Genomic DNA, 562383 nt, shown 5'->3' with positions numbered 1-562383 from the left:
AGTGAGTGGACTGGATCTCCTGTGTTAATGAAGATGGCAAGTCAGGTAATGCTAAAAGACATTTCAACAGTCAAACAACAACCAGACCTCAACACTGACCTCCTGCAGCGTTTCTGTTCCAGTCTTGGATCTTTCCCACAGTCTGTCAATTGTACTGCTACGGTATACTGGAGCCAGGTCAAGACCAATCTTCCATTTCTGGTATGATCACCATTTACAGTGTTCTTAATAATGAAAGATTATTTAGATTAAATAATGAACTATTAAATTATGAAAGGTCATTATTAAATAATGAAAGCTCAGTGAGCTACCTGTCTAATCTGTCTCCAGCACAGAGTGTGTAAATTTGTTATTTTCACTTTCAAATGAATATGTCCGGTTTTCTCATTCTTTATGTGCCTTTTTTCTGTGATCAAATGATGGTTTTGCTGAGAATGCCAAAAGCACACACCCTCTAGAAGCATGCCATTACATTTCTGGCTGCTCTTAACAGAACAAGGGCAGAGCTGGCCTTTAATTTGTTTCATATACATGGCATAACAGTGATAATGCTAAGAAAGATCCAAGCAATTTCCTCCAGTTCTTCTGGACTTCACTAACAACCTCATTCTGCTGTGCAGAGCAAGCAGTATTTTCCACAGCATACAAGGACTAAGACATGCATGCACATAAACCACATATAAATTGTGATGACACTACTTTTATCTAGTATTACTAGAAAGAGAAATAAAAGGATCTTGGAGGGAACTAGAGCAACTGGTTAACACTGCATCTCCACATAGGATAAATGCTCAGATTCAGTAACAACTTGAGTTCATTAATTTCTCTGCTATCTGCAGCTAAACTGTATGGCACTATTGCACAGAGGATGAAATTTTACAAGAGGCTGTAAAAGCACAGAGTGACTACGTCCAGACACCGGTCACCTCCAAAGTAATTGATTAGCATGGCCTCAGACTAAGTAAGAAATTGCAATTTTGTCTCTTAAAAATATGTAGCTGGCCTTAACAAGGCTGAAATCCACCATATTGTTATTAAAATTGATCTGAGTTGGCCATGGCAATCATTGAATACAGAGAGTATGGATAAGAACAAGAGCAAATAGAAAGGGAGGGTTTTCAAGAGGAAGGTTGAGTTTTTTTTCTAATCCTACTATTAAAGAACACACCAACCAGCCAAATCAGTAAAACTCCCATTGATCCAATCATTCTGATTTGCAATATGAGCATCTGACTTTTGATATGGTAGTACCAACAGACATTTGCTTTTTGCTTTCTTGTACCAGAAAAAAAAATCAAAAAGTTTTTTTCTCTGTTTAAAGTACAGGGTTTACAGTACAGCAGTAAAAAATAAGTAAATTCAACTTTATAAGTAGTAAAATCACCATACAAACACACTCAAGGGTTGAAGTTTTGCATGCTGAATGAATATTTTATTTAGAACCAGTTTATAAAAATAAAATACAAAATAATTTGAAAACAAAACTTAAAACATTGTACAAAGCCTTGATATGGTACAAATGAGAAAATAAATAATTACACCTTTATGTACAAATGACCGTTACAAGGGCATCAACTCTTTATGTTCTTGGGTGCCTGAGCAAATTTAAAAGAAAAAGAATGGCTTAGAAGATTCCCAAGAAGGGGAAAGGGAACTGCAATTATTGAGCAAGAGAATTTGAAGGACTCAACGCTTGTCTTCCTCAATAGTAACAAACAACATCGGAACCACTTTCTACTTAATTTAATTGTGCTGCAGATTGTGTTATTGAATGCTTAATTCATTATGGAGTGACAACATTGTTTTTGTAGTTAACATACCAATTTCATTTTTTGTGGTATTGCCCAGAGATTTTAGATTAGTGAACATAGGCTTGCAGCTTCAAGAAGTCAGTACTTGTCTGAAGGCATTGCTGGTGATTTCCTTAATTTACTGGTTTGGATATTCATAGGAAAGCATTTGAAAATTAACATCATTCACACACACACTGCAGCTTGTCTCTGGGTTGATTCTATAGAAAGACAGTTGGAATTTCAGGAAGATATTTGGCTTTTTAGCCAAAGAAAGCAAAGAGGATGCAGAGAAGGCTGCTGGGCAACCAATCCAGATCTCCAGTCAGACAGAAGGAAAAAATGTGAAATACACCAAAAACAAAACCCACCACACCTTGTGTTAAACATTTGTGACCTTGCCTGCCACACAGCAGATAGGGGTATAAAAGAATCTGGAGCCAGGCAGACCAAGCTTATTATACCGTACCTTTTGGAGCAAGCTTGTCTGCTGCTATTACAGCTCCCTTACATAAAAGTTAGGTCAAAGATCAAGAGGTCTAAAAAGGAAAAAAAAAAAAAAAGATCTGTAACAAATTGATTCCATTTGAATTCTCACAGGCAGTTGGGGATGATCAGGACCTCTACGAGTAGCCCACCCGTGGTATTGTTTTTAGAAGAAACCACGGATTCTTGGCCAAAGCTGACTCTCAGCAGTAATTCTTAAAGAAAAGGGGGATCAAAAGGCATGCAATGCCATAGTGATAATTAAAAATATGCATTTTCCAATTTAAAATACAGTAATTGCAAATGTAGTATTTATAGAGTGAATTTATTCCTTAAGTCCCTATGCAGGGAAAAAGAAAAGCTAAAAAAATCACAAGACCTCATACTGACTTTACTGAAAGTTTCACGTGCACAAGAACAGCAAGAATTCCCAAGGATCCAAGCTATTCGTGTGGACAGAGGAAAAACAGAAGCAAAACACATAAATCACATAAATCACATATGCTAACATTTGCACTCGAAAAAAGGCATTGCTCAAAGCCTAGAGCAGAAACTTCAAATCCACATTCATTACTGTTATGTAAAATTTTGTGCGTTTACTTTTGCACTACACTAACGGGAATCCTGACGTGCCTGAAGCAAAACCAGAGAGACTCTCACCAAAACTTTTGGCATGCAGATTAACCGGTCAGCTGGGCCTCTCCTGTGGTAAGGAAGGAACAACAGGATACACAGGGCTTGTTTCAGAGCACTGTGATTACAATCCTCTTCTCCAAAAGACATTTTCTCTCTCTCAGCTATAAAAGGCTGGAGAAAACCGGTCAGTGCCCAGAAGCTCTCGGTACCCCGCAGCCCAAGTTCTGGTTCCCTGCTGAGCTCTGCAGGTCATAATTTGCTCTGTGCTAAATTTGTTGCATGAGCCACATTGCTTCTGAATATAATGCTGAGGAAGCCTCTCAAAAGGCTCAAAAGCCTCGTAAAAGGAAAATACATAACTCCTGTAGACAGCCCCGATAAATGCCAAACATTTCAGAAAGCTAGAAACTGGGGAAAAGCAGTATCTATTATCCCACAAAAACGTAAAGTACTAGAGTGTTTGTCACTGCTACTGTTAAGAGAGGATGTGTTACCAACAACAGAGAGTAAAATTAGCCTATGTACTCAGACCTGAATGGCTAGAACAATTGCCAAGTTAATACATTAGACTTTAAAACAATACATTCCTATTCAATTCTTCCTTAAAAAACAAAATAAAACAAAAAGCCTCAGAGGTTATTATTATTATTATTTAAACCAATTATTATTATTTTAAACCAATTATTTAAGCCATAGGCAAATGAGGTTTGTTGTTACTGTGATTAAATAAACTTGTCTGCAGTTGACAATATCTTAACATAATTCCAGGTAGTTAATACACAATCTAGGCTGTTATATGATTTCTCTTTTACAAATGTTATATGGAAGGGAAAGGAAGACCAGCTTCAAGTGGACAGCTGAGGTATTCTTGTGTGAGGTGCATGTGTTTATGTGATTGCATGTGTTAGCTAAGAACAGTATGACCCACGCCTACTGCCTGTAGCTGAAACAACGAGCCTTGCTTCCTTTTACCAAAGTTACTGCTTACTGCAAATTGTTGGCAAGACAGCTAAGCCAAAAGCAAAACAGCAAACAAAAACCTTCAGTTCACTGCCTACTTGGTTAGCTAAAAAAGTAGAATAAAAATACTCTTTGCTATTTGACCTTTCAGAAATAGGAATGAGCATCTAAAGGATAATTGTCTTTTTTTTTTTTTCTATAGCTGACAGTTCTCTAACCACTCTGTAGTAGAAAAGCATATGGAGAACGTGCTGCATGGCATCACGGTGTTAACCTAGACACCTGAAAACCCCCTTCCTCACTGGAATTGAACAGAGAGGCATGGCTCTGATCACCTCACGGGAACATCCCTGCATGAAAAACCCAAGACCAGTACATGTATATTATGAGTTAATTATTGAGCTGATTAGTGAGTTTGAGCTCTCTTCTAATTTGCTATTCCTTTGTAAAATATTCAAGTTCTCTCTGATTTAACATATATATAAAAATTGGAGGCAAGAATCCCTAATGTGCAATTAGACCTTTTTAAAACGTTGAAATAACCACTTTCTTACCAGAATGTATGCCTCTTAATGTTCTACAGAAGTGTCTATTTCATTATGGAAAAATTCTGTGTACAGGAAAGTCTGTACTGTACATCTGGCATTGTCTACATTCTCATCAAAGAGGAAAAACAATCTATTTTTTAGGAGCACTGTAGTCAACCATTGCATAAATATTACTGCGATAAGAAAGACTTAAGGGAGTTTTGCCAAAGTAGGACTGTAGGATCAGGCCTTGTAAAATAGAAGAGACACAGAATCAGAATTAGGGCATAGCAAAACTATGGTAGATAAAGAGGAGATCAGACCTATCAAAGCACCACAGGCCTCAGCTCACTCTGGCAAATGAACTTCAGTAAACAGGATGCAATAGCTGAGACCGTTGCTACCTATATGTATATATACACACATAAGCATGTGTGTATATACATACACATATATAATATGTCTGTTTCTATATAGTATACAGTATCTATATAAGTGTGTATATACACACATGTACAAATGTATATTTATATATATATAAAATCAAAATTGTGTGTTTTGCCAGCTATGGTTAATGCCATAATAATCACAAATTGTAAGCGGTAGAGCTCTTGCAAGGCTTTTCAGATGAAAAATCACTCAAGCTACTTTAAATATGTAGGACCAGATCCTCTCTTCCACATCCAGACTGTTTAGTGGGATATGATAGAAATCTTGATCTCAAACATGCAGACTTCAAGGCAAGAATATGTCCAGATTTCCCAAGATAGGATGTGGCTGGTGGCTGTAATGAATGCCCCATGTCACTCCCCAGGGGTCTGCACTTCCTGAATAATTGTATATATTAGCAGTTAAAACCTCATAATGATCCTGCCTTTGAGCACTGATGTTTTTTATGCTTACTGATCCTGCTTAAATACTAGATAGGTGCCTACCATCATACAACTTGCCAGTGTTGTTCTACTGTATGACACCTATTACTTTTAACAGGGTTTTACTTAAATAGTAATTGGCATTTGCAATTAATAATGGGTTTTATTGATAGTAACATAGATTTCCGAGGTTGTCACTCAAATTCAATCTATCATGCAAAATTGTAGCACAAAAGTCTGTGTGAAATCTTTTCAAGTTCTATTTCAGTTTAAAGGCCTCATGCCTCAATGTCTCTACAAATGCTTCAAAGTGCTGGAGGAAGCAGCACAGGAAACACCATAAAGAGGAAAGACACATGCAGCATCTGCATCCACAACATGCCATGGCTCCATTGCACTTCACTCCAAAGAAATGGAGGCTTAAAGAGCACAAAGCAACAGCTCCTTGAATTACATTGCTTCCCAGCTAAAAGATCACAGTATAAGCTGCTGAATGCTATGCAGAACATCTACAGCTGTTCTAAATGATTAAGAAAAATCTTCCCATCCCTGAAAATTTGTGGCAAGATACCCTCCATAAACACCTTATTCCCCCTCTGCACAAGGGCCACACACATGTAAGGTTGACAGTTTTATGCAGTCAGTTGCATATGCAAATGTTGGAGCTTACAGAGCTCTCGATCATACAGGCCCTCTGGAAATATTAAGGTAAAATCTATATATTAGTTGATCAGCTGGCCATTATCTAACTACATAACTGATTGCTACATTAGTCTATAGTATGCAGTTCTGCAAGTTTTGGAGGGAAGGTATCAAGCAATAAAAAACTCTAGAAGAGCGAGTAGTTCAAGACATATTATTTACAATCACTCCCCCATTTGTATTTTCATGATTTTCTCACTAAATCCTGTTGAATACACAGGAAAATGCAATCAGTGATATACAGGCCTTTTCCCTCTTATTGCACTGAAAGAAGCCTGGGTCATCAATCATGATTGATATCTCTTTCTCTATTTTGGCATAGTTTACTATTTTTCAATTGGCAAGTAGTTCAAGTACAGGTGATTTTCTACCACATTGATTTATTTTATACAGAATGTTTTGGGTTGGAAGGAACCTTTAAAGACTAACTCTTCCAACCCCCCTGCCATATATAGTAAAGTGCAACAATGGATAAGTCTGTATTTTTGGAGAGAGCACAAAAAAACCTTAGGTGCTATATTCTTTCTCACTTGTAAAACAGTTACCTGTTTCTGGATCCTGCTATACTGCAGAGAAAATACAAACATCTCAACTTCAGCATTTCAAGGGAGGGTGCATAAAGTAGGTATCTACTAAAACTGACCATATTAATGTAGGAATGAGCTCAAAAGACCCTAAAAAATGGAAAAAAAAAAAAGGGAGAGAGGAGGAAAAATAATTATTAGGTGCCACACCACCTTAACAAATAATTCCAGCAGTGCCCAAGGCAGAAATAGTACAAATGGGACTATATGCTCTTATGCTCCTTTTTTTTTTTCTTTTTTCTTTTGGTATACCGCAATGAAACATAAGAGGAAAACAGGAAGGAAAGATGGAATTTGTTACTGTCACATTCATCTACTAGGCATTCATTGACTGTTACTGCTCCTATATCATGAGCATTCATAACAATTAAGAACTCACATTATGAAATAAAAACAAGTAATCAATAAGCCCTATTTATAATAAAAATAAAAATACCTTTGAGTCTCTGTTCTTGTTCATATGCAAATGTACTCACAATTCTAAAGCAAGAAAGAAAGCTGCAAGACAAAACATCGGCTGGTTGAGAAATCAGCAGTCCTTCAATCTTGTACCACGGTATAAAGGCTATTAGATTTTGTGCATTCCAGAATTTTTGGGGGGGAGATAGGAGATGCAATGCCAGGAGTATCCAGGGACTAACAGAAAGGGAACTGTATTATTTGTGGTCCATAAATTACAAATGCAAAATGAGAGTGAGTTTATATAAGCATATACATGTATGTATATATAAATATTTATATAATTTACTATGAGGACATGCAATTATTGTTATAGTACCTATTATACAATATAATACAAAGGAGTAAGACTTTCCAATGTTACAGTTTCTTCAGAAAAAGCAGGTATACCCTACCTATTGCATTCATCTGTAGTGCTTGAAACCTGAATGAAATTAAGGTTCCACACTGTGCTACATTACATATGGGGAACAATACACATATTCATAGTAAGAAAAAAAAAATCAACATAGTCTGACAGAGCAAGTGAAATTCAGTGCAGCTCCAGGGCAGCTTTAATGCAGCATTAGAATGTGTTAACTCAGAGACAAAATATTCCCTTTTAATCCAAAGGTATTAATTTGGCAGAGGTTAAATAAAAAAGCACAGATGCTGGCTGGAGAGGCATATGACTACAGCAAGCAGATCAGCAACTGAGAAGTCTCCTGCACATCCAGTATCCCCACAACAGGTATAACCACGGAGAGCTGGCTGCACCTTCTTTAAGCTTGCAGTCTTGTGTGTTACTGTTCTAACGCACTATTCTCTTTTGAATATAGCAAAAGGTGCTGAACCGTTACGTTTCTTACAGAGATCCAGTAGACCACAAGAGATTATTAAGTAACTACTAAAAAAAAGTAGGAGGAATTAGACACAATGGACTTCACTGGCAGACAACAAAGCTTGGCTATCAAAGAACCATTTGGGCAAAAGAATGACAAGGACCCAACATCAAAAATGATTGCTTTCTGTATATTTTGCTCTGCTGATTAATACTCTTACAAAGACTTTGTTAGGGGTGTTAAGTGTATTTCTGTCAGCTAGAAGCTACCAAGGTGTTCACCTTCCATGTTTTTACAAAAAGAATGAGCACGAAAAAAATAGTCTTGGTTGGTAATTGTTTCCTCAATGTAAGATCAGTGATTTCAGTGATCCATAACCACTGGGAAAAAAATAAAAATAAAATAAATAAAAAGCCAATAATAGCAAGGATTCTTTTTACAGTTCAGTTAGTGAAAAACAGGTACTCCTGTTTTCTAACTTTTCTAACATTCATTGCAATTTATTGTAAATCTGTGACATTCGGTGAACTGCAGACATCTCCATTCTCTCACCTCCTAGATGAGAATGGTTTTCTATTCCACATAATGAGGTTTCAAGAACCCGCTTTGTCTCCTGAAGAAGTATACAAAATGGAACCAAGAATACTTCTTGGATCCTAATTAGTACTAAACAAATTTCTACAGAATACCACTACAAAACATCTTGGCAGCCGTTAATATTCATTTTTAAAATGTCATCAAAATCAAGAAGGGGCAAGTTACATGATACTTCTTTAGGTAAGCAAATCTGTGCTATGGTAGACAGGGGACAAAATGAGTACTGAGTGACTCAGGTGTGTGCAACTCAAAATTGAAGAGACTCATAAGGTAGAAATACCATTGTCCTCTGAACAGTGTGCTTTTTTAAAACGACAGAGACGTGCTTGAGCAGTACTTATCTCCCAAGTGGTGACATGATTTTGGGAATAATGGGTTTCACTTCTTCTTGCATACTTCTTGAGACAGGCCCTAAATGATTAGGCCTAATCTTCTAAGCTAGGTAAACTGAAAACATAGAAATAAATACCCTTTTAAAAACACTCACCTTGGAGATATTTTTGACTTTAAATACATTGCACCTCTTTGACTACCTAGTCATTCTTTTTCTGGCCTCTACCTCCCCTTTCCTAGATCTGCTTGCTGCCTGCTCCTAGGCAATGCCTGGCCACTCATTTACACAGTATGCTTTCTCATGAATAGTTTATGATGCTTACGTTCTTTAAAAAGCGCAGATTCAACACTGTTTTTTTATATACTTTTTTTTGATTATTTTTTTAAATACACAGTACACAGACACAACATGCATCAGACTTAGGAGGCGGCTTTATACCTGTCAAGGCCCAGTTCCTATCTGCTAAGCTTAGTGGCTGATTTGCTTTTTCCTGTGGGAGTCTTAGTGTTTGGAGAATGGTGGAAGGAACTACCAGATCCTTTCAGACCATTCTTGCTTGGTTTGCTGTAGCAGTGCTCTTGTTGGCAGGATCTCCTAGAAGATGAGGAGCCTGAATGGCTAGGAGGTGATTTACTCCTCCCAAGATGTGGGGAGGAACTCCTCTGATCATGATGGGTTCTTCCAGCCCGTGATGGAGAAGAACTGGCAGTACGGGGTAAGGAAGAGCTCCTTGGGGAGGCACTGGGACTGCGGCGGGGGATGACAGGGCTTTTGGGTGGTGTTTTTGGACTATGTGGAGATCCTGGACTCTTACACTGGGTAGAACTCCTTGGTCTTTGAGATCCATTCTGTAGGATTTGAGCCAGACGAGAGATAAGATCTGAGTCCGAGCTGCTACTCCCTAGGACTCTGTATCTGCGTAACCTTAAGAAGAAACGAAGAAAAATTATTTTTTTTTTCCAATCTATTCACCAAAATTCATATAGAAACACAGTATCACTGGAAACTAAGGATAAGCTTACACTTCAGAACAGATATCTGGATCTGAACTTTCCTGTAAGATAGAGGTGTCTGGATCTAGGTTTTGGCCTCCGTCTTGTTCAAAACACAATAATTACATTCACATGAACTCACTCACATGAACAGTCTAAGTGTTTACAAGAAAACTGAAATTTCCTGGTGGTGCTGAAGTGCACTGAAGTGCAGTACTTACCACCTGTTTTGATGGGGTACATCCACTCCCGTACATCATCAATACACTCCTATACACAAATAATGTATGACAAGGCACACCACAACTTCCTTCAGAGGATTTTACACTACTGATTACATCATAACTTCCCTTATCCTGGTAATCTAGACACTGAAGAAACTAGATCATGGTTGTCTATACACAGATCTGTCAAAGGAAGATTTCTAGAGCTCACTCTGCCCTCCATTAATTGACTGTTTTTACTTAGCCTTTATCAGAGCATAGCTAACTGACTGAATATTGATGGCTGGAATCTGCAAACCAGAATACTTAAAGCTTCTGCCGTTAATTTTCAAAGGGACTGCATATGATAAATCCTACTGATTTCTACAGGTTTGTGAATAATCAACAGTTCAGAAAAAGTGATCCCACTTGGAAAAAAAAAAAGTGCGAAGATTTAGTTATAGGATGAAAGGTTTCACAGTTTTGACTACACATCTATTGATACATAAGAATTACAGGTGAAGCAGACTCATTCTTCTGTAGCAGCCTCTCCTCGTTCATTTTCAAACAATGTAAGATTTCTCAGAGAATTCAAGACCAGCATTAAAAAGCAAGGTTAACAAAGGATGGAACATCTACACAATTACAGTTGTACAGTAACGGCAATCTAGCTCAAATTCATTTTCAACCTGAAAACCAACTTCTATTTTCTCCGTATTACCTAGCTTCTACCCCAGGTCTAGTAGGCGGTTTTCCAGGTGGTGGCCGAGGAAAGAACTGAGCTGAACTTGAACTGGTGACTTGATCAGTGGTAGCCCAGGACACCGGTCTGGGTATCTTGCTTTTTCTGGACTGAGGGCTACTTGGAGATAAAGAACTATCTTCCGTCTGCTTGCTGAAATGAGAGTCCAGTGTCAATTTAGAAAATGAGGATAATACATCATCCTCAGAAAATGGTACTGGAGCAGCAGCCATTTTTTCTTCCAGTGACTTATCAGAGGCACTTGAGAGGTCACCAAGGAAAGATTTGAGCTGTCTCTTTTCCACAAGTAGTCTGACCAAGTCTGTCTGATGGGCCTTTTTTAGCAGAAGCTTTTCCTTTGCTGAAACAGAAGAGGAATCTGACGTTGAGTCTATCTCTTGTGCTAAAACTGGGATTCGGCTCTGCCTGAATACAAAAGGAGATTTAACCAAGTCCTTCTTAGATCGATGAGAATTCTCATTCGCTGAAATGCAGTGGAATAACTCTCCATTTCTGGGGGTATTTTTCTCCTTCTTGTCCTCCTGGTGCAAAAAATTAGTAAGGGCCACTTGGTGGCATTGCAAGTCTTGGATATGGACTTCTTCCTTATTAGAATGAAAACCATTTTCCTGAACTGGTGCTATTTTGTTTTCCTGTCTATTAGTGTGTGAGTTGATAAGTCTTGAGGGTGAAAATTCTGGTGTTTCAGGTGTTATGGACTTCCCAACTTCATCTTGATTTGGCACCAAGCAGACAGGCCTTGGCTTTGATTCTTCAGCAGCTTCAGTATTAGTTAGAAGTTCTTCCTCTGCAGATTTTGAATTTCCTGGCAAAGAATTCTGTTCTTTGTTTAGCATTTCAAGGACATCCTCAGAAACTACTGGAAGCTGTTCTTCCTCAGTCTCTACAGGAAGATTTTCAAGTTCTTTCTCTTCCTGTCTCCCGCTATGTTGTTCAAGTAGGTCCTTTTGGTCACTGTCTGGGACACTGACATGTTCTTTGACATGTCCTTCCCTTTCAAGCTCTTCGTGGCTGATATGAAGTACCAAATCTGGTGTGCTGGTACTACCTGGAACTGCATCATCTGTCACAACCAAACCTGGCAAGCCTTCCTTTGGAGACGGGAGTTCCGCTGTGTGTTCCATAGATTGCACATCATGCTCTCTTTTCTCTAGCTGGTGCCCATACTGAAAACTCTCTGAAGCAGACTGTGTGGATGCCACTGAGGGCCTGGGTATTGTTACCTGCATCAGAAAATTAGAGAAGGAAAAGGTGAAAATTGCAGGAATATTGTAGATAACATTCTTTATATTGCATTTTTTATTCCATGTCTCCAAGATGCATTATGTAATAATTTGTAGGAATCACAACGTTCAAATAGCTAAACTTCATAAATTCCATCTAGCTAATTAGGAAAATAAAATACTCTGTCATCCCAAGACAGAAACGTGTAACACAAACATAATCTAAGTGGGAAATGTTGCAGTTGACAAGGAACCTCCTGGAAAAGAGACACAGCTTAAGAAGTCCACGTTTTATTACTTTACATGAGTTTGAATACTTTTAGCATAAGTTATATAAAAACATAAAATCTTTAACAAGTACACAACAATACTTTTTAGACAAGTACAGAAGACAAAGAAAACAGTGAGGTCCAGATTCAGAAATTGACTTAAGTTTCAATTTAGGCAGAATGTATATACTTTGTTAACAAAACAACTAATAAAAACATTATCTACAAAATTAAATATTTTAGTACCCATAATACCTACTTTTCATTAAGAAAACACTTCTGAGTGCTCAAATTTTAGCTACTACCTTCCCTATTGAAACTTTTCTCTTTTTTATTATTATTTTAAATTAAGCAAGCAGGCCAGGACTTCTTACCTAAGGTCATTAGGAGATTCACAAACTAAATATTTACACACCTAAATCCCCTGGTGGGTCTAATCCAGTAAATACGCTTAAGGCACCCCTAAATCCTATAGATAGTGTTGAGTCAGAGTCACTGTGAAAAAACAGTTGGTTATGGTGATTGCTGCCTCTAGTACATAGCTTAATTAACATAGCTTAGGTCAGAGCATGTCTAACCTAACACGAGAAACCTGCATTTGTGTCTCTCCCCACTCTGAGAGACATCAGCCCTCTTCCCCTGCTTCCCATCAGGCATGTGCAGAACCAGTGCTTCTTTACTTTCCATGAAGTCAGGCCACTGCACAGTAAGAAATGCAAGTCATGAGGTCAGAGGGTGAGAACCCACACAAGTGGTATGAGCTTAACCTCTATGGCCAAGGGAGGAATACATGCTCATGACAAGGTGAGCCCTACGTTTTGGTTTATACATTTTGGACTGAGTCATTTGGTAAAATGAATAACCTGTAACAAAAGCATGGGGCTATTCTTACATCTTCCTCCACATGAATATAGAGTTCAGCTCCTTTTTCCCTCATGTTTTTAGTCCCATGAATCTGTCACAGTTTGCATTTGTAGAATTCAGCAGGAAGTGGAAAAGACTGGAGACTGGGTTTGGACTTAAAAACTTTAGTGATTCAGTGATGGTAGAAGAGACAACTAGTGATAGCCTATTTCCAATGTTGGCAACGCACACCAGTTTGGCCACAGAAAGAACAGAGGAACAAACATTTTACTTGATCAGCTATTCTAGCTGCTGGTTTGAATCTTTCAGAGTGAAAAAAACAACCAACCACACATCTCTGAAGAAGGATGGCTTCCCGTAGAATAGCATAGATTCTGGTGTCTTCTCTCAATTTTCAGAGGTAAAATATCCTTAGTTACTTCCTTTTCAGAAGATATTTCTTTTCTTGATACTTTTCCAGAAGGGCAGCAATTACATTTAAACTATCTTTTGCATAAATACATTTACATGGAAACTCTTTTCCTAGTGACATGTCTCTTACGTGTCAATTCCTTTTGAAGTGAAACCAGCTCTGATGTGAAATCTGTTTACAGTTTTCAACAGACTTCATTTCCTTTGCCATGACTGGAGAAAGAATTTCCTAGTCCTCTCTTGACCAATCCAGACTTAACCCTTACACCCAAGAAATAAACAAGTAAACTTGTTGAAGAATCCACAATATAGCAAGCAGGAGCTATTTGTGGAAGAAAAACATTGAACAAGAGAAGGGAAGTAAAGCATATGGGGTAAGTTTCATTAAAGACTGCACTGCTGAGTAGCTCAAATTTTCAGAAATGGCTTTATTGAATGCATGTATCACTTTCTTGATTTGTGTTCACTAGCAAACAGAAGCTTGTTTTCTCAAATGGTCAATAATCCTCTTATTATTCTTAAAGCACAAAGATTAAATTATATCCCTATTAGGCTTGACATTTCATCTATATGTACAAGAAATTTAACTTGTGCAGAAGTGCCTCTCATGCAAATGTTGTTACAACTTCAGGTGCAGCTTCAAGAGAGAAATAAAAGGGCAAGACCAAAAAGAAACAAGTAGGATTTAAAAAGGCACTGCTTATCAATAGTGTCTGATATCTTATTTGACATCTCACTGGCTGAAAGTATGAAGGGATACACATTGTTATGTATGTACCAAATGCTACTGTTTTTATATTGCAGACTCATAGGAATTTCCCTGGAAAGGATGGAGATTCATTTCTGTGAGGGTGGATGCTTGTTCAATGAGATGGGGCCAGAAGGATGAGATGTACACCACAGCAGCATTTCCTATGTTTTTTGCAACTGTGGCAGGATAAGGAGATTCCATCCTAACTTTTACATTTAATTATGAGTCAGGAAAGACTTGCTTCATGTCTCAACTGTTCCTGACACCTCAAAGAATAGTAAATAAAATCCCTTAAAACAACTTTAAAAAATCGTACAGTTTTGTAACCCTAATTATCCCATAGTCATATTCTTTATGAAACCTTGCAAGACAGAAGGCATAATCAAGGAGTCTGGGGAGGGCTGATCCTGTCACTTGCTTTTGCAAGTTTAAATGGTTATCTAACACCAGTTCAAATGGTTATTATTTAGTCTAAATCAGGGTGACAGAAATCTCAAGATTGTCAAATGCATACCAAGTTACAAAACAAATGCTACATAACCTACTACGTAAAACTAAAACTCAAGCATCAGAAATAATCATCACACTTTCCTTTCTTGGGCCATGAACTAAAATCTTATGCTGTAAGATTTCTGTGTCTAACCACGTCAATGTTGTACAATACTGAACCTGATGTACAATGAACATGGGCACCTCATCTAAGAAGAAAGTTGCAGAGAATAGATTTAAAATGCTGACCCACAGTGTACTCTGGTAATCAGTTTGTAACATTATGTACCTGATTATCACAACTTCAGCACTTCAAAAGAAGGTATGATGCAGCAGATTACTGAAAAGGACCGCGACAATATATGGAAAAATGACTACAAAGCTCTCCTTTCACTCTGAAATGTTTAAAAGAAATTACCACCACCACAGTCCTGAATCCTTTAGTCTTTCCTAAGTAATTTCTTAATTTTTTTTTTCTGATTTCTGAGGCAATAAATGAGACTGCATTTTCTTCAAGTAGCTTTACAGTATGGTGAGTGGAATGTTAAGAAGAAAAGAGAACAAAACAACAATAACATAAATATCTCCTAGACATCCTTTACGACATCTGACAAACTTTCCTCTCCTTAAACCTCTGACAGGCTGCAATAGCAAGTGATATGCTTGGATGAAATTCTCTATGAATATATACAGCAAATTGCAGAGGAACGAAATATTGGTTTTAGTTGTCAAAGCTGTTAAATCTGAAAGATCTAAAGGTGTGAATATAGATTACTGTAAAACACCAGCAGGTGAACATGTGACCTCACAGCTTCTTCCCTCTGCTCGTGCTGCCTACTACTTCTACAAGCATGTCAAGTGCCATTAGGACTCCAGACCTCTTAAAAACGTGGTGTACATACCTGTTGATATGCTAATCCCATCGTTGTTTGTAACTTCTTTACATTGTTTGTAACATCAGTAAGCCTTAATCATATTACTCGCCATTCTGAAGACACTTCAGCCTAATCATTTTATTCTTTAGAACTTCTTTCCTACCTTAGAAAAGTTTGTGTATCTGTGAGAACAAACCTCATGTATCTTTTCTCTTCTCCTTTCTTCTCCTTTTCATCCAGTTAGCTCTACAGCCTAGCAGCAATATGACAAATGTTAGTATGAGTCTGCAGCTTCATTAATACCAACCAACTTCCCTTAGGCTTTCCAGTTCACCAGCTTCCTCGTCATGATTCTTTCTTTCCTTAAGTCACTTAATTTTCCTTGCAAAACTGTATACCTCTGGAATAAAATCTGAACTGCAATTTGTATCAAAGGGTAAAGGGAATGTTAGCACACCGTCCTGTAATTTACAGCTAACTGTTACTCTCACATGAACAAACACTGCTACGCTTACAACTCTGTAGATATCATACCCAGCTTACTGTTCTTAACAGTACATGTCCTCTCAAAATCCTTCTTCCCTACTATTATCATTCCTTCTGACCTTTTACAGTCTAATCCTTTGTATCCCTTACATTCCCTTTCCAGATTGAAGTCTAGCAGAAAAGATAAAATTAATTATAGATTTACTAAACTACATTGGCTGTTTCTACAAATAAGCTAATATGTGGATAAACAGAAGTATATGTCTGTAATTCATGGAGTTATGGAGTGTAAGACCAGAGATGGCTGTAAGTCTTGATAATGAATCCCTTCTGACATACATACAGTACTGCAAGCATTGCAGGCATTTGTAGAAACTGGCAGTTCCCAGGATACTATGCACTCTTGTTAAAAAAATCACACACAGCCCTAATCCTTAACTGGAGAAAATAGCATATGAAGGCTTGGTTATATCCATCTGAAAGGAGGAGCATGCCGCCTTCCACAGCTCTTCACATATATTCTTTCTACTTTTCTGTAACAATAATTTGTACATCAGTCTTACATTGATGCTGGGAGATGCAAGAAATAGGAAGAGGAGGGAACAAAGATGCAGAGTTAGGAAGGTACAAGATAGCTGTATTTTCATACCCTCTAAGGTGAAAGATATCTTTTTAGGATAAAGAACATGCATATCTGTGTGTACAGACTCTTGTTATTTAAGTGTACCTATTAACCATTGCTTAATTCCAGTATTTTTTTAATTATCTTCCCTTTTTCAGTTATTCCTACACCACTTGCCAGGTAAAGGAAGATTTTACCGTATTCTAACATAAACCCATATCCAACATCCAATAGGGCAAAGATTAACTACTCTAAATGCAGTAACTTTAACTGCTTTCAGAGAATGATTGTCATTGAAATAAGTTGCTAATTAGTTTATTAATAATGTGACCAAAACAAGTACTCATTTAATTTGAAGCTTCTTCTATACAACATATAAAGCAATTGAACAATATTCTTGAAATTTACTTATGTTGTATAGAACTGTTGGAATTGCTGGAGAACTGGGAAGCAGCTGCAATTACAGATAATTACTTCCTAACACTCATACAATACTCCTGACATACATTGCAATTAAAAATGAGCCAGTATCATAATACTTCTGAGTTCCACAGAGACAGTCTTTTCCTAACAAAGCATCAGCTTGCCTTAATGCAGAGTTCAGAGTAAAAACCTGGTAACTGAAGCATATTTCACATTTCTATTTCATGCTTTTATTTCTGTCTCTACAGAAACCAAATTCCTACTTTATCATGATTATTTTCTCAGGGTTAAAAAACATAGAGATTAAAAACTGTTGCCAGAAGCAGTCAGAGCAGTTATGGCTTAGTAGCTAGCTAATAAGTAAACACATCTACCTGTGGTTTATGTAGAGCAATATTGTAGAATCATCAAAATCTAGAAATTGTAATAGTAATTTGAAAATGAACCACTTTTCAAAAATTATATAATTGTAGCTTAGAAATATTAGAGACTCCTTCTAACCACTGGTTCCAGTTTTAGTGTTTTCAAATTTTCCTTTTCTAAAAAGTTCTCTTTCTTCCCTATGAAAAACCAGCTAACTGGGAGAAAATTCTAGGATACTGGTAAATTTACAATCTTCAAGTAAAGATTGTTTTTTTTTTTCCCCTGTAATTCAATTTGGACATTGTTTTAATGATAACAGCCAATTTTTGACATAAGAGTTAATCAGCTCACCCTGGGAAATCGCAGATCATCTAGCTTTCCTGAAACATCTTCACTTGTCCTGTGCTAATGAAATTTTGATGCTCGAAAAAATTTACTAAACAACATATGTTTGGGATAATGTTGCAATTTTTAAAAATATAATAAAAATTGATCACGTCAAGGACAGACAAGAATAGATGAACCATGCGGTTAAGAATTTTGAGAATCTTAAAAGTACTGCAGATTCCACAAAACACAAATGTTAAAAAAAGCAACTTTCATAGTGTTTTATTTTCTTTCTATTTTTTCCTCTCATTTTATTTTTGACCCATCCTTCACTGCAGAATTCTAACAGTGCATGTGAATGCTTTTACTAATGCTAATTTATTGCCCCGACCTTCACTGTAACTTTGCTGTTGCTGCTGCTGATACAGAAACTTGCAGAAGGGAAATGACCAAGAGGATCCTGTCAATAAAAATTGATCATTTCTCCTCAGGCAACACACTATTTGAAAAAGTTTAACAGGTTCCTACTGACTGCTTGTTTTCCTCCACTGTTCATTCCATAGTTTGTACCTTGGAAAGCTTCCACTGAAAGCACAGCTAACCTAACTCGCTGTAATTTTTAATTTTAATTCTAAAACACTGAAGACAGATGTGAAAAAAGAATGTCTAAAGAATTTCTCTCCTTCAGATAGAAGGTCCTACCAAGCACTGTAGGCAGCATTTAGATTTCCAAATGTCAAGCAATTGCCTCTGCGACTTGGGCAAAAGCAATAAATAGGAAAAAAAATAAATACTTCTTTGCATGAGGAGGAGAATTTGTAGATGAAAAACATTCCAAAAAAAAATCATTACCAGTTTGAAACCCAATTGCTTAAAAGAATGGCAGTAACCTGGGGGCTTACGGGCATCTTTGGGAAATCCTTTCTCTCCTTATGAAATAACACTTTCTAATATTCCTGAATGCTTCCTAACATTCCTAATATGTGTTTTTGTATTAAAAATCCACATACTCCAGAGAAACTTACTGACAAAGAAAACAGCGACACTACCGCTAGAGATCATATGTTGATTGCCCTTCCAGGTACCAACCAGTAACAACTGAAAACAGCTGCATCTAAGATTGCCTTTGAATATGGTCATAAGTGTTATCAAACAACTGCTTTCACTGAGGATGAGTAACAGCTGTAACATCATAGCAAATAGTAAGCTCCCAGGAAAATACTTAAACTTCGTGCCAACTAAATACAGTTTCCATCAGGATAGGGTAGGGCATGACATCTCTGTAGTTCCTGAAACCCAAAACCCTCTTTACCACACTCAACTTCCATGATGGCAGCATTAAAAATCAGCCTCATTGAGCAGAGAAAAACCTTTCCCTCTTTTCATTCTAGAACAAAACTATTTGATAACGTAATATATCTAAATTGGACAAATATATCCATTACTGACATTTCTAGACAGGTAGAATGCTAAACCAATGCTTTAGCTAGTTGAGTTCTAATTCAATCCTAATGCACATGACAGCTACAAGTTAATACCACTGACAAACTAAAAATAATTTTAAAGAATAGGCTAACAATAGAGGAGCATTTTGCATTTTTTGTTTCTTTGTGGGTAAGAAAGCAATTATTAAATGGAAATCAGCGTAAACATTCATCTCTTGCTATTGCAGACTAGTGATGCCTGCCAAAAATCAGTTCATGAAAAACAGCGAAATTTTACATTTACATGCCCTCCTGGCTGAAAAGCCTACAATATCCATAAAAGAACAACTATTACAAGGGGTATAAAATTTATTTCCTAAATACCCCTTGAACATGTCACCAAGTCTTACCTTATTCTTTCATAGGCACCTGAATTCCAGTGAGATACTTAAAAACTAAGGTAATTTTTCCAAGTCAGATCAGCATATTACTTCTCATCTTGGGTATGAATAAGTACATGGTGGCTTGTATTTCCACAGCATCTCTTGTGGAAAGATTTCAGAGCATTTTGTAACTAATAACGTAACTATATACCAATAAAATAGTTTTTAAACTGTTGCAGTAAGGTAGATTACTGGGAAAAAATAAGACCTATGAGAAAGTATTTGTGAAAGTGCTAACCAATTCCAACTGCTTTACCTGGGAAGGAACAACTACAAAATCATTAAAATAAAATTAATCCCTGTTCTACATGTCTCATCATGTATTTAAAAAAATGAAGATATGTAAAAAAGACATACAAATCTGGAATCCACTTTTTTCAGGGCTGAATCTGAAACAGACAGCCAATTTAGATTTATTCTAGATGGCTGCCACAGCTAGAAAAGGTTTTTATATCTTATTAGAGAACTAGATCTGAGAAACCAAGAGACTGAAATCGAAGGTCACTAATTCTGATTGTTTCTCAAGAAACAGTTATATATTTAGCATAACATCTACCTAAGCAATCTTTTCCTACACAGCTCTGGCCCGTTGTTACTGCACTCACATCACCTTTTCCATGGATCTCACTCAACACTCTATGCATTCCTCTGATGAGCAAAGTTCAGAGAAGTTACCTGGCTGAAAAATTCACAGAAAGAAAGAAAAACGTCATGTTGCAGGAGGATTTGCTGTACAATTTGACCACTCTATTTAAAAAAATGATGCTAATAGCACTGTGACCCCACTTTTCAGATTCAAGTACTGTCAAAGAATTCATTCTGTCTTTTGTTGGCTCTAATGCTGCAAATTGAATAACTAAGGAGAGGTGAAACAAACCACTCCAATTGTCTTACATCATATATGTATGGCAAGAGAGGAGTTATGTTTATAGAAGAAATCAAAGTAGACCTACATCCTATAACCTTCAATGCACTAGTGAGTGAAGAATATACAGAAATTTCATGATCTCTCCTATATAATGTCAAACTAAAGAAGGTTGGACTACAGCTCCTGAAGCCTCACTCATTAACAATCAGGAAAGAAAACTCCCTTGCCTGATTTCAGGAACAAATGTTATCATCATTTACTTTTTAGCACATGAAGCGAAATTCAACAGTAGAGATCCCTGACCTCTGCAATTCATTAATTATCAATGTTGAACAAAATGGAAAACAGTAGGAAATACAGGAAAATATATTCAATACCAAATATTTATACAGTATAATACATAATGGTATTCAAATTATTTTTAGTATTTAATTGGAGAAGTGCTTCGTGTCATTAACAAGCATATTTATCTTTCATACTTGCTAAGTACCTAACATTACTGTGATGTAGAAAATAGAAGGACCAGTAAAAGTATGTCAGTTCTCCAGTGAGCCAAAAAGCACGCAAGGCCTTCATTGTTGGAATAAACTAAAGATTCATGTGCTTGTAGTTTCCACAGCAAATGAAACACTGGAAGGTACATTCTCAGTAGAGTCCGGACTGTCAAAAATCACAGCTTGAAAAGGAACACAGCAGTCAGGGACTTACCAGGTAAAAAGAAAGAGAAGGCTCTGAATGTTGTATATAATCTTCTCCCTTTCCCTTTTCCACTCTGCTCAGTAGCAGCACCTGGTACAATATCTATTCTTTTTCACATGACAAAAGAGTATATCACTTCACAGCCCCCATTAATATTGCAGCTGTATTCATCTGTTGAGTACTAAGGAAGCCAGAGAAAACTCTGTATGAAAACCTACTTTGAGAATTGTGAGGAGCTTGCTAATGTCACCTGCAATACATTTGGATTGAAAAATTTAGATCATAGATATACAGGGGAAAAAAAAAAAAAAGTAATTTTGCATCCCAGAATACAAATGCTGAAGCTTAATTTCTAATAAGTTAATTTGTACAAAGTCCTTTTCTCTAGTCAATACTTCAGTCATCATGAAGAATGTGGTATTCTGGCATCCCATATCCCGTCAGGTTCACAATAATGAACCTCTGTGAGTTACTGTTAGTCCATTTCCATAAATTGAGGTCAGAACTACTACAATTTTGTATTTAGATAAAAAACAGCCTAGAAGTGTTGTGGAAAAAAATACTGCTTTCTGGGTAGGAAGACCAAATGCTGGCATAAATACACTAACTGCTTTTTTCACCTTGTTATCACTCATCACTGATCATATTGAAGTTTGAAAGATTCTAATGTTGATGGATAACTTTTAAAAAAACAATACTCCTGTGCATGCTTCATAGAAGAAAAATGTCTTTCACATATAAATAGTTATACTGAAAAATAGGTTGGAAATAAAAGACAACATAAAATATAATCCAAATTAAATATTAATGGTAAAATGATGATGATATGTTACGGTCTTATGCATCAATGCTAAATCATACTGCTTCACCAGTCAATGTGAGCTGATACTGCTTAGCAAATTTTTACGGCTAATACACAAATTATGGTTTACTTCAATCTGATTCTAAGCCTTCATCTTTCTCATAGTGTAAATAAACTGGGAATACAAAACTATGAAAACTTTACTTTCTTTAGTGACATTTCCATTAGCCATTACTCCCGTTAATTCCCACCTTTGCTTTGCATACTGTAAACAATTAATGAATTCTTGATGCCAAAGTAGCAATGTGACTAGCTGTAAATCCTATTTTCTAACATTAAAATCATTTACAGTACTCCAAATTTTAATATGTGTTCCCAATTTAAAAATCTAACTAGTACTGATTATAGGAACACCTTTAAAAATTATTTTTAGTTCTGAATGAAAGAAAACTTTGTTTTCTGTATTTATTAATCTTAACTTTTCCAAGAGAAAATACCTCTGAGGATGTGAATCTATCTTCCAGAACACACAGAAATGTTCGGTGCTCCAGATCATGATAACCCAAACAACATCTCTTTAAATATTCTTCTCTCTAATTTTACCTCCTCTAAATGGGACGATATATATTCTCATAAAAATATTCCTGACTCTATTCCTTAATGAGATTCCCTAACTTGACCTTATCTTTCAAAACATTTTGTAAGATGCTGTGTACAGCAGTATGACTAGCCTATGCATATTACCGGTGTGCAGAGCAACTAAAAAAATTAAACTTTGCAGATGACTGCTACAATGCAGTCACTGTTATGAAGATGAGGCTTATTCACCTGCTGAAGTTGTGCTTTTGAGATGCGAATGACAGGGGGGAACTTGTTGCCACAGGGAATGACAGGAAGCTGCCTACGACCAGTTGAGCGTGAGGAAGAGGAGTGGCTCTCAGCTGATTGACTCCTTGGTAAACCAGCCTCTTTCAGAGGGTCCGAGTGGATGGACAGATAGGCTATAGGGCTCATGGTGCGGAGGAGGGGACTTGAAATTCTTGGAGTGGAGAAATGCAGCATGTGAGATGAGCTGAGCTGTGAGAACAACATGGTGAGGAAAAAATAAGGTTCAAAAATCAGTATTTTAAATAATTCTTGTTTATGTCCTGCATACATGCATTTTCCTAGATGTTTCCACTGAAAATTCTCTCTCAGGTTGGAGCTGATAATTTAAGAGGCATCTTAAGTCTAATTGTCAGATTTTCCATCAACTTTGAAAAACCCAACGTCAGAAGAGATCATCCGCTCTCTTGCTGGCTTCTGTCATTCAGTCAGAATCTAGGGCACAGTTAATAAATTCACACGGTCTGTTCCAAGGACACTGTGTACAGAGGCTAGCTGATTGTTGGCTGGTCCTTGCAAAATGCTTAGCACATCCATGCAGCAGTGTTGTTTTCTGTGACGACTACAATTTTAGCATATGCACCCACTGCATGCTTTACAAATGTGACTGTACAGCTATGGCTATAGCACTGCATATTAAGAATCATAGCCTACAGGATTAATCAGTAAGATTAGCACTAAACAGTTCTGATGAAATTTCCCAAACGTGGGACAGAACTTGCAGGACATACTTATACAGGCCTGGAGCATCCATCAATAATTGCCTCATCTTGAACTACGTCCATCACTCAAGCATTTAGAAAAGAGAAAAAAAAAGAATTTCCAGCATCTCATAAGCAGCAACTGAGGGTAGAAGGTACATGAAAATTATACAGCTAAGAACTATGAAATAAATGGAAGTTTAAGAGCAGTTTCATTGATACAACATAGTAGCACCTCGATCTATAAAATCCTAATTTCAAAAATATTACCAAGTAGTAAAAAATAAGTAGATTCACAGTCAAACAACTTCTATTACCATGCATATATATTTTATATTAGGTTGCCAACCAAGTGTGACCAGAGCAAACAGCTGTTTAATTTAAACTGAAGTTGAAAATGGCATTAGTTGGTATCTATTGGATTACTTTAACACTGTTATTATTTCTTTGTTAAAATATCTGCTTGCCAAATATCATATGCTGCAAACAGTTTTGTACATGCACAATATAAAGGTCATCGCAATTCAATCCAAACACGGTACATTAATGAGGCCATGGTTCAACAACACAGCAGGTCCAGCACTAGGCTCTTAGAACCAGATCAAGAAAGAAAAAAAAGAGAGCACTATGATGCAAAGTGCTGCCCCAATATAAATTCCTGAACAGTCTAGATCAGTTCAAATTATTTTGTCAAATGAACTTCATTCCAGAAGATGTTACAGCAAACCAAGTACTGTCTGTCCTTTTGCAACATGAAAGCATACAGTCAGCATAGCATGCTACGAGTAATTCAACAGAAATATGAGCAGGAGCACATGACTGAACCAGATCAAACTGATATGTGCTGGGTAATCTGGTTATAGCACATAGAATCTGTTATTATGACTGATAACATGAAAATTAGTTCTCTTACAGCCAGGCTTTTTCACAGAAGATAGCACAATTTGCTGTAAATTTTTAAGCTTAAAAAATCACCAATCCAATAACTTACATGTTTTCCTCTTTTTTTTTTTTTTTTTGAGTTCAGGTTTCCTTCCTGAACTACTACAACCTTACGTTCCTATTAGGGGTGCTGATGCTGTTTGAAAGAGGTAAGAAATGTTATCATCAATTACAGGAAATACACATACACACATGATTTCAAGAAGAACATTTATCTACAAATGGAAGGTCTGAAGACCAGTGATTTCTTTCCTTCAGGAGAAAATAAAATTGGGGTGAGTATATGAACCTTCAGTTTCTCATACAGAAACATCCTTGCTACTACTTAGTGAGCAATAAAGCCTTGTTCCCATAAAAAGAAGAATAAAATTTAAAATGCATTTACAACAGTAAAAATATTTTGTTCATGTTTTGTAACATTAAATTAAGTAATTGTTCGCATATTTAACAAACCTATCAGAATTCTAAGGTTCTCAGAATAAGCTCAAAGAACATAATTCATTGTACCTTCTACTAAGTGATAATGTAGTAGGTCACTAGAAATGCATATGGGAGGTATATTCATAAGCATGATAACTATGAATGCCAATGTCCTACAGTTGCAAGCCATTGGAAATGAGTAAACTATTCAGAAATTAAATAAAGCTACTATTCTATACTACTATAATCTCAATATCTACTTTTAAACCCGTTTAGCAATACTTATTTTATGTCATTTGATGTATGGTCCCAAACTTACACACTTGGATCCAGGCTTGCTCTTAGTAACAGATGCAATATAATTAAAATCAGCAGGAAAGTGAAACGCAACCCTTTGCTCATTATTTGTCTTGTTTGTCAGGAAGGTACTACCTAGACAAAACTACGAAAGAACAAAACCATTTGATTGTAGTTAAGGTTGTTACAGTTTTGTAAACACTTAGGGCATTAAGTGGCACCAGGGGAGGTTTAGGTTGGATGTTAGGAGAAATTTCTTTACTGAAAGGATTGTGCAGAACTGCAATAGGCTGCCCAGGGAAGTGATTGAGTCACCACCCCTGGAGGTCTTCAAGAGATGTGTAGACGTAGAACTTAGTAGCATGGTTTACTGGTGAACTGGTTGGTACTAGGTAAAAGGCTAAATGATCTTAGAACAATCATTCCAATTCCTGATTCTATGATTCTATAACTAACCTCACTATGCAACTTGCGCAAAGTCTTTCCAAGCATTTTTATTGTTGAAATCATATCATCTTAGGCATTTCACACTGATATCAAGTAACTTTGACTCTGCTCCCCAGTCTGATCTAACTGTTCTGTGGTCCAATGTTAAGAAGCATCTGAAGAACCAAACCATGCAGTATGAGAAGTATAAATTTTTCTGGGCCTATCAGGCTTTATTAAGGGTTGGCGGTATCTGTACAAGTTATCTTTGTATCTATTCAAAGGAAACTCTCTTCTCTAAATATTATGGCTTTCGCAGCAGTTATACATCAGGAGTGCTAATAAAACCAACCAGCAGGCAGAGCACAGTCTCTTTGAGCCCCAGGAGATTAGTGGTAGACATTTTTGTGTGTGGTAAAGAAAAAAAAAATCGATGCTATTACAGAAAAAATATAGCATCACATGAAATTTATCACGACTTACCATTAATATGCTTTACTTCTGTAGGGGATGTCAGATGGATTTCTATTATATAATACAGATAAGACTAGTTCAACAACAAAAGTGTTTAAAAAAAATCCATAGCAACTTTTAAACCTCACATAACAAATATTTTGAATATTAGGGAAGTCTGTTCTGCCTGAGTTTAATGGCCTTTCATGCTACCTCCAAACACTAAGTATAGATCTTTGAGGAGAATATGATCTTTCACATAATTTGGCTCACTTCTTGAGCAGATGATATACTAGAGAGTTCAGCTACCATTTGCAACTTACAAATACTTGACAACTAAAGGAATCTGCTTGTTTAGGTAAAGCTCTGCTGGAAACAAAACTTTTGGCAGACAATCTTTCAGTCATCTCAAAGTCCATGAACAAGAATCACATTCAAAGAACAGTTTCAGGTGGGCAAACGCTTTGAGGAAGAAGTAAAAGGACTCTCTGAAACAGCTTCCTAAGGTCACCAGGATTCTGCAATAGAGAGAACTACTACGTGAAGCCACATATATATGAATGTCTCTCTATAAAGCAACTAGGACACTCACCTATAAAAGCAGCTTCCAGTACCAACCTCAAGAAATATTTAGCTATTTTTTCTGTGAAGTGGAATACCATCAACAGAAGACACCCAACATATTCTGCTGGGCTTTGGCTTTAATTCAAGGGCTAATGAATTAGATGAAAGAGTACCACAAACTGCAATCACAGTCAGAATAGACACATTGGATAGACACACTCTGTTTCCAGTTTATAAATCAACCAAACAATTTGTATTTTCTTTCTGCACAGTATTTGCTACCTTTCCAGATAATCCTATTGTCCATTAATTTAACTGTTGTCATGTACTATTCATTTCCATCACCTCTGCTTTCAGATTTAAGTAAGGTAGCCATTTCCCCCAAATGAGCCAAGTTTGTATACAGTGAGATACTACATTTATATACAAAATTGCAAGCTGGCTTTTAACGGTTTTAGACATAAAAGCATCTGATAATTTGTATTTTCTACAGGATTACATGTTGCTCCTTCTGTTGATTGTGTGTGTTCTTTTTTGTTTTTGTTTTTGTTTTTTCACTAAAACTAGCATTCAAGTATAGAAATTGAAACTTTGAAAACAAACGAGCAATTTATATTAACTTTTCATCTTCACAAGTTTCTAACATACCAAAAATTCTCGTGCAACTGGTATTTTGAATTAAAGTGTCAAAAATCTTGCTGTTCAACACTGTTCTCTAATTTGAAAAACACAAAATGAATCTGTAATCTAGAAAATTCACAATGTATGACATCAAAATATAATCTTGTGTGAAATATAGTATCTTGCATCTCCTATGAGAACATAAGTGCATTTGAAGTTTTATTGTACAGCTATAGTTAATTACATTGACTAGCTTATTTTCACCGTAGCAGATACTCCGCACCTTATAATCAGCAAGTAGCCTGTCAGAATTCTCTTTTTCTACTGAGTTGGCTGTAACTTTCATAATAAGTTATTATCTCCTCATATAGAATTTCTAATAGAGATTTAATAAAAACAGTGACTGTTTCTCTTACCGGAGTGAGCGCTCCTTCTGCTTGAGCTTCCATAGGACTTGTAGGGGTGGCTGCAAGAAGCTGTCCAGCAGCTCCGGTCAGAAGTTCCAATTTATCTGTAAGCTGTTCGGAAGCAGCAGGATGACACTCCATGGCTAGAACAAACTCCACCCCTGAGGTTTGGTTCTTGGCATGGACACTGTTTCCTGCCCAACCACCCTGTCTGGGCTGCTCTTCTCGAGGGGAATCCTCTAGAACTTGTAGTACCTCTGGCTCTTCATCTGAGGGACTTCCAGTTGTTTTGTGCCCTAAAGCCTCATTTGTCCTGAAATCCTGCAAGTCCCGTTCCTTATCTATTATCACCCATTCTTTAGAATCAACCTCCTGCCTGCAGGAGCTTAAGTTGACAGCTACAAATCCACTGCTAACAACACCATCAGCATGTTCTGGAGAACTAGCTGACACAGGCTTTGAAGCGTCTGGAAGGTATTCTTCATCATAGTGCCAAACATGGTCCACACGTGCAGTCACAGGAGCAGGATTGGGTGTTTTCTGAGAAACAGGAGGAACAGCAGCAACCGCAGTCTCTGCCGCAGCATTCAAGCCTTTCTGCATCTTCTCCAAACTTAAGAAAATAAATAATATCTGAATTAGTTACGAATGATGTAAGCTACATTTGATTATCTTCAGTAGAGGAAAACTAGATCTATATAAAAATTTCTTGCAAGCTGTCTTTCTCATCTCATATAAAGTAGCTCTACTGAGCACCTGATGTCATGATTCTTATTTAGGATGTGTTGTACTGTCCCAGTAAAGAAAAACATAAAAAACCACCAGCATTACACCATTAGGGCCTGAAATTAAAAAAATCTCCAGAGTATAAGTCTGACTTTAGCTGTAGACTAGCATTGTGTTTTTTTTCTTAAATAAAGCAGAAGCCTAGTGGCAAAATCCATTAATTGAGCAATATTATGAACATACTGAATACCGTTTGCTGTAGCTTGCATAAGCACTACTCATAAGCTTGCATAAGCACTACTCAGCAAACTGTTTTTGGTTTTCACAGTACTGTTAATTGATACAGTAATAGAGGAAAGATGAGATTATCTTAACTACATATTCTGAAAAGATCCAAGCATAAAAATAAAATAGAAATAATCTCTTTACCAGGTCTCAAGAAATTTATCTGTGTCTGGCTTTGACTCCAATGTCAGACGCTTCTCCAGTTCAAAGCTGTGAATTGAGCGCAACTTTCGAACTAATGGGACATCTCTGTCTGGCTGGGTAGTCTCTGAGCGGACACGAATTGGAGAACCGAGACTCGGTGCATTAAGCATTCCATTCACTGGTCCATGGCTGTTTTCCTCCTCTGTGGCAGCCTGTGCAGAAAGTAAAGTAAAAATGTAACTCACTAGAAATGGCAAAACAGAGGAAGACACAGTATTGTATGGTGAATACCATCCAAGTTTTTATCCACTGGTAAGCCAATTTGTATTTGGAAAGTTCCTAAAGTCTATGTCTTGTTTAAGGTAGTTTAGGTCATGTTTAAGGTAGTTTACTTCAGCACATACCTACCAAAGATAAAAAGTGCCTAGTAACATACTACTAGTAATACAGTAGCTCTGTGTAGGTCTGAGAACAGGAGTCTCAAAAACTCGGTACTGTACTTAAATATACACTGCTTTTTCATATCTGTCTCAAAAATTTTCCTCAGTAGTAGTCTGAAGCCAGTCACTTAGTAGCGTTGGAGTCTGCATTGGAGCCAAGAGCTCTTACTACAGAAAAGTTAGTTTCCAAGCTGGCTTTATGATTTTCTGGAGCATATAACACTCTTATACACTACACTAAATCTACTAGGTATTTTTATGACTTAGAATTACTATTTTTCCAACTGCGTTCTATCTTGTATAGTAACTAGCACAATCTAGAGCTAGGAATTCATGATCATCTTTATTTTCAGCAGGTGCAACTAATAAAAATTGTATTCGTTTAAACCAGAGCAATCTGCTTTCTCCCTCTTTGGTAAAAATAAAGTAAAATAAAGTAAAATAAAGTAAAATAAAATAAAATAAAATAAAATAAAATAAAATAAAATAAAATAAAATAAAATAAAATAAAATAAAATAAAATAAAATAAAATATAAACAAGTTAATCACTTTTGAAAATAGGCACCTGTGTCATACTCTCTTACACAGTACATTTTTTTCTAGCAAACAGGAAATAACTGCCTTAAAACTAGACAGCTACCTAAAAAACTTTTCAGTAACACATCTATCTTTAGCTATTCAAAATATTTTTATAATCAAGAAAAAGGGCTACATTCTCTGAATGTGAAGTGTAGTGACTGTGTCTGCAAATATGTTGTGATTCTGAACAAGAGAGACAGGAACCACTTCTCAAAGGATCACTTTTCAAACTTAAACAACATTCTCTCCAGAAGATTAGGCCATGAATCTCTTTGAATCAGTAGGAAGGTATCATATCTTATGGAGACAAAAACAACATACGAATTAAATGGATACTACTAATCACAATTAATCTTAATTTGTCAATTGAAGAATAACATTAAACTGGTTTTTGTATATTCTGTATCTAATTTTTACGCATACAAAATGCAAAAAATCTGCTTTGGTTTCACTCAGAGAGAAAAAATTGAGATCACGTGTAAATGAATATGATGGCTATAAATCTGCCATAAATCTTGTTTTCTTAGATTCATACTAGCATAGCTGCAGTATTAATTACATCTTATGTGCATCATAAGGACAGGAAACTGAAGATCGTTACAATACAGATTTGTAAATACCTTACAAATCCCCAATTTTATTTTGTTTCTGTTTGCATCCATTTCTTCCCAAACATCTTTTTCCTGAGGACGTTGATGGCCAGGGGACCCCGGTAGTTTCTCTGGTGAGACACCAATTGGAATACCATTCTCTCCATCACTAAGCTGTTCATCAGGGAACACTTCATCTGTGTTTTCTCGCAGCAAGTCTCCTGGGATAGGAGTTGCATTGGCAATTCTACAGAAGTAGTAAGAAAAAAATATTGGAAAGGTGAAAATTTTGAGATTCTAATGTGCTCCTTTAAATGATTTTCCATCCTATTAAAATAAAAGGTAAAAAATAATTTACAAGCAAAAGCAGGCCTCTTTAGGAAACTAAACTTTGTAATTCATTCAATACAAAAAAAGCTAATTCTGAGGTTTCACAATTTCTGTTTCTTTAATTTAGGCACACAACAAAAGGAATAAACCAACAAATAATCACTTAAAGACTACTTCCTGTATGTTTTCAAAGCAATTTCTGGAGTAAATTTGTTAGAGATCATATCTATTATGAAGTACTGGATAAATACTGTTTTCTTCTGTTGTTGGATGAAAACAATTAATAAACACTGTTCGGTCAAAAATGTTTTTATTTTTTAGAATGAAATTAATCAATCACAGTATCAGCATATAACAAATTATAGTAACTGGAAATAATTTTCTCCTCTTAATATTTTCTGGAATAGGAATGGTCTATGAAGACCTTCATATAGGTTGTACTCCTAAAATCAAAAAGGCTCTTTGATTGATAAATATCCTGGGCTGTTTTTACAGAGTTGTGATGTCTTACTTCTTATACTGCACAGAAATACAATGAATGGATGATAGTATATAAAATGTGGTTAATCAGTTTTATCATTTTAGAAACTATAGTACCTGGCTTTTTCTTGATGAAAAACAAATGCTAGCAAATGCTATTTTCTATAGTCTGATCTTTCTACTTGTTTTCTCCAGTTTCTCTTTTTATTAAGAGGAGATCTACCTTTGGATTGGATTGCAAGTTTAAACACAGTTTGACAAACTCACGACTCTTCAAATAAAAATAAAGGTATTAGTAAAGTCTGAAAATATCTTACACATGCACATACTTCATATGTATATATGAAAGTAATACATTCCCTCTCAAAATAGTGCAATTTTAACCATAGCCCAGTCAATACTCTATGGGTTCTAATGATGCTATTCAAATAACTTTTTATAAGTGCACATTTACAAAAAAACAAAGAGATTAAATTTCTACATGAAATTCTGGCACTTCTTAGCCTCACCATGCTGTCAAAACCCCCACACCATGATCTCTGTGAGTCTTAGATAAAACTAGATCTACCCAACACCTAAAACAGGCACAAACTCTTCCTCCTCATCCATAAACAACGTTTAAGTTCTCCAATACCCCGAGATGAGTTTGTGTTTTATTAAGCATTATATCTCATCCAATTTACTTAATCACAGTTCTCAAAGACCATATTAAATGTCATATGAAAAACATACATTTGGAAAATCTATTTCCAAATTTCCTGTAACGATCCACTCATTTTTCAGAGTTACAAGGAAATTGCAGGTAATAGCCCATTCAAGGCTTGCAGAAGACAATGGGTTCCCACAGTTAAACTTTGTATACATCATTTAATTTTAGAAAATATGATTTAGCAAAGGATCGACTAGCAAATTTACCTATAATTTCCTGCGCTACCATTTTTTAATGCTTTAAATTTCAAACTACCGTGCTGATATTTCAGGATAGTATAAACAGGAACCTGAAAAATGGAGATTATTCAAATGTGCACAGTCCTCTTTTTATTCAGCATCCAACAGAAAAAAAAAATAATAATAACTTTCCTGTGGCACTCTGTGACTGCTTTTTTAGTGACCACAGACAATGTGCATACATACCCAATTGCAGCTGGAGTAAGACGAGTGTGTAACTGAGGTGTGGTTGAAGTTGTTGTTGTTGTCAGAGAACCATCAGTTCCACTCTTCTCCCAGTCAAAAGGGTCACTTTCAATAACCCCAAATGTTTTCATACTGTTGTCAAACACAGACATGAGAAGCTAAAAATGAAGGAAAAAGTTAATAAGCTTCATTTTTGTCACTGAGAACAAGCAATTTAGAAATATCTTCCAGTAATAATTTAGCATGCCTATTCTTCATGATTTCAACTGACAACAATTTTCTAAGAAAAGGACACAGTAATTTATGTTTTTCATTTCTCATTCTCCAATATTTCAAAAACTAGATATGCAAACTTGTGTTGTTAGTTGTTGTTGTTGTTTTTTTTTTTTTAAGCAAACAAGCAAACAAATAAACCCTGTGTTTCCAGCAGAAAAGAGGCAAAAAAGGCAGAAACACACACACGCAAACATGACTCAGTTGCTGCAAGGCAGCATCCAATGGCTCTACAACAGACAAGAATGAAAGAATATATTCGGCTACACCATTAAAAACAAGGAAATGAATCAGGAGTATACATGGAATGATACTGATTCATTAATATATATATTTATGTCATTTAGAACCATGTATCATATACGATATCTAATGCTGACAACCGTCCCACAGAAACTTCAGACTGGAAGATTTACCCTCAGATTTTATGCTATGAAAAATCAGGTAGACCAACTTGTGTCCACGAGAAAGAAGGAAATTGCATCTATATTCCTCTTGCTCTGGAAAAACTTTGTCTTGTTCCATTCATTGGTGGGGAAGGCTGTGTCTATATCACATCATGTCTTACTTCTTAACATTTCAAAAAATCATACTTTTTTACCTTTTTTTTTTTCTAAAAGCTAAAACTGGTTTTCATTCTTTCTTCCAATGAATGCTGCTGCAAATTTGTCTTCTCTGTCTTTCTTTAAAAATATGTATCTTATAGCAACTTTAAATGATAGGAAGTTTAGATCATTTTTCTTGCACAAAATGATTGTATCCATTTTATCCTTACTTTCAAGAACCCTCAAAATGCTATCTATCTTAGTCAGTTCTAAAAACATATTGAACCACACAAAGCCATAATTCACTCTGTCCCATTCTCCTTTACTCTTCCTTTACACCTTCAGCACTCTCTCTGAAGTAATTTTTGAGATAATTCTTCTTTAAATCTTTCATACAACTTCTGATATGATGCAAATACAAATGCTGCTTTTTACATACTTACATAGATCAGAGTGAAATTTTGAGGTTTATTTTTTGTTAAAACACAGGTCAACTCTGAGTGAATAAAAGCACATATTCTACAGCGTGTTCTCTCAGCACCCACAACTTTATCACTGAACTAAGGCTGTCCATTTCAGCAGGCAATACTCTTTTCAAAAAAGAAAAATCACTATTTAGTTTTCTAGTGATCTCTGCAGGCAATACTTCAGCATGAAAAAAGGCATCATGGTTGCATGTTGTGCTCCAGCTGTATATATTGTGGGTGCTGAGTTCAAGATTTTGGAAAACTGCCTGACTATCACTGAGAAAACAATTTCATCAATGTAACTTAAGGAGCACTTAATGGAGCCTAGAATAATACCAGCATAGCATCCAACCCTAACAGGTTGCTGACTGCAAAACAACTGACAATAATTTTTAGAAAACTTACTGTTCCCAAAAGGGGAAAAAACGACTTCTTTGAACTGTAAAATTTCCATGGTACTAGATGGTCATTAAAATAATGTTGTGGTGGAACAATCCATAATCACTATCAAGACTACACAAAGAAATCAAAGGAAATTGAAGACAAAACAGCATACAATTCTGCTATTTAAAATCTGAGATATAAAATCGTAAAAAATATTTACCTGGTAATCGGGTTTTGTAAAGTAATCTAAATTAGAAATGTGGTCCAGAAAGACATTGAATTCTTGAGGAAGATGTTTCAACATAAGTCTGTGCTCATACCTCTCTTTAATGGAGCCCACTTGCTCCTAGGAGCAAATAACACAACAAATATTAGCACCTTAATTCTGTGCTACAACATACTCACATTGCATCCCAGAGCCATTCAACGCAATACTGACCAGGAAGATGGGTACATATATTGCACTGAACAGTACTGAGGAAGGCAGTTCTTCAACACATAGCAAGATGAGAGATTCTATCATCACTGTTAGTACATATGCAAAAAATAACATATGAACTTCAAATTGAATATGAAAAGCCATTTACTTTCCTTCTGCGTTTGAATGCTGTCTGACACCGAAGACTATCATTAGACACTCCAACCCTTCTAAAGAGCATGTTTTAAAGATTAAAATATCCGAAGTCCAGTAACTTTTTGGTGTATATTTGGTCATCACAGTACGCTGTGGAAGATTAGTAAATCTTGCTTTGTGTAAGATGAGTACATCAAAACCAACAAAAAGAGAAGCAACTTATACACCACATTGTCATCTATTAATGCATAAACTACAAGTAACCTTGTTTTAGTATAATTTCAAAAGAAGCTGAAAATAATAATAATAATAATAGGCTAATCAGATACTGTTTTCTTTGTATACTTCACCTATGATACGTGCCTAAAAGCACTACTGCACGTTGACTGATTAACTTTTGTTCACCAGCAAATAAGAAATGTCTATTTCACAAATAATCAAAATAGATAAGAAATGTTCAGTGTCCCACAGCTGAACTCAAAAAACACTCAAGTGAAAACAGACCTACAAAGTAAGTGGTATGTATACACTTACTTTTGCTTTTTAAAACATTTTAAAACCAGAAGAACACTATACTTTCCCACTAAAACAGTTCATAAAACTTGATTGCATTTTATACCTTGACATTAGGAATGAGAAGTAATACTAGAAAACACCAGAAAACGTAATGTTAAAATTAATGAACCAGTGATTCTTAGTGGAATCTATTATAGCATTTGCTTGCAGTACAGAAGTAAATACTCATCATGCTCTTCAGTTTTACTTCCACGTTTACCTTATCTTTTATTTTTCTCCAAGGCAGTTGCCCAACCACAAACTCCACCAACATGTAAAACAGGGACCAGAGGTCATCATGCCGGCCCATTTCCTGTGAAAAAGAAATATTATTTTAATGCAGCTTACAAATACCTATAACACAAAAGTGAAGATAGATACTGCACTGCTGTGGATACTTACATTGCTATACATGAAAATTAATATAATCACGACTGTAAAACAAATTCTTATAATTAAATTTGGGCACCTATTTCAAGTATGAAAGACAAATGAATTTCCATAAAAGACACAGAGAAAAAAGCAAAAGTTGAAGTGTGTTAAAATAGCCTTGCCAATATCTATACCAGAAGAGCTGTTTGATATTAAGGAAACGTAGTAAAGATGATGTATTTTACAAAACTCAGTAATTACACCTTGTGATTTATTAACTTGCAAGGCTGTTGAACAAAGGTAATCCTTAAAATCACTCATTTCTACAAGAAGAACATTTTTACTCTCAACTACTGTAAATTTTATTATCCTGTCCCAAAATTTAGATGTATAAATTTCTACGAAAGACATTCAAGAATACAAAACCCAAAATCAATAGCAAATACATTTTTTGCTTTCAGCTACATGATACAAATTTCAGACATGATACAGATTCAGATACTCACTCTGTTTCTATGAGCATTGATGGATGCATATCGTACTGTTCCTCGAAAACCAGCGACAGCTCGTGGCTGTCAAAGAATAAAAAAAATAAAAAGATTTTGTTAGAAATAAATCCTCTGATTATTTTACTAGGCATCTACAGAGTGGCTATGGAGCCACAACAAATATTATTTTAAGACTTTGTTTTATTTCAATTTATTTTATTTCTACAAGTTATCAATGGAAATCTACGTATGCATCAGAAAGCAACATATGTTGTAGTTTCTTAAACCATCTATTTATGTCAGTTTTCATTCTCCAGAAGCATCAGGTCCTGTTTACCTCATCCTTCAAAAAATAAACAAACAAAACTAACCCTGTATGCCAGAACTATTCTTCTTTTTTCTCCAATAATGAAATGTTTCTTGGTTTTAACTAGTAGAAGTCTAAGGTTTAAAGTTCTGACAGGATCTTAAACATAATAATTATTTCCAGTTTGCTCAAATGCACCAATATGAAATGGCACAAGCAGACAACCAGATATTAATCAAAATGTGCTGGCAAAATTTTCACAAATTATTTTCTGAATCGGCAAACCAAACACTTCTTGAGAAATTCCAAGAGCAAGTAAAGCCACAGGTACGTCTCTCAGCCACAGCATGGAAAGCTGAGGCTAGAAAATAAATGACAAGGGTTGCACTACTGGCATCAGTTAAAAATATTTCTTTCTTTTCTAGTTTCCAAATACCAGCTTTTCTTCCCTAACATGCTAAGTATTGTATACATGTAAGTCAATTGCTGTTTTATAAGCACAGAATATATTTTTCCAGCCTTCTCTCCTTCAAGTAAAATGTTACAAAAAGAACTATATGACCAATAATAATAATACATATTTTAAAAAAAAATCAAAAAGAAATGTTATTACTTTGCCTAAGACAGATAACCAATCCTTTCTGCCCTCTGTGACCAGTCATTCCATATATACCAGAGAGACCTGCCAGAACTGTTATTTGCTTTCTTTTGTACTCTTTTCTTCCCAATGAATAATTCTTTTTGTCTCTTCCCAATGAATAATTCTTTTTGTCTCCTCTAACACTGAACGCAAGAAACTTAAATTGTTCCTCGCCTCTGACTTATACTTAAAGAGGGTATCAGTGATCTGTCTGTCCAACCCAGACCCATAATAATTCTTCAGATATTAAAAAAAATGCACGTTACATTGAAATACATTGAAATGCACAATACATTGAAAAATCTGGTTTGATACACACATGAAGATAATCACAATATAAAACAATTACCCTATTAAAAAAAAAAAAAGCCTTCAGTCTTTCCCCACAGTATAGGTATAATGTCTTTTCCACCAAGACAAGCAACACTGACAGCTGTCATTTAAGTATGCCAGCAGCTGCCATTACTGTCAGTAACCCTATCAATTAAATCCAACAAGATTATGCAGCAAGGTGTTTTAAAAGGATTCAACAGCCTGTATTATCAATGTCTTTTACAAAAAAAATAAAAGTACATCGAGAGCTGAATCAGTGTCAGTAAGGAGGAGAGCATTTTCTAGTATATTTTTAAGATGAACAGGTTCTCAGACAATGCTCTGTATATAGATTTATCACAGATTTCACGCATTCTTATTAAGTTTAAATGCTGCTTGGAACACATTTTGTGTCCAGGCAAGACAGACAATTGAGTTGCTATCTTAAATCCTGTGAGTACATCACATTCCACCCCGAACATTACCCAGAAACAAAGCATAACACTGCAGTTGCAGAAACTTCATGGCACAGTGTAATAATAAACAGAATAGCTCAAAATGTTTTGTGGTACTGCCAAATTTCAGGATAAAATAAAGTCATTTTTGGAAAAAAAAAAAAAAAAAAAAAACCTCCTTCCCAATAGTTCTGAAGATCAGAAGTCATCCAAATGTGAATAATACAGCATCACTGCCAAGCCCATCAGAACACAGGGGTACATTTCCAAAGAGCTTGAGGAACAGCATTTCTTTAGAAGGGCACCAAGAGTATAACTTTAAAACACTTATAAATACAAATGCAGTAAATCCCAAGAGGATAAAATTTCAGAAGATGAAACCATACACATACTGTCTTCAACCTCTGATGTGAATGTAAAAAGAAAGGACTATATTCACTATTACCAAGCTAAGTATTTCTATTCTTCTAAGAATAACGAAAAAGATGAATAGTAGGATGGAACTAAAGCCTATATTCTTATAGCGACAATTTCTACTTGACAATCACAAGAAAAAAAACAGTTGCCTGATAAGGAAATAAAAAAGAATAAGGACTGGCATGTGGAATCTAAATGACTCCATTCAGTTTACAGAAACTGATACTCTGACCTATTCCATCGCTATCTTGCAGATAAGTCTATAGGAAGGATTTCATTGTGTATCAACTCAATTGCTTTTGAATGTTAAAGTCACTGCCATTCTTAGATACACCCATAAAATTATATGCCCTAGGAAGAGAGAGTTCCAATGTTTTCAATTATCTCAGAATCACCTGGCAGGAAAAAAAATGCATAAATGGTCTTTCTACATATCAGTTTATCATGAAATGAATTCTGGATTCTTTACTTCTTTGAGGATATCTAAATCCTTTTTCAATCTGAAGAGATACTGCCTTAGAGTGTAGTAGTATAAATCTGATCTAAGAGTATATGTAACTGTGCTACATTTTAAGAAACAATGAAATAACCTTTTAGTAATGCAGCTGACTACTACAGAATAGTGATATTACAAGGGCATGCAACAACAATAAATTAATTATATTGTGTGACTAACATAAATGATGGTTCTAGTAGCCCAAGTCATGTTTGCCCAATTCAGCATAGAGTTTATAGACTGCTGAGCATTTGCAAAACCTCTGAAACTGTTGCAGAGCTCTTCATGCACCTTACATTTCACACAGAAAAACATTACAGGCAGTAATAGAAACTCCCTGAATGATTCACTGAGTTTTTCAAATAAACTGTCTCTCTGCTATTACTGATCATGTTAATTTTTTTTAGATGTCTCTTTTTTTCGTATCTGAGCTCATGTGCCACCAACTGAAAACAAGTTAGTCTTGCAGAAGCATTGTTTATAATCTCATCTTCTAGATCCCTTATCTAAGAAACCTGCCACCACAGCAAATGAGCTTTCTTAGAGCAAAGTACATTTACTTTTTGAGGGAGGAAAAAAAAAAAGCTTAGTAAGTCCAATTTTATTGGTCATTAAAGGTGACCTATTTAGACAACCAACAAAATCTAGGGCATTTTTAGAACATACAGATACAGAAGGCATTTGTAGTAAAGATACAGTGAAATCTACATTTCAATACATCCATGAATTCCCTTGATTAAAATGGATCACATTATGTTCCCTTCTAGGAAAAATGAAACAATTAACTCCTTCTTGTCTTTTTTTTTTTTTTTTTTTTTACTTGAAATGTAGTTTTGTTTTGTTTTCTTATCAGTGATAGATACGAGGACCAACCATCACATCCAGGTGCTGCCTCAATGGCAGGGATCCATTAACAGTTCTCAGAAGATTCAGTACACCCAGTAACAAATTTTATTCTTCAGTTCTCCCATAATTTAACAGCTTTATTTAGCTTCCATTCATTTCTATTTATTTATGGCAACTATTGTTATTATGTGTTTGTGTTTTTTTTTTTCCTTCAAATAGAGTAAGAAAGCTTTTGAATCAAGCAAATCTCAAATTGGCATATGGACAACTGGGAAAATAGGGAAGAGTCTTTAGATTCTGCAGTCACACTTTCTGTAGAAAAAAAATAAAGAATCCCTACAAAATTTCACCCCAAATCCCAGGAACTAAACTAGTGGTAATGGGTATATGGATCACATGAGTTAGATCTTTATTAGAATAAGGAATATAATTTCTAAGAAGGATACATTTATTTCATACTGGTAATGTATTTGACACAAAATATCTCACAAAATATCTGACACAAAAAGCAACAGTGAGATACTTTGCAAATCTTCTATACTTTGCAAATCTTCTATAAAAGCATATCTGTTTGGATCAGTTCATATAAAAAAGGGTTTCTGGTGAACTGCTCAGGCAGTGATCTGGAAGTCAGAGCTCTCTGAGATTTGATTACTATCACTAAATTCTTCAAATGCGACTTAAACTATTTTGAAAATACATGCCTATGATGCAGGTCCACTGACTAAGAATAATTTTGCTACATGTAAAGGTACTTTTTAATGTAACATCAGTTTTCTTTGAAGGTTGCCACACCCTGGAAACATACGGAAGTATCATAAACTACATGCAGGAAATTATGAATCCCTAGAAAAGTGAGTTATTGCCTCTAAGCACAGTGGTTTGCAGATTGATGGGAGACACTAACCTTACAAACCTGTCCACAACTGCTGGGTCTATGGAGGGTCTGTGGAAGAAGAAAATCATACTTCTTTAACTCAGTTCAGTAACTCTAGAGAAATGCTCTGGGCCTTTTGCTCTGGGTAATGTTGAAAAGATTACATAGAGCAAAAGCTAGCTTTTAACTAAAATCATAGAAACTAGATAATAAACATGAAAAAATAAAACTATAATGACTTTCATATATTATATCTGTCAAACACCAAGGTTCTTCCCACCAGCCAGGCAACGACTGTTACTAGTTAAGCATCTTTAGATTTTTAGATTGAGAAACCAGCTCAAGCAGTGAGTATCACCTTCTCAACACTGCCTCTAAAGCCGAATTCTAAAGCTAATAGGGGTAGAGAAGCAGCCGCTTTGCTTCCCTTTGAATCCTCCTTTCTTCTCCCTTAAAAAAGTCAATCTCCTAATCTTTTTTTTTTTTTTTTCCACCCAATGGGAATATAATTCCAGGATTTACCTTTCTTTACACCAAATGGCTTCAACAATTTGCATTCCCAACCCTCCTTTTTGTGGCTATAGGATTTGCAAATTCATTCAATGTCTAGCATGCGTTAGCACACATTTAAAGTAAATGAAACATTCAGGGATCACCTCAGTAAGGAAAGATCAGTCGGTTGAAATTTGCCTTTACAATATATTGTACATCACTATTAGTTATCACTGTATATACAGCTCTTCAAAGCCACATTTTCAGCTCTTTATAAAAAGCACGTAGGTCACTAGTACCAGAATAATTGCATTGAGAAGTCATTATCAAACCATCTCCTACTGTCAGTAGAATACACTACTTGGACTCAGTTCTACATAAACAGAAGCTGTGATTTCCAAAAACTGGTTGTAGCTGTCTGATTCTGCGCTACCCAGTTCCAGCAGAAGCTGGGTAACAAGCTGAGCTAACATCTAAAAGTACAATTAAATTATGTTATTGTGGATTCTAACAGACATGTGGTGACAAATCAAAATTTAGCACCAACTGATTGTGCTATAAAGAGCATCACTGCCTCCAAGAGAGAGATATTTGATGCACAAACCAGTTTCTGAGCTGCTCAGTTTTCAATCTGGAGTGTTTGCTTAGGCAATGTGATGCACTGGCTGAAAACAGCAATGCTTTCGAAGCTGATTCACGATCAGACAAGAAGTTTGGTGGGCTGGAGGTGTTAACAACCTACAGTATGTGTCACAAGCCTGAATTTACTCCAGTGAAAAATTCCACAGAACATATCTGCCATGTGCGTGTTTGCTTTGCCTTGTCTGATCTCTCTTCTTCCTCTTATAACAGGAGCTGGAGCAGAGATTATTCTAAGAGAAAGACTAGTTACTTTAGCTAGCTAATGCATTGGCAGAGAATTTCTCCAGACAGCAGAAATATTGTTTTACTTAATTTCCACAAGCAAAAATGTTATGGTCTTTCTGCATTATCAGAAGTCCCATGTTCTTAGCAGACTGGAGAACTCAGAAATTAATTTTCCATTGCTTTGTACTTATTATATTTAGTATTTACAATGATAATACCACACATTATAAAGTTTCATGAATCCAGTAGTAGACTTATTTCAAGACTGCTAAACTAAGGATGAGAAACTGATATTTATAGTAAAAAAAAAAAAAAAGACATTCCTTGTTTTCTTTTTAAACTATTCAAAATATTTTTTCTTAACTCAGCAAAGAAGTTAATCCATAGCTCAGAAAGCATTAGAAACTAGAAATTATTTTTTCATTTTGGTTTGCTTTTCCTTTCACCGTGAAACAAATTTTACTGACCAAATTTTAGAAACCATCTGTCTTTCCACTATAATAGCGTTTAATTTCAAGCAAATATGACAGCTCTCAAAAACTTTCAGTTCCTTCAAGTTTAATGAAAATTGGTAATTAGAGACAGAACTTAAATTAGTATTGTGATACAGACAGTTAAAGTCAACAGAAATGGCTCACATCCACCTCCCTCAACAGACAACACTCAGCTGGTGAATCAGCACACATTTTAGGGGGAACATTAGCATGTGCCTAGCCCTGAAACTGCAAGGATGAACTATTGTGATCCTGGTCAGAAAGGTTGGATGTAGTATGGAGATGAAAATACTAAAATTTGGAAGACATATGGGAAGTACAATACAAAACCATAGGAAGGTAGTAAATGTCACCATTTATGGAATAACTTGTTTGTTTTTGTTTGTTTTTTTTTACAAATATAATACCAAATAAAATCTTATAGGGAATATTGTAGCACACTGCCCTGAGCACCTATCCATTCTATAGAAATAAAGGAACTGCTACGTCAGAATAAAGAACAGATATACGATATACAACACACCTGAATTTCTAATTTAAATTGTTTCGATTGCTTGGATATGTTATCAGTGTTCCGCACATTACAGGAAAGAAAGAAAGAAAAAAAAAAAAAAAAAAAAAACACAATATATACCAAAAATTACAGAGCATTGTATTATGAGAATTAAATCTTTTTCATATCTCAACTATTCATCAAACTTTTCCTTTGGGCAGGATATTAATAGATTGTGTGCTCTATTTATTTTTCACCCCCAAAAAATTCCAAACACCATATCACAAAGAGTCTCCCTCTCATGGCAATACCTATACCTGGTTTTCTTAAAGCTCTCATTTTATTTAATTACTGCAAGAATATTCCATAGAGATGTTACAAAATAATATCACACTGCATGAAATTCATATATTCAATCTATTTGTGTCACCCTTTAATTTGATTCATAGTACTCTTTTTTTTTCCACTTTTTTTTTTTTTTACATTAACTCACTGCCTGCCTTTTTCACATTGTACTATCACACTCAACACCAGCTGGCTGGCTAAAGCTGATTTCCTTCATTTCTTCTTTGTCAGTAATACAATCAAACTCGCAAGGATCATGTTCAGTGGATGCTAGAAATGCATATATATATATATATATTTATATTATAAGATTGTGCCTTAAATAATCTTTCTATATGTCCTTGAAGGAGGTTATGGCAGACAGACATAATAAATAGTGTTACGCTGGTTGGTACAACACAGCTTTATCTGATGCATTACTTCAAAAACTTTTGAAACTTAACAATCTAATAGTTGCTTTAATGTCTTCTATACAAAAAGCAATGTCTGCACAAAACTCTCCAAACTAAACCCTTGTCTTCCCTGTCAAGTTATCACTAATTCAGACATGAAGCCTCAAATGACTAAGGTCATGATTCTTCCAACTCATGCAGATTCCTCCTTATAGGGGAAAAAAAAAAAAAAAAAAAAAAGCCTCTTGGCTTAGTCTCTCCAGCAAATGACTATTAGAAAATATTTCCATGTAGGACATTTTGACATACAAATCTAAATCTTTATCCATTTCTCCTGAGCTAAAAGAAAAAAATATATATATATGAATTAGACTCTAGGTCTTTATTGGCTTAGATGACACGAGGAGTAAAAAAATTAAGGAGTATGTATAGGATATTAAAAAAGAAGCTATATGTTCACATCTTTCATAGAATAATAGAATGCTTTGCTTTCAGTGGCTCTGGTTTTATGTAATAATTCCTTTGCTACAGAACTGAATTATAAACTGAACTGAGCTATAAAGAAGATATAAAGCTGTAATAATTCATCTTGGACTCTTAGATCTCCATTTTACTGAAACAAAACTTTTCTTTAAAGTAGTTAATTTTTAAGTAGTTCTCAGCTATTAAATGATTAGATCAAACTTTAGAAGCAAATCTTGCAAACCTCATCTACTTCCAAAAATCTATATAATGTAGCCTGACTGATGCAGATTTAGTGAAGAAAATCCAAAAGTGTACTTTTAATTATTTGTTCTTTTAACATTTCATTCGTTCTACAGTAACAAAATGTTAACTCTATTTTCAGAAGCTTACCGCATTCTATTTGGCAGCTGAAATACATCACGTAAATCTCTATTGCTCTTTTATTTTTATTTGTGCTGAACAGATTTTTGCTAATTGCTGTAGAGACACGCAATCGATACAACAATATTCCAAGAAATCAAGATTTATACACTACAGATTTTAAATTTTCCTCTATTTTGTCACCTCTTCTTTGCTCTATGCTTTTCTGCTATATGTTTTTTCCAAAACGGTTTACCCATCCAACTTCCTAAATATATTCTTCACATAAATTACAATTAATTTACATTAAATTATAAGGTAAAAATCTTATTAAAAATACATTTTACAAATAAAATTATTTTTATGTTATTGGAGTTTAATAACAGTAGTGGGCTTTGGCCCTGTCTCAAAAGGTATAATGTATATCTAAAATCCTAGAAAAGACTATACAAAGTAAATGTTTAGTTTTAAATAAATAATTGTAGCATTGTTTTCTCATGGCTGCTCATCTCCAGTCATGGCCTTAATGAGAAGGCAGATGTCTAGTTCTAATTCTGCATCCTAATACTGCAAAGATTGCAGATAAGAAACTGCAAAACAAACCAGAAGGTTACGACATTCTGATATTTAATAAAATAAAGCAATTGCTGTCTCAGAACGTCACATTTTCTGGAAGGATTTTTGTTAGATATATAAAAATTGAAGAAGTTAGAAAATATTTCAGTAACAGCTTTAAAGAAAACAGCTACCCGAAAAACAGGTCAAATAATTATTCACTAAGCAAATAAAGCAAAGGTACAAGATTCACGACTGACTTAGTATCTGCATATTGCCTATATCAATAAACAAGTTATCCTTTGAATTTGAGCTACCATTGTTTCCCAATACACTGAAAACACACATCCTTGGTATCCAGGAGACACAGACCGAGGAATTGAATGATGAAATAATTGTACTGTGCTATTCAAACAGCACACCAGGACTCCCTTTGCAAAAAGGTCTGCTGATGATCAGAGTTCCGTACAAAGCTATTACGTATTTCTAATGTTTTAGAGCCTCAGCTCTGAATCTTCCTAAGAAGTGCTGAAGAGCAGTGAATAGAGATGGCTGTAAGAAGGCTGATTTCAAACTACATGGGTTAAGATACCTGCAACCTGCCAACTAATTCATTCCATGATTTCAAACTCCTCTATAAACATGCAACAATGAAAACTGGATGTAATTTAGCTTTGCTGCATTACATCCCACTTCCTTGCTATGTCTTCTTCCTCCTTTGATATAGATTAGAACTATTTCTAGAAAATGTTTCAAGAAGCAGCTGACTCAGCATGATGCTACAGAGACGCATACAACTTTCAGTCCTGTTAGAGCATAGTGATCTTCCCAGGTTAGTTAGCCCACTCAAAGTATCACACGAGTAAAATCAAACTACTTCTATTTTTAAAGTTCATTGAGGCATTTACATGACACCTCTGAGATTATTACCAAATATTTATTGTTCTTTGTTTCAGCAGCTGCTATCTTCACTTCTGTAGTAGACAGGGAATGAGGCAGGAAAATCGTATTCATTCTCAGTCACCTTTTTCCCCCCACCTTCACCTCCTGTTTTTGCCTTGCACTTCCTGATACCTCATACACTCCACTCCTCTATTTCATGAAATCTAATTCACAGACATGAGAGAGAATAAGGGGAAATCTGTCAAGAATAAAAGGAACCCACAGAAGCATTTGGCAGACAGGTTTAAAGAACTGAGTAGGGAGAAACCACTGTAAGCTGTGCAACCATTTTCATGCCTGACATTGCTTTGCTGTTTTCAATGCCTTCTTCACATTAATTTCCATCTTTGTTATACAAACAATAGAGAACTACCTAATGAGAGTTCTGGTTTTAGGATTGCCCACTTATGAACATTTAATTCTGGGAAATTTTCAAGCCAAATTTTAACATGCGCAGTAGATCTTTGCATTGTGACCATTAATGCTGATGAGTCCCGCTCATCATAGACAGCTCTCATGCAAATGCTGAGGAGGAAATTTATCACCTCTCTGCTCAAAAAAAAAAAAAAAAAATGTTTTGAGCTAATGGCTTATTCACTCAGATGGAAAACTTATAAAGGGACTACTCTGAAGTATATCCATTTATAAAAGCCTCGGAGGACTATTATACAGATAGGATCTTATTAACAAAGTTTGTTTCTTCCATCATTCTTCCTACAAGTTGAATATTTCTATGACAGTAAGGAGGAGTGGGTAATGGTATTATTAGTCAGGTACATGAACAGTAATGAACAGAACCTTTGCTGAGCCTGAGCAAATCAGCTCTGTGGCAGCACTGGAAAACCCCAGAGAATCAGGCCTGAAGGGCTACGTAGCTCATGCTCAATTCCACAGGCTGCCTCCATGCTCAACAATACACACAAAGCTATTCAAGTTCTTGTGCTTTTCATGAACAAGCTAGGAAAAGAGTAAAATTGGAAGGATAAAATAGGATTATCTTAATGTTCAAATTCCTCCTTGTAATATCATGTGTAATGCCATAGCACCTACAACTGCAGAAACACTTAATTGTCACCTTTGTCACTTGCAGCCTGGATAACAACAGCCTTACCATACATCAGTGCAATTATTAGTGAGACATGACTCCAGTAACCCCTGCTCACAGCAGAATGGCAGGGAGAAGAGGAGGCTAAAACAGAAGAAGTTGCACTAAATGATAAGGAAATAACCAAGAGATTACTGAAAATTTTATCAGAAGGGAGAAGGCATGCATATGAAACTTAGGGAAGTCCCAGTGAGAAAGTAATATGATTTTCTAACAACATTAACTTAAAATGAAGTGGAGAAAAACTCAAAAGTTTATTGCAAATTAAAGTGACAACACGTGTTAAAGATGGGCAGTAGAACTGAGGAAAATATGAAGACTTTAAGAGGAAAAATAAATATGAAACATGCAATCTTCAACTGACATTATACATGGCTGTATAATGAATGTACTGTTAGAGACTGAAAGACAACATTAGTGGGAAAAGATAGCATCAGGTAAATGCCAGCAACAAAATGCTTATTGATAGGATGAAACAATGGCTGAACAGTACATTTAACAAAATAACACGGACCATTACCCTGAAGCATCTGGCTTTCAACAGTTTCAGTCAGGTTTGGGAAGAATGGTCCTTTAGACCAGTTAACATATTTTAGCCATTTATTATATGCTTAATATGGAGTACTATCAACTGAAAAAGCTCCCTGGAACTTTTTTGTATTAGTTAATATATTTTCCTTACAATCCACTGCCATTTAGTACTTAAAACATGTCCCAGTTGTTCTTGAGTTTTGCTTTAATCTATGTAGATTAAGGACTATGTATCTATGTAGCAAGGACTGCTGAAGATATGTACATGTATTTTCTTGCTCTTTAAATAAAACTGAAATCTGATAGATTTTACAATTCACATGAGTTGACTGCCTATTCTTTATATCCAATAGTGTGTATGTGTGTGCATGCAGGTGTGTTTCTCAATTTAATCTGAACTTTCACTCTAATACAAAGTTCAATAACTATTCTTGAACAACTTCAGGTGTATAGTCTCTTATTTATTATAAATGCATGCAGTCAAGCTATTACCCAGGAGTAGTTACTTACACAAACTCTAAATCATCAATGTCACTGGGGCAAATAAAGAAAACATTACCAGTTTTAGCTGATATTGTCTGTGGACCACTTTCAACACTTTTTTTCATATAATCATAGAATAGTTTGGGTTGAAAGGGACCTTACAGATCACCTGTTTTGCCCATGGAGGTCTTATATTTTCAATAAATAGGCTTTTTAGGCCAAAGGAAGAGTTACTCAGTTAAACACAAAAGATAGAAGGTATACATTGCTTGTATATGTTATCCTCTAGTTTTGTGGGTGTTTGTTTTGTTTTATGTTCTACTTTATGAAGATTTGGGAGTTGTTATGCAAGGCTATTGTAATTCAGTTAAATACAGAGATAGAAGGTATACTTTGCTTGTATGTAAGTAGTATGCTGCCAGTCAGTAAGATGTATACTGAGAAGACAAAACACAGATGCTTGAGATGAAAAGGTTTTATCCTAAACACCTCTTTGTCGTGGATATTTTTCAAATTGTTTTCCCCTAGATTTTTCAACTCTGCTTGCATGCCTGTTACATCCTCTTCTTTGTTAAATGAATGCAGTTTATTTTGAGTTATTTGTAAGCTATGGTCTGCATAAATAAAAGAACATAAAAATCAGATCTGTGATAATATATGATGGTTGAATTTATAGATCTTAAAAGAATTATGAACTCGTAAATTCATTCTTAAGTGCTCAATATGAGAAAGGTTAATCTGTCTAAGAGCAAAGATTAGTTATTTCTTTTTGTTCTTGTTTTGTTTTCTTCATATTAATTTTAATAGTACCTCAGAGAACACTTGCTGTTGCTCAAAGATGTTAAGAAGGCAAGTTCAGATTCAGATTGTCCTTCAGATTTTTTCTCTCAAGGTTTTCTATTTCTGCACCACAGCTGACACCTTCACTTTCCATTATCACCGTGTAAATAGAGACATGTAAACTGAAGTCTGTATGAAGTTCAGTTTATATTCAGAAAGAATCATTTACTCATTGTCACAAGAAAAAACAGGTGCTTAAAATTACTAAAATTAAAAATTAAATTATCAATTAATAATTAAATAATTATTAAGTATATAATATATAATTATGTATAATGTGATATATAATGTGTGATATAATTATATGTTATATAATATATAATGATTAATTATAAAATAATTAATTAAATTAAATTAAAAATTACTGAAATTAAAATTGAAATTTTAGCTACCATTAAGAAAACAGGAAACAAAATGGTGGCAAAAAATACCAGCCCTGAGAACACCCTCAAAAGCAATAAACAGTAGACTATGATTTTTCATAAACATGCTAAATTTGCATCCTGTTAAATGTATTTGCCTGATGGTAAGAGAGTCTTCCCACAATTAAATTGTAATTACCCTGCTCTGCAGTAATCAATTCTTATGTATACTACTAATTCAGTTTTTGGTTTCCTCTCTTTCTCTAGCAATTTATTCCCCTACACCCCTTTTCACTCCTTCCTTGATAGGCTACATCATCTCCAGCAGTTCTTGTTCTGCCCCCCCCGCACACACACACACATTTTTTTCTCTTCTGATCTTTTCAGTAACCAGACAAGGCTCCTCCCATCAGCCCCTGCTTTATTAACCTACATTCTAGCATTTCATCCTGCATCTACCCAAAATACCTGCATCATAGTACTGTTCCCACCATGAAAAATTTTGTTTCAGAAGCCTATAGACACATAGATTACTTCCTGAATTTCCATATTCTTCATCCGAATCCCAGCTACACACATATCTCAAAAGTATATGTAATTAAAATACAATCCAGGCAAACAGAAATAACATGGGCAAAGAGCCAGGACTCAAGCCACTGAAAACAATTGCATAGTTGTAGAGGAAAATGGTGTATGTGCAACTTGTTTATATAGGTTTTTTTACAGTTTAGAACAGACTATACTAGAGACTTGACTTTTCTTTTTAGCCACTGCCTGTGGGCGTTCCACGTTTATAGCAATTTATTCCTAATTTTAGAAACTGGTGGAGCACCTCTTATTTTAATGCCATGGCATCCTTTGCACTGAAACCTTAGGATAGATGGAATGAATGACCCAAGCAAAATATCTTTGATAGGTCTCTGGAAAAGCTAACTGATAATTAAGAAGGGAAACAGATACCTTATGTAAAGCATTTGTCCTTCAGATATGTGAAATCAGCACACTATGTAGCAGTAGTGCATATGGAAACCACTGTCTACTGACTTCAAAAGCTTAAGCTTTGTGACTGTTCTGCACTATTCTAGAAAAAGGGGGTTGGATGGATAAAAAAAGTGAGAATAAAGAAGATGTTAAGAGTTAAAGGAGTAAATCCTTAGATTCCATAATATTCTTGGTTGATAAACAGCACAACAGATCTCCTTCAAGTCATATTTTTCCCTTCAAAAAGTCAGTCATACTGTCATCTGCTGCTGGAAACCAAATGAAGGTCGTTTTAGGTAATCTAATCCAAAAATGAAAATCATGCTATTGCAAATCCCACGGATTTGCAGAATAAAACAGTGAAATGGACTAAAAAACTGCTCATTCCTCAATTCTGTAAACAGCCTACATATGACACCCCAATGTAATGAAAAATACAGCAAGCACTAAAAATGTAGAACAACTGAAGGGTTTACATGTTAGTCAGTGCAGTGCTGGCTAGTGATTTCTGGATGGAAATACTGTCAAACTTTCCTGATTTAAACTGTGTTTGTCTATTTTGTCTTACTGCGCAACAAATGTTTCTGATCTGAACAAAAGGACTTATGGCCACAAGGAATTCCTTAATGTTGGGTGACATACAAAGCTACAAAACGGACTAAAACCTGATACTAGAGTTTCCAAAGCTTATCTTCTTAGCAGAACAAGTTTTCTTTTAGAATACTTGTCATGGAAGTTCAAGGATTCAGGGATGATCTGTAAAATTTTAATTGGACTGGATTCTTTCTGCATAAGTTTGTTATATTAAAAGTTAGGCTTTTCATAGAAATCTAATAATCAACCTTAACTAAGGAACGAGTCCTTAACCAATGGAGTACTATTTTTAACATATTCCAGGTTATTTGTACTATCTGCTAAAGAAATCTAATAAAGAAGAAGGATAGTATAAAGGAGAAGCACATAGGGCATTTCATGAAAATATTAACAAATTTTATTAGCAACCATACTGTTGTCCTTGCTAACTATCTATAGAAGAGTAATATCTGACTATTAAATACAAATACAATTCATCTTTTTTTTCTTCTCGCTGCCACTCTATTAATATGGATTATACTGTCAGAAAATTCTAAACAGATTAAACTGAAGAATTACTTTCATTACATTGTAGGGCACTGCAATGAAAAACAAAAGGCAAGAGCTGAGTTGTTATAAAAGAAAAAATAGCAGAAATATTAAATTCTCTGTTGTTATCACCTATGTTTTCTGAAGATACTACGATCAGGAATGTGTGGGTATGGGTGCATATATATATATATATATATATATTGAAATTACAGAATCTTGGGATTTGTTTTTTTTTCAAAATTACAGGTCTGTTAGAAAAACATTATAAGCAGCCAAACATACAGAACATGAAAACATTGATAAATAATAAAAGAATTTTAAACTACTTAAAATGTTTAGCTCACCTTTCCAACAGCAGCAGCCACTCTGTTGGTCTCCCCTGCTCTTTGCTTTCATTGCATTGTCCAGCATTATGGCTGAAGGAATAGAGTATAGCAGAACCTCGCTAATTTACCTTACTAGTTCACACACCTCATAATTTGCACAGAAAAATTTGCCACTTTCCCAACTTCTTAGGAAGAATCTAATTGAAAAACCTGTACAGATGGCTTCAACCTCTCAAATCCTGTCATATTACTAAATATGCTACGCAATATCAACTGCTCATTAGTCAATGAATCATTCAATAGTACACTATTCATTATTAACATAAAAATGTAAATTAAATTTGTTTAATAAAGAAAATACATTTATTTAGACATTACCATGTAGCATGGTACTGACTTGAAATTAATAAAGGGACTCCCCACCAGTGAATTAGGGAGGCTCTACTGTACTTAGAATTGCAATGACCTCACTGATATGTTGTTCGCTACTATCTTCTTCAGACTGCATCACATTGGCACACAGCAACTACACTAAGCTATGTCCTGTTATATAATTACAGCGTCCTATCACTGTTTTAATTATTAAAGCTTTCTCTTCCAGAAGATTATATGAAGTTTACAGTTTTATTTTTTCTCCTGCACAGATTTTTTTCAGTAATATATAATACCAAGTGAAAATCAGCTCTAATAGAGTACTCTAATATTTAATGAAAACCTATTTCTCACTCAATTTTCCAAATTAAAAGACCTAGTATCCATAAAAAATTATACAGTAGACCTATGCCTCAAGCCAGAAATCAGAAAACAGATTCATTTCCGACTACCAATCTTTTAATCTAATCAATAAATCAGCTGGCTTTTTTGATCTGAGAGGATGATGCTTGTCAAGTTTAGATCAATCATGAGTTCAATGTGGCTCATATACCTCTCCAGAAAAAAAAAAAAAAAAAAAAAAAGGAGAAAAAAAAAAGAAAAAACAAAAACCTGTGTTACTGCATTCAATTAATCACATTGACAATTGTGAAAATATCTTACTGGTCTGACATCCCCACATGAGTTGGTAAATTGTCGTGCCAAGCCAAAATCCAGCATATAACACTTCCTACAGGTGCTAGGAAAACGTCCCATAGCGAAGTTAGACTAGGAAGAAAAACAAATACAGATACAGATGTATTATATATTTTTATATATATGCTTCAGTCTATGTACATATTAATGCAGTTACACAATCATAGAAAACCCATGATCTGCTTCTCTATGTTTCCTTTAGTATTTTCAGTTGTACTAAACTCTCAATAAATTTGAAGAAAACATCAAGAAAATCAGACACTGAACTGACCATATCTGAACTGCTGCCTACATAGCCCAAATAGATTGTCATCTTACTTTTATGATTTAGAATCTACTCGTTTCTAGCAAGAACTTTCCTGCCATCTCACCTACTCACATTTTTAGATTTGGGTGTTTCCAAAAACTACTGACCTAGGAGTTAGCACGATCATCTATACAAATGCACTAATAACATAAACTCAGAACACAGAGTAAGGGGTGCGAACTTTCTTTTCCTACATGAGTGGAGGAAAAACAGTACCTAAGGAACGCAGTATGAGGTGGAAAGTCAGTGAAGACTTATGAAGGTAATTTATTCTGAAAACACACAATAAGTTTTCTTATTTGCATCTGTGCATTAACATTCCACACGAACCCTGTAATTTTTCTTTTTTTTTTAAACTGCCAGTCTATGATTTTTTAACGTGTTTGAATCAGTTCAATTTTCTCCCCCCAACCAAATCTCCTCAAAATGGATCACGAAATATAAAAAAGAGAAAGGAAACAATAATTCCATGAAATGCAATTGAAACTACACATTTGAGCAAGCTGGAAGCTTAACAGAATTAACTCCAGAAAAAAAAACACTTTTGTTTTTCTGCTAAGGGAATCAGTGGTACTCAAAGTTCTCTGTAACTCAGACAAGATTTCACTCATCTTTGGGAAAATCAGAGCCTAGGGAAACAATGCATCAGGTAAGTCTGAAAAGAATAATATCTGAAATTGGTCACAAACTTACATGTGGTTCAGAGAAACAACAACAACAACAAAAAAAACTATGCAAGTAGTTAGGTTATGGTCTTACAATAAAGTTATTTCACTTTTCACAATACGCTGGAAAATATCACAGGGTAATAGCAAATACTCAAAACTAAATCTACCATTTCTGTGAAAGACAAAAAGAAAAAGGCTGTTTTTCTAAACTAGTCAGTTTAGAAAAAAGTTATATGTATCATTATTATTTACAATCTTCAGAGAATTCAGAAAATAGGCAATATGCACTTCTAGAGGAATCTTTAATTTCATATTACATTGCTACACAGTGGACCACAATTTCCTTGCTGGGTATAAATGACAGATATACCACTTTCCTATACACATTTTGTCAGGTTCTTAGCTGCTAACTAGCTACAAAGCATTTCCTTACTTAAGGAAAGACAACAAACTAAGTGGGAAACATTATCTGGGTTTTGGTATTATCATTTAGAACTTAAAAATTGAAATAAAAATATGGCTTTGGACAAGGGAGCTTTTTTCAAAACATCTTATTTTTATATAGATAAACACAGATATTTTTAATAGGGGACATATTAAGAGAAGTTTGAAAACAACTTATAAAATATCCTCTAATACAGTCTATGCTTCAGCTTGACTGATTCCAAAGGTTACAGTAGATAAGGTCCACACTGGAAAAATCATCTCTGCAATACCACAGAAAGGTAAAATGCCTGTTCCCAGTTCCTCAATAGAAATATGCAAAGAACATAATACACTATATACTAAAACACTACTGTTTTAATAGTCTGCAAGATAAAAATTTTGAAGCAAAGTTTCAAGCATATAAAATCTCTTTCAGTAGAAACACAAAGCTGCAAGAGTAAATTAAACTGCTTTGTTTTTTCCCCCTAAAAACACCAAAGTGTATACTCAGATTTATTTAGAGCAGTTGCTTCATGTCAAAGGTTGAGGATAAAAACCAATTGAACCTATGAATTGAAATATGTGTGATCAACATGCAAACGCTTGTGCTTGCATGATGCTACAGACAAGAGTTGGAAGTGTTAGCTTCCAACTTAATGAAATTGCAAGAAGTGCTAAGTCCTGAAGACAAATGTGACAAAGACCAAGGTTATTATGGTTGCATTTCAATGCTTTAATAGGAAAATTCTGCCCTTATCAATAAACATCCAGTTTTCTATCCTTCCTCATTTTTTCATTTTATCATGTGGTATATAACCCATCCTTGTTTCTGCTGCCATCTAATGCTCATATATTACTTGCCTGTTTTGTTGTAATGAGCAGACTTACCGGCTTTATGTCCCTGTGCAAGAATCCCACAGAGTGAATACTTTCAATAGATTCCAGAATCTGCTTCCCAAGCCGCAGAGTAGTACTAATCGTGAATGTTCCTCGAGACTGGCTCCGACGCAGGTCTGCCAAATTCCGACCCTGGTCAAATTAAAAGGACATTTTCAGAAGAAAGAAACAAAACCAAACAAGACTAATCCCAATATCCACAGATAGCATAGTTTTCCTATCCTTTCTTCAGCTGTTAATGGTTGGAATACTCATTACTTGTTTTCATATTCAGGGATAACACATCTCAACTAATGAACAGATGTCCCTAAGGATCTCCAACATTAAATTTAGAATCTATTTTTGAAGACATGCATTTTAGTATCTTTCTATGCCTAAGTAACATGGACCAAACTAACAACAAATGCATTTCTCCATTAGATAGTGTCATATCTGTGGCACATTTGAAGAGAGAAAATACTCACAAAGACTTCTTTATACTCACTTCCTTATGGAAAAGTATGTAATTTATTTAATTATACTGAGATGACTTAACCAAACAGATGAAATATATACATACAATTCAGGAAATATGCTCCCATGACACCACAGAACTGTTGGTCTATCTAACAGATGACAAACAATACGAAATGGAGCTCACTTCCTTCTTCAGCAGCATATTCACTAGAGCCCCTTCTTTATCCAGCATTCGTATTCACCAAGATGATAAAGGGCAATAATACCATAATTTTAGATTCTAATCATCCATTATATAGTGATTCTACAGAGATCTGGACAATCATCAGCAGTATTAACAAGAGCAAGTGTCAGATTATACACCTGTGAAGGACCAACCCTGACTATATGCACGGTCTGGGGGATGAGAGGCCCTGCAGAAAGGGATCTGGGGTTTATGGTCAATGGCAAGTTGAATATGAGTCACCAATATGCCCTGACAGACAAAAGGGCCAACTGTGTCCTGGAGTGCAGCAAGCATGGCATGGCTAGTTGGTTGAGGGAAGGCATTGTCCCACTCTACTCTGTGCTGGTGCAGCCTCACCTCAAGCACTATGTGCAGTTTTATGCACCACAATATAAGAAGGACATAAAACCATTAGAGAGTGTCCAAAGGAGGGCTACAAAGATGGCAAAGGGTGTAGAGGGCAAGATGTATGAGGAGCAGCTGAAGTCACTTGGTTTGTTCAGCACAGAGCAGAGGACACTGAGGGGAGGCCTCATGGCGGCCTGCAGCTCCCTCATGAGGGGAGCGGAGGGGCAGGCGCTGAGCTCTGCTCTCTGGGGACAGTGACAGGACCCAAGGGAACAGCATGGAGCTGGGACAGGGGAGGGTCAGGCTGGGAAAAGGTTCTTTACTGAGAGGTGGTTGGGCACTGGAACAGGCTCCCCAGGGCAGTGGCCACAGCACCAAGCCTGTTGGAGTTCAAGAAGCATTTGAACAATGCCCTCAGACATAGAGTCTGATTTTGCAGTGGTCCCATGTTGAGCCAAGAGTTCAACTCAATCATCCATATGGGTCCCTTCCAACTCAAGACATTCTATGATTCTATGATTTTATCCTGCTCCCCTACCCCCGTTTTGTTTTTTTGTTTTTATTTTCATGCAAAAAGGTAAACAAAATGAACAGACTAACATGCTGTTTTACATTATTTTCCATTGAAGTCTTCAAAGAAATGTCTATTATCTCAGTAAATACCTTCCTTTCAAAAGTCAGGCCTTTCTAAGGATACAAACTTTCTCCTTTCTGAGAGTATTACGGAAAGCATATGAAAGGATAAGGATATAAGGAGATGTTCAAATTAGGTTAGCTCCATACTATTTGCTTATGATCTCTGTTTGATTTTTTCATTTGTCATTCTCTAAATTTTTACTGGTATTTTCATATGTTTGGCTAATAAAACAAAACACACCAGCAAACTTTTGAGCCCTGTTTGATACACTGACCTGCAACTGCATGACCACATAGTTAAATCTGTCATTCCTTCCACATCCAATGAATCTACAGACATGATCTTTTCCTGAGGGAATAAACAGAAACAACTTCAGCAACAACAGTGACATTCTGTGTTTTTATTCCTTTAAATACCTAGCAAGCAACAAGAAAATCTCCATCAAAACACTAGAACTTAGTCATATAGCTTCTAAATATTCTCACTTCACTTGACAGAAGAATGGTTGCTTGTTTATTGTCTCCTTAGGAAACTCCCTGACACACAATTAAAAAAGGTTGTCTTCTTAAAAACAAAAAAAAAAAACAAAAAAAAAAAAAACAGGATTAATTGCAATAATTTTAAAACATTCTTTTAAAAGAAACCTCTACAATTCCAGCAAATATGTAAGTGCTAAGCTATAAATAATACCAATATAAGTGAGATGAGCAATATTATTTTATGAAGGATTTGCAGCAAAATTCTCAACATGAAATTTTGTATATTCATTGCTGCAGTTTCCAGTTAATGAAGTTTCATCTCAAATATTTATGACTCATTTTACAGTCACTGTGGGTATGCTGAAGGAACACGCTCAGAGAAACACATATTAGTCCACTTTTTTGTGGTCAGATTTTCATCTAAGAAATTCAGTAAGCATCCAAAACTTGGTTTGTTCAAGGAAAGCCCATTTTAACTGAAGCAACAACTCCAGTTGTATGGTAAAATCTTTGGAAACTAACTTTCATAAAGAATTGATGAAATGGCAAAGGACAAAAATAGAAAATGTACACATTATTCAAATAACCTAATTCTCTTCCACTTCAGCATGGCTACACATACCTATTACAACTTTGTAAATACCTTGAGGTCCTTTTCTCTCAGTGTGTAACACAACTGTGAGCCTGTGACTGTAGAGCAGGGGGAGAAAAAGACAGTAGTAGCCTGCAGTGAATGGCTGTGCCCTTGAAAAGGTTCCTAGGGAGAGCATGAGGAATGGATAAAAATCATTCCTCGAACTGCACTGTATCACTACAGCTAGCTCTATGGCCCACACCAGAAGCAACCCATCACTGAATTATGCTGCAGAGCTGTAAATGAGTGAGATAAAAGTCGTCAAGGTTGTGTGAGACAGAAACCAACTGAGGGAGTCTCACTCTCGCTGAGTGAGATTTGACAAATCTGTCTTCTCTGATCTGACTGTGTGAACAGATGGCCAAACAACATGATTAAATAAAATAACCATCTGTTGCAGCAGATTTCTTTTAAAAGCAGTGTTTAAAGAGTTAAATGGTATTCTGATAACAAAAATTAGGAGACAGCATCACTGGCAGGAAAAAATAAATGAACAAATAAATCAAGGATGCGATCAATGACTGAACTATAATAAATGGCCATATCACTTAACATACTCCTCCCTCATAATTAATAGATAAGTCATACAGCTACTCACATATTTAAGCATAGATCAGGGTCTTAAAAGAGCTTCTTTGAAGTTTTTCTTTATTCACTGCACTGCATACCTATAAAGTTATGACTCATTTCACCCCTGCAATGAATGACCACACTTTTAATTTTCAAAATTTCTCAAAGCAAAAATAATAAGAAATAGCACATCCCTGCACTTCTGCCAAAAGTTATGCTCACTTCAGTTTCACAGTTTATGTGAAATAAGATTCTAATTCAGAAAGACTCTAAACTATGATCATAACCATGAGAATGTGCATAGTTCTAGGAAAGACTGAAAGGCCTGTTTTGCTTTACCGGGACACATTACACCTGCTTATTTCCTCCCTAAAAGCCTGTTTCTTCACAAATTCCCCAGAAGTAATATATGATAATAAATATATATATTTAAATAAGTCAGCTCCACACATCAAGAGAATTCTGAACAATACTGTCAGTTCATGCCAGCAGTGAGGCAAACACCATATCTTTCATTACATAATATTCAGAGATCAAACCTGCCCGATGTTTGCAAGAAAAGGATTTTTATGACAATTACATTTATTCCTCTGATTTATGTACAAGAAAACTAGAACAGCTTGAAAGTAAGAGAACGTTAGCCCTTTGAGAACAGAATAAGAACTATATACATACACATACATAGTTACATAAATACACACCAAAAAAAGGTTAGAACAAGATAAAAATTGGTATCAGAGGACATACACTATTAGAAGGTAGTTATAAAAATAACCTAAAATTGTCTACATGTTCACTTCCTCTGAACCTGTGAGTCCCCAGAAAATATATATGTGTATATCAAAAGTAAGAAAAAAAAAACTCTGTGCAATAAATAAAGCATTTAATAAAAAATATTCTTCAAGAAGCAAGGACAAAGTTTTTTTCTACTCCCCACTTCGTCTATTTTTCTTTCTTCTGCAATAGATTCTTAGCTCTTACGCTCTAAAAATGTGAAAAGGTAAATAAATTAATAGAAATGGCTTCTAGGAGCCAAGATTTTATGTGAACCAGTTTTCTCTACCATAATCCAACATCCTATTTGATTCAAATCCTTCAAACATGGATAAAAATATCTATGTAAACCATAGATCTCAATACACCCATGAAGTTTATGGGTGACACATTTGTTACTGAAGCCACTTTCCTGATCATCCACAATGTTCCCTATCTAAAGCCACAGCAGTTACACTTGCACAGCAAGTGTGACTAACAGTCACTGCTAGCATTACTGTCACACAAGCAATACAAGCACAGGCTTTTTTCTTTTTTTTTTTTTTGGTTTGTTGGTTTTTCTTCTCCTCCCCCTCCCCAAATATTTATTTATTTATTTATTTATTTTGTATTTTTAAAATGTGTAAGAGAATGATCAGAGAGAAGAATTAAGGAATACTCTAGATTGTTTTCTCATAAGGAAGGTTGTCAAAAGAGTGCCTTCCAAAGAACTTGTAAAGAAATAAGGTTTTAAGTTATATGAAAACTTCCATTTATTACTTTCTCTGAAAAAAATTATATTGAGAAAATAAATAACAAAAAGTGACAGTTGTTTATTTGAATTTTACGTTATTTGGATTATTTGCCTCATTATTCCATTCTTTTCATCTAGACAGCATTTCCTAGGATTCAGCAGAACTAGAGACTTTTTCACAGGAAAACTTCAGAGTTATACTCCCAAAGGAAGAACAATACTAATACTATAGCTTCTGCAAAGCTTTGTAGGAATATTGATAAATGCTTGTCTAAGCCAAAAGGTAAAAAGATGGTAAGTTTTTAAGGAAAAATAACCTTTGCAACCTTTGAACTCAAACTTCACTACACTTGAATTCAAAGTAGAATGTTATATGCAACATTTTAAATACAAATTGAACAACATGAATGCCATAACATGAATGCCATAAATAAGTAAATAGGACTTCAGGTACACAGTTGGATATGGGCTACGTTTTTACAAATACATTGGCATCGTAAAGTAAGCAAATTCCACAATTTTATTTCAGATATTATTTTTCTCCTGTTTCATCTATACCCTCTTAGAGACTTTTCTTTTTCTTTCTTTCTTTTTTTTTTTTTTTTTTTTAGTAATAGAATGAGACTCATACATACAGAAAAAAAAAAGAAAAAAAAAAAGTAGAAAAATTAATTCTGGGCATTTAAAAACCTAGGAGTTACAAGGTATTTGTTTCTTCAAAACTCACGATTCTTAAAATAATTTATTTCAGCAACCGTGGCCAATGGTTTCTAAATTTAGGATTGGTGTCTCTGGACTGGAAAAGCTACAATTCAAAGAGAGATAATATGGACCCCCCTGAAGCTCCTTGCTCAACTATGTAATTAATATTAGATGCTATTGTGAAAGTCTTTAAAAAGACATGAACATAGGAACAGTTTGTTAACACTATCACATGTGACATGCTTGCCCTCTTAAATCTATAGAGGCTGTCAATTTCTGTTGCAATCTAACCTCTATAGCTGATTAGGCAGCACCATATGTCATGCAGATTTTGTTTTATTCGAACTTGGAAAAAAATCTGGCTACTGACAGGGACTGATATATCAGTCAAATCTTCCAGATTCAACATAAATTGTTTAAAGAAAAAAGTCACCTTTGAAACTTTATCTTGAATCTTATACTTGTATATCTCATATATAATGTATACAACAGTGAAGAGATGCCACTGCATATTTCTCTGTATTAGTAGCTTCAGATATTGAAGTATTAAAAGGTGCATCAAAAGTGACTATTCAAAGCTATGATCCTGAATGGTCAAGGAACTGCACCCTGAAAGTATTTCAGGATTTTACGTACTAATAATTATTTCTTCTACAAAGGATTTTTAAATTGGGGGGTTTATTTTTGTCTTATTATGCTTCCCATTTCAACCTTAAAGTAGCCTTTGTAAGTGTTGCCAAGAAAGAAGAAATATAAATATTCTTATCCTTGTTGGCATGTTAAGGACACTCAAATATTCAATGCTAGATAGCTTTGTTTTGTTTAGTTTTGTTTTCTCTTTTTAAGATGGTCTCCTTTCTTTGTATTACCAACAAATACGAAGAGAGTAAAAAACATAAGGAGATTATGTAGATCCAGAATAAACTACAGCTGAGCACAGGTTTTGCAAGCAATTTCATTTTTTGTTGTTCCTTTTATTTTTATGTCATACTGTTTCAAAGTTAAAGTTCATTGTAGCAAAACTTTCAAAAGCTGAATGAGCTACTATTCCATTCTTAACAACCATTTATCAAAAATTTGGAAAATATGGGGAATATTAACTTGAACTATGACTAAATAGAGATTATTGTGATTTTTTTTTAAATATAAAATGACATGCTACCTCCTCCATATCCAGGGTATAGTCCTACCTTGCAATTTCTTCAACACAGCTACTTCCATTTTCAGTACTTGCTTCGGCTGCTGAGCTGACTCGACCTTCAATGCAACATTTTCCCGAGTAAGCAAGTCCAGTGCATCGTAAATTTCTCCAAATCCTCCACCTCCTATTTTCCTTAACTACATTGAAAAAATAAACACAAACAACAACAGATTAAAAAATGGGGAGAAAAAAAGGAAACAAAACGTCAATACTTCCTTGCCCTGTCTTTCAAACTGAAAACACTATTGTATTACTAACAGATTTTAAATGAATATAATTGTATCCTTGAGTAAGTAAAAGAGCTATTGAAAAATCTAAAAAGGTATGGTTAACCACAGACAATTTGGAAGAGAATCATAGGAAAACAAGTTAATATACCTGATGTCCATCTGCACTAAAATTCCTTCATTTAATACACTATAAGAGTACAATTCCCAGCATGAAACTGACCAAAGTCAGCATGCTGAATATATACTTTCCTCAAATAGCCATATGCTACACACAGACCTTCAAATACAAATGCACAGTGGCATTTAAAAATATGCCATCTTTTTCTTTTTTCCTCAGAAATACACAATACTAAAGGTATACAACTTCTTGTACTTAGTGCAAAAAGCCAGAAATTTCTATTCTGTGCAGTGACTCACACAAAAGCTAAATCATAAATGAAAAAAAAGTGGCTAAGATTATCTTTGAATATGTATATTAAATGTTGCTCATCTACTTATGGTTCACTAACACTACTCTTATTAACAGACATTCCAAAGAAACAGGCACCACTGCAACATGCATCTGTTTTAGGAGGAGGTACAAAGAATGCTCCTGGCATATTAACTAGTTTACGCTATACTCAGAGGAAATATTAATAGTTGTGTTTTCACTCTGCTTTAAATATTCACAGGAGACAATGACCCGTCTCTTTCACTATCAAAAATGTCAATGTTATTTCATAATGTTTTCATATGGTGATCTCTCCTGTACCTACCATTGATAAAAGAGAAACGGAGACAAAATGAACAAAAACCAAGGAATATACAATACTTCATTTTCTTTTTTATCTTTAATTATATTTTACCTTGAAATGACTGACGTGATTTTCTAAATGTCACTTTAAAAAGACTACACCATACTAAATGTTGTCTAAACATTCCGAGGATCTAAAGATCAGCAATATGCTGACCTGTCTTCAGATTCTGAAAATGAATCTAATGTCTCCTAATCTAGACAATCAGCCACCTGACTGAGAAGCAAAACACATTTTTAAAAATAGCCTAGACCTCTAAGAAGAAGGAAACAGATCAAATGAGGTATATTCACTTTTTTCCTTACATTTTTAAATCCAAGTCATATCACGTGAAATTTTTATTCTGTAAGATTGCAACAATACTCAGTATTTCATCATGCATTTTATGATCTGAAGATCTTTTACCATTGCAAGCAAGTTTTATTCCAATATTCCTAAAATGAGGAAAATAGGGTTCAAGATAGTTTTTTTCACTTCCTCTGGCCTTACGTTGCCAACTTTAAAAAGGTGCATTGGATAGATGCCACACTAAGTTAAAACTTAACTAACCCACCTAAATATCAGCTTCTATTGCAACATCTGTTGATTGCAAATTCAGATGATCACTTCCTTCTAAAAAGCACACTAGCGGCTGACAAATTCAATCTCCCCTCAGACAGCCTGTATACGTTCTCTGAAGCAGGGTAATGAAAACACAACCACAGGCTTAAGGCTACTACTCCTTAACCAGCACATTTAAAAAAAACTAACAAGTTCAGGTACAGGATATCACAAACCCTGAATAATAAGTTAGTATCTTTGGACATGACTTGTTTTAGGTAGTATTCATGTAAGAATCTGGTGTTAACGCTAAAATGACAACAAACTATGAGAAATAGGGTATTTTCAAGTCCCATGAAATACTTGGTACAACATGGTTAGATTCAGATGTATTTAACATATGCAGACCATTAGTCCTTACAGAAAGGGAACAGATACCATCTAAACATTGGAAAATCTAGCAGGTTTTAATGGGATTCAATATAGATGTATTCGTATGCCTATATGTACAAGTTGTGCAATCAAATGTAGTTTTGTAACTGATTCAGCCACTTGACAGGCCATTTGGCCTGCACCTCTTGGTCTGGTAATGTTCTACCACTTGGTCTGGTAATACCGATATCTTCCTGAGCCCTGAGCTAGTGTCTGGGTTCAAACAGCTAAACACAGATGTTGATCTGACTGTGATTTTCAGCATAAGCACTAGTATAAGCACAGTGGGGACAGTGAAAATGCATGGTGAGAAAGGGTACAAGGAAAAGGAAAGACATGACACAGCCGTCCTTGCCACTCACTGTACAGACTTACAGCAATTTATCATATAACTTCAATTTACCAGCTTTGAGACATGGCCAGACTGAGCAATACTGCCTCTGAAAGTTGTTTTGTTTTGGGCTTGTGGACTAAAATAATAAATGAACAAGCCACCACATTGATAAACAGATCAATTTCTATCCTCAGATGAAATACACCAGAATCATTAACATACATCCAATAATGATGGCAGTCAATAATTCCAGGCACAAATGAACCTCTGATGGCAGAAAAAGAATTTTCCACCTTTGTCACTAGGTCACGCATGACATTCAGCAATGACCTCACACTCTCCTTGGTCTTTTTGCCGCCAATGTCCCAACAGAAACTTTTCATGTTGCTTTTCATATCCCTCACCAGTTTCAACTGTATGCTGAGCTTTGGCTTTCCTAAATACTCATCCCGACACACAAAGGCATTGTCTCCATTTTCCTCTTGAACAGCTCGTCCCCTTTTCCACCCTCTGGTCACTTCCATTTGGCTTTTGAGTTCAAACAACAGCTACCTATTCACTCATTGGTTTCCTCCCACATCTGCTCAATGTATTCTACCTTGACAAGGATTTCTTTGTTTTGTTTTGTTTTGAATCTCAAAAAAATCTACATGCATCAAAATTCTAAAATGATCAGGAGAGTGGAGAAGGAACTATGAGAACTCTGCTTGATTTCCCAGCAAAAATAGTTTAGAACAGATATTATGACTCTCTAGATGTAAATAAAGCATATGAACACCAAAATGGAACAGAGCTATTTACGGTAAAGCCAATATGGGCACACAATCAAATGGATATAAATCAGTCATGAATAAATCTTTGCTGCAATATAACAAACAAAATTCATTTCTACTTGGAAGAGCAGCAACGTCCTGAAAGAGCATTCTATAAGAAGTAACAAGTCTCACGATCTGACTAGTTTCAAGAAGATGCCTGAGCGATTTCCGACTGAGATAATCACTAGCTGATTGGATTCAATATCCTAACAGGAATATTTTTAAAGGAGAAAAAGAATTGCAGGAAGGCATACTCACCACCTTCCATCTTTCTTTGACCAAGATTCCCACACTGAGGATGTCAGGCTGCTCCCCTCCTCCACTCATTGCAACCTCCTGATGCGCGGAAACTGCTATGCAAAGTCTGGGTCAGCAAAAACCATCCAGATCCCCAGGAGTGGCTTCCATTTAACCACTGCCTGAAGAAACAGCACAGAACACAGGATATCAGTGATGAACAGAATGACATGAAATACAGAAACAGTTGTGCTTCTCACCTAGCATGTTACCTAGCTTTTTCATATCCTATAGAAACTTATGTCAGAATTACAGACAACATTCAGCACAGAAAAAAATCCAAGTATATTGTTCCTTAATTGTTTTAACCTGCTCACATTCAAACTACCAAGCCCACCCTCCAAATAATGCCAGTGAATATAAACGTTTTCAAATTTATATTGTGAGTAACAATATGCTGGCAGCTTCAAATTGTTGTAAACCATAATTACATTTTTCAATTTTAATAATAACTTTCTAACCATGAAATAATTAATACATTACTAGATAATTGATTAAATAATAGTAATATACATGTATAATAACAAGCTTGAAAAACTATTAACCTCAAAATTAGAGAAATAAATACTTATATCGAAATTCTAATTTGTATTTAATTTATTATAATGCCTACCAACTACTTCATGTTTTACAATGTAGTTCACATAACTAGTATTATTTATGATTAAATATATCTAAAACTGCAATTTCACTGGTATATGCCAGGGTACAAACAGCTAAAAGGTGAAAGAAAAATTAAAAAAATAAAAAAATAATAAAAAAAACCTTGTGTTGAGTAATTCACTTTAATTCTTCAATTTTGGTGATAATATCTAAGCAAATTTTATATAGCAATATAATTTTTTTTACTTTGGAGATTAGTCCACACATAATGACTCTCATCAGCACCCACTCCAACCAGTCAAAAAGCTTATTTCATTTGCTATGAGCTTTTCTAGAATTGTGCTTGTTAGACTGATATAATGATACAAGCTCTCTTATTCAATGTAAGACTCTTCAAAAGTGTATTTGCGTCAGTTATTTCAATCACTGCCAAAACAGTATTAACTAAAAGTGGAAAGCTCTCTTACCCCTGATTCAGCACACCAATGGTATACAACATCCATACAACCATTCTGGTTTAAATTAACAGGATACATTTTTATACATTGAAGTGCCAAATTTACTACTGTGGTTAAATTATACTTAAAGCAAAAACAAAACCCTAAAATAAAATAAAATAAAATCACTGTTTAATAAACCTAGTTTTAAAGATAGAGATTTAATGTGACAGTGATTGTGTTTTGGTTGTGTTTTTTTTTTTTTTATATTTATATTCATATTCTTCCATATTAGTTTTTTCTATTTAATTTATGTCCTTCTTTCTTGAATTGTAAATTCTGACATTCGAACCAACTCCAACAAAGCAGAAACCTCTGGAGAAAAATTAATCTGAATTAGTTGAAGGTTTGAATTTATACCTAATTAGTTAGAGTGGATTAAATACCTGTGAAAACATGTTCATTATGAATACACAGCCTGAATTGGTTTAATTTAAACAAATGAAGTGAAACCAAATTAAGATATGTATTCTGAGTAAGAGTGTCCACCCTGGAATTTAATCAACTTGAACTAAACCAATTTCAATTGTACTGGTGCTGGTAAATTCTCTCCTGTAGATAAGGTCAAAATTCTAAAGAAAGCCATGGTGATTTATGTTAACACTCTCAGCATTACAAACCACTGACCATAATTACTGACCTTTGTAATAAAGTTATCATAACACAGTCAAGAATTAAGCGGGCCAAAGAGAAAATGAAACAGTATTAACAAAGGGACAAAGGTCTATTAAACACTTCTAAAACTACACATTTACAGCATGTTCAACGATTTTTCTATTTGTCCAAACCTTTGTTTATTCTTCTACCACTTTCCAATTATGGGGTGGTCTTCACTAAGTAGTACTTTTACTGTCTTAACTTTTTTTGACTCTTTTTTTCTTTCCTGGCATTTTTTTATAGAAAGTAATGGAGAAAGTATTCATTTCGCTGCAGCAAAATCTAAAACTGGAAATAATGAATTTTGCTAAAGCTTTCAAACAAGAGAAATAACATCACCTGCAGAAAAAGGAAATGCTTTGCTAAAGCAAAGATATGACAACAATGATTTTAGAGTTTTGTATCAGTATTGCTATCAGCCTTGATCTGGTATCTGATTAGATTTTTATTTTTATTTTTTTGGATACATTTCAAATGACAATTTATAGTCACAGCTTTGACAAACATTTTTGAAAGCTATTGATTCATGGAGGCTTGAGCAGACTAAGGGAGCATCAGTAACTAGCCCAGAATGCAATGTTACAATACATACACCCACAGAACCATGCCATATTTTAAGAAATACGGTAAAAATACTGTTGCTATAGATAACATCTGCATGACCAGGATAACAAAATCTTCATTTATGCACAATTCCTCAATCCTGTTCCAGTACATTAATTGTTTGTTAAATCTCTTGACATCCTATATCATTACAAAGCAAGAAAATCTATTCTACATCATCATACTCTGATATTCAAAACACCAAAATCCCAGGACGCATTAAACAACCACACACAGGAAGCCAAAGTTCTCTCCTGAGTCCCGAAGGCAAGGTGCTAAACACCTCCTGAAGCTTAAGAAGCTAGCCCTATTACAGTGCACGTAGAATAGCAAGTACTGTTTTACCTAAGAAACGCAAATTTTATGAACATGTTGAGGTTAATTTGGACAACCTGATTCTTTAAGACCCCAGATAAAGGAGCCTGAGTATTCAGGTATTCAGAATTCAAGGCCAGGGAGCCTGAAATTAGCCTGAACTTCAACCTGTTCAGGCCACCCTTCACCACCACCCCCCTCAGTGAATACGCAGATGTACTTGATGCATGAGGTTCCAAATGATGAGAAGTCCCCTGCCTTCCTTGATAAAATGTCTCAGCGAGTCCTTTCCTTCACAGCAAGCAGGACTTGTTTTGTTTCAAGGTTTAATCTGCCTAATTTTAGTTTCTTACTACAGGACTTTGTCACACTTTTAGAACTGAATTCCATTCCTGGTAATTTTACCTCATTTAAGCATCTAAACACAGGGATCAAATCATTTTTAACCTCCTCTAAATTAAGCCTTCCTTCCTATCCCACGAGTCTTTTATGTGGTCCTCCTTTGAAACGCCTCTCCTTGCTCCACATTCTTTTTGCAGGATGGGCAGCAACCCTGAGTGAGACATCAACACTGAATTACACTCAGTCATACCAATGCTTAATATGGACAGAAGATGGATTTTCCATTTATTTCTGCTCACAGTCTTATTTCCCTAACCTAAGTTTAAAGCAGATTTATGCTTCTGCTAAATCACAACTGTATCAGATGCTTATACACCTGCAAGTTTACTCTCATGCACTGCTTAAAGCTTTTATTCACAGTCTGTTATAGATTGCTTTTCATTGTTCTAATGTGTACTCTAATTACCTCAACACTGTGAAACTGAAAAATTAAGACTTATTAATGTACTGCAGTGGATAAATATCTTGATACTCCTTACCTAATGACAGAAAACATAATTTGGTATGTGCAGTTTAGGTTACCTTCTTCAAATTTGTATGGAATAAAATGACATTTTTGGAGTGGGCTACCTTTAAAGGTCCCATCCAACTCTAGCTGTTCTCTGATTCTATGATAAAAGGACTTTTTGGACAGACATATATACACATTTTACAGAGGGGGTGCTCAGAACAAAACCAAAACCGAAACTTCTCTGAATTCTGGAGGATTTAAATTCAGATTGTTTGGACCCATTCACAACTCCACAGATGAATAAAAAGTTCATAAAAACTCAGATAGTCCCATTTATATTACAGAAATACAGCCAGCTATTGCTTTCAGCATAGTAGCTGAAGAGTTTATAATGCTGGTAAAGAATTTAAGAAGGTTCCAGCATGCTCTGTATCCCACTGAAGCACATGAATAGTTAATGCTGTATAGTAATGCATTTAAGGTGCAAGCTTTCCCTTATACATTCAAGGGATGAGTCCTTCAGCAGTGCAGTTCTACAGGTGGCAGTAAGGTCATTTTCTGCACAAGGAATTTTTCTTTATTACTCTCCTAGACAAGTAAAGAACATTTTAATTGCAACATATTTCATGAAATTATACATTCATCAGTTTTCCTATCAGACCAGTTTATATCAAGAGAGGAAATAGAGAGGATAACAGAATTACCACAATTAAAGACAATTAGACCTTTGGCAAATTTATTTCCAGGTGACAGTTCATGGAATAACTAGGACAACAAAATGAGTACAGACTTTTTTCCATAACATAAGCCTTCCTTTGCCTGGGAACCGACCACAGTATAATACAGTTATAGGACAATTGGTCCTTACATCCAAAATATAATATTGTACACAAAGCATTAATTATTCAAAACTCTTGTACTCACTTAAACTGCTTTTAACTACATATCACTTCCCCAAAAGACTTCTGTAATTTAGCCCAAACAAGTATATGAAAAGATCATATGCTATCAGATAACAATGCAAAACTTACAGATAAAAGAAGTCACATTTCTAAGGCCTAAGTGTAGTTCAGCACACAAAGACAATCATGTAATGTAATTTGGGTGCATGTACACGTGTAACTGTGTATGTAAGAATTTCTTTAGAGATCACCCTAAACTGAAGCCAATCTCTGCTTACCAGTCTTTATAAATGTTTAAATCTAGACCCAAGGTTGAGAAAATAGCACAGACAATTTTGGTTGAAGGCAGGTACTGTAAATTTCAGGACAAAACAAGGACAGAATATTACTTCTGTTCCACAAAAAGAAAAATATAAGTCCTGTGGCCTCCCATGTGGAATAATATCAATGCTTTGCTATTAGGAACTCTCTGTGTTATTATTTCTATCTGGCTGCCTTCATTCATTTAAATAACTGGAATCCTCCAAAGTCACTTTCCACTTCTGTGCTTTCTACTTTTGAGCAGAAGAAGAATTTAAAGGAGGAAAGGAAAGTCAGTATAAACAGAAAACCAAGGCAGGACATTTTCAAAGGTCTTAACTCCATTTAATTTATGGTAAAGTCTACTTCCATAGACACCCTAAAAATCCTTTTCAAATTGCAAATTCTAAGGCCAAAAATGCCTTAAGTGCATCTATTTGAACACCCAAACTAGAAAGCTATCTTACACTTAGAATATTTTCTGCATGCATTCATTGGAAGTGGGGTTCTTGAACATCACTGAAAATCATTATCCAGCATGTCAATGAGAAAGCTAAATTTAAGACCTTGACCTAAATTTCCAACTGTACTGGTTGTGGGAAAAAAAAAAAAAAAAAAAAAAAAAAAAAAAAAAAAAAAAAAAACTATACATAACCAATGCCATTTTACGTTTTCCTATCTCAAGCTCTTGGGTGCCAAAATTCTCATCACCACTTGCAGATTCCAGGTGTGAAAAGCTCCCAACTGTCTTGTGATCTACTGCCAAAGAGTCTAGATTCCCTTCTGGCAACTTCTGCACATTCAGCTATGTTGTTATTACAAAAGTGGCAATATTTTCCTCAGTTTGAAGACAAAGTTAAATATATAACACTTAGTTTCAAGATACCAGCCTTATTTCAAAAACACATATTTTAAGCTACCACACTATTTCCAGTTTGCAACAGAATCCAGCACAAGAATATTACAAAGAAGTAAAGTAAGGCAAAGTTTATGGAAGGACTATATGATCTTTTACTAAACAGGCAGCAAAAACATACAAGTTTTAGGCACACAAACCCCTTTTCAAGCCCAAATAGGTGCAGCAAATTCAAAATTAAGTTTAACGTGAAAACAATTGCACTGAAATAAACTTTATTATGTTGCTTGATTAGAGCAACTGAAAAGAAAGGTACTTGAGACCTTCCAATAATAAAAAGGAAGCACTGAGGTAAGCGTGTGACAAGGAAAGACTATATGGTTACGGCTCCTGTGAGAAATGCAGGATCTAATTTAGTACCTACAGAAAATCGGAAATTTTTGGCCAGGGAGAACTAGAATGTATCATAAAACAAAAACTCTATTCAAACCATGGTGGTTTTGCCATGGTATTTTTCAGTTGAGTGAGTTAATTTCCTTATTTGATTTGTCACACAATTGCACAAAGACTTATGTCAGAACAAGGGAAAAAGTGGAAGTTAGCTGTGGGGGAGAGGGAAGGGCTGGACTATTTATGTGGTGCTTTCAACTCAAACCAGTTGTTGAACTACAGACTCAGGTGCAGAGCCTTTAAAACTGAAGAAACGGAAACATAAACCTTCAGAGAAGTTAATTTCATTACAATTATATTATTCTCAATTTCCTCACAACTCCTCAAGAGTGAGTTCCAAAAAAAAAAAAAAAAAGATATGAAGATATGTGAAACCTTATTAATTACCCCAAAATCCATTAAAAAATAAGTGTCATTTGTTAAAAAATACATATTTCTGTATCTTTAATCCACTATAACTGTGATAGTTTCAACAAACCTAAGTGGAACCAGAGTAGTATTTTTTCCATGACAAGAATTTATTTTACCTGTCATAAAAGCCTTCACAGAAACAATTTCTCTGATCGCTTACATGATGTAAAACAAATTTTAAACACACAAATAGAAAGGTAGTTCTGCAATTACCTAAATTATACAGCATTACAATAATTGTTTTTAAAATCCTTGTAAAATTGAAGAAGAGTGAAGTGATATTACACGTGGTTTTCAACACTGATACAAAGCTTGAAATCAAACAATGATTTGAAATAGTTACGTAGTAATATAATATCAACCTACTTATAGTTTGGATTTATCTCAAAATAACAATTCTTACAGCATTTTGAAATGTTGGAATAGTCAGTTACAGAGAAAAAAAAGCTGCTGCTAAAGACTGGGCAAGAAAGGGAATAGATACAACTAATAGGTATCAATTTCTGAATAGTTAATCCAATCAAGTAAAGTTCATGGTAAACTCTAAATATAAATGGGAATAACTTTTTTGAAAATACAAAAATCTGCAGAGGCATGTTGGTGAGACGATCAGCAGGGTGACGTGAATAGCAAACTGCCGTCCCCACTGATGGCGTTCAAGTGACTCACAAGCTCTGCCCAGCTGGCAGACCACCAGCCTATGTTCATTGAGCTGTGCCCAGTGCGCAGCTTCCTGTAATAGCCTCGTGTGCAAGAAGGATCTAAATAATGTCTGTTTGGCTTCCTAAAAAGCACTTGACAAAACCTTTTTAAAGAAACTAAACAGACATGGCAAGAAAGGACAAGTCCTCACACACACAAAATAATTGGTTAAGAGGCAGGAAGCAGGACTAGGCAGTTGGTTCAGGTGATAGAAAGAGATCACTAGGAAGAGTTCTGCAAGGAGCAAGCTGTGATCTGTGCAGTTCAGTATTTTCACAGACAACCTGGAAAACAGGGTGACAACTAAGGTAACAAAAATTGGCTGGCAATAACATCTGATTTAGTGGCTTTTTAGTTTGTTGGGTTTTAGTGGTTTTTTAGTTTGTTGGGTTTTGTTTGTTTAATAAAAATTAAAAAAAAAAAAAAAAGGAAAGAGAAAAAAAAAAGAGGGACAACTGTGAGGAACTGTTGAGTGACCTGATGGTACTGAATAACTGAGGAATTAAATGGTAGGTGAGGTTCTGTGTAGATAAAACTCATGTACACCAGAAAAATAATCCTAACTTCTCTTCCTTGCAATCAGAAGATCTTAGTTATTATGATATACAGTTACAAGAGATTGCAACTTAATGATAAATAGTAGTCAAAAACAATGAAATGTTAGCAATTCAGACAAAACAGACAACAGCATGAAGATTATTATTGTGTTTTATATACCCATAGTTCACCGATATTTTGAGTACAGTATGCAGTTCAAATCCTTCCTATCTAAAAACTTAAAATAAGGAAGTTCAGGAAGTGGAACAAGATAATCAGAGATACAGGATAATTTCCACCTGAAGTAATGAATGACATTTTTTTTTCAAATGAGATGATAGGAAATAGAGGGGTACGCAACTGAGGTCTACAGAATCATTAGGGGCATGGAGACATTGGCTAGGAACCATCTACCCATGATCTTATTCAATAAAGGAAATTAAAAAAATAAAATAAAACAGAAGACGTAAGCAGAAGCCAGGCTCAGAACAAACACATGAACAGAGCTCTTCATGAAGTAGTAGCTAATGTGGCAACTTCTTGCCAACAGATGCTGTGAACGGTAAAGGTTTACAATGGTTCAAAGGGACATTGGACAACTACATGGAAAAGAAAACTGTCACAGGTTACTGAAAATATTTATTAACCATATCCAGCTCAGAAGTCCCTGAACAGAAAATTGAGCTTACAATGCACTCTCTTATGCACTCTCTGTTCTCGTATTTTTCTCTCAGGCATCCACTTAAGACCACTGTTGAATACAGACCACTAGTCTGCTCCAGACTGGCCATCTACACGTCTGGGAAGATGGAGAGAGGAAAGAGAAATTCTGCTCCTTGTAACACCATTAATTCATATGATCTGAATTGGCAAGTTGTGATTTGAATTAGATTCTTGTCCATAATCTTTTGTCAATTGCTTAAAAGAATCCCTGACTCTAAACCTGTTGACTAACTACCCATTGTGGGAACAATGACAGAAATATCAACTCAGGTAAACTTTTTTTTTTCCTGGCACTTCTGTAAGGCAGTTATTTTGGACAAAAAAAAAAAAAAAAAAAAAAAAAAAAAAAAAAAAAAAAAGTATATAAACTCTTGTATGCAAGAAACCTTCAGGATCTTCAAGTACAATTTGATCCATCATTTCACCTTCTATTTTCCAAGTTCTGTCTCTCCCTTTTTGGGCTGGGTTTAGTTTAGAATAGTCTCAACATATCTATTTATAGTACTCTTCCCATCAACTGACACATTTCCCATTCCCTCCATTACCAGGCTTCTCATTCAAATTCAGATTTTCACATGCACATTAAAAACTAATACTAATCACTAATATTATAAGCATAAATTCTACCTCTAATCAAGGTGCATCAAGCCATGCTGCAGACAGAAATGAAATTATGTTGATTTAATAACTTTCACCTATACTACAGTCTTGTAACTTTCAACAATTTTCCATATTTGCTCATGTGTTTTTTTTTTTTTTAATTATAATTGAAGTGGAATATTCCCTTTTAAATTTGGTACCCCTACACAGAGCAAGTTTGCAATTCTGTCAAACACTACAATTAGAAATGCTCTCTCCAGATGAAGTATCAAAATCTACTAAGATATATATATTTAGAAAATACAGAATATTAACTCTTAAAAATGAGTTTCTATGTATCTTTTAGTAAATGTTAACTTATATTTAAAAATAGAGAGATTAAAGAAAGCATGGTTTGTAGCAGTCAAGGAGCAGTGTGGGGTTTGAAGCAATTTCAAATATACCAGTGATCAAACAATTCACAGGCTATTAAATGCATCTCACTTTTGGTTACATTTATTCATTCATCTCCTTACATGATGTGGTTATGACCATATTTATATTCTTAAATAAGTATCAAATATTCTCTTATAATACTGCTTTTGCTAAAATCCTTTGTAGTAAGGTTTTAAATTATACCAACTGCTATAAAGTTAAGCTATTCACAGAATATGCTATTACAGTAAAAGACTCAAATGTTAAACTGTACAGTGCTATCAAAACCACTTAACATCATGTAATCTTACTCAAATGATATCACAGCTGACTACAGCTACTTGAATTACAACAGCTCTTTAGATTAATAAAAAAACAAGATTGCTTTAGGAAGTACTATTTTTTCCTATGTACGTAGTTGAAAATTACACCACATGACAGAGAGGTTCTGATTGCAAATTTTAGCAGCAGACAAGTAATTTGCTAAAACATTGCTAAAACTGGAGATATGCTTCACAAAACATACAGATACTACTATAGGTCCATAGAATTACACTCCTCTACTAGTCTAACCTCACTATTCTGCTTCTTATCTTCCTCACTTCCCTTTGAGTAGAATTGCTTTCCAGGTGGCAGTGCTAGTTTAAAAATCTACACGTACATGTAAAGCATAGCTGGTGTTAGATTAGTTGGACACTACCACTGTCAACAATTTATTTTTTCCTCTCTATTCCAGCTAAAAGCCTTGCTTTACACAGTGCAATCATTTCCCCTCCACTCTAATAAAAAAAAATATCCTAAATAGGGACAGATTATGCCAAAATTGATTTGATTACTTAGAACCATCTTAACAACAACAAAAATCTGTGGAATCTGCAATTCGATTTAATTTTAAACCAAAAGCATGGAAAAACATATAGGCATCATCATCTTTAAAACCATAATCTCATCACAACCAGCCTTTAATGTTTACTTTTGTAATGCCTTGCCTACTTCTCACACAGCCAATGATTCTCCTCAATAGGACTAAACACTCCTCAGGAAGTAGAGAAAATTACACATGCACAAACTGAGCCAGTAGAGTTTTAAAGTATGGTGTGAATCAACAGTGACGATCATGGACTGCTTCACAAATGTGAGGATCACGGATGGCTTCCACACAGCAGTCTGCTGAAAACAGCAAATGTGTCTTAGACATGAGTTCATTCATTACTTACAATTTTCCCATTATTTTATCCCACAGATGCCAAAGAATTCAGGCCAAGTGAATCTATGCCAACCCTAAGACAACAATCATCTTTGCTTTCCATGTTATCGTGTAACTCTGTTACACACAAAGTTCAGTATGATAAAAGCAGACCGTAGCTCATTGATCACAGATATTGAATAGACAAGGGATGTTTTTTCCTTCCAGTATCTGGCTTCAGATACAACTAGGAAATGCCTCTAATCATTACATTCAAATAATCCTACATGTTGGATACACAGAACTAACACATTAAGACGCATCTCCTAACTTAAATTTATTTTTCTCTTAATGCAGCTGGTGCAGGCAGCCTGGGCCAGATTTTTAGCAATAAAAATTCACGGAATGAATCTGAACTCACTGAAGGCCAGGTACAGCAATGCTATGTTCTGAGTTCAAATAAAAACTTATTCCATGATCAATTGTTACCTCAGGTAGCATCTACATAAATGACTGCCATAAAACAACTGGGAAGACATATAATACCCTTACAATATGAAACTGATGAAAAGGAGAACAAGAATTCCTGTAATTCTGTTGTCATCTGATACAATTCACTTTTCTAATAGTTTCACAGTTGGATATTCCTTAACATGATGCCATATGGAAACTCTGAATTTTAGCCACATTTTAATCTTAACTTTGCAACCTTTTTCATAGGAAACATAGTAGAGAGGCAAATTCTGAATAAATTCACTCAGTTTTTGTTTTTTTTTATTATTCAGTTCTTACCATTGGCTTCAGCTCTTTTTCCCTTAATTGCACTCAAGACATATACACCTACTTTTGGTTGAGCACCACCTGCCTACAAATCAGAATGACGGAGAGATTTGTACATCCTTTTCTAGAGAAGTAGTCAGACGTTTTGCTGACATAGAATTTCTTCCCCTAAGAGGGCTAGGCTTTTACTGCATTATTAAATATTAAAAACCCTACAAGACTAACATTCAGGGGGGTAGGTGGGAAACAGGGCAGAAGTACATTTCTTTAATCCATTTGTCAGTCATTACCAGCTGTCAGGTCTGACCGAAGGACAACTTGCCCTGGGAAAGTTTGTTGAGCTGAGACAGCTAGTGATGGGAAAAACAAGATGAGAATAAAATCTCAGATGCATTCTCGGAAGTTTTATTTTAGTGTTGAGGGATGCAGTACTGAAGTGCAAAAAGCATTTTTTCTTTCCTTCAGTTCAGTTAGTTCGCTTAGTCACACTGCGCAGAATTGTGGTCACCCCAAGAAAGTGAGGCTCTTGCCTAAGAACCATGGCATCCTCATAAAGACATCCAAACCTCTCACCAGGAAAGACCTGAGGAAAATAAATCAGATGGGAAGAGGGGAGAAGGAAGATGCCAGATGTTCAAAATATCTAGTTTAGTCTTGCTTCTCTCCCAGTTCATGTAGCTACTTTCTCATAACTGCTGATAAATCAGCCCAGCAAGCTTAGTAGTTTCTGCTCTGCATCAATACTCTGATATATATCTGCATTAATGTAAAAATTAATGCAGGGAATTAGAAATGTAGTATTCTTTACAATACTGTTACGCTAACATACTCTGTAATGTAGAATACTGAATATGTATGAATTACATCCATCCATATACATCATTTTATATTATATACATTACATGTGTCTTATGTGTACTACATTACATGCAACCAACTTATATGGAAATGCAGTGCTTCATAACTGTATCAATGAGCATTCATGTTTTTAACCATACCTGCCTACCTAAAATGGTAGCAAATTTGGCAATGTAACTATGCATAGATGCAAATGAACGTGCCCTAATGGTTACTAAATGGATAACTGCTGGGGAGGGAAGTGAATATCTGTAAATTACTAAAATGGGGGTGGGAAGTATTTCACGTACTTAGCATTTATTGAAAATGGTGCCATCACTAATCATGTTTAAAGTGCATCAAGAAAGAAAAGAGTGGTGTGGGGAAGAAGACAGAACATTGCAGGAAATGGACAAGCCAAACATCTGTAATAACCTGAAAGCTGTTTATAGACATTAGTGTTATTTTCCAGGCTCATCTTTGGAGTCTGTTTTGTAGGATGCTGTTGAGGACCAGGGCCAAGAGGTCACAAGACAGCTGTTCTGTGACAAGTGCTAAATTCCAGGCAGATTAATGTTTTTGCCCTTTATACACCATCTGAAAGTTCATTCTGACGTGCTGTGACTGCTCAAGTTTCACATTACAGTGGCACTAACAGAATCACATTGGAAAGGTTTGTATCTCTTGCTCAAGGTTCGTAGTAAATATGTTTGGTGTAATTTGGAGCGCAAGGTTTAATTTTTTTCGGAACTTCTGCTGCTGAACACGATGCAAGCAGGGCAGTGAGAAAGCTGGACGTGCTCACTCTGGGAAAACGTCTTCGGCAGGAGGGTTTGCTTGCAGCACCGGCACGAAGGGAGCAGGAACGGAAAGAGGAAGGGGAATGAGAGCCTCTTCCCGGTGCCGGGCAGGGGCTGGTGGCAGTGGCTCAGCACCTTGGCCAGCTCCACACAGCACGGCGGGCAGCAGCCCAGCCCCGGCCCCACATCCTTGATCTGCAAAGGTGACAAGGCTGTGGCTCCTATACTGCTCTAAGACATCTAAGCAGCACACAGCAGCCTGGTTTTAAGAAAATAAAATGGCAGAAAAAAAATCACACATTAAATAATAGGTCTCAGAACTAATACATCTCTAATTTGTCCCACTGCAATCGGTTCTTTATTCACAGGTGTTTTAATTAACAGCATAAGAAAAATAGTTTACAAGGAATATAGTTGATCCTTAGATTGCGAAGTGGTACAGAACAAACTACATCAGTTTTTTGAAGTCCTGCAATCACACGACTCATGGTCTGTCCCAGTAAGAGAGGGCATCACATTCTGTGCTCCCTGCTGTACATGGAAACACCATCTAACATGATATATAGATCATCAGTCACTATTAATAAAACACATCTACTGCAGTGTTAAGGCTATGACAACTGTGGATGAGTAGGCACATAAATATTAAGGGAGATCATAAAATCTCTCTGCTAGTGTTAGGATTGCTGCTGGAGTATTATTTCCAGTGCTGGTGTTCACATTTCAAGAAAATATGCAGGAAAAAAATATATTAAAATATTGGAGAATATGTGTTGAGTGTCAAAAACATGAAGCACAATTCCTCTAGGTTATTAAATATAAATTTCTTTAGCCTAAGTAATTACAAGAAATCTGTATTCTAACATACAAAATCATAACAGTCAACAGTTGAACATTTAGGTCGCTTACAAAGATTAAAAAAATCCAAGGTCTTTAACTTTAGTCAATAAGGATGTTGTACTACTAGAACACTTCATGAATGCTTTCAAAGAATTTCTGAAATTCTTAAAATTAATTCTGAAAAGATGAAAAGAAGTAACTGAATGAATTTCTAAATTATATGCTCCTATTCAACCACTGGTAACAAACATGAGTTAGAGAAGTCCCAGAGAAGTTGGTGCTGTGCACGAAGTTGGCCTCAATAACTACAACAGTTTACTTGGTCTTAAAGCAGCCAGACTAAGATATGCAATAAGTCTTTAATCTTTGAAAACTAAATACAGAAATATATTTCATTATGGATATGTATTATCTTACGTACATTTAGCATGCTAAGACTCTGCCATAAGTCCAGAAACTTGCCAAAAATATTTTGACAAGTCCAGGGACCTAGTTAAAAAAAAAAAAAAGGTATCACAGAATATTGCATAAAAATAAGTTTACATATTATATGCATGTGGATCAAGAGACTCAGAAGTTGTATCAATTTCTTACACATCAGAAAACCTACAGTACAAACTCAGATTATAGCTTAGCTAGCTGACAAACAAATGCAAAACTAGCCCTATGAACACAACTGCAATTTCCCAAAAAACATTATAGCTTTTCATTTCATCCCCAGTTAAACAATGAAAAGCATTACATACTGGTATTGCATGTCTTCAGAAATATTGTCTGTATGTAAAAAAGATATTAAATACCTAGTCTCTAAGAATTAAAGCTTGGACTTTAAAAATAATTCCAGTTGTATTGCTGACCTATTTTCTGCTATATTTGTATATTTTGAATGTCTAAACACTTACTCTATACAACTAAAAATCTCTAAAATTAGAAGTTTTATTTCAGAATGATTGAGTGCGGGTTTAATTTTGTAGATATGAAAACAGTAACACCTGACAACATAACAGCAAAAGTAGCTTCCTCTGACCCCACGTCTTACCTCTTTCAGAGCAAGGAACATGAGAGCATATTACAATTTGTCAGCATCGAATATGAGCAGTATCTACCGCAGGGCTACTTGTGTGGCAGGCCCTGGTCCTGATGCTGACCGTAAATCAATTCTGTCCAAACCTTCACTTTAGGAAAAACAAATGTTTCAGGAAGCTGTTACAACACACCGATGCAGTTCCTCACAAGAGAATTGGTTTATTACCTACCAGCTCAAGCAGCCAGCCAACGTACAGCTGCTCCCTGATGGAACTGTCCTGCAGAGGGAGGCCAAGAAAAAACTGACTCAAAGGTGAGTCCAGCGGTTGGAGCACAGTGTGCTTACAGAAGCACAGTCAAATGGCCAAGGCATCCCAGGCTCAAAACTAATGAAATACATAAGAACAATATGAACAACAAGGGCAAGTGTCCAGATGGAACATGGCATCCAGCCCAAACTTCCTTCTCCTAATCAACAGGGAAGAGAGTGGAGCATGACTTGAATGCGGTCTCTTCGGTAAAACGTTCCTCCTTCTCTTGCCTTCTTCCTGGGTTACGAAAGGCAGAAAGATGCACCAACCAAGTACCCAAGCTACTGTAACAGAGAGGATCTGCTTATGGCTCCTTCTCTCAGCTAGACATTCAGAGTGAGGTTGCATGTAACAGCATGACCCAGTAAGAATTATATCAGCAAAATAGCAATATAAACAACCCCCTTCTTGAAATCATTCACTGTCAAATCTCTAAGTTAAATCAACACAGCTGATTTCAATGGGCACTAGAAAAGGCACAGCAGAGGACATCATCTTCCACTTTTAAACAGCAGCCAGCTGTTAGACTGGTTCAGCAATAACGTGCAATTTCATCCGCAGTAGCTAACACACAAAAACTATGTTTGTGTGTATATATGGCTATAAATAAATTACAAACACCAGCCAGTGATGGAGCTTCATTCCTGTATACATCTGCTTTAATGCAGGAGGCTTAAACTTGCTCCTCAATTTCAGCATCAATTTCTAAGTTCTTGCCTAGCCTAGTCAAGACAAAATATGACTGGGTTAGTTAGTACATACCTCCCACAAAATCAATAAATACTTTCTTCACACTGATCTGCCTTGGGATTCTTTCTTTACTTTTCTCCATCCAGATGGACTGTTCAACAGCGTTCCCAATGGAAATACTGTCTTACTCAAAACTGTAGAAGTATCACTTCACCCAAATTATCATGATCATCACAACAATCCTTAGAGCCTTACATCACAGCAGATCAAACTTATACAGAAAAAGAATTCTGATCCAATATCAATTCTACTCCTTCAGCTCCCAGAATACCACACATCAGTTTGTCCTAGGCCGACTCTTTGGGAATTATACCTTGATTTTCTAGACCACCGGAAACAGAAAGTCAAAGTGTCACATATGAATGCTGAGCATTCAATGAAACTCAGTAAGTAGCACAGGCATTCCTCTTTTAATACAGCTTTAATCACTTGATAACACACATTCTGGATCTATTTAATGCAGAATGCTGACAAATGGGAAGACAGGAAAATAAACTATTTCAAGACAGTAGATAACTGGACATATTGTGTTTAAAACAAAATAACAATGCCAATGTTCTAAAAAGTCACCAGTTTGATGCTGAAAAGAAGCACACACTATTTATAGATTCCCCCCCCCCCTTTTTTAAATAATCAACACTGAAGCTAAACAGACGTGTTTAATTTGCTCAGAAGCAGCACTGCTAGCCAAGAGCGGCATTTGAAGCATTACTGTAGCAGTAAACTTAACAGCTGCAACAAAACACATCCTGCTGTCCACCAAACAAAGCAATCCAATTCTTACTACATTTCTGAAGAACACTGTATCAAATAACTGTCGCTAGAAATGTTGCAAAAAATTAATATACTGAGAGACTGCTGACAAAAGCAACAAACCTTATCTGAAAATTATTTGGGAAGTGACAGAGAGCAGAAAGCAAGCCCTCTTTCACAACCAGTAAGTGGCTGCTGAATGGAGACTGTTCCCAAGCACTGGGAACAGGCAAAATCCATGAGGCAAAACCGATTCTGTGGACCAGTCCACTGAAACAAGCCCATTAACACAGGCCACAGTGATGGCGTGATGCCAGTTGCGAGAAAAGGGCTTCAAAAATGTGTTAACGTTATCTCCGTTCACACAGATCGGGAGGACATCCACCTCGACCACTGGTTTTGCCCCATTTCAGCTCCAGAGAGTAACTTATCTCTGCACCAATTAATGAATCCCTTCATGATGTCCAGAAATAAGAAAGTGGCCTCGTATTAAAAGGATTTCACATCTTTTACAAGCTCTCAAAGGGAGTTCAACATATTTTACCTGTTCTTTATACATGAGACGGTTTTGTATTGGAAAATCTGACTGCTGTCACCAAGACCATCAGCAAGCTGGGGCACTTCACCCACAAGGAAGCAGCCAGCCTTCGCCTCTTCCAGCAACTCCAAAGCTTCCTCTGTAACCAGCCTCAAGGCTAACAAGAAATGCACATACACACATTTCTCTGAAAGGAAGACTTACCGGATGGAATTCCTCATCAGTGCAAATAACCTAATTCTCAATAATTGATTAATCTCTTCAGAGACAAAGCAACAGCATGAAATAGCATTTGAGCAATGTTTTCCATCACAGAACCATGGAATCAACCATGCAGTACAAGAAGCACAGAAAGACACGCCTGAACATAAAGATGAACACATTTTTGAAGTCTTAACAACATATGGTTTTGTTAGAAATGCTAAGGACACAAGGACACCTTCAGCCTCCCACTCTGCCCTGCTTGTATGCCTTCCTCTCAAATTCAATCCTTCCTTTCTTAAAACTCCTTAAGGTTTTAAATTAATGGAGAAAAATCTTTGAAAAACAGGTTTGAAGAGTAAGTTCTTGGAAGTTATGACTTACAGGACTTCTAAAGAGTGGAGAAAATATATTCAACTAGATAAAAAGGTGAAGGGTCACAAGGTCAAATTTTATTGTTTGCATTTTCTGCTACTTAGATTTCAAAATCAGTGAAGTATAAGCTAATAGAGAGGAGAAAACATCCACCACCACCAACAACAAAAACAGACTATAAATTGAAACTGCCAAGAAAGGCATCTCAATTCCATAATCAGCTTAAAAAAAAAGTACCTGATTCCCACCAGAGTACACTACTTAGCAGCTATCACTGAAGGAAAAAAAAAAATGAAAGAAAGAAAAAAGACTACAATTCTAAAATTTTAATAAAGATAATAAAGTTGTAAAGATTAAATAAAAGATTGGATGATATTTTCAAAAAAGTAATTCTGAAGGAACATACAAGATATGGTTACTACCAGCCACACTATTCTAGTAGACAGTGTTTCCCAACAAAGGCAGGGAAGTTAACTTTTACTCCATCACTATCTGACATAGAATACAGGACAAGAATTAAAGCGCTCTGTTAGTGTATGAAAAGCAGAAAATTAAAGTGCCCCATTTATTTGTACTCTACTGCCTGAAATGATTTCCTCTTCTTCGAGTTAAATATATTAATTCTCATTTAAGTAGCCTAAACACGATCCTATTAAAGGAAAACAAATAAAAGATTAAGTATTTGAACAAGTTTCTTTCATCACTGACAAGAAATCAAGCTGATGCTAAGTAATTTTTAAACAAAACCTGATGTGCAGTTCTTGGATTCCTTACGGTACAGCTTGCATTTAGTCAATTTGGCTCATTTTAATTCTTGCACATCTCTACTTGAACAATTAGCCTGTCAGATGGACCTTCTAGATGCACGGCGAAATAATTGATCCTTGAGATCAATCAAACAAAGCTCAGGTTACTCCTCCATGGGAAGAGAGTGCTTTAAGAGTTAGGCAGGGGGAGGAAGCACAGCGGCTGGTCCATGTCAGACGCATCCCTGTGAGACCACTGAGGATCCTGGTATCTTACGTTGAAGAGGCAGCTGCTCTCCTCCCCTCTAGCCAAACACAAAGGCTTTGTGTGGTGGTTTAACACAGCAGGAGAAAGACACAACACAAAACACAGAAAAATACGGTTAACTATACGTCTCCTGTTGCTGAGTATCACTTCATTCCCACTAGATAAACAAGGCTTAGCTAAAACAGAAAGTAGGGTAGTGTATCAATATACCACAGAGCACAAATTCACATGCTAAGCAAGTGTTTAACAGTATATACACATATATAAAGAACTGGTAGAAGCCGGTAATTTAGAAATCAGTTTCAAACAGTGAAAGCTTCACTCACCTCTCTCTTTTATCACACTCAGAAACCTTACTTGATTTAATCGCTCACTGGAAAAATCTTGCTGGAATTTGTGATGTTAGAGGCAAGACAAATTGCAACATGCAGAAACAATACCACGACTATACTAAACCTAACAAACATCTTGCTACCTCATCCTCTCAATTTGCTCTTCTCAGTCTAGCCTCTAACATTTCTAAAACGACAAGTTTAAAAAGATGCTGGATTTCAAAAGCACAGTGATGTTTCAGAGTACTGAAGTGATACTGTCAGAGATAACTGATTCCATCTTTGCTTTTTTAAAAACTGTTCTGCCTTGACACATTGCTTCCGAAGTAACTTTTCACCAGTGAATATATGCATGCTGCAGTCAGACTTTCTTATATTTGTATTTGTTTGGCTTGTAAAAAGATACAAACATACTTCTTGTTTATAAAGTTAAGAAAGTTCCAATACTTTTTTATGTGTAATTTACATTGTAAGACAAAGGAATCATCAGTGGGGGAGAAGTCTGTGCAAATTAGCACAGAATGACAACATTAGGCACACTTGTTCCAAGAGTTCATGTTGTAAGAGCCACCCTCAAAAAATGCAGAATGAATGGAGTAGCAAAGTAAGCTCCAACCTTTGGTTTTCTCAGAAGCAGCAGCTAAAAGGCAGCTAACAATCTATAAGAGTATAGCGTGTGTTGAGGAGAGGCAGGGCATTCACTATGCAGAACAAATAAAATTCGAGCTGCTTTTTCCACAACCACACTGTGGAAACGGATCGGCCACTTCAAGGCTGTGGTGATTTCACGCCAACCCAGAGCATGCCTGATTTCAGCCTCCCCGCCGATGCCCCTTCCTAGCTGTGAATAATTCACCTCAGATTCAACTGGTTCTGCACGCGCAGCCGAGGACGGCCACCGCGAGCCATTTCATAACCCGGCTCCTCTCCTCCGGCCCCTGTGCCGGGAATTACCAAACCCCGCCGGGATGCGGAGGGCCGGGGCTTTTGCTGCGCCCCCAGCGGGGCCGCACACCCGTGTCCCCGACACCCGCGGCTCCCCCCTGCCCGCACCCAGCCCCGCCGCGGCTCCCCGGGGGCTCCCCGGCCCCTCTCCAACCTTTGTCCTCCGGCCGCCGAGGAGCGCAAGGACGCGGGGGCAGCCGCGGTGTCGCCGTGCGCCTGGAAGCGCAGCCCGGCCGCTTCCCCCCCCCCGGGCCGAGGACCCCCCCCCCGCGGCCTAGCCGGGCGCAGCCGGCCTCGCCTAGCGATGCTGCCGGCGGCCTGACAGACGGACGGGAGGCCGGGCGGGCGGACAGACGGACAGGCGGCCGGCCCTGCCCGCGCGCGGCCGTTGGGCGCGTGCCGGGGCTCGGCGCTGAGGGGAGACGACGGGGGGATAAGGGGGAAGGGGGGGGGGGGCTGTGAAGCGCCGCAACCCGCCCGCAGCCTCACCTGGAACGGCGCCGAGGCCAGGCGGTGCTGGCGGTGCCGGCGGCTCCCTCAGGAGCCCGGCGGCCCCCGGGGAAGGGCTGCGAGGCGCCGGGGGTGGGGGGACGGCGGCGCTACAGCGGCCCCCGGGCCAGCCTCCGCCCCATGGCGTGCGGCGCGGTCTCTATGGCGACTGCGGGGCCGGGACGGAGCCGGCCCGCCCGCCCGCGGGGAGGGCCGAGGGCTCGGCGCCGAGCCGGGGGCGCTCAGGGGGCTGCGGAGCGGCCCGCGGCCCCCCCCCGCGTTAACCCCCTCGCCGCCGCCATCCCCGCGGCGCCGCCGCTCGCAGCCCGCCCGCTCCGCCGCCTCCGCCGCCCTTCCTCGGCCGCCGCGCCACCGAGCGCGCTGCCCGCCGGGGCCCGCCCCCTTCCAGCCTCCCGCAGCGCCGATTGGGCAGCGGCGGAGATTCCCGCGGGGGGATTGGCTGGCGGCGAGGTCAATCACGGGGAGGTAGGAGGACGAGCTTGAGGCGGCGGCGGCGGCGCCGGGGCCGGGGTTGGTTGAGCGGCGCGGAGCCACCGCCGCAGCCGCCCCCGCGCGGTGCTGAGGGGACGGCGGGGCCCGGCCGGGCCGCGGGGCTGCAGCCGCCTCCTCGCCGCCCGGAGCTTGGGGCTCTGAGGAGAAGGGCTCTCCGCTTCGGGGGGCTGCGGCCGGGTGCTCGGCCCCCGGTACGTGCGCGCCGCCACGTACCGGCTGCAGGGGGCCCGGCCGGCAGGGCAGCTGCGTTAGGAGGAGCGGGATGCGGGTGCCTGCAGCTCGGCACAAAGCAGGGACCCGGCCCTGGGGCTGCCCAGCCAGCCCTGACTGCTGGCACTTGCTCAGGGGCAGCTCCACCAAGGGGCTTCTTCCTTCAGAGAGAGCTAACGTTTCTCCAGCTTGGAAGAAGAAGAAACTGCACTTCTTAAAATTCGTGCTACTTTTCTGAAGGCAACATCTGCAAGTGTATCACGTCAGGTATCATGGCCACAACTGATGCCTTGCTTAGTCCCCAGGTGTTTGCACGTAACACTCTGGATCTAAACTTTCAAGGAAAAAAAGTTTCCAGCTCTTTTGGATACTAAGTTAATGCTTAGTACGTATATTCTTTCTATTTACTGCTGAAATCAGTAACATTAGGAGGTATTAATGTTCCCATCCATTCCCCAGCAGCTGAACATTAACACTGAAATTATATAATGACTACTTAAATGTCATCTTCCTCTTCCCCCCCCTAACAATTAAAGTAAAAAAAAAAAAAATAAGAAAGCTAATACCATGAAGGAGTGTTCATCTTATGAATGGAAATGAAGGAACCCTGGTCTTACATACCCAGGAATGGGGTCAGGAGGGTTGCTTTTATTTTCTTCAGTAGCATAACTTTTCCCCAGTTGCAGAATGGAGTTTTGCCTACCTTTGACAGACATTTACAAGTTCTCTGATGAAAAATATTCTACCTAAATACTCTTCCAAACCTGTCTCTTAAAGTGACTGCAAAGGTGAACCTCTGTCAAGGATAGGTCTGTTCTTTATACCCACTCCTCTTACATGCTAAACAAATAATTTTTTTCACATTCTCTCCTGACAGCACTGCCTTTCCTAAATTCCAGTGGAAGGTAGATGACTTCCCTAACCACTTCTTGTTTTAAATAATGCCAGCAAAACCTCTTTTGTGCTAGGTGTAACTGGGAGCTCATAAATATGAATCCACCTCTTCCTTATTGCTCCCCAAATAATGATGTGTTGCCTGAGGTGTACAATTCTTCAGGAAAATTTTCTGATTTGATTAAAGAGAATGGAAAGGCCTTAACAAGCTTGTTTATCTGGTTTGTCTGTTTACCTATTTATCATTGTTAAACCAAGGGGCATAGTTTTTCAGTTTGGAACTCCGCATGTTAATTCACTGTCTAATATAACCACACTGTCATGCCCAGTATCATGCAAATCACATCATTAGCACACATCTTCTTAGTGTACTGTTAGTCAGCATGCATGCTGCAAGCTTTAGAAGACCAAATTCTCTTTCCCTTCGTCATCAGCGAGCTTTCAAGTTCTAGCAATCTGTTATGTCACTCGTTTTCAAATTACCAAGGAATCTTCATAAGTAGACAAAACCTGCATGGTTCAAATAAAAGTCAAGCGGGGAAAAAATAAACTAAAACTGAGCCTTCTCAAAAGGAAAATCTGTTTCCACTTAAGCGCAGGAGGTCTTTACAGAAAGGATCTAATCTTCTTGAATTCACTGCTCCAGAAATATACCAAGAGGTTCTTCAAGGCTTTCTGTTCTACTATTTTTGGTACAAAGATGATGGTAAATATAACAGATAACAGCATTTCCTCTCTCAGCGCAAACTTGCAGAATTATCTTCACCACAATAAATAAATAAATAAAATCTTTATGTAACTACGGAATTAAGCTACTCTAGACTTTTTTACTGTAGTGCAATATGTTAAGCTTAGATGCATAGGGTTGACTGGATCTAGAAAAAGCTACCCTGAGCCAAAAACTGTCCTACACCTTCTCTTCAGATTGTACTGTGATTTTTTGTATGGGAGTTTGTCATGCAGCCTTTGAATTGGTATATCAAATGTATGTGAGGTAAGAGCCACCTCTGTATCTGCATGGAATGGTAATGAGCGTTCTAGATCTTCATATACAAGAAAGCTCTTAAAAACATAACAAAGATAAACATTTAACTGTGATGTAGCTGCAAATTCATCTAGTCATCTTTCTTTACTAGTTCTTATGTAGAAAGAAAAGGGGAAAGAAGAGGAGCTTCAATCTGTTGCAGATCTCAGTCTACTTCTGCTATGGATATTCTCTGGAGGGCAAGTTCTCACATGTACATTTTACCTGTCTCTGCCTGTTAACAGTATACTTATATATTTATTTTAAAAACTATTACATCACTTCCATTATTCCTGAGAAACACTTACACTGAAATTAAGCTAACATTTTTATCATTTTATATTTGTGCTGAAAATATCACTTTTATAGATCCAATGATTAAAATCACAGGAAGGGGAAGATCATGATTAGCATCAGCAAAGTTTCAGATACTTCTCGGAGAAGAATTTCACCTTGGAATGCAAAAGAACAAGTACTGGAAACAACTGTCTGCTAGTTCAACTTTTCTGAAGCCCAGATGATTAGATCAGCAGACAGCCTGTTGTTTCCAAAACAGAGGGAAAATAAAGTTGTATAGCAAATTTTTCCTAGTTAACTGTTGTAAAACACCACGAATGGGCATCACTGGATTTGTTTTGAAGATTTTTAAGTATCTCAGGTGGTCAAAAGAACAAAGTAAAAAGCACACCGTGTCTTGTCGTAGTTCAATCCTAAATGTCTAACTTGGCTATAGATTACAAGGAGACAAAAGCTAAGTGCTGCAGTCTAGAACTCTGTAGCTGGAAAGTAAGATGATTATTGCCATAAATTATTCCAAATTCCAAAGGCATACCGAACAAAACTTTATGGAAAGCTATGACCAAATAAACAAACAAAAAAGAGAGAAAAAGTTATTTGTGCTGGTAAGAAAACTGAGCTCCTACTGTGTTTCATAGATCATGATTTCTAGACACAGACTGTCAATAAAACATTTAGTCGCCACTGAAGGGACAGAAGGATCTTGGATCTTTTTCAGAAGAGCTCTAAGAGCAGTGTCCAGTCATTGTTTTTTGTCTGTTCGACAACTTCAGAAACTTTTTGGAGTCTTTTTTTTTTTTTTTTTTTTTTTTGTAATGGTCTCTTTTCTATACCTTTCTAAAAGAATATCAGATTCCCTTCAAGATGTCCTGATTAATGTTGTTTAGTTCAAATGTTGTCTAGAGAGTGAGAAATGACATCAACATCAGTCGTATAATAAAATGAGAACAGGGAGACTTCCTGATTAGAATGGGAGATCCAGAATTGAGGACAAATGTGAAAATTCTATGTCTTAATATTCTGCTAGGAGAAGAAGGGTTAATTGGCAGTGGTGCAGTGCACCAAAAGTACTGATGCTATGAGTTATGGAATAGGAAAAGGAAATTTTACCTCATTATGTAAAGGGAATTTTGTTTTGAGCCCTCATAATATGTGCATAATTCCATTTTGCAAAAAGCTTCCTGATGACTGGCTTGTGATGTTACAGTACCTAGTGAATAAGGTATGAAGGTGCATGGTCTTATTACGAATAAGGCTGTAAATATTGATTCTGGTCTTCAGAAAACAGTTACAGCCAAGATGGTTACCAACCTACAATACAGGTCCACTCCCCAGCTTTTCTATGGCTAAACTAAGGCTGTTTCGATGCCTTAGTTTTCCATTTGTAATGACTCACCATGAGTCAGGAGTGAATGACTCAGACATTATGGACAGTGCAGCTACTATGGATTGAAATCAGAGCCAGCTTGATAGGTACCTGCATGGCATTTCCCAGAATATACAGGAGCCCTGAGGACTAGCAGTTAAGTGCAATGCAGTTCATGCAAGTCTGCTATAATTTCCCCTTTGCCTGAAATTGGCTCCTGCATCCATGCAGTTATAACCTTTAAACACCTGAACAATGAAAATTACAGTATTTCTTCTCTGATTCATTTCATCTGTAAAGCTTTTCAGGCAACGAAATGAGTTACAGTCTGTTATAATTGATTTTGTTTTCCATAAACTACATGGCATTCTAGTGTACCAATGGGGTCCTTTCAAATTGCCATCTATCCCCATTACCTCTTGCTGCTGAGTTTTGACATTCTCTTCCATTTCTGCAATTCCTTAAAAATTTCAAATGTTGTGATGTAACTTAGATACCTTTGTCTAACTGCAGCAATCATAAGCATCTAGATACCACTAAACTTCCTTCCTAAAAGTTCAAAAATGTGTGAACTGAGGTGAACATCCTGTAAAGAAATGATTGCTTTTATTTGCCTAACAATTTATGCCTATCAGTATATACCATGCGGTTCACAACTTTACAAAAGCCAAAAAAAGCAGATGGTCTACGTTTCATCTTCATGCCCTCTCCACATCAATATGTTGGTGAGAATCTCTTCCTGCACGTGACCTCTCCCACCAAACCACTAACATGCTGAAGACAGGTTGCATAATACCTGCCTGTATCAAACTTACTCAGTGGCCTGCAGTCTAAGGCTGTTACTCCAAATTTTCATATTGTGAATTATCGTTTGCATTAAACACAGGAAGAAATGGAAAGCCACCCTAATATAAAACTGAAACACCAGTTTTTGGAAACTAAATGTGAAATGCCATTTGACTGCATGCATCACCCCAACAAGGCATTTAACTGGGCAAATTCGTAACACATCTGTCCTTGTGGACATAGATATGAATAATACTCTAAAGGTAAGTAATTGTCCAAACACTTAATAAATTTACCTCTTTCAGATCCAAAACTACAGTACACCAATCTCCACTGTTAGCAGGAAGTGTGTGTTTTCTTTTTACACCACTGGGTGATATTTGGCGGACCCACATGTACAACCTCTCCCACTGGGTTACAAAATGCTGCTCTCATTGTGGTCTTGGTGTCCAGGTTTCCCTGCAGGCCTGTAATAAAGTACATTATGGTTAGTTATAGGTGACCACAAAACAGTAACTCAATTTTGAATATTAACTTTACAGCTGAAACAACTTCCCAATATGAGACAGGATGAAAAATACAAGTAGCATTGAACCCTAATTTTATTAAGATTGGATTGAAGTTATTTCTTACAATGATGCATTCCTGAGCTTCCATTAGTTGGTTGAGTGACCTCTAATCTCATCTCTCTAGCACAAATTTTAAAAAGCTTCTTACTTTGCATAGTAGAAAAAACTACATACAGCAGCACTGCCACCTTCTGCTTGTTTGCTTTCATGCATGCAAGTAGTAGGTTTACACTGAGGACAGGTAAAATGCGTTTTTTGACTAGTAGGTATCTGAAGCGATAATGTTGTCACCTAAGACGCAGGGAAAACACAAGTCTACAGTTCCACAGATGTGTTTTTTTTCCACATGTAAATTTTGTCTGGGCAGAAAATAGGGCTTCACACATTTGTCCAGGATTTCTAATACAACATAATCCATCCAGAGCAATAGCTCAAAAATCCCAGGACAATGTATATATTTGTGTACTTGTGCTGTCCACAAGGACTATATAAGACCTGATGATTATGCTGCACATTTGAACAGATGTAATACGTTCCTTGCAGCCTGCACAAGTGCAACAAGTCCAAACCAGGAACGATCCATGTGCACAGGACAAATTCAGTTCACTTGGGGTATATTTGATCATCTTGTTTCTGCTTGTTCTATCACTACCTGCCTGTGTAAAAAGTCATTATCCTTTTTTTTTTATAAGCTCCCTTTAGTTGGGAGCTTCACATCTTAATTGTTTTTTCTTCTTAAGAGTTGTAGTTATTAGTATTGTAGTTCGATATAGCAATCTCTGCTTTACTCAAGACTTTGATAAACCAAGTTGCATTGATAACTAACCTTTCCCTGACAATAAGCATGATAATACTGATGCATACAAAGGTGGTTGCCTAAGATGGCTCTTCCCTTCCCCAGAACCACAGTTTCATTATTCTCTCTCTTGGACCTGTATTTATTGATAAGAACAAAATAAGAATTAATAAAACATTAGGAGATACTGTAGAACAGCCTCTGTTGATTACTAGCCCAAGCCCCTGAGGGGTAAGATATGTTAACTTAAATCCATTTTGCTAGTGAGGTCTCAATTCACACTCAGTTAATTGGCCTGTTTTGCAGGATTTAACCTGGTGGCATAAGAACCTCGAAATACGATTAGAGATGCAGGAGAGATTAGCGCAGGCAGGAGAGTTGAAGCCTTTTTCTCCATCTCCATTGGTGAGTCAGTGTAAAGACAGAACTACACGGACATCAGGAAATCAGTACTTCGCTCTTCCTCAGAATGCCTGTTCCTGATATTTTCTGCCTTGTATTCAGCAAGGTGCCAGTTTTGAGATCTCATTCTGTCCTCTGAAGCAGGTTAGTAGTTCCTTTTACAATAAGTTACAGATAAGAACGTGTGTCCAGATAAAAGGGCCAATTTTGTTGAAGCTGGTGAGATAAGATATAGGTTGTTTATGACAAAACTGCAAGTTAAATTTCTTGGGATAATTTGCATCCAATAAGTAATTTTATAAACAAATAAATAGCTGTGTGACACGTCTTTTTCTATGTAGTTGGGGATATTTGACAGCAAAGGAAATGATAAGTGGCATCTTGAAAACAAAAAGCTACAAGTATGCTGAGGGAAGCCCTGTGTTCAAAGTTAGACAAGAAAAGCTCAAGAACAATATGGATAATATGGGAAAGATTTTCACATTTATTGGGCTTCTTCTGTTCAAAGAAATAAAATCCGGCATTCTTTCCCCTTGCTGGGGGTGGGGGGGAAGCCTATATGTGTCTGCTTTGTAACACTGGAGTGGCTCATGTGTGGGGTGTGTTTCCAAGAACTTGAGGGGGATTAGTTTCACTCAACTACTAGGAACATTTGTGGTTTTACAGTAATCCCAGTCACAAATATAACTTGAAAAAGAATATATACATCCTGCAGAGTAAGACAATGACACTTTTAGCTCAAAATTGCGCTTCAGTTTTTCCAGATGGAAGAACTTTTTTCATAGTGCTCAAAATTGCTACTACATGGCAGTGTTGAATAAATATTTTCAACACTTCACTGAACAGTTAGGGAAGGAATAACATACGGTATATTTACAGAATTTGTTATAAGGGGAAGAGGGTTTTCATGTTATCTGAAATAAACTCAATAAATTATTACTGTAAAAAAGTTATCTTAGGAGAAATAGCTACATAGAAACTGGGAAGACTGGATCTTCTGCCTAGTGTTTCCCAGAGACTAATTCCTCAGGAACAGATTAGATTAATTGTTCTTCTATCCCGGACTCGATGCATTCAACATTGTGCAAGCATTTATCCTAAAGATTCTTTGTGCAATCTTTGTAGGGTCAGTCAAGGAGTGATTGCTCCACTACAGCAACCAGTTATTCCTCTGCTTTCCTCTGTCAGCATAGCTCATACAAAATAGCTTGTGCTAGGCAGATGTTCTACTGCTGGAAGTCTGTGGTGTGGGTACCTCTGTTGTAGATGAATGTGAATACTGCATGAAGCTGGTCTTGTAAATAAAATTGCATCAAAGAAGCTAGAAATAGCATTTGAGAATTGTCAGAGGCAAGGATTTACTAGGAGAGTTGTCCTTGCACAGAGAAGTTTCATGTTTTAAGATTAGGCATCTGAGAATGGTGGAGGGATCTATACCAGAATAACTACACAAGACCGACTGTATCACTGTTTATGAAATTCAGCCTCAAATTTCTTCATGGCTAGAATAATATAACATGAAGCCTCAAGTTTATATCTTCTAAAGTCAAGTGCCTCCTTAGTAGATGATTTTTAAGTGAAGATTGGCCTGTCTACAAATTTTGTACAACTGTTAAAGCAAAAGACATTCACCAAGTCGGTGTCATTCAGTGTCATTCTCAGTGACACTTAACTACAAATATGCCTAACAATTTAAAGGCAAATATATACGTACATTTCACAGAAACAAAGAGTGATGTATACACTAGCCCTTGAATGTGAACTGTGTATCAGTAATTTCACAGTAACAGATTCTCTCCATTGCATGCTCTGAGACCTGAGTATAAAGAGCAACAAAAAGAAAAAAAAAAAAAAAAAAAAAAAAACAACTTTATTTGCAGCAGCCATCTACAGCTATTTAAGTTCAAGTCATGAACTGCTTAACTGGTGAAGCAATCAAAGCTACTGTCTCCGGGCTTAGCAGACAGGCTGTCAGCTGAATTCTTATGGAGGCTTAATTCTGTACCAGCAGAGCATGATCCTTTTGAAAGAGGGCTGAAGCATACAATAGAAGAACAGTGTGAAGAAAGTGTTGTCATTTTATGACTGCTCTCTGGACTTCTTTGTACAGAGATGTTTATCAGAAATTAGTATTTAATTATGTTAATCAAAATGGTTATCACAATATGATCACAGTCAATATTCAACCATAACCGATAATCGGCCTTAATCATTAAAATTAGGCCCCTGTTTTTCAACTCAAAAAGTGTCACTGGTCTCAGCACCTTTGGAAATAAGGCCAGTAAGGAAAAATACCATGTATGTTGGACGTTCTGTGTATTATGCAAAAGACATGCAGAAGTGAATAATTTTAAAGGGAATCAATTTCCTCTCTGAATGCAACATAAAATTAATGCAATATGAATGATTCAGATCTCATAGGCATTCAACTGTTTGAATAATCAAATACATGAAGATATCTAACCATATCCTAATCTGAATAGAAGAACAACCTATTCCTCACCTGTCCAAACAGAACTGATTCGTTCCAGCACATACAGATGAAGACAACAGGATATCATTACCTTTTTTAACTGCACTCTACAGGAATCTGCTTACCTAATGTTAAGCCTCATTGCAACTGCGGATCCTTTAGTGGGTAGCATGTAGCTCTACTTCTGGAAGGTTTTTCTGTGGGTAGTTTTCATGCTGTTTTAGCTGATATCAGTTTTAATTAGGTGAAGTTAAGTAGTAGAGCCTACTAGCTTAAAAGCAACTACACACGAATAAAGCTACCTATACTTCCTTTCCCCACATTTACAGGATTATATTTTATTATTTATAAATGTTATTGTATTAGTAGAACTAGATCCACAAAGATGTGTATAATCATATAAATATGTAAATTTGTATAATATAAAATCACTCTAATGAAAATTACTAAGTAACACAGCCATGCTGAGAGCAATTTTTGGGGGGAGTACAGAATGTTGAGCTCCATTTTCTTGCATGCGTTAAGGAAAGGCAATTGCAAAGCATCAGAAGCTGTGAAGAAGGGTAAAAGTTCATCACTTGATCCTGAGGTACTGCAGCATAGTTCTAAATCCACATCATGTGGATTGAAAACGCATTGTCTCTAGCACTAACAGGTTTTATATCTTGGATGTAAAGCAGTTATTAGTTGCATGTACCTGTGACTTTGATACAATTGAATAGGCGCAAAAGAGAAGTTAGTAGTAGTCTTGCAGAAACCATATGATACAAAAGTAAGATAAAATGTTGGGAAAGATGGTTTCTTAGGTTGGCTAATAGCTGGGGAAAATAAGATAGATGATAAAATGTCTAAAAACACACATAAGATACTGTGTTTCTGGTGCTATTCCCCACACCCCCAGACTCCCTGAAAAAAGGGTTATGTGGTTATGCTGTATTTGCTTGTTCAGCTTAGCAGCTTTTAAACTTAAATATGACCAGGACACACTAGTCTACAAATGATAAATTCCTAGAATCATCAAGAAAATACCAGCAATGAGAAGAAGAGAAAGACAGCAGACTAGCTCACTTTTAGATGTCTTAAATTCGCACAGAAAGTTGTTCTTTAGACAAAAGTCCATAGGAGGGCAGAGTTCATTAGTCCTATGGTTCACTTGTTTTTTAATTGCTACAGTCAGCTCTTAGAATTATTTTTCTAAGAGACTGATGTTGTATGAAACTTAAGCAAGATGTGGAACACACTCTTGGCATATCTCAGAGTGCATGAGGCTGTACAGGAAGTTCTCTGTAGGCTCTATAAATACTCAGTCAGACAGACAGTAATCTCTCTCTCTCTTCTTCAGATTTCTACTGCATGCCTTGGATACATGCTCCTAAGCAGATTACGGGCTTTCCTTGACCTACGCTTCTTTTCCTAATGCTGATCTGACTATGGCTGTCCTCAAAGTAAAATTCACCAAAACTAAGAGGGACAAATTGGCTCAGATCCTATGGATCCTCAACTGGGTTTCTGTAGTGAGTGGGATCATTCTCTTCAGTCTTGGCCTCTTTCTGAAAATAGAGATCAAGAAGCGCAACGAAGTGATGGCAAAAGGAGACATAAACTCTGTCCCCAACATGCTGATCTCTGTAGGGGTCATAGCATGTATCATCAACTTTCTGGGTGGCAAAATCTGCTATGACTGCTCAGATGCCAACAAGTTCTCTCGGTGGAAACTAGTTATGCTCCCATATATCGTGTGTACCTTCTGTTTTACCTTCTGCATCCTGATGGGTGCTCTCATGTGCTATACCATGAGAAATGAACTGGAAGAATCTCTCTATCTGGGATTGAGGGATGCTATTAAGTTCTATAAGGACACTGACATACCTGGAAGATGTTTCTTAAAGAAAACAGTGGATATGTTGCAAATTGGATTCCAGTGCTGTGGAAACAATGGCTTTAGAGACTGGTTTGAAGTTCAGTGGGTATCTGCTCGTTACCTGAATATGGCTTCCAAGGAAGTTATGGAGTAAGTATTTACTAGTCTTGATGGAAAATTCTAGGGAAAAAAACCTCCTTCAACATGAATTTGTATTGAACAGAAAGTATGTAACAGTAGTGTCAGAAGAACTTGAGACATATCGACTTTAAAAAGAATACAAGACAGCTTGTTTTCTGCCAGATGCCAAAAATTCAAGCAGTGTCTTTTTCTCCTTACTAAAATGACACCCTGTGGTTAGGAGACTTTTCTCAAAGATCATTCTGAATGACTGCTAACAGGGCTACCTCAACAAGAGCTAACGTTTCTGTGATCATAGGCATGTTCACACTCTGGTGCTTTAATTAATGCAACAACTTTTAGTAAATAATAGCAGAAGTTAATAGCAGAAGTGACACTTTTTCTAGACCACTGTTACAGTAGTATCCTACTGTAAGGACAAAGGTAAAATGTACTACCTTGTATTTCTGTGAGCCACGTAGAAACAGCAATGTTTTGCCATGGGTCTTAAACTCAGATTTCATCTGCAGGGTCACCTGTGCTCTGCCTTCATTTTGGAAATATAGTCATTTAATTTTTGCCCCATACAGACAGAAGACATCATGGAAAAGTATGCGAAGGAAATAATTATACTGCAGAATTTCTTTTACTGCATATAAACTAGATAATCCCATCTTGATTACTAAAATCAACGTTGGTGCTATGTAACCAAATTATACTATGATTTCCAAAATCTAGTAGTAAAACATTTCATATGAAACCACTAGGATCAAAGTCCAGCTTGTAACATTCTGAAAGGAAGCAGAAGAAACCAAGTATTTTTCTTGGTTTCATCTTGTACTGTATGTCAATTAGTACTTTGTAGATTACTAGGCAAAGCTGAAAATTCATACTTAACTCAAAAGGCATCTCTGCAGAACTGAACTTTTCACCTTCTTTCATAATCCTCTTCCCTCTCCTCTTGTATTTCTGCATTACCAACATCACAGCATCACAAGAAATTGAGTCAGTCAATGGAAATGGTATGAGGATGAAGCAGTTTACAGCAGTACAATCCTATCATTGCTTTAGTTAGATAAAAAACATCTTTTTTATATAGTCTCATAAGCAAGTTCTGCTTTACAATGCCATATCTGAATTACAGCAATTAATAGTGGTTAATGTCTCGTTCCAAACAAAAGGGCAAGGGGGGCATACTTAATTCTGCTTTCTGTGGACTATATGGGCTTTTTTTTTTTTTTCCCTCCAGTTGCTGTTACCAGGCCACAAAGTGAAGAGCTAGACATTAAAAAAATGGAGGAATTAATGCCTAACTTTTCCTAGGTGGGAAACAGCAGATCTTTATTTATTTGGAAATATCTTTAAAGAAAATATTCTTGACAGAAAATTACACCAAACAAAAATGAGAGAGAGAAGGCCCACAGCAATAAAGTGAAGGTGATTATTCTGCCATCTCAGGACAGCCACAAATTCTGATATTCTTTTCAGCTTATGTTTCTTTTGAAGGATACATTTAGTCCCCAAATGCTGGAAGAACACTGTACCACAGTGATCATTGCTTCTTGTTTACCTGAACAGCTTCTGTGATGCCTTCCTGCCTTTTAATTTTGGATATCTGTATCAGAAAAGGAAACTAAGATTAACAACTGAGGACATCTTGCAAAACATTAAAAATTCTATTAGGAAATAGTGAAAGCTGGGTATCTGGGATTAGGTTGTCTTTCATATATTCTAGCCAGTGGAGAATTTCTAGTGATTCTCTAGTGATTCCTGTGGCATGTATAATTGTTCTTGCATTAGCTTCTCTTTCAAAATGCTTGCACTCAGAATCAATCCAGAAGTAAAGACACAGGGTTTCAAGCACTGTAACTTCCATTATTGTTTTGCCTAGACAGACAAATTCTAAAATTGTCTTTAATATTCTCAGCGGAAAGATGTCTAAAAAGACATCATCTCCATAAACAACAAATCTGCAACTTACACATACAATACCAAAAATCAAGAGATACCGCACTGATCCCACACATAAAAATACTGCAAATAAAAAATTTAATTTTCCTGCAGTGAGCAACATTTCCAGTTGCAGATACATTCTCATTTTCCTTCTGTTACATTGGAGAGGCCCGCATTGCAGCAGACTTTCATGACATCCTTTTAGAAAAAATATGGACACATTCTGCTGCTGCCACCAGATTTATAATGCCCAAACTTTCTATCCTATTGCAGCCGTCTAAAGAGTAATGTTGATGGGAAGTTCTTGGTGGATGGAGTACCCTTCAGCTGCTGCAATCCAAGTTCCCCACGGCCCTGTATCCAGTACCAGCTGACAAACAACAGTGCTCACTACAATTACGATTTCCTGACAGAGGAGCTCAATATCTGGGTGAAGGGGTGCAGAGAGGCCCTGCTGGATTACTACACAGCTATTATGAGATCCATTGGTATTGCAGCATTGCTTATTTGGTTGTTTGAGGTAAGTTTTATAAAAACAGTCTGTGTCAGATGCATCGGACATGCTTGCTTTCTGGGATGGGAAATAACAATGGTGTTATACCATAATTATACCACAACTATGGTATGACGAGTGTGAGAAGCACCTCAGTATCTAGAACAAGTCCATCAGCACTTCAGGAGTGTTGCAGGGCTTTCTCTAGTACAGTTTCTCAAAGACCAGAGTAGAAGCAAATCTATTGAGGATGAGAACTATTAGAAACGATTAACATGATTCTGTACGTTTACAGAGCTTTTTTCAACAGACTATGGCACATTGACTTTCCTGAAGCATTTACAGGACCAGATGCAGGATAACACATGCAGTAACGCAACAGCAAAGGAAATTAGGTGGAAGGCATAAGGTTGTTTTGAGGCAGTTTTAGGAAATAATATCAGAAATGTGAGGCAGGCCTTTGGTGAATACATCAATTTTATTTACAGTAAGAATTACGCATAAATATTAACATCTCAAAGCCTCCTTTCTATATTACATTGCTTTACCATATAAACAGTACTTGCAAACATGGGATACATTTTAGATACAGTTCAGATTGCTTATTATGCAGTCCAAATTAGCATATCACAAGCAAGCATACACACCTTCAAAGGTGCAGTCTTTCTACTGACACCCGTAAAAAAAAAAAGCTGTCTGGATATTGTAATCTGCATGCAATGCAGATAACCCCAATGGCATAGGCTAAAATACTGTTTCTTCTATTTTTAATAATAGCTAGATTTTCCTGATTATTACTCTATTGCATAAATATTAATGCTATTTAAAATAGTTTGCCACAATAGTCCTTAGGCAGTGCTAGATTGGGCAGTGATGGCAAAAACAAGAGATATTTGGCAGCACAGGAAAAAGCTGCAAGCCTGCTCTGTGCTCCTTTCAGTGTTGACAAGCTGAGCACACTGAAAGCACAGCTTTTCCCTAAACATATACTTGAGCCTCTTCTGTAGGGCATCCTTCTTCATTTATGCATTAGCATGTTGGACACATATAGCTTACGCAGGAATGATTAAAAACCTTCAAGACAATACTGATTTAATGAAGGTCAGTGGGAAAAGTTCCATAGAAATCAACAGACAAATTTTTGTTTTTTTGTAACACCTCCCCTCCCTAATGACCTATGGCTCCATTAAGTGATCATTCATTTTATGACTAGTCTCTGAGCCTGCAGCATTCCGATGTATTTCTAAGTATTTATACACTAATAACATGCGAGTGGGAATGGTACCTGAAGAATGGAAAGAAAAAAGCCTCTACATGGTATTTTTCATTCTAAAATACGTAATTAACTGGGAGACTGGTTAGCTCTAACGCTGGGATAAAGAATGTATTTATTTCACTCAATATTAAATAATAGGCCTGTAAATACACAAGTCAGAAAGCAGACTTTGTGGTAGGATCAAGGCTGTAACTTAAGCTCTGTTTAACCACTAATCTTTTCTTACAGCTCTCTGTACTTACTGGTGTCCGGTACCTACAAACAGCAATGAAGAATGTTCTTTTGCTAGGAGACCTGGAGGGTGAATCAGATGGTTGGTTACTAGAAAACAGTTTTGTGGAAACAGCCAAATACAACATTAATATCATTAAGAACCTTGGCAAAGCCAACCAGATCTCCACTGTCTCAGGCCTGAATGATCCCAACATTGATGTTCAAAACACAAACTGTGGCAAAAACGATGTTGCAACAAAATCTATCCCTGCAGCTAGCTAGACAATCCATTCAGAGAAATCATGTCACAAGTGTTGCTTTGCTGTATTACAATCTTTGATACAAGGTTTTTTTTGTTTGTTCATTTGTTTTGTTTTGTTTTACTTGTGGGGAAAAGAGAAAAAGTGATATGACAACCGACAAGAAGATAAACTGGTCATAGGAACAAAATACTGATACTTCTTTGGCCAGGTGTATTTTCTCTTGTGAAATCCCTGATTTTCATACCTGCACAAAACAATCTTTTAAAATTTTCCCACTTTGTCTCTTCCAACTTAGATATTTCTGTCATCTGAATATGTCAGAATAATGATTATGCACAAAAAAGACTATCAGTTTGGATATCAGACTGTTCCAGATAGGATTGGTTTACTTTATATCAACAAAGTTTGTCATTATTGACACCTGTATTGAAATCCCAGCAGCAGGGAAATTTCAAAAGAAATTACTACATTGGATAAAAAGAGATTTTTTAAAATAGCAAAAACTGTAAAATGAAAACTGTGTTTAAAAAGTCCGTATTAGGATACAAATACATGTATGTTGTTGCCCTTCTAAAAACTTAATAGCTACGTGAAATTGAGTTAAAGCCAATTTAAGTTCATTAGTAGAGTGTATTTGACTTTAAAAAAAATGAAGTACTTCTAAATTTTTCCCTATAGTTTAGAGAAAGCCAACTGCCATACATCTCCGGAAAGCTAGTGGGTGCTTCTAAGAGAGCTAGTTCCCTCTGCTCAAGAAAACTAATTGACAGCTCATGCTAAGTTTATGAAAATTCCAAGTACAATGTGCTAACACACATTTAAAGAACAGCAAATACCTGATACAAAACAAATGCTAATGATCCCTGATGTTCAAAGAGCTCAATTTCGAAAGTAGTTACATAGATCCATAGACTCGAACACAGATTATTTGGAACCAACAAAGACAAAGACAGATTGAAAGCTCTCACATCATGTTCCAAGGATAGCACTCAAAGTTTTTATGTCCATGTATGCAGCAAAAGCATTTCTATACTTGTAGTTACAGGATATCATATGACTAATTCATCATTAATGGTATGATTGTAAGCAGAAAAACATACAGATACAGAACAAAGGATATCAGACCATATAAAAAATATTTCTTGCTAACTGATGTGAATAATACATTGCTTGAATATAACTTTGGAAAGCTTGTGCATTTTTTGTATATAATGAAGTAAAAGGAGTCATCCTGTCACAGTGATACTCAAAGCAGAACTACTTTGCTTTTGCAATCATACAAAAATAACAGTAAAAATTCCTTTACCTGTCCAAACGTTGTTGTTTTCTGTGACACTAGAATAATGCTTTAAGAATATATTGTAAATAAGTAGTGTGATGGAAAAATCTATGCTGTTAGTCAAGCAAGCTATATGCATGATTGTAATTCCAAATGCAGTCGCATCGCTGCTGAAAAAATTTAGGCCTATATTTAAGTTTGTTAAAAATAAAAATGGACAGATAGGTTCTGTCTGTAGTAGGAACCCATAGCAAAGGTTTTGCAAAAGGCACATGAGAAGCAAGACTGTTAGAAAATAGTTCTCTCTCTGACACTCTCCTAACTTACTGGAAACAGCAGTTTGTGAACTTGATTTGACAAACATTAGATATCTATCAATGTGTTTTAATAGCTCTCTACAGACTTTTTTTCTTATGAATTTGTATAGCAATTTTTTTTAACCCATTCATGGTTTTGATATCCAAAATACATCAATGAGCTTGAAATTTTAGTTTCGTACAATTTGATTCTGCATTTCTTGAAAAAGTGCTTGTTGCACTCTCTGCTTGTTGACTCCATGACAACTTAATAGGTATCCCCTAATTCTTGCTGTAAAATGCAACCAATAGTCATTCTGTATTTTTTTTCCTCCATGCCATTCCTGATTTTACTATCTTCTATTATAATCTCTCTTGGTCATACCTTTCTAAGTGGAAGAAGCTGGTATTTTATCTTTTATTCTATGGAAATTATCTTTGACAGTTTTTGTAACTCTTCTCCATTAATTAGTTTTAAACAAGTAACACTGCATGCATATAACTGGGGACATTATGAATTAAATAGGTCTTCTGTCCTTTTCCTAAGATTTCCCATTATTTCTTGCTTTTGTTGACTGTTTGAGCACTGAGATGATAGTATTTTTATGTATAGTTCTGTGAAAACGTTAAGAGAATTTTGATACTTGTATAAAGCCCTATTGTGAGATGTCAGTTTTTGCATAAGCTGGTGTATCACTCCTTCAACTATTTCTGAGAGCCAAAAACATTATTTCCACACCAGTCTGTTGTGTTGTTTCTAAGTCTACCTAATGTCCTTAGGCTCAATCCTGACTCCCTTTCTTTCCTATCTTTCAATGTGATAATCATAAAATTTCAAAGAGCTATATTGTAAGATTGTTGTTTTTGTTTGTTTTTTTTTCTGGCTTTTATTTCTCATTCTACTAAGAGAAACCTATCTGTCTCGTGTTCTAAAAAGAGTATTATTTGTCTCATCTTTAGAACTCCTGTTTCTTTCTAGAACATAAAAGAAAATCAACATCAGTGGCTCTGGGAAATGCAATCAAAAAGGAAGCAGGTGTGGTCTCTTGTTGCTGCAGAACACTGAGCACAACAGCTTCCTGAGCCTTACTAGAAGCACTTAAATTAGCTGATACAATACTGGAAAAGAATTAACATAGAAAAAGTCAGTACTTTGAGGGACCACAAGAAAAGGCAGTCATATTAGACAGACTGCAAATTAGACAGATTTTTCAATGGAAGACGATAAAAACACTTTTTTTTTTTTTTTTTCAGATCAGCAAAGTGCCACATGCTTCAGTCAATAGCAGTCATTTCCTTAGTATGATTTCAGTCCATCTACATTTGGAAAAGCAGCTCTAGACTGCTTAATAAACAAATGGTGTAAGATAATCAGAAATAGCTCAGAGAAGAAAAAAAGAAAAACAGAAATAAGATTTGTTTTCTTTAGGAAAAATTGATTCAAAAAGACTAAGTAGGAATAATAAAAAAATAAAATACTTTAAAAGTAAAGTGAGAAATGGTTCAGCTTGATGAAAATAGTTTTAAGACAGGAAATAAAAGCATGTTATTTTAAAATAATACTCTGTATCTTAGGAAAATGTTCCTGATGGAAAAAACACATTTACCTGTGGAAGCAGATGAAACTTGACATCCTGTGCCATTTAAAATCTCTCTAGATTGTCTATTTAGCTTGCAGAATTATAACAGCTGTGAGCTTACTCCTTTGATAACTCTCTAGTGGAGGTCCCTATTTGTCAAGAATCTGCTCTGAAAAATAGATTCATAAGAAGAGTGAATTAAAATGATTATCTAGACTGAGTATCTCTATAAAATGACACAAATTTAATGCAGCAAGTGCTGTAACACATTAGCACGAACAGCAGTGGTATAAATACCTGGCTACACATCTCCCCTGGTCCACACACTTTATTTACTTTCATATGAAGAGAACACATTTTACAATAAAAAACTAAATAATATTTGCTACGTTTTCTTTCTCAGACAACTGCAAAAGCTGATGAAATGACTGGCTGTGTGAAAATTTATGAAATTAACCGAGTATCAGGATGTATTTCACAGGGAACAGTTGCTGTCTTATTACTGATTATTACTAGTAATTACTTAGACATTAGACTGCTCGTTTCTATGCTGCCTAGGTATTTAGAGTCCACAGCCACAGATGTATTATGAAAGGATAACAGCTCATTTCACAGAACTGAAGACAAATTAAATCTATCAATTTGAAAATCTCAGCAATATTGGCTGATTGTTACTTCAATACAAGTGCTAAAATAAGTGCTTTCTTCTTTGCCTTCTACATATCAGTTTCCTCAGCAAACGTGCATGCTAAATATCTAACTTGCTTTATAGCACCTGTCATAATCATTTGGGTTTCCTTGAGTGTTTAAAATTACAGCCACTGTATCCAGAAAATAAACTCAGGTAGCAGCACAGACTCTGTCTTTAATTCTCTGCAGTTTATAAAGACAAAGATGGCATTAGCAAGCAAAGCCTGTAAGCCAAGGCATCTGCTCAGATACAGAAATAAATACGATTTGTGGGACACTTCTTATCCTATTTGTTATTAATGCTTAATCCAGTCAGAAATAATAACAATACATTTATGCAACAAGCTCCAGCAATTTCCACAGCAAGGAACTCACCTCTATATAAAACTATCATCTTTATGAATTTCTTCATAAGAAATATGTTCAGTTTCTGGTGAAAACACTATGACAGTTCCTGTAGAAATTGCAGTTACGATGTTCCCTTAAAGCTTTGATTATCAGTGAAGACGCTTGCTTTACATTGATCATAATAAAAAATATAATGAATAATATATGAATGAAGCATATTTAGAATTTCCTTGTATCAAAGTAAATGAAAACAGTACATTTCCTTAAAAGCTGGAAGCCTCCCTTCTGCAAACTGATTTTTTAACTGGTATATGGATCATACAGTTTTCTACAACACAATCCGTGATATTTAAAATCTGACAAATTATTTGGTACACATTTGCTGCTATCAGTTTCCAGCTGTGGCAACAGTTCAGACTCTGCATAGGGAAGTCTGTAGTTTAGACAAGAATCATAGAGGCATGAAGCTCATGTAACCTAGGTAGAGTCCTTATTTGCTATGAGAAGACTATCACTTAAATGGATGCTCTTGTCCTGCTCTGCTCCTGCATGCCAAGTAACAGAGGTAGACTGCCTGGAGTCACTCTGTTGTGCACAGTCTGTCTGGGTAAATTCAACTGCCCAGGGAAGTTCCATGCAAGTCTGAATAGGGAAAAAATCACAAGACAGAAATACTTAGGTTTTGTAACTTGTCGTAAAAGCATGACTCACAGAAAGAAAAAGTGGATGAAAGAGGTTTGGAGTCCAAAATCTATGATGGAAATCTATGAAATCTGAGAAATCTATGATGGATTTCTCAGGCTGCCACAGTATGTTCAGCAAAACCTCCAAGCAGAAGTTAAGGTGGATTGGGATGGTCTTTCTCCAAGCACTAGACTCTCTCAATACCCGTACCTAAAGAGCATTTCTACTACATTTCTACTGCATTTCAGGTATTTTTTAGGAGAATGGAGATGGTATATTCTGTAGTCTGCTGAAAAAGCCCAGCCACAGCTCCTCACAGATAAAGCAAGGACTTGAAACATTCATCAAATTCACAGCCCCAGTACCCACTTCAAAATGTGTTATGCAGGCTCATTCATTCAAACATGATTCCCAGAAACCTCTGAAGTCTGATAGATTCTAAGTTGTTTAACAACCTGTAGTTAAATTATACAAACTAGAGTCTTGTTTTTCTTGGCATTGTACTCAAGAGCAAATGATATAAAAAACAGTAAACTCAAGTTTTGATATTTCAATTTAACTTCATACCTGGCCTCTCCTCTTACTCACCATTGTAATGAATAATGCATATAATCCCTCTAAGTTTCAGCTTGCCCTCTCTTGTAACGTTCTGTGACAGCTCCTCTTTAATCTACACTTTCAACAATACAAGCTTAGAGAGATGTAGCTAGGACTAGAAATGACTGGATTCAAGAGACTTATGCAGGAGTCAATTTTCATTGTTGTCCATTTGTTTTCTGTATCCAAAAAAAAAAAAAAACTTAGCCTCTGTCTGCAAAACATGGATAAAAAAATAATTAAAATTTGTTAGGATTGTGCCACAGAAATGGAACAACCTTCATCTCTGATGAAAGCGCATGATGGCCGAAATCTTCCTACACATAATTTTAATAGTTCTCTTAATTCTCTAAGAATCTCTTAGAGAAATGGTGCTGTGGCTTTTCTTTTTTCTTAACTAATGTGCTTCTTGTTCGAGTGTTTTTCAGAACAATTCTGCTGGTATACTTTACCTACCTTTGAGCTTTTCAGGAGTTAATTCCTAAAAATTAAGGAGAAGCACAGAAAGCAACAGTATTAATACTCAAACACTGCAAGCTTAATGGTGCCTGAAGCTACAACAAAAGAAATACCAGCCAGCAGGTTTTAAAATACAGAATTAGCCAGTACTTCTTACCTCTTATATGTAAGATTTTGTCTGTCTGTGTAGCACTGGACCAAAGCTTTTTTTCTCCATATGTATCACACAGAACACTAGACAAAATACAAACTTCCACTTTCAAGAAGTTAAGTATCTGCCAGACTATTCAGCAAGTTCATCTTTGAGAAGCTATGAAACCAAAATCACTAACTTATCAGTAAAAGGCCATCTGAATATTGCGTTATGTACTGAAGACTTCTTTTAAAAACAGAGAGACACTGCAGGAGGCTGCATCTTTGAAACACTAGGACAAGTTTCAAGCGGAATATTTATTTGAATTAGAAAAATCATTCCACTAGTACTCACTGGTACAATGATGATATGGACTACAGTGATAACTCATGTGGTTTTACTAGTCATTTAATAACTCTTCCCTTTTTCCATGCTGACAGATCCTGCTATAATGCTCCTGTTAGATCAGCTGTAAAGTGTCAAAGTGTCTCCAAATAAAAATTGAATAATCTAAGAGAAGTTACTTTATTTCTTTTTTTAAATATACATATACAAGATATTTTATTTCAAAAGCACAAGAACATTATACAAGTTTCAAATTTACATTTTTGCAATTAAAGATACCAGTATGTGCATTATCAAATTTCTTCTGTCAGCTTGGATGGAACGGAAATCAGTGGCATAAGCATCTTGCGATCACTAAATACAGATTATACTCACAGTGAACAAAACTGCATAGTAATTTATGAAATGAAAGATGACCACACTAGTCAGTGAATGGTACGGAGCCCATTTGCTCATTAGTATGTGCAAACATACAGAGAGATGCAACTTTGCCCCTTCCTCTCTCACTTCTTCAGATACAAAGATATTTCTAGAGCTTTAAACAGGAGCTCACCTGATCAAACCAGCTCGTGTCCTTATAAATATATTATAGTTCAGACAGAAATCAAAGAGTGATCTTACCACATATATATCAGATTTTTGTATCAGTGAAGTGCAAGGTAACTGAAAGTTTTTGATAAATGAAAGGGTAAATATCAGAGGGGAAAAAGTGAATACAGTTTTGGTATCAATGAGACATACATTTGCTAGTTTTAAAATGTTTTTCTTCGTAAGAAGTGTTTTGATGACCTTAGAAATCTCCAGTGCATGCAAGTCTTGATCACAATTGCTTTTCTAAATTCACTATGTATACAGAACTGATGTTTGTCTTTAAAGAATTGTATACTCAGGTTTAAAAAAAAAAAAAAAAAAAAAATCAAAATAAGGAGAATGGTCTTAACTGCAAGAAAACAAAACCTGGAAAACATACTGAAGCCAACTATTTGTATCACCAGGGAAGGATTATAGAGAAAGTTATTTTTAACAAGTATTTGAAATCAGAACAATGTTTGAGTCCACCTGTATTCCATTTTCAGGAGAGTTCTGGTACTGCTCAGTGCACTCACATGTACTCTAAAAGCTTTAAGAAACAAGGAGAACAGCTATATTTATATCTAACTCATTAATTTGTGATTCTACTCTCGTATAGCCAGTAAGAAAAAAAATCACAGAAAGACACATTCTCAGATATTAATTTGAAAACCTCCCCTTGTGAGCCTTATTAACTTACACAAAAAATCCAAATAGCAAAGGGAGGGGAAATTTAGAGCACTGATAACTTCAAGCTTGGACACAAACGGGATATCCTAAGAAAGCATTTATACCCATCGCCTTACAAATTCCCTCAAGTATATTATAGTTGAAATTTAGAAAACAGAATAACAAACAATTAGAACTGAAGCAGATTCACATAGCATTGAAAGAGTTCAATCACAATGTATTAATAACTACCAAAGGGAAAAGGGACAACTTAGCCACCTTCTTTTTCTTTTCTGCTCTAACTAGCACTGAACCACTGAACATGACCCCCAAAACACATTCATTTATGCAAATAGGACTCCAATTGTGACAGAGTATGAAGGGTGGTAAATTCCCCAAACATGGGCAAACTTATTCCCAATTCTTAAATTTGCTGGTTTAGGGACTTGATTTTAGTCTAGTGATAGTTTTGAAGATTTAGTCTGTTGAAGTCTCTGGCTCCTGTATAACTTGCAGAGATATACTACAACTACCTAAGAATATTTTCTTGCTTGTCTCTCAGGGAAAACCTCAGGGGACAAACTAAAAGAAGTAAAACTAACCACAACATAACCAAACAGTGTAGCTCTAACCTCTTAGGATATACAACATTAATAGAGGACAAATTCATTAGATAAAGTGCAGTTCTGGCAATGCGAAAAGCACAGACTTTATTTTTGATGCAACAAGCAAGATGGTAATTCCCCCATGCACTTTCTATGCACACTTCTCCTTTGAAGAGTTTTCTTTAATAAACTCTTCATTAAATTCCAGGATATAGCAGAATGCAGGCTTTTTCTGCACAGCTTCATGTTTGCTGTACCTGTTGCTACAGATTACTACAGACCTGGCACCACTTCCACCCCAACATTATGCCACAGATCTTGATCTATTAAAAAGTTCCAGTAAGCGTGGAAAAAAAATGCAGAAAGAAAGTAAAGCAACTTTTTCCTTAACAATATCATTTAAAAGTATAATCTTGAGGCAATAAAAGAATGTGTGTGCCCTGAAGCACAAGGTTTGGGAAGGTGTCCTCATCAAAACATGTGAAACAATTACAACTTGTCAAAGAAGTGAAAATATTTCTGGACCTGAATGTTCAAATAATATTTATACAAGGTGGCTTTTTTTGGGGGGAAAAAAGAGCAAGACATATGACATGAAATTCTGTTTCAATGTATCAGTACTACATCAAACCTAGAGAATTCATCTGTTGTGTCTGAACTACAGTATCCACTTTAGAGTAGATCATTTACTGCCACTCTTCTTTCCTTTTCCAAAGCAATGCCAAAGGTAAGAGATTTCCCTAAAATCAGGAGACTCAAAGCAGTTGCCAATTGAATCCAAAGAAGATCTGGTTTGTTTCTTGGCTCCTGGCAATCTCCTCTATGATGCAGTGTTGCTGCCACAGCAGATGGAGCTTCCGGTAACGCTCCCGACATAGGTGCAGGGGATTGCCTCTTCTTCATAGAAGGAAAGGGAGAATATACAAATAAGCGTATCAGAATATCAACTAACAAACTACTCCATTCATAGTCTAGCATTAATGGTAGTAACAATAGACAGTAAAAATTAAATAATTGTATGAACAGAAACTCCAACAGGTCTACTGGTAAAAAAAAGTTTCACATGCAACGAACAGTGACTGTAATTTCCAAGACAACATTTTAGTAATGGCAGTTGCAAATTTCAGATTAAAAGTATAGAAAGTATTCTTGTAAAAATTAAGAAAATTTAACAGAACCAAGTAGATTTTTCCACTACTAATGGCCCATTCCTGACTAGAAACTATCATCAGGATTTTGAAGTTAAACAAGTTCACCAGACAAAGATACGTATTTGTGCTCCACACGTTAGCAGGAGGAACATGGTGCCTAATAGGTATAAGACAGACACCAAAACAGAAATGAAGAAATCAGGAAGGCTAAATATTTACTTACTTCAGTCCTGGATCTGTTTCTCCATATTCATCCAAGTAGGGAGCAGGATATAAGCAACCCCTGGTTTTACCTTCTATAAGGACAACTTTGCAGTCCCTGATTCTTAAGGAAAAATAGCTTCATTTAAAATAAATATCTTCAACATTGCCAGAAATTTACAGTATTTTTCTATAAGCTACAACTTTTGATAGCTTAGGTAGGATCTAAATCAATAGTAGATTCGATTAGCTAGGATTTGTACAAGTTACTTTGCATCAACTCCTTGTTAAATACCACATGTAAGTATTTCCTACTTCATACATGATGTAAGCATGGATTTATTATCCCTGTAGCTTTGCAACAAATTCCCTGTTGCATACAATCCCTACTAGAGTTATTTTACCTAGTAGTTGAATAGTATGAATTACAATAGATTAAATAGCATGGATTATCTTTAGCTTAAGTAGAGCTAAACCAGATCTAAACTAGTGTCTCGATACCAACAGCAAGGAGACTTATCTATCACTACAAGTCAATTTTTTAAATTGATTTAAGTTAAACATATATAATCCTTGTTAGCACTTAAGAGTTTAATAAAAGGAGGAAATATCAAGCTTATTATGTAACATGAGGATAGCCATAATGGGACCTTATTTCCACAGGTCTTTACTGAGTTATGAGGCAGTATCTACGCGTCTACAACTCCCTACTACATTGTAGGGTAATGGGATGAGAATTACAATAGGTACCAGAAGCAATCTTCAGACAGTAGAAGTCCTGCTCTTGGTAAGGAAAACAGTGAATTAACCTGTACAAAGCTCCTGAAATTATTGGAGCTAGATGGTTTTCCATACCAGAACCAGTTCAGGTAACTCAAGGATATCCCAAAGGCATGCATTCCATTTTGAACACTGCATTGCTCTGGTCTAGGTCCACAAAGGATTCATCGACCATCCGAGGCACAAAACAACTTCAGTCCAAAACAAATATCCCATTACAGTGATTTGCCTGTGCTAGCAATTCCAGATGCTATGGAAAACTTCAGAGTTTACAGCAGGTATGTACCTAAATACACCTACTTCGGGCTTGGGTGCTTAGCTACTTCATGACCCTACTTGAATTTTCTTGTTACAGTCACTTCTGTGGTTATCTTAAGCAGCCATGAGTCACACAAGAAACATACCAAACACTATTCAGCTGATTAGCCTGCCAGTCTTAAGAATGTACTTCCCTCCATTTACAGCTGTATGTGTGCACAAGCCTATATTTCATAAGTAATAGAATGAGAAAAAAGTCAATTTACAGTAACTCTCTGATTACATTGTGAAGGACAATACTAAGCTCAAGCTACAAAGATATTCTGGTTTTGCCAACTTACAGGCCTCTGGATCGCTATTCCTATTGAGGCTCCTTAAAGTGTGGAGAAAAATAAGTAAAAAGTAAGAGTCCCAGATGTTTTGCCTCTGACACCTCAATCAAGAGAAGAGTAAAGTAGGCTTGACAGATAAAGACTGCTGAAAAAAATATCAATCCTAGAACTTTGAGCCTGTGTTTACAGTGTAATTTAAACTTACACAGCCTTAAAGAACAGGCACAAATTACAGTTATTTCCTGTGGAAGATAATACCATAATTATGATCTTCTGATTCTAAGTCCCCAGTTTCCATTTAATCTCATTATTAAAAACTTTACAATACATAATCTTCTAAACACACAGAAGCTCCACATAGCTCCTGATATACTTGAAACTAATCCTATGCTGAAGTAGAAATTCAACCATTTTGTGAACTAAGAACAAAGTAACTAGATAAAGATCAGTTCTTTCTTTCACATTAAGTAGTAAAAAGAAAAATATGTATTAAAAATAGACTGGTTTTAATCACAGAAAATAATCTCTAGATACTAAATTCATAGAAAAGTTCATTTGAAAATCCCAGTTTAAGGGAATGGTATGTGCAATTCCAATATACTTGGAAAATTCTAGCCCAACTAAGCCATGCAGGATAAACTAGACACATCACCTGGAAAACAGGCATACTGGTTTTATACCTGGAACTGTATATTCATTCTATAAAGTATATGATCTGACTCAGAACCTAGAGAACACACAACAACTCCCAGCAGCGGTATAACTTTTTGGTATGCTGCATTTTACATCAAAGCAATGTTTTTTCACCTCAGACAAGTCAAGTGCTTTGACATGGTTGTGGTTTTTTACCTTCAAATATTTCCTTTTATTCGTTAATAAGTTAAATTCTGGCTAGCTACTTACTTGAGAAACATACAGACTCCAGCTCCACATTGAAGAGCATGAGACGTACAGGCTCCCAACTCCTCCCCATTCACAAGCTCTTGACAGCAAGTATTCTGGGAACACAACATAGCCCCACAGAACAAACATAATACTGGATGTTTTTGTTCATCATCAGAAGACCGTGGGCATCTAGAGAAAGCATAACCAGAATGTTAATTCAGGAATTTTTCTTCCAATGAAAAGCTAACAATCAATAATGTTCCTAAAAAAAGTCACACGTAAGACATATACTATGTCATAACCATGTTTCACATATCTGCTTTCTCTGGCTCTGTTTTTACATTGCTTCAAAGATTTCAGCTGCAAAATACCTCCTACAAGCAGGACGTTGGACTAGATGATCTGCTAAGTCCCTCCTCATCTGAATTATCCTGATCCAGTGTTCCTGGCATAAAACAGTGTCAACCTGCTGGGCTTCTTGTGTCTAGTGCAACGATACTTTTCAGGTTTATGGGCCAAATCAAACCTACATTGCACTGGTGAAAAATGATCAGCAGATTAAGGTACAATAATTTGATGTGTTACTCTACCAAACACAAGGGACTTCATTTAGCAAGCTGTTGTACAGCAGACTTAAAACACTTGTTACAGTATGGACCAGTATAACCATAACACTGCCTTCATTTCCACAAAATCATTTCTATATACAGTTCTAACAGCAGTTACAGTAACTACACAAACATCAAAATGACAAAACTCCCAGCAAGACAATTAAATATAGCAAATCTTACCTAAACTGAGATGCTTGATTCAGAAGGCAGCTATAGTCTTCAGGAAGCTCTATTAAACTATTTCTTTTCCTAGGATATCTGTGTAAGTAAAAAAAGATTACAAGAAAAATTATCATAGCAAAAAAAAAAAAAATAATCAACAGCTATAAACCATTATCCTGTTAAGCTTTTGGTCCATGCTGCAAAATTCTGGAGTTCCAGAACAGCTCTTCAGTCCTAGAAGCCCAAGTGAGAGTCTTCACATAGGAGCTTCACCATTTCTACATTCCAGCAATTTCAGCAAAGATGACAAAATTAAATTGCATATTTAACACATATATATACAAAGAAATTTCAAGTTTCAGTTAGCTTTTCTTTTTCGTTAGAGAAAGCTATATAACTTAGTTAACAGAATGCTGTACATTGTTGATGAAAATTCACAGTGTGAGGAATAATATAAAGCCACTTAAAGAGAAATGACTTTTGGTAGCACAGCATGAGAAAGAACAGAAGCACTGCTAACTTGCTCACAAACAAGCACTTAATTCTTTGAACAGTTTTAAGTCAAAAACAAAGGAAGAAAAAAAAACACTAACCTTATTGCAATGCTTTTCCCCTTCAAACAACTTAGCACCACTGGGTCAGCACACCACCTATTTCAAACAAACATTTGTAGAAAACAGTGCATGATAATAATACAACTTTAGTATCCATAAACTAAACTACGAAGAACAGAGCATAGATAACATGTCGATAGTTTAGCTTAAACTTTGCAAGGAAAACCTGCTGCTCACTGCAGTTTTGCTTCAGAAAAATAATATTTTAAGTTTGCTTGCAAAAGAAAAAAACTACATGAAAAACACAATGCTTAAAATGATCAGTATTTCCTTGTGTATTAAAGCTCAGTTGAGTTACAAATGCAAGTAGTACTTATTGATGTATTGACATAGCAGAGTTCTCATGAAGTAAACATGGGCTACAGTACATAGCTCCTCTTGGAATATACAATATAATATCAAATGTTTTCTTAGTAGTCAGTATATTTTATTTAATAACCATCACCCAATGACTATTTTACAATGCATTATTTAGAGATTTTTTTAGTATTCTTGCTTAGAATGGCCAAACAAATCTAACAAAAAAATAGAAGTTGGCAAGTTATGAAACAGAGGAATTGGTAGCTAAAATATATTATTTCTATAAAGCATGAGAAAGCAAAGAGAACTGTAAGAGATGGTCAATCTAGTAATCTTCATCTAGCACACTTCTCAACAACTGTTCAGCTTAGTCTTCTGAAATAAGACTCCTTCAGAAAATATAGGGGAAATCACACGACAGCTTGACAACTGTTAGTATTACATAAAATAGGTGGTTTCTCACTCAAAACCTGGTTTTGGCTGGGAACACTGATGCATTCGTTAGCCCTGCCTCTAGCAATCTCTTTCTAACTTTCACAAGAACCTGCAAGAGATCTGTGCTCCCTTACAAGATCTGTGATGTTTTTGTGCAGACATGTAGGAACTTAAGACAAACTTATTTAATAATACACTTGCTAACATGCAATTAATTTATTATTACTTGTACACACTACAAATGCAATTATAGCAAACTTCTATGTAGGAAGCTATTTAAGGCAGCTAATTGAGGGAAGCTAGGTAACAAAGCAGAACAGAGGCAAAAACCCAAAAAGCTAATGTAAGCCAGAGAATTCTGACAAGAACCAAGAATAATAATTAATGTTACCATGTGCTAAAACAGTCACAGTAAATACATGAAGACATTTTCCAAAACAATAAAGCAGGATTATTCTATTTTTCTCAGAGATGAAGGCTGGGGGGTGGTGGGTAGTTGTCTGTTTATTTTAACTTGGGTTTCTGAATATAGAATTTTAGCAATTATCTCCTTACTGTCAGATTGCAATGTACATACTAAAATTGCACCTTTTAACCATTAAGATAATTTCTATGGTCATCAGTTTATTTTGGAAATTCAAAGACGACAAAGTACAAAACCTCATATGGAAGGCTATAAAATTTCCTTTCATAGGTCATGTAATCAGCAGTTTTGCTATTGACAAAAATGGACCAAAAGCCAGCAAATGGTACACCAAACACATAAAGATTTATGATAACTTCTCTGTGCATGAACCAATTTCACTCATGTCTGCAAGCAGTAGTTCTGTAGTCTATGGTAATTTAATGTTTAAATTACTAGAGAATGTATAATGTTTTATGTTTAAGTACTTTCAAAAATTCAGTATACCTATGCACATCAAACAAACATTTACAACTCTAATATGAACTTGAGCTCGATTATTAAGAAATTTGACCTGATTCCCACAAAGCCATTACGCTGCAGAAACATGGCCTGCCCATTCTCAATTAGTACCTTTGAAGCAGTGGATTTACAGTGTCCCAGTATTCCTGGAAGAGCAGAAATAAATTGGTGGGTAGAGAAAGGTAACTACAAAGTGCCTTGAACTGCCCTTCTTCAGAAACTGCAAGAGAAAAAATACATGAGCAATTGTTAAAATGTTTCCACACTGCTGAATACTTCACTCAAACTACAGTTCTTGTGATTCTTCTTCCATTGAATACCCATCTCCCAGCCAGAACATAGCTCCTTAGACAGTATAATTGTCTGATACTCCATTGACTTAATCAGGGCCTGAATATCTGCTTTACGGTTGTTAATAAATTGATCATTATTATATTAAGTCTTGAATAAGTCATAATTAAAACTGAATTCCTTGCTTAAACTCCATTTCACTGCGTAATATATATAAGATGTTGGTACAGCAGATTTCCCTATTTATCATATTTTATCTTTTCACTATACTTTGGGCCTGCAATGATATTTAATTTTGCTATGATCAAGTCAATGCTAACACACACAAAGTTGTGCAAGGTTAATAGTTTGCTGAGTGGTCATTTATTGGCTCTTAGCTGCAGAAAATGGAACTGTGGCTTCACCAGAGAGAATCCTTCCTACAGAATCAAAGTTCCAGACTGACAGTAATGACAAGATCATATCCCAAAGTGCAGAGATTTTAACTTGCATATCCTAATCAAACTCAAATTTAGTTCAGTTTATATAAATTAAGACTACATTGTGTCTCAGTTGTTTATAACAGTTTGGGTCATCCTTTCCAAGCAGTTGATGATTCTGTTTTTCCCTACATTTTGACCAAAAAAAAAAAAAAGTTTTTGTTTTAGTATCTATAATGAGTTAGAATTCTTTAAGGAAGACATTAAAGCTCTACAACATGCTTTATTTCTACAAGGCTTTATTTTGCTACATCTGTCTTAATATTTACCAACATTAGCAACTGCACAAGGTTTTATTTTCTTTTTTAATATACTCCAGGCTATTTCTCAGATAAATGACCCTTACTGTCTTTGTATCCACAAATACTACCTATACATCATTGATAATTCATGTATTTGTACACACTCAGAATTAGCTCTTTTACATGAAAAAAAAAAAAAAGAGGTTTAGACCACCAAACTTCTCATACCTGTCCCTTCCTATACAAATAAGTATTTTCTTTTCTTTCCAAGTCTTAACGTATTAGCTGTTGTTATCATGAACATTTTAAAACCCCATTACTCCAGGAAAAGAGTAAACAACTTCAGGATATAGATACATTTGCTTTCTCATATTTACCTTGTTGTAGCTCCTCAGGTGGAGACACTCCCAGCAAATAATGAAAAAATAAAGCAGCGCAACGAAGGTAAGGCATGATGCCTTTTTTAACACAATCCCATACAAGCCAGCCTGGAATATCCTGACTAAAGCAACTGTAATACACAAATGAGAAATATCTGCAGTAATTAATTCCGTATTTGGTAACCTGACTTTCCAAAATGCACAGCAACTATCGTGCATGTGAAAAATTACTCCTATTACTTAAATACCAAATTTTAAATTTAAACTTAAACTTTTAGACATGTGACAGCATTGTCAATCCTATAAAAACATTTTTGCAACTAGCCTTTGGGGGTTGCAATTAGATCATCTTTAGCATTCCTTCCATCCCAAAACATACACTGATTCCACAAAAATAAATCAAAGCAGAATTTGTAGAGGGTGCATCCACATTTTCTAGCTTATTTTGTCATCTAGATAACAAACCACTCAAGAGCCTGTAGCTATAACCATAGAAGGTCTGGTAGGAAAGGCACTAATGCTCAAGCAAATAAGCAATTTTGTTTAGCTGTACACTATTCACCTTTCCTTTTATAGTAGAATTATTTTCTTCTGCTTGGAAGGAAAATCTGTAACAGAAATCTAAAAAATTCAAAGCCAAAAAAATAACCTCCCCCTACTTTACCTTACACAGTTTGTGATTGCATTGCCCTCCAGAATGAATGTAGGTAATTTTTCAAACTTAAGACTAAGAATTTTCTCTGTTGCTTACAAGTTATTGCCTAGGGTGTTTCTAGAAAACACAATACTATAACTGAACTGCTACTTACCCACTAGTGTACTGGCAAACCTCTCTACAGAAAGACTGAGCAGAACATGCCTCTTCACTGTTGTCATGTGATCGAACTGTAGGGGATTCTGCACAAAGATAAATCACACTGTAAACACACTTCATTTGTGACACACATCTCATTTTATATAATCTGACCTCTTTTTTTTCAATTGTATTACAGAAATGTTTCCACTTTATTTTGCTTAATTCTTTTCTATTTGTTGTTTTTAACCTAAGAAGCGTTCTCCTAAAACTGCATGCTATAAAGAATAATATTGATTAGTGCCCCTCTGCTCAGCCCCATGTAAACACTGCTTCCTTCCCATGATCTTCTGAAGTTATTGTTCTATATGGATTAAGTTACAGGAAATTGTTTCATTTTTTGCTTTCTTTTTTTCGTCCTGTCATGTTCAAGAAAAAGGGAAATTGTAGCTAGGACTAACTGTAGGTTACCGACAGTATTTAACAGTAATATGAAATACAGAGAAAAGTGAAATTCCTCTTTATTAGTATAGAAGATTGCATACTTTGGATGTGGGTATTAAATAGGTTGAAGGGTAAAGGAACGTATATTTCCAAAATCCATGCTAGTTCTCAATGTGCAGCTCAGACTGCTGCTCCCGGGGTAGTGCTTTGTTTCTTCTACAAGGAGCAAAGGGTATAGGAAGCTGCCTACACGACTGACTTGATCAAGCACTAATGTATAAGTATTTTGTTTTCTTCTGCAAAACACACAAATGATATAATAAAATGCTCTGAAAATGATAGAGCTACTTTTTTTAACCAAGAAGTTATTTCTACCTAGGACTAAATGTCATCTATTATTCTGAGGAAGTTCATACTTGGAAGACACCAGTGGTTGCTATCAATATGTTTATCTATTAAGAAATTTTGTAAAATGCTAAAATAATACAACCCAAATACACCCCTACCTTTTGCTGAAGAGATAACGATTTGTGTTATGTGTGCTAGCGTAGTCAGGTGGAAGAGGTAGAGGTGGTTATAGGCTGAACTAATTGATGAAGGTTGCAAGTCTACAGCATCCTCCCAGTATAAAGATGGAAATGATAACACAACTCCCACCTACAGTGAAAGGGAAGAAGTAAATATTGAAGTAACAAAAATTTGGTAATAATTACATGGGTAATATGAATTATTATAACTTACATTCCCACTATATGGTTACATTTCATTTGTAAATGAAATAGTAAAATTACACAGAAATCTAAACTCTAAAAAAGTGTATTAATATGAAGAATAACATAAACCTACTTACCAAAACGTGGAACATATCTACTTCTAAGAGGGATGGAGTGTCTTCCATTTTAAAGTTTGGTAGAAGAACTACAAAATAAATATATTAATTACATATTTGTTATGCGCTTTCCTCTTTCAGACCAAACCACAATATCAGAATCTGGTGTCAGAGCCTGAATCACTTGTGTTTTTATCAAAAAGAGGCTAAGCCTCTGCAATGATAAAAGTATCTAGCTATTTCACTGCTTATCACTTATTTGACTCCATCTATTTAGCAACTTCCACGTGCCCAAGCAGCTCAAGATTTTCATGACAAACTCTTCAAAATTCTGAGATAAAAATCTCTCATTTATTTCTTCGTCTCACCCTTAACACCATGTTAAGGCAATTTAGCAGAATCCCAAAACCTGTACCACACCTAAGCATCCTGTCCAATACAAGGCACGTCAGATAATGGGATTCACAAAGGCCACCACATTAAACAGATTAGCAAGAAACATGGAGGATAGGTATGCGTCTCAACCCAGTTCTACCTGAAATCCAGGTATCTTAAACTTCTTGTCGACTTCAGCAACACAGAGCTGGGTCAGAGCTATCATTTACTTTAATTCAAGCAAAACTCGGTAATGCAAGGGAACATAAGTGAAATTGAAGTTAGCATTGTTGTCAGTAGTCCGTCCTTTCCTTCTATGGTGTATTAATAGCATGCACCATCTTATAACAGAAACTTCTGCAACACAAAAGATAGGAAACACAAGGAATACGATACCTCCTAGAAGACGAATCAGATGTTTCTGAATCAGGACTTGTGGTGATGTTGTTCTCTGAGCAGCTGCAAACTGCACTAATGCTTTAAGGCCACTGTGCTAGAGCACAAGAAAAAACAGTTGGACAGGAAGAGATAATAATGAAATAAATCAGTAAGAACATACCCCTAAAAATAGAAAACATCTTGATAAGTGAATTAAATATGAAGTAGAAGCATGTTGTCTAGTATGTTTTTTATGTTATCAATCTAAACTAAATCTGTAGTATTTTCAGATAGCTCTCAACAGAGAATGATCTTGATGTCAGCAGTTTCAACAACATATGTGTAAATGTATTGCATATCTACTTGCTCATACCTGTCTATTTTGTAGAGATCCAAATAAAGGCTTGCCCTCTGTTTCCAAGAGGTTTTCTTAAAATTAAAACACAGGAAAAAAAAATAAGTTGATTTTTTCTACAGGAATTAATATAAAATTTCTGTTTGTCTCACACATGTTAACCTAATGCAAGATAATTTTTCTTCTTAGTATACATCTTTCTTTTTAAAGCTTAGCATAATTCTGATAAGCAACTCCCTTAGATTTTTCTTGAAAAAATCCAGCTTAAATTGGCTTGCCACATAAATGACTGTGCTAGGCTTTTAAAAAAGAAGTTAGTTTTCAGATCTTCCTAACTATGGATTTAAAGGAATGGTAATTCATATGAATAAGACATTCTTTTTTTTTTTTTTTTTCCACCACATGTATAGTTAGCAACTTCAGAATATTAAAGACCACATTTCTTCTACAAATTCTTTAAGAATAAAGACAAAAGAAAATAATGAACCCTACTGTGTAGTTGATTCAAGGATAATTCAAAATATTCAAAAGTGTTAAGGTTTTGGTGTTGTTTTGAAGAAAACCAAAAAGAGGAAGCGCTGTTTCATAGTTGTTAGATATTTCACTGCGCAGAAAATGCATGCACATCTAAGATCTTTGTCAGCCTTGAGATATTCAAATGTACTTAATGATGCAGTTAGTAATACGGAACACGATCGCTCCCAGTTCTCACAGGTTAAGCTCACAAATGTTGGTACTACATACATTAATCAGATATTTTAGGAACTACCACCTAACAAAAACATCCTATTACTTACACTGGATTAAAGTGTATCATGTTATTATCCATGTAATTACATACAATAAATATCATTAATCTATTACATGTTGTTCTTATTTATATAGAACTATCATTATTATTTATACTATCAGATTGTATACAATTTTACAACTCAAACAATCTTAAGAGCTTTGAGTCACAAAAAGGAACAAACTCAAATTACACTTTACCTATACACTGGATGGTAAAAGCACATGTGCTCCAGGTCATTATAGGGATTCGATGATCAGCTTCATTTGGAGCAACTTTTAGTCCAACTCTGTAAATGGTGGTTGCAAACAGAATAAGCATCTCCTTGATACTGCTTGAGTATTTGGCTCTGCAAAAGTAAGCCAAGATCATTTCAGTCTGAATTTGTTAATAATGCTTGTTACTTATAAGTTAATCACTAACAAAATCAAGGTTATTCATGAAGGAATTATTGAATACAAAGACCACTTGTCTGTATAGAGGAAACAAAAATCACTAGCATCCACTAGTAAACAAATACCTGGATATAACAGCATCTGAAAACAAGTGAAAGCTACCCCTGAAACAGACATACAGCAGAAAGATTAAAGCAGACAGAGTTTAACTAACATGCCTAGAAGCACAGAGAATTGTGAAAATCACTGGAATTGTGGGTTAGAAGATTCTAGAGTCATAGTTCTGTACTAAGACAATAAGAACTGCCAGACTGGGTTTGAAAAAGAGGTCCATCTAGCTGTATATAGATCTGATATTCAGTGAATACTGAAGGAAAATTATACGTAAAGCCACATTCAGACCAAGAAAGTCAATGTTTTCCTTCAATATATATCCTGAAACATAGTTAGGCTATTTTAGGGAAAATTAATACAGTGTAGAAAGAACTTCTGGTAATACTTACGAAGACTGAACTCCAAAACTAAGGATAGAATTGAATTCTAAAGCAGAGTTTCCCAATCCCTTGTTGACGAAAGCCGGAGCATTTTGTTTTTCTCCTTCCACAAGAAGAAATTAGATCCACATTAGAATTCAAAGAAATTGTTAACAGTTTTTATAGTAGTCTAACAGAAGTGAGGCTTGTATTTGTAACTGTTTTGAAAATAATTAACAGACTTCATAAGCAAGACTGCCTTCTAATCATCCCTAACATTTTCTTCTACACCCAAACACATGAAGATTAGAAGTAGTGCTTTGCTACTACTTTTTCCTCTCCTTGGTGAGGAAAATACAGCAGCAGCCACAAAAACAGAACTTTGCTGCACCATAGGAGTACAAGTAAAGCACCATTTCTTTGGAACTTCTGTTTCCTAAACAATCATAAATATTTTTATTTTGGCCCTCTTAATTTATTTTTCTCCTTTTCACTACAAAGTGGTCAGGCAAAAAAAATAATTAAATTTGAGTGTTAATTGCCAGTCGTCCTCTCCAAATATACGTAACTTTCTTCTACAGGGAAGACAGAAGGAAATGAATAGAAATCAGGAAACTGGTGAGTTTTCTGGAGAGCACTTTGAAATCAAGGTGTCAGCTCAGAAAGGGCCGTGCCTTTAACCCCAACTTTATTTTATACTGTATTGACTGATAGCAAAATGTACCCTTTATTTGAAGTTTTCTGTTGACATTACTTAAAATATGCACTGGAATATTAGATACCCAACAGAAAAGCTTCAAAAGGAAGATAATAAACAAACCTTTTGCATTTTTCACACTGTAGCCTGATATCCTGACGAGGATAATTTCCAGCCACCTAGCTAGGGACAGAATTTGAGCTACTGCCTCTGCATCCTCACTGAGAAAAAGAAATGCAAAGAAGTTGTTACTTCAACACTCAAAGGATCTTTATAAATAATCTTTAAAAGCAAAATCCACGTAGATCAAAACACATTAACTCTATGTTTGCATAGCTTTGCGCACTTTGTAAATTTTGAGCAAATGGTACAAAAAATAAGCATTAGCTATACTGCACTATTAGCTGTATTTTCTCTTTTGGTGTACACTCCAGAAGTACTTAGTCCAGAAATGCTTTAGAAAAGGATTTTGAGAGGAAGCATATTTGGGTGAGTAGTCAATGAGATAAGCAGTCTTTTATATGAATTAGGAAGGTCAGCCTGAGCTTTCCTTCCTAAAATTTGAAAAGCCAACCCAACCCAAGGTCACACTTGTGTATATACATATATATACACACACACACACACAAATATATAGAGATACAGAAATTTAAATGCTATGCAATCTGGAAATTCACCTGTTTATTTTTTGAGCCTGCAACGGAACAATAGGAATCACAGTATTGCACAGAGATTTGCAAAGTGGACAAAGATACTCTCCATTCTCCAAATCAAATATCTGTTCAACATGCAGACGTTGTCGAAAGTTCAGCTGCATGGCTTCAAAGTACCTATGACATTGAAAAGGGGATTACTAGAAAATGGAATGGCTCAAACATGACCTGAAAACAAATGCTCAAGTAATGAAAAATATTACTACCTACAAGTGCTTATCCATGCCAACAAATGAGTCTTTTCCTTTTATAACTATTTCATATGCAGGAAATATTTCATATTACAGGGAAGTAAAATAAAACCTTCGGTCATGTATTTGAACTCATTCAAAAAAAGCGTGGTATACCAACTTCGTCAAAATGATGGTAACTTTTTCTTGCTGTTAAGATCCTTTAAAATGCATTTTATTAGAATTTTTACACACAGTAGTCTTTAATATTTCTACTGTTCTGTCACATCTTCAAAACAATGAAACACAGACAGTATCTAATATCTTTCATAAGAAACTCATTAGAAAACAATTGAAATAGCATTTGTACACATTCCAATTTTAGGAAAACTTACTGGTAACATTTCATGAATGAATAATCAACAATTTGTGGCAATGACCAAGTCTCATGACTAGACAACAGAACTGCAGCCTTCCTTTAGAAAAGATGGTAATTTGCATTACAGTATCACACTACCTACTTTAAACTCAAAAGGAAACTGAGAAGTAACTATGATCTTTTTACAGGTTTTGTTATATAATTTTGCTCCCTCAGTGAATGAAGTAATCCTTCCGATTTCATTAATGTCTCAGTGGTATTGACGTTATTAGGAACAAAACCCAACATTTAAATCTGCTTGCCTGAATATAAGCAATTAAATTTAGTACTAACACCCGGACTGGACATGTAGGATCTGTAAGACAGATACGAAATTACTGAACTTTCACACTAAGGCAATTACTAGTTATTATTTTGCTTTTGAGTATTACATCTTAAGATTTAAAATAGCATCTTATTTATCTAATAAGAGAAAATTTGTTTACAGAGGTGATCAACAGAAGTCATAATAATTACAGAATATTTATGAAAGTATTCATTACATATATATACACACAATATACATTTCCCCAAATTCAGACAACTATTTTATTGCAAGCAACTCTTCTTTCTCATACATGGCAACTACAAAGATATTCCATTAATTTGTACTTGTACTGTTTTATAGAGTATGTTTGCAGTATTTTTAGGCTGCACAGATACTCTGCACAGTGTGGCAGGCATCATTTGGAGGAATATTAGTAAGTTAGAATGTCTGTTATGTAATAAGTAAAAGACTATACTCAAACCTTCTGTGTCATCCCGTATGAGAAGAGCCTGTTGTCCATTTTAATCCCATTTACCCATACAGCAAGTCATCTTTTCTTAAAAAGAGCAAGGGAACTGAGCTCCAGTGTTGCACTACTTAGATTCTACGTAGATGTGGATCGATCTGCCAAGAGCAGATGTATTATACTCGAGGAACATAATTCCATATCATTTTAAGTGTGTGTACCTATTTATTTTGTACTGTGTTTTGTTTTGTTTTTTAATAAAAAATATACATACAGAAAAGTAAATAGTAAGCACTTGAATTTAATCAAGCTTTTTAAAGTAAAATGGCACAAGCATAAAAAAACAGCCACTTGAAATTGTTTTTATCATTTGACAGCATGAAGTAACTTCCTTGCATGACCCAACTCTCTATCTGTTTATAACACCTCAGTGGTATTTAAGTTCTAGTATTATTTCACAGTATTTATCCTTTTTTAGAGTTGCTGAATCTACATGTACTCAAAATGCTCAACATTAGCTTTATTGCCTATAATCATATGCATGTAGCTAGAGGCAAAGATGACCATATTATGCAGGCTGAATAACTTTTTTTAATAGTTCAGGCTATATTCTAATCCAACATCCTTTGTCTAAATACTGGGCACCTGCAAACAATATATATCTAGTATAGCTTTTAACTACTGTATCAATTTTTTTTTTTTTTTTTTTTTTTATTAAGAGTTTGTCCACCACTGGAGAGGAACCTCTACACTGGTAGATTTAACCATTTATATTCTAGTCTAAATGCCAGATTTTCATCTAAAGACTCACTGGCATAACTCAGCTTCATCCTTTAAGCAGTGAGCAGGTAACAAGCTTTCAGAGACAAAGGAGTGTTGTTGTAGAACACCCATCTGGAAGACTCCTACTGGTCCTCATTGGACTGTTAAAAAGACATCTACTAGATAGGGTTTCTTATTCTTGACCATTTTTACCCCATCAGTTTTATTTGCGTAAATTGGTAACTCCTTACATATTCTTCTTTGGGTCATAGAAGTAGATTGATACCTTCTGATGATGCTTTTCTTCATTGGTTAAAAACTTCTTTTGTGCCATGTTTCATTCTTAGATGAGTACATAGCCTGAATTCTTAATTCAATAGCCACTTACTATTGTGTGTTCTCTGCGTGCAATTAAATGTTTCAGAAAATAGATCAATAAATATGAAAAACTGCAAAAACCTTGCAAAGACCTATCCTTACTTCTGCCAGCAGGTTGCATGCATCACATGGCCACAGCTTCCTGTGTGGGTTCCACATGGTAAGTCAGGATGCATGAAGAGAGGATCTATTGTATCTAGAAAAACACAACAGAAAATATATTGAAAGAACAGCGACGTAACTTCTGATCAATATGAATAGAAATGAACAACAGTATACACAGAACACAAGCCTTCAGATTTTATTTTTTTCACAGTTCAGTCACATTATGCATTTCATGAGCTTTTCCAGATCAACACTTTAAAGTAATCACAAGACAGATCCCCCTTCAATCATTATTTAATATTATAGTATGCTTGAATCACACTTGTAGCTTTATGGTGTGTTGTACATCCACCCTAGGGTGATTTCACCTAAATATTTGACTTGACTGTTATTAAGTAGGACGGAAAAATAAATTATAATAAAAATGAGAATAAGTTAGCTGCTTTTTCCATACCTTCAAACCACTTGTCCTGGTCAAAGAATTAGGGTGACTTAGTAGGATCTTCTCTCAACAAATCCATGTCTGACAATTCTTATCCCTTTTTCTTTCTAGTTTTTATAAACCTGTAATAATTACTATCATTCAACATACTTCTAGGCATCTAAGCTATCTGAAGTCAGAACTTTTTAGTACTTCCTTGTTTCGTTTTTTTTTTTTCTTAAGACAAATACTTGTTTGCTCTTCTTAGCCCTTTGAGATCTCAACTATCTTCCATGCATTTTAAAAGATAATCAAAGATTCTACTGAAGACAAAGTTCTGAGAGTACTTTCAAAATTATTTTAGTAGTTGACAAGGTGAATACACTGAAATTATCTAGATAATGTTGCAATACCTTTTATCCTGTTCTAGACTATTTCTTTTCTTAAAGTCAACAGCGGAACACCTGATCTTGAATTATGACTAATTTTCTTTTTTTTTTTAAACTTAAAAAAAAAAAAAAAAAAGAGCAAAAAAGTCAGTGTCCCCTTTTCCTTGCATTTATTTTCTTTCTTTCCTATTAAATAATTGACCAAAATCTCTCTCATGCTTAATCAACTGTCACTTACAAAAATTTCTGGTTGGTCTTTGTGTTTCTTGCTTCCAATATGTCATTATGCAGCTCTAGTTGTGTATGATTCTTTATATTCATTCTTGAACAATGTTATATGATCCTTGCTTATGCTTTTTTGTTATTGTTTTTAAGTGTAGTTTTTACTTTACGGACATGAAAAAACACCTGACACTACCATACAGACCTCTGATAATGTTCATGTATTTCTTCGATATTGTCAAATTTTACTGGTGTACTTGAATAAACAGGAACTGTTAATATTCTCTTTTTCCCCCCTCTAAAGTGACCGCTCCCACTAGGTCTTGAAGTTTTATATATCTTCTTGTGAGAATAACTAAAGCATTTTCTGATATCCTAGGGAAAAAAATAAATTTTCATACACTTCTCATTCTTAATTTTTAAAGCATGGATTTTAGGAAAGTGAAAAATGTTAAACTGTTCCAAGTAAGAGCTGGCCATTTAGCCATCTGACTGAACACAGAGTTTAACTAGGTTCATTGGACAACAAGCTCTAGGTACAGAACTGCTTGTGTCCTAGAAGAAAATTGCTTACCTCCTGAGAGTTCAACAATTCTGCTTCTATTCTGAGTTAAGGCAGTTGATTTCTGGACACAGGCAGATAATACCATAGCAGCACTTTCCAGCTTTACTTCCTGCTCCTCCTGACAAAGAATACATGTCAGAACTTCTTTCTCAGCAACAGATGGACCTCGTTTGGGACCCAAAGCAATTCGGGAGTAATCAATTGCTGAAGACATGCTGTAAGAATATAACAATAACAGATGAAAAATAATCATTTTTTTCTTCTAATGAAACAGACTTACTCTTGAGGCATCTAAAATCCCAACATGCTGCAAGCATCTCCAGTGTTATACCAAAGAGCTTTGCAAAACCAAGTGATGACAAAATGATGAAAAAACACTTCAATTCTCACTAAAATGCTCTATTTTTTTTAAAAAAGAGAAAGTGGTAGCCATTTAACACTGAATATCACATTGATATAGGTTCAGACAGCAGTACATTCAGGCAACTGTATTCAATAAGATTGAATTAAATATATTTTAATCTTACAGATGCATTATAATTTTATTGAATTCAGTGTTTTGTGACACTACTTCCACGTATTTTAAAGTATTTCTTATTTTAAAAGTTCAGCAATGATTTAAAGATTGTTTTAAAAACCAAAGCTCACAGAAGAGATATGAATCCTCTTGGTGCTGTTTTTCAGATCTCTATTTTTCTGATTAGTTTTGTACAGCCTCAATTAGACTAAAATTGTAATTGCATTAGGCATATTTTTGAAGAATCTCTAGAACAGAAGCAATCCACATGACCAAAATCGTATCACTGCTAAAACAGATAAACATAGCTACCCTTAAACTATTCTCCCACAAAATGATAAACCATATCAAAACTCAAAGCTCTGCTTTGAGAATCAGAGCAGTTATCAGTTATCAGCTGTACTGTGTCACCCTGCCTGCCCACTGAAGTAGTCACATCAACAGAAGTTTATGGTATAAAATTGAGATATTTCTGCACCTGGCTATTTTTACCATACACAGCAACACTACCCTCCTTATCCACCACTCATGAAAAAAAGGTCCTCTCTCCTTCAATTGTAACTGGCTTCCATTTCCAATTATTTGCCTGCTAATGCAGTCTTTCCTCTAGAACTGACTCATTTAAAAATTTTTAACATTTTAAGAGTAGCTACCTAATAATGAAAAACCCAATCAAATAAATTCAGCACAATAACTGAGTGAGACATGAAGTGTGTGATAAACATTACAAACATAGTATCATAAATTGCTGTAAATATATACTAAAGTTAGGATTTTAAAGTTAGGATTTATCATAATAGGTAAGTGGTTTGTCCTACACAAGCAATGATGTAGTTATATATTTGAAGCCTCAACAGAGGAAAAAGGAAAAGCTTATCATACACCTAGCCACCCAAAGCAGCACAGGATGAAAAATATTCATTTCCAAATTGTATATGACCTGCATGACAATAAAGGATTCACTTGCCATTATTATAGTATACATAATTACAGGATATTGCAGAACTAAGTTATCCAGTCTGTAAAACACCAATTCACTCTTAAATTATCTTTCCTTTCCACCAATATAAACCAAACATCTTCAGTATGAAATCAGATTTTAAAAAACAGTGAATAGAAATAGCAGCAACTTGAGCTACAAGAAGCATGTTTTCTTCATTGCAATTTAACCATAGCCAATACGCATTAGATTCTTTACAAATTTAAGTTGTTGTACAAGGCAGACAGTCATCTCCTCAAGTACAGCGATGTCAACTACACTTCTAAAGATATTTTTCAAATGTTCCATAATAAGTACCTACAATTTGAAGAAATAATGTTCTTATTGTTTAATTTATGCTGATCTACAAAAAGCAAATCCACTGTTCTAACATCAGCAAACATGCACTACTTCTAATATTATTCTTTAACAGAGGACTTAAAACTAAAAAAGGGAAACTAATTTGCTGACTGGGATGACAATTTATCTTACCATACTATAAGTATTTTTATAAGGCAGTATCACATTTTAGGTAATGAACTCTTCCCCACCAGAGCTCTGGATGTCTGCTTTTTCTTACCTTTCTTCCTCCATAATAGCATCTTCTTTCCCTTGTGCCTCCGATGTGTTTTCATAAAGGAGTTTATGGGTTTCAATGAAATTTCTCTGCAGAGCAGACATCTGAGCCATTATCTTCTGACGATGTAGCCTAGCTGCTTCTGCCTTTCTCTTCCTCTCAGCTTTCTCTTTATCCTGAGTGCTCTGCGTCTGCACACACCAAATTGCAGGCAACAGAGAACATCAAAAATTAGAAGAATCTTTCCCCAATTATAAGCATATATATAATACTAACATCAAATTCCTTAATTGATAACACTTTGGGTTTTGTTTGTTTTAAAGTTAATTGCTGAACACTGAAACATGTTAACACTGAAAAATTTAAAACCTAAATTTAAAGTGTTGACTAGGATCATTAAGAAAAGAAATGAGATTGACAGACCTGCAAGATGTCACTAGAACCATAACTTGCAGAAAGGTAAGATCAATGACACCTGATCCATTTTGTTTACCTTCTACATCTTAGGAAACTTTAGTGAACATCAAGTTTACTGGTGTTGTTATTCCCACCATAAATGAAACTTTTAAATGAAGCCCCCACTGTGTACTCCATATATCCCTTACAGAAATTTAAGAAACTTTAATCTTGAACTATTTGTAGAGATCACAGCAAATAGATTGATCCTTCATTTCTATAGCAAAATTTTATGTATTTGAGTACGGTATTTTCCCCTACTACTTCTTCATTGTAGAATGGACCACTATTCTTCTTCCAGTGCTTCTTCATTTATCATATTTCCAAAAATTATAAGCAAAGAATTTATACACTTTAGAAACATGGAAATTGAACACAAAGGTAGATATAATTGAAATATATGAAACCTAATTCTTCTTATTCAACTACTTTAGGCACAAATTCAATATTATATGCAGTTTCCATTCAGGATGCCATTATTTTTTGAGAAAATGAAGTAACAAAAAGTTGCTTTATAAGTAGTGGACCTAACAGATTGGTTTGTTACAGACTTATGTGTTTCATTCCCTTACCTTTCTAACTATCATATGACACCTTTCTCAAAAAAGAAACATGGCATATGTTGTGATAGGTTTAGAGCTACACATGCGATGCCTGGACAAGAGGTTGTTTGGCAGCAAGCTGTTGCCAAACACAACGTGTAAGAGCAAACTGGCCTGTCTTTGCACACTATCTAAAGGTAATTGGATTCTTTTCTCTTCAGCTGCCTATTATTAAAAAAATAGGTAATGCTGCAGTAAACTTTAAGATCTCCACTGTCTCACTTGACCACTGGATTTAAGAGATTACTTTGAGGGAAGAGGGTAAAGACTGATGCACAAAGTAATGACCTAAGTTTGATTTCTTTATCACACGATCAAGGCATAGCATATTAGCCTCTTGTTACCTCATGTAAATTACAAGATAGCATTTTAAGTGTATTTGTATTTGCACAGTGACAGCATAATAGAAAAGGTGATCAAACCACAAAGATAAAAGCAGAAATAAATAAAAACAAATTCCCATCCTCTTAGCGTCTAAATGCTATTTGTAGACAATATATTATAAAGTAATACCTACAATGGTATTTTCATATAACAATAAAATTAGGTACTTATTTCAAAACACCATTAAATAATATTATATACAAGATTTCTATTGAACTTTAATTATTACCTCATCACCTTTTGTAGCTTCTGAGACTGATGTAGCTGCTACTGTTGTCAAACTAGATTTTTCTCTCATTCTCTTCACCGTGTCAAACATCTAGGGTGAGAGGCTTAGATGTTAAAAAGGTAGTAATAGCCAAGTTGCACTTTATTATAGGTAAGAGCAGAGCTCCTGATTTTTAATTTTACATTTTTTTCAGATTGCCAAATGGATGAAATCAACTGCCATACTCTTAAACTATGAAAAAGTCCTGTAGCCAAAGAGTAGTGCTCAGCATGAAGTAAAATTCTCCCAACTTTACGAGTTCTCCAGCATTAATACTGCTAAACAAATAAAGCTCTTTCATCAGAAAGACATCTGTATATCAGAATGGACAGACTGCTAGCTTATTTCATGTAGGTGACACATGGCCATCCCATGGAAATAGTCTGCAGTCAGTATAAATCAACATCTAGAACAGAAAGCTTTCTAGCTTATGCCCAATTAGTTAAAACCAAGCCTAAAAAAATTAAATTTTCTACTCTTCGAACTATCTTTAATAAGAAACTTGAAATTCTGATAATTTTAAATATTCTAAGTTTGCATATCATTTAAAAGAGTATATGTTAAGTATATTTTTACTTTTGCCCTTAGAATTTCAGAAGAAAAAATTCTCCAAGATCTTTTAAATTTGCCACCCTATTCAGTAGTAAATTTGCACCAATTTCAGTAGTATAGTTTTGGAATCTTGCTGTGGATTTTTACCTTCTTTTCTACTTTTTTTTCCAGGAGCTCTGTGTTTGCCAAATAAACTAAGGCTACTGACGCCGCAAACGGATAAGGACCTTGATACTGCTAAGAAGCAGCAGCAGCCCACTTTTCTAGGTTGGGCACAGTGTCATTGCTCCATAAGGTTTTCCTATCTCTTACCGGGGAAAGTCAGTGAGATGGTTGGAAAAATACCATAGATTAAATGTATAATGTGGCCATTAGTTAGGTCATTGACTAAAAACTTAATACAAGCTGCCCCTAAAATGTCTTCCTGATTTATGAACTTTTACTTATCACCTGCTACTATTTCACAACAGAAATATAAGGAATAAGGTTTATACATAAAAATACACAAATGAGGTTTCAACAGTTTAGGCTTCTTAAGAAACTGCTGCAACTGCAAATACTAATAGATTACATATAGAGAGGAATTATAACATCTTTCATAACAGCTTTCTAAATTACAAAATGAGATCATGCTCGTCTCCCCACTGTGTACCTGCAGTATCCAATTGATCATGTCCTTCTGTGCCTCTAATTGAGGAATTCTCTTTAATTTTTCCAGAAGCATTAATATGTTTACAGCATTCAAAGCTGAGCTTCCCATTCCTTTACAAAGAAAGAGAAATGCATGGATTTGGGGCTGGGGGGGAGGAGGACAACATCTTACTGTATCTACAACCATAAGTATGCATTAAAACATTCCTAATTATATAGCACATATTTATGAACATAATCTCCGTAGTTACCGTTCTGTCTTAAGTTCACCTATTCATTCCAGATAAATGTAGTATATAATCTTTCTCCATTGTACATTAATATTTTTTCCTATTTCTAAAAGTAGAATTATAGGAAAAAAAAAAAAAGAATTGCCTTCAGTTTTGAAGAGAATTAGTGGAGCTCTTGTATTTTACACTAGTCTGCTAAAAAGTTCATTATGTATAAGCTAATTCCTGTCACAAAAGTACAATTCTGCTAATTTTCTTCACAGCATGTTAACATTTTGTAAGATTTTTTTTAGCCATTCTTAAAAATAAGCATGCTTTAAAATTTGGACCATTCTCTTCAATTAGATTTCCTCTGCAGCACTTTCCAGTTGAACTTGTTTCACATTTTTAGAAGTAAGACAAAAATGTTACAAAAAAACTTTTTTTAAACACTTTTCAGTAGGTTTTTCTTACCAAAAAAATTGATTACTTCTATATCTGTTATAGAAATGTATATATGTGTGTGTGTCTGTGTGTGTGTTTTTCTGGTTATGTTTAATACATTATTTTTACCAGGGCATAAATTTAATACACTATTATTAAAATGTAGTGCCTTGTACATTTGAAACCTTGCACACACTGTCTTCCGTGGACATTGATCCAAGTCCAGAAGAAACCTATGAAGTCACAGTCTGGTATTTACACATAGGAAACCAGAACTGGCTCTAAGCATTGTCAAAAGCAAAAATAAAACTGACAAAGAATTTTCTCACTAACAACTTAGATATACGAACTTTTAGTCTACTTCTAAAATGATCATGAAGTTTTTAAAACAGAAATACGTTCGGTTTGGTGATAATATTTCTTGCTCAATAAGAAAAAAGTGACAAATAAGTGACATGAGAGTCTCTTTCAGACTCAGTAACACCTCTTAAAACAAGATTTTTGAAAAACTAAATAAAGGCAGTTCAAGAAGCTATATTTCACAATTCTTATCTCTGTTCCAATTCTCAAGTGACAATTATGTCTTCATAAAGGAATTTTTTTGTTTCTTACACAATGAAGCAGAAACTAGGTAAGATGAATAATGGAAAACTATTTAGAAAATGTATGTTCCAACTCCCACTCCCTAGACTTGAATGTTAGATTTGGAAATGCTCTTTAAGGACTTTGAAAAGAAAAAGCACACCGCATAGCCATTAAGTTTTGCTTCTATTATCACTACCCTGACAAAAGACTAACTTGCAGGTCAATCAATAACTGCATAGCTCAAGTGTATGAAAGATCAAGACAGTTCTCTACAATCCACTCTCTTTTCTTCATTTCTATTTTAACAATACTTCTGTGAAAGAACCACCATGTGGTACTTAACACCCATATTACTTTTGTTTCCTTCAGAAGAAGAGAAACACATCTTTTCTTCAACATATCTATCAAATGGGAGCAAAGTAAGCTACTCCAAACTTGGTCTCTCTATTATTTCAAATAAATATTTCAGCAGTTTTAAATTCTAAACAGTGAGTCCTTTCTGAATGAAATAGCTAAATACTTTCTTCTAATTTACTGTTGTCCTTAGAAAATCAAGCTAGTCTGATTTACTCTGCTCTTTCAAAGAAAATGAAACATACTTGACGCTTTGTGATAAAAGTCAAAGGTTACTTCTTCTTCCGGAAACTTCTGTAGCTGCTGCTTCTCTTCTAGTAACCCTAAAGAAAGGAGATGAAGCACCTAAAGAGATAAAAATGTTAGCTCTCATTCATTGTTAGAGTGCTGGAAAACCAGTACATGAAATAAGGATATTTTATACAGTTTCTACTATAGGCTTATTATATCCATGATAAAACACAGGAACAAGAATAAGTGCAAAGGTCATACATGAAAGGACATATAACAACAGAGTGTAATAAACTGTCTTGTGTGCTTCTTGCACTACAATAAACTTTGCATATATTATTAAAACATGAATCTTATTTTACTGATTCATACAAACCTATAAACATCTATAAAAACAAGTTTGGGGATCAAAAAGTAATTTCTTATATTTCCAAGTTAATCTCTGGATATTTTGATCACAAGATTTTAGTGTAATTATCATGGGAAAAATAAAGTTAACTATACCATTTGGATCATAGCTTCAGTCCACAAGTGGGTTTCAAGTTCTACTGCTCTCTGAAGGATGGTCCGCAGTATGTGCATCATAACGTCACAGTTCAAAAGCCTCACCACATTACTGAACGCAGGACAGAAGTCTGGGGGAGGAGGTGGTGGCAATGCTAGAAAATGTGGGTATGTAAAAATATTAATTATGTACTGGCATCTCATCAAAGATTCAAGCAAAAAGAGACAAGAAGCATACTACTACCAGTGAAAGAACAATTGGATCTTTTCAATTAATAAGAATATGCTCAAATCCAATTGTTTGCCTAAGTCAGGTTTTACCTTTAGTAAAATGAAGTACTTCTAATAAGTTCTTATATAAAGACATGCAAACTTAGCTACACAAGTAATCTTTAAATGCAACTCTTTAATACTTTGCACTGCCTCTTGTCATTTGTGTATCACTAACACGCATGAAGTGTGTTTTGCATCAGATAAGTTTTCTAAGTAGTTAAAACTTAAACAAGGATGAGATGCAAAAATTAAGATATTCAACTGAAATGGCAATCTGGGAAGAGAAAAACTATCTTTTCAGATTAACAAAAGTTGACAATAGATTTTATTAAATTGTTTATTTTACTTAATTGTTTACAAAGTCTTCCTCGGATCAACTCAACTAATGCTCATGCCTTTAGTGGGTAAAAATAAAATGGAAAATAACGCTCGTGTTGCAACAAAAAGGTAGTTATGTTTGTAGTTAGCATGTAGTTAGTAAAAGTTTGCAGCTTTTAAATAAGCAAATTTTGGTTTATAAAACACAAGCTATTTACATAATGGGTAATGAGCATTATTTCCTGCAGCAACCTTCTCTAGAGGACACTACTGTGTATCACGTCTGTGCTACAGAAATTACAAAAATAACTTATGGCTCCTTTTTATTCACCATAAAGACTAAATTGTTTAATTTATCAATGGTTATTATGCCACATTGATTTGTCTACTGGAAATTAAACTAACATTTCCAAAATTCCTATATTACAAAAAAAGTCTGGTGTTAATTAATTACAATTACCACAAATCACAACAAACGTAGTATGAACTCGGCTATCCATTGCAAGTCACAATACATCTCAAAGATCATTTTATATAAAAAAAAAAACTACATGCACTACTGAATTATGTTTGTTGAGACATCAGTTTCAAATGTTTACCTTCATCTCTGTTTTCTTGTTTTCTTCTTTTCTTTTGTGTGTGTTCAGCCTACAGAAAAGGTAGTGTTGTTTTATCATCGTGTCTACAGGAGTATGCAGTGAAAAAATTAGAAATGCTAATCTATCAAATGTGGCAAGATACATAGTCAATATTTGGTCATGCAACTAGAATCCTGTATGAAATCTGTTTAATACCGAATTTTGCATTTCATTTTGTAGTAAAGAAACAGCAGCACATACTTTCTTCTTCAAAAAAAATTACAGAAACAATGTTTGCTTTCTTCAAATTCAAGGACAATTCTCAGCACGTTCTATTCCTAGCAGTTAAGGGAGTTAACACAGAAGTCACCATGGGAAAAATATTACAAGCCACACCACATCAATTTATATCAACATTAACTTCATTAGAAGCTTAGTTCTCAAGTTAGCTTTATACAAGTTAGCTTTTTTAACTTTTTTTTTTTTCCAGTTTCTTCAGATTCCATGAACTCCTTTGATTCAGCAAAACTCTTTAGACGGTGATAATCATGTGCTATTTTTACCTTTGAGAGTGATTCTTACACTGCCTACCTTACTGTGCTGGGTCTTAGTATAGTGATAAAAGAACATATTGAACTCTTTCAAGCATTCATCTTTCAGTTCATAAACTCCATGGCCAGACACTCCTGGTTTCCTTAAAAGAAATATTTCATGATATACAGATTAATAACATATGTTCAGCACATCTTTGAACGTACACAAACCAGTAACAGGATTTATTTTCTGGCAAAATGCTAATAGTTAAAGAAATAGTGACAGTTACTTTGTTAACTTAAAGAGCATAGAGTGGGTACAGTTTTGAGTCTTTATTTTTGAAGACTGTTGACTATCATATATTCAATATATATTCCATATTACATGGATATGTTGAACCTTCCATATAATTCCCACAGCAAAATTTCTAGGTACACCTATAGCTGCCATTGCTTAAACATAACCAATATAAGATTTCAAATAAGGTATACTAAAACAATTAAAATTACAAGACATTCCTGTCACAAAAAAAAAAAAGCAGACATTTGAACTAGTTTTTCTTAACTGTTGCAATTGTTTTCCTTTTTTGCATATGCACTTTTTTTTTTTTTTTTAAAAAGTGTCTCCCATCTGAAAGCTATACCAAGTAGCATGTAAAGTAAATAAATGACATTAAACCAATGATTAGGTTATCATCAAGAAGTACAATGAGTTGTTAAGGTTCCCAACCATCTTTAAAATTAAATGAACTTTTGAAGATTTTCTCACTAGGACATGAGATCACTGAACTCCTGAGGTTCCTCAAACTGAATTTGAAGAGAGGAATAAAAGGAGAGAAGCAGCAGCTTCAGATATTCCATATACTTTTCTTTCTTACACATATTCTAAAGCGTGTATATTTCAAGACAGAAAACAATAGCTGAATGTAGAATGTCGTACAGCTTGTTTAGCCCATATGAGCTATCTAATTTCATGCTCAAGGTACTTATAAAACAATATCAAGAACTTACTTGAATGTAGCCACTTTATCAATTACATTCTCCAAGCCAGTTTCATTGTTCTCCTGGTAAAAAATTTAGTTTGGCGTAAGTATATAATGATTCATATATCTTCAGTACTATACTATGAACAACAAAAACAGACATGCAGATTTAGAACAATTCTCTAATTCATTAATTATTTTGGCCATTTGGTAACTCAGAAAGCAGATATTCGTAATTAGCAAGTTACAAGGAAAATACCAAAGACAGATAACAAATACTTTCATCTGCTCATGTAAAATTTGATTTATAACAAAGCTGATCTCCCCAAACAGAGCACTGCCTTACCCAACCTCAACGGAGGGGGAAAAAAGGTTTCACTCCCTAAAAATAGTCCATGTGGATCACGTGTTATTGGTTTCTGATTATAATCCAGGGTATTTTGTTTTCATAATCTGTTTTGGGCATTGATTGTTGGCCCTGAAAGCTTGCACAGACAATAAAATCTAAACCACACTTCTCCCTTGTGCCTAAGTTTTCAACACTTAGAATAGAACGGTAGGGTTTGAAAGCTATGATTTTTCAATGAACAAGCTGAACAGATTTTTCAATGAGCAAGTTGAAGTGATCAAATTAGAGCATAATGTTTATTGGTGGTAAACAGGGCAGCTGGATTCTGTTCTGCCTAGTCTTAACTGGGCCAAAAAAGAAAATTTTAGAACTTGTTCTTGACTCTAGAATAGGTGTGTATAGTTTAGTTTGTTTGTTTTTTTTTTTGTTTTTTTTTTTTTAATCAATCCATCAAAACACACAATCCCCATACAAACGCCTTCAGATTAGATCATGCTTCTATCTATGATGTTTACCTTTACATCAGTAAGGTAGCAGCATTTGTAATGCTATATTTTAATTCTCAAACCAACGTCTGAGCTTTTTATCAGAAATGTAATACTTCCATATAAAGATATGGAAGATAAACAGGAGAAGGACATAAAAATCGAAAAATTTAAGGAAGAGAAGTAGCAACCCAGGACTCACATTTTCAGGCAAGGACTTTGTAATTGCACTATGCGCCATCGGCTCAATACATAGTAGATGGATGATTTCTCTCATGATAACATCTTCTTTTGTCACATTACTCACTCCAGGTACATATCTTTCCCCTACCAGAGTACATCAAAAAGGAAAAAAAATCGCATATAAGACAGTTACAAAGCAAATTCTGGGGAATGTAAACATACGCTATCCCAAGTGTCTGAGAGATGACAAGAAAGTTTGTTGTTTTTTGTTTGTTTTAACCTAGCTTCCTAAAAAAAAAAAAAAAAAAAAATGGGCTGAGAGTTTCTTCTCATTTTCCACCTTAATAGGAAATTATTAAATTATCTTATTAGCTTTTTTCACCACGTAAAACAGATTACTTCCAGATGACAAAATGTTTGTATTACCAAACCATCTATTTAAAATAGGCACTTTCCAGTACACATGTACTCTCCATATCAGATTCTACGCTAAAGTAATCAAGCTTGTTCTTTCAAGCTATAATTATCCATTACTACCAGAGTAGAGAGAAAATACAAACTTACCCACAACGTAGATGAGAATCTGAAGCATTTCTTCTATTAGTACATTACATTGTTTAATCAATTCCTACAAGAATGAGAGAAATCAGTTAAAAAGCACTAACAGGAAAATCCGTAAATGAGAGAGTTTAGTATTGAGATGCACTGCTTCAGTGAAGCATTGTATTGTGAGAAGAACCCTCCCTCTTAATGAGTTGGAAAAGGATATCATAGATATATAAGATATAGATATTATTCTGCAATTGAAGCGCAAGGTTCACATTCAGGAAAGGAAATAACAGAAAAAGGTATCCCAAAGGAAGGGTTATATCGAAATTCAAGCCTCAAGAAGTAGCACAACTATTCAAGCAAGTTTCATCAAATAGACAAATACTACACATATAAATTTTGTAGAGAAGTCATTTGCCTGTATTTTAGCGGATGACCTATGAAAACATTATTAACAAGGAAATCAGTAACCAGTTTACCTTGTGAATGTGGAACACTAAAAGAAATGAAAACCTAAGGAAATATATGTAGAGAATGCACATACTAGATGGGATAGGCATTGGTCTGGTCTTTTTATTCAATCTTACTCTGTGCCAGTAGTGCTGTTCTCTGAACTGCCTTGCTACTTTGAACAAAGCACACCAAAGAGGGCAAAATCAGTTTACTAATTTTGAGTAAGAAAGCCTCCATATAAGCCTCTGATATAAAATAATTTCTGTCTCAATATCAGGAAAAACTTTACTGAGCAGGTGAGTGAGCACTTGAACAGGTTGCCCAGAGAGGCTGTGGAGTCTTCATCCTTGGAGGTAAGGCTTCTCCATTCTCCCTCCTTGGAAATATTCCTAAAGCCACCTGGATGTGGTCCCAGTTAGCCTGCTCCAGGTGGCCTTGCTTGAGCTTGGGGATTGAACTATATGGCCTCCAGAGGTCCCCTTCCAACCCAAATCATTTTGTGATTGTGTGTGATTTGTTTAACCGCTAGGTCCTGTGCTGATTGACTTAATGTGGTCAAAAAATGCAGTGATCAACATTACTTTTTCTAATGATGTTGCATGCACTCAAAGTAAACAAATTCATCAGCAGATATACTTGACACTCACCTGATCTTTGGTGGGCTTGATCCTTCTGAAAGCATCAGCAAGCTCATACCTCTGCAGTATGAGCAACAGGAAATGATTTGGATCCATAAGAGATGCACCAATCTAAGAAAAGACAAATATGAACATCAGTTACCATTACAATTCTTCATTAATTTTAAAAAATATCCTTTTAATGAGAAAATATTTTGCAATAATACATATTTAATTAAGATTAAAGGCATGAGCATGTTATGAGTCAGGCAAAAAATGATTCAAGACCATTATACCTGGAGCATGATGATGTCTTTATCATACATTTCTTCTCTGCATTTAACATCTTGATAATAAAATACCTGAGAAATAAGAAAACAAAATTTAAGCAGAGAAGTAATGCAAATGCTGAAGTAATGCACTACGAAATCTACACCATTTAATGCCTGTTTGAGACTTTTTTCAAGTTGTAAAGCATCTTTATTAAGGTAAGGGAAAGTCCCATGTCTCTTTCGGAACAAATGTACTTTGATAGAAGTGAAAAATGATTTTTCACTTTTTCAGAGAAAATCTATGCCATATTAACTTTTTCACAGCCACATTCCAAAACAACGTAATTCTAATGCCTTCTATGTATTAAAAATCTTATTTTCTTTCTCCTACCCCAGTTCTGACACACAAATTCTACAAGGGGCTACCAATATTTACTTTGATTTCATGAAAGGGTTCTGTGAAAGGTAAATTTAAAAAAAAAAAATCTGCCAAATACAAAAATGGTAAAGTCAAAGGAGGCACAATACAAGTACTTATAAGTAGACTCTTACAACAAAAAAGCCCACCAGTATTATTAAATGTTTGTTATTTCAAGCTATGTAGTACTCAGAAGAAGTTTGATATGAGATTAAATAGTTAAATATTTAAAATTTTCCTGTTATAAGCAACAGTACTTATACAACAATTTCTTTAACAGATCTGAAAGTAGTCTATAGTAGACGTCAGTAAAGTTATTACCATTTCACGGAAGTCAGAAGCAGTACTAAAAGAGAGCAAAACAGTTTTCTAATACAGGCAGGCAAAGCCATTGATAAAACTGGAAATAAAACCAAGTTACCTAAATTCTGATCTAGAAATCATTTTATTTAGTAAATTTTTGTAGGAGTAACCCCCATGACCTATTTCTACACTGGATGAAACTACCATTGAAAACAATACTGAGATATACCTGCATACACCATTAGGACCAAGTCACTACTGTATAACCTAGAGAGTACCTGGCTTATCAGAGAGAGTCCATTCCTTCTCCACATCTCTGCAGCTACCTGAGCAACCAAAACAAGACATCTCAAAGGATATTCTACCAGCAGATCCACCTGAAATTCTTCCTAGAAGTAAAATAAAAACGGACAGAAAGAAGGAAGGAAAAATAAGTAAGTGATTTTTAAGTGTAAGCCTTAAACAAAGACAAGTTCCAAGTTGCAAAATAACCTGTTATGAAAGTTATAAGATATAATTTTAAGCTTTCTCCTTCCCAGAGTATAAATCACAAGCTGCATTTGAATAAATAAGTAAATCTTACAGGAGAAACAAATTCATGTAATCTTGATATGCTTCCAGTCTTGCTTAATCGCACGTGAAGACCTACAAAACAAATAGGAAAAAAATATAAAATATATCAAATACATTCAAGTTTGTCTTCCAACAAATTCCAAATGTTAGCTAAACTGCCTGCAACTCAGAGAACTAAAAGAAAAAGTTAAGTTTACTTAGGAAAGATTTGTTACTTCCATTAATATATATATATATATATATACACACACATATATATACTTTTTTTTTTTTTAAAGATAGAATATCTATTACATTATTACAACAGTTTTTACCAGTCTTACAATTCATTCTTTTTATGAATAAATGCATTCATTTAATGAATTCATTGAAGTCATTTCCACATAAAAGATAAATAGGATTGACAAGCTTTTAATTTCACATTTAAATTGCATAATGTCAGTAACAACAGAATTTCTAGACTACAAGGCTTAACAGATTACCATCTTTGCTACATTCTTGGTAGCAAATGATGTTAAAAAGAATCTGCAGCTTAACAACAGTGTATGATTTTGTTTGTATTGTAGAGAATGTGGTGATCACCCACTGCTGTGGTCCTTTGTATTCTGACTGGAAATCTGCCCTGAAACACTGCAAACGTATGTCTTTTAGAAAGGGCATTTTAACATGCTTAAAATATATACGGCTGGAAAATAAATTTGAGATACAGAAGGGATGACTGTTCATTTAGGCATTGTAAGTAGGAATAGAAACGAATTCAAATAGTTTAGAGAAAACTAATGTTATATTATTAGAATATAAAATGATTCCTTCTTGTCTGCTTTCTTCTCTCTCTTGTGTAAAAAAAATATCCTCCAACCTACACAGCAAGTGCTTTTTTGCAAAAAATTTTTCCCTTAGGGGATATCTGGGGAATAAGGTCACCTGACTGAAAATGTCACAAAGTCAGATAGCAACTGATCTGTGAAGCATTTAATTTAAATGCTTTCCAAGAAAAAGAAATGAGGGGGATGAGAAGCCTAATTCAAATAGCTATCAAAACAAAGAAACATCACCTACCTGCAAGAGTCCTAGACAGCGGTAAATGTATGCTGACAGGATCTAAAGACACTCTGTAAGGTCTGCTCTCCAGAGTATGGCCACACAAATGAAATGCTGTCTTTTCCCGTAAGCGGCTGCTGTTTGTGCTGCACCTCATCACAGCCTTATGACATTCTTTGTAGGCCCTCAGCAACAGCTCTTCCTAGAATTTAAAACACATGCATAGAGTTATATTAAAAAATGATTAAATATGCACTAAAATTGCTCACCTGTCTTTTTCTGATGAAGCAAACAGTTACTACAAATCCACACCATAATTATTACTGTTTCCTAATACTGAGAAGCACTGGACTGGAGCAATGGAGCATCACCTGAAGCTAAGAATATGCTTCTGTTCTAGGAGCTACTCTGTCAAACACTCTGATGTCTATGCACTTATTTGAGCTGAAAAATTTTAACGATTTGCCTAGTTTGTAAGTCAAACTGCATCATAAATTCCTGATTGTAGTTGTAGTTCCTCCTTTCTCTCCATACTAAAAATAATAGCAACTCACCCCAAAACAGCTTAAAAATACGATTTTCACAGTCTTCTTTCCCACAGCACAGGGATCAACGCCAGTACTGAGTAACACAATTTACAGGGTAATCGTGCAATTACTGCAAAGCTTCTGCCTTCCACTTTAGCAATTAAAAATGAACACCATACGCTTTCAAAGTTTTCAAACTGACAGTTCACTATGAACCTAATGTTCAAAGCATTAAATTATGAGAAGTACTTCCTTCTTTGTGATTTGTCTGATACTCTACAGTTTTGTCAACCAGATTATATCCTGGGATCCCCTTTCTCAGTGTCATACCACAGATAATGCTTTCAGCCTTTTTTTTTTTTTTTTTGTGGAAGCCTGTATTGTACAACACTGAGCTTCTTTAAAAAACTACTACTTCTACTACTTAAAAACTCCTTGGTAATATTCATAAAAGGCATGTATGTAAGAACCCCAGATAACCCGTTTGCTTACATCACAGGCACACCATTCTTGGAACATCAACAGAATGTTCTTTAGCTGCATCTGTATAGAAATGGCTGCTTCCCAGTCAGGGTCCACCTCTATGTGCTGACCAATCTGTCTTTTTATCTCCTCCATTCCCTGAAATAGAGATGCCACAAAATACTCAAGCTAGATCACTGATCACAGGCTTAAAAACAACAGAAAATCCCATAAGCAAATGGTAAAATACAGATTGTTCAGATGTACCTAAAATTAATGAACATTACTTCTGTAAAGTAAACATTACTTTTTCACCCACCCAAGAATTTATTATCTTAATCATATGTTTACATCCACAATATTGCTATGGACAAAAAGATGAGTAAACAAAAGCATTGTGGTATCTTTATAACAGCAAATTAGAAAGATATTATGTAAATTTTTGTACCTGCATGCAAGTTAAAATCCTTAGGAAAGAAACAAATCCTTCTAAAAATCGCTCCCTCAGACGGTCTGTCCATACTGTAGGTTTGCTGATTAAGACATACCTGTCCCCAAAGAAAACATTATCTTCTTTTGCTCAGATTTCTCTTCTGCTTATTTTTGAATTCAAAGTATTAATTGTATTAATATATTCAACACCATCAAATTACATCACTCTCCCCACCTCAAACTCTTCCTTTAGTTTTCACCAAATACTAGAGGTTCTTGGTCCAACTCCATTATTTCAAATTAACAGACTCTGAAGTCCAAGGTATTTTGGATGTTTTGCTTTTATGTCATTCAGTTCATTGAGCAAGAGTAACCTGGGACCTTTAAGGCTGGAGGGCACCATGCAGATGAAGAATACACAGCTTTCCCAGAATGATAGTGAATAGAAGCCAAGTTTCCCATACTGTCTTACAGTAGATGCATTTTGTTAGCAGAATTGTTATTTGAAATGATATCAGTGAAAATCATAAAATAACTGTCTATACAGAATAGAGTTTTAGTATTTAAAAATGTTCAGCTTTCCACTTAAAAATAAAACCTCAGAATTCCACTGGTTTTTTTTTCTAGGGAGAGGAACTAGGGGGTTGGTTGGTTTTGCTTTTTTTTTTTTTTAAAAGCAGTTTTATCATCAGATTCCTGAACTGAAACACGTCCTCCTACTTCCTTTTTTTTTTTTTTTTTTTTTTTTTTTTTTTTTTTAAGAATTATTCAAGCTTCTTGACTTTATGCTTACCTTAGGTCATATATTACTGCATATACCCGGTTCATTTTGTCCTGGCTGTAACCTTGGAAGTTGAACTTGTCATTTTTGTCTAGATACTCTGGAACGACTTCTAGGAGTGTCTCTGTAATAGTGGTAATTACACTCTGCTCTTCAATAAGATGGCGGGCCTGCAAGAATTAAAATATTTTTCTTCCCTATTTCTGTTGGAAAGAATGGCCTTTTTTTTTTTCTTTTGAATCCAGTATTTGTCAACTAAAATTTTTGTAAAAGCTGCAAAAGCTCTTATAGTAAGTACTTATGTATGAAAATGATTTGTATCAACTTGGCATGTTTTATTTACTTTGACAGCATCAATCTAATGGACATACCATTCTTTCTAGAGAAATCACATAGAGAAGGACTGAAAGAAACATAAAACGTTTAAAAATACAAGTATGATATTTTTATCCCCAGAGGGCTTAACATATTTCACTCACACAAAAAGGCATTTAATCATTTTAGGACACCAAAAAAGTTTTTAATGCTACTTAAGAAGGTTAACATGAACAGTAAATTCAACATACAAAGTTAATACAGAGAATATTGCTGCCTAGAACTTCCACTTACTTGCACTCCCTCTGTCTTCTGATATCTAATAGATTCTCACATGAACTCAGGCTCGTGCTTTCATATTGACCTTACAAGCCAAAATCATTCGTTTTCAACTCAGCAATGTATAAAGACTCTGTCAAGTACAGTATCACAGTAAATGTGGCACGGCTAGCAATTCTGACATGTACTTTACATTCCTAGAGTAGACAGGCTGCACATACCAGAGTAGGTACAGTGAACATCTGAACTGAGAGTGCTGTCACAGAGAGAACTCTGTCATGATCATCGCTGATGTATTCTTTCTGCAATGCTTTGTAATACTGGGAAAAGAGAATATTGGGGAAGTTAAATAAATAAAACACCGTTTAATTTAAAATGTTTCACTTTTTATTTGCAAGAATTACATTTCAAGTGTCCTTCTTCCTTTCTAACAGGAGCAGCTCAAACAAAAATGCCACAGTGTTCTCAATGCAACAGCGTATTCAACATGTGCCCTTAGCACTGAAGATAAGCACAAAATTAACTGCTCTGCCAGAATGCAAAGTTTTGTTTTTTTTTAAATCTCCTACAACTAATCTTCTCCAAGAAATTAAGTATCTGAAAAAAAGGATCAATGAAGACAGTGAATTACTATAAACCAAGTCTTCCTCCTTTTCTAGTGAACTGCATTGACAGTTACTCAACAGCTGTCTATAGAAGTGTACAATGAATAATTCAAGTTTTCATTTGTTCTGTTTCAGTCCAGGGAAAACCATCAAGTGTTTGTCATCTTCATTAAAATTAAAAACTCGTAACAATAAAAAAAACTGGTCTTACATTCTGTCTCTCTTAACTGTTGCATCTATTTTATAAAAAGACTGACCAGTTGCACTTTAACTGCTAGTTCAAACTATACAGATAACACTAACAATACTGCATTCATAATATGCATCTATACTTGCATAATCATAAGCAACAAACTAATGACACAGGACTTAATACACTTCAACACTGAACTAGTAGTTGAAGCTCTGCTTGTTCATAACTTATTTTTATTGAAGTAATTATTAGGTTTTGGGGAAATTTTACAAATCTAATAAAAACTCATAGCATAAGAAGTGAACAACAATTTACCTTTACAAACTCCACAGCAAAATGTTTTTTGTATTCCATTTCCATGAAAAAACTACTGAAGATAAGTTCATGAAGAACCTTCCTTGCCCCTGTGAAGAACCAATATACCTTACTTCATTTTATTATTAAAAAAAGTAGCTTTTTGTGGAAAGGACAAACTGATTAAGGGAACAGTAATTGGAAATCATTAAAAGCCTTGAAATAGTTATGAAGTATACGGGCAAAGTCATTCATATCATGTCTTTTACTCTTAACACTTCAAGGTATCTATTTATAATACATCAAGTATCAAGTCACTCATATTTAAACTACATTTCGTAAAAGATTGTTCGAAATACATAAAGCAGGAAAAATTTAGAAGGCAAGTAAGTACCCAAAATATCAATTATCTCAGCCTTGAAAATAAAGGCAGTATCAAAAAGCATATTATGAAAACTGTAAAGAAAAGTAGCACCACATGCATAACGCTTAGTTTTACACAATGGTTTAATACATAAAAGATGAATTTGCCTCTTCAGCTTATAGAAACATGGATACACAAACCTTTATGAAGTTTTGCATCCCAAAGCATCAGCTTGCTTATGGAACACGGCTTTCCAGATCCAGTTTCTTCTTTGAGACATATTTGACAAAAGATCTGTCGAAAGTCACCTACAGGGATAAAACGAGTCATTTGTACAAGAATGCTTTGATAATTAAATGATACAAACCAGTAAGAAAATTATGGAATTATGTTCTTAAGAAGGGAAAAGAGGAAAAAAGGCACTTAATTATAAATTAGTTCTTAACTGGCCCTCTCAGCGGACATATTCCTACATACACTATCTTTAGTGATTTTCTCCTATTATTTTGGCTCACTTTATTAAATTGATCCAGTGAAGAAGACTATTTTAAAACGAAAAGCATTTAGACAACTTTGCAGAGCAGATTCTCATTATGCCAGCACAGAAATGCACAGGCTAGGCCAAAGTCTCTGCAATACAGTCTTTTCTAGGATTTCAGGACATTATTTTGCACTTTTTTCACCTATAAGTCAATACAGTATTTGCTGAAGCAGTTTTTTGGATCAACACATCAGAGTCCCCATGTGTTACTGAAGTTTGGAAATGAGCTCTGAAAGGATAATGGAGTGTCAGGAATCAGGATTCTGACAGCATGGAAACAAATAGCAAAGAATGTTTTCCAGTCACTGTTCTACCACACGAAGCAAAACCAGGAAAGAAACAGGAACCAACAGACTACCAAAAAGTTCCAGCTGAGTACAGAACATCAGGTTCTCCAAGCATTTACATACACAATCCAGAAGAGCAAGGACAGGAAGAGCGCAAACTCTTCAGTGTTTGTGCTTGAGGACTCACATGAAACATATTAACGCACCGGTTAACCTACAACAATTTCCTGGTCCAAAATGCAGCAAACAACATGGAAGACTCCTTTTCAATTTTAGCTCATTTCATCAGCAAAAAAAACTAAAATTCTCAGGATTTGCTGGGGCACCGACATTGACTTGTCTACACTCATACTGTTGAGTCAACATCTAGCTGTCAGTTGGTATTTTAAATGCAGTAACCTCATAAAACTAAGGAAAGTTATCTAGGAAGAAAAATGTGAATAAGAAACAAGCTTTCAGAGTACTTCACTAGACACCTTGAAATAAACAATTACACAGTCAGGAATTTGTACTGATCAAAAGAACAGGTTGGGGAACTCAAACCAGCAACAGAACAATCAGTGAAATAAATGTATAGTTGAAAATAGCTAACATTTGTAATACGTATATATTGTGAGAAGAAAAAAATAATACAATTCTGGTATCTGCATTTTAAGGGAAAGACTGAAAAGGAAGAAAGTATTCAGAAAAAGATAAAAATTCATTTTATTATCTAACATTACAATAGAGGCTAGAACAGACCCCCAGATTTAACATATCGAAGCAGTGAGTAGAGCTTAATCTATGCATGCCTGTAAGGTGAAAATAAGTTTTATAAGTCACCAAAACAGGGCATGTGATGCTGAAACTGGGGATGAAAAAAAATCCAGAGGAAAAGGGAAGGCTCGTGTTTTAATAAGGGGGTGTCACATATGACAGTGCTGAAGATAAATTTTTGAAAAAAATACTCAACTAGAATTCTGACATGGCATCATTGTAACAAAGTTATTTATACTTACTTGAATAGCTCATGAGTTTATTTAGCCAAGAGCCAAGGCGCAAGGCAAACTTCTGGTGAGCCATAACATCAGCATGTAGAACCTCCACATGAAGTGGTCGTTGAGAAACATTTTCAGAATGCCTCTAGGAATCAGGCAAGAATTAGTAGATATAAAATAAAGGTAACATGAATTTCAGTTTTTGTCTCCAATATCCATTACCTCCCCCAAGCACATGTTAATGGCAAACCCTAGCAAGAAAAATAAATTATCATGGTGTTTCTTTTCTGAAGACACGTATCCATACCAAACGTGGTAGGATAAGTTCAGTTTTAATAAGTTCACAGGCTATAAAATGCTATCTTGAAGACAGCACAACAGACAAGTCTTTGACAGTAATAATGATGAGGTTTATTATTTTTTTAGTGAGTAAATATTTTAGGAAGTTACCTTGATTTCTTCTTTTGCTTCCTGACAAGAAGCATAACGTCCTGCTTTAACAGCTCTCCGACCCTGTTTAAAGAAAATATTGAATACAAGAACAATTTAAAACAGAACCACAACATTACAAGCCTGATTCTGGGTATGTTTTATTGTTTGTAGAAACTGGGACCAACATCACTTACAGGGCTTTTAGACATCTAGAAGCAAATCAAAATTAACATCGCTTTTTTTTTTTCCCTAAAGATAGCTATTTGAAGTAGCAATGGAACATCCTAAAGCAAAGTTTTGGTATATTGATACTATTTTATAACGAAAATGCACATACAGAGTAAAACAGACAAGATGGATTTCCACAGATTACTTTAAGTAGAAACCAGATCAGCTTTCTTCCTAACACAAAATACACTCAATCCTGAATTGCTTTTCTACAATCTTTCCTACTATTTCTTATTGTAAAAGGGATAGTACAATATATTAAAATGTTTTTACAGTTCTTTTGATAAAGACAAGAACAGCATGAGCTTAGTCCTCAAATTCCCCTCAATGGCTATCCGAGTCATCAAATTCCACAACCAATGGCTATGTACTTACAAATGCTTTGTAAGATGTCTGATCAGCACTCAATCTAAACTTTAGGTTTCAACCAAAACAAACCTTCATAACTCAAGGAACATCAAATGTAACCTTTAAAGTTTCTCTGTAAATCGTATATGGTTACATACCTGGTACAAATTTTACAAACCTTGTAACTACAAAACAAACCTTGTAACTACATAGGATTGACAAAGCAACTACAAATAGAATGCAACTAAATTTCCATTACCTGAACAAAGACAGATAAAAAGAAAACATTGTTTATAGACTAAAAAAGGATTCTAATATTAGTAAGAGCTTCTATAGGTAAATACACATTAAATACATATTCAGGTATAGGTAAATAAAGTGTATGGGTGCAAATACCTAAGTTTTATATTTTTGTGAGGTTAAAAAAAAATACAGCTGCAGTTAAGTCATGCACTGAACATGCTTCCTCCCCACACCCCAGGAGGAAAAATAGCAAAGAACCATAGGTTCGGGTTGGAAGGGATCTTAAATATCATCAAATTCCAACCCCCCTGCCATGGGCACAGACACCTTCCACTAGAGGTGTGAATAAACCTTAATATTTACATAAAAGTTTTTAAATGGGACATTGATTTAAAAAACAAAATAGTAAAATAGACAGGTTCACCCACATTCCTTCATGGATTCTTCCTAGCTTTATTTGCTTAATTTGAAACTTTAAGATTCTCACACAAAGTCTGAGCCAGGAAAAACACCAAGCCTTGCAAAATTCTCATTAGTCTCAACAGTTCTCAATAAATATAACTGAATATGCATATTGCTGTCTTTAATGTTTTAACAGTATTTGTCTAAAAAACATAGATCTCTTATCTGAGAAGAAAAAGAGTAAGTGTAAAGAAAATATGTCAAACACAAAAGGAGCAACTTCAGGCAAATCAGCTCTTCCCCTTCTCAAAAAGGGAAAAAAAAATGTAGTTTTAAAATTTTCTTAAAGAATGGCATACTTCTACAAGTGCTGATTAACAATTATTCTGCAACATGACTTTGTCTTTGCTCAACCTCCCGTGTCCCAGAAAGGAAGATTCTATGATCAAAAGATTATAGTAGCCCTTCCTAACAATTAAAAAGTGACCTTTTCACACATCCAGAATGCACTAACCTCTTTATCTATGGCAGTAGTATGCAACTGGGCTTCGCCGAGTTCGCAGCCAAGTGCCCTTTGAAGGCTATAGATGACGTGATCATAAGAATGATGTTCATCATTGAAAAGGACACAGTAGTAGCTGTCTACCTTCTCTCTACTGGGAAAAAGCCAATATTTCATCATACAAACGAAAACAGACATGTAAACAGCATCCTATCCAATATAAGCAACATCTTACTTTAAAGCTCGAGGGAAATCTGTAACAAAATTCAGCTTTTTCTTCATGTTAAAGACACATCCCTAGACTCCCTTACCATCTGTACCAGAATAAGCCACATAAACCATGTACCAAGTACAGAAGAGATTTACATTACCTGAATATTCTATTACTATTCCCTCTGCCATTTTATGATCCCATTTGTCATTTTAACCTGACACAGAACAGTCTTTTTTCTATTTTGATGGAGCACAATCACACACACAATTGTACGTCAAAAATCCTCTGTTTACAGAGTTTTAGGCACTAATAAGTTTGCATGAATGTAGTAATGCCAACAGGCAAAAAAAAATCCAAGTTTTTAACACCTCAGAGAGAAAGTTTGAAATGCTCCCTACCTAATTGTGAGCTCCGGAGGCAGTTCCTTCTCTTCTTCCCATATAAGCATATCTACAATATATTTTATCACGGAGGGAAACACCCTCCTAGAGCGTTCCGTAACTTCTTCATTTAACTGACATTCAGAATTCTGTAAAACAGAAGATAACATTAATATGCAAAAGAAATTTTAAAAGTTAAAGAAGGGCTGGTAGAATACCTTATTACTAGAAAAATCTCAGGAAATAATATTTTTCATGACTTTCAGGCAAATTCATCTCACCTAAATTCTTTCTAAAATGATTTCATCCCAAGGGGTCTCCTTAGTATTCCAAGTGTTTTCGTCATTCATTTCATTCGTTTTTAATCTAGGCTGTGAAAGGCCTCACCAAATGTTTTAGTAAACTTCACTTCCTTAAAAAGCTGATAAAAAGCTTTCTACACACCTAATGATATTATGAAGTTTGCAGTCCAAAACTATTTTTCGTGCTTTGCTTACTTTTACAGGTTTTCTCCCAAATATTAGATACTCCTTAAACAGAATTATCTGAGGAAGCATAACTCCGTTTCTTCCAGAAATACCTAAGAATAACACTCTTGAAAAATTCCTGAATCAACCATGCAGTGGCATCTACTAATTTATGATTGTTAAAAAAAATCAAGTAAAATTCTGTTGTGTCCATATGATGCAATGTACTAGAGGAGAAGTGTAAATTAACATGACCAACTGCTTCAAAAGGTCTGAAAAACAGACCTGCTAAGCATTAGAAGAAAAAACTGTGGTCAAATACATAATCTAAAAGGTCTGCCAATGAAATCTTGATTCATAAATCTCACTGTGTATATAATTTTGAATATGTTCGTGATATATCTTTGTAATTAAGACTGCAAATACCTTGTCTAAATACTTTTCTCTTAGGTGAACAGTTAATTGATGAAATGCCATCTCCAATGAAATCTCTATTAATAAATGTCACAGTAAAATGAAATTAAGATAACTCTAATGTAAATTGAAAGGGTAAAAGAATTTGCTTAGATTATACCCCCAAAACACATAATAATCCATGCTTTAAGTACACTTCAAGAAACAAGTTTGTTGAAGAACAAACAACTAATGTTTCAGAAAAGTAAAGTTTAACTCACAGGTAATTTATTATTTCAACCAAAGTTGCCTAGAAAAGTAGGGTTTTTTTAAATCTCATCTCTGACAAATCTTTCAAAACAGAGGTATTTTAAGGATATATTCAGGCAAAAAGTGGTTTTGGTTGTCTGTTTTGGTTGGTTTTTTTGTTAATTATTATTATTTCTGGCATAGTGAAGACAATAATTTGTAATAAATAGGGAATAGATGACTCTTAGAAGGATTGCTTTTCTGAGGCCATATTGTATACATGCCAAGAAGCTGTGTAAAATTGAAAACACTCTGCATCCTTACAAAAATCCTAATTAAACCTGTATTCAACTAATGCACACCTCATATCATAACTAATTTTTTCTCCTAATCATGTCAGACTAGAATGCAGAACTCAGGAAAAAATACCTGAAACAACGTATTTGCTGACATTCTTTTTGAAAATTGCTTTCAAGATAGGTTATTTCTTCTTAACATACTGCTTTCTGAGGTACAATAAGCATGAGAAATCCTAATTTGAGGTTGGTTTTAAACCACAGAGACTTATTTTCCAGTCCCAGTGACAGAAAGCTCACCAGAAGTACATGAGAAAAAAACCCGTTCAGTAATACAGTAATGTGGGGAAAAAAGTATCATCAAAATCGAGTAGTGTAACTAAACTATCCAATAGTAAACTATTTGTACATAATAGCTGAATAGCACAGATAGCCAAAGAAAAGAGTGAGACACTGACATTTTGATTCAGAATCAGAGACAGCAATGGATGAAATAGGCTGTTGGAATTGCTCTATTGCTTTTACTTTTTGTTTGGAGACAGTACGTTTCACCCCAATAAACACCTTCACCAAGGAAATCCTGATTCAATTCAATTGCACCTGCCACATGAATCATACAATATGTGCTTTTATACAAAGAAAAAAGATTATTCCTGTATAAGTCCTAGAATTCCTAATATTCACAATATTTATTCTTTCACTTCAAGCAAAATTCTTACTTCTTTTGGAGAACCTGATGCTCCAGGCTCATGTTTAGTACACACTGGTCCAGCCTTCCATGCCTCTGTATCCCCACAGTCACAAAATCCACCCCCAGTTGAACTATGCATCTGTAAAAGGCACGAATTTCAGTCATGAAATATGTACACAAACAGTGAGACAATAGAAATGTGTATTATTTATGTCAAACACAAGTATAAATACCTACCTACAAAATAGAAGGGTGCATGTGTAGGCTTACCACAACTATTTATTTTTTTTAAGCTAGAAAAGTTGTCAGAGAAGCAGGGAAAAAATAGCAACTTTTTGAACAGGAAATAAATGGGAAAATACAGCTGCTGTTGCATCTTCAACAAATTTAACAAGAGGTAGGTGAAAAAAACATGAGTAACGAATACGCATTTCATAAATGGCAAAATAGTATTTCTGGGCTTATTAGCAAAATTATAAGGGTGATGCTCAACATCATCTTTACAAATTGCTCAGAAAAGTTAAAAAATAATTTTACAAGGATACGTGTATTAAACAGGTACTACAGCTTAGTAGTACCTCTAGTCCTAACCAAAGGAAACAAGACCTAATCAGTATCTAAATACGTTCTTGCAACTTTAACCTTGCAGAAATGACACTTGCAGAAATACTGACTCTTCATTTTGGCAGAAAGTTCAGATGAAACTCATGCAAAAATAATTATCCATAGCTTACTCTAAAACCCTAATTCTAAAATAGTTATAAAAACACTAAGTGACCCAATAAAAAACATTAAAAAATTCATTATTTACTTGATGTGTTTTAAAATAACCTGATCTAATTAGACTAGCTTCAAGTGGGAGGTTGACTAAGTGACCTCATTAGGTCCCTTCCAACCTAAATTATTCTATAAACACTTGAAGAATACACTCCACATTCTTTAGATCGTATCTTTAAAAATGAAAATGCAGCACAACTGCTACTATTTCCAGGCTGCTGTTTTGCCTGAAGGAAACAGTCTTAAGTTACTGAAAAACATGGAAAAGACAACAGGATACCAAACCGGCATCTCAACTCAGCAGTGATTCCAAATTGCTCTGTCATCATTATTGGCTGTTTTCCTGGGTTACCATCTTATTCCTCCATAAACTTTGAGTGCGCACACAGGTATATGGAAGTTCTGCATATGCAAGGCAGCTTTGTACATGTTTGAATACATATTTACAACACATTTTCATATCAGTAGACTTATACAGAGGGGCAGAATATTTTTTCTTCTCCAATAATTTTGGAATTGCTGGGATGTTCTTCCAAACTCTCACTGAAAAATATCTGCTTAAAGGGGATTTATGACCAATTAGCGGTTCAAGTAGGGCAAATCTCTGAAACAATGTCAATTAATAAAATGAAAACATGCAAAAAAATCTAGCCCAGTTTTCAGTGGTGAAGGATAATTGAATACATAATGTTTCTGAACATTTTCCTCACTCCTTGCAGCAGAGTTAGACCAGCTTTAAAAATGACACTGCTGTTCCCTATTTCTGCTTCCAACACTATTAAAATTAGAGGTATCAGTGTGGAGGGCAAGCAAACAAGGGGCCTACAAAGTAAGTAGTAGACAACAGCTTAGGCAGAGACTTAGTGAAGAATTATTTAAAAGATCTTTCTGTAGTTAAAGCATGGGACTCTCTCAAAGATAACACGTATTTGTCTCAAACAGAATCAAGAGGATATCAGAAAGAGATGATCAAGTTCCACAACAAACTCCTTAAAAATCTTATGCTTAACATTCCTTTTAACTTTTATAGTCCATGCTCTAAGCCCAAAGTAGTTTATGGGTACTGAAACGGAGAAACAGTGGAAATGTGGAGAGTGCATCAGTGATAGAAGCAATGAAATAATGGTCTCTGTACATACACACCCATTCTAGATTTCCAAACAGAACATAGTCTTGTATATATAGTACTGAAAGGGACTTGCAATAGGACTGTCATTTTCAGTCACAGCTTTTTGCTCTGGCATATACTATGTGATATTGCCAAAGAGAAAAAAAACATACACATTCATAAACACTTCCTACCCTTTGATTTTCTTAACTTATAAACGTACTGTTCTTTAAAGAGGCTTTAGGTAGTTAGAAATGTGAGAAAGATTGAATTGATCAGTAAATTAGTTGTTGGTTTTTTTTTTTTGAATGAAAATTATTAGTTTATATGCAATTTCCTGTATCTTGAAGTAAAATCTTCTCTAAATCTATGAGTAAAATTTCTTAAGATATTCCTACCTTGTACCGGTGGTTCTTGTGAATGCTATTCTGAAAGCAGTCCATACAGAGTACACAAGTTGGATCAACTGCACAATCTCTGCAACAAAAAAGGTAATTGGAAAACTTTCTAAAACAAACACGCAAGTCTTGTGCACAAAAGAAAATGTTATTCTGAAAACTGAGGTTAACAACAGATTCAAATTTGAAAAACATTGGCTATTCCACATCACAGAAGTATGAAAGCCAGGTGGGCTTGAACCAAATACCTGTTATTTCAAATTCCATTAGAAATATGCTTCATTTCCACTTTCAAAAACTTGTTAACATATATATCTTCACTAGGAATGAACAGCTACTTAAAAAAATGAGACTGACTCAAGTTCCCTTTACTATGGTTTCCAACAATTGTAGCTGGTTTGCTATGCTACACTTCTGCCAGGTTAGGTCTGAAACTTTTTATAAACAGTTACGAGTTAATATCTGAGTAGAATTCCTTTACAAATTGAATTGAAGAATATATACTTTAAAATTTAACAGTTTCAGTGAAGCACTTATATCTGAAAAAAAAAAAAAAAGAATTATAATTCATGTATGCAATCTAATTTTTTCTGTGCTCCATATGCATGTCAGCTTTATATTGCTTTTTTTCCACCCTCAAACACGGTCACAATTTCTTTAAATGCTGTGTCATTCTAAGCAAAATATGAATGATAGGTGTTTGATAATAACATATTAATCTTTGTTTTATGCCATTCTTCACCATCTAGTTCAAGCCTTCCTTACAACTAAACTAGTATAATTCTGATTACAGAATGAATTTCCTCTCAAACCTTCAGGTGATAATCTTCACTACAACAGTTTAATGGTTTGCTACCATTCATTACCATAAACCAACTGCAATGTGAGTTAAAAGACATAAAAATTAAGCCAGAAATGCCTTCCGTATTTGAACGTCCAATTCTATACATTCAGATTTTAATATTTCAGAGCATATTATTTTTAGCATTTTAGAAGCGTAAAGTAAATATATTAACCTTCAGTTGCAGTACTAAGTACAGTATCTCATATAAGTACTACCACACTGTTGCAAGACAGGAAGTGAAAAAAGAGAGAACCTCTGAGAGATATATCTTTGTCACTTTGTCTTTTGTCATCCAAGAGCCCTGCACAGGTACTAACAGGATTATTTCTGTTTCAGCAATACTAAACAGACACCTTGACCATCCTTCTCCTTCAGAAAAATCATAGAATCACAGAATGGTTTGGGTTGGAAGGGACCTTAAAGATCGCCTCATTCCAACCCCTCTGCCACAGGCAGGGACACCTCCTACCAGACCAGGTTGCCCAAAGCCCCATCCAGCCTGGTCTTCCAGGAACAGGGCATTCACGGCTTCTCTGGCGTTTCCAGCATTTCACCATCCTCATGGTATCCATCCTTATATCTAACCTAAACCTATCCTCTCTTAGTTTATAGCCATTTCCCCTTGTCCTGTCACAACACCCCTGACAAAGAGTCCCTCCCCAGCTTTCCTGCAGACCCTCTTTAGGCCCCAAAAGTTTGCTATAGTCTCCCCAGAGCCTTCTCTTCTCTGGGTTGATCCTTTAGCTCAAATCCCTCAGCCTGTCTTTGCAGTAGAGGTGCACCAGCCCCTTGATCATCATTGTGGTCCTCCTCTGGACTCATTCTAATACTTTCCCATCCTTCTTGTGCTGTCCAACAATCCATTTCCCAATTAAGTGTACACATCTAGCAAATACATGAGAACTTACTCAAAGACTACTTTCCTTTCATGCACAAGCCTAACTTATTTATAGAAAAAGCGTAATAGTACGTGGCTGATTAAAACCCAATAGTATAGTTCACAAATTATTTTTACAGAGAGCTTTCTTTTTGACATTTCCTAAATTCTAATGGCTGGAGTTTCGTTTTGTTTTTTAATTTTTATTTTTTATTATTCATATTAATATTCTTCACCCTTATTGATACTCTTCTGGCATTTCTGCTGCAATTTTATAGGCAGAAAATAAAATGCAAACTACAAACTATGACAGTTGCATCATAGTAAGACTAATGAACAGCCAGAATAGTTGCAAACTTCAAATCCATCACAAAGATCTCTGACATATAAATGAATAAAATAATACCAAATCAATATGCTGCCATTTTTAACATAATCCAGAATGAGAACCAAGGAGAGAAATGACCATTGTTTACATAGATACTGCTTGTGCAGAGGACTGAGGATGCTCAGAAATGCTGGATTCCAATGCAGGCAAATAAAAAAATAAAAAAAATTTAAAAAGGGACTGTTATCCTTCAGTCCCAGGTACAGACCCCTATCAGACCCCATCATTCAATCTTTCTAATCAATGGCTTTCAGTATCATTAGCATCCTTTGCATTTCCTTTCTTGTTTCTCTGCTGGAGCCTGCTTTTACATGTAGTTTTGCTTGCTTTTTTCACTGGTTTGAAAACTGATGGTGGTATTTGCTTCAAAAAAATAAAGACCTACCATGATACAGGCAACAATTAGTTAGCAGAACAACTAATTTTATTAAATCCGCTTGCTTCATTACCTCACAAGAAAGCATTCATAATAACATACCTTCAATTCTTACCTGCAAGAGTATGTTGTCTCCCCTCCTTTGAACACCTTCCCACAGAGCTGTGATGTTCCACTCTGTTGTAGTTTCTCTAGAAATGTATCTGGGTCTTCCCCAAACAAATAACGTTCCAGGGGGTAAAGTATTGCTGCCTGAACCATTTCTTCTTGTTTCTCCAGCAAGGGGTCCATCTCAGCTGAGTAAATATTTGGCACATGTTTTGCCAAGCACTGTAAAAATGTAGCTTGGAAGTCAAATCTTTCATCACACCACTGCAAGAAAAGTACACCCATAAATAAGCATAAAGAAATACATAAAGAAAATAGGATTAAGCACTTCTACTGTGAATCCAGAATTCTTTTCCATATCAGAAGTCAGTTCTGTGAGCAATAAAACTCAACAAAGCATGGTTTCCCAAAAATGTCCCTGCTGCTCACCTTTCAGTGCCCACCACAGTAACCTCTGTTTCCTTGAAGTCTTCTGTTAAGGATACCATGAGGCAAAAGTTGGCAAGTGCTACGCTACTGTGGAGCTACCAGTGTACTTCATTAATTTTCAACTACACACATGCCAACAGGCCAGCCAATACACAAATCTTGATGTTTGTTCAGATGCCAACAAAAGCAAAGAGCAGCAGAAGAGGCCTCCCTGTCTTAGCTGGTAAGTAAATCTGGGATTTGTTCCTTAGCCTGCTGATAGCCACAAAACATATCCAATTGTCTTTGAAATCATTACACTTCAGTAAAATTTTGTTGGAACTGCTCATCAGGGTTAAAAAGCTACTGAGGGAGAAAGAAACAATTGATTTTAGAAACTGAATATCCTTGGGAAACCAGGCTGAAGGAATTAAATTGTATTTTAAGATAATAATTGTACTTACATTAGGAAAGTTAAAAACCTCAGACCGAAGTCTAAGACCCTAATTTCACATGCAACTACTCTAGCTCTCTGAACAGCTCTCTCCAGTTGATCTATTCATCCATCAAGTCTGAATATTCTTTCACATTATTCCCATTACTTAGAAAAAGTGCTTCTCTCTACCCCCCCTTCAAATCAGATAACAAATTTATCCATCCAGGCTTCTAAGGGCAAACTCCTTTCATACACAGCCTTGACTTACTCCCGAAGACTTTTTTTTGAAGAAAACAATATATATGCAACTTCACAAATAACTCTAAAGGGAGCTTCCTCTAGGCCAGCAAGTAGAAAATGAGCAAAGCAACCATTGAAGAGTTTGGACTGGAGAGAAACCTCAAAGAATTTGGCTGTTCAACTTTTTTTAATGGACAAAAATATATGACATTATATGCAAAAGGCAAGAAATAGAAGTCTGATTTCTGATTTACGATAAAACCTGCATCAATCAAATCAATGGATTACCCCCAGCATCAACGGAGATAAGGATTAAATACCAGATGTGTAAGTCTAGAGCTCTCTGGTCTGCTACCTGCATTTGAACAGTTCTTTAACACCAAAAAAAATTAAACTGCAACAGATATAGTCCATAGTACTGCAACTCCAGTACTCTTAAAGCCAGATCTGCAAAATATCATATAGAAATTGCATTTGTTTTCTGAAGAATTGTGTGTCTAGATGGTACAGACAGGTACAAAAAAAAAAAAAAACCTATCCACACAAAATCCAAAACAAAAGAAACAGAAACAAGATATCAGATTAAGACTGCCTAGCTTTACAATAATATCCACTACCCACTGCTAGTCTGTCAAAAGATATTTGTTCTGTGTTCTAATCACATGAAACATTTGCCTTACAACTTCAATAATAAACACTATTTTTCTAATATGTTTAGCTTTAGCCTGAGGCTTCCACTGGTATTTTGGCCACCAATCTACCTTAACATTACCCCAAGGTAGTTCATTATTTGATTTAGCACAGTGATCCTTGACTGCAAAGTTATGGAAGAATGCACGGCAGACACTGACGGAAGAGAGAGTCCACAGACGCTGCGATGACCTGCTTACTGCATCTGCTCCAAAGTGGAGCTGGGGACACTGACCCCTCAGCACACTGGTTTTCCAAAGCACAAGAGACTCCCAGCCTGCTGCTCTTGTGTCTTAATAAGCGATGTTCCCAAGAGATGCTGCAAGTTTAGCTTCTGTGTTGCTGGAACAGAACACATAATAGCTCCAAGAAACATGGGGCTAAGCTTTCCTGAAAATCTGCCAGAAGCGTAGAGTGGGTTCTCACAGCCCAACTCAAAAACATTTCAAGTATTCCTACGCAAAGCTTTTAGTTCTATTTAAATGTTCTTGGGAGAATGGAAGACAGGAAGTAGGGAACAAGAGGAAAGAAGGGAAGAGAACTCTCTCAAGCGGGCTGGTTGCCTTCTGGTAAACACATTAATTTATACTCAACCTGTACATCATCCAAGAAATAGTCATCATGTTCAGAAAGAGAAATAAGAATATTCTTATTTCTGAAAGCTGCACCAGGCTAAATTTCAATCCATCCCATTCCTTCTGTGTCTCCTAGAAGTAAATTCTTTATGATTTCTTAACTGACCACGTATTGGGTGTTGAAGAGAAAATAAAATAGTGTATCATCTTAAATTCATTTCCTCCCATCGTATGGAGAGAGGGGGGCTGGGAGTCTCTAAAAGCCCACGAAACGTGCAAGCCAGCTGCAGGCAGAAAGCAGGCGCTCCCTCCAGCTCTCCAGTCAGCACTGGCGCAGGGGGTCCCAAGAGATTGTGCGTTCTCATTTGCTCAGTTTTAGGAAAACCTACCTGAAGGAACAGACAGGCCATACTGTGGAACCATGGGGGCACTGACGTGACCCAAAAATAAACCACCACAGCCAACCACCAGAAGGAGCTAGGGGAGAAACCATGGCAGGAACACAATACCAGCATCCCTGGGGAGAAAGCAAACCCGCACGGCATCCATCAGGTGCTGCTAACAGCAGGCAAATGCCACACTGGGACCTGACACCAGTGAAGAGTGTGTCAAAGACACTCCTTACCTCCTCTCTTCCCTTCCACTTTGCATCTCTAACCTTCCCCAGCCCCATCTTTTCTCCTCTATTCACTTGCTCCTGTCACAGCCACCTTTCTTAGGATGACAATTCTCAAAGTACGAGAAAAAGGGAGATGATTGGAACCAGGAGCTGAAAAAACATGTTTCTTGAATGTGAATAGTTTTGTCAAAAGAGCAGAGATAACATCCATTTTGTCCAAGTCCAAGTAACTGAACTATTCTGTGTAACAAAAGCAGTTATCTGTAGTCTTAAATGACCTTCTAGAAGACTGTGATTACAGAAGTGATACCTTACAATACAATAGAAATAAAAATCTTTAATGCATCATCCCTTATCTTCTATCAAAAGATGTCCTCCTCCACGAGGACAAGCTACTAATACGCCTTTCACATGTATAAGCACACAGAGAATTGACCAACATCAATTCCAGCCAAACACGCAGTTTTGTCCTACATCTGAAAGGGCAGTTTGCAGGCTTTTTCCAAACAGAAGGATCACGTTAGAAAAGGTCAGAGGATGAAGAATTCTATCTGCCTACAGATACTCCTATAAAAAGAGCAGAATATCTGTCATTTCGAATGCATTAGTTTGTGAACACCACAAACGATAGGAATGAGAGCTAACCAAGTATGCAATGAAAAGGGGAAAAAAGGTAAACTCTTTCAAGTCACTTTTCACCTATAGATCAAGCGTCAAATGAGATTTCACACCACTATGAGGGATTTTCTGTCATTGCAACAGGCTTATTACTTAGTTCATTCAGTAGCCATCACCTCCGTGACAGTTTGTTTTCCATTCCGAGCACAGTTCTCTCTGAATTCTCCAGCCTTTTCAAACAAACCATTTGCATTTGGCAATACTATAAAGACCGGCTCTGCTTTAACTACGCTGATTGACATGCTGGTCTTTCACTGCATAAATTTCAAGGCTATATTTTTAGAAATATGCATTAATGTCATCAGTGAAAAGAAGGAATATTAATACTTAAAAATATTAAATAGCAAATTTTGAAGGAACAAACATTGCCAGTAGCACAAACTAAAAACCATCCCTGCTCCAATATTCCAGCTTAAAGAAGCAGACAGGAAAAAGCCTAGTTTGTGCACAGCATAAGTCTGTGAAGCGAGAGATGTCAATACCAGCTGCCTGTCGAAACAGCAGGGACAAGCAGCATTTCAAAAGTAAATGTATAAAATGTTGGGAACATGCTAATTTTGAGCAGGTGCCATTTAACAGAAATACCAAATGTAAAAGGCTGTTTTACTTCGATGCATAGAACAGTTGGCACTAAACAGATTAGCAAAACAACAGATCCCACAAAACTTCGAATCTGACAGTGTCTAATTAAGCAGTCATGAGAGACATTTCAAAAGGATAAACAGGCACAAGTTCTTAAAACCTGCAGACCACTGAAAATTGCCTTTGAAAGCAAACTTTAAGAGATTCTTAACTAACATTTTCCTGTGAGCTTCTGGTTTTAATTTTTTAGAGCAACTTTTCCTCCTGTTTATTTTAGTTTAAAAGTATCAGTTTTCTAACACGCTGAAAATAAGATCCAACTGCAGTGTGGACCACCTAAGCACTACGTTAGAAAAAACAGCAAGTAGACTTGGCAACTAATCTCAACTTCAAAGATACTTATTCTCCAAAAAAAAAAAAAAAAGAGGCTTCAAATAAGTACAAGAAACCAATTAGCAGATTTGTTCTTCCCTGCCTCAAGTCAAATTAAAAGCTGTTAGGTGCATAAGTTCTATTATCTGAGGAAAAAAATAAAAGATTTTTCTTCCTGATTTCATTTTTGCAGACCCGTAAAGATAGGGGGATGAACAAGACAATTACAATAAACAACCCTGAATGCATCATGAAGCACAAAACTATCAAAATCATCTCACGTCACCACACCACACGTCCAAAAGAAACTGTTGAAGTACCAAGCAGATTATACAAATGTCAGCTTGCAGTAATTTGCACTTAATCCTTATATTCAATTGCTGGAAACAAATCTATGTACTGTTTTCTCCAGTAGCCTGGAGAAAATACATACACAGCTACAAACACAACTGTAGTTCTGTCCAATGTACTATTCAAATAGAAAAATTTCTCTAAAAAATCGGGAAAGGGGATGAACAGGCACTCAATACTGTTCAGGGAATGAAACTGGAAGATGACCAGTGTTGTCATACTAGCACCATGTAGTTGCTCACAATGTGTTTCATCTACTCTCACAAAGTATAGCCAATGGGTTAGTGGAGAATCTAAGCTTAAAAAAAAAAAAAAAAAAAGACTTAGTACTCAATTACAGAACACCTGCTTTCTGACACGTCAGTAACATGCCTCCTTTACATAACACAGCTGGGAACCAGCCACGTACCAAACCCTGGTCTGCTCTGGATATCAGTAATTACACTGAACACAGCAAGTCTGGTTTCAAAAGTTATTTTCTATTGGCACAACACAGGTAACATTCAGAATTATTTAACATTGTCCTAACAAAACATCCACTCTGACCTGAAGACATGAAAGAAGTGTTTGATCTCTACATTCATTTAGACCTCGGCCCCTGAGCCAAAGCAGGGTGCCAATTAATGTTAAAAGATGCTTTAATGCTGCAGGTGTTCACCCACTGGGAACGAGGCTCTTAATAACACTGCAGAGTACTAAAGCTTGGTCTACAGAAAAAACCTACCTCGATTCCTGTAGTCTCCAACACCTACCGGATTCGCAGAACCACCAGAGAAACAGAATCGACCACCAGCACGATCAGTTACTGTTTCAGCTGCTGGACAGCTAAAACCAAAGTCACCTTCAGGGGACGCAAGGCGCAGATTTGGGCTGTTCAACCTCCCTGACTCTCACATGGCACTTTTAAATCATGCTCATTTCCAAACTCGCACAGAGCTTCACTTCCCTGGGATAAGCACTTGGATGCAGACAGGCACCCAAGCAGCTATTTCAAGTGAAATCATGGCCTGTAGTTATCTATCAAACTGCCTGCCAACTGGGCACGCTAGCTTAAACAGGCTGCAAAATTAGCAGGCTACTACCAAGTAGGCTCCACAGGCAAAACAAAATAGCAAGACACTCTAGAAATAATTCCCAGATCTTTGAGACATGGAATCAGAACACCTTTCACATTGCCAATTTTTGGGTCAGACCTGAGTTAGGCAGATAGCAATGTATAATTACATGGTAACACAACAAGGAACAGGAATTCTGTATCAGGTATTAAAGCAAACAATATGTAGAACAAATACTTCGAAAAATAATTATTCTCCCTGGAAAAATAGCAAAATCAGATTCGCAGAGTTATTTGTAGCATTCTGGGAGAAGCTTTAAAATAGAACCTTTTCATTAAGTACTGACTCTTCGTTTGACAGACTCAAGATCCCTTTGTTTCTAGAGAAACAAAGACAAGGCTTTGTTCCTTTCCTTGTTTGATTCTTAGCATCCTTGCTGTGGTCTCCTACCCTCTGGGGAACAAAATATCTAATTAATTTCTTAGCACCAGACTTCACTGTAGCCACAGTGGATATTTATAAAGTAGCAATTCCATTTAATATTGTTACGTTGAGGTGGGGGATTTATTTATACTAGGTTTTTGTATTAATTCCTGTGTACTCAGACTTGTGGTACATTAATTCGATTTTTCCCAAACATCATGAATTTTAGGATCCATTGTATACGTACTTTCATTCTGCACTGAATTAACGTGCTATAGCATTCAGATGAATCCATCAATATTCAGCACTAATAACGCAGCACCTTTCAAAGCAATCTGTTTATCCCTAGCTCCTCTAGTGCCCTGGGATCCAGAAGCCACTTAGGCAGTCACAGGCTACCAGCAACATCCACTCGCAGCTCCGCTCTCCAGGAGTCACATACCCCTCACAGCAGCATACAGCAACCATAACTTGAAGAAAACTGATGTACCTGCACAATCACAGTTCACTTCTGCACTAAGAAAAGGCACAAAAATTACCGAGAAATACGAGCAAACATGAAAGCAGACAAGGAAGGAAAAACCACAGCGTTGCTCAATGCCACAACAAGAAGGAAGCACTTCAATTGAATGCTAAATACACGAGGACATGGGCAGGACCTTGGCGATGCTCCAGTTACCTGTCGCAACTTCACAGCCTCTGCTTCGTGGGCATGCTAATACTCTGCACTCTTCTAAAAGCAGTGGTTTGGACTACATGCAATTTGGAGATATGCCAGTTTGCCTAGCGATGATGTTTTAAACTAATTTACCTTACATAAATTGATGTAAAATTATATGGACATGTCATCGAGTGTGAGCCTGTTAACTCTGTCCAGGAGAGGTCAGATTTAAAACTGAAAGAAGTCACTGCAACTCCAAAATAAGCCATCTGACAGACACTTTATTAGTCTCATGAAATAACCTGCATACAAACACTCACTCTCTATTAGTACTTGAGTACAACACAGCTACAAACACAAGGCTCCTCCCATGCACTCTCTCAACTACATAATAGCTTTGAACCATATAAAAAGATCTGAAATACTTTAGAACGCGCAAGTGGCTGTGTTTGTGTCACACTTTACTTCATGAATTTAAAATTAAAAATCAAGTTATTTTCCTGACTTTCAAGGAGATACCCTAATAACAAAATTTTGCTCTTCCTTTACATTGCTATCCCGCTTAGATCTACATTTTATATATAAATATTGACTGATGACAAAAGACTTCTGAAAAAAAATCCCTTTTCTTCACGCGTATTACTGAGAAGTTACTCATACATCAAAAATTGAGGATTTAGTATGAATGAAAATCCTTTAAGTATTTTAGTACCTAAACCCTAGTGATATATTCCAGAGATCAGCCACCAAAGCAGGTAGGAGCCAAACTGGAATTTGCTTGGAATACAGATGGACAAACAACCAAAGGGCTGGAACCAGCCTGCAGAGCAGGCTTTTATTTGGCCACTGGCAATGCCTGCTAGCCAGCTACTAGACGAGCCAAGTCCAGCCCATCAGTCAGAGAAGCAAACTGGGGATGCTGCTAGGAACAGAAAACTGAAAGAACTGAAGTTTGGCTAACAGGGTTTACAACTAGGTCAGCGCCAGTATAGCAAATGCAGCTGTATCTTTTTCAGGGACAGCTCAGCTCAAGAAGCAATACAGCCACTACAGAGAAGAGGAAGGCGCAGATGGGACCTTTAAGACTGCAGCCAGTGCAGTGAAAAACCAGCTCAGGTATTCCCAACTACAATCACCCAACCAGAAGAGTCAGAGTTAAATGCACAGGCAAAACCACAGAGTTGGGCTGGGTGCAGAAGAGCTGGTTACCTGAGTCATCCCCATCCATGCCAGCCTCAGGCTGGCTCCTGCAGAACCATTTGGGTAATTCTGCACTGAGCACCCAGCGCGCCAGGAAGGTTTACTAGCCCAAGTGTCACCCAGCCACATGTAACCCAGCACCACAAACACCACCTGCCTCAAAGCTGGAGAGGAGAAAAGAGCAAAAGTCTTTCTGACTGTACTGACACCGGGAAAGATTTGATGTGTTTGGTCAGACTTAAGCTGCTCCATTCAGCCAGTTGTGTCTGCTCCTGATCCTAGCACCACAGCAAAAGGACATTTAGACCAGCTCTGTGCAGTGAAAATATAAGTCAGAGAGGATATGTTAGTTCCATCTAACTAGTACCACCTTGAATACAGCAGTAAACTGGACACACTGCTTCCAGATTGCAGCTGACTCCAGCACCACTATAACCATGTCTGCAATCTGACTTAATAAATGCTGTCAGGCCCCATTTAAGTCCAAATCCCTAGCTCTGCTTTCCCCTTGAGGTAATATCTCCACCCCACACTCACTCTGAAAATTCCTGGAGCTCTCTAGGACACGTGGCAAGCAAGAGAGCCTGGGCAGTCACCTGCAAGGCCAACAGACTCCCTTGGAACTTGAAATAATTGCAATTCTGGCACAGAGACTCTCAGTTGGCTGAAACCACATAAAAACTAAGACAACTGAGTGGACCAGTATCAACTCTGAACAGCTGAGGAGCTCTTCAACATCTTCCCCCGCATTCCTCATAGTACCAGTATTATCAGTTTCATTCGTTGCTGGGGCTAACTCAGCCTCCTATGTTCCCAAATAACGCAATTGCAGATTGCGGATTGCTTTGCCACCAATTGCAACAATTGCCCTCAGTACCTCTCTGACTATATCGGTCTCTCAGGCTTAACAAGTTCAACTCAGGTTTCATTTTTTGACATCATAATTTAAACAGATTACGTTATTAATAGTTTAAAATCAAACTGTTTATAATGCAGAAAGAAATCCACGTGCTGGTCTGTTACAGTCACAAAATACAGTTCTCCTCAGAAATGGCTCTGGATGCACAGGCTGCACCCCTTGGATTTGATCCTTACGATTCTGGGGAAAGGTAAGACACACGACAGTTGGTGGCTTACCACTGCTGCCCGCATGAACAGTTTCCCAAGTATCTTCCTATTTACATCTTCCTCTTTTCAGTCACGGTGGGCAATGCCAGGTTAAAGGTTGGCCCAGATGATCTCAGAGGTCTTTTCGAACTAAATGGTGCCATCATTCTGCGGACTTCCCTGTGCCCAGCTTTCCAATACCCAGAGTTTCAACACTGGACTACACGTTCAGGTTGTTGCTCTTATTAGGAGAACAGGAGAAAATAACATAAAACCTAAGATTCCCTATATAAATTCAGACTTTTTGCTAGCAAATGGGCAGCCACCAGGTTTTAATCTACTTTAGCAGGAGCGTTTGCAACAGTTACAGTTACTCTGCAGGGTTGCAAAGGAAAGCCCACACGGCCCTTCACCTACTACCTCCAGACAGATCAAGAAGTGCTCAGCAAACACTAAATCCACGATTAAAGCAATTCACAGAGAAAAGAGGGGATGATTTTATTCAGCACAGAAACAACTCGCTGCCTGCACCCACACCCCTTCCCCTCTTCCCTTTCTGTCGCTCCGCTCCCACCGCCCCACACCGGCCGTTTATTCGGTTGCTCCGCAGCCTTTAACCACGCACCCCCCCCGGGCTGAGGGCAGGAGCCACACGCACACCCCAAAACGTCTGCGGGACACCGGGAAGCCCCGAGGCTTCCTCACGGTTAGCCCTGGGATAACCCCCCCGGGCCAAACCGCGACCCGAGCCGGCGGCGAGCCCTCCTCTCCCCGGGGCCGGCCCGGGGCAGGCCGCGGCCCTCCCGCCCCGCTCCCCGCCGCCGTTACGCGGCCGCCCCCCGGCAGGTGCCGCCGCACAACGGCGCCTCCCGGCCCGCTCCGCTTCTCCCCCGCGGCCGGAAGCCACCGGGGCAGCCGCAGCGAGCGGCGGGGCGGGCAGGGCACGGGCTGCCCCCGAGCGGGGGCAGGGGGAACCGCGCCGGGCAGCCGCCTCACCGAGACCCGCTCCTGGGGCTGCGCGGGGCCGCGGCCGCCCGCCGCTGCCGGCCCTCCGTCGCCTCCGTCCGCCATCTTGGGAACGAAAGACGCGGCCGCCGCCGCCCGCCTCAAGCTTCCGCCGCCCCCGGGCCCGCTCCGCCGCCCGCCCCCCGCCGCCTCACGGCTGCGCCGCGCAGGCGCCGCCCGCTCCCTGCGCAAGCGCCGCGGCAGCGGGCCCGGCCCGGCACAGCCCCGGGGCCAGGAGGTGCCCGGCGGGAGGGAGCCCGGGGGGGCGCCCTGAGGCGAGGTGAGGCGGGGAGCCTGGTTCCTGCCGATCTGGGTCTGTCGGCACTGTGAGGGGAACGGTTTTAGTAATTTGAATGCTCCCTTCAAATACATTTGGGTAGATTCTTCTTACTTCAGCAGGCTAAGGTCACCCGTTTGGGCTACAGAAAAGCAAAATTTTACAAACTCTCACACACAAGTGTAGGAGACCTCAGTATCTCTAGACACGTACTTTGTTCCAAAATCAAAATTTCTCATCCTCACCTTGCTGTTACAGTGTATTATAACTGTTCAGCATACTCCGGATTTGCTTCTCTGACAGAAGATGAGGGCATTTAGGGACTTGACCCGTATGTGACAGAGCTGGCCTAAGCGCTGCTGGACGTTTTCCAGATTGCTGCAAAACCATTCAGTTGCACGTTCCCCTGTTTGTACCTTTCTGGGGCTGCAGAAAAAAATAGGCAAATAGCTATGACTTTGGACCCTGCAGGCATACACACTAACAACCTATTGAATGCCTAATATTTCCGTTCTGAAGAAAACTACCTTATTTCATTACAGCCTTACTGCTTCAAGCCTCCAAGCAACTCGCACATTCTTCAAATACCGCTGCGGATGGCATAACATTTGCAGGTGAACATTTCAGGTATATTTGTTAGATTTTCCTCAGTGCATCGGGCCAGAGATACTCCCAAAGCTTTTCTTATGTTGTAGGAACACATGATTGTACCTCTCCATGGTAGCTTCATACCCATTTTTTATTGAAATGCTCTAAAATACAGTCAGCAGAAGATTGAAGGGGCATGACGAGAACAACCATATGTTAGGGCACATTTTAGCAAAATTGTATCATGCTACCAGATGAGAAAGATTCAAGAAAACATAGCCTTGAATCTTTGTTTGCCAGAAAGTCTGTTAGGTACTTATGATTTCAAAGATATTCATATGTATATAAATCACGGATGAAGCAGTCTTACCAATTCTCCTTTGTACATTCCACTGACAAAGCAGATGACACAGGTCAGTCTTCTATATCAAGAAGAGTCAAACAACTAGGAAAACGTACATGAAAATGGCATAAAGTAATGTTAATTTAGTAGCAATTATGTTACTGTACCTGTGGAAGGCAAATAGAGGTGCCCAATTTGAATTAGATGTCTTGAACAGAGCAGATTCAAAGTAAGCTGAACAATGAACATGGTGTATAGAAATCTTGGGGGTAATTATGAAAAGTCACTGCACATTTATTTATCTTACTGAAATCTGTCACTTAGAATTACTGTGTATATATTGCGACTGTGTCAGCTTTAGGCACAGAATATAACTGACTGAATTTTGTAGCTTTACTCATTGCCAATGAGCCAATTAAAAATCAATACAGAGCTTCATCTCTTTTTCTTTGAATGTGTTGCAAATTTGTACCCAACCCTATCTGACAGCACAGCTGACTGGTAACCAGCAGTGCTGTTTGTGCAACAGCCAAGTTTAGACTGCAACTGCTATGGATTTTGAAGAGTCCTCCTCATGTTTTAGTATCAACACCAGTAATTGTATAATCAAGTTTCTGATGTAGTCCAGCAAGAGAAGCAAGGCTGTAATGCCAAGATAGCAACAAACAAGCTCAAGCATTGGGAGGACTGCCTGCAGTCCCCTCTGCTGTGAGGCAAACATCTTGCGTGGCTGCATCTTTTAGTTACAATTTTGTTTAACTATGAGACTCTTAGAAGAAGTTATGCTAATATAAAATATATAAAAAAAAAAAAAAAAGGCCCTAAAAAAGGCTCCTAAAGGCCCTAAAATGAATTTTTAAGTCACGAGCAAAAGAAGTCAGTCAGCTTTCTGCGCGGTGACAGAAAGCCAAGAGAGGATGTCGGTGTGTGGGGCTGGATGGGCAGACGGGACGAGCCACCCATCTCCTCTCCTTGCGCTTTTATCGTCCCTGCGGCGACAGCCCCGCCGGCGGGCGGAATTCCCCTTAAAAACACCAAATCCGGTAAAACCCGGGAGGAAGCGGGCAGCTCCCCTCACAGAGGGGGCCGGCACGGGTCCTCCCAGCCAACCATAGAGGCGCGGCGGGGGCGGCCCGACGGGCGGCGGAAGTGCTGAAGCCAGCGGCGCTGCCCGGCGGCGGGCAGCGGAGGCCGCCTGAGGCAGCGGCGGCGGGGAGGGATGCTGAGGGTGGCCGCCGCGCTGCTGGCAGCCGCCGCTGCCGCGCTGCTGCTCGACTGGTACGCGCCCGCGGGGGCTCCGCGCCCGGCTCCGGTGGGGCGGCGGCGTCCCCGAGCCCCTCAGCCGGCTCCCGGCGCGGAGGTCGCCAACCTGCTGTGGGCAGTGCAGGTGAGCGGGCAGCGGGGGTGGGTAACGGCTCGGCGGGGCGGGGGGCGCCGCGCTGAGGGGGCTCGGTGGTGGCGGAGGGCGCTGCCCGAGCCCCCCGAGCTGTGAGGGGCTCGGCTCGGCTGGTCTGGGCATGGCTCGGTTTGACCAGGAGCTGCAGCACCTCCGCCCCGCTGCTGTCCCACAGGTGTCCGGCCAGCCTGCTAGGCTGCCCGAGAGGTAAGGTGTATGTGGTAATTAAAGCTCTCCTAATTGCTGCGTTATCTCCTATATTGCATCAGGGCCCTATCCTGAATTATATAATGCTCTACTAGGAAATCTAGCCTCTGCTTGCCACTCTCCTCTTCCAAAGTTTAGGAAAGTTGTGATGGAGAAAATATTACACGTGGCTTTTTGTTGTTAGCATCAAGACGTGCTGGACCAGTACAGGAGTGATGCCTGGTTGGTTTTACACACACGTAGCCTTGTTTCCAGATTGGATGTGAGATACTTGTTAGTCTGGCATGGTCTTGGAAGTGAACTGTCACACCTGGGTGCTTCTGTGGGCTCCTGCCTGACTCTGCTCCCCACAGCATTCCTCGAGCACTTAGTGTATAACTAATCATAAACCTTTACATATTTGCAGGCAATTGACTGCTGAGATGTCACAGAAGTTGCTGTGCAGCTCCTTCTAACAAATAGGCTGCTTCTGCTATTTCCCTTCTGTTCTAAAACTCAAGAGCACTTTCTCTACATGTATTAGCCGCAGGCACCACTCAGCGTGTAAGCCGGTGTATTATTAGTCCTTTTGTTCTCTCCAATTGCTGTGTATTTTCTATTTCCAGTAATTTTCCTTTAAGTGACTTAAGGCTTATCTTTACTGGAGAACAGATTTCAAAATGAGAGGCATGCTTGAATTAAGGTAGATAAAGCCTCTATTTTGAGTTTTTTATCTTAAAGAGAGTCAATTATGGCAGTGTATAACAGCTCCAGAGCTATACTGACGAGCAGCATGCCCAGCTCTGTACTCCTCTTGCCATCTTCTCTCTGGTTAAGTTACATCCAGTGGAGTTCTCCCAAGGATAGGTCACAGCACAGCTAATTTGAGACTTGGCTTTACTTTCAAGTGGCTCTGTTCTCTTTCAGACATGCCCTTTAACAGCTGCTTTATCATTGACCTAACTTGGAAGTTAATCAAGCACTAAATCCAACGTTGTGCCAGATTATGTTGTGGGAAACAGGCTTCAAACTCCCTGGTGACTCAACAGGTCTAGCCTAGGCCATGGGATCAAGTTCTTCCCCAAGCAGTTCCTGCCGTGTTTTTCCTCTCATCCACAGGAATATCTCCTCTGAATGTGAACTAAATTACCATCTCTGTACTATAACCTTATATTAAGGGCTCTTTCACCTTTCTTGTAGGAAAAATGCTTTTCTTACATAGTGCCTAATAGGCATTCTAGACAATAATGGGCAGCAGTAACCTGCTGTTTGGGACAAGGTGTCATTTTTCTCTCTTTTGCAGGTGTCAGATATTCATATAAGTAGATTTCGGGATCCCAAACGTGCTACTGACTTTGAAAAATTCTGTTCTGAAACAATTGATGTAATTCAGCCAGCACTTGTTCTAGCAACAGGTAAGCATTTAAGAAGTGTCATTTTCCTCTTGAATGTGCTGCCAAAGGAAGAGCAAAAAAAACCAAAGTTTTCTGATCTCAAAATAGAGCCTTAAAGTTATAAGGTATCTTAAGCAGTGGAAGTAGAAGTGCAGGTGAAAGTAGATTGATAGCAGCAGAAGAAATTAACTTGTAAATGTAATGGGATTCGTTTTTGCTTAATATCTTGAATTTGGTGGTGAATTTAGACTATTATGTATAACTGAGATATAATCATGCAATATAGCTATTGTTTTCTCCCCATATTTGTCACTAAACCTTAGTTGTGATTAGTAGTTATCTTCTTTCCTAGTAGTGATTCTATGTCATCCTTTGCATGTGAAGTTACAGAAGTGAGCAGTCTTTCTGATTAGTCGTTAAGAGTCAGTTTATCTCTCAGGTATTCTGTATCAGAACAACTTGTGTTTATTTGTGTAGAAAAGAGCTGTGAATCAACATGAGACTTTACTGCCGGTTTCTGTTTGAACACGTTATACCAAGACAGGTGAAATAAACCTTGCTGTTTCATTTGATACCTTGCTACTGTTACTGAAATCGATTAAGTTTTGGCAAACAAATTGAAAGACTTTTGAGCTGTTGCTATACATAAGGTTTTAGATTATTATTTTTTTTGTGCTAGGTTTGGACTTCTTCTGTTTCTACAGTTCCTTATCTGCTGCTTGCTTTTGAAGTTAAGAGCTCAGAAATAGTTAGCATTCATCTTCTAACTAACTCTGCAGGAAGGCATTATGATATGGACAAACTGAGAATGGTTTGAACTCTAGTTGGAGCTTAAGGGAATACAGAAGGTGTGAAGTTAAAGTCTATGACTAGAATTTTCAAGTAGAAGGAATGCATCTTTTAGCTTGGCATCAGTAAAAGTGCTGTAGTGACGTGTGATAGACACTTGAATAGCCTCCTGCACTTTCATTAGAAGGCATTTACCCTTACAGTAACCAGATGACAGGAATGTCCAGATCGTACACAGGAGGCCTGCGGCCTTACACTAGGAAGCTTGGATTGCATTCTTGACTAGTTACAGCATTTGTGAGAACTGCATAGGCCTCTCGTTACATCTCACTGTTGTACGTTTGCAGGTGACTTGACAGATGCTAAGACAAAAGATAAACTGGGATCTGAGCAGGTAGAAGTCGAATGGAAAACTTACCAGTCAATCCTGAAGAGATCAAGGGTCATGGAAAAAACCAAGTGGATAGACATCAAAGGCAATCATGGTAAGAAGGAAATGAAACATCTTTTCCTTTCCTGTGATTATAGAGATAATTTAAGTAAGTTATAATATGGAGGTAAATTGTTAGAAGTCGCTAGCATATTAGTGGTGGTTATGAGTCAGTAGAAAGACTTGCCATCCAAGTGTCTGCTCCACTAAGGGCACATTTGTTTACAGGCACTTACTGAACTTCTGGTAAGAGGGAAGTAAGACTCTTAGTTTATTGCCATGCTTTGCATGGCAAGTGGTAGAATGTAGCTTCAGATTTTAGTCATGATTTTATATGCCCCATCTTTCAATGCAAGGGCAACCTGTAACCTTATCCTACTGAAGAAATGGTTTTAATTTACTTCTCACAGACCTCCTCCAACAGTTTCAGTTTAAAAAGTAGCACATGCTCAGCAGTTGAAACAAAATCAATTTCCTTTTAGTAGAAAGAACTCAGGGAAGTTTGTGAGTTTTAGTTCTCATTCTAAACATTTAAGCACAAGCTAATAACCTCGTAACAGCTGCTTTATACAGGAAAGGCAAAACTAGAAAGCCTAGTACTGGGGTGGTGGATGAGGAGTACATTCTTTGTCATATATAGCCCATAATACTTAATCCCATTTCCCTAGAAGTTTTCTGTTAACCAACCATAGCAGAGATGTGGACCCCAGTTACAGTACAACTATTCTTTAATATATGCTAGTCTCTGATGCTATTGCAACTTTATTTTCCCTAGATGAGTTAGGTCTCTATGTAACCCACTGAACTTGAAAAGCTTCAGAAACAGTTTGTGGCCAAACTGTAGTCATGTGACTAGCTCTTCGCCAGTAAATGAGAATTTACATCTCCACAACAATTTTGTCCTTGAAATGAAACCTCAAGGAGAAAACTATTCACACTTTTAGGTCAGCTGCATGAAGTATGTAATGTTTTCACTGCGCACCTGGATAGTCTGCTTACCAATTATGCTTTTTTTAAAATATAGCTTGCCGTTGTCTGCTGAGACACTCATCTTAACATCAGGACATCAAAATACAAATTACTCAATTTGATATGAAAGTGTCTTCATTTTCTTTTTCTCTCCCTTACAGATTCATTCAACATTCCACACCTGGATAGTGTTCAGAATTACTACAGGTATTTTATTTACCACACGTGGTCTTTTATTGAAGGTCAAAATTGCTAAACGATAGTCTGTTTTCAGTTGTCACAAATGCTTTCTCACTGACTTTTTTTTTTTTTTTTTTTTACAGCAATGACCATATTTGCTGTTCCCATTGCCAATTAGTAGAGTAGGATAGATTCAGAGAATAGAGAATTCTATTCTCAGGCTTCTTATTCCTGTATGTTTTGTAATTGCATGCGTTGTAAGTGTCTTTGTGTCTAGGAAATGTTCTGTGCATTATGTGTACAATTTTGACATGTATGTAAAACTATTTTTTTGAAGAGTCTTTTCATCCTCAGATTAAAAAAAAGAAAAAGCAACAAAACACATTTTTTGGTTCTTTCTGCTCGCTCAAGGGCTTTTCACTTGATATGGGTCTAAATTTTATCTGAGCCATTTCTTCACATCTGAGTGATTTGTGGTTTTTTAGAAAAAAATAAATAGAAATAGAGATGCAAGGATACAAAGTATGATGGGTGGACAAATCTTCTGAGGAATTTAAGTTCTCTGAGGAACTTAAATACTCAGTATCTCATTGGAGATTTAATTATAAATGATCAGGAAGCTTTCACCTTTTCATTTGGCTCTTTGTTTTTTGTACATTGGGGAGGTAGCCTCACCTGTGACTCATATTTAGTTCCTTGTTTTTTCCTGCCCTTGACACCTCTACACAAAATCTTGTCTACTAATTCTGGTGGCACATTTAGTTTTGACTCTTTAGAATTGGGGGAGGACTTAAAAATCAAAAATCAAAATTCTCCTTGAATTCAGGCTTTTAACCTATTAATTCTTCAATAATAGCAGAGTTTCAGTTTCAGATGGTTCACCGATTTGCTTCATGGCCCAGTAGGAGCAGATTATTTTCCCATAAATTCACGGAGATGGTATCCTACAACAGCTTTACTTGCAGGAGAACATGGAATTCAGATGTGGATTTACCATGAAGAGAGGAATGTGTGGCACTAATGAGGCTTTTGCATGGGATAGTTCAGTGCACATCCCTGTATCATTTGCTGCAATTATGGCAACATAGCAGTGTAGTATCTATCAGTACTCCGGTCTATTTAATTTAAGGCTGCTATCAGAAGCCCTAGTGAATCACATGGGAAGATGTAGCATTAGTAAATCTGCAGGATCATCCCTGAATCGCTGCTGCTGGGATTTGGCCTCAACATGTTTACTGTTTGGAAGGATCTATGGATCACCTTCCTCTAGTCCACACTAAAGATGCAGTGCTAGCAAAAGGGATTTTCCTTAGAGTGAAAACGAAATTTCACCGTAAGAATTTGAGAGCAAATGTGAGGTTAACAAGTCTTTGCTTATTTAAATCTGTTGCAAAACAAATGTATTCTCATTATGGTTTTTGCTTCACTATAGTCATCATAAGATAAAAGAAACTCATTGGAGACTTATCATACTTAGTATCTAGGACTGAAGAAAGGCTCTAAGAATCTTCAAAAGCTACTAAGTGTTATTAAAAGGTAGAACTGTCTTAACTTTATTTCAATGCATATTTAATCCTATGCATGAATAAAATACAAAGATTACCTAAAAATTCTCTTAATGTGCCACACTCTAAGGACAGAGAAGGGAGATGGCAGAGTGAAATGGAGTTCTGTGGAAGCCTTTTCTTCTCCAACACCACATGATGTTAAACAATCAAAAAAAAAAATGTATTTTTTTTGTCTGAACAACAGAAAATCAATGTCTGCTTGCCCCTATGTGATACATGAACAAATTGGTCATTCTTTGCTGCACACCCCTAGAACACTGTCACTTGCAGAGGTAAAAATACAGGCTCAGCATGAGCAGAGGATAATTCAATTGCTGTACATAATTTAAGTGAGACTCAAGACTGAAATCTTAGTATTATGGTACTGAGTTTCCAGTTCTCTTAAAGTTCGTGATGTTCTCAAAAGTAACGTTAATTTGAGAAAATAAACATTGTGAAAGGGTGTTTAGGGCATTAGAAGTATAATGCATCTTCTTTGAAGTACAGGGTTTTCAATGCCATTGATTTTTAAGAGGAGACTTTGCTGAAGTAATGGGGTTCGATCTAATGCAAGAAGTCTTGCATGTTTTGTACATTTTGTCATTGCTGCAAGCTTTTCTAACAGTGATATTTTCATTTTATTTTATTCAGGAAATACTCTGCCTGGCGCAAAGATGGCTCTTTCCATTATATCCACACCACCTCTTTTGGGAACTATTCATTCATCTGTGTGGATGCCACGCTCAGCCCAGGCCCAAAGAGACCCTACAATTTCTTTGGGATTTTAAATATGGTATTTCAGAGATCTTAGCATTCTGTTTTGCTGGCTATGGTGCTTCTATAGTGTATGAATCTGTTTGTGTTCTTGTCTTTTAGAAAGAAAAATTGTCTGAAAGATTTGTGCTTATCTGAAAGAGTTGCTACGTTTTAAAGTTAATACACACATGAAGTTTTTGTTTAGAAAAATGAATGTTTCTGTTAACATGTAGAGTATCAGTGTTTTCTGTCAAGAAATAATCCAGTATAAAAATGTTGAATTAGGTTTGTCTTATAGGGTACTGCCAGTAGATTCTTAACGTTTAGACAAGCTTATTAATAAGTTCTTTATATGCTGTAAAGCTTTTTTAAAAAAAATCCTATTTCACACCTGTTTTCTTTGCTAGATGTTTTCTATTAATGCTTGCAGATGAGAGAGTTGCACTAACTCATAGCATTATATTCCATGTTATTCCACTGATAAAAGAAATACGTCATCTAAGGAAGTGAGATCCTGATCTTCCAAGACTGTAAAGATTACTGTTGTTGGGTTTTTTTTTTGTGTTTTTTTTTTTTTTTGTGTGTGTGGTTTTTTTTGTGTTTTTTTTTTTTGTGTGTGTGTTTTTTTGTTTTGTTTTTAAATAATAACACTAAGCCCAATCTTTAAATCAAATATCAGTTTAGGTAACATTTTGCTCCCCTTCTGATTTTCGTTGTAGTTTGTTTGTACATTTGTTGTTCTGTGGATAGTCTCCTGAAGTATTGCATAGTAATTGTGTTCTGGTAAACAGATGTCATATTCTGCCTGTGGTAACTGCCTCAATGATAAGTAAAATGTTCTTCTAATCTTGTCTAAAGGAGACTCAACATTTAATTAAATGTTTGTAAAGTACTTGGTGATAATTAGATGAAAGATGATGTAGGAGTGCCAAGTATGGTAGCATTCTCATTGTTTACTGTAATTCATAGGCATGTCTGTAGGGTGTAGTAACTTTGCAGACAAACTCTCAAGGAGAGAAGAAGTGCAGTTCAGTGTGGAGCTCCAGTTCTTGGTCGCAATAAATCAAGCGTTTGCTTGCTAATTAACCAGCAGCAGGAGTCCAGAGAATATAAGTTGCAGATTTTTGCAGAAATCTGAAGGTAAAGAGAAAAGGTAGCCATGGGGCAGTAGGTACTTGGAACCGTGTTAAGGTTTAAACCTCTGCCAGGAATTTGAAAAATAAACAGCATTTATATTATTAATTTGATTGTATAGCTTGGGTTTAAGAATGTAAGAACATTCTTAAAGTCCAAATTCATAAAGGCAAGTGAAATATTAATTTCACTTCATAAACCTGTTGCAGTAACTCAATGTTATACCGCATCCATTTTTTAATATAGCTTTTATTTCTGTTTCCTTTATCCATGCATTACAGCATTGCTTTTCAGCATTACAGCATTGCTCTGGTTTATACTAAAAGATGATTTCCAAAATGGTGAAGGAGTAGATTTGTGTTCTTTGGCTTTAGTTTTCCTGCCTCCTCTGTTAAGTCTTTGAGATTTTACTGGTATTAGAAGTCTCTCTGAACTGGTTGATGTCAAAAAGACTGGAATTCAAACAAATGCAAAAGAAATTCTACCTGATGTGTGAAGTGTTATTTTTGGTTAACATTAACAGCAATGGCTGAGTAATATTTTCAAGATTCAGTATCATAGTTCCTGCAGTTAAATGACTGAATCGTAAGGTGTGTGGTTCTGGGATCTGTCATGCCTAAAAAAGGCTGTTAAGCAAGTCAGGAGATAATAGGGGAGTAATGGCAAGGTAAATACATTTGTAAAATCATCTCAAGTGTATCTTCTTGGATTATACAAACAAGCAGTAGAAAAGATAGAAGTATAATTTACCAAAGTTGGTCTTTATATCCCACCTTTCTTCTGATCAATTGCAAGACATTTGAGTATCTTTTCATTTTTTTCCAACATAGATTTTTAGTTAACAGTGCAGTTTGTTGAAGCAAATGTGGGTGTTCTCTATAGTTAACAGATGAATTGCATTCTTTGTTAGTTTCTTTCTGCATTTTTTTCTGCTGTTCTTTCTAAGTAACCTAAATGGTAAATGGTTGTCTTTTTTGTTCTGTTTTTGTGTGTTTTTTTCCAAACACCTGTCTTTTTCAGAGTCAAATGCAAGAGCTGTCCATGATGGCAACAGAAAGCCTCTACAGCAATCATACTATCTGGTTTGGCCATTATCCCACCTCAACAATCATCTCCCCAGCCCCAGGAATACGAACATTAATGAGGTAAGATTTTTTTTCAGTGTGAAGTACGTTTCTTGCTTCTCTTCACATATGTCGGTCACTTCATAGGTTTTCTGCAGTGGCATTTCCTCCCCACCCAAATAATCACAGTTCTTATTTTCTTTATTAGTTCTGCCACAGCTTATTTATGTGGACATCTCCATACAATGGGTGGGCTGATGCCAGCCTTGCACAGTCAACACCGTGGTGGCACTCTGGAACTGGAATTGGGAGACTGGATGGATAATAGGAGGTAAGCAAATCCTTTGTGAAGAAATTATGTGGAACCTACCTGGTCCTACTTTAATTCCCTTTTATGCTGTTTGGAGAATCTCAAGAAAGCATTATGTCAGTCTATCCAATTATTACTATTAATGTTTTTGAAAAATATCTCTATGTAATTTTGGTAATCTTTTTCCTGATAGCAATAGCTAATAAATTATGCAAACCAATGTCTTGATTCATTCTTGATATTTATAAACTAAAAAGAAAGCATCTAAACATGCCATCTAATATGTATTTAGTATTCAAAGTAGGCAAACACTGATAAAATTTAGCATCAACACTTCAAAGTGCCATGCTCTGGACTAGCTGTTGGAATTCTAGAAATAAAAACAATCTACTTCTGCTGTTACCTTAGCAGCACGTGAAAAAGCATATAATTCTATGTGGGATGTATGGTAGTATGTTAGGTTTTGTTCTGCAGTAATGCAACGAAAGATACTCGTGTGTACAGGAGAAAGTACACGGGTCTTTGACTGGTGTACTTGCCCTTGCACTGCAGAAATGGACATTATATTTGAATTCTTTAACATAACATTCATCTGAATCATATGCAAAATTCAATAAACCTTGGCATTTCCAATTCTGAGTAGTGCTTCAGTGATTTATAATTGGGTAAACTTCATCAGAGGTAAGTATCTGTGCAGTTACTATGGCAGTCAGCTGAAGTTTGTTCAGCTATGTAGTAACTGTCGTGTGAACCTTGCCCTTCTCAAATCCTTAACTAAGTCACTATTTTAATTGTAGTAACTTCCTTTGAATCATTATGTTAAATTGGTTGATGATTAAGTACTGTTAAGGATTATATAATCTAATCTTGTTATTTAATATAAAATAAATCTAAAATTGCTGTTAAATCAAAGTTGTGTAGAAATCTATTTGTGACAACATATGATCAAGTACAGAAGAGAATAAATGGAAAATAAATCAAACAAATTCTGCTTAGGAACTTGAGAAGCATGTGAATCAGCTACGCATGCAATACTTGCATCAACAAAATTATCTTTCTTCCCTCCTAGGTACCGAATCCTTGCATTTGATCATGACCTCCTTAGTTTCACAGATCTTACCTTTGAAGAATGGCCTGCAGTTCTCATCACCAATCCCAAATCCCGCCTTTACAGCAGTTCTTCTCATGAACCACTAGTAAAAATTCTTCACTCCACTCATATCAGGTACCCTGTAATCTGATTTGTACAATATTTGACAGTATTTTACTATATTTTAATAGTTGGTGTCTTTTTGGTGTCATGGTGTGTATATATATTTATATGATAACATAGGCCTTAAAAAAAAATGTCCACTATTCTCAGAAACTGCTTTTCTCTGTAAAACTGTTCCTGAGAACTCACTTTGTATTGTAACTGTGATAAAAACAGATTATATAGCACTAATTGCTATTTGTTTTGTTTGTGTGGTTATTTCCACTGAAACCTATTTTTTTTTGTGTGGCCACACCTGGTAGGGTTTGATTAATACCTAATCTGTTTCATCAATTTCACATGTTCACATTGCCTTCCTTTATTTCAGGATTTTGTTTATGCATTTTTCTGTTCACTTTAGATTTCTTATCCTTCTGTTTTCAGTTTTACAACCCTGGTATATTACAAAAATTTGTTAGATATTAAATATTAAAACCTAAGTCTCTACCAGTTTTCCTGTTTGTTTTAAAGGTCTCAATTTTTTAATTTCTATCTTTTTGTTTTATGTTCTGTGTTCCAAATCTTTATGCACTTTTCAATACCTAACATTTGTTATTAGACCAATAGGTATAAAATATACAGGCATATTGAATACATAGAATTACACTCAAAATAACTTTTGTCATACTTCTCCATTCAGGAAGCAGTGTCCTACTAAGGCTGCCTACTTTCCAGTTTCCTATTTAGAATCCTATCTGAATTTTCTCATGATTATATTTAATATAGGAACTGGTAGAATAGTTCACAATAACAGTAAGAGGCTCCTTCATTTGACTGATGTGCTCCCCAATACCTTTCGTATTAGCAGAAGTGGAAGACAGGTGTGCAATATATTGAGATTATGTTAGTATTACTGTCTCTCTGGTATAAGTGCTGTCAAGTGATACCACGTTTGTTGGTATCTCAAATCCGTAATACCAATCCTGCGTTCCACTCTGTTTCTCATAAATTCCATTGCAAAGATTGTTAGTCAGAGTACATTACAAAGACCTTCCAAAGAATCAAAAACAGCAAAGAAAAAAGGTATTCCATTCAACAACAAAAGACTTCAGAGGCTGGCAATTTTCAATGAAATCTCCAGCTATTTGAGTGCACATCTGTATGTGTGTAGGGCGATGCATCTGGCTAATGTTAGCAAACGTTTCAACAGCAAGAGTTCTGAGATTATTTTTGCTGAGACCAAAGGATCTCCATTTTTGTCTGTTCAACAGCCTAGTTTTCTATCCTGTTGTTTTTGCACAATACCTTATAGAACTTCTTTTCTTAGTTGTAAGAAAGAGTTAGCATATTACATTTTGCTTACAGATACTTTACCATTTTCACTTCTATCTCCTTTGGATTCTTAAGTATAAGGTATCATTATCTTTAGGGACTTCTCTTCAGGAAAGTATGACAAATCTGCAAGTCCTGTAACAAATCTGTTTATTTTGCTGTTTGTTCAATCCTTAGAATTCTGGCCTTCTCTCCTTCTGTTATTACCTCTGTCCAAGTCTACATAGATGGAGTTCACTTGGGGAATGCTCATCAGGCATCTGGCCCTCTCTACGTGCTGAAGTGGAACCCGCAAAACTACAGTGAAGGGTCCCATCAAATAGATGTGATTGTCCAGGTAAGATACCCATTGGCATTGTGTGTGAGTCTCTACGTTGTCATGTGTGCTCCATCACCCTTCTGCATCACATAGCTAGGAACAAAATACATGAAACAGGCTTCCTTTCGTATGCATCTAATTGATTACAAAAACCAGTCGATTTTTTATTAAATGAAATTGACTGATTACTGAGCACTAAAACATCAATAAAGTATTGGGATAATGCTGTCTCTTTTTTTTTTTTAATCTTTGTTTGCTTAATTTCATGTTTCCTTACAGGCTGCTACTGAATATGGTTTCTGTTTCCCTGAACATCAAACCTAACTGCTATTAGGTTGCTGGGGAAAAAAGCATTTGTATGTCTATGCTTCTGTTTGTGGAGCAGATTTTTTTTCTGTCCCTTCAAGTGTCAAAGAACCCAATCAGGCTGTTCTAACATTCTGCACATTTGCACAATAGTAATGGGAAAGTCAGATTTGTCCTGCCTGGTGGAACCCAGCCAGGCATTATTTCTCACAGGACAAAGACAATAATGCTTTTCTCCTTCCCGACCCCTATGGCCTCTCTGTGCTGTCAGCATTCTGTCTCCTAGCTTGTTACTGATTTCTGTGATGCCTTATTTAGGAAAGATGGATTTTATAGTCAAATTTTCTTGATGATGAAAATACATGCACAAAACTGAGTAACTTTTGAAGACTGTTATACAGGCCTGCATAGCAATAATATGCTTTGCGACTATGTGCTTGTTTTCAGATAACTGAATGGAACTCCCAAAAAATTCATTTCCTCTCCTCTCCAGCCATAAGCCACTATTACATCCAGTTAACGAGTAATTTTGTGAAAGAGAGGAGGATGGAAGTCTTAACTTGTATTGATTACCCGTAGAGAAAATAAGAACAGTTGATTAGTTTACATTGTTTCTGGGATTGTCTAAATGCTGCTGTTTTGGGTGTAATCACAGTAAACATACCAAATTCTTTAATATAAATAGACAGTTTATTTTGTCCTGGGAGATAAGGTATCAGTGTTATACATGCACAAATGTAAAAGAACTTTTTTTTAAAAAAAAAAAAAAAAAAGGAAATCAGGAAAGAAAACATAACAAGTGGGGGTGAAAATGCCCTACTGGATTGTGTTTTTGAGGATACTGTGTCAGTTGTACTATAACTAGCAAATATGCTTGAAACTAAGTACAACAAAGCTTTAAAATGTTTTAAGACAGGTTATTAGCTAGAATTGAGCCTTCTCAAAGCAGGTGTTTGTGGTGGCCAATAAATAGTCACTGTCTTTCACAAGTTGGAATCATAGAATCACAGAATGGTTTGTGTGGGAAAGGACCTTAAAGGTCACCTTGTTCCAACCCCTCTGCCATGGGCAGGGACACCTCCCACCAGACCAGGTTGCCCAAAGGATGCCACGGATGGGGCATCCACAGCTTCCTGGCAACCTGTTCCAGTGCCTCACCAAGCCTCACCTTCAAACTACCGAATCTCTGAAATGGTCTCATATGCATCACTTTCAGAGTATAATATCACGATCACAAATTTACTTGAAATTACCAGATTGTCAATAATCAGTGTTGTGTAGGTAGAAGTATTTGACAATTGCATACCTGGCATACTACCATATTAATCAGATCTTTCCAGAAAACTTGTAGATGCTAACTAGCTACTCTAACTTGACTTTTGTGTTATTTATTTAAAATCTGTTATGTTGGCACTACTGGTTTCTAATTGCTTTCTTATCTCAATTTAGGATGCTTCAGGAAGAGTTAGCAAACGGGGTCATATATTTTCTATGGAAGAAAACCTGTCTCTTAGATTTGGCATTTTGCCATCTGTTATTCTTCTTACTGACCACTATGTTCTAGTAAGTATTTTCAGCAAAACGTGTCATTCTGTGCTGATTTCCCCAGAGACTTCAGGAAGCATTTTCCAAATTCCTACAAGATTTGAATGCACTTTGCTTTTATCAGATGTGATGATGTTGGAACTTCACAAGTATTTCAAGTTTATTTTCTCAAGGCGCATGCTTCAAATGTGAATGTGCCACAGTGGTTCATGCAAGCAGTTGCCTTCTGTGGTTTCAACAGTTGTCCATTTTGAGGCACAAGTATACACGCATTTTATGCAAGCAAGAAATGGAAAACAAGGTAGTGGAGATAATGGAAAAACATTAGGTTAAAGAAAACTCCATTGTGATCTTCTGTAATGTGTGTACTGGCAAGAATGCCAAAAAAGTCTCACATCAGCTGCTGCCATTATAACTAGCAAAGAGGAAGGCATAATTCCCACTTAATTCAGTAAGTTCCAGATTATATCCAGACATGTTATATGTACATGGAAAGAAGGACTATCATAATGATTAAGGTGAATAGAATAATAGAATAACATAATAAAGGTTACATTACTGTAGATAGTAATTCTGAGCTAATTACAATACTATGTTGGTTTTGTTAATCAATTAACTATATTTTCTACAGTGTCCTAACTGCAGTTCTATACAGGACAGTATTTAGAAAATGTTTTATATAGGAATTGTATTACACTCCTTCAATGGATGTGTTTTACAAGCACCATTTTTGAAAGATTTGGTTATGTTGCTGTCATGCATCCAACTCATTCCAAGTCAGTAAGATGCAAGTCCAGTAACTTTTAGAAACTCTTAAGTTTCTTTTACTTCTCAGTGCAATGGTACCAAGACGTTTTGAGTATGTGTTTCATTAGAAATCTCTGTATCATTCTGTCAGTGTCCAAAAGGCATGCTCATGGGTCGACTCTGGAAAAACTCCAGTGTTGGCAAAGAGTTAAAAACTGTTTCTTTCAGGCTCGTGTGCTATTTGGATTGATTGTGCTGATTCAGATTGCCTTGCTCATTGTTTTCAGATACCTCCAAAAACCAGCACTCAGAGGTACGGATCAATGTCTTTTTTAGAGGATCTAATTTTCCCTAAAACTATTTACTATTTATCTGGACACTAACAATATATAAATAACTAGATTTTCACCATATGCATTTTGCATCCGGTACTGTGTTTTGGTTAGGTTCTTTGAAGATGCTGTTTTTTCTAAGAAAACCTCCAATATAGCAAATAAAGTCAATTAAGAGTTTAAAAACTTGTTCAGACATCTGTTGAAAAAAAAAATCAATCAATTGAAGTCCAAAGCTTTCATTTTCTCACTGAAGAATCTGATGCATTGGGAAAGGAGTAGTTTATTTTCTATCAGTTCTATGTTAATGTGCTTGTTTCACTACAGCTGTTGTGCAATTCTGTCTGTATTGCTGTCACCTGAGTAGAGAAACAGATTTCCTGCTACAAGAACAGTTTCTGCTGATCTTTGCAAACAACATGAGCAGGGTTGTGTCTTTCTGAAATGAAAATTAAGATCAGTACTATCATAACCTGATATTTTGTTCATTATAAATCTGTTAATTAAAAATTAATACTGTTAAGCTGCTAGTGCTTATCCTTTAAACAGTCGTTTGAACCACACCTTACTAATGAGATTTTTCTGGAAACCACCTCCCTTCCTATTCATGTCAGTATGTTTCCCTTCCTTTACACCCATAGTCACGTAGCATCCTGAGGTAACTACAGCAACTTCTCACATAGAAAAAGTTTTCAGTTATATTTATGGGATTTAGCAGCTAAAAATGAAAAGACCTAGCACTTCATGATCAGCTAGGTCTCTGTAGAACATGAAAAGTGTTTCACAGATTAGTGAACAAATTTTAGACCTCTTGATTTCCAAAGTTCAAGCATGTCCTCTGGGAGTCAATCCTTTGTGAGAAGGGCAGCCATGTAATAGGTCAATTTCTAAAAAACAGCTTCATTTGAAAGGCTCTTTGGAGCCTTCCCCGATCTATGAATTGCATGCTGTGGTTAGACGAATATTGGTTGTGATTTCTTTTGCTAGTGTGATGTTCTTGTCAAATGTTGATATTTTAAGATCTAGTCTTCATTTTATCTGAGTTGCTATCAGATTTCATCAAGTACCAAGCAGATCTAATCAAAGAATATCCAGTTAATTTAGTCCATGCTGACCTGCCTTTTTTGGGTTTGCACGGTTACTGTTTTTGAATTCTTATTTTTCATTTAATTTGAACTTTCTGCATGGTTTTCATTCTACCTAACTTTATTTTCTGGGTATATAAGTGTCATGCAGTTTTATTTGCATATAGTAAGTGTACTACTCATTTAGAATGGCAGCTTTTTCTACTCTTATTAACATAGATTGTTAACTTTACCAATTTTTTATTTCCAATTATCACAGTAATAGAAATGTACTACCTTGCATTTTTTCTGTAGATATACTAAATATAATTGTTATATTTCTTAGTAGACTGAGTGGGTGATTTGTGCAGATTTGTTTAGAAAGACCAATATGATGTATGTTGCAACCTGAATCAAGTTTATTTTTCTGAAATGTTGCCTCTGTTTAGAAAAGCCAGGACTTCTGAGTCTGACCTCATTTTCCCTTCATGTCTTCAGTAAAACAAACATCTTCTATTACTCAATTCTGCTTCTGAATTTATACACTATTCTGGGTAAGTAACCTAGAGTACTGAAGGACGTAACATCACTATTTTTAAAGTACACATCAGATTTTTATGGAAAAATAGACTTTTGACATCTTGCAGAATGGGGAAGAGCTACTTAAGTTATGAAATTGATGTGGAACTTCAGAAGTTAATGTCCAAAGAAAATAAGTTTGCTTGTTAAGAGATGGACTTAAAATCCTAAAGTGAATTAAGTTACTAAACTACCCTGAAAACAGAGTGAGTATTTTTGAGTTTAGTTTGGGTTTCACTTACTGAGTAGGATACAGTGGTATAAAATGAGCGTACGGAACATATGTTTCATTTGACAAGTCACTAATACATCTCAGCTCTGATATCAGAGGAGAAATAGGCTAAAATTCTTGATAATATGTTACTAAAATAGCTACTTTCATGGAAGTGAGTATAGTTATGCATACCATAGTGCAGGTTGCCCATTTTGACTTGTAAACTGAGCCAAGCTGGAACTGTTTCTGACTGTCAGAAGTCTTATTTTAATTCTGGGGAAAGGCCAGCATTTGAAAGGATCTGTTTACACTTCTGTCATGAGGAAAACATTATCTGTGGTGTCACAAATTGTCACTGAGATGAAATCAAAAATATTTTCACTGCATTCCACAACTCATTGATGGACCATACCAAGAGGTCATGATTCATTAACAACAATCTGAAGAACATTCTTGATGTGAATGAAAGATAAGATTTATTACTTTAGACAAGCAATAGAGTAATAATTTTACCCAGTTAAGCCTTTTGTACTAAGGATTAGTGAGAAATAGGTATGCCTATATTGTATTTTCTGATGGTGCTCTGTTTTGTTTTCCTTTCTTTCAGGACCATGGTTTGTAGGTGAACTGGTAGATGGCCAGCTGGGGGCCTGTTTTTCTTTTGGGATCTTTGTTGGTGGTTTCTTCTTACAGGGCAGTCTGACATACGTGGTTGGGATTTTACAGGTGTGTATTTAGAGGTAAACGGTGACCAACAGCTTACTTCTGGAATTTTTGTTTGTTTGTTTTATACTTTTATAAAGAAAGGAGTTTTGGAAGAATAGAGATGATCAGTCAGTGTTAGGCCATGCCTGACTATAGCAAGCTGTTTCTAATCTTTCTTCAAATTTAAACTGCAGAACAGAAGGAGGTTTTGCATAGGTTTCTCAAACTTCTATTTTCCTCTGTTTGATACTGCTTTGGACTCTCTGGATGCCTGGATTAGAGACCATCTCTACAGGTTTACTCCTCTCTGTGGTGGTGGTTTTTTTTGTTTGTTTGTTGTTTTTTTTTGGGGGGGGGGGAGCGGTATTTGCACACAAGTTTCAGTGATTAAGCAAAAGGGACTTAAGCATTAAGCAAAAGGGACTCAGTGTCCTGGGCAGCTCTCACACACTCAATAGTTCTTAGGATCAGTAGGTGTCACTCTGTAAGTAGACTTGAGTCTGGTTTTCCCACCAATCTGACCTGGCTACCTTCTGGTTTTCCCTGTGGCCATTAGTCTGAAAGACACACTTAATCCAGAGCGAGTCAGTGTTGCCTCTTTTAGGGTCCCTCCCTTGTGCCAGTGCTAACACTTGTTTTACACCACAGTGAGCTGGGTCAGAGAGCTAAACTCACACAGAGGCCTTCGTTTTTTTACTGTGCTAGTATTTTGCCAAGTCAAGCTCCCTGAACCAGCTCCAAGAAGGGTCAGATGAACATCAGTGCCATGCACTGCAAAGGAGTGAGCAGGAATACTTGGCCTGAGACTGAGGCACAAGCAGACCCAGTTGTATCAGATGCAGAGTCCCAGAAGTGCATCCTGAGATTCCAGCTATAGAAACTGCAGTCAGCCCTTAGAATGGGACAGTTTTATGTGTTTGTCTATCTTTCTATGCACAGATGTGTGTTGCCTAGGATATTTGGCTTGGTCATTGTCTTATTTTCCTCTACTCTTCTTTTCAGATGTTGTTTTTCAACATACCATTGATGGCCTATCTGTGCTGGTGCCTGTTGCTGCGGTGCCAGGGTCACAGTTTCCATTCTCACATCCATCACGTCCAACGCCTCTTGGCTGTGCTTATTCATCTGGCAATGGCACTCCTGCTGGCCTGGCAGGTCTATTCCTGCTATTTCTTGCAGCGAACCTATGGGACCTTGGCTTTCTTCTTCTCCCCAATGAGAACGTGGCTGGTGGTGCTGACCTCAGCTCTGATTTATAAAACCTGGACACTTAAAACATCTGAGCTCAGAACTTACATAGTAGAAATGAAAAACTGTCAGAGCTCCTGAAATACAATACAGTAGTCCAAGTACGTCAACTTTAAAACTGTCAAGACATGACCTATAGTTTTGTGTTGCTGGAATTCCATACAGCCCAACTGTGAAGTGGTAAGATCTGAAGCTGCACCTGCATTGCTACAGAGCTGTGTAATAAATTGTAAATGTATAACAATATGTATTATATGCTTGTATTATACATAGGCAGTATACTGTATAATACATGTTATATAATACAGTTACACATTAAAATGAGATACAGTAAATTGTGTAATAATCTCTAGGTAGATCTGTATGGATCACTAATGGAATTCTTTGCTCATTACTGCTGTAATACTTACTTTTACTCGTAACATTCATGATTTTTATAATGCTGGGAAAAATGTGAATATATCTTGATAAGAAGCTCCAAGATTTATGCATAACTTCACTTTTGATTTCAAGATTTACGTATATTTCTATGAGACTTAACTACAAGACCAGACCAGATGTGCTGTGTGGCCTTCCCAGTAAGTCGTATGCTTACACACTCTTTTTTTTCAGTTCATAATGCTTTTTATGAGCAGTTTACAGGCCACTAGGTGATTGTATCTGTATTTCTGTGTATGTTTACCTGAGCCATGGTGTTAGCCTTATCCTGAGAGTGCTGGTTAATTAACATACTCCATCTCTGGGAGGAAATAGTTGTTTTCCCACTGTTGAGGTGCTAACTTTCCCACTTCCGACCAGTGAAAGGACTGTGAATGATCAATGTTGCTGCAATTCCCAGTTGTAGTCAGACTTCAGCTTTAAAGCAAAGAATGAAGATAAAGTTATTAGGCTGGGAGAGACAGAAGGAATCCTGTGATCTAATGGCTATATTGTGCCTTGTTTAGGGCCTCAGGACTGTATTTCTGGGTCTCAGTCAAATACGCAGACAAGTGACCTAGGAAACTCATTTATTTGTTTCTGTCTTTTTCTAAGTCTAAGAATGATAGAGCAGTTACATTTACGAAGAGCTTAATGACCCAGAGCCAAAAGAGCTCTTTAGTAATTACAAATCTCCTCTGCCCCTCTTCTCAACTCCTCCGGGGAAATGCAATTTTTTAATAGTATATTCTTGTAAAATGTGAACTCCCTAATTTTAACAATAGCTCTTTGTTATATAACAACACCTTAAGGTGATGGCTAAGCTTCCTGCCTCAGTTTCCCTATCTGTGAAGTAAGGAGAACTCTGGCCTGCTTTACAATACTGCTGTGAGTAGAACATCAGAAGTACTTTGTGTAATTTAGAGTAACTTATTTTTGGTTTATTAAGAAAACAGTAACTTATTTTTGGTATGTTAGAAAAGACAGTGACTACTAGAAACAGTAAAAATAGTAAAAGAGCAAACTGAATTGGAAGGAAATGCTACTTACAACAAAGACTTTTGTTAGTTTTAAAATCTGACAATCTTTCTATTCCATAATTCCAATTCCTCAGTGATTGACAATATAATAGGATCAAGAGTAACAGCTCTCACTTGCATAAATTAAATACTGAAAGTTCTTAAAAGTACAAGCCTTGGGGTTAGCCTCTAATTTAGGTGTCCTTATTCGTAAAAGCATGTGGTTGCCCACTTTAACTGTGAATAACAAAAATCACAAAGTATTTGAGCTTTCCCTTAAGATTTTATTTATATGCATTTATATTTTCATATATATATGGGTTTCATAACATAGCCCATCTCCCAGAACACACTACCACTCACTTAAGGGAAGGAGTGATAACCTCTGACACACATACAGATGCTATTATAATAAATCTGCAAGCCACTCCATATTAAAAAAAAAAAAAAAAAAAAAAAAGCCTTTGCTCCTCTGTTGCCCTGTGATGCTCAAAAGGCACTAATCAACATTGTAGACTAAAGTGAGATATTCCAGGAATAACAGGCCCTGTGTTGACCCAATTAATTGTCTGGTTTGTGTCCTCTCATGAAATTAAGCTCTTTTGCTCCCCGATACATTGCATTTCTCATGAGAAGATAATGTGTATTGTAACTTTTACATCAATCAGCATTAGTGTAAGAAAGATTTCATAGTGCATGAAATGTGCTATGCATGGTTTATGATGTTATTCCAGTTTATGGATGAATTCTGGATGAAAAGAGTTTATTTTTTTTACTTGAAGAAAATTACTTTGGCGTTTATTAATTCTAGCATATAGTTCTTTTTAAAATAGTACTCCTTGGCTGTTGGGGTTACCCATAAGAATATGGAAGTGTTCTGAAATCAAGAGTATCCTTTCTTAAGCTATTTGTTAAGAGGACAAATAAAAGCTACACAAACTGAGTGAGCAAAGCAAGGAACATCATGGAATCAGACTAAAATATGTTATATGTTGCCAGCAGACATTAGTAAGATCTGTGGGAAAAAAAATAACTTCTGTAGTATAAAGGTTTCTGTTAAAATACCCTGCAGGTTTGGGTTGTTTTGTTTTTGATTTTGAGTTTTAATCTGCTTGGAGAAGATGACTTGAAATACTTGATTCCCATTTGAAACTACTCTAAAAGTGCACTTGAAATGGTTTTCCTTTTTGGAAGGAAGAGTTCTGAGAATACTTCTCAAATACATTTTGTTGTTTGTTTAATGTGTTTTTTGTTTTAAGTTTTATAAAAAGCATATGTAATTGTTCTTCGTGATGCTCTGTGCTTATGAAGGAATTCTGTTCTTCAGTGAACATCGTGCAAGATGCTGTGAAATTAGTAATATAAATAGGGAAAGGCAATTATTTTACATGCATTACCAGTGCTCTAAGATCTGGGCAAAACTCACCAAGGGAAGTTCCTAGGGGAATGTCATGGCCATGCATAATATCCTGTAACTGTCATTAGTGAAGACCTGTCTGATCCAGTGATTCCAATAAAAAGCTCTTGGCTATCACTGGTGGAATGTGCAGGGATGGGGGAAGACACTTTTTTCCATGTGCTTTTCTTACTGTCTCTGTGGCATGTCTTAAAAAAAAATAAAATCAAATCAAAGAGGAAATAGCTTCTTCCTGGAGTGGTTTAGATATCCAGAATGGAGACAGCTGCCTGCAGGGCACCGAAGGCTTGCTCAGGCTGCCTGCCCTGAGGATACAGAACAGGCCCTTCCAGTTTGAAGTGCTGGTTGCAGCCCATGTAGCTTCCTAATGGGATTGCTGTTGCTGTGTAGGTAACTACTCTGAAGTAGTAGTGGGACATAAAGGCAGCACCATCCTGGTAGGAAGAGCATTGGTAGACAGTGTCCTGCTCTCCCCCAGTCACCCCCAGAACCAGAAGAAAACACCACTGTGTTGGCATCTGTTCAGACTTTACCCCCATCAGTGGGGGTCCTCGGCCCCTTCCCCAGCCTGGCAAGCAAAGAAAGTGGGCAGGGCCGGGTGGGGGTGAAGAGGAAAGGCTCCATCTTCCAGAGCTGGGAGTAGGGATGGAGAGAGGGTCTCTGGGGGTGCTGTACTTACAGATATGGAGAAGAAGCCATTCCCAGAAGAGGCGGGAGCAGAAGGTAGACCAGTGTCTTATAAAAACCTTACTACTTCTGTTCACCATTTGCCCTCAGACAGTCTCCTATAAAATAAATTGCACCTCCCTTTTCTTACATAAACACTGCTTAGCTACTTTCAGTGTCCTTTTAATGCTGCTGGCCTGTTCAGCCACCCCCTTACCGCCACTTTGCTCAGAGCAGAGTGCTGCACAAGTGAATTTTGCTGTCCAATTTATCTTTGTGGTTGCAAAATTCATGTGGCTAAACAGTCTTGAGTTGTTTTTCATTCTGTGCTTTTCCTAAAGAGTTTCCAGTTGCATGTCACAAATTATTTTTTTTTTTTTTAGGTTTATAGTTAATTCCAGCTGTTGTTAGCCTTGCAGGATAATGCTTTCTGCCTGTGATCTTTCATCCTGCGACAGCTTGTTTATGGACTGTATAAACATATCCCCCTTTGAAATGATGCCAGCAAAGCGAAAGGCAGTGTAGTAATAGAAGAGAATAACGTTAGAAACAATGGGACAAAGTAATCCTGCATCTGCTTCTTCCACTATCAATGCATTAAAAAATAAAAGGAAGGGATGAAGCTCTTTGAACGGCATCTGCCTTCTGTCTCCACTTTTGCTAAAACTGCTACTATAAACTGTAGTGGGAACCACCTATGTGGGGGCTGCTAAGCTCTCTTCATGGTATTTCTGGTATTTTCCATGAAATGCTGATGCTAAACTGTATGGCTTAGCACTAAAGCACGGCCAACAGCAATTTTTCCACAGTATAAAAGGAAAAGAGATGGAAATGGGAGTGCATAAAACTAGTAAATATAAACCAGCATAAGATTGGCTCAAATATTTTTTAAAGATCTGTCTGTTCAATGCTGTTTGAATGTTATTGCTAGTTGCAACAAGAAGTGCTTATTTATAAAGACTGCATAGTTGAACTTCTAGTACCTTATTGTGGTCACACGCCTTCCACTCTGACTTCATGTTTGCCCTTGCTTAAAATAATGTGCCCTACCATGTGCCATCACTGAGGTAAGGCTTCGGGGACAGGTGCTGGTCCTTCTGCAGTCTCTGACTATCTGGTACATCCGAAGCAGCTGGGATTTTTCTTAGCACTTACTTGTTACCTTCTGTTAAACAAGACCTTTCCTACAGTGCAAAATACCTGATTGCTGAAGAGCTGCAATGTTACAGTAACTAAGAAATTAAGGTTTATTTTTTTATATATATATATATATATATATATTTACAAATATGGGCACTTAGTTTAAAAGGTTTTTTCCCTTTTGACTTGTATTTATTCTGGAAATGTAACATGAGCTAGGATTCACAAATACAGAAAAGCTTTTAAAAGAATCCTAAGTAATGAGGGTACCATGATAAAGTCTGCTATGACTGTCCCCATCTTTTTTTTTTTTTTTTTTTTTTTCCTCCCTGTAGTCATTGGACCAAGGCTGACCGAACCTCTATTCCTGACTATAGCTTACCTAATCTACAGGAATGCTGCAGCAATCAAGCTGCCTTCGTTTCTGTAAGAATCAGTATCTCAGCATGATCTCACTTTAAATCACCCCTCACATCATCATACTTTATTAGGCTTCCAACACACGTGGATTACTAAGCAATTGCTGTAAAAGTAATAGTGCTGGGAATTTTATTTTTTTATTATATTTTCTCATATATTCAGTTGTGAAAAGTAAACTCCTAGAGGAGTGTCATTCCTGGAAGGTGTGTCAACTCATATAGTGCCAGATATGAGCTCACTTTGGAGTAGCTCTTTAGCAAACTGGTCAAAAGTACAAAATTTGTACTTTGGACAAGCAAATGCAACTCTGGAAACAGAAATATGTCGAACTTACACCTTCACCCACAGCATATGAGAGGAAAGCAATTCAACACCTTTTCAGTAGTGGTTATTATGATAGCTTTCTTATATTCATACAACACACGTTCACCACAGCTCACAGTGGGAGTCTCTTCTGAAATACATGGGTATGTAAGGAAATTGAAATGCTTTGGGTACTACCATATGATATACTTCCTTTCAAGCAGGCTTGAACTAAATCGGAAGGGTTCTCAGTTTTAAGACTAGAAGATATGTCTCAAAACAGGCTGTTGAAGCTGAAATAAAATTGATAGATTGGAGGAAGCCAAACATAGGGAAATGCAAGTTAGAGGATGTTGAAATTTGTGTATAGAAAGCACTTAATCTTCAGAAGTGGAAGGAAATAGGAAAACATCGTGATAGCACCACACGCCTAAAAAGCCATATACCTTCATGTACAAATAGGCACACCAAAACCAAACAACTGAAAGAGCTGATCAAAGGAGGACTTTGTTACTGATTAAAATTGATACTGTTTCAGCTCAGCAGCAATGGCAATGCTACTATCACTTGTAAAAAATACTCTTGCATTGATACAGTTCTTAGGAGCAGTAGCAATGGATCCAGGGGTAGGACCAGCTTCACAGTTGGGGTGTGGACTGTTGGTCACCTGTGTGGCGAAGAGGGTTGTTTTCTTTTACATTTAGATACTTGCTTTGGGCATGAACTAGGATTTAGGTGTAGGAAGTTTATTCAGAAAGAATAAGTGTGTTAAAGTGCATGAAGGTCAAGCTGCTGCCTGGCAGAAGTTTTACTGCAGAATAGGGTGTGCATTGCAGAACAGCCTACAGGGTGATGCTGTTTCAATCTGAAGTATGTGCATGTGAGAAGGAAGAAAAGGTGACAATAAAACGACATGATGTGGCATGTCAACATATGTTAGAGCAGCTGGTTCCCTTTGAAAAGGCTCTATTCCCATTAGCTCCCTCCCAGTTAAATCTAGCTGATGTGACAGGAATCCAAGAGAGAGTGCTCGGAATCATTGTATTTTCTCCTGTATCTCATTTAATATATGCACAAATTATAAAGTTTTATAAGTTTGCATTGCCTAAATTTCAAGAGTGAGTACCATCTATAAATAGTAAATAAGCAGGAATTGATTGAATTACATTCACCTGTTGCTGGCAACAATTAATATACTGATTTTATTCCACAAAAAAAATGTGGTTTCTGTCCTAATGTGACACTGTTGTAAATGCTGCTTGAGTTAGTTATGTTGATGCTGGGTTCAGAATCTAGCTGAAAGTGAGTAGTTGGGTAGTTGAAAAATACATGCTTGAAGGTTTTAGACTATCTAATGCCATATTGCAGATGTCTGTCTCTTCTTCAAAGTTTATAGCACCAGTCACTGCAAAATGCTTTCTTCCTTCAGAGTCAGCCTCAACACTGGGAAATCAAGGGACTGTTTTTCATGTTGCTTACAGTTATATTAGGCACTGTTGATATCTGTTGTCTTACCTTACACAGTATGCAAAAGGATTTCTAATGCCAAACTTCTTGGATAATGTTTCTCTCCTATTTCTTGGATTCCATTTAGTTTGAACCTAGGCAGTGACTCAAGCAGATCTAGAGGATCCATCCTCCAGACAACTCAGCTGACCCTGCTGTTTGGAGGCACTTCTCATTAAAGGCAAACATTAAAAACAAAACCTGTAAGTCAAAATGCATCATGATCCTATTCACTAAATAAATGGGTCAATGTTTCTAAATGTACATATTCTCATGTCCTTGAGATAATCATCTGTTCCTTTTTCTGCTTCTTCATCTTGAAGACACACTTAGTCGCATCACTCTCATCTGGCTTGAGGTTATGTTAATCAAACGTGAAAATGGTGACTCAGTTTTTTCAAGTTTCCCCGTTGCAACGGTAAAAGAGCATTGTTACACCAAAATAAGCTAGCCCTAGAGCTGAACATACCTCCAATGAAATTCTCAGGTGGTGTGCAGATGGAATTGTAAATGAATTAGGCTTCAAGTACTCAGAAAATAGGGTATATAATGATAAAATACAGAGAAATGGGAAAGGTAAGCAGTGCATATTTGTTCCAGAGGGCAAAAAGGAAGCATCTTAGCATTATAGAGCTTGAATTCTAAGAATTGATTATTTTATTGCAGTTATCTGAAAAAATGAGAACACTTAAATTCTAAGATGATTAGCCAGATTAACTGGACTGTCAGACTAAGCTTATACTAGTAAATTAGAAATTCCTAGAGAACTTCCTGGGCACTGAGACAAACTAGCATAGGAATAGCACACATCTACACTAGTAAATTCTGATGTCCAAATCCAGATGGCTACATACGAATTGTTTACTGGAAATAGTTCCTGAGATGATCTAACTTCAAAATTATATCCATGAATTATTTGCAATTTTGCTAGCTGACAATTGTCAAGTATATAACTGGCTTCTAGTATAAATGATTGCATTCCTGTTTCCTGCTCTGTTCAGTTTATTACCATGGGTTCTGCCTTAGCATCCCAGAATCTTCGCTTTCAGTACATACAGAACAACTTAGTATTTCTTTTAATAAAGTAGAAATTACTCTAAGTAAAACTTCCTCACTACTAGAGATAAAATCAAATTCTTTTTCCCGAAGTAATAACTTTTACTTCGAAACTGAGACGATCTGTTTTCCAATGTTGCCTCCATTCATCATGGACTGGAAAGCAGCTTCAAGAGAAATAATGAAATAAGTTAGTGCCAAGCAAAATGTGACAAATAACTCCTTTTTTTACAAAATGATAGAAACATACTAAACGGTTCCCCAAACAGGAGCAACCACATACTTATCCTTAACCATGTGCCAAATTAAGGAAAAACAAAAAACATGCCAGTGTCTGTAATAAACTGCAAAAGGCAGTTTTGTGTAATAATTAAAAATATATTTTTTAATTACCTTTCTGGCCCTATACAATTTAATGATTACATCTGTTGCTTTTGTGGCAAGCATACAAACACCAAACAGAAAGACAAGGCATGAACAGAGAGCCCACAAATAGTGTTAGTTTCACAAATTTTTGCGAAGGGAAAAGGCTTATAAATGCTCTGTGTAGTGCAATGAATTTGACAAGTTGGTGCAAAATAACAAATTTTTGAGTAAATAAAGTATGAAATACGACTGCTGCATTTAATCAGATTCCTTCAAAATACATATGCGTACCACTAAGTAGTAACAATTAGAAATAAACGTGACTCCGTAAGTTTTGGCTAATGCCTATTTCAGTCTTATTGGACTAATGACTAAATGGGCTACATCATACTCTATCCTGTTACTTGAAAGGGATGCAATCTTACAGCACATCCTGAGTCACCTAGCTTGGTCTCACTGTAGTCACAAGACTCCCTTGTATTTCATATTTGTTACAGATTTTTGGAAGAGAGTATAGGCTTCAAATAAATTAATTTTGACCTTTTTTTGGACATGTCTGATGTTCTTTCCCTTTCTTTGTGAATACCTTTCAGTATTCTTTTTTTGTTAGCACATAGAGTATCAAGTATTGTTAGAGACAGTTTTTTTTAAAGCATGAATTTGAAGTTTCCAAAATACCCTTTTCTTACATACAAGTTCCAATAAATAGGCAGCCCATTAAATCTGTAAGATCAAGATGACTGTGAACTGCTAAGGTAGCAGGTTACACTTTAACCCTCCACTTCCGTCCCCAAATAATAAAACTTGTGAAAAAAATCTCAAAATTTATATTCAATATTTTTTTTAACATATAATAATTTTCTCACAGAACATCTTAATACCTTGTGAAAAATAATACATTTTTATTATAATAATTAAATGTTTTAGATTTTTAAAAGTCTGAATTGGCAAATGACCTCTACTGCCATTGCACTTAGCCTTATTTTTAGAAAATGATGTAAAAAAACTTACCGCCGATATTTGCTAAGCCTTTTATCACAGTCTCTCTGACCTGTCAATACAAAAAAGTCCTCTTAGCTTTCTTCAAACAAGATTAACATTACTTAAGAACATTCAAGGATACTGACACAGAAATCACCAAATCTAAAAGATTCTCTTGCTACAATGAACAGTGTTCTACTTGGGCCAGGTTCTTTGATCAAGGGAGAGGCAAATACTTTCTGATAAACCTGTAGGCAGTTTAGTCCTTTCATCAGAACTGGAACATTTGTGCATCTGCCAAAACTTCACATCTCAGGATTTTCCTAGGGAAATTTATTTGTCTCTTGAAGAATCAAAAACTAATTTAGAAAGACCTTATGAGAAAAATAGCAAGAACCTACCTGTCAGAAAATAATAAATAGCGATTGCAAAGCTTGAAACTAAATTTCAGACAGGATCCCTGAAAGCATTCAGGAAACTAACTAAATAAGTAAGTATTTTTGAAGGCCTGATTCCTTAAGTCAAAAAGTACTTGCACCCTATGCTGAAAGAAAGAATGTAGACAGCAGCAGCATGTCAGTCATACTACAGTCACACCATCCTCAGTAGCCATCCGCTATAAGAGTACTACCTAATAAGCTTTCAGGTACACTTAAACATTCTTAAGAAAATCTCTGTTCATTCCTGAGGCATGGTAAGAGATGGACTTCCTGTAGGCAGACCACAATCTGAGGAGATAATATCAAAGGCCACAGATTATATGTAAAATTCCTACCTTCAGTTTACCCTCTTGGATCCACTGACAGAGCTGTAGCACACTAGCTTCTTGTTTGTCCATGTAGTTCAACACCAAGAAACGTTCTCTGAGAAAGAAAGGAATGAGCCTTGAGATAAGAAATGGGTAAGCATATTTCAAAACCTGAAACTATATGACAAGTATAACTTAACTTTCTGGCTATCCAGATTTTTGCATATCCTGCTGTCATGTCTGCCCACAGCAACCAAGAGAAACAGAAATTAACATCAAAAATAGTAATTATAGCAATGTATTGACCAAAATCTCCACTGCCTTCTACTAAATCTTGTGAAAATTGTACTACAATGCACTGAATGGAAAATCTCATAAGACTTTGCTCCTCACGTCTGCCTTAGCTCCACCTGAACCCTCATGAGAGATCCAGTGATCCCAAGAGTCATAACAAAAATTCAATGTTTTACCTGTATATAAAGTTCCCATTATCTAATGAAAACCCAGACAATAAAAATGTGATTTCAATACAGTCACTGCATCGGCTGCATCCTTACTTTGATAAAAAATGTTTTGATTTTCTCTCTGGACCACTACACTTGGAGAGATGCCACATGGCAAAACATCTGAGAACAGAACCATGGCAACACCTTCCCTCATCCTGAAGAATCTCTCAGAGACTCCTGGACTAAATTAAGCAATCACAAACAAAACACAACATCAGACATCTACATGTATGTTAAAATGTAGTAATATCATTTCCCAATTTTATGCTGATACAGGCAAATGAAAAGAAAGAATTCAGTGACACTGTGATTTCAGTTTCCTCGTTTAGTATGGCACCATTCTGTTCTAATTACATGTGCCTACTGTGGATCTGCAAAATATCTTCCAAGCATCAGACTCACAAAGTCATGTGAGCAATCCACCTGGAACCTGGTTGCAAGTTCTGAAGGAGAACTGTACCTTGTGATGTTCCTTTCTTTCTGTATTTTTTCTATGTCAGGAGGCAGTGGGGGAGGATAAGGCACATCTTTGTTATACTGAGAAATCTGTCCACACAGGATGATATGGCTGTTCTGATTCATCTGTTTGGGACAGCACAAAGTGAGATAAATTACATTCCTTGGTCTCAAAAAACACATTTTCTAGAGATGCACTAAAATATATTGCAAAATGTTCACACAAATGTCCTTACTGAGAGTCACATTTCCTAGAAAAGAGTAGGAGAATTGCATGCAGTCCCATTCAACGTGTCACAACATTTAACTAGATAAATGCAGGCCAATAGTGGAAAACTAAATGCTATACAGCATACGTAGCATTTAATAAGGCATTAAATGTGAGGAATACAATAATCTGTTATCTTAATATGTGCCTTTTTTTTCAGGAGAGGGCAACAGTAGGACAAAGGAAGTTGGATACAGCTATTGGATACGGACTGTGATTTAGAGATCCCAAAGAAGGGGTTGCCACCAAGGCCTCCCTGCCATGAGACAGAAACTGTAGTTTCGAGTTGACAAGAAAGAGGGCTGGTTGAGAGCCTATAGGAGGCCCAGCAGAGCTGCTCTTTTGTGAAGCCAGAAAACCAAAGCTAACAAAACACAAGATTACTGCACTGACAGAGAAGGTTTCTAAGAGAAGGTAAGAACATTACCAAGACTCCTGGCCTGAAAGAAGCAGGCAATCAAAAGCAGAAATTGTGTCCCTATTGCTATACTGCCAGGCTAGCCCAAGTGACAGGCACTGATGTCAAATATTTGATTTCTCCTCAGGATGAGGATCAGCACCAGGGTTAGATCAATTAAGTGGAAAGCCTGTTCTGCTGTATTGTAGGCCAGTCTCCAGTGTGAATTAATTCAAAGCTGGCATGTGGACCTTGGAGGGTAATGAGAATAAACCTGACAGCTGGCATAATCACCTGGCTTATAACTGTATCGCTGATGTCTCCACCAACATTGTCAAAGTAAACATCCACACCACCTGGGCAGAGTTTGCGTAGCTGCTCTGCCACATTCTCTTTCTTGTAATTGATAGCAGCATCAAACCCCATTTCTGAGACCAAAATGGAGCACTTTTCATCTGTGCCAGCAATACCCACCACTCTAGAGCAGCCCTCCAGACGGCCAATCTGCAGTTTAAAAAAAAATAAAGAACAATAAAGAGAAGTTAGATTGTTCGTCTGCCCATGCATAAAGGTGCCACTGGGGGGACATTAAGTGATGGTACACTTATCCCCCATCCCATTAAAACCCAGGCGGCAAATTTTAGTGTACACTCCCATCTCATGTGACAACAGCAGCAAAGAGTCTCTTGCCATTCCCTCCTCACACATGGAGAAGGGGCAGATCCCAACAGAAATATGCTGTCTTTCCAAACTCACTGACTGCAGGAGCTTTAGACTGTAGGACTACCAATGCCTGAAAGTACAGGAGAGCCAAGCACAGTATAAAATCACCATCTACAAAGTACAGTATCAGAACTAAAAAAGGCTGAAAAGATTGAACAATAACCAAGTTAAATACATTCTTTATAGATTTGCTCACAAATAGTTGTTTCATAGTTCCTCTTTATTAGTAAGTCTTAAGCTTGCTTGATACCTGTTGTGTTTGTATGTGCATATAGATATATAAATGTTGGTATATGCACACAAACATACCTACAACATGTTCTGCAAAGCTGAGAGAATAAAAAGGTCGTAAATCTCAAAATACAAAGAATGTCAAGGAAAACAACATGAAGAAGGTTTACTACATTTACTAAGGTAGAAAAAATGAAAGTTACCAGTCAACTCAAAGACCATTCAAATGGCAGACTATAAACATGCAGTGAACACATGCATTTATAACATCTATTTTACTTACCTTGGACCATTTTCTGCTATCTCAGCTGCAGGAAACTTAAGTTTCACACCTCCAGTCTCTCTCAGTAAGAGTGTGAGCCAGATCTGCAAACCTGGCCCTTTCGATGGAGTTATACTTCATCATATTTATAATGATTTTATCTGTATGTTTACTAACCAGCATGTTTCAGAACACAAACTTAGTGAGCATGTATCATTTCTATGGCTTCAACCAACATACCTGGCCAGCCAAAGAACCACAGGCACCGGCTGCTCCACTCACCACCATCGTCTGATTTGCACCTACAGTCACGTGTCCTTTCTCTCTTATACCCAGCAGGGCCGTCAGTCCTGTAATTCCGGCTGCACCAAGAAAGTAGGAAAGACATCCATTCACTAGCTGTGGAACAAGCTACAAAACAAAAACACACGGTGGAGTTGGATTTCTTTTTAAGGTGAAGTTTTGCTGTTATTTGGTTGTCTAATGATACACGACTAACTCAGGATATTTACAAAGCAAGCTCAAGGGGCCAGGACAAGCTAGCTATAAACTCTCTACCTTAATAACAAGTTTATACAGAATGAAACAAAGATTATATTTACATAGTTTTAGAAAAAGTTTTTAAGCAAAGGCACTCACAAGAGCTTAAATTATGGAAGTGTCCATAAAGCAAAAAGTGATTGGGAGGTAAGTTTTCAGCAACAGTAAACTATCCCAATGTTAATATATAGGATGAAGTAGCACCATTGTCAAACATTAGGATTGCAGATCAGAGGCACAACGGGTCTTAAAGTAGAAAAGTACAATTTCCAATAAACTTATTCAACTTATTTCTGTGTTACTTGAGGATGAACACAACGTACCTAATACACCGTTACCTCCCTATGTTCAATTTAATGTTGAATATCCTTTCTTCTCTGGATGTAAAATCCCAAGTAGAAGCTTTCACTAACACATTAGAGCAATAAATTGAATTAAACATATCTAAAGCCTTTCATGTCTTTTGACTATATTCCCATGGACCTGGAGTAGGTCTACCTACAATTAGGATAGCTAACAGAATCAATTAACAGAAGCAGTTTCACGGAAATGTATTAAAAATACAACAACTGAAATAATACTGTCATGCCTGATGACCAGCAAATGCACTCACATTTTTCTTTGTTAACGATTGAGAAAACTGATACAGATTTGGCCACCTGTGAGCACGTCTACCCTCTGAGAACTGGTTTCTTCAATAACACCAACTTAATTTTGACTAATAAACAGTATAATTAACTACTAAAAAATAAATTAATTAATTAAAATGAGTTGTAGGAAAAGAAAATGGTGATAATGTGGATTTTGGGGCATTACATTTACATTACCTTTTGTAGCAAGCTTCCATCCAGAATGGCCACTGTCTGCCAGGGCCAATTGAAGGAAGTTACATAGTCTCCCTTGGCAAAGTTATTATTCTTGCTCTCCTCCACAACCCCAATGCCCCCACCATCAGCAACTTCAGACAGCTGCCAGGGCAGGAGGTAATCTGAGCCTGTATCTTCATTCATTCGGCAGCGCTGAAAGACAAGGCTTTAATGAGAAGCTCTGGTGCAACACATGGTTTGATTATATGAAGTTCAGATGAGGCTGGGGATGAGATATGTTTAAAACATCAAACACAATGGGCTACTCAAAAATCTCTCAATAAGCCCCAAATACTCATAATCTTCTCTTAGATCTCTCTTTCCCCTCTTGTTCACTCAGTACAAAGGACAGATCATTTTAATCTCCTTCAGCAGTGTTACCAAAGCCAAATGCATTCTACAGACACTGCCTCAAAGTCAGTCTCGTAACCAAAGACAACTGGCTTGGACCCAATGAGAATCCTCTAAATGCCATTCCTTAACTGGATGAATCATCCAAATGTAGGATTGGGAAAAAGAAAAAAAAACACTTAGGAACCATTAAGTCCGACTCTATGTACTGGAGAACACAAAATATATTCAGAGTATCCCTCACAAAGGACTGTTTAATGAAACATCTTGAAATTTGAAATCTTTTCTTTAATCTCTCCATATAGCCAAAGTTACTACCTCAGTATTTCTATATTTTTTCTTACTTTCCAAACTAAATCTACTTACCTGAAATTAAGAGTGTTTCTTTTCTACTATCTCCATCGATGTAGGGAACAAATAATCCCCATTTTCTGTACAGCAAACTTCTACATACTAATAGACAGGGGTCTGTCTAGTTCTCCTCCTACCCTGCCTTCACTTCCATTTCAATCCACAGCTCTCCCAAACACTGGATTTCCACAGTTTTGCAGAATTAGGTGCAAGTGCTGATTATGGATCCATTCAACAGTCTTCTCTGTTTCCATTGCTTACAAAGTTCTGCTACATTTTTGCCCTGTCATCACTCACTTAAGGAGAAAATCTGACTTTCATCTGTAAGCAAAACTGACAATATCTATGTAACACTGAACTTGAATCATTTACATGCTTTGCCTAGAATTTTTTCCATGGCATATTCTTCCTCCCTGCTGCTTCATCATGACAGATGCTTCCTTCTCCAAACTCATTCCTTTCAATTGAAATACACTTTCTTCCATGAGGGGGAAAAAAAAAAAAAAAGTAAAAAATGTGCATCACAAAAGGCACAGTTGAGATAAAACTGACACAAACAATTCTGTAACAATATATCAGGGCTCAGAGTCTCTTTCTGGTCCCATAAAGTCATATTCCTATATATATCACAAGCACATTAACTCCAAATTCCTTCCCAATATAACTCCAGTGGAATGAACAGAATTACTTAGTTATACCAGAGGTACATTTGTTCTACAATTGTTAACTTCGATGTTAAACACCACAACAGGAACAGAGTTTAAGGTAATTTCTAAGGAAATTCTGGCTTAGCCATAAGCTCATCACCTACCATGTATGGATCCACGGAGAGATAGAGGGTTCTAACACGTACTTGGCCCTCTTGCACTGTGTCCGGTATTGTACTTTGTTCCAGTCGGAAGTTTTCGGCCACTGGCACTCCATTCTTACCTAGAAGTATTTTCAAATGAAACAAATATATACTGAATGTAGAGCTTCCCTTAATAACTAGGGAAGGCCTTTTTTGTTAAGGCGGTTCTTTTTAAAATACATTACCTTATATGCTGAGGCAGGTATAAAACTACCAACAAACGTTGGGTTTTGTACCACAGGCTCAGATTTACACAGGTGCACTCCCACCACCCAAACTGAAAACCCACCCCCAAAACAGACTAATTCTCTGGTTTCCCAAAATGCTTACTTAACCTCTCCTGACTATTGAGGACTAATTTATACAGAAAGGAACTCCAGAGGCTACTGAAGTATTATCTAATTACAAATCATCCAGTGTATTCAGCACGCAGAGGCACACACTAACCACTCTTCTGATTGTTTTTGCCATGTCTGTTCTGATTTTCAAGCAACCTTTTGATTTATATTTTGTGCATTTTACTTATGAATATATATGGACATCCTCAAGTCTAGCCTACTCCATTTGAAAGGAAGCTTTTTGCATTTGTTGCACTGAACCAACAGTTTCCATGCTGCTTGTTGCACATAATTTTTATGAACAATTAAGTCAAATCAAAAACCAAACAAATAAAAAACCTCACACAGCTGGAACCACTGGCACTATAAGGAATGTGCCAGACACACATCTATGTTTTAAAAAGGAAAGCTACTGCTGTCAAATTTCATTTGCATTAGAAAAGATGTGTTTTTGGGATACACAATAGTTCTTACTTCACATGACTATTTTTGCATTAAGCAACATACAACCCTTCCAAAAAAAAAAGTTAACACACACATGTGGTTCTTCTGCAACTGACAATTTATAAACTCACTATTCAAACAATTGTGTTGACATACACAAGTGTGAAAGCAAGGAAGCAGACATTCTCAAACTGTGGATTTCAAAACCAAACATTTTGAAGCATGGCAGGATGAAAAATTCAATACTTTTAAAAGAGAACAAAAAATAACAGCTACAAAATGCTGTTGTCATTTCTACAAAAAGAACAAATGTCAGAACTAAAAAGCAATGCCTCAAAAACTTACTTCACTTTGACTCTTACTCTTAGGGCTCTCTCATATATTATGTATGCATTATCCCTTTTTTCTCATCCAAGAGTTTAGAAACCTCTATACACAAACTAAATAGACACACTTCACAGTAAACTTTGTTTATTGCTGCATACAATATTAAGATATGCAAATCTTGTTAGCTTCTCTTTCTACTCTCAGCATTTTGGAGTATTAGGCAACCAAGACAAACACATCACTCCCTGATGGCAGAGAAATACATACCAGGGCGTGAATTCAGCACTACTCTTTCTATAATCATCCCTGCTTTTGCAGCAATTTCACACCGGGTTCCTACAAAGGAAAACATTGTTGAAGTCCTGAAACATAAAATTCCTTGAGAAAGAATATAGGGCAAAGTACTTAGCAAGCTGGAAATGCGGGGACAGGGTTTAGGTAACGCAAATGTTTCGACACCGCTTACAAATCCCATGGGAAACATAACATGCCCCCTGGCCCTAGGCAGCAGTAAGGGAGAGCTCAGCATCTGCTCAGCCAGGAGCATCCCACCAGGCACTGCTTGGCTCATCCACTGCTCTGCTGGAATTGGTTGCAACAGCAACCTCATTACCAGCCACCGAGAATGGCAGGAGAAAGAACAAACCACCAAATCACTGTAAATGCAATAGCTCATCTGAAATGCACTTTCATTACATGTGAAATCCTGCAGAGACACTTACAGAGTGCCAGAATTTCACCTGTTTTTTCTGACTTCTGCCACAGCCCACGCTTTTCAGATAGCTCAGCCAAAAGGCATGGTGGGTTACAAAATGGTTTTGCTCTATTGTAGTTGGATTTATCTGATGTGGACTGATACCCTGTCAAAGCAATTGCCAAGCACAGGCCACATACTGGCTTCACTGTGAATTTGAAAAGAGGGGACTAAATACAGGCCTCAATGACTTCAGCATTCATGCCCAAAAGTCATATAAAACAAGTGCAGATGAAAAGTTAACTTGTGAACTGCATATCCACACAGTTAATACAATCTCTGTAATGCATATACTGAGCTAAAATCCTAGAAGGAAGGATGGCCTGGGACAAACTTTGGTAAATTGCGCATTCAGCGCCATCTTCCATGTTCAGATTTCCTGTGTGGTCTGGGTTATTTGCTTTTAAATTATTTCATAAAGTATTTTTCAGAATAAAATTCTAAATTCCTCTTCAAAACACTGAAGTGGGCAGGTCCGTTCTCACAATGGCCTCATCTGGCTATATAATGCATGAAAATATCAAATTGCATATTTTAACTTTATATTCCATGTCATTTCTGAGTAAACTTGAATGTAAATGGTTGAATTTTGCATTGTTGAGTACCTGAATCCTCTTAGACTAGCTTAGCTGATAATACTTGCATAACAAAATTACATTCAAGTGGTCCAGCTATTATCCTCAGAGCAATTGTCTTAGTATCTCAGAATCTGTGCTAATTCAATGAGCATTTTATAAACTGCCAAATGTATCTAGTGCAATTTAAAACCCTCCAGTAAATGATTTATGCACATACAGAACTTGGGGTAAGTTTATGGCCACTAATGACATTGCTCTGTGCAGAAACAATGAGTGAAGAATGCAGTGAATATAAACCAACAGCGATGTGACAGTTCACATGAAGTCTGGGCAAATCATTCCTCTAAACACTATTCATATTCAGTTCAAATCTATCTGTGGTATTAAGGGTTTGATCCACCGGTTATAAACTATGCAGAACAGGCAGAATTGCTGTACAGCTCCTGCCTTACAGAACAGTCCACTCTCAAAACTGCACGGCTGACTCTATTTTTGTTGTCCTGAAACTAAATACCTTCATTATGCAAGGACAAAAACCCAATCTGAACAACAGATCATGAAAAGCATTTTTATTACGCCTAACACATACGTGAAATATCTGCTTTCTACTATACTACAGAGAGAAAAAAAAAAAAAAAGCCCAATAAAACTAGTAACAAATTAAAAAAAAGGAAAAGCAACGAAGCCTGGCACAGGAAGATGAGGGTGGAAAAATACACAATGTAAGTTTAGAGTACTTCTTCGAATGACAGAAGTTCTGAGGGAACAACAATGCTATTGATTTCCCGGGCCATTTTCACACCTTTTGGTTGAGAAGCCTGTGTACTATTTCAATCTGAACATCTTCCAGATACTGCGAGTGGGTGGACAGAAAGAAACAGAGGCTGGCAACTGAACTGCCACTCATTCTGTGACAGCTGACACAGTAAAATAGAACACTGGAGATGGACATTTACTTATAAATGTGATTGCACTTACGCTACAGTGGAAGTCAATAATCATCTTACACATGCAAATGTTGACACCAATAGCATAACATAACACAAAACAATCACACTTTCTTCATATCTTAAACAATTGGGAAGCAAATGAAGAAAATAAGTAAAGGCACCATCCTTTAGCACCATTGACCTAGGAAAGCTTTTGGAGAACGAGCACAGATTTTTTAAGTGAAATAAAGTAGATCTGGATCATATAGATAATCCTTTTTGACATATGTGTAATGCAAATATTAAGGACACTTTTGGATTATTATTTTTTTAATTGTAAACAGACCTACAAGAAATCATGTACTACCATTCTAGCTTTTCAAAAAAAAAAAATAGACTGAGCTGGTTTTATTCTTTAAACCAAATGGAGTAAAAATTAGTCATGAGTTTTAACATCGTCTTTCTATGCCAAAGTCACCTGACCCACTTTTTGAGTAGAGGAGCATTAGGCAGTACAGCAGTACCTCCAGGGCACTATCAAACACATTTTAGCCCAGTGTTATTCTTACCCCCTTGTCTTTCTTCTCCCATTTTGCAAACAGACACATGGCAACTCCTTTTAAAAAGGATAAATAGATTCCTTTGCACTAAAATGCTCTGGTTTGTTTGTCCTTGGCTTGGTTCTGAGAACTACCTGTTTCTGAGATTGCCCACGAGACACTGTTTTCAGTTGCATATACTTTTGCCAAAATAATTCAGCTGCTTTCAAGCTGTCAAAGCCCATGCCAGGTGCATTCTGGTAAAAAAAAAAAAAGGAAGAGCTGGTTAAAAAAATAAATAAAAAGGCAGAAATTTCAAGGAAGAATGATTCGGAATGAGGAACACGCAGGAAGGAAGGACTGGCACTACAAATCAGCGAGAACAAAAAGAACGGCAACTAAAGGCTAGCAAAGTAGAGAAGAAATATAATGGAGAGAGAGGACTGGAGAAAATGGGAATGATGGATAAGGATATGGATCCAAGAAAACAGAGATAGAAAAGATGGACAAGTGGCTTAGGACTGGGGAAAAAAAAAAAAGTAACTATAACTGGTAAAATGAGGAGAATGGAAATGGTATTAGGCACCAAAGTTTTCTGTTCACCACTCCACTTAGAAGTTCTACATTAGAACAATCTTAATTAAATAGCAAAGTTTTTAAAAAGTAGAAGCCAGACTCAATATGAACTGCCATGAACGGACCCAGTATGGGCTGAGCTCAGGCTGCAGTCTTTCCCTCAAGAAAGAAATCGTTGGGAAAAAAAAAAAAAAAAAAAAAAAAAAAAAAAAAAAAAAAAAAAAAAAAAAAAAGTAGGATCTTGATCCAGCTTCCTTTTTATTTGACATTCCCAGAAACACCCAATACTGTTGAGCTTTTGACTGACGTACAGATCTAAAACTCCAGCAGGCATACAGACTCATGCCTACACACAGCTGGACTGTATAAACTTTGCTTTTTTTGTTTAATAATTAACTTGTGTTGGAGTGGCTGAAAACAGTTTAAAACAGGACTCTGGGCCACGGCCTGACTCCACAAAGCTCGCCTCACGCTCCCTTTCGGGCGATTGAGCGACCCCCGACGCCCCTTTCGACCTGCGTGGAGGCGCTGCCCCCTGACGGGACGCCCGCGGCCCTGAGGCGCTGTCCCGGCCGCCATTTCGGGCGCCCCTCAGGCCCGCCCCCTCCCCTCGCCCCCCGCGGGCGCGCGCCCGGCGCTCGCGCTCACCTTGAGCCGCGCCCGCCGCGCTCCGGCGCCTCCACTGTGGGGGCCAACGGGCGGGCGCGCGCGCGCGCGGTCCCGCCCTCCCGCGCGCGCACACGCACGGCGCGTGCCCGGCGGGGAGCGCTCTTTCGAGAGGCGGAGGCGCGGCCCCGGCCCCGGCCGCGGGAAGATGGCGGGCGGCGCCCCGGCCCCCTCGTCCCGTTTGGTGCAGGGTCTGGCCGCCCTCAGCCCGGGGGCGTGAGGCGATGCTGGCTCGCCTCCTGAGGCGCAGGGGAAAGGCACTTGCTGTTTGTGAGGGTTTTGTTTTTTTTTTTTTTAACTTGTCTTTTAAGGATAACGCTGAGAGCCACTCGCTCGTTGTGTGTCAGCGGGTGAGATTTTGCTCACTGGTGCAACACAAGGCTGGTTTATAGCCTCGTAGCCACGCCTAAAATGCCAGTGAAGTCACGGCTGTATACAACATAATTCTGTGTGTACTATATATATACACTGCTGTGTGTGAATAAGGTGAATCACGGAATCATCAAGGTTGGAAAAAACCTCAGGCATCATCTGGTCCAAGCCTACCACCACTGCTACCCACTGAACCCTGTCCCTCAGCACCACGTCCAACCTTCCTTAAACACCCCCAGGGGCAGCGACACCACCTCCTTGGGCAACCCATTCCAGTGCCTGACCACTCTGAGAAGAAATGTCTCCTAATTTCTAACCTGATAAAGAGGCAGGTTTAACATGATGAAGAGGCATCGTTACTTAAAGACTAGTTGTAGTAAGAGGATGACCTAGTGAAGAGCTGGGGCTTTCCTGGGACGAGGCCCAGCTTTAACCATGGCATTTTAATATGCCTTAAGTGAATGATTTATGTTTGTGCCGCCACAACATCCAAAACACTGTTTCATATTAGTTGAAATAACATATATGGTAGTGGGATGGTCTAGAAAAAAAAAAAAAAAGGTACTTTAATCAAGACTTACACCTCCATCTTTTTTTTCCCCAGCTTTAATCAGTTCATCTAATGAAAGATCAACATTTTATTTGCACTGTCACTGAAAGTAACTTTTCAGGGCTGAAGTTGTTTCCATAGTTTCAAATGAGCATTTCTTGTACATAGATGGCCTATATTACTGACTTGTCTCATGCTTATATAAGAGAAGAGCGTTGGCTTCTGAAATAATTATTTTTGTAATGTTACATGCCATGAACGAACAGGAAACGAGTGTATTAATGGAGAAGTCCCTGTTAATTTAGAAGTAGTGTATCTCAATGACCAGTAATAATTGAAAGAAAACTAAGGAAAAGCCATGCATAATTTTATTTCCATATATTATATAATGACAATATTGCTTTCATGTCTTTTGTATTTATGTAAGATATCTAAGGAGCAGTCCAAATCTCTGTAGGAGCCCACTGTCTTGCCTAGCATGTGGTGGCTTTGTATCCTCTGCAAACAAGGTTATTGTGAAAGGTGGATGCAGCAGTCCTCTGCTATTTAGTTTTAACCCTTATAATCCTCTTTCCCTCACTATTGTTTCTCTCATTTACTACTGCTTACGTGGAAGTGAAGCGATTGTGAAATAAGCTTGGGTATGAGTTTACAGTGCAGTAGCCCCTGTGCGCTGGCTTGCCTTGTGGATACATGTTCTACGCTAGGAATGCCTTTTTGTGGTTTAGCCTAATCCACCTCAGACTAAGCTAAACCACACAAAGGCACCTTCAGTGTCAAACAAAACTGTTGGTGCAGGCAGGCTGTTGTGGAATAGCTATTAGGTAGCAGATATTAGGGGTTGTCACCATGTACAAACACAAGTAAATCGACCGGGGTGTCTTTATTCTGCATTCAATCAGAGACAGGGCAGAGGTGCAAGCAGGGCTGTAATTGTGCTGGAAAATGGTTGTGGCCATCTATGTTAAAACAGAACTCAAAAATCAAGCTGTAGAGGCCTTTTTCTTTAAGACTAATTGACTATTTAGCTGATTGTAAATAATCTTTTTGTCCATTTACCTGCCCTTAAGGTGGAAACAATAAACCTCGTATATTCCACATAAACTGTGACACTTAATTGCTTTTAAAGTACAAAGTAGTTCTGTTAATTTCCCAATATTTACTGGGCTCATGGATCATACTGATAAGATTATGTAAAAATAGTTCACCTTTTACACATTTCCTTGTTCATGGATAACTTAGTCTTGGCAGATGTGTGCCCTTTCTTTGTTTGTGTTAATTACTGTCACTAAAATAAGTGGTCTTTTTAAATCCACATAGATGAATAATACAGATGCTGCTTACGTAACTGAAGTGCAGCTGTGTTTTGGCCATAAAAATCCTCAGGGATATGCATGAGCTCTGAACAACACAGGATTCCTTAGCCTCTGTGTTTAGGCAGTCTGTGGGGTCCTTGGTTTCTTCTCACCATCTTTAATACGACAGAATAACTATTAGAATAACTCCAAATTCTCTGACTTTTTTAGAGGACAGTTCCTTATTTTTTTGAACTATTACTGTTGTTTTTTGTTTGTTTGTTTGTTTGTTTGTTTTTCTGTGTGTGTGTGTTTTGTTGTTTGTTTTTCTTCTAATAACCTTTCATGGTTTAATTATAATTACTTTGACAAAAATTATTAGAGCTTCACTGACACTTTCTGTGGTGCTAAGGCTAGACTTGCCAGCTGTGCACATGGGAGGTCAAGACTGTGATGAGATGTTTAGAAGTATGAGTCGACTGTAACAATAGGAGATTCCAAAACACGTGGGCATTTCTACCTGTTAGAGCATCTAACAGGTCAACACAGTAGACAGGCCTGGAAAGACGTCTCAGGAGGGAGAGCAAGGGCTGCTCAAGAAACATATTTCATGGATTCTGCGGACAGCAGTGATTGATTAGGTTACTCAAACCTGACAAAATTTAAATATTTCTTTTTGGTATAAAAAGGTAAGATGTCATCTGCTGTGGGGAAGCATTTCTCTGAGGGTAGTGAAAGTTAGAGAGAAATTTTCAGAATATTTTTTAAAGAAATTGATGAAATGCTGCTGGAAGTATCTTGAGGGAATATATGTCTTCTCCATTTATAAAACAGCCTTTATGGAAGAGAACTTGGTGAGTGATATCCCTGTGTTATATGGTAACAAAAATACTTCACTTCCCCTGCAAATTCTAAGACAGTATTTCAGGCTGAAATAAGAAAGTACCTGTGGTAGGCTTGATATTTCTGGTTTTCTAATCTGTTTATTAGCCTTCAGTTAAGTTAGCTTCAGTATAAGCCTTCAGTTAAGTTTCTTGCCCCTCATCATTGACCCAGCAGAAAAGACAGTAAGAATGCTCCTTGATCATTTGGTGCAATGTCAGCTAGCAGCCCGAAGTGCTGCTGAGTGTAATTGGAGCTAACCCACGTATGTTTGCATGAAATGTATTAGCAGACCTCAGATGATTCATTCTTCCAGCTAAGCTGTGGATGCAATAACTTGAGCAGAAGACAGTAACACCTTAGGCCATTTCAGCAATTTGCAGTGACTATTTGAGTCAGTGGAGGCAATCTAATATATGAACTGAGAAATTTTAGCTTTGCACAAATTTTAGCACAATTGTAGACTGCTGCTGAAGTTGAACTGAGCTCTTTAGCTGACTTGATATCAGAGGCATACCATGCTGTAGGGTGCAGTTTAAAGGTGATTTGCGAGCAGCTCAGCTCCCTGTTGGCCAAAAATGTTGGAAAGGGTAGACAGCTGGAGGAAAACATGTTATCATCCAGTTTAAGTTATGCTGTCCACTTCTGAAATGTTTCTGGTTGTGCAGTTTTGTAGTTTTTATTCTTGCAGGTCCCATTTTACAGTAGGAAACAAACCCCACAATGGGTCCCTGATAGACTGAGCATTAGCTCAAGGCAGAGAGATTTGTGGTAAAGTTTTGCAGGTGGCCACTTGACCGTCAGATGAGACTGGTGCCTTCTGATGCTATTTGCTAGCTAATCGCTAAGGGGGCTCCATCTGTTCAGGGAAGCATACAGATAAGCAATTGCTGATGTTAACAGTAACTGCTATTTTTTCTGATGTTTTATGTCTGGAAGTGCCCCAACCCATCTTTCTTTTTGTTTCCGATATTTCATCTGGATTCTGACAGGCCAAAGGGCATAGGTAGGATCTGGATTTGCTCTGTCGCTTACGATTTTTGTGATGGTAAGGAAGATTTGCTGTATAAACAGACTTTGCTAGTCTAAACTGCTGGGTTTGATTTATGTTCACACAGGAGACCATCTGTAGAACATCTTGAAGAATCACATTCATTTTAAGGTAAATAATTTGTTAGTAAAATAAAATACATGTCAATAACACCTTTATATTTGACTTTTGTAAGGAAAACCCAGGCTTGCAAGGCTTTTACACAGAAGTTGTTGTGCCTGTTCTTTAACTGTTTGGTATTTTGTAGAAATGTATGAAAACAGAGCATAATATGTTATTGTTTTTATCTAATAGGGTGATTACTTTGTGATTATCTCAAAGCTTTACTCATAGTTTTACTTCCTTTTCTGTATGTGCTTTTTTCAACCTTAAGAGAATAGGAAAGAAAATACTGAGGTGCTTGCTGCAGAGAGTAATTTTCCTGTTGTCTTTAATATGTTGATGACTTTTCTTAAATCCAATCCGAGTGCCATGTGATGTTCTAATAACTTGCAAGTTATTAAATGTGGTGAAGTTATAGTTTGGTTTAGCTACTTAATGTTTATTAATGACCTGAGAGTATTGTAGACTAAAACTAGCCTGTCATTATGCAGAATTGTACCAGGATTTCATCTTTAATTTTTACGGCAGAGCAGTTTAGGAAATTAGGAATTTCTGTTTTAGAACCACACTGCTAGATAAACATAAGCCTCTGTGTAGAATGCTTCTTTTTCTATTACTGTGTTTGCTGTTTCCATTTAATAATATGTCAGTTATACAATAAATGGTTGTACTAATATTTCTTCAGAAATCTGCTACCAGTAAGGTTCTAATAGAAGTACGTTTTTTTGTGAGGGATATTTCCCACTCTAAGACTCAGTCATGTGTTTCCGTAAGAGAACAAATATATATATATATTTAAATTTATTTCAAAATTTAATATAAAGCATCGCTACTCATCTGTTGTGGACACCATTGGGAAGTTTAAAGGTTGAAAGATTTTTAAATGAAGAATAGAGATAACCTTTAAAGTATCACTCCAATTAGACTAAAAAAATACTGAGAGGTTGGAAACAAAATTGTTAAATTTAACCAATCCCTCATTTTTTTCTTGTTGCTTATGTGAAAGGAAACTGGGAACATTTGGTGAAAAGGAAATTAAAACTTGAAACCCAGGAAGAGCTGAGGTCATCATAAATGAAGCTGCATTATGTGAATATCCGAGATATTAGACCATTCTGAAAACGGGGAGAGGGAAGACGTGGTCACACAGGCTCAAATGATTTGTGCAGAACACAAAATGGTCTTTGCAGAATCTCAGTAATGCTAAGTTGTATTTCTTCAGTTTAAAAGTGTTGGCAGCAAATGGTCAGGACAAGTGTTTCCATCTGAACTGCAGACTGAATACATATGAGCATCACTTGTTGAAAATGCTACCAGTTGCTGCACCAGAGCAGAAGGCAGTAGTGGGTAGGTAATGATGTGCTGCGCAAGGAAATCCCAATATAAGTAGAGTATTACATCAGAATTTCTTTTCTTCATACTTAAAAATCAGAATCATTGTAAAACTGCCCTGTTTTCTTACTTATGCATCCTAATAGTAGAAGAGCTAATGCTAATAGCTAACAGAATCACAGAGAGAAATGGGTCTAAAATTGCAGTAAAGTAATAAAATGTTCATATGAGAGGTATTTTTGGGGATGTGTGAAATTCCACATAGTCTTGATTCTACATAAGACTCCTTGGTATGCTGATCCTTGATCAAACAGAATTGAAATGTCCCATCTTGTGCACTTCAACCTGTGTGTTTGGGGAAAAAACACTTTTGGTATGTAGAGTAAATATACTTGAAAAGCAACAAAGAAGCTGGACTATTATTCTATATCATAACTGACTGTCATATAAATCAGGGCTGTATTAGATTAAAAGATAGTGGGTGGAATACAAAATGGTAGTGTTTTCCATTACCAGTAAAGTTTCAGTGTTAATGAAGCTATTCTGAAACCATGTTGAAGAGTGCTGTGTATTCTGGGGCTGGGGAAACAAACCAACCAAGCTCTTTTAGTTATTTTTTTAGGAAAAGTTTCTCTATACTGTGTGTGAAGGGCCACTGCCCTTCTATAGGATTCAAGGGGGCTCAGCTAGCTCCTTTGGCCTTGAAAGAAGAGGGGGACAGTGGTAGTCAAATCCTCATACCCCAGACCCACGTGTATGGCTTTTATTGATGTACACTGCTGGGCTCAGAGGTGATGACAGGGTCTTATGACTTCCTCTGGAGTTGTAAACCTGGGCAGCAGCTATGGGCAGGGTCACCCTGAAGAGGTCTTTCAGCACATTTTAGTAGTGTTACTTACTTTTGTAAGTTTGCAAATGATTTCTCAGTTTAGTTTTGAAAGTAATTTTTACAGTTACCTTCAGACGTAGTAAGGCTTAAACTATGCCCTAGGCAGAGATGGATAAAATCCCCTAAAAATGACCCAAGTAACTTTGCTTCGTTGTTGAATTTTTGTTCTCCGGCTGTTGCCTTTTGACCTTCCAGGACTTTTGAGAATCCAAAGTACCTTTGGGAAGTTAGAGCTTTACATCATCAGAAAAATCCTTACTTGCAGACTCTCCTACAAGAGCTCCTAAATTTTTGAAGGAGGGTGGAGCATAATGCTCTCACAGTGCAGGACTGAAATTGCTGAGTCTTAACCTCAAAAGTTGAGAAAACTATTCTTAATGCTGTTGAGGAGAAAAAAGAATAAAAATTAAGTCTTTTTTTTAAAAAGGGGAACAGCTGTTTGAACCACAACTGCTGAGTGTTAAGGACTCTGGAGAGAAGGCTTGTGCATGTGATGAGATTTGTTTTGAAATAGGATTCTTCCAAGTAATTGCACGTGTGTTTGTTTCTTTAACTGCATTACCTCCATCACTATAAACCTTTGCTTTTGTGATGTTGCCTCAAATACATTGGTTCAGTACTGGATTAAATTATACTGTTCCATACAACGTAGGGATTTCAGATGCATCTGTCCTTGATTTTTTTCTTGGTAACTGATAAGAACAGAAGCTAGGCAGAAGGAGCTAGTCACTGCATTTCATGTTCAGAGGTTAGACCCCCTGCAAGTATTTTATATTCTTCTATTGCATCCCATGACCCATTTCTCAGTTAGCTGTGTTGTTTTCAGTCTTCTATAAACCAGTTTGTGGTAGAACAGCTTTCCGAGTTGCACTACTGATTGTCAGGCCCATGTAGCTTCATGTATGGACATATCTCAAAGCACAAAAATATGGAAAGGGGGCTGGAATGAGATTGCTCAGTATGTAAGGCATAAAACCTAGTGCTGTCACTTTTAATTCACATACCTTCAGCCAGTAACTGGACCTGCTAATTAGAGAACAGAGATGATTCTCAGTTTGACATTGTGTTTTTGTGGCTTTTGTAAGTTGTTACTTACAAGGACAGTGTGGTTGGAGTTAGGTGATCTTTAAGGTCCCTTCCAATCCAAGCCATTCTAAGTTGGGGGAAGGAAGCTGACAAAAGGAGAATAGGACAGGTGTGAACAAGGAGAGAAAAACTTCAGAAAAAAACCTTTCTTGCACTAGCATCACGTTATGCAGTGCTATTTCTGAAAAACAAGTAGTGCTTTATGAAAGAAGTCTGTGAAGACTTGTGAAGCCTCACGATAACCAAAAGCACACTTTTGGAGTTCTGCACAAGGTTTGCTTCAGAACTGCAGGATATTAGCAGAATGCTTCTTATCCATTCAGCATATGGACGTTCCCTTCCGGAATGCACTTGGTTGTTATCACTCAATTATTAACAGCTTGGCATCAGCAAATGAGCTGCTGTATTCCACTGGCCTGGAAATGAGAATTTGCAAAGACTTTCACCTGTTTCCTCTAAGGAAAAGAAGAGTGATCAGTGAGCACAACTGGCCTGGAAGGAATCAGTGGTGTCAGCGACTATTCTACAAAGCTGTGCTTGCCGTCTGTTATTATGGGTGGTAAAGTATTTTATTGGACATATGACACTCGGATGACCACTGTTTGACTCTCAGCTCAGCAACTGCAGGGTAACAATGGGGTCTGTCTTTCAGAGGCTGATTGACAGCGGGTAACTGGCAGGTCTGAGTCAGCTAAGCAATAGCTGCTTCAGATTGTAACTGCATGCTGTGTTACTCAGTGTGGCTGGTTGGCAGCAGTCAAGGTGCTATCTGATTTCTAAGCAATGCGTGAGGCTACCTAAATGACAGCATCTAAGGGCATTTGGGGGGATCACTTGTACATCTGCTGAGGAAATGAGATCTTGTTTGGATACCTTTCTTTCGTACTTCTTTGTGCATGTTTCTGTGGTTTAACATACGAGAGTACTAATGAGATAGTCATCAATGTGACTGTGCTGGGTAGTGGCTTTGCAAACACTGCAAAGTGTGTTAATTTTAAATAGAATGATGACTTGTATTTTCTCATGGTTCCCACGGCTACTTGTTGGAAGATGAAATGGCATGACATAATGTTGTTTGGGTGTCAGAGACATGAACGCGGGAAGCTGGAAAAATAGTGGCTGAGTGTCCACTGATGACTATCTAAGACTGAAGTTCATGCATCATGCATTATTGCAATTTTCACAAATGCTCTCCCAAAATATGTTCCTGTTTAACTCCATCTAATTTTGTATGTCCTTGTCAATTTTTCTGTGTGTCTCTGGTGCGACTAAGTTCCACCCTGCAATTACAAAGTCATCTTTTTTAGTGCATCGTGACAATGTTTTGATGTTAGGAGGTCTTCTTGTGGTTCTCTTTCTTGTCTTTAGTGTTGCTTTGAACCTGAGTGGGAAGAATATCTTCTACTGCTCAGCCACTCTGTGTTTTTCAAGAGCTAATCTTTCTCTAATCTAAAACCAGAGAAACCCACTGTCAGTACTACCATTACTTTCCATGGTATTGGAGGCCTCTCTGATACATATGAAGAAAGAGCAAAGAAACTAACTTACAATACCCGTAAGTGGAGGCTATGGTAAATCCAGCAGATATATAAAGCTAGAGCAAGTGTTCTTGCTTGGCATTTTGTTACCTTTTCCAATTTTTACCTTCACAGATCATGTGTATACCTGTGTGTGTTCTACCACAGGTCTAAGTTACATTAGCTTCTTGCAGTTGCCTTTGCTTTCTCGGTGCACTGTGGCTTTGAGGAGCTAGAGAATGCCCTGCAGGAGTACAGGAGAGAAGGAAGGAGCATGCATTTGCAAGGAAGGAATGGTACTACTAAGTTTCTGGGCAGGGAACGGTTTTAAGAGTACATACAAAATGCTTCATAAGTGCAAAGTGCCTAAGACGCATTGTAACAGGCTAGCAGTCTTGTGACAGCCATGAAAGCATGTGTTTGTTGACACTTTGTTAGCATATTTTTGGTAGTTCAAATCATTAGTGGCTAATAAGAAGTAATATAGCCACATCCGTAGTTAGGAAGCATTTCTGCCATGGAATACCACATCCTAGCTAGGGCTACTGCCTTGAAATAGTAGGTTTTGCTCTTTGTAGATATTGAAAAACAGCTCTAGTTGTGCTTTGTACTTTGGGCATGAGTCTTTTTTAATTTCCCATTGACAAGGGAAAGAAAAAAAAAAAAGAGATTCTACTGAAAAATAAGAAGGGGAATGAGGGGAGAGAAAAGGAAGTAAGAGAGGAAAATCCAAATGAGTTTTGTACTGACCAATATATAGAGAGGAACAGAACTAACTTTCTGTATTATCGAACATGCTATGTGCTATATAACAGATTTAAGAGCACAGCAGGGCACGAATTTGCATTGGAACATAACTTGAAGGACTGCCAAAATACATCCAGTGTGCAGGCATGAAAATCAGTATGATGTAACTTGCTTGTGAATCTTAGAAGAACAAAAAATGCACAGCACTTCACCAACTACCTTGCAGTATAACTGTGATGACAGTAAAACCTCTGCAGCCTGGTTTGTACCATTGTCAACTGCCAGCATGGGTAAGCAGGGAGTGTCAATAAAGAGGGATTAATGAGTGGAGAGGCAGCTAAGATCATCAAGGTATATAATCATGTGGTTTCACATTACCCTTAATATTTGGTACGTGTCTTGTCATATAAGTCTTACACATGTTGGTGTCTCCCATTGTGATGGATTTATATCCCCTTCCCTTTATATAATTTATTTATGGGATGGAATAGGAATGGAGTCCCCACTGAACAGTGCACCATATGCTAAATATGGAGCTTGATGGTAGGGAAGGGTTACTTTCTGATTTCCCCCTTGCTGCTGGATTTATACTGCATGTTTCAGTTTAATTGCAGTGGCACTGAGTCATTGTCACTACAGTGACACTACAGGCTGGTCGGGCTGAAAGCTCCTAGAATAATTGTCAGTGTCAAATGATTTGAAAAGGGCTCTGAGATTGGTACTTGTCAGCTACTGAAGCTCAGAAGTTCCCTGTTGATGTTCTCCATAAGAGATGACTTAAGGATGTGCTGCTGTATGTGTACATATATTTACCTACATATTCATAAACATGTGTTTATGAATTGTACCTTAAAAGTATACATAACAGAAATACTGAACATGGCTCCAAGTCCTGCAGATACTTTTATACCATGTGACGTTGATTACGAGTTGTTTCTTGATGTCTGTAGGGTAAATAATCTACTTACTTCTGTGGGCATAGAATTGTTACATTTTTGTAAAGATTTTAGCAAACTATCATCGCTAGTTTTTTCATTATTTGATAGAGGTTTTTTGTATGCAAAGGATAGATTGAATAGACTTCTTCAGGAATGGATACTATTTTTAATGATGCTTGACAACAGAAATGCTTTTTTACAAAATGCATTTAAATTTAAAAATGCAGTGTGAGTTCCCTAATTTGAAAAAAAATATCTGTAAAATGATGTGTTTGAAAGAACAGAAATACAAAGGACTCCTGTAACTCAGTTGCATTTCTGTTTTCTCTACCTAATGCCACTGTGAGGGAATGTGTGCAAAAATATTCTTAGCATAAACCTTCAGGATTGCTGTTTTATTCCTAGTCAGTAGCTGGGACAAACAGTGGGATGTGAGGAAATCTTAAATCCTTTTTCTTCTGACAGTTCCTATTAATGAGCTGGATAGTGTAGGAACTATTCAGGCAGTATAGAGCTTGTGACTTCCTGCACAAATAGAAATCCTTTTTATTCAAGATTAAAAAATAAATAGATCTTAGAGCTGAATGTTGGTAGTGCTCTCCATCCAAAGGAGAACAAGAGAGCATTGCCTTCATCCTGGTGTTCCTGTGAAGAACGTAACGTATGTGAAAATGAAATATGTTGAACCAAAGCAGATTAAGGTATTAAATAGACTAATTATCAATTTCAATAACTAATCTATCCTTCAATAATAAATTGGTCTACTCAGACTATTTCGTATTAAAGGAAGAGCCTAGATTGTCATCCATAAAAATAATTGCTGAGATGTAGCATGAAAGTTACATAAAGACAGAAGAATGTTCTGCCTCATTGTTCCTAATTCCAGTCTTCTTCTGTTACTACACTGAATTCAATGAAGCTGTGAATATTACCCTGCAGTAAATGTTCTCAATATTTGTTTTTCTTGGTGTGTTGTTGTTGGAGCCCTAAGCATATCTCCAAGGGCTCTGAGTGCTTCTGGGGGGTCTGTCTGCCTGGGCTCAAAGCCAACTTAAAGATAGCACAGCTAGGTGCCTTGGGGGGGAGGAAGATAGAGAAAGACTTAGTGGAAGTTACCCACAAAAATAAGCCTCTATGTGGACTTGTGCCTTATTTACTTGGGAGCTGCTTTAAGCTGGGACTCTTGCATGTGGCTACGTTGCAGCTGCGTTACAGCCATGCCTGGCCCTTGATCTTGACCCTCAAGTGCACACACAGCTTCTCCAAATGTTGTTTTTTCCTCAGTTACAAACAGGGAATGATGTTCCACAGACTATTGTTTTTAAAAGAAAAAATGTAGGTTTGTGGGAAAAGTGATAGTAAGCGCAGAAAGGCTGCAAAATATGTTTAAGGCTTCAACCTAGCAAAATTAGGAAGAAACTCTCAGTTTTTGGTTCAGCATGCCATATAATTGTGTATTTCATAAATACTTACACTATATTTTTTCACTATGGTGTCTGGGCTTCTTTCACTAGTGTTCGAGCAATGTGAATAACTTTCTTACATGTGGTTTCTGCTCTAAACCACCGTATCCCTCCTTTTCCCTCATGTAAGAAGGTCTCATCCTGGTTCTCAGAGAGCCAGTTCATGACACTTTAGGTGTTTATATATGTGTATATTTACACACGCTCCATAAACACGCGTTTCTCTCTAAGAAAATCAAAGAAGCTGATTCTTCTTCAACTTCTAAACTTTCAGTTTTTAACTTCAGATATGAAGATTAAAATAAATATTCGTCTCTTTTTTTTTTTTTCCAAACCCTTAAAAAATGCAAACCCTTTATTTTTAAACATTCTAATTATTGCAGTAAGTTTTTCAAGAGAAGTTGTATCCCAGAATAATATTTCAAATGCAGCATCTTGGGTAGTTTATTTTAGTTCTGACAAAGATGGGAAAAAGATATTAATATGGGGGAAATTCAAATTTCTTAGTAATAAACTCATCTTGTATAAAAAGAAAGAAAAACATCTTATAAGCATGTTCTCTTATAATAATGCTGATGAAAAGTGCTGGGAATAAGGAATTTTTATTATTATTTTGTATTTATGCTGATGGTTTTCTACATTCTCAACTTGGAAATTAAAACCCTACCAACTCTAAATACATACAACGACCTGTATTTCCTATTAGACTTAAAAAAAATAATAATAATAATAATAAAAACACTAGTATAGTTTAAAGTTTCTCTTTTGTAAACTAGAGGGATTTGTTTCTTGAATTATAGAATTACTTGAGTTCAACACTGAATTCAGGCCGTGTTGCTTAGGGCTTTTGTTTGTGATTTTGTTTGTTTGCTTGTTTGTTTTTGTTTTTTATATCCAGTCAGGTATTGGGAAGTTCAAAGAAAGGAAATTCCACAATTTCCACAACCTCCTGTGGAAATGTGCTGTGTTGCTTCATTGTCTTCACTAGCTGATTGGAACGGCCACTGATTCTTCTTATGACCCCACACAGTAAAGAGCCTGACTTTACCTTTTTTTCTAGGTCTTCTAGGTAAAGATCTAGGCTTGTGGGTACTGGAAGACTGTTATTAAGTCTCCCCTACCTGTTTTCCTTTCCACACTAGACAGGTCCAGTTCCCTTAGCCTCTTCTCACAGGACATCTGCTTTAGCCCCTGACCATTTTTGCCTCTGCTGGCTCACATTTATCAACTGCTTTCTTGTACTGGAGTGCTCATAACTGGATGCAGTATTCCAGATGCAGTCTAACACATGCCAAGTAAAGGGAAATAATCATTTCCCTTTTCTGTTTTTTACCCCACTACCCATGAGTACTCCCAGCTCTTATTCAGTGGAGCTGAGTGGCCTGTCTGTCCCAGCCTGTGAAATGGCAAAGGGTTTGTCTGGCCAAAGTGCAGGGCTCTGCTCTGTGTTGAACTTCATGTGGTTCCTGTCAGTCTGCTCCTCTAGCCTGTCAAGAGGCAGCCCTGCCCTTGAGCATTGAATATATCTGTGGGATAAACAGTGCAGCTATTTTTTACTGGTTTATGCCATCACTTATTTTTGAAGAAAAATGCTGCATGCAATGGAAATTTCAATGTAATTAAGATGTTTTAGGCTTACTGGAATGTAAAACTCCTATTACAAAGAGTGTAATTATTTTCTTATAGCTATAGTGATGAGGGCTTTCATTTTATACCTAGTTTCAGGGAGAACGAATAGCTTCATGTTGGGTCACATAGTGCTGGAAGACTAGTCCCAACTATGACAGGAAGAAAGAGGATGGAACATTCTCTCTACTCCTGACTCGGTGAAAAGAGTGCCACCTACTGTGTATATCATCCAGTTTTGCAAAAAGAAGTATGTAAAGCATAGTCTTTAATCCAAATTCTGACTCACTGCAATCCAGTTTATTAATGATATGAGTCAATGGTGTTACAGCACAAGATGTGTCTGTACAAGCTAAAGAAACCTAAGATTTTATATTATGATAGCTAGGAGATCTAATATCCTGCTTTAATGTAGTAATAAAGTAATGACATACTAGGGAATATATGTGTACTAAATTTTGTTGCTGTAAAATTGATAGAAATGCAGCCTGCATGCAGTCTCAGCATATGCTGGAAAAAAAAAAAAAAAAAAAAAAGAAGGAAAAAAATAAAAAAGCTTAGCAAAAGCTGCTGCTGCAAGGAAGAAAATTGATGGCTGTTTCTGGAGATGTGAGGACCACATAGTGTGAGGAATGGAAAAAAATGAAGACTGTACAATGGCAGAATCTTTAGAAAACACTTCATAAAACTTGTTTATTGCTCAGTAACATAAACAGTAGCATACTGCTCTATAAACAGTCCTCATGCCACGGTGTCTTTGAAGTCTGATTCTTCTACTTCAGACATTTAAACTGGCTGGTGTACCTACAGGCTTGCCTGTATGTTTAGGAATTACCATGCCTTCCTATAGATCTTGCATCTTACAGTGTCTTTCAGCTTTGACCTTGTTACTATTTTGTCTCTGGTTCAGTAAAGAATGGATTCCTATCTTCCTTATACATTATTCAGGAGACAAAGGATGACAATGTTAAGATGTCTCCTAGACAAGGATAGAAAGCATACTCCCTGCTCTGCGCAATGTTAGCATCTGTAGCCAGATGATGACGTTTCTGCCATTGTCTGCTGCTATTACGTGATTATGTATTGTGAAACGTGAGATGCTGCTCATCATTTCACTTCCCAAACTCTAAACAGGTGAAGTATGATACGCATTTGTTCTGGCTGGAAGGAAGGGCTACACTTCGCTGTTACAACATGATTTACAGTCATGGCAGACTTCCCTCGCCCCAGTGGAAGTTGAGATAAGCAGTTTCAATCTTATCAATATCTGATGTGTTTCACGGAGAACACTGATTGCTTAATGTCTTGTAACAGAGAAGGAAACAACTTCAGTTTATGGAATTTGTCCTTTTAGTCTTTATTAGAGCAATTTAAACTGGTGGGTTGTATGCCTTTGACTTCAGTTTTGGTCATTATACATGTATGTTTGATTACTTTGAGTTTGCTTTACGTATTAGGTAATTAGTGAACAGTTGTGAACACATAGTTATTAACTTACTGCTCCTATCTGTTCAGGAGTTTAGAAGAGTAAGTGTATTAATGGTTATAAAGAAGAGTTTTCCTTGAACATCTGATTGGGCCAGCACTACATCAAATGCTGCCTTTGATTGTGAAAGAAAAAAAAAAACCTTCACCAAAAGTACCTCTGGCTACTATTTTGCTCCTCACCTCCATGTCTCATTGTTATTCTCTGCACCATGACAGGAAAAGATTGGGTGTGGTAATTAGACTTCTGACCTGGGACTCATCAGAGAAACCTGGTTATGCATCAGATACACTTTGTAGTCATGGGTAAGTCACTTCTCCGGGCTCCCTTTTCCATGCATCTTCCAGCTTCCCTGGTAAAAAGTTCTGCACAGAAGCCAGGAACTATTGTGAAAGAAACGCAAACCAGAGTAAGCAGTGCAAAAATATTGTTAATCTATTTCACTCTGGTGAAATGTGCATGGTAGAAGTGAAGCTGCCCTGCTGGTCTGGAAAAGGTGCACCAACCTGCATGTGATGCATGATCTACGGCTTCGTGGAGGTAAACGTGGCCGCGTGCACGTTGGGGGAAAAATGCTTGGTATTGTCGTGCTGCTTGGCACATTTCACTAAATAAGAGCCTAATCTTTGAGTGCTGTCTAAATGTTATTTTCTGAAAGTTTTCTTGATGGCTAATGAACTCAAGTATCGGTGGCAGTCTACAGGGGGAGCAGTGACGAAGCAGCTGCTTTATTTCCTGCCTTAAGAGGAGCAGTGTGCCTGCGTTTGCCAGCACACTTTTTTATTTTCAGACCAACACGAGAGGAAGCCATATTCCAGTAGACGAGCTGAGCGTTTTTAAAAACCTCAGCAGCACCGCAGTGCATGCTCTACGTGGAAAGAACGACTTTCTTCTGAAAATCAATTTCAGATGCGTGCTAAGCAGCCACCAGCACAGAGGAAACCTACAGATTTGTGTTAGGTACAAATCCTTTCCCTCTTCCCCGTTTTTTCCACTGCTTTACAGCTCTTCCTGAAGAGCAGAATGACCATAAAAGGGGAGAGAAAACAACATGTTTTCTCCTGCTACCAGAGGTTTCTTAACAACCAAGTCCTTTTAGGGTCTGCCTGCCTGTTTTCCCCTCGGCGCAGGCCAGGACGCCAGGCAGCGCCGGGCTCGGGGCGGCGAGGCTGCAAGTTTGGCCAGGTGCTGAAGGCGGCTCTGCAGGGCTCCCCTCCCCAAACAGCGCTGCAGCCTCTCCCCGCTCCTTACTTTTTGGGGCTTTCCGGGGCTTTCCAGCCCTTCCCGGCAAGCAGCAGCAGCAGCAGCCGAGCTGCGGGCAGGGGCCCGGGCCCGGCGGGGAGCTGGGCTGCGGCGGGAGGAGGAGGAGGAGGAGGAAGGCGGGAGGAGGAGGAGTTGAGGAGCCCGGGCCCGGGAGCCTCCCCGCTTACCGCACTAGGAAGTGACGCTTTCCCTGAGTCCCGGAGAGAAAGAAACAAAGTTTTTTTGTTGTTGTTGTTGCTGCTGTTGGGGTTTTTCTCTCGTCGCCGGCCCTCCTTGCCCTCTCCGCCAGCTGCAGCCCCGCGTCCCCGCGGGCGGCCGCCGCGCCTGGCTGCGCAGGTGAGAAGCGCCCCTCGGTGCCTCAGCCGCGGGCCGCTGTGCTGAGCGCGGTTTGCTTCCGTTTCCCTGCCATTTTGGCGAGGGGGGGCTGTATCTGTGTGTGTGCGTGTGTGTGCTCCCTTCCCGGGGCTTCTTGTTTCGGGGCCGCAGCATGAGGCGGCCGAGCCCCTGCGGCGGTGACAGGGGGGCCGGGGCACCGCTCGCCGCCCGCTGCGGGGCCAGGCTCGGGGCTCGGCCCGGTGCTCCTGCAGGGCTCTCCCGATGTGCCTGCGGCCGGCCGAGCTGCCCAGCGGGGCTCCTCGGGGTTCCTCGGGGGTCGGGGGCTCGGCCCGGCCGGGCTTGGGCTTTTTTGGGGTTTTCCCTTCGAGCCGGGGCAGCTCCGCGTGTGCCCGGGGCTGCGGGCGCAGCGCGCTGGGCTCCAGGCGCCCGTCGAGGCGCAGCGGCTGGGTTTGCACGGATTGTGTTTCTCGGCTGGGATTTATGCAACGGAGGGGGGTGGGGAGGAATTTATTAGATAATTTCTGAAAGTCCCGTGCTCCCGAACGTACAGCTCTTGCTCTGGCAGCAGCTGAAAAGGACGGATTCTTTGCAGTTTACCAGTAAAAGCTGACAATACGCCCACGCACGTATGTGAGTGTCTTATATAATACTTACGGGTTTTTTAACAGGCGTAAGCAGGATTTATTTTTGGTTTGTAAAGTCGTGTGTGGTTGCAGCCTTCGGAACTAAAGAAATGTTCTTTGCTCGACAGAGATTTACTTGGCTGCCGCTTGAAAACAGAGAGCTTCTTTTTGATAATAGCCAAAATAATTGGATTTCCTCCTGACCAGGTTTCGAGTGCACTGGAAGGGCTCTCCGTACCGGAGCAAGCAGTAGGCATTCAAGGGAGGGGAAGAGAGAAAAGAAATGTCCTAATGCAGAGACTGATATTAGGTTGTTTAGAGGGCGAGACTGCAGTTCCACGCAGCAACAGCAGCAGCTTTATGACTGTGTGTAATTACAGCGTGATTGCATAGGACAGCATTGTTGGAACGAATACGTATACACAGGCTATTGTGCAAGATTTCTGTACTGAACAAAACCTGGATTTGCATTGCAAATGGTAAAATGAGAATATATTCTGTATTGAACTGCCATGTTCCTCTTTGACTTTACCGAAGAATTAGAAGGGAGGGGAAGGAGAAGTGGAGCGAGGCTTATAGAAGTCACAGATGAAATATTCAGCAGAAACGCCACCTGTAGTGTCCAAAATCACAGCATACACAGAAAGCTTGTTCGTGTTTCTGAAGTGATTATGCAGCAAGTGAGAAGCAGTCAGATTTGCTAATAGCCCTGCAAGTTTAGTGTAATTCCTGCTCTGATCTAATTCCTTGTATGCGGGTGTGGAGAAAAATGCCTGTGTTAAAATAAGCAACTGCAGTTCAGCTATCTTGCCTGGAAATGGAGAGAAAAACACTGGGTAGAGTTTCTGTGTCAGCACATAGAAAATACGAGGTTGAAAGGAATACTAGACAAAGCATAAGTTTTGAACGTGTGGTTTAAAGTGCAATGATTTTTGTGAAGAGCAGCATGTTGTTCGGTGATCTTGCACTGCTGGCTGATAGGACAAGGCATTGGAAGTGTGCCACGGACACTAGTAGCAAGCTGTTTGACTAAGACTTTGGCAGATCAAAATTATGGGCGAAGCTCTTCTGAATACAACTGAAGGTACCTAAGGTTTGTTTTTCAAAGGTGCTGGCTACCTGTAATTTTGTATCCATTTGGAAATTGGCCTTTCCAAGATTAGAGGCAATTTTCTGGAAATGTTATATTTAATCGTCTTTGCTGAGGACTTAATGCTGAAGTCTTGTTTTGAACATTGTGCTGGAAAGTACTATAAAAATGTAAAGCTGCTTTAAAATTTCTTGGTGTTACGCTAGAACATGTTATTTTAGTTGAACTTGCAGATCGTCTTACTGTTGTTAGTTTCCTTAGATTGTTAACGCAACGCTTCATGTAAAATGTATATAACTTTGTTAATGAAGAGCATGGTGAAATGCTGAAGCATTTTTTTGTTTGTTTATTTTTTTACTCTAGCGAGTGGCTAATTAACCCCAGCACTAGACCTACCACATGACAAACTTAGTTTCATAGTGATTCGTCTGTAAGTTTATTGCAGCGTTTCATTTAACCCAAAATTAGCAAATATACTCTAGTCTGTGCATTGCTGTGGCGTTCTATCTGTAGATATTTTTCTTTGTGTTGTTCTTGACTGATGTCATAGTTGGTGTTCTAATATCAGTCTCTTCTGGGGAAAACAGGAACAGTGCTTAAGGATTCCTTGAATCATTGTGGTAGTGATGCAACAGTCATTCCTTATGTTGTCTTTTGCTTTGCACAGCCTAGGTGGTGGGAGAAAATGTTTTAGACCAGGATTCTTTGGACTTACGTACATGGAGCATGTAACTTTTGTCTGTGAGTTGTCCTGTGGTACTCAGGGCAATTAGTCATACCCATACATTTATTGCATATTAGCAAAAGGAAGGAGTAGCTGTGCTAGCCTTTAACCCACCAAGGCGGATGAGAGTAGCAGTGATAAGAAATGATGTCTGGAGCACGGTATGAGCCATGCTTGTTCCAGGGGTTAATTTATACTTTTACTTTTTATTTCTTATTGCCACCCATATGTGGTAGCTGCAGAACTGCAGAAGATATTGTCGAGCCTGTTGTCTCTCCTGTGATGCTCTTATGTCAAGCTGCCAGGCAGTCCTTCGCGGTGCCTCGGATGGAGGACCTGCAGCCCTTCTTTAGAAGCAGCCACCTTGGTGATGGTAGCAGTGGGTGGGGTGTGGGGAAAGGAGAGGGGCTTGGACACATAAGGAGACAAGTGGCTGCCGTGAATCAGAATGGGAGTCTGCCTAGCCTGCGGTCCCATCTCCAAAGGTGGGTGCGGTTTCAATACGCTTTAGTAATTCTGGAGGAGTTTCTGCTCAAGAAACTTATCTGGTATTTCCTTGAGCTCAGGTAAACATTTAACAGCTACTTTTGTGACCAAATCATGGAATGAGAATACTGAAAGGACTTGTACCAGGTCTAACCAACTATCTTGGTTGTTTCCTTTGTCTTTAAAGAAAAAAAAAAAGGTTTTCTGTTTTTTCAAGGTGATGCATTAAATTACAGTTTCTGCTAAAATGAAATGTAATAAATGTGCATGTTATTTCCAGTGCAGTTACTTCTATTCTAAGTAACATAAAGGGAGAGAAGAAACTGCTTTTCTCAGAGTGCTCAACATACAAAATGCTGGGGGGTGGGAGGTGGAAGGCAGGCGCTCTGGTGGTGAGGTTTTGCAACACGTGTCCAGAAAGCTGGCAAATTCTGGCACAGGCAAGCCAAGGCTAATGAGTCAGCTTCCAAATGGAAGACTTGTCACCGAGCAATTTGTAAATGGGAGGGCTGTACTGCTAATTCAAGGAAATATCATCCTTAGCACCTCCCCTAATAATTGGAATAGTGTGGCACAGAGCTATCTGTCAGAGGGGAGTTGTTCGTGCTTTGAGTCATGCGTTCCCTCTAGTGCGATTTCAGCATTCAAACCAGCAAATCCCTGTCGTGCGATATAGGTCCCGAAAGAGGTGGTTGCTCAAGTAATAATTTAAATTTTTGTAGTTGCATACCAGCAGCTTGCATGCCGCGTGGAAGCTCCTTGGCAGCTACAGTAGCTCCCAGTGCACAAATGGCATGTGTTTCCAGCATGAGGCTGCTCAATAGGCACTGCACAGCGTTTTGCATAACTTCTGTTTCTGAATGGTCTCCAACTGTAGCCCTTCTAGAGTGCTCTGCTGATCAACTCTAGCAGCTGAAAAATACACAGACTGTTATCAGAAAAAGCTGTCTACTTCCCCCTGGAAAGAAAAAAAAAAAAAGTGAATGTGTGCTTTTTGCCAGGAGCTAATGTTCAAGTGTTTAGGAGCAAATGAGGATGCGGCAATAAATCTCACTATTTAATTGTTTGTTTTTCTGCATTGACGCTTTGTATCAAGTTTGGTGCAACTTCTTCACCAGGCCTGAATTAATGTAATTCACTAATCTGTATTTAGCCTGAAAGATATACAGATATTCTTCGGATTTGCATCTCTTAAGAAATGAATGGTCTTTTTAATGCACAAATTACTTGAATGCATCTTGATGTGTTGACAGCTGATGTTGATTAAGAAGTTAAAAACTGGGAAAACCTAGATTTGAAGGGGATGGTGGCAGAGTGTTTAGTATTTTTGTTGTTTTCTTAAAGGCATCCTGAAAGGTTTGCAGCAAAACATGGAATAACATTTTCCCTTGTAGTCTTTGGATATTTAGAATTAAATTTGCAGTCCTATATTGTTTGATTTGAATTGTTTTAATCCTCAGCAGTACTTAAATGACTGAAGCAATGAACTGTGAAACAGTTCTGGTATCTGTTTTTAATTACATTTTGCTGATTATTTTACTTATCCATTGTGTGTTCAGTGTTGGCATATAAAGAGGTAGCAAGTGAAATTAAATCAGTATTTGTGTCTTATTTCTTTCTTGCAATGTATCTTCTCACCTGAAAGTTGTTTCTCAGTTTCTTGGCCTTCCTCATCGTAGTTTACTAGTAGGAGAGGTTATAATTGAATAATATGTATGGTACATCCTCTTATCATGTTTTTCTGATTTTTTGAAATAAATTTGTATGTTTGTGTACATACACAAACTGTTCAGTTACACACCCTTAAATTTCTCATCATCTTATAGTTGTTTCCCTGAGAACAAAGGTTTATTTTTTCTGCGATGTTAGAGGGTACCATTTGTAAAGGACTACTCTTTCAAGCTTGAGTATCATGCTATTTTTTATCTTAATCTATTGTTTAATTGGTTTGGGTATTGTTAGAGCTATAGTGACCAAGACATGCATTAGTTTTGACGGCAGTTGTTGTTCTTATCTTTTTATCAAGGGCTTTTAACTGAGAAGTCTTCAGAAATACTGATTTGGCTTTGCAGTTTGGTTGTGGTACAGAGTTGAATGGTTGACTCCCAGCTACCAGATCAGCTGCATCACTTCAGTGTGGGTAAACTGGAATCTGTTCTCTGAAGCTACGTGTTGTGGGGCACTAGACCTGCTGAAATGCTCCTCATCTTGGCTGTGGTGTGCATTGTGATGGAGTCTCAAGTTGCAACTAGCTGCAAAATTCTGAATAATCTCCAGATTGCCGTGGTAGGGTTTGTACGGTGAAAATACATTTTCTCTGGTTCCCAGGTTGCTTGAGGATGTTGTGCAATTTCAAATTCTGCATAATCACGTACACTTAGGTGTGCAAACTTAATCTGCTATTTTTGTGCATACTTAGGATTCCTTGGGCATCTCCTTTTATACTCCTGCATCTGTTTCTTAGCAATCTGTGATAAGTTATGTTAGAGTTTTATAATAATGTGAGTCAACTGTTCTTGCAGTTTTGCAGTATCCTTAACCATGCAGATTCTTGATCCTTTAGATCATTGAAAAGTAAAGTAAAACGAAGTGCCATGTGTTAAAAATACTCTTGGGATTTTGTTTCTTCCTATGTAATGTATTGTTCATACTTCCAAGCACTTCCTGAAAGAAGAGTTTGCTCTGTTTATGGGAAATTACTACACTTGGGTGGAGAAGAATTTATCAAGCCTTTTCCTATTTTGAAATTGATTTTATACCACTTCAGAACAGAATCCCAGCGCTGCCAAATTCCTGGTGTGAAGAAAGAGAGCCACAGCCCTAAGGCATTCTGATTGCTATAGGAGATTCCAATGATGAGAATTTAGCATGCCAAAAACTCGTGTATGTGAAACCGGCACAGAAATCTGACTGCCACTATGGGTTCGTTTCATTTCGTGACTTAGAAAATTCCAAGTTGAAATACTGTCTCAAATCTTTTTTTGACAAGCTCTAGATGTTATCCTGCATAAGACATGCTAAATTTTACGAATATTTGTGAGGTAATTGTTATTATGTTGAATTAAAAATACAAATTTATTTGGAATATGTATTGGAAATTATTATTTTAAAATTATTGGAAATATATTTTTTAAATATGTAGCATGAGTATATCATATAGTCTTTCTACAAACATATTGGTTTAACAAGTATGTTTTAAGGAATGTTGAGATGCCAGTGAAGAAATATATGAATGCTATAAATCAAAGTTACGAATTAAAAGTGTTACTGTTGAGCATTCTTCTTATAGTTTAAGCTGACCTCCTTGGGTATTTGGAAAGTCTTTTGCACATTAAGGGTATTGTTGCAAGTGAACATTTGTGCAAAATATTGCTTTTGATTATGGTCTTCATTTTTCTAATTTAATTTCAGTATTTAAGCGGTCTTTGTTACAATGATTTTTTTTTAAATATGCAGGAATGCGAAATACACTTAAGAAACTTCTTTCCTACTTGAGTATGAGAACAATTTTGACTCCTTACCTTTTGGCTTTAATGCTATTCATTCTTTGGCAAATGTGAAATATTTCAGGTATGTACTAGCTCACTTTTTTTTTTTTTTTGCTAGTAATGTTATTTATTTCTGTAGAATATGTACTTATACTTTTTTTTTTTTTCTCCTATAGAAATAATGTCATAAAAATGCTCTTTTACTGCCTAAAAATATAAAAAGAAGAATGTGGAACTGCTTGCAACTAATTTTAAATTTTAATTGGAGATTCAAGGAGTAAATATCTGACATATTGAGGTATTAAAAAACTAGGGAGCTTGGAATAAGTGATACTGTGCTTAGGTAGTATACTTAAGTGAATAATGGGCTGCCTCACAGCAAACAAAAATTGCATTCAGTGCTTGATATTTTTTCTTTTAAAAAAATGAACAAATCTTATCTGGATGAGCTTAATGACTTTTTTCATTTGCAGTATAAACAAACCTAGTTATCTTACCATTACAAACAGAGGAAATTAACATACAAAGAGCTTTGTTGACAAAGGAAATAAAATGCGGATTTGAATCCTTGACTTGTAAAATTTTCTTCTACAGATGGATGAGCTCTTAAATATTAACAACAACTGTTAATAAATTGCACACGGAAAGATTCAGTTTCCTCATTCAGGTAACCTGTCCTGGCATTTTAAATGAGCCTGCCTGCCTGCTTGCACGTGTATTCAAAGGTGCAGGGTTTTTGTTGGGTTGTTTAAGTATGTATTTGTTAAATTGTACAGCACAGGAAACAAAACAAAAACTTGGGCAGACTGCTTATGAGGAAGCAAGGCCTCTCTCCAACAGGGGCAATAGAGCAAGATTAGAGACCTTTCACCAGGCTTCAGGTTGCACAGCTGATTTCTAATGAGTTTATGAATTTCTCCACAAGGCACTTCTGTCAGAGGTGTCATTAGGCAAGTAAGAGACCAAAGGCAGTGCCCAAATGCTTGTCAACATCAACAATTGCTTGACCTTGTGCACTGGGTTGTTTTCTTAAAGGGACGTTATAGCTGAGATTGGAAGTTGATAGGAAAAGAGCCATGTTAGCAAGTTCTTCTTTTGTGCTGACTACAGTGCTGGGTTTGGGTGACGTTGAACAGCAAACAAGAAAACTCAGTATTCAAACCGGTTCACACATGACTCAGCCAAAGGGCAGTAATGGCACTGATGTTGACAGCAACTCTTTGTTGTCTAATGCAGAAAAATAACTTCTTAAGGAACAAAATTTTCAGGTTTTCTATGGTCTTGTGAAAAATTTGAGCGGAAATCTACTAATGAATGTCTGTGAGAGTAATTCAGATCTTTGTGAGATAGGATGCTTCTCCTGCTCTTCACATCATGAGTGCTAATAAAAAAAAAAAGAAAAAGACAGCACCTAATTCTCAAGCTACATGGTATAGGTAAATCTACAGCTGCACTATTTTTCTTTCAGATTCCGAACCAATATGATTTTACTGCTTCTTTTCACCATTTTAGTTTGAATAGTATGTAAGAAAGTTGTGGATTGCGCTTAGGTTTTTGGATGATCTACAGGTGTCCCTTTTGTCGAAAGCCCATTTGAGGATGTGATCTGCTAGTGACAGTTGCAGTGCAGTGACTTGGTCTGTACAAGTAGTTCTTATGGAGGTCCGTTTGCAGGAATACAGCCTAGAAATAGAAGTTAAGGGCTGCTTTCTAATGTATTAATTAGGTTAAAATGCTCAAGATGCCACAGTCATACCTTTACCAAGGAGTCAGTGTTTAGCCTTTAATAATGTGAAGTAAAATCTTAGATGCAGTCTCTTTTATTAGCCTGAAGTGCTTTTATTTTTTTACCTCCTAGTTAACGATAGGTGGCTGGGGGACAGGGGGGGTTTATGATTTCATTTAGACTTCTGTCTGTCTACAGATGCAACAAGCTGCCTATACTGAAACTGAAACACTGAACAGCAAGAAACATGTACTTGGAACTTAGCCTTGCTCTTTGCCCTGACGCAGAATACCATAAGGTCTTCCAGTCATGGAATTTGCTGGATCTAATATGTGAGCCTACGCTTAACGTTTACAAGCTATTGGGCAACTATGGGATAACTATGAGCAAAGATACAAAGGCACAGTTGAAAGAGAAGGCAAAAAAAAAAAAAAAAAAAGCTCTGTACAGGGAGGAAGTGTCTGATGCCATAGCACATGCAGCAAAACTGTTTCCAGCTTTCTCCTTTTCTTGCAGTCTCACTGCTGACAGGTAATTTACATTCTTCGTACCTTATCATCCTCATTTTAAGGTGGTGTAATTGCCTTCCTGAGAGCCTAGCAAAGGGGCTACAGAGCTGTGGTCTGACCTACCAAGTAGTGGCACAGCGTCACCAGTAGGGATGAAAGTTCTGCCCCGCCACAGAGGAGCTAATTGTTGGGGTGTCCTTAGGGGAATGTCTGATACGTGGGTCTGAATTCTCATCTCCTGTGTCCGGGTGATTGTTTTGTCAGCAGGGTTTGTGCAGGAGGTCACCTGTACAAAACAGCAGCACCTAAACCTTAGGTAGAATAGCGACCTGTTTTTCACTCGTGCGTGTTCACATATATGCATCCTCTGTGGGTCCTTTGCGTTGTGAAGATGAAGAAAACTTTAACTTTTACTCAGTTTTGCTGTCTGCTAAAAAGTATGTTTAAGAAAACAGTTCCTTCTAAGTGACTTGATTTGTGAGAGAAAAGCACGCTTTGGAGGTGGAATGGTGTTCTGTGTTTAGTGACAGCTGTAACTGAGTTATTGCAAGTGACAGGATTTGCTTGGGAAATTGCTCTAGATGAAGTGTAGAATGCCAGGGTGTTTTCAAGTACTGCTCTGAGCCGTACAGTTTGGATGCATGGAGGGAATGTGAAAATCTATTGACATCTTTAGTTACTCAACTAGTTTATTTTTGGGTGCTGATGAATTGGCAGGACGTAGTGACCCTGTCTGAAGGAGAAAAGTGTAATGACTTTGAATGCAGGAAACTTAGTGAATATTTTATGGAGTTCCTTGCTACTATTTCTTTGTTCCAGCTTTAACAATGATTAACTCTTTGCTTTCCCAGTGAATATTTTTGCATGGTGTCAGTATGTTTTCATGGAAATATGATACTGCTCTGCAAACAACAAATTGCACAATGCATAATATAATAGATTTGAAGACTTTGAGGCTATCCTCTTTGAAAAAGAGAGGAAACTGTTTAGGTGATAGGCTGCTATTTTGTGACCCCTTACGTTAAAACCTTCCTAGGGAATAGTTGTAGCATGGATTTGAAATTGGCCTTGGGCAGAAACTGCCGTGAAGTGGAAGGGATATAGCAATCTTGCACGTGCTATTGGGTTGCAAACAACTAAGGAGCTGAGAGGAGTACTTTGTTATGCACAAAAAAACAACTGTATGTTGTGTGAGGTTGATACTCATTTGCTCTATGTGGCTATACAGACCACAGCAAACAGGGTTGAAAACTGACAGTAACAACTGCAAAGTCTTTCGGAAACTTTGCCCTTCCTATCATAAGTTTTCTGCACGTGACTGCCTTGCACACAATTATTACCACTTAGCATAACACATAAGAAAGACTGTGAACAAGAAAGCTTCCTCGAAATGTGTTCCTCGTAGCTGCTGCTACTACTATAATCCTGTTACAGAGAGCTGATACACGGTCATAACTGAGGAGTTTATTCTGGAAGAAAGTTGGATTTCTTTTGGCCTTTGATGTTCTGTACCCCTACGCTGTCAAATCCTCAACTATGTTTTCTGTTTAAACAAAATTGGTTTATTGTTGGAAATAAGTTACTTCAAAGTTTATTGCACTTAGTGTTACTTGCTGTTGTCTTGCTGAAAAGTTAAAGCTGCATTCATTACTCTTAATCACTCCATATCCCTTTATTCATACAATTCACTTGTGGTCTCTCAGCAGCAGTGCAGATTTTCTTACAAATGCTGAATTTTGAGATTTTCTTACAAATGCTGAATTTTGAGAACAGATGAATTACCAGTCACTTTGAAGGGAAAGAAGCACTGATTTGATTTTTCTGTTAACATGAACAGTTTAAAACAGCTTAAGAAAAAGCAAAAGTTAATACTTGGCTTGCTAATGGGATTCCTAGAGTCAATATTACTTTAAACGTGACTTCTTCCTTACCCCTTTTTTATAAATATGAACAATTTTTTTTTTTCCTTTTAGTAAGCATTCTGAAATGATTCCAAAAAGTTCATATGATACATGCAGAATAATGTCAACTGTCAGTTTATTTGTTCAGCAACAGCCCTTTATTATCATTAAATACAGTTGCTGGAAAAATGTCTTTAGTCTCACATCTTAATTGAAGGCAGTGATATTAATTTTTTTTTTTTTTTTTTTTCTGAAATGTTTATTAGATTTCAGTACCCTCAGTGCTATTTTTTAACTTAACTTTAATAAATCTATAATTTACTCATTTGTCTGGCATTTTAGATGAGCTGTATTCCTGGATGCCTTTACACGCACTGCAGGACCGTGCAGGAATCCATGGTTATGCTGTTAATTTCAGTCTGTCACCTCGCCTGTCTTTGCAGGGTGTTTAGTGCCTGCCCGGGGCAGGTGGTGGGGCCTAAGTTACTGGAGAGGGCCCTGCAAGTCTCAGCAGCCACAGGCACAGGTCACGGCATGCAGACTGCCAGGTGCCTGGTGTTGAGGGCATCCTGTGCTTCCTGACCCCTGAGAGTGGTGAGTTCAGCTGCGGGGTGGACAGAACCCCTTTGAGAGATACTGTTTCTTCAGGCTAGGACTTGGGCTCTTGTTCAGCAGCTGATGCATTTCATTGGGAAACATAACATCAAAAAAGCATGCTTTTAGACTCCAAGTGGCTTTGGAGCAGCTGTACTACAGCTAAACAAATATAACCCTCTGTAAGAGGAAACAACTTTTCTACCAGATATATGCACAGATGGATTGTAATCTTACTGAGGCCAGTGTTTGCCTCAACAAGAGAAAAAACTTCTTAGAGGAGAGCTATAAATGGAAATTTGTGCTTACATTAGCCTGCAGAAGCAATTTGAGAATAATTCCACAAGATGCCTAGTAGGAACCAGATAGGCATCTTAGGGAGTTTGAAAAATTGAAGTTAGGGAGATACAGGCCATGACATACAACTGGAATGTACATTACAATTAACTAGTCCACAGATGCCTACCCAAATGTATATTGAATATAAAAAAGGATTGTTTTTTTTTTGTTTTTCTTCCAAAAAATGCAAATTTGGAAGAGATTTAGTCATTACAGATATACTTCCTAAAATATTTGATGATAAATAGAGCAAAGTGCAGAGCTAAAATTATATTGTACTGCACTTATGAGAGCTATTGCAGAAGATAGGATTCTTCAGGAAGGAATTATGATGCTTAAGTAGTGGATCTGGTATAATTTTTTTTGTCTTTAATGAACACATTAATGAAGTATTCTTCACTACTTCAAATACTGAGACAATGAAGTGGGTATTCTTATTTCTAATGGGATTCTGTTTTGAAAAAGCAACTTCAAATTTAAAGCAGACATGGAAATTAAAACAACACCCTTCTGTGTCTTAAAATAAATGGATTGTATCTCCTGATACAGTGCCAGTGTCCAGAGGAAGCCTCGGGGCCACGTGATGGAGTCGCATGCCTTAAAGACTAATAAATGACTTTAAGCTGGTACATACATTTGCAATTGTACACCTTTCTTTCTTTTTGGGGGGAGGAAAAAAAAATAAGGAAGAGGTGTTCAGTGATCACTTTTAAGCGTGGAGGTTTTCCAGAGAGCCTGGGAAGGATGCAGCGCTGTTTTTGCAGTGCATGTTTCTTGAGGTCTGTGCAGCAGAAGAGACCACAGCAGTTCTCTGGCAGAAGTTGCTGTGCTCTGCTGCAGGCCAGTTTTCCACAACTCTCAGCAAGTTGGTCACCACAGATTGTTCTTTCCGCATGTCAATTTTGTGTACAAAACTACATCAGGAAATTGAAGCCAAAATTCAGGAATTGGAAGGTTAAGCATTTCGCTTGTCTTTTTGCATCTGTATGCAATTTGTTTAGGATTTTTGTGTGGGGGTGGAGGGAAGAGTGTTAACTACTTACAAATGCACATCTCATTCCTCCCCAGAATGATTGTGGAAATCATTTCCGGCAGATTTAGTGAAACAGCTACATCCTTCTCAGTAGTAGAGACTGTTGTAAATACACAGATTAGCAAGGAGCAGGGAGGATATTATTGCAGAATTATTGCTTCTCCATAATGAACAGGAAAAGAGCATGTTCGTGTTCTGCTGATGAATGTTTTACTATTGCAGCTAGGAAAGCAAATATCCTTACTGCTGTGGACTTTACCTTAAACTATTTATTTAACGACCACCAGAAGTGTCACTTTACTTGCTTAAGATATAAAAGACTTTAAAAGTTGGAATGTGGTAAGCAATTTCCTTTTTTAACATTAGAGTTGCAGATATGCTTATTTTAGAATTTGACTAGGGAGCTAGTGAAACGATACTGGAAATTGAGCAACTGGCAGCTGTTTTTTTTTTTTCGTTTTTTTTTTTTTTTTCTCCTTGCTACTGCTGCCGGGAAAACCCCAAACTTTAAATCCAGTGTCAATGATTGCTGGGGGGAGGTATGTGTATGATTTTTTTCAGTATTTTCAAGCATTTGTAACAAATCTTTCAAATTATTAACAGTTTCTATAGTGATAATGGAGAAATTTTGCACAATATTCTTTACATATCTGAAAAAAGTGTATATTCCTCTTCATGAAGCAAATATCTGTATAAAAATAAAGTGTATATATTAATATAAATGAAATGTATGGGAAAAACCTTTATTTCTTTAAGGGAGGGAGATAAAGAGCATAATTAAAATTAAATATAACTTTTTATTGGTTATAGCTGTTTTATGTCCAAGTCTGTCCTATTATAGTCAGATAAGGTAGAAGTAAAAAAAAAAATTAAAATAAAAAGTACACAATTGTGGGAAGCTACTTAAAAATCAAAGCGACAAGTTCTTACAGCTGCATAATTGTATGGGTGGTTCTCGTCTTTTGAAATAGTTTGTCTTATTTACCACGGTATTTTGTGGTACTAAGTGTATTTAACTGGAAAGCATCCTGTTCTAGCAAATGGACAAAATGTACTGGGAATGTAGGTGTAAGAGGGAGTGCATCTGCAGACTAATACGCTTACGGCTTCAGAAAAGAGGTATTTCGTTCTTCCTCCTAGTTATCTTCTCACCTTTCTCTCACGTTAGCTTCCTACATGTTCCTACATGTTAAAACAGGAATAGAAATGAAGCATTGTACTTGGTCTCAATCTAAAAATTGGAAGTGATAAATTCTTCAGCCCTGAAGAAGCCCAGAAGCCGTGGGCCTCTGAAACTGCTTGATGAAGAAATCCCTGTCTCTGCACAGATGCTGGTGTGAAGCTTGATGCCAACTCCAGAACCGTGCATCTCGCAGAAGGTCAGCTGAAGATACCTGAAAAGTAGAAATCTCATTAGTTAAAGCAAAGCTATATGTTTATATGAACGTAGCCTGCTACATATAGGATCTGCGTAAATTTGGAAGCCTCTGTCATCTGATTTTTTTTTCTTAATAGTCTTACATACAGGTAGCTATGCATGATTTTGTTGTTGATGTTCAGTTGTCTGGTTGGGCGGTACTTTGATTTGGCATGTCTCATCTGCGAGGGAGCCTTTCATGCTGATTTGAGATTTTTAATGAGGATGAGAGAATAAAGCCGAGAATGTAAGTAGAGAGAGACTTAGGAACAGAATTGACACATCTTAATCTACCGTAATAGGTGAATTTCATCACACTTATGTCCAAATTATTACTTGTTCTTTCTTTCTAAGTAATGCCGTGACTTAACATTCCTCATGCATAACTCTCAAGGCTTTTTTTTTTTTTTTTTTTTTTTTTTTTTGTGAACAGCTGCTGTAAATGCATAGCTTTTCATGGAAAGGGGAAAAAGAAGACTTGCACTTTCCTCTCGTGTTTGTGTTTAAACCCTTTTCCCTATTTTTTTTTTCCATACAGTGATACTTCCTTGAATCTCACAACCAAATGCCTGTGAAAGTGAGGGTCTCACTGACCTTTCCTGTTACAGCAGAGGCTGTTCTGCCTTCCTCCCAAAATCACCACAAGCTTCACTTTTAGCTTCTTTGAGGCTGGGGTTAAGCAAAACTCTTGGAGAACTGAGGAGGTGGGTGCTCATCCCTGCAAGGGTGCAGCTCCTGTGTGCGGGCAACGTGAGGGCTTGGAAGCTCATTTGTGGCACCTCAGATGAGGTGGCTGGAGACAAAGAACGATCTTCTTTCCCCTTGGAGAGGTTGGCAGGAAAGAGGTTGTGAAGACAGGAGGATTATGTTGTTCGTGATAGTTGCTAAAAGTAAAAGTCTTGCAGGATTTCAGAGCTCCCTTTCCTTTTTTTAATCCTTGGACTTCCAAGTGTGCTTTTATGGTCATGGTGATCATAGGTAATTTAAATAGATGAAAAAAATATGTGAAAGAGAATGAACTTACAGGTATAAATCAATCTATTTCCTTCTTTCTTCATTTTAACTGATTTCTGCATGCAGAGACGGTTGTGAGGAGTTTATTCAGCACTGTCACCTAAGCCCTAGACAAAATTACTCTTAACGTCACACTTGCAGCTGAATAGGTCTGCCTGGTATTCCTGAATTGCTGCTGTGTGTGTGTCCTGGGCACTAATACAGCCAAGGCGAGCATATCACTATGCATATATGGCTTAGAGATGACAGCTCTAATAAAAGCCAGAAAAATATTCTTAGATCCATGATAAACCTGCATTGACTGCTATATATTACTAATATAATCTTGAATGTATTATTATGCATGGCAGTTCACAGAATCTTATGGGCAGACTGAAATAGAAATATTTCAGGTAGATTTCATATGCGCTTTAGCCAACCTGAGGATGGGATTTCAAACTGAATAAGAGATTAAAGATGATTAAAAGGGTAGGGCAGTAGCTTGAGACTTGCAAGTCCCAAGTTTGGTTCCCTGTTCTGCTGTAGCCATCTTCAGACAAGTCATTTCTTAGCCTCTCTCTGACTTACTCCTCTTCAATAAAAAGGGAATAATAGTTCCCTCCTTTGCTGAGGCGTTGCCAGAGTAAGTGCATTAAAGAGTATGTGGTGGTGTTATACTGTGTTTATGGGGCCGTGCACCTGCATAAAATAGAAAATGTTGTAATTCAGTTTCTGTACTACAGCATAAGAAAAGAAGCCATGGACAATGAAAAGAAGCCACGGACAATAAGGGGATTATACCTGACTAGTGTTGTCATTTTCCTAAATATGTAAATAAAACACTCAGTTCAATTTACAGAAATGCCCTTCGCCTTAACGTGCAGTTTCAGGCAGAGCTTTTGGACTGCACCCCAGCATTGCAGAACACTGTACCTGCTCTGAGTATTGGTTAGAGATATCTAGTATGATGTTGCCATATATACTAATGTTAAAGCTTTCCTACAGATATGGGTGGGTGGCCTTTTATGTGTTTTAGAAGACATTATAATTTTATATCAAAATAGCTTTAATATTTACACGAAGGTGGGGAGAGTTCTAGAGGATATTTTAAGTAGTAGTGTTCTGTACTTGTTTCTGGATTTTAGTGCATCTGATCAAAATGGAGATGCTTTACCTGACATCTTGCAAATACAGTCTGTAGTTGCACAGTATGAAGGAGTGAACAGAGGACAAAACTGAGATCAAGAAATTCCAAGAGAGTGATCTTTTTATTGGCTAATTGCTGGCTACCCTTCAGTGCAAAACAGTCTCTCTGTTTACCTATTGAAAATACAGAATGTTGCATGTTATGTACGGGATGAGGTTGGGTGAATTGGTGTTAACGTATTGCTTTTGCCATTGCAAAGTAGTATATATAAACAATAAGTAGTCCAATAACTGCAAGTTTGTTTGTGGGCAAGTTCCTTTTACTGCTTTCCTCAAACTAAAGATGTAAAATTGAAAAATGTAAATGTAAAATTGAAAATGTAAACATTTACAATTTACAAAAATTGAAATGTAAACATAAAGATGTAAAATTGAAAAATGTAAATGTAAAATTGAAAATGTTTTTCTGCCTCGATTGAATCGTAGCTCCCAGACATTTTTCCAGCAGGTGAGAGCTGTCTAACAAATGTCAGCCTGCTGACAGGAGGCTGGCCATTCTTTCTTATTTTCTGGAGATGTGTTAAAAATAGTAAAGTCATCAGGAGCCCTGGAATGTAAGTTGAACCAGTAAATTGTTTGAAGTAAGTGTTATCCAGCTGGTGAAAAAATCCTTTAGAGTCTGCTAAATGTGTTAAGATTGTGAAGGAGCATCAGTCTCAGAATTCCCTTCTTAATTTCCTTCTTCAGTGTAGGAGGATCAGGTTAATTAAATCCTTACACTAGAAGGGCTGATTAGTTCATCAGCCTTTTGTTCTGAGGAAGAAAATTGTTATATAAGGGATTTTATTTTTAATGCTTAGCAATTTCTTTTGGAAGTGGTAAAGTGTTTAGAACTGAGCCTCTTATCAGCTTTTCTAGTAAGGTGCTGTGTGACTTTCCAGTAATTTATGGCCTTTCTCTCAAGTGGGAAGGACTTGTTGCTGTTGGTGGCAATTATATAGTTAGTATCTGCAGCAAATACAGCTATTTAAAGCATAATATGGGGGTTAGTGACCTAGAATGTTGTCACTTCAATTAGAATGTATTTATACTGTTCCAAGACTTGTAGAGTGAACCGTGTAAGTGCAGAAGGAAATGTATATGCATGTTGTACTTCTGATCTACTTAACTCTCACAGAATTCCACGTGCAGGTGGATAAATGCAGAAGCTTTGGTGTGTTTTTTTTTTTTGTTTTATTTTCTGTCATATCGAATGTGATCAGTGTGACCTTGATTTTGTCTTTTACTAAAAACTGAGTCCTTTGTTCAATTTAATACAGCTTTGTAAAAGTTCTGTTATTGAATGACATTTTTCTGTATTGGTTATGAAGTGCAGGGCAGCTGGCTTGTTTGGTGCCAGGTAGGATTGTTGAGCTGATTCTTTCAGGAAGCTGCTGACTTTGCTCTGAGTAAGGCTGATGTTGCTTACACCCAGTTGTTGAAGTGCTTTATAGCACTGGTCAGTAAGGATTCAGATGAGCCATTACAGGAATGGAAGAAACAAACTTGGCATTTGATCCAGTATTGGTGTCAACCATCTTCTCTTCCCTTCCTTCACTGAAATCCCCAAGTCTAAAAGGAGGAGAGGTGTGGCTTTGAGCAGGTAACTGGCAGGGAGTTCTGAATCCAAGGGCCTGAAGGATGCTCTGATTGTTCAATTAAAGATGAAGGAATTGGACTGTTCTCCAGGCCCCTGGAATCCTTAAAATTCTGGGATGGTCATGCTTGCCCAAGTCTTTTGCTGCTCCTACCCCCAGAATTAACCAACATTCATTCTCTATAGCTGGCAAAGAACATGGCATAAAGAACCAGCACAATGAGAAGACTCTTTTATATTCAACAGTGGCCTCAGGACTTCTTTAAAGAAGTATGTCATGTTAGAAATCTGAACTGAAGTCCTGTCTCTGCTATTAGTGGGGATTGTTAGCGTTAGGTAGAGGTTGGACTCGATGATCTTGAGGTCTCTTCCAACCTAGAAATTCTGTGATTCTACTTGAGTAGTTTTTGAACAGATGAGCTCAGTCAGTCCTGGCATCTGGCTAGCTGCACACGTAGATGCAGACAAACCATGATCACCACTGCTTCAGCTTAGGTAACAGTGGAGAAACAGGAAGATATTCCTGGGCAGAGTGAGGCATATGGCAAAAGAACAACTGGATGTTAATATTTGTGACCTTCTTCCTTCAGTTTTGTGGACCCCTCCCTCTTCTTTGGTTATCACTGCTTGTATCGCGTCTCTCATTTGACTTCAAGCTCTTTGTGGAAGAATCTCTGTTCAGCATATCAGTGGATACTATTAATATCACGTTTATGACTTCAAAATACTTCATGAATATCAGTGTGTTGGATTTCAGGTGTTATTCGCATTTTATGAATGGATCTGAAATGGCTTGCTTAAGATGCATGTCTGTAGCAGAGCTGGAAATTGATCCCAGCTGCTCTCAGGTTCTCAATGTGCTTTAGTCACAGCTGTTCTCCAGCCAGCCACGTGCGACTGATGCCTGCTTGTTGGTGTCAAGTGTGTCTCTGCCGAGAGCTGTGGTCTAGGTATTGAGGGCATTTGTATATCTCACAAAGAAACCTCTGGGAATGGAAAGTATCATCATCTCCCTGACCTTTCACTTTCCTCTACCGTGTCTGTAGGCCATTACCTCTTGCAAAGCCACGAGGGAATCTGAAGCACTCAAAGCTCAGCACTCTGTACTCAGGGCACCCACACGCCTGCCTTTGTGTTGAAGTGTTGGAGAGGTGAGGTCAAGGGAGAAGTAATGAACCTGCAGCAATCTTTCTTATTGCAGCTTATCACATTCAAACGTGTTTTCTTTTCAGGGCAAAAGTGCAGAGAGGTTGGCTCTGTCTCCGGGATGTGTCCATCCAGCAGTGCAGCTGGTGTGTTTGTGGCAGGGGAGGCGTTCAGAGGGAAGGACTCGCTGTGGCTATGTCAGCTATGTGAATGCGCGTGCAGGGAGAAGCTTTTGGCTTGCTCTTTGCCGTTCTGACTTTAGAGCCTTCTGCAATTCCTGTATGTTTGAGTCCTTGGTTGGTCTCTTTGTTGCTAGCAACTGCCTTCCCTGACAGCTCCAAACAAAAAAGCTTAAAATAGCTATCCGAGAGTTTACAATTAGAACAGTTAACCCATTTCCAGTGGGAAAGAATAGGACGTTCACATAACTTCAGACTGAAAGCACTATTTCATACTCCTTAATTGCGCTCTCTGCACTCTAAGGCTGCATAAGCCTTTTCAGATCACAGTGTTTGCCATGATGGTGGATTATAAAATATATTCAAAACTTCAGCACAGTTTATAAACATTAACTAATTTTAGAAATGTGTTGTGTATCTAACTGGTTCAAGTATAATTCTGCACTTTGTTTTAAAGCCATTTGTAAAGATGGGCTTTCCTGCCCTTTTGTTTACAAAAGGATGGTTTACATCGCTGTCTCTGTCTCATAGTTCTCTCCAAGAACTGCATGTTGTTACTGTGCAAGACAAAGATAAGAGTCTGGTGCAAATCTTGAACGTTGAGTTCTCTCAAGATGAGGGGTGGGCAAAGCTTCAGTTATTTTGCAAATACCACTCATACTTTTGCTTGGATAAATTAAACTGAGAGTCTAGTTTGTATTCAGTGTCGTACCTTTTCAACAGCTGCTAGAAACAACATTGTCAATTTGTTTAAAAATAAATCAGTTATTTTTTTCCTTCATTGTTTAAGTTTTAAGTTTTTTGAGTTTTAGAATTTCAGTCTGTTTCTTTAATAGTTGTTCTTCCTCATCCATGCTGGTTTTGTTCTGGTGGAGCTTTTTGTTTGTGCCAGATTTTGCCAGGCTGGTGGAAAATCCTAGAGATTGAAAGCAATCCTCCTCAGTTTATAGCTTGGATTGAGGAAGGCAACTCAAATGTATAGCTTATTTTCGGCAGGTTTCTTGAAGGCACTGAACTCCCTGAACTGTCTGGAAACTTCCTTTTTGAGAATTTAGGTGTGTGTTTGCTAGTTGCAGGCAGGCACCTTTAGGCAACCGTGGAAGTTGTCAAGCTTCCTGGATTGTTTTTCCTTTTTGTTATTGTTTGTCTGTGAAGCTGTTTTCCTTTGATATATTCATCCCAATTATGGGTGTGCTGTAGAATTCCTTTTTTGCTAAGCAATGCCATTTGAACCAGTAAGCCTTCCACATTTCCTTGCTTTATTGATTTCTAGGACTTTCATCTGATGCAGTTCACTGGGTTAGTCTCTTAATCAGTTGGGGTCAGAATGATTGATACTTGCTTCTAGTGCTTTGCAGTTACCTTCTTTTAAGCTGGAGACCGTTCAATTGATTATTCTTGCTTGCTCACTTCGGGCTTCATTTGCTGCTCTTCTGTGGTGCCAGGCTCCTGGAAAATACACTTCTCCCTGTAGAGACAGGCTTTCTGAGTTGTGGCAAGTGCTCTACAATACAGAATAAGGTGAAGAGGACACTAACCCTCATCTTCCATTTACTTTTTTGGCTTTCTTGAACAATGGTGCATTTCTCGGTTGCTTTGAGCTTTCCCCTCCCTGTCCTTCGGGTAGCTTGCTGTGCTTTGCTCCATGGAATTTACAAGCACGATCTATTTTCTGCTTTCTCTGTTCTGTCCTGGGGCGATCTGTTAGAAAGCTGTGCTGTTATCCTTCCTGTTGAAGGTGTCTGAAGGTGGTGAGTGAGTGGTTGCAAACAATCTGCAGGAATTCTGATGTTGCTAACTGTCTGGAAGAAAATGTGACAAAGTTATGTGTGTAGGAGAGGCTTTTGAGGGAGAGATTGAAGCTGTTGTCGCTGTTGTCATATACATAGGGTATGGACAAGCTGTGCAAAAGCATTGCAAATCCTCCACCAAACGCAAAAACTGTCCCATGTTTTCATCACTTCCTTGGTTTGTACTTGAGACTGTTGCAATAAGTGGTGGCGGTTTCATAGGGGCCAATTTCTGTTAGCTGGGATAAGTTTCTTGTTTGTGATGCATGATAAATCTCCAGCCATTTACAAATAAAACCAAAACCCACATTGCTGAACTCTCTGTGTCCTGCCATTGCACTGGAGGAATTGAATTTTCTTTCCTCTTGCTGTGTGAATGTAAATAACATATCCAATTTTTACCTCTTGCATGTAGATTTAAACAACGTTTTCTTGATTTGGAGGGAGACTGGTAACTAGTGTCCTTTATCTGTTTTCTGATTTTTGACCTGGTTTGTTGCATGATCTTAGATGAGTTAGTTCCTCTTTGTTCCTCATAGCTAAAATATGTGTGGTGATTTTTACCTGTTTCATAAATGTGGGATTTAACCATAATAATGAGCAAATTCAAGGGGGGGGGGGGGAGTGGCTACATTGCTCTATTGGGACACTGACTAGCTTGCTACATTTGACTTAAGTGGTAAAATTATTTATGGAGTCTGTTGATCATCACTAAGTGATTGAGCTTCTTAAAGGAAGATCAGTAATTTGAGTTGCTAGCAGCAGGAGGATTTAGTGGGAATTTGTTCTCATCACTCTAATTTGACAGATTCCCTGCAAGGAACTGACAACATTGTTGTGGGTAAGGCTGAGAAGGTGCGTTACCTAGCACTCATGAACATGTTTTCTTTTTAATTTATCACATGAAAAAAAATAAAATTGAAACACTTAAAAGCTAAGATTAAAGTGATGAAGCAGAAGATGCCTGCTACCATTCATTATAGCTTCCTACATTCTTGACTTTGTCAAGGTTTGAGGAGAGGTCAGGGTCTTTACGAAGTCACTTCTGCAGTTCTCTGTCAGAGAAACAATCTCAAAGGACGTTAGGAATCTGCACCATTTAAACTTGCTTATCGTGCCAAGTACAGGTGGCGTAGCAGATGAACTAAGCAAAGGGCAGGACTTCACAACCCTCACAGATGGGCTGAAGAGTAGTGTTTAACGTTACTTCAGCCTGTGAGGTCGTGAACTTGGTGTGTGAAATTGTGAAATATGTGCATGCCTGATGGAAGACAGTATGTAAAGAAGGAGAAGAAATAATGGTGGGAGGTTGTTAAATATATAGGCAAAAAGTTTTATATGGTTTTTTTTCTATAGGAAATGGTTGCAATGTTTTTTAACTTGTCCATCAAATCACATAGACTTTTTATTCTTAAGTTAAGAAAAATACTTGAAATTAAAAAGGTTTTATAGCAAACTCTCTAGGCTAGTGATAAACTGAGATAAGCTGGTTGCAGTGGGAAGGGATCAGTTCTGCAGAAACTGCTTTCAGTTAAGTAAAATCTATTAAAGGAACCTCAGGGCTGGCACCTGCCTTGCGGGTGGCTCTGAATGCCTGTGCCCTGCACTTCTTGGTGGCTCTCTGCGTCTTGAAATTACTGTAGTTGAGAACAGCATCCTGGATGCTGGCAGGGAGCTTTTTAGTCATGCTATATACTTAAGTCTTTCAGCTGACTTTTCTGAAATCCCAGCCTCGTTTTGTATTTATGGTTTCTTTAATAAGGCTCTAGTGCAGATATGGTGAAGAAGTTTTAGCTAAAAAATGCTAACCTTAACTTCTCTCAGTAAGGTGCCATAGATTACTTTGCTTATGCTTTTTCATTCTGGGAAATGCTGCATAAGTATCAGTTGGCTCTACGTGTGTCTGATTTGTTCTTTTCATCTTTTTCATTTGTTCTTTTTCATTCTTTTTCATCTAGAAGACAAAGCCTTGCACCACAGAAGAGTTCGTAGAAGTCTTAAAATATTTGCAGTGTTAAAGGAGGTGATTCTCAATTCATATTTTTCTGAAGAAAGGTTGAGTTGTTCTTTACATGCCAGGAGTTACTGGAAGCGAAAGTAACTGGTATGATGCATGCCAAACCTTAGAGTTATTAAATGTACTGATGTTAGGTTTTGTTTTTTCCCGGTGCAGTGTAAAAGCAATGCAGAGTATTGTAACACCTCAGTATATTTGGAGGCAAGACACATTATCTTCTGGGAATTATGGTATCATACCTGGCATTGTGCTTTGTTTGAAGGTAAGAACTCTTCAGAGGCACGTTGCTCCAAAGCACATTTAAGCCTGAAAGTGTGTTGCCATTTTACTGTGCAACTTCAGGCTGACTCCTGTGCTGAAATTAAAGTAAAACAAAACAAGAAACCCCAAAGCAGATAATTGGCTGGGATGATGATAATGTGAGCTCGTCCCTTGACCTCAGGGAGGGAAGCCTGCTTAGTCATAGAGCTAGCAGCGCTCAGCCAATGAAGCTGCCAAGTGTGAGCTTTCCTGGAGCATAGTCATGCTGCAGCTTGAACATCTATAACTTCAGCTTAAACTATGGACTATTATTATTATGATGACTTTCAAGATATTTTCCAGCTGTTTCCTATATTGAAAGAAATTTTAAAATGTTAATTTTGTGATGTTTTATCAGCTAGCACTAAATGCACTAAATCTTTTTTCTTTTTTCTCTTCCCAAGAAGAGACTTCTCAGTTAGGACTTCTTTGTTTTTGCATGCAACTGGGAGAGCTGGGATTTTCATTGTGTTTTGTTCAAAGTACCTTAAATCCCTTTCCTCCCCAGTAATGCCATTTTTACTGTCTTGGGTTTTGTGCTGTTGTAACTTCAGTTGGTCAATGACTACAGTCTTCTCAAGTGACAAACAAGGTAACTTCTGTAAGAGGCACACAATATTTTTAGAAGCCTCTTTATGCGACACGCACATACATATTCCTTTTCCTCTTTTAGGTTATCTCAGAACTTACTTGTTTGTGGTAAACTTTGCCTCATAATACTTTTGTTACATCTCTTTTCTAGACAGGGGTAATTCTAAACCAGCCCAAGATAGACTTTGTAATACCCATGGTTTCTGATCTAGTAGTGGAGGATCCACAACGAGTGAAGGTTTGGAGAGCTGTGTAAATGCAACACTTTGAAAGCTGTGAGAGGTCTTGCTAAAGGTGTTTTGGATACTTTTGAATGTGGTTGCAGACCTCAGTCACCACCTTTTTGTTTGTGTTGGTTGGTTTTTGTTTGTTTGCTTCATTTTTAAGGGTTAAAAACAAGGATCATTGAAGTTGTTTGCCAGCTGTGGGGTTCTTCCTTCTGAGTGCTGCCTGAGTGCTGAGTAGCAAATCGGTTTCAGCAGAGATCTAAAGGTTGTATTAGAGGTTTAAATTTGTTCTAGTGGTAATGTCTTCTGATATACAGAAAACAAATACATTGTTTTATGATAATTAGGGGATTGATCAATACAAAACCACACAAATATCAATGGAAGGAAAGCAGGTATGAGGTTGTCTGATTTGGAGAGAAAAAGATTTTGTGATGATTTCAGAAAGTAAGGTAATATCATTAACCATTATAATTAGAATTACTAAGGTATTGTGGTAAAGCTGTTAGCTCTGTGAAATTCCTAGCAGTGCTGCAAATGCAAGAGAATAATATTAACATTCTCGAGAGGCATATAGCAACATTTTCACCTCTACGTTTTTGCTACCAGGGATCAAGTTTCCTGTTGTGGGATATTTTTTCCTCTCATTGTGACATTTTGACAGAGGATTTCATGAAATAATTTTTTCCTTGTTTTTTTTTTTTTTTTTTTGCGTGCACTAGTTGCAATGTAAAGATTTTTTTTTTTCATCTCCTGTGTCCACAATTTCTCCTAGGGTTATTTTTGTCTTGTTGAAAGAGGACTGGTAAATGAGCTGAGAAGTTTTGCTTGAAGAAGGAAGGAACGCCCTGGCTCTGTGATACGGGGTGGCAGAGATCCATGGTTTGTAGCCAGGGCGAAGGGGGAGGGAGCGTGGGGGGGAACAGCTATGTAACAGACTGAGGAAGTGAGTCACATCTCTGTGAAACACAGGCCCATGGTTCCACTAGCACTGAAGCCAAGCCTGGCCTCCAATGTGGAAATTGCGTAAGTTAATTTAAACCCTTTGTCTTTTCCTCCTCATCACACTCCCAACTCCACCCCAGCATTAAAATCTGCACCGTAGCCATATCCGTTTAGAGGAGACTCAAGTTACAGGACTTTAGTGAGCTGTACACTTTTGTTATTTTTCTTTTTCTATAGAGAGATGAAAGGATTTATTGCAGGCTTCAGTGGCATGTGTATGTTAGTCTTCCCTGCTTTGTGTAGACTTGTGAAATTCAAGGGCAGGTTTTTTATAAGAAATGGCCTTGCTCTTTCTTGAGAATTTTCTGGTATGTGCACAGTACAAATAGAAAACCTCCTGCCTTTTCATATACAGGAAGAAGGGACTTCTGCAGTCAATTCCTAAATTGCAGATTTTTCTAAAAACACTTGGTGACTCCGGAATGAAATGTACTATTTTAGTAGTAGGTATTAGTGAATTTACAGACATGCTTTCATTTAATCAGTCAAGAAAAACTTTCCTCTTTGTTTTAAATTGCTGTTATTCTCTGAGACTTAAGGCCTTTTAGTCCATGCCTACAATTGGTGCTTTAATGGAGGTTCTCCCACAGTTGCCTGTGAGCAGTTCATCTCAAGTAAGGGAGTCCCTAAACTTTTTCAGGTTTTGCAGAATTCCTGAAGAAGTACATTGCTGTAATTGTTGTTCATGCCTGTGCCTCTGAAGCTTCAGAATTATACCTGGTAGTCAAGGGAAACATGATTTTATAGCAAAGTGGATGCAATAAAATTAGATTTTTTAATGATCTCTTAAAACCTTTCTGAAGTTTGTGCACAGTGTGACTTGAAGTGGAACATAGTCTGTATTGAAAAAAGTTAGTAGTAGAGACCTGCATATTGGTACTTGAGTGTTATTAGTTTAACAGTTTCACTAAATTTAAAACTAAATTCCTTAAAAGGCTTTAGGTGTCCTAATAGAAACCCTAGTTCATGTATTACATGCATACATTAGACTTTAATCCTGTAAATGAGGATCTTAAAGCCTGAGTTTGTGGCTAGCTTTTTTCCAGGGAACAGAAGAGTGGAATTGTCTTAGGCTCTTTGTTTTGGAAAAAGTTTCTCCTGTTACGTTTTTAGCTTTACAACAACAGATGTTTGATGATTTTCAGGAGCAGTTGTGATAATCTGCCAGAGCTACTTTGCCATGAGTGTGACCTGAACAGGAGCAGTTGCTTTCAGCTGTTGGAAAAAAAGCATCTGGGAGGGCAACAGGTTGAGCAGGCCCTGTCTGCAGCAATTGGATGCCTGATGGGCAGTCCTAAATTGGAAAGCAACTGTAATGATTGGGGGCTAGGAAGAAATGATGGCCTGCTGCTGGACTGTTTCCTTCAAAACGCTGAATGTAACATCTTGCTGTGTGTGCTGCCTTGGCGTGTGTGTGTGTTTTTAATGTCTTTGGGAAATGTGGCCTGACACATCATTTTTCTCTTTGCTCAGTCATCAGTTTATTTTAATTTTATTTTTTTCCTGTGTGTTTTTGAGTTCAGATTATCCTGGCTACGGGAAGACATAGAAATAATTGGCCAGAAGAGAGAAAGGTTAAGAGAAATGAAGAATAAGCTTGAAGAATTAGTCAGAAGTCTGTGTGCATCATGTAAATATAATATGTCTGTTTTGTAAAACTAAGTTGTCTTACATTTTCTTAGCAGGTAATATCTATTGTTTCTGACATACATTGCACCGATCTTCATTTCCGTCAGAAACGGGACAGACATGTACATCATTGTTTATTGCATGACTGCTTGTATTCCAGTTGTTTGCTGATGATTCATGGCAATTACTTCTCTGTTTCAGGACCTGTAACTAAGTGGACCCTGCTGACCTCTGAACCACAAAGGATAAGAGTGAAAAGAAGTCTGAGAAGCACGCGAACAAAAAGGAAGTGGATGTACTTTCATCTGGACTTCTTTCCTGCCCTTCATTATTAAAACTGAATGGAAAAGACAGACTTACGTGCCTTTTCTCCCCCAACCTCAGGGATGGGTGGATTGTAAATACAGTGTGTGCAGCTGGTAGAATAGACTGAATCATGAATCTTCAGACTCAGCAAAAGTCTTCAACCAAAAGGACTGGGAAACGAATTGCTTATTTTAATGAACAGGATATAGCTGTGTCATCAAAAGAACCACAGCAGCAGCTTAAAGAAGGCCAGTACTATGGTCACGGAGGGAATATACCAGTCTCCCAAACCATGGAGATTCCTCACACGGGAGGATTAACAAGTGCCCCTAACAATGTTGCTTTGATGAACTCTGTTTACAGTCAAGATAGGGGAGAATCAATGATGATGTCCCAGCCAGTGACAGCTGTCAAATGGCAGAATTCCCTAATGGGAAACCGGTTGCCAGAGAGAGGTGATGCCCACTGGCAGTCTCCACCTGCAATGTGGAACCACAGTATGGTTTTTGGGGGCAACCCGAAAGGACCCCACTCCAATGCTGGTGCCCCAGGGTTCTATGGCCACCCCGAAGCCCTTAAAAGAAATCAAGAGAAAGGAGTGTTTGTGTCACAGCTGGACTTGTATGAAGATGCTGTCCAGCAAATGATGTCCCAGAAGGCTCAGCTGGAACAGCAAGCCCTGGTTAGACAGCAAGCACAAATGAATTCTTTTCATCAGATGCAGAAGCAGCAGCAGCAGAATCAAAGTCTGCCACTGCAGCCTTTCCAACTTGCATTTGGTCACCAAGGCCAGAAGCAAGGTCTTCCTGAATTACTGCATGTCTTTCAAGAAGCACCAGCTTCTTCCAGTCCAGCATTTACTGCTCAGCAAAAACAGCAAGCTCTTCCCCAACTACAGCTGTTTGAAAATTTCTATCCTCAACAGCAGCAGCAACAGGCTGCCACGCAAGCCTTCAGTCTACAGCAAACTGCTTCCATAGCACAGCCTCATGTGGCAGCTGCAGCACCTCAGCATCACATGATGGCACACCAGTTTCAGCAAACGGAGAGGAACCAGGAACTATTCAAGGCTCTAACAGAGCAGAACCAACAGACAGTGCTACCTCAGACCCAGATTCCCTTTCCAAGAAGGTCACGGAGACTCTCCAAGGAAGGTGTCCTGATGACATCTGCAGGAGACGTGTTGGCTTCCAAGCAGGCAGAAGAACAATCTAGCAATTTATTTCTCCATCACTGGCACACGCATCAGCAAGAGGTCCCATTGCAGCAGCCGCCTGAATCGCTGGCCCACAACAAAAGTAGCTATTCACACCCCAAGAGAATGGATCTGGGGCAGAAGGACGCCCTGGTCAACAGTGAACTGTGTCAGATGGAAACAGAGAGGCAAGCTGTGGCCCAGAACGGTAGAGATGGGGAGAAACAGACAGCAGCAGCTGAAGAAAACGCTCCGAGAACTAATGAGTTTCAGGGTGTTAGAGGGGGTGTAATCCAGAGTACACGAAGGAGACGGCGTGTTTCTCAAGAAGCCAATTTGCTAACTTTGGCCCAAAAAGCTGTGGAGCTGGCTTCTCTTCAGAATGTCAAGGTAAGATACACATCCTAGCCAATATAGTATGAGGACTGGTTTAGGCAATAGGGCCGAAATGCAAAGGAATTAATGTACTTAAGCAGGACAGGATGGGATCTCGATTCAGGAAGTTCTGTAGTGCAGCAAGGGCAGCTCTAGAGTTGTGGGATGTAAGTTCAGCTACTGCAACTCTCAGCTGTGGGAGAATAGCTCTCGTGCAGCAAAACCACCTAAGGGCAGTTTTACTTCACTAATACCGAATGTGATTTTAGCCCAGGACTGAGGTCAGAAGTTTTCTGCTTAGTCCTCAAGCTGATCAGGAGTTTAGAGCAGCAAGCATAAGCAGTTCACTTGTTATCTTTTGACCGTTCTAACATTCTCCTCCTTTTATGTTAAGACTGCTGCTTACCTACTAATTTTTCACTTTTAGAGGCTGAAGTGTTTCTAAATTGTGTTAAATCCTGCTACTTGCATGTTCAGCATTTCCCTTGCCATGACAAGATGGCAAGGGTCAAAATGAGCACAGCAGAGGCAAGAGACGGGATTCTGGAGTTGGTTTTTGCTTGTTTACAAGGTGTTTCTTGTGGTTTTCTTTCAGGTGTAGTTTGACTAATCTTTCAGTGAATGCCTCTTATGAGAAGTTAAGATATGCTTTTCTTTGGAAGTTCTGTTGCCAGAGAGTGACGAAATAGGGGTGTTAGTGTGAGCTACTTTTACCTACAGTTTTGCCACTTGAGTTGCTGCCCAGTCAGACAACAAAGGGAAGGGAATTTTTTTCCTCATTATTTTTTTTTCCCTAATCTGTCTGTGGCTGTTTTTTCCAGTCTTTTCCTTAGAGGGATGTGGTGATTGAGTAAAAGAACTGGGCTAAGAAACACCGAGACAAGTATCCATAGCCTACTCCACATCTTGCACAGCAACTAGTGGCTGTTGATGCAGTCTTCAGTCCTTGTTGCTCTAAGTCCAGCTGAACAGGCTGTCTACCAGAAGATCTGATATGAAACTTAGAAGTAGTTAGCAGTGTGAACTATTAATTGCTTCTGTTCCAGCCATTGCATGTTTATATTGCAGGAAGGCCTACAATTAGCACTGCAGTCTGATCAACACAGTAGCAAGAGAAAGCTAACAGCATCTAGAAGGGCCTGACAGGTGAAAATTACTCATTTGAAGGCATGGCTGCTTCTAGCTTGATTCATAATGTAACGACCAGAGAAAAGTCTTGACAGATGCTCGTTTGCTCTTTGCAGTTTTCACAGGCAGCTTGTTTGCTGCCATGATTGCACCAGCCGAAGAACTTATGTTCAGATCTCTTCAGGCTTTCAGGATGAGGTTTTGAGAGAGGTTAAATTTCTTACCCTGTGTCTGATGAACTCTACATCTATTAAGGGGGTTGCATATTATGTGAGGGGAAAAGGAAAACTGTTACAGAAGAGTCGTGCCCTTCTCTTAGCAGTGTCTTTCTGATATGAACAACCTAGAAGCCTTCCTTAGTCTATGTTATGTGAAGATTATTTAAGTAAACCATACGATTAAATTATTGATGAAAGAAGATATATTCCTAATTTGAACTAGTTTGAACATTCCAATGTAGGTCTGCGTACCTTCTGCAAGAATGTTATTTTGGACAGCAGTGTCAATACATACGTGCAGTGTCACAAACGACACTTTGCACCAGAGCTGCCCATCTACTGTGGCTGCCTTTTTCAGGCAGTACAAGGTTATTGCTGCCTACAGACTACAGCAAAGTCTCTACCCTTAGCTTTACTGTTTCATTTCACATATAACTCTGTTGCACGTGAAAAGGTGGTGTTGTTTGTTTTCTTTAATAACAATGGGAAAAAAAAATCTCAGATCTGGAATGATCTTCTCAGAGATGTCTGGGTTTACATATTCTTTTGTGGAAAAGAGAGAGCCGTTGTAGACCCTGCCTCTTTTCCCTTGCATGTGGCTTTAGCATGTGTCCCATTTCTAAAACAGAGGACCGGTTGCCACATGCACAAAACAAAACAGAAAAATAAAATTGCGGAATCTCAGTTCTGAACTCATCTCCTTCATGAGCAAGCTTTGGTTTGACTTCAGAGAGAAGCTGCCTTACTGTTAGCAGGAGTTCATAAGGCTCGTGTATTTTTTTTTTTGTTTGCTCACAGCAGTGGCCTTGGAACAGTTCTTCCAGCTGTCACGACTGGGTTTTTCCTCTGAAATCTAAATTTTTCAGAGACTACTTGAGGGGTAAGATGGTCAATAATAAAATGAGTGATGGGTTTCTGTGAATCTACTGGAGGGCTCTAGGTCAGTATTGCATCCTTCAATATTTATGCTGGAGTCTGATTAGAAGTGCAACAAGTTGTGTTTGCTGGAGTTGTCCAGCAGCCCTCCTGCCAGCAGTTCTGTAACAGAAATGCTGAACTGCCTGAAAATCCCTAGCAGTTCTGCACGTGAAGGTCCTGCCCCTTGTTTGATTTATTTCTGCCTACCTCCGACCATGATCAAACAGTTGAGAAAACTTTTAAGGGGTCTGAAACAAATGGCTTGACCCCCAAATCAGTTGTGTCCCCTCTTAATAAACAGCAGGGATGTGTGTATGTGTGATCTTTCAGTGCTGTGGATCAGAGCCCCTCAAGGCTGTCTCAGCTATTGATATTAAATTCCCAGTAGTGCTTTTTCACTCTCTCTTCTACTGTTCTGCTCTCCTCCTTCCTCTTTTCTCTAAGAGCCGTCGTCTCTCCCATTATCAAGGATGAGAGTTCTTTGCTGGTCACCTCCCAGCCTTGGAAATAAGAGGGGCATAGTTAACCCATCATACTGCCAAAGAGAGGTGGCATCTTGTGTGTGACTAGCTGCCATAATTTCCTCCTTGCAGTCAGGAAATTAGTTCATGTTTCTTGACCTACAGAGATCTGTGTAGCACGCAGGAAGTATCTGAGGTCTGTGTTTTGGTCAGAGCTGATGCTCTCTCACATATCCGTATTGCCGCTGCTTGTTTGTGCTGTCATTGTTCTGTCAGGTAATCTCAGGGGAAAAAGTGCAGGTCCTGGAGTGAAGGGTGGTTCTCAAAGCCTGTGAATTCCTTCTGCAGCACAATCTGGGGCAACTGATGCCAAATGTGACTTGTTATGACTGATTTTACTTGCTCAATCTTGGCACCTAGCTTTTTTTGAAGGCTTAATGTTTCGGAGTGGACCTGTTTGCTTTGGAAAGCAACAAAAAATATTTGGTCTCTTGGAGAGGCCGGAGCCCCAGCTTCAGGCTCTGGCTGAGGCATCTTGTAACAGTGAAGTTGCACTTCCTTCCATATAAATGTAGCACTGAAGTGAGACTTCAGTTTAGTCCTTTGGCTATCGTTGTTTGTTTGTGTGCCAGCTGGAGCACGTTCTCTTGCTCATCAGTGAAGAAGCTGGCTGACTTGATCTGTAACCACAGTGAGATGACAGGAGAGGTCTGAAACCTTACAACAGAACCTTCTTATGCTATATTTTTGTCAGGATTAGATATTCTTAGTGGCACACAATAGATTCTTTTTTAAGACTTGAAGTAAATCTGCAAAATTGTTGAAGCTCATGCTGGAGACCTCTCATAGTACCTGAGAGATAACATTGCTTTAGTTTCCACATCACAGAACTGTTTGTGTAAATTCCTTGGTAGGTTGTCACTCACAGAGTCTGCATACCTAACTGCATCCAAAGGCTTTCCAAACAGGGCATTAAGTTTGAGAAAAGTTCTGAAAGGAGCATCTTCTACAGCTTCTCGATTGCACTTCACTGTAGCTTGAGAAGGCCTTTGCATCCCTGAGGGGGACTGTTTTTGAAAGTTGTCCTTTGACATCCAGCTTCCAAGTGAGCTGGCAACTGCTTTGAAGTTGGTTCAAGAGTGGAATGAACATGCGGATAGTCATTTGAAGCAGCAGGAATCACTTATCTAGTGATGACTTATCTGAAGTCATTTGGTGTTCCAGTATGCATGTGCTTGTTCAGTAACTCAGCCTCCTGTCCTTTGTCCTTGGAGCTGTTTTCTAGGGTTTGCGTGAGTAAAAGCAAAGACATGGACGCTGTAAGAGCAATGTAAACTGAGCTGGCTTGCAGTTATGCCTTGCTGATTCTGCTGAGAAGTTCTTCAGGCTGTTTGGACAGAAAACCTCAAAGGCTCCAGTTATAAAAAGGAAAGCTGTTTCTGTCACGTAAATTGGAAGAAAATTGATAAAAACCTAGCTTTTTTCTTTTTTTTTTTTTTTCTTTTTTCTTTTTTTGTATGAGAGATTTAATTAACTTTGCCATTGTTCCATTCTCTGGAACAGAAGTGTGATATTTGAAATGAATAACCTGCAGCTTACAGTCATTACTAAACCTGAAGAACCTTTGGGGAAGTTAAGCGGCAGGGCACAATTTCATCTGGAAAATAAAATGTCAAACCATAGGTAGTAAAATGATTCTTATGGATGACAAGTCCAAGTTTTCTAGTGGCTGAGATTTTAGGGAACCCTCAACTAATTCTAACAAACTGTGCTAATACTCTTGTCAAATATTCTTTTTCTTCCAATAACATTTTCTAAATCCCTTTCAGCTTGCAAATTGCATAGAGAGAGTTAATATACTGTGTGAGAGATCTGATTTGTTTTGCAAGTGCTACAGAACTTCTAAGGAATCTATCTTTCTTCTTAGGAACTGGATACTTCAGAAGAGAAGAAAAGTGTGCTGATAGCAGCTCCAGGACCTACAGCTGCTAAAAGCGTGGTGGAATTTGCCAGTTCTTCACCAGCTCCTAAAAAAGCCCGGGAGGACAGCAGTCTTGTGCCTCTTATCATTCCTGTATCTGTGCCAGTGAGAAAAATTGACTTGCAGAACCTTGGAAAAGAAAAGTCTGAGGATGGGAAGCTCCAGAGAGGCCAAACAAATGATCGAGGTCCTTGTGAACGCAAGCCTTCTGTGATAGTCACTCGGAGGCGATCTAATCGTAATACTAACATGGAAACCTCAAATCAGGTATGGGCAGGCAAAGAAACCAAAGAGAGCCGAATCTGTTATATATTAATTATTGCCAGCTCAGCATGAGCTGGCAATTTGCACTTACAGCCCAGAAAGCCAAACGTATCCTGGGCCGCATCAAAAGAAGCGTGAGCAGCAGGGTGAGGAAGGTGATTCTCCCCCTCTGCTCTGCCCTTGTGAGACTCCACCTGGAGCGTCGTGTCCAGCTCTGGGACCCCCTGTGTAAGAAGGACGTGGACCTGTAGGGTTGTGTCCAGAGAAGGGCCATCAGGATGCTCAGAGGGCTGGAGCACCTGTCCTGTGAAGACAGGCTGAGAAATCTGTGGTTGTTCAGCCTGGAGAGGAGAAGGCTCTGAGGAAACGTTATAGCAGCCTTCCAGTACTTAAAGAGAGCCTGCAAGAAAGCTGAGGAGGGACTCTTGTCAGGGAGTGTAGTGATAGGACAAGAGATAACGGCTTTGAACTAAAAGAGGGTAGATTAAATTAGATACAAAGAAGAAACTCTTTACTCAGGAAGTGATGAGGCACTGCAAGAGGTTGCCCAGAGAAGTTGTGGATTCCCCATCCATGGAGGTGTTTCAGGGCAGGTTGGATTGGGTTTTGAGAAATGTGGTGTAGTTCTTCTATTAAAGTAGTTGGATCTCAAGGCTTGAACTTGGAATGGGTGCAGTCTGGGGACCGTGGTTTTTCTTTTTCTTTTTTTCATTTCATAGTATTGCCATATATGTCATATTTCATGGACCGTTACTGCTACTACTAGTACTGACAGGCAATGCCCAACTACTAAACAGTAAAGAAATCCAGATGTACAATAACAATAGAATAAATACTCTGTCTCTCCTTGAGTAAAGAGTGTTTTCTCCATACGTACACTGATAACATCAAATTGTGAGTAGTGTATGTATCTCCATGTGTGAGTGAAATCCAAAGTGGAGATTCATTCTCATGGAATTTTAATCTTACTGAGGTTCTGAAGATCAGTATTTGAGTGTTTCCTTTCAAGTTCAGGGTTTGCGTTCTTTAAACTTTTTTGTCTTCTTCTGTTTGTCTGTTGAGAAGTGCAGTGGAACATTCCGATACCATCGGGAAACAGCAGACATCTAAGGAGGTTTCTGTGCATTTACATGCTTGACCATCTAAGATAATACTGTAATGTTTTTTTTCTGTTCTCTAATCACTATCTGGTGTCATCTTGCATCTGTATCAGAGTTCTGCTGAACTTATATGTCCCTTTTCCTAGCTACTGTGAGGTCATTATCATCTTTCCAAACAAAGGTTGGACCAGACACGTGATTCCTAAGCACTCAGAGGTAGCATTGCTACCTAATAGTTCTTGTGTGTTCCATTCCCCATCATCTTCCTCCTGCTTTCCCTTTCTGCTTGTTGTTGAGACCTGTCCCCTCCCCAGCTACCCTGTCTAGATGTTGACCTGCCATGAAAGAATGTTGTTATCTCACGGAAATTCTTCAACTGACCTGAAGTTTTAAAATGAAATTAAATGTATAACTTTTTTTTCTAATAGCATGAAGATGCTGTCCCAAAGGAAGAAGCAGAGGGTTTTGCCCGGAAACCAAAGCAGCGCCCAAGACCTGAGCCACTCTTCATACCACCAAAAGCTGGCACCTTTATTGCACCACCTGTTTATTCTAACATTACTCCGTATCAGAGCCACCTACGGTCACCTGTCCGTCTGGCAGATCATCCTTCAGACAGGAACTTCGAGCTACCTCCTTACACTCCTCCACCAATTCTTAGTCCAGTGAGAGAAGGATCTGGGCTATATTTTAATGCTATCCTCTCTTCAAGCGGTCATTCAGTTCCACCTCCAATGACTCCTAAAAGTGCTCACAGAACTCTGCTTAGATCAAGTAAGTTCCACTTTTTCCTTTCCTTCTTGGCTAATTTATGATAAGGAACTATGGAGCAATAGGAGGAAAATCATGACTTTTGGAGATGTGGGTATGTGGAACTGGGATTTCTTGCTGGTAAAGTCTGGGCGGCTAGGATGGAGAAATTGCAGCGTTCCTTCCATCTGGCCATGCATGTTATGATGTGTTCAAAAGTAATCTCTGTCACCCCCTACTGACGTTCTCAGGAATGGAAAAGTCAGTTCCTCTTCTATAATAGACCGTCAGTATCTTGTCCAGATAGAGTTATTACTAAGATGTAGATGTTGACTAGAAGCTGAATTCTTGGACATCTTAAACTCCTTTAGCATATGGGTACCTGTTTTGAGAGGTGGCTACCTCAGATAGATTTACAAGCTTTGTGAAGAATATATCTCAAATGTGAAGATGATCTGAGATGGTCTGAGCAGTTCTTTCATTGCCTTGCAGATAGTTCAGAAGTTACGCCTCCTGTTCTCACAGTAGTGGGGGAAGCCACACCGGTCAGCATTGAACCGTAAGTACCCAGCAGAATCTTAGCTTGGTAGTAAACCTACTTCTCTTCCTGCTGCTAAACCTTCAGGCTGCTCTCTGTACAGTTTAATGTCTCTTAGAAACGTTGAAGGTACTCCTATTAATGACTCAAAATATAAATTGTCTTATTTACAAATGGCTCTGTGCAATAAGTAACACTTGTTTGGGCAAATGCACCTTTTACTTCTGGTGATTTTTCCTACTTTCTATTACTACGCATCTGTCTTCGGGCTGAAATAGCATTGATTATCCAAAGGTGAGTGTCTTGTGTTGTTGTATATGAACACTCCTTTGTAAGCTAGTTGTTTTAGAGTGAGAAAAATAACACTCCTATAGAGGAAGGCCAAAACAGAATATGGACAAATGTAGTTAGCTTTCACATGCACTGATCAGGTTGCAGGTTATCCATGTGGTGTGTTAGCTTCAGCGCAACTGGGAAGGTGGCTTTGCTCCCTTGTGAGCTGGTGCAGACTGAAAGCACTGCAGCCACTTGCATGCAGAGTGTAGCCTGAACTAATAAGCCTAATTAAACTTCTTAGTTGGTTATGTGCTGGGAAAGCTCAGACATAGGAGGACCCAGTGGCACTAGGGAACGCAGTTTGGAGACACTGAAGCTGGAGTTAGGAGCTTAGGTTTGGTGCCAGTCCTGCTAAACCTGTCAGGAAAAGCAATGCAGCAAGCATCCCTGCACAGCCTTTGTAAACCCTCTGGGAATGTTATCAGCCACAGTTAAGGGCTGTAGAACTACAGCAAAGTAGTTCCAATCTGGTGTTATGTCTATAAGAATGAACTCTTGCGAAATCTATTCATGGAGATGCATGTCATGACAAACGCCCATGTGGCTCTGCATTCCTGACTCTCTGCAGCCAGAAAGGAATCTCAGCTCTAACTCTGCAGCATATCCTGTTAACATTTGAAATATTTAATTCACAGCCCCCAAACAAATAACAGGCCTCTTTTACTTTTCTTCCCAAATTGCCCGTGTTTAAAGATTAACTGGAGCATTTGCTGTCAATTTATAGGACTTCTCCCCCTTTCCCCATTCTGCCTTCTTTTTTTGATGTTTTGTACACTTCTGGCAGCAGACAGCCCTGAGCCAACTGAAAACTATTGCAGTTGTGAATGAACCCGGGTTATTCGTGTCACCTTTGCAGATTCCTTCCAGGACCAGTCTCTGGTTCCATGACAATTCAGATGTAAATAATCACTATTTTTCTACTCCTGTATCCTATATTGCACCAGCACTTGTTCAAGCCCATTCATGGAAATAAAGAAGCACACTTGTTAGTTTTAATCTGTTTTGAGAATGGTTTAATTTGTTGTTTTGTTGTTCATTCATTTCGCGTAGTTCCAGGTGAGCCCCTTCTTGAACAGATTTTTTTCACACCAGGTCTTGATCTTTGAACTCTGCATGGTGCAATTGACTGGTTGTTGTGTCTGCTGGTTTAAATGACTGAAGTCAGTGGCATAATGTTAGCTACCGATTCAGTCATGGAAGAGAATTTTCAAATATTCACTAGGAAATTCAAACTATGGTGACTCAGTAATGCAGGTTCATTTTCTGTTGCCAAAAGGGGTTATGTGCAAAGAGCCATCCATCTTGCTGTCATCTTAGGCTCATTGAACAGATGCTTGTGCAGGTTAGTTTACTTTGGATTTTAACCACAATAAATTAAGACTGTTGTCATTCTGTGTTGTCAAAGTAATTAGTTTGCTGCTTTAATGCTAATTTGTGCGACACTGTTGTGGTCTGTTATGTGGGCATATCTTCTATCAAAGAAAGATGGCAGGAATCCTGATTTTCTTTTTAAATTTTGATTTTTTTAAGAAAATTTTTAATTTGATCCATTAATTTGCATTCTTGACTTTGTCAAAAGTTGACTGTAAGTTGTGATTGCCATATATTGTATTATTAATTGCTTGTTCTTTGCCAGACCTTCTGCTAATGCTTCTCAAAAGGTCATTGCATTGCAGAGATTCAGAATAGGAAAAGTGCTAATGAAGCTTAATTGTTCTGTTTGTGAAGTAGCTTAATGGGCAGCTGGTGTCACAGATCTGTGTTCTATGGGTCTTGAGCTCAGTTGCTTCCAAGCCTCAGTCACTTCTCAGCTAGCCAGCCACAAGTACTGCTGTGGTGCATCGTCTGGGAGTTGCCTTCCCAGTTCATAGCCTCAGTCCTGGATGTTGCCACACTTAACCATACCACAGGGAGCACCAGGAGCACTGTCAGTGCTTACAGGAAAAAGCTTTTGCCGTACTGAAATCTAGGCTTCCTTGTTAAAGGAATCCTAGAATAACTTATCTTGAATGGACCTTAGGAGGTCATCTGGTCCAAGTCCTTGCTTGGAGTAGGACAAATTAGATCAAGTTACTTGGTAAGTGATGAGCTCTTGCAGTGAAAATCTGTTTTTATTTGGACATTGCATGTGCCAGATCTAACTCTTAGGCTCTTCCAGCCTAGGGCTACCATACTGGAAGTTTACTTTGAAAATAAAAGGCAATTTCTGAGATATCTCTTCAAGCCCACGTTCTTTTTTTTCCAATTCGTCCAGCTACCTCCCTTCATCTCACAAGTGAGGACAGAGAAGTCTGTCTTGGGACATAAAACCTCCCACGTGTCCCAGACATTAAAAACCTTTTTATCTGTTTCCAGTTGACAGCAAAGTGTCAGTTGCTGTCAGTCTTGCCTTCTGGGGAGGGGAGTCAGTATCTAGAACCCCCTCCACCACTGTGAAACTGCATGCTGTAACTGTAGGTGAGACTAATTGCAGTGAGCAGCAGACTCCACACTGGTATCATTCTGCAGTCCCTCACCGTGCTGAATCTGTAAGTGTTTTTAGTTTTGCGTTGTATTTTTTTAGCAAGGTCTTTAGCAAGTCTTGTATGAAATCTCTTGCTTTTATTTTGCTGTCGTGCTCTATCTGCCTAACAAGATAGTCAGTCAATATCATGCTATTTCTGTCCAACAAGATAATCAAGAAAGGTAAAGAATTAGAAAACTATGGAGTGTTACAGGTTTAATAGACTTTTGTACCTGTGAAGCGCTCAGAACAAAACCGAGTTCTTCCTGGGGTTCTTCATTTTCCACGTGACTTCCACTTTTAGTATATTTGAAATTGAATAACTTCTGAGAAGCAGTATCTATTGTGTCAAGTCTGTTTTGTGAGATGTGCTGAAACAGTTAAAGCCATTGGCATCAGAGGGAGGACATTTTCAACTGCCTTAGTTCTCCCGAGCCCATACCATGCCACAAGACATATAATGTCCCTATCATTTAAACTTTGATAGAAACTGGAGATAATGTTTTGGGGAAAGTGACAGACAGTATGTAGTGGCATGTCTAAAGCTCTCCTGCTACATTTGCCATATCTGAATGTCATCTCCTCATCTCCTACTGGAAGGAAATTTTTTAAGCAGTTAACAGATCCGTATTTAAATGCAATTCCAAGCGTTGTTGATCAATAAGACAATGGAAACTGGTAAAGGCCATAAAACCTCTCACCTTTCGAGTCATACTGGTTAATGTAACCAACAGCACCTGAAAGCTGTTCTTGTTATTATATGCCACAGCCTGCTGCATTTCAGTTTCTTCATAACTGTTGCTTTTTGCAGACATGAAGGATATCTGGATATTGTAGAGGTTGCCTGACCAGGACTTGTTACTCTTTCTGCAGGCGGATAAATGTAGGAACTCGCTTCCAAGCAGAAATCCCATTGCTCCAAGATAGATCTCTGGCAGCAGCTGATGAACATAAAGCAGAGCTGGTGTGGCAGCCATGGGGTGACCTGGAAACCAACAAAGTCACCCAAGAGAACGGTAAGAATGTGGAAGGCTGGTGACTAGGACTGAATGCCACAGCTTTAGTGGAAGTAACCATGCATCTACTGCAGGCATAATTTAAAATGTCTTAGAGCTGCAAGTCACGTGGCATATTTAAATAGTCTTGAATACTCCATATTTAAATGGAGTAAAACTTGGTTTGGGGGGTTGTGTGTGGTGGCAGGGAGGTTAATAGGATTTTTTTTTAGATAAAAGGGGGCCTGGTCAGGCAAGGAGGGAGCAGCCTTGAGCTCAGTGAGGCTTCCTTGTCTTTGCTAACATTTGAATGCCACATGCAGTCAACTTCTATATTTTTAAGAGATGTTCTAAACATAATAATATTTGGAAAAATCAATTTGTAGACGGAAGTCAGGATGAGGAAACAGGAGCTGTGGCAGCTAGCAGCAGATTGAGGAGCTGTCTGCTGTTGGTGCACATAGGCTGTGGCATGTACAAATGCTTCTTTTGCTGAAGCAAAGAGGAAGTGGGCAGGCCTGGAAGAAATCTTTCTGAGTCAAGAGAAAAATGGGTGTTATGAAATGGAAACTTTGTAAAGATCATAAGCTAATAGAGGGGGGATTCAGGAAATCTCTGATGTGAACAGAGATGGGAAGACATTACAGGAGGGAAGAGAGGAGATTAGCGAGAAACACCACATGTAAGTAGTGCTGGATGCAGTGCTGTGCTATGTGACATAAATTCTAATAAATAAATAAAATAAAATAAATTCTAATGTCCAAATTTGACCCAGATACATTTGCAGTGACATTCAGCATGTCAGTTTTAGCTTCTGTTATGTCTAATTCTGCTTCAGAAGGGCTAGTTAATCATGTGAATCATGTCAGAAACTCCATTTTAATATTCTAATCCAAATATGTTTGGTATCTCTGTGGAAATAGTGGAAAACCTGCTAGCTGCTGCCTGTTCAAGCATTTTTCCTGGGGCTGGAACCAACCAGGAGCTGGCGCTGCATTTCTTACATGAAGCGAAGGGAAGCATTCTGGTGAGTGTTCCCAGCTTTTCACCTTGGTTTTAATGAAAGATTTTAATAAAGGCCAGATAACCTGTTATTTAATGAAAGGAAAGCCTTGTGAACTCCTTCCTATGCATCTAGCTCACACTGTTTAGTGTCCTTTGGAGATGTTGCTGTCAGTAAAGTGCTCTGTCAGGTGTGCGCAGCCATGCTCACTCCTTGTGTATATTTCAACCTTTGACATAGTTGGCTTTTTAAAAATGAGAGGCTGGGGCTGAAGCTGAGACTTAAAATGTAGTGTTTTGCTCCTCATACTTTTGGCAAATCCATATAAGTTCTATGTGCGTGTCTATAAAGTGGCTTGTGCTCACTAACTTTGCACCAGTGTTGTAAGATACGACACACAGTTAATGCCCTTTGACACTCCTGGGAGGTACTATCAAAGAACAGAGCACAGCACTCAGCACAGGATCATCAGCCTTTTCGAGTTATGTGATTGACTGAACCTGCCATAAATCAGCCCTGTGGTCAGATGGTGTAGCCCACCCTTTTTCCTGGCTGCTTGTTGGTCATCCCCTGTACTGTGCCAGCACTGGCATTTGTGAGACTCTATATTGACCTGCCCTGGGAAAGGGGAAGAAATTAAAAACTTTTTTTCCTGTGTTAGTTTTCTTCCAGATAGGTTCACAGAACCAGCCCTCCATTGTGAGTGCTGTTGCTGACTTTAGGGAGGAAAGGACTGCCCCTCGCAGCTGGAGCTCATGACTAAGCTGGTTTAAACTGCTTGCAGTGGAACTGCAGCTCCGTTCTTTTCTTCTGCTAACTTTGGAAGTAGTTGCAGTTTAAATGCAGGGTAAAAAGCACATTGAGAAGATTTTTTTGTGTGTGTGTAGAATCTTTCAGTCACATGACTGCTGTCTTTTGTTTCGAAATAGTGAGTTAAGATCCTAATGACTTGGATATTTGACAGACATCATTTTAGGGCAGGGTTTTTGGATGAAAATACGTAACTTAGGCTTTCAGTAAAGGAGAGGAAACTGCTGCGTGGTCTCTGTCTATATGGAATTAACTGTCTCTTGTCACCGTGGTGATTGGGTTGGAAAGCATCAATTCGCAGAGTGGTGCTGAGGTACTGAGAGGCTTACCACTTGCCAGGGATAGCCAAAATTTAGTGGACAGTCAATAATGTGATTTTGAAGTTGTATCCCATTCCACATCCCAGGTGTTAATTGTGCTATAGGAAAGAGCTTCTTTTCAATTAGCTTACTAGAAAGGAGAGGATTAACAATCACCTGATCTTTGCTTTAAATACCCCAAACATTAATTATTTGTGTTTATTTTAGGGAGCTTTGACCAAGCTGCTATTGAAGAGGCCAGTACGATCACCTACCCATCCTCTGGCAGATTATCACTACACAGGTTTGCAAACTTGATTAACTTTGTGCTGCTTGTCTGATATACAGGAATTCTTCCATCATCTTCCGTTCTAGGGAACTCTGTAATATTACAGTAAGATTTAAAGGTCACACTTCTGTCTGTTAAATCAGATGATGACTTGCCAGGAATTTTGCCTGTGCAAAACATGACACTTATAACACAATATAAGACACTGCATCTCTCAGAATATGCATGTGTGTATTTGCATATGTGTATTCTGTTTTCCTTCATTAGGATAAAGGAATCTGATCCCTTGTACTAAGCCAGAGAGAATGCAGAAAGACAACCAGACTGGTAGCCTCAGAACCACAGACTCTCTGCCATGGATTTCTAGGTGGTGGAGTTAAGAGGGGTTCTGTGGGAAGAGTTTTCAAGCTTGCTGAATAACGCTAAGAGATGCAGAGCTTGGCCAACTGTTGATGGTCATTATTTCTGCAAAATGTAAATGCTGTAGACTGTCTTTGTAGTGTTGTTCCTAATTAGGAAATATTAAGCTGTATGGTGCTAGCTAACTTCAATGATCCAGAGTGACCCTAGCCACCTGAGAGACCTGATGCAAGGTAGTAGAGTGACATCTAATAGCAGCTGCCATAAAGCATAGAAATTGTATTTCTTTATTATTACACACTACTACTATAATGCTGTTGCTTAGGTAGTATCTATAAGATAAGAGAAGATTCTGGAATGTGTTTATTATTACACACAAGGGCACTAGAATAGTAAGCGTATTCGGGAGGTAATAGATCTTCAGGTACAGTTTGGTGTTATGCCTGATCTAGTATTATTGTGGATTGCTGCTGAAAGAGAAGATTCTGTTCTCCTGCCCTAGCACTTCCCTTTTATAAAATCTGATGACTGGGCCACCCAAAAATGTCTGTTAAGTTTACTGTTTTATTGGAACACATTTTAGCTCTTCTAATCAGCTGGTTTTAGCAAGCTGAACTGAGTTAACCTGTGATGAGCACTAGTACATCTAACAAAGGAAGGGAGGAGAGCAGGGCCAAAGTGGAGCAGTAAGGAAGAGCAGCCAGCAGTTAAGCAGGATTATACAGTGAGACTGTACCCTTGTATGTTTGCGTTGCTTTTATTTAACAAGAACTTGAGTGAACAGTACATAAAAGAGTTAACGTTTGGAATCACAAGGGCTTCAGTTATAATTTTTTTTTTATCTACAGGATCAGACAATTGGAAAGTTGCTGAAAAGAAACTTTTCAACAAAGGCATTGCAATCTACAAGAAAGACTTTTTCTTGGTCCAAAAGCTTGTAAGTTACTTCTTTTAAATGCTTTTTGTTTGGTTGGTTGGTTGGTTTTTATGGCAATATGTTCTTGTGTTCAAACATTTAATACAGGAAGTTCAAACTTGATTTTTCTCAAACATCAGTATTAAGCATTGAGACCTGCACTCAGAAGATTTTAGACAAATTTTATCCAGCAAAGCATAGAATCTCACTAGAGATAGCCAGAACAATAGTATTTGTTTTGCTGTTGTTGTTTACTCAGCCCTTGTACTTACTGCATTACTTCCATTAGTCCATGCAGCACAGATATCACTTCCACAGGGCATATTTATAGAGTGCTGGTAATGTTCCAGCACGGCTTAAATGGCTTGCTTATAAAACTAAATAGAAACGCATCCTTGTTGCTGATGAAAAGAACCAAAGAAGGATATGGGAATGATGCATCCTTTTGTTCCCAGTTTTCTGTGACAATGATAGTAAAAGCAACCACTCCTGTTTATTTTCATGAGGCATGGCACTTCGGTAGGAGGAAAGCACTTGAGGGAGTTAGAGTACACAATTGGGAGCTGCATGCATATTTCCTCTGAATAAGTAACCAAAGTGCATTTAAGTTACAAAAGCACAGAAAGAAAGAATATACTCCCAAACATAAAAAATGAAAGTAAAATCACTGATAGAGAATATATAGATGGCCATTGGTCTGTCTGTACTGATAGTTTTCTGTCACCACACATGCATGAAATGCATGTGGCCAAAATGGGAAAGTGCTGCAAACCTTCCTTTCCATTTTTGGAACGGTATTCTGCTCTGGTCTTCTCTTAAGTGCGGCTGTAAAATAAAGCTCCCCCATAAAACTGAAAGGCTGCTCTCAAGCCTGACAGCTCAATTGCAATGTTTCAGAGGCTAAAAGGTGCTTAAGCTTACAGAGTGCCGGGTTCTGTCACCTTTACATTGACCATGTTTTCTTTGGAAATTTGGTCTTGTAGTTATCAAAGTAACAGTGGCAGTAGGGGATGGGCTGTGGGATGGGGCACACAGGAAAAGATGACATGGAAATGAAGGCTTTAACAGCAGTTGTAGTGGAGTAGAAGCTTCTGGGGAAAAAAATACAAAGTGTATTTACTGCACCTTTATTATCTATAGAACTTTTTTAAAATCAAGTAATCCATTGGATGTATGTTTTTTAAATACCAGATAAAAACCAAGACAGTGGCTCAGTGCGTGGAATTCTACTACACGTATAAGAAACAAGTGAAAATTGGTCGGAATGGGACCTTAATCTTTGGGGACATTGATGGTGCTAATGAAAAATCTGTGAGAGATGAAGCTGAAGTTGACATCAAGGTAATTTCCTAAATATATGTCTTCTCTCTTGAGCTATGGTGCTAAGTCTGATTTTATGTGTTGTCTTGTTTGCTAGTAAAATCAAGAGCAGACACAATCTGGCCAGTGTGGAGGGGTAAAGACTCATAAACAAGCTTGTCTCCTGTGTCACATAGCATTTACTTGCAGACACCAAAATTAACAGTTTCTTTATCTTCTGGTGAAGAGTTCCCATAGGTTTGCACGTGTTCTTCCTCTCAGAAGGGACATTTTCAGTGAAGAACAGGGACACGCGGAAGAGGAAGAAGAGGAGGAAGAGGAGGGAGATGAAGGATTGGATAACAGAAAGAAGAGCACACTTCCCCTCAAAGATGCAGAGACACTACAAGCTGGTGTAACAGTAAGTACTGCATTGTGCATATTGTACTTTCTACACCACACTCTCTCTACACGTAGTTTAGAAAATACCAGTTTTTCAGATGTAAACGTTTCTACCTCGAACTCCTCCCAGAGCAAGGGACTGGGCTGAGGTAACTTAGAGTGTTACTGGCAACAAGACTGTGCTGTTGTGGAGGAACTGGGATGAGTAAGGCGAGGAAACTCCATACAGTTATTTTGGTTGATGTATGCATAGGACCATGGTAAGAAGTGAATTTAAATTTGTTTGTCTTACCTTTCCCTCTCTCTAAAGGCCAATGATGCCAATATTAGGAGTCAAGAAGCAACTGCCACAGGCAGAATTGGAAGGAAGCCGAGGGAGACAACCATGAAGCCTCGAAAGCCTATTGCTATTCCAGTGCAGAGGAGGCGGCGAAAACAGAAGATAAAATCAGATGCTACCAGTAAAACTCAGAACACAGAAAACACATTTCCATGTAAAAAATGTGGCAGGTAAGAGCAACTTAGCTTCCAGCAATAGTCACCGAATTACAGTAGGGCATTTCCGCGTGGAAGCTTGTTCTCAAATGAGCTTGCTTTCTGTCTGTTTAGGCCAGAGACAATGACAGTAATTTTAATGATTTTATTACCCTTATTACCATAACAAATGTCATAGATTAGGGAAGGTTACGTTGTTTTTTTTATAACTTGCAGCTTTGAGATGTCTTTCATGTCAGAGGTATATTGATATTAAGGTACTACTGCTTGGATAATTACCTTCTGCTGACTGTTTTTCTTCGAAGGAATGAGATGCCACCTGCATTTCAACTGTGTGTGGTATTTGGTGTTAAACTGCACTTTCAAACATCTGCTTTATTGCCCCTCTAACATTTACATTTATGTATTAATTGATTTCTATATATTTACTAGCTCACATATTAAGAAATTTACTCATGAACAGAGATAGAGAAATACGGAACACTACCATTGTTACAGCAGCAGATGTTAGGCTAGTGGTTTTACAGTTCATCTGGTTAAACTTGTATCCATCTTCTGTGTCCATAAAATTCATTTGTTTTTCCTTACAAGGTTCTAGTAGTTCTTGTAGGCTTGTTGCCAACAGATTCACAAATGCCAAGAAAATTCAGTTCCAAACATAAACTGCTTTTTCTTAAAACAATAGTGAGTTTTGTAATGCCAGTGGCTGTGCGTTTATTTAAGAAAGACACAAAGCTAGGGGATGGCAAGAAAACGAGATCTCCATCTAGTTAAATCATCAGAGCTGTTGACAAATTCCTGCTGTGGCTGGTGCTTACTTGGCCCTGCCAAGTTACCCTGTCTCTGTGTCCTCAGGGAGTGTGTGGCACTGGAAAGGGCAGAGCTGTGAGAAGGCAGGCAGTTAAAATTTGGTCCTGGTCACTGGCAGAGGAGAAGCAGGCAAGGAGTCGTAATGGTGTCTAAACCTGTCCTGTAACATTTGGTGCCAAATCCAAATAGTTAATGGTGAGAGATTGTGGAAGTGCAGAGTTAGGAGATAAGAGCTCATGTGTTTATAGCTGTGTGGACAAGTGTCAGGAGTGGCAATTGGCCTTTGTTCACCTCTTTATTGTATTTTTGCAGCATAGGGGGAACCATGTTGTGTTAAGCAGCACGTGCATGTTTCAGTACCAGCATTGCCGCCCTGAATTTAGAAAATGTAGGAGCCGCAGGTGTATTAAGAAACAAATTGAGTGGGTTGAGGGTGCTCAGCACCTCCTGCTAGCACTTCATCCAGTCAGAAGCAGTGTTTGCTGAAAGGCTTTGTTGCAATGCCAGCATGGGTTCCTGTGCTGAAGCTCACAAACTTGAGGCTGGAGCTGTAGAAAACTCTTTGGGAGAATTCATGAAGGAAATGAGGCTGTAAGAGACCAGCACTAACGTACGTGTTTCCTCAGGGTGTTCTACAAGGTGAAGAGCCGCAGTGCCCACATGAAGAGCCATGCGGAGCAGGAGAAGAAAGCGGCCGCACTGAAGCAGCAAGAGAGAGAGGCAGCAGTGGCAGCGGCGGCGGCGGCAGCAGCCCACAGCGAGGCCCAGCAGGAAGAGAGCAGCGAGACTGGGAGCAACAGCAGTGGAAGTAGCAGCGGGAGCTCAGATGAGGATGGAGAAATATAGCAGCAGGCCTGAAGTGGAGGGAGTAGCAAGGCTGGACCCATCTCCCCCTCAGTGATTTCACTATTTTGCTTGCACTTTTCTTACCTGAACCATCAGTTTCAGTGCTGCAGTTTCCTCATGCCACATGTTCCATTTTGCCTTGCCAGTACTGACCAAGCCAGAATGGTGGACAAAAAGATTTGTTTCAACTTGGATTTTTTTTAAAAACAAGATTTCTATTTATAATCATACCTAAGGTACATAACAGAACAATGTCTCCTGCAGTGGAAGTAAGTTCTCTCTCAGGTCAATCAGACCTTTCTTCTTGTGCTTGTCAGGAATCATGATAATGGGACTCTTGGATATAACGCTTTCCAGACCAGAGCAAGAAAATGATGCTCTGCTCTGAGCTAACTGTATCCACTTACTGTGACACTGGTGATTTCTAGATGTTTTCTTTCTTAGCAAGTTGTTCTTCCTGTTACACTATCCTGCCTTTCTTTCTGAGCATTTATTCAGGCTGCCAACAAGTTTTGTGGAAAGATGGCTTGCACTTTTGGCCTCTGCTTCACAAAAATGAAAAGTGGGGTGAGCAAGACACGCTTCTTCCTTTTGAGAGGAAGATTTACTTTTCAAAGGAACAATGAGGTGCTTTTGTTTTTATGCTGTTATGAATGCAGCAATAGATGTAAGGATATCCTGTGGGATTAGAGTAGCCACAGGCCTTGCGGGTTGTCTCATCATGGAAAATGAAACAGTCAGCCTTTGATTAACTTATTGGAAAATAGTCTGGGCTTCACAAGTGCAATTTGAAATGAAAACTGCTGTTTTTGACATTGGTTGTAGGGAAGCAAGCTTATTTAGTGAAAATGAACCAGGACCTTGTATGTGTGTCGGACTGTGTGCACCCCAGAGATGGGAGGAATGGACTCTCATCTCTACCCAGCTCCTTAAATCCCTCGGCGAGTGGCTTTTACCTCTCAACACGTCCATTTCTTTCTTGTGGCAGCGCTCATTTATTCCTTGAAATTGCCATCATGGAGAGCTTGTATTAGGTGGAGCCCTAGTTTTGCAGAACTTCCTGTCAGTGTGTGGCTGTGTGTGCAGTGGGAGCTTTCTGCTTACTTCCACACGAGTGGCTGGACAGCTGTCCCTGCTGGGTTGTCCCTCTGACCCCTCAGCTTGCTGACGCAGTGACCTTTCCTTCAGAACTGACATATGCTAATAGCCAAAAAACATCTAGCCACCTGGTGAAGGAGAGTTAAGATCGTGCAGAAGTAGTCCTGGTGACACATTAGATCTGCACAGGATTGTTCTGCACATCTTTGTAGCCCACGTTTATCATTATTTCATAACGATGTAAAGAATCAGATCTCTTCTTTGCTCCTCGTGGCCCGTCAGCCCCAGCCCAGTACTGTGGCTGCCTTGCTTGCTCCCTCACACCAACCAGCCCCGATTCCTCCATTCCCAGTGCCAGCAGTGTGCCGTACCATGCGTGTGCTGCTCTCGTGGTGCAGTTTTGAAGAAGCTGATCACTCCTGCAGCACCAAGCAGGAATCATAGGTGGGTTACTGCACGTGAACTACAGCTGTTCCCAGCTTGCTGATTTCCTTAAATTTGGTCCTTCAAGCTGCCAAATGAATTCCAGGTAATATATACTTGTCAAGTTATCCATGGAAAATGGATCTGACTCCAGCATGCCACCTTCTTTTCCTGCCCCAGGTAACTTCACGCAACCATGATTACTTCACTGCCCACGTCAGCAAGGCTGTGTATTGCACCACGTTTTCTTTGACACGTATATGCTTTTGCATAGACTTCTTTTTCTTGGTAGAAACAGTTACTACTCTTAAAATGAGTAGCGTTATCATTAAGGACTGCACTTTTTCCGGTGTTGACACTTTTGCCTGCAAGTGTCTGCCAGTGCTGTATTTTTCATTCCTAGCACAGTTGGGCATCCCTATTGGCATTTGGATGGCTGTTCCGTGTTCCTGCTCATATGGGTCTTGTTGACAAGACTGCGGAAGCAGATGGCATGTCAGAAACTATTAAAATCCATTCAAAAACTGCAGAGAACTGAAAGCTACATATCTTTAAAGACAAGTTTAAGCCTATCAGTCTTCCCATTAAGAATCTGTGTTGATTATCCTTTTCTTTGTGTAAATTGGAGAAAAGGCTACCATTAAATTATCCTAGGGCCCTTAGAGAGAGCAGAAGCTGTAGCATACTGTGCCAGGACAGACAGTAGGTGAAGCAGCTGGAACTCACAGCTCACTTGTAGTGCTGGGATTAATTCCAGTAAAAAGCAGTGAAGCAATTAAAGTCCTGAAGTGTGTCTCTGGGAAGTTGCCAGTGGTTCCCAGATCCTGAGAACTGCAAGGCAGGGCAACCATTCAGCAGGGCTGGTGAGTATAGCTAAAAAGGATTTAAAATAATCTAGATGTTGTTATGCTGTTGTAATGAACGCATTTCCCTGGGGTACTGGTCTCGGCAGTAGCGTAGTGCACACTTACTTAAGAGACTGGGAAGGCTTAGAGACACAGAACAAAGAAACAGAGAGAGAGTGGAACTGGTACAGGGCAAAAATGGAGACTAAAATGAGGCTAATCACACTGTCTTAGCAAAATGCTTTCACTATCCTTGATAACACAGTGCAAATCAATTTATATTTAATCCTTTCGGGGGGCGAGGGGGCAAGAGCCTGTTCCTGTAGGGACAAATGTAATGGCCAGTTCTGTCTTGTTTCTGACAAGTAGAACAGGAAGATTAGATGCAGGGAGGTTATTACTGGAAGAAAATCAGAAAGGGGCTTTTTCTGAGGATGGCCACTAAAAACTATGGGTTAGTATGGCTGACCAAAATTGCTTAAGTATTCCAAGTGAGTGGTAACAAATGCTTAGTCTGGAAATGTTTTTGAACATGCTTACATATTGCTAGTAGCCACCGGAAGACCTCTTTTCTATCATGGTAATAAGGAAAAATGCTCCTTTGAATGTGTTGTTTAAACAAGCAAAACCAAACCTGCTGTCCACTTGCTTACAGTAGCAGTTTGGAATTGATCATATGTCTGAATTAGATCAAAAGTTGGCAGAGTTGTTTCCAAAAAATAAAAATAAAACAAAAAACAATTCCCCAGTCACTGTAGACAAAGCATTTGAACTGAATTTGTCTGATCAGGAATGAATTCTGGTATTCTTCTTTGTGGGGAAAAATTACTTGAGTGGCTCTTTACTGCAGCACAGTGGTAATTTAAGGCTGTGTTGTTCCAATTACGATTATTTTAAAAAGTTTTACATTCTAATGACTTGTCCATTTTCAAGCTCTGTGTGAATTATTTTCCATTGTTTAAAAGCACTTTGACACATCTCCATTGTCTCCATTCTTGCCGTTAATTTAGAAAAAGGCGCTGTATGCTTCCTTACCGAGCTGAGTGTGAACAAGGAAGGTGTCTCTTTGCATTAGCTGTCTTTTCTATGGGAACAAACAGAAAATGTATAGACTGCAGGTCTGTAAATGTGTGCTGATGTCTTTTGCTTTTTATAGTGCAAGACCAGGCTTCGTGTGGTCATATAGCCAGTAGTCAGGTGGTTGCATTTCCAAACGAGTACCTGTTTGAGTCTTGATGCCAGCTTTGGGTGTTGCAGAGATGCCATGATAGAAGGTCGTACCGTCACATTTTGCCCTGGTCACGTGCTTTTGCCCTTCTGCCTGTGTTGTCTGCCTTTTACAGATAGATTCAGCCTTTCAGGTTTGTGCTCTGCATGGGATAGCATCTCAGTTTTGTAAGACCGTGTGTATATAATTACTAGATACATGCATGCACTTCTGATGCATATCTGATATAGCTACAGGTGTTTTGCAGTCCAGCTGCAAGGAGAACAACTCTACATCTCAATTTATTGGATGTTTTTCCATTTAAAATCATGGGCGGTTTTGCCGACCAGGTAGCGGTGTCGTAGGGAACTCACCTCTGTGAGCTGCAGGCCCCCAGGCCTGCCTCTGCAGGACTTGGCGTGTTGAGAGCTGGGGCCCGGTGGGACTGGGCAAAAAGGACATGCTGAAGCTTAAAGGTAACTCCTGAGTTACTCCCATACTAGTGATGTAACACAAAGTCCAAATCAGCTAACAACACATCTGATTTCTCAAACCTGATACTTAAGATCATTTCTTGTATTGCACCAAACTTACCTTAACAGTCAACGTACAAAAAAGTTGTTTGCGAAACCAGAAAGAGTGCCCGTTCTCACTTAGCTATTACGTACTGCTTAACTCTCTTTTGGGCAGTGGATTTAGAAAGTCCTAATATGTTTGTCTTCTATTTTAAAAAAACGCGAGTGGGGAGGACAACAACCATAGAAGTCTTGTCTGCTTTCACACAACGGCACTTTTAGTCCAATGATTACCTCTGCCACAAACCTTCTCAGCCACGTTTTCCCACGTAATCTTTCTCCCTGTTTTTTTCTTCTAATGTATGTCTGCAAGTTTATAAAGCTTTAAAGAGACAAAGAAGTGGTGTCTGCAAACCATGTTTGATATTTGTGGGGGTGAGTTTCTATGACTTGGGTTCAGCTGCTTTAATTGCGCTCAGTCTCTCCAATGTCAAGTGTTAGGAAGACACAAACTTTGAACCCGCAGCTGTCTAAGGATTTTTTTGTTCAGAGATTAGGGTTCCATCGACAGCTGAGCCTGAAAGATCCTTAACTTCTCAAGATTATAAAACAGCATATATTTTTATAGAAATATAATTGTATATTTTAAAAAAAATGTTTCTTGCAGCTTCTCCATATGTATTTTTCCCCTCGTAGTTCAGATTTGATACAAACTGTTTTTTTGTGTTCATTCTTTTTATGTTGTTTTTAAATTTTTAGTCAAAGCTTTCGTGTACTGTACAGGAGCAGTCAGCCTTTGTAATTACTGTATAAATGCTTTATAATAAAGTATATTACTTTTATTTTAACAAGCGAGCAGACACTTCCTTTTGTGTGTTTGCTGCCTAGGGCACCTTCTAAAAGACTGTTACATGTTAAAAATGTACATATATAAATATAGTTACCTGTTGCTGTACAGTTGTGATAGACCGGACTGAATTTATTTTTTGTGTGCTTTTTTTTATAAAATATTAATACACTAAAGGAAATCTTGCTGATGTGATTGTAATGTACTATGTAACTTATTTACTTAATATCCTCTATATATCTAAAAAAACCTTTTATTAAATGAGGTTTAAAAAATAGTTTCATAGTTTGTTTTTTTTGTTGATGTGGCTGCAGGGCTCGGGGTGGGTATTGGCAGTGATACGTTTGTGCAAAGGAAGCATTGCAGGTTCTGTTATGAGTTCCTTTTAGCTCTTCTGCTCTCTGATCACGTTTACCTCTGTATTTTCCATAGCACCCCTCAGGGCTGTTTCTCAATATTTTCCCTGAAGACATCAGAAGCCAGGAAGAGTCTTGAAAGCGTTCTTAGAAATATGCAAGGAACACTTCCTTGGTCCACCTCTGTGCTGCAAATGAGGACAGCTGAATTCTGCTTCTGAAACAACCTCAAGGCAGCATGAAGTCAGTCAGCACTTGAGGCCTGTATCAAATCTGAATTCCTGAATGGCTGTTGGGTGGGATAGAAAATAGGGACTGAAGTAAATCTAGAGCCGCTGGAAAAGGAGGTAACACTTTCCTGCTGCTTAGTAGTTGAACCTGCTGGTTGTAGAAACAACGGCAACTCATATTTTCCAATGGTGGATTTAGTATGTATATCTACACACATATACATACATTATTGAACACTGTCTTAAAGGCACTTGTCTGTTACCCTGGATGTTTTTTTTTCTTTTTGAATTTTGTAATACAGCACTAATCCAATTTCTTCTGGCAGCTGGATGTCTTGCTGTGGGTATTAAATATTAATATACTTCCATCTTCAAAGCAAAGGTTTCTTCTCTTCTGGTAGTTGGCTGTTCATACATAACTAGCCGACTGTATCTGGCACCTGCGGGCATGAAGTCTTTAAAAGCTGCAAATGTTTTGCTACATTAAGCATACTGCAGAAATGTGTATCGATGTCTGACTGGTTTCCTACAAGCTTTCAGGTAGGACCAAAGGTGGCTCACCTGAAAATAATTACTTTTGTTTCAGTTGCTCATTTATGCTGACGAATTTATGTTCCAAGACTGACAAAGCTGCAAGAAGAAAGATTTAGCTGAAGATATATATATTTTTTTTCAGCTCAGGGTAAGAGCCCTTGCTTTAATTTACTCCTGCAGATGTGGATGTTAATCAGCAATAGCAGTTGGGGCAGTAAGTAGCATGTTGCGTAGTTGGCACAGACAATGTGTTGGCCTCACCGGCAAAGCCAACTGGCAGAAGTGTCTCAGGCTGACTACTTAGTACTAGAACTGTGAAGCCATGTAAACTAAGTATGGATAATGCAAAAAGCCACACGTCTTGGGTGGTTTGTTTTTCTTTTCTTTTTTTAACTGGTGGATCCAAGTGCAAGCTTACAGAAGTCACTTCAACTGCATAGAAATACCTTATGAAGTGCTTCACAGATTAGCAAGTTTAAATGCATTTTGAGATAGTGGCATTGTGATGAATTTTGCAGTAATTCCATAGAGGTGTTGTTGTTGTTTTTGTTTTTTAAATAGAATTACAGCTGTTGTTGCAGGATGATATTCTTGTAATTGAGACTGCTGTGGACTGCAGGGTAGAAAGCTTTTTCTTTTATAGCTGAGTTTTGACACTGTATTTCAGTGATGCTGCTTACTGAAAGCTAGTTTTTGTTACAGAAGTTTAGTACAGAGCAGTTGTCCTGGCTGAATGCAGTTGATTGTATAATACTTACTATTCACAGCTTAAATTCAAAGTGAATTAACAATTTTGTGTTGAAGTAAGACTTACCCTTTATTTAACATTACATGGCCTTTTTTCCCTATAGAAAAGTAAACATTTTTTCTTAGGACCTAAGAACAAATCTGACAACCAATATCTTTCTTAAAAGATCGAAAAATATTTATGTATCAGATGACAACAATCACAATATATCAATGCTTTTGAAGTCTAAGTTATTTTCTATTCTAAAATATAGAGGCAATAAGGGACAGCACTTACAAACTAAATTGCTCCCTGAGCAGCTAGGAAAGTTTTTAATGAGAACAACATTTAATTTCTGAAAGCTCTTCAGAAGTTGAACTATTCCATTACACAACAGCCAAAGTTTTTTGTATAAAATAACATTCTATTATTTTTAAACAAGTTTCACAGAAGATCATTTATAAACATAGGCCTAAATAATTTAAACACGGCAATTATAACAGTTTGGTCATGCTACAAAATTACTGTATACAAAAGGTAATCAAAAGTAGATGTTAAAAGTGCTCTCTTGCTTGAAGATTTTTCTAGATGAGTCTACTTTCTAGTGTAACCTGAGTCATTTGCTGGCTCTCAGGTCTCTTTCCAGCCATTCGCAACATAATCACCACATACATCGGCTCTTTGAAGAGAGATCAGTGTGCTAACAAGTAGGTAAAATACTTATTTCCTATCTCTAATTTAATTTTAGATATTTTTCTAAGGAATAAAGTGGATGCTAATCCTCCATAATTTCAGTGGGAAAAGCAGAATTCCACATGGCTTGCAAGTTTTACATGGGTGCTCTTTTCATCCATGACTAATAATGTGCTTAGGACTTTAATGGATGTGGTGAGATATGGAAGCGCAAAGAATAATACAGAAAGACAAGTCCTTCAACATCCTACTCAGCCACGCCTCAGGGGCATGCAGTCTGATCATGTTAGCTTATAAATGACACGGTGCAGCAGCACCATTAGTATGCAAATCTGCTGCTTTAATTCTGTCGTCTGCATACATCTTCCACCACATCCAGTGCATAATTTTAAAGTGCAAATTTTAAAAATTTATTAAAACTTTTTTCTTATTTTGGAGGAGAAAAAGTTAATGGGGTTTAGCTTTGTTCTTGACAGTAACCACAATTCATCAGATAAAGCAGCATTAAGCTGAAACTTCAAAAGGGCTTTAATTTCTATGCTAAGATACTGCAGCATGAAGGGTGAATGGTATAGGAAAGTTTGTAAACGTACCTTACTGCTGTTACAATGGTGCTGATTCTGGATGCCTTGTTCCTTCAATAATGATTTGTGTGTGTGTGTGTGTGTGGTATTTATAACATAGCCCAAAATAAGAGCTAGAGCATTTGTGCTGTTAATCCATTAAAAGAGCTGATGACAGTGGGCTACATGATACCCACAGCTCCACCACCTAACAACTGCACCAGTTACTGTTGGACTGATAACCACATGCATAGCCTCTGTTTGTCACTTACAGGAGCCAGCCTGATTACCTCCAACCCTTCCTTGTCACCTACAAGAGCCAGGAATCGTTCTTTCACCCCTCAAGTCTTGACAACGGAGCTGTGCTTTGTTCCAGTTGTCACCACATAGGACACTTACCTTTCTCTTCTGTTCTCAGACTGTCCCCAAATAGCCTGAGTCTTTGCTCTATCTAATACTGCCTTCATAAATGTACACACTTAGACCATGTTTAGATACTAAAAAAAATCAACCACTAGGATTACATGGCATTGGAGCACGTTCTCTCTATCTCCCTATCCTCTTGTTTCATTTCAGGAGCTAATTAAGCCATACATACCATAATTAGAAACTGTACTAGGAGAAAACAGTTACAGAGGTTTGAATGCATTGCTTCTTGGCCAAACTCCGTGATTCTATCCTGGAACTATCTCCACACACATATATGAATGTGACTTCTCCTTTTGTTAGTATTAGCCAGAAGTCAGGTTTTGTTCCACTCCAGCTCTGACTCAAGGTAAACACATTTTAATTACAGTAGTCAGGAGCACGTGCCAATCCCCTATCACCCTAACACAAATGTTGCGGTCAGTAGAGACTGCGTGTGCTGTAAGATAGGTGTTTTCAGAGCACATCCACTTTTCCAAAAGTGGCTGCTAGCGAACTTCATGGATTAGTGCTGAAAGAGGACAATGTGAAATGGTTGTTGACTCTGTATCATTACATGTGGGTACAAAACCTGTAAAATAAATCCAGTGATCAAGTTAACTAAGAACCAGCTTCTGCTTGCCAGAGCTGCTGTCTGGAAATGGTTTATGCTGGGTGAGAAATGCCAACAGCATTTGCCATTGCTCTTCTAGCCTTTTATTAAGAAAGGGCTCTAAATCAAACTCAAATCTTATCTGCAATTGCAAACTTAACTTGGAATGCTTATGAATTCTTCTAACACTCAAAGACCAATGAGAGAGAATATATTGAAACTAAATGATGATTTCCTTGTTATCTTCTATTTCATACTTTTTACTTAATTCTACTGCTAATCAATTTCTATCTTCTACTAAAATTATACCTGGAGCTTGAGCTCAGTATCACTGTCACCTAGGCCTATTCCACCATTTTCTCTCTGACCATGACTTCCAGGATTATCAACCCCTGCCATACCTTCACAAACAAAATAATAAAAGTGGCATTCTGCCTCCTTCCCTTATATGCCTGTTCTAAAACTGGGACGCATGCTTCTTGCCATTCTAATTTAAACAAAGATGATGCCAAGAATTAGAAGAAAACCTTAAAAAATATAAATATATAATAAAATAAAATGAAATAAAATAAAATAAAAGCTGCCAAAATATCTGTTTAGATCACTTGATCTAGTCTCTAAAGAAAACAGAGGAAAAAAGGGAGAAAAAAAACAGGGAGAAAAAACATTTGGCATCCAGTAGTGCAATCAGGAATGTCTTCATTGTTTTAACAGTTTTCACTAAAAAATAGTTACCTGTCATATAAGGGGGCTTTATTAAAACTGGTTAACCTGCAATACAGCACATTTAGTGTGCCTTCAAAACTTATTTTCCAACACCCACTTCCCATCTCATCTCACCTCATCTCCACTCACCTTCTTCAGTAACTACATACACAATCCACTCACTGCTTACATCTGTGCTTTAAAAAAAACCTAATGAGTATCTCAAAATCACAATTTTAAATCCCAAGCCCAGGTCTTTGTTCACTGTTTGAGTTAGTACTAACCTACAAAATTACAGGAAAATTCCAGAGCTGAGAAGGATTATGTCCATCAGTGTGCCAAAACAAAACTAACTAGGAACCAGCTGTAGACTAATAATTACATTTTTCCAATCAAAATAATTTCTTAATGAGAAATGAAAAGCTAGCAATTTAGTCTCACTGCAACCATGCAAAGAATTCCCATTGCCTCTTTAAAATAAATAAACATACACATTGTACATGGCCTTCTAAGCTATGAAGCTCAGAGTTCCCAAGAAGCCCAGTTCAAAACTTAAGGCCAGTAACAAGAGATCATGAGCCCAATACCTTTTTTGTGCGTACATCCACAACTACTGGGCCTATTTGGCATAATAGTTAAGGGGATGAAAAGGCAAATTCACATACTTAAAATATTAAGGGATTCCCATGAGAAAATTAAACCTAACAAAGTCTGTAATGTATCTATAAAACACAACATTGTTTAGCCTCAGTGTTTCAAATGAACATTGGCCAGCTGCACCTAACAAGCTAAAATTGTTGTATTACAACCCGAGAGTGGACAACAAGCACCACTAATCAGGGATTAGGAATAGCTAGGTATTATTTTAGGTAAAGATTACTTACTAACCAAACAGCAGATAAACTCAGCTCCACTGGTCTCTGCAGAAGATGTCATAAGCTTGACAAAATTGGTGTGCCTGTATTTTGGTAAATAATTCTTTGGGTGAGAGACAGTGGAGACAAGCTGGTCTTCTAAAAATTGCCCAAAGATTTTCTTCAAAACAAACGTTTCTATCAAAGTTCTATGTGCTGAGCAATCTGGAGATACTTAAATAATTAAATACCCAGAACAAAAGTCTCATCAGTTTTCTCCTCCTCCTTCTTCATCTTCTTCTTGTTTAATAACTAGGATACCTAAGAGAAAAAAAAAAAAAAAAAAGAGAGAAAAAAAAATCTGCAAAGATTTATGACTAGATTATGCAGGGAAAGGTACAGTTTATGCCCTGGAAAATACCTTCAGTGCTTATTTTTGTCCAGAAGATACTCAACCATTTCACCAATTCTGAAGTGCCTATATATTAATCCTCACATACAGTGTATAAAAATAGCAGGATCTTGGGACAGTGTAACAGCAAGAAACTTACATCCAGTTCTAGCATTTCTGACCTTTCTTTTACTCAACATCTTTGTTTTCTGTGGCTTCCATTCTTAAGTATCTTTCTCTCTTTCTAAACTGCGTAGGAAAAGCACCTGCCTAATTCAGAGCTGTCCATTGTTCCAGGATGCAGGGATGCTTAAGAAATGAACGGTGTAGCCTCGTGTGAACAAGGTTACCCTTTGCCTTTTTAGATACTTGCCCTATTACATTTTTTCTACTCTCAAAGTGTTTTTTACTACAGTAGTAAATGGACTATTGCAGGCCATCCTTCACAGCAGTACGTTTCTCTCACCAGGCTTCCACTTCCTAAAAAATTCATGGCCCATCTGCTGCTCCCTACACTGATGCTGTCCTCTTTCACCTTTTCTGCTGCTACTCTGTTATTACTGTTACCAGTCCTGCTCTCCTCTTCACTGCTTTAGCAAACAAAGGTTAACAGAGAACAGTTAACAACTCCATTAGCAGAAAATAGGATATGTAAAATAGATTTTAAAACTATCTCACTTCCACTCACGATTCAGGACGTTCTTTAATGTATTTTCATGTCAGTGACTTAAAAAGGAGAGCAGCAGAGGAGAGGCCATAAATTCAGGCTTACCAAAACAAAGAGAGGGAAATAGTCCGGCATTTGGGAAACTTGCATGAAGCTTTGAAAAGTTGCCTTTGTACAAGAAATTAAAAATATATATATATCCCTGTCCACCCTCATTCTCCCAAATCACCATCTTTTGTTGGGGAAAACAAAAAAAAAAGAAAAAAAAAGAAAAAAAAAGAAAAAAAAAGAAAAAAAAAAGAAAAAAAAAGAAAAAAAAAGAAAAAAAAGAAAAAAAAGAAAAAAAAGAAAAAAAAAGAAAAAAAAAGAAAAAAAAGAAAAAAAAAGAAAAAAAAAGAAAAAAAAAGAAAAAAAGAAAGAAAAAAGAAATTTGCTGGGAAAACTGTAATTCATCCTGCCTGACCAAAAGCTTTTTTAACTTACTTAATGACAAATACTTAAGTATATAATTTCACAAGTCAACATGTGAACTCCACAAGAGAACTTCAAACCACTATTAAGCATGTATAAATATTTCAGTTTCCTATTAGTTATGTGCTAAAACTATTTCACTGGATAACTTTAAGAGTAAAGCCCAACTGCGGGCTGACTGCAAGACTTCTTGGATTTAACAGTCCAAAAACACATCAGACATTTTCAGAAGATCCTGCAGCTAGTGCTGCAAAACTCAGCTGCCACAGGTTAGCCTACTTCTAAATTACCCCACGGAGAGGAGGGAGGAACATTACATGGTCACACAGATGAGTTTCTGAGGTTGTGATTCATTTCCTCATGGACTTCTTTGTATTAATCTCTTCACTTAAATCAATTGCCTCACACCCCAAACTCACCATCCAGCTTTTTCAGCTTGGGCACCCGTTTGGTTGCTTCTTCAATCCAATTGTTCTTCTGGTCAGAGGCGTATTTCTCTTGTAGTGGATTGCCTACAAACACCAGATCCTCTAGTAATGGCAGCTCTGCCAGTCTCGCAAACTCTGCTGCAACCACAAATGTGAAAACACCAACCAGATTGTGGAACATGGAAAGTACAACTGCACCAAACCTTCTTTTCAAACTCCATGCAAACATAAATAGCATGAGATACAAGAGGACAGGGATTGTTGGGGCTTGAACTGGTAGCAGGTTAAAGAACAGGTACACATTTCAAATAAGTCCAAGCAAAATGATTCAAAGAACAAACTCCATTGGGCTTAGAAGTTAAATTCAACTTTCTAACTACTTTTAATCTCTTGAATGAGTGACTGTTTAGGGATTCAGTGCACCTCTGCAGGCTTATCAGTAAATTTAAGCCCCAGAACACACAGAACTATTTTTCACTTGCTCATGCATTCACTATACTACATAGGAAGCTAAATAGACAGGAATGGCTTACCCCAGTCTTTCACCAAATTATTTGACATATAAAGAACCTTCAGCTTCTTCATTACACGAATACCCCGCAGTTTCTCAATGAAGTTATACGAGATCCACAACTCCTCTAACGTGTCTCCAACTGCCTCCTGGAAAATGACAGGACGACTCAGGTAACTGAAGCAAGTCTTGCTTATTCTTCAGATTTACTCTTCTTCACCCCTACAGGCCACCTCACGTACGAAACTACTAAAGTATAGTGGTCCTTATTTCCTTTTAAGCAGGTCCCTAATTAAGCATTACAAATATCAGTGGGAATTAAGAGCAAAGGATATGAAACATATTTTGGAGGACTGAAATCACAATATTAAAACAAGACAAGGAATAGTTGGCAGAAGCAGCTGTTCTTAAGGCATAGGGACAGAGGAGACAAATTTGGCTGTTTGTGCACTGCAAATGTACATAAAGTACCTACAATTCAACAACTCAGGGGGTTTTATGCAGTATGAGAGAATGATTCATTTCAAGCGCATGTACATTTGTACCTGAAGAACAGAAGTTGCTCATAACCCTCAAAAAAAGAGTTTTTGTAAACCAACCACTACACATTTTACATCTGCATTTTACAATTAAGAGATATGGTATCTCAAAGGGCGGCAATAGCTTTGAAGAGGAATATTCTGTAGGAGGAATATTCTGTGGGGGCAACATACAGTATCTCTCAAGGAAGAAAAGAACTTTTACATTCATTTAAAAAAAAAAAAAAAAGTTGATTGAACAGAAGTTCTGCCTTCATACAAATGTAACAAAACTGATCCCATTTTTTTTCCCCAACAATTCTTCCTCTGCCTGGTACACTTAGTTCTTCCACCACCTTCTCTCCCAAAGCCCTATTGCTCAGTGTGCCAGGTAACATAAATGGGACAGACTCTCATGAAGCATGTGTTCACAGGACTGCCAATATTTTTAGTAAAGAACCATAGCCTAAGTATGGATTTTCTGGAAGAAAAACCCTTACAGAGGCCTGTAGGAATTACTTTAAAGTAAAGCCAGACTTTTATAAACATAGGGAAATTAATCCACATCCTAGACAGCATTCCGTTTTGTTAGTAAAGAATATTAAGAAGCACGTACCAATCCATTCAAGTTCTTTATGTTATTTCTTCCCAAAGACAGAATCCTCAAATTTTCTGAAACAGATAAAAGAATATTTCTTGTTAGTAAATGACTTTTTATAAAGTGTAAGAAGGTGCTGTAAGTTAGGTAAAACTCCATATTCTACTTCTAAAAACTAACCAAACAAAAAAACTCCACATTCTGAATAGGCTGTCCTAAGAAAGAATGACGTAAGAGAAACAAAACCCCCTGACAATGAACAGGAATTGATGCAGTGAACAGCTCAGAAACATGCTCATGAATACAAAGCTGGTTATTTAGTTGAATTTCAGTCCAGATAAATACTAGGGGGAAAAAAAAATCATCTTGCATCTGAACTCTTAACTGCTAGCTTGCTAGGTTTGATTTCACATAGTGAAAATCCCTTCTTCTCCAAGTAAAAATTTGTTCCAATTTCATTTTAAGGCAGCAGATTTGATTTTTAAAATAGAGACAGAATATAAAGCTTCCTTACAGAAGTCTGGTGAGAAACACCTCAACTTAGTCTAGCACCCAGACAAAGCAGCTTTTTAAGTGAGCTGTTCTTGCTGGATTTTTAAATTCAAACCATGACAGAATAGCAGTCCTTCTGTAAAACTCGTTTTCACTTTTAACACAAGCTTTCTTGATGGTGTAAATAAGCAAACTGAGTTGCAGGATATAGCTGGGTTAAGTGTGGATCAATACTTCTCACTAATATTTCAAGACTTCTCAGTAGCTGAAGGATGAAATACTTAATGATCTTGTTTTCTTCTTGTATGTATAATGATTGAAAATACACTGTGCAATAATTAATGGCAAGAACAATGAATGTTCCAGTCAAGCAGCAACAGGCTGCACTCGTAGCACATGCAGTGGCTGGGGACTGCTATGCAGGAAGACTCAAGGCTGATCTAGAAGAGATAATTATATGTTCTATCTCAAAGAATGTAGGGATGAAACCACACCTGGTAAAACCACACCTGGCAAATATTCTAAAACAGGAAGACTAGTTATCATTACAAATTTGAGGTACAATCAGAATTCTTAAAAAGGTTAATACACAACCAGGCTCAAAATATGGAAACTCATAATCTGTAAATCTAAAGTCAACCACAGCTGATATTCTCCAGAATATCCCTAAGGATCCCCATCCACATGGGAGAGCCTTTGGGTCTAGCCAGCTATCCTCAATCTCTTTGTAACTCGCATTTAGAAATCACAAGTTTGCACTAGCTCTGGAAATTTCTAAGAGATGAGAGGATACTTACAAATACAAAAATGACAGATTACTTGAAAAGCTATGCTTTAAAACAGTTTCTAACTGCTGTTACTGCTCTTTATTAAACTTGTTCTGAGATATTATATATTTTAGAAGAAGTAAGATCTCCCTCATGGAATATTTACACACACTAAAACACATAACCAGCACTTGTTGCTATCTAAAGTATCTTCCTCACATGTATGGACACAGGGCTGTCGTCCTTCACACAGAATAATCTACTCAGCATAATCACTGTATCAGGTATATACACTAATATTCATCTCTTCTGTTTGAAAAGAGTGATCAGAACTTGAACAGATTTCTCAGCTTCCTCTCTGCAATGAATAAAAGCAAATTTGTAATAATTACTTGTTTGCTGTCATGGCTATAAGCACTGATTTCTCTCTCTTTCACAGAAGCCAACAGAAATTGTGAGGTCCTCACATACCTTTAAGAGACAGACCACATAGTTCTATATTGTCTGGCCTCCAGATCAAATATTTGGCACAGAACGTTTGTTTTGATTCTATATTTTATTAATATAAATGTTTAAGATGCTTTGAAAGACTTGTTATGTTTTAAACTACTTCAGACTTAACTGGATTCACCTTTATTATATAACTGCCTATTTATTTTTTGCTCATGACAGAGTTATCCACATTGAAATATTACAGTATAGTTATTTGGGAAGACTCTACTGAAATATTTTTTCCCTGATTGGGAAAGTCTGAGAAATTTATGAAGACAGTTAAGTTCCTCAGGCTCCTTGACATCCCTGTCAGTGTGTAGTTGTGGAGGACAGTATTCTGGATTCCTTATCTGTCTGCCTGGCAGTTTGATAGGGACAGAAAAGCCTGGAATCTCCAGCCCAAAACCTTCAGCTCTTTGCCAATCATGCCACAGAGTCAGAGTCTTCAGGACAGACCTTTCAGATTTCTGTCCAAAAGTAGAATAGAAACCCAGTGAGGTGAGCTTCAGGGTTTCATAGCCAGCTACCCAGAGGTGTTCAGTTCCACCTTCTAGTCAGCTGGCACACACCTTTCAAGCAAGAACAAAGCCAAAACAAGTACATCCAAATTAGTACATCCAAACCCTCTGCAAAATGGAATGACATTTGTGCATCCAGCTCTACAACACTCCAGCCTCAGCAGCAGACAATACCACAATTACAAAGCTGTTGAACTGCAGACTCTCTCCCTCATGAGTGTGGAAATTGGCTGTTAAATCATTCTAGAATCAATTAGGTGTTGAATATCATAACTCAGGGCACTGGAGGTTACAAAGGTGTTTCTGAATGGATTTGTTTTGTTAAGCTTGCACAGCAAGGCAACTGGCAAGACTGCACAGAGGTACATGCTTGAATACAGCAGTACTACTGAACATGCATTCTCCAGGAAGACTGGTAATTTTAAAGTCAGTTGTAATTTTGTAAGAGGAAGGAGTTAAAAAGAATAAAATAGGTATAAAGCTGGACACATATGACAAATTGTGGTAGATGTCCTATCCAAGCCATTAGAAAACAAATACAACCAGTCACTGGTGTGTCACTTACTTAGGCTGTTCAGGTTGGCGATTCTTTCAATGCAGTTTGTAGACAACGACAATTTCCTTTAAAAGCAAAAACAATCAACTCACAGTATAAAGGGAATCACTGTATCATATCAGGAGAGTTCCACATCCAAACACCATTGCATCAGAAATAACTGTCTATTCTTCTCTCATTAGATAGTGAACAAACTGTATGTGTGAAGAGACTCAAAATATCCACAAACCTCCTCATGATTTCTGTAAATTTATTTAACTTCTAGGAGAGTACTATGTGCTACTAACATCACATAGGGGGTTATCTTTTTATGCCTAGCCTTAACAAATGCATGGACATCCATTTCTGAAATGGCTCGAAATCCCTTCCAGAAGTCCCCTTTTTTCTCTCTCTCCCATCTCCTACATAGGCAGTACTACATTTTCCTCAGTTACACAATGGCCTTACTGATTTGGTACCCAGAGCTACTTAGATAACTCTGCGTGCCGCTATACTGTGCCACGTGGGCACGTTAACCAAGGCAACGCGTTGTACAGTTATGAGATTAATGCTGTAGGACTCGATACGAACAGAATTTCAGGAAGAAACTCTAATTTGTTGCCAACCAACACAGAAAAAGCCTGAGCAAGGGGATATTACAGACTTTGGCTTATAACACCAAAGAAATAATAATTATATATATATATATATTTTATATATATATATATATAATATATATATATAATATATATATATATATAATAGCTTTTGATGTTAAACTGCAACAGGCGTGCATAAATTTTGGAATGCATCATAAATGTGTCAGTTAGCTGACAGATTCCAAGCAGGGACCTGTAATTATATACTGATAAACAATACAGCAATTTTCTAGGGACAAATATTAGTACAGAATCTACCATAACATCTTCCTGATTAAGTGACAGAGATCTTGGAATCAAAAACAGGGACTGTTGGTAGAAAGAAGCTTAGTTGAGAAAAAAAAAAAAGGAAAGGAAAGGAAAGGAAAGGAAAGGAAAGGAAAGGAAAGGAAAGGAAAGGAAAGGAAAGGAAAGGAAAGGAAAGGAAAGGAAAGGAAAGGAAAGGAAAGGAAAGGAAAGGAAAGGAAAGGAAAGGAAAGGAAAGGAAAGGAAAGGAAAGGAAAGGAAAGGAAAGGAAAGGAAAGGAAAGGAAAGGAAAGGAAAGGAAAGGAAAGGAAAGGAAAGGAAAGGAAAGGAAAGGAAAGGAAAGGAAAGGAAAGGAAAGGAAAGGAAAGGAAAGGAAAGGAAAGGAAAGGAAAGGAAAGGAAAGGAAAGGAAAGGAAAGGAAAGGAAAAAGAAAAGAAACGTGTTGCATAGAAGGCCACACTTAAACACAGCAAACACGTACATGTATTTACATAGTGGACAGCAGAAAAAAATAAAAGTGATACAACAATGGTTAGTTTCCAGTTTGTTTTTAGCTGAACTTACTCGCAGTTAACAAGGGTGGAAAGAGATTCATCCATCCTCTCTACAGGAGGAATCTGGCCATACAGTTTCACCTCTTTTGCCTCTGAAGCCTTCTGGCCATTTTTTTCTTCCTGAAGACAAGAAAAGGTGAAGAATGTGCACGCTGTTACATGCAGTTACTAAGAATGACTATACTATAACATTCCTATAAAAGTAATTACTACAGAGGTAATTCCAACATACTACTAAAAGAAATTACTGGAAAGAGGGAGCATTCTGAATACTCTTTATCAAGAGTCCAGCTGGCGCAGCATGAAGAGGGGAAGGGTAGCTTCATTCTAAGATACTAAAAGCATGTGTACATTACATAAGCTTTTTTCTTTAAAGATGTGTTACACTTGAGCAATTTCATTCAGGCATCCTCTCCTGAAAAGAAATGGAGAATAACTGGAGGTCTGAAAGTCTGCATCAAGGCACTGTCACAGAGACTGACATGTAGGAGCCTCAACTAGAGCCAATCTGAAACAGAAGCACATTCTTAAAATCTCTTACTAAAATCTCCTTCCTACTTCAACCAGAAAGCTCAGAACTCACGCCTAGCTCACAGCACAAACTCAGAATGCAGGGGAGTGCATTTGGGGGGGAGAGTCTCAACAGCATTTTTCTCAAATCTTTCCATGTTTTTAACCATTTTGAATAGCCCCTAGATATTTGTCCTTGTGAAGTCGGAGCTGTGACTCCTGCTCCTCTGTCCGAGGTGATAGCTTGCACCCAGCCTCAAACTGGTAACTTCGTCATGGCAGCTCTACCTCCTAACAAACATGTACATGAAAACAGAAACATCTTACACTCCTCAGAAAAAAAGCCACCAGAACACACCATAAGACAAAGAGGGAGTTCCGAGTCTAGACTGGCTGTATTCTACCTTCGAATCAAAAGCCAGTTAGAAATCATGGAGAAGTTGTAGTTTAAAGAAAAGTATAAATCCTTACCATTCACAGAATGAGGAATTGAAAAAGAATCACCTCTAGTTAGTCATTAAAAAGGAGCAGAAAATTTCACACTTCAGAGAGTCCAGTAAAAGACAAATTTCCTATTTACAACCCAAGTTGATAATTTTCTAGATTATATTCTTTATAAAATCCAGAGATTTAGAAAAACAGTCATAACATCATCATTTGGCTGTGTTTATTTAAAAATACAATCTATTAAATCTTTTCAAATTCTGAAGTGATGGTAATTATTGACTGAACACTTGGGCCAAGTCTCTTTTTCAGTAATAACACTAGTTTTGACAGCTGCTTCCCTGCCAGCACAAAGAGAACATTTTGTTGATTCCCTCAGCATTCAGTGGGAGGGCTGGAGGTCCGTTAACAAAGGAGAAATCTATTTGGAGTTTGCAAAACAAGGACTCTTGTTTTCTTCCCCATTTTATGCAGCTGTTGAAAAGTGAGAGGGCTGAGGTCCGGCCTGGATTCTCTCTCTTTTATATCTCTACTTTTGGGTGAAATTAATTGCTTCCCAGAAGCATTTAAGAATACCACAGAACAAGATCAGGTTTTGATAACATTATTTTCTCTCTTATGTGCCCAAAATACTTCCGACAACTTAATTTAATAGAAAATCATTACATTGCTACATGCATTTACTTATATTCCAGTTTCTGTCCAAATCCAGTGTGATAATATTTCTATTCATAATTAGCAATCTAGTAAATAGCATGTCAGATGTTTTGCTAGAACATGGCAAATGCAGTAAAATTAAGTCACTATACAAATGTGAAACTTCAAGTTTCTTTTCTAAGAACCAGGATAACGCTGTATCTATTTGCATTTACGCTTAACTTTTAATCTACCATCTTAAACCAACAAATAGAAATACATTTTTTTTCTTAAAGTATGACAAAGAGGGAGCTCCTAACATGGAATATGGCCAGGAGTGAGAACGTGCAGAAAGAAAATTCATCCTGTTTACCACCCACCAGCAGAAGGAAGGTCTGATGAAATACCACAGTAAGCCACAGAGAAACCACAGGTAGAACAGGCACTCGACACAAACAAGTTACCTGTTTGCTGAGTTAAAGTTGCTTTCATTTAACTAATTTCATCCTGACTGTAGGGCATAGGTAAACCCTTATGCCAAAGGGTTAGAAATACAGCTGGAATGCAACACAACAGCAGATCTAATTCTACAAGTCACATGGACCCAGATTAGGAGCGGTAAAGGGAAGCTTTAACTCACCCCAGAAAACATGAACAGAAATGAACATTCAGCACTTTGTAATTAACATTAATGGAAACTCACTGACACGGATCCATTATTTCTAAGAAACATGTGACAAAGGAGCAAATGTAAAATAAATCTTTAACAGAAAACATGGAGTTGAGGTTTTGGAGAGCAGAAAGAGTGAAGGAGAAAAAGGAAAGATAGCATTTTTTAAAATTCAGCTCACATATCTAGTAACACTACTGTCTGCAAGTTGCTGCATTCTAGTTCTTATCAAGGGAGCAAGGGTGAAGTTTGCGGGGTATAGCAACATAGCTGAAAATGAAATGTGAAATAACAGCAAAATTCCCAAAGGAGGTAATCTTCAGTTGCAGACTGGTACCTTAAACACATGCTAAAGATCATGTGGCTTCCAGCTATACCTGTTCACAGAACTACATATCCTGATCTTCTAGAGACAAAAACATTTATAAACTCTCGCTCTCACTGTAGCTGCTCTCCAGAATTAGAGAGTGCAAGCATGTATATACAATGTGTGCCCTCACCTCAAATTCACTGCCACTGGGGAAAAATCCTCACTGGGTTCAGCCGACTGAACCCCAGAGGCATCCTGTGCCATCATTTGACATTATATCCACTTTCTTTCCAACAAACAGCTTCCTAGAAGGCTCCATGACAAGGTCAGTCACTGCCCCAAATAACTGTATTAACAGAGTACTTTAAGAAGAAAAACAAGAAACTCTGGGACAAGCTTTGCACAGCGGCCAATGTAATAAGGGACAGTCTGCTACCAGACAATAGGAGAAGGTTCACTGACTTCAGTACCGTCAGCATTTCATACCTGTTTACTCTGTGGGAAGAACTGTACTCAGGTAAAACGAACAGGGCATAATTAAAACATGACATCCCCAACTATAAATTTCTCTGTAGCCTCAGGCCTTCTGTCAATGCATATTCAGCAGAACGAGGCAAGGGAGCAAAACAGACTTGTCTTTACCAACCATATGAGTTTACCAAGAACACGCAGAAAATCTGACACAACTGATTATTCCTCAGTAATAGGAATAGAATTTTTACTTTGTGAAACTTTGTATGGCAGATGTTTCAAGCAAACTTATTTGTTACAGTAAGTTTGAAAAATTGATTTATTTGAATGTAGTCAAAATCCACACCACCAAATACCGCAAAGCAGCTAGATACTGTTCTAGTACTTACCCACTTGGCTAGAGCTTCTTTGATAGTCGTTGCTTTTGCCTAAAAATAAAACAAATGAAAATGAATATTCACTGCAATTTTTTAGCCAACACGTTCACTGCAAACCTTCCTCCTGCCCCTTCCCTTTTCCAGTCCTGCTCATCTCCCTGTTTAGGGCCTTATTGCCCTCTAGCCGATTCTAAGAAGCTGGAACCCACCAGGCATCTCCATTTTATTTTCTGGGGAACTCAGAAGCATTTTCAGAAGGAATCCGTTGGACTCACAAGAGCACATCATCTTCCTGACCTTGCTTCTTGCCCAGCCTGGACCATGGGTTTGGGCACTGCTTGTTAGCTTTGACAATTAAATTCAATTGAACTCAAAGACATCTGGGGTTACTGCACTGAAAAATGTTGTCTAATGCTCTGAGAAAAACACACTTGCTATTAACGTGCATTAGCAATTTCTTTTCTGAAAATGACTCAGTGAATAGACAGAAAGATAAAGCCTGTTAAAGCTCACCAATAAAGGTACCTCTTGCCAGAACTCAAAAGCAATCTGAAACTATTACTTTTTTTTTTTCTCCAGTTGTTTTATGTCCAGTCACATCATGAGATGTGGATACATATGATATTCAGTTAAAAAAATCTGAGAGCTCCTGTACCAGGCTTTTTAAGGATTCACCCACTGATCAACCTTCAGTTGTCACTAATTCTAACTCTTCTGTCTCATCAGTCCCATCAACACAAAATGACAATAACCAGACAGTTATATGCACACTCATATATACAGACACTCGTATATCCTAAGCATTAAACATATTCCAAGAAGTTTTCAAATTAAAAAGGCCCCAGAGACTGATCTTTCACAAATCAGCAGCCTCCTGCCTATAAAATCAATGCAGCCCTTCACTGCAGCGCTAGCACACACAGAGCTTTTCAGGTAATCAGCCGTCAAAAAACTGACCGTAAAAGTTAAAACCAACAAACTAACTTCAGCTCCAAATCTCAGAGGTAGTCACCTCAGGTCACAAAGCTTTAATGCTGGGTACTTGAAACCCCTGGAAATTTTGGACCCAAAGGCAAAAGACAAGGGTTGTGGCAGCTGCAAACAGAACAACGGCTGCAGGCACTGAATACCCAGCAGCAGCCTGAGTCCCAACCGAAGGAAGGGCTCTGAGCTCTGTTTCAGTCCCATCCATATCATGTGCTAGCTAGCTCCGGGTCCAGTGCGGTTAACCTGGTAAAATTCTGTCAGGACAGTGCCTGCTTAGAGCCTGGTGGGGATAAACCCCAGAGACTGCTGTTCAGAAGGCCACACTCTGACAGCCCCATGAAGCTGAGGGTGCCACAGCTGCCAGTGTGCCAGCAAAAACAACTGGCTTCCAGTTAATCTTTTTTTTTTTTTGATGGAGCTTCCTCACATTTTGTCACAGTCCTGCTAGCCGTCTGTAACAGCCCCAGGGTGCGTGAGCTCAGTCCCAGCATCTCCCTATTGCAGACTCCTGCCTAAAGCCAGCTCAGACTGAAGGCAGTGACCCATGGGCACCGAGGAACGGCTTCTTCCCTCACGTCCCTCCCGCTGTAACTGCCAATTTGGTGGAAATGGGAAAACCAGCAGGGGGTTACCACGAGAACACGGATCAGGGAGGGTTTTGTAGGTTCCTGTGGGGAGGCTTCCCTGAGGGAAGGCTGTTTTCAAGGCGCACACCGCGCAGCGTCCTGCGGGCAGTTACGCTGAAGCCCGGCTGCTTCGCGGGCTCAAAACGCCCAGCGCCCGAGGGCTGCGATCCTCACCCCGAGGAGCCGCCAGAGGCTGCCGGAACGAGAACGCCTCAGGGGAAAAAGCAACGCACGCACCGAGAAGCCCCCACAGCAGCGTTTGGCTGCCCCAGGAGGCGGCTGCGGGCACGGGGCGGGCTGTTTCCCGCACCCCCCGCCACACGAAGCCCAGCAGGGCGCTGCCTTGCCCGGCACACGCTCACGTTGCCCCCGCCGCCCCCGCCCGGCCCCCTCAGCGCGGCCCCGGCCGCTCCCTCCCGTGCCCCCCCCCCCCCCGGCCGCTCCCGCACCCACCATGGCCGTTGCTACCCCGCACGCTCCGGTTGCTAGGGCACGGCCGCCTCCCGCGCATGCGCAGCGCCGGCGGGGAGGGGCGGGGAGGGGAGGGAGAGAGCACGGAGGCGACCGCACCTGGCGACCATAGAGAGCGGGGAGGCCGCCGGGGAGAAAGTCCCATCCCGGAAGTGGCGCGGGGGGCGGCCCGCGGGGCATTGTGGGAGGCGGCGGCGGGGCTGCCTCAGAAGGGGTCCGGGCGCCCGCGCTCTGCCGCGAAAGAAGAGCCGCACGCCGCTGTGCCGTGGGTCCGCACGCTTTATTTCATCGCTCGGGGAACGGGGGGGGAGGTAAAGCCGCGCTCACAGTCGCGCCCGCACACCAGCCTCGCCCCGCCGGCACGGCCCGGTCCCCGGAGCGGCAGCCGCCCGACCGCGGCCTCCCGGGAGCACCGCAGACACACAGAGTGCCGGTGCAGAAGCCGGTCGGTTTCCCATAGGGCAGTTTTTGGATTGTTCCATCCAGGGGTATCCTGACCCGTTCACAGAACTTTATTTTCCCTCCCTTGTTTAAAACATGTTAAAAAATAAAATAAGATGATAAAAACCATCCAGCTTTCCAAACAAGTGACCTACACAGAAACAAAAACCCAATGTCAAATTCTTACACTGGTTTGCTTTTTAATAACTTTTTAGCAGTTTACTTTCAAGCTGCAGACATCTGACAATACCTAACAATTATTTTTAAAGGTTTGGGGACTTTTAAGCTACGTGTTTTTTGTTCTTTCCCAGTCAGCATTTACTTCCTGAATCTGCAGCTTGCCATCTTGCACAGCAGTGGATGCGGTGTGGTAGCACTGTGATAAGGAGACAGGTATCAACACCAGGAGGGTAACAGGAGTCACGGGCAGCACTGCTCTACCCCAGGCAGTCACACCCAGAGGTCCAACTGCTGTGGATACACGACGCGGACAGACAGAACAAAAACAAAACAAAAACCACCTGCAGGCAACCCTTTCCTCTATGGCTTCAGCTTGGAAAAAGGGCAGGGTGCTACGGATGAGCACCAGCAAGGTGCGCATCACAGCAGGCTGTGGTCCAGGGCTCCCGGGGCGGGCAGTACCAGGGGAGGCTGAAGCACCAGGCAGGGCTCTGCGAAGGTCTCTTCAGGCAGAGGTGAGACGAGGTGTGAAGAGGTTGTGCGTGGAGTGAAATGGCTGGAGTGTCTCTTCTAAGGAGTGGATGGATCAATTATTCAATAGGCAGTGATGGTGTACAGAGGGAGTGTGATTTCACTCAAATGGTAAGGAGTAACATGAGCTGCAGAAAGCTAAAGAGACCTGAGCATAATTGGCAGTCAACTGGAGAGAAAAGATCCCTGAGAGCAAAGCAAAATTCAGTGCCGAGAAGGTTTTGTATCTTCCTGGGCAGCTCTCAAACTGGTCTGACAAAGTGACCTTGAAGGAGATTTGCATCAGTTTAACCCTTGCTAACCAGGCCTTCAGCACTGGCAAGACCCTTGCAAGAGATCAGGTCTTTTGGGAAGAAATGTTTCTTTGTACCTGAGTGGTAGGGAAAAATAAGGCACTAGCTAAAAATTACATCAAAAAACAACCCTGGGCGGCCCTGGGACAGAAATCCTAGTTGTTGTTTTTTCATATTACGGTTGTAAGTTAATCATCACCACAAGATGACAGCTTTTTTTTTTTTTTTTTTTTTACAGCCTACCTTCCAGTCTTCTACTCATCAGCTTTTCTCTCAACTCCCCAAGAACAGCTGTCACCATATGTTGACATCATTATCAAAAGAGTTTCACAATCCCTAACGTAATGGCAATTATTCTTAGTTCAAAACAAGTGGTGAAGAGAGAAGTAAGACTTGCACATGGCATAACTGCATTTAATTCTGCTACCTAACAGAATTTTCATGCTCTGTCAACTGCCAATCCAAGGCGTTATAGGAACAGATATTGACATCCCTAATACAAGACAGCACTAGTGCTGCCATTGCCCCTAGATGACAGGGAAAGTACTCTTTGTTTTCCCCCCTTTAACAGGCAACTGCAGCTGGACAAAACCAAGACTGTTTCCAGCTGCTGCCAGAAGACCACACTCTGAGGTCAAGAGACTCACTACAAATACAGCTCTCCAGCTTTGTGCAAGTGGAAAACACCTCCAGGGGATGGGCTATAAATCAGCTCCAGGCTGACGTAACTGACAGCCCCCAGCCAGAACCATTCATCATGTTGACGTCCAGGTCTCTCATCCACAGGTTGCCATCGTTGCACCAGGGGGAAGCGGTCTGTCACTTCTACAGGCACAGGCTGTTCTGTGAACCTCTGCTACTGCAAGCCAGACGGTACCTACCCCTCTCTTCAGACACTTGTTTCTTGGTGCCATGATCAATTCAGGCCATCAAATCTGTACTACAATGCAGCCTACTTATGGTTGGGTCACTTCTCCTCTGTGTACCTACTTAAAATAACTTCAGCTAGTCCAAATAAATCCCTTCCTGTTTGGATGTGTTTGGATGCAACTGTCATTTGGTGATTTCACATTTCAGACCTTTTCTCAGCCAGTCCCTCCAGTCATTTTGGTGTCTCAAGCTCAGCAGCAACAACTTACAGGTGCTTACGTGTTCATCCCAGATGCAAGTGCAGAAACTCCTGAATCTTTCCCCAGGAGTGCTCCTGGGCATAGGCGTGTGCTTTGCTCTCTCCACCCCCCAGAACGGGCACCCCCAGAACACGATCCACGGCCACCGGACAAAAGGGAGTAGAAGGAGGATCGATTCGGTGACCTGCTCCGGGATAACTCAGAAGTGCAAAGTTTTCTTTCCCATGCTGGCGCAGTCGCCCAATTGCCAGCTGAGCATATAAGGAGCTCTTCCACATACGATCATCTTCCCCTACCACTAGGAGAAAGTGACCTTCTGCTTTTTCAATGGGGATCGTGCAAGGAGAATTAGCAGGATTCGTTGGGTCATCCAGAGCTTCAAAGGTGTCAAACACACCAGTGTCAGAAACACTGACCTTATTCATATCGAAACGCAGCCCGGGCAGAGTCATCTCACCATAGTGGAGGTCAGCAACTGTGTTGGAACTACAGCCAGAGATACAGACAGCAGCCACTACCTCTGGCAGGAAGGTGATCATGGAGAGCGCTAGTTCTGCCCCCTTCCCGGTCCCAATTACTCCAACTCCTGGCCCCTTCACCTTCAGATAAGATAGGGGGGTGGGGAAGAGAGGAAGAAAGGAATAAAGAAAACATGCAATAGAATAGAATTAGCTATCAGCCTTTGGACTTGTGCTATTAAAAAATATATATATAATAATTATAGATGTGGCCTGTTGCAAAGCTACAGCCTGGATCCAGACTCCCCCCTCTGTTCAAGGGTCTTACTTTTCAGAGAGAGCAACAAGTGTCAGACCTCATCAAATAACACTGGTGCCGTGTTTGTGCTGGACACAAGTACAGTCAGCTGGACCTCACCTACTGCACATTTTGGTGCAAGTATTTTCTTCTTCCCAAAACAGGTATCAGGAAATTCAAGTACAGACTATTGCTCTATAAGCATCTGTACCACCACTGCTCCCGTCTGGAGGCTGTCCCAGCACTTCATTGCCCTAACGATCAGGAATTACCTAGTTTCCAATGTGAATTTATTTAATGGCCTGTTTGTGCCAGAAGAAATTCACTCTGCGGAGATACGCATGGCTGCCTATGCAGGACCTACACTTTTTTCCATTACTTGGCCTAAACCTGCCCAGCATAAGCTGACACTCCAAGAAAATCACAGCCACCCCTCGGGCATGACTACCAAGTCTTTCCTAGTTCCTTGTCTGGAGAGATCTCTCATTACACTCACCTTTGGGTGACGCTGTAGAAATCTAGCTGCCTCCTCAAAGTACTCGAGGTTAAACTCTTTCATGACCTTGGGCAGATCTTCAAAGTCAAAATATGGCAGAGAAAGTGCAGCAAAACCACGGGTAGCCAGGAGACTGGATCTAAATTCAATCAAACCTCCTTCGTCACCATACATATCAATCACTCCTGGGAATGGGCCATCGCCTGGATTAAGAAGAGGAACAGAGGACAAGTTATCAACAAGACACTAAAAAGTATCTAGTTAGGAGTGAAAAATAAAATATAAAAGGCATTAGACACGTTCTATTCCTAGAACTTCATTACTTTTCCATTTGCACAGCTGAGATTAGAGAATTAGTGCTCTATTCCACTTTAGCTATTTCAAACTAAGAACAGATCCCCAGCTTCCTCTTAAAATATGTATGCAGCTAAATGTATTTATTTATTTATTTCAATCTAAACGTATTTCTCAATGGTCTTAACCTCCTACCCTCAGAACAATCATACTCTAAATCAGCTATTTTCCCACCAAGAAGTCATACTGTAATTAGCAAGTGCAAGCACATTGCTAATGAGGCAATAGCACAGAGGCCTATAAATAAATTCAATCAAACTTATGCAAACTCTGAAAGAAGGCACATTAAGAAAAGAACAGTGGAGACACCCACTGCTGGATGCAATCAGCTGAACTTCCTAGCTCTATCAACGCTGTAAGAGCTGGCAACAGACCTGCTATTGCATGTGTGAAAAGACAGAATAAAACTGACAGGGTGCGGTTACATGTGTGCAACCGATGCACAGATAAAACATGCATATACGTGTACCAGCAGTCCCACAAAGCTTCAGATACATTGAGAACCACAACCTTAAGCAAGCATGCTTTGCAGCCAAGGTTGTGTTGTGTTATTGCTGTCTGTCGTCCTAGCAGATTTTAGGTTAAAGGCTCTGGAACCATAAAGACCCGAGTGATTCTATTATTATTTTTTGTCTGGCCACCAGATGTCACCACTGATGCATTCAGATAGAATGGAAATAGAATAGCTTGGCAGAAAAGGTACCTGCTTGTGCAAAAGTGCATTAACTCTCTGTCCCCATCTATACGCAACAAAGACAAGACCTGTGACATTTCAAGGTGCTTGAGAAAAGGAAGTTTTGGAAGAGAAATGCTAGATGGAAACCTCCTAACAAAGCATTAGAAAGTCGGAAAAGCACTGAAACGTGCTTTTAGGTTCTTTTTCTTTCAGTTCTAAAATTTTTCATTGAAATTCAATATTCTGTGTGAGAGAAGATCAGTCCAGACAAATTTCCCAGAATTCCAAGATCAGTAGTAACCTATAGTTATGAACACTCAGCCTAGGTGGCTAGGAAAAAAAAAAAAAAAAAAAAAGGAAAAAGTACTCTATTTATCATCCCTATGTGGAAAGCTTTCTAGCAAGTACATTTGATAGAAGCACAGTCAAGCCTTGAGTCTTGAGAGAAATACAACTTCAATTTACAGAAGGATCCTTGACTGCCTTCCTGAGTGCCTGCACACATACAAGTATAGATTCTGCATTGTTCACTAAAATGTAGGATGAAATGCTAAACAACTTTACCAATGCTTTAAAAACAAAAAAAAAAAAAAAAAAACAACTAAAGCCTTTAACTTTTGCGCCTGAAATATGAAATCCCTTACACATTATAACTGCAGCGTAAGCCCGCTTCTGTAATCTCACTTTTACTAAGGACAGTTGACCTTTATGATTCCTGCCTTAACAATCCCTGCAGCAAAGAAAGATACGGTGGTAATGCTGTAACTGGATCCTCCGTCAAGAAGGATGCCAGCATCATTTAAGCAATAATCCCAGACTTTTTTCACAACATTACAACACCAGACTTTGTAAAAGGAGAAATGCAGTTCCAGCTTGCAGATCTCTGGATTCCCACTGAGCTCAGCAGAAACTCAGCTCACTCTCTAAGATGGGATATATCAAAATAACCACGTCTCAGTGGTAGAAATTCCAGAATGCTGACTAAACATTTGATCCAAAATTCAAAGTTCAATCTATGCTGTTTTCTTCTTCTTCAGTGGACTTTGGATCTGTATCTAAATGGATAAAAAAAAAAAAAAAGATTATTGGTTTGGAAATCATTCACTGAGAAGATTTAAATCCCTAATAACTGTAGTGGTACTTGCAGGATTTGGAGAACTGATCTATTATTAATTAGGGACAATATGGGCTGCAGGTCTAGTAGAACAACACCAAGGAGAATACAGAAGCTTAAATCATGGCTCAAGTGTTCAAACGCTGTCGTCGGGGTAAGGTTTCATTTTCCAGCAACAGCAGCAGGCCATCGGAATATCACAGCTCATAAAACACAGCCATCCCACAAGCAGAACAGGTAGAACTCGTCCAGAAATCTGTTTTGCATTTGTCCCACGGAACAAACGAACTAACTAAACCATTAACTCGGCCTTCTATACACTTCTATTTCCCAAAATCTGCCCTGCCGCTCCGCTGATTGGCACGTACGTGTGTCTCGGGGAGGAAAAAGGGCTTTCAAAGGAGAAGAGCCGCGGGGTCCCGAGCAGCACTCACTCACCCGGCGGCAGGAACAGGGAGCCCCTGACGCCTCCCTCCTTCAGCCGGATCCTCCGCACGCCGGGGGCCGTGAACCAGCGCTGCACCTCGGCCTTGGCCATCACCGGCCCGTGGATGGCGCCGGGCCCGCTGTGGCCCTGGTGCACCAGCACCTCCACCCTCATCGGCGTGCCGGTGCTGCGGGGGACGAGCCGCTGGTACGGCCTCTCCATGCCGGCGGGGGCGAGGCTCCAGAAGAGCCCCATGGGCTCCACGCCCGTGTAGTCCCCGCCGTGCGAGGCGTCGGTGCCCAGGTGCAGCTGCCCGCGGCCGTCCGCCCGGTAGTGCGCGCACGACTGGAAGAGGCAGCCGCGCTCGTCCGCCACCACGGCCCGCAGCGTCACCGCCTGCCCCGCCGACAGCCCCGCCACGCGGGTGTCCACCCGCTCGTCCGCCAGCCCGGCGGCGGGGGTCACGGCCACGCTCACGGCCCGCCGCCGGGGTGCGGGGGGCGGCGGCAGCGGGGCGCGGCACAGGGCCCGCAGCGGGGCCGCCGCTCTCCACATGACGGCGGTGGCGGGGCCGCTGCACCCACGGCAATAACGGCCGGGCCGCCGCCGCCCCCGCCAGGCAGCCTCAATCGAGAGCTGAGGCCGCCCCCGGCCTCGCCCCCGCCGCCCGCCCCGCGGAAACCAAGGGTTGCCTGGAGCCCGCCCCAGCCCACGGCTCGCTTTAATGAGGGCCACAATTAAAAGCTCCCGGCTCGCTTTAATGAGGGCCACGAGTACAGCCCGGGCGCAAGGCGGGGGGCGGCCCGTCCCGTGCAGCCGCCCGGCTCGGAGCCGTGAGGCGCTGACCCGCTAACGGCCCGTGTGAGGGCAGCAGCCCTGCTCTCCCCCTCAGAGAAAACCGCAAGGCGGGAGGGCGTCACCTGCTGAGGTGACCAAATGTGGGTCCAGGCGTGACCACCGACACCTCCACGCCACTTCTGTTTTCCCTTTACGCTTCTGAATGTTCCCAACCCCCCAAGTTTCCTCCTTTCTACGGGATATACCCAGAATATTCTGTCAGGCGACGGGCTGTTGTCATCTGTAAACGAGTTAATTTGGTATTTCGGGATGCTGACACGCTATTGCCACACTTCTAAGTGAAAATCGTATTAATATTAGGTCTCAAAAATGACAGTGTTAAGGCAGATGCATACGTTTCAGTGATGTGGGAGAGGGGAAAAGAACAGACAGTAAAATTGAAGGAAGTGCACCTGGAGAACAGGAAGATTACTGGAGTTAGGCAGAAAAAAGAGCTGCTTCTAGAAATAGTGCAATAAACCATCTCTGGTAAGGACAACGGCATCCAACGTTTCCTCTAAGGAAGCCCAGAAAGGTAAATTTTCGTCCCATTCCTCAGCTCAGCTTAGTTACCTTCCACTTAAACTCGTATTCCAAAAAGACCCAGCCTTGCCACCACCATTTTTCCACAGCTTGGAAACCCAAACCACACACGGTAAGGAGGCCAAGACGTCGCTGAGGTTAGAGGACAGCGTGAAAAGGAAGCAGCTCTCATGGCTCTCACTCACCATCTTCCTCAAAGAAACGCAACAGCTTATTTTCTGATGTTCTTTGCTCTCACTCAGAGCCATATAACAAAACAAGTCTGAAACACTAGCATCTTCCTCTGGAAAGTAACCTAACTCGCATCACAGCTTATTAGTTGTTCCAGAGGGCTTGCCATCGAGGTGCCTGTGGAAGAAGGCTTGGATCTGCTGCCAGGCATCTCTCTGTGCCTCAGAGTGTGCCTTGGGCTCCCCTCCCCACATCACAGGCTTGCCAACTAGCAGGTGCATTGAGGCTGCACACATTGGGAAAAAGGGGGGTTCGATATAATGCCCTGCTCCAGGATAACAGACTACCTCGGGCTTTTCCTTCCCATGTGCCTGCAAATGTTTGCTCCCCTCAACTGCAAAGAATTCACTTTTCCAGTTGTGATCATCCTGGCCAACAATGAACAAAAAGCGACACTCGGCCTTCTCCAAAGGGATAAAGCTTCGGCGGTTGGGCCCTTCTAACGGGTTGTTCAGTACATCGACAATATCAGCAATCCCAGACTTGTTGATTTTGATGCGTTTTACATCGGCACCGAGGGGGGGAATGGTGATATCCTTGTAGCGGAGCACTGCGCCCACGTTCGCCACCGAGCCATTGATCACAGCGGTGGCCGTGATGCCCTTCAGGAACGAGGCCATGGAGAGGCACAGGTCACCCCCCTTCGAGAATCCAAGCAGCCCAACCCCTGGACCTTTCACCTGGATGGGAGAGAAAGAGAAACCACAATCAATAAACCACTGCTTGCTATTTCTTTGAAGTGCTGCCATGTTCACAGCAGTCCTTGTTCTGAATTTGGACCCCAGGTAGAGGCATCTAAGGTCCTGTGTGCAAGACCCATGTCTGAAGGACCTTGGAGCACTGCTCTGTGCTTGACTTATTACCACAAGCCCTGCAGAGACTGCAGCAGCATCCTAACAGAGGATACTGGAAGATGGTTAGTGAATTGCACAATTGCTCCAACATCCAAAGACCCTTTCTGGGCTAAAAAGGCTCTGAGACAGCAATAAAATTTAATACCTTCCGTACCTTAGCACCAGAATGACAGGCTCCACACCCACTGACTCTGAAGCACAGAAAAGGAGGAAAATAGAAAATACAACCCAAACTTGGCAAAATGTTGAACACATGGTGGCAGGTATCAGTGAAGGTGTTCATGACAGGCTAAGATACTGTTGGCAGGGGGAGATAAAAAAAAAAAAAAAAAAGAAAAAGTAGTTTTTGGGCAGAGGAGTAGCAAAAGCAGTTAGGGGAAAGGCAACTGAAAGGCAACCAAGGCCTTTAACAATTTCTCATATTTCTGAGGCTGAGGAAGGTATTTATTTTGAGCTCTCCAGAGTGGCAAGACACTGCTTTGTGCAACTCTAGCTACTGCTGTCTACAGCTATTTGGAAGAAGACGCAGAACTAAGCAGGGCTCTCTTCCAAGTGGTGCCATCTTGATGCAGACCTAAGCAGAGCTCACTCTCTTCCAGGAGATGCCAGCTCAGGAACCCTGATCCCTGACTTCACAGCCAGCTACTGAAAGCCACACACCACATACCACCATTTGGAGTGACTACAACACCTTATTACAATACACAGCGACAAATGGGTATTTATGGACTTCTTGAGCCCTGGATCACAGAGGCGTATCACATGCTCCAAGGCTGGAAAGGACATTTAGTTCTCAAGGACGTATTACAGAGCATAAACCTCAAAGCCCTATTGGAAGCCTGATAAGCCTCAAGGCTACTGGTTCCCTAGTTACAACACTGGGGTGAGTGAAGCAGAAATTACCAGTATGTGACCCACATGTCATTGTGTCACCCGGCCAGTTCAGAAAAACTGGAATAATCTGCCAGAGAGCCACTGTAATGGGACTTAAAGATATGAAAGGAACTATTTGCAGCCAACGTGAGCAGAGATGCTATTTTAAATAAAGCAGTTCTGCCCTGTGTGCAGTCTGACAGGACTTAACTAATGATAATTACCAGTAATGAGAAAGAGTCAATAAAAAAGCCAACCTGGGTGTGTTTTAACATGTAGTTTATGGCTTCTTCAAAATATTCCAGGTGGAACTCCTTCATCTCTTTGGGGAGATCTTCATAGCCGTAGAAAGCCAGAGCCAGCACAGCAAAGCCATAGTTGGCCAGCAGGCAAGCCCTGTATTCAGGGAGTCCTCCTCCAGTTCCATACAAGTCAATAATTCCAGGAAAGGGGCCATTTCCTGCAACAGACCACAAGACAGCTACCTTAACCCATCACTTTTCATTTGTATCCCAAATTGATAGGACTGAGAATCTATCTTTTTTTTTTTTAAAAAAAAAAAAAAAGCATCAAGAATGGTACTAAGCATCCTAAATTCTGTGCCAATTTTCAGTAAATGGATAAATTGCTTCAAGATTAAATAAGACAGCACAAAACAGCAGTCTTGCTAATGTTTTAGTGAACATCAGGGCTAGAAGGGAAGGGCTCCCCTGACAGTCACATCTAGTTCCCTATATAATGTAAACTCACTGCAAAGATATCAAGCTCTGCTTCAAGAATACCCAGGAGGATTCTCCTCACTGCATTTCTTAAAAGATGGACCCAAAAATCTCATCTTCTGGTGTTCCAGGCTTCTCACTTCCTGTGTCAATGTACTACAGCAGGTTAACCAGAGCACTAAGGGAAGAAAATATTTGCAGTTGGTCTTGCTACCCTCTGAGGGAAACTCTACCTTAGGCTCATCAGGAGATAGGGACGCAACAGAGCTGGGAGGGATGGCTACAAACTGATAAAGAAGTATGGAAAGGAGAAGGCCATATGGATTCTTCATTCCTGCTCTGAATATAGGCAATCTCAGGTGTCCACACACTAATGCGCAAAACTTGGGCAACAAACAACAAGAACTGGAAACTCACCACCAGCCACAGGGCTACAACGCAATCATAAGCAGGGATGCTGGCTGGGACAGCACGTATGATTGCACTGCTCTCGTGGAGGAGCTACCAAGGGCAGGCAGGGAAGGAGGTGGGGAGGGAAAAGCGCACGCTATGTAGAAGTGCTCTCTGACTCTGTGGGGTTCCAGCATGAAACCAGAGACACGCCTGGTGAGAGCCTCTGGGTCACAGGGAGAAGCGAAGTTGGGAATGTGTTGGGGGATCGTAACTGCTAAAGAGCACCTGACCAAATCAAGGCAAGAGATGAGGCTTCCTACTGACAACTAGCATAAGCCTTGACAATTGCTGGGACAACATAGCATTTTTTAGGCTATCTGGAAACCTCTGAGACCCTCTGGATAATTTGCTGACAGAAAGGCTGTAAGGGCAAACCTGTATAATGCTCTACTTGACTTTCTGCTCAGAAGCAGAGAGAAATGGTGCATATTTGGCAGTAAAAAGCAGCTTGGACTGCAACAACTCTGAAATGACTGAGTTCAGGATTTGGGGAAAGGCTGGGATGGGCAGCAGCACAGTTAGGACTTGAGACTTTTGGACAGCAACGTTCAGCCCTAAGAATGACTAGCTGAGTTCCCTGGAGAGCAGCCAGGTAGGGGAAAGGTAGGTTGAGGGCCGGCCAGCACCACATGCTGCCACCACGGCATCTGAAAACAAACATGTTCACACACAACTGTTGGCATCAACAGCTAGTACGGTGACACAGGGTTTGTGGATGGGGGTAAATGTGAGAGAGCACTGAGGGTGAGCTTCAATCCAGGGGGGCTCTGGTGAATTTAAGGACTGGGCTAACAGACAGGTCATGAGGTCTTCACCCATGGAGAAGGGTGAGGGTGTTCTCTGGGCGCAGAGCAATCGCATGCAACCCCGCACCTTGGGAAGTGACTGCCCGAGCAGCGGCCCTGCCGAAAACAACCCCGGAGCCCAGGCTGAAGAGCAGTCACTGACACAAACTCAGGGGGCAAGGAGCCCGGCAGGGCCGGTACTCACCGGGGGGCAGGAAGAGCGTGGCCCGGATCCTCCCCTCTCGCACCGGCACCCTGCGCACCCCGTCCCGCAGGAACAGCCGCTCGTGCTCGGCCTGGGCCAGGAGCTGCCCGGGGGGGTCCCCGTGGCCCTCCAACACCTCCAGCCGCAGGCGGAAGGGGGTCTGCACGTCCTTCTTCACCAGCCGCCAGAAGGGCTTGCGGGGCTGCAGAGCCCAGAGCAGCCCCATGGGCTCCAGGCCGCTGAAGCTGCCTCCTGGCAGCGCGGGGCAGCGGGCCAGGTCCAGCTCCCCGTCGTCCGCCGCCTGGTACCGGCCGTGGGCCTGGAAGAGCTCGCCCGCCTCGTCCCGCAAGGATGTCCGCAGCGTGACCTGCTGCCGCGGGCCCAGGCCCTGCACGGCGATGCCCAGCGGCTCGTCGAAGAGGCTGCGGGCGGCCGGCGAGAAGCGGATGCTGGCGGCCATGGAGGACAGGCTGCGGGCGGGGAGGGCGCCAGGGATCCGCGCGGGGCCGGGCCAGAGGAGCCTCTGCCAGCAGCGAGCGCTCAGCCGGCTGAGGGAGAGGGCAGCGACCTGCCCCATGGCCCCGCAGCGCTTCCGCCCCCGGGCACCGCCGCCCCGCTCTGCCCGCCCGGGCCGGGCCGGGCCGGGCCGGGCCGGGCTGGGCTGGGCTGGGTTGGGGAGCCCTCGGCCCGCCCGCCGCGCGGGGAGGGGCCTGGGCGCTGCGCGGGAGCCCGGGCCGGGGGGCTGGTCTTGGCTGTGAGGCGGCCAAAATAGATGGTTTGAATAAATAAATAAATTAAATAAATTAAATAAATTCAATAGTAGAGGCATTAAAATAGATGTTGCTGAGCGTCTTTGCTTGCTACTGTGCAAATTAACCCGAAATGAGGAGTCTCGGGGCCCCCTCACAGGGGATGTTTCCTGACAGAAATGGGGAACCTGTCTCAAAAACCAGCCGAGACCGACCTTGTGGTTTGGACAAGAGCCAAGGAGCCGCTGAGTTTGTACAAAGGCAGGGGGTCAGCTAGTGGTGATGAAGAGGAGTTATCAGCCTTCATCCCCAGGCCCCCCGAACCAGCACCACCACAAGGCACTACGCAAGCGCAGATGGGAGGAGTTTATGGAAATGACTTATTGGAGCTAATTTTAATTTAAAACAGGGATAGGTTATGCATATATATAGGCGTATTGGGAAATTTAATGCATATGTAACACTTTAATGCATATAATCAGGGCAAGTTGCCACATTGGGGTGCGCATGCCTTTGGGAGCTATCACGCACGCGCCCTGTGCTGAAATACATGTAAACCACATACCTACTGTATAACTCATTTGCTTTGAGCTGTAGAGTGCTTCCAGGAATCAATAAGACTAGAGGGAATGGCCTCAAGTTGCACCAGGGGAGGTTCAGGTTTGAAATTAGGAGACATTTCTGCTCAGAAACAGCAGTCGGGTATTGAAACAGGTTGCCCCACCATCCCTGGGGTTGTTCAAGGAAAAGTTGGACCTGGTGCTTAGGGACAGGGTTTAGTGGGTGACATTGGTAGGGGATGGTTGGACCAGATGATCTTGAAGGCCTCTTCCAACCTTAACGATTCTGTGATTTCTTTGACGTGCAAATCCATCACTTGAATAGATTTGCCACAACAGCTACCCAAGCTGCAAGGTTAAGAAGAGAGATACCTGTCCATATTCCATAGGCTCCTAATCCATGCAGACTGTAGCCTAAAAATGTTTTCGTCAGAATTTGGAACCTCGTTTCCTGTGCTATTAATGTATAAACAACCTTTGGCTTAGAATAAAGTAAAATTATACAAATGAATTGTAATAATATTTCTAAATAGTTGTAAAACTAATTCCAGAGGTTAAAGGAGCAATCGAAGATGGATCTGATTATCATGGTCAGAGACCATGTTATGGTCATGCGTCCTTGTGACCACAGTCCAGTCACAAAGCCAGGCCTGGAGCAGAGGGTTTAAGATTCAGGGTCAGCATCGTGTTTTCTGGAGGGGGCACCTTTCTCTGAGTTGTGTTGTTGGGTGGTGGTACCTTCCTACAGGGAGATTCACATATCTGGTGGGGAATTACTTTCCTTTTGATGGCAGTGAGGGTAGTGCAGTATAACTGGTGTGCTCCCTTCCAGAGTTCTTTTTCTGGTGCAACCTGATGTAAGCCCAGTCTCCTGGTTCCAGAGCGTGGCACAGTTTGAAGGAAAGCTCTGGAAGATCTTGCGTTACTTGATAATGTACAGATATTACATGTTTCATTCGGGGCCTGCAATAATTCAATGTGAAAACATCAGTCAGTTGCAGGTCAAGTCTGTGCAGTGCTTCAGGGAAGGCTCGTAGGCCATCCCATAAGGATCTCATGAGGCAAACAGCCATGCTTCCCATTTGCTGTGCTTTGCATGTACAGCAGTGGTAGTGGCTGTGTTTTTGGACATTTTAGGCCTGTTTCTTAACATACCTTAGCTAATTTACTTCTCATGTCAGAGTTTCTTTCTGCTGTACTGCTATATTGAAGATGGTAGGCGCAATGCTGGTGTTGCTTAATGTTTAAAGCTGTGCAAATATTTTTAATCACTTGGTTTGTGAAATGAGTGACTTGATTGCTATCTGTTGTAAGAGGAATGCCAAATCGAAGTATCAAGTCTCTTAAAAGTTTCTTGGCCACAATAGTGACATGAGCCTGTTTGCAGGGATAAGCCTCAACCCATCCTGAGAATTTGCAGTGGATTACAAACACATATTCTGGATTACAACATTTAGCCATCTGGAGGAAACTCTATCTGCAGATTATTTGCAGGTCCCAAGGTTAGAGATGTGCTGCAGGAGTTGTTTCTGTATACCGCCCTATGTTATGGACTAGGCACATGGGACAGGTGGGACAATACTGCCATGCTTCACAGAAAAGTTTGGAGCAAACCAATCTCACAGTATGGCTGCAATCACACCCCCTTGGCTATCGTGAGCCACGGAGTGTAACACATAAGCACGACAGGGTAAAATGGAGTGAGGCATGACCGAAGGACCATCCAGAGAACACAATAAAGAATCTGGGTGAAATTGGCAACCACTGTGGAGCCAAGAGTCCTTCTCAGTTGCAGGAGCCTTGTTCTACAATAATTAAAGTTCTGAAAGAGAAGGTGAATCAGAGTCAGAAAGACAAATTACAACAAAATACAGAGCCTAAGGGCTACAAAGGGCCACAGTACTGGCAGGATGATCAACCAGACCATTTCCTCATGTGACAGTGTCATGGCCCCATGTTGTGGTTTTGGCTGGCACCATACCAGCTCCTATGAGGAAAATTAACTTTATCTCAACTGAAACTTACGTCAGCCTGACATGCAACAATAGCTAAAGAAGAGGGTAGAAGAAGGGCTTGTAAAAGAGCATCATGTAACAATTACTCTTAATAGGACAACCTGTACAGGTAGAAAAACCAGTGATTCCAAAGCTGACCAAAATCACGTACAACACCAAAGACATAGCAAGAGTCAGGGTAGATGGTTGCAGATTGACTCTGATCCAGAACGCAGGCACAGATAAGACCAACAAGTTCAGCAGCTTGTGAAGAAGAGACAGAAGGAAGAGCAAAGACCTCCAATGTGGCATGCACAGTATGGACAGCACATCTAGAAACAAGTTTTCCAGTTGCATCTTGGAGACAAGAACCATCTACAGAAAGGATAAGATCTGGGTTGAGCAAGGATATATTCTGATGATCAGGCCATGAGGTAAGGATCTGTTTGGTAAGAAAGTCATGATATTATTCACCATCCATGGGGGTTGGCAAAAGAGAATCAATTGCCAGTCAAATACCTTTCCTTTGAGATAGGTTACTGAGAAACACACAGGAGAAGCTTTTCCCAATTTAAAGTAATTTGGACAGGTTCAGCACCTAGCATGTGGCCTACTCCATTAGCATGAGAACACCAAATCTGTAAAGATGTCCTGAAGTCCCGATGTCCTGAAAATGTCCTTGCTCCATGATGTCCTGAAGAAAAAATAGGTCTGGAGAGACAGGTGTCAACGCAAGATTAGATTGCCAGAGATGAAGGAGAGAGATGAATTCTTCGTGATACATTGTTGACATGTCAATAAACATTCCATCCAGATAACAGTGGATGGCACAACATAGTTTACACAAGAGATCTTTGCTCAACAAGTTACTAAGAGCAGTATCTGTTAAAACAAAAGTAAGATAATCAGAAACAGGACTGACTGAAACACTGTCAGAAGTTATAAGAGGACATGGGAGGGATTATCCTGCAATACCCACACCATTTACAACCTCAGAAGAAAAGGTAATGTGGGAAGTCAGAGGCAGGTGAAGTGGAATGAGAAGCTCCAGTATTAAGGAGACAGGTTATAGTTTTTCCTTCAACAGGGCATTTTAGATAGGGTCTGTACTTAGGGCTAGCAGTGGAATCAATTTCCTCCTCCTCCTGTTATCCAAGTTATCCAGAAGGTATGGGGATAGACGAGAAAAATAACATAAATCTGGTCATCCAGATTTATGATTTATTTATATCATAAATAAGGTCATCCACAATATCCAGCTGTACCAGAGCAGTAGTATGAGAAACAGACATCAATGTTGAGATGGTTTATTTTGTTGTTCAGTTAATTTATCTTTGAAATCTTTAATTTCCCATTTTAGGTTGTCCTGGGAATCTTTTAGGATCCAAGCTTTTTGATTCAGTGCACTGCTTAGATGCTTCACTGTGCCAACTGAAAAAGGCATCCCATTGAGTCTGCGGTACCTTGTTGTGTGGGGGATTTCATTTGTTTGTTTGTTTGTTTTTTCCCCTCTTTTGTTTAGAGGGATGATCCTGGGTATAGGTATTTCATTTTTGAAAACAAACAAACAAAAAACCTTGAAGGTTTTAGGAGAGTAACATCTATATATAAATTGGGCTGGGTTCCCATGAAGAGAAACCTCTCTCACTTTGAATGGTCCAGTGCCCATCTGTCTCAACACACACACATGCGCCACAAGGTTACATTCCAGGGAATCCCAGCCCATGTTTTAACCTCACCAAGATGTCTTATGTCAGATCATGATTTTAAAGGTACCTTTTAATTGCTCTCAAGACTTAGTTTTATGCGAAAACAGTCGCTTGCTATTCAAATCCCAGCCCGCATTTATTCACACTGAGCTGACAGCCCACCGAAGGCATGAAGGGACCCTCCTGTTGAGTCACAGGAGTCAGAGTGGACAGCCTTGCTTTTTGAACTCCTCTGGAGCCTAGCTGCAGCTGGATCCAAACTTAGTCTCAGACTTGGTCAACAGCTCATGTCTAATAGAGTTTGTCACATTTGTACCCATACCACTGGCTGGACAGTAACAAACAGTTGCAGAAAAAAAATGAAATAAATTCCTCAAACAAATTAGGACCTTCTGTTTACCCAAATAAACAATATTTTCCAATCAAATTTATCAATTTCAATTACATTTATTTTAGCCAGATATCCAGTTCTGGACTGACTTGTATTTAAAGTCCAAATGGTAATGTTCAAAAACAGTGAAGGATGGAGTCCTGAAGGAGCTTGTTAACTGCATGGTTGACAGTCTAGAGAGGAGTCTGGAGGAATGGCACATCGGTATTACCTTAGCTCAGAAGTGGGGGTAGAAGTGGGGGTTGAAAACAATCACAGACTGCAAGCTTTTCATCAGAAGACATGTTCCTTTTGTTAGGATAAACTTCTTAGTCAGACCTCTCAAATCTTAAATATTAACAATTTTACCACCATACCCAACTGACTGTCTGTCTGACTGACCCAGAGCTTGGTCTTCTGCTGTCTAGGGCTGGCAGAAAGAGCACAGCTTCCTCCTGCTCTCCCAGCCCCTCCTGGGGATGCTAACCAGGGTGTCTTCCTGAGCTACCCAGGACTGGGCCGTGGTTGTGGGTCAGGGGATGTGTGGGGCAGGGTGGGCAGCGGTGTTCACAAGCCACAGGACAGAGTCTCAGTCAGGATCCACTGCCATGACATGGAAAGGAAATGCACCAGTGTGCAACCAGTACCTCTGTCATGGAGCTCCCCATGTCTGACTTAGTGGTTTGGAAACAAGCAGAAACATGATGAGGGAATGATGAGGGAATCCTCATCATTGTCCTGCTTTGTAATGTGAGATAGTCAGAGGTATTAGGCAGAGTCTCAGCAGTCTTTTGTTCCCCATGGAGGGAGCTCCATCTCTCCTGAGCAGGTCAGGTGCTTTGTCATCTAGCATTAGTGTATTGCTGTCTGACATGAGAACTGCTGCTGAGAATGACACCCTTCAGCATGCAGTGCTGGGTGTAATCACAAGCTTGATCATGTGCAGGAGCAGATGATAAGGGAGAGGGCCCTGAAGGCATATGCAACTCCTCCTCCACACTTGGTGTCCCAAGAGCAGAGGAGTGAAGGTGACAGGGACATGTCAGTCTCCTCTTATCTCTTCTCCCCACCTGGGCAGCCCTGGTTCCCATGCTCCTGCAAGTTCCAGCCTGGTGACCCAGATGCAAAGATCCCTGCTTCTAAACAAAGCACAGCAAATGACTCCATGGCTTTCAAATCTCATTCTCTCTTTATTTAAATTCTTGCTCTAATAGTTCCCCATTTTGTGGGAGATCACAGTCATTTAAAATTTGGCTTTTTCAATGACATCTTGGAGCCAGAAGTATTCATGATCCAGAGCCCTTTCTTCTGAAGGGAAGATGAAAACAGGAGACAAACAACTCTTCTAGAAAGTTCACCGAAGACACCCCAGCATCCTTATTATAACATCCATTATTGCACACTTACAGCAGCTCAGAGGTCAGAGATATTTCCATTTGTGATGAGACATTCACCATAACTGTGGTGAAATCCACGTGCCAAAATTAGTATTTGAGAGGTTTTGCTCTAAGTATGAGCTGTGGATAGCATATGCATGTGGAGACCGCAGTAATTTGCGAAGTGCAGTCAAATATTAAAGTAGAAAACAGGTGAGAAAAATAACGAGGATTTTTTGTTTGACCTATTTTATCAATGGCTAATGTGAAATTATTCTCCACTCCTTTTCTTAACACTTGAGCAAAAATGTTGAGGGAAAACCAGAAAATTGAAAACTATTTCTTTTCTGAGTAGTGGATGTGCAAAGTCATGGAAGACACTGTAGCTGTACTGGTACAGCAGTGAATGGGATTTGACTTGATAAATGTAATAGAATTCATCAGATCTGGTTGTTCAAAACTGTGTGTTACTTGTACATTGCTTCTTCCACATTACTTGTCATTTAAGTATTTGTGGAAAAAAGCCTGGATCTGTGGCCAGGCATGAACCTGTGCTTTAGAATAAGCCATGAGCTCCCCACCCAAGACTGCCCGCTTCTGAAAAACAGGGTGGTTTCCTATCGGGTACAAAGGGAAAAAGGGAGGGTCAAGGCAGTGCCCTACTCCAGGGTAAATGAGTATCTGAAAATTTTCCTTCCCTTGAGCCTGCAAATGCTTGCAGGTTTCAGTAGCAAAATACTCACTGTTGATAACATGGTCATCTTGACCAGCAATGAACAGTAAATGTGCCTCAGCTTTCTCTATTGGGATCAGGCTTTGGTTGCCAGGGACTTGAAAGGGGTCTAAAGGGGCATCAGAAAAATCAAGAACGTTGTCATCATAATGCTTATTATACTGTTGATTAATGGGCAAAGAGGGGATGATTTTATCCTTGTAGCTGAGAGGAATAATTGTATTGGCCACAGGGCCATTAATGGTAGCAACGGCTGTGATGTTCTTTAGGAAGGAAGCCATGGAGAGAGACAGATCACCTCCTTTGGAGAAACCGAGCAGGCCAATGCCAGGCCCCTTTACCTGGTGGACAGGAGAAAAAAAAAAAAAAAAAAAAAAAAAAGCATCAGTACTGAGCTGAAAAATACAACAGCTAATTACCGGAGGAGGATATTGTGTAATACTGATAGTTTACATGACAGTACAAAGGAGGGGATGGCAACAATTAGTTTTGTTTTTTTTTGCTGGACAAGTGCTAAACACCTGCCCTGAAGGAGGAGGGACATTAGGTGACAATTCACAAAGGCTCTCTCCTGCACAGCCTCCCCACCATGTTACATTTCAGCTGTCTCCTGTGAGATTGCTTTGTGATCTCTCTCCAGTGACCTTCCAGTGCATATCTGTTTGACCCTTCCAACTTTCTAGAGCTCAGACACCCAAACCCCTGCAGATGCCAGCCATGGAGCCAGGCAAGCATCCAGACACCTCCACAGAGATCACTCAGGTGAAGGGACAGACGCTCTGAAGAAGCAGTACTCCCTGGATCCCAGAGGACAGGGAGGGTGCTCCTACCTGTGGGTGCTGCAGCATGTAGTTCACTGCCTCTTCAAAATATTCCAGGTGGAGTTTGGTCACATCCTGGGGCAGATCCTCATAGTTGTAATAAGCCAGGGCCAGTGTGGCAAAGCCATGATTGGCCAGTAGGCTGGCTCTGGACTCACGAAGGCCTCCTCCAAGTCCATCTATGTCAATGATTCCTGGAAAGAGGTCCTCTCCTGGAACAGACAAGAGCAATATTGCCTGAAATGACTCATTTAAATGTTTCTCTGGTTTAGAATGCATCAAGCCAGGTACACAGTATGAACTGCAGAAGAGTGTATTTTATGTAAGGGACGTGACAAGTCACTCAGCTGTGTAGTGCTGGCAGATAAAAAAGTCTCTTCCTCTGCTGTTTGCATGCAGGTGACAGCACATCTACTGGCTTTACACAGACTGTGAGGATTCAAAGCAGTGGCTGTGTACCCCAGAGACCAGGACTGCAGCTGCCCGTACCCATGTCTCAGTTGCGTAGCAGAGCACTGTCGGCCTACACTGAACAAGCACAGAAAATGTCCTAAAAACGGGTCTCTTGAGACTGTATCCCATAACATCCTCATAGACAAGCTCAGGAAGTGTGGCCTAGATGAGGGGACAGTGAGGTGGATTGGCAGTTGGCTGGATGGCAGAGCTGAGGTGCAGTCTAGTTGGAGGCCTGTAGCTAGCGGTGTCCCCCAGGGGTCAGTACTGGGTCCGGTCTTGTTCAACTTTCTCATCAACGACCTGGACGATGGAACTGAGAGCGCCTTCAGCAATTTTGCTGATGACACAAAGCTGGGAGGAGTGGCTGATACCCCAGATGGCTGCGCTGCCATTCAGAGGGACCCTGACAGGCTGGAGGGTTGGGCCAAGGGGAACCTCATGAAGTTCAACAAGGGCCAGTGCAGGGTCCTGCACCTAGGGTGGAATAACCCCAAGCACCAGTACAGGCTGGGTGTAACCTGCTGGAGGGCAGCTCTGCAGAGAGGGACCTGGGAGTCCTGGTGGACAGCAGGCTGATCATAAGTCAGCAATGCGCCCTTGTGGCCAAGAAGGCCAATGGCAGCCTGGGCTGCATTTGGAAAAGTGTTGCCAGCAGGCCGGGGGAGGTGATCCTACCCCTCTACTCAGCCCTGGTGAGGCCTCACCTGGAGTACTGTGTCCAGTTCTGGGCTCCCCAGTACAAGAGGGACAGAGAACTACTGGAGCGAATCCAGAGGGCTAAGAAGATGGTTAGAGGACCGGAGTACCTGTTGTACGAGGAGAGGCTGAAAGAACTGGGCCTGTTTAGCCTGGAAAAGAGAAGACTGAGGGAGACCTCATTGATGTATATAAATATCTGAGGGGAGGGTGTCAAGAGGATGGAGCTGGTCTCTTTTCAGTTGTGCCCAGCAACAGGATGAGAGGCAACGGGCACAAACTGAAGCACAGGAGGTTTTGGCTCAATATGAGGGGGCACTTCTTTACTGTGAGGGTTAAAGAGCACTGGAACAGGTTCCCCAGAGAGGTTGTGGAGCATTCTTCTCTGGAGATATTCAAAACCCCCCTGGATGCCATTCTGTGCAATGTGCTCTAGGTGATCCTGCTTGGCAGGGGGGTTGGGCTAGATGATCTTCAGAGGTCGCTGCCACCCTCAGCCATTCTATGATTCTGTGATTCTGTCTGTGGCGGTGCTCAGGGGAGGCGGGACAGTGCTGTAGCAAAAGCTCTTTGGGCTCTCCATCTCTGTATGGCCTTAGGCTGTTTTCTGATTGGTATCCAACTTCTGAATCATAACATAGAGATGTCCTGTATGGAGAGCACTGCCAGGAATGGAAAATCATGACTGGGACATCTCAGTGCAGGACAATTTGAATGTGGTGAAATCACAGTGGGGAAATACATCTCCAAATGAAGCTGTGCAACAGAAATACTGAACATGCTTGCAGTCTTGTGAAGCTAAAGATTTGCTGTGGTGTCTGCGGGTTGAGAATAAACTCCTTCTACCCTGTGCCTAGGAAACAATTCAAAGAACCAGGGACTGCGGCAAGGGTCTATAATTTTAAAACACACCCTAGTTAAAGGAGCGGGTCTAAGGACCCTGAGAAAATGAGCCAGCATTTGATTTACTATAAGCATCTCAAGTGAAGGGAAGCTGGGAAGTTTGGATACAAAATGCATGCAAGTGGCTTCCTTCATCTCCTGGTCAGCAGGCAGGGGTAGAGGTGGAGCAGGGGAGGGAGTCCTGGCCACACTGCCGAGGGGGATGCTGAACATGAGAAATCAGCCATTCTGCACCATGGACTCCGGCAGGGAAGTCTCTGTTTAACTACTTAGCAGGTACTGCAGCCTGGTGGTGTTCCTGAGCACATCATACAGCTCAGAGAGGAAACCCCTTCTGAGAGCAATTAATGTTTGTCTTTTCCGTCTGGAAAGGTTTCTTCGCCATAAAAGTTCTTTAGCCCCTCCTCTTCTGCCTTTCACCTACTGAAGTTGTCCACAGAGCATATGTGCCAACAAAGGAACCTGAACATGGTGAATCGTGTTCACCATACAGTGGCTGCTGTGCAGGGAGAGACAGAAGATTCCCTCAAACCCTCCAGGAGGAGGACTGCCTGATTTTTCACATGGAGCCAGCTCTGGGCAACAAGGCAGGGCTGGCACAGAGCCTCTCTACACCACTCACTGCCTCAGCATCTCAGCCTCAGACACCTCCTGGCACACTCGCTGTTGCTTGCTGAGTGTTCCTCCACATTTGTGGCCTCAAGCTCTTGGAAAGATGGATTATTCCTCTGTCTGCAATCTTGTCTTGGCACCTGCATGGCCAGGTGAATGGGAACAATGGTCAGGCTGGTTACTGGGAGCAGCAGATAGGAGGAAGAGAGGATGGGGGCTTTCATGGGCTCCTCTTTATGCAGGTCATAGAACAGCTTGCACTGACTAAACATGATTCTTTTAGAAAAACAACAGGATGGCCACAGCCAGTACTCACCGGGGGGCAGGAAGAGCGTGGCCCGGATCCTCCCCTCTCGCACCGGCACCCTGCGCACCCCGTCCCGCAGGAACAGCCGCTCGTGCTCGGCCTGGGCCAGGAGCTGCCCGGGGGGGTCCCCATGGCCCTCCAACACCTCCAGCCGCAGGCGGAAGGGGGTCTGCACGTCCTTCTTCACCAGCCGCCAGAAGGGCTTGCGGGGCTGCAGAGCCCAGAGCAGCCCCATGGGCTCCAGGCCGCTGAAGCTGCCTCCCGGCAGCGCGGGGCAGCGGGCCAGGTCCAGCTCCCCGTCGTCCGCCGCCTGGTACCGGCCGTGGGCCTGGAAGAGCTCGCCCGCCTCGTCCCGCAAGGATGTCCGCAGCGTGACCTGCTGCCGCGGGCCCAGGCCCTGCACGGCGATGCCCAGCGGCTCGTCGAAGAGGCTGCGGGCGGCCGGCGAGAAGCGGATGCTGGCGGCCATGGAGGACAGGCTGCGGGTGGGGAGCCCACCGGGGATCCATGGGGGGCTGCAGCGCTGTGGGAGCAATGGCTTGGGGCCATGCCAGCAGTGTTGCCTCTTCCAGCAGTGGGAGCTCACTTGGCGCACAGAGAGGGCAGCGACCTGTCCCATGGCCCTGGATCGTTTCGCAGTGTCTACATGTGGGCTGGAGCTCCTTGTATAAATGCTGCTTCCCACCCACAGGGAGGAGAACGCTGGGCAGGGACTGCATGGGCCCACGCTGGGCTGGGAGATATCCAGGCTGCCTCAAGCTGTGGCTGCAGCCCTGTTGTCATCTCTGGCAGGGTGGTCTCAGTGCACTCAGTTCCTTGGCACTGCAGGAGCATTTCCAAGGGGCATCACCTCTGCCCAGGCACTTGTTGATCAGCAGTGTGCATATGTGCAGTGTTGGTAGTCCTCATAACCAGGGCTGTTTGTTGTTGCTCCTTGCAAGACCGGACCAAGAAGGAGGCTCAGCTGCAGACCTTCTCTCTATACTGAAGTTCTTCTCACAGGTTCTCACTTGCATCTCCCAAATTTGGCCAAGCAGCAGGTTCCCAACATGAAAGGTTACTGCTCTTCTGCATGCAGACCTGCATGTAATTGGCACCACAGACTGGGAGCATTTTGTCAGCTTGCTCTGCTACTCCAATGAGCTGCTGCCCCAGCAACATGATCCTGCACCCAACACAGCATCATCATGTGCAGCCAGCTGCAGGCATGGGGACAGTCTTGAGCCTTTCACCAGATGATAACATCTGGTGTGCCACTGCCACAGGGTTCCATCCTTCCCTTCATCCCTCCCACACTCCCACCTACTCTTCTCCCTCCCTTTCCCCCCTTCCAGCACCTTATTAGCAGAAGGGCGGGCCCATGGGTGTTGGCTGGACATGTTGGGAGCACTGATTACAAAATATACTAGGTAGGGAAGGGTGTTTCATTTGCTACTAATTCTCTTCTATCAGTTCTGATCTCTTTTATACAAGAGAGATTTTTCAATCCAAACACAAAGCTGCAGACGTACTTAAATCCTTTGGGAGGAGACTGAAGAAAGCAGAACAGCTTGGATGGCCAGAGCATATTCAGGCCAGAAGTGGAAGTTACCAGTCAGAGCATGTCCTTCCCGAGGGTAGGTGAACACAAGGCACAGAAGACACAGCTTTTCCAGAGGGAAAATCTCATTCCCAGCAGCCTGAGAGCTCTTAAGCTGGGACACCAGTATACTTCTAACATACCACATTGTGTACTTTTTGCAGTTTAGTTAGAGATGTTTCCATCTGAGATGAAGCATTCACTGTAAATGTGGTGAAATCTCTGTACCAAAGGGTGCATATGGCAGATGTTGATTTAATCTATGGGCCAAAGATGGTATCTATGTGGGGAGACCACAATTATGTGGAAAGTACGGACATTTATCTGGAGTTCACTGACCACCAGGGAGATAACAGCATATTGCATACGATGTGTTCAATTAAGATCAGTTCAAATGCTATTCCTTTTTTCAATGCCTGATTGAAAAAGATCAGGGAAATTACAGGAAATATGGACACAATTGTGCTGACAGCTGTGGGTAGGTGAAGCCATGTTATTGGGGCTATACTGATGCAGGTGTGAAAGAAAAACATTAATTCAATAATTGGAAAAGCACCTGTCAGGTCAGGTCCTTCAGACCTGGGTGTGCTTGCTGTTGGGGTAGAATAAAATATAGACCTCTTGCAAGCATCTTCCTGGCCACCTGAATGAGCTTTGTGAGCCTCATTCCGCATCTCAGAAGGCCAGGAGGTTCAAAATGGACTCTTTGTCACTGGGTTCAATGGTGAAAAGAAAGGTGTAACAAAGGGGAGGAGAACATGCCTAGCATTTTCTTTCTTTGAGATTGTAGACATTTTTTGTTTGTTTGATTGATTAACAAAAAACTTGCTTTTGCAGAAACAGCCTGACTACTAAGCTCTGCCTAGGCCTAGTGTCCCACCACTGAACAGGCTGTACCTGCCAACCCTGTCAGGCCAAATGCCACAGGGGTAGTTACCAAATAGCAAGTGCAAACACATGGCACAAGGTTCTTGATAACAATCTGCCTTCAGGCTTGCTGGTTGTTATCCTTGGGGAATAGACCCAGAGGAAGGCACAGCTGCAGTCCCCCTCCCTTGGATGTTGGTGGTATTGTACTGGTGCACCTGTGAGCAGAGGCTGACCAGAGAAATTTCAAATAAGCTAATGAAGTCAGGTCCCATGCAGATTATTTCCAGCTGATGTGGAAAGATTCAAATGCAAGAGTACACCAGACATCCTATGCTGGGGCTCAGGAAGCTTGCAAAGGAAATTTATGGAGCAGCTCAGGGATGTGTTAAATGGCAGGGCAACTTCACTGTTGCAAGGGAGAGATCAGTTTGTCACTAGGTCCTCATTAACATTTAGGCATCTCATTATTTTTCTCAGTGGAAGTCAGTGTGGTGATCCTGATCAGAAAATCATTGTACATTGAGTGTACACAGAACAGTTAACCTGAGCACAACCAGGCCTGTGCCACATTGTGCATAGAGCATGGCCTCCAGGCCTGTGCTGTGCTGCTGAAATCCTGTGGCCTCAGGATTAGCTCAGGAAACTTTTCATACCTGAGGAGCCTGTGTGCAGCTCCCAGTCGGTACTGGCAATCATGCCACCCATATGGCCTTGCCTTTATGGTAGGATCAGAGGATATCCTGAGTGGGAAGGGATCCAGAAGGATCATCGAATCCAACTCCTGGGTCCACGTGGGACCATCCAGAAATCAGGCCACATGTCTGAGAGCATTGTCCAAGCACTTATTGAACTCCAACAAGCTCAGTGCCATGACCACTGCCCTGGGCAGCCTGTTCCAGTGCCCAGCACCCTCTGGGTGAAGAACTTTTTCCAAATATCCAGCCTGACCCTCCCCTGTCACAGACTCATGCCATTCGCTCAGCTCCTCTAACTGGTCGCCAGAAAGCAGAGCTCAGTGCCTGCCCCTTCTCTCCCCTCATGAGGGAGCTGCAGGCCGCCATGAGGCCTCCCCTAAGCCTCTTCTCTGGGCTGAACAAACCAAGTGACTTCAGCTGCTCCTCATACATCTTGCCCTATAGATCCATCACCATCTTTGTAGCTCTCCTTTGGACACTCTCTAATAGTTTTGTCCTTCTTATTGGGGCACCCAAAACCGCATGCAGGACTTGAGGTGAGGCCACACCAGTGCAGAGTGGGACAATCCTTTCCCTTGACTAGCTAGCCATGCTGTGCTTGATGTACCCCAGGATACAGTTGGACCTTTTGTCTGCCAGGGCACACTGGTGACCCATATTCAACTTGGCATTGACCAGAAACCCCAGATCCCTTTCCGTAGGGCTGCTCTCCAGCCTTTCATCCCCCAGACCGTACATACAGCCAGGTACAGAATCTGGCACTTGCTCTTGTTAAATTTAACATCATTGGTGATTGCTCAGCTCTCTAATTTGCCGAGATCTCTCTGCAAGGCCTCTCTGTCCTCGAGAGGGAGTCAACAGCTCCTCCTAATACAGTATCGACAATGCAGCAAGTATCTTGTTAGATACTAACAGTGCAGCAAGTTCTCATGCACATGTTCCTGTTTGACTGTAGACATGATACCCAGAGCTGTATCCTTTTAAGAAAACTCTGTAATAGCTTGAATAACCAGCAGGGGAGTATCTCTGCTGTGGGCTATCTGCATGGCATGGTGCTTGTGAGTTGGAGTCCACTTTGATGCTCCACATCGAAAGGGAACTAAGATTGTGCTATTCTCTTCTCATAACATTAGCTCTAACAGCACTTTTAATGATACCTCACAGAGTCTAAGTGCCTTGCTTACCAGGATCATAAACACCCATCACCAAGTATGTCTGTATGTAATAAGAGTACTTCCCACAGTAGTGCAGGCTGCTTTACAATACTTGGTAAACACAGAAGATTTACAGATTGTAAAAAGTTCACTAGCTTCCTGAAGTTAGCTAGGATGCATATGGCTGGCAAAAGGGGAAATGAAAAAACAAAACAAAACAAATAAACAAAAAAAAAACCCTCTCCAGTCACTCAGCCATGCAGAGTTGCTTCTAGAGCAGATCCTTGTTTTAATAAGAACATTTGATTTTTCTGTCCAGGTCAAAGTCATTCTTCACTCAGATCAGATACTGCGATCAGACTGCTCATTCACGCCTAGTAGGTATAAAGTGAAAACAAGAGAGAATACTTTCTAAACAAATGTATGTTTATTTTGTACAAAAACAAGAGTTACACTTGCACCAGTGGTTTCTTAGTAGTCAGAATGCCCTTCTCAAACAGAAGTGTGGCTAAAGAAATCTTGTCGTCCAAGGTTCCACATGGGAGGGTATCCACAGTGACATGGTTTGGATAGGAAGACAGAAGAAATTCAATACTGTCTGTATACTCAGGATCTATCTCAAGGTACTTGGGTTCTTCCTTATGATACACTCTTGAATTTTCTGTTGTGTAGTACAGCATCACACCTGCTTCTTCATTGCACAACCTAATGATGCCATGTCGGAGGAGACGAACTTCTGTGTCTTTTGTTATTAGTATGTCAACATTGCGGGGACTTCCATCTTGCCACTGGGCCGGAAAGCCATACACGCTTAGCTGTTTTTCACTTTGGGTAAGCACTGGGGGGAGACAGTCATGAAGAAACGACTTGGCTCTCTGATCCACAGCAGCATCAATGGGTGCATAGTCAACAAGTTTCTTCATCAGTCTCTGCAGCTTCTCCACAAAGGCCGTTCGGCGAGTGTCAGCTGCATCGGAGTTGGCGACCCCCATGTACCCCAGGTAGCCCATGGGAAGCCCTTGCCGGTACTCAACATCCTCCTCCAGGGCCATCTGCAGGGCCGCCGGGAGGAGCTTCTCCAGGAGATCGCCCCAGGAATTCCTTTGGTAGGAGGACACCGTGATGTGGAGCGAGTGCGCGTCAGGCAGACAATCGCCCTGGTGGATAAAGCCCCGGGGAAAGTAGAGCAGGTCCCCAGCCTCCAGCACCACCTCCAGCACAGGCTTGCCGAGCTCAGCCTGCGTCAGGTTTGCGCTGGAGAACTGGGGCAGCACCTCAGTGTCTGTCCGGGGGCTGTAAACGCGCCAGTGCTTCTTCCCCTCCAGCTGCAGCACGAAGGCCTCGATGTCATCGTAGTGGGGGGCGAAGCCCTGGGTGCCTGGTGGCGTCAGGTAGGTGTTGGCCCCCGCCATGCTCCCGAAATACTCCTGCAGGACGGAGAGCAAGTGCCAGACTGTGCTGGAGAAGGCCTGGGGGTTGAGGAGCCGCAGGGAGCACCCGTTCTGGTAGAAGTCCCAGACGACGGCGGGCAGGGCCCGGCCCACGGGGTTGTGCGTCTCCCGCACCCCCTCGGCGTAGCTGGTCACGTCCAGGTGGGTCCCGAACTGCACCTCGCCGCTGCGCAGGATGGCGTCGAAGTCGGCCGTGGAGAACAGCCCCGCGTAGTACCCGGGGTCCCCCCGCCGCACCAGCAGCGGCGCCCGCTCCCAGTGCCGCCCCGCGAACTCGCCCGGCTCCACCGGCGCCACCAGCCAGCGGAACAGCTCCGCCGCCCGCCGCCGGCTGTCCTCCAGCAGCCCCAGCCGCCGCAGCAGCCCCGGCACGCCGCCGCCAACCGAGCTCGCCGCGGGGCCTCCCGGCGGCTTCCCCTCGGTGCTCCCACCCGGAGCCCGCACCCTCGGGGCGCCCGGGCTCGGCGCGGGGCCCCCCGGCGGCTTCTTCTCAGCGCTCCCGGGCGCTGCCTCGGCCCGCTCCACGCGGCCGGGCACGGCGGCGCTCGGCGGCGGTGGCGGCGCCGCGAGCTCGTGGCCGCCTCCTCCTCTCGCCGCGCCGCGCCTCGGCCGCGCCTTGGCCCGCCTGCCTCCCGCGGGCAGCGGCGTCCCGCGGCGGCGCCGCTCCAGCCGCTCGGCCCCCGCCGCCCGGCGGTACACCGAGAGCGCCGACAGCCGGCCCAGCCGCCGCCGCCGCTGCTGCTGCTGCTGCAGCTCCTCCGCGCCGCCCGCCGCCATCTCGGCCCGCCCCGCTGGGCCGCTTCCGCCGGGGTGGGCGCGGTGGCGCCGCCCGGCGCCGGTCCCCCCGTGGGGCCTCAGCCAGCCCGGTGCTGCCTAGGGCCCGGGAGGCTGCAGGGGCGGCTCGTTGTTCACAGGGTGGACCCTCGTGGTGCTGGGTACATGGTGCTCGGAGCTGACCTCTCCGAGGCTGCTGCTTCAGGCACTAGGCCATATTGGTGATTTCCTGATCAAGAACAAGCTTCAATAGGAGAAACTCACTGAGCAATACTCGTGTGAGAAACATCTCTGGTGGACTGACATCATTTGTGGGAATGGATTTTGCATGGGCATTTTACCTCCTGTTAGTCCAGAGCATGTAACTGGAGCAATTACCCGAGTGTGCTCAGGAAGCTTACGGTTTACAAAGGTGTTATTAACCTCTCGCAGATCTGAATATCAGCTTCATGCAGCTATGTATTTAACATAAAGTAAGCAGCTAATATTCACAAGGCACATGCAGATCTGTTGTGTGGACTACTTAGTGTAATGGGCCTAGGATACGGAGCTGGAAAGCCAGTCTTGGCCTCTTCCACCTTTAGCATTGCCAGGATTTCAGCCCCGACCTACACTTAGGTGGTACCAGGAGGCAGGAGCAGAAATCCCCAGCCGGGCCCAGTAAGGGTGCGCTCGGCTGCTCAGTCTTAACTGGAAACAGACACCTTACAGGTTTAAGATATTTTGGCTTGTCTTAAGATATCTTTGGATTGCAAGCCTCGTTTTAGAGGTGCGTGGACTACATTATTGCCTCCGGTTTAATTTCTTGAGCATTTTCGGCCTTGCCAGCAGGTGGCAGAGGCAGCCCGGCGCTCCCGCACAGCCGGCTCCTCCGCAGGGTGTTTGGGGAAGGCTGAAAGAGATGCCGGAATGGGCATGGGGAGGGTTCTTGGCAGGATTTCTGCTCTGGATGGGGTTTAAAATGAGAGGAAAGTGAAAGCAGGCTGTGTGTTCGTGTGTATCCTGGGAGAGAAGGAAGGGTGAGCTCTGCATTTCAAACCGTTCTTTGTTTCCCAAGGTTAAGCCCTGCTTACCAGAATAATCTTATCAGCTGAAACCGTTTCAGCAGAACTGGGCCCTAAACAAAACCAAGAGGCAGACGCTTTGAAATAGGGTAGAAATTCGACTATTGTATGCTTGAATTGCATGTAAGCATGGCTAAGTAGGCTTTGGGGGGAAAAAAGACCTTTGAAAACTCTGGACTTCTTCTGAGGTGTTATTTGTGTTACTGTTTAATTTACTCGAGTGCAACCGATTCTTAGACGCTGAGCGCTTGGTACAGAGCCTGGCCCGAGTTGCTCCGGAATATCTCTAATGAGTTCAGCAGTGCTGTCCTGGGTGTTTACCAGTACAGTGGGTTCAAAGTCCCACTCTGGGGCTCTGATCTTGGTACGAATGCCACTTTCTACCGCTGAAAGATAGATGACTGACACTGGATTTCTTGATGTATAACAAAGTCCCAAAGTGAAGGAGATGGTGGAAAATAATGGTGGTGAAATCTCTATAACAACAAAATGTTTCTTTTGACAGTTGAGCCTTTCCAATGGTAAAGGCTTTCATGAATAAAGAACATTGCTACTTTTCTGTGCCACACAAGAAAGGATTTTGACCTACGGCGCAAAGAGAGAGCTTTCATATCACTTACAGAGTACTCAGATGGTTTTCTAGGAATAGCCAAGAGGTTTACATGCTGTTTTCATTCACTGTCCGATATTTCAAGGGAATTTGTTGAAAAGAAAGTAGAGCGTCACATAAAACTCTTTAAATAAACAAAAGGAAAGTAGCACAGATCTCTGAATGATTAGGTGGTCCCCAGCTGCTGCTCACACAGACATAGTAGCAACTGGAGGCTCAATTAAATTTCTTAATTAGAATTTAGCACAAAGTTACTCAGATTTTATGAGCATATAAGCTGCATTGCCAAGAGCCACACACATTTTATTTAAGAGGATATAAAAAATGTGGTGAGTACAACTTATAAAAGAGCCACAAGTGACTTCAGAAGAAATAAGTAAATGGCACCTCAAAGAGGTGCAGGGCTTATTTGATATTTTAACCTTTTTCCACTCATGGTTCAAGGAATTGAAATCTTGGGTTTAAAGAACAGCTTGTATAAGGCATGATCCTGCAAAGCTATGAGCAATATTCACTAAGGAGCGGAAAGGGCAAAATTATTTGCACAATTGGGCCTAATCCACATTTTTTACTTCTCTGTATATTGGATGCTCAATTGTTCACCATTGTGCAAGCTGCCCAGCACATTCTCTTAGTTCCTGAAAAACCACTAATGTAAAACGGTCACTTTTAGAAAGTTAAACTAGGTTTAATCCTTTTTCTCATGATTACTTTGCTGGCAGCCTTCCTTTCGCAGTGTCAGTTTTGTTCTTGTGCCAAAAGCAATACCCGGTAAGGAAAAGGAACATTTCAAGCCTTTGCTAACAGGTTTCCTCAGCTTAGAGCCCTGAGAGTCTTTCTCATACAGCCCAGTGACATCCAGGATGTCATCACTGGAAGGACACTGGGCAGGATTGTGAAGCCTGCTCCTCTTTGTGAAAGCTATAAAGTTCACTGCCAGATAACAAGACTAAAAGCTAATTCAGGAACTGTTTCTCAAGAGCTATCCTCTGGCCCCCTCATCAGAGTGAATGCACTCACTCACTGAAGCATCTCTTGGCAGAGTTTTTGGCCTGTCTCCAGCTGTTTCTCTCTTCTCAGTGATTTTCTTATTCAGTGACTGGTTGTAGTCTTTAATCCTGGTTATCTGGCACACAGAGCCCCACTGAGAAAATAAGCCGTTCCTGCCATGCAAAAGTCCAATTAAAACAAATTCATAAAAATAATAATTACAAGGTCCAGGCTCCCCTGTGAAATTATCTTTTTGGAGGAATTGGAAGCACAGACATTTCCTCTTGTCCTACGTGACACTAAAATACACGTTCTGTAACTTGGAGCTGAAATTACATAAAATATTTGAGTAGGACCCTTGACTGAGCTGTCACCTCATGCCCACTGTAATCGCAGGGTTTACTTTGTAGGCATTTCAAAAGTAATTTTATGAGGGGTTCTTAATATATGTCATCTAGCATTTGGTAGCACTGAGCAGATACCATCTGCAGTGACTCCGTAGGCAGTGACTAACCACAAAGCTGCAGACACCACGGCTCCAGTCTTCTTGCTTTTCAGCAGAAGGAGAGAGGTAAATGGCCATGAAAATCCACATCATAAAACGAAAGCAAAAAGAATCCGAGTGAAGTGCGTGCCCTGTAAGATTGCTCACATACTGACAATTAAGACAGAAGGTACAGTCAGGCTGTTGCGCATGCATTGTGTATCTGGTGATAGAGAATATGCTTTTGATATGCAGAGATGGCTCTTGACAGGCTGTTTGGGTGAGGCTTTTCCAGGGCAGAAGGATTGTAAAGGATTCTTTCTATTCATATCCTTTCTGTATTAATTATGGCAACTGCACAGCTTTGCTCATTAACTACATGCATGCCATCTATTTCAAAATGAACACGTAGCAGTTCTGACATATAGCTGTGACATTCAGCATTTGGTTCTTGAGTGCGTTTCTCCTTTTCAGAGGTGTTGCAAAAGACTTTCTCCTTTCCTGGTAAGTGGGCAAAAAATCTGTCTACACTGTGTTTTTTTCTGAAGTACTCTGAAATCGCTTGCTCACCTCTGACGCAGCATATCAGATGGAAATATCTGTTCAAACAGGATGTCTTGGTTTAGCAACCATATTGTTCAGGTTTGCTCAGAGCATGACAGCAGAAAGCCTACGTAGTACTTATGTATTTGTTTCCTGTAGTAGATTTGTGTAGCTACTAGAGGCTACTAGAGGCACATTTTTGAAACATTTTTTAACATTTTCAGAGCTCATCCACACACACAAGCTCTCACATTCTACCTCAATTGTCAAAAAGATGGAATTCCTCTGGGGTGAGCACAGTTACAGCAGCATAAAAATGCTTATGTTGTAGCATTTATACTGGTATGGCTTGTTCCTAGAAGGGATAGTATTACAGTGTGATTAGAGAAGGGAGATTTAATCACTAACATTGTTTTAGATAGCCAATAGGAAAGAATGATGTTAAGCCTCCGGGTACCTGCACTGAGGATTTGGAGTTTGTATTAGCATGAGTGCGCGTGTAATGTACTCTCAGGTCCTTAGGGGATGGCATACTATCCTACTGTCCTGGTGAGACCAGAAAGGATCTCTTGTCTAAGACAGCACCAGTGACAGGAGCATGTGGGCAACACATAAACAGCCAGGTCCATTAATCCAGCATATTACCCTTGGAGCTCTCTTCTCTTAAAAGGTGGAAAAGGGGCAAGGGCTGGATATCTTGGGTGTGCTATGAAGTCTCTCCCAGTGCTCCATTATTCATCAGGATTAAAGAACCTTGAAGCTTTGCTTCCAATATCAGGCCTTGGAGAATTCATTTGCCTCCTCTCATGGAAACTCTCCGCAGGAAGACTGACTACACAGAACGCGCCCCGCGGATGAGCGTGGCGAATGGGCAGTTTGCTGTGTTGCATGCTCAGTTTGTTCAGTTAGGTGACCTCTAGGGTCACGGTCCTTTTCCTTTCCCACCACAACCCCCTTTCCCTTTGGTTCCCAATGACTACATGGGGAGTTACGGAGATACAAATAGCCCAGCAGAGAAGTGGTAATAGCAACAAATGAATAAACAAATTTCACAAATATATATAGCTTTCACAAATATTTGTGAAAGCTATATATAGCTGAAGCATGTATTAGAATTTCATTTACAATAGCGTGTCCTTACCCACCCTCAAATCCTCACTTGGAAGCAGAGCATCTTTATAATACAAAGATTGTTGCTTGGAAATTAAGGCTTAAGGCACCATGTTTTATCAAAAATTTACTCAAAAATATGGAGATTATGAATAAGATGAAGAGTGAAACCAAAGATATTGGGCATGCAACATACTAAGATCTATGCCAGGTCAGAAATGACTCTGGGTTTCATAACAACAGAAGAAAACTCAGGACTGGTAGAAATATCTGTCTAGTTATTTTGGAAGATTGGCTCCAGCATAACTGTGTTGTGCTGGTGGCTGAGAGCAGCACTCAGAAGCAGCTGTGAGAAGGAGGGCAGCTATCTGCTTTGGGTTTGCTTTCCAAGTGACATGTAGAGACGTAAAAAAATAAAGAAAAAAAAAAAGTAAGTAAAGTAAGTTCTTGTGTTTTCTTCTTAATTTAATCCTTGAACATGCAGGGATCTGGGGGGGATGGAGCATCGCTCTGATAGTTGGGGTTTGTGCCAGCCTCCTGCTTCTGCCCCAGCACCTCCATGTGAGCTCGGTAGCTGACCTTGTGGGCGATGTTGCGACATGACCACAGCTTCCAGTTCCCGTATGTGCTGGGTGACACTCGGCCTTTGTTGTTCTGTCCCTTTGCTTGGTTTAGACAAAGAGGCGTAAGGGGTTATGAGTCTATGAGTCTATGGGTATGGTGCACGCAGGGAGAAGGTGACGAGGATAAAGACACAGAGAAACCTTATGTAATTTTTTGCATTTCAACTTCCTGATTTGACTTATTCATTTTATTTTTCAGCCCTGCCCTGAGCAGGGCTCTGGCCTGCATTCCGGCTGAAAGCGCTGCTCGGAAGCCCGCTGAGCGCCGCGGGGCACACGGCTGGCGGCGGGCGAGCTGCTGCAGCACCTGGCGCTGCCCCCGCCCGGCCTGCTCCGGCTCCGGCTCCGGGACCTCGGGCTCCGGGCACGGGGGTGGACGTGTGACCGAGCGGCCGCAGCTGCGGGAGGATCCCCGGGGGCCAGAGGCGTCGCCCCGGGCCCCCGCTGTGGTAACGGAGCGGCCCCGGGCACCGCGGCGTGGGGGCGACCACCGGGGCCGGGCGGGCTCCGCGGGCGGCCCCCGGGCCCGGGGCGCGGTTTCTGGCCGGACCCCGCCGCTGCCGGCCCCCGCGCCCCGCGGCCGCCCCCGCCCCACCGCAGCCTAAGCCCGAGCGGAGGGGGGGCGGGCCCACCGCGTCAGCTGGCAGCTCCCGCAGCCAATCGCAGCGCTCTCCTTCGGCCCCTTCCCCCAATCAGGAGCGGCCGCTGGAGAGTGGGGGCGCCAAAGCCTCGGAGTGAATAAAACACCGGGGGCCCGTGGGCGGGGGGGGAGGCGGGCTCGGCGCTCGGACGAGCAGCTGGGCGCACCAATCGGCGGGCAGAGCGGCGGGGAGGGCGGCCAATGGGGGCGCGGGGATGGGCGGGGGCGGGTGCAGCAGCAGCAGCAGCGGCGGGGCCGGGGGGGGGGCGGCGGCGGCGGCGCTGCTCGGTGGCGGAGGGCGGCGGCTGAAGAGGCGGCGGCGGGCGAGCAGGTGAGCGCCGCCGGGCCGGGCTGGGCCGAGCCGAACCGAGCTGAGCCGCGTTGGGCCGGGCAGGGCAGAGCCGGCGGGGGGCGATGCCTCAGGTGGGGGGGAACCGGGGGAGAACCGGGGGGCGCCGCCCGGTCCCCGCCCCGCTGCAGGGGGCGGCGGGGAGCGCCCGGGTGGGGCCCCGCGGGGCGGCACAGGTGGGGCCGGGCCGCTGCCGAGCCCCCGCGGCGCTTCCGGGGCTGCCCCGGGACCCCCCCCCGGGGCTGCGGGGTCCCCGCTGGGCGCTGCGGCTCCCCCCGGGCCCGGGTTTCATTTATGGAACGTGCCGGGAGCGCCCCGGAACGGGGCCCGGGGGCTCCGGGGGGCTCGGGGGGGGCTGTGCCGGGAGCCTGCCCTGCCCCGGTTGTGCCCCGTGCGCCTGGGCTGAGCCGTCAGGGCTGGGAGATGCTCCCGGCCCCGAACAATGTCCGATTGTCGCCCCGGCTCGGTTTTTCTGGTGGTTTTCCCTCATTTTTTCGGTCTTCCTGCCTCGCCGGCGAGGCTGCTGAATGAGAGGGTAAAATGGAAGGCGCAGTCATGCTGCTTGGCCATAATACTACTCCGGCCGCGGCTCGTAGCGAAAAGGGTAAATATTGAAATGGGTTCCTGACTCATCGCTGCTGGTTGACTTATTGATCCGTGGTTACTGCTGAAATGGGCTCTATGCTGATGCAGAAGTTAATTGTTGCCATAGAGAAACGGTATTGTTTTTCGGCTCATTAGTGTGGGTTTTCCATTTCTTCATCTCTTGGCAATCCTCGCTGGACGTGCTGCTTTTTCTTCCCCCTAGTGAAAATCTCACGGAGGAAATAAAAGATGATGCGAGTAAAGTCCAAAAAAATGAGTCCGTGTTCATCCTTGTTGGTGATTCTCTAATTGTTTTCATAGCTGGAGTTATCCTACAGCAAGCTCTGTTTCATCTGTAATTCCATAAAGCCCTGGTTTTAAGCCTCAGCAAAACTTTGATTTGTGGAGCTCTAAGCAGAACACCTCAAAGAAGTTTTTTTCCCTAAAGCTTAAATAAGAGATGCAATTCAAATCAAACATCTATTATGCTTATTAGCTGTCTTTTTTTTTTTCTTTTTCCCAGCCTGGGAATTACTTCCCTGCATTTATTACTTCTCTTAAACGTGTGGAAGCTGAAGGTGCGTGTAAACCAGACAGTAGACAAGTTTATCTTCTTACTCTGGTGCTGTTAAACCTTCTGGTATTGTGCTAGTACCTGGCAGCATTATGTATTTAGGAAGAAGAAAAACAGCCCGACGAGCCATGTTGGGCTCTCAAAACTCCCAAGACTTGCCAGCGCTATATTTTGTAGCATGATACAGCTACCTGGTGCTGGAATGATCTTTACACACTTTTCTTTCCTACCAGAATGAGAGTGGCAGGTTTAAAAACTTGCGGAAATAAAAGTCAGTCCAAAAGTGCTTGCCTCCCCAGTAACGGGCTAGGAGAAATACAAATGTTGTGAGGTTTTAGTTGCATGTTCTTAACAGCCTGTTACAGCACTGTACAGGATTCTTCAATTCTGCCTGTAGCTGCTTTTATTCCACCGCTAATATTGGTGGAGCTGCATAATATTTAAAAACCAGCATTTTTTCCTAATGCAATAAAAAAGTATATCTCCTGCACTCTAGGAAAGCTGTTCTACAGCATCTCTACGGTGAGAGATTCTTGTAGCAGCCTAAGCTCATGTATTTGGTAACTTTTGGGGTCCTACTGTGCTTATTGCACTCACCTGACACTCTGACCTTGTTTGCTTTTAATTTAGGGAGGGATTAAACATTATTTATTCTGCTTGTTTATCAAGCAAGCATGGTTTAAGCTAATATGGAACTGTGGCTTTAGTCTTGCTTTTGGAGTCTGTAATGACTGGTGAATGCATTAAAATAACAGATACTTCTTCAGTCCAGGGATCTGGATGTTTAATAACTGAAATTAGAGCACATTGTCTTTCTTTTTCTGCAGAACACAAAGTGTAAAGTCAATCAAGCTGAGACTTTAACATGTCCTCCACAGCCATGTTACTGCACTACCAGCAGAGCAGCTTTGATTTCTCTGGCAATGCTTTCCCCCAAAAGAGCTATTATTCTCTGTCACTCCCTCTTTGCTGATCCAGCTGAGAATGGTGGTACAGAAAATATTGAACTTGAGTTGGATCGACTGCCTGAACTGGCTGGCTTTGTGGCTATGCAAACGTTACTGCTCGTGCAGGAGAAGGAGGCTGTGACCACTCTTCTCTTAGTTTTGCCTAAGCTTGTCAAGATCTTGGCAGTTTACGCTGGGGCTGCAGTGGTACTGCCTCCTCCTTGCCTATGCATCTTCCCCTGCTGGCACGGCAGTCTTTGCAGCCGTGAGTTAATGTCAGGGAGTTACAGGGCTGGTGTAATGAATTACTTTTTTGCTTTGTTAGGTTTTGGCTGGATCGTGTTTCTGAACTGGCTGCCCATTGAGTGGGTGAGGAATAGGGTGGGAGATGGGGCCGTAGTAGTTCTGACTTAAATTTGCTTGAGCTTCTCTGGAACTGTACCTTTCCATCAAATGCTTTGGGTTAACAAAGACCTCTAGGAAGCTGTTTTGTGTTGGCTTGGCTGGTAAAAAGTCAAATTTGAGTGTTCTACCGTTTTTCTCAGCTGACATGTTGGTGTGGGTGGTGACAGTAGCGAGGGGAGGATGAGGAGCTAGGGCCAGGCTGAGGGCAGTAACCTTGGACTGACACAGCCGTGTCTGGAAGAGGAAGTTTGTTCTCACCTTAATTGTGGCATCCATCAAATACCCTTTTTGCACTGATACTGTTTTCAGCATGCACTTAAAGCAGATGTTGCATCAGAAACAAGAAAACTTTCGTAACAAACAAGATCAGGAGGATTATTCCGCTGTGCGGTAGGCAGTGCTCTTTTTTCACTGTCATTGATTGAGACTTGAGCTGATAAACTCGCAAACGTTGATAGGCTGCCATCAGTGTGGAAGTACAAATGGCATCGTGTCACGTGAAAGCGCAGTTACACATTCATCCAGAGTCCTTTCAACTGAGTTGGAAGAGATGCATCCATGAAAACCTGAACTGCTCCGTTCGGCGCTTGTCTTTACAGAGTAATTCGGTGTGGAGCCGTGATGTTCTGCAGTGCTCACAGCTGATGTTTCTGGAGAGTGATTTACACGCCTTCTCTTGGTGCAGGGTTGTGACTGGAAGTGTGGCAGGACAAACGATTTGTGTATGAGCCCAAAGCAGGAGTAGGGCTGTCAGAATGTGAAAGTACTCTTGGGGAAAATGTGCAGCCGTGTCAGAGTTTGGGGGGCAGAAACAACTCCTTGGCTTCCTTGAGTGCTCAATCCGTAGGGTTCTTGGGTTTTGATGTTGAAGGCAGAGCCAAAGTTCTTTGCCTTCTAAGTGAAATGCTGGTGTCAAATACAGTGTTTTAAATCTTGGACCGAGCTGTCTGGAATTTTTTCTGGTTACTTTTCCTTTTCTAGGAAGCAACAATCTGGAAATTCCTGATGAATTGGGTTGTAAACAATACTCTCTAATAAACTCCCAGGGCATACATAAAGATTAATCAGAGCTGCTTTTTGTAGGTACTTAGTCATTGGCTTGGGCTTCTTTATTGGGCACAGATCTAGAACTACGAGTACTATGGAGGCTCTTAAGAGAAAAACGTATACTGATGCGCTTGGCCAGAACCACTTCTACCATATTTTAACCATACTTGATCTGAATGTGACCACTTCTATTCAGTTTATTTTTTCCAAGGGAAAAAACAAAAACAAATGTTAAGGGTCCCTCTTCTACTTCTAACATTGTTTAAACTTGATTAGCACTGTTCTAGACGGTGACTGGGCTTCACTCTTAACAGGGAACTGATTTTTAGTGTTGTTTTTTTTTTTTAAAGTTAATTTCTGTAACCTGCTAAGACCAGAGATGCTCTGACTCTCCTGAGGCTGTGCTGCTTGCTGAGGGGCAGAACTGAGCATCTAAGTGCCAAACTCCTAGTTACTCAGTTTACCTTGCAAGCCAGTGCTTCGTGGCTGCTTCTCTTGAGTCTTTGGTTAGCTAATGTCTTTGTGCATTGATCTAAGACTTGGAGTGAGGATAGTCTGCTTTCAAAGGCATTAATTCATCAACTGTTAAAGATCTGTGGAGGCATGGGAGTTAGTTCCTGGTACAGAGGAATGACACAAATTAAGCTTGGTTCCCAGCTGAGGTAGGCCAGGCCTCACTTTTTAGTAACTAACGGTAAAAGCATTGGGCTTGTATTTTACTTTGTATGCATGGTATGAGAGGAAAGAAAGCATGTACCTTCCTTCTAATGTGTTTAACAGAAATCATCTCATCTTGTTCTTGGATTTTTTTCTGGAACTTGGTAGCATTCAAAGAGTTTGAAGCAAATTGCCAAATACCATGGTCCCTAGAAACTTCATTACTGGCTTTCCTTTTTCCTCTAATGTGTGTTTCTTTCTCGAGGTAATAACCTAAATTCTGTGGAGAATAGTCACTGGATACTCTTTGTCATAAAAACAACAGTTGGTCCTTGGATTGTACAGGCCGCTGTGGTGCCACGGAGCCGTACAGGCTCTGTGCTGGGGATGCAACCAGGCAGTGCCTCAGTACTGAGAGGAGCCATGTATTTTGCAGCCTTTTCCCCTGGTGTGGATGGCTTTACTAACATATTTTTGTAAAGCAAGTACTTTTTTTTTTTTTTAATTTTTTTAAGGCTGGTTGCTGTCAAAGCTTGCTTCATTTGATCTTTCTGCTGCCTGTTTTTTGTTTACGATGAGAAGGGATCCTGTTTGTACAAAGCCTGCGAGGCTTAACTTGGTCTAAAATGCCTGAGAGAGAAGTTACTCATGATCAGGGTGGTGGTAGGCATGGTTCAGTGGTCTGTGCTTGATGCAGAGTCCTTCATGGATCTTCCCAGTGTTCCCCATCCATGCAGTCTGCCTCTGCATTGGGTTGCCCCTGTCAGGTTCAAGCCCATCACCGCTGTCCAGTCCCTTCACCCAGCTGGATGCATCATGTCTAAGAAGTAGTCTGCTCGAGGACCTCACACAGACAAGCTGTTACACATTTCTGTGATACTGGCTTTGCTTTTCAGGTTTGGGCAGATAATTACCAATATGGGGGATTTTCTGGATTTCCTTCCCCCAAAAGCAAATTATCAGTCGTCTTGTTAATGGTTAGAGGTAATTGTTCACTATCTTCTCTTAATAGCCCTTGAGCATTATCACAGGTTAATATTAAATGTGCAGTTCTGTTTGGGGCCATAAATTTTGGTGTTTTTTGCATGGGTTAACATATCTACATGAAAAACATGTGTTATCCTGTGTTTTTTTTAACTGGATTTCCATGGGGTGGCTTCAAAAGTGCCATGACGTTTGTGTTTATAGTATTTACGTATTAGAATTGCTGTTTTCTTGAATTGCATGATTTTTTTTTCTGAGGCAATTTGTTAATTTAAAGGTACATTTCAACTGTGCTATGCATGGATTTTCCTATGTAAAGAAAGGGGCCTGTAAAAAGCCATTCAGCCTGGGCAAGTGGTCAGCCCCGGGTGTTTCTTGGTAGCAGAAAGTGCAAGGGAGGGAAGGATTGCAATTTAATCAGCCTACATCTTTTTTGTCCAGATAGTTATCCATATCCTTCCATAAAACGCTTGTTTTAAAAGAGACTTTTTGTATTTGATCATATATTAGTCATCTAAGCATTGTTTTAATTTAATACATGCAATTGGTGAATAGACGGGAGTGTCTGAATTCTCTGGAAAACCCCATGGCTGCCTTTTGGTTCAGGGCATGGTGTTAAGATAAAATCTGAGCTGCTTATCGTTTCATTTACATGTCTGCTATAGGGTTAGGCAGAGTTAATTTTCTCTTTAGGTTTTGTTTAGGCAAACTGTGACTAGCTGGATGAGGTGGTCTAGGGACTTCTCTACCCATTTGTAGTGAATGGCACAGTCACTGCTTTAGGGCATTCCTGTGCTGGCCCCAGGAAGGGTGCAGTGGTGCATCAACAACTTCTAGGTTTTCTCTTGGCCTTTTACCAACCTGAATGCTCTCTCTCTGATTTTCATAAGCAGTGCTCAGTCTGAGAGCCTTCCGAATAAGGTCACTGTTATTTTTTCCACAATAGTGTGATACTGAAGTTCGTGATTGTTCAAAGACACTAAAGGAGAGCTTGAAAGGTTAGTTTGGCACAAATTTGAACAGCCAAAATATTTATATATTTCTTTGTTGTCCTGTGAGGTAGCATATGCCTCTTTAAAAAGGTGTGTGCTTAGTACTGGGTGAAAGTTTTCCTCATTTTTTGAAGTACAGAATTTGTACCTCAGAAATGACTATTTTTGCTCAAATGCACAATCTTAGCTAGCCATTGATACAGACATAATGCCCTTTCATGTTGGTTACCTTGTGTTTCAGACACAGTCTTGTATTTCAGTTGTATTTTCAGTCGTGCTAACTTATTATCTGTGTAATGGACATCATTCACTTTGCATGTGAGAGTTTGTTCTCAACATAATTGCATTCAGATAGTGTTTTCAGTATCTTGCCTGTGCACAAACTAGGAATATAATTTGGGCTGGAAAAATCCATGTGGCTTGTCTGCCTACAGGATTTGTTAAAATTAAGCTAAGGACCCAATTCTGCAAATCTTACAGAGTAAACAGTATTCGTCATTCAAGTGGGGGAAAAAAAAATTGGCTCCAGCATGTGGCAATTTAGCAGTTGTTAAATTAGTGTTTTAATGCTGTAGGTTTAGGTCCTCCCTCTTTCTGTTCGAGGCAGGCAGAGCTGAGGTATAGAGATGCAGTGAACACGGTGAGGTAATGTGAACTGTGGAAGCGTTATTCTTGTTTTAAAAATACTAAGGGTAATGAAGATGATGATCTAATTTATTTATGAAATCTAGGGCAAAAAATCTGAGTCAGTCTTAATTTCCTTATTCCTCAATTTCCTGTCTTAATTTCTTAATAATGAACTGCAATGCTTTGCTGTGAACGAGCATGTTCACTTGGTTGGAAAGAAGTTTTCTGCAGAACGGCTTGCCGTCTCTTATTAGATGTTGTCTCTGATCTGCGGGAATTTGGTTGATTGGATGGTTTATTGCTCTTTTTCTTCCCATGTTTCAGAAGAAAATATTTTAGCCATGTAGAGGTAGGAAGCTTTTTGGAAATACGATGTATCCTGGAGTGGTCCAAGATGCTGGATTGTCACTGATCTCCCGTCTTGCTTGATGATGGCTAACCTTCTTGCACTGCTCAGTTGCAGTTCAGGATCCCAGGACTGTTTGGAGTGTATATTCCTTCCTTGAATTGGTTCTTGCCCAGAATGGTTCTCTATTCTTGCAGCCTGGCTTGTTTTCCAGACCGGTATTATTGGGTGGTTAGTTGTCACTCAGCTCCTCAGGTAAGGCCCTGACGAAATAGTAAGGATCCACACTGGGTTGTCACCTCATGCATTTGAGATCTAGGAGCTCAGCTTGACAAAAAGTATTTTTTTCCATGTTTGTTTTCAACAGGATCAGTTCCCTTTTTCTGCTTCTGCAAGCATTAGAACTGGAGCTTTGGGTGGGGGAGCAAGAACAGAGGGGCTGTGCTGTTGTTAAAAGGAAGTGACATGGATCCGGTGCGTGCTGCCAATGAGGCTGTGAGCTAGTTTGTTCTGGAAGTGGTCCTGCCTGCGTGCCTCACCCTCACAAGGGTCCACCTGAGGTGAAGATTGTGCATTTGGGAGCTCTTTACATGGAGTTTCTTCTAGATGCATAAAGGATCTCTGCATAGGTGAGAGGCCACCAATAACTTGGTACAGGTGCCTCTTCAGTAAAGAGGGGTCTGTAGCTCTGGTCTTATGAGCAGTCAGCTATGGGTTGTCTTGCTGTAGGAAATGTGTTTGTATGATGAGAACACAACTCATAAATGAGATGAGGTCTCAAATCCATCCATGAATGTAGATCTTGTCATTACTACACCATTATCTTCCTTTATGCTTCCAGTAGATGGCAAGATGTTATCTGAACCAACTGGATTCTGTTCTTTGCCTTGCTCCTTGCTCCCACTATAGTGTGTCACAATCTAGTGGCCAGACGTTAGTTCAATGTCCTCACGTAATAACCTTAAAATTAGGGATTTCTGCAAGTAAAGGCTGCCCAGCCCTCTAACCGCAGGTAACTGATAGTAACTGAACGGATGTCTTGCCTTCTGCAGTGTTAGATCAAGTGGGAGATGGAACCAGTCGGTGTGGCCAGAATGTAGGCAAATGCTGAAATGTTTGATGAGGTGATTGTGAAGATACAGTTGCATCTTGCCAATTATAAGGTTACCTTAGGGGAAAAAAAAATCTAGTCCTAAAATCTTAATTTCTTTAGATCTTCAACAATGAATGGAAAACTTCATTGCTTAAAGGAGCTAGGCTGTGGGGTTGGGTTTTTTTATTCCCCTCGCTTATACGTGATTGCCTCTGGCTCCAGTTATATCTGAAAATGTACAAACATGCTTATTCCAATCTCCTTAATGTGGCTTTTACATAAATGATTGTTTGTTATCCAGTTTACTGCTTTGGTGTTTGGTTTTGGTAAATTCTGCGTAAGCTCCCTTTCTGCTTTCAAAGACGGTCTTTCAACTTTCTAACGCGTATCTTTCTGCTGTTTGCCTTTTAGCTTCATGAAATAATTAACGATTTATTTACTTGACTATTTGAGATGACATTATATCCGGTCTAGTTCTGTGCAATAAGATACTGGATCGATCTGCTGTGATTTGCTGTCCCTGTTTGTTCAGTGGGAAGGGGCTGGCATCGTATCACCCCCAGGACTGCTGATCTGTTGTAAAACAGCTGTAGCCACAGTACTGTGAAATTCATGCTGGAATTAATTCCTTCTTCCAGAACCCTTTCCCTTTTTTTTTTTTCTTTTTTTTTTTTTTTTCTTCCAGATATACCTTGTTACTTCTGTGAATATCACCAGCAAAACCTTTGTTTGTTTTTGGACTGTGCATTCCTTGGTTTACCGTGTGGTGTGGTGTTCGTAAGGCAGGTACGGCTGGCGAGGCCTTAAACAATACTGTCCTAAAGCTGCAGGCATAATTCTTGGGACATATTGTTTACAGAAAGTGGGGAATGGTGCCAGTACAAAATATGCTGGGAATTGCTTCTCCAGACAGCTGTTTTCATGGAACTGTGAGTAGCTCTTTCGCTCAGGACTTAATAGCTCATAAGGCATGAGCAAAGCAGTTTGTTGCATCCTGGTCATTCTTTGCTCTTTGTTTCTTTTAGACACATCAAAATGATTGAAGATGATTAGTTTAGGGAAGTAGCAAGGATGGTCTTTTTTTTGTTCCTCAGAGTACCAAAGTAAATGTTCTACCCTTTTAAAAGCAAACAAATAGTTGTTACCATATCAGGCGTCACTCACGAGGTATGTGTTCAAATTCAATGTAGTCTTTTTTTTTTTTTTTAATTAAAAATAATAAGAAAAGATGCCATTCCAATAATTCTGGTATGGCATTGGTATTCATCTCATGTAGGCTTAGGTGCTAAAGCAAGCCCTGTTTCTGTAGTGTTAGTTATCACATTATTCTGTGTTTACTTTAGGGACCTCATTATCTGCTGTTTTAAGTTTGGAAGTGGATTACAGGAGAGCCTAGATTTTTATTCTAATTCTTTCCTTCCATGCAATTTGGAAGTTGTTTTTATTTTTTCTAAAGATAGATTCACGGCCTGTCACCACCCTCATACATCTGTATTCCCAGCATTTGTAAAACCAAGACAACTGTCTCTAATGTACATTATTTTCCTACATTTATAATTCTTTAGTGGAGTTTGGATCGTTTAAGCTCAGATACTTGGAAAATATGTGCAGTGGTTACTGTTTAGACTGTCACATACTTCTTTACTCTGTGCTGTCCAGACAAAATTAGGGTAGCTCTTCACAGTTAACTCCTTTTCTGTGACTCATCCTTCTTGGAACAGAGATATCATTTACTGTTTATCTGAAAGGCGTCACAATAGTTTCTTCAATAGTTTCTTCTAATGCGCTTGAAATTCTCCTTTATTTGGTAATAAGTCTACATTGTCTAGTGGCCTTTAACCAGGTAGCAGAACTTCTCTTTAACTGTGACTAGCAGATGTCGTAAGATCAAAAACTCAGGCTAACAAGAAGTGGGAGAGGCAGGACTGCAGCAGATTTTATAATTCTTTGTTCAGTCAGTGAAATAAATCCAGTCTGTAGGTCTGATTCAAAACAGAATTCTTGTGAAGAATGTTTTAAGAAGGATGTGAATGTTGTGAAGACTGTTGAAGAAAATTGCAAATTCTTAGTCTATTTTGCAAATTAAAATAACACTCTGTGGTATGGAACAGCTTTGTTGAAGGGGAAGCTGGTTGATGCATCTTCCTTCTATTCTGTCCCCAGGAACTTCAAGAGGAAAGATAACATTTTACTTTTTTTTAGTAAAAGACGAACTTTTTTAGATCTGATTTTATTTTATTCTACGCATCTCCTATTTGGTAATGTTATGTCTATAAAACTTAAAATTCTGCTACTTCGTTCACTTTTAGGTTCCTGGCATGTCAGGCTCAGGGCTTAGTCACATTTTGATTTTTTGTTTTGATGTACAGTGGAAAGTTATGCGTGTGAGAAGGCCATTGAATACATTGAAAAGTATTTACTGCTCAGTCTAGCAAATAAACCAGACAAGACTCAAGTGCTTTCTAGGGTTAAGGTGCCACACTGTAAGTTGCAAGGTGCCCATAACCCCTGGAATTTATGGGTTTAAGCCTCATTTGAAGTTTATAACATTTCTGTGGTTCACAGGTCGTTCCTTCTAAACTGCCGCTGAAGGAGGTAGTAGATGAGCCTCTAGGCAGCATTATGACATTCAGAGAAACAGCCCAGAATGTGAGCTGTAAGCTCAAAATTGAATTTCCCCAGATAATTTTGTTGGCTAACAAGTATTTTTCATCCTGGCAGTGACACTACTCGGGAAGTCCAAGGGTGGCCCTTGTTGTCTCATGAATTTTCAACCTGTTTGCCACCACTGGAAGAAGTGGTCTCATTGCTGATCACATTTCTGCAGCACCTGTGTTGTTTGACTCCTTGATAAAACCATAGTCACTCATTAAGCCAGCAGGAAATTAAAACAGAAAAAGAAGTGAATCTTCTGTGCTGGTGTGAAGAGCAAAATCGTCTCTAAGTTGTCTGGCAAATGCTGCTGTAAGGGAAAAAGGGAACTAGGGGGAGCAATGGGCAGTTGGATTGGCACTGGCATCTCCTGCAACCTGGTCTTAAACATGACCAGGATCCTAGCTTCCTTCAGGCCAGGTCCTCCAGTGCAGGGAATCAACAAGACCACTTGCAGCTGGTAGCTGAAACTAGCTCTGATGCCTGTGTGAAAGGGGTGTGTTGCTGATTTTGGGGCGGTTGGAGACCAAGAAGGTTGTTTATGTTTTGGGGGAGGAAGTTGCACAAAGCAGTAAACAAAAAACGGAATTGCCTGTGCAAAAGTACAGTGTTTCAACTCTGAGAGGTAAGTGGTGTATGTCAGTTCTTCAAGGATGTTTTTCATTGCAGAAATGTAATACAAGATTTGCTGGACTAGAGAGGTGGGAAAGGGCAAGCATGGCCTTCAGGCCTGTCTCTCAGGACACTTCTGACTGGGGGAAGGTAGAAGTCCTGGGGATTGGGTATGGGCTTTTTCTTCTGTGCATAGTTATATCACTGATACTTGGCACGTGGGTTTTCATTTTTGAATGAGGGTTCCTTGGTCATGTGGAAGGTGGGCTGGTGTTAGGAGAGGAGTGGTGAGCGAGTGCCAGCTCTGAGGAGATCTGTCAGGTGCCTGAGCTCGTTAGCCATGGCTAAAGCCATCAAGTTTTAGGCCTGTGGGAGCCAGGTGGCTTAGAGAACTTCACTTACACAAAATCTTGAGCAATGGTAGACTTAAGCCATGAGAGGAAGGAAGTTATTGCTTGTGGGCCCTGAGTGTCTGTTTTCATCTCCCCCTTGTTGCTGGCTGCCATTCTCTGTGCTTCTGAGGAGACCCGAGGCGAGCATTTTGACTGTGGAGCCTGCTTGGGAGACCTCAATTATTTCAGGAACTGCCCCTTACAATGCTGAGCTCAGTGAGCATCGATTTTTGAGACGTGCTGTAATGGAAACAAGTGCTAATATATAGGAGTTTTTGAATGTTCTTGATTTAATCAGCTCCTGCCTTCAGGAAGACTGAATTGCGTCTTGGTAGGATTTGTATTTCCGTGCTTGAAACCCCGAGGTACCGTGCATGCAGGTGCGGTTACTTTCCATAACTGTTGAGTATGATCTGTAAAATCCTGTGTTTTACTACTTAGAAGTGAGAAACCGTAGAGATTTTCTATCTAATGCATTACAGGCTATGGCTGTGACACAGTTACTCTGTCGCTGTGTTCCGTGTTACTGAGGTATGAACTCAGTGCCTTTAAACTTAATTTCCATTTCCCTGTATTGCAAAAGGCTGTAGCGGTGCCAGGGGCCACATCCAGCCTGGGAACGTTGTCACCGCTCGCCAGGGCTCTGAGTCCCTAAACAGCTCTGCCAAGAGCATGGGATTTCTGAAGAGCTGTTAACTTGCAGCAGCCTGTGAGAGGAAACCTGAAGTGTAGCTGAGCTCAACTGAATTTGAAAACGCACTGCACGGACCAGTTATTGTGAGGTAAACACCTTTGTATTTATGGAAGAGCTAAAGAATTCTAGCCATGAAAGAAATGTTGTATGATTATAGACTCAGTAAGATTTATTTGGGTAGGAGGAAGTGTTTAATTTTAGTTTGCTCCAGCCAACTTTCTGTAATACTCTGTGCTGCCAAATGCCAAGCTGAATCAGTGTTTTTAAACGTTATTTCAAAGTAAACTTGCATTATACCTGTAACTTAGCAGAAGAAACTGAATATTAAGTGCACTTTGGTCTGTTTCCCTGGTAAAAATGTCTACTTTGTTTATGCAGCTATAACTTAGCACTTGATCCTTAACATTTGCCTGGAATTTTCCCGCTCCCCGTTAGTTCGTAGTCTCTTTTTCTTAAGAGTGGTGACTGAGCGTTGCTGTGTGCAAGTCTGCCTTGCTGAATAGGCAGCAAGGAACAGAGTTCAAAATATGCAGGTTCCTGGTTTGTCTAGCTCTGCCATGAGGATGGTCAGTCTAGAAAATTAATTGGGTTATATATGCTGTAAGGTTTGGTTTTGCCCCAAACTTCCCAACATAACTGTTCTAGGTTATTAACCATGGTGTGTATGGTTTTGTATCCCTAATAAAGTCCAGGTGCTTTTGCCATTGAAACATTGTCATCTGTTCCTATTCTTTGCTCTACAAGCCTCTAAATTTGTTAGTATTAGCAATTTACTGAAAGGACACTATTTGGGCTTGAGTTGTAGTCAATTTTGAGAAATAAGAGTATATACTTTTTTTCTCCTCCTCTTTATTCTGGTGCATGACACCAAGTGAGCAGTTTGTTTGCTCTGGCACAGCTGTGATTTTTGTCTAGTGGAGTTGTCCGTTTTCCTACAAGATATTACTGTAAAGGAGATCCAATAACCTGTGTATATGTGTTGGGTAAAGCTTATTTTATGGCAGAAGTAATAAGGGGTTATTTGTATGATGGTGTCTTCAAAATTAAATGTTCTGGTGTTTCTAGAAAAGCTCGACCAGTTTTTCAAATAACTTGTAAGTCCCTATGTGTATCAGAGACATCAATTCCAAGCAAAGCAGAATCAGGTATCCTGTCCGTGTTTTGCTGGATACAAACTTCAAAATTCTTTCTGAATGTGGCAAATAGCTTTTGCGTTGTTTCATGAAACTGAGTTTTTAAAAAATTAATTTTTACATGCCTTGATGTCCTCATAGTTTATATATATGGGTACAGGGGTTCTGCTGCTCAGTGCCAGAGTGAGCTGCCTCAAAGTGAGGTATGAGCCTTGTGTTTAGGTAGTGCTGCAGAGAAGTCTGAGCCTGGGGAGAACTATGAATAATGGATGCCTTTGAGCACTGTTTGATGCAAAGGAGGTGTTAGGACAAAGTAAGTGATTGATGATCCAAGCTATTTATTGACATCCTCTATCCTGCAATGATTACTTGTGTAACTCATCTGATTTTCTCAAATTATAGTGAGGATGAATTGTCTTCCATGAGTTGCCTTCAGTCCAGCTGGTTATCCAATTTGTTTAACTCTGACAGCAGTTATTTTAGATTCTGACTTGTTTTGGTGCTACTTCTCTCAGAACAAGCTGTTCACTATGAATGTGAACAGGTTTCTTTCAAAGTGAAGTGTCTAACAGAAATTAAACTAGGAAAAAAGGCTGAGAACCTTCAAAGTGAGAATAATGTATATTAGCAAAGACAACGTGTGAAGGCTTTTGGAGAACAGTTCTTTGATTCTGAAATAGTCTGGACTGAAAAAGTCCACCTTTTTCAAGTTGATATGGAAAGGTGTTTTTTCTTTTCTACTCATTTCGTAAGACTTAATCATGATTAAAATTGATTTTCTTGTCAAACCCAGTCTTCCATTATTCTTCATATGGGAAAGTTTAAGAGTTATGAACTTCTAGAAAACTTGAAAGGGCAGATCTTATCCTGGAAAGACACACTTTTGTGTTGAGTAGATGAAACAACACTTCCTGTTCATTTCTTAATGGGAAATGCTTGCTCAGAACAGGTAGGGCTTAAGAGGAAGCTTTTTTCCTGGATATGACTTCCAACTCTTGTCCCTTTACATCAGCACCCTTCTTCTCAGTCCCACAAGTGCTGCCTGCTGCTGCAAGTTAAAGCTCAGGTGCTGTTTTCAGAGCAATCAATAACCTGGAGGCTGTAGGAAGCCTCTGACTGAATTGTGCAAGTGAAGATCTTCCTGCAAAAGCATTGGAGGACGAGGTTGTCTCCTTGCACAGTTGTTTTTCCAGTGAGGCATTTTCTTTTATTGGCACAGAAGTACTGGTTTATGCACCAAAGATGTTATTAGCAACACAAGTGGAGGAATGTGTTATCTTGAATAGCAATGTGTCTAAAGTATGTTTTACCTTGTGGTTCTTCGGTCATAAGGTAGGTTAGTATAAAAATGATCTTGAAGCAGGCAGATATAAGACAAGCTTTTTCTTCCTCCCACGATCTTATTTTAAATTTGATCTCTTTTAATTTAGGGGGGGTTAAAAAAATGCATTTGTTCCTCGAGACATAAGGGTGTGTCCAGAAGACACTTCGGGGAGGAATAAAGAACACAAGAAATAAAATAATTAGAGGTTATAGGTAAGCAGTGAAGTCTTTCTATTTAAACAGAAGTAACTTGCTAAGCTTGTGTGGTTTTATTCGTTATGGATCCTGGAGTCACAAGGTCTACCCTGATGCTTTTAAAATCAGCTCTGGATACAGAAGTGAGGGAAGGATCTCACAGTTTTGGTAAGTCACAAGTCTGTAATTTAATTCTGCAATTACTTCAGCCATGCCAGCTGACGCTCTTCAGGCTTGTAAATTTAGGAGTGCTCATGATTAATCTAACCATTAGAACTTGTGTTAAAATACGTAGATTTAAACACCTAAAAATCCCCTGTGACTGCAGCTTTGCTGAGAGCGAGTATGTATGCGTTGAACCAAACAACATGAAAACTGGGTAAGCTAGAAAATAACAATGATGGAAAATGAGTAATGCTTTTCAACTGCCACGACTTAAAATGCGAAGCCTTGTCTGTAGGAACCCTTCCTCTAAAGACAATTTCAACACAGTTGCTAGGAGAACCTTGGGTCAGTTGTTAGTGGCGGAGATGGAAAAATGGCCATTTCCAGTTTCTTTCCTGAGCCTCAACTCTGCTGGGAATGTAGCAGTGTTAACCACAAGCACCAGCCTGAAGTGCTTAAAAGGTGTGTGGTGATAATTTTTCCATTCTGACCATGGGAGAATGGATGCAAGCTGACGCTCCCAAGAGAAGGTATTTATTAGCAGACTTGAGAGCTAGCCTATTAATAAATGACATCACCTTTCAGGAAAAGGGATTTCTTTCTGGATGAGTAAGATGATTTTAGGGATACATATTTGTCTTAATAGTACCAGTAAACAAACATGAAGCCTTTGTCTCTGGATACGTTTTATAACAGACTTCCATTCCTTGTGCAGCTTTCAGTGACAAAATAGAAATTTAAATAAATAAAAAAAAAAGCTGTAGTAGAAAGAATAGAAATGTCTGGAAATTGGGTAATAACTGATACTGAAACAACTTGGTATTTGCTGTTCTTACATTTAGCACTTTTGGAACAAGCAATTCGCAAAATGTTTATTTACCAGTAGAAGTTGAATTCCTAAGTCGTGTAGACTTGTGGAGGATCTCCTTGATTTTGCAGTCAATGGTTATGGAGGCAGATTATCCTTTACAGGAACGTAATCTGTAACATAGCTGAGACATACTTGACTAGTAAGGTACAGAACTGGTTGTATTTATTCATCATCTCTTCCATTGTGCTCTTAAACTTGAAGGCAATTTAGGTGTCAAGAACAGGAGGCTGAGTTTCTCACAGGTTTTCTTTGCTTTGTTAAACTAGGCATTCTTTAAAATGTCTATTCAAATGAAGGACTAAGACAAGGCCTAGCAATTACTAGTAACGCAATAAAAAGTACCACGTTCCAGTAACGTACAAGTGTTCACGTAAATCCATATTAAAGCAATCTCTTCTGCTTTTCTGCCTTAATTATCTTAATGAAGGCAGACATCAGTTGCTTTGAAACTGTGTGGTGGTTCAAGTCTTCCAAAGGTTTGTTCTAATAACTAGGGGATGTTGTTGCCAAAGTCCAAAAGAAATTGTGAAATGCAGTTTATAGTAATTGATGTAACGTGTTTTAAGCTTTGTTTATGAAATCTACCTAGTAGAAAAACTACTGGCTTTAGGAAAAACTGTTGGTGCTAGGGCAGCCACAAACCGGACAAAGGAGGACAGACTTCTCAGGTTCCAAGTGGAAAAGATTGTCAGCACTAACAAACCCTACAGATCTGGATTTTGTTTGCTCTCCTGGGGATATTAACATGTTTTTGGTGCAGTGGAGTAAAAGTCTGAGTTTACAGGCTGTAGGTTATCCTCTGTGCTTTCTGAAAAAAAATCTGCTGTAGGTTACTGCTCGTTTAATCCTGGTATATTAAGCTAGTGGTGGCTGCTGTACTTTGAAGCCTGCTGGCTATAGCAAAGACAGCCAGCTATTAGTTTAGGGTCCAAAACCAGCCTTTAAGATGGATTTCTCTCTCCTTTTTAAAAAATTTTGTGTTTATTTTTTTCTTCTGAACCTTTGTTATGGCTAAATATAGCCAATAGTTGTTTTTCCGTTGGGACTTTCTCTGGATTGCTGAGCAATAGATGCAAAGTCAACTGAAATGCTGCAAGTCTATTAGCTAGTGCTTATTACTGTGCCTCCAGACCAGTGATGCCTGCAGGTCCCAGCTGGGCTGTGGAAGCAGCACAGCTGCTGCTCTCAGGCTCTGTGCAGAATTACAATTTCCCCCCAGAGCTGGTTGTGTGCAGAGCCGACTTGTGTGCTGTGGTGCTGCTCTGGTCCTCTTCAGCTGCTGCACCGCGCTGGGCCTGTCACAGAGATGCTGCTGCCTTGTGTAGAGCTGCTCTGGATGTGTGTTTTCACCGGGCTCCCTGCCTGCTTTTGCTCCTTGCAGGAGCTGGGGGAGGCGAGAAGGGGTTGTTGCTCAGGTACGTTCTGTGCTGGGTCCCTGCTGGCTCCGCACCACTGCTCAGCATGGGGCTGGAGCTGCACCCCGCTGATCCCCCGAGACCCCAGGGAGGCGTGGGGAGCCTCTGTGTAGCTCCTGGGCTTTAAGAGCAGCGGATCTGAGCTGACTCGACTTGGGTGGGTCCCAGGCTTTGTTGCCGGGGTTAATATGCTGCTGTAGCTCAGCCTGCCTTTGTCCTAGGTAATGAGAGTCTGTCTCTTTGTATTGATTCAGTCTGCAAACAGTGACTGTGTAAAAGTGGGTCCCAAGCTTACAGCGTTGTCCACTCTCAGATGGTGCAGCTGCTGTAACTCTTTTCCCTTCTCTGCTGGAGAAAGAAAACAAACTTTGCATTGTGGTATCTCCTCTTCATCTAAAGGCTCCTTCAGTTTAAAGGAGTCGTATTTCTGTACTGGCAGAGCGCTGCAGCACTCGTTTCCTTAGCTCTGTAAAGCTCTGTGGTGTGGAATATGTACTTGAGCACATCTCCAATTGAAGTAATCTGTTTCTAGAATACTTTAAGTAACTAATGCTTTAAAGCAACAACAGAAGCAAACAAAAGCCTAGCAGCAAAAACAAATCATTAGACTTTTAGCGAAGTGTCTCCTAGTCCAGCGTTTGAGTCACGGGTAAGGCTCTGTTTAATTACAAGCTTTGTGGGACCTGCAGTACTAATTTATCAAAAATTGATATAATTAACACCTCTCATTGTTTCAGATGTTTGGGATTCAGGCTAGAGTACAGGTGCTGTGCTAGGTGCACATTTGCCCTTTGCCTGTACGGAGCACACCTCAGGTGCTGGCCTTTATGAAACTCCCTATCGAGATAGTAAGGTACAGAGTTCCCGTGTTGTCTGGAAGAAGGACCCTGGTACGCATATAGTAAGTTCTTATCTGAAGGTCCAAGTGTGTTTGGGAAGATGTCCTTAAAGAACCTGGCCAGTAACAGTACTGGTTTTTTTTTTGTGTTTGAGGAGTAATGCTTAAGAAGTGCTTAGAGAGAAGAAAAGAGTTAGTCATATGTAAAGGCAAACCAAATTTGGCCTAGTGGCATTAGGGCACCAGGTTCATTATCTCAGCCTGGGTCTCTGCTTGCCACCCCACCCCAGCAGAAAGGAGAAGGGAGGCAACTTTAAAATGTGACCAGTCTTGTCTCTGGTGTGCAGACATCCACTCCTGTCTCTGCATTTCCCTTCTTGATGTTTAGATAATGCCGGTGTCGAGCGTTGTTTTCCCTTCTTTTGCTGTCTTTCCTTATGGTAGCATTTCCAACCACACTAGTGAGGTCTAATTGCATATCTTTTATTAGGCTGACCTATATTCTAGTTAGAAATAAGATGCAATACAGTTTCTTTTGGTGACGTCTATGGTAAAAGCTTACACAAAATAGACCTAAATCAGCAAAGCCATGTTTTGTTAGAACTGTAGCTTATGCTTTATTTTTCTTTTCATTAAAACTTCAAATGTTTGATTCACCTCGTATGCTGTTGCAAATTATTTCAGTGGCCAGAAGTATGCTACAAGTATTAGTCTAGTATCAAATGACAGCTACTTGATCTAGAAGGGGGGAAAAAAGAAAAAAAGATGAAAAGAAACTTGAAGTCTTTGTAATTTAGATTATGATCAAGTTGTTACTTAATTTTCTGTTACGTATTTCAGAAGTCAATTATCCTGAGTATAAGGACTTGGTTTTTGTGTGTGTGGAATGAAGACTTAATATTACAAAGCTTGCTTTAAAACATGGATACCAGCAGTGTGAGCAATGCTGCAGTGATAAACGTGATGGAGACGCAGTGGTTATGCTGCTGATAGCTCTTACCCTCTTCACATGTTCCTTTTATCACTTGCAGCATCCTGTACTCACCTAGTCCTTGCTCTCTTCTCAGTATAACTGGAATCCAAGGTAGTCCCTATAATGGAAACTTACTTTATATTCTTTCTTGAGTGTATACATCGTATGTTTGATTTGTCATAACACATACTGAAAAATCACTCTAAGAAGGAATCTGTCAATGTAACTAGGCCTTTACTACCTCTGAACTTGTAAGTTGCTGATATTTGCAGATTTTACCATTAATTACTTCTTCCCAGGCATAAGTACAATGCAAGCAGTGTTAAGCCTAAAGCTAATCTCCATTGGACACAAATAGAAGCACCTTCTTTCCCTTTCCCTAGTGGGCTCCTCTTTGCCTTTTAATCCAATTAGTTGGTCACACAAGTAAACATTTAACCCGCTCAAATGGAAGATTGTGCAGCTAAAATTTATGGATGCTAGCTTTATTTAACTGTGTGAAATTGTGATGATGAGGGCAAGTTTGCGACTATGAGGTTGCTTGTGACAAACTTGGAGCTTGTGAAAGAGTGAGACTGCACTTTATTTCTTTAGTAGTATTAATTAAATCAGTATTATGGAGGTCAGGAAACTTCTGAATATAGAGGGAAAAAAAGATTTCATTACTGTATGATCAGATTCATTTTTAAATAAGTACTGTAAGAAACCATGCATAACAATGAGCTTTGAAGCACTTCCTTTAATTTGCTGAGTAGCTGCTATGGCCGTGGCAAGAGGTTCCAAAATGTGAAGCAAACATCTGTGGGGCATTCCTTCTAAAAATATTGTATTTTCTGAATGTCATAGGACTCACAGGAGAAATGGCAGGATATAAAATATTTGTCGTGTGGATCTGACTGAATTGTGCAAGTCAAAACTTGTTGTTTCCTCTGTACCAAATCTGAACTGATTTATATTTACTCCAAGTAATGCATAGAATATGTTTCAAATTAGTCTATTTTAAGTTGTTTATCTAAACTTCCCTGAGAGTAGTTTTTAGGAAAAAGGAGTTTAGTGTTGCATCTGAATGTTTAAACATGCTTATTTTTTTTCCAGAGAAGCTGAAAAACCTATTGTACTTGTCTGCTTTTTTAGTGCAAAGTGTTGTCCAAACCTTTGGCAGTAAAGCCAGAAACAGCAAGCCAGAATCTTTAAAATAATATTTCATTCCATACATCTGAAAGCAGTTTATGAAAAATGTTGTTAGAAACCTCAGATGGCACCCTTCAATTTAAAGGGATAGTAAAGTGACTCATGCTTTAACAACAACAAAAAAATTCCTTAGTGCTTTTTGTCTAGTAATAGGAAAAGGGATTGACTCTGGATATAAAACGCTGACCTTTATTGCATTTGCATTAGCCAGAATTATTAACATTGTATTGTAGAGGCTGTGGCACATTTTTGGCAAGCTGGTACATTCCTCTCTTTCTCTGTTGCTTCCTCCCACTCGAGAGCTTTTGTCTTTCTCCATCTGCTTTTTGAAGAGAAATGCTGTACGCATGCAGACCTCAGAAACTGTAACTTGAGTTTGGGTTTGACGTAACTCTAAATTGTTACCATAAATTCAGACTGCAGAAATATGCAGAATTAGAGCTCTGTTTTCCTATTTAAATAAGAGCAAATATAGTAAAGCTGAAGGATCAGCCTCTAGGAAATTAACTGCCCAGACTTTTGTAACCAGTACCCAGCAGAGCTGAGAAACATTTGCTGTGAAAGTTGGTTGTGCCTGCTGTGTGTGCGTGTTTGTGTCGTTTTTCTCTTTTGAGAATGGGCTGCTATGTAAGATGACAGCGGGTTAAAAAAATATTTTTAAAAAATGTGTGTGTATATATACATAAAACAACTTGTCATGGCAATACAAGTGTATGATAGTGATGAAAACTACTGTGGTGCTTTTTTTTTTTTTTTTTTTTTTAGCAAATATGAACTTGTTCCAAATTTTTACTCAAAAAAAAAAATCAGTCTGTTGGATGAGTTTTTGGGGCAGAACAGTGAAATTTTTTAACATGTTTTTGAAGTTAAACCTATAGCTGCGGATGCCTCTTGGAACATAGCTGAAAGTAAAGACAGTTACGTGCCATGAACTGATACTTCAGAGGCTTCCTATAAGCTTGTCATATGCAAAACCCTGTTAACAAGGTTCAGGGGTGGCTCCACACGCTGCAGGCACATGAGGTCTTTTATGAGCAGCTTCGGAATTTTACATGTGTGGTTGTTACTAAAACAAACAGATAGTAACTCTTCCCCTCTGCCTCTGTTTATATATAGACATACACTGTAATTACAAAGCTTATTTAATCTTTGGGCTGCCTTTTTTTTTTTTTTTTTTTTTACATTTTTAAAAAGGATTCATAAAAAGTAAAGTTCTCCTTTAAGGAGATATTAAAGTAGTTTAGGGCTAATATTTAAGCAAGTAATTGTTTTTATAAAGTTAGTATTGATTTGCTTTAAAGATATTTCCCTATGGCAATTGACATCTGAGGCTGAAGAATTGAATCTTTGATGTGAGAACTGAGAAATGGAGGGGGGGGGGAAAGAAACCTCACAACCAAAGCAAATCAGCTGAATTTTCACAGCGAAAATGTCTAAAAATGGGACATAAGCAGTAATACAAATTTTCCTTTTTATATCCTCTTCAAATTTTATGTAATGCCTGCAGTAGAAAGTAGGTCTAATCCTTGTTAGGAGGAAACAGTAAATTTTCTGCCTGAAATGTTGAGAGGTGACTGTTGTGCTGTGAATGTTGCAGTTTCTCAAGTTTTGTAAGTCTCTGTGGTCTGGAGGGAGGACAGAAAAACATCTGATAACAGCATCCTGCAGGTTTTGGGTCCATCTATGCAGAGCAGTATTGAATCTTGCAGACAATTCATTTCTAACTGAGTAATTGAGGTGCTTGTTATAAAAAGAAAATGTTCCTATATCTGTAGGTTGCATACATCTCTGTGGAGCAAGGTTTCTGGCCGTCATTGTGCTCTTACTCATTGGAAATTGTCATCCATGAATGGCCTTACAGTTGTAGCTATTATCCCCAGTGACAGCACTGCTGAAAAACAAAATAGGTAATAATTTGATGGTGAGAAGCCATCTGACTACTTTGAGACATAGCTTCTTAAGTGATGGCAAATATTAAAACAAACAAACAAAAAAAAAAACTTTCTGTAGGAGATTGTCATGAAAGCTCAGATTCTTAAGGGGGCTTCCTCTCCTCTGGGTAAGTGCTGCATCTTGCTGGCTCTTGTCATTTGCAAAGCTGTTGGTGCGGCCAAAGGTTTTCAAATATCCAGCAGTCCCACAACCCTTTCAGCTGCATGAAATTCACACCGTTAGTGGTAAGCTGGCTTTATGGCTTTTCAGTCTGATCTGTTGTATGGCCTCTGCTGTTCACTGCTTCTCTTTGCTGCCTTTCACACCTTCAGGCAGAGAAGCCATGGAGCGCTGGAAGTGCTGTGCCCTCTGCAGTCACTGGGGTTTCCTGAGAAGGACTACTCATTTTGTGCACTTGACTAAAGCTGAGTTAGGGAAACGTTGGTTGGGCAAGTCGTGCTCTTCTTTTGTCCATGTGAGCGAACCAGTTTTTCTTGTTCAGAGGTAACCAGCATAATGTAAAATATCTGTATTTGCATTGCAGTTCCTTCTTTTCCTTTGTAACCTAGTATTTGGGGGATTGTTTTAAGTTCTCCTGCGCTGCTTAAATCAATCTTTACAATTCAAACGGTAAAGCTGGAATGAAACCAACAATATGCTTTGGGAAAGCTAGCAGAAAAATTCCCTTATTCAGCAGGTGAAGACCTCTTATTTCTATTTTTCCTCTATATGAGTGTCTGCTGCTGTTTGTTTCCTCATCAGTTGTGCACACAAACCACAGCGTGCTCATCTTCAGTTGAATACAGACAGGTGACCTTGCGGGCACTTAGACTGTGGTGTTCACTAGCATTGTTCTGATCCTATCAGTGCTCCTGAAAACAATGTCTTTAACACTTGGAGAAATGTGACCTAGCAGAGCTCCCTGGTAGTGCTCAGGAGAGCTGTGATGAGCTTGTGGCAGACTTTCATGTCGAAGACCAACCTACGGTATTTCTAGCCCTGGAGATAAATTCCTTGTTAAGGATACGCTGCTTTTCCTTGTATCTACTGAGATCTGTAAGACAGAGTAAGAAACTAATATTAGGGCCTTCGACTATTGTCCCAGTTCTGTTTTCAGGAATGCTGTAATTAACACCAACTCACAGGAAAAGCATTCCCCAAGCTTCAGGTGGTCTTTTTTCAGACTCACATAGCACAAACAGATAGGCTGTACCTTTCTTGTTTGTGTTTGTGATTGCTAGCAGTGGCTATTAAATAGTGAGATCTGGTAGCAAACGTGGAGACTTGCTTTGGAAAATAGATGTAATTCTAGGAAATGGTTCACAGCATGGAGGTGACCATTTATGCTAGTTAATCTAACCTTTTCAGGTTTCTAAACTAAATGCCATTCCTTTTAGAAGTCCAAGTAGCAAAGGACAAGGTGGAGTTGTCCCCAGGTCAGAGAGAAAAAAAAAAAAAAAAAGAATAAAAAATGCTGCCACACCCCACCCCTCCGGAGAGGCCTCTGCATGGAACGACCCCAACATACAAAATAATCTAAAAGGAGAAAACTATACAGGAATATTTACATCTCTGATAAATAGACTAATACTGATCCGGGCGTCTCCCTCCAGACATGAGACACATGGGTAAAAGCATTCTGCTTTGCTGTGCTGAAGCTTTTTTGAATGCATGTTTTGCTAAGAAACTCAATACTGTGAGTCTAATAGAGCTGTGGATCTGCTAAATTACTGGGTGCTATAGGCTTCTGGAGGAAAATAGTTCTGTTAAAATCTTTTTAATGAAGTGTTTCTTGTTAGTCAGTGGCACTTTTTTTTCCTTGAACGTGTGTAAAAGCTTTTAGTGGAACAAAGCAATCTGCTTTCCATGCTTTAATGCCTGCTTTTGACATAGGACGTAGGTGTTGTGATCAATAGTTGTGTATTGAGTCAGGTTTTCAAAATACTTACTCAGAATGGTGTTGATACGCACAGAGCTTTGGGTGTGCTGGCCTTTAGGGAGACTTGGGATGTCACGGTTCTCGTGGTGATACCTGGATTTTCACTCATTGGGAAGTAAGTTTTGCTTTTTGAAATAGGAGAAGTTAATAGTATTTAGTGCAAATTTCTTCATACACTTTAATAAATGATACTTTTTGTAGAGCCACACTTTTTTCTTCTGCTTTTGGTATTTGTTTTGAATCTGATGGGCTAAAAAACTCAATTTGTGCAGCTATGGTGCATTTTCACTAGTAAAACTACTTGCTCGAGCATAAATTTGTATTCACCAGCACACTTAAGCAGACACAAAAACCTCACCAACTCGTTTCTGAAGGTACCACTCCCAACATTTCTTCATCTGGCATGCTACTTTTGTTCATCTGCTTGTGGAAATCAGTTGAAGTAAATGAAACAGCTGCCTGCTAGCTGTTTCAGTTTGTGTGGTTTGGGGTCAAACAAAAATAGCAGTACTTACTTTGGAAATAGGGAGAACTGCACTGAACTGATTATACTTGTAAATGCACTGGAGTTTTACCTAGAGCACTGAGCCAAAGTGGTTGCTTGTTTTGGAATAGACTTAATTAAAGTTTTGTTCAAAGACTTTTTGGGTAAACTTGTTAAATCTGTTTGGGAGCCAATGATTTGAAGGGAACTGGTTAAGGATATACTGCTTTTTTCTTTTCCTTTTTTGTTGCTGTTTCTGCAGGCATTCAGACTCCTTTTTCCCCTTAACAGTAACCATAAGACCCACAGTTTAAAAAAAATGGCTGTGATGCCTGTGTCAGAAGAGGATTGTCCAGGAGAACAGCAATAGTGTCTCTACCTACACATAGCAGGAAGATGAACAGTAGGAAAGGAACACTCGTGTACATAGCTTCCACTAATTCAACATGTGTGTAGGTGGGTTACTTGTGAGCTTGAGGGAGGGAAGATTCTTGTGTGGAGTCCGACAGCCACTGATTGTTACCGTAAGAATTAGTTTCTGATACATGGCACTTCTTGTCAGCCTCTGTCAGAGTTTTTCTGAAAATTCAAGTTCTTTTTTAATTTTTAAACAACTTAGCTAAATTGAATTGACAAATTCTGATGGAAAACTAAAGTTTACCTAGATTTTTCAAAAAATTTTTTATTTGTCCTACTTCAGAAGTTCAGAATGATTTATTTCAAGAGGCTAACACATGGGAATAGTTTATTTTCTATAATAGTAAAGGTGTTTTCATTTTTGTCTGTCTTGACAGATACCAAGGTGTTAATGTCAGCCAACCTATGCATCTCTGAAGCTCTTATTGCTGCTGTCTGCTCACAATGCTTTGTTTAAACCACCATATCACCCTAAATTAGGGTTCATAAGTCATTCTTAGAACAGCTCCTAGCATCTTCTAAATGTGAGTGCAACATTTACTGCCCTCTGGCATAGAAGCTGGCTTTAGCATGCTCACATTAGTAGTCTGGTCATTTGTTCTGTACAGTCAGGGCTCTTTAATGCATGTTGTTTGGACCCAGTGAGTTGTTTGTATTATTCTAACATTACACCTCTTGACATGTGTGACAGTGCTGTGCCCTAGAAACGTGGAGCAGGCTGTAAGGTGTGAGTTGACAGGTAAGATGAAAGAGGTGTATGTTCTGAAACATCAACATGTCTAACCACTGGGATGCATCATTTCAGTTTCCTGGAAGTCAGAATTTCACTTTCATCGTGGTTATAAACAGGGAAATTGTGCTGCTGTTGGGGAGACAGCTGTCTTGCTACCTAATCATGTTCATTACAGCGCATATCACAGCTGTCAGTCAGGCTCTCTGTTTTTGACTGCAGGAGCAAAGGGAGCCATCATTAATGTGATATTTGTGTTGTAAGGTTAAGCAGGGCAGAGAGGCAATTTGCGGCTAATTCTAAACAGTTGGTTAAGGTTTGTATTGCATTACAAAGGTTGTTACAATACACTAATTAAGAAAGTTTTCAGGAAGAAATCTTCCCCTTATTTTGTACTCTTTGCATCTGTGTTTAACTGCACTTGCTGCTTGTGTGTGTGAGGAATGGCAGTAACAGAGGGTGGAAGAGATGTGACTGAGAGTCTTTGGACCTCCGTGTTCAGGTAACTGTTGTGCTGCTGTAGGCTAAGGAAGGGAAGGAAATACTGCTCCTGAGTAATGTTGCCACTCTCTGCCCAAAGATTGGTGGCCAAAGGATGTAAGGGATGCTTTCTGGAGTTTGGAGATGCAAAAGCAAGACTTTTGTGTTTTCATCACAGTCTCCTAATTGCAAGTTTTTCATAAGCTTCTTGCAAATCATTAGTTGCATGTGTGGCTGCAGTTTTATGGAGGTAACTTAATACTGTACTAAGGCTTCAGGAAAAAACAAGACTACTTCTGCAGCTCTTTTCCTGTCCTCTTGTGTGGGATATATCTAGTATGGCTGCATACATTCATTGCTTTGACATAACTGTTGACTCTAAGCAAAATGTTTAGGGTCCCTTTGTTTAGCTTAGAACAAAAATAACTAGTACAGAAGGTAGTAAGACCATATTATGCTAGTGCCTGAAGGTATTCACTTAAATGAAATGTGAGGTGAAGTAATACTCTTCAAACCAAGCAGTAAGTCAATTGCAGATCAGAAGAGGTCACTGAAGTAGAGTGAAAGCAGTTGTATATCCAAAGGACCGTATGAGCACTTAGGGCTAGGTTTACTTAATGCTGAAGTATTTTAAAACAGCATGCATGTAGTAGTCTAACTTCATGTTTATTTCTAAAAGTATTTTAGGTCTAAGATCACACAAGGAAGAGCCTTCCTTGGTTGTAGTAGTGATTTTGATGTATATTTGAGCCAGTATTGCTGCTGATAAAAGCAGCTTTCTGTTCAGTGCCCTTGTACTAAGCCAGCAGAGAGCTGCTTTTTAGCTGGATGGTGTCCCTCTTCCTTTCCACCATGCAGCCTTGCACATGCTGAGGCTGCTAGTACATAAGAAGTGGTGCAGGTAGAAGATAACAGCTAGAATGAGGGAAGGATGAGTACTGTTTGCAGAGGCAAACCTGATTAAAAGGTGTGTTAAACTACAGTCATTTTTGGATAACAGCGGAACACTTTACTTCTCAGCTTTGTTCTACCTAGTGCTTAATAACTGAGGAAGAGGAGTAGAAGGGTAAGTCATGTCTTTCTCCTCCTCGATCAGACGCTCAAGTCTTTTATTGTTCTTCAGTTTGCATTAGCAGTTTGTTCATTTCATTGTTTAAAAAGCTCTTGAGGTGTGCAGAGGCAGGGTTAGGAAAGCCAAAGCCTGCAAAGTCAAATCTTGTTGCCCTTTATGATTCTTGCCAGAAGGGCTTCTACACATGTATCACCAGCCAGAGGAAGAGTAGAGAAAATGTGGGACATGGAAAAAGCAGAGGTACTTGATGCCTTTTTTGCTTTGGTGTCTGCTGGAAGGATTTGCCTTCAGGAATCCCAGGCCTCTGCAACTAGTCTGGAGCAGTGGATATTTAGCCTTGGCAGGGAAAGATCAGGTAAGGGAGCATTTAAATTCTGCAAGTCCGTAGGATCTGGAGTGATGAGGGATCTCACTGGAGTCACTGCAGAGCCATTCTCAACTGTCTTTGACAGATTATGACAACTGGGGAAGATTACTGTGGTCTGGGAGAAAGCAAATGTCAGTATCCCCTTCAAGAAGCACATCAGGATTTGGGGATTTGGGGACTGACCAGCCTCAATTACTTGAGCAGGAGAGGTGGGACCAAATGACCTCCAGAGGCCCTCTGCCAACATAAACCAATCTGTGATCCATGGGAAGGTGATGGAGCAAGTTCTCCTGGAAGCTGTTTTCAAACACATTAGGGTCAAGAAGGTGATTAAGAGTAGGCAGCATGGATTTATGAAGGGGAAGTCGTGTTTGACCAACCTGGTAGCCTTCTGTGATGAAAAGACTACGTTATCCATGGGGGAGAACAGCTAATGTTTTTTTGACATTGATTTTTGACACCTTCTCCCATACTGTTGACAAAGTGATGAACTACAGGCTAGGTGAGGTGGATTGCAAACTGTCTGAGCTGCTGGGCTTAAAGAAGTGTGAGTGTTGGCACAAAGTCCAGCTGGAGGCCCACTACTAGTGGTGCTAGTAGGGCACGGACTACTGAACATCCTCCGTGTGCTGAAGGATGGGACAGAGCGCGCCATCAGCATGGTTGCAGGTGATACAGAACTGGGAGGAAGGGATGATACAACAGATGGTGGTGCTGCCTTTCGGAAGGACCTTGACAGGCTGAAGAAATAGGTTGACAGGAACCTCATGTTCATCAAGGTTCTGCAAAGCAAACCTACTAGCAGGTGCCTGCATTACAGCACTGTCATCCCGTGCTGCACTGTTCTTACCATTGCCTGCTGTTGGCAGACTGCTTGTACTCAGGCTTGGACAACATAGTGCCGTTTAAGCATGGTGATTAGACTAAAAATATGCAAAGCTGTTTGGAGAGAGCTATCAAAGTCCTACAGAAGAATGTGATAACAAAACTAAAGCATTTATTTTAAGGGTACTTGAAGTGTTGAGGAAACAATTTTTACAGCTCTAGACAATTATTTAAATGTAACTTGATGCCAAAGTTCAATGAATGAAGGAATGTGAAAGTGCTTAATGCCCAACTTATGCAATGACTTGCAAGCTGAAGAAGTTACAGGGTCGCTGCTGTCTGGTCCTGCGCTGAACCCACAGTATATTGCGCTTTCTGGTACAGGCAGCCCTGCTGACACAAGTTTCATGCAGTTTGTAAGTTACTTCCTTGTGAAAATGAAGCATTTTTTCCAGCTGTCTTTAAGTCTTCAGAACTAGTATTGCTACTTTACATTATTGTTGTTTTGAGCGTGTGTTTTTCCAAGACTTCATATGTTCACAAAGTCTTGGTTTGCACTTCTCATCTTCAGAAATATTTTAGCTGGAGCTTATGGTTACATGAAAAGTAGATTGTGAAGAGACAAAGCATTTGTGTATGAAGGCTAAGAGAAGTTCTAGGAGCAGGCTCCTTAAATTGTCTGTGATGAATAACCAAAAGAGCCCAACAGAACTGTAGGGATGTATATAAAGCATACATGCATACAGGTAACTGTGGAAAGAGTTTGATACAAGGAACTGGAAGCCAAAGGAAAGATCTGAAGAACATGACCTGGATTGATTGTCACACCCAAATTTGCACAGTAACTAGGGGTTGTGTGAATACTGGAAGGATTTCACAAACCTTTTAAAGCAAAATTCTAATGGGACCGCAGTCGCATGTTGGAGCAGCAAGTGTCACTTTCATTGCATCTGCACTGAGCCAGGTCTTAAAAGCAGGTAATAATAGTTCACAAGCTTCAGGAGGAAAGTTTGGAATAGCTATGTGCTATAAATAATGCTCTTTTCTGCTAAAAAGCCCAATGTATCAATTTGTATTACTTGGAGTATTTTGTTGGTCTGTAGTACATCTTCATCACAGTCTGAGACTGACATCTTTCCATGGTTTTATTCTTTCTTGAACAGTGTTATAAGACTGAAAAACAAACATCGCAAGCATCTAAATTTTAGTCAGTCTCTGGAATGGAGATAATCAACACAGTTAAGCCAAAACAACAGTGACAAGAATCCATGTAGATTAATACGATTAGGTGAAGAAAAATCCAAACTCAGTGCCATTAATACTTGCAGAGGTTCATCACAGGCATCTGTGGTTATGTTTGTACTTACGGTGGCTTGGCAGATTCAGTACAGCTAACAGTGAATTTTAACAGTGTATCAGTGTTAGATGTCCACATGTATTCAATTAGGTAGTGAAATTGCACAGTATCACATCTTTGTCTGAGGAGGTAGAAGCCAGGCTGGCTGACTGGAGGTTTAACTAAATAACTCTTCTAGTATGCTGAATCTTCAAATAGTATTCCATGGACTGTGGGGATTCCAACGCACTGTTCTACAACCACTTCTAAAGGCAACTTCTCAAGCTGATTTAAAAATCAGATTTCTGAAGGCTTTAATCTGCTTCAGCACTTTGGTGACAAATGCACTTAAATGTCTATACATCAAGCTGCAATCAATTGCAATCAGTTTGGCAATCTATTAGATAATCCTTGTTGGAAGGAATGTGTCAATGGAAAGAGGTTCCTGTTTTAATCCTAATAATGTAAACTGGAATGTGTGTTGTCTGCTGGTTGTTATTTGAAGTGGATGCCAGAAATTCTTACGATAAAATCAGTGATAATCATTCTGCCAATTTGAGGAGACACGAGCTCCACCCCAGAAATTCATAGGAAACAATCTGGAAAATTTGATCCACGATGAGACTGTAAGTTGGTCCTGGAATACCTCTCACATACCCAGAATTTGAGTACCTGAATTCAAGAAGCCAGTCTGCCTATGTGACCTTTTTTTTTTTTTTTCCCACTATGAAATTGATCTTTGAATTTTGAGATGCTTTTGGCAAGGAATTGATAAGAAAAATATTTGTACAGTTGCAACTCTATGGTTCTTGCTCATGAATGTACTTGATTCCAGATGTCCAGATCCAAGCAGGAATTAAATGGGGTTGATTTTATTTTTAAAGGGATTGTAGTCAGTTAGCTCCCCAAGATGTGCAGCAGAACGACTGCGATGGAATTTGGTGAAGATTCCCAAGTTACAATATTGTTTATTTTAACATGATCTTAGCAGAGTTGGCTTCTTATTTAAAATAGGGGCACAATGCAATGCGTAAACCATAGCGTTGCAAGTAGGTAGGAGGTCCAAGAGGTTTATAAAAATTCACCCGAAGGTGTTTGATAAACTCTGCTCAACCTGAAATTGGTCCTTGAGAGCTAAAATTTTCTCTTAGATCTTGCTCTGTACAATTTAAACTGAACCCTAAACATACAGTGAAAACAAAATAAATTTCTAGCAACTCTTTGAAGAAGTGATTTTTTTTGTTGTTGTTGCTGCAAGCTTGTACAAAGCCCAAGTACCAGCTTGTACCTTAACTGTACTTTCTAAAAATGTATTTATGGATCTCTTCCATATTCTAACATTTTATCACTGTTTATAAGATCTGTGAATGTAGCAAATTTAGTTTCTGAAAAAAACAGGTCTTTAATCTTACTTTGCTTTATTATAAAGAATGTATATATTATCAGGAATTTAACTGGAATTTGTGAATCTTCACATAATCCCCACTGAAGAAACCAGCTGTAATTTGCTTTGTCATTGTGTAAAAAGTACAGCATATAAGTGCATTTCACGGTTTGAACTAGGATTTAATATCACAAGCTCAAATTTGACTCAGTAATTTGGCTCTGTTTTACTGTCTGTAACTTATACAATTCTTTGTTATTTGATAAAATGACATTCTGTTCTTCAAAAATTTGTAGCTGTCGTTTTAATCCAGTGTTGAAAAATCAGGTAATGTGTTTTATCTAATGCATTAAAAACTTGAACTGTAAAAAAAATATAACTATTTGAGATATCATCTGCCAGCTCTTTTCATTCCCCATCTCAGTTTCAAATGCAACCACCTAGAAATGCAAACTGCTGACGCTTGCTGATTGAACTAAACACAAGAGCAAGGCTCATCCAACTCTCATTCAAGTAAACCTTTTAAAGGTTTGTAGCACTAAACCACACCTCGCTCAGTGAAGCTTTTTTTGTGTTTTTCAGTAGTTTTCCTACAAATAAATAAAAATAAAATGGGTGTTGTTTTGCGTATTTCCTCAATGCTACTCATTTGCATAAGCTTCAAGAAAGAGGCAGAGATTTCTATACGCACCATCCTGGGGAGAAATGGTAACTAAATATCAATTTCTAATATTTAAAAACACATTAAACTACATTTAACATAGCCAATCATGTGGTTGGGGACAGTCTTTTTCGTAATTGTGTATGTGAAGATAGATTCTCTGATAAATAAAGCAGTAATTTTACCTAGGGGGAGGAATGAGTAAAAATAAATATTGCCAGTTCACTTATGAGCCCTGCAGCTTGTTATTGACCCATCGAACAGCTTGTTCTGTCAGGTCTTGGTGCCAGAATTCAGGAACATGGAAAATAAGCCTGATCAAAATACTTGTTCCTTACTTGTTCCTTACATCTTAGTCATCTCCTTGCAGGTCTGAGGACCTACTCCTAAAAAAGGAAATGCATAAAAAACCATAAAAGCATACAAAAAACAACCTTCTTTCTTAAAACAGAGGAATACAATTTTCTTAGTGAGCAGTGCTGGGCTATGTTCTGATAAATTCCTAATCTCTATATTAAAGGAATAGTAAATAAATATTTTGTTCTGCTAAGCCAATTTCAGGAAACACGTAACTTCATAACAGACTGGTAATAAATGAAAGCTTTCACATTAAAACATCCCCTACAGAGCTTATCAAATATATTGTTCCTACTGGGATTTCTGAAGTGGGCAGTACTTGCCTTCATGTTCTTAGGCAATAATTATTTTTTTGAAAGGCTAAGTAAGTAGCTAGCAAAACTATTTATTATCCTGATCTCCAAATTTGCCCACTTGTACTGCTTTCCTGACAGGATGTTTTGTAGGACAGTGTGTCCCTCCCTTTTGGTCAAGGCAGGACAGGGAACGGATCTTCATCCTTAAGAACTGGAGCCATTTTAAACAATGATGCACCTTTGATATGTGACTGTCTGAAGAGACGAGCGGTATCAGCTCGAACACTTCCTCATATTGTTGCTTACTCAGAAACACGTCACTCTGAAGGTCTCAAATCTTTACAAAGTCCATGTTGTAATCCGGAATGTGTGCAAAGCTGTAATTTATGAAAGCTCGATTTCTTGAAGACCTTTGTACTAGTCAGTTCAAAGCTCTACGCTTGCTTTGCAAATACAGTTTAGCAGGTTGGTTTGCTGTGTGACACGGCCATTTTAAGCACAGCAAGATTAACGTTGATTATTTTTCAAATCATGACTAATTTACATAGGCCATACAGACTGACTAGTAAACAGCTTCATAGTAGAATTAGAGGGTTAAAGGTTTTATACATTTTACTCTTAAAATGTGTTTTTTGCTGTAACCCTCATCATGAACTTACTGCCGAGCACCTCCCTTCCTTTGTCATGATGGAGATGTGTGTCGGTGCTAAGCAGGCACTGCTGCTGGATTGCTTACATTATTACTGCTTATTACATAGCTTTCCCAATTTGAAGCAGCGTCACCAGTTTAATTTCAGTGACATGGATGTAACATTTCAAGAACTACTGGACACAAGGAATGCTGGAGGTATCGTGCCAGCTAATGAACGTCAGGCTTATTTGCTCATACTCTGCACACCGCTTTCCAAGCCAGCAGCTGAATGGTTTTCTTACGCGTAGCGTTCTGCTGCGGGGGTGTTGGAATAGAAAATCTGTCCTGAAAATATTCCTCAAAAAAGCTGAATCCCATTTTGCCTGTGACATATAACAGGCTCTCAGATGGGGAGGAGGAGGAGCTGTCTTTGCAGAAATGGTGAAGCTTTGTGGGGGATTGTTATGCTATGTTTTTTCCCTAAATTCTGTATGTAAATGTGATTGCTGGTTATAACTAAAAGGGCTGCAAGAATATCTAATGGTATTTTGATAAGTGGTTAGCTCTTTTGGGAGTGGTGTTGCGATTGAATATCAATTTTTGTAAGAGGTTAGGTTTTTCATGCAGGGAAAAAAAGCTGCTCAATTCGGGCAGTAGACAATAATGTCCTCTGAAGCATAAAATCATTGTTGATACAGAGCTATAGATTTCCTTCAAAGCAGAAGGTTTCGGTATTGATGCTTACTAGGAATTTAGGATTTAATTAAGTTGCTGACTTGCAGAAAGCCACATGCTGGCCTAAGCTAACATATAGACTTCTAATAGAAAAGGGATGCAGAAAATAATAACAGCTAGAAGATTCGTCAGGGATTATCATGATTTTGTAAGTAATTCTAGGTAAATTAGAAATAATTCTAGTGCACTTGCAGCTGCTGCAAAGCAAATCTTTTCCCTTTAAAGGGAAGTGGGCAAAGGATAGGAGAGGAAACCATGGGAGACAGGATGGGTAGGCTATTTGGATTGCTTTTAATATTCACAGCATAGTGGTGTGTTGGCTACTGTGATGAAAACTTTCTATTAGTACCTTCAGGGAAATGGGGAAGGAGGGATTATAGCTGTGACTTTCCTACTGAGTCTTTAATTTTGCTTTGTACAGAAGTGAAGAGGACAATTGTCCACGACTGGGCTTTTCTGAATATAAATGTTGCCTTTCACTTGCTGGCTTGATGCTATTTTTTTTTATTTCTTTTTTCAAGCTGAGAAGTGCTTTCTATCCTCTGCTGTTTTTAATGGAAGGGAAAATGGAGATGAAAGAACTCTCTTGAGCCTGGAGTTTGCACAGGGGCCCTTCGCTCTGTCCTCCCGTCGCGCGGGTTGCTGAGGTGACCGAAGGCGGCCTGCGTAGCGCTGAGGTGCGAGGGCCCAGCGGAGCCTCCTCTGCCGCGTTCCCTGCAGCGCTGGGCGCTCTGAAGACCTTTGTCTTCACCATAATGTACATGCAGTACCAGTCCAAGTTCTCCTTTAACCCATAACCCCAAGCATGATAGCAATTTGGATTGATTTAATTTCAGGCAGCCTTTTTATGTGGGGGTGAAGGGAGTGAGATAACAGCTTAAGAGCTCAGCATTATTCCGCAGTGCAGCGTTAGGTTACAAGTCAAGTGAGGTAGAAGCCTGGCCCTAACGTACCTTTTGCTAGTAATAGCAGCACTTTGGATGCCTCAGGTCTGGTATAAAGTTCTTTTACCCTCACGTTTGCCTATAGGATATTTCTCTCTGAGCGAACATGCTCTAAGCGTACCACTTTGGTATATGTTTAAATAGTAATTGGTGCTGGGGGTGGGTATTTCCTGATACTTAATGATGATTTAAAAGAGTTAGTCATCAGTGGTCAGGAAATACCAACTCCAGATTAGACCGAGTTCAGTTATCTTAAAAATGTTTTAAAGGTATTTCAGTGTCCATCTAAATGTGGTATGTTGTCAGGGACATTATGTGCATAATGGCAGCTTGTTCTGGTGTTTAATTATAGAATAAGTAGTGGAATGTGGGTACTGTGTGCTTTATGTTGTGGAGTAGTTGCCTCTACTTCCCCAGCTTTTGGGAAGTGGTCACACTGTGGTGCCTAAAACCTGGCTTAAATTCTGTAACTGTAAGATTTCCTTTTAGATTCTCAAATTAAAGAATACTTGCTGCCTTCCCTCCCTTGGCAACCACAATGGCAGTCTATATGTAAGTAATACAAGACACTTCAGTTCGAGTTCAAAACTTTCCTTTGAGGTTGACCAGGTACCTTCTGCTGTGCCCATGGCAGCAATCATTTTGTGAACCCTGCAGGAAGGATTTTTTTCCTCGTGACTTATGAATTGTTTCATGCCCTGATGATGCTTACAGTAATGTACATTCTTCAGTTTATAGATTAACTTGGTGCCTATGTGTACTTCCGTTCCAGTGACAGACAGTAAAGTATTGGGATCAGAGAACGTCACAGTTTTACTCTCTCCCCTTTCCCTCCTCCACAACCTTTACATGAGTTGAAGATGATGGTTGTTTTGCCTATTACACTCTTTCCTATCATACTAAAGAGCATTTTAGACTTATATTGGATTTTTACAGAAGCTTGTCAGACTTTTTTCAAGGTAGATTGCCATTCTTTTTATATGGTTTAATATGCCATGATAAACTTCAGATCACTATTTGAGAGATCTTGAAAGATAAAATACCAGGAAGGCTGAGTAATGTTTCCTTTTTAATCCCATTCATCCTGCTAAGCTCAGTTTAGATAAAGATGTGTCTCCTCCTTGCAGGAAAGGGTGCAGATGGATTAAAGCCTTTTGTACCATGCAGATGGGATAAAGCATTTTGTACCAGCCAGTAAAGCAAACTGGTCAAATAAACCAGATGTGGAGTATACAGTAGATGATGAATAATTGTGGATATGAAAAAACAACACAGTACTCCCTCAGCTTATGAATAGTATCTTGGTGCTGTATAGCTCGTGCATTTTTCTGTGCTGTTTTTTCAATATTGACAGCTCTCTCAAAGGGCCTGAGATTCTAGATGTAGTGTATCACCCAATGTAGCACTATTTCAAAGTACTTCCCAATTTTTATGTGTGGGTATGAATTTATGTCAGTGTACTCTTCTGCAGATACATTTTCAGAATTAGGAGGCTGTAATTTTTTATTTATTTATTTTTTAATGCATATGGTGGCAAGAATTCATTTTTCAGTGTAAGATTGGGGTCTGAATCATTACTTAAAAACAAAGTTGAGGTGTTGAATTTAAAGCTTCTTACAAAAGATTAGGTTTGATACAATTATAAGACAAAATGAGTTCTCCAATTACAGCTGTACTGTTTTGCTAATTTGGGACAGCATGATGTCTTAACAAGAGAAATAGTAATCCAGGGTAGTGGTATTAACATCAAACAGTTGTGTATGCGATCGGAAAAAGATGGGATATATTACAGAAAATATACATAGCAAAAGAGGGCTACATGTTGTGTTTTTTCTGCCATGCTGCAGCGTGTTTGTCAGTAAGGGTGATGCCTATTATCAGTGGATGGCAGCAGCATGTTAGTTCCGATAGTTAGTTCCAACTCTTAGGACACGTGCACGTTGTTACTTCTCTTTAAAACAAGTAATTTGTGGGTTATGAATCTACTCTCTTACCTTAGATGAACAGCTCATGCAGTGTTCATACATTCACGCAGGGATCTACTCCTGTGCTTTTAATCCAGTGTACAGACCTTATCCTGCACCTGGCATGATGGAATAAGTTTATTTAAGAAAACTGGACAAAAATGCAGAGGTTGATATATACTGATATTGAACAATCATGGTAGTTACTTTTAAAAGTTACATCTGACATTTAAAAAAAGTATTTGCAAGTTCTAGGGACATTGCAGATTCTTTTTTCCAGAGGTATTTAGTCCAGATAATTGCTTCAGCCTTTGCTGTCTAGGTAAGCCATGTTGAATGAATATTTGTTGGGGCAGGGGGTTGGGGACTGGGGATGAAAAACAAATTAAAAAAACACCCCGACTTTGTAATTTAAGGCTGATATAGGAAATTCTGGGAACATCTACCTGACTACTCCTACTGTCTCAATCTTGTTTCTGTGTTTTGACTGCTTTCCTTCTTGGAACAGGTAATTTTTTTTTTCCCAACTGTAATCTTGTAAAGAAGTACTTTGGGACTTAACTGGGTAATTGCATGCCTCTATGCTTCCATTAAGTATTACACTCCTTTGGAGTGGGCTGAAGGTTCCTGCTGTCTAGGCTTATAACTATTTTACTAGTGCACCCAGATATCCTTTCTTCTGCAGTTATTTTGGTAGGCGCATGCTGAACAATAAAAGTAGCTTTATCAGTCATACGACAAACTTGGATACTGCAGATGAAAGAAGTATTCATGAATAACACTTGACTCAGTTTATAAAAGTAAACATACTCTGTTTTGTGAGAGCTGATTTAAAATGTTTTGCTCCGTACGTTGCCCTGCTCCTTGCCAGGTTTTTTTGTGAGTTTTCTTAGGCTATCAGCGAGCACAGCTGGAGTTGGCTGAAATCTTGCTCATGACTTGAAGACACAGTAGGAAGTGAGGTATTTAGTGTAGAGAGCAGGTAACCTGTAGTGGCCTCTCCCGCTGATCACTGCATTGCAAGAAAAGGCACAGTGGCACTGAAGGTCTCTCATAGGGTGTGCTACTCAATAAGAGGACTGTTGTTGCTTGCTAAAAAACACAGGTTTCCACCCTCCATCACAGAAGAATGGAGTTTATGAGCATATTAACTGCAAAACAAAAATAAGGAGCATAATACATATTATTTTTAGTTTTAAGGTAGACAGGATAAGTGCTGCTTTTGATGGAAAGTAGTGAGTGGCAGTCACAGTAAGCTCTGCTGGTTCTCATAGCAGGGTATAGCTACTGCTTCTAGCAGAGATGTCCTAATGTGGTATGGTTGTAACGGTGTCTTAGAAAAAGTTTGCCTGTCAGTCAAGCGTCTTAGAACTGATGAAGCACTACCAAAAGCTAGGTAAAAGCAGAGAGACAAAGATGACTTTGGTTTGTGTGTGTCACAGTATCTCGGAGATCCGAGATAAGCAGCAGCTAGTCATAGCTAGTAGCATAGTCAGTGCAGCTATTATTTTGACCTGGGGTCACGTCCAGTTTGTTTAGGTTTCCCAGAACTATTTTGGTGTACCTGACCCAGAAAGAAGACTGTGAAGGCCCTTCCTGTTGTGTCGCTTGTGTACCTAGCATGAGGGGATGTGGGTGGTGTAGGGAATTTGTAGGGAGTGTCTCAGGCTGTCTACCACAGCATGCCTCAGAGCTGCATTCTCGTGTTCTGCTCTATGTTGCAGAGGTTTCCCATTTTGTGCTGTGAATTTTTGAGAATTGTATTACCAGGTTTTATTTGTGTATAGTGCAGCCGGCCAAGACTGTGTGGGGACTTCTTAAAACAACAGACACTTTTCACATGGTAAGTTAAGTGCTATGGAAACCCAGGACTTCATTTTATAGGTAAAAGTGAGAGCCCATAGGAGGCTTTTCTTCTCAAATCCTGGATGTACTGAATTCAAATTGCTAAAGAAGATACTTGCTAGAACTTCTCATTGAAATAGACACAACCATGTAGTCTCAGTTTTGTTTAGCTTTCTTTGACCTGTTGAGTGTTCATTTTCTGATCTATGTTTGTGAATTATTGTGAACTATTTCTGAAAAACTGAATGCCAGATCTTTTTACCTTAAGACTGTGGGAGTTTTAAAGTTTGAGAAATCCTATGAAAGTTTGTACATGAATTTCTAGGCACCCTTAGGAAACTTATTCTTTCTTTAAATGTGCATCCTGATTTAGCTGAGGACATGATGTAGCAATGCTTTTCAAGTTCTTTGAACTCATCTCTACTAAAAGTTTTATTTAATGAGGTCACTAAATAATATTTATTGCTGTACTCATAGCGGGAATCTTCAACCACTTACAATATAGTCAGAAAACCCTTTTCTATTTACTGATATGTTGAAACAGTTTGACTCTTTGAAATGTATTAAAGAAATGCTTTATCTTTACATTGTATTTAGTAGAGCAACCTCAAATGTTTCTGGAGTTAGAAAACTTGAGCCTTGCTTGGATTTCATTTTGTCCACCACGGAATATTCTCAATACACTGATCCATAATTCAAAATCCATTTCTTTTGTGATATCTGTCAATAATTAGCTACTTTAAAGCTAGATAAGGTGCACTTAGTAATAGCTGTGCTAACTATAAAGTAGTTTGTTTTTTAAAAAACTTGTTTCAGTCTGTATTTCTGTACCGTTTTTCCCCTCAGACCTAGGATGTAATGCAAAGTCAATAATACTGACACACATTGGCTGCTTCCATAATCTGTGGGTAATGTATATTTTAAAGATTCAAGAAGCACTTTATTTCCTTTCTTCGCCACCCCCAAAATAATTGTATAAAGGAGAATAGGAGCTAGAGGACTTGGCTCTGATTTTGCACCGGAGTGGGCATGGATTAACTTTACATAGTGTGCATCAATCTGGGATGCTTAGGTTTTATAGAGGTATTCGGTTATCTCTTGCTGATATGTTGCAATTCTTGTAGCCCCTTTCAGAGTGCCCCTTCAGAGAGAAGGGCAGCAATGCTGAGAACTTAACATGTTGTAGCTATTTTAATCTTACCAACATGGCCATTTTTATGTGTAATGTAATATTACTATCCAGCAGGAAATATACCCTCCTACTGTGAACCTCCAGACTAGCCAATGTTTTAGGAATGCTTTCTGACCTTCTTTCCAGCATCGGGGAAATCAGTATGTCAAATATCCCTGTTTTGCACAATCCCCACCCTTCCACCCACTTAGGAAAAAAAAAATTTACAAGCTTGCTTTAGATGTCCCGATTCTTGTGAAATGTAAGATATTTTTTTTCCTCCTATTTGTATTTTAGTTGTTCTGTATGTCTAGAAAGAGTTTCTTAATTCTAGGTGTTTCTAAGAGAGGGCCTTAGCAGTAACAAATTTTATAAAAATCCCTGTTAGTAGAAAACTCACTTAACTACTGAGAATATTTTGTACGGTAAAAATACTCTTGACAGAACATCATCCTTGAGAATAAAAAACAAACAAACAAATTAAAAATAGACTAGGCAAACATTGATCAGATGTATATTTGTCTGTGAGTAGAATCTTTTAAGTATAGGCAGATTTAAGTATGTTCTGTAAAGTTAACTGAGTAATAAGGTCACTCAAATCTTTTGGGGTGTTTTGCCGTATTAGGTAAATAAGGAAGGATGGAATCAGTGCCCAAATCAAGTTTAAACTTGTGTTGTTTGAAAACTTTTAAAGATTAAATTCAGTATTCCGGAAATTGCCACTAGATCAAATATTGTAGACATTCATTTTAATAAAATATATGTCTTCAGTCTGAGTGCTTTGTCAAGTTAATAACCTATACTTGGGTTTTTTACAGCAGAAGCAGGGCAGGAATGAGGTGGAGCAGCTGTGGAATTGCCTTTTGCTGCAGATTCGGGTTTGCAGTGCAAAACCCTGAACTCGGACACCTCTTCTGACTTGGTCCTCATGCCTTGTCTTACAAGTCACTCCATTGCCAGTTAATGTGTTTTTTCACAAATATTCTTCTGTCTGGAAAAGATAATTCAGCAATAGGATTACACACATCAGTATGTAATATACAGGGAAAATTGCCTGTAGCCCCGTCCCCTGGTCTCTTCCCCAGCCTCATCCAGCTCGTGCTCTGCTTTCCTGGCAGTTCGGAGTGCGTGGGCCTCAGCGTAGGCCGCTTCCCGAATCTCCTCCTCTTCCTTCATTTTATATTGCTGTAGCTTTATGTGCAGTTATTATCTGGGTCTTTTGCATATGGCTCCAATCTCCTTCTGTATCTACAGAGCTGGATATTTATAGCAAGCCAGCCTAAGTACATTATTCCAGCGGTGAGAAGCTGATTGAGTACGTATTGTGATTCCTCTTGCGCCTACGTCAGTGAACAACTGTTGGGTTTTGGCATGCGTTGCATTCCTGGGTGTGGTTGTAGGACAATCCAAGATAGCCTCGGTTATCTTGGCTTTGTTACAGCAGCCTGTCACAGCCTTATAGAGGTTCACATTATAGGCAGCGAAAAGCCTTTCATTCCAGACTGAAAATGTTTTGTCACCTTCATCTTCAATTTATTTATTTATTTTTGGTAAGATTTGAGAGGGGGAAGTTACATGAGTAACTTGTAGGCCTGGTGTAGTTCACAAACTCACTATTTTTTGTTTGTTTTTAAATATTGTGAGTCACAGGCAGAAGTTTGGTCTTGGACATAGTTGTTTCTGCTTTTCAGCTTCAGGGTTCAGAATCCTGTTTATGCTGAATTTCATCCTGTTCTTTCTACTATGGGTTTGGGAGGTTTCATCTTCCAATATTGCTATGAATGGTCTACTTTCAGCCAGTGTGAGTGTTTAATCTTGAGAAGCTAAAATGCAAATTGGTTGGCCAGCACAGGACTCAGCTGCGAGTTAACACTGAATGCAGAAGGACCGAGTATGAGAAAGCAAATGAGGAATGAGCATGGAAAAAGGAAACCCCCAGTAACTGTCAAACATGATGCACGGACTGCTGCCCCATCGTATGACAGGGAACTCCCAACAGACAGCGTGAATATGAGTGTGCTGGAAGCTGTTGTCACTTCGTAGTGTTGGTATCGCTCAAACTCGGGACTTGCAAAGGCTAAGAAAGTTTGTGTTGTCAGACACTGTGTACTTTATAGAAATGTTTCTATATAATCCCTGTATAAACAGTGCTGAAGGTCAACTTCCAGCGCTCTTACTTGGTGAGCGAGAGCAAGAGAGAGGTGGAAGAAGAGAATCTGATGCTTGCAAATGCTTGCCATTTTTCTTTATAGGGTATTTTCTCATAGACAGTGAGGAAACAACAAAAAAATAAAACTCATTCAAATACTTAAGCTCTTTAATAACAGAGAAGATTGAGTGACTAAACTAGGCTGCCCTTGCAAATTCTTCTTTTTCAGTTAAGGCTTCTTTAATGAAATTTATTTATGGTTGGAAAATGTCGAGTCTAAATAACTGAAGAGCATGTTATTGCATAGATGAATGATCTTTTTGTGTGATGTGTGTGAGTTTACCACTTTGCCTAACCACTGGAAAAAAACAGTTTGGCATAACTCTTAAATATCCTTGGTGTGAAGGCTGAATAAAGGTGGTTTGTGGCTTCCAACTGTCTTTTTGAGGCATGTAATTCAAATGCCTGTAGTCACTTGCATAATTTTGCTGTCATAAAGCTAAATTGGACAAAGAAACATACATGCAATAGCTACTTAGCTTTTTTTTTTTTCCCTCTTAATTTATGCCAGTTCTCTGCTGCTGCTCTTTCTAAGTAGGATTCCAACTTCTCAGTCTTGATGCTGGTAAAATAGAGTGATAAAATGCTTATATTTAGAAGGAAAGGCTTTATATAAATGCTGTCAGCATCTCTGTCTACAGTGGTAAGTTAGGCTGCTACAAATGCTGAAAGAAGACTATTATAGAAAGATGACAAGCTCTGTAGTCCTCATCTGAGAACCCTTTTCCTCTCCAGAAAAATAATACTGCTGGAGAAGACCACTGCCTGGAATAGTGGCAGCTGTCTGGTGTGATGTGTGCAGCCCAGGAAAATGGTAGGGAAGGTGCTGCTGCACAGATGAACTCAGGAGGTGAAGTTCCCAAAGTCAGTAGCTGGACACAAAGCTTGGAGACAAAATTCAGACACATAACTGTGTCTTCAGGTCGGGGACTATGCTCCAGCAATTAGCCAGGATGGTACGCTGCTGCTGCAACCAAGTGTGTTGGAGCTGAGAAGATAAAGAACAAACCATGAGCAGGGCAGAAGGATGATGCTGGAATATAAATGGGGCTCCTGAGAGATGATCAACCTTGGATGCAATGAAAGTTACCCGTTAAGAAGTGACAAGAGGTGTTTACACCCATCTGTGCTGGGAAATGCACCTAGGGAGAGCCTACAAATACCGATGTAGACAACCACTGGTTGAACTTGGTGCTTGGTGATGTATGGTCACAAGACAGTAGCAGCCATGAGTTAACCAGGGGTGAACAGCGGTGTGGGTTGAGTGGACTTTCTGTCATGTGCCCTTGAGTTTTCTGGCACTTATGTTTTTAGTGATACATAATGTCAAAGGGATGTAAGGTGATGCTGGTCCCCTAGGGACTGTGGTCAAGATCCGCTCTTGTGGAACTTGCCAATGTGAATGGATTATGATTTCCTGAGGAGACCTGATTTTTGGCAGAGTGGAATAAGTTGGCTTTTATCTCAGTTCAGTACCTATGTCACTGACTGACTGTGTGCATCCCCTGCTCCTGAGTTCATTCCCATGAATGTAGTAAGGTAAAGTATAATGTACTTGGGGGAATTACAGGATAATTGAGGAATGTATAATCATGAGGGAAGGCAGTGTTGTCTTCCACCTAACTTTAATGACATTGTAAATGGTGGTATCTGTGTTATCAATGCCTAATGTATGAAGAACAACTGCACATTCTGCAAGGAATAGAGAATTTTGTATGGTTTCATGGACTTACAAAAGGAAGGCAGAAGGCACTGTTGAGAAATGTGATCTGTGTATAGAGTAGTTACGCCAGGGTCACCTGCCACAATAGTTGAGTTCGTTCATTGTACCACTTTACACCGTGTAAACCTGTGACTAGTCACAGGTGAAGGTAACACAGCTGTAGCTTTTATGCTGGTTTGAATCTGGCCGTGTAACATCCAGTAGGCTTTGCACCCCGTTCCTATCATGCTTGCCCCAGTGCCGGGTGCCAGCTGTTACACTGCGGGCATTTTTAGAGTGCTCCCCTGTTCATCATGCTTTCTGTTTCCCAGCTCAGTTGCCACCCCAGGAAGCAGCTGTCTTCTGTGGAAGGCGATGTGTGGCTGTCTGATACTGGGAACAGGGCATGTGACATTTCATCTTCCCACCTGCACAGCAGCAGCCCAAACTGTTTCAAACCTCTTTGTACCAGGAGTGAAATAGGTTGCTTGCAACTGCAGTCATACATCAGCAGGCAACACGTGATTCGGCGATGACAGAACCTGCACGTTCAGATATTCAGAGGAAGCTTCTGAGAGCAATGACTTGGTTGCTTTGATTTGCTCCTTGCTCTGTGCTGTGCCTGATTTAGGGAAGGTGGCTGGTAGCAGCAGGCATGGAAAGGCTGCTCTGGGTGCAGGGCTGTAGGATCGTCAGGTGATGTCTGTCGGTGCTGAGCTTGAAGCTTCATTGAGTGCTCTGATGAGCATGAGACAGGGTGAGAAGGTAGGCAATTTTCCTGGGTGTATCCTGTTTGACTTCTCTTGTTCCTTTGCCAAGCAATTTAAAGTCGGGCAGATGACAGCTATCTGTATGATTCAAGAGGTTACAGCAGCCATATGATTTTTCAGCAGGCGTTACTTCTGGGCAATGCGTTTCTTGGCGTGCTCTGCCACCAAGCTCTGAGCAGCGCAGGGTAGGTGCTCTCTATGCTGCAGTAGATCATTATTGACGCTTTACTGAAGTGAAAAATTGTTGGTTTAGAAAGTTTAGAGGCATCTGGGATTTCACTGTCCTACCTGGCTGAGGTCATTCAGTCACTGATGTGCTCATGAGGGCTGTTGGCATCTGTGGAGCTGCTGTACTGCCACTGTTCTTGGCAGCCCAGCCTGCACTCCGGCACTGGTTCATGGGCAGCCTGACCCCCCTCTGGGACAACATCAGCTGCCACGTGGCTGTGGGATGTGTTTAACCATCTGAAAGGGATGGAAGCGTGATCCCCAGGGTGGTAAATGGGATCCTGTTTTCCCTGAGATTGTGTCAGTGAGGGAGGCAGTTTCTGTGCTGGTGACATAACTAACGCGAGGGCAGCTTTAGGGGGCTGTGATCTCCGCACTTACCTCAGTAGTTCAGGGTGATGTTAATATTGGACTTTCTTCTTGGATTTGAACAGCAGAAACAAGAAAGCCAAGAGCTCACAATGTTTGGTATTTGTACAACTTTAACTTAAATTTTATCGGAAGCAGGTTTGGTGGATTAATTGAGTCCTGATATGTTTTTCAGTTAATGATATTTTTTTTGCCTGAATGTAGTGATGCTGAAATTAGTTAACTTTCTGTGAGATATTGAGATTTTTAACCATAAATCCATTTTTTCTTTCTCGAGGAGTATATTTTTGTCCAGCACTGTCTACTTACAGCACCCACCTGAGTTCCCCAGGACTTTGTGCCTTGGCTTGCTCTGAGAGAAATGATGGGAAGAACAATTAGAGGTCTAATTTTCAATCAGCTTTTATTCAGGCCTGTGTTATCTCTCTTTTAGGTTCAGTAGTAATTGTTGAGACCTGAAACACCAGGCAATTACAATGCTGATACCTTCAACCAACTTACCACTTCTCCCAACTAACAGGTTAGGCCAGGCCATACACCTTTATTTTAATTAGCATCAAGGAGAAAAAAAATCTGCAAAAGTTCATCTCACTTCACTGAAGACTGCCTTTTTGCTTGTCTCAGCTGGCATCTTTTTTAAAATAAAGTTGATAGGTGCTCAGTTGCAGTCTAATATGTTATATTTCTGTAGCTCTCCCCTGGCCCTTTCTGACAAATCTTTACTGATAGCTTGAGATATTTCTCACTTATTACAGCAAGTATTGCTTGTAATTATCCTTTCATTTGAGGATTTTGCTGAAATAGAAGGCATTTTTTATATTCTTCTGCTGTCTTCCTTAAATTGACCATTTACTTGTATATCAGTGGCAAAATAGGCACTGTAGTTTAGAACCCTTGGAAGATGGGAGAGCAGCTCCTGGGTAATGGGGGATGAGGAGCTTCGTGGACATCCATGGTTAGGGGAAGGCAGCATTGCTGGAAGAAAGCGGTCGTCTCAGCTATTTCCATGGTAGACAGGGAAACTGAAAGGTAGCGCTAGCATTTTGAGGTGCATATCCTAACTTGCTTTTCAATCTACAGTCGACCTGCTGTTAAATTTCATGACACTAATAAGTGCTCAGCGTCTCACTGTACTAAGAATACAGTAACACTTCTGTTGTTAATATCTAGATCCTTCAGACAACTCCAGTGCAGATTGTTTATTATTACTACGTGAAGGTTAATTTAAACTGCTCATGTTAGGGGGCATGTTACAGTCTTTTCTTAAAATCCATTTTGATATGAGTACTTCTTGCAAGGAAAACAAACATGCAGAGGCTTGTTCTGGTTTTCATATGTGTGTGTTTGTAGTAATTGTCTGCATTGTAGCAGAAAGTCCATGCTGATCTCGAAAGAGATAATAAAGCTTGGATGTTAACAGATGGAATAAGTAAGTGCAAGGGAAAGCTAACAGAAAAAAGCTGAATTAAAATTCCATTATCTTATGACTAGGAAGGCAGCATGGTGAGGCTGAATATGTTATACTCTAAGCCAAAGACTTGGCTTCTGTGCTAAGTTACCGTAGATTTAATTTTGACTTGAAGTTGTTGAGGTGCTGATGTGAGCACTTGCAGTGCAGGTAGTAGGTGAGGCAGTTTTACTCGTTTGAAGCAGTCTGTCTCAGGTAATGAAATGTTTTGTTTTGTTTTGTATTTTTTTTTACTAGAGGATGTCATAGTGGACTAATTGGTTTCAATGTGGTCTACAGGCTGGAATTAAGCTCTCATTGTGGTGCTGGAAAGGCAAAGTATTTTGACTAGACTGTTAAATTGCTCCCATTTTGTGATTAATGTTTTCTTTTAAAGAACAACTTCACTATCATGGAGAAGTTTTTAATTATTAATTTGGTATTGGGCAAAAAGGTTGGAAATGATCTAATAATATTTGTATGTTAAATACTGAGTTAGTTATTTAGATAAATGTATTTTCATTGTCAGATACACTTAAAATAGGTCAGTATAACTCTGTTTTTTTTCTCCCCACTGAGGCTAAGGGAGTCTAAATAACCAGTTGGATGTGGACCCCTGGATTTATAGACATCTCAAGCTGTCTTGATAATTCTCAGCGAGTATGTAATTGCAGATTCACAGTATGTTATTGCTCATCAGCAATAATGTAATACTGATTCTAGTGATCATAATGAAATCTGGTAGCTTCTATGAAAGGAAATGAGAGAGTGCTGTCAGTATTTCAAAAAATAGTGCCAGTGAGGTTTTGTAGCAAGAGCTGTTAAATACCTGTTCTTGGCATCCATAAACACAAACATTACTATCCTTATAAGCAGAGGGCTTCTAATGCCAAGCAATAGGAAAAAGGAGTAGGGAGGCGAATGTATCAGTTTATATGAGGCAATCTGAAAACCTTGACATGGAGTTCTTCAAAACAAAAACCAATCCAAACAACACAAAACAACAATAACAAAAACCCACAACCCTAAATGCAGTCTGATTGATTTGTCTTACTATCCCATAGTACTTTCTGGATAATAACTCCCTGCCCCCTGCCACTTGGCCCATTTCTAGCATACATGTATGTTGGATCTGACTTTATCATCTCTGTTTTCTTTCAGCCCATAGGTTCTCATCTTTTTGTGTATCCATGGAGTCACGGTTATAGCTCCAAGGGAGAAGAATTTTGCGAGAGTGATTTTAAGAAAAGCACTGTTGCAAGACCCGAGAAAAAAAAAACGTAAGTCACCAAGTCAAGATATTCTTACTACTGTAGGAAAGTTACATTTTGTTGATTTTGATTCTGTGGTACTTAGGCTTGGGGAGTTGTTTTAGCCATAAAGTATATAGACCAGAATTTTATGAAGATAAATACTTTTAAAAGATACCATCTCTCTTCAGTTATGTTGCTATATCTGAATCTCGAAATTACTAAGTGCACCATTGACGTTGTGCTTGGATTTAACATTTATCACAGTAGGCAGATGTGAGAAACACGAGGCATGAAATGAGGTTTTACATGCTGTGTAATCATAAAGAATACAAGTTGTGTATGTACAAAATTGTACCGAAAAGCTGGCATTGTGTTAAAGAATCCCTTGATTAGACACTTCTTATAGGGACTACGGTGACAGACTTCTTAGACATCTTCTGAGTTCTCTGGCAAAGGAACATAATGGGTTGTATTAGAATCTAGAGAGGATGAAGACTATTTTTAAATGTATTTAACTGGTTCTCTCACTAATACCAGAGGAAGAATTCAGAAAACATTGCATCCTGTGTGCTTAAAAACACATATAGTTCATATCTTATTTCATTAAGCTAGCTTCTGTTTTGATTACATTTGTGTAAAACAAACAGATTTAGGGAATAATACTGTTAGTTCCAGATGATGTTTTGCAGAGCTATTATGAGAAAACAGTTATGAAACAACTCAAACTGGCTCTGAACAGGTGTACAAATGTTGACATTAATTCTTAGTATAGTAAATAAGAATCATATTTCTGGTGAAGAAAGATTTGTTGTAAGTCAAACACAGTTGCTATGTTGGACACCACAGGGACTTCTCTAAGAAGATTTTACCTATCTTACATATGAAAATGAACTTTTTGTATTGCTAAGCTTATTGAGGGATGGTCAAATGTTCTGACTGTCAGAAGTTGCTATACTTTTTCTCTAGAGTCATTTTCATTATCAAACTCACTGTTCTCTCAAAAGCTCGACACAAAGCCTTCACAATTTCACTTTGAGTTATAAATTAATAGTAAAAATGCCTTTGGTAACACTTAGTCTTCTCCTTGCATTGGCTGCAGTCAAAAGTGTGGCTGATTTAGTGTGAACAAGCTGAAGAAAATGCAGAGATAAAAGGACCTTAATTATATTTATTCAACTGCTGGAGGATGGGAATGAGTGAAGTGTCTTGAATTGCTACATAACAGCTGCCAAGCAGTAATGGACATGAGTGCTGCAGTAACAGTATAAAATGGAGTCATCTGTCATCTTGTGAACATACTTTGAGCTTATTTTTTCCTCGTACATAGTTCATGGTAGTTTAAGCAAACTTTGATTTTCTAATTGAGATTGACTAGTGCACACATGGCTTGTTGCCACAGTAATTCAGATTTGGTGAGCTATCTGTAATATACAAATTCATGGGCTGGTTTTCATTTAAATGTCTTTAGCTGTGGAAACTTCAGCTTCTGTGGGCTTAGGGAAGAGAGATCCATACCACATGGAGCAAGCTGGCTGTTGTAGGTCACAGCGCAGCCGGATGGCAACAACTCTGGTGGGATGCTGTGAAAACTGTAGCATGAGATCTTGGCCAGCTGAATTCGTGGTGAATGGAGACCAGCCCGAGTTGTGCTGGTTCAGAACAAGAGCTTTGCAGCACAGTATTCTCCCTGTTCTGATGTGGTCAGTAGTGGATCCCAGGGAAAAATGTAAGGTGGAGGAAGACATGAAATAAGCCTTGCCAACCTGTCATTTTGGACTGGACATCTCCACCGCAGTTTCTAATAGCCTTTGGAATTTCTGATCAAATAATTAAATTTTTTTTTGAATCCTATTGTACTTTGCAAAACATCCTGAGGCAGGGAATTGTGCAAGTTAATTGCATATCATATGAGAAATACTCTTTTATTTTGAAACCTGGGCTGCTCAAGAATTCGGTTGTTTGTCCCTGGTTTATAGAATGTAAGAACTGGAAAATCATCATTCCCTGTTCATTTTCTGATGCTTGTGGTACTATACATTCTGTAGCTCTACCCACCAGCAAGTTGCTTTTCCAAGGTAAATACCTTTGTATCTAACCTTTCTGTGTACAGAAGCTGTTAAGTAGTTCTAACTGTCCTTGTTACCCTTCTGCAGCTTTTTGTTTCATTTCAGAAATGATGGAGTATCTACAAGAACTGCACAGTATTAAAAATGATTGCAGCCTATTTTTTCTTGTGGCATCTTTCTGGTTTTGTTCTATTCCTTTCATAGTAACTTCCAATAATGTTTTCTTATTTGACAGCTACATTTTCTATTTATAGAGGACTAAACATGTCACTCATGATGTTTCCTAAACAATAGTAATAGCTGAAATCATATTCATTGTTATTTATAGTTAATGTCATTCTCTTACCCTTCTTCCATTTTGAGAGCATATGTGAATAAAATAAAAATCACTGTTTGCAGTAGAGATCCCTGTGCTGCATCCCAGTATGCTGCTGTCCTTGTAGATTTACCTAGTTTGATTTACTTAGTTTCTCTCTATATGCCATACTTGCTGACAAATTTGTCCTCACTGGTGTCTGTTTCCACTGACAATTTTTCAGAAAGCTGATAAAAATTTATAGCTTATTGTTCCAAATGTTTTCAGAATGTGGACCATGCAAACTTGTGGACTGGACTTAAGGCTGCTGTATGTTCTCAGTGGAGAACATTGCTGCTGGATCAGTTGTCCAAAATGCTGTGGTTTTCACCTTTGTGCTGGTCACGTCCATTATGTAGAAAGCATTGCATAACCCCACAGTACAAATACATCTTTTTTTTTTTTTTTTTCTTCCTGAAATGGACCCTCCAAATAATCTGGATTAGAGTGCATGTTGGTTCCTGAAATGTGTGCCCTGGATCTGTGGCTTGTTTTTCTGCTTTTGCTGCTGTCACTTAAGATCCAGAACCAAAATGAGCATGTGCCTCCTCAATATGTTTCAGACGTAACAGTAAATAGGTAACGATCAGGTCAGTAGCACGGAAGTATGATTTATTTATTTACTTTTATTTGTTCTTTTCTACTCTTAAGTAGGAGATGTTTGCCATTCTGGATACAGTTCTTTGTCTATTCAAAAATTGATTACTTGGTTATGAAACACTCACAGGTATTAGTGAAGTAACTCCAGCGTAAAACCTTAGATTTGTATGACTGATTTACCAAACAAGTAGGCTTATTTTACTTGTGAAAGAGATTTTCTTTCAGTTCTGAAAATGCATTTATTTTTGTGAGTGTTGACATTTAACTTCAAGCTTTGGTTCCTGGATTTGGGTGATTAAAGGAAATCTTTTCCCACTCTTTCAGCCCTTTCTGTACCTTTTTTTTTTTTTTTTTAATAGGATCTTTTCTAAATTCAACATGTATTTGGACAGATGAGTTTTAAACCTGAAAGGCTAATTTTTGAAAACTTTAGTTATCCAAGAATTAGCTGCCCTAGAAATAAATGATTCACTTGGAAGCGGAATGGCTCGGTTAGTTAGCATTCGTCACATGCATCCAGATGAACTGCAAAGCAGAATTGCTTGAACTGCTTTCTGTGAGGCACAGCTAGTGTTTCTTTAGAAAACTTCTGCTTATTTTCAGTTGGTTTAGGTGATATAACTCAACTGGCTTTGTATCACATAGAGTGTTTAGGAGACCTGCTTTTATGCTATTGGTTGATGATCATTGCAGGTTATTTTTAGAGTGAGCCCATATAACAAAGGGATTTACTGCCTTGCATCTCTGCACTTAAGCATAGCAGCAAATTGTATGGGACTGTAGTCAGAGCTTGTAATGGCTGTGGAGTCTGATGAATTGGGACATTTGCTTTAGAATAGTTGCTGATGGAGAAAATGAGGATTTTTTTTCTTGTATTTATTGAATTTTTGCACTGCGAGGGACGAGTGGTTTGTTAAGATTGGTAGAAAGAGCATTACATATTACTAGGAATAACCTCAGCCTTACAATGATCAAATGTATTTTTCTGACAGTTTAACTTTTAAGAGTCTGGAATGGGGTTGCTGTGCTGCTACGTCTGTTGCATACAGTTGTGGAATACTGAACACTGTTTAATTGCTGCAGCCTGTGAGTATTTGTTTGAACAGGCTGGCATAACTTAAAAAATTCTGAGCTTTAGGACAGGGCTTATGGTAGCTGAATGTTTCAGCCACCAACTGTTAATAGTGGGTTGGAGTACAATTCATGATTTCATTTCCTGGTATTTCATAATCTATGTGCAATTTTTTGTTTAACTCTGGTTGTTTCCCAGTAAGACCTTGTTGTGTTAACACTTTTTCAATGTTTTCCACCCCTGTCTGTGATGCAGATAAAAATTAGTGAGTGCTGGGAAACAGCTGTGGAGTGCTCACATGATCAGTTACCTTAGCTCAGGTATGAGACCACATGAAGTCTGGTAGATAGAACATCTTCAGTATTTCTACAGGTGTTTCTGATCTGACTGGATTAACCTTTAAATGTGCCACCTTCTACGCCCCCCGGGCCAGCGTCAACTTTGAGAGGATAGTGAGTACCTCGCATCGTGTGGTGTCAGAGCATCTCAATTTCTAAGAACAGCCTCAGAGCAATTAGTATTATTGTTATAGCTCTGAGCTCTTTGTGTAAACATGTGAAGGCAACAAATTTCTGCTGTACTTTCAAGCTATGGTCTAAACATTACTTTCACTACCAGAAGGTGGGTCACTAGAAACCATCACAAGTTTCCCAAACCATGAAATGTGCAATCTTCTACCGCTGATATGCTGGTTTTAGTGGTCTTTCTATTATGTATCCAATGCTTTATTTTTCTGCATCAAGGAAAATACCCTTAACTTAAGCTCTAATTAACAACAATAATAATGATGAAATTTATTTACTGGCTCAACAAACGAACTCATGCTTCACCCTTGTGTATTTTGATGTCTTAGAATGCTTACTGGTAGTATTGTATTATTACATCTTAATTGGGTAATGAAAGGGTAAATGGGTTGGAAAGCCATGTGGTGCATAATGTGGTTAGTCATACTGTATTGCGTAAGCCGAACTGTTAACATTTTGGTGAGAATGCTCATATGGTTACATGCCTTCATTTGCTTTAGTGTGACAGTGCTGGATTTAATTAGATTTTATGGGATCTAAACTTACAAAAAGGCTCAAAGTTCTGCATTCAAAACCTGACACGTGGGATGACCTTTTCTTCCTTGGTAGATAAAGGTACTCTGTGTTCTTGTGCTGGTGAATAATTGCAGTGAAGCTGTTGCAGGGCAATTGCAGCAAGTTTTGGCTAACCTTTACAGTAGACTTGAAGAGATAGGGCATTGCACGTTTTTGTGCTGTGTAAGTGGGAGAGGAGGGGAGAGCATTTGTTCAGCAGCAGTGCTTAATAAGGATTTTTCAGAGAAATAAAACTTCATTCTTGCAGCTTTGTAATAGACAATGACATACCATTTACCTTGTCTGCAATATGCTTGCTTAACTAGCTCACCTTTTAAGTGAAACTTTCTTACATTGTCATCATAAATGTAGAGATTTAAGTGGTGCATTAGAAACCAGAACAGATCTTTAATATTTTGAATTATTGCTTGTATTTGCGCTCATACTACAGTTATGACTGCCAAAACTAAATCTTGTCAAGAAAATGAAATAATCATGTTCCTTCATTGATGTCATCATGTCCTGCTTATAAGCAAGATTTACAATAAGATTAAAGTATCAGCAATGAACTAATGCTTATAAGAAAAAGTAATATGCAATACTATTCTGAAATATGGATGTTAGAGTTATTTGTACTTCTGGGTACACATGGGCCCTTACTGATTTTAGAGTAAAATTTAAGTTTTAGTAATGCTAAAAGATGGCTGCTAGGCATGGGTCTTCGGACAGGTGTGGCCAGGTTGTACTTGCACAAGAAGTCAAAGCCACATAAACTTTCTGAGGATGCAGATCTTTACAGCCACGCTGAGGAGTGTGTGTTAAGTTTTCTCCTAGTAAGTAAGTTAACATTTTCTTTTATGAGACAGATAATTTACATGTTCTCTTAGATCTGAAATATTGGGTAACTTTGGAACATGCTTATTCACAAACCTATGATATATAGAAATGCCTGGTATTTCTTAGGCAAAAACCAGAGACGATTAACCTGTTGCTCTGGGTTTTGAGCTCTGTTTGTTGTGGTCCTTTGTATTAGCAGTATTAGATAAGTTTCACTGGGAAAAAGCCCGTAGGAGCTGATAGTTGTGCAGCTGCTCCTGCCTCACCCGTGTGTGGCCAGCAGACAGGAGAGGTATGAACAAGACTTTTTTTTTAATAGTCTGTAATGTGTTTATTGAATTTGTTTTATGTGGAGGCTATATGAATTATTTTAAAATGTTAGAACTATACCTATAGCACATTGTTCTAAAGCCCAGATTTCTCCATTGTTTGGAATGTATACTTCCAGGAATTCTGTAGATGTGTGAATTCAATCTGCTCATCATACTTTATGCTTGTAGGGAGGACCTGAACTTCAAAGCAGGAAGAGTGCAGGGCGGGTGCTCTCTCCTATACCCTGGCTACTCCATTTGTTGCAGGCTGTCAGGAGTGCTTTGCCCTTGTTTGACCCACGACTTTTTTTTTTTTTTTTTATCGGTAAAGTAAATAGGAAACTGTATTCAGCTGTCAGAGAACGCAGCAAGTAATACCAAGCCCTCTGAATGGTTTCAAAAAAATCTGGCTGAACTGAGGAATTGCTTAAAATTCGTTTTTATCCCTTTCTACCACAAACAACAACAAAAAGATACCATCTATCTAACTGAGTTCAGATTAAATAATCTTTGTTAAGGCTGAAGTTCGGAAAAATGTTAAAAGTCGTTTTGTACTGTTTTTATTGTCTTCAGTGTTGAAACTGTAAGTGGCTGCTCTAAGTGCAAAATTTGTAGTACAGCAAGTCTAAAATCTAACCACTTCAATTTGTGAATGCAGTTCAGGTACCGCGGTGTCCTTTTGCCTGCAGATCCTGTAGTTTGAATTAGCTCTGTGAGAAACGTTTATGCAAAATGTAAATGAACTGCTCATCTGAAGGTATGGGTACACGAGTAAACTCCTGAAAGGCAAGGTAAGCTCCAAATCTGCATCATCAGCAACTCCGGCGTGATCCAACTTCAGTTCATGTGAAAGCTTACCCAGCCCTTACTGAAGGATAAATGGCTGGTTTGCATTTACAGAAGGGTAAAAGTGAATGCACTTGTAAAGCAGAGCAGTTAATAAGACATGAATAAACATACTAGTTTATCGTGCGGTAATTTGTTCTGTAGCCATAACCTGATGATGCACAAGGCAATTAAGCCAATTGAATTGAATTGGTTTCTACTTTTTTATTGTAAACTCTGCATTTTTCTACACTTCAGCATGTACTTTTCTCTATGATTCTGTCATTGTGCTGTCCCTTAGTTGTCCTTGAACTGCTATGGATTAAAATGAGACTTATTTAGGTGGTCGAGAGAACAATGGTGCCAAAGCTCTCCTGAAATTGTTTTGCTACAGAAAAAGAGCTTTGGAGCTGTGTTTTCAGAATATCAAAATATATCAATTTGCATAAAATAAATGACAACATAAATTTATAAACTCACTAGGTGAATAACTTTTGCCTAGATGCTTGTGTGGCGTTTTGGGGAACTAGTCTAATGTTGTAATCTCTTAGATTGCAAAAGTGGTGGTGGTTTGTTTGTTTGTTTCTTTTTGCAACAAGCATGACCATTCAGATGCTGAGCTGCCTGCAGTAAGCTTTCTGGTAAACATAACCTTAAGGTGTTGAAGAACTTGAAGTGGATGTTTCCTCCTCTCACCAGAAGATCAGTGCTTTCAGCCTTTGTTACCTGGTTGACTCTCATGTGATGTTACTTTTTATTTTAATTAGTTTTTGAGTTTCTCATCTTGCTTTTTAACTAGGTTTGTCTTCAAATACTATACCTCCACTGTCTTTTTTCTTGGTCCAAGCTGGATTTTGGGTTGTAAAAGTGAAAAAGAAGTAGCTTTTTGTTAGTGGCTTGGTTTATTTCTTCTTGTGCATTTTAAAAATATTTTTAATTATAGGACAAAAATTGGTTGCTAAATATAGAAAATTCAGTGCCAGAACTTTTAATTTTCATAATCCTAAACCAGAGTACAATACTTTTTGGTGTCAGTAATGCTGTCAGTGTAGTGGAAAATACTCTGCTAGCTTGTCGCAGCCTCGGTTGACGTCTGTCATTGTATCTGCAGACATGCTACACTTAAGCAAAAATGTGAAATGCTCTGCAGGGATTTGAAGTAGAAAATGCTCACTCTGGATGTTTTCTACAATTCCTGGGTAAGGATTTTGAGCTTAGGTATATTTAGTAGGAATTTCAGCATTTAATTGTAGCATTTCATGTGCTTCTTTCCTGAATCCTCAAATATGCAGCCTGTGTGAATTGTTTTACTTAGCACTTTTGTGTCAGGTGGCAGTTCTAGTTATATTGGGATGACATGCATGTTACCAACAAAGTAGTTGTTTGTAAGGCAAACTATTTGACAACCAACTCAAAACAGTCTGATGTCTCAGAAAATACACGTGTGGCAGTTGGAGAAAGTTAATCTTGCCACTTGTCAGCACTTCTATTAAATAGGAAGGCTATTTTTAAACTGCTTGTTGCCAGTGTGACCACAAAATTAGAACAAGTAGGAAAATGGGTTTGGTTTTTAGTGAAAAGGAAATACTTTTGGGCAAAATGCCACTTGAGCTTATCATAGGAAGCATTGTTCAGGAACTCTTATTCTCATGCTTCTCTGAGGATTGAGATTCCTGGTAGGAGTAAATTGCTGGTAATGTACCAGTCATGTGGGCAAATACATATTGCCTTGGACATCTCCCATGAAATGTTAGTTATGTAAGTGTTACAGTAAGGTGAGGAAACTGTGATTTCAGAAGTGGCACAGTGGCTGCGTGTTGTTTTGAACTTTTGTTGCTTACTGGAGCTTTTGAGATTTGGAGTACCTTGAAAACTTCTCCACAAGTTGTTTTTACACATTTATAGGTTTGAAACAATGTTGTTTCCTTGGTCATATTGAGAATGCTGGCAGATGAGCCTTGCTGTGTCTGTTTGTAGCTGGTAAAGAGTCCGCTGCTGTTTTTGGCAGGGCGGCCGGAAGGGAGTACAGTACGTGTGCCCCTTTCTCAGTCACCTGAGTGCAAGGTCTGGCGGTTGCACTGTAAGCTACATAGCTGGCCAGGCCTGTGAACTTTGCACTGAAGCAGCTGGAGCAGAGGTTTTCCTTCTGGGGCTGTGGGACTACCAAGCTTCAGCAGGGACAGGAGTGGTTGTCTGTCCCGCCGAGCTGAGATACGCTGTGTAGATCTGCTGCAGAACGTGCCGCCTGCCTGAGGTAACTGCTAGGCCCGCTTGAATTTCTGCTTCCTGTAGACTGAGAGGCTCACGGACTCCTTTGTCTGCAATTTGTAAAGCGAAATATATAACTAATAATGCTCTAATGACCCTCTGGAGAATGGAAAATTGCAGCTTCTCTTAGCGGAACTTCCAGAATTCTCTTTGCACGTGCAGACATTTCAAAATGGCGGTAGCCAAAGGATCCGTGGTTGTAGAGGAACTGCTTCAGCTTGTTTAGTGATAAGAAATATGCATACTTTTAATTTTTGTGTGTGTGTGTATGTCCTATGAAGTAAATTTCATAAAAATACTGTTATTTAGATGTCATGGCTATTTGAAGCCCTTGATTCTCTTCTAAGGACAGTTGCCCAGCCTTTGCTGTACATCTAAAAACCTTCACTGAATTTCCAAGAGATTTTGATTGCTTGAGGTGCTATACCGTACTGCTTTCAAACACATATCAAGCAGCTCTGAGCACAGGTAGTTGCTGCAATAGTTGGAGTTTGCTTTGGCTGTTTGCTGATGTAGAAATACTCAGTGAATTATCACGTGCTCAGAGAGTGCCTCACGATGCTGTGGGTCCAGGTAGCATTGCATTATTTTATCACTGAACTCCTGACCTAAGTTGCACACTTACTTGCACTTCAAGTATTAGCTTCAGCAAACTTCATTTTCCCAATTTCAGTGACATAACGCTGTTCTCTTTACTCGTGGTCCTACCTTTAAATCAACACTTATTTTACAATATTGTTTTTAATTAATAGATTACAGAGAGATGGGAGTTCTAGAGGTATAAGCCAGTGCCGTGCCCATGAGATTAATGGGAAATGACTTGCCTAATGACTTGCAGTGTGAAGAGTAAAGTAACAATTGCTGAAGGAAAGCTTGGTGGGCTGGTGACAAAGCTGAGACTTGTTATTTGGAATGGCTAAAGTGCCTCCTGAGATATGAAAACACCTGAATATTTTTAATTTGTCTGATCAGTAATCAGTGTTTTTATGTAATGGTTTTCATTTTTGATTTGTGTTCAGCTTTGAAGTCATTGCATTTTGAATTTAAGTTTCTTTAATAGGTACTAGAAATACGTATGTACTCATTTTTCTCACCCGTTAGTTGCCAACTAGTTTTAACTGGAAAGCAATGCAGTTCTTTTCAGGGTTTAAAATAGTGTTAAAACTGATTTTAAAAATGCTTTCATTCTAAGTGCACCTGTTGACATCCAGAAACATCTATATTCTGCAGCTTAGTTAATGTAATGGGAAAGAAGTGTTTATAATCCAGTTAGATTTTGCTGCCTTGCATTCTGCAGCATCTTTTTTATGCCAAAATGAGCTGTAACATTTGTCAGAAGGTTTATTCTTCAGAAAAGAAGAGTAATAAAGCCTCTTGGCAAGTTTTCTATATTCCCTGCATTGTATCACATGTAATTTACTTCTGTAGCTGAATATTGAATCTTTTTATTAGTACTGTCGCTGATAGTTTCTTTGCTAGTTTGAATCTTGTAGAAGTGAGCATGTCTAAACTGTAGTTTAGCTAGTATACAGAAATTGGTATATAAGTGTATAGCGTATAAAAAACATCTAAACCTAGGCTTTGGGAGTGTAATTAGAGAACCCTCTTCCCCCTTCGAAGAGGAATTTTTTTTTGAGATTTTCCCAGGATATAGAAGTCAATGCAGTGCCTTCCTCAAATGTATTTCTCATCTTAGTATAAGGTACTGCACTAGTAGGTTAGGCTGGAGCCGGACTGTGTCCCTCAAAACCTGGGCTCCCATCTCCTACTCACTGCTTGCCATTGCTACACTTCGGGTTCATTGTTTCTTGAGCTTGCGGCTTCTTGTATGTATGCACGCACAATTACATGTAACACAACTGTAGATGTTCCCAACATCATCTACCAGCATCATCTACCTCAATGGGGCTTAAAAAAGCATGAGCATATCACCCCATAATTAAAGAACAATACAAGTACCTAATTTTAGGGGATGTCTTTTTGACTATGAATCTTTGCATTGCATGGATGCTGGAGAAACCTATGGTATTCATGTCCTGTTCTTCATTGCTGTAGGTGTTTAAATTCAGGGAGGCAGGATTTCATGCCCATCACTCTCCAGAGCTTCTCCATCAGCTATTTTAGGTAATTTTATGAGAGAGTAACAGTTATTTTTGGGTCTAATGCTTTATTCAGTTGTTGTAGAAAGATATTAAACTAGTAAGTTGGACTTGTGTTTTCCACTTTGAACTGACTGTATATCCCTCTTTCTCTTAATCTATATCCAAAATATTTTCCTTTCACAGGGACCTCCATTCATATTTGCAGAAGCTCTAAATATTTTACAGGGACATCTGTGGTGATGCTACTGAACCCAATGTGTGTTGTGGTGCTTATTGACAAAATATTTTTTTAATTCTTCTAGGACGTGAAGATCTGAGAAATGAACAAATTACGGCAAAGCTTTAGGAGAAAGAAAGATGTCTATGTCCCAGAGGCCAGTAGGCCTCATCAGTGGCAGACTGATGAAGAAGGTGTTCGTACTGGCAAGTGCAGCTTCCCTGTTAAGGTAAGAATTTCTGCCTTTCTTTTGGATATCCATGAGATACTCTTGCCATGAATTATTGTTTGTTGGTTTATTTTTTGGCAAGCATAAGCCAGAAGCATGCTCCATTACACATTGACCTATTTTACAGTTAGCCCTCATTACAAAGGATGTGTTTTGCTTTGTTTTTTAAAGCCAGATGAATCATCTAACAAATGCCTTGTCTGATATATCCTATATTATTATTTAGCTGAAATAAATCATATAGGTAGGCAGAGGAATAATGTAACTCGACGTCATTTTTCTGGAAGGGCAGAAATGATAAACCTCTTGGATTGCATGGAAATGTACTTGGTTATGTCTGTTAAAAGTGAAGCTATGGTTACAATTTTGCTTGTAAGGTAAGTGGTGGGTTATACTGGAAAAGGAATCCTTTCTCCCTTTTGATAGTTAAAATGTTGCGAAGAAACACATGGGCTTCCTTCCAGTACTTGAGGTATGAGCACTTGCTAAATTTTGGATGTCTTTTGTGTTATTTATTTTTAATTTATTATTTTTGTATACTACTGATTATTAATGCGTAAGAAATTGAAATGTCCTTTTTTTTGATTCCTAGAAATGATTCCAGATTATTTGAGTACTGTGAATAGGTATTTTCTTTTGTTGTCTCCATTTCCTCCTCCACCTTTTTCAGAAATAACATAAAATAAATATTAAAATTATAATAATGTATAATATTAGTAGATAAGCAAGTAATTTAAGATGTCTTGCCATATATGCTCACCTTGTAATGAAAAGCTCACTTCTTCAAGGTACACTAATATTAATTCTACAGTAGACTGTAAACAGATGACATTTATGGAAAGCTAACCATTTAAATATCTGTGCACAAGGAAAATGTCTATGGTTCTGACACCTAAGAATCCTTTATTAGTTTTTATCTGTTATACTTAAAGTAAGTCTGTTATTAAACAGGTGATGTTGCTAGGTGAAACTCTTGAAATTGTCTATTGCATATTTTTGTAAACCTGTGGGTATGCGCAGATGCACCATCATCTTAGAATAACTTTCACACTATGTTCATGCCCTGTTTTATCCTACCGTACTCGCTTGTGTGTGCTTTTATGCATGCTCTAGGATATACAATGTGGAAGCTAGCTTTTTAGTTTGTTATAGTTGGCTGCTTATTTGTCTTTGTCTTATGTTAGTTTTCTGCTAGAATGAAGGAATTGTAATTTAATACTAAAAAGAGATGGTGTTGTGCCAGAACTCTGAAACTGAATAACTGCTTTGTGGAAGCTTGAACTTAGATTGGACTTTTTAAAATGTTAGCAGTGTCTGGGAGGTAACAGAATTGTGAGTTTGAGGATCATCATTTTAATTATTTACCCATTAGAAAAAGCTAAAATATCAAACCCAATTTTTAGATGTTTAGTTTAACTCAAAACTCTGTGACCTGCAAGGAACACAAAGGATGTGAACTACTTTGCTGTTTAAAGACTGAGGTGTTTTTTTTAAACTCCCGGTCAGGACTTGTACTTATAGTGACAAATGCTTCCTGTATTTAAATGAAGCATTCATCTATTCTAGGCACATGTACCCAAACTTAAAAAAGGTTTGGGGCCATTCTTCGGTGAAAAGGCATAGAAATGCATCCTGTCCTCACACTGGGACTTGTTAGCCTTATTTGCCTGCTTTGTATTAGAATTCACTGCGTTCATTTGGTCATTGGAAAAATTACTCCAAAGTAAACTCATCTCTTCTTATGAGAATGCTCCACTGAGAATATCAGGAAGTCCGGATGTTCAACTGCTAATACTTAGCAATCTCACAATTAGATGAAAACTTAAAATCAGAGCAATTGGGCATTGAGGTGCTTTAGTTTATTCGATTTTAATTTATCTTCCAAAATATTGTGCTTTGAGATGGTCATTAGGGAAAAGTGTTATTAGGCTTGAGATGCCAGGCGGGTGTTAACTGTTGTTTCATAGATATAGACAGGAAGTATGGCATTGTGAGCGAACAAGATAAACCAGATGTAGAGTCATCGTTCTAGTGGGTGGTACTGTATTTTGCTCACAAAAAGAATAGCACTTTGTGCTCTTGAAGGAGAGTATCCTGTCATACAGTTCTTGGGCATTATTCAAAAATACATGCGTTCCAGGAAAAGTATGCTGCTACCTGTGACCTTAAATATCTGATGGGGTGTCTTTTCTTCCTGATATTCTCAGTGGAGCAGAATAAGCAGATCTTGCTAAGAATAGTTAACTCATAGGAATGCTCTCAAGTCTGAAACAGTGAAAATATCTTTTTTTGTAAATCCCTATTTGGTATTCCAGTGTGGTCCTGTGGTTGCCTGTAGTGTGGCTTCTCAACCACAGTTTAATGTGTGTCTGCAGGGTTTAATCTGACCTTATTCTTTATGGTCTGCCTTGCCTGCACTCTCTCTAAAATCATCAGCCTTATTTATTAAAAACTGAGTGGAAGTCTAGCTTTGGAAGCGATGAACAAGATTTTAGCTGTATAGCTGGTGAAGACCCAAGAATTGTTAACACATATTCTATAGCTGTCTTTAAGATATTCTGTATGAAAGAAAAATACAGGAAAATAATATAATAGGAGCCATGGTGAGGGCTTTGTTTCTTCTGATGCTTGCTAATTTATTTAGGTAAGAATTCTTTTTTTTTTTTTTTTTTGAGAGAGAGTGAGAAGACTAGTGCAAACAGTAGGGAATGTTTGCTCTCGGTTTCTCTTGTAAAAGACATCATGAAAGTTTGATGGGAGAAAGATATGTCACTGTTAAAAGTAGCGTTAAGTTGGTGTGTTTAACTTCTTGCCTTCAGGCGTTTCTTTTTTTTTGCCCAGAGTTGGGGTGTTTGTAGAGTGCTAGCACAGATTTATCCTTTTTTAGATTTTACAGAACATGTGGAACCACTTTGAAAATCATGTTGCAAATAGGATTTCATCCTGCCTCCAGGCTCTGTTCTGTTAGTGTTGGACAGGGACTCAGTAGCTGTTCATTCATTGTGCCTTGAGGATGCTGTATTGAAAACAAATTTAACATTATTTAAAGGTTCTCTGCATTGGCACTGTTCTTGAAGCTATTCCTGTGCTACATCCTCAGCTGATCGTGTTTGTTAATTACAGTCTCTAATTGTGGTGTTGAATTCTGAGCAAACCTGATGCATCTAAGGAACATCTGTGTTTTGGTAGAGGTAATGCTTTGTGGAAAATACTAGCAAAATCCCTGTGGCATTTTTGCCTTAAAATTCAGGGAGGTGGGTTTGCTGTATGGTTTGTTCAGTGCTGTGCTCATAAATTCGGAGCTCATAATCCTGGGTTTGTACGGTTAATTTTAGGCAATAACTCCTCAGTTTTTGGTTTAGCAATCTGTGCTTTTCTACTGTTTTCAGGATGTCTGTGTCGTATGTAACAAGCTGCTGGTTGTATTTTCTCAGTCATCCCAGTGTGCGTAGGATTTTACACATAGCCCTTCGCTGTATTTGAAATCTAACCACACCTGAGGAGGTGATCTGACACATTCACAACAGGGCCTTTGAATGGGCAGCGACTTGCCTGCTCTGCTCTTTTATGTGAACTCTTTTGAATTGGCTAAAGTTGCATTGAAAGAAGAGCCTTGATACTAGAACATACAACTGAATGGTTTTTTGCACTCCACCACATCAGCAGAGAGACAGGTGCATGTCTGTCAGCAGAGGTATGTAAAGGGTATTAGACTTGTGTTTAGGCAAGTGTGACTTGCAGACTTTTACTATCCCATTAGGCACAGAATTGTAAGGTTCTATTAACCTTTGTGGTGTGGAGGCATGATAGGTTTTATCCTTTATAGATGCATGCAGAGCTGCCTCTTTATTAAGTGTGGAACCGTTAATACTGCTTGAAAAGTCTCTGCAGAAAATACGACAGGCATTCAGGTCTCAGACATGACGATTCTCTTTCACTGTTCTAGAAAATTAAAAAGTAACTACTGTGCTTCAGTAGTGAATCTTCCCTCTGAGGGGAAAAAACTGTGCCGTACCTATGTAATATATAAGAGGTTTAGATAGAGACATTGCATTTACAACTGTTCAGAAATCAATTATTCTAACGGACGTTAAAGCTGCTCTTATCAGTGCTATAATTTATTTGTACACAATCTCTATAAATTATAATTGTCCAAAATGAAGTTCATTGACATACACGTTTTCCAACTTGCTTTCTTGCTCCAGACACTACCTCACTGAGACCATGCAGCTGTTCTATGTTTTAATGACTAAAATATTTGACACTAGGGCTTCTTTTGTCTGAAATGCCTTTCCTAATGTCCCTCTGGGTAAGTAGTTTTTGTTCATACAACTGCACTGTAGAGTAACTGGCCTGTGAAATTTATATCAGGAAAATTAGGTCATTTCCCCCTACTTATGAGAATTAAACAAATTGAACATTTGCAAGTTCTTGGTTCTTCTAACCAACTTATGTATCAAAGGGAATGTTTACAGCTGATTCCTACCTGTGGTTCTAGAGGACTCAACAGCCAGATGCAGCTTGGATTAATTGGATTAGTTTTATTCTGTCACTTACTTCCAAGTTTCTGGGGGTCAATCTCTTTTGACCTTAATGTGTCTAAGGCTACTGTTGCCTGTAGCCTGCAAGGTTGCTTTTGTATGTATTTTATTCCATCTATTTCAACAGGAAGACTAAATATATCAATGAATAAAGTCAGTGGGGAAGAGTAACATACCACACTTGGGTTTTAAATCTGAAGTCCGGAGTTTAGTACTGAATGCATGGTGTCATGTGAATTAGCCTCTCCACTGAATCTTGATCTCCGTGTTAGTGTTGCCAGATAGAAGTCAAATGGATACAGTAGTACATTCACTTACAAGAGAATTAACTTTTCAGATCAAATACTCTACAACTGTTTTGTCTAGTTCTTGCTTTGATGGGAGATGTTTGGAAGACACTAACACTTTATATTAATATATAACTTAGCATAATGTTTATAATTAATAATAATAATAAAGAATATTTTTAAAAAGCGCAGAGAGGATAAAAGAGGGAATGACTTGTTCTAGGCCTCATAGAATATCGTCACTGGGTCAGTGTGGCTGTGAGTGCTGGTTTCCATCTCTGGGATCCCTGTGATAGAGCAGTGTCTTACATAATTAGTGGGTATGCAGCCCGCCGAAACCTCCCTCACTAGGAAATAGGCCTTGGCTGTCCCTTTGCTGTGTGCTCTCACACCACTCATAGCTGCCCAGTTGTCTTCTTTAGTTTTGGAATTTACATAGTGAGCCTTATTGCTTAATGTCTAAGATACAAATCTCACGTTAAAAATATTTTGTTATATTTTAAATTAATTTATAAACACAGCTTGCATGCCATTCCCTTCCTCCAGATCAGAAAGGCTGGTAGTCAGCACAGGTGACTGGCTGTTATTTCACCTGTTAATACATACACTTTTAGTTGTTTGAAATAGTAATAGCTGTGAAGGAGTTCACTTGCTTCTGATGCTGCAGTGCCTTTAAGTAAGGCCTGTGGTATTTTTGACTGTGGAGGCTTGAGATGCTTGAACAGTCTTTGGGAACTATGTTAAGCATTTTTAAGAAGTTAAAGTGACAAATCTGCTGATTTCTGAAATGTCGCAAAGCCTTACACGTTAAACACTACAAATCCCAACCTCTTAAGGCATGAATTGATGTTAGCAGTGAACAATAAGCATACATATGGCATGCTAACCCAGCAGCATGTAATTTTTTTAATTCCTGCAGCGTTTCAGATCCCAGGAAGACAGCTAATTATAACAGAAGGTGATTGTAACAGAAGGTGTAAGACTTATCTTAAATAAATTCCTATGCACTTTTGTCATGACTAAAGGAATGCAATTCAATCCCTAATCTTTAAACTTTTTAAGATTTGTATATAGCCTTTAGTTTGAATAGCCTTGCAAACAAGTTTGAAATGAAACTTCTTACTCATTTTAAAAACCCTCTTGTCTTTGGCCAAGGTCAAATTCTTACATTGTTTAATAAACTTCAAATTGTTTTAAAGATATGAGTATTTATGTCTAGAGCCATAAAAATGGTTTAGATGTCCTTGTAGAAATATATCTTTTAAAGATAATTTAAGTATTGGAAATTAAAAAGAAAAAAAAAGTTATTATTGGGTTATCCTTTTTAATTTTGAGTTTTTGTTTTTTATTTTGCTAAACTAGAGGATTTCCAATGTCATGAGTGGAAATTGATTTATTGGCAGGACTTGAAGAAAAGGTACGATGTGCACCTGTGCATTGTGTTATCATCACTTGTTTTTTAACAGACTTTTAAGTTTATTTACAAATACTGAGTTCCCAGAAGTGTAGGAATTGCACATCAGAGTGAATGACTGAAAAATTAAACATGCACAAAGCTGTAAAGGGGCTAGGAAAATAGTGGGTCTTTTAAGCCTCATCAAGGGAAATTTTGGATAGCCATTCACAACAATAACTCAGTAAAACAACCCCCCTTTCTAACAGTATGTCATGTAAGCTACAGGGTGGATGGCATACCCTATTGATCTCCAGCTACAGAAATGTTGTAGTGCTACCGGGCTGACTTCTCTGATGTAGATGTGGAAGTAGATCCTGCCTTGAGGCAAGTGGTGTCCTACATAACCTCCTGGGTTCCTTCTCAGCCACATTTCAGGGATTTGTGAGACGATGAAGAATACAGCATTTGTGTATCCTACATTGAATTTTGCTACTTCACCTTCAATAGTCCTAACGGGAAATGTTTTTTATTCCCTCACAGTGTTCTTTCTGTTCACACTGCTAAGTATAATGTGAGAATCAGTAAGAGAAATGTACAGCGTGATTCTTAGATGGGTGTGGTGTGAAAGGACACTGAGAACTACTGGTACAGATATTGCTTCATTTTTAGAGTTAAATTCTTTTGGCCCATGCTATTCAGAGACATTTAGTGGCGATAGCAGTTACAGAGCATGTTTGCTGAGGAGTTAACAAATTAATGAGACGTTTTCTGTTCTGGTGACTTAGGGAAGTGGAAGAAATCAGACCCCAAGGGAATGTATAGCATCATAACTAACCTGTAGTTCTGAATAAGCAGAATTTAGCTTAGTTTGTTTGGTGATGCTTAATCATGCCTTTTTTTCTTTTTTTGTCATTATCTGTGCTTCTACAGCTCTAAGCAAACATCTGTTTCAAACCAACAAATTAAAAAGCATCAGCATGAATATGAGAGGAGAGAAGTAACGTATTGAATATTTGGATGTAAATCTTACAGAGGCCAGTGGAGAATTAGCTCAGCTTTGAGATACATACAGGCTTCTTGGATTTAATCTGGTATCTAGTTGCAAGACAGGATTTCACCCTGAAACTGTGAGTTAAGTACACCTTAACTGCGAGTTAAGAACACCTGTTCTAGAAGCATATCTACGCATACAGATTCCAGGTATTCAGTCTTCAAATGGAGTATGATTTATAGCAGTAGAGAGAACAGTATTTACACAGAGGAAGAAAGAGGAATGCTACTGCCTCCAGGAAAAATACCGAGGAAATGGTAGTGTGCTGCTCTCAGCAGCAGTTAGTTCTCTAACATGGGACACCTTGGCCAAGACTTATGGTAAGCTCTTTCTTGTGTCCATGTAGTTTAAAATATAATCTGAAGAGCCTAATCTGTTATTGTAAATAAAACAGTGCAAGTGAACATCTGGCAGTGTAGAGAAAACTACAGTAATTTGTGTATCTGCCTCTGTTTGGAAGAGAGACTTTAACTGTGTGTTACTGTGTTTCTGTAACTGCAAATGGATCCAGCCAGTTGGCCAGGTGGAAGAAATTCTGGTGAAGGACCTTTCTTTTTGCCAGCAGCTATTGAACTTTGCATTTTGGAAAACTGGGATAACCAAGTATTTGTGAAAGAAAAGAAAACAAAGAAGTACAAGGTATTATTTTTTGTAATAGGACACAAACTGTAGAGCAGTTTCATTTCATTTTCTGACCAGCAACATTTGTGGCCTGATACATCAGCCCTTGATGTTTAATTAGGAATGCTTTCCATTGCATATGTTTGGGGGAAGTCAGTAGGACAGATTCACCAAAAATACTTGCTGTGATAACTCAGGTTGTTCACTTTTAGCAGAAATTGGGAAAAGCTTAAAATGTTGAAAAAGAATTCAGTTTTTCAAGCACTTTTCAAGTTCCAAGGGCATTTTGCTGTGTGCCAATTTGACTTGTTCCTGTGTTGATTGCTTTGTAGTGTTTGACAGAAGAGTGATACCAAATACCTCTGAAAGAGGTGTTTCATCTGTGAAAGAGAACAGAAAGTTCGTTGCCTAGAGGTGGAGAGGGAAGGTTTTTTTTTTTACTTACTATACTATCATATCATCCTTTGGTGTGTGTTTTTTTTTTTTTTTTTTTCCTGAAAATGTTAATATAAGCAAAACTTTTCTTTAAAAATGTTTATGTTAAGGGGTTTCCCAACAACTTGAAGGTATTTTGTTTAGAGCTTTTATTTTGTGTTACCCTTTATGTGGATTCTGCCCACAAGGATTTTAACCTTCTGTAAAAGCATTGTTCGTTTCTGATAAAATGATTAAATCTCTCACAGAACATCTCATGGCTGAGAATCGCCGGTATGGCTATCATTCAATGGTTGCTATGGAAATTAAGTAGGAATGCATTCAATATTAATACTACATTCCTATTATTTGCACTTCCATGATGGAAATGTACTTGCTTTCTCCAGGAATGTTGGCAGTGTGATTCTTGTGATGTGGAGAGCTCTGTGCAAATATGTCCAGGGTTCCCCTTCCTTACTGTTCTGCAATGTCATCAGCTGCCATGGTATGGCTTATGCAGGTCACATCTGTTCTGTGTAACCAGTAGTTCTGTGTCCCAGTCACTGAGTGTGTTCGTGGTAATATGCCATGCTGGAATTTGGAAGAGGTTTTGCTTATACTTGGCACTCTCTGTCCAGGCACTTCACAGTGTGTTTTTCTTCTCTTACTTTGAAAGGGAAGTTTTCTTTCAGAGATATTGAAAAACCGTGTATAGCAATGTGGGGTGTATGTATTGCCTTTTAAAAGTGATTTCCACGTGTTCTCTTTGCTGTGACAGAACTGCAGAATTTGGTTTGTTTTTCTGTTGCGTGGAAGTTAAACACCAGAATTCAGGACTTAAGGCTGTAAGGAACAGACCATGTCTTAATCTAACTAGCAGCTGTATTTTTCTTACTGTATTAAATTCTAAATTGTCGTTTGTAAAATGCTCTTACACTAGCAACTTCAGCTAATGTTTTGAATTTAAAGGGTAGGTAACGATATAACTACAGTTTAACACTTCTGATTAAAAATGTAAGGCTACTGGCAGGGTTTCAGTCTACGGCAGAGCTGTTTGCCAAGTTTCTTGAAATACTTGAGCCTTTGATTAGTACCAGCTAAAAGCCAGATAAGTAGAAGTTATTGCAGTGCTGCTTCAATACAGGAGCTGTGTATATCTATGCATAGCCTGATGGGGAAAAAGGGTTTTGGAAATAAACCTGAAGATATGGAAAGGATCAGCTGCTTAAAGGAGACTTGACTTGATGTTGCAAAAAAAGAGAGGACTGTAGCGTTCTGATTACACAGTTGGAAGTTATTTTTATAAGAAAGATACTTAAAAATATATTGGGATCTATTGGGAACTCAAAAAACCCACAACCACAAAAGAAAATAAAAAGAACAATATTCAGGGAAGACCACCTATATAATGTACAAGGCCATTGATATTGATAGCTATGAGCTTCTGGCTTCTGCAAAAATGGTGCATTGGGAAGAATAAGGTTTTTTTATGAAGGGCTTTAAGTGTAAAGTGTAATTGCCAACAAAGCACCTTTTGTCCTCATCATAAAGAAGTATTGTGTGGCAGCGTAATTTCTTTTATAAATCAGAATTGATTGATGCTCGATGAGGTCTGGGGATTGTACCCTTTTGCTGTGGGTAGATGCACTTGATATGTGCAATAATGTCCCCATTCACTGGAGTGGAAGCAGCATTGAAAACTGCAGCAGAATTTGCTGTCTCTAGCAGCAGAGGCATGACTGATTGCCGAAAGTTGGAGCATGTGACTTGAATAGAGGTTTGGCAACACAGGGGAAAGCAGTTGTCTGTTTTGGAGTGTGGCAAGAGGCAATATTTACCCTTCTCTGTTTCTCCCTTTTGCAAGCAAAAGGCAGGTTGCCAAGTACAGGGACTGAATGGTTTGGATCTTCAGTTGGAAACGTTTTGCCTACACTTGGGTAAATGAGATGTGCAGATAGCTCAGCAAATCTGGAAGGTGTCCTCTAACTTAATAGTAATGCAAGCTAGATGGCTCATTACATGCATATATCTTTTTTTTTTCCCTCCATCTTCTTTAAACCTCAGCCTTGTTCTTGCCTGTCTTTCTCCTCTTAAGGAGAAGTTGACAAACTTTCTTAGGTTACTGACACCAAACTTTTCCCATCATGGAGATGCACAAGCAGAGGATTCCTGCATCTCTGGCACTTCAGCACAGATATGGCAGAACTGCAGATCCATCTGCAGTAGGTGTGGGTGCAAACGTGTGCTTCCAGACACAGAGTAAATACGTCTTTAGTTGTTTCTGTTTGTGTATTTTTAGGATTAAAATATCCTTGTTAGGGAGTGTCATGGAGAAATGAACATCTTATGCAAGTGTTCAGAAAGCTCAGCTAGGAGAGTACAATCACTGTTTTGGCAGCTTCAGCGTTCAATTATACTGCTTCAGTCCCTATAGAAGTCGTTTTGAAAAAGCTGTGTCGGATCATTTTTATTTACCTTGTAGGTTTTGTGAAATTTATTCTTCGAGCTGTTCTCCAGCTGAGAGGGCTGGTTTAAGTGAAATTCTTGCAGAATTGTTCCATCTAGATTTAGATCTCCTCTGTTTTATACATGCCACATACTGAGACTTAATGTTAAAGCCCTCTGTCACTTAGTCTTTTCACTTTCAGCAGTTTTCTGTTAAGAAGGGTGATGTGTTGACAGTTCTTTTGGAGCATCTTGCGTTGCATGAAAAAAAAAACGTAAAAAACAACAAAATAACAAACAAAAACAACAAACAACTCTGTGTGCTATTCAATCTTGAAAACAATCTCTTTCCAAGTTTGTCTTTAAGTTGAATATAAGGAATCTAGGTTGAAATCTCTTATGTTATTGTGGTAAAGCACTTCAATATGGTGGTAAGAAATGAAGTCTTTTTCTGTCTGTCTAATTAAGCATGGTATCCTAATTAAGGAAGCAAGTACCGGGAGATTTCAGATACCTCATGGCAGAATATTCTGTTGTGGAGTGGAACTTCTCTGTGCATTTTTAAATCCAGGTTTACTGCTGAATTGTGTCACCAGTCCTGGTTCTGGTATTTTAAAACCCTTTCTTCACTCTCTAGCTACTCTACAATACAAATGCCAAATTGCATAAAATTCTTACAATGCTATGTAAATTGGGGCAAATTTATTTGCCCTCTACCTTTCATTATAAAACTTCAGAATGCTTTTAATAGTTCCTATGGTTTTCTTCTGGAGTTAAGTACTTTCAATAAGGATACAATTGTTTGAGAGAACATTTCCTTCCCTTATCGAAAAGAACTGCAATTGGGAAGGGTAGGGGGAAACTGAAAAACATAAGGAACTTTTTTTTCCCAGAATGTAAAATGAAAGTACCCGAAGTTTCCTGAGCACTGCACTCCAGTGTATTTCTTGAAAATGCTTTTTCTATGGGCTAATGTTATTCTGGGTCATGTTGTTAATTTAAAAACTTCAGAACTTTCAGTTTCTATTCAATTAATGAATTATTTATTTTTAGGTAATGGTTGATAGTATAGATATACAGAAGCTGGTAGTTTTTAAAACTATTATGCTTTTTTCCTTCCTATTCTCTTTCCCACAGTACTTGGGACATGTTGAAGTGGATGAATCCAGAGGAATGCATATCTGCGAAGATGCCGTGAAGAGACTAAAATCTGTATGTACATTTGTTTCATGACAAAGCTGGCTTTGGGGCTGTGAGTGTTACTCAAAAAGGTCCGTTCGGCAGCAGTGCTCCAGCTAAAGCCTGAACTTTTGACCCACGTTAGGAGAACAGTTGGCTGGTCTGAGAGCACTGCTGTGGTGGTTAGGGGGACGTGCTAATCTGATGATGCGAGGGAGAGAGTTACAACTGTTCTTTCTACTTGCAGAAACTATTTGCAAAACAAATGTGTAAAAATCCTCTGTGACCTTTCAGACTAAGTTGGTACCCATATGGGGCTTCAGCCATTGTTTTTTAACAGGTCTTTCTCCCTCTCTCTTTCTCTCTCTCTTTTCTCCCCCTCTCCCTCTGTTGCCTGCCACTTTAATAGTGACTTAATTCACCTTTATTATACAAAATATTACTTGATTTAGGCTGCTTTTTTTTCTAATGCACTGCAACATCGTAGTTATGCATGAAATAATCTGGCTTGCATCTGCTCAAAGTGGCCTGGAGGCTGCCTAATTCTGATATGTCATGGACTGGGCTGCTCTTAGTTTGGCTTCTGTGAACGTTTGCTCGGGTAAATGGCACTCGTTCAGAGCTCTTTGTATTTCTATGGCTCATTTGAAGAGGTCTTGTCATCTCTTTCCTGTAGTATTAATATTGCAAAATCCCGTAGAAGTAGCAAACTCCAGAAAGTCAGAGATCAATCTATTGAGGGTCCGAGGCTAAAACAGCATTGAAGAGAAGAGGAGGAGAAATGACATTTGAATTTGAAGTCTGAATCAAGATAGAGAACTTCTGTGCTTTTCATCACTTCTCTTATGTGTCATAGCTATCTATACACAGTCTTCAGTAATGCCTAAAGAAATTCTTGTATCTTCCTGTCACAGCAAAATTACTGGAAGTAAATCAAATACTTCTGCACCTTTGCTAACTTAAGATCTCTGCTACTGGATATATTTTTTTTCCCCTCACCAAATGTGAGAGTTCAACTGGCTTCCAACTGAACCTGTTCTTTCCTTCTGCCTAGCACATAACAGAGGATTATAGATTATCTTTTCTTCTTTCTGTTGTGCTGCAAAGTTTCTGAATTAGTTTACTGCTCTGATTAAAATCAAGTCTTTTCATTCTTTTCTCTCTCAGCTAATGTATAGCAACCTGTTAAAGCCGCATACCATCTGTTCCCATTCAGTCCAACAGTGATTAGTGATTGATTTTTATTAAAAAGGACCACACAAAATATAAATGAGTTTCTTTGTTCTATGGATTTAGTTTATGTAGCTAAAATGCTAGTACTGACCACATAATGAATCGCATCCGTTTTTGTCCTGTTCTGGTTTTCATTGTATCAGGATACTTTCTGTTAGCACACCAAATAATGTTGCAGTATTTACTTTGTGCAGCTTCTTTCATTGTCTTCTCTGGGGAGCTATGCTGTGAAGTATTTGCTTTCTAGGCTTTTTATAAACTTCAAGCCCACAAGTCAGTTAAGTGTAGCTAAGCTTATAAATACTGAGGCATAGTGAAAGCATAGCACCCAATTTATCCTGGAATCCAGATAATCCCAGGATTGTGATTCTTGATCATCTGAATTACTGATTCAGATGTGAGAAATCTAGCTTCCATAGTGCATCCTCTGGAAGTAAATCACATTGTTTCCTATTCTGTGCTATGTGATTATTCCAAATTCTGGATGGCATCAATTCGTTGCCCATTCTCATAAATTCAACGTTTTTTCCAGATAATTTTAATTTCTTCTACTGTTTGAAGTTTTTGTTGCTTATCTACAAAATGGTCTCTTAAGATTGCTCCTTGCATTGTCTCATTTGTCAGTGCTGGAAGTTGAGAAGCAGGTGTGAAATTCTCAGTGGGCCCCAAGAGGAAGATTCAGATTACTGAAACTACTTTGTGCACTTCACGTGCTAGCCTCCATCAGGCCCAGGGTTCGTCTGGAGTTGCTTATTGCAATTCAAACCTTTTCCCCCCTTCCCAGCTCCCCACCCTGAGCATGTAGGTTTAAACTGGGAACTTTTCTTTAGGATTCTACCTTTATTGAAAGTTCTCTTCTGTACAATATATTCTCTTAATTAGGAAAAGCCATACCACTAGATGTTGTTTCAGCATACAAGGAATGCGATAAGAAAACAGTTTGTTCTTCTGGTAGTCTCGTCCTTTCACAGTGCTTGGTTGTTTTGTTGGGGCTTTCTCTTGGTCTTGGAAGGACTACAGGTTTGAGCTCAATCAGAAAGACTAGCTTAAGGAAAATCGGACTTCATTTTTAAATGTATGTGGCCTATGTTAATCTGTATTATTTTCTTCACAGGTAACATATAGGTTTTGTAAATCAGTCAGTAAATAATAGTTCTGTTCTCATAGAGGCAGAATCATTGAAATACTTGTAGTTTCTAAAACTAAGTTCTGTCTGCCTGTACTTTTTTCAGTAGATATCTTTTCCTCTTAATTCTTGTTCTCCAACAGTTTACAGTTCATTTGGGGAACTGAAATATGCTCTTTTTTAGGGCTGATTATTTGATTATAAAACATTTTATGGGATTTGTCAAGAAGAATACAAAACTGTTAATCTTTGTTTTAGGAATATCTTTATTTCTGCTTTGCTTTGTGAAAGAAAAGATGCAAACAAATTATTTTCTCTCTTTATTGTGGGGAAGTGTTCTTCCATTTTTTTTATTAGCTGGTGGTTTAATATACCATAATTACTTTTGAGCACTGCATCTTGCAGAACTTAAAACCAAATAATTGTAAGCATTTTGTTCAGGGATTTTTAAATTGATTACTGAGTAAAATAAGACATTTTTAGCTAGAGAATCCTTCATCCATCCTCTATTCTGTTGTTACAGTTCTGTAGCTCTCAAACTGCATTCCAACAGAACTATGATGTGCAGATTACAGTTTTGCTTACAATGAATGAAGTCAAACTTGAGTTATGTCACTTTTGCTGTCTGATGAAATGGTACAGCAGTTTTGTTAATAGATCAGAAACTACTATCGCTGTCTATTATTAACATTAGTTTATGTTACCAAAAAGCTTACATTTTTCTCTTAGGATATATTACTAACTGTATATTCATTTCATATCTGGTAGGATCCTCATATTTTGATACTAAGCACTAAATGGTTTCTTCAAAACTATTTCCCTGAATTACTGGAAAATTACTTTGTAAGGACACTGTAAGGTAGCTTTGTAAACATATTTGATTCAGGTATGGGGACATAGTATAAAGACAAAAGTATTCTCTCTCATGTCATGTTTTGATTTTTAAATCAGCTTTAGTGTGTAGTATTGGTTTCTAACTTGCCACTTTTTGTTTTAAATTATGCATTTGTTTTAATATATGTTCTTGTTTTAGCAGGTAAAGAGACATAATTTAATATTTTAAAACATGCATTAGTTATCTCTAAACTACATTAACTTAGTGGTGTTTAAAACCCATTTTGCATGATGCCTTTTCCATTAACATTTCTAGTTTATTAAAAATAAATAAATCTTGTTTAACAAGCATTTTGCTGAGAGCAAAATTAACCATCATCTAAAAATGAGGTAGCTTCTGGTGAATCTCTTTAGCTTTTGCTATCTTTAAAAAGCTGTTATTTAGCGTAATTGCTCAACTTGGCAGCAGCATCCAGCCCCTTCTCATTATGTATACAACGCTGTGATTAATCCATTAGTTCCCCTCTTAGTGTTCAGCATATCCTGTCCAAATATACATGACCGTTCTTGTTTCTAAAAACTGTTAAGCATTTCAGCTGACTACACTTAGAGATGTTCTTATACAGTGCCTGTGTTGACATAAATATCGTATGGATACTTGTTGAGAAGCTCTGTGGAAGGACATCGGGCAGAGAGAAGCACTCAGCAGCAAAAGTCAGGAAATGCAAAGTCGAGATTGACACTCCCTTCTTAACTTTGTTTCCTGGCTTTTGTTGGCTTGCGTCAGAACCATAGCTTTGTTTTAAATATAACCTTGTTTATCAATCAATTCTGGAGACACTGCCTCAGGATATTTGCAATAATATTTTTAATATAGCATTGTTATCAGCGAGCAACATGCTGGAGTGATATGGTGGTAATTTGGGGTCAGGGCTGTCAGAAAGCTGTGCTCTGTCTCATGTGGAATTCTCCACCTCCACCCCGTTACTGCTCTACCACAGTTTTCTTGCAAGCTAAATAATTTGAAAAAATAGCAAGAGCAGTGATACACTTCAGCACTGGCTTCCATCAAGTACTGAGCAGTGTGTAGCGATGCACGCAGGACACCAGGCCCAGAGAAGTATTCTCTCATCAGATCAGACAGATCTTGCAGATTTCTTTTCACAGTCTGGTAACAAAACAAAGCTAGTAAACTAAACTGCATGCAAATATGCTTAAAATTGAGTCCTGTGTTTTTTGTTTTTGTTTTTGTTTTTCTGAATATGAATTGGGCAATCATTATAATCACTTCCAGGCTGAAGAAATTCAGGAACTTGTAGTTCAGCTTTTTGTATCTTTGCCTTGGCCTAACTCCTTCTCAGAGCTGACTTTAAAGGGTTCTTGTTCAACCTATAAACCCAGAGCTGTAGAATGAATGTCCAGTAGTCGCATAATTTGTTTAAAGTCTTAAAAGACTGAAAGAGAAAAGGAACTCATTTGTGTTTTAGTTAAGGTAAGAAAAAATTCTTTACTGGTCAGAGAAGGACGTATAAAATGCAAAATGTAAGAGTAGCGTGTAAACCAAAATAAGAAATAAATGGAATAAAATGAAGCACCAAAAATTTTTCAGCATTTAACATTGTGTTATCCTAGCTACCATATGTGCTTCTCCAGCTTACATTCTCCACTTGCTTTGGGAAAAAGTGATCAATACAGAGCAAATTTGACGGTAACTCTGGAGTTAGAACTTTGCATTTCACAAGAGCCTGCACAGTGTTTTGATTGTTTAACCACTATGTCTGCTGCCAAGTTTTGTTTATAACCCAACTAAAGGGGACTAAACAAGGGAGAGTGAAAATAAAGTAACCACTTTGCATGAAATTGGGGCTGAGGTTCTCTTCTTTCCACCAATTTCAGGGCAGTAGCTTATTAGAATCGTGTGTGTGTCCTTTGATCTGCATTTTCATGGGATTATTTTCACATTTGCCTGTCGCACCTTCTCATGGATAACTCTAAAAACCCCTTCCTTTCCCTCCAAACCCTATTCTTGTGTGTGCTTGTTGGTTTGAAACCCTGGGACATTTTAGCTACCTTCAGTAATAGCGCTCGACTTGTCCCCCCTGTTCCTCCAGGAAAGGAAGTTCTTCAAAGGCTTCTTTGGAAAAGTAAGTTTAATGCCTCATTTGTGCTTGCACTATAAGGAGTTACATCCCTGGTATAGCACTGCCATAAAATTAGGGTGTTGAGAATTCCTTAATCTGTTTCAGAATATTTGTTTCTAAAATCCAAATCTTCCCAGACTTGGAAGTATATTGATCAAGTAAAGAATATGGTTGAAAAAGTGTCCTGAAATGGAAACTTAACTCTGTATGGACTGTATCAGAAATCCAGTGTTCTGAAATTATTTGGTCTTCCTGGAAAAAAAAAAAAAAAAAAAAGGTGAATTTTCCTTTTAATCCCTTAAACGTGTGCCAGCCTACATCACCTGGGCAAACATCTCCAGAACAGTTGGTGTCTGTGCCTGTAAGCACTGCAGGACTGGCTGCCTGGCACCGCACGCTTGCCCAAATGTTAGTGTGGGGAGAAAGCAGCGAGCCCACACGTACCATCTCCTAAACCCTTCTTTTTGGAGTACAGTCCAAATTCAAAGATGCGTGAAGATGAGACCAGGCATTTACCTGCTGTTTGTTCTTCTAATTGCAATTCTATTGTAGAGTAGAAAGCTTTGCTGTTTATCATTGCTCTTGTTTTCCTGCGGGCAGTGTCATAGACGTGAAGGGAAGCAACTGTTTGTCCTTATTAAGAATGTGCTGTACTGGAGACTGGATTATTATTTTTTTTATTCCTGCTGTCTACATCTCCATAAGGCAGTGTTTGTAAACCTCTAAAAGACCTCTTTGACCTCCCATCTGTTAACTGCCTCTGCATTTAAAATTCTTGTAGGACATTTCTGTGTAGTTTTTGTATGGAATAAATCTTAAGATACCGCTGTTGAAACATCTTCTTATAAGCTGAATCTTGGCTTAAAAAGAAACTAACAAGCTTGTAACTTACATACAAAAATCTTTCAGAGCAGGTTATTCTCTGCTCACACATTTGTCTTGGCTTTGCTTGAGAAGTAACTAAGAGCTTTTTCAGCTACATCTTTTTCATTTTTCACTCAGATTGTGGTGCGTGTCATAGAGGGACAGGTATCTCCTCAGTTCAGGTTTCTTCCTATGGTCTGGGAAAGCACTCTTGTGATGTGTAGAGATAGTGAAGAAGTAAGCTCTTTGTTGGAGGGGAGTGGAAGTGGGTATCAAAATACCGTATGTAGGAGATTAATCTGTCAGGTTGATCTGATCATTCCTACATGCAAACAAAATTTAAGAGCTGAGATCTACAAAGACTCGAGCGAAACATTCCGTTTGCTTTACAACTGAAAAGATGAATTTCTTCTTAGAATTTGTTTAAAACAAACATAAAAGACCTACCTCAACCTGATCAAATACCAGTTAGGAAAAAGAAAGCCATTATTTTGTGTTTGAAAGTAACGATAGGAAAGGACAGAGTTTGCATAGCACTTGAAAATCTCTTTTACTTTTTTAGGAATTATCTGTTAAAAATGCCAGCTTTCTCTTTACATCTTTGTCACTTTTTAATGAACTCCAGTACTTTGCCATAGCCTTGTAGATTTTTTTTGCCTTTTATAACATTTTGCCAAAGAGAAACCTACTTCTACTTTAGCCAGTGAAGTTACATTAATTAGTACTGAAACCACTGAAATCCATAGTGTTTAGATATCCCTGCAATGTTGGTATGTCTTTACTACCACTTCAGCCTACAACAGCTGGCCAAATCTAGGGAAAAATACAAAGAAAAAAAGTTATTCTCTTACTAATATTTGAGGAATAGTTATAACTAATAGCTTTTGTCTGTCTCATCTATAATTTCTCCCCAGATGCTTTGCTTTGGGATTAATATAACATTCCAAACCACAGAGTTGCTTGAAATTCGTGACTGGTTTTCAGAAGGTCCATGCAGATAGATTTGCTTCTTTCCCTGTCCACTTTTTTTCTCCGCCAGAAAAGTAAATCAGATTGTTGTGATTTAAAAAAAAAGTTGTGTCAGGAAGTGTTATTTAGTCCTGGACCTGACATTGAAAATACTTCATTTGCAGATTAAAATAAAAATAGGATGTCCATTGCCAGCTCCAGGTTAGACTTCTGCTGTTTCGTTTTGTGTACAGAAAGTAATTGAATCAGCAGCCTTTTTAGGCAGCTCTCTGTATTTCAGAACTAAGCCTTTTCTGCGTTAATGAATAGTAGTACAGATTCGATGATCTTTCTCATGTTTTGCTTCCCCTGAGTACGTGTATTTCTTGGCATGCAATGTTTTGTACAGAGACTGAGATGGACATTTTTCTTTTTGTATATCTCAGGCTCCAGAAACATCTTACAGCTGGCTTTAAGTCGCTTGCCAGAACAAAATAGGCAGATACCAAGAACTCCGTAATCAGCCAAAAGACTAGAAACGATTTAGAAGTATTTAAAAATGCATTATTGGGCAGCATTCATTCTGTTCTGGTATCCTTAAAGCTTTACTTTCCACCTTGGAGTGCAGCTGCTACTTAATTCCATGTCCTATCACTTCTGACAGTCCAATTGTCACGTCCAGCACTGCAGTTCAGGAGCCGTGCGTTTCAGTTTTAGTCGGCTTCATTTTCTTTTCTTTGATGCCCGTGTCTAGGGCGCTGCCTGCTTGTCTGAGGGGTTTCCATCACGCTTTGTTTTTAGCCTTGCCTTCTGTTCTCGAGGGTGCCTCACCTACCTTCCTGAGGCTTCTGAGGGCTCTGAAAGGAGTAAGAGAAGGGGTCTCATGCTGAAGCAGATTACCAGCCTCCCAGAAAATGCTAAGTGAGCTTCCTAGCGTGGCTGATTCAGCACTGCCAAATCAGGCTCCTGGGAGCTGGTGCCCTGAGTGGCTCCCCTCCAGCAGCGTCGTCATCCAAAAGCATGTATGTGAGGACAGCCTACTGGTACGGACAGCTAGATGGGTCCTGATATACGCTTATCCATATCAGGAGTGCAGACATCTGCATTCTAATCACAATCTCCTTGGCAATATCCCACGTTAATAGAGTAGTACATTGATTTATGTAGCCAATATAAACTAATTTGGCGAAGCTGTGTTCTTTAATGCATCAATCTCTCCACAGATAAAATGAGGATTCGGTAGATGGAGAAATCATATGTTTCCCAGTGGTAGTAGCTGTGGGTTTAGGATAGAGAGGGTAAGAATTTATTCTAAGCATTGCATCCACCATAAATCTAGAAGAAAGGATTTGGAAGGTAGACTTGCTTTGGCTTTCTCTTAGTGTAACAAACCTGCATTTGATTATCTTGCTTGAGGAAGCTTACATGTCCAGTACAAGAGGAGGATTATTTAGCCTTTTATTTTTATTTTGAGAAATAAGGAGTTCCATGCCTTAGCTATTTCTAAGTCCTCATTTAGTAAAATAGCAGATGAGGACTAGCTCTGCAGAAGTTCAGTATTGCTTTATGAAGCATCCATCTGAGTTAAACCCAGTTTGTTCAATGCAAACTTCAGCTACCATTCACTGTTTCACTCTGCAGAGAGAAGGTTGGTTTTATTTGCTGGGAAAAGACATCCTAGTTTGTTGGTAGTCCAAATGATGGATATGATGGTAGTCCAAACCGAGCAGTTACCCACAGGCGTTGTCTTCTTGCAATTTTTCATGTCACTTGAAATGAGAATTTTAGGACTACTAATGGCTTGTAAGAAACAGGTACTCCTTTGTAAAACAGTTTGAGACAAATCTCTACAAGCCATCTCTTGTTAGGATTAACAGGGATTTTTAGGCTATGAAAGCTACCTGAGCACTGAAAATACATACTGTATTTTATGCTCGTTGATGTTTACTGCCTCTTAAGACTAAAAATTACAGGCAACTTTTAAATGCTAAAATGTTTTTTTATGTGTATGATGGTAACTTTAAATACATCCTCTTTTGTGAACAATACTCTTTCCATTAGGCATTCCAGAGTCTGAAAGCTTTACTTTAGACCTTCTCTGGGATATTCAGCAGGCTGGATGGACATTTAGAAACTTGCTTCTGCAAGCACTTCTGTAGCTTGTTTTCATACTGTGCTTGCTTTCTCTCCTGTCTCTTTTATTCACTGTTCTGCACAAGTCAGTGCAGTTCTGTTCTCACCAAGCTGTCTGAAAATGCTCTGGTTGTCATTGCTGCTTCAGAAATTGGGACAGATAGTTCCTCCCCAAAAACAAACACAAGTCCTGCCAGGCTGGTTTTCTTCACACTTTCTGCTTTCTCTGAGAGTGAAACCAATGTGATATAGCAGGTGATTTATCAGCCCAAGATGATGATGATGATAATAATAATAATAAAAATCATCCTTACAATGTTAAAATCAGAGTTGCTAATTTGGAACATGCAGTAGTTTATGCCAGAATGTGTCCTTGCTCAGCTAAGTGCCATATGATTATAAATTATATGCATCTGTAGTGAATTATTAAAAATAAAATGCAATTTTTGCACAAAGCCACTAGCTGATATCCCCCCGATCACCCTTCTTTTTCTGTTATTGTTGCTCTGTTCTCTTTCAGCAGTGGTCAGTGGCAGCTGCCATTAGCAGCCCCAAACTAACTAAACCTACTGCTTCAAAAAAAGTTACGGGGAGAATAGTTTATTAACTTAAAGGTTAAAAAAATAGAGAGTATGGGACTTTGAATCAAAGTAACATATTAAAAATAGTGGGGTTTTGGTGGTAGTAGTTCTCTGTAACAACCCACAGAATATTTCGACACATTGTGCCTATCTGATGAATTCGTTTCAGAAGAATGTTGTCTTGTGTTTATACTGTTTTCTGCAACTCTCCCTTAAAACATAAACAGTTCAAAAAGAATCTGTAGTTGATACAGCTCCTGAAGCCTTCCTGTGTTTCCCACTTTTACTCACCCTCAGCTTGTGGCAGCTGAAAGTTCCCACAGTCAGATCTTGGATAACAGCCAGAGTGCTCCTCCGCTGCTTCAGCCTGCCACACGATTGCTTTTCCAAGATACGCATCCGATGGTTAACAAATCACATTTTTCTACCTCTCCTCCAAGGTGTGACATTCACCTCTCAATAAATTAGTAAAATGTGTTTGGATGATTGATCTTAACATTAAGCTCGTAACACCATAACCAATGATTTCTGGGTGCTTTTAACACTGGTTTAAGGTGATGCCATGGTTCTGCCATGCGAGTATAGGGGCAGAGGGTAGGGCTGTTGGAAATACCAGGTAAGAATTTTCCTGTGTTTAAACTTCACTCAAGCTACCTGGGGTGTAACTCCTTATGAATTAGTGTTATCTGACTCTTTAGTGGAACTCTTCACCCACTTGGTCAGTCTTGAATCCTTTACTGTACATGGATGTACACCCTATTTTTGACTCCACCTGTTCCGTGCCCTCTCCCCATCCCCATGATGTGCTCTTTCTGAAATACTGGCTTTGGCTTGGTTCTCTGAATGTTTTGCAACTTGGATTGAGTATCTGGCTTTGGGCACCCCACTGAACGTGGACTTCATCTACACTTAATGTTATGGTTCTTGGAAAGGGGGAATGAGTGGCAGTCTGATACCGTTGACATAAAACTGTTTTTCTCTCTTTCTTTTTCTTTTTTTGAAAGACTGGGAAGAAGGCGGTTAAAGCAGTCCTGTGGGTTTCGGCGGATGGACTCAGAGTTGTAGATGAGAAAACAAAGGTTAGATTTCCCTGGACAAAAGTTCAAAGTTTCTTTATAATTACATATATGCTATAACTTTAAATGACCATCAACCTTTGTCTTAATGCAAATGTTGGTATCTGAAAGAAAGATTTAAGTGTATAGTTGGTTTAATCATTTCTTGCTTAGTAAACATATGTATGCCTGTTAATTTTGTTTCTCTATTAATTTCACAGTACTCTGAAACCACATTTGATAAAATGTGGCAGGTAGCTTGGAGCTATTTTTGTTGTATTTGCCTGAAGAACCGTTTTTCCTGATGACTTCTGTTGACAGTGAACTTGTAGCGAGTCCCTTGGCTTTGGTTCTGTACAGCTGCAGAAGGCCATGAGAGAAATACATGAGGAAGTTCATGTTAATCGATATAATTTCAATGCATTCAAATCCTAGAAAAGGCCTGAATAAATGAGAACTAGCTTCCAGAAATATGAGGAGGAGAATACATGAAATAGGGTTGTCTCTATACTAAACATCTTAAACTCCCTTCAAATTTAAGATAAATGGATATCAAATTCTGTAATTCCTAATTTTAGCATCTAAGCTGTTGGTCTCAAGTCGAAGACTAATGTATTCATGGCTTCCTCCTAGATTGTTTTAGATTTTTTCATTGGGAAATAGCACAATGTGTAGTACAAAAATGCCTGTGTACAGGTAAAAGCAAACAATTTTTGGATTTAGCTAGATGTAGGCAATTAGAAATAAGAGCTTTAGGCTTGCCTCTGTAAGGTTACTTCTATTTTAAAAGATGACGTGGCAATCAGAACAATTTTAATTAGTCTGAAATTAATTTGCTCGATATTCATGTCTTTTAACCCTTACTTTGTTGACCTAAAAGATGATTTCTGCAAGCCAACAGTGAGGATCGGGTAGAGATAATTCATATCCCTCTGCAGTCCAGTTACCCGGTGAACACCTGCTCTGTGGATAGACATCTCCGGGGCTGTTGTTAGAGTATGCTTCCTCAGCTCTGGAGTTTCTTTTAAGAATTTAGTATCAAATACAAACGTACTGAGGCAGGTGAATTCGGTCTACTGATTGCCTTTTAAAAAACAACAAATATATATACTTAGAAATGTTATTGCGTATATTTCATCCTTTAAAATTAATTTTAATAAGATGTGCAGACCTTGGAGGTAATTAAAAGCATAAGGCTTAAAAAGAGAATATAATATTGCCTCCTGGTGGTTGGATACATTAGCACAGATACCAAGTACTAACCGCCAAACAAAAGAAACAATTCTGAAAGACAGTGAAAAAATATATTTTTTAATGACGATAGCATAGTTCTTAAATTATACTATCTCCTTTATACAAACACTTCTGCCATCAGCTTGTAGGAACAAATTGGGGGTGTTTGATACCACGAGTACTGCCGGTGCTTTTCCATTTTATCCTTGCTTAGGTAATTGGCATGTTAGCTTTTGCTTTTTGTGTTGTAGCTGCTAGATCTTTTCACATTTGTAGACTTCCCCCATTAATTTTCAAGATTGTATTTTAACCACAATAGAGATTTTTTTGATTGCTAGAGCACAATAAAAATAAAATGAAACAAAAATTCTCCTTTTTCCCATGCTAGCTCCATAGTCTAGAAGAGAGATCTTAAGAATTGTGTTCCTGAGTTCTTAAGTGGTTGCCTAGTTGCACGTTTACCAAAGATGGCTGGTGGAAAAAGCGGTCTGTCCTTTTTTGTTTCATACTGGGAATAGTTTCTGAATGGCAAATTCATTTGATAGATAATTGTAGCCAAGTGAGGTTATCATCTTTTTAATGTAATGCATTTTGCAGCTAATGCTGAAAATTACTTGTTCCATTGTTTCTCCACATTTCCTCATGTTTCTTTTTTTGGGGATCCTCTAGGATCTTATAGTTGATCAGACAATAGAGAAGGTTTCTTTCTGCGCGCCAGACAGGAACTTTGACCGGGCATTCTCATACATTTGTCGAGATGGCACTACAAGACGCTGGATATGCCACTGCTTTATGGCTGTAAAGGACACGGTAAGTTTTGTTACGGCGTGTCTTCCTGCTTCTAGCTGGAAGTTACACTGAGAAAACATAACTACACAGAGTGCTGCGATACGTTTTGACTTCAGCTAAAATATTACTTTTTCCTTAAAATTGTTTTAGTTCTGATTCTTTATATCTGAATTGTTTGCCATTTCTCTGTGATGTCTTCTTGTGGAGAGAAACGGTGCCCAGCATGGTGTGTAAATGGAATGCAGTCAGCCTCAGATATCTGTAGCAGAAGGGAACTACTCTTCTAAAAATAGACAGAAGATACTCTCATCTGAAAATGTATACAGCCAAAAACTGAAACAGCAGTGACAGTTTTTCCAGGATAAAATCATAGTGAGTAAATACAGACTGGTTATGAATGTAGCCTCTTGTATGCAAATGTTAAGGGATGGAGCTAAAATGAATTGAATTAGGGTCCTATTTCCTTCTAAACGTTAGAGATTTTTGCATTAGAAGGTTTGAAAGCAAGTTACCTATATCAGTCTTTTGCTGTGTAGAGTTAAGTCATTTATCTCCCTGATCTAGTCTTTTACTTATGTGGCTTTTTATGGAATCCTGACTACTACACAATGGCTTTCTTTAAAGAGAAACAGTGAAGTTAGAAATTCCCATTTAAATGTATGTTAGAGCTGGAGCATTTTTATTTCCTTCTGCGCATAGCAGGTCAGTTCGTTTACCGATTATTGCAGATGAGGTGAGCTACTGCTAGTAATAGCACCTCTGACTCAGCTGCGGCCTCTGTATCAGCTGGAGTGCCAGACTTCCTCTGACTTGAATTTCATTTCCTTATTGCAGTTATTGGGCAGTGGATCCTTTTGACCTCACTGGTTAATCATGGAAGTGCCTTCTGGAAGGCACTCTCAATACTAATGTCTGCATTTGGTCAAGGCCATTCAGGGATATTAATAGTCAGTTGTACTTTCAAGTTTCATGCTTGCACACAACAGTATTGTCTCCCTGCACCCTCTGTAAACTTTTTCTGTTTGAGAATAGCATTTACCTATCCTTTAGGACTTAAACCTGCATAAAATGGCTTCACTAGAGTTCCTTTGTGCACAAATGTATCCAGAGGCAAGGGATCGGTGCAGGCACATTATCACACTACTATTGTAGTAGCAGTTGAGCTAAACAGATTGTCTGACAGTCTTTCAGTTCTGGGTGGCCTTTGTGCTTGTGCATTCATAGTTGTGAGTCTTTATCAGGTTTAATTTTAGAGCCATACAAGGTGGCCAATTACAGTAGTTCTCTTTAATGCCTTAATTAGATCTCTCTTGTAAAGGCAGGTTATCAGTTTGCAATGTTTGAAGCACATGGATGTTGCTGTTCCAGTTACTGTATGATGCAATATTGTCTTGTACAGGGGGAAAGGTTGAGTCATGCCGTGGGCTGTGCATTTGCAGCGTGCCTGGAGCGCAAGCAGAAGCGAGAGAAGGAGTGTGGAGTGACTGCCACCTTTGATGCCAGCAGAACCACATTCACTAGAGAAGGGTCATTCAGGGTCACTACAGCTACTGAACAAGCAGAAAGAGAGGAAATTATGAGACAGATGCCGGATGCTAAAGGTACGGGGTGCAACTTACACAGTCATCCATAGTGACCAGAACAAGCACTGAGGTGCAGTAGAGTCCCTGCAAGGACAGGGTTTAACACCCTCGCAGAATTCCCTCTCTCGAACTTGGTTACGTACAAATCGTATTTCCAGACACTTGACACTTTGCAAGATGAAAAGTGCTCCCAGATTCAGTTCTAGGGCATTTTTCCCTATTTCCTCGAGAAAAAAGTGCAAGGGACTTCATATGTGAAAGTGACTGGACAAAGCTGCTTCCACTTTTTGTCTGCCTGCTTTATGGCAGAGGGCATCATAGGCACCGTACTAAAAGGCCTTATTAGAAAAATGTTATAAAAATGTAAGAACTTTGCCAGACTTGAAGTAATCCTTTTTGTTGTCTAAAGGTTTTTGTAAATTAATAGAAAGTGGTGTCATTTTTCTTAGAAAACAATGTAGTTTTATGTCACTTTTTAAGAGTGTGTTACAAAGTTTCTGTATACTTGTATTGCATGAGGGACGTACAGGTCGATCACAGTGTGCTTTCTAAAAATAAAACCAAAACCAAACACAAACCACCAAAAATCACGTACTAGTTATATTCAAAAATAGTAACTGGCTGTTTTGAGAGGAGCTAGTTTTTACTACTTAGCCATTTAAAACATGGCAGTGTTCTCAAATTCAAGTGAAAGTAGAACTTCTTACCCAAGTTTTATTACCAGTACAGTTCTACTTGTCATTCTACAACTAACAAAAAGTAAGTATTGTAAATATTGTCTATAGTCCTCTTTACAGTGGAGTTGAACTTTCCATAGCAAGTTTTATTCTGCTGCTCTATTGCAAAACTTTAATCTTCGTTTTCATCATCCATCTGCTTGTTCCCATACGTTAGTTTTAGAATGTGCTAAATGAAGCTTAAACACAAGGCCTTTGTTACTGGAGGGCATGAGTCAAAGTCTTGACTCAATGAAGGTGTGTGAAATCCTTTCCAAGAAAGACTGATTAGAAAAGTTTCACTTGAACGAGCAGCTGCAGCTCATGGGTACTGAAGCTTGCAAGACAACATAATTAGTTCCTCTGACCACTCCAGCTCCTCAGAAATCTCCACTGCGGCTCTGCTTTTACCAGACTTCTAGTTTTTCTGTTGATGTGTCAACAAAAACAGTCATTGTTTCTTGTATGAAGTTTAGAAAGCATTGTAAGCGTCGCTGGTGCTAGCAAGGCCTGCCAGCTCGGGCTGGATCTGCTTTGCAGCTCACTTCCACCTCTCTGTAATGTATTCCCTGGGGTTGCTGAGGAGCTGCTGTTGGAGCACTGAATGCGGCCTAACCTGTTAAGTGCTAACTCTGGCCTGCTGGAGCTTGTGCAGGGTGCTTGGCCACTGCTGCTGATTCTGCAGGGGTAGGAGGGTGGCTTTTAAAAGAAGCTCCTAGGGCTGCTCTGTTCCCTGCAGCTGCTGAGCTACACCACCCTCATTAACTGAATAAAGTTAGTAGTAAGATTTTGGCCATGATCTATTCTTCTAGTTCTATGTGAGGCAAAATAAAGGCCTCAGACACATAGTACACTTTTCAGTCTTAATCATAAGTGAATTACAGGTGTTTCTAGAGCAGTGGTCTCAGGAACAGCTAGGAAGACTACATAGACAAGGCCATCATTTCTAAGAAGTGGTGAGCCTTAGTAAGCTTTGCTTTGGAGAATGGGTGTATGTAAAGTGACACGGTGAAGCCTATGAAAGTACAAAGAAATAATTTTTCTGTAGTGGCATTAGAAACCTGTTTGTTGGAAGAGTACTAGCTATGCAAATTCTTGCAGTTTCTCTTTTCAGAACGAATGGGAGTAGGGGCAGGCAGTTGAACAATATATTGCTTTATTCATCTAACCTCACCCTATTTCCTCCAACAGTTGAAACAGAAATGAAAACAGTAGCACCAGGTGCTGCACCAACCAATACTGCCCCCTCTCCTGGCTCCCCAGCCTCTCCTACTACTGATGTTGCTGCCTCTCTGGATAAAGAAATGAGCAATCCCCACGCTATTCCACGAAGGCATGCCCCTATAGAACAGCTTGCCAGGCAAGGTTCTTTCCGGGGCTTCCCTGCCCTTAGTCAAAAGATGTCTCCTTTTAAGCGCCAGTTGTCCTTGCGAATAAATGAACTGCCTTCAACAGTGCAAAGGAAGACTGATTTCCCCATGAAAAACTCAGGTAAAATCGAATGCCTCCAGTGAAACATTTCCTTAAATTGTCTCTTCCTCCTTTCCTTGTCTGTGGCTTCAAATAACTCATTGTGTGTAGTAAATCCTTCTTCCTGCCTCATGTGAATCATTTCTCATGAGCAAACATTGTCAGGTCAGAAAACTTCTACTTCTGGAATATGCAAGAATTTCAAATACTGTATTCACATGCAGAAGGCAAGCAGCTGTAATCATTACCTGAAATACTGGAGCACAGCTTGAAGTGTTCCGGGAACAGTGTTGGTGAGTTAGTAGATGCTGCTCTTCCCTCTGAGTCACTGAACCAGTTCCTCCTCTTAATGCCAGGGCATCTCGAGAGTCAAATCCTGTCAAGGCCTTAACCACAGGTCGTGGATTTGTGTGACGTTTTTCTGTCTGTCAGCCCTTCTGAGCTCTTCTTTCTGAGAGGAATAAAACTGCTTTCCACCTCACGTTAGAAGGAACTTTTCTGTTTAGGTGGCACAACTGGCTGCCCCAATAATGCGTGGTACAGGTTTCACATGGTGGTAGTGGGGTTTTATAGAGTCATCCCAACATAAACATCTGGGGTGATCAGTACCTTGCATAAGAGCCTGGAATCCCTTTAGCTAGGTTATCCTGCAGGACAGCTGTACTCTCACTTGGCAACAGAGCTACTTTTAGGGTTTAAGCTTTAAAATAAAAATCTCTATGGCAAAGGGAAAAAAAAAAAAACAAAAAACAACCACTAAAATACTTAATCTGATTTCTCCTAAAATACTTATTTGGTGACCTGTGCTTTAAGACCAGTGTTAAGTTTATCAGTTTAACAGTAGTGGTGTGCTGCTTACTAGACTTATGCTGGCTGAGCACACAACAATCTGAATTCTTCCTAATTCAGAGCATTTGATGCATGTTCCTGGATATGAAGCTGCTGGTGCTGTTTAATGTCACACGATAGGTGCTATATTGGAACATCCCTCAAAGAATCATTTTTTGGGCATGCCTCCCCCTAAATGTTCAATATAGTGCATGTCATATCCACCCATCCTGTGGTTTTTTGTACTGTTCCATTTCTGCTTAATTATGCCTGCTCGTGTCAGTTCAGTGCAATGAAGGACTGATGAGCAGTACTTCTGAAAAGTTGGGCAATTAGAAATAAGGAGAACAGCTGGTAAGTCAGTAGTTTTACTCCACTGTTACTTTATCTACACTGTACTGATATTTGGTTTAAAACTGAGTGTCCATTTTACTTGTGCGTTCAACTTCTGCTTTCATAATTTTAACGCAGGAGCTAGTGAGCTCAGCTACACTGAACTGGAGCAATTGACACTCTAGAATTAACTTGCCCCCATGTATTGCTGTCTACATGTTTACATTTCATCTGGTTTCTGTACAAGTACAGTGTTGGAATAGTTAAATTATCATAAGTACTTTCATTTCACAAAATGTCGAATCTTAGTGCCAAATCCCTGGTATGTTTAACAGTTTAATACTGAAAGATTAAAACTCTTATTAAAAGCTATAGAAAAACCTTTTATTTTATGAAATGAACGTTCTCTTGCATTAACATAGAGAAGACGTAATGACTGACTTGAAATCTGGAACACTGATCTCCTCACCCTCTTGACTATGTCGTAAAATACAGTGATATGGCTTTCTATTTCTACTGTTCTTTCTATTTCTGTCACATCTTCAACACCCAATTTAAATTTAAAAAAAAAAAAAGAAAAAAAAAGCTGTCATCCAAGTCAGTATTCGAAACATCTAAGAGATAAAGAAACTAAATATATTTCAGTTTAACATCTGTATTTATAAATTGTTTCTGTATCCCTTAAACATAATTTAATGAATTTTGTTTACATTTTAGTCCCTGAGGTAGAAGGGGAAGCAGACAGCATTAGTGCCCTGTGCTCTCAGATCACCAGTGCTTTCAGCACACCATCGGAAGATCCTTTCTCTTCAGCCCCCATGACGAAACCAGTGACAGTAGTCGCACCACAGTCTCCTGCCTTTCAAGGTTTGTCATTTCTTTGCTTGCTGTGGTCATGCTGGATGAGGCTTGAGTGCACAGAATGTTGCTTTCCAGTAACACGTGGTCTTAATTTCTTGTATTGGTCTTGTATCTTAATTTTCTGTATCAGTATTTTGGGGTCATGCATCCTGCTTTATTCATCTCATCTGTTCAGTTTTTCTGTGTTTTTAACAAAAAGTTCATGCACCTACCACACGATAGTTACCTGTAAAAGGGACTGGCTTTAAGATTAATGGCTAATTTAATCATTCTGCCTCCTGAACTGGAAAAATCTTAACTATTACGCATCATAGAAACCAAATCCAGCACAGCAAGAAGATTTTGTGCCACCGTGATTACCATTGTTCACAGAAACTCCCAGATAACCTATGGAGCTGTAAACTATAGAACTCTTAGTAGCCTCTAATCTTCATTCCACTGATGTGCTTTTATACAAATAGTGTGGGGAAGGAACCTCTCCTTGTTAAATGTAGTTGTTATTTTGCATCCAAAATCCGTTGTTCTTTGGAATTTAAAATTAATTATACTGTGACTTCTGGTGAGCTGTATCGCTTCTCTAAAAACCAACAAATTTAACTTTGGTCAGTCAGGAGAATAGAAGGCCTCATGAAACAAACAAAACCCCACCATCCCACAACTGTTAACAAGAGTTGCCTTGGTGAAATAGAATTTACGAGCTTCATCAACTGTCAGTCCAATTTGGCTAATTTACACAAACTGCTGTCATGTGGAAGTGTTTAAAATTGTATGTTAATAGTTACGACATGGCCCACTAATATTCCAGTCATGTGCATGCCTTGCATGAATTAATTGCACTGATGTTGTCTGCTCCCATTTTAGTTAATGGCACTGCCTCTGCCTTCTGTGTGCTTGCTGCTAAACCATCCCAAGCTGCTGTTGTGTCCACAGCTATGCCAGTTCGTGAAACCAATCCTTGGGCTCATGCTCCTGCTGCTAATACTGGAGCTGCAGCCGTGGTCTCCGGTAAGATTGGAAGTAGATCCTGTGCATTGCTATGAGAACTCAGATCAAAAGCATAATTGAGCCCTTGAGATTGCTGTCAGTGCCACTTAATGAAAAGTGGAAGGAACAATAACAAAAGCTGGAAGTAGTAGCCTTTTGCACAAGTGGATGGAGGGAAGCTATGAACTCACTGGTCCTGGGTCTGCAATCTAGACTGTTTCTTATTTTGGCAGTGTTTTAGAAAATCTGATGCTTAAAAAAGGAAGTAATGAAATAGCGTGTTGGGGAATCAAGAGGAAAGAATCTGTATGCTTACCCAAAATGATTTTTTGCATTCTTGCTATGAATGTAGATAAGGAGAGATTAAGTTGGGTGGTTGAAGACTTTAGAAATTAATTTATTGTTTAATAAGTTTAGTCTGTCCATACAGTCCTCGTCTATATTCATATCCAATGTAAGGTGGTAATTTAATGGCTGTCACCTGTATGGACGCTAGAAAGCTATGAACAAACATTTCCTGGTGCAAGCGTCACCAGAAAGAAGCAACCTTGCTAGTGAAATAGGTTCTGTTTGTCCTTGTAACAGTACCAGGCCCATTACCAGTCAGTCTTCCTCTGTAAGAGAGAGACTTTAAGCTCTGTCTTCGAGTTACCACTGTAAAAAACAACAGTGAACTGATCTTAGGTGGAGTTGAACTAGTTGTTACGATTAGACTAAATGAAGAGTACTGAGCAGTGACTTTTTTTCTTGTTACTTTTCTACTTTTCCAAAACACTGAATAACACGTGAATTGCAGAGCATTCCTGGTTGCTTCTCTCATCACATTAAAAAGCTGATGAGGTCCTATGGGAAGGGAAGAAAATATAAAACCGTAGGGAGAAGGAAGATTGTAGAATTCAGCTAATGGAAGATGGTTTTGAAAGTGTGGGAGGAATGGGAATGATGGTGATTCTTTTAATCACTGAAGATAAATGAGTTAAAATAGAGCTGTATTTGTAGAAGAAAAATCTGAGATGTTAAGCACTAAGCACTGCAAAAGAATTTGAGAGGTGAGCAGCATGAGTTATAAAAAGACTAAGGGAAGAATGGAGATGGAGAAAGAACATAAACAGGAAGTCATAGTACAGTTTATATATTACATGGCAATTTGATCAGATGTACTGCCTTAAATGTTCATGTATATAGTAGCGAGTGCTCACGATTTGCTTCAACACGTATGGGACAGAAAAAGAAACGTTGCCTTGAACTCCTTATACCATCACATTGCTGTACTGCAAAGGGTAAAGCCTTACTTAGTGTTATAACAGTCCACCACTCCTGAGCTATACGTGCATAAACTGAAACTCCCCAGTAGAGGAATTTTAGAGGTTATGGACTAGATCATTGCCACTAAGTAATGAAGGCAGGTGGCAGCTCTTCTTCATGCCCTAAAGTTCCAAATGTCTGTTATTTAAAAAAAAAAAAAAAAAAGGAACAAAGTAATAACAAAAAAAAAATCACAAAACAAAAATCTGCACTTTAGGGAGGAAACTCTTCTCCATCCCTTCTTGACCAACGTTCCCTGTGACAGAGCAGTGTACCAGCTGCAGAAAGGTGCTCCGGCTCTGGGTAACGACCTGCTGGCTGTGGAGGGAGGAGGCCCAACTGACCTCATGTGCATCCTCCATTTTTTCTAACTGATAAAAGGGCGAGGGATAGAAACATGAATGACATCCCTGTGCTTCCCTTCTCAGGCACTGAATGGAGCGGCACCTCCTCGGGTACAGCCTCTCCAAGTCTCTTCCAAGGAAATCACAGACGTACCCCCTCAGAAGCAGACCGCTGGTTGGAAGAGGTCTCAAAGACTGTCCGAGCCCAGCAGCAGCCAGCCCCAGCCCCAGCCCCAGCCCCAGCCCCACAGCCACTACTCCAGCCTCCTCCAGCAGCTTCCCAGCCAGCACCAGCCTTCCCCGTGAGCACCTACATTGCACCCCAGCCCGTGCCGGTCGGCGTGGTACCGCCCATGCAGCCGCCCTTTATTCCAGCTCAGCCCTACGCTGTAGCAAATGGGATGACCTACGCAGCCCCGAGCGTACCTGTGGTGGGCATCACGCCTTCCCAGATGGTAGCCAACGTCTTCGGTACGGCAAGCCACACTCCAGCAGCCACCCACCCGCACCAGTCGCCCAGCCTTGTCAAACAGCAGACGTTCCCCCAGTACGAAAGCAGCAGTGCCACGAGCAGCCCTTTCTTCACTCCGCCTGCGCAGCACAACGGCTCTGCGGCTTTCAACGGAGTTGACGGTGGCAAATGGGCTGCAGAGGACAAGCATTCGCAGCCTCCCGCAGCCGCTCCGCAGGTAGACCCCTTTGAAGCGCAGTGGGCAGCACTCGAGGGCAAGGCAAAGCAGCGCACTAATCCCTCTCCAACTAACCCCTTCTCGAGTGATTTACAGAAGACGTTTGAGATCGAACTTTAAGCAGCCCTACGGCGGTAGATAAATTGTACAGTAGGCTAGAGGGATAAAGGGAGCAGAGGGGACTGTTTCTGATCAGTTTGCTTTGATAATCCCAAAGGTCCCTTCAAGTGAAAATGGGTTAGAAAGAGGGAGCGGTTATGGGGAGGGTATAAACAGACACAGAGTTTAACGTTTAAAAGGAATCTGGCAGCTGCCCCTGTCTGCGTTCCCTCCTTACTTGGAAAGCTGGACGTCAAACACAGCACAGGTGGGCACCCAGTCCTGAAGCCTGTTCTGCAGAAACAAATTATCTCACAGAAAGGAAGGCAGATCTTATATTAGTGCCCTTCTGATGCCCTGCAAGTCCTGGACATTCCCCCTCAGGGAAAAATGGGGTGGAAAAATTGGGGGGGAACTATGGGTGGGAGATTGTCACCTGCTTAGCAAAAGCTAGGTTTGTGGAAAAAGTTGAGCTTCCATTTTGAGTAACAAAGTGAATATTATATGTAAAGAATAAAGTAAAGCCAAAATTTTTATTTTTATGCATTTAGGATATTTTAAATAGTGGATATTAAAAGCCGTATGAGTTGTAAGTAATCTTGCCAAAGGTTTAAAAAAAAAAGGGGGGGGGTTGGATGTAAGAAATTGTACATAAGATTGATTTATCTCTGATTCTTATTGTAAGTAATATCAGGGGGTGGAAAAAGGGGCTCTAGCTTGTTCTTGTATCTATCTGTTCATTGTAAGTAGCATATTGCAACAACAATCACAACCAGTAAGTCATTATATCGTAGTTTTAAATAAAATTAAAGAACAGTATTGTCATGGTTTGAAAACCATGGGGAAAATTAACTGTTTTTTATTGGAATCAAGCTACATATTATATATATATATATAGTATGTTTTTTTCTTTCATGTATTGCTGCAGTTTTCTTGTCTTAATCTATTGGTTCTAACACTACTGTGACAACTTACCGTAATCATATCTACATCCTGGGGCTACCTAGGAACCCATTTTTTTGTTTGTCTGTCAATAGATCTTAGAGGTTTTTTTTAACTTTTGTTTTTATTTTTTTTCCACTGATTTGTGAAACCTTGTGGTTAAGGCTGCAGCTGGTCCAGGTTCTGCCTCCGGTGAATCGTGAAATCCATCTCATTTTAACTTTACTTTTAAACTTTGGCCTTACAAGCAAATGTAAGTTATATATATTTGTACTGATGATTTATAATCTGCTTTAACAGAAATAAATGTTGGTGGTAGAAACCTTGTCTGTGAAGCCCTGTCTTATTCCCACCCTCTCTATTTAATTTTCAGGATTCGCCCTGCTGGGTTTCTTCCCTGTTGTTAGGTGGCTGTAGACAAGCCTTGCCTGCCAACCTGTAAGCTTGCTATTGGTATTTGCACATGTATTATTTTGTATGCCATGGTATCGTACCTTGAACTTTAGGCCCGAACTTGCAAATATCCTTTTGACCCATAGCTATTTAAAGCTCTGCAAAGGAGGGCTTTACTGAAAACATTGGATTCTGGGTTCGCATCACTGAATTTTCTAATTTACAGAGAGACAAGGATGAGCACACTAACAGTCAAAAAAGGAAAACTCAGTTTGGTTTTCTTCCCTTTGCTTTTAAAAGGAGTGAAACCCTAACAGCCACCGGAGAAGACAACGTATTTTCACTCCTTGCTGTTCTACCAGTAAGTCGATCCCTTTTCTTTTAGTATGATTGGTTTTTACTTCAGTCTTATGTATATGACGTAGTTGTAGACATTAAAAAGAAGTCAGACCTGAAAGGGGAGAAATGCTCCCGTGATGTGGCCGTAGCATTTGAGCTTGCCAGGAATTTCCATTTCTAGACACACACTGTGATTCTCACGGTGACACGGTCTAGAAAATTGGTGCTTCTGTCCTGCACAGGTTCGTTCTTACATTAAGCAACCTGTGTTCACTATGGCATTAATAGTAATGACCAACACTCTTTACGGTATTGGAATTGCTCTCAATACTTAATCAGCTGTCAAAAAGCAAGCGAATACTTAGTCATACATGCTTAGAGATCTAACATTTATAATAAAATGTTATACATTTGTTTGTTTGCTTTTGGTTTTACCTATCAGTTCCCTAGACTTTCACAGCAGCGTCCAGCAATCAGATGAAAATAGCCCAGTGCAGTTACACCCTTCCCCTGCCTAGGAGATAACAGTAAAGGAGATAGCTATGACCTTCCTACAATCCATTGTGTAGGGAGGAAAACTGCTATCTTGATTTGCGAATCAAAAATTAAACAGTTAGGAAGTTAAGTGATGCTACATATAAGGAAAATCTCAGCTTGCTAAATAGAAAAAATACAAACACCCCGTAGTTAACTATTATAGTCATAGTATGTTTTTAAAGCAGTGAACTACATGCCTTCAACCACCATCCTTTTTGCTATGGTTACACATCTGAAAGAGGTCAGAGAATAAACAAGGAAAAAAAAAAGTACCTTCAGTTGTAAAGTCCAGTCCGTCAGAATACAGGTGCCCATGACAGACCTCACCAGGCTTGAGATAGCACTCCCTGGCCGCGTGGTATATAATCATACAGCTCAGATGAAAGCTAACTATTTAACTAGTATAAAAATAGAGCCTCTGACACAGTAGAAAGAGATTTATTACAGAAACAACTGCTTATTCTGGAGAAAGGGATCTGATGTAAGCATAATCAACGGCTAACCATCTTCCTGAGAAGGTTCACAGACCTTAACTCCCTTCTATACCTGCCACGCATGACTGGAATTTACACAATTTTACATTAGTCTGTTGTCTCTAAAGGCAGTTATACTATATACCAAAACATCCTGTACAGAGTGCCATTTTGCAATGTTAAATGCAAATTTATGTACAAATACAATTAGAATTTATCTCAGGGCTTGAGTTGTCCTCAAATTGTCAATGACTGCACCGTCACAACTTGTCAATGTAACATTCTATGACTTAGAGCAGAGAAAGGTTTTCCTAATTGCCAAATTGAAGGATCTTCATTGAAAATAAGTTTTGCCTTTTCTAGCAAGCATACTCTTACCATTGGCCTCAAAAGTAAAAATAAAAAATGCCCCAGATAGCTGTTTGACCGTGTCACCTGTTGCTCCTTTACTGGATTGCTTCGAGACTGTTCGGTGTGTTCACATCTTAAAGCGTGGTGTCCAGTCCTGAAGCCACACCTGTGCCGAAGAGAGTGCAGTCATTAGGTTAGTAGTTCTTATTTTTAGATGCAGCTAAACTGATTTACTGGATTTAGCGTCCAAGCCAGCTTTAGGCTGCCAAGCCTGGGGATTTACACCCATGTATTACTGCTGCCCTGAGCGCTGGTTCTGGGCTGAAGGCACGGAGAGCAGTGTGATCACAGCCCAGAATTAGATTCCTTCCATAGAAGCCATAAATTAAAGTAGCAGAGTAGGAAGAAAGAAACAAAAACAACCCAACCACACAAAACAAATCCTTACCATCCACCTGCAACACCAACACTACACATCCGTGTACTGGCATAGATGTACAGCTACAGCTATACATATAATAAATGGGACGTGGTGCTAGTTATTATGAGTAACCTGACCAAGTCTCAGCAGGGAGTGTGGCATAAGGAAAGTGGATTTGCTGCTGGGGCTACAGGTAAAACCGTATTTCTGGAGGCTGTAAAAAAATGGTTTTGTTTGGATGTTTTAATTCCATTTTAAAATACTGAAGACACCACATGCCTTTCCTGGGTCAACAAATCATATAATATCACCCTCCACACCCACACCTATCTTAAAGCCTGAGAATTTCTCTTTCAGAGCCTCATACCTAGCTAGCTACCGCTCTGTTTTAGTGCAGATGTGACAGATGCTTTTCAGCTATAGCTGCTCTGCATCTGGAAGTCCTCATTTCTTAGCACGTATCAGCAACAATCAGCCCAGGACCCATGCAGAGCCAGGCATTCCTGATGTTAACTGAGACTAACTTTATTCCAGCAAGTAAAGTACCTCCACACCTCTTTATATGTGCATATCATTCTCCTCTCCAAGCAGCACAATGCTATCACAGAGCCCATCTTTGCATTAAATTCAACAGCACTGTTCTGCCTCTGAAATAAAAACAAAAAAAAACTGATAATCCTTTCCAGAGATATTGATATTTAAATTGCAGCATCTCAGAACAGACAATAATGATCCTATATCCATCTAAATTGTCCCTACCATTTAGAAAGGGCTAAAAGTATTCTTCCATTTTGTCCTAAGCTTTCTGTGAAGCATCGCTTCTGCATTTCAATCCAAAGCTGAACACATTCAAGTAGAACCCAAACTGACCTGAACAGAAATTTATCTGAGCACTGCAATAACAAGGTACAGTATGTGACATTACAGCTGCATCATTAGAGCTTGTAACGTCAGAGGACATGAACACGAATCTTATATGCATCAAGCTGCTTCTAATGGCTCAAGTTCTTTGCATTTAGATGGAAAATGCTCCCCAGGATTATAAATGTTCCTCAATCATTAGCGCTTTAGTTAAAACAGTTCAGGCCCACCTACAGACACTAGAGAAATTTTTTTTTTTCTATTTAGCACTATTATCTCTTCATTATGTGAAGAGTAATCAGGCTCTCCCTCTATTATGCTGGTTATCTGCCCTCTCTAAAGTAACATCCTTACATTCCCAGAATCGCCTTGCTCCATGAACAACAACAGCTACTGTTACGTGAAGGCATGGGTTAGCTATTGCTATAAGGGAGTGAGGTGGGGAGGGGGAAGGTGTTTGCAGTAAGCTGGAGGATGGTGGTTCTGCCACCTTTCCGCAGTTACACCCCCTACAGTGTTACATTCACCCTCTCGAGCTTTCAAGCAGGACAGAGCTCCCAGAACAGTTTCATGCAGTACAAGGACAGAGTTCAGAGTTCCTGTCTTGTAATCAGTCACCTGTTCCTTCCTGTGGCCTTGGAGGTCTCTGTCACCCGCTGTGACGCGGAGGGCTGGCCTGCGGCTGGTAGCGAGAGCAGCTGGCGCAGCAGAAGCTGGAGTAGTACTCGTTACTGCAGAGCTGGGCCTGCACGATCAGGTCGCAGTTGGCGAGGTGTGGCTGGTCCACGCACTCTCTGCTCAGGTCCACGTGATTCACAGCTGCTGCAGCCAAGCAAAAGGTAAGGCCAGCTGAAAACAGTCCCCAAGCTTGTCCTAAGGTTTCATTTCCCGCTGAAAAAACACAGCAGGTTCCTGCTCTCTCCATCCTGACAGCTCTAAGGGTGTTATTTTAAATATAGTCCAGCATCAAGGATCGGTGAGAGAAACTGACACCTCTGGCTAGACAAAGAAAGAGAACGCAGTTTCTAGGACTGATTTCTGTTGCTCCCAGTGCCCTGGTAGGGATTTGTTTCCACCACCCTGCTTTTGAGCTCACCCAGAGGCTCCTGCTGCTTCCCCAGTTGGTGGTGGACGGGCACACAGTGGGCAGCCTTACAGCCATGGCCAAGAGGCAGGCCCTGTGCCGGAGAAGCAGGGAGGACAAGTTGTACTCACGACTGGGCCTGTTCCTCAGCACCTTCACCTCGGTGCTGGCACTGACGGAGTTGCTGCTGCTGTAGGCACTGCACGTGTAGGATCCCTCGTCAGCCAACTGAACGTTGCTTATGACCAGGCTTCCATCCTGGGACAGGTGGATGTGGTGACCGTCTGCCCGCATTGGGACTCCATTCCTGTAATGAAAAGCGCTTTGTACACCTCTGTTCCCACCATTTTGTACCACTGCTCCCCCCCATGGGAACCTCTGTGCTGTTTGGAAACTGATGCTGTGTGAATGGGGTGAATTGTTACAAATTCAGTGCAAAGGAAGACCTCTTCTTTTGCCATAACCTGGCTCTGCAATTAGGTAGTAATTTGAGCCTGAGTGAGTCTGCTTATTAGCCCTCTGCCTCCGTGGGAGGCAGCTAGCTGTGTGCTCTGTGTAAAGCCTTTGCCTTTTCCAGTATGACACATTTTTGAGGTTTGAGGAACTAAGAGAAAATCCAGGGTGCGTTTCCCTCTCCCCAGGTTGTGGTCTGGCAGGGTTTGTTTGGCAGGCATTGATAGCTGTGCCTGAGGAACGTACAGGGCAGTGAGCAATGCAACCTCTTTCCTCTCCCCTATAAGTCTGTTTAAAAACATTTAAAATATCAGCAAGATCATATCTGTTCTGCTCCTCCTGGAATACTCTGTGCACAGCAAGAACACTGCCTGAACTATGGACTCCCAGTTACCACGGAAAGTAAATTTTATTCACTGAAAAGAGTTTCATTCATACTGATACTTGCATCATTTTGTTGACTCAAATACCAAACTCACATATGGAAGAATAGCTCTCTTTGTGAGATGGCCCACTTCAGTCCTACCCCTGGGACTAGAGGGATTGAAACAATTACTAATCCATCTCTGTGGAGCCTTTGCAAGAAAGCTCCAAAATGGAACTGATTATTTTCAAATAGGGGAAAAACACCACCCAACCCACTACATACTTGCACAAACTCATTTTCACTGTAAAACATCATGAGAAGAGGACACAGCCTTTACCCTTACTTTTGCCAAAACCCTTTAAATTCCCATTTGTTGCCACCTGACAGTAGAGGGGGAGAATTGTCACAGCACAAAGCTGGGAGAAGAGATGCTGTTATTGTACGGGTTAAAACGTTTGCTAGGGTTGGCCACAGAGAATCTTCTAAAGACCAGCCAAAAATCATCCTCTGGTTTCTAACTTTATTTTTTGCTATTGTAATGTGTATATATACACGTTTTGTTAATGTATAATCTTAGCTTAAAGTCTGCTTTCCTCCTCACTTGACTGGAATGTGGACTTGGCAACCACTCTCCTAGGATCTGCCTAGGATTTTTAGGGTAACAGTCAAGTTGATTAGGAAAGGGTGGGTGATGCCAGCTGGGGCTGAGAACCATGGGTTTCTCTGTTACCTGGCAGGCACCCTGCATTATTAATTGGAGGATCAGTGATGAGGCTCAAGAAGAGAAGGGAAGGCCAGCTCTGTCTCATTTTTGCTCACCTTGACCACCTTATATTCACATTGTTTCCAGTCACCGTACAGTGAAGTTGAGCAGTTCCTCCCTCAGGTACCGTGATGCTTGGCGTAAGGCCAGAGATCCTCAGTTCTCCTAGGCCAGAAGGGAAATCATCACTAGCAAGGAGACAATGCCACGCATTCCCTCACGGGACGAATCCAACACACACTGCTGTGAACTACGAGCTTCCACCAGTCTGAAGGAAGCTCGTAGTTTACGGCCCACGCTGCCACCCGTCTGGTACCTAGGGGCCGGAGCAGGACCTGACGCTGGTCCTGGTCACGTCCGTTGGAGGCAGTGCAGGTGAAGAAGCCGCCGTCTTCAGCGCTGAGCCGGCTGATGACCAGCGCCCCATCTGACTGCTGCCTGTGCCTGAGGGACAAAAGCAGAATCCCCTCAGCCTGTGCTTGGGGCAGGGTGGGGCTCCAGCCACCAGAACTGAGGCTGTGCCTTGCGCACAGCTTTGTAGTAACACTGAGCGAAGGGTTAGCAGCAGCCCAGTTCAATCTGCAATACAACCTTGGCCCCTGAAATCCCATCACCAGTGCTGTGACCTCTGGAAAAGCTTTTGGTTATAGCTGGTTTCCTAGGAGCAGCCGGTGAAGGAAGTTGCAGGGCAGCAGCATAAGAAGCTCTGGAAGTTCACTGCAGGCACCCTGATCTCTTTGTTTGCTGCAAGTCTCTGCTCTGTTTTGCCTAACAGGTATTTTTTGGCAAGTTTCCTCTTTCTGCTAATCTTGTAGGCAAACAAATTCCAGCTTTGGCTCATTTGTAGACTCTATCACAGCTGTTCGCTTGCGAGCTCAATGTTCAGGCTCTGACTGAAGCTAGGGCAGGCAGGCAGTACTGCCTGGGCCTAACAGATGAAGCTGCCCAGCATAAAGCACAATGGGCCCTACTGCATGGCCAGCAGAGCTGTTCCTTGGGGAAGGAAACAGGAAGGAAGGTGAGATTGGGGCTGTTCTCCCCACAAACCTGCCTGTAGGTATGGTAGAGCCATCTGGGAGCTCACCTGGGAGAGGAGAGGGGCTGCCCATCTTTCTGCCACTCGATGGTGAGAGCTGGTGATGCTTCCACTGTGCAGGGCAGTCTGACTCTCTCCCCGATGCCGGCCTCCACCACCGAGGGCTCACTCTTATCCATTTTCAACCTGCAAAGTCCACAAGCACAGCAAAAGATGCATCAGCTTTTCCATTCAGCATCTGACCTTCAGCACAAGGCCTTTTTAATCACAAACCTTATTTTTTGCCTCCAATGGGAAAGGGCGGTCTCCCTGCTCCCATCAGAGCTCCGATACTTGCCATAAACAACACTCACCACCCTCAGAAAAAAGCAGCCTCTATCAAATCCTGCTCCAGTTCAGCACAGCGTGGTGCTGTGCTCCTGCCAGCCAACTTAACCCTTTGGGGATGGCAACTCAGAGCATCTCTCTGGCTAAAATCCTCGGAAACATTAACAGCATAAACACACAGCAAATGGCACGAAGCCCCTGAGAACAGGGCACCAAGCAGGTTTCCCCCAAGGTGCTTGTCTGGCACACAAAAACAAATATTTTAGGGGAGGGGTATGACAAGCCCATTGCAATCACCTGTCTGACTGCATGCAAGGGCATCCACTGTATGCAGCTGAAAGGCTGGACACAGGCTCTTACAGCACTCATCTCCTCATGCTCTTTGCTCTCTTTTAACTGCAGATAAACACCATTTTGGAAGAGAACTAAGCCATGATGTTCCCAGAGTCAAAGAAAACATCATCTCCCCAGCCCCCATCCTCTGACCTGAATTCTTGATCTCAAAAAACAATACCAAAGAGCCTTAATTCAATGTTCTTAATTCAATGAATCACTTCTTTCTGCTTTTAGGCAGAAGCAGCTAAGGAGGTTACTGGAGAGTTCAGCAAATTGGCTGGGCTTTTGGTTGCAAAGTCAAAAACAGAGAGGGATCAAATCACAGTCCCATTTAGTTTGGAGCCCCAACGTGCTGCATTTAACGCAAAAACATCTCTAACTCTTGTTTCTGCAGGACACAGAAACATCTGAGAAACAGGCAGGAAGCTACAAAGTATTCCACCCAGTACATGAGAAGATAGTTTGAGTCAAACTGGTTTGTTCACAAAATATTTAAAGTAAATGGGTGGGGGTTAAAGTATCTGGAGCTTTTTAAAAAATATATACATATGTCTATCTGGTGCTAGTTAGGCAGTTCACACTTGCTTTGCTTTTTTTCCCAGAAGGGGTTTCTCTTTCTGGCTGCACTAAGTTGAACAGCTAAAGATGCTGCCCCAGACATTTCTGTATTTGTCTGAACCTGGCTCCTTTGCTGTCAGCTTCCCTGAGCATCTTTGCTCAGGACGTGCTTCTTTCAAGGGACTCTTGGGAGGACAGAAGACAGCTTGCAACCGGGATCTTTGCCTGCTCCCGTTGTCAACAGTTCAGTATTCCTTGCCTCCCAACTGTGCCCCAGAACAGCTGACCCGGGACCTTTCCAATCCTCAGTTTTTCTACATGAAGAGATGCCATATGGTTCATCAGCTGGGCACGGGGGACAAACTGTTGCTGTGTGTGAACTCACCTATACGCAAATTGTGGCTGCACGGAGGAGCTGGCTGCCTGCACAACCTTCCCGCCTCTGGGTAGCTCTCGGTGCTGCTGATTTTCCTTGCGAAGGACCTGACCTCTCTCACCCTCTGCCAGAACAGCACTCTGGTACTCTATTCAAAATAAAATGCCATATGTGAATAAAAAGACCCTTCTTACTGTGACCTCTTGTGTACGGTTTCTGGGAGCTTGGGAGAGCTTGCTGAACTGGAGCCAAGGAGCCCTTCAGCCATCTGTTTTCTGACTGACTAGTGCAGTGAGCCTGTGCTGCTGACTAATGAGAGTCGCAGACCTGCAGGCAAGCACTTCTAGGCGCCTTTCTCTCCCCTGTCAGTGAGTACGTTGCAGCACCCCTTAGGCCACGTTGCCTTCTGCCCTCTGAGCCGTTGCTGTGACAAGGTACATCTCAGGACTGAAGGCTGCAAAGGGTGGCTTGCTGACCCCTCTTTTTAGACCAGTCTTTTGTATTTGTTTTGTTTCTTAAACAAGACACGTTTTTTTTGGAACAGGGAATAATTTGTTACCCAGAAGGACTTGTTTTGGCAAAAAACAAAACACAAATGCACCAACAAGGGCAGCTATGGCAAACTGGTTACATTGCAGAGAGAGATGGAGGGCACAGGAAACTGCAGAAAGCCCTTTTCTGTGGCCTCCTGCCTGGGATGAGGAGGCCGCTGATGGCTCTCAGGGAGAACAACATGCTTGTTATGCTGGAAATGGAGCAGGTCACAGGCAAACCACAATTCCAGGCATGGGGTGGCTCTACAAGATGGGAAGTACTTTATGGCCAGGGCTTTATCATGACACAATGCCAGAAAAATCCCTGCTACCTCTGCTCTCCCTCTTGGCTCCCGCAGAGCGGAGGAGACTGGCTGTGTGACCTCGGGACACCATTGCTATGGGGCGAAGGCAACGCTGCTAGCACAGCGTGGCAGCAGAGGAAGTCTGTTCCTGCACTTGGCTTTACTGCCCCTGTTGTCAGTGTCTGTTATCAGGGGGCCCTGAGCTACCTCTTTGGTCTCAAGCAGAAGATAAATCACCTATGATCTGTAGCTGAATCTGCCGTCTCTCTGTCCTCCCATCAGAAACGAGGCACGTGTAAATCCCGGTGTCCTCTGGCTTGCTGTGGCTGATAACTAAGGAGCTGTCGGCCTGGTAGGTGTGCCTGCAACAGGAGCAGGGATTAATGGCCTCTGCCTGGCCAAGGCAGAGCGCCCCTCGAGCTGACGTTACATAAAGCACCAGCATGTAGTGCCCTCCCCGGCTTAGAAACAACAAAACTGTTGACCACAGAGGGGTCACAGGCAGGGGAAATGACTGCAGCAGAAAGGAGGTCGGGAACAGAGAGGAAACTGAGATGGGAAAATAGGGAACTGCTTTCAGCGATCCTCTCCCATGAGGAGGGAAATTGCCCTTCCAGGCAGGAGCTCGAGCCCCAGCAGTCATTTGCAAACATAAAAGCAGAACTTGGCTTTTCTTAACAACTGTGATTTTCATAACAAAAAGTGACTCTCTGGAACCAAACTGTTGCAGGAAACAGACTTCCCAGGACAAAAGGCTTTAAAAATGCTTTTAAAAGCACCGCATTTTAGATGACAGTACCAGAAAATTCCAGCCAGAGGAACTTACTTGGCTATGAGCTTCACCCTGGACTACTTAGTGCTGACCAAGAAGAATCCTACACAGCCGTTTTTCTGTGTAACTGCCCACAAGGCAGTACATTGGCGCCTTGTTAGGAGGCAGAACAAGTGCTGCCCAAAGCACTGCCCAGTGCTTCAATACTACTGTAGTGTATCTCTCTGCCATGCACAGGCCAGGTGGACAGCTCATCAGCTCATGTTCAGAGTGCTCTGAAGTCACTACATGAGCTTGTTCCTTTATCAATCCTTCTTTTTTTCTTCTTTTTTTTTTTTTTTTTTTCCGCCCCCAAAGAATGTTAACAATGAGAATACAAAGAAAGTGGGCAAACATTTAAGCATATTTGGCACTCTACCCAGCAATGACTGTGGACTCTACAATGAAGGGAGCTGAGCTCACCTGTCAGAGGAGACTGGCCGGCCATCCTTCATCCACTCCACTCTGGAGAAGGGGGACGTGCCTGTCTTGCAGACCAGCTGGATGTTTTGTCCCACGACTGCTGTCACAAGAGAGGGCTTGGCTTCCTCCAGGATGGCTCTTTAAAAGAGAAAGTGATTCCATTAGCACCTCTGCTGCCCTTCTCTCTTCTGGGTTGCCTAATGTGGCAATGGCTGAGTGCAAAGTGGGACTGGATGCCCATTTAGCTCTGAACAGATGCGCCCTGTAACATGGGGAGCCCTCTCCTACATGACAAAGGCTGGTCTGGACAGACTGAATGTGACAAGAAATCCAAGGAGACAGACCCAGCCATATAACCTCTCTTCTGAGAACTACATTCAGCTCAGCAGACAGACACAGATCCAGTGCAGACACAAACAAATCTAGCTCTAGGCAATCCTGATTTTCAAGGTGATGCTGCCTGGATCCTGACCCAAACACTGCGTTTTAAAGTCTTCCCTGGAACAACCCCCTGCTGACCCATAAAGGCTCTGAAGTCAGAACGTCAGCTAGATTTATTGGTCAGAACAAGCAAACCACCTACAGATTTTCATTTACAGTACAGGAATGCCTCCCGAACAAGGGCCCCAGCATCCTGCAGTCTTTTCACACACGCTGCTTCCAGTGCTGTCAGAGAGTAATGAGAGTGCAAGGAAAGGGAAAGCAGATTAACTCTAGGGCCTGGATAACTCGATTTACCAGAGGGACACATTTACAGCCAATCTGCTGTGTGGTTAGCTGGTCCTGGCTGGGTCTACGCTTCTGTTGCAGAGGAAGCTGTGCTGATGCTTCACAATAAGCGGGCAGAAAAGAGAAAAAAAAATAAAAATCACCTGTGCAGCCCCTGTGCTGGGAGTGAGTCTGCAGACACCTGGTGGCCCAAGCCCGCCGTTATGGAAGCATCTGCTCCAAAAGCCTTATGCCACAGCTTGCCTTCATGTGGCAGCACCTGCTGGCTCTGCCTCTCTGGGGGCCCAGGCGCGGCTGTTTCCGACACCAAGTGCAGCTGGCTCAGGCTGTTCAGTCGACTTTGCTGGGTGCCCCAGCGCTGGCTCTCCAGCACGCCAGTCCTTTGCACAGTCTCTGGCAGCACCTCGCTTCTCCAGCTGTCCCCTCTGTGTCTGTTGTGTGTGGGCTGTAAAGCCCCATAGGCTCTTCCTTCTTGGCTCTGACTTGCAGACTCTCCCGCTGGTGGCTGCTGCTGACCCTGAGAGTTCCCTGTGTGAGAGCTGGAGCCCGCATCGTGCTGCTGCAGGGCACTTGTGCCAGAATATGGCTGGTGTGCCAGGGGACTGACCCCTGCAGAGCTGTGGCACACTCTCATGCACTCCTCCTCCGAGGCAAAGCTGTTTTTATTGCCATGACAGCCGCCGTACCAGAAGCGGTTGCACTTGCCAACGACAGTCACAAAGTACCAGCGAGTGGTCCAGTTCGCACAGGGGCCGTGGGCGCTGGGCAGCAGGCATATGACGGGATATGCTACCAGAAAGAGCGGAACAGAAGGACAGGTGAGGGCTCTGAAACACATAGGTCCAGGTGCTGCAACCATCTCCCCAAATGATCTGATGGGCCTTGTGGGCAGAGTGCTGGTAGGAAGGTGGGAACACCTGAACTTTGCATCCAGCTCTGCTTTTAAATTGGGCAGCTGCTCTGATGCCTCCTTCAGCCCTTGTTTTCCTACTGGTAGGAGAGAAGCCAACCTCAGAGACATTCCTGAGCCTAAATGCTAGACTGCCACTTTACGGCCTTTCTGGGGAATCCTGATGCTGCAAGGGGCACGTGGCTGTCATTTGCACATTGCCAGCCCAGAGAGCAAGGGGACTAGACCCAGTTGTGAAGGCTCACACACTACAGATTACTGCTGTAAACAAAGAGAAGCACAGCCCAATCTGTCTACAGACCTTCCCCTGTGCCCTGAGTCACACATATTACAGCCACGTGCTGACAAACATCGGATGCAGAGCTCTGACTGAGAGCTCCTTTGCAGAGCTGTGGCTGAGCAGAGAGGACACTCACACCTTTCCCCCTAAGGCAGCCTTACAGGGCTGGTGACCAAGCAATCCCTGTGCTGTAGCAAAAGGGGAAAGCAATGCAGCAGCCATCAGCCTGCAAAAGATACAGCTGCGAGCTAAAGGAGCAGAGGTGCTTTTGCCCAGCAGCTCCAGCATCCTGGTAGTAGAGCAGGCACTGTTCCCTATTGCTCTCTGCTGGCTGAAAGCCTCCATGTAGCCCTGAACAATGCCTCCATCCTTAGCTGTAGCTCTCTTTCCTGCCTTGGGCAGACAAGCTTGTCTGAGGGCTGAGCACAGCCCCAGTTCCTCAGAGAAGGCCTTACTTCACCCTAAGCCCAGGTAATGAATTTGGAGCACTCAAGGCTGTATCAGGTTGTCTTCCCAGGGGGAAACAGCTCCCCAGAAATCCTACAGACTGACAGAGATAACATACACAGAGTTCTGTCCAAATACCAAAAGAGGACAACAAGAATTTCTGTGGTAGCTAACTGAACCATTTGGCAGCTTTTCTACATTCCCCTCTCCCAGCCACCAGGCTGGATTCCTTTTCAAGGAGACCATTTACTACAATTTACAGAGAGCAAAAACCTCTACACGGGAAGCTTCCGTACGCTACTGAATTCTGTGTGACTCTTCCTATGTTTCTAACCAAAGAAGCCAAAGCATCACTTACGGTAGTTGGGCCTGTTGAGACATCCTTCCCCTTGAGGACCCGAAGCTGAAGCGACATTGTCAAAACAGCAGCCGTACACTGAGCTGCGGCACTCGCCCGAAGGGTGCTGCTGCAGCAAGGCTTGGCTTGCCTTAGAGATGGGAATTGAAAGCCAAAAGTTATCATGTGTACACGAGGACAGAAGCACATGCAAGACAGTGTCCAAGCTGTTGGCTGCGGAGGGGCAGCTGTTAGAGGAACCGCTATTCATTTGTTTGCCTCCTGGAGGCTTTCCTGCTGGCAAGGGGGGGGGGGAAACTTGGCTGCTGGTCATGGAGACAGCGCTGCACTTCTTTGCAGAACACACCTAGCCAGCCAGCAGCAGGCCAGCTTTTTCATCTGCCCCCCACATACACCCCAAACCATCAGTGATGAATTTCCTCCTTGAATATTTTACCCTCAATTAGTCTGCAGAGACGACTAACAAGGGCAATTATTAGTGGCACGTTCTGTCCTGCTTTTTCTCCTAGAAATTGGATGGCAAGTTTCTCACAGACAGCAATCTCATTACTCATGACTATTCAACCAGCTCTATGCAAGATGTTCCTCTCCTTCTCAGACAGCTCCTGACCACCTACTCTGTCCCCTGCTGACAGAGGATCACAAGTGGGTGCCCCAAACTGAACAGGAATGAAGTGGGCCAAAGGGTCAGATGCCATGCATGGAGTATTGGTTCTCCAGCACTACTGGCAGAGACGAAGCACAACAGAAACCCACGGTCTGAGTCATTAGGGTCAAATATGAATCCTCATATCTGATGGAGTGCTAAAACCCAAAGGGCTTTTGTACTTACTGTTGGAGCAGCTGCAGCGGGCCGATTTCTGCTCATTTGAACCTCACGGTTGTACTGTGGGCATCCCATGTTGTTCAGACCTTGAGCAGCTGTTACTCCATCCGGACAGCATCCATACCTACAGACAGAAGGCAGAAGGGCTGCAGCAATACCTGACCTGCCTGGCTCAACAGGCACAGGCTGTAAATTTCAATAGACCTTCCAGGAAAGGCAGCGCCTCCCTGCTCAGGCCTATCTTCTTCCAGCTACCTGTTTTGGTGACAGCTGCTGAAGGGACAACCTCTCCCCAAAGGGCCTGAAGCCGGAGTGTGTCCATCTGGACAGCAGCCGTGTGGGCTCCGCTGACAGTCCTGAGAGCCAGTCCCTGCAGTGGGGTACTGAGGGAAGCTGAGCTGCTGGGAATGTGATGGGTGTGACTGGGATTCCCAGCGAACGGGCAACAAGTTGATGCCACGGTCCTCAGTGGGCTGGACATGGTGATTCCCAGAGGTACTGTGGACTGCGGAGCTCCCAGCGAGCATCCTTCCAGAATCTGGGAAGAGAAATTCTTAGAGCATGCAGGCAAGCAACAAAATCCAGGCAGTTTTCTTCATCTCTGCTCTTTTTCCTTTTACCTGTCTAAGGCTACGGGGCAAGCTTTTCTGTATCAGGGTTTCACCTGAATATGTGTCTTCCAGCCCACCCTTCAGGATTTGGTTGTCCTGAGGGTTTTTTTTGCTCACTGCTGTGAGCATTCTTCCTGCTGCCCCATGAGAAATCACCTGCCACATTACTGTGGTTCCCTCGCAGCAGGACTTGTAATCTGCTTTGGGCAGCATTTCTCTCAGGCAGCATTTACATCATGCTGCCAGAACCTGGGATGTAAATACTGTACAGAGTCTGCTGCATGTACAGCATCAGATGTTGGTCACTATGGGTGTAAACGAATCTATAATTTATCCCGGGCTCCAGGGATTTCTAGAAGCCCGTGAAAAGAACAAGAGAAAGGAAGAAAAGGAGGAATCTTCCCCTTACCACACCCTGTTTCAAGTCCACCATCACCAAACCCCAAACAAACAAAATTCTTCTGAACCTGTGGCAGGGCTGTTTGGGTTGTAACGAGTCAGCAAGGACTGGCGAGTGACATCATATCCCATAGTGTCCTGCATACTGGGGACCTCTGCAAACAGAGACAGACACAAAGTAAGTGCAGTTAGTCCAACAATGCTCAAATAATTGCAAATGCATCCAGAAATTAACAGGAGACTAAAGTTGAGGAAAATGCATCTCTTCTTCTGGAACAACTGTCAATCAGCATTTGGATTCAATTGGACTGGCAGGAGAACTATTTGCAACATGTAGGCAGGCAAAAGTTGCCATTTTGGCTTTGGCATGAAGACTAGATACAGGCAAAGTCTTCTGAACAGCTGTGCCTCCTTTTTAGGTGGTCCACAGCAGGATAAGAGTTGGCTATGGTTTCTGAGCCTGCCCAGGGTGTCAATCCTTCTTAACTCTGGGAGTCCCGGGGTCAGTCTGCAGTACAAACTAGAACAGAGCTATCACAAATACTGAATTCAAAATGGACACACATGAACATTAAGCCTGTTACATACACTTCAAACGGTGCAGGTACTGGGACACTGAAGATGCTACGGTTATGTGTGCAAAACATGAATGTACAGGACAGAGGCAGGCAGGGAGATAAGAACACAAGCTTGTGCAGACTCAGGGAATTTATATGCCTACAGCAGAAGCATCTTAGAAAAAGCTTGCTGTCCATCAATACCACTCACGCTGTGGCAGGTAGCAGGGCTGCATGTTGCAGCTTCCCAGGGTGGCTGGTTTCTGGGGCTGGATGGCTTTGCATATCTCAGCACTGTAGAATTTGGAGTCACCATCAGCACAGATAACTTGGCGCGTCCGGATGCCTGAATTGCAGCTCTTCGAACACTTGGGCACAGAGACAAGGCAAGTGAGCAGGAACCAGAGTCAGAATGCAGAAACCCCACAGCCCCGAAGTGTGGAACAGCTGTGTGATTAGCTGCAGGCTGAGCACAGCTTCCTCCAGCAAGACAAGGCAAACAACACTTCAGCTGGATTTATCTGAACAGTTACTCTAAGCTATTTTACCAAATGTTGCACTCAGCCCCGAAGCATTAGGCTCCAAGCCATGCTCACTCTGTAACATCCAGATGAGCTGCTGTTACCAGTAGTGCTATGGCAAGGAGTTGGAATGAGCAGCAGGAGTGAATTGTTTCAGCGTGGCCTGAAGGCATTCCAGTACTACTGGGATACACCAGCTGTGAGGTCAGCTCTGAACTCTGCATTCCAAACAACAGGCACCACTTTAAAACATGAAAGCAAATGGGTGACTTTCTTGTAAGCAGCGAACTGCAGTTCCTCTCACTGGAAGCTGTGGATGAGCAGAACCTCAGGGAGGGGAGGGCAGTGAAGAGGATGCAGTAACTGGGTAACCAACCTGCTTAGGGCAAGCTTTACGAACTTTGGGGAGGTATTTCTTTCTTTTATTCAGATGCAGGCAGGAGCCCTTCTGATATTGGAAAGCCTGAGGCCAGGAAAGATCAGATTAAGGTATGCTGCGTTTTTAGCTGTTATTAAAACAGCCTACATCACACAGAGAACCAGATGTAACATGTTTTAACTCAGAACTAGCTGGTCTGACTAGCATAGAAGGGGACAAACGTGTTTGGAAGTAATGTGATGCACTGGATCTGCCCCTATCTCTTCTCTCCCAGCACTTTTCCCAGGCTGAAAAAAGTCTGGCTCCCTCCACATAGACAAGACTAATCCAGCTGAAGAACAGTTTATCTGAACAATTACAAAAACGTAGTTTGAAACATTTCATCCAATGTGATGACCAGTCCTGAAGCTTGTGGCTCTAAGCCATACTCAGCCAGAGAGCAGCTTTGCTATTCACATCGATGGCGCGAAGAATTGGGAATACGCAGCAGGAGGGGATTGTTTCTGTTTATTGGCTGCATTTTGCTACTGTCTCAGAAACTATAATCTCCCCCCTTCAAGAAGGATTTATTTTTGTAGCAGCTGCAAACAAAGCAGGCAACAGATTAACTGGAGTATTACTAGTGCCAGTTATAATGCAGCCGTGAGCCAAGGGACTGGTAATGAAGCAGTACATACTCCCCGCCTCAGCCAACATGCACACTGCCTGATTAAAGCTTGTTTGCAAGGAACACAGCGATATAATCAGTTAGCCCTGAACCGTAGAAGTGTGATGCTCACCAGGCCCCAGTCTCCAATGTGCCAGCCGATCTCCTGGATGCAGTTCTCCTTAAGGCAGGGCTGGGTGGCTGGTGGCTTTGGCTCCATGAGGCAAGCGAAGTCCCGAGCTTGAGAGCCCTGCTGCGTTCTGCAGGTGACTGTCCGGGTCTGGACTCCTTCCCCACAGCTGGCTGAGCACTGCAGAGAGGGGCACAACAGGTGAAAGAAAGCACATAGCTTCTGCTTCCACTCCCAGGCTGTGGTCCCCAGCATTAGGGCAGCATACCATTTTGGGAACACCTAAAACAAGCAACCATCATAAAAATCATCTTCTTGGATGGGAATTAGAATAGTTGTTCAGGCTGCAGAAAAGACAATAAGGCATGGTGGGTAAGATCTAGGGGATTTAGAGCTCACAGGATGATTTTGGCCTAGTTACATGATTTCTCTTGCTCTCTACTGAAGAAGTCATGGAGAATAATTCTGGAAAAACAACAGTACTGCACAATACACTGAGAACAATACATGGTAGAAGATACCTGGAACCAGCCTATGGCTGGGGGGTTGGAACTAGATGATCTTTAAGGTCCCTTCCAACCAGAGCCATTTGGTGATTCTATGATTCTAATGTAACTATATTTACTCCTGATTAAAGTCAGCTAAAAATAAACAATTCAAGGGAAAATAAAAAGATTAAGTTCTTGTATTGCTCACATCTTTTTCCTGAAGACCTTGTGCACCTTTTTACGCTGTGTAGCTGTGAGACAGACTCTTTTTATAAAGGTAACTGGAATGTGATATTTTCAATGCCCTGTTAAATTTACAGTGGTTTTGGCTGGAATCCAGCCTGTCTCTCCATGAATTACTAAGATCTCCTACAGAGACTTGGGAGCAATCTGAATTGCTTTATATGAGCTCCTCAGCTGAATTTCCACCAGTCATTTACTAGAGTGACCTTGTATCTCCAAGGGTACATGAAACTCGATTGCTTTTGGGAACCCCAGAATGAATCACTTAGGAATTACTTCGTAAGAGCATGTCACTCTGTGCCTTCCTCAAACAGTGCTCTCATTCTACAACCCTGAATCCATCTCAGTATTCACATCTCACATCTGATGAGAGGGGAAGAAAAAAAAAAGATTTTGCAGTCTAGCTTATAATGCCTCAGAGTTGCATTTTATGTTCTGCACTACTCAGACATAGAAGTACCAAAAGATTGTAAATCAAATGTTGCAAGCATGCATGTACTTCTTCAAAGGACAAAAATTCTCTTGTGCCTTAGGGACTGAGTAGATGCACTTCAATCACACACTATCTTTACTTTCTAAGATTTTTGAATGCAAGATGTCTTCTATGTGCATGGCTGGCAGCACTGAGCACATCCAGCATGAAGGGTTTCCTCTCCTGTAGATTCAAATTCACACAGGCATCAAAAACACACGCTGCAGCTGTGTCCAGAGATGCCCCGGACTGATGCAGAGCCTACAGTAAACAGCAGGTCACCGGCAGTTCAGGAGCATCTTGCTTACTGACTGTTGTGATTTAGCACTGCTGTCCAGAGGCTAGTAATGCTGAGGCAGCAATATGCATGGAAATACACAGCCCAAGTGGGAGCTGTGAGCTCCTGTTTTACAGAGGAGAGAGTTACTGCACATCACCAGCTGAGGGAGAGCAGCTCTTACGCCTGCCCTCCACCTTCACCAGGCCTGGCTCAGAAACTCAGCAAGGTCTGGTGGATCTGATAAAATTACAGAAGTGGGGAAAGGACTGGGAGACTGTGGGAGAGAGAGATCATGTGATGAGAGGGACAAGGGTGCAGGGTCATGAACAGCTTTGAGGAACATGAACGAATTTATAGGAAGGCAGAGGTGCTAGCAACCTGGAGAACTTGTTTTGAGGATAGCAGGGACAAGTCTTGTACCTCTCTGCCCGTTACCTATCCAGGGGCACATACCTTTTACAGTCCCAGCAAAGATGCCTGCCTCTTTACCCCCACGCTTTGGCAGATCCTCCTCCAACAGATGCCAAATGGCAGTCGCCTCCCCCACACAAACTCACCTCTGACCAGGGACCTGTGCTCCAGGTTGCACACTGCCTCATGTTGCAGGGCTGACTGCTGCGAGGCTGCTGTGCAAAGGCCATGCACTCAGCGTTGTCCACAACCCCTTGGGAGCTCTGCCCATCAAACGCCACGCAGTAAACAGAGCGAGTCTGGGTGCCTCCACCACAGGTAGCTGAGCAGGGTCCCCACTCCCCCGTTGTCCACCTGCAGGTCACAGAATGGAGCAAACAAATAACGGCCCAGCCAAACTGCCCAGAGGCACAAAGGAAGTCAGCGTCATGTCTCTGTTGCAGTCAGACAAGGAAAACATCTCTTTGCAAAAGAGAATCAGAGGCAAGCTCCCATTTCACCAAGCGCTGCCCAGCTTAATTGGCAATGCAGAGTAGTCTCACCCCAGAGACAAATCCCCAACTACTAAGCACTTGTTACTTTGGAATTGCAGAGCTCTCCATGAGGGGAAAGATTTCTCTCCATGGCTTTTGGTCTCCTGACATTTGCAAAAATATTAGGTCTGGAATGGAACACCAAAGGGAAAGAAAACAACAAAAACAAACAAACAAAAGGAAAACAATCCAGATCAGCTAAAAGAAAAGCAGTCCACAGCAGTGTAACTACCCCATTATACTCCAGCCACTAACAGAAACAGAAAACATCACCAAACTGACTGACCAATAGAAAGCTGGTCTATTCCACCCATTGGCTAAATTATCTAATGGAAGCACACCAAAAAAAAAAAAAAAAAAAAAGGAAAAAAAAAATCCTTTAAATAGATTTTATTCTGTGTTTGGTCACTGAAGCTGTTATGGAAATGTTACGTCCTTGCTAACAGAAGGTGAAATATCCACAAAACGATCATGCTGGATGCTAAAATACCTGCCCTTGTCTGTTCCTGTGTCTTGGTGCTGCCCAGGTGGCTGGGAGCACAGCTTGTGTGGCCTGGCTTCAGGGACAGCACGATGTTTCATTCCAGACTCCAGTGTGGGGTGCAGTCAAAAGGCACTGGAGATGCAAAGGAGACACCATAGTGGTCTGCTATCCTCCCTTTCCATCACATAAGCCCTAGCCAGAGAGTGAAGGCAGTTCATGTTTTCTACCTCTCAAGTTCCTGCCTTGGTCTGCTCTCATCACTCCTGGACTGAGTTTCAGGCAGCCAACTCATATTCTTACCCTACCAGAAACTCCACAGCAGATGTTCGTCTCCTGAAGATACTCCTCTACTGCTAAAGATGCACATACTATACCAGAACTGAATACCATTTAACACAAAATAAGATACTCCCTTTGGAAAGGGAACTACTACTTCAAGTACAAACCACTTAGATTGGTATGGTTATTGGGCTCAAAACAAATTCATCAATTAAGATTTTTCAGAGGTGCCCAAGGGGCTAAAAAAGTCCACAAATCTCTATTCTGCCTCCTGTAAAGCAAGCATACAGCATTAGAAAGGCTGCATCAACTGGATGGACTCACCTACAGCTTGCTTCAATTGCCAGCCAAGACATCTTCTCCGACACGTGTTTCAAGTCCTTTGTAAGACAAGGTCAACCATAAGGATAGGGCCATCATCAGAGGCAAGTCATAAGCTAGTAGCAGTTTGCTAGGGAGCACTTGTTTTGCCTTTTATCTTTTTTACTTCTAATACCTCGCTGTATATTGTAAGTATTGTGTCTGTCACATCCTTGCACTCAACACAGTATAGAGGAAATTTTCTACGTGATATGGGGCCTATGCCAAAAAGAGAAGAGCTTTTAAAGAACTCTGAGGCTTTTCCATGGCACACTGGAATTTTGGCCAATGTTTCAATGGCCCTAATCCATCATGCTCTTTTTCCTTTGTTATTTATCTTGATTAACCAAACAAAAATTTCCAGAACATTTCTTTACCTCTCTAAACTAATTCCAGAGAAAATGCAATAATTATCTAGCCAAAAGCTATGAAGAAACTGTCCCCTAAAAGTTAGGTTACCAGGACCACTCACAACCACCTAAGCAAAGCTTAGCCAGCCAGCACCCTCCACCATCATTTGCATTGGCAAGAATCAAAAGCAAAGCAACCACCTGCTAGCACCAGTGCCAGAGGAAAGCCCCCACATCCTCCAGTAGGAAACTAGGTGGAGAGCAGAAGAGAGCAGCTGCCTTCCTGTGCTTTCTAAAGTCTCCTCGTTACCTCTTCATCTGAGAGCTCCGTGCTCCACTGTGGCTCCAGGCTTGTGGTGCATAGATGTAAGAAGTCCTTTATACACAGAACAAAGGATTTAAAGCACTTAAAGAAAGTAGCTATGGGCTATCATGTATTCAGAAATGCTCCCGGTTTTTCAGGTGCCCTCTGGCCCATAACAGAACACTCACAGGCCTCCACAATACACACCAGGTACACAGTGAGATATGCAGTTGAGGCTCTGGTTACTTGTCTGGATGCCCATAAGAGCCAAGTAAAGCCAACTGCAAAGCTATGTAAGCAAGGGACAAAGGTGAAATGGTTCAGTAAAGGGATTTGAAAATGCTAGAGAAGGAATAGATTCCAGGATTCATCCCTTTTGAAGAGCAAGGACACTCAAAATGCAGAAATGACATGAAATTATACTGGCTCAAACCTACTCCTCTTTTTTTTGTAAGCTCCAGTTGAAGAGAACAAAAACCTTAGAATCTGTTTCCTACATCCTATATGGGCTAGCACACTAACTCTAGCAGACTATCTTCCACAATCAGATGCTAGAAAGAAAATGTAATTGATCTGTGAAATGAACATAAGACATACCAAGCCCTTTTGCACATAAAAACACTTGTTATAGTGTTAACATCACTATCCTTTGTCTTGGGCTTTCTCTAAGAAGTGAAACATTTCCTTGGAGAGCACCATGCTGGAGGGTGGTAGTGGGAGGGTCATTCTTTTTGCTGGCTCCAAAAGCACCTCAGGAAGAAGTTAGAGCCCACAAATGGAAAGGAAATCTTACCGTTTTGTCTGGGGACAAGTCTGACGGCCACATGTACGGTTATTGTCTGGTTGTGGTTTATTCCTGCACATATAGTCTGGATAAATTTCGTTGTCAATGGTACAAAACACCAAACGGGACTGGAATCCTAAAGGAGAAACAAGAGAGTATCCTGACCTGTGTTTGAAATGCAGTGGTGTTGCCAAGACAAGATCCTAAAGTAGTACAGAATTCACACCTGCACCCATCAACTGTAAAAAAATCAGGTGCAGCTCTTGGCCTGTCACTATATGTATGAATGATGCCTACCCACAATATCTCAGTCCACAGGAAATGCAGAAGAGACAGAATAGTTCTGTGCAGCTTAGGGGCCTTTCCCTGTTATTTGAGTGGATTGTGACTCCCAAGAGAAGTGCCACATCCATACATTGCTTATCAAGGAATGCTGCTTGGTGTGTGCAGCATGCAGCGGCAGATCTGTGGACCTCCTGTTAGACCCAGAAGATCAATCTTGTAAAGAGTAGACACCGGAGAAAAACTTGGAACTCTTCACGCTTTCTACAGGATGAGAGCACCCAGCAAAGACAACATCAACTCCTACAACCACAGCATGGCAAAAGTTATTGAAATGACCATCAGCACAGAAGACCAGAAGAAACAGAGAGCAGCTCTACAGTCTAGTTAGCTGGAGATTTTGGCTTGATTGTTGTTTTTGTTTGTTGATTTTTTTTAGCTTAAAATCCATAGCTTGGCTTACAGAAGAAGCTGCAAACTGAACATGCTGTGACACCCCAGGAGATCCAACAGTCTATCCCCTCAGAGAGAGGGAATCTTTCAGGCTATGACAGGTATAGAGGTATGATGAAACTCGGTTTTGTAGGCCAGGTCATTTTGGAGAGGACCTCTCAAGTGGTTGAAAAGGCCTGAAAAGGACATGGAGAAGTGAAGCTGAACAAAACAAAACAAAGGTAACTCATGACGAGTCTTAACAGATCCTAGTAACCAGTCTGAGGACTAAGATGTGAGATAAGACAGGACAATGCAAGGGGCACAGTCCTCTTGTGATTCCACATGCAACTCTCCCTTGACAAAACCTTAATGGCCCCCTGTAGAGATCGGTTCTGTCTTCCAGCAGGAAACCGCTGACAAGCAGCTGCAGAGGGCAGCACACAGTCACACAGTGTCTTCAGGGTGTGGATATAAACCCCGAACCAAGCTGCCAGAGACAAGGTGCTGTCCCCTTACCTCCTCCACACTCAGAGCTGCACTCACTCCATGAACTGTAACTCCAGCTGTAACCCGAGGTCTGTCCTTGCACGGGCAGGTAGTATTCATACTGCACCCCTGGGTTTGGCTCCTGACTGATGAGCTATGAAAGCATGGGATAAAGTCAAAGAAATAGCAGCAGCACTTTTGCCCTTCACAGCATTTCCCCATCGTTCCTGAGGGCTCAAGCTGACTTGCTTCCCTCCAGTACAGGGAGTACTTATTCTCTAGACTGTATTTTCTCCTTGCCTTCTGTGATGCTCTAGGGAGCATCATGTTTCAGAGAGGAGTGCATTTATTTCTCTCATAGGCAGAAGATCTACATGCTCTGTAACAGTAATACCCTGACCCAGCCTACGGCACACCGTACTATGCAGTGCCCTAAAGCCTATCCCTCCCCCAACCCCATTCTGTGCTGACTCTCCTCTTAAAGTCAGAACCCAAGGGAACAGGCAAGAGGCCAACACCAAGCCTTGCACGTCTCCTTACTGGGCAACAGAACCAGAGCAGAACACCGTGTGATTTCTACAAGAAAAACACCTAGCTTAAGGGTCTACAGCTCTGCAAGACTCCTGGGGGCCCAGTTACCCTTCTGTAGTCTTTCCCATGTAGTCCCCACCAATGCACTCCCAGGGCACAATGCAAGGGCTGCTACGCAAAGCAAGAGAGCGAGTATTGGTGGGGACAGGCACAGCCGCTTACCTCAATGATTAAGGGTTCTGTGGTAGGGCCCCTGGCATGGAGGAGCTCTGGGGCCAGATCACCTTCTGAGCCACGGTCGTAGTGCATAACTGTGCTGGCTACGTGCAGAGCTCGGCTGAAGTCAATTGTCCAATGCCCATTCAGATAATATTCCCCTCTCACGTTCTTGACAGCTGGACAAACCCACATACCAGAGAAGAAAAGGAAGTAAATTAACACACCTATAACTTGAATCCTGGTTCTAGATTCTGCAAGACAGTGCCTGCTCTAGACTTTCAGGGTACTGGCAACCCACAGAGCTCTCAGCTCCACCATTTGAGCCCCAGCTCCTTTGCATCAGTATTGCAATCCTCTAAAGTGTGGTGACAGACTAATATGTCAGCATCTACCAACACAGCAAAAATTCATATATCAAGAGGACCATAAGAATTCAACAAGGGTGCTTCTGTTTTTACTTAATATTGAATCACACATGCAACAAATAAAGGTGAACATCAAGCCCTCTAGTGCTTTCTTGCCAGAAGCAGCTCCGTGTTCAGACAATTCTTGCCAGCTCTGCTGCAGAGAAAGCAGTCTCTTGCTGCACAGCCAAATCCCTTCAGCACATTCCTGTCCTGTCTCTACCTTTACCATTTAGTCACTGAAAATGAGGTAAACCTGAATCTCAGAGTTGAGCATCACTGTAACAAAGATACTCAATATTCAGATCATGATTTTCAAAGTATTTTTTCCTCTGCCGTATCAAGCTCTCAAGGCCCAAAGCCCATTGTACCCGAAAACCAAATTTTAATGCAGTCTGAAGTCCAAACAGACTGAAACACAGGTTCTGATATCAGACTTACCCAAAAAGTTCCTGCTGGGCATAACCTCCTTAATTTGGATGCTGGTGGCTCCCACAGGAATGATAAAGATTTGATTGTACCCTGAAGAAAAATGAAAGGGATTATTCAATATCTATCTGCGGATATCAAAAAGTTATACTTCTGTGCCAATAATTCTCCCAGTTTCATTAGTGCCTGAACAACTGGATGAGCTTTATGGTGGTGGCTTGAAGCATTTCAGCTGCCATTTTGTCTGCATTCTGAACAGTTTCACCAAAAACTCTCAAGAGGCCAGTTTATGTGCATAAAGTTGCAACTTCACATCAGAAAAGTAAACACAGGGGTCAGTGCAAAGCCTGTTTTTGTTTGTTTGTTTGTTTGTTTTTGTTTGTTTGTTTTTGTTTTTTTATATATATTAAATCCTTTACATTTCAGCAAGTTCTATATTGGAGCTCATCCCAGAGAGATTTGATCACAGTGCAGTTGTTCTCCTGAAATGACTCAAAATTGGCCAAATGCAGAAGATGCAGTTCCATTTCTAGCCTTGCAGAAATTCCAGTGGGACTGTCAAGGCACTGGGTAGGGGGGTAGTCTTATGAAGGAGATATATAGATATAGATATTTACATAGATATTCATATGTACATTTATAGCACCTGCTGGAACAGGGAAAGACACCGGCAGCATGGCAAGTACATTAGACTGTACTGAGACTAAGGAAGTGATTCCCAGGGTGAGGCAATCAATACACTCTCCGATGGTAGAGCAGCTGAAGAGCCACGTGCCATACTAACATTTCAAGTGAACACTCAAGCTTGCCGACATCAACCTGTGAGCAGGTGTTCCCACCAGCCCTTGCAGCAGCTTCAGTTTAGGTTTAACTCTTTCCTTCTCACCTGCCCGAACTACCCAGATCATTTGTACCTTTGGGAAGGTTGGGCACATCAAAAGTGCCCTTCACACCATAGCAGGAGCTGCCATCTCCTCCACACTGCAGGCACTTGTCCTCCTTCTTGGCAGATTCCAGTATGTTATCGCACCCAACGGCCTGTCAGAGCACAGGGGCATCAATATGAATAAACCATAACGAGGGAAAGAAAGAAAAAATGGCCAAATGACCATTTTGGCCAAATGACTGATTTTGTGAGAAAACATGAGTCTAGGGAGTCTGGGAAGTCAGGGAAGGAGTTGTCAGTGGAAGGACAGAGTTGGCATCTTCTGTTTCACTTCCAGAGACAGAGAGATAAGAGCTGTTAACATGTCCCTCAGCACCTCAGAAACTGAATGAATGAACTTTCCAGGTATTATTATGAAGGGCCAAGAAGAACAAAGGAAAGCAACTAAAAGACTGACAGAAGCAATGGTAAAGGAAGGAAACAACAGGATGACTCACCTGACAAACTCCCTCTACACAGATATCCCGCTTGCCAGGTTCACAGGTAGTCCCATCTACCACAGCTTCCTTGTGCCTGTAGTAGAAGTTTTCTCCCTTGGGAATACAGTTTAACTCACATTTATTGGGTGCTGGCAGGAGAGAAAAAACAAACATTACATACCACAGCTTGCTAATGCATCAGGAGCCTGGTATTATATCACAAGAGCAGAAACAGAGGGGTGGACTAATATTAAGTGACAGATATTGAGTGAATTTCTGGGTCACAAACTGCTAGGTTATAGAAAAGTACCCTGAAAAAGCCTCAGGACATTCATCCTTTTCCTTGGGCACCCTGCTTGGCTAGTGGTGGAGAGGGGATGTTGGGCCTGGTAGATATTTGGTTGTTCCTTAGTAGTACTGTTCTTTGTTCTGTGTACAAAGATTTCTAGGATGAGAACAAGTGTGGGTACAGAACACAAGAGAGCTCTTACTTTAACAGCCAACAAGCAAAACTTTAAATCCATCTTGAAATCCCTCATAATTCATTAAGCCACTGTTAATTATATCAAAGCTCAGATCAAGGACCTCTGGGTTCCTGTACCTGCCTTCTGAATTGGTTCATCATAAAGTGTGGGCCAATTACAAGATACGTCATGTCTTCTGAAGGACTTACTAATCATATGCATTTGTTTCTCATTTGTCATGCTGGTATTTCCACCAATATTGAAAAATACAGCAGAGCTGCTGCTTCTTTATTACTTTAGGATCTAGCTGCAGGCAGTTCCAGCTTTCTTGAGCAATGTTTCTGAAAGAACAACTGTTACAATAGACAACTATATACTGCTGCAGTGGTTTGTGCCTCTTGGCCCATTGTGTCTTTGTGAGAGCAACGCTTTGCAGCTGGCAAAAGGATTTTTCCATGCCTCAAACCCTCCTGCTACGCCAGCTGAGGAAGTACCTAATACAAAAGTATAGTCAAATACATTACAGTCACTTCAAAACAAACTTGATAGTCAGGGATGAAGAATAACTCTACTTTGTAAGACTTATTACCTCCGTAATACGGAAGCCACGTGTATTTCTTTCCTTGGAATTCTGTCCCATCAAACTCTGCACATTGCTCTGCCCGGAAATCCCTGGAGCCTTCTGGGCAGCTCTGTTTGGAGGAGAAAACACTTGCTCAGGGCCATTATGAAAATGAGGACAACTAAGTGTACAATTAAAACCTGTCCCTCCTGGCTCCCATATAAAATCAGCAGCATAAATTCTTGTCTGGGACCAATATGCTTTTGATGAGGTACTGCTGATGAACATCATTCCTGTGATGCCAGAGAGACAGAATCTAACAATTACTTCTGAACATGAATGATTTGTTTGGGGAAAAGGAACAACAGGCAAGCAAAAACAAAACAAACAAAAAAAACACAGACTACAAACAAGTATTGTACCTGAATATTGCATGAGCGATAGCTTCGAGTTGGTCCAATGCAACTGGAAGCACCTTCTGTCCTGAAAGACAGAAAAAAAACATGAAGCTCTCTGAAGAATATACAGGCAAAAAATCATCTCATGGTAGACAATACAAATCACCTTCACTTTGAGCATATTGTACTCACACAGTTTCCCGAAGCAGCATAATAATATAACTAAAATGCACTTTTTTTTTATTAAAACAAATTTATATCTGCTAGTGGTATTATCTACTATGGTTTGCATTCTGGCATGAATGAGACACTCACCAAGAACAATTGCAGGATAGTTCTTCAGGGTTATTTTTTCGCTAATTAATAGAAGCAGAGCTTTTTGTCCTTCGTCCACTAGCACAAGCTGATGTGTCCTTACCTGACCCAGACACGTGCTTTGAGCAGGAGAGTAGTAGCCAATTCAGAATAGGTATGCACTTCACTTACCATGCTGTTTATGCACATACTAGACCCATTAGTAGGGAAGAGAAATATGCCCATGAAAAATGTGCAACACCCTGGTTCTGGTCAAATGTTTCCAGCTGACAATTATGGAAAATAACAGCTGTAGAGGAAATTGATCTGAAAAGCCAACAAATGTCTAATATCTCAGCACTTCTAAAATGAAGAGACAGGCCCCGCGGGATTCCGGCTTGGCAACAAGACATAGGTGTATCCTATGACAGACAGCCTTTAAAAAAGACCTTTCTTTAAGTTGGATGGGAAGAAGCAGTTCTGGATAACACTGAATTCTTCTTTTAAAAAACAAACAGACAAACAACCCCCCTCTAATTTCTCTAAATATAAAGAGGCTGATGTTTTTTTCAAGGTGTTATTGAGGCTCTGGCTTTTTCTTTTTGCTTTTTTTTTTTTTTTCATTTTCCTGCATTTTGTCCACAACAGGAGCTCTCACATCTGCTGTTCCCTACACGTGCACTCCCAGTCATTGTCTTCACTACATCTAACCCAGCTGCAAATGAGACGGCACTGCATTATCACTGCTTGAGACAACTCCACTAGTCTGTTTCTCCTGGGGCAATTTACCTTCTTGGAAATGGTAAGTCTGAGAAAGCCTTGGCATAGCCACTGGCTCTTGGGAGAGAAACACGATGCTCTGAGCTCTCTCCCCACTCCCCCAGGCTTTCCACACTAGACCTGATTGAACAGCTGCTGCCATACCAATTATACAGCCTCAGATCTCACAGAGAGACCACTGTCTTCTAGCAAAGGAGGCAAAGCAAAGACATATCAAAGAGTGTCTTCAAAAGAGCAGTGATGTGACTGAAGTTAAGGATCATGTAAAGTGGACGCAGGTGACTTTTTTCCCCTGGAACCAAACACAAAGTGATTTTGGTTCTGAATGTATGTTGGACCATACATGCAGGAGCTCAGTAAAGGAGGTTATCTTTCACCTTTGGGAATAGCAGCGCCGTTGCCGAAAGCTGACTCCACCACCACAGCTCCGACTGCACTTGCCCCATTCACCCCAGCTTCCCCAGACATCAGTCTGCCGTTTCATCCTGCGGCCCTATAAGTAACACAAAACACAGACATATCAAACAGACATGGCAACACAGGAAAACCAGAAACAATGGAAATGAATTAGAGCTCCAATCTGTTCTCTTACAAAAGACACTGTGTTGCTGAGCTCTATTCCTAGGTATGAAAGATGGCAGAGAACAATACATGAGAAAAGCCAAGCCTCTAACAACTAGTAGTATTAGCTTCCTGAAGCCATACAGCACATCCAACTTTATAATTTCCCTTAAACTGTTTGTCTGTTCCTAGAGAGAATCTCAGCACTTTGGAATAGCCATCTGAAAAAGGATAATGTCTCCCTCTTGGCAAGGCAGTAGAAACAAACTTACTTCAGGGACCATGAGCATTGTCACTCCAGACCATATCAGTAGAGCCCCTGAACCTCAAATCCTTGTCTCAAAAAAAAAAAGTTAAAAAAAATTGCAAGATGCAATGTTTAGAAAAAGACAGTAAATTCAGGGAACAACATTGCAGGGGATTTGCTGTAGACATGGTTTGCTGTGTAGCTGCACCAGTTAGGGCAATTTATATATACATTATACAGCTGAGAAGGTAATGCATAACATTTGGGCATTTAGGTATTTGGGTTAATATGGAGCAGAAAGGCAGAGGAAGACACAGAAAGGAGTCAGAAAATATATCTTTACAATCTCCATCTCATTTTAACATCCTGGAAATTCTTTCAGTAACATGTGAGGATCCAGAGTAGATGTTGCTTGTGGTACATTACTCTAGAACTCAGGTCGTGGACAACAAACCACATTTCTGCTCTGGTAGAAGAACTACAAAGATAGGCGCACATCTGGGAATTTAATCAGTTTTCTATCTATACTAACAAGAATCTATCTATTCAAACAAGAATCCATGTGGTCGTCTAGTTGCAGTAGTTTTTCATGCATTGAAAGACAGCAAAAGTCTGTTAACTCTGTGCAGTGAGACTTGCACGTGGCCTTGGTAGGTCCAGGTGTCTCTTTTCTTGCACATTAAATATCAGCTTCTGAGAGGTGAGTATCACAAGCAGGCATCACTTCACAACATCATTATCTATTTGCAGAGCGTAAGCTCCTCACTTTTCAAACATATTTTTTACTTCAGTTAACCATAAGACATCTAAGTCTCTGCTAGAAATAGGAACTATCCTAATATATTATCCAATGAATCCAGCAAGATGCACGGGTTAACCCTCCCTTGTCATTCAGACAGTTCTTGTAATTTTCTGCACATGCTCCCTGCCTGACTCCAAGTCCTTGAGTTACAGCCTTGTTTTTAATTTCTCTCACTTTCTTTTCAGGAGTAATTCCCTGCTGCTGGCAGAGCAACACAGTCAGAGATATCATCTTACCATATTTATGCAGTTGCTACCACAATACCCACAGCTATCTAGCTCCAGATCCACCCCCTATTATTTCTGCCTCTGTTACTCTAATATGAAGCACTTTCTTCTTGGCTCATGCTATTTGACTTCCTTTTGTTTTTTGCAAGTTTTGTGCAATTCTTTCGAACCCCCCTGTAGGCAAAATCCTTCAGGACCAGTTTTCTGGTTCAGACTAACTCTGTTTGCCTTCACCCTGCTCACGCAGTGGCACTACCCAGGTTACAGCCACTTCCACATACCTTCTCTCTGCCATGTCAACATCTCCCAGACCCCTTGCCAAACCTTTCTCCCATTCTTTTGTTCCAAATATTCAGCTCAGTGTTAGTCTTCTGCATTTTCATTTGCCTTTCTGGGAGTAATCCCATCAATAGAGTTTTAGCTTTCAGAAAAGCATCTTATTTTCCCAAGTTTTTCTTTCAGGCACCTAATTCTGCCCCCTGTAATCCCTCCTCCCTTACTCCCAGAAGAATGAAACATGCTACCACTCCGTTTCTTTGCAGTCTTACTCCTCTATATCAGCTGACTGATTTAGGAGCAGTATTAGCTCACCCTGGAAACAAGGAACCTTTCAGTCAGCATAAGGGAGAAGAAAACATGCAGATAAAAATCCAGAGGAGGAGCATTTGAAAGTCAGATTACTGGAAGGCAGTTAGGATAGAAAACCCTTCCCTGAACACACACCAAAGTGATAAATATTCCAATATCCCTCCTACAGAAGTAGCATTCTTTATTTTTCTATAGAGAGCAAAATCTGCAGGGACTCTTTGTTGTAAGGCTTATGCATAAGCAGAGTGCAGGAACAATCATTTTCTCAGTATCACTCCATTTATGTACACCCCAAAAGAAGTATCAGCGATGAGAAGCCTTCCAAAGCTGTATGGTGTTAGAAACATTTTATAATAGGGACTCAACTCACACATTTAGAAATCTGTGCAGAGTCCTTATTACTTCAGGAACTGCACGCATGTGCGTACAGGCAAATATAAAGCAAAATATTTATAATACATATGAAATCTATTATCATTTAATCTGATAACAAGATGTTTTAAGACACTATCAGCTAATTTCTGTTTCTGCTCTGTTCAGACTCTGGAATGCTTTTATCCATTGTCAGCCAGTATGATTAAATCCCAGGCCCTGCTGGACCCTGGAACTAAAAGTCTAAAAATGTCATGACTGTTACCAATTCACTTGGCTTCATTCTCCCCTCACTTCAGCTTTGCATGCATACAAGAACGCAGACCATTTATTTATCTGCAGTAAGTGTATACTCTAACGTCTCAGGAAATGCCAGATGAAGTACACAAGCATCTTACTTGACTTCTGAAAATCTCAGAAAGGACAGTCAGTTAACATCTAGCTCTACTGCCTTTTAAAACAACAGAAATGTCTATCTTCTGGCAACATTGATGAGACACGTGACCCTGGCACCACATGCTCTCAGTGCTCTTTAGTAAACAGGCTGTAGTGGTCCAAAAGTTTAGAAGGTCAATGATTTCATTTTTATGAACAGTGCATTGTTTTCATCAATACCTTGATAAATGCAATACTGATACAGTTGAAGCATCTGCAATTATCAGGCCAACTGAATCTGATATAACAAGCAAATAAAAGAGTTGTGCCTCTGAATCACTGGAACCACAGACTTTGCCTTTAAAGAGATTCTCAGCATACAGTACAATATATAGTACTAAACAGTACTAACAGTACTAAATATAGCATTAAATAGTAGAATATATAGGATATAATATATATTTTTATATATGAAACATGCACTAGAAAAGGTGCTATGAATGGGATTTGACTGAAAATGTTGGCAGTATGCAGAAACACTTCAAATAGGGCCCTTGGAACACTTCTCAGTCAGTTTGATGAGATAGATAAGAAACTACACGACAGAGGACTGCGCATCCCAGTCATGCATTGCAGGGATGAGATGATCTATGAAGTTTACATACCTGAACATGGACTACCAAGTCAGCATAATTTATAATTTAAAATAATAATTTTATACATCTTTTAAAATAATAACTTTATACAACTCCAATGCTATCACTAAGCTATGAAAACAAACATCAATTTACTGTACAGTCCAAAGTGAGCAGTGAAGGTCTGTAGTCACAGGTACAAGCAAACTAAATCTCAGCCAGGTTTTTTCACCCAGTCTTTCCCTGCTCAGTGGCCTTTAGTGGCCTAGAGATAGTCAAGCTAAATTATTCTGTGACTCTTTGTGCTGCCTTTCCAAACTGAGAAGCATCAATAAAACATCATGTTATACCATTCCAATGGTCACTGCTAAAAGCACATGATTACTGATATCCATGCTATGCCTGAGAGGTTTTAGATGAGGTTAGTGCCCACTTTTAGCCCAGCAGCTCACATACCTTTATTCCATTGAGCTGCAATTGAAGCATCTCTTTGTATGCTGAAAAGTTGTTATTTTGACTTCTGGAAATGCATCACACAGTTATGAGATTCCATTCAGATACGATAACAAATCTCAGCGCCAACATCAAGACTTGTGGGAAAATATTGACGTTGCAAGTTAACATTTGAAATTCTTTCTATCGGAAGTACAAGGCCCTGTAAAATTGTTACCCACTGAAAATAGATACAGCTGCCTATGATAAGATGAGTAATATGGAATCGATTCCCTAAGTGTCACTGTCATTTTATGCGGCACTTCTGTAGTTTAAAACTATAGTCAAAATAGAGTACGTCTTTTCAGTCTTTCCCACTGTTTCTGAAATAACACTACACTACTATTGCTTGATAAACATCAGCTTTCTGGGGTTTACAGTTTCTGAAAGGTTTATGTTTAGTTTAACACACCCTTGAATTGTAGCCCCATTGTTGAAACATCTGTGAAAGAAGGGTGAAAACAAATGCTTTACAAAAGAAAGTTATCACTGCGGTCATTTATTCCATAATGGTTTCATTGCCAAAGCCTTGGCTAATAGGAAGTCTCCAGGGAAAAATGCAGCTTTGCTAAGTTTGAATAATAATTGCTTAGAGAATAGTTAATTGCTAACAGAAAGGTTAATGAGGGAGGCAAAAAAAATCAAAAACTGTCAAGGTGCCAGGATAGCTGGCTGCTCCCTGTGGGCAGGGGGCCAGCAGTGAGGGCTCCTAGGGGATTCAGGGCAGGGCTGGGCCTGACAGCCAGGCCTGTCCTACCACCCCAAACAGGGAGAAGGGCAGGCCAGGGGAAGCCCAGGCCCAAACATTGGGCCTATCCCTAGGGATAGGACAGTCCGAGGCCAAGATATGGGCCTGGATCTTTGGGCCTGCACCCACGCAGGGCAGGGCTGTGGGGAGCTGGAGACTGGCCCTGCTGTGGTGTCACTGTGTTAGGGCTGACAACCCCGGGGGCTTAAATGGCCTCCCAGGCTATGTGCAGAGTGGAGGGAGGTTGGCCAGGGCCAGTAAAGCCTAGTGGCCCTGAAAGAACAACAGGCCTGGAGCATATGCTTAAGTCAGGATGTGAACGACTTCCTTCTTTTTCTATCCAGAAGACCTGCCCTGTTCTCCTAGGATGACCACCCATAACGTTTCCACGCAGCTAAGCCCTGCAAGATGGGGTATTCAACATTTGTACCTAATTGTCAGGGAGCTGAGAACATTCAGTGTATCTCAGCCATTTGTAATGTAGATGTATGCTACTATTCAATAGAAGTATTTTCAAGATAAATCTATATGTAACCAGCTACGTTATTAGCCTAAAATGCAACAAAAAAATAGGTGAATGAATCAGAACCACATGAACAAAGCATTTTTTATAATTCTGTCTTAACCATTGATCTTGGCTCAGACACAGCAGGCTCGCAAAGAGCTTTGAAGGTGAAGAATGCCAAGTACCATTTTTTATGAATAATGAATAAGCAATCAAAGAACTGCATTTGAACGAACCTAGAAAAACAAGAATGAGAGTGAATAAGATGGTGACAGCAGGAAGCGAACCACAAAATGGTACAGGAGAAGAGAGCTTATTAAGACAAACTGCTTCACAAAGAGGAGAGGAAAAAACAAGGCTTCATTAGTTTTAACGGCTTGCGGTTTACACTCACTGCATTATCTCCTTCCACTCCCCTCTACCATCTCAGCCCTGGCTTGTTAGTATATGCCCTCTAGCAAACTCACTAAAATCCATCAGTTCCCTTACATCTTCAGCTCCCCAAAACACTTCAGGTTCTCCCTACACTACTTAACCCACACCCTCATAGTTCCCAACTCATTCCCACACTTCCTATGTTCACTCCCTACCATTCCTCACTCTTTCTACCTTGTTACGGACTGTCACACAATATAGCTGGCTCCTTCCACATTCCCTGCTTTCCTGTTAGCTGGGAAGGCTGCAGCAACTGCCTCACCTACCACAGAACTGTGAAGGTGCTTCCTCACTGGACTGTGCTCATTTGCTGGCTAGTGGACAGAGCAGGTAATAGTTTTCAGAAACTGAAAGCCTTCTACAGGTCTGGGTGGCTTGGAGCTGACTAGTGTGTAAAAAAAGCAATCTAAAAAGATACAGCCACTGCAGAGAAGTTACATTGAATCTTGGAATCCCTGTGGAAGAAACAGGAGGCATTCAGAAAACTCCACAAAGAAGGGGATTGTGAGAACATTTTATGACCACAGACTTATTTTGGAAAAGTGATCAAAAGAAACAGTACGAAGTCACTAGAAACTGTTTATCCAAAGGACTTAGCAGGAACTCAAGACTGAAATGGATAAACTATTACATACTGGCAGACATCCCCTTCAGCTAAAACTACTTCCGTATGTGATTACTGGGAAGCGGAAAGTCTGGCACTAATTTACCAAAGGATCCCAGGGAAATCCAAGGAATTGTATACCCACATATTATAAAACCGACAGCTACTAGATAAATGAATAGAAACTATAACAGAGAACAGAATTAGCAGACACCTGCATAAATACAGTATATTTGGGAAAGAGTCAACCAGGCATTTTTAAAAGCATGTCCTTCTAAAGCTACTACAGTTCTTTGACAGATTAGCAAACGTGAGCAAAGGTAACCTGTCTGATACATTCACATTTCCAAAAAGCTTTCAACAAAATCATTCACCTAAAGCTTTGAAGGAAGCTAAGCAGTCCTTGCATGGATGACAAATAGGTGACCAAAAGATAAGAACAAATGTAGGACAAATCAAATGATGATGTATAAACTAATCACAAGAACAGGATCTTGTTGTCTTTATATGAATGCTGTGCTGTTGGAAGTCTACGTGGTTTCGAGGAGACACAAATTCAGGAAAGTGAAATAGATTCCAGCTCAAAGGGTTCATAATCCACAAGTAACTGGAGACTGGAAGTGCATTAGGGAAAACTGTACATATTTGCCATTCTTCTTACATTTTTTTTTTCTAAACATTTGTTTATGATGTAGCTGGAGACAGGATATAGAGCAAAATAAACCTTTGGTCCTACTCAGTACAATTATTTTCTACCTTCACCTCAATGAGAACATTAATAAAATCTCCTTCCCTTTCTCTCTCCTCAGTAATTTTCACTGTTTCTTTATGACCTTAACTTTGAGGTCCTTATATACCTTTCGACCTTTCTGTCAGATCTAGTCAAGGGTTTAGAAGTTTAATCAACAGATTAACAATGGTTAAACAATAACAACCTTCATTGCTTCAGAAGAAATTAAAAACAGTATTTTAACCTAGAAATGCAGACCCATAGAAAGCAATGCTGCCCAGATGGAAGTCATTTGAATATGATTTTCAGCCAAGCTTCAGACCAGCTTTTGCTTTAAGCACACCTACAGTACAGTCTAGGAACAAATATAAGTGTTGGACACGATCTAACTAACAACTAATACATACAGATAACAAAGCATTAATTTAAACTCTTTCCCTTATAATAATAATAATAAACTTTTCCTTGAAATAGTAACATGATATGTGTGGCTAAGGCATTTCAAATCTGGAAAGAAGAATTCTAGCTGTAAAAATTTGCCAATGTGAAACCACACTTGTAAAAATGAAATTGAGGCAGAGAAATCTGATGAATGTCATGTTTACTAAACAGAAAGCAACCCCAAATTATACAACATACATACACAACCATGCTAAATACATGCACACAACAACAACAACAAAAAAAGTTATTCAAAATAAGTTATTCCCATGGAAAATCTTCAGCATTCATTTTCTCTAAATCAGCAGAGGCACTGTTCCTTCAGCAATAACGCTATCAGGCAGGGCCCAGGCAATTTTACCTTTACATCATTTCGTCCTTCTGCAAAAACACAATAGGAGCCATGAAAAAAACACCAGAACCTGGCATTTTCCATTATTGCCACTGTTCCCAACTTTCTTAGAAGCAATGACAGGATGGCCTGAAATTGCACTAGACTATTCTGTTTTAGCTTTCTGTCTGTAACAGCCACTAACACAACTCCTCCTGGCCATCAAGGTGTAGTTTCCAGGTACTATCACAGCAGAAGCAATAAAGGAGCTACGTTACAGATGACCTCCTTTTCTAGACCCTTTAAAGCCGGGTGTAAAGGGACAGACACCACAGGTGCTGCACAATAATCATAGAATCATCTAGGTTGGAAAAGACCTTTAAGATCACCAAGTCCAATCACCTACCTGAGCTACTGAATTCTATCACTGAACCGTGTCCCCTAATGCCATGTCCACATGTCTCTTAAATACCTCCAAGGATGGAGACTCCAGAACTTCCTTGGGCAGCCTTGTACCACACTCTCCATATTCTACCAGTAAAGAATTGAAGAAGAGCCTGGTGAATCCTACCAAGGATGTACTGGGGTGGAAATTCTCTGCAGCCAGTGGCTTTTACAAACAAGAGTCCCTTTTTTGGCCCTTAATGCTGCCTGCCATGTCTGGCAGAAAAAACAGCCACTCTCAGACTGCAAGCTCACAGCAGATTCAGGCAATGGCCTCAACTGCTCTGATAGTCTTGGCCCTGTCCACATCTCTTCCCTTCTTTCACTTGCTGCTCTCCCTAGCTTAACAATCAACAAAGCAAAAACAAGCAACTCCACTCCAAAAATAGGAAAAGAGATGAAAAACAGCAGGCATCCATCTACACCCTTTAATCACAAGCAGACACGAATCCCTGTAGACTTATCTTCTCCATCCTTGTGTAAACCTGCAGCTCAGACATTTATAGTTGTACTCCCATTATCACTATCAGTCTGTGTTTTTACAAAGTCATGCTTTCCTGCTTCTGGGACAAAAGGTTTCAGTTCTTCCACCAACAAACTCTTTCTGGGGTGTACACTATTCACTCCAAACCTGGAAGTGACCCACATTTCCACCCATGTGCTGCTATACTGGCAGTTCATTTGATATAAAAATTCATCTGTCTCAGCTGCAAGGCTGCTCTGGGTCCAATGTTTAACAGAGTTAAAGTGACAGTGACTTACCTTTTCAAAGAAATGTTCCTATGCATTAGAGGAAGTGCTCCCCCTTCATTGTGGGGAAATGTAACATGCCACCTAATAATCTCATACCTCTGCTTCCAGGAATTATAAAAAGAAGGCACAGAGAAGAGACTTTTTCAATGTTATGTGACATGAATTAAAGTTACTCTTCAATAAGCCTGCCATTGCATGTGAAGCCCTAAAGGAGTACAGAGTGGCGTAGAAACATACACAATTCTCTAACTTATTTTTCTCCCTTGTAGTATTTCCTGTCTGTTTTCAGTCTCACCCTTTCTTTCTCTTTCTTTCTTCCATCATGTATGTGCAAAATTGTGCTGCTTATAGCAGCAGGGCTACCACTCCTCTCTGCAGCAGTGAAACAGGCATGCAGGCACTGCTTTTCCACAGCTGTCCCACCTGTGGGAGTTCACACAGCCCCACTGTTTGCTTGGTGCATAACCCAATTTAGCACAAACTTGAGTTGTCATCTCTACAATTAGTCCTTCCAATTCTCACAAGCTGACCGTTTCTTACTACAGCCCAGCCCAGACACATTAACATCTGGTAAAGAATGGCCCATTCAAAACCTAAACCATTTCTCTCTTCCCTCCCAGAAAAAAATGGAGAATCACCATAGCAGAATGCCTAACTGCTGCTAGATCATCCTGTCTTTTTATAGCTTGGACAGATGTCAGGGCTGGGACACCACGTCAGGGAAGCTGAAATTAAGTAGCGGCCAAGCAAAATATTTTTCCTTCATTCAGCATGCCTTCAACAGGAGCTACTGGTTGCATGCAGGGGACAGTCTAATGCTACAGAGAAGTGTCAGCCTTTGTAGTTACAGGGTGTTTCAGTCATTTCACTTCCATAAAAACACAAGGTTGCAAAGAGATAGGTAAACAGATGAACTGAATATAGTATATTCTGGTTCTTTTAACGTACAGCATCTTCTTCTATCAGATGCGAGATAGCAAGATATTATTTAAGCATATTTCCATCTGTAAATTGCAAAGTCTATGATAGCTAATGAATTCTGCTTTATTTCTGGCCTCTTGTCCTTGATCTTCAAAAGACGGCCTACAAAGCATTTGCAAATGATGAATATGGGAATATAATTTCCTAACTGTACTGGTGAATAAAAGTTGTGGACTCATTAATTTCAGTGACATATTTATAATTCCTCACTACTCCCACTAAACATTTACTCAGGGTGATAATTACCTCTCTTTTTTTCCTCCTTTCTGTTCCTTTACACGTAATGTATCACTTCTTCCTTTGCTAACACTTCCCATCTACTCAGCAGGTCACATTTTATCTCAGACTGTCCAACTCATTAATATAATTGAAGTTAAATTCAGGGAAACTGTTCTCAAACTGCATTTACTTCAGAAAGATCCCACATCTCTCTCAGAAAGGAACAGGAACCCCAGCTCCTAATAGCTATGTTCCTTTTTTGCCTCTATTGAATTGGTTTGATATAAATATTACCTCCCCAATTAAAGCTAAACCATATGACTTTTCTCTTTTGTGTGGTCTTAGTGGTCTAAATCAGTCAAGCAAAGATTTATTCTTCTTATTTCAAGTGATAACTGTAGTTTTGAAGCAGTGATTACTACTTTGCAGATAACAACCCTAGAGACAAATTTTCTCATTTAATTGCCACATAAGACTTTTCATAACATGTACTTTCTACAAAATACTCAAGTTAAAGATGTTGACAGTCCTTAGCAAAAATATCTTTAATTTCTTGTAAGTATTCAGAAAAGTTTACTTACTGAAAATGCAGAAGGTGGCATCACTGCTAGCATGAGCAGAAGGAACAAGTTCTTCATCTCTGTCTGTGGGAAGAGAAAAATTACTGATAAGAATTACTTACTTCTTTGCTGCTTGTAGGTTGGAAAGCTAAGACACCATAACGGAAAAATTGAGGGGGAACTAAAATGAAGGCAAGAGAAGAAAAATGATTTTATCACTACACTCCCTGAATAGATGAAGGCAACTGCAAAGACTGAAATTACCTTGCACAGAAAGCCAGAATGTAATTACTGAGCACAAATATTTCCCTGAACTTTCCTCTGATATTATGAGAACACCATCCCCGGGCACAGTGGAAGATGCATGCTGCTGCTTGTCTGCCCTCCCACCCTTTTACTTATACACATGACAAAACCTTGAAGATTGTAATGACTTCAACTGACCCAAGGTAAGAAATTCCACAGTTAACATTCTGTACCCTATATTCATCCTTCATGACTTGGTGAAGCGTTGTACCTTTCTTTGTGTGATTGTGCTTGTTTAAAATCCTACCGTTTGTCCTGGGCAGATACCACTAGATTCAGCCACCAGTAGTTACAGCCCTTCTGCAGAGCTAGAAAGGAGTTTAGGCCACAAAAACTGGAAAGGCAGCATACAACAGGATACAACAGTTCCTAAAAACTGGGGCATTATGCTTATTTGGGACCACAGTTCTATACTGGTGCATTGCCTCTTGCTACTTTATCTTTCCTCTTGTGAGTTGCAGCAACTGAACCCACATGAAGCACCATTCACCAAAGTTTATAGCTGTGACAAAGGACGCTTTGGTCACTACAAACTGCCTGTTTCTCATGACCACTTTCTCATGACCTCATGACCTGTTTACTGAGCCCAGAAAGAAGAGAGAGACTAGATACTCCTAGCATAGTTTTTATCTAGTCCAAGTTTCTTTCAAAGTTAGGAAAAGGAAAGAGGGAGAAACTTTCTTTTCACAGTGCATAAAATAAAAGCATCAACAATTAAATGTTTATCTCAATAGTCATTGTAACAACACCCCTATTTAATATTAAAACTTAATATACAGCTCCTTTGGCCTGGCCTATTAAATCCAAATGAACTAAAGAATGTATATCACTGATAACAATCTAATTACTGATACAAAATCATTGTTGTATGAGAATATCAGATCAGAAATAAAAAGTACTTGAAATGAAACATGCTTGATATAGCATTTGGATATTTCAGGTTACCTTATGTCAAGCAACCACTTCCCTCATAGCGCTAGGCCTCACTGAACCCACACAGCTCATTACGGTTCTGTAAGTCCATATACAAGATATTTTGACATTCCCAGTATCCCGAGTACTAGGGATGAAAACCTTGTTCTTTACTATTTTTCCTTTTGGGTATAAAAACCACTAAGTGCTAAAAACCCAGCTGCACCAAATTCTTTGTGCAACCTATCAAGGAGCAGGGGAAATAAGCTTCTGTCACTATATACCGAATGCCAGTCATGTGACTCATAAGAAAATGAAGCTTTAGGAGCTTTTTGTATGAACAGACTTTCATTCACTTTGGATTAGCCTTCTTAAGAAACTGAGGAAAGACTATGTAGCCTCTATCACACACCCATGCTACTAGCTCTCTTTCAATTCAAGTCAAGGAAGAAACAATCTAGTGCTGCCCTACATAAGAGGTTAAGTACACTCTCTATGTAGTTGAGGCCAACAGCCAAAACATAGGCTAGATCTGCGTCACAGCCCCATTCAACTGTGAAATGATTTTCAGATGGGTAGGACAGCCACAAGAAATGAGGAAACAACCCTTTTGCTACAAGTTCCATGCACAGAAACAGCAAAGCTTTTCTTACACAGCTTATAACATCCTCACACCACTAGCAAAGCGGTAAGGTATAAGAAAAGTATCTTTTTTTGGGTGGTGTTGGTGTCAGACAGAGGTAGATCTTTGAGACTGATTGTCTCCTCTTCCTACTGCCCAGAAAAACTCTCCCTTCCCTAGCATTCCTCTCTCACATCTCCCACTCCAGGCACTTCTCGGGTTCACAGAGACAGCTGTGGGAATCACATCCCTTGCTCCAACAGCCTATTGCTGCTGGTAACGTACTGCCCACTCAACTCCTGGCATCAAGAGGCAGATAAGGAGCTGGGCCCAAACCTCGTGATGCTCCTGAAGAAGAGGCTAGAGAAGCAAGCAGCTCACCAGAGCTGGCAGTGCTCCCAGTCTCCAAGTAATTAGCATCTTGGAGGTTTTCAGCCAGATGGGATGAAGACATTCTGTGAGGAACAGCATTAAACATTTGGGACAAACCCCTACAAAAAGCAACAGGTTATGGTTCTGGTGCTCACTTGCATTTTTGTGCCATTGCACTAGCCTGGAAACTGCTGTCATATGTCTAACATCTGGCCTAAATTTAGCATTAAAAAGTTTAGACCATCCAGCCCCCTTAAATTAGTCAACAGATTCCAGGAAAAAATGGTCAGGAGGAACAGGGCCTTCTGCAGCCTATTAAATCTTCCACTGCAAAACAAATATTGTGTCTTTCTCTGAGCTTCAACAAACTTGTTATTTTAAAAGCTTCCCCAGATGCAGTATTCTGCATTAATCCTTTTTGCCTCCCTGTCAAACAGAAACAACACAGATTGGATTGGTGAATCTGAAACCTTCACAAAACAGGGTCAAGGTCTGTTTCTGGATTTAATGGCTCTTGCTCTCCTTGTATGACCTGGGACACAGCAGCATATGTTATTCTGTTTGCCATTCTTCTCACTGAAGCCTGGGTGTGTGGGGGAAGGAAAGAAAAGGACAGTGTTTTGCAGTGCTTTCACTTGTGACAACACCAGCTGCTGCTCTCTGTGCCCTCTGTCCTTCTTTTAACTCTTTTCAACACTCCCCAGCTCTGTTTTCCTACTGTGCTAGAACATCATCTCCACCGCCTTCCACCCTGAAACAGCAGCAGGGTCTAAGAGGAAACGGTGACTATATGCTCAAGATGGAACAGCTGCTGGAAGGCTCACGGGTAGGAATTCCTACCACAGTGCTAAAATCTGAATTTATATCAAGAAGAATTATGAAAATCCCTTCACAATACGTAAGGAGCAACCTGGATCTCCAATCAGAACCACAGGTAGGCCCAACTGAAACCTCAGTTCAATATACTGGAAGAGATTAAAATTTTCTAGCCATCCACATCTGTCATCAACTGCTCAGGTTAGGTGAGCAAAAAGCTGGAACCCATCACCATTCATGCCATCTGTGTAGGCATCTGAACTACGAAGCTCTTCTCTCTAATGGGGCCAACCCAAATTGCTCTTAACATGGGAGAAGTTTGACCCTGAAACTGAATTTAGCAACTTAGAATCCTTACTTCTGTTCAAAACAATATGGATCAAATATTTTGTGGAAATTTCAGAAACTTCTGCCTGACGATATCCATAAAGCATGTTCTGGTGCCCTTTTTCTACCTACTTCTGCTTGGTGCTGTGGACAGGAGGGCCACAGTGCTACAGAGGAGATAGCTGGAATTTCAGAAACTTGGACAGAACTCACCTCTCAACAACCACCTTCTTAAGGAAATAAGACCTACATCACCTGTGTGTGTGTATATATATATATATATATATATGTATATGTAAAAATAACTTTGAAACAGATGGCTAATTTCAAAGTTTCACATACGGTTAACTTTTGGTTGAGAAAAGAAGCATAAAGGACTGAGATGAAGAGATATATGAGATTTTTAACTTATTTAGATAATGACCTTACTTAAAACTGGGATAAGGATCCTCATTTCAGGGCTTAACAATGAACCTACTCAGTAAATAAACTTTTGCCTTAACAAATAAAAAGTCTGGAAAAGCCAGATGGGCAGTCTTGGAGATTTCTCTATAGTGGAGCCAAGTGAACTGCTTTAAAAATATTTTAGTTACAAAGTCTTTATCCAGGGCCATGCAGGCTTAGCAAGATCAGTGAATTATTCATTAAGACCAGGAGTACACTTGAGACAAACCGAAGAGAATAAAGGACAATTTTAATGACTTCTCTGTTTTCTTTACGCGTGCAAATCCTGCCTTGCAACGCACAAACATTCAGGATTGCCTACTTCAACTTGGCCTCTTTTCCAAATCACCTCTCAACATCCATGCTCTGAGGGAAACAAGACCTACGTTGCCTGTGTGTGCATGTGTGTAAGTGTAAAAATAACTTTGAAACAGCTGGCTAATTTCAAGGTTTCAAAATCATAAAGTTAACTTTTGTTGGAGGGAAAATAAATACAGGGCTGAGATGAAGAGATATATTAGATTTTTATCTCATTTAGATGACGACTTCTTTTCAACAGGAGGGAATCTAAACTTGAAAGTGGTGTTATGAATAACCCAGCCTTGTTTAAATGAATGCTTAAAGCTGTTTAGATGCTACAGCATCAAATCACGCAGTCCAAAGAAAACTGGGTTCATTAGTTCCATTGCACACAGATGTATTGGTCTGTGTGCATGTGCTTCTCACTTTTTTGGGGGGGGGCAAAACTGAACAGCCAGTGCTATGTGGCTCTTCTCTGTTTAGCACATAAGATGGGCCAATCTTTTGCCTGTGAACTGCATTTCTAAATAACGTTTTGGCCAAAGGCACACACCACATACGTGGGACGGGGACTGTTCTGGAAGTGGCTCATAAGCAGGAGATAAAAAAAACCTTCAGGGCTGCCACTTTTCTACTGCCAGACAAGGTAGAGCCAGGCTGGGCAAGCAGTTAAGTGCATAAGCCACCCAGCAGTACTAGCTTGAGCAGCCACTTAGAGCTCTTTTCATCTTCCAGATGAGGATTTGAATTTCCCCATGCAGATCTACTGTTCTCATCCAAGGTAGCCCTGACAGAAGCTCTTTGCACAGCTTGAGACACACATCAGCGATTGCAATAAATATTTGCTCACTGCAATATAGATTGAAATTACTTGTAAATTTTAGCATATCTAGCATTAAAGCAGAAGTTGTCATTGTGACTCTGCTACTCCCACATCTTCCGAATTTCCGTCCCCCTTCTCCACTACTGCTACTCCCGGCCCTTTATATGTTATGTCTTACTCAGTTACTTTATTTTTAGTAGCCTGATGAAGGAGGTGGGAAATCATAATGGGGATTACATTGTCCAGTTTTCCAGTGGCATCAAGTTTCTTAGTCACTGACTCAAAGTCACTTGGTGAGTTCTTAAGACTCAATATTTTCTGAAGATGCTACTGGGTTTTGCTTTGCTCTCAAAACATCCAGCATATCTTGGTGCCAGCTTTCGTTTTCTTACTATCCTTGTCTACTGAGAAGCACCTTTTAAGTTTGTGGTGGAAGAGTTAAAAATGAAAAATAAACACATAAAGCAAGGAGGGAAAGATGCTAATGGAGCAAGGATCAAGGGTAAGGAAAAAGCTCCTTTACTTATACTGAGAGCAGCTTTGGGGGAGCATGAGGACCACATCATGAAGTCCAGAAGAACAAAGAAACTGGTAATCCCTTTAGACAGAGGACATCACATTCAAGATAATTCTAACCAAGGTGACTGCCTGTTTTCTTCCCTGACTACAGCAAACCATCTTTTTCAGACATTTGTGTAAAGAAAATCCTGGGCCTGACACCCTTTGGGCTACAGTGGATAAACTAATTAACGTGTGTAAGCCTATTAAAGTAGGAGGATGCTGAATTTCCTTTGTCTTGACCACACAATAAGCCACATTTATTAAAAAAAGCATTTATATACAAAGTAGTGGATAAATGTTTGTTAAAGGTGTGTTTAAACACAAGACTAGTTGAAGGTGTTTAGTGGTATGGGAAGGGAGGGAAAATAAAGAAAAACACAACACACATAAGCTGAGTAAAAGTTTTACAGAGATATCTTTATCGTTGACACACCAATTTATTAATTCACTCCAAACGTGTGCTAGGGATTAAATAAACCTCATCAAAAGAGTATTCCTGCTGAGATATACTTTCAGCCATATTATGCATTTTAAAATTTCAGCTAGCATAACTTTAAAATTTACCTTGTTAAATTAAAAAAAATGTTAAAGAAGAACATACTGAGCACAGTAGCAGAGCATCAGCCAAGAGTACTGGCAATGTACAAGCATCTTCTAGACTGCTCTATCAATAGACTTTTGTCTCAGCTTTCTGCCTAACGCAGAACAGGCATAAAACCTGCACTGGGCCACTGCTTAATGTCACTGCCTCAGACTGACCGACTGTTTTTACAGAGGTCTTCTAAAGCAATGTCAAGTTCAGCAACACCCAGGGAAGCTACAGTAGCCTGTGCCATATGGCTTTATCTTGAATATGGAAATCACAGAAGCTGAAAAATCAGACTGCAGAGATCAGACTGCAAACCACACAAACTCTAGCAAGGCATTGCACCACACCCTATCAGGGGGCGGGGAAAAGGCACATCTACTTCTTTCCCAATCTCCAAAATCCACAATGAAGTATCTAAAATTGATGTTATTGGAGCTGCATCTTCCAAGTAAATGCAGTCACTCTGCTAGACCTCTGCAGGAAATAATGAAGTATTTCATAAGGACAGCTATGTACCAATTAATATCAGTTGAGATTCAATTTTCTGTGTCCAGACTTCCCCAATTAGGTTTGCAGATAGAAATTCATTGTAAGAAGATAGGATTCTGCCTTCTATTTTGGTAGTCTCACTGTCCTTATTTGTTAATTAAATGTGTGAGCAAATAGGGATAAAGACAAGTGCATGCAGACTGATTTAGACATTGCAACAAGCAGCCACACTCTGCCTATGGAAAACACATGACAAGGATATAATATCCCAGACACTAACAACTGAAGAGGAATGTCTAATGACCTTCTGGATCGACTACTACCCTGTTAAAGCTCAGGCTTTGCTTATATGAATTATTTAGCCTGATCTGAAATATTGACACTCAGCACTACTGCTGTTTATAAGCACACTAGCCAGCTGATATTAACCCCTTTGAATTCAAATTTTGGAGAATTCCTTAGGAAAGTAAGGGATTTCAATGCTGGAGAACTATTTCCAATTTTATTTAAATTAATTCCATCCCCAATAAACAATGTGACAATCTTTTGAGTTGTGCGATAGGTTTAAAAAAAAAAAAAAAAAAAAAAAAAAAGCCAGGGTTATCTTAAAAGAAATCTTTAAAACAATACAAAGTGTTTTCTGCCTTTTTGCAAGATATGCTTCTCTTTTCTGAAAGTATGTTAACACCACATTCAACAGTATGCTTGCAGTGTACTTAGGGAACATTACCTTTAAATAAATTACCATTAAATAAATTTGTCTGGGGACTAACAACAATGTAAGTACGAAAACATGAGAATATTTACCCTGACCCTCATGCATGTTTTCATTGCTGCTACCTCCACATCTAATCTACTTTTTAAAAAAAAAAAAAAAAAAAAAAAGAAAGAAGAAAAAGCTAACTCAGTTTTACCTGTAGATATCTGCAAACATGCCAAGCATGCAAAACTAGCATGGGTACAACTGTTCCCGAAGGAACCAACCTTGCTGACTGTGATGCAGACATATCTTCAGTTGTATGAAGCAGGAAATTCCCCAGAGAAGTCAGTGGGCTTACTTACATTACTATGCAAGGGAAAGATGATGAAAGTGAGTAGAACCAAAAGAAATGGGGAAAAAAAAAAAGGCAAAAAAAACTTTTGACTAACAAACTTAGGAAGCAGAACCTGTACTAGGGGAATTAGGGCTGCAGTCTCTAAAGACATCAGCCAAGCATCTTTCATCTGTCACTAAAAATTAACTTCATAAAAATGATCTTAGGAGAGTGTGATCACACCGCAGTGCCTGGAGAGAACTGAAAGGAAGCACATGCTCAACTGTGTGATCACAGCAAAATGACAACAGTAGGATCTAAAAATAAATCGGTTCCTTGCTCTCAAGCTGTTTTCTCCCACAGATACCCAAACCAGAACCTCCAATTACTGCTTTAAGAGCTAAGCAGAGAAATAAACAATCTTTTGACAGTACTTGTTTTCCATACATCATGTCTGCATGTCAAGAAAGTTTGAGCTTGCTACTGTGTGAGAAAGCATGAACAAGTGGTCTGTACATAGAGTATGTGTATGACTACCTACCCACTCAAATCCTTTAGTATTAAAGGCCCTCCTCACACATCTAGTAACTGCTGTTAGTCATCAGCCAAGACAAGATACTGGACCACAACAAATCATATTTCCAATCCAACAGCAGAGATTAAAAAATGAGACAGTGAAACTATCCAACAGAGTATCATTTCCAGTGAAATGATTTGTGAAATGTGAAATTTATTCTGACAAGTCCATCACACCATGGGCATAACCACAAATGACTGTACTAGACAAGAGCAATCATCCATCACTGTCTAGTCTTCATAGCTATGCTAGGTACTCTGAGGAGTTTATCATCAGTTTTATATAATACTTCTCACAGACCTAAGAGCAAAGCAACTAATTTCCTCTGTAGTTCACTCAGCATCAATATGCCCCTAGAAGAACAGTTCCCCCTTGGATCAGCTAATGATAAGGCTGTAACATGAATCATGAGAACACCTGAAATTGTATCTGATGGATTCTAGGTGTTGTCCTTATACAAAATAGCAGACCTTATAAAATAGCTCCCCTTATAAAAAAAAAAAAAAACTATTATATTCTGTGTACCAATGAGTCAAAGTACATACAAGATCTAATAAAATGGGTAACATTTGAAACCCTCCTCTGAACAAAGAGAAGGACTTCTGCCAGCATAAGCCCTACCTGTTCTAAGACATAGAATATTATTTTGCCTTATTTACATTACATTCAGAAGAAGGGGACCTCAATCAAGATTGGATTTTTATTTATATATTTATTTATTTTGCAAGTTCCCACTTTTAAAAGAACATCCATGTTTCTTTAGGGGAAAAAAAAAAAACAAAAAAAAAAAAACACTTTAATAACTAAACCCAATTACCACTATGAAAAACAGTTGCAACAACATACTTCCTTTCTCATTTCCTAAACCTTTCCAACAAGTCAGGACACAACCATTCAGAGATGCCAACTGAATCTCGGTGCCAACTTTCTGAGGCAAGTAATCCCTTAAGTAACTAGATCTTTTACCAAGCTGGTAAGTGACTGGATCAAAAAGAGGAGGGGGAGAGAGAGAATCCCCAAAGCAGAGACAGAGGATCAGCATCAGAAGGTTATCACTCATTGAACAGCAGCATTTAAGATCATCCATTCTACACCCACGATTGTTTCTTTCCCCTTAAAATGAAAGCAACTTCATTTGTTTTATACTTAATATAATTTTTAATATATTACCATGGAGAGAGCAGCAAACAAAAAAGTCACCTCAAATCCTTTGTCAAAAACCTTTTCTCAAAAGCGACAGACTGTACAGTTTACTAGCAAACAGAATATGCACATGCTACAGAAAATATTTTAAAAACAAACACCTCTGAGGTGCCAGGATAATCCCTGGGGTGTAAGAACCTGAGAGTGCACATGAAAAAAGAAGCCTCAATTATTTCACACTGGACAAGGAAAAAATGCTAAAAGCAAAACATCTGAAGACAGCAAATATGCTACATGCTTTAATATTTTTTTCCATCTTATTAATCATTCTGTTTACTAATGTGAACAAGCATTAGTTTAAGCTAGTGCCATGCCAAAGATGCATGGTCCTATCTACTTTCATCGCACATCACAAACACCTCCCTTTGCTCCTAGTAACAGTAAAAATTTGTCCTGAAAGTTCAAGTATGAGGCTGTCCAATACACGTTTGACTATGTAGCATTTCAAGCTGCACCTCCAAAAGAAAGTTTTTTTCATGGCTACTCTATTTACAGAGCCTAGGAAATGTTCCGGCATTACGGAGGATGGCACATCTCTAAGAGACCAGGAGAAGAACATACAAGTTGCAAGCCAGCTTGCAGAGAAGCAGGTGAAGGGCCCTCATACGTGCAAAGCAGAAGAGATTAAAAAACAAAACAAAGCAAAAAAACAACTTTAAAAGTGTTGTGAAGATACTTCAAAAAGTAATAGACAAGGTGTTTACAAGCCCTCTTTAGGGTCTCTACAAATAGACCTAAATAAATTTACCATTTCCCTGACCTTGGTACTAGCAGCAGTTATTCCTAGCCCTAGGAACTCAATTCGAGACCAACATTAACTTTGTCAAAGCTTTGAAACTCAGCTTGTAAGCAACGGCTACTCACCTCCACCTGGCCACCCCCAAGGAACACCTGGGCATCAGGCAAATCTACTGTCCCGCCACGTTGTTGCCAACCCATTACCATCTCCTTTCCAGTACAGATCCCTTAAGCAGCTTCTTGGCCTGCCTCACATGCCAAACATCCTCAGGGATGAGATCCAGTCCTATAAACATCCCCTTTCACAAGCAGGCCCGTTGATTTGGACAGCATCATTGGTTGGAGATGGCCTCCAAAATGGATCCTGCCTCACCCAGCTGAAAGCAATGCTGGCTGATCAGGACATCCCTCCCCTCAGCACCCTGCCCTGCTAGCACATCATCAGAAGCAGCTGAGCACTTGGGGGTGGTAGTTAGGGGGTTTTAGTCCTAGCACCTGGGCAGGCTTTTACTCCTATCAGCAAAAGTCATATTTCTCCAGTTAATAGCCCTGCTACCTGTGTCTTTCTGCATTCTTGCTGGCAGAGCACATGTGTCTGCCCCCCAGCGGGCTTGTCCTGCATCCTATCAAACTGCTACCTGACCCTTCCACCTCCTGCTCTGCACACTCACAATGTCAGGAACAGCTTGGATTACATTAAGTTGCAGTATAATTAACTGTGAGTGAAAGGGATTAATGTTCACCAAATACATGAAGTGTCTTCTTCCCTCCCTACTAGGAAATCCAGTTTTGCAGTCACAGGGACTCTGGTCTGTCCTCTCCCGTGTTTGAATCAAAGGGAAAAAAATGGTGGGAAATCAAAGACAGTTTAAAAAAAACAAAAAACAAAAAAGAACAAAACATATATATATAAATAATTTAAAAAACACATGCAAAAAATAATAAAAAAAAAAAGTAGCACTGAAAAGACTGAAAACAAAATAGATGTCCAGGGAGAAGAATCGGGAGACAGCCCAGGACACAAAGTCAACTCTTACCTTCTGTGTGTACCTGTGCAAGGTGAGTGCAAAAGTTGGAGGGACTGACACCACTGTAGTCAAGCTGCAAAAATCACTTTCTTATCGTTCTGGTTCAAACGGTGGCTCTTAACATGCTCTTCTCTCCAGCTTCTGTTTGGTTACTAATCCTTACTGCACAGGAAAAGGAGAGTTGGGTTTCATTTAACCCCTTCGGCCTCTAAGTTTCTTCACAAGTGTTTTCTCTTTTGCTTGGAAAAGCCAGAGTTGTAATCATGCATGTGTGCATGCATGATGTGGAGTTGTTTCTAGCTCCTGTAGTCTGTGTTGTAAGCACACACGTTGGCTCTAAACTGTGCCTTAAGTTATTAAAGGGGTGGAGCCCTTTATAACTAGTTGTATTTTAGCTGCAGGCAGCATATCAAAAGTGAGACAGTTATCCACAAATCCCTTTGGTACTCATTTCTGTAAGTTCCTAACTCTGTTAGTTAATTTAACATTTCCTTTAAAACTAAAGCCAGACTCACAGTTCACAGATACTCTTTTGACCAAAGGAAGTCTGAACTGAAACACAATTCACAGCTAGATCTGGCTCTAGGCAGAGTGAAACAGATTCCCAAGGTCTGAAAATACCAGCACTTTGGATACAGATATGAATTTAACCAAAGACAATGGCAGCTCAGGTTTCTCTGTTTTTGCCTCTAACAAATGCCATGCAATTCAGATACCCTCTGAAAAATCCCATGAAGGAACAATTTAGCAATAGAAAAACTGTACAGGGAACACAAATCTAGCTGGATGCATTACAAGAAAAACTTGTGCTGTTAATCATGTGGATAGTGGAGAAATCATTGCATAACAACTTACGTGTTGCTGTTGTTGTTTTATCTAGAAAACAGATTATTTTTCCCCTCTATTGATTTTTTCCTCTGCTTAGTATAAAATATTGAAATACAAAGGTCACTGATCTATAAAAATAGATTCTGGCCAGCAATTATAACAGCTGTCAGCATTTCAACCATGCTTAAAAAAATACTATGACAGAAGTCTCCAAGATTATGACAAAATCTTTAAAGTCTCGGGTTTGGGTTGGTCTTTTTGCTTGCCTTCCAGTGTTAGAGTCCTTTTTCATCAGCAGTTTATTTGAAACTATAAGAAAGAGAACCTTGCTTTCAAAAGGAAAGCTGAAGCTTTTGCCTTCAGGTAACTCCATATGCTGGATCTACAAGGAAGACATCAAACATGCAATGAAATATCCAGAACTGGTATCACTGCTCTCTTCTTGACCACATTACTGCTTTAAATGATAAAAAGAGACAATAACCTTGGCAATTGTTGACAAGCCTAGACAGCTCCAAACTGAAAAGAAGCTTCTAACAATGTTAAAAATGCTCCAGGTGACACAGAAGCACACACACTACAGCAAGCAATTTTATTCAAGGGCTACAGCTGTTTTAATCCCTGCTGGTCAATCCCTGTCTGGCAACACGCTACAAAAGGTACAAGCTACAAAAAGTACTCGGATCCTATGGTTACACATGCCATGTGGGACGGAGTTCAAACAAAGTCACATCTTTTACACATGCAAAAGCAACCCTGTACTTTCCTGCCCCAGCTGGCTCTGCCACAATAAACAAAGCCTACAGGATAACCTGTAACAGGAAAACCAGCACAAAAGGTCAGTACCTCCAACAACAAGAAGGGGGGCTCCAAAGTTTTAAAGATACGACATACCCCAGAGGAACGTCTAATGGTGGTGCTGATGCATGGCTACCTACGTTCCCCCTGTCAGAAGGGTCAACAACTGTACACTGTTAACGTCTAAGAATATAGAAACTATTGCCTTTCCCCTTTAGAATCAGATTTTTCTATAAGAAAAAATTTTGTGGGCCCTTCCTTTCTATCAGAAAGATGCTCCAGCAGCTTATACTTTTGCTTTACCCACCCTTTACTCTTAACTGGCTCTTGGCTACTGCCGTGCTGCCAGCTGTCACAATGATATCCCAAGCTTCATGATATCCAGCCCCCACAAATAGTAGTCTGAACCCTTGGCCTGATATGAATAAACCACGCTTTCAGACTAGTTCAAAGCTTTTAGCGTGTATCATTAGGAAGAAAAGACTTGAAATTGAATCCTAAAGCTTTGAAAGTTAATAGGGAAAAAAACACAACTCCAGATGAATTTATAAAAACCTGATCTTTAAAATTTCTTCTTGGAGCAGCAGGACCCTTATTGAACGATTTTTTGGAAATATCAAGTTTAGCAGCGTCCCTGTGGTTCTCCTGTTCTTGCTGATAGTTATAAGGCTACAAAGGAGTTTAGAAACAGGGAAAATGTGACTGCCCCTGCTGAAATCTAGCCAGGACACATCCGAACAACAGCTGTGCCTACTGCACTAAAGCAGATACTGCGTAAACACATCTGGATTTATTTTTAACCCCATAAAACCTTAATAGATAACCTGCTAAGATGCTAAAATAACAAGAAGTGACCAGAGTTTTACTGCAACTAAGCAGCATGAAACACTGATGAAACTCCTTTTATTAAGGGAAGAAATGGAAAAGTCTGCTCATACTTCCTGGTTCCAGCAGAGACATGACAAAACCAGAACCTATTCAGGAGGGATTTGAACTCAAGACCCGTCCTTACCAGGAAAAAGACAATGCAAATACGAAGTAAATCTTCGCCCTGCAGCTCTAAAGAATGTTTTGCGTGTGTACCTTTTCTCTGTGAGAACGGACATTATCCCTGTGTTGAAATTACGTTCATCATGTGCCATTATGTATGATAATCCACTGATTCAGGACCATTCTTGTCTCTTGATAATTGATAAGACACCCACAGTTCTCTATGGAGTGAACACAGTCAGGACCAAAGGCATTTCCCTCTTGCCACTAGCTCTAGCCAGGGGTTAGCCCAGAGGCAATGGTGTTATGGATGAGATCATCCAGAAGAATCAGTTAAGGTGAATGCACAGTAAATATGAATGCACTGGGTGTTGCTGACAAAGATATCCCTTCTAATCCCAGCAGTGAAGTGCTTCTGGCAAGAAGCAATCTCTACAGGAGTTGTGATGCTGGGATTTCAACAGTTACGCAGAGGTCAGCAGTAAGACTTCTGCTTTCCTTTATTATACTCCAGAATTACCTTTCACAGAAAGAAACCACCAAGATTCCTTACTGCTGGAGGCTGTTTTCAAAGAATATCTAAAGATTTGCTTGCTTTGCTGGACACAGCTCCTCTCTAACTAGTTAAGGCTGTCTAGCACTTTTACAGCATCATCAGTTTTATTTTATCTGCAAGCAGCATTATTTCTGTTTTTTCAACTAGAAACCCAGTTGGATTCAAGTCATGAAATTTAGGTTCCATTCTCAGGTATTCCATAACTTACCGGGCAAAATACTTTTCAGAGAAGGTGGTTCTCAATGAGATAATGTGAATTCAGTTCAGGCTGGCTTCTGAAGCACTGTTATCCAAGAAATTCATATGAGACTCACAAAGCCTTCAGAAGAGAAGCTCGTCTCAGTGGCTTGGGCATTTTCCCAAGGAAGTGAAGGATCTGTGCTCAGTTTGTTTAGGAGATCTGAACCTTCCAGGACACTACTGTGATCAGGAGACCACGGTACAGAGACACACTACAAACTGTTTTTCTTGATCTCTCCTTTAGTCCTTTAGCCAAAGAGAAAGGCTCTGTGATGTTATGGTTATGTTAGGCCACATACTTAGGAACAGGATATTTGCTTCCACTTTGATTTCAAATTAACATGCAGTTTCTCAGGTAAGTGCTGTAGCCTAATCAAAGGAAACTGACAGCCACTCACATACTTTGGCCTAGTGCCGTAGGGCATTTTATTCAGGACATATCCTCAAATTCTTCTGAGCACGTGATACCACTAAGCTGTAATCTGACATTCTGGGTAAGCGTGCTGATACCTGAATGCCAAAGGGATGTCAAACCAAGTCCACTGCCATCAGGGACACCACAGCACATCACTCCTCCTATCGAGTGCACAGGGAGCTGAAAACAAGAGGCTTCATCTCACTCTGAAAAGAAAGCATCTCTTGACATACTAAATTCTTTTCTTCTTATATTTTAAAGAAAAGGCAGAATAGACAAATTTGATTCAATCTGAACTTTTTTTTCAAATTTGAATAATAGAGCACTAGTAACTTGGTTCTTCCCAGCCTCCTACTCACTATCACAGGATAGGCATGTCGTTTAACCCTCTGAATCACAGCCTCTTGGTACATAGAATGAAAACCCTTGCTAATCCCTCAGGAAAGAAGGCTCAATTTCATGTCCAAGAGACACTGTGAAGTCCTGACAGGAAAGCCAGAAAGTACATTACAAGGCTACAAGGCTACACACCAGTCAGCTCTGCTGTACAACTCAGCTGCGTCAAAGCCTGTCATCCCCTTGCAGTAACTCTTGCACTGCTCCCTCTCTCCTCTCCAGAGACCCAAGAACTCTTCAAGTTCTGAGGACTTTGTAGAGCAATTATCCAAGTACATCTTCTGTACAGGTGCTGCTACTAGCAGAAATAATTGTGTTGTTGTTTGCCAGCATTGGGTTCTGCACAAGTTCTGCTAGAGACACTGTATTTCTGAAATCTGGAGGTCTTTCCAAAGGCAGGTTTTCGTGAAACGCTGATATGTAATGAAATAAGTATCATAAAGGGCTCTTCCGTCTCTTTCCCACAAAGGTCTTAGAGCTGTGCTTTTGTGAAGTTATGGGGGCTTCTAGGTGACTTTTGAGAGATTTTCCTCATGTTTTCCAGGAAGAAGCCCACTTTTCATTGCCCTAAGGGTCAGTAAGCAACAACTTTGTGCTCCTCTTTATTTGTACATCTTAAAAATCCCAGGTTACCTCTAGCTTTTGATTTTTATTCAGCAACATGTTTTTTTGTTCAATGTGAGCTACTAGCCCAGGATTCCCATCTATCAGTTTATGTGCTCATGTGAATCATCCAGCTCCCTCCCCCTCACCCAAGCACACTCTCTCCAAGCCATTTTTTCACTCACCTTGTCAGAGATTTCCTGTAATTAAGGTACCAGCTTCATTCCCATCCAGCCACCCTTCTCGGACGCTTCCATTTAATACAGCCCAGAACAGTGAAAAACAATGCAGTCATCAGTATTTTGCTATAATCTGTTCCAGGAACAGAACAACACTTGATCACAGACACTTGGCCTGATGGGTACCCTTCTCTTAGTCCCTTCCTGACAACTAAGCCAATTACTATTCTGTGCTCTCCAGGGCAGATTTAAGATAAATTGGCTTTTTGAATTCAAAGAACGAGGCACCTCTCTTCATCCTTTTCCAAGATGAAGGAAATGGTAAGCCTGTCACTTCGTATTTATTTTTATTCTCATCCAAATCACGCATGGCTTCTATTCAGGCCAACTTTCTGAATAAGCTGATGATCCTACACACACATTCCAGCTCTTCATCCTTAGGCCATTTAAAGAAGAAAAGAAGCACACACTGATAACACTGGTGTTCAAAAAGAAAACAGCTTCCATGTGCTGTGACTAATTCCAGACAAACTTCATTTTGAAAGACACTCCAATATGCTGCACCTCAGGATCCAAGCAAAGGCACTGATCCATTGGTAAGACTGTACTTGGACGCACAAAGATTTGCATATTAAAAATGGAGGGCCTACACATAATAGAACTTAGACTGATTTCAAACCAGCCTGACCGCTCCCAAGTTTAACCAGTGTAAGCAAATCCAGGATACAACTGAGTCTATTGGAAGGGTGTATGGGATTATATTATTTTTTTCTAGCATTGGATAATGCATCCTCTGTTTTCCCAAAGTCTCACCTCAAATCTTAGGATATTTACATAAAATCACAGCCTTCCTTAAAATTAGACACTTAGAGCATTGCTAATTATTAAGAAACTCATTAGAAGGCCACTGTAATCTCATTTTCTTTTTCTGTATCATGGATTTAAATATTGCGTAGGGCAAACTTGGCAGTCACACAGAGAATCTCATTTAGAGAGATTAACCTGAGGACACAGAGAGATCTGGAGGGTCTTCATTAGTCCACTCCTTGCTGCAGAGGATTTAAACTGGAATAATTATATTTAGCAAGCATACACATGCACACATAAAATAACACATACGTGCATTAATTGAGGCAATACCTTATCCAGAACAGACGCTCCCTCAGCTGTTTGTTTTCTTTTTATTGTTGATTTTACATGTTAATTATATATAAAAAGTAGAAGAAAGCACAGGTGGTAAAAAGATATGGGCTAGAAAATTAATTTCCAGAGAAAACATTTTTAGGTCTTACACAAACAAACATAGTGATGAATTATTTCTTCTGCTCCCCAAGCTGTCACTGGTGAGCAAGGAGCAAAGGGTCAAGGCTGATCATTTATATTCAGATTAGATTTGGAAACATAAAGGACAGTCTTTGATCTCCCAAATGTTTTATAGATACTCCAATCTGCTCTACCCAAAAAAGCAAAACTTGAAGTTTAGAGTACACGGATGTAACAAATTACATTGTCACAGCTCCTACTTACAGAGATTCACAGAGAAAGCTGTTCCCCATGGATGTCCCAGTACTCTGATTGCCAAACAAATAGCAGCCCTCTACTCAGGTCTGCCTCAGAGCTCAGTCAAATTAATAGGAAGATTTTCATTTTCAAAAGCTTTGGATCAGGCCCAGACTGAAGTGGCAGAGCAGAGAAGGAACAATAACTAGCTAATTCTAGGCCTGATCTTGGTCTGATAATCAATGACAAAACTATACATATTTTCTCTAATGGTGGACTGAATCCTAAAAGGTCTTGCTAAACTGTTCTGCCCTTGTCTGAAGATCTACAGGGTGACCAAAGCAGCCAGGCTTCCCTTTCCCCCGGGGATGACTCCCTGGTCTCAGTACAGTTAGCCTCCCCCTCTCCAGCACAGCGTGCCTGTGTTCCTGATGAAACACAGACCCTGAGTCCCTCAAAAATAGAAACAGCATCCCTGCTTCTCCCAAACTTCGGCCCTTGCTGGGGGAGGGAGCTTGCTGGGAAGAGATAACAATACAGCAAAGCTTTGAAGGGAAGAAGGAAGCTGACTACATCACAGCTAACATGAAGAAAAATCCTCCTGGAACTATTCCAGCTCTCCTCTGTTTAAACATTCAGGCTTTTTTCTCCCAGCAATCTCTCCAGACTCCCCCCAGAGATCTCCTGCTATTCACTGCGCAGTCAAAAGTCACCTGCTCTTAGCTGGGCTTGGCACTGACTACCCCAAATGCCATTTAGGAGAGACAGGAGAGAAAAGTTGAAAGCAAAACTTCTGACAAGCAATTCCCACCCCCATGCCCCAAATACATTTATCCTTCTAACTCCCAGTCCATTTATACACATTATTTCTGCTTAAGAAAAGTAATTCCAGTGCCAAAACATGTTCTTTGGTTAAAAAAGTGTTATATTCAGCAGAGGTTTAACTCTAGCGTGCTAAACATGGAGTCATTAAGATTTAGCTCTATTGAAATGGAAATTGAGACAGAAACCTTTCCAGTTCTTATACTTCACTTTGGAATTGTAAGACGACAGGACTGACTGTAAGAGCATTAAAAGATCCTCTGGACCAACATGCCCTTGATAGAAAGAACTTGGAAGCACGAGGCACAACGTTAGCTCTCATCAAGGTCTTCCAGTGTCAGGCAGCAAGGAAGCTGACACCCAGCTAAGGGCAGCATCACAGCTGGGCTGTGCACAGAGAAAAGCTAGCAACGAAACAGAGCAACAGAGGCTGTCAAGATGACGATGATCCTTCTCTCTGTCTTGACAGACACTCACAGCACAGCTCTTCAGTGCCTCAAGGCAGAGACAGTTCTTTTCCCAGGTTCTGTCCTTGTGCAACCCCCATGGGGCATGAGAAGGTGCCCAGATCCTGGCGGCTGTTGCTCTACGCCTATGGCTCATGTTTCTGACAACGGATTCTGGAATGAGATTTCCCTCCCAGCATAATGAGGTATTTAGTCATTAACAAAGAGCCTTCTGGGGCAGAATTCCAGCTGTGTCTGAGATCTTGCCTCCACAAAGATTTTTTTTTTTTTTTTTCCAGTGCACAGGTTTAGTCTGAGGAGAAAGGGAAAAGGTTGCTTTATAATACCAGTCCAGGGATTTTTGGTTGCAGCAGTCAAAGGTTTCTGTTTATTCTTAGACCAGGTTAAGAAATCTCTTCCTTCTCTCTCCTGCTGCTTCACAGCTGCCGGTTGAGCTTCTGTGCTTGTCGCTCCTTTGCCTCAAAGGCAAACTTGGTGTCCTGCAACTGGGCAATCGCCTCCTTGGCTTCCTTCAGGTCCTGACAGATGTGCTCGTACTTCTCTGTCAGCTCCTTGTTCTCTCGGCGCAGCTCCTGCACCACCTGGTTCACCTCCTCCGTCTGCTTGGTGCAGTGGATCTTCAGCTGCTCTACCTCAGAGAGCATGATCTCCATGTTCTTGACCAGTGACTCCAGCTTCTCTTTGGACATGGTGTCAGGATCAGTTCTATTCGGTCGGCCTAACCCAAACCCAAAAGGGACAAAGATAGCCACCCTGTGTAACATGCACCAGGGAAGCCTAGCTCTCAGTCTTGTGCTCTCTTTTTATACTCTCTCCCGCTCATCCTCCTCCCTTCCCTTCCCCAAAGTGTCTCTAATCTTCTTTGCTTCGTTAATCTACTTATTTTTATTGCGCTGGAGAAGGGCTGACAACCCCGCAGTAACATATGTGCTGTGCAGCAAAAGCCAGAGCAATAATGAGACTCCACACAGCCTGCCATAGAAAAAACAGCTTTCATCTGAAGAATTCTCTCGGGAAGCCCTTGTAGTGCCCATTAAAGTACAAAGAGAACTCTTCAAGCCAGACACCTACTCCAGTCCTGCACAGTCAGTCCCAAGAGTACAGCCTGCCTTTCATCTTACATATATTGAGATAAGCAAGCTTACAGCAATATAAGCCAAGTGTAGGCAAAGAAGAGAATTAGTGTCGGTTTCTTTTCCTTGCTCCTAATCCTAAACTTGGAGGAGATGGAAGGAAAAAAGCGGGCTTCCTTTCTTTCAGAAGAAGCTCAGTCCAACAAGTAACTCCACATTCGCCTGTATCCAATCTTTTATTAAAGGAGTTCATGAACTTTATGTTCCTGGTTATCACAATCAGTGGCTACCCCAGTTACCACTATCATCAGTAGCTGAGCCGTGTACCACTTCAAGGTGACTTGTATTCCTCTAACGTCGTGCAGGCTAGAAATAATCAACTCTGGTTTCATTCCTCTCCTGAAGTCATTTCAGCATAATCAGTGACCCTAGCCCCCGAGGCGGCATGCCAAGTGACCTACCAAAAGGCCTCCCAAGCTACTTCCAAGACATTGCTGGGTGCTGCCTGAACGCACACAAATTTCTTCCTGGACACACGCCACCCACAGCAGCCTCAAACTGCTGTTGAACACTGCTCTGTGAACCTGGGAGAATTAGGACTGAGCCATGCCAGCCCGGCAATACGCTGATTACTCAGGTCACACCAGGCATCAGGATGATCCCAGCAGCCACAAGGGACTGAGACAGTCTGACTTTCTGAAGTTTGACCCAGACTTTCTTCTGTATTCACTTAATTAATGCACTTGCCTTGACAATAAGGCTCATGAATTCATCAGAGATCTGATGTAACAATGTTATTCTTGAACAATTAATTCAGTTGAAAAGAAGGTGTTATCGTGTGTGGCTCTCTGAGACAGAACCCATGCAATTAAGCACTGATTGGTCAGAGGGCGCAGACCACAGCAAAGAGAAGAGGACAGCAAGTTGTCCAAGTGCAAGCCTAAGGCAGGCCAGACAAGAATGGCTCTCTCCTTCCTCCCCACATCAGGAACATTTACTCCAGGCTGAGCCTACATCTTTTGAAAAGCCCCCAGCCTGTTCTATATACATACACAAATGCAGGCTCATTTGCCTTATATTACACACAAACACAGACCTGCCCTCACCTCACAGGAGTTGCAGTCCAGTGCACAGTATTGCATGAGGGCCTTTATTCTTCCATACTGTTTTGCAGGCAATTCCCTTAAAAAAGACCCCTAGGTAAGATCCTGTAGTCCGATCACATACACTCAATACCAGTTTGATAGAGAATACACATGTTCACATACATAGCTCCCACAAATACCTTTTTCCTCCAGTTTTTAGTATTTAGGCACAAGACTTTGTTGTGTTTTTTTTTCAAGTATAGAGACCTTCAGATGCTTCATCCCACAACTCATTCCCTCCTTGTCCCCTGCCAGGCTCAGAGAAATGAAGCTTTTTCTTCCAGGGAATTTTACATCTCCAGCACTGGATGAAAGCACTGCTGGACACTGGCCAGCTCTGACAGCATTCAAAGGCCTGGGACTTCTCACAGCTGGAGGTTAAAGAGTCACTCACAAAGGCAGCCATCCTACTGCCTCTCACACAAGTGCACCAGTGGGGCCCTCTCATAATGGCAGATGGAGGGCTTTGCACTGCACTTTGAAATGAGCAGAAAGAGTGACATCCTTCAGATGAAAAGAGAGTGGAAGATTCTAAACGTAATTAGAGTATGTCCTGAAGTCCTTGAAGAAACATTTGCACTGGCTGTCAGCCCAGGTCCCACGTGATGCACATGGCACTGGAACAGGCTGGAACACGCTGCAGCATTACAAAACAGCAGGTCTTCATTAGGGAAGAATTTTCCCTGTCTACACAACTGTACGCACGGCACCCAAACATTTTAAATCAAGCAGAATTACAATGATGTATAAGGGGAGTGCCGTAGAAATAATTTACTTGGATATTAGTAATTGATACATCACCTCACACTATATTACTCTCAAAATTATTTAAGTTGCCTTGGATACAGACAGAATCTTGGCAACAGAATCTGGGTAAGAGACACTACCAAAATAACAATGTAACGTGAAAACAAGGAGTAGCATGAGAGGAGTTTCTAATGAAGAAAGATGGAAATCATTATTACAATTGGTGTGATTCAAAATATTCTTTGATGGAGGAAGAATAGGAATTAAAAACATGCTCATGTAAATTGCAAGGGAAGAACGATAAAAAATCACTAGAACTAGAGAAATACAGCAATGAGATTCTAACTATAGTGTTTTTTTGTTTGATTTTGTGTTTTTTGGTTTCTTTTTTTTTTTTTTTTTTTACCTTTAGTCAATGCTGGACTCAACTCTTGCAGAAGAACTGGAGGCAGAGGCAAACATCAATAAGAGTGGATTCATCTGGGAAAAATGCAGAACAGCATACCTGGGAAAAACAATTCAAACCACAAGAATTCAGTGCACAAGGACACTTACAGCAAACAGCAGAGTTAGGAGTGTAGAGGGAAATAACATGTTAGATGGTAATTTATGATAAAACATATCAGGGAAAAATAATAAAGCACTGCTAGGCTCTATTATACAGAGGCATTGCACCATAGGGGCTGGAAGTCCCATCATCTTCTCCCTCTCTCTGCCCCACTGGAGAGGAAATTTAATGTTCCATTCTGGACATCTTATTATAAGGGGCAACAAAACAGTTTGAAACTGAGACAAGTGACCAGAGAAGATGCTGATTTCAAAAAATCAGGGGATGCTAGGAAACAGGTTTAGAAAGAAGGATTGAAAACTTCATGACAAGGTATTTCCAGGACAGTTTTCCAGTCATGCCCAGGTTCTTTGCATATTCTAGGGAAGATAGCTCCACTGAAAGAATGCTTCTGAAATTATTAAGGGCCTGACTGTGCAATCAGCACTATCAAAGCACCAGTGACTTCTATGCACTCAGCCAAATGGTGCCTGTCTGGTTATTTCAGAGTCACATTAAATCAGGAAAACTTACTGTTAAACCTCTCGCTACAGTATAGACTACATGGAGAGACACCGTTCCTAAAAACTATTGACCCTCTCTTGCATGTTTTCCTCTACTCCACTATTCCCTCACGCACATGGATATACAAAAGCAGGAAAGGCAGAGAGAATTGAGAACAAAATAGGGGATCAACCATTGGGAACACTCCTGCTATTTTGGGCAGGAACATTGTAGAAAGCACGGTGGTGTTTTCCCACAAGGGCTGGGAGCTACCACATCTGATTGCCATACCACACTTGACTATGCTGCTTTTAGCACTAGAAGCAAGTGAGAATACGAGGTTGCCAAGCTGAGCATGGTTCACACGAGGCATGCTTGTGTCTTCTTCACAGGTCTCTGGGCCAGAGAACCAACTGTTCCTGTTACCCAGAGGCAGGCACAAGCCAGAAATGCAGGTTTCTATCATGTGCACACCTCTGACAGACTCTGAGGAGGAGATGCAAAATGCATACCCTTTAAATATCTGTTTGAAATCAGACCGCAGACATTCCAGTTTCTAGCTTATTTTAGAGAGGTTCTGGGAACATTTGTGGAATAAATCAGTAACCTATCTCACTCACTCTCCAGGGTTTTCTCAGCAACAGAAGGGGGACAGCTCACTAACCTAGATTTTTAAATGGGAACTAAAAACAGCTAACCCCAACAAGGAAGGCTTTTAAACGTCTGTTCAGGCTGACAAAGCAAACCACTCAGTATAAACCCTGAGGAATAAGAAGTACAGCTACAAACCAACATCTCATCATCTCAGGCACACCCTTATAATACTCTTTCTGCTTCTAGTTTTTATCAGCCCCAGACAACAATGCAACATTCACAGAGCTGCAGTGGGAGACAGCAATTTACTGCCTCATAGTAGCTGGTTTAAGCTTATCATCCCCAGCTAGTAATGATCACTATTTTAGCGGGTTTTATTTATACATTCAGCATATCACTAGCTCTAGTGATAGCGTTAGAGCTCTCAACACTGTTTTCTCATGCAGCCTTTTCACTTATCCCTGCTTTATCCCCAGCAACCCATCTCACAGCCGGTGCAGTATGCATAAGCTCTGTGCTTCACCACCAAGGAAGTCCACTTGGGTAAATGCATTACGCAAACAAACTCATTACAAGATTAAGAGCTCTCATCTCTATAATTATAGTAAAACCGTTTAAAAAAAAAAAAAAAACAGACAACAACACTAAACAGCAAGTAGCACCTGGAGGCACTGACCATTCCTGTAAGGGAGTGGGAGACATTTGTACCCAGCTGCTCCATTTGTTTCTAAGAGAAGAAAAACACCATTACTGAATGTGTCAAAATATTCACTGTGCAAGACTGATACAACGATGATCTCACCCTGCAGAGCTTAAAGGCTGTTGAGAAAATCTGCTTTCTTATTAAAGCATGAGATTTAATTTTAGCGACTATTATAAGTATTAATCATATCTCGCAGTATTTGGCAGAGGTTGTGCTGAGCTTGATGTAAAATTACATGATTTACAGACTTTGGTTTAAAGCACTGTACTAAATGGATACCCACCCAAAATTCTGACCAAAATGCTCAGCAAAAATTAGAATAGGATGCCTCAATTTTACAACTGTCTGTAGAGCAGATTTACTGGATACAGAAGGACTTTTTTCCGTTCAACCCCCATCTACTCACCAGTCAGAACAAAACATTTAAGATTCTATTTAGCATAATATGGCTGACTAAAAAAAAACAAACATGATACCTTTAACAGAGCTATCCCCAAACTGGCATCTGAGAAACCAACTGGGTAATGTAAATAAATACTTAACAATGACAGGTTGCTTCTATAAACTGAAGACAACCCCACTCTACCAGCATTTTTACCATCTAAGAAGAGGAAGAAAAAGTCATATCATGCCAAAAATCTATTGAAGATTTTTTTTGGGAAAAAAAATCCAAATTGGGTCAAAGTGCTGAAACCTTCAGATTAAATGAAACACTGAAAAATGTGAATTACTATTTCTGAATACGTTAGGGATGTTTCAAAATAAAAGCTGCTTTAAAATAAGTATTTTCTTCAGAGTGTCAAACTAGAAGGGTTTCAAGCCCCTCCAAACAGTTCTGGTAGGAAGGCATCTTCCATCCCACCCAACCAGTCTTCTGGCGAGGACATTACACATTCAGCAAGCCAACCTCCTGCTCTGACTCTGCAAAGCCATTAGAGAGGGATATTTGGATACCCACTTGCCCAGCGCTTTACAAGCAGCTTGGAGAAATCCTCTTCATGAAGAAAAAAGTAAAAACACAGTTTTAATCTTCAGCAGACTTCACCTCTGTGAAGGCCAGTGCTGATCCCTGCATGCCTCAGCCTTCAACCTGAGAGCATGCACAGCACCTCTCAAAAACTCTTTTGGCTACCCTAACCCAGAGACAGGAGGACAGACCAAACCAAAGCATATACTGCCGATGACCATGCTCAGCCAGCTCTGAGGAGCTCCATGAGGCAGCTATAGGAGAAGAGGTTGGAGAGTGCATGGGGCCTAAGGGAAGCCTGTGGGATCCTGCAGAGGCTGGGAGTGCAAAGCTAGGCCAGGGACCACAGAAAACCAGCTTTTGGGATTTCATCCCCAGAAACAGCACCACACCAGGCTTCTTGGCCTGTGCCCCAGCTGGGAAGTGTTCACTGCTCCCTCCCCACAGTGCCCAAGGCAAACGCTGTGAAAAGGCAGGGGAAAGAGGAAGGGACCATCTTCCTCCATGCCTCAGCATGGATGAGGGCCAGCCAGCACCTCCAAAGCCTGCAAGGACAGTCATGCACAGGAGCCAAATCATGGTCAGGTAACTCAGCAAGTGAGGTACCCTGAGGCATAATTACATCTGACCAAAAGGCTCAGTGACAGCACCATTCATCAAACAGAAGTCACTAAAGCGGTATTTGGTTATTCCAAACTGCTAAAACCGTGGTGGCATTTCATTCAAGAGAGCATTTCTGAATTTCTGTGGAAGCTGGCTGGCTTCCTTCTAATAGGAAGAAGTCACCCACAGACAGAGAAACACGAATAAGAGTCAATGGTTTGTCTAAACACATCTTTCCATGTCATGTTGAAGTACGGGCTGCTGAAGGAATGGAAAGGAGCAAAACCCTATCACCCATGATCAAAATTTTGTAGAGGAGCCATCAAATATTTATTCTTTTAAACTTGCAACTAACTAACGAACCTTCTTTTATTTACTCTGCCATGTAATTTGTCCTAAATACTGAGGGTCCATCTAGCCAGAACATGGGGACTTGAGGAAAACAAACAAAAATCTCCAAACTGTTGCTATTATTCAGTACATATGAATCAAAATACCGGCTCAAACAAAACATGCATATTGCTTCTTATTTTAGGAGGTGAGGTTATGCAATCCAGTACTGTAGCCAGACTAAACCAAATAAATCAGCAATGGAAGAGATTTCAGTAATTACTGGGAAATCTGATCTGGTGAGAAGGAAGGTCTCATTTACTTCTAGATACATACAAACACTTTCACATCATTTTTGGTTTCAAATGTAAAGTTCTATTAAAATGATTATTTTGACATGACATTTAAAATTCTCCCTACCTAGCTAGAATGACTTTCAAAAAAAGTTGAAGAATTTGTCAGTTTTCCACAGGTTTCTCTTGACACCACTGCTAATTGTGTATTTAAAGATAAATCAGTTTGTATTATCCAAATACTTCAAGAAATTTTTAATTGCATTACCTTTTCAAGGGCTGCAGACTTTACAGCAGTATACAGAAATGACTCAGCACTGCTTGTAAAGCCTCAGAGACTCTAAGGAATGGAAGCATTCAGGTTGAAAGGGCTTTCTTAAAAAGGATGCTTTCAAACTATGGGAGATCCATGATAGCAGCAAGCTCTTGCCCAGAACAACCTAGGAACACTTTCACTTAGGCACCAAGACAAGGTGTTGGTGCCAAAAACTGATATAAATGAAGGCTAGCTTCCCAGGTGACAGTCCTCCTATTAGCTTATCATGAGATCCATCTCTCAGCAAATCCTAATCAAGCACTATCTAAATGGACAAAAGCACTCAACTTTCTGAGAACAAGCAGCATCTTTTCAGTGCTGTATCCCTAGTTCCCTGTCATACAAACAGCCGTGACCATCTTTAAGTAGATTAAGTCCACAACAGCTTCATCTCCACAGGAAGTGGGATTAAAAGGTTTATTGCTACTATGACAACAGCCAGGTCCCACTGTTCTTAAAATAGTTTTAAAACCTTAGCAGTGACTGGAAATGTGTACGTCTCTCCTGCCGGATTCATCATGTACTGTCTTCCAAAAGGAAATCATATTTTATAACAGCCTACTTTTTTTAAACACATATTTTTATCGTGCTCTTTAATCCGTTGTTCTGAACGCTAAGAATAGAAAGTGGTAAAAAAGGCACTGCGCTGCCATGTGGCTCTGATCACACTTTTAGAAGTGCTATTGCTGTAGACACCGGGAGGAGAGGCACTGCGCTCTCACTTCTGCTCCAATCTGATGTTTGTTTCTTGCTCTCACTGTACCCAGTCCCTTACTGAACAGAACGCATCAGGGACCAACCAGCCCACATGCTCGGTGCTGCCAGATACCAGCCATTTCTGAGCTTCTTACACATCCTCCCCTTGACATCTGCAGGTATTCAGCTGCATCTCACATTAAATTAGCTCCTCCTCAGGGGTTGCAACTAAATGGAGAATTTGTTCGTTCTCAAATAGTTTGTGCCGAGGGCTGAAGTCTATCAATAACCTGATGGTACCAGGATGGCCTCCATTTGAGTATGCTATTCTATCAGTAATTAGCATTTTATTGTTGGGCGTGGCTAAATAAAGTTTTGATTCAATTGGATATGCAGCTACTACATACGATGAACATCCAGCTGAGTTCTGAGACATTCTCCAAGTATGTTCATGCTGACTTGTACAATGAAACGATAAGAAGTACAATGCTTAATTCTGATTGCAACACTACCCAGATCAAAGTGGGTAACCCTTATCTAAAACAACTGAAATCAGAAAATTAATATGAATACAGAAGCCTATTCATTACTCTAGACAGTTTGGATTAAAAACATATTTCAAAACAAAGAAAAAGCAAGTCTAATCCAATTACATTGGTGCCATCCATTAGTGCCTCTTGATGCTAAGCTAAAATCATCTTCCTATAGCGAATAAAACTTTAAAAAAAGCAGATCAAATTCAGCTTTTAAGACTAAGGAAGCAATGGATCATTTCTTTATTGAAAAACAGTTGCTAGCTCCAGTCAATGAACGTTGGTTCTTTTCTCCCTGGAGTTCACAAATTCTTGACATTTATAGACTAGAATTTGTCCTTAAACACACTTTCAATTGCAAATTATAGGTAATTTAAAAATACTAATACTCAGACCAAGCTGAATTCTCCATGCAAGCCAATGCTGTTAATAAAAGAAACTTACTTACCTATCCCTAAAAGATTACATTAAAAATGTAATGAAGTAAGAAAATAAATTGGTAATTAAGTTAGAATATTAGAATGGTATCTCGAAGTTCAATATTAACCTCAGTAAGAAAAATTAAGCATACCACATATTCTGGCACTGTGATCCAAACCCAGTCGTGTCCTTCAATCCCTATGCATTTAAAATTTACAGTAACTAAACGAAGAAACCACTTAAGATCAATGTATTTTTTAAAATCTTTTAGGGTTCATCTATTAAAAATCTTTTAGGGTTTATCTATTCCCTAGAACAAAGTGTCCAACAAAGGCAGTCGTATCACCAAATTGTTGAGTGCTTGCTTGACTTGGAAGCTATCTGAATAGTGCAGATCTTTAATGAATACTTATTTCATACAATTTGAAAAACTACAAGCTTCTTTTTTTGTTCATGACAGGTGATTCACAATTATTTGTTCTGTTCTTGTTATCATATGATGGAAATTTCATGTTTATGCAGAATCACAGATTTGTTTAGGTTGGAAGGGAGCTCTTGAGATCACCTAGCCCACCCTGTCTGCTCAGACAGGGTCAAACTACAGCAGGTTGTTCAGGACTGTGTCCACTTGGGTTTTGAGCACCTCCACAGAGACTCCCCAACTGCTTCAGGCAATCTGTTCCAGTGTTTGACAACACTCCAAGTAAAAAAAAAATAAAATAAAAAGGTTCTGTTTTCTTATGCTCAGATTATTTTTTTAATTTGTGCCTATTGCCTTTTGTTAGTGGACACTACTGAGAGCCTGGTTCCCTTGACTTCACTGCCTCCCATCACGTGTTAATATGCACTGGTAAGATCCCCCTGAGCCTTCTCTTCTCCACTCCCTCATTCAAACTCTCCTAAAATTAAAGATGTTCCAGTTCCTTAACCTTTTTTCATGGCCCTGTACTGGATTCAATCCAGTAAGTCCTATCTTTCTTGTACAGGGGAATCCAGAACTGGACACTCCAGATGCAGCCTAGCACTGCTGAACAGATGGAGTGAATGGAGGCTCACCTCCACTGACCTGTTGACAGCATTTTTCCTAATGCAGTCCCCAGGATGCTACCGGACACCTTTGCTGTAAGGGTGCACTGCAGACTCATGGTCAGCTTGCTGTCCACCATGACTCCAGGGCCCCTCTCTGTGTGCTGCTTTCCAGCTGGTCAGCCTCCAGCAGGTTCTGGTGCCTGGGATTCCTCCTGTCCAGGTGCAGGGCTTTGCAACTCCCCTTGCTGAATTTCATGAGGTACCTTTTGGCCCATTTCTCCAGCCTGTTGAGGTCCCTTCTAAATGGCAGCACAGTCATCTGGTGTATCACCCACTCCTCTGGAGGAGTATCAAGCCCTGGGTTATACCACCAGTGACTCACCTCCAGTTGGCTTTGTGCTGCTGATCGCACCCCTCTGGACCTGGATGTTCTGCCAGTTTTCAATCCATCTCACTATCCACTTACCTAAACCACTGTCTGCTTGCCTGGTGATGATGTTATGGAATACAGCATCAAAAGCTTTACTGAAGTCAGTTAACAACATGAACTGCTCTCCCACCATCCAGCAGCTAGCCACCACACTGTAGAAGGCAGCAACATTACTCGAGCAACATTTGTCCTTTGAAGTCCATACTAACTACTCCCAAACAACTTCTTGCCCTTCATGTTTTTGGAAATGCTTTACAAAATCATTTTCTCCATCACCTTCCCAAGGACTGAGGAGAGGCTGACTGGCCTGTAGCTCGTCAAATTTTTCTTCCTGCCCTTGTCGAAGATAGAATTGGTATTTGCTGTCTTCCAGTCTTCAGGAACCTCTTCCAGCTGCCAAGACAATTCAAAGACTATAGAGAGTGGCCTTGCAGTGACATCAGCCAGCTCCCTCAGCATTCATGCATGCAGCCTGCCAGGCCTCAGATTGCACATCCAGTAACTGCTCCTCCACCGACCAGAAGTTTACCTTCTTCCAGACTTTCCCTGCGGTCTCAGTGGTATGGGATTCCTTAAGGCCAGTCTTACCAATAAAGACTGGGGCAAAGGCACTGATGTGGCCAAAAGAAATTAATTTGTCATTAATTCCCGACCCATTCATCATGGGGCCCACCTCTTTTCCATTTCAGTCTTTCTTTTGCTGTTACTTACATAGCTGTAGAATCCTTCCTTGTTGCCTGTCACATTTCTTGCCAGATTTAACTCCGGATGAGCCTTGGCTTTCTTAACCCTACTGCTGCAAGACCAGACAGCAACTCTGTGCTCCTCCTGGGTCATCTGCCCCTGCTTCCACTTCTCGTACCCTACCTTTTTATGTTTCAGCTCAATTAGAAGCTCCTTGCTCATCCCCGCAGGCCTCCTGTACTTGATTTTCTGCTTGTCAAGATGGACCTTGTGGTCTTCCATGCTTATCTTCTACACAGAGACAAGGCGATCCCCCAGAGAAATACCTTCAACAATGGTCAGTCAGCTACGACAAATCTAACTTTGTAGTGAATATTTCTCCAAAAGAAAACAAAAAATTCTTTTAAGGTAAAGAACTTTTTCCTATACCATTGGTATGAAATCAGCACCAAAATAACAATACAGTTCACAAAGTCCTTTCTGTCTGAAAAGCCTATGCATTTTCCTAGGTAACACTAAGCTTCACCGTGCAAGGTAGTGTTTAAATATAATCTCATACAGCTTTTTCATGCCTTAATTATAACTTATGGTTGCTTTTGCAACAAGTTTTGACCAACTCTTTTAACTTGAAAATTAGCATTTAGGAGGAAGTACTTCTATAGAAACCAGTTTTAAGAAGATATTCCACTGGGAGATAAAGAAGCTACCTATCTGTATTAAGACAGAAATCTTACTTCTTAAATAGCTACAGTTTAGGCCTCTAATAGCATTAAATGAAGGCTTTAAAATAATATAGTAAAATCAAGGTAAGTCAAGATCCATGCAATTTTTATTTTAATAATTAGACAAATACAGGAAATTTTGCAATAATCTATCAAAAATGTATCTTATCAAGAACCGGAAAGGTGTTTAAAAAACATTCACATTCAATTCAGATTATGTACAAACCAGTGTTTGTAAAAATGAAAACTGCAAATGCTTTGAGTGTAAAAGAATTCCATTCTAGTTCATGTTTCAGCGCTCCCAATGACTACGTTACCACTGAGATGCAATCACAGTGCAGACATGTTCCACAGTCTTTTATACTCATTTCCAATAGCATCACTGCCAAAAGTAATACTTTTTTTTTTTAATAAAGCATTTTGAGAAGTTTCTTCATACAGTACCGTCCACCTAAAATATACTCCAGCAAATTTAATTCTTCACTGCAGTAATGGCAGAACAGCTGTCATCTAAAGGTCCAGAGTGCATACAATATATGTAAGTACAGGTACGTATCTATATATCCAAGAAGCACCAGTCTCCTATGTCTGAAAAAGCCAGAGTCTGCTTTGTACCTTGAGGAGATCAGCCATTTTTAGTGGAGCACAGCCCTTGAATATTTGGTTCAAAGTAAAAACTATCTGCCTAGTCAGAACTATTCTGAATGTGATGCAATATACAAGTGCGCACCTTCAAGACTCACCTCACATTGATCACACTTGAATTTGAGTGCCATCTTAATAGCCATACATAGACATGGCAGTGTCATACACCTTTGCTACCAGGAACAGTTTCTGGGGATCTCTTGTTTCTCTTTTGCTGTATTAAATCCTCAACACTAAAAAAGGAGAAATGAAAGTGGTTGGTTTTTTTTTGGTCAAATCTGTAACTCAGTACTATGGTTTTTTATTTGCAGAAATGTAGCTAAAGGAGACTAATCATTAATTTAAGCTGAAAGGGGAGAGAAAGCTATCAAGGTACCCAGTGACTACTGAAAGAAGTCACACAACAGTTACCAGTTAGTCTACCTGGGGCACAAAAGAGATGAATCTAGCTACTGGGGCTACACAGTAGTTCACTGAGAGCTACAGCCTAATGTGCTGTCATCAACATATTAATTTAATAATAGCAAACTACTCTCTCAAAAAATGCAGACTACATATATCAGAACTCTTTCATTTAAACCAAGCTAACCAAGTTGAAATGGTTCACAACCTCAAATTAGATTGGTGTTTTAAGACAAAGGAGAGAGAAGTTACACAACCTTCACACTTATGTAGAAACAATCCAAATGCAAACAATCACTTTCCTTAACTGCACCTTATGGACCCAAGTACTTGAGATGATCTTTAGTTGCAAGGTCTCATTTGGAATACAAGGTACCAGGACTCAGTGTAAAAGGACGAAAATGTCAACCATTTTTTGATGTTGCTGGTTTTGAAGGCGTACATAAGACTTGCTAATAAGCAGTGTACTGTAACATACATTGGCCTTGGCTTGAAAAGCAGATTTCCCTTTTTAATTTGAAATTCAAATACATAAACTTGAACAACAATTTCTGTATAAACACATTTTCTAGTCTCCAGCACTGTAATGTCACACTAGATCAGAAATTAAAACTTCAGGATAGGAAAAACAGTTCTAGGGAGAGGAAGACTGTAATTTAGCATTTGAAGAGTCTGAGCTCTTCCTTGGGTTGTGCATCTAACTCCCATTCAAGTATGTGGGAAGGCCTTTGCATACTTCAGTGGATTCTAAAGCAACTCTTACTGGAGTCAATACTCCAATGGTACATATTTAAGCCATAAAAACAAACAACGAAGACAACTGCTGCATTTCAACAACTCTTAACTGAGACTTTGTCTCAGATATGCAAACAGGTGCTAGTGGCGTTGACTCTTAGGAAACCTATTCTATACAATAAAATTAGTTAGGATCCCCAATAAAACATACAAGGGAAATTTTCTTAGATAAAATGCTCGGGAAAAGAACAACATACAATAGTATAAAAAACCTCAGTCTCAGTAAGTGGAAAAAAAAGCCTGCTTTAAGTCAGGCTTCATTTCAGCAAAACATGGAATAGTGATTTAAGCTCAAAAACACAAGCAAGTTTGCTTTGAAAAGTCAGTGTAAGGAATTTTGATATGGTTACTTTATTAATGCTATCCATGATGAATAAGCACACAAATGAGATGAATAAAAGTACTTTAGAGGAGACGACAATATATTTTATGCAAACAAAAGTGCTAACATTACAGTTAGCAACTCATACTGAAAGAGACAGATGTTTTTGTCAAGGACAATCAAAGAAAGCAGACCTTTCTTGGTTTTAAAACAGATTTATACATCACAGTCTTTCTTCCCTTACATGGGCAAAGGTTGGTGAGCATCTGTGGTGTCTCAGTCCTTTGAATCTATAGGCACAGAAAAAAGGACAAAAAGAGTTTGTGTTGGGATTTTGACAGTTGTCCTACTCGGCAAGGACTCCAGTATCAAGATGCAAGTAAAACGGAATGCCCATCAAGAGTATCCACTCAGTGCGCTTCCCTCAGAAAAGACTTGTACAGAGTTAACAGCCTACAGCAAAAACAATGTAATCTCATACAGATCTCATTTCCAAGCAATTACACATAAATAAGTTCTTTCAAATGAAGAACAAAATAGAGTTTAGCAGTTTGAAAGTTAGAATCAATTCTTTATCTTGTCAGAAAGAAGTTCAAGATCTTATTTCTTCTTTTTGGTGATTTTGAGTTGTCTTTCATTTCTCCAGTCTTCTGTTCCTCACAGGAGAGGTAATTAAATTGAAGAGGGCCACAGATCTTTTTCCTTTGTAACATTAAGTAATATCTCACCTAACTTCAGTAGCTACACCAAAAAAAAAAAGTCCCTGCCCAACCTGGGTCTTAGATGGTTGAAAGACCAACACTTCAGGTCAACAGAATTGAAAAGCAAATTTTTGAAGAGAAAAATTTCAGTGAAACATTACAAGTGCTACTAATAGTACTTCGGCCTCTAGATCCGGCAGGCTAAAATCCATCTGGGACTGTTGTGAATGTCTACTTATTTCATGAAAACTTCAACAAAATGAATATATGGTAATAATGCAGTCTATGCTGTTAGTGGCTGTTCTCAAATGTAGGGTTTGAAGTGGTGTTATAACAAATCCATTTGCAAGAGCACATACAGTAAGTCCTAAAACTGCCTTTAGTGTAGTTTACCAACCTTTTAGAATCTTAGGTCCAAATTGGGACTTCATGATCCCTTATGCCATGTAATTCAGTCCAAGTCTAAGTAGCTACATAAACTGGAGTAGATGCACAGAAGGTGCACTCCATGCTTGAGAATACCAAGTATTGAAAGTCAGAAGAGGCTCTAGTTCCAGTGTGGAAAAAAAAGCTTTTAAACTGACTAAACCAAGCACACTCAGGCACAGAGGCTATGAAGTGGTGGAGCACTCTGTAAGAGTGACAGTACTTTCTCCCTTTGTTGAATTGCTACAAAGTCCTTTTTCCTTACACAAAGCAGAGTCGTATTCAGCTGTCACAAGAATCACTGTTGAAGAAGTTTGAATTGGGTTCTCTCTCTTCAAATGGCTTACAGGGACAAGTTCCATTTGATTTATCAGCTTCCTCCATCAACATGAAGGAAATCCTGAGCACCCTTAATGCTTCGAAATAATCAACCTGTGCTAAGAGATCACATTGCTGGTGGAAGCGTTAGCAATTTTCACACAGGTGGTCCTTACCAGAGATATGTATATCAGATTACCTCTGATATAACAGCACACAATTTAGACCAGCCATCAGGAAGAAACCACTTTCAAACAGGAAAATTCATATGGTGCCCAGTGCAGCAGTTGTCTCAGAAAAAAAAAAAATGGAGGAAGCTGTAATGATTCAGGCTTGGAATCTTGAGTATTAAGCTTCAGTTTCACTTGAGAACTGAGGGAAAAAATATTTCCTCCTCCCAGATTTGCTACAAATACAAATATCTGTAGAATGTGAGCATCAAGTGTGCTAGATATAAAACTGATGGAATGCTAGCTGGTCCATAAAGGGCTGCACCAAGTTATCTGTAGCAAAGTAAAAAACTAGCCCAAAAGTTATGGATATTGGAAGAGCTGGTAAGGCCTTCTTAAAGATGGCAAGAAGCAGAAGTGTAAGGCACAGACCCTGAGGGGAAAAAAAAAGATAGGGAGAAATTATGGAACTCCAACACACAAAAGATTATAATATAAAAGCACTAATCCCACAGAAATACAAGGAATTTTAATGCCTTCCTAAACTAAAAGGTGTGATGGATGCACAGCCAACTTGAATCACAGCTGAAACTCTCATCAGTTTTTACTCAAGCCAGCAAATTAACAAATTCCAAATTAAAAAACAAACAAACAACAACAAAAAAAACCCACAGCAGTTGTGATTATAACTCTGTCCCTGATGAACTTAAAAAATGATCACTACCATCTTGTCACATTATACTTACAATTAATATGGCTACAAAACACGCTAAAGTTGTATTCCAGTCTCCACTTGCTGTTGCTGAGGCTTTGCCAACCAGGACACTGTAGAAAATGAAGTCTCCTAAACCAAGTTTTACTCCTCCTGCAGAAGTGAATATATGGCAGAACTAAGCATCACACAGTCTAATATTGTCAAGTATCAGTAACTGTCAGAGAATAAGACAGATTTACATTAAGTACCAAAATTTACTAATAAAAAAATAATAATAATAATTTCAAAAATAATACCACTCCTGAATCAAGTAATAAAGAAAAACTTATGAAACAAGGTGGCTGAGGAACATTAAACCACTTAATTTATCCTGTAATAATATTTCTGTATTCCTAGTCTACTGTAAATACAGATGCATTATATACAAACTCAGAACTTTTTATTACATTTTGTAGGGTTCTTTCCCACTTCTGATTGTTGTGTCATAGTCCTTCAGCAAAACATGGAAACATAATTCTTTCAAGTTGGTCATCACAGGGGGAAAACAAATGAGTCACTTGCAGATTATGTTTTGTTTGTCAGTTAGAAATCTATATCCAGCAAAATGCTCCACCTCCTTACCAATTCTCCTACAGAAGTCTTACTAAGGTAGTTCTAAAAAGCACTTGCGTAAAATTACAGAGTAAATTAGAGCCAAAAAGGACACATTTAGTCTACGATATGAGTCTTACTAAAACTCATGAGCTAATGTGTTATTTTTTAAATAGTAATTGCCACCATAGCAACAACAGTGAAAGCACAATATTCAATTATTTCTGTAAACAAAAGAATGATGATTTCCTGAACACCACTTCAGTTTCTGAGCATTTAGTCCAAGATACTAAGCTAGGGAGGGCAAACATTAGGTCACCAGATGTTTTCATTTAGCCTATCATTTGCTTTGTCACCTGATTACAGTCCAGCCCCAAACTCACGCTTTAGAGTTCTGCAAGGAACTCAGCATCAAAGCAGAGGGTTATGCCTGGTTGATCATTTAATAAACAAACAAATGCAACCCTACTCTTTTTCAGCAGGCCTCCAATATCCGTTTTGTGATAGTGCATTCACTAAAGCTGTTAAGAATTACAATACTGTTTAATTGCTGAAACAAATTTGGAATTTTTGAGGTAAATTCAAAAATTGAAGTTTTCTTAAAGTAGATGCCTATATTTTTAAACAAAGAAACACCTAGGAATCAGAGGAAGCAGGTGCACCTGCTAAATAAATATGGCAGCATCACATAAGGAGAACAGTTCATTAGACAGGCAGATCGTAATTTATTTAGAGCTCTTCAAATCTAATGCCAGCTTAAACTCAAATTGGAAATCTTAAATCTGTTAAAACCAGTATCTGAGTATTGATGTCATGTGTGCTCCAAAGATACTGAACTTCATCGAGGTGCTGGAGAAAAATACTAAGGCCTGTGGCATTCTGAATTCATTTCAGTCCCCAAACAGGTCTTTAAACGCTGCTTTGTCCAGAGTGGATTATAGTCATTTACTCTTGAAGCAAAAAACAATAATGACTGCATTTACACAGCCCCAGATCCAAAAGGGCTGATACATGGCAGAACATTGCATGAAAGAGACAAAAGCTAATACAACTGATGCATAATGGTCTGAAAACAGCTTGGCAGTTAAAGTTTTGAATCTACGTATCAAATGGGAGATCAATTTGGCCAGTATTACTCTTGCAACAAAACCAAAACCTATTTCTGTAAAGCATGTCAGTATTGATCAAGAGTACTCTTCAGCTGCTCTTAGCTCACAGCATAGTGTATCTGTGCAGTCAGAATGACCAAGATTAACTAGCTTCAGACTGATTGAGTCTTTCAGAGATTACTCCATACTCACGTTCTTCAGGGTCTTCACTCGTTTGCGAGTTACTGGGTAAAGCCTGAACAGCAGCTCGTGATTCAGGTGTTGATTCAATGGGCCCTATTCTATTGTCTCTTTGTTGCTGCCATTCTTGACTAAAGCCACCATCATCTGGTTCAGCATCTCCATTCTGAGTCTGGTTTGCTGGAATAATAAAGGCATTTAGAATGTTTAAAATCTACTTAAAAAAAAATACATCTTATAACAAATGACATTCTCTCCACATATAACATCATTGAAGAGTGATAGAAAAGAGGTATTCTGTGCTTTTAGCAACGTCTAATATTGGCACACATCATTACAAGAGATTCTCACCATTTTAATACTTTTTTAAACATTTGGGAGTCAACATGCACTCTGCAGTCACTGCAACTACATGTTGCATGCAAGTCCTAGTATTCAAGAGTACCTTGATGAAACAGGGTGGTGTGGTGACCTAATTTAAAGATTTAACTCCCATCTATTATTGGCTTGTCTAGTCAGAAAGTTACTGACAGTTTAATTTTACAGTAAAACATAAAACTTTATCGAACGTTACATATTACACATACACTCCCTCCAAGCATAGTAAATTCAGAAACTCTGCTCTTCCCAGATATATACATAAACAAACAAAACCATGTTTTTAAACACTAACTCCATATCTAAGAGGGCTAGACACATTTCCATGTGATACCAATATAAGTGTGAGTTGATACGATATTACATTAACCCAATTTGATAACCAATTGAGCTCAGTCAATGGTTGTCTACCAAGAGTCATTTCACCACCAATATCCTGTATTCCAGAATGATGAATGCAGGAACACTAATTGCACAGTAAACGAGGAATTATTTTCAGTCTTCATGGATTTTTTTCAGTCATCTTTCCTAATAAGGTTTATACTCTTTCACTCTCCTACAGAAGCCAGTACTCTTAAAAAGCTTAAAAAAAAAATGTCTCCATAAACATGTATTCCAATAAAATGATAATTATGGAAAAAAAAAAAAAAAAACTTGTCAAAGAAAAACTTACCTTGTTTATCATAGGTGGAGTTTTTAGAAGCTTTCCTTTGGGCTTCTGGATCTTCCTCAGCCATGTTCACTAGCCACACCATTGTTGCTGTTAAAAACAAACAGCATAGCTAATGTTATCTTCAGATGCATGCAATTCTGAGCTAGTGTTGGCATCAATCCATTATTTTTCTGTTCTTTCTGTACAGCTATCTTTCGCATGAGGCAATTTTACTCTCATTAAATCACAGTAATATCTGGAACACAGCCAGTACCAGCTACAACATGCACATACAGAATTTGATGAACACAAGTTTTATTTTTATTGGATGTTGGAAAAAATGGCAGCAGCTGCGTGTAGCTTTAGAGAAATTACTTCTACATATGAAGCCCACTCTGAAAGTCTGAATCAATGATTTCTTTACTTTTTTCCATTAAGCAATCCTTTCATCTACAAGTGAAAAGGTCTATTAAGACCGGTGCAAAGGTAACTTCAAATGAGAGGCAGCATCTGCATCAAAGTTAATTGTTCTGTGTCCCCCCCCCCCCCCCCCCCCAAGAATTCTCCAGTTTTGAGATAATTAAATGTTGTCACACTTAAATGGTATATATTAATTCAATTTGTGGTTTCTCAGCATTAGCCTCTCCTCCCTCAAAAAAGAGGGTCAAGCAACTACGTACGAGTAGTATCAGTAAAACACAGCAAGAGTGAAAAATAAAGGAGACCCTCCCCTTTCTCCACTGTTATTTTGTCCTCTAAGAGTTGTGGAGTCTACAACACAACATACTTCATTCTTCCAGACACAGGCTTTTCCTCAGCACCAGTAGCATGATGATTTATGATTAACCCAATTCACTGTTATCCATGTATTTCTAACTAGCAATATGGATCTTCGGTACTTGCACAAGGCAATTTTACTCTCCTAAAAACACAGTAATATCTGGAGCACAGCTACAACATGCATATACAGAATTTGATGAACACAAGTTTTATTCTTGTGGATAGTGGAATTATCTACTGATTGATACACAGGTCATAACAGCAACATGCATTCAGTAGATTATTTTTTGGCAACTGAAAGAAGAAACAACATATCAAAAGAGGACAAGCCCTGCAAAAATAGCTCTGCAAATGAATCTCTTTGTGGCAACTTCTCCCTTTTCTTTCAGTAACACACAGGATATTTAAGGATATTTAAGCATAGAAAGCTGATAAATATTTTCTGAAAAAGTATTCCTTTTGAAATGCTTGATTCAAAGCCTAATGACATTTGCTTTGGTGTATTAACATTTTTTTTCTGTTCCTATTTTGTAAGAACAAAACATGCTGGTTTTTATCTTGAAAATCTTAGCCAGAAGACGTTTCACATTTTTGAGTCAACAGCAAAAGGAAAACTGAGACCCAAACGAACAGACTGGGAATTCCAGCTGGCAAGCAACATGTTAAAACAGAGAAAAATGAGAAAATAACTTCAGCTGAGTGGGTGATTGTAAGTTTAAAGTATTTAATAGAATATACTCACAGGAGTAAATAAGTGCTGGAAAGAGAGTTTCATTTCTCTCTTGAGCTGTTTCAACTAGCATACGAAGAGGACCTTTAGGACATAAGACAGCAACCAAATCTGGAAGGAAAAGTAAACATGTCTTACATCACTGTAGACATACTTTGAAGAAGTTGTTTTGTTTTGTTTTGTTTTTATATATAACACTTGCAGAGACCAGTAATAAGGTAAAATGTTACCCTGAACAGAGATTTCTGAGAGAGAAACTAACCAGTCACAGGTCAGCATCCTACAGAAAGTTAAATTTTTCCCTCGATCTTACTTTTATACCAAGTGTCTAAGCATACATAGGTCACTGCAGACCACTGTTACTCTTCAAAACCCTTCTTCATCTCTTTTCACCTCTTTCTCCCTTCCTAGCTGCATGGCAATATTTTACCAATACTTGAACGTCCACCTAGTCTTAGGTCTTGCACACCTATAATACCTGGAGGCCAGGTAGACAAAGACTACCGTATAAAACTTAAGGTGATAAATTAATTTATTTGATCCTGTCCATGTCCTCTAGGTATGCTGACCTTTCCTTAAATAGTTGGTCTTTCTCCCAAGTAGTAAGAAGTTCAGTGGCAAACTGAAATCTAGAAGACACACTACAGACATTTAGTTTGATATTCCATTACATGCAAGTCCTCATGGGTTTGGATCACCTCAATAAGCCTCAGCATTTTCTTCCAAGACAGAACACACCTTTGCAGACCACGAAACACTGAACTAATTGTCTTCAGGCCAAATAAAAAAACACCACATTATCATGGAACTTTAGTACTCCGTCCCCCTCCACGAAGTTTACAGATAAAATTAATTGAGGTAAAGATTAAGTATTTTAGTTTCTAAGAATATATAACTTGACAATATTGGTTTCAGTAATCATGAAGAACTCCCAAAAATATCACTGCTGTGATGCTCATTCTTTGATTTTCAAAGGCTTTCTCTGCAAAAAGTTTACCAGCTTTGAGAAAGCATACAACAAACAGCCATTTGCGCAATTTCATCACTTCAATCAGATGCGTATTAATCAGAGGAGGAAATTTAAGGAGTCTTACAGCAACAGTATGAAACCAAGAGCTTACTAATATTTATAGTTGTAGAACCGATTTTACGTATTATTGTAATATACGAATAATAAAGTATGAAGTTCCTCACTTAAGATGTTATGCAACTGCAAATGTTCCTGTGTCACTATGTCAACTTGCAAGTTGAAAGAAAACTAATTCACAAAAAATAGTATTCAGTTTACACACTGGAAATAACCAAGTTTACTTTCTATTGCCAAAGATTTTTCTTAACCCAAGTTTAATGCTAAAACAAATTGCAAGACAATAGGTAAGTGGAGCTTACGTAACTTCTATGGATTAGAAACAACTGCCAGTTTATTCACACTCAAAGAAGAAAAAACGTGAGTGTGAGAGTGAAAAGGAAAAAAACTGGCATATGAAGCTTTGCAGAAAAAAAGCTGTGTTTGCATAGATGAGATGTTGAAAGCACATTTAGTATAACAAAAAACAAAACCAGCAGCTTTTTTCAAGCGTCCAGTGCCCTCTAGAGCTCTATGAAAAAACTACATCTAGATACCTCTATTTCTGTCACTATTCTGAAAAAAAAAAAAAGCAATAATTCAGATTAATTTTATTTTTATTTTAAGAACAAGGAAACAGATCTCTAAATTATAACCTTCTATATGGAAAACGACTGAGCATTCTGAAAATGAATGAAAATTGCCTTGAATTGCTACTCATTATTAGACATGGATCACGGTGAGGGTGTTACGTCTTCAAATCTGAGTAATTTGTAGGCTGGGCAGATCTATACCTATACAGGACTGCACCCAAACAATGAAGTCCTAAGTTCTGAACGTACACTGTATGTAGGTTTCCAGGGATTCTTGAGGAAAATGGGAAGTACAAAGTCTCTCCACATTCATAGAAGAGATCAAGCTGGTAACATAGGCCTCTTATCTCCTCCTTTCTTGTATTACTTAAATTCTAACCTTTCTTCCTCCCCAAAGAATCCTGGAAGTCCAGAAAAGGCAAAGGAAGATGGCATCACACAGCCACATTAAGTCCTTAGCTGCAGGTCACTTATTTTAGTTTAGGTAATTATGCTATTTTTGAATCTGTAATCACCTTATCCACTACTTTGTATGACCTCCCCCCCACATACACTTCTTTTTTTAAGATCTAGTCAGACCAGTGGAAAACGAGTTATCAGGAAATAGAAGAAATTCCCAACATAGTTTCTGTTTCTACAACTTGCCCCAGACCTTACCATACACTGAAATGACAGCCAGGATAAGCCACGCAGTCCATTCAGGAAGATACTTAATGAACACCAACGCCATGAGAGCGCTTATCATAATGAGATACGCCTGCTGGAGCCGGAGTGGGCCCTTCCAATGAATACAGATCATTCCCACAACACCGAAGTTCCAGATCATGAGTGCCACCGTAATGTAGTCCATGGCGACGTTATACGTCTTAAAAACCTCACTGAAGAAAAAAAAAAAAAAAAAAAAAGGGAGAAGACTATGGACTGCATTTGCTTAAAACAATGGAAATAAGTCATAGATGCAACCTTCAGATTTTTTTATTATTTTTTTTTACATCTTACTGCTCAATGTAGTGGCCCAAATGTAAAGTTTATCTCCAATTAGTATTTAATTAAAAAATACTGTTCACAAAGGAGACAGTTTTACCGATGTTTACTTCATACCAACTATTTCATCCTTGTGCAAATTTTTATTTGCATTCTATTACCTTGTCAATCTAATCAGAAATTGACAGGAGAGGACATTACTGCATAAACAGTCATTTTGATCATGCTCATGATTTCTAAGTCAGAGTAAAAATTTATGAGGTTATAAAGAAACTTTAAATCCATACAAACTGATCTTTCCTTACTTTCCTGTATCCCATGGAATGGAAACACTTCGCTAATTCCCAAGTATAATATACGTCATTATTCTATTCTTTGCCACAAACAATGAAGCAAACCCCTTGCTTTTAGGATAAGCCATGCCACTCTGTCACACTGATAATATAAACCGGTTAAGACCTTCAGTAAGTAATAAACCAAAACAGAGAAATATGTTGTCACCAAGACACAGGTGATTTTCACTGACCCAAGGGAGAAGTGACTGCAATGGCTGTTTGCAAATTCTGCTACTACTACCTCATCAAGTCACCAAGAACCTTGCATAATTTGCATGATACTTTCCTCCTGGAAATTTTTCTTACCTAGCCATTAGCTAGCCTTTGAGATGTACAGTGTTAGCGTGATGGCCCTTATTGCCATCAACTATAATTGGTCTACAAACTCCCCCCTCACTGGTCCTCTGCAAAAGGAAACCAGAAGCGCTGTGAGGCAGCAGAGACAGGTGAAGGAAAGCAGAGGGCCAGGAAACCCCTCAGTCCCTCTGCTCACACATACTCACTGAAGAGTGCCAGCACCAACCCAAACCCAAAGGAAGTGAGTCTAGCAACTTGCCTCCACCCAGTCTACACTGCCTTTGAGCAGCACACATTGCCTGGTTACAAAAGTTACAGGAAAGTCGTTATTAACGTTAGAAGAAAACACTAACCAAAAAAGTCACCACAGGCCACTTCTGGCAAAAATTAGTGACGGAAAGAACCCCATTTTCTATCCCTGGAGACCAAATTTAAAAAAGATTCCTCAAAGAGAAGTGTATCTGATATCAAATGGTGCAAAAATACATATGCTACAATAATTTCACTGCATAACTTGAGTTACAAGCCCTGGTCAGGTTGCTTGTTTTAGAGAACTCTGAGTATTATGTACTTTTATTTAAGTCTGGTTAATGACATGCTTCAGAATTTTAAAAGAACACTGAAACACGTAGTGGAGGTATATTCTGGTGACAGAGCAGATTCTTTTTAGTTGATTCTTTTCTACCACTCCCATACAGACAGCCTTTGCAAAGAAAGCCTAGTTCCAAAGCCATGATGTAAACAGCTGTTCTTCAGTCATATAGTTATGAAAAATTACATCAGAAGTTGTGCTAACAGTATACGGTGCCCTGGGAAAGATGTCTTATTTATGTGATTAGTATGCCATGGGCAGTACACTATCGGATGCACTACTAACTCTCTATTAAGCTATATAAAACTAATAATTCTACCTCACTAGCAATAGCTTACACAGTATCATTCATATTAAGATTCACAGGCTAGTTATAAAATAAACATGCAAGCAAATAACATTGTACATGAAAAATAACATATTAATGCTTAGTTCTCTTACCCCAGGTAGATAAACGAAAAAAAGAAAAGCAGCAAAAGAGAAGAAATGATAAGCCAACCATGGATCACCTGGAAAAATAGATATCAACACAGACTTTATTTAAGGTTTGATATTTTAAAATTAATGTCTACTTAAAAGTGCTTTCAATGCTACTATCCCTTCTGATTCAAGTGAGAAAATGATACTCAGATCCCTCTTTCTTTGGTTGTTGCTAAGTTCATATTTAGCCTATGCACAGCCTATATACTTACAGATTTTAAGTGCTTTGTGGTCTTTCAACAGAGGTTATATAGAATGCAAACTACTTTTATTTTTAGGGCACTTTGAAAACAATGGCATTGTAATATAGCAGAAATATAAAGCATTAACACAGATGGAAAACATGGTTCATTTCTGTGCTAATAAAATCACTGCTGTCATTCCAAAGAGTTTTCAGAACACAGTTACAGCATTAAATATTAAAACACAGAAAATCTTCAGTGTTTATCTGCTAGAATTATAAATTAATTGATATTAGGATTCCTATATCCTCTACCAATAATCTTTACACATAATCCCTTTAATTTGATATGATAGAATTGTACAGGTAACTAGATTTTACAGCATTCTTGTATAAAAACATACCCTTTAAGCAATTTTAAAAATAAAAACGTAACGGTTTCTTTAAATTAAAATAAAACTACAAGAAATTTCTGTTGTTTAATCATTCTAATTTTTGAGTACAATAATTATTTTTGTAAAAAGAATGCCCCATGCTTTGCAAGGTCAAGAGGAAAGCTGTAAGTGTGAGAAAATTATAAATATAAATTAAATATAAACAAATTTGATGCTTTCAGCACCTGAGAACTGAGTGGCAGCCAAGGAACCTAGCTGAAGCACATCAATTATCTGACTTTGTTAGAATGATCAAAACTGACAATTTATAAAGAAAACATAGTTGATTCAGGAGTTAACACCACACTGTGATAACAACAGTACTCTATACCTTAAAAAGCACTATTCCAAGCCATATACGGATACAGGCAGAAATCACTGCCCCAGTCATTCCACAGAGACTTTGTAAAGGGGTTTCACCCATACCCACAAAAGACATTTTCCCTCTCTTAAAAGAAAAAGAAAAAAAAAAAGAAAAAAAAAAAAAGTGGAGTAAAGGTTTGTGCCAGTGCATGGATCCCACAGCCTGCTTTATTACTATTAAACAGATTCACTGTACACTGGGAAATTTTGTTATGCCAAGCTTTGTCAAATTGGTCATTAAGACCAAAAGACAACCACGAATTTTCATGAACAGCTCCCAGGCAGGTGACATTGCAATTATTTATTCTAAGCCTGGACTTGCCCAGATTACATCACTGTATGATTGAAGTCTATCACAAAAGAGCCTTTGAGTCTCTGTGTTTGCCGTAAGGATATCACCTAGCATGTACAGCCATGCACATATCAGTCTTGGGAGACTTCTATACTTGCAGGTAGGGCAGGGAAGAGCAGAGCCCTTGAAGAGCCCCTGAAGTCTTGAACAGCTTTCCAGATGTAGGACCAGGCCTGTGCTTCATAGTTCTTGACCACAAGAAGATTTCAGTCCATAGTACATTTCACAGGAATAAGAAGCAATGCCACCCTAATTCTAGCTGATAAAACAGCCAGCAGTGTTAGCATGGGGTTACTGTCTCCCTATTTTGTGAAGCCACAAATTTGAAACACTTAAAATACCCAACCTTGTAACTTCTGCTCACTCATCCTTGATACTCCTTTTGTTCCATCCTTGATAATCAGTGCTAATAAATAAAACTAGCACAATTACCCAAGTCAATTACACTCACCTTATAGCACCTGTATTTGTAAAGCACAACCAGGAGTATGGTCATGACAATGATGACACTGATCATGATAGCAGCATTGAGAATTGAATTCAGGGCCCGTTGTCCGATCGTCTCTGTCTCTTCTGTGAAGGGAGTGTAGATGCTACAAGAACAAAAAGTCAACTGAAATGCCTCTATAGAGTCCACAAATGTTTGTGATATGCAAGGCCAACATGAAATGAAATTGCAATAATCTTTCAATTCAGAGTGACAGCTATTTTCTACTTAGCCAAAACCTGAAAGGCAGCACGGTATCGTATCAGACAAACTTTAATAAAAAAACATTATTTTTCCTTAGAAGACCTGCATTTCCTATATTCTTAGATTACAACTAATTTCCACTTTATAAAACAATCAACTAAGAAATCTAGGTTGTTTGATGAATTTGCACGTGACTGCAGCTAGACCTTTATAAGCACACCATCTAGTGGATTTACAAGGAAGTGTCCCCCAGTGATTCCAACAAAAACACTGCATGAGCTCAACTCTTTCTTACAGCAATAAAACAAGGTGGGGAGAAAAAAACACTTCATTACATGACAGGACAAAATGAAAATACTTACCATAAATAAAATCCCAAGAAAAAATATTTTTGATCAACAGCTTTGTTTCATCAAAACACAAAGTTCTTTTCCACTACCATTTTATGACATTCTTACATTACACAAACATTTCAAAGCCAAACACATTTTGAATCATTTTGTCTAAATGTTTTTATGGGGGTACATTTAGACTGATTTGCTTCAGGTTCTGACAGGCTCAGTGTTCTTTCTCTGTCTCCTTTCTCCTGAAACACCTTTCACTGATATTGTTATTTTTTGGCAATATTAGTATCAATATTTTGATTGAGTTTATTTTAACAGATATACCAGTTTATTTTACCTTCATGCATCAGAGAGCACAAAGTGTTAAAAAGAGGATCAGGATTTGAATCAAGTAGTTACAAGTAAGATGTCATCCAGACTGGTTGCCAGATATAAAACAAATGTGAATAGTACCATGATAGAGAGTTTGGTTTCTGGAAGGAATAAAATAAAGCTATCTCTAGGCTGGTAAAGAGGAAAAGGGAGACGAGGAAGTTCACTGTTTCAATTAAAATCCTGAAGAAATTGAAGTTAAAGAAAATGATCTAAGTGGGTCCATTAAAAAGACAGGGGAAAAAATTGATACATACAGCTGTCCATCCTTGCGTGTGTAAAAGCTGACAGACTTGATGGTTGCAACAACGACCACCATGCAAAGTGTGACAGGTACAAACAACATAATCACATGTTTTGCCCCATATTTCAGTGTCAGCTCCTCATCTTCTTCTTCATCTTCCACCACCTGCTGAATGTTGTTCTGTGGCTGCCCATTGGTTTCAGACCCAGGATTGTCATTTCTTCTGCGCTCACTGTTATCATGACGCCGTCTTTCACTGTTATCATTCTGCAATATATAAAACACTTTCATCAGAAATTATCCATAATCATATTCATGTGTATTAAGATGGTCTTGAGGGGGGCATGTGTAAGGTAATATTTACTGTCAAAAACATTTTTCACATTGAGGACGTAAACAGGAATCATTAAGTGTTTCACATAGTTACCAAAAGAATAAAAGCACAGGGTTATATTAGAAGCATTTATACTAAAACAGCAGCAGGCTGTTAGATGCAACCAACATTGCTATGCCATCTTTTCTACAAACAGAAGAAAAAGCTAAGTAAAAAAAGACAACTTACTCTCTTTGTCCAAACTACAGTTGAAACAAGGGTGCATGACAGTAGATTACTCATAGCTTGACAACAATCAACTCTGTCTACTTCCAGAAATAATGCCAGAGACATTTATTAGACTAATTCCATGAAAATTCAAAGAAAATTTCTATTTTCCTTACCATGTTACTCCCACTACAGTACACTAACTAGAATACATATTAAAATTGAGTTTCACGAAGCATTGTTCACACATTTTTAGCAAGAATGACACAGAAACAGTGATCAAACTCAGATAATTCTCGCTCATTACACTGAGATTTGATCTTAAAGTTTTACTGTGATGAGTTAAGTGTGCAGATTCCTTTTCTCCTCTCCCAAGGATGCTAGAGCCACGTCCTTTTGCTGACATTGAAGAAATTCCACCACCCCTGTCAAAAAATATAAAAGAGCCTCCTGGCCTTCCTGATACTGCTGAGTGAAACATCAAGGCTATAATACAAACACAAGGACAGAGGTAGATTTTCCGTATCTCCCTCAAAGGAATTATGACTAACCACAAGCAAAAACGATCTAGGAACTCAGCTTTTACAAAATTCTGAGCTGAAATACTGTCTATGAGTGAACAATCAAGCCTGCATTCTGTAACAGGGGGCATTTAACATTTTATGTTGTGTGCACATACAGAGAACACAGCAGCAGTGTAAGCTACGTTTCACCTGTTCTAGACCACATAGCAACAGAATTCTTTTATGTTTCTCAGTCACTCTAAACAAGCCATAAAATGCAAAAGCTGATACAGATTAGTCTTTTTTTCCCCCACTCTATTATCACGTTTAAGTCGATGATGTACTGTTCCCTTCACTCCACCCAAGGGGGTCAACATAAATGAGATGTAATATAAAGACTTCTGATTCCTTGCAAAATAAACCTTACAACTTCAGAATTACTTCATTTACAAACAGTTCAGTTTGAGTAAGTGCACTCGAGCAGCTTACTATTGAAAAGTACAATAAACTGAGGGGAGATATCTTTTGTAATGCCTTAAAATATAATTTAGTAAAATTGCGTTAGATATTGGAAAAGACATTAAAAATAACCAAATGTATTTCTACTTGAGAACTGTTACACAGGTAATTTTTCCTCCTTAAACATGCTATGTTAAAGTCCCATTACCTGTTCTTAATAGCATTTCCAAACATAACTGCTAGCCTGTGTCCAATTAACTCACTGAAGTTTTTTGATAAATTCATAGTCATTTTGGAGATTCTTTATACAGAATTGTCTCAGCCCCACCCTCAGAAAAGATAAGACGTTAAACACACAGCCAGGAACTCATAGTTTCAAAAGCACTTAAGTGATTAAGGAGTACAAGTCCCTGGACTTCGAACTGCAAACACTGACACTGCTAAAATCCTGGTTGATGCTTTACAGCTTCCCTAACTCATGAAAAAGCTACTTTCACAGAACTTTACACACTAGCAATACATACCAAACACTTTACCTATTTACTTCTTTCTTTGTGGTATCCTCAGGATCAGGTTCAGTAGGGTTTCAAGAATTGCCCTCTAAGAAAATTTCCTTTTTTATTTTTCAAAGAGGAAACTGAGTATAAGGGGAAGGAAAAAAATAATCTAAAATTGTCTTAAGCAAATAAGAATAGCAGGCAACTAGATTTTTAATATTCAATTTTAGCCTTAAATGGAATTTAGTATGATAAATTTAATGCATGACATAAGAAAGATTGCAGATTTGAGATTATTTCTTACTAAATGTAAGATTCATTATAAACTACTTGGTATATTTTGTATAAAATCTTCATATACAATAGAAACAGGAATATTGGAGAATGCAGTGTTCTGAAACTTTAATTGTTCTGTAAAGGCTGTGTGCATCTTTGTGAACCTCTTTCTGTACAGATTATAGCTCAAATTTAACATTTTTTCACCTTCCTAGTGAAAGCGCTCCATTTCTCTCAGCCTACAAGACCACAATAAGCTTATCTATCTAAATAAACTGCCTAAGATGACCATAAGTAATATTACACAAGAGATGATGAGAGTCCTAGAACAGTTCACAAGTAAAGCAGACCTAGTACGTAGGTTTCTGCACACTTGCGGAATGTTTTGCTCTTTCTCTGCGGTAAAAGCAGTTCTGCATGAGGGAGCACTTACCCCTCTCACGCAAAGAAATACAAAAACTAAAATCTAAATCTACAATTTTGCAATGAAAACATAAAAACACCCAAAGGAAAAGCCTAATTAGCTAAGCACATCACTACAGACAAACTGCAGAATTTAACACAAAATAAAACTGAAGAAATTAGACCAATGCGTGCCACTCTGTTTCCTGCACCAGTTAGGAACAAAGACACAATCACAAAATGTCTTTACAAAATTAAAGCACAGTGCAAGAAAATCAGAATAGCATCAAGAAATACTATAAGATATTATAAGAATTAATCTCTCGCTCAAAAATAGAAGAAGGTTGTACCATCAGTCTAGTGAACTAAAGTGTAGCTAAACGTGACATGCATGTGCCCCTCTGCTTAAAAGAACAAAGTACACTCATATCCTACCTGATCAGTATTAAAGAGAGCAGAGGCCATGGACTCTTGCTGAAGTGGAAGCAAAGGAACAGACTCTTCACTTTCCTCAGACATAGTTAAAAGTGAAAATTCTGAAGCTAAAAAGTCAGTAACACCTGTTGTAACACCGTAAGCAAACGTAAGTTATGAACTACGCGCTTTCAGGTGAATAAGCAACATCAAAAGCAACTGATAGGTTTCTTTCCTATCAGGAAAATAGTTAATAGCAAACCCAGAGCAAAGCCCCTGAATCAACAGATAAAAAACCCAGTATATTTGATAAAATATTTTTACCTAGTGAATGCAAATTGATGTATTATTTAGCAGACCCTGACAGTGGGCATAGGCTTCTTCATCAGTTCTCACATACACCATTTATGTTTAAAGGTTGTTATACAGTGACAGGGCACTGAAGACTGCGCTGAACTCTTGGTATGTAACCAGAAGAGACTGCAAACCATACTAGCGATTACTGATTTCTCATGCTGAGTGCTAGCTGACAGAAGCTAGGTATTACCTAAGCAGGAAAGAACCTTCATACCTCTGTAGAAAAACAGCGGACATATGTAGGGCAGAAGAATCACTACACCTAAGTATTGAAGCTACACCTAGAATTACACTTGAAAGAAAAAGCAGTAGTACAATCTGTCAGTGAGAAGTAAATAAAACAGTCTGCCCCCCATTGCTGGGAAGTAGCTCCGGTAAGCTTTCTTCAAGGACAGTGAGCCCGGAGCTAATCATAGAGCTCTGCCTTTTTAATCCGGCAGAAACGTTCAATAAAGGTTAAGCTCCCACCTGTCCAAGATGAAAAGAAACTTTTTTCATTCCCTCTGATGTAAAAGCATAAAGTATGGAAACTCTCCTGCTGCAGTTTTTTATTTTTAGCAACAGTTTCTATAATCAGTAAGGTCTTAAATCAGTCTTACTTCTAAATTCCAAAGATAATTTTCAAATGTTCTGTATTTTTGCTTTTTAGCAGGATGTTGACCTGAGATAAATACAAGAATTTTTCAAAATTCCATAGTGGAATTAGAACAGGGATCAAAATATTGTCTTGAATCACTGCCATAAACACAGCTACTAGTGGCTCAATCTCCCAGGAGCATTTCTATGTCATAAGGAAACCTGACACTCAACAGTTATTGCAGAACAAGGAACTGGGCATGACAAATCCAAGAGCCTGGGCGCCACACCCAAGTAGTCCAACTAAACTTGGTTTTATCAAAACACAAGTGCTAAAATAAGCATAGTATTAGCAATTATTACACAATTAGCACTTTCTCAGGAATGATACAGAACTTTAGGGTTTGGTTTTTCCCACACACACACCCCAAACCTCAAGAATTCTGAGAACACCCTGACAATTATTCAAAATTAGGACAAGACAGTTCTGCTCCTTCTGCACAGGAGTAGCATTCCAGTAACAACAATGACAAAACCCAAACTCTACCTAGACTAAAATTAACTCCAAGACTGAACCCCCTAAATCAAGCAGACCACGGCCAGAGTTCAATAAATCACCTGGAAATCAAAGTCTGTTACGGGAATAACCCACCTCATTTTTATTTTTTTTTTTCTAGAGGGCCTAGTCACTCCAGCATCCTTTTAAACTGGGAGAAGTCTACCCGAGTTTAGGATGTTAGATAATTTACAGAGTATTTCTTTCAACACTGCTTATCACAACAGTCAGATGGAAAAAATTACTCCCAAACAGATCTCTATAGTTCTGAACTGTATTTTCATCCACACTGATTATTCATCCCAATTTAACTGCTATCAGGTAATAAAATTGTTTATTACATACGGTGTTGCTGAGGTGGTTATCAGGGAAGTTTTCTGTCAGCTGCCCATGCTGAAACTGGGGTAAATGTGCAGACAGTTCTGTCATTGAGGCTGTCCTCTGGAAATCACTTGTTTCTATACAAAATGGATCCTTCCTCTTGAGATGCTGGAAGGAAAAAGATGTGTGAATAGTCTTTTTTCTTTTACGAGCAAATTTGCCATCCCCTCCCTACCTCAATTCTTAGAATTCACACAGACCAAAGATAACCATCTTCTCTCTTCACAATGTTACCAAACTGTATCACGTGTTTACTGAGAGGTCATAACAGGGATTTTCCAGCACAAAAATAAGAGTGTCTGGGTGTTATCAAAATAGTTCATCAACCACGGAAGTCAGTCAGCAACAAACCAAAGATTCAAACAGTTCTCCATTCCATCTTGTGCAATAAATGAGAAGTACTGCATACTTGCTCACAACCTTGTGTGCTGTATCTCAGAGTCCAATTGCTCCAAGTCTTTCATTTCTGGATGAACAAGTGTAATCTTCAAGCAAGGATGATCAAGTTACACTTGATCATTTAAAATCTGGGCATGACACCTGCTTACCACTGTAATACCCAAAGAGGGACCTAGAGCTACACAAAATAGTATTTCATCTGAGCCTGAAGAACTAGTATGTGTTCTCCTAGCAGTAGGTTTTATGTATGAGCTAAATGTACCTAAAATTCCTTATGCTTTAACAGTTTCAAGTGTCCTTACACAAAAAAGTTGCGTACTAATATTTTCCTAAGGAAACGTGAATAAACCAGAACTAAGCAGCTGCTCTGTAACAAAGAAGAATAAATAATTATAGCAGAAAAAGGAAGAAGAGTGATGTAAGCGCAGGTTTCAAAAAAAAAAAAAAAAAGTAGTTTAAAGGAACAATGAGTAGGCCTGCATAAATCACTGGCTTGGTTGCACAAAACACAGCGAACTGAAATAACAGCCACTGCTGCTAAGAGGGAAGTGCCAGTCCCCACTTCCACGCCAAGATGCTCCTGCTCCTACCTTGTGCCAACTCCAGCACTCATCAGTCCTCTTTGCAGTACGTTTAACTCAATAAAATGGAAGAAAGCAAACCCAGGAAAAGAACACAATCTTCTTGTGCTGCTGTAGTGCGTTCAACCAGTTAATGGAAGGATCTAAAAAATCGTATTAATGGAGGACATGCAGACACTGCACAAGGCAAGGCCTCTCACTTTTGGCAGCAGAAAGCCACGAGACAGCATCTTACTTCAAATGGGAGTTAAGCTCAGTTTCATACATACAAAGACGCAGAAGCTGCTTCTTCACTGACAAGTAAGTGAATCTCTTACAAGATTAGCTTGCAGTGCTTACTGACTTCTGCAGGGATGCAGCTTACGCTGAAGGGCCATTAGGAGGCAAGACCAATTTAACAGGTCTAGTGGGAGCATCCTACCCGTCTGGAAAGGCAACATAGCATTCGCTAGGAGAATGGCTCTCTTCTGTGCTTCTAATTAAAAACAGAGCATCTAGTTTAAAATCTAATGAAATGTAAGGCTAGAAGAAAATAAAAAGGTATTACGTTGCTCTTATTTTAAAGTTTTTGCTCTGATTCTTTAGTTGGACTACAGAACATACATGGTGCTGCTTTAAGGCTGCCATCAGTGAAAACCCTCAGTGACAGGGCAGCTACAGAGAAAAAAGTTCAAGTATTTTTTATCCAAATGCGGATTAGCAAAACGAGACCTCCACATAGCATCATATCAAAATCCTAAATAAACTGGGGGGGAAAAAATCGAAAAAGCAAACAACAAGAAGAAATGCCACCACAGGATCCTGCTTAAAGGCCGGTAAAGAAAAGCACCACAAAGCCATCCAACGAGACCAGGCACTGAGGGGCTGAGAGAAAGTGAAGGGCGCCTGAGGTAACTGACAGGAGAGGGGCACCACAGCTTCAGTAGCGGTGTCTTAGAGGTGACAAAAATTATAGTGTGCTAAAATCATCCCTTTTTAAAACTCAAGAACTCAGGAATTGTATTCAGGACATCTTCAAAGACTTTTTTTTTTTTTTTTTTTTTTTAAAGGAATGAACGCCCCCAAGTTTGAAATTTAACTACGAACGAACAAACCCTACAAGCGAGCCGCGCGTGGGCAGGAGCAGATCGAGTTTTTAACCACCTTTACCTCAGAAGGGGCTCTCAAAAACGTCTGATTTTCCAACGAAGCCGTGATTTAAAACCAGCCTGCCTGAAGAAGTTCCCTCTCGCTTCCCCTCCCCTTCCCAGCGCTGCGGCTTCCCCGTGCTCGTCGCCCCCGGCCGCCCCCGTCCCCTCACGCCGGGGCCGGGTCAGCACCGCCGCCAACCGCCCGGGGGCCGCCGCTCCCCTCCTCGCCTCCCGGCACGCAACAGGCGGCCGTGAGGGGCCTCCCGGGCCGGCCCCGGCTCCACAGCCCCGCCGTGCGCGACCCCCCGGCAGCCGCCCCGCTCCCCTCGTGCCCCTGCTCCGGCCCCGACCCCAGCCCCACCGCACCTGGAGGGCGCCGCTCCCCCGCCGGCCCCGCCACCGGCTCCTCGCCGCCCCGCAGCCCGGCCCCGCTCGCTTCCGGCCCAGGCGCCGCCTTTCGCCGCCACCTCACGTCCGCCGCCCCGGGGCCGCAGCGCCGCGGCCCGCCCGCAGCGGGGGAGCCGCCGCCTGAGGGGCGGCCTCGCGCCGCCACCGGGCGCTGAGGGGCGCGCGGGCCGAGCCCGCCGCGGGGGCTCCTTTACCTCAGGGCGCCTTAATTCCGCTGTGAGCAGGCGACAGCGCAGCAAACAGGGGGTTCAAGGGAGCACCCACCCCCCCAGCACCCTGTCAAGGCATGAATTAGTGATTCTGGTTCAATGTGCTCCCACAATAAAAAGATTATGAAAAAAAAGTGTATTTCGTACCTCAGTATGCAAACGCTGGTTTGTTTCAGCTACATGGAACCTTTTCGCAAAGGTGCCAGTAATACTATGACTCATGGAAGAAATAAAGACACTTCAACCTTGAAACTTACCTTGCTGTCCCTGGTACTTGACAAGAAATCGACGCTTCCTTTTCAGCTGCACATAACCTCACTGAGCAACTAACACATATAGGAAATGCTATGATCTGTGCAATCACTCCAACTGTGAAAGCATAACGTCCATCAAGAGACCCTGGTGAATTCTGCATGTTTAAAACAGCTCTATTTTTTATTATTCAACCACATTCTGGGACGATCTATGGGAAAGTGAGGTGGCATGTTGAAATTGTGCAATAAAACTTAACTTCAGGAAAATTATCATGGGCATTCAACTGCACCACACAAGTCTCTATTTGTTATTAATATGATATTTGTTATTAATAAGATATAATGCTTACATTGGTTATGCTACAGGACTATGTACTAATTTGTAAGTTTGCAGGTATGACATCCTATGCTCCTGCATAGGAAAATGTATAGAATATTGGAAAGTGTGAACCTAGTATAAGGCAAGAGCTTCCAGTTTTAAGTGTATTCACCTACAAGCAAACTATCCTCCTGCAGGCAGCTATCTAGCAACTCTGTTAATAAAAGCATTAAAAAAAAAAAATCCAAGTGTTCTCTCTCTTAGTAATAGGAAAGCTTTAGAGTAGTGAGAAATATAAATTGAGAAACTAAACTTACAGTTTGGGGCCTTCCCCCTGCCCATATTTAGAGCCACAACGGTGTAGCTAGATGCTTTTTAGTGCAGAGGCTCCTGTTCAGATAGAAGACAGGAAGCCCGAAATTAGAAACGTAAAAAGACTACATGAACATGTTAAATATTCTAAGAACAAAAAAGTCCCCAAATAACAACAGTAATGTAAAAATACATCATTCTTGGTAATTAATGTTTCTTGTTCAAGGCTTCTTCACTTCATTTCAGTGTACGCCAACAGAAACAGTACTTCAGTGACATACCATTGCTTAGAGTATGTAGTATGCAGAAGGGCAGTTGCACAATGTGATTATGAGACAAGTTCAGTTATGGTATAAATCCCAATCCCAGCTCCACAACAATGAAGTCCAGATCAATGACTAGCACATCTAGTTCTGTTGTGGAAACTGATATTTTCCCCCCTCTGTACATTAAGTTTTGAGATACTTAATTTCTATCATGTAATGAATCATTGTGGCATATTGCACTGAACACACATAATTTGCTATTGGTTTGTTTTCACTATACCACTATTATTTCTGCGCATTAACATACTAGAAATATTAAATTGCACATTCAGGCAGTAAAGTGTTGCAATTTAGAATTGGCAAGTCTTCTCCTGATTTTTTTTTTTTTTGCAACTTAATCTTGAAATAATTCTGTTCCTGTGTGTTGAAAGAAAAAACACTTAAAGGGAAGTTACTTCAAGAACCTCTCAGCAGTATGCAGATTTGTATTCTACCCTGCAACATCACACACACACACACACACACTATATTGTTACCAATGGGGAGCAGTAACGCTAATTTGAGTAATAGCTGACACCAAAAGGTGATTTTTTTAAAGCAACAGCTTGCATTAGAAAAGAGGAAAACCTTGTTGAAGTACTTGCAAAAACCAGACAGTGTAGTGACCATTCCTTCTTCCTTCCATTACAGATGAAAGCCTCACCTTCTAAAATTTAAACTGGAATGTTAATTTTTTTAGTATGTTGCAACAGGATATTTAATTTCATAGATGTCTTCCTCACAGAGATTCTTCCTTTGGTCTCCTTAGGAAGGTTACAAGCTTATGTCCAGTTCATAAATAGTAGTAGAAGATAAATATACAGCTTTAATGGAGAGCAAAAGAAAATAAGCTGAAGTTTCATGACTTGAACTTTCCCTGAAGAATCTCAACAAGCACATCAGGCAACCTGTCTCACAGTAGCATTAGAAAGCATCTGTTGTCTTTAGTCTGTTTAAATACCAATTATGACAGAGAATGATGCATTAGAACAAAAAGCACCCATGAAGTTCACCTCTTCTCTATGTATACTAAAAACAGAACATATTTTGAACTACTTTAGAATTTGGCATTTTTTTTCAGTAAGTGCTGATCCAAAACTATGGGGAGAATGGGGAAGTTGCAGAAAAAAAAGGAAGATTGCAGCATGTCAGTGTGTGAGCTTCATGCAAACTTAAGCATAACATAAAGGGAACATCCAAGCATTAGACTTCAAGGTAAACAGCATTCTGCTGCAGGGATGAGAATGAACACACTGGGATCACATCTGTATTTGCAGGCTTCTAGTGACCCAAAGTGGAAATTTTAAAAGAAACACCCCTAATTTGTGAACACTTCTTGATTCATTGGATTCAGAAAGCAAACATTAATTAAAATTGCATGCTGTACTGCACAAGACTCAAAAAAATGTCAGTCCTTAAATCAAATATATACATTTTTAATATCTGAAATATTTACATGGTGGAACCTTTACACGATCCCATTTGTTAAGAACAGTGTTTTCAAGTGTCCTCTCCAGATACAAAGAACTAGTAACTCAAGGTCACAGTTATGTTTTCTGAACAGGTCAACCTGTATCCTTCAGTTAAATACAATACAGAGATACTGGAACACCTTTACTTAATTTGTTTGCTATTAAGATTTGTGTTTAAAAATTAAAAATGTTTGACAGTTTGCTCCCTGGAACACAGTCCTCCTGCAATCAAGACAGCTCATAGCACATTATTGATTTGTCTTCTTACCTGGGTATGAGATAAAAAATGCAGTTTACAGTACATCTCATCATTTGTATCACATCAGCCTATTTATAAAAATCCATACAAACGATGCAGGAAAATATCACCCTCTTTGTGGACAATAGACTGCTTACAGTAGAAAACAAAAGTCAGGGCTTGTTTTAACAGTATGGATAAAAACAAGACTTCAGTTTTGTTTGAAAATTTATGGTTTAGTTCTTGTCAACTACTACACTCAGTTACATCTCTGAAGCTTCCCAAGTAGGTGTTTTTTCTTCCTTAAGCTCTAAAAAAAAAAAAAAAGTTTTTAAAAATAACTTTAAAAAATTTTGATTACTTTGGAGACAGAAGGGCTAATAGAGAAGGGATAAAATGAAATTCAGCAGAAAATAAGCTAGGTTTAAAAAAAATTAAATAGCACTTACTGAATTATGGTCCTGCTCTTGTTTTAACTGAGCTGAGAATAAAAAACTTCCTGCAATTTGCACTTCCTAGGAAAGAAGCAGAGCATCTGCAGGAGATTAACTTCCCAGCTTTACTAGTAACTCTAAATGAGCAATGAAGCACCAAGACTACTTCTGGTTCATGTCAGAATCAGAAGTATAATGGAACTTCTTTTGCAGAGGCAGGTAAGGGACCAGAAGAACACACAAAGCTGTTCTGTGAAAGCAGCTCAAGCCGCTTATTTTTTAAACTGTATTCTGATCATTCCTTAAATAAAAAGAGGGAGAGTAGAGAAAAAAAAAAGCTGATAAATTTGCAGTAAAATCATCCGTCTTCGTCCATAACTGATAATAGTTCCACATTAAGTGCAAGTGTTTTGCAAAATGGGCCTTTTTTTTTTTTTTTTTTTTTAAATATTTACAAGAATCAAAGTAACATAACAAGATTACCAGAGAGCGTGTACAGTAGCTGCAGCTTATAAAACATACCGGTAATTGTACCTGGTGAATTATAAAGAGAACCAATGCAGGATTTCAGATAACTAACTGAGAAGGGTAAAGGGGGCCTCAAAGCAGAGGACAAAAAAATTCACATTTTCTACATAAAAAAATACAGGTCTCAAGTCTCTGAGAACAGAGAAAATTCGAAGTCTTTGAACGATGGAAAAAAAATTGAAAAATGGAACCCTAGAAGCAAGGAGAGTGCTTTATTTCACTAGACCAATCTTCTTGGCTTCTGTCTCGTATATCAACAACCGCCACATTTTGACTATGAAAACTTCAGCTTCTTCATCTAGTACCTGTAGGAAATACACATTTCACAGATTATTTTTTTAGGTTAGGCATTGTAGTAATAAATATTAATCCTAGTAGACATATCAAAGTCTGCCATTTATAGTCAAAAGAAAGATGACAATACCATTTTTATCAAAGTAGAGCTGATCAAAGCATCTGAGTGAGGCATCAGATAGATTTTATTCATTTTGTCTGTCCTGCATTTATCACCTGGCTTGACTTCAGTATATATCTTATATACTTCATACCTTAATATGACTTTAATTATATACTTGCATAAGGCAGCTTTGAGCACAAAGATATAAAAGCACCACTAATGACTTCCTAATAATGGCTTGGGAAAAGGCAGAGAAATAACAAGCCTGGGAAGAACGTAAAAAAAAAAATGGACACATGAAATTTTCTATAATTCTCTCTTACAGAGAATTAAATCTGCTCATTTTCAGCTTGGAACTTCCTTGGATCCTATTTTATTTAGTAAGTAATCCCTTGATGGGTTTCTCTTCCTTGAGCTTACTATCCAGGCTTCTTTTGAGTCCTTACAGAATTTTAGCACACACAAAACTTCTCAGGAAGTTTCTCATGTTAAACCAAAAACCACCTACTGACTTGTACTGTGAATCTGACTCCTACCAACTTAATGCTTCTAAATTTTCTTTCCAGAAGAGAGGAAACAATCACTACTTAATCACCTTTCAATCTATGAAGACAAGGTGAAGCAGTAGCCTTATTTCATTAAATTTCCTCCTTCTAACACCGAGCAAACAACAAAACCAAAAACCCACAAGTTTTCATAGTCTAAAGAAGATCACCTTTTACTCATTAATTAGGAATAAACCTACTATAACATTAATTATAAAAATCAAGTTACAAGAATGAGAATAAATAGAAGTTCAAGATTCAACAGTAACAGAACTGTACCAGAAACCTCTCTCTAATGTTAGGGACAGAATTTCAACACTTCCAAATACGAAGAAGCCCTCAGCAGCGATCAGTATTTTGTATTTAGATGCCACAACTACAAAGTCACGTCTGTCTTAGCATTACATGTTTAATCAAAACAGCTTTCATAATTCCCTACAATATACACGTTCTATGAACACCAAGTATTTGTTATGGAATCCTAATTCACACACTGACTGCTACCTTCTGCATATCACAGAAGCTATCTCAGTTATACAATTTTTGCTTACCATGGCAACATCATCCAGTATGCTCTGTGGTGAGCTGTGAGCCATAACCTGAAAGGAACAAATATTTTTAGTTTGAAAACTCAAAGTAAATTATTTGAACATATTTGGGAGAAAAAAAAAAAAATCAGTCTGTACTTCAAGGATTTTGAATACTTTGTACATGAGGAAGTGTTTCCAATTTATTAGTTTCTAGTATTAGCCAGGGTAACATTAATATTAAACTACATCAGATTCAATCATAGTGAGTACTAGTTTATTGCTCATTACTGAGGATTATGATCCAGCAAACTTCAGAGATTCAACAGGACCTCTGTTTGCTGGCCATCTGTGCATCAGTTAAGCTCTCCTAATTTAAGTAAGCTCCCCTTTATCCAACAGTACATTCCTGATAGAAGACTAAAGCCAAATCTTGAGCAAAATTCTCCCTGTATCACTTTATAACTGAATTTCAAATCTGTCTTTTTAAGCATTTCATAGTATTTTCATTTTTCAGAATCATAACATATCATTTAAGACTAGAAAACAATTTTACTTTTATGTTTCTTTTGAATATAATTTAAAAATTTTGCAAATATTCAGCTTCTGCTTTTCACTTTCTACTAACCACCCATGCTACAAAAGTGGTTTTTGAAATTCCCTACCTATGAAACAGCAATAAAGATATTGTGACAGATATAAGAAAGCAAGTTACTAGACTTCTTGTTTCTAACTTGATGGAATAATCTCTGCAGAGTTTACTTTAAACAAGTCATGTAATGGCTAAAAGGTATGGCAGAATGACATCTAATTCTAAATCTAAGGCCTCAGTATTTACTACTGAAGAAACAAAGTATCTAAAAAGCTTTTTAAGAAATTAATCTAGTTAACCTAAAAATTATGCAAAGTCAGCCTACTGGCTTTCCCTGAATTCAGGCATCTTTTTTTTTTTTTTTTTTTTTTTTAAAAAAAAAGTGTTAACAGCAAATGAATTATTAACTCTGAAATCTAATGGTCAAACTATCAAGCATAAGAGCTGCTTTTATTTCATCAATCCAATCCAGTCCATATGTTTATCTAAGAGAACAGCATCTGACACACACAAATTGTATGCAAGCATGAAAGGAGGTAATCTGTAAAACAGAGTACATACTAACTTCAAGTACGTTGACTATTTCTGCACACCAGTATTATATATTTATAGAGAAGATAACAGACTGCCTTCAAAAACAGATATTGCCATCATTGCTGTAGCTTAAAAAGAGAACAATGGACCAAGAAGATACTAACCTTTGAACAAACAAAGTCAACTAGCGTGGCTTCTTCTTCACCAATATATTCTATTATTTTCTTGTTTATCCACGGTCTAATTCGACGTTCCATTAGTGTCTGAAGAAAAAGCACACCGTAATCCATAAGTTTTACTTCCCTGAAACAATACTGGCAGCTAGAACAAACCCTACTGTTTAGTGAAAGATACCTTTTGCTATTAGCTTAGAAAGAACCCAGTGATTTAGAATCAGTATTTCTGACATCTGATCAGAAATGTTTCTAGATGACCCACACATACACCTTCTATAACACTACTAGACAAATTGAGTCATTACTAGACACCTTATATAACACTACTAAACAATTCAGGAGAGACCAAAACAATAGGCATGCTCATAATAAGTATTAAATGTGGAAAAGAAATATAGTACTCAAGTCTGGTTCCATTTGATGGTGCTACTTAATCCACTGCAGTCCCAGGAATGAGGTGTTCCTATGCAATTCAAAAGTTTGTTTGGAAAGAATTCTGCTTTTTGCAAATTATTAAAAACAAATCAACTTACTGAATCCACAATTGACCAGTCAAGAGGATATGCAAAGAGCTCTGGTTTTGCTGTGGGAATCTTCTCAATGAGACTCTTAATATGTTTGCGTTTTTCTTCTGTATTGACACTGCCTTTAATATTGCTTTTATCTTCATCTCCATAATCCAGGGGTACAAGTTTCCTTTTCCGGGGCACATCATCACTGTCTTCATCATCAAATTTATTGAAAACACTATCCACAGCAAGCTTCTTCCTTTTCACAGCGTTGGGCTGATTAGGACTATTGCAGGCACCTACAAACCATAAGACAGAATTACATATTCATAAAATTCAACTGAAGCTAGTTTGCTCTTCACATATTTCTTGAGGAGTAGCTGTGTTATATAAGTGTCTATGAATGCCAACAAATATTTTAATCTCTCAAAATTTGTTATAAAAATGCCAAGCTCAAACTGAACTTCTTCAAGATTCCAGGAAAAACAGGCTGCTCTTTTCTACCCTGAAACCAATTAGCATCCCTAACTGAGAGAAAGGGACTACGGCATGAGCTCAAACTCTACCAGAGGCAAAGCACAGAGATGAAAGGTTACTCTGAATCTAATGCTAGGAAAAGTGTTCATCTGTCAACCTAAGAGCACACAGTCACTCTTCATTCAAGATTAAAGTGTGAGCTCAAAGTGCAGCCCTGATATTGTTCAACCAAAATATTAAATCATAAATGCACAAGCTCTCTGAAATAAGTATTGCTAATTCTGCTACTCAGAACTTTAAGAACATTGGAAAATTGCTGAAGTGCTAAGAAACTCTGCACTCGTGCTCTATTTGCAACTGTCGTCAGTTCTACTTTAAGAGGTGAAAAACCTCATTTTCAGTTTTCTTCTTTGAAAATTGATCAATAGTATCTGTGAATAAATACAGGCAGTACCTTAATTAAGGTACCTCTAGTACCTTAAATAACATACTTGCATCAATGAAGAGTAGCAAAGAGCTTTCACATAGAATTATTAATCCCAACTCAGAGCTTTCCTTAAAAAAATAGTAAGCCTTGAGGATGACAGAACTTCCCTCTCTCTTCCCCCCCTAGATTTTAGAAGTGATCCATAAAAGGTATCTACTGGACAGCAGAAATCAATCAGACCATCAGGATAACAACAACTTGATAGAATACGTCAAAATGTTCAATATAGCTAGAGAACTGTGTGGCTGCTCATTTTGGCTTTTTTTTTTTTCTTTGATTGTGAACCCATATAGAACATCAAAATAATACGTAAACTTGCCCAGTTTGAGACTAAGTCCTATTTTGGGCCGATGCTCCTCTGGCTGTTGTTGATCAGGTGAATTTTCATGAGGGATAATAATGCCACAGGGAGATTCATCACCGGGTGTGTTAGGGGTTGCATTTCCACTAGCAGAAGAAACAGATGGGGCAGAACTGATTGGTCGTAAAGTTGGTTTAAGGCAGGGCTTTTGTTCAGGCTCCTCCTCTTCTTCCTCTGGCTCTTCTCTTTTTTCTTCTTTTTCTGCTTTTTCCTCCTCTTCTTCCTCAGACTCCGGCTCTTGTTTGATTTGCGGCTGCCTACGCCGCTCAGCCTCCTGCTCCATCTACAATGAAAGAGAATTAGGAAAAAAAGAAACTCTCAAAACCAGCACTGTTTAAAGAGAATCTAAAGGCCCACTGCTTCCCTGGCAGTCTGTTAACAAATACATGCAACTACTGCCATTTTAGTATAAAAAAAATAGTCAATCCACCATTTGTTTTTGAGCTCCATCTAAGCACAGATCTGAAGTTCCTTTTCATTTCCAATATTCTTACTGCTTTCCTGGATTATTTTTTATTTAAAGAAAGAAAATACAACAAATATTAACCATCACCTCTTACAAATTTTTGCTTGCTAAATACATTTTTATTTTACTGAATACCAGCAGAATACTAAGGGATGTTTTCCCCTGTCAGACCAACAGCTACTTACCCTCTGGAGTTCTGCATCTGGATCTGGGTGTCCTTCTGCCAGAAGGCGCTGCCTAATTTCTTCTAGTTCTTCCTTTTCCCTTTTCCTATCCCGTTCATCTGCTTCCATCTCTTTCTCCCTGTCTCGTAGCCTCTTCTGAAGAGCACTACCCCTACAAAAGATACAGAATTGGCATTTCAAAGAACATTCCAAATGTGAACCTTGTATGACAATACAAGAAACACCTGATAAAAAGGTTTTCCACTAATTAAAAACAAGAGTTTTGTAAGAGCATCTACTGTCCTGTATTTTTCTGTTGCAAAAATACAAGTTCCCTGCATTACTATACGGAATTTACCTCATCATGTTAAAGAGAAAATGTGACTGCCAATCTCCTCAGGAAAAGAATCAAATTTATCAGAATCTGTTCTTGACAAGTACATATTTCTGTAAGACTAATTTGATCCAAGTTTTTAGTTAGTACCATGCTGAAGGATTTTCCCCATCCTTAATACACTTGTTCTTGATACAACTCAGAGCTTCCTTGTAGTGAACTATTTAGAGACATTTCATCCACTCCTCCTGCCCTCTCCACCTTATTTTGTAATTGATCACTTAAGTGGCAGGAAGGAGCAGCTGCTCCCAAGCATTAGCAAGTAGCAATAAAAGGTCTTTTCCTTTTCCCTCTGCCCCTTAATCAAGTAATGCCAAAATAATTAATGTCCCTTACATCACCACCTAATCACTCAAATGTAAGCTTCATGAACCTCTGCCAACAAAACCCACAATTGTGTTAAAATGTTCAATTAATATTTTCTTGCCTGGAATCTATACAAAGACATACCTGTAGTATTTTGGATCATCTCTGTCATCATCATAGTCTTCTAAGAATTCTTTTAACCGTTTGGCTTCTTTTGCCTGCAACAAATTGAAGCATAAGTAATGTTATTTCTGGTTTAAAATCTAGTAATAAATTAACTTGCTAATATTACTATCTGCTGTGCTTCAAAGTACATTTTTCCAGACACAGAAATACCATATGACATCATGCTCAACATTAAAAGCTTGGAGGAAAGGCAGTGAGGGGGAACCTTTGGAGTTATGGCATTTGTCTTCCAAGTAGCTGCTATGCATGATGAAGCTTAACTTCCCTGGAAAACGTTAAATACTTACCTACGACTGGGAAGCAGCAAATTAATTCCTTATTTTGCTTGCTTCTGCAGTTTCTGCTTTATATATTAAACTGTCTTTATCTCAAACCATGAGTTTTCTCGCTTTTACCCTACAAATTCTCTTCTCCATCCCACTGGGAGGGAAGGAGCAAGCAGCTATGTGGGGTTTAGCTGCCTTCTGGAGTTAAAACAGAACACCTCCCAAGCTTCTACGGCAAAAAAGTTAAATTCCATGTAAACCAAATGTCTTTTTTCTCATTTTTGTTTTATTCTTCCCCATATCTCTTTCCAATTTCTGCTTTGCAGCAATTCCCACTCCACCTCCTACTTAGAACTCTCTCGTATCTTCTCCCCTTCACTAGGAGAATTATGAAGTGAAATGTTAACACCATCATTTAAAATAATTTCTTCAGCAAAAACCTGTTAGCCTACAGAAGCATCTATTTTTTAAAGCTGTCAGTTCAGACTAGACTTTCAAGTATTACATTGGTAACTGTGGTAATTTCACAACTAATGAACTGAACCCGTAAATTTAGCAGTGTTTAAATATTATAGAAGGTTCAGGCACATGAGTAGGTTGGAAATAAAGACTGGTCTAGTTCCACTGGTAGAAAATGTAGTAGGTTTTGCTAAAAATCTGACAAAAATACAGGTTACAAATGGAGTAGTACATGATAATCAAACCATAGCATTTTCAGCTGCCTCCTTCTCATTCTTTTGCCTTCATAAGATCAAGCTGCTAGGTTTTGTTTTCTAGACTTTCAACGGTACTCCTGCTTTTGTTTGACATCTTTTTCAAGCATAACTGATATTTTTGTATAAAAACAAATCTGCATGTATACAGGATTGATGCTCTGTCACTATCCATAAAGATACCAGCAGACTGTTCTATTCTAAATAGGACACAAAGAACAAGGAGAAAAAAAATCACAGGTAAAACCGAGCCTTACCATTTCCCTCCTCCTTTCTTCTTCTCTTTCAGCCTCTTTTTCATATTCTCTACTTTTCTTCCTTTCTCTAATTTCCCAGTTTTTAAGACGCTACAACAGAAGACACACACTTGTCTCAACATTAAAAACAGCACTACTACATTGAAGTTAGTTTGAATTAATGTTTTGAAAAGTTTACATTAAGATTAGGTAAAATTAGTTATTTATAGTTTAAGACCCTAGAATAAGTCCAATGTTGTTCTGATTAACTGACACACCTGCCCCAGTTCATACAGTCAAGAGATTAAAAGTGTATTAAGAAGAGAGAAGGAATGGTGTATTTTACAGTAGAACAGTTAGTGTCACCCAGCAGAAGTTTTCTTTTTCCTTAAGGAATCTTAGAAATTCCAATCTACCTCTTGATATGCAGCTTCTTTCTCCCGCAGTTTCCTCTCTAGCTTTCGGCGTTCATAGGCATCTTCTTCATCTTCTTCTCGGTCTCTCTTTTTATCTTTCTCTCGTTCTCTTTCTCGTTCTCTTTCCCGTTCTCTCTCACGTTCCCTTTCCCGCTCTCGTTCTCTTTCCCGTTCCCGTTCTCTTTCCCTGTCTCTGCTTTTTTCTCTGAAGGAAGCAAAAAGACCGAATTTAAGTACAGAGCCCTCAATGTCCACTCAATCTAACGATGCCTCTCCAAATGCATAATGCACTATAGTCTTGTGAGCAGTCTTGTGCAATTATACAAGACGTTATAATTAGCCAATACAGCAATAGGCACAGATCAATATTTTAATATATTTAGTTCCTATGTTATCTAAACGTAGTTGTTTGAACACTGCAACCATTAAATACAAGTATCTACAGAAATTAAGCATGAGCACATGGCAACTCATTATGTTAGTAGTTCTCCATAACAAGTAACAGCTACAGATACCACAAAAAGGGTATGCTTAAATAAGTCCTTCATGGCTTGCATGATAACATGAACCCTGCCTATAAGAAACTTAACGTGAAGCAGCTATTTTTCCTACACTGAAGAGGGAAAAAAGCAGCATCTAGAGCCCGACACAATTAGTCATAGTTTAAGACTGAAAGAGGAATACCCTTGCATTAAAAAAAATACACCCAAGAAAAAGGTAAGAAAAAAGTGAAGTAAAGACACTGGAGAACTTCAAGGAGAAATGAAACTACCCACCAAAAGATTTTTAAAAAAATCTTGATAAATTGAAAAAAAAATCTTGATAAATTCTTGACAAATAAAAAAAATTATTGATAAAACCAGCATCCAAGCCATAGTTGGAGGGTTGCTTACGGCATATTACAATCGTTATATTCTTGTGCTGTGCAGGAAATAAAGTATTCTTCTCATTTGTATAAAAACAGTATTTCCTAAAATCTTGATTTCCTTTTTTTACACTAATCTTCCAAAAGGACCATTCTTTTTTTTGAATGGCAACTGTTGTCATGAACTATATACATTCAGAAAAGAACACTAGTGAAAAAAAATGAAATAGATAGCAATTAAAGTGTATTTACCTTGATCTGCTCCGATCCTTGTTGCGGTCTGAACTCCTTTCACGATCTCTGTCCCGATCTCTGTCCCGTTCACGGTCTCTGTCCCGGTCTTTAGTTCGGTCACGATCCCTATCTCGCTCCCGTTCACGCTCCCGTTCCTTCTCCTTCTCTCGTTCACGTTCACGCTCCCTCTCTCTTTCACGCTCCCTCCTTTCTCGTTCACGCTCTCGTTCCCTTTCTCTTTCTCTGCGTTCTTTTTCAATTTCCTGTCTTTCTTTCTCCTTTTTGCCTTTTTCCTCCTCCAGTTTCTAAAAACCAACAAGAGAACTTTCATAGTTAATTTTGCAGTTATAGGAACTGGATCTTCCCGGCGCAACACACAAGGCTGGTAATGGAAATACCAAAACCGCCCATTGATTTTAAAATATTAAATAGGGTTTGGTGGGTATCTTTTGGAACTCATAAGTATGAAATCAAAATGCAGCAATCACAAGACTAGATTTCGTGCAAAAGCATAGATCTACACAGACCAGCAATCTCCAACCTTAGCAGAGCAGGGCTGGCCTCTTATTGTAAACTGACTAAACTGCACATACACAGTGCACTGCCAGTCATGATTCAAGTGGGCCACAAATTCCACTGGCCCTATAAGCCACTTGGGTACTAACAAAGTGAACTTTCATCTAGAAAAATATATTTCAGTGGAATGCTTACTGGACAGTGTGGGGTTTTTTTGTTTTGTTTTCACAAGAAGTCTTGGCAGACCAAAACCATCCTATATGAAAAGTTGGGTAAAGAAATTTATCCACTTACACATGGTACATGTGGTTTAACAGTGAAGAGAGCTGCAACCTTTCCCCTTTTCCCTCCCTAAAAAAGTTCTAACAGTTCATTGGTAAGAACTGGACTCTGCAGAATGGAATCCTTAACTTCCACCACTGCAAGATGGAAAGAGTTACAAAAAAAAGGTTGGAAATAGCTCTTTTGAAACACAGAAACTAAAGGGTTACCTGCTACAGTTTTACTAAAAATTGTACAAAATTGCAACTTTTTTTTTCAATTAGAAACAGTTCCTATGACCAGAATTCCTATAAGACAATAGAAAATACATCAACAGAATGATAGATAAATCCATCCTTGGAAGCAATTGTTATGTGTTAACTTACAGATGCTGTGCTAGGACATGGACCGCCAACACTGGATTAACCTTGCCTATAAGCTATGTTTCTGGGAGGAAGAGCAAGTACACGGTTCACAAATATACCAAATAACAACCAAATATACCAAATTTCAACCTGATGGATGCCAGAATACCACTTTTTTTGAACACATATTGAGCAGAATAAACAGGTTTATCCCCTTTGGCTCCACGTTTACCACCACTGAAATGAAATTAAAAACTGGAACAATCATACAGCATTTTCTCTGTTTTTTTGTTTTTCTTTTCTTTAAACAAAGCATTTAAGACAACTTTAAAAAGCAATCTTACCTGATAAGTGTTCTTCTGCCATAGGCACAGGGACCAGAGAACCGACAAAGGATTACAGAAATAAAGCTAATTCACTAGTGATTAATGTATCCAGTGAAACTATACTGCATTGATAGAACAATACAGGCAAACCAATGTTGGATACATTGAAATCACAAAAGGAAAAAGGGACTAAAAATGGTAGGAAATTGGTAGAAAACTGGTATGAAAAACAAAACTTAGGTTCTACAAGGTACACGGGGCTGAAAACCAATTTGTAAAGGACTGTATTTTACAGGAGCTTTACGGTATTAAACCTCAATACGGTCAGATACTAACCTAGGCTGTCAACTTTTAAAAATACAACTTACCTCAAATTTCAAATACTTTTAAAGAAAAGTTTATATACTGAAGTCGTTGATACTTACAGGTTATCTTAGATGTTCCAATAGAAATTTCTTTGGTAGAACTCCTGCTTTTTTGCCATTCAAAAACTTTGTGGTGAGAAAAGAATTTCTCAAGATAGGTTGTTTTTGTTTGTCTTTTTAAAAAATATATTTACACATGTGTAAATACACAAAGTGTTCTGAATTAAAATCCATATTGTAGACCCGCTTTCTTAAAATCCAATAAAAAAAAACGTTTACTTTGTAATCAAAATCTGACCTCAACTTCTATCAGCCTAAACAAGAGGATCTGAAAGGGTAATGGGATGGGAACGGTATCAGGTATATTGAAGTAATGAACAGAAATGAACAGGTAGAAGAATTATAAATCTTACCTTGAGCTCTCTTCAGACTCGTCCGTGCTGTAAATGGACGCCCCCTGCAATGCTGATACCCTGACAGTCTGTGGTTATTGTTTTATAAACTCATACCAAAAACATGCAAAGGTTCACTGTGCTCACTAGCCAGCTGCTAAAGATTCAGCCCCTTTTAAACATATCCAATATACACAATGACTACTTCCAGTTGATTTTTTGATGTTAAGAAACCCCAAAATACCCCTCCAATAATAATAAAGATTAAAGGCAGTAAAATGCCCAAAAGCTTCTGAAACAACGAAGCATGTTTTGTTGGTTTTTTTTTTGTTTGCTTGTTTTTGTTAAGCATATAACTTGTTTGTATGTCAATACCAGTGACTTGCTGGGGCTTGGAATTTAACACAATTCTACTGAAGTTTCACCAGGAACCAGTTTTGCATTCAATTGCTGAGCTTCTCCAGATGATTTCTTCTAGAGTTTTTCCCCACATTTTCATCTCCAACAACTTCAGTCAAGTGAAAAACTGGGTAAGTATACATCCAACAATGTGTAGTCACTTGTGTTTACATGGATAAAGTTGCGTGAAAACATGGTACCATCCCCAGTGACTGCATGTGGTAAAGCTGAATAACACGGGCATACTCCACCTTGCTGTAGCTTCAAGGTTTTCATTAACGTTGATTTAGGGATATTTTGAAATAAAAGCACGTGCTCAAAAGAGGAGCTTGTTGATATTTCCCTACACCAAGGACCATTCCAGTCTCATTGGGGAAAAAATAATACCAACTTTAAGCTGAACATTAAAACAAGAACATTACATGCATATTTTCCTTACTACCTATAAGTACTATTTTCCATAGCAGAAACATTCACAGATGCAATAGCATTAATGGAAACTTCTGTACGTGGGAACTGAGGTGGGATTTGATGTGCACAAACATTTCCAAGCCAGTTACCCCTTTGCATATTTTTCTGAGGGGGCATCCATAAGTATAATAAAAAACAGAAGCTCATACTTACATCCTATTCCATGTTACTTTCCAAGCTGTGAGTTTCATCTTGCATTAGTCACCATATGATCTCTATCATAATGGTGGGGGTCAATGAATAGATTAGCTTTATGGGAATTTACAGTTCTTCCATGCATCTAAAGTTTGGTAAGTCTGGTAACCACTGACCTACTTTTAATCTTTCCCCCACTCTTAAACTTAGAACTATTAAAATAAAAGACTTAAATTTATTCAAGTTTCAACTCTTCATAAAATCTTGGATTATGTTATAAATCTACCTACAGAAACACACTCAAGTGTATGTCTTATACTGCAGCCCCGTTTAGCCTTTAGTTATAAATATCTTGACTTAATGTATGTGTAGAAACTTAAGTTGCCTTTACTCATGATAAAGTGAGAAGACTGCAAAATAATCAGTAGCAATCAGAAGTCTTAGCATAAAGATGTCAAGGGCCACTTTAACGTGGTATTTGTCGTTTGACTGGTAAAGAACTACATGTATATTAAACCTAATATAAACATCATTTTAAGTGACATTGCAACGTACGGCTAAATTTTTTATAATAGTGGTTTTTTGGATTTTGAAAAAGCCTAATTTGTATTAAGCGCAAAAACAAGAATACTACCTTGTGTGTGTCTCTGAATTTACTGATCTCTCTTGATATCAGGTCTCTTTTGTCTTCCTCCATTTCTATAGCATTTATATCCTCCTAAAAAACAAGGGGGACAGGAGGAAAAGCATTAAGAGCCATTTGTAAAGACATAGGAGAACAAGAGAAAAGCTGAAGGTTAGAAGTTTTCAACCAGTCTTGTAAGAGATAAATAAAGTCCTTCTGCAGTACCAAACCTGACAGTCTGATGTTAATGAGTGAAAAAAAAATAAAATAAAAAAATCAGATGGACAAGAGTCACAAATCTGGCAACTAGCAGTAAACATAGTCATTGTCAAAGCCTACAATGTAAACGAACCTTGGTGATGAGTGGATAAGGTATCAGTGGGGCCACTGGAAATCTGCGGAAAATCTGCGGAAAAATCCACGGAGATTTTTTTTTTTAAAAATAGATTGCACACTACTCTGAAAAACAATGTTTTGTATGTTTGTACTATAAAGCAATATTGTGTTGCTGTGATCTTATTTCTTGATTCAACAAAATTACAGAAGAACCTCGCTAATTCTCCCTTCTCTGAACTACCTCAATAGATAGTGAGGTCTCATATTAGGAAGACTTCACTGAATTGTGAAGTATACTAGAGGATATTAGTATGCTATGAGAACATCACAAGCAAGACTAAGCTACACTTGCCAATATAAACAATCAGGATACTTGTGGTGCATTAAGTCTTGATTTCATTTACTCGCTAATTCGCAAAATTTGGTAAATCGCACCTACTAACTAATAGTGCGAATTAGCGAGGTTCCCCCGTGCTTGAAATAGAAGACCAGATTCCACTCACTCTGTTCCCCACACACATTTTCAACTCCCCCACATCAGTCATGCCTTCATCCAGAAGAACTAACAGACTCAGTTGCTAACACCATTGGGAGTCTTCTTCACCCCCAAGCCCTTCAGGGGACAACAGCCCCGAAGCTAGCAAGCTTCCCCACCCCCCTAACATACATATATATGTGCAGCCATCTTCCCTTTCCCCCCACCCCACAGTCCTTCTCTCCTCTCCCCATTATGGCCAAGAGAGCAATGAGCTAGGACCATCTCTTCACTCCCACCTCTATCCACACAGGCCAAAGATGGCAACTTTCAAGTTCCTTTTCCTCCTTCCCAATATGGGAGGGATGATAGGCTGTAATTGCAACCCACATTCGCTAAGATCGTATTTGTCTACTTGACTAGCTCAGATTGGTCAAATTCTACATCATACAGAGCTAGCAGAAACTCTCCATCCCAGTGACTCAGCACTCAGTTCTTTCAAGACTGCAATGGCCTCTTACAGTATGTAACTATCTGTCATTCATGGCCATATATGTACCCACAGAACAATAAACATTTTAACAATGCTTGTAACAAAAAACACAGCTGGTATCATTAGACAGCAACTCATTTGTAAGTTCTCAACCAAGAAAGCATCTTCTCCCAAACGAAGGGAGAGAAAAGAAAGACAAATTCTCAGCTCAGCACTCCTGTACTTCAGGTTAGCCATAGCTAACAATGCTGTGGGGCAGATACACTCACTCCCTAAGGGAGATACTGCTTCTTGCACCATGCTTAAACCCCATAAGCATTTGAAACTGAATTATTGCCTTGGAATAGGTACTTTGCAGAAGGCTTTAGTGAGTAAATATCTCAGTCAAAGAATTGTCCAATCTTTCATATTAGGTGCAAATGGCAAGTGTCAGAGCCCATTTTCCCATGGTTAGAAATTTGGCTGGAAAAGCTAAGTCTGAGTTTGCTCATTCTTACTCCCTCTTCTCCAGAGTTTGTTTTCATCCATAAAAAGCTCATCCACAGAAGCAGGTCTAAACCAGAACATTCATTCCTGCTTAACATTTTTTTCGCATCACACAATATAGGAAAACCAGATGATCAAATCCAGCCAAATTGACACATGCGTGTAAAAGTAATTTTGTAAAGTAGCAAGATAACAATATGCCTTTCATCCCTGAAGGATCCCTCCAAAGTCTGTGAGGCATACATATATACAGCTAATGAAGTTCATCCACATCTGGAGAGACAGCTGCAGGCAGTTGGATCAAGGCGCACTACAAGAATGCACACTAAAAGCAAGAGAGGAAGAATTTCATCAAAAACTACCAGAGCAAATCCTTGTCATTACCAAAGTGCCCTGGCATCTTTCAATGGAAACACAAGGTACGCAGAAACTTTTTACAGTTTTTTGTCAAGTTCTCATCTGAAAAGCCTAAATGCACATACAGTTTCAACTGCACTAAATTCAGCATTTCCACCTTCAGAGGGATGAAAGGTTGATTCAAACCTGCCCAGATTCAAACCTGGCAGTCCAAGAAGGCTAGTTGCTTAGATCCCTAAACCATCCCAAAGAGATGGTGTCTATAACTGACTAGCTTTCAGCATAGAACATGAAACTGCTGCTGACATCAAAGCTTGTTGATTTGTTTTCTCATCAGAAGTTTAGGGTTAAAGTGTTTGCACAAGGTTTGGCCATTATATAAAGGTGAGTTGAAGAAAAAATCTGTTTTGTCCAAAATCAAAACACATACGTCCTCCTTCTTTTCCTTTTTCTTCTTCCTGGGGTGAGAGTCAGATTCCTGGGAGGGGGCATTGAGCTCGCTGGAATATTCTCGTATTAAGACTTCAATGGCCCCTTTAATTATCTGATCTCTTCTCTTCGTTTCCTCATCCAGTGCTTCATCATCATCATTTGTGGTCTCTGGTCTGGTGTTCTAAGGAAAAGCAAAGTAACAGAAATCAACAAATTAAGAATAATATTAGTTTTATTTCAGAAGTTCACCTTTGGTCATCATTATTTAGTAAATGCTATAGGTGAACAACTAAAGACTCTACAAGTAGTTATCAATTGCATTATTTTACCCAGACATTTTCACAAAAGCAGTAACATGGGGACCACGCAGCTTTACGTGTGGAATGACAGCAGAAAACAACTGCAGGGTTGCATACTAAAACAGAACAGATTAAGGAGGAAGACAGGAAAAGAGGAGAGAGCGCACACAGAGAGGCAATGACTATAGTCCATCTCCTGATCAAAAGTTTCTGCCCTGTTTCCTTCAGAACTTTTAAGTCATTTCAATAGCAGTTCCTCAATGCCTACTATTTAAGCACCATGCAATACAAATGCCTAACTGTAACTTTAAAATTGCAACTTATAAAGGGAGAACTATATTAGAGAAACATTGTTAGAGAAACTACTCCTCCACAAACAATTTTCTTAGTATTGTTGATCAATTACTTCATAGCTTCTCTCATCTTTTTGATGCTTTCCACCTTGTAGCAAGGAAAGGAACAAACAAGACGTGCATTTCACTAAACATTATCTGAAAGGGTAAAACACCGATCTGCATACCAAGTAAGGTAACCCACCTCTCAATCCCTTCAACCTTTCAAAAAAATGGAATCTCACCTGAGAATCCAGCTCGGTATCTTGTCAAGCAACAGGTGGTAGATGGAGTGAGGGGGAGGGAAAGGTCTGATAGAGCAGCAGCTAAGAATGAGGGGAAAGGGAGGGTTCAGTTGGTTTTTAAAAGGCTGCCAGGCCAAGGAGGACGGGGCTGAAAAGAGCTAGAAGGCAGTGACAGGGTGTGGAATTGTAGAGCTCCAAGGAGAAGTGATCATAGGGAGGAATTAATTTGATAAAGGTTCACTTGCTGTGCTTCTAAGAAATCACGTTGTATTATACGTTTATTTCTTAAAAAAAAAAAAAAGATTAAAGAAAAATGTTGCAACTTTCGGATGTGTGGCACCAGGATACTAATGATGGTATGAAAGGAACCACAAGCAGGATGATTAAAATACATGTTTATCAAAATTCCTCAGCAATTCACAGCCTTTCCTGGCTCCAAATGGCTCTTTGATGGTGATGGTGCTCATCTCACTCTAATTCTACATTTCCATACAATCACCATCCACTGATGTCTTCCGCAAAATACAACTTCAAAGCCACAAACAGTAGCCTCCAGTTTATTATATCAATTGCCCCAAAACCCCCAGGAGCTCACAGAAAATAAAGTTCATGAAATGTAGAAAAAGCTTCACTGGTGCTTTAAGCTTCAGCTGTGAAGCACGGTATTACAAGTGATGCCAACAGGAAAAAAGGAAGCCTGCAGCCAAATCAAACCCCTATCTAGATTAACAGCTAATATATTAAGCCATTCAAAATGCATGAAGTTAGCACTCTCCTTTATTGAGGTACTGCATTTAATACCATATGCTGGGTACACAGGCAAAAGCACCAAGTGCTTCCAGTCATCACTATGCCTCTAGCTCTGGCTAAATAAAATAAAATGAAAGTACATGTGTTCACACTGTACTTTACACACCGTTATAAGCAAGTCTAAGACTTCTAAAAATTGACTTGCTAGTGTGATTAGTATTTTCAGTTTCCTGAACAAGAGCTTCTTCTCACTTTTGTTTTACAGTCAGTAATTATTTTAAGTACCAAATACCTTAATGCATCCATAGGGCTTGCTCTGGAACTATTTTAAAGTTCAACAACTTGATTGTGATGTGCGATACATTATTTCAGCAAAAATAGACAAAATTAATTTTAACAGAAATTTGGCAGTTGACTGCCCACTGCCTGGTAACTGCATCTTCTACTGAACGATGTGCTCCTTTCCTTTTCATTAGTTTGTTCCAGAAGATCATCAGCAGAGGGGAAAGAACAAACAACTACTTTGCTAACTCTGGAAGAGTAACTAGTTCTAGCATTTATAAACTTTTAAAGAGTTTCTAAACCAAACTGAACCAACAGAATAAGGGATGGCATGTATTACTGGACTTTAGAATGAACTAGAAATTAATTCTAGATATCCAGTAGTAGTTTACAAAGATGTTTGAATAAATTAAGCTTCAGTCATGATCAGCAATGTGCCCTGGCAGCCAATAGACAACCTGGGGCTCAGTAAGCACAGTCTAGCTAACCATTCAAAAGAAGCGACTGTCCCACTATAATCAGCATTGGTGCAGCCTTACCTCGAGTACTGTTCACACTTTTATTCTCTTCCATACAGAATAGACATAAAAAATAGTAGAATGTGTACAAAGGATGGTACCAAAGATGATGAACAGACTTGAGGGCATTGCTATGAAGGAGCAGCTGAGGATACTTGGTTTGTTCAGCTTATAGAAGTGAAGCCTGAGGAGTGACCTCATTGCTATCTACAAATTTCTCACAAGTGGGAGAACAGGAGGAGGTATGTATCTTTTCTTGCTGGTGACCAGTAATGGAATGGCTTAAAACTGCATTAGGGAAAGTTCAGATCGGATGCTAGGAAAGGAAGTTCTTCAATGAGAGGGTGGGTAAGGCACTGGAACAGACTCCTCAAAGGAACTGCTCATGGCCCCAATACTGTTGGTGTTGAAAAAGTATTTGTATGTACAACACTTGTAGACGCATAATTTAACTCTTAAGTTGCCCTGTGCAAAATCAGGAATTGGACTCAATCTTCATGTGTCTGTTCTTAATCAGGGTATTTTATGATTCTATGATCATACAAGTTAAATGAAGCTAATCTGTGCACTGACATTCTAAAATATACGCTGCTCTGTAAGTTTACACGGAAGAGAGAAAACTATTTAAAATGTATTAACCACATATGCAGAGTAACTCAAACATTTGTAGTAAACATGGTGAAAGTTTTCAAGAGTGCTGCTGAACTAAGAGCTTACACTTCACTGTCTTTCAACTTATCTTTAGACTCATTCATGTGATTCTGGCAAAACCAAACAGCAGAGACAAGAAAGGAAATCAGGAGACCTGCTCACTGTCTGATCTAGCGAGTATGTTACTTAGCCCTCCTGCCAAAATACTACAAATCATACATTATATACGTACCCCATTAGAGGCCTTTCTCTTTGCTTTCCATTCGTCTAGCTGAGCCTTTGTCTTTGCATCAACTTTGACTAGCAGCTTCTTCTCTCCAATCTGGAGGTCATGGAGTAGTCTCAATGCCCGTAGTGTGGATTCTGGTTCTTTGTACTCACAAAATCCAAAGGCTGAAATGAATGATTGAAATGAGAAGCAGAAGCGCTAAAACTCTTCAGGTAATTAACTTCAAATAAACAAACAATCCATGTGTTTTGAGTCGATACATTTTGAACACAGGCATTTTGCTATTTAAGACCAGGAATACACATAAAAAACAGTCAGCAAGATAACTCATTGCATTAATCTTTGGAATAATTAATGGCCCAGTGAATAAAATATAAGCAATGAATACACTATATTTATATGGCTTTTGACATGACCTTAATTAACGAATGCCATCTATATAAAGACATGTCTTAGGTAGATTTGCAATTGTCTGAAGACCAAGGATGTCAATCAACACTTCACTGTTAAATGAGAGCATTTCAAACCAGGCTCTTCACAACAAGTACATAAAATTGTGAGACAGATGCCTTATGAGAGCAAAATAAAGAAAGAATGATATATGACAAAGATGAAGAAAATTACATCTTAAAAAAGCAACCTATGGAAGATAATTTTTGTTATTAGGCTTCACTGTTAATGTTATTTCCTGTATCCACTAGAGAAAGTTTATGGGTAGAAATAAATCATTTCAATCCGGGGATAGGGAAAGAAGATAAATTTTAAATCTGGAAAAACTCCTTAACAGTATGAATAACATATACTAACAGAATAGACAATTACTCTCCAGAAGAGCAAATTCGCAACACTTAAGTCCAGACCAGTAAACATCTCTTGGGGATGGTCTATAAACTCTCGAGTCAGTCTCAGAACAGACAAGTGACCAATATTAGTCCACCAAATAAACCTTTTGCATTTATTTTTCTATCTTGATTCCAAGGACAGAAAATACTAACTTTTTATTAGGAAGCATTTATCAGTTAAGTATTGTATGCAGTACCTTAACATGTTAAGTAGTAGGATAGCAATGCGTCAGACATTTGAAAATCTATCAAGTAATAAAAATGGTAGTCTGACTAGAGACTTCAGAAAGCATGAACATTTACCTTGAAGTTTTCCAGATGCTCCTTGTACTCTCTTCCAACTCAAAACCAAGCCACATTTCTGCAGTAAAGATAAATTTCATCGAATCATTAAGGTTGAAAACGACCTCCAAGCTCATCTGGTCCAGCCAGCTTCCTACTACCAATATCACCCAGTAAAACACGTCCAACCTTTACTTGAACACCCCCAGGGACAGCGCCCACCTCCCTGGGCAACCTGTTCCAATGCCTGACTGCTCTTTCTGAGAAGAAATGTCTCAGAATTTCTAACCTAAACTTCCCCTAGCTCAACTTGAAGCACTATTCCTGATACAAGTGAGGATGCCGTTGGCCTTCTTGGCCACCTAGGTACACTGCTGGCTCATGTCCAGGCAAACATTGACCAACACCCCCAGATCTTTTTCCTTTGCCATTATTAAAATTGACTAAATATTTATATTTAATATTCATTATGTATTAGCACGTTTTATTACTGTGTTATATATATATATTTAATATTTATTAAATATCACTGTTTTCAAGTATTTATTAAATATTACTGTTTGAAACACTACAAAACCTTTAATACATTGCAAAGGAAGACAGGTACAAAGAATAACCACTACTAAAAATAAGCTACATGTCTACATTCACTGACACATACAACTAAAAAAAGATCTACTCTTCATTAAATTACTGACTTTAAACTCAAACCTAATTGACTGTTATTCCAGTGAGTAGGACCGATTCTGTTTTTACTTTCAATTTCACTATTTGGGGGTCACAACCTCATTCTTTAGCCATGGGTGAAATTTAACAAGCAGCCCACTGTACTTACTGCTAGAAGCTGCCGTATGAGCATGTCCGAGGCCTTCTCAGAAATGTTGCCTACAAAAACAGTGGTAGTGGGACCGCTGTTTTCATCATTTTCTTTGTTCTTTAAGCCCGGGTGATCTTTTCTGGCTCCTAAATGTTTTCCAACCATAGACACTGTGGTAGGAACTAATACCTAGAAAGATGAGAAAAGGGTATAAAATAGTGTTGTGTTTTTCTGTGTTTAAATCTCTAAGACAAAAAAAAATGTGCATAGACATATTTGAAAAATATGTCTATTTTTAAATAGACATTTTTAAATTTCAAAAATATTTGAAAAATATTTTTCATATGAACCTTAGTCAGGCTTATGGAGTGAGACATCAATAAGTAGTTCACACTTTAATACTTCATACAACACAAAAAGAATGCCTTTTTCTGGCCAGGAGACAGAAAAAAGGTGTACCTGAACATGGCTACTGGAAGGCCGCAAGGCGAGCATACAGAAACATTAAGTATCACTTGTTTTACGCATTTGCAACATTTGAGTCACCACAAGTGGTAGCATCTCACCTAACAGTGTACTGTATTCTTAAAAAAAAAAAAAAACAAGCTGAAAATAGAAAAGTAACTCTGACTCAAACCTCAGAAGGTTTGTCCATTTGGAATGGACAAATGACAGGTCTCAAGGCTTTCACAGAGTGAATAAATGCTACTGAATAAATGCTACTGTTTTAGTCAATAAACAGCTCTTAGCCACTTGCTTTCAGGCAAGGAGCAACCATTTGTGAAATAGAGTGTACAGAGCTAGGCATAATCATTTGTTCCATTTTGCTGCACCTCTGCAGCAAAACCCTAAAATTAATCCTAGGATTTAATGGTAAATATGAACTGAGTCTCTCTTCTCAAAACCCCTTCAAGATGCGTAACTTCTATTAAAAATAATTTTATCAGGAAAGTGAATAATGGATTTGTTCCAGCATTTGTTTATCTTAAATACACCAATTATCATGAATACATCTTCCTGTAATAAATAATGCAAGCTATCCAAAAATTCGGTATTCTGGGGAGATTTCCCTTAAGCAAACTCATAGGAATGGTAATTCACCTTCACATCAAGAAGTAACCGTCATGCTTTAATTAGCATATTAACATAGCAGCAATAAAAACTATGTATTTCATTTCACAGTATGAATTCTGATGAAATAAAATAAAAATACTGTTGGTATCTACTACCTATGAATTTTTTACTCTCCATTTTATTGCCTCTCATCCCTACTGTAATACTTACAGTTGGAGCAGGAGCCATAATGCCCATTGGCACAGGAATCATAGGGGTCCCTGAGAAAGACAAGACATTGCTATCAATCAATCTGTCCTGTTGAGATTATTGATGAATACAAATGAACTGATTGCAGGTATGATTTTCAAACCAGTGAGCAATTTTGCTCACAAGATTTTTAGCGTACTGATTACCAGTCATTCTCTAAGCATTCAAGCACACTCTGAGCACACTAACATAACATAAATGTCCTGATTACTTTCAGCATGTTCACATTTGCTCTTCAAACAAATTTATTTTCAAAGCACATTCAAACCACAGTATTGCTCTAGTTATGTGACGAACGAGGCAGGAAATTCCATAGACAAAAAAGCAGCTGAATTTTTTTTAACACTTGACTTGAAATCTTTATAACTTAACTTAAAACAGTATTTAATCATGTGAAGTCATGACATATCCTCCTTTCCCCTACTGCAACATAAAGTAGCACTTTACACAGTATATGATATTTATGGTAATGAAATTCCGGAATCTGCTGCAACAGGTGACAGTGGCAACAGTATCAGCAGGTTCAAAAGCTTAAGATGCTCATGAATCCTAAGTCCATAAGCAGAAAAAAGGAAGTGCAGGAGATCACACATCCTTAACATATCAGCTGTGGAAACCACAGCTACATGAGGGAACAGACCTGGAAAGCAGTTAGGTGTAAACATGCACCCTAAAAATCATCTTCTATTCCCATTGCCCAGACAAAACATCAGGCTATATGGACTGCTGGTCTGACCCAACAGAGCATTTCTTACATATCAAAACTGAGTTTTATATCTTAATGGTATCTGATTAATCTTCAGAAATTACGTGAGATACCAGAATCACCAACATTTTTATTTTAACAGCTGTATTTTTAAGCAAAGCAAAAACATTTTCCTAACTTCTTACAGAAGCACACTGTTCTAGCCAAAATTCTTCAATAAAAAATAGAGGTTGGATAACTGGCACATGTTTTTTTGCCAAACAGCTAGATAAAGATAACATTTAAACCAGTAAAATTGTGATCTTATAACCTGGAGTAACTTCAAAATACTTTCAAAAGGTCATTGTGGCGTTTTCAACTGTATTCACACACTTGGGCTGAGAAATGAGAGATCCTTATCTAAGTGCCATAAGATATTATCTCTACATGCAAGCAAATCATATTTCCAGTGTGCAGAGAAAAATTAAGTTCTCTCCTAACACCAGGCTCCTCCAATCCACCATCTATTTGGATTACTAACACTAAAACAAGACTACTTTTATAAAAGTCAAACAGTGACAGCACAAAAAGACCTTTGTTTTATGTATTAAGAATTAAGTGTTCAGAGCAGAAATTTGTATCAGGCCTTTTAAAATATTCTTCAGGAAGGTATTTTAAAAGTTATCTAATGCTTTCCACAGAAGTCTACATAAATCATAACTAGTAAAGATCAGAGGTACAGATAACATCTCAAGGATCTTGTGGGTTCGGTTTTCCCTCCCTCCAAGTAAGGCTTAGCACGATGATGTTAGCATGAATGGATATGCACAAACCATTTCTGAGTTCAGCTATCTGGTTTCTGAAAGCCTTTATTGTCTACAAAATACTTGTGCACAACACAGCTCAAGACCATACAGCCAGAAATTTTGTTCAGCCCTCTACATTATGATAAATTTTAAAGGGGTAATTCTCTAAAGTATTCCTCTCTCTCACTCTCCCTCATCTCCTGCCTCCAGTCACTTTCAATCCTAGCAATATACAGAAAAAAGGTGATTCCAGACCAACAAATTAAAGTCTCAACACAAAAACAGAACCTAAGCTTAAAGATGAAGAAAGGAGAAAAAGTAGAATTAGTTTGGGGAAGATTAGAAAGAAGAAGAAAAATAAGTTAAGACATGTGGAGTAAAGCATGTAAAAATAAAAAGTAGAATGAAAAAAGGGGGATGAGATGGACTTAGGAAAGAGAGAAAACAATGTGAAAAGGTGGAGCTTCTCCAAAAGTCGCTCCTCTATTTTCACACCACACATTCTCAGTGCAGACAAGCCTTTTCAAAGGCTATTACAATGTTTATTTGAAAGGAATTAAAACCCGTCTAGTGTCAAAGCAGTGGTTAGTAAAATACCTCAGATTAACAAAAATCACTACAAAGGTCCAGTCTTGAAAGAAAGGACAAAAAGTCTGGTGTTGACTCTAATGGTTTAATTTCTGGTCAGAAGTAATCAGCTATTGGAAGACCAAACAGTTTGTTCACATGAATTCCTGCATGGGTGCACTAGAAACTCAATTGCAATGTACATGGATCAGTGTTACTGAAATACATTAATACCCAGTAGCTTTTATAAATAACGCAGCTTAGAATAATGAGGAATGAGGAATTACTTTCTACAGCAGCTTGATGCGCTAACGTAACTTACCAGGGGGCACAGGTGGAGGGAAGCCAGGGAACTGTGGAGGTGGAATCCCAGGGGGAAGTGTTGGGATTCCCATAGGAGGGCGATTCAAATGAGGTGGAAAAGACATTCTTACAGTTGTAATCTGTCAAAAAAGATAGAAAAGGAGAACTGTATTAGTCAATTCCCAAACACATATTACAAAAGGGGTGCAAATTATATGCATCTATGACTTTAAACCTTTATATGGACATTCAGCTACAAATTAAAACTATTTTTGATTTCCTCTTTCCTCAGCTGATCATTAAGTTTCCTCCATAGTACACCTTCCCTCACAATGAAAAAACAGTACTTCTACAAAAGTGTTTCAGAAGGAACTTAAAAAACAGAACTATACCTGACTCTTCATACCAGTATTTTGCAAAGAATGTGAATTAAATGGCATTTGATAATTGGCAATTTCTTTAAAATGAAGCTGTGAGTTTTTTCTTCCAGTGTCTGGAAACTGAACTATTTTTGTAACTTTTTTTCAATAAAGTAGCTTTCCAGAACAAGAAGTGATCACACATGATCTAACTGTGGAACAATTTGAGGGAAAGAACTGGGACATCCTCATGCACTGGCAGGAATTGTGGATTGTAATACAGACACTGGGGAAAGCCCCAGACTCCAGCACAGAGACAGTTAAACACTCAGAAGATCTGATCTATTTTTAACATCCCAGTTCACACACCTTCTAGAGCTCAGATCGGATGATAGCCCATGAGCTAAGGGTCAATATGCTATCACAGAGTAAGAGCTGTTTTAACATCACTTGCTGCTCAAATGGTTATTGTTACGTAGATATTACGGACCCTGTCACAGACACTGCCTCATAAGATTCAAGATCACCCTGAACAAAATTAACGTTCTTGCTTCCAGCAACCTTACACAATCAAGTCTTCAAAAACGGTTGGCCCCCAGTTCTAAAGAGGAAATGGAGCACTGGTTACCAATACACATAATTGGTCACACCCAGCTTAAATCTTTGCAGTTCAGCTTGTGAAAACACACCAAATTACTCTGTAGCAACTTGGCATGGCTGTTACTTCCTTGCAAGTGCATAGGTACATTCTTCCTGCAGAGAGGAACTTCAAAGATGCTGGTTTATGCAGATACAAATCACAACGAGTATCAGAGAGTAACGAGAGCCCAGTTGGCAGTTCTATGCAGACATGTTCCCTTCTCAAAGGACCATACAGTACTGCAGGATGCAGCGCACTCTGCATCTTCACTGCAGCTCTTTTCCAAACAGGCAACCACAAGTCAAAACCGAGGCCCTCAGTACAAGAATTATTACAAATAAAATTCTGACAACTAAAACAGACCTGTAGACTGGATGATGCATGCCCTGGTTTCTTGGCACCGAGCACAACTGGAACAGGAAATGAGCTTTGCTGGAGAGAGATGTACCTTCCTTATATGTGCAACAGCAAGTAGGCAATGACATCTTCAATACTAGAGCTAAGAGCTAGTATCATTACTGTGCCGCAACGGGAGATGCATTTGAAAAAGTTCAAAAATTATAACAATCACACACAAAACTTTATTCCCACAGACTAGGGAAACAACTGTGAGATCAATGCATACAGTGGACTGGAGAGGATGAAAGGGAAGCCCGTATGTATTTGGTAATGCCTTTGAACACCAGAAATTATGCATTTAGGTGTAACAATGGATACATGATCCTATAGCATAATTCACCCAAAGACAGATTTACAGTTACATTAGTTACAAGAGGTTCATGATGACTGCATTCATTAATTGGGCCCGAAGAGCATTCATCATCTCACCAGGAGAAGAGAAACACTCCTGGGACACAGGGTCACAAGGACACAAAGTCTAACCACCATCTTAGGTTGGTGGAAGACAATACAGCGAATGCAAGCTTTCCTCCAACAGTTCAATAAAGATTTTATACAATAAACAGAAAGCCTTTTTGTATTTTATAATCACTACCTCCTTACTGTCATCCTTGATTTTTTAAACTGAATGGGCAAGCAAAAGCAGCAAAGGTGTACTGCCAAAAGCTTTGATTTGGAGGAACATTGTTTATAGTCTCGTTGCAGTAAGTGCACATCAGCTGACATTCCTCAAGAATCTGAAGTTGGGGTGGTACAGAAGAGACCTGGACTCCCTGGCCCACCTCTGTAGCACTGCTCTAAACCCTTTCGACAGCAACAAAAACCAAACCAGGCAAAGGTCGCAGGAAAGATAGGAAATCGGGATCTTTAAGGCTCTCAGTCCTTATCTATATTGCACACTGGTAGCTACCTAAACAAAACTCAAAGCAGTTTTGGGACAGGATGGCACAATTAACTTGTGGTACAATTAACCCTGAGAAGGTTCCAGAGGGGCTACAGCAGCATTACACAATCTGAGGTCCACAAGACATTAAAGAGTGAGCTGTAAAACAAGAATGAACTGGGGAAGTAATTTTCCAGGCTGCCAGTAGGTGCAGTCCCTCCTCTTGCTCTGAGAAGCACTAATCTGAGACACCATTTTGGGGAAGCTTAAAGAAAAAAAAAAAAAAAAAAAGGACTAAGAAGTGAAACAGTTCCTTGAATTAAAAAACATTGAAACATACCGAACTGAGTTGTTTTTATTTAATTGAAAAAAATTAGCAGTCAAGTAATCATTACTGCATAAAAGTAACATGGCAGTTTGTAAGAGAGATCAAATTTAGTCTTTGTCTTTTAGTCAGATGAGAACATACTGTAACCTGCGGAGCTACAAAAACTTTTTTTTACTTGAAGCACTCATTTTTTCTTCCATGCTTGTATGGTTATTCACAACACAGCTAGAAGGCCACTCTGCTGCTGACTTCAATCTTGGATGAAGCAGTGCTAGTACCTCTGCTGTCTGTGACACTGAAGACCGACAGTAAAGCAAGCCTTGGGCTCTCTCCTATTGTAACTACAAGTGTGAAACCACCAGAGAAAACAGTTCAGTTCTGTTTCCGTTATGAAAACTTTGAGAATCGGTGGGAGCCCAACAAACTGCTCGCTGGAGAAGTGAGGGAGCCAGATGAGAGAGGAAGATGCCTCCAGTTCCTTGCAGCAGCCAAGGTGCTGCAATGAAGGAAACCAAATAGCTATTTTTGCTGTCAACAGCCGGAGAACAAGAAACATAAACACTCTCTTCCAGCACTCAGAGGGGTCTCAAATTTATAACCAATGACAAAGCATGAGTTGAGTATGGGAAATAAAGAGATTCTAAGCTGGGCCTATGGAGAATACTCTTGTAGAGATCTCAGAAACAGCATCTAATTTCTCTGTAGACTGTCTTATAACCCCACGAGTTCATCTCAGCAATTGTTGCCTGGAATATTTACTGTGGTCTCAGCATTGTATGCAGTGATCTTCAAATTTCCCCCAAATATTCAAATGTGCAAGTAAAGAACTAAGGTCCTGAAATGTTTTAAAAATCTCACTTGATTTATGGAATTATTCCCTCCCAAAGTCAGCTGTATAACGCAGCTATCAAGAATGCTGCTTAACTAGCAGCACTTCAAGGGAGGTGTTCATTTGTATGAGTTTAACAGTGACCACAAAAATACAGGTATAAGAAAAACAGTGAGCATCTAGCCTGACACTATTAAAAACGCTGAAATAATGGCATCTACAAAACCCCAAACGACAGCGTTGCATCAGACTGGTAGTGCAGTCATTTTTGTGTCTGTCAGCAAGCTGCAGCAGGAGCTGAGAGCCCAGTGCCCACACTGCACACCTTGAGGAGGTGCGTGCCAGTGGGCCAAACGCCCAGTTACAGGTCAGGAGGGAAACGCTCAGTGTGTTTTCAGCTGAAGGGAATCGAGTTCATCCACTGCAGCAGTACAACCCATGTGAGAAATTTTCCTGAGCAGGGCTGACTGCAAGACTTGCCTTAACTGCGCAGCCCCGATCTGAGCTAACACAGTACTGGCCATGCACACTTTATTACCCTCAGACAAATTTTATAAGCTGCAGATTAACAACGCCATGGATAGCAAAACATTTCAGCTTACTCTAAGCAGGTCCAGCTCAAATCCTGCCCAAGCTATTAACTAGAGCTGTGCTTGTCTAGCACTTGCGTTAATATTTCGGGTTCAGCTTTGGCCTAGAAGGAGCTTAGTTGCTTTCACTCAATGCTCTTCCAAGTTACTAAGTACTGGCAGAACCAAACGCCAAGCAGAGTCAACTGCACCAACCTTCTGAAACCTGCAGCAGGCACAGCAATACCCTCATGGCTCTAAGGTTTGGCAAATTCCACTGAAACTAATTAAATCTGACTCAGTGCTATCCCCCGGGCCGGAGCTCCGTGCACCAGCCATGTGCTAGCTCTGACACCAAACTCAACAAGTGCCCGGGGCTGGCCTGAGGGCAGCAGGACCCCAGTGCCTGAAACCCCCACAGCTCAGCAGTGCCATGAAACAGTCACTGTTCAGACACCACTGCCCCATGGATCTGAATGATCTCTGACTCCTACAACTCCCCATACCAGGGGAGTAAATATTTGAGAAGACAGTTTGGCATGACTGCATTGGAACAGCAGTTTTTAAAAGCTATTCCATAGCATTCTTTCAGCCTATTTTTGATTTACTCTTTTTTCTTTTAATATAGGTATGAAAAGATAAGTTATACAGAACACTAGTTACCAGTGCCTTTTAATAAAGTAACATATTTCAAACTGACAGTTGTACCACCTACTCAGAGAAGCATCCTACGAGCCACAGAATTAATCTCCTTAGCATTTATAACTGTGTTTACAAATTATAACATTTATTAAAAAATCTGCAAAATGTTTTAACGATTTTCAAAACAATCACGTTCCTCATGGAGCAGTGACAATATTTACTGTTGAAGTACCATTAACTGAACAAAGTTATGATTAATGCATAAACTTAATGCATTTTAGGGCCAAATACATGGCGTATCATAGCAGCAACTGCATGACTGACCTAGCTTGATTTCAATTTGTCTGAAAGCAACTCACCTACATTTCCTAATACCATTCTTTTGCAGCACAAGAAAATCATTATGGTTATTCTAGACAGTTGTACAAAGTAGCTACACAGGCTGGTCCCTCAAATAAGGGAGCATTAAGCAAAAAATGTTTTAAAAAGTTAACTAAAATGTAGCTTTGGCTGTAATCTTAGTCTTTAGATGAGTACAAAATAACTAACAAAATCCGTGCCTATTGTGAGGAGGTAACACTGTGTTGTTTAGTAGCACCCCAGTTAAAGAGATGTTACACCAAGACATTTGATTTGAATGCCCACGTTACTATGTTTCACTGTAACTTCCCTACAGAAAAACCTGCACACTCAAAAAATAAACAATGTTAGTGTTTCTAATGCTTTTTTAAGGATGAGAGTATTCCATGTTAAGTCTTATGAGGCTTTTGCATTTGGTTAGAATACCTACTGCTCACTCTTTCTTGCTGCCTAGGTATAATTGCCTCTAATTCATGACAGTTTTGTATTTTGTGTCAAGACAGGTGCAGCTGAGCAACACAAACATTTTCAGAAACAACTGGAGAAAACATAAGCACTAAACCAACCTACTAAAGTCATTACTGTCACACAGAGCTTTTACCTCAGTCTCCATATGGTGTATGGACTTCTAAGCCACTCCACTGTAAAACTAACCCTACAGTTAGTCACCCCTTGGAGACACAGCTGACATTACTGCATCTCATAAAAAAATACACAGGTGCCTAGAAGAAGTCTCTTTTAGTTAAAGCTAATAGATCCTTTACACTGAAATTTTATATAACATATAACACCCTACAATTTTCTCCAAAATGGCCTGCAAGCTAAGCAAGGCATCAGAAAACACAATATCCACGTGGAGAGAAGAAAATATATAGATTTTTGTAAACATACTTCTGAACAGAAGTAGTACATGTTTAACTCTGGTTTTTTTTAGGTGATCTAGAAAGCTCAGTAAGTGCTACCAAGTTGCATCCCAAACTACTAAAATGTAGCAAGTAAAAAGTAACTTCCTTATCCAAACCAAAGCTTCAGCCTGAAAACTCCTTATCTAGTGCTCTACTGAACTTGTACCAAAACTTTAAGATCTTTGATTCTGTTCCTAATTCTGTGCGCATATAAAGGCCTAGTCAGTCAAATAAGAGGCTTTTCACCCTAACTTTGCTATTGTCTCTTCTCAAAACACAAACAAGGCTGTGGCATAACAAAATTTAAGTGAATGTCCAGAGACATTAGTGAGAAACGTGAAGCACTACCTACGAGGCAGCTCCTTCATGGGCACCGTAAGACTGGCAAGTGCTTCCTTGTTCTAGTCTGTTCTGGACCACCTTCTGTAAATGCTGATGCAATACTTGGAGCAACGCTTTCCTGCCCCGAAAAAAAATAAAGAATAAATAAATAAAAATCGGTAAGTAAATATTTCAATCGGAATTGAATGAGGACTATAGCACTTCTAGGTTGTAGTTTCTGCAAGCCCGTGTAAAACCGGCTACAGAAAGAGGAAAAAATTATAAAAAGCTAGCCGTGATCACAGTGCTCGCTGGCCTCTAGTTAAAGTAAAAGATGGAATCCAACAAAACTATTTTCCTTCGGGCAGACAAAAGTCTCGGGCCACAAAGGAAAAAGGAGATGAGGGGGAAGCCACGCCAACACCGCTCACGCCGCCTGCAGCGCGCCGGCCGCCCCCCGACACGTGTTGAAGGCCGGGATCCCCGCGGCACGCCGAGGCCGCCCGGCAGCCGGTGAGGGGCCCGGCAGGGGGGCACAACACCCCGCCCAGGCGGCGGCGGCGGCCGGGGGGCAGCCGCGGGCGCTCCCCGGGGCTGCCGGGCGGCGGAGGAAGCGGGAGGGCCCCGGGAGGGCCCCGCCAGCGCCTCCCCGAGGCCGCCGGGCCCGGCCCCGACAGCGCGGCCTCAGCGGAGCGGTGCGGCCTCGGCGCGGCCTCCTCGCCTCAGCGGGCGGCCCGGGCGCCTCGCCTCGCCTCACGCCGCCTCGCCGCCCGCTCCCGCCGCCCCCCCAGGCGCTCACCGTCGCTCGCTGCAGGCCGGGAGCCGCGTCCGGAGCTCCGCCGCGGCCCGTGCGGGGGTCGCGGGCCGGGGATGGGCCGTGGGGAGGCCGCCGGGGGCCGCGCGGGGAGGCCCCGAGGCGCCGCTAGGCCGCGAAGGCGCCGCGCCGAGCCGATCCGCCGCCGCGCTGCGCGGGGTCACGTGAGCCGCCCCTTCCGCCAGCGGCCCGGCGTGCACCGCGCCGCCCTACCATAGAGACGGGAGGGACGCAGCGCCCCCTCCCCTCCCAGCTCCCGCGCTTGGATAGTAAGGAGCCAGGGCATAGAGCGGCGGCTAGAAGGGCAGCGTGAGGCAAAGGGAGTGTGGGCGGCCGCCATCTTTGGTGCGGGCAGCTCGGGGCTCCGCCATCTTGAGGTCAGGTGCCGGTGTCGGGGCCCGGCGGGGGCCTCGCGGCTCACTCTCGCCCCGCGGCCCCGCCGCCATCTCGCAGCTCCGCCGGGCCCCGCTGCCTGCGCCCGGGCTGTGACGGGGACGGTGCAGGCCCCGGCCCGGTGGAGAGCACGGAGGGGCTCCTCTGGGTGTGTGCTGCAGCTGGGCGAGCGTTAACGGCATAAAAAGCTAAAACAAAGAGCAGTCGGTACATACAAAGATCTGAGGAAGATTCTGTCTCACCTGAAAAATTTGTGAGGATTTAGAGAATAAAAAGAGGCAGTGCCAGTGCTTCAGGCAGCCACATCCTCAGTTAAAAATATATATATACACGTACCTGTGCTTTATAGAAACTGGGTCTAGGCATGGTCTATGGCTGCTAGTTTCCCCAGTCTACTTCTAGCATTTAGATTACATTAAAAACGTGTTTAAAATATACAGGTCCCCCTCCTCATACGTACAGGTTACATATAAGAGAGTAACTGCCGTTGCCACAATGGTGGCAAGCCGTTGCAAACGGAACAAGGAAGCAACTGAGTGGAAGAAAGGTGGTCTCGCAGATGGTTGCAGTAGAGACCACAACATGG

At 39.5% G+C, this 562383-nt stretch overlaps 13 protein-coding genes, 1 long non-coding RNA gene and 1 pseudogene across 44 annotated transcripts; 5 read left to right on the top strand and 10 right to left on the bottom strand.

The window, feature by feature from the left end:
• Positions 1 to 1410: 1410 nt before the first annotated feature.
• On the bottom strand, positions 1411 to 86111 carry TTBK2 (tau tubulin kinase 2). 3 transcript variants are annotated; one of them, XM_084519503.1, is made up of 16 exons: positions 85825 to 86111; positions 65186 to 65346; positions 61772 to 61919; positions 56964 to 57037; positions 55014 to 55154; positions 52692 to 52796; positions 36167 to 36232; positions 35509 to 35601; positions 34380 to 34505; positions 32491 to 32648; positions 30577 to 30793; positions 28937 to 29148; positions 27791 to 28394; positions 22894 to 23142; positions 10685 to 11949; positions 1411 to 9692 (listed from the first exon to the last, which is right to left on the bottom strand). In XM_084519503.1, exons 2-16 carry the CDS (start codon positions 65252 to 65254, stop codon positions 9224 to 9226), a joined length of 3996 nt encoding a protein of 1331 aa, XP_084375629.1. In that variant the 5' UTR covers positions 65255 to 65346; positions 85825 to 86111; the 3' UTR covers positions 1411 to 9223. The 3 variants fall into 3 exon arrangements, with proteins under 3 accessions (XP_084375629.1, XP_084375630.1, XP_084375631.1); XM_084519504.1 differs by having other exon boundaries at positions 65186 to 65342; XM_084519505.1 differs by lacking the exon at positions 22894 to 23142.
• A 10473-nt stretch (positions 86112 to 96584) lies between these two features.
• Positions 96585 to 110151, top strand: LOC311437248 (photoreceptor outer segment membrane glycoprotein 2; the record flags this gene model as incomplete). Its single annotated transcript, XM_084520269.1, has 3 exons — positions 96585 to 97165; positions 99362 to 99608; positions 101086 to 110151. 3 exons carry the CDS (start codon positions 96585 to 96587, stop codon positions 101350 to 101352), a joined length of 1095 nt encoding a protein of 364 aa, XP_084376395.1. The 3' UTR covers positions 101353 to 110151.
• UBR1 (ubiquitin protein ligase E3 component n-recognin 1) lies at positions 109668 to 169848 on the bottom strand. Of its 2 annotated transcripts, none has more exons than XM_084520267.1 (47): positions 169453 to 169848; positions 159067 to 159323; positions 156467 to 156545; positions 154212 to 154322; positions 152106 to 152236; positions 151506 to 151647; positions 149789 to 149851; positions 149360 to 149483; positions 147734 to 147841; positions 147191 to 147279; positions 146299 to 146397; positions 145496 to 145653; positions 144719 to 144818; positions 144301 to 144429; positions 143300 to 143483; positions 142251 to 142312; positions 141946 to 142056; positions 140971 to 141036; positions 140705 to 140806; positions 139620 to 139683; positions 139075 to 139199; positions 138067 to 138119; positions 137114 to 137216; positions 136544 to 136592; positions 135354 to 135508; positions 134864 to 134963; positions 133028 to 133137; positions 131785 to 131874; positions 130117 to 130304; positions 128050 to 128255; positions 126441 to 126534; positions 123841 to 123993; positions 123287 to 123384; positions 122497 to 122590; positions 121799 to 121947; positions 120827 to 120882; positions 120472 to 120568; positions 119722 to 119789; positions 119378 to 119528; positions 118444 to 118531; positions 117632 to 117765; positions 116354 to 116462; positions 114562 to 114618; positions 113987 to 114064; positions 113214 to 113384; positions 110963 to 111064; positions 109668 to 110485 (listed from the first exon to the last, which is right to left on the bottom strand). In XM_084520267.1, the coding sequence occupies exons 1-47, from the start codon at positions 169831 to 169833 to the stop codon at positions 110344 to 110346; spliced, it is 5580 nt and encodes a 1859-aa protein (XP_084376393.1). In that variant the 5' UTR covers positions 169834 to 169848; the 3' UTR covers positions 109668 to 110343. The 2 variants fall into 2 exon arrangements, with proteins under 2 accessions (XP_084376393.1, XP_084376394.1); XM_084520268.1 differs by having other exon boundaries at positions 151506 to 151644.
• A 1995-nt stretch (positions 169849 to 171843) lies between these two features.
• TMEM62 (transmembrane protein 62) lies at positions 171844 to 190898 on the top strand. The gene is made up of 14 exons (XM_084520400.1): positions 171844 to 172056; positions 173555 to 173666; positions 174782 to 174919; positions 175995 to 176040; positions 178212 to 178353; positions 180471 to 180595; positions 180723 to 180845; positions 181894 to 182049; positions 183526 to 183685; positions 185423 to 185536; positions 186494 to 186578; positions 188111 to 188215; positions 189062 to 189180; positions 190162 to 190898. The coding sequence occupies exons 1-14, from the start codon at positions 171889 to 171891 to the stop codon at positions 190486 to 190488; spliced, it is 1920 nt and encodes a 639-aa protein (XP_084376526.1). The 5' UTR covers positions 171844 to 171888; the 3' UTR covers positions 190489 to 190898.
• Positions 190899 to 197822: 6924 nt separating this feature from the next.
• On the bottom strand, positions 197823 to 211505 carry PTGR2 (prostaglandin reductase 2). 3 transcript variants are annotated; one of them, XM_084520401.1, is made up of 11 exons: positions 211381 to 211505; positions 210187 to 210413; positions 207624 to 207692; positions 206209 to 206327; positions 204657 to 204848; positions 203530 to 203700; positions 202368 to 202577; positions 201413 to 201534; positions 200474 to 200561; positions 199729 to 199768; positions 197823 to 198518 (listed from the first exon to the last, which is right to left on the bottom strand). In XM_084520401.1, exons 2-11 carry the CDS (start codon positions 210206 to 210208, stop codon positions 198454 to 198456), a joined length of 1098 nt encoding a protein of 365 aa, XP_084376527.1. In that variant the 5' UTR covers positions 210209 to 210413; positions 211381 to 211505; the 3' UTR covers positions 197823 to 198453. The 3 variants fall into 3 exon arrangements, with proteins under 3 accessions (XP_084376527.1, XP_084376528.1, XP_084376529.1); XM_084520402.1 differs by having other exon boundaries at positions 210312 to 210413; XM_084520403.1 differs by lacking the exon at positions 210187 to 210413 and having other exon boundaries at positions 211381 to 211455.
• A 15494-nt stretch (positions 211506 to 226999) lies between these two features.
• On the top strand, positions 227000 to 282865 carry MIDEAS (mitotic deacetylase associated SANT domain protein). 3 transcript variants are annotated; one of them, XM_084521013.1, is made up of 13 exons: positions 227000 to 227694; positions 255124 to 256813; positions 261451 to 261771; positions 263297 to 263642; positions 264111 to 264177; positions 267869 to 268011; positions 268914 to 269017; positions 270331 to 270406; positions 271600 to 271688; positions 272859 to 273008; positions 273214 to 273387; positions 273679 to 273878; positions 275300 to 282865. In XM_084521013.1, the coding sequence occupies exons 2-13, from the start codon at positions 255359 to 255361 to the stop codon at positions 275517 to 275519; spliced, it is 3345 nt and encodes a 1114-aa protein (XP_084377139.1). In that variant the 5' UTR covers positions 227000 to 227694; positions 255124 to 255358; the 3' UTR covers positions 275520 to 282865. The 3 variants fall into 3 exon arrangements, with proteins under 3 accessions (XP_084377139.1, XP_084377137.1, XP_084377138.1); XM_084521011.1 differs by lacking the exon at positions 227000 to 227694 and adding an exon at positions 228103 to 228333; XM_084521012.1 differs by lacking the exon at positions 227000 to 227694 and adding an exon at positions 228870 to 228963.
• DNAL1 (dynein axonemal light chain 1) lies at positions 282478 to 306477 on the bottom strand. 2 transcript variants are annotated; one of them, XM_084521016.1, is made up of 10 exons: positions 305893 to 306477; positions 303311 to 303513; positions 302205 to 302657; positions 297412 to 297450; positions 293992 to 294101; positions 292553 to 292608; positions 289737 to 289792; positions 288625 to 288751; positions 288083 to 288229; positions 282478 to 286455 (listed from the first exon to the last, which is right to left on the bottom strand). In XM_084521016.1, the coding sequence occupies exons 1-10, from the start codon at positions 306434 to 306436 to the stop codon at positions 286403 to 286405; spliced, it is 1788 nt and encodes a 595-aa protein (XP_084377142.1). In that variant the 5' UTR covers positions 306437 to 306477; the 3' UTR covers positions 282478 to 286402. The 2 variants fall into 2 exon arrangements, with proteins under 2 accessions (XP_084377142.1, XP_084377141.1); XM_084521015.1 differs by lacking the exons at positions 302205 to 302657; positions 303311 to 303513; positions 305893 to 306477 and adding an exon at positions 299466 to 299618.
• On the top strand, positions 299707 to 301978 carry LOC311437590. The gene is made up of 2 exons (XR_014693562.1): positions 299707 to 300517; positions 301167 to 301978. It is a non-coding gene; the product is annotated as an uncharacterized lncRNA (long non-coding RNA).
• Positions 306478 to 307002: 525 nt separating the features above from the next.
• LOC311437588 (acyl-coenzyme A thioesterase 1-like) lies at positions 307003 to 312010 on the bottom strand. The gene is made up of 3 exons (XM_084521014.1): positions 311382 to 312010; positions 309477 to 309679; positions 307003 to 308172 (listed from the first exon to the last, which is right to left on the bottom strand). Exons 1-3 carry the CDS (start codon positions 311956 to 311958, stop codon positions 307567 to 307569), a joined length of 1386 nt encoding a protein of 461 aa, XP_084377140.1. The 5' UTR covers positions 311959 to 312010; the 3' UTR covers positions 307003 to 307566.
• Positions 312011 to 318631: 6621 nt separating this feature from the next.
• LOC311438093 (acyl-coenzyme A thioesterase 5 pseudogene) lies at positions 318632 to 323177 on the bottom strand (annotated as a pseudogene). The gene is made up of 3 exons: positions 322677 to 323177; positions 319703 to 319905; positions 318632 to 319213 (listed from the first exon to the last, which is right to left on the bottom strand). The product of its transcript is annotated as an acyl-coenzyme A thioesterase 5 pseudogene (transcript).
• Positions 323178 to 327373: 4196 nt separating this feature from the next.
• Positions 327374 to 329208, bottom strand: RIOX1 (ribosomal oxygenase 1). The gene has a single exon (XM_084521010.1). The coding sequence runs from the start codon at positions 329191 to 329193 to the stop codon at positions 327415 to 327417; it is 1779 nt and encodes a 592-aa protein (XP_084377136.1). The 5' UTR covers positions 329194 to 329208; the 3' UTR covers positions 327374 to 327414.
• Positions 329209 to 335520: 6312 nt separating this feature from the next.
• Positions 335521 to 431170, top strand: NUMB (NUMB endocytic adaptor protein). Of its 10 annotated transcripts, XM_084520054.1 has the most exons (13): positions 347511 to 347896; positions 348100 to 348298; positions 383771 to 383889; positions 395680 to 395823; positions 407716 to 407790; positions 413017 to 413094; positions 418622 to 418696; positions 420575 to 420715; positions 422094 to 422295; positions 424185 to 424484; positions 426342 to 426491; positions 427347 to 427490; positions 429203 to 431170. In XM_084520054.1, exons 4-13 carry the CDS (start codon positions 395698 to 395700, stop codon positions 429925 to 429927), a joined length of 2016 nt encoding a protein of 671 aa, XP_084376180.1. In that variant the 5' UTR covers positions 347511 to 347896; positions 348100 to 348298; positions 383771 to 383889; positions 395680 to 395697; the 3' UTR covers positions 429928 to 431170. The 10 variants fall into 10 exon arrangements, with proteins under 10 accessions (XP_084376182.1, XP_084376177.1, XP_084376183.1 ...); XM_084520056.1 differs by lacking the exons at positions 347511 to 347896; positions 348100 to 348298 and adding an exon at positions 335521 to 335585 and having other exon boundaries at positions 413062 to 413094; XM_084520051.1 differs by lacking the exons at positions 347511 to 347896; positions 348100 to 348298 and adding an exon at positions 335521 to 335585.
• On the bottom strand, positions 430177 to 493473 carry PAPLN (papilin, proteoglycan like sulfated glycoprotein). Of its 7 annotated transcripts, none has more exons than XM_084520034.1 (29): positions 493382 to 493473; positions 471097 to 471159; positions 460403 to 460518; positions 458976 to 459036; positions 458581 to 458683; positions 457546 to 457676; positions 457077 to 457200; positions 456175 to 456255; positions 455333 to 455505; positions 454610 to 454733; positions 453386 to 453512; positions 452599 to 452664; positions 450429 to 450636; positions 448392 to 448568; positions 446924 to 447080; positions 446224 to 446310; positions 445401 to 445683; positions 445152 to 445269; positions 444320 to 444449; positions 442468 to 443113; positions 441596 to 441733; positions 440599 to 440723; positions 439533 to 439671; positions 437975 to 438112; positions 437207 to 437334; positions 436947 to 437055; positions 435439 to 435614; positions 434842 to 435045; positions 430177 to 433107 (listed from the first exon to the last, which is right to left on the bottom strand). In XM_084520034.1, the coding sequence occupies exons 2-28, from the start codon at positions 471151 to 471153 to the stop codon at positions 434873 to 434875; spliced, it is 4095 nt and encodes a 1364-aa protein (XP_084376160.1). In that variant the 5' UTR covers positions 471154 to 471159; positions 493382 to 493473; the 3' UTR covers positions 430177 to 433107; positions 434842 to 434872. The 7 variants fall into 7 exon arrangements, with proteins under 7 accessions (XP_084376160.1, XP_084376161.1, XP_084376159.1 ...); XM_084520035.1 differs by lacking the exon at positions 493382 to 493473 and adding an exon at positions 487228 to 487280; XM_084520033.1 differs by lacking the exon at positions 493382 to 493473 and adding an exon at positions 482226 to 482535.
• An 8962-nt stretch (positions 493474 to 502435) lies between these two features.
• Positions 502436 to 526101, bottom strand: PSEN1 (presenilin 1). Of its 3 annotated transcripts, none has more exons than XM_084520061.1 (11): positions 526027 to 526101; positions 523515 to 523658; positions 518602 to 518855; positions 517389 to 517530; positions 515569 to 515636; positions 513577 to 513797; positions 511273 to 511371; positions 509772 to 509858; positions 508733 to 508900; positions 506872 to 506990; positions 502436 to 506558 (listed from the first exon to the last, which is right to left on the bottom strand). In XM_084520061.1, exons 2-11 carry the CDS (start codon positions 523596 to 523598, stop codon positions 506403 to 506405), a joined length of 1398 nt encoding a protein of 465 aa, XP_084376187.1. In that variant the 5' UTR covers positions 523599 to 523658; positions 526027 to 526101; the 3' UTR covers positions 502436 to 506402. The 3 variants fall into 3 exon arrangements, with proteins under 3 accessions (XP_084376187.1, XP_084376189.1, XP_084376188.1); XM_084520063.1 differs by lacking the exon at positions 526027 to 526101 and adding an exon at positions 521702 to 521740; XM_084520062.1 differs by lacking the exon at positions 526027 to 526101 and adding an exon at positions 521702 to 521826 and having other exon boundaries at positions 523515 to 523653.
• A 2786-nt stretch (positions 526102 to 528887) lies between these two features.
• Positions 528888 to 561548, bottom strand: RBM25 (RNA binding motif protein 25). Of its 5 annotated transcripts, none has more exons than XR_014693330.1 (20): positions 561390 to 561548; positions 554375 to 554495; positions 551956 to 552005; positions 550690 to 550860; positions 549876 to 549933; positions 548734 to 548894; positions 545423 to 545605; positions 543198 to 543251; positions 542855 to 542938; positions 539009 to 539295; positions 537892 to 538096; positions 537497 to 537586; positions 536219 to 536292; positions 535396 to 535546; positions 534703 to 535027; positions 533444 to 533718; positions 532899 to 532997; positions 531633 to 531680; positions 529627 to 530444; positions 528888 to 529487 (listed from the first exon to the last, which is right to left on the bottom strand). XR_014693330.1 is itself a non-coding variant. In XM_084520048.1 (20 exons), the coding sequence occupies exons 3-20, from the start codon at positions 554478 to 554480 to the stop codon at positions 530352 to 530354; spliced, it is 2514 nt and encodes an 837-aa protein (XP_084376174.1). In that variant the 5' UTR covers positions 554481 to 554495; positions 560618 to 560729; positions 561390 to 561548; the 3' UTR covers positions 528888 to 530351. The 5 variants fall into 5 exon arrangements, 4 of the variants coding, with proteins under 4 accessions (XP_084376174.1, XP_084376175.1, XP_084376173.1 ...); XM_084520048.1 differs by adding an exon at positions 560618 to 560729 and having other exon boundaries at positions 528888 to 530444; XM_084520049.1 differs by adding an exon at positions 560622 to 560729 and having other exon boundaries at positions 528888 to 530444.
• Positions 561549 to 562383: the final 835 nt, after the last annotated feature.

This window comes from Aythya ferina (assembly GCF_964211825.1).
Source record: "Aythya ferina genome assembly, chromosome: 5".
Classification (NCBI taxonomy): domain Eukaryota; kingdom Metazoa; phylum Chordata; class Aves; order Anseriformes; family Anatidae; genus Aythya; species Aythya ferina.
The sequence above is the reverse complement of the archived record's forward strand: the minus strand, read 5'-3'. Positions and strand labels throughout refer to the sequence as shown.

What these genes read in the sequence shown, in the direction of transcription:
- TMEM62 (XM_084520400.1), top strand. Translation starts at nt 171,889, where the DNA reads ATGCTGAGGGTGGCCGCCGCGCTGCTGGCAGCCGCCGCTGCCGCGCTG. An exon ending in TCTTTGGGATTTTAAATATG is followed by an intron (nt 178,354 to 180,470) that starts GTATTTCAGAGA and finishes TGTCTTTTTCAG; the next exon opens with AGTCAAATGCAAGAGCTGTC. An exon ending in AAATAGATGTGATTGTCCAG is followed by an intron (nt 183,686 to 185,422) that starts GTAAGATACCCA and finishes ATCTCAATTTAG; the next exon opens with GATGCTTCAGGAAGAGTTAG.
- DNAL1 (XM_084521016.1), bottom strand. Translation starts at nt 306,436, where the DNA reads ATGTGGAGAGCGGCGGCCCCGCTGCGGGCCCTGTGCCGCGCCCCGCTG. An exon ending in TTCTACAGCGTCACCCAAAG is followed by an intron (nt 302,658 to 303,310) that starts GTGAGTGTAATG and finishes TCTTATCTGAAG; the next exon opens with GTGAAGGGGCCAGGAGTTGG. An exon ending in TAAAGAACTTGAATGGATTG is followed by an intron (nt 288,752 to 289,736) that starts GTACGTGCTTCT and finishes GTCATTTTCCAG; the next exon opens with GAGGCAGTTGGAGACACGTT.
- PTGR2 (XM_084520401.1), bottom strand. Translation starts at nt 210,208, where the DNA reads ATGGGAGAAGAAAGACAAGGGG. An exon ending in GGGAGAAGAAAGACAAGGGG is followed by an intron (nt 207,693 to 210,186) that starts GTAAGAATAACA and finishes TTTCCTTTGTAG; the next exon opens with GAACCCGGTGTGAAATTGCT. An exon ending in TCCAAGAGGGTAAACTGAAG is followed by an intron (nt 199,769 to 200,473) that starts GTAGGAATTTTA and finishes TTGTATTGACAG; the next exon opens with GTCAGAGAGACTGTGATAAA.
- UBR1 (XM_084520267.1), bottom strand. Translation starts at nt 169,833, where the DNA reads ATGTATTTGAAGGGAGCATTCAAATTACTAAAACCGTTCCCCTCACAG. An exon ending in CTACTGCCATAGATAAAGAG is followed by an intron (nt 149,852 to 151,505) that starts GTTAGTGCATTC and finishes TTCTTTAAACAG; the next exon opens with GGTCGGAGAGCTGTTAAAGC. An exon ending in GCTATTATGGAGGAAGAAAG is followed by an intron (nt 128,256 to 130,116) that starts GTAAGAAAAAGC and finishes ATATTCTTACAG; the next exon opens with CATGTCTTCAGCAATTGATT.
- PAPLN (XM_084520029.1), bottom strand. Translation starts at nt 481,395, where the DNA reads ATGGTAATGGGTTGGCAACAACGTGGCGGGACAGTAGATTTGCCTGAT. An exon ending in ATCGCTCATGCAATATTCAG is followed by an intron (nt 458,684 to 458,975) that starts GTACAATACTTG and finishes TCCTCCAAACAG; the next exon opens with AGCTGCCCAGAAGGCTCCAG. An exon ending in CGGAGCTCTCAGATGAAGAG is followed by an intron (nt 450,637 to 452,598) that starts GTAACGAGGAGA and finishes TGTGACCTGCAG; the next exon opens with GTGGACAACGGGGGAGTGGG.
- TTBK2 (XM_084519503.1), bottom strand. Translation starts at nt 65,254, where the DNA reads ATGAGTGGAGGAGGGGAGCAGCCTGACATCCTCAGTGTGGGAATCTTG. An exon ending in CATGTGGGGATGTCAGACCA is followed by an intron (nt 36,233 to 52,691) that starts GTAAGATATTTT and finishes ATTCTTTGACAG; the next exon opens with CCACGAGCTGTCGCTGGTTT. An exon ending in GGAGAAAAATAAAAGATAAG is followed by an intron (nt 34,506 to 35,508) that starts GTAAACGTGGAA and finishes ATTTGCTCCTAG; the next exon opens with GAGCAAGTGGGCTCCATTAA.
- MIDEAS (XM_084521013.1), top strand. Translation starts at nt 255,359, where the DNA reads ATGAATCTTCAGACTCAGCAAAAGTCTTCAACCAAAAGGACTGGGAAA. An exon ending in CTTCTCTTCAGAATGTCAAG is followed by an intron (nt 256,814 to 261,450) that starts GTAAGATACACA and finishes CTTTCTTCTTAG; the next exon opens with GAACTGGATACTTCAGAAGA. An exon ending in ACACCGGTCAGCATTGAACC is followed by an intron (nt 264,178 to 267,868) that starts GTAAGTACCCAG and finishes CTCTTTCTGCAG; the next exon opens with GCGGATAAATGTAGGAACTC.
- NUMB (XM_084520051.1), top strand. Translation starts at nt 395,698, where the DNA reads ATGAACAAATTACGGCAAAGCTTTAGGAGAAAGAAAGATGTCTATGTC. An exon ending in AGTGCAGCTTCCCTGTTAAG is followed by an intron (nt 395,824 to 407,715) that starts GTAAGAATTTCT and finishes TCTTTCCCACAG; the next exon opens with TACTTGGGACATGTTGAAGT. An exon ending in TTTCCCCATGAAAAACTCAG is followed by an intron (nt 424,485 to 426,341) that starts GTAAAATCGAAT and finishes TTTACATTTTAG; the next exon opens with TCCCTGAGGTAGAAGGGGAA.
- LOC311437588 (XM_084521014.1), bottom strand. Translation starts at nt 311,958, where the DNA reads ATGGGGCAGGTCGCTGCCCTCTCCCTCAGCCGGCTGAGCGCTCGCTGC. An exon ending in CACGCTCTTCCTGCCCCCCG is followed by an intron (nt 309,680 to 311,381) that starts GTGAGTACCGGC and finishes GGTCTGTTGCAG; the next exon opens with GAAATGGCCCCTTTCCTGGA. An exon ending in ACATGTTAAAACACACCCAG is followed by an intron (nt 308,173 to 309,476) that starts GTTGGCTTTTTT and finishes TCTCCCATCCAG; the next exon opens with GTGAAAGGTCCAGGGGTTGG.
- RIOX1 (XM_084521010.1), bottom strand. Translation starts at nt 329,193, where the DNA reads ATGGCGGCGGGCGGCGCGGAGGAGCTGCAGCAGCAGCAGCAGCGGCGG.
- PSEN1 (XM_084520063.1), bottom strand. Translation starts at nt 523,598, where the DNA reads ATGACAGAACTGTCTGCACATTTACCCCAGTTTCAGCATGGGCAGCTG. An exon ending in GGCTGTCATTTCAGTGTATG is followed by an intron (nt 511,372 to 513,576) that starts GTAAGGTCTGGG and finishes TTTTCCTTCCAG; the next exon opens with ATTTGGTTGCTGTCTTATGT. An exon ending in GTTTTGTAGCCATATTAATT is followed by an intron (nt 506,559 to 506,871) that starts GTAAGTATAATG and finishes TTTTCCCCTCAG; the next exon opens with GGTCTGTGCCTTACACTTCT.
- RBM25 (XM_084520048.1), bottom strand. Translation starts at nt 554,480, where the DNA reads ATGTCTTTTCCACCTCATTTGAATCGCCCTCCTATGGGAATCCCAACA. An exon ending in TCATACGGCAGCTTCTAGCA is followed by an intron (nt 549,934 to 550,689) that starts GTAAGTACAGTG and finishes TCTTTACTGCAG; the next exon opens with AAATGTGGCTTGGTTTTGAG. An exon ending in AGAGAAAGGCCTCTAATGGG is followed by an intron (nt 545,606 to 548,733) that starts GTACGTATATAA and finishes GCTTTTCCTTAG; the next exon opens with AACACCAGACCAGAGACCAC.